Here is a 537,075-nt window from a genome sequence, read left to right as displayed (position 1 = left end):
CTTGACGCGCTAGCCACAATCGCCACGGTTCACCAAACCAAATTACTCCAGTGCCATTTAGAGCTTGAAGTGGTGGTACCGGGTCCTCGCATTCTGGCATTCCCGTTGCAGTCACATTAACGTATTTAACAGGCGTAATGCTGCCTAATAGCTCTAACTCCTGCAATGGCAAATGATATGGTTGATTCAAATTCTCAATAACCGTTTTCTGCCATGCTGCATTATGCATAGAAGGCCAAACAAATTGCCCATTCGGACTCATACATGTACCATTCTGATTGGAAGTCAGATCCACTGTTTTAACATTTCAAAAAAACATCAAAATTTGTTTCATTCTCTTGCAGGGGAATACCAATTAAACAAATTTTAAAAGGGTTGTCTGCTTGCTGCAAACTCAAACAAAAGTCTGTTACCCCCGTGATATTTGCCCATGTCACCCATATGTTTGTTCTAGGCAAGATGTCAAAAATACTTTGGCCAATGGGTAAAAAATTCATCAAGACCATAAACCAAGTCCACCACTTAAACATGTTTAGTCCTACAATTTCCACCTTTTTTTTTTTATTTTATACCACCCCACAAATCTGTGCTTTCACAGATTCTGATGATGTATACTGTCTCCAATCAGCACAGTATTACACTAGTCGTATGCTTTCTCTTGTTTCATGCCCAGTTACTAATCAAACACATACACTCTTTACACCATTTACATTTAAGCTTTGGCTTACAGAACCGTTTTACCCCACATAGCATACATCAGCACAATACCCACGGGTTACATCCCTTACAACATAGAAAGTTTATTTCGTCTGCTTGCTCTGAGTCTTCTCTTCTGTCTTCTGATCTTGACATACAGGTCGCACAAACTTGCTAGGGACCCACATAGGTCCTTTATCTGTGGAGATACAAAAATAACCTCTACCGATAAATAACACTGGATTAGGTCCTTCCCATACACCTGAAGCCATATTTTTATACAGAACATTCAAACCAGGAACTGTAGTTGTTTGGTTCCTTCGTGCTGTTTGGTGATGTATAACAACAGGTGATCCCTCTCTATCCTCCGTAAGGGAGAGAGAGTTTAAAGTAAACGACACCTTAGTCAACCGTTTAGTCACGTCTATGTCCTGCGATACTTTCTGTCTCTGAAGATAATCCTTCAGGGCACGGTTTGCCCTTTCAACAACTGCTTTCAGTTCTAAGGTTTGAAGGTTGTGCCGTGGTTCACCGGTGATCACTTGTTTCTGCCACTGATTATCGGATTGCCAAACACACGCAGTCTTCTTCATCTTTCGTCCTGCATCTGTAAACACCGTTGGCCCTTCAGCTGGTCTTTTTGAGCGTAATGGTCTCGCAATCCACTGATAATGTTCTAACATCTTCCAGAGAGGTCCTTTTGGCCGGTTGTTGTGTACAACACCTGTATAACCCATCAAGGCTTCCTGTATGGCTGTTGAATGTCTCAGAAGCCATTCATAATCATCACCACGGACTGGAATACTGATATCTGCTGGTTCAGTCCCATCAATTTCAACAATCCTGTCTCTTCCTTTTCTCACCAAGGCTGCTACTGCTTCAGGGTGACTTAAAATACGATGTCTGGGTTGCAATAGCAAAAACAAGCACTCTAAAATGATCGCCGTATCATGCATTAACTTTTCTACTGTAAGAAGGAACATGTTAAAATTACTTAAAATATGATGATCACATTTCGTTCCTACATTCACAGAAAATTGTACTTTCTAGTTCTTGACATAGACTTACATATAGAGTTTATAAGCAAAATGCTTGGGTTTTTTACTGTGTCCGTACTTCACGCATCTGATTTTTTTTTAAGTCTTTACATCCATCGTTCAAATGATTGAAATCTTTTTTTCAGAATATGATACATATTTTTAGGGGGAAAAGTTTATATTGATAAGATTTTCCCTTCCCCCTTCCCATAGTATTTTTTCAAGTCCTTGATCTGAGCCGTATTGTTAGGAGAAAAAAAAATTATCTAACATTCAAAATGTTTGTCATGCTGATAAAATGTCACCCATCTTAAACAACAAGTGAATTCCTGGCCTTCTTAGTCAGTGGGAACAGGATTTTATCCTACGTGTTATTACAAATACACAGTAGGAAAACCAAAGCTGAGCTGGATAGAACAAGGTCAAATAGCTGTACTAAGTGTTCTCTTTTTTTTTTTTTTTTTTTTTAAGTAAGGCATTTTAATATTGTTTTCTGCACTACTGGAGTAGTCATTATTTCTTCTGTTTCCAAGGAGCAGTTGGAATCATGCTTTATTCTGATTCGCTTTGGTAATAATCTGTTCCTCCGTCTTTGTGTAGCCAGAGAAAAGGTAGAGAAAATCAGAAAAAGGATTGAGCCAAATGCGGGGGCAGGAATGCAGGCTGTCTTGGGGATGTAAAACAGGATACAACTCCCCTCACCTCTGTGTAGGCTCTGTCACTGCAGCTAAGTAAGCATCCTCGGTGCTGCTGGAAGACTGCTCACATGGCAGTATTCCCTTGGAGGTGGGCGTCTGTATCTTCTGTGAGTGTTCCCCTTATTTAGCTAAATGATCACAACCTCTTGTCTGAATATCCAGCGTAGTTGATTTATATGACCCCAGTTTAATTCAACATTAAACATTCAATTGTACTTTATTTTAATTTGACACAGCTTTTAACTTTAACAGTGCTCTGAATGTGTGTGTACATAAACACAGGCAAATAATGCGGGGCCTAAAATGGTGTGGAGACTTGGCAGGAAAGGTACCAAATCAGATTTTTAATTTATAACAAGGCTCCTGTAGTACATAGAGGGCTTACAAAGTGTAAGCTTAAATAAGAGACTTGTGTAAAGTGTTTTCACTTGTAAAGTGTTACATCTATTTTATAGTCCTTATCTTACATCTGTTCTTGACAAAATGGCTGCCGCTACTAAAACAGTTTTTATTGTTTTAATGTTTAAATCCATGAGTTTATGGCCATGGATATCACACTTATAGAAGCAAACTCTCCTGAACACCAGGGAAGCATCCAGTCTGCACATAATTTTAAGAATTAAAAAGCAGAAATGCCACAGAATTTTGGTTCTAAGGTTTAGGCTTACAAGTAAATATTAGACATTTGTAAAAATACAAACTCCCCGTATAGTAACAAAGAATTATGCACGTCATGATACTTGTCACAATTTGTAAACTGGAGACAGAGAAGACAAGTCCTGCCAGTTTTTAAGTTGAAATACAAGAAACAGTCCTGAGAGAACTCACATTTTTATACTTGGAGTGAATGCTCAGCTACTGAGCAACTTTTCTGGTTGTTTCCTTGTGCACATCTTCCTTTTCAGCGGATTTTCCATTCTAGTTTTCAGGGAACTGCTTAGAATGATAGAGGGGAGGCAGCAGTGCAGAGAGGAGATGCCTGCGGTGAGAAAGCCCTCGCTGTAGGGCGAGCGCGCATGATGCTGCTCTGCAGCGGGAGCCATGGCTGCATGCAGCCTGGGGAGCTGCTCCTCAGCTGGGCCCCCCCTGGGGAGTTCTCCCAGTTTTCCTGCTTCAGAACCCCAGTGCTGGATTACAAAGCAAAGCCCAGTGAACCCCAAACCTCAGCCATTACAGAGCTTGAACAGAAAAGGGAACCCCATCCGGCATAGGTTGGGTCTGTGTTTGTTGTGGCACTTTTCAGGGAGACAGGAGAGATCTGTTTATGCGGCCAACAAGGGAATTAAACTGCTTTCCACTTTCTGACCATGAGGCTAATTGATGAAGCTGGGAAAATTTGAAAATGCAGGTAGAGAAAGCTACGTTTTGCAGAAAGCACGGGCTCCTGATGTTTTGTGGCTTCTGTTAGGAAGAGGAGCTGAAGCCCCTCAGCTCAGGGGCCCGGCTGGAGCAGCGCTCGCTCTTTCCCTATGGTTCAATGGCCACGGGCGGTAAGTGTACAGAAAACTGGAATGAATCCTGCAGCACCACTGATGTGAAGAATGCCAGTTTCAGCACTTGGGGTGGGAAGAGAAAGAGTTTATCTTTGCAGACAGTTAGAAACATCTCTAAATTTTTTCCAGATTTAAAAACAAAACAAAACACCTTCTTTGGTTTTTTTTCTAATGTTTTATAATTAAAAAGGTATTTTCCATCTCCCACTGTTGTATAACTTCTACAGGGGAAGGCTCCCTTTTTCTGTCGCATCAGGTGTGCTTGTAATTTGAAGATAGAAAATCCACTACATCTTCGACAAAAGGCCTATACTGACATTCCTGACCAAAGCCATGAGCAGCCTGGGGGCTGCCCAGCGCCGGAGCTCCCACCACACCAAAACCCACCCCCCAATTCTCAGCTGCACCCCCACGTCCCCCCACTTCTGCTACCGGACTGGGATGGATGGGGGCGCACACGAAGGCAGTTAGGAGGGTGCTTTGCCCCCCCACTGAACAAGCACACAAAACACGAAGCCTCTCCTCATTTTGGGGCCACTCGGGCTTCTCGCTGGGGCACCCCCCCGCCCGCCCCCGCCGGGCTACCGGCAGCACTGCGGGCGGGTGGCACGGCACCCACGCCTTCCCCTCCCCAGCCCCCAGCCCTGCCCGTAGGGCTTGTTTGGTTTGGTTTTGAGTTTGTTTTTCCTTTTTTTCTCCTCCTCCCACCCGGAAGAGGGAAGCTGGGGGCGGGGCTCCCTGCCCCCCCCGTTCCCCGCCCCCCCCGTTCCCCTCCCCCCCCGCCGCAGCGCGCCCGACCGAGCAGCCGCGGAGCAGGTGAGCGCCGCCACCGCGCGTTTTTCCTGAAAAAAAACCCCATCAAATCCGGTTTTATCGCTTGGACTCGGTGTAGGGCTTAAGCTTTAGGCAGGTCCCACTCACGGACCACCCCCACCCCCCGGCAAAATGCCCTGTTTGTTTTTCTCCATCTAAAAAATGAAGCGATACTGATCTTCACCCCAATTTCTCTTCCAGTTTCCAGCATGGCAGTGGACTGGCTCGGCTTCGGCTACGCAGCCCTGGTGGCATCGGGAGGGCTCGTTGGCTATGCAAAAGCAGGTACGGTGCGGGAAGGTGCTTGTGCGGCCCCCCCCCTCCCCCCCGCCCCCCAGTAGCTCTGTATAAGCTGAGCAGCTTTTTCCCGAAGCCGCCTATCTCGAAGTTCACACAGACGTCGAGTTTATCGCTTTGTGCCATATGCTGGGAACCTGCTGCTGTTGGGGTGGGGTGATGTTTGGGTTGAGCTTTTGGCGCTGATAAAGCCCACGATCGGCTTTCTGGGGGATGCTGGTACCCCACCTCTGGGCAAACTGGCAAAAGTTTGCTTTGGAGAGGCTTTCTCCCTGCTGCTTTAAATTTAAGCAGTATTTTTTTAAAATTTAAGCTTTTTTTTTAATTTAAGCATTTTTTTAATTAAGCATTTTTTGAAATTTAAGCATTTTTTGAAATCGAAATTTTAAAATGTCATTAAATTTAAGCATTCTATCAATGTTCTGTATCTTCCAATGACATAAGTGACTTTTTTTGGAGATCTATTCTCATTGTGATGTTCGATGGTAACTGTAAGCTGCAGGGTGTTTTTGGAAGGATCCTTTCTTCCAGTAGAGCTGAACAATGCAAATCTGTCCTTAAACTTGTTCCTTTTCTAGGCTTTGCATCATAAGCGTACCCTCTGACCTACTGCTTTCATTTCCTGAGCTTTTCCTGCGTTTGCCCTCCTCTGGACGGAGCTGTGCACTCATCCTTGCTGCAATACTGTCTCTTTCAGCTTCGAAAATCCATAAACCATCTTAGTGCTTGTGAGCTGAAGGGGCATTGCTGAAGCCAGGAAGAATTTTACCATCGCATTTGACTACGTAGATGCTAATGCCTATTCCAATCTGTTTTCTGTTGGCTTACTGCATCCTTTGGGCTGTGAGTGGAGTTTAGGGCAGGAGGGACAATAATGAGAACTTAAGTAACTAATTGCATCTGCATTTCTCTAAGGCTGCTATGAAATGGTCGGTGTCTGTCTTACCCTGTGGTCCCAGATGGGAGGACGTGGCCCTGCTGAGGCAGGGGAGTCCAGGTCACAGGATTTTTGAAGGGGGAACAGGAACTTGTATGGTGACTTGTAGGGGAAAAAAAAAAAAAAAAAGGCGATCACATCCCTACTAATAACTTGGAGAAACCAAAAGGGAATGGAGCTTTCATCCACAGAGCTAAGATGGTGATCTGGTTGGTTTTTTTTACAGCCAGGTTTATTTACCCCCACAGATAGTGGTCAGTAGTAGGTACCTTGGGAAGAACATGAGAACAGGGAAAGCAAAGAGTGAGTAAGTGATTTTCTCTCTTCATTTAGTAAGTTCTCTGGGTCCCAGTGTTTTGAGACTCGGGAACTTCCTGAGCCAGAAATGGTGTGGTTGTCCTAGTAAGTGTGTGTCGTAGCTGCTTAAACAGTACCTTGAGGCATAAAATTCAAGGATATGATGGCCATTTCTTGGCTGCCAGCCTTATTGTGGAAAGAGTTGTAGCTACCACGTTAGTTCTGTGCAGAGCACCTACTCACTAGAGTGTGAATTTTTTCCTTGCACGTGTACGAGAGAATATGTGGTGCCATCATCTTTTACCTCTTGCTTTCTGTACCAAGAGCAGGATCTGAAGCAGTGTTACAGCTGCCTTGTTGATGACTGAGAAATGATGGCTTTCTGGTAGCAATATGCAATCCTCCTGTAACATTGAGAGGAGATCTGTATCAGCTTAGCTTTACAACCTTGCGGCTTTTAAAGGTGACCTGAAAAATGGCACTTGTACGGAACCACCCTCGGTAGCATCAAGTCCTGATTTCTCCATTAGCCTTATTGAGGGCATTCGCCGCTTGCGGTGGTCGTGCTGCTTCATTACTTGATGTAATCCATAAATCACCACTTTGGATGTGGTATCCTTTATCTTCTGGTAGTTTGGGATTATCACTTATGCTGAGGGCTTTCCGAAGTTTAAGTGAATCCAGGGAACCTTCTTCCAAAGCCTGCAGTTACCTTTGGGTCAGATCTGGGGTGTACTTAAGAGATACAATTTTTCTTATTCAACTCCACTCTCTTCTTTGGCAACTCTTTACTTGTCTGAATGCCCTGCTGCTCACTTCAGTCCATGTGCCCTTTTTCTGATCTTAAACACTTAATATTTAATCTATCTACTTTACTGCCTCTCAAGAAGTTCTGACATTACTGCGTTGAAACAACATGCTTCAGTTTGCACAAAGAAAACACCAATTCTTCTGCTTTTCTCGCAGTTCTTTCATGATAAATATATGAATGCCTTTGCTGTTGAAGATTTCCGTACTAATGCTATTTGTATCTTATGCAAGACTATTTGAACATGTTTCTTGGTGCAGATCAGCATGGTCTTAGTGTCTTAATAGAAAAAAAAATAATCTCTAATCTGCTTTATAACAGTAAATGTCCATCTTTTTTAGTTATTTTTGTTGTTTTACGAAACAGATAAGCTGATGAGCAAGTTTATTTCTGAGCTTCTGATTAATGCATTATCTTTTACTTGTTCAGGTAGTGTCCCATCGCTAGCTGCTGGCCTTTTCTTTGGGAGTTTGGCTGGACTGGGTGCCTATCAGCTCTCACAAAATCCAAATAATGTTTGGATTTCTCTGAGTAAGTAATTTAAAATTTTGATTAGAAGGGATTATATTTACCCTGAAATAACTGGGTACTTAAAGTGAGTACCTAAAAGTCTTGGAGAAGAGTTAAACTGATACTGTTATAAATCTAGTTTCAACACAATCTTTAAACTTGTGTTTTAGTGAAAATTCTCCATTAGTGGCGAGACTCCACTGCTCTCCCTGGAATGTGTTAGCATTCTCCCTGGAACTGTTAGCATTACTTAATTATTTTTTTAAAGAATGTATTGAGAATGCATATCAAAAACTGTTTGTCTTGGTGTGTCTCGCTCAGTGATTTCTCACATTCCTGCATCCCTTTTGCAACAAGTATAGAGTGTTTTGGGTGATAGTTCAAACTTACATTTTTTGTTCCTTTTCTACAACAGGAGAGGAAAATATCTGTCATTTAACATTAGAGTTTGTCTTTTGAACATCAGAAAACTACAGATTGTGAAAGAAAATGTGCCATTGGGTAAAGTGAAACTTAAGATGGCTTAAAAAAAATAAGCAATACCAGTATTTCACATCCTTCAGCAAAATAAAAATCAAAAAAGCATTTTGTGTTTAAAAACATATGTAGCATGTTGGGTGTGAATCTCCAAAATGCTGGTTTTATCTTTCTGCCATTTACCATATAGAGCTCAGGGCTGAGATTGCGTTAGGGTGGTTATTGCCTGCCGCTGTAACCTGTGTGTGCCTAAAGCTCATGCCAGTTGCAAAATAACATGACTTGGAACTTTTCTCATTCACCGCTAAGTTAGGGTACCTTGCAACTGAAGTGGGCTGAGAAAGTATGTGTAGGTAATTCTGGTAGCTTCATTGATGACTGACGCTTGTTGGACTGCTCTATCTCAGATGGTTGTGAGCATGTGTTTTAAGTAACCCTGTCTTTAGGGTTTGCGGTAGTAGTATCCTCTCCTCTCCATTCCTGATCTATAGAAGACATCAGTGCATGGCAGCTCTGGAGCACTGGCTACATTTCAGTCCCCAGGCTTTGCTGAATTGCTGGCTGCCACCATGCACCTGTCTTGTACCGGCGTGTTTGAAGGATCATAGTTCAAGGGAAGTGCTGGTAAACTGATGTCTGACCTTTGTGTGTCCTCTTTATGGCTGGATCCTGCTTTCAGCATCCTGTGGGAGGCTGAAGCATATCAGGAGATGCCATTCCCCTGCAGATTGCCCATACCCCTAGCAGATTATTTTATTGTTGCTGAAAACAGCAGAGATTGTGATCGGCTTATTTTTATATATGAGAAATACGTGGGATTACAAAGGTGTTGCGTGCCTGGGGAGATTTAACAGAGAAGCAAGTTTCAGTAATGCCTTTTCTTCTTTCTTCTTCTCAGAACCAGAGCTTCCCTTCTCCCTGACTTTGAGAAGCTAACTGTAGAGAGTCACTGCTTAATCAGTGCTTAAAGAGCTGCACTGACGGTAGGATTTGTTCACTGAGGCAGTGACATAGCATCTAGCTCTTTAATATGGTAAAGTCAGAAGCAAAAGGGGAAGGCCCAGTGTTTCTCTCTACTTCAGCATTGTCTACAGTGTGCTCCACTTCCATATCTGCTGGACAGGTCAAAAGCTGTGCATGGTCAAGCCTAAATATTTGGAATAAGCTGCAAATACAGCAAGCTTAAGAAGAGTGGGACAAAGTACTTTCCTAAATGTGAGAGACAGATACATTTCTGTAATTCAGTAGTATGTGGAGTCTTTTCCTCCTTTTCATGCTTTAAAGTTTTTGAAGTGTGTTCTGCTGCTGTTTTAGACAAAAACATTTAGTGAGCTGTGCATAGTTTGAAGGCTGGCCACTGATTAGAACTTGAGGCATTTGAATACTGAAATACAGGTCTTTCCTGTGTGTTAGACTGTGGTCCCAGTATCTTACGTGTCTCCTTACGTGAGATTGCTAGATGTCAGTGACGCAGGGTGATGTTAGGGAGGAAGGATGCCATAGCGAAGACTGAAGATGAGCTGGGTCCTGCAGAGCCAGTCATCACATAGAAGTAATGGTAGAACATAAAAGAGTGGTTGGAACAACATGCTGTGTGTAGCTGTTACCACTGGGTAGCAGTTGCGTGCTAAGGATTTAATTAGTCGTTACATTTTCCTTGTGGTTTTCTTAGTATTCAGTCATTCTTTGAGATGCAGTGTTCCAGGGGTTGCCTTTTTCTATTTTACTGGCACAGTGAAACTACCTGGCTCTGTGTCAAGTGGTCAGGGTCGATGACTTTAACTCTTTGATCTTAGTGGAAGGTGGTGCAGGGCTGAAATGCTTACCACTTACATAGCACACTTTCCTTTTGAAGGCTTTTGCGAACATAAACTAGTTAATTCTCAGAATGTCGCTACAAGTTAGACATGAAAATGTTCTCTCCCTTTTATGAGAAGTGGGGGAATTACGTGCACAGTGTGGAGATTCGCCTGTGCACAGGGAAGGAGTGAGTTCCAGAGCAGGGTAGCACAGGTTGTTTCCAGTCTCCAAAGCAGCACATTTTGACAAAGAAATTTAAGGAGTGTGTGCAGAAGCATATGGAGTCCGCTGCCTGCTGGAACTTCATTTAGAGAATTTACTCTTCACGTAGCGAGGCATTCCGAAGTTTAAACAATTTATTGACTCTTCTAGTCTGTCACATGAAGTAACCCATTCCACTTTTTACTTGATGCTACTGGTTCTCTCTGTTCTGTTCATTTGGAGTTGTAGCATCTCTCTCACACACATGCATTTGCTGACTGGGCTGTGTAATCTCTCCGTTCAGTTACATCTGGAACACTGACTGCCGTCATGGGAACAAGATTTTACAACTCTGGAAAATTCATGCCTGCAGGGCTAATTGCTGGTGTCAGGTACAACACAATATACTTTTTTTGTTTGTTTTTAACCTCCAATGTGTGATTTCTTATTTGCATAGCTAAACTGAGATGGAGTGAGTCATCTTTTGTGTATCTCTTTTGTTTCCATGCACTAGTTACCTGGGAAGTATTTGAAAATGAGTTGAAAAATTATTATTATCTTTGTTTAATTCTGTGTTTTCCCCTCTTACACAGTTTGTTAATGGTTGGAAGATTAGCACTGAAGATGTTGGAAAAGCCCCTTGATAAGTAGCGGTTCATTTTACAGTTTAGTATCTGGATAAGGAAACCTGATGATGAAGTTGTAAGAGTGCAGAAGCAAGAAGATGGAACAATTTTCTATATCGAGACAGGATTTTTTCCTTTTTTTTTTTTTTTTTTTTTTTTTTATATAACAGGGGAGTGGAATGAGTTAGTTACATACAAGGTGCCATTTGTTTCAGTGATCTGGTGGAGCTATTATTGTGTCGTGAGAAACTGGTCCTGATTTTTCCAGACACATTTCAGTGTATTTTAACACTTCCAGTTTTTATATTCCAAAATACACTGCTGACAAATATGAAGAGAGGACCTGTAATTAGGAAAGTATCCACTAAGAGGCACCAGGAGTAACTGGCTAAATACGACAGTGTAAGCCTTTCATACCGAGTATTCCAGTGTGCTTTACCCCTTGCGTTCCGAGTTGATACACTATGTCTGTATAACACCCAACAGATCTTACCTTTTTATTATGAAATGATGCTACGATGTTGCTTTTCTATGAATAAAATGTGTTACAAACCTTTACTTGGCATGCTTTTATATACTTTCTGTGTGTATGGAGGTAGGGGGTTGGGGTTTTTTTCCTTCTCAGTGGAAGTCTTTGCAGTGAACTGTTAGTATCCATGTGCTGTCTTATAATGACATTTTAAAATCACTTTTTAAATGGAGGGGCAGAAGATTAAATTCAGGACCTTCATTAACACTGCATTAAGACAGTGGTTGGAAAGGAACTTACTTTGTGGATTAATTAAGCAAAATCTGTGCTAGGCTAAATGAACAGTTGACTCTGATCTGGCCGGACTGTATAATTAGAGTGAAATAGTTTAACACCGTGTAATTCTGATCTTACAGGTTTATTTGACAATAGAATGTATCAGCATTTTATTTTTATCACTTAAGGAAGCGGCTGTGCCTCTTCAAATCTGTCTTTACTAGGAAACCTTGGAGTCAGGAATGTTCCTGGTTTGGCTGTGGTGCCTGAGGAGTGAAGTGTAGAAGAGGCATCGGTGGCAGTGTGTAACTCTTATTTTAAAGTGGTATTTTATGTAGGGACTATTTAGGATTTTATTTTGGGATCTCTGTACCACTGATTGTATCAAAACTTTGTCAACTTCATAATGCATAATTATGGCAAACCAGGTTTATATTAACTTGCACCTTACACACTTCCCATTTTGTAGTGCTTAAAGGAATTTGTAACAATTTTCGCAAACTGCATAAAGTGAATACTGAGCTATATAATTGCTCTATTTCTTTCGTCACTTCAGAGCTTGTATTTCCTGTTAAGAAATGGCATTTAACAGTACTGAGCCAGAGTGACATTTCCATTGTCATGAATCAATGGAAACCCATATGGCAGTAGATCGAAAGCTGTCGTAGTAGAAAGCAGTAATTACACTATAGGTGTTAGGTCAGTTGTGCTGTGTGTTATTAATTCTCTTAGCAAAAGTTATAAAATTAATTCCAGGTTTTTGAACATATTTCATATTGTAAGCTCTCCTGTTTCCAGGCACTTAATCCATAAATAACCTCATCTGTACAGGATGGATCTGCAGGGAGCGACACTAAAAACATGTAAAAGCGTGTCTGAAATCCTAGTCTCAATTAAGTCTTAGTCTCTTTTGACCATGCTGTAAGCAAAATCTAACAGAAGTTTTGCAATTAACTTTCTATATTTTAAACTGTCCTATCTAATTGAATAGAAAATTCCATCCCTGCTGCAGAATTTTCTAGAGCCATTCAAGAATTAAAGACATCAGTATCCTTTTTCCAGACTGCCTGTGCTTTTAGGCTGATTGTTAGATAAACCTACAAGTTTTCTTTCCTATTTTGATTGTGGAGGGTTTGGTGGTTTTTTTTCCGCTGAGGGTGGTCTCTATGTAAATCGAGATTATTACTTCTGCATGGGATTCATTGTGACCATGTGATGGCTTCAGTGAAACTTCATGCTGTGAGTCAGCTTGTGTACGGATGTAATGTTTTGGAAGGGTGATTTAGTTATTTTTAGGAAATGAGCTGTTACAATAAATCTTAAATTAATGCTACTCTGTTCAAAGCACACTGTGAAGATAAAAGTGTTAGTTTAATATTACTTACAGTATCAGCTGTCAGCATAAGCTGAAATTTTTTTAATGAGGCACAGGAGCAGAAAACTAGTTTTACAGTATACAGACTGGGTCACTAGGATCCAACAACTCAGAGTTTAATTATGCCTCTAGAACTCAAATATGTTATAGTAATGACAGAAGGGGAGAGTTTGGGTTATCAGATCCTCGTTTCCCAGAGTGAAGACCCAGGCCCTCTACTGCACATGTTGCTGTCACATCTCCAGTGCCCGGTGGAAGCTGGGTGGCAATGAAAAACATCAAGCATGTCACCTCTCTCTTGAGGGGCTCACTCAAGGCTGGGAATAGGAAATTTCCTCTTCACTTGGGTAGATAAATGATCCCTTGAAAGTAGGAGCTTGCCCTGGACTTTGCAAGGGGGGTGTATAAGCTTACCTGTCTTTGTAATAGCAGTTGCTTGCTGTAGGTCCTGGAAAGCAGGAGATGTTGGGCTCCCTTCAGTTCCCCCACTCCGGATGGGTCCAAGCTTCCTTCCCAGGGCAGGGCTCTGTGCCTCACTCCGTGGGATATCCCACAGCAGGAACATCGCCTGTGGAAGCCATGCTGCAGCAGAGGAGGGAGCGCAAAGCTCCTGGGACCTGTGAGAACAGGAGCAACTATGTTCTTTAGTCGTCTTAGAAAGATAAATAGTAACTGGCACAAACACAGAAACATCTTGAAGCTGGGAAGTGGGACCCAGGTTCCTCTCTGCCCAGGTGGAAAACCCATGGAACAACCTAAATTTCAGCTCTGCTGTATGTCTACTTCTGGCTAACCCTCGGTTCCTTCCCATTCAGCATCTTACCTGTGGTGTCCCAGTTGCTCACACTGGGGCAGCAACAGGCACGTACAGGCTGGGAATGTGACAAACCACCCAGTTAGTGGAGATGTGAGCAAAGATTTTGGGGGTGTGTGTCAAAATCTTGTATGCTTGAGTGCCTCGGTTGTGCCTTAGTCTTTATAGGTGGATCACTGAGACATTTAATACAGCAATAATGTACTGAGGCTCAGCTGCAGCATTGAGTTGAGGGGAGGAAAAGCAGTCTTTTTACTCCCCCATTGATAGCTGTCACACCTTAAGCTGTTCTTTCAATTAATGTGACATTTGCAGGTGGCAAAATCTCTTTAACCTCGTGCAGTTAAGAACAGAACTAACATTACGCTAGCAGTATGGACAACTGTCTTTTACAGACTAGCAAAGGAGAATGAGAGGAGGATGGAAAACGTTTCAAGTGAAATGGTTTAGAAGGGAAGTAGTCATGTGCTGTCCTACTTTATCCCTTGTTCTAAGAATATAGTGCATGGCTGTTTTTAATGCAAAGCGTATCCCCTAGCTCTTGTTCTGCTGCAGGCTTCCAAAGTGCAATTTGCCATGTCCCAGTTCTGTCAGTCATTGAGCTGGGAGCTGTTGGCGCTCTGTCATCCCCGGCTGAGGGTCAGCCCGTGCCGAAACTAATATGGCCTGAAGTATTACACAATTACCCGTCTGTGGTGTTAAAATTGCTGGTTTCTTGGCATTATAGTCATGCTTTCTGCCTGCACAGTTTAATTACCTGGAAAAATGGGAGGGGAAATAAAAAAAAAAAAGGTTAGGGGAAGCTCTGGCTGTTATGACAGGAGGAAAGTCTTTGTTCCTCCAGAATCCCTGCAAGTAAAAATGGCAAAATATTACGTCAATAATGGCACAGAGACATCTGCCCACATCTCCTCGCCTGCTTCCTTGGAATGCCATGCTGGAGCACATCCAAATGCTGATGGTTTTGTGCCATATACCCAGCTCAGCCCAGTGCACGAGTGACTTGGGGTGTTCCTTTTAGTCTTCTTGCGCTTCTCTTCTGAACCTGTGCAATGGAGATGATGTTTGCTGTATCCCTTCCCTGGCTGGCCTAGTACACTGCTGCCTTTTGCAGTGCGTGTGGCATAACACGTTCCCCGCCCCAGGAGCAAGAACTGGTAGGTCTGGTACTGTTTAATTGCTGGTAGTTAATACAGTCTGTCCTGGTTTTAATTGAATACTCTGTTACAAAATACCTAAGGAGAAAAATTACGGTAGGACAAATGTCTACTTCCCTTCTTCCCTTTCATTAAATGTTAGTATTTGCACAGTATTTTGAGATCCTGTCCTGCAAGTACTGTAAGTTGAATTGAGTTTTAGTAGTGGTACTTAGAACCGTAGAATATCCAGAGTTGGAAGGGATCCACGAGGATCACTGAATCCAGCTGCTGACTACACACAGGGCAACCCAGGAGAGAAACGGTGTGTCTGAGAGGGCTGTGCAAATGCTTGTTGGACACGGACGGGCTTGAGGCTGTGGCTGCTTCCCTGGGAGCCTGTGCCCGTGCTTGACCGCCCTCTCGGTGAAGAACACACCGTCTTGCTTTTCCCTTTTTTATCCTTTTTTTTTCCCCTCTTTTTTTTCCTTTTTCTCTTTCTTCTTTTCCTTTTTTCCTTTTCCCTCTTTTTTCCCCTCTTTTTTCCCCTCTCTTTTACAACCTCTTTTCCCCCTTTCCCCCTTCTTTCCCCCCCTTTTCCCCCCTCTTTTTTCCAGCCTCTTTTTCCCCCTCTTTTTTCCATCCTCTTTTCCCCTCTCTTTTTCCCCCTCTTTTTTCTAGCCTCTTTTCCCCTCTCTTTTTCCCCCTCTTTTCCCCCCTCTTTTTTCCAGCCTCTTTTCCCCTCTCTTTTCCCCTCTCTTTTCCCCCCTCTTTTCCCCCCTCTTTTTTCCAGCCTCTTTTCCCCTCTCTTTTTCCCCCCTCCTTTTCCCCCCTCTCCCCCCCCCCTTTTTCCCCCCTCTTTTTCCTCTCTTTTTTTCCCTCACCACTCTCGCTCCTTTCTTCTCCCTTTTTTTTTTTGCCCCTTCCTTCTTTTCTCCGCCTTCTTTTTGTTTCGTTTTTCTGCCCCCCTTTCCCTCCCGGTTCCTTGGCAGCTGCCGGTGCCGGAGGCGGGGGGGGGGCGGGTTGGGCGGCCCCGCGGAGCCCAGAGGGGGCGGTAGCGCCGCTCCGGGTCGGGGGGCTGCCCCGGGGGGTGTCAGCGCCGCTCCGGGTCGGCGGCCTCTCGGCCCGAGGGAGGGAGGCCGGGGTCGATCCCCCCCGACAGCCCTGCCTGCTGCCCCCCCGGGTCCCCCCGCAGCCCCCCGTGGGACGCCAGCCCGCCCCGCTCCGCACCCAGCCGAGTGTGTCCGCCGCTCCCTTCCCTTGGCACGGGCATGAAAGGCGATGGCCGGGGGGGCAGACGGCTTCTCCCACCAAGCATCACACCACACGATCCCAAACCAGCGCGGCGACTGACCGTCATTTCGTGAAGATGAAAACAAAAAACCTCCTGCTGGTCTTCCTACATTCTCCGAAAGACATCGCTTCCCACCCACACTGGAAGATCAGCCCGGCCTTTCCCAGGTGTGTGTCCCCGCAAGAAACACCACCTGCAGGCTGGCAGCATCCTTCTCTCAGCACTTTCAAGAAATGCATAATTAATTAGTTTTGTAGACTGTGTGTAATCCAGGTGAGGATGCTGGATACATTTCTCTGGAGGCAGGGCTCTTCCAGCAGGGGTACAACGATAGCGGGATGGGATCAAATCGCCTGTTGTTACCTGGAGGCATCCCGACAGTGGGAGAACTATTGGATGCGCTGATATTCCTTCTCGCTCCTCTGGTCCCCAATAAAGCTGCGCGCAAGTGGCTCTGGAGATGGGTCAAGTATCACTCCATTAGTGTGCGGCACCACAGCCAGCAGGGCAGGAAAACACCTACCAGTAGAAGAGAAAATAGATGAAAATCAGCAGGAACAGAGTCAACACTTTTAAATTCAGGACTGAAATTTCCCTCCACTGAGATTCCCGCTGGTCTCCGGGGATGTGACAAGACCTAAAATATTCTTAGGTGAGAGTGAGGTTGGTCCACTTACCCACATTCTGTTTTAAAAATAAAAATGAAACCTAAAGTGGGAGGTAGGGGAATTTTTTTGCGATGGGGGTAACAACAAGAATCACAACAACGAGCACAGGTTAACAGCCCTAAAATCCTCTGAAAGCATCTTAATCCATAAAAACTGTTGTGAGAATGATCTTCCTGGTTCTCTGGGTAGTTACATACCCTGGGTGCTTAGCAGTGTGCTAGATGCTCCTCTCTGCCTTGCATTTATCTTATATCCAGCAACATCTTCAGCTCCCAGACACTTCCTCACCTGGCATCCCTGCAGCATTTACACCAGCTGAGGGGCTGCATTTACACCAGCCAGGTTTTCTCCTCTGTGTGCTGCTACTGTCTCATCCCTGCCAAACAGTAAGGACTCTCTGTTCAACTTACTCTTATAGATATCATCTATAGAAGTGTATTTGTATATACATTTTCTTATTTACCTGAAAGACAGAGAGGTAGTTTAGCAGCCGGTTCCTCAGGCAGCGCAGAGCATCCCTGATCAACACAGGCTCAGCTTCAGCTACATCCTTCTCACAGCCAGGTGTGCATTCAGCACACACACGTGCGTGCACGTGCACAGCAGCAGACAGGTTTATTTACACTTCTTTAAAGCATCTTGTTTGCTTTTTTTGTTTGTTTTGGTTTTTTTGTGTGGTTTTGATATTCATCAGTGGATATAACATTTATTTCTGTATATCCCATTCCCACACTGTCAAGCAAGCAAATATTCCTGATAGTCGATGGTAAAAGGCTATAGACCTTCTGAGATAGAGGTGGCAGCAGCCTGCAATTATTCCTGCTGCTCTTAGCTGTCAACCACGGAGTACCAGCTTCTCTAGGGAATGGTGTGTTGCAGAGGCAAAAAATAGCCATAGATTTTGTTAGACCTGTTTGATTTAGAGAATATATTCCCCAGGATGCCCTTCAGGCTCAGGACTTCCCTCAAGAGTATTCCTTGCAGGTGAGCATGAAATGTATGGTGTCACCTCCAGGCACTAGGCTTGCTTTGGACAGCACATCAGTGTAAGGATGGAGCAAAAGACCTTCTAGAAGAGGCTATTAAAAGCATTCAAATCCTTCCCCATCAACCATAAACAGAGTGTGGTGCATATGTTAAAAACAAAGCAGGAAAAAGAAAAATTCACTATTTAAACAATCATATTAAGTAAGACCTAATTAGTGCTAATCGCCTTTTTTTTTTTTTTCCCCCAGGAGCAGTGCACGTACACTGAAAAGGAGGTTTGGGGGGAGCAGGGTGAGAGAGGTCAGCCTGCTGTTAATTGCATCTCGATGAGCTGGGTCACTGCAGTTGACCTCATTCAAAGCTGCGGTGGGTTGACCCTGGCCGGGTGCCGGGTGCCCGCTAAAGCCGCTATGTCCCCTCCTCGGCTGGGCAGGGGACAGGGGACACGGCGACAGGCTCCTGGGTCGAGGCAGGGACAGGGAGAGCACTCAGCAGTTACCGTCATGGGCAACACAGGCTTGGCTGGGGGAAAATTAAATTTATTGTCAATCAAATCAGAGTAGGATAATGAGAAATAAAATCAAACCTTAAAACACCTTCCCCCACCGCTCCCTTCTCCCCAGGCTTAACTTTACCCCCGATTTCTGTCCCCCCTCCCCGCCAGCGGCGCAGGGGACGGGGCATGGGGGCTGCGGTCAGTCCATCACAGCTGTCCCTGCTGCTCCTGCCCCTCGGGGGGCTCCTCACCCCCTGCCCCTGCCCCGGCGTGGGGTCCCCACGGGCTGCGGGGGGGATCTGCTCCCCCGGGGGCTCCCCGGGCTGGGGGCACAGCCTGCCCGGCCGGGGGCTTCACCGCGGGCTGCCGGGGAACCTCTGCTCCAGCGCCTGGAGCCCCCCTGCCTCCTCCTGCCCTGGCCTGGGGGGCTGCAGGGCTGTCGCTCTCACAGTCTCACTCCTCTCTCTGGCTGTTGCTGCTGTTGTGCAGTTTCTGCCCCCCCCCCCCCCCAAATACACTATCCCAGAGGCGCTACCACCATCACTGATGGGCTCAGCCTTGGCCAGCGGTGGGTCCATCTGGGAGCCGGCTGGCACTGGCTCCATTGCACACGGGGGAAGCTTCTGGCAGCTCCTCACAGAAGCCACCCCTGTAGCCCCGCCACGACCAAAACCTTGTCACGCAAACCCAGTACAAAATCTTTAATTGACATCTTGGTTTAAAATCCAAGATGGCAACACCATGCAAGATTTGTGCCCTCTCAGAGTCACACCGTCTTTGCCCGCCTCTCACCCTGTATCAGACCCTGCGGTGCATCGTGCACTGCCGCGCGCTGCCTGCTGCTGGGTGCCGTGCTCCCACTTCATCCAGGAGATGTGAGGATGTGGTATGCCCCTGTTCCCATCAAATCTGAGGGGAAATAGGATTGTGCAGCATCCTTGGGAGCCAGGGAAAAAATTAAAAGATGGGTGATTCACTAAAAAATAGGGAGAGTGAAACTTCCGAAGTGCTGTGGAAATGCTTCTGTGGGTGATGGTTTCTGAGCTTACCCTGAGGCACGGCCAGGCTCAGCGTGCCTGACCTGAGGCATGCTGTACCGGCTGGGTTTCTGTCCCTCTGTCTTTAGTTTTTTACTTTTCAACAGAGAGATCTGACCATGGTTGGCAGTGAATCTATTTGCCAATAAACCTTCCTGAAATCCACTCAGAGGGCAGTGTAAGGAGAAGGTATTTTTGTGTTAATTTCTCCTGAGGTTGCTCTGAAATTTATGGAAGAGGAGAAAACTGAAGCAATAAGCATTCCTGTAGGTGCCCCAGGAGGCAACACTGATTCGATTCAGGCTTAGTTTAATCACCACGCCTGGGTAAATGAATAGTCACTAATCCACTCAAAATTGTTTTTTAAAGGAGATGCACTTAGGGGATCCTCTTCCTGAAGACAAGGGGGTCCAAGGCATCCTCCACCCAAACGCCCTGAGTGAAGGGGTGCAAACTGGATCTGGGATCTCGAGGTCTCGGAGTCAGTGTGCCCTTTTCTCTATGTCAGGAAAGTTTTCTAATCCCTGGGAGTTCCCTCTGGTTGGGAAATGAGGCTCTGCATGGCTTTGGCTTATGAGCAAGACTGGCAGGATAAGCCATGAGTAATTTTAGGCTGAAGCTCCCAACTCATCTGCACCCACGGCAGAGCCAGGAAAGAGGGCAGCGTGGCTGTTCGCCCCCACGTCCTTAAAGATGTTGCAGAGCTGCTTTAAGGCATGTTGGCTCCTGGCGGCTTGTGGGGACTGGGGAGCCAGCTGAGAATGATGCCAGTGCCATCCCACACTGGTTACACCTTCTTCAGCCCCTTATACCTGTTGGGTACCAGCTGTGGTTTTCACTCTGCTGGGGGAACTATCCTTTCCCTTTGAACAGCCTGTCTCCTACAGAGGGATTGAACCAAATTTTTAAAAATGTCTTCATCTTGGAGGAATATTCTTATAGCCTCTTGTGGAAAGTCAGAACGGGTTTATTATCTGGTTTTGCAAAGAACTGAGGTTCATACGGTCATGCCCTGGCCATCCAGCCATTCCCCTTTTTGCCAACAGTTTTTGAGCTTTCTGTCACCTTCAGCTGAATTTCCCAGAGAAGTAAAAATTTCAGCAGCTTCAGTTCTTCAAGATTTTTGGAAGCCATTAGCTGAATAGAGGAGTAGAGGGAAAATTCAGCACTGACATCTGCTAACCACCCAAGCATCAGTCACATGGTCCCTCACCAGTCACACAACGTGTAGTCTGCTGGTGGGAAGGCAGAGACAGAGAAGGGGCAGAACATTTTGAGGGGATCTGGAGAGGGGCATGAAGGCGCAGGAAGGAGTTGTGCAAGGGGGCATGGGAACCACAAAGAACCAGGTTGTGTTAGCCTTGCTGCTGATGGAGAAGTAGAAAAAACACTGTAGATAGTCTTTGAGGATTATCAACACATTTATACCAAGAAAAGTGATTTTGTAGTGCTAGAATATAATCTTCTGTCACTCTAGAGTTAATGTCATCAAACCAGAGCAAGGCTTAGAGCTCACAGCAGAGATGGAAGTGCCAATGTGCTCGATGCTGTATAGACCCTCACCCAGAGGTCTTTCACCCTGCAGAGATCCAGGGGATGGAAACCTCAGCCGAGAGTTCAGATCTTTACTGACTGATTTTGAAATTGTTGTTAATGCATTTATTTCCAGATCCAGAAAGAATGAAGCACAGCTTTGTGCCTGAGTGAGTCCAAGGGGATACCTGAGAAGACCTGAGCTGAAAGAATCAGCCTTTGGAAAGGGAACTGCTATGATCGTGGTGTGTTGGGGAAAGATGCCTTTTTTGTACAAACCTTGCCTTTCCTCTAAGGCAGCCTCAGAGGAGGGAATAGGGCTGTACCCCATTTATTTACAGTGCTCTGATGTAGGGTTCTGCAGGTATTTGTCAGGGATGCTTTTGGGTGAGAAACTGGCAAAATGTTGAGATACTGAACCCTGGAGAGAGGGAACATTTCTGGTCTTCTGAATGGAGAGAGTCCTCTCTGGGGACTGAAGGGAAAATGTTGCAGCACAGTAGCGTACATTTCCTGGCTCACCGTGAATTCTGCAGTCATGATCATTAGACTTTATTATTACAGGCTGCTTTGCCTTTGCTTAGATACTGGAGGAGGCTGTGAGGCTGAAAACTTCATCACTGTGGCCTGGAGGGCTCTTCCTTGCTTAATTGGTGTCTTCTCCAGAATATCTTACCCCTTTCCCTTGCACTTTTGCCCCTTTGGTCCCTCTGCCCTGTTAGGTTAGGTGATGAAAGGCTCATCTCTGTACACTGGAGTGGGGCAATGCAAAAACCATCCTGCCCTGGCTCCTCACGGTGCTGTCCCCCAGGCATCTCACAGACTGAGGGGGTCCCTGCCTGGGGTGGGGGACCCATTGTTGGATGCAGAGGATGAGCATCTTGGGCTTGCACAAGACTTTCTGTGGGAGGTTTTGGGGAGGAACCAAAGGTGGGGACAGCGAGAGATCGAGGTGGTCTGGGGGGGAATGATGGTGGGGAAAATGGAGAGATAAACAGGATAAAAGGGAAAGGCTGTGGGCAAGCAGGCGCTGGCCAGGACGCTTGTCTGCTCCTGACCCGTGCAGTCCATCCTGTCTCCTTTTAAAGCCTTTTTTTCCTGGGTGAGGAACTCCTTGTCAGTGTGTGCCTGTGTGTTCAGGGTGAAAGTCCCAGCTGCTGGAGTGGGACCAGAGGTCACAGGCACCCAGGCATCTGTGGTGTCAGCAACAGGAGCCAGTCTGGGTGTCTATGTCAGTGTGTGATGGGAAGCAAATGGCAGGCTGGACTAGTTGGCTGGAAAGGTAAGGGACCCGGGTATGGAAGTGAACATAAGTCTGGACTGGGCATGCTGGTGTCCTCTGCACTGGGGAGCTGGAGGCACTGGTGACCCAAGAGGTCCCAGCCAGCTGGGGTGGTGGTGGTGGTGTATGTGTATCTGCACATGAGGCAACTGGAGGTGAGAGGATCCAGCACCAGTTGCTGGGCAGGCTGAGTGTCTACGGGCAGCTACCAGAGGGATCCACATTGTATTAATGCATGTTTTTGAGAGATTTATGTGTGTGTATAGATATATGTATGCATATACACACACATATGTAAATTATATAGATACATTTCCCACTAGACCTTCATCCTGATCAGGCTGAAAGGGGACAGGATGAACCTGATCATGCTGCATGTGTTTGCATGAATGCTGAGTGCTTCTGGGTTGTTCTGTGTGGCTGGCTATATATATATATATATATGTACATATGTATGTACATGGTATAGACCTGTGTGTGTGTGCCTACAGGGAATATATTCTCAGCTGTGCTACGGGTGGGACCTGGGGAGGTGGAAGCTGCATCATGGTCACCTCTCTTGGGCTGCTGGATCTGGCAACCCCTAACTAAACCCCCTGACCCTGCTGGAGGGTTCCTGCAGGGTGCTGTGGCTCCTCACTTTTGGATTTGGGCAAAAGTGGCTGTTTCAGTTGTGCAGCAGGCAGCCCCAAAACAAAACCCTTGCCCCTTGCTCAGCCAGAGCAGTGGGCACAGGGAAAATATCCTGCCTGTTGCTCTACGTGCCCAAATACTTCACCTGTTTCCATAACCATTTTCCTAATCCCCGATCCGTGTCCTTGCAATACATTGTGAGCAGAATATATACCTACAATGAATATTTTCCTTTACGCTTCTGAAATACAAGGATTACCAATTGTATCCATAAGTAAAAATAATGGCTTTTTGTCTGGAGTGAATTCTTATAAATGTTCTATAAGGTGTTCTATAAATATGGCTCCAGGTGGAGGTCCTGACCCCTCGTTGTTCCTCATCTCAAAAGCCTTTCTCATCTAAACCTACAACCAAGTGCGGTAGTGCCAGCAGTCTGTCTCTGGCAATAAATGAAATTCAGGTGACAAACTCAAATATTATCTCTTTCTTCAGAATCACAAGATGATATGATGGGTGTAGCATGGTGGAGCCACTGTAAGACGCTATAAATTCAAACAAACGGTGATGTGGGGGAAAAAATGAAAGCGGCTTTGTTCAGGTTATGTACTTAATGAAAAATAAATACCAATAAGGTTGCTTCTGCCAGGTTTGATCACATTTCAGGTTTCCAGCTATTGTATATACATCGCTACCCAGGCTGCGGCTGACCCCAAATATTAACCCAATGTAGCTAAAGCAGAATCTGGCTGTGGGACAGAACGGGCTGTATTTGGAAATAGAGATTGTAACTCACCTCCCCCTATTCCTGTCCCCCCATCTTGGTTAATTAATTGTTGCTCTTGTTTCTGTATAGGCAGGCCTCTTTCCCAAAGAACCAGCAAAGTGATAGCTTGCAGAAAAGTCAGACTTGTGCTCTTCGAACTTTCTTGGTTTTCTCATGTAGTCTCTTCTATCTGTAGTTTGGTGACTTTAACTGCCCCAATGCGTAACTAGAACTACACGCGTGTGTAAGGTTTGAGCCCTTGGAGCCCTGCCAGGTGAACAGCCAAGAAAAGGACCCCCTTTCAACAAAAAGGCTGGGGGGCTGGGTGAGCTTGGGGTCAAACCCCTTGGTGTGGTGCAGGTCACTAAGTGATGGGGAGGAGGAGCTGCAAAGGCAAAGCTCGCTCCTAGAATGCAAGTCTTGCAGGCTATGCATTGGCTTCTGCATGCTGCGGCTCAAAACCCTCAAGTGTGGGCAATTGCTCCCCCCAGACAGTGTCTCAGCCCTAAAACCTTCCCAGGCAGTGATACGTGGGGGATGCGTGGGTGGGTACCCCTGGCTGGCTGCACCTGGGGTGTACCAGCATCCCTGGCGTCACCTCAGCAACCCCTGCTCAGGGCAGTTGGTGTTTTGGTCCCTACTCAGAACAAATACAGTGGATTGAGCCCCTTTCAGGGAGGAGGTACAGCTGACAGCAGGCTGCTCTCACCGGAGCAATTAAATAAAATTAATTAAATTAATACAGTGCAATTAGCGTTTCCACCTTCCTGAAGCCTGCTGTTGCATGGCCTGTCTGTGGCTGGGGTGTCCCCTGCTTCCCTTGGGAAAATAGTGCCTGGGGGCGCAGTGCCCCTGCCAATGTTCACTGATGTGCTCGTTAAGGGGGGGGGGGGGGGAAGCGAGGAAAGGGGAAGGGAAGGGAAAGGTGGTTATTTAGAGGAGGCCAGTGCTTAGGTGAAATCACTCTGGTCAGCTACATAAAGACCCTGAAGCATCCAGCCCTGAAGAGCTGTGAATATCCTGCAGTGCTTCAGCCAGCGAACAAGTTGCTGAATACTCCCAGCCATCGCCCCTCATTATTTTCCCTGTCACTGTGAAATCCTGGTGACTGTGACTCCAGGTTTCCACACGTTGCTCCTCCAAAGCGCTCTGTTACAGGAGATGGGAGGGGGGGCGGAAACCAGACCTGTGCAGGATGCAGCCCTCCAGCAGGCTGCTGAGCCTGGGGAGCGTTGTGCAGAGGTAGGAAGGGGCTGACGGCTTGCTCGAGGCTCGGGCTGGCTGTAGCACACCCCAAGGCTGGTGGCTACAGCTGCCAAGTGAGACCGGCCCCGTGATGGGATGGCAAGTAGACCTCAGTGCCCGCAAGCACGCAGTGCCCATTTGTGGTGCAGCCAGGCTCCCTGCCCTGCTGGTGGGCACAGTCGCCCCCGTCTCCGCTTGTTGGCTTGAAGTGTTTCTCCAGCGTTCACCGTAGGCAGCAAAAATGCAAAAGATTTAATCAAAATGGAAGGGAGAGAGGTATAAAGGTATAAACCCCACCCTGGTGGGCTGGTTCAGCCCTGCAGTGGAGCTGAAAAAGGAGCCAGCCAAACCCAGCCGACTGAAGTCGTGAAATTCTGCGTTCAAGCTGAGCCTTTGCTTTTTAAATGTTCGCTGCGGGGCTTGGGGGGAAGGGGAATCAGGAGAGATGCTGGAGTTGCAGCTGCCTCGCTCTCGGAGGAAGACACTGATCTAAACATTTTCAATGCCGTTTGTTTGTATTTTCCCTAATGTGACCGTATTATACGACAAGGATACACACTATACTTTAAGGAAACATATCTCTGAGGAGAATTAAAAAAGCATTTGCTTAACAAATCATGTCTGTGTCTCAAATAAATCTCTGGTCTAAGGCAAGGAAGCATACATATTTAAACTTGGGAGTTGTTTTTCTGTGTATGACTAACACAGATTTCTAACGTATATGGTGTTGCTCCTCCTGCTAGCTGCAACCTGCTTCATAGCTTACAAGGGAAATTTCAGCATCTGTTGGCACAGACAAAGGAAATTTTAGAGGACAAATGAAGGATGCCCTTGAAAACCAGGGCTGTTAATTGGTACTCTGCTCTGTATTGATCTCACTCTTCTGCTTCTGAATTTGACTGAGATTCTGCAAGCCCAGCCCAGGCAGATTGCCATTAAAGAGTTGTCTGCATTAACCCAGCAGCATTAGACTCCCTGTGATTCTGATACCCATCTTCTGAAATGCCTTCCCTTTCCCTTTTCCCTCCAGAGATGCCCATCCAGCAGACTTTCTGTCGTTCCATACCCTGCCCTAAAAACACAGGAATTTGCCCACCCAATTGATCTATTAAAAACTGTCCAGCACTCCCTGAAAAAAACACCCATATGGCTTGCAAAGCGTCGCTTAGTCTTTTTGCACTTTTATGTTTCACTCTGCAGAATTGCTGATAGTGGTGTAGCTTCAAGTTTCTCCACATTAATTGCAATGATATTTTTCAGTCTTTTCCTGCCAACCAAGCTGCTGGCTTTCGATCAGGAATCACATGTGTGCTAGAAAGAAGTGGATTGCTGTCAGCTGGCTCCCGTCTGTTTTGTGGTGGAGGCAAGGGTGAGGTGCACAACACGGGGCTGCTACAACTGGGGAGAGAAAAGGTATAAGATACACAAGGTATATGAAAGTGAGTGGTAAATAGGGGCTTGAAACCCCAATAACCAAACCCAGGGGTCCCTGTTTATGATGTGTTGGACTTGAATGGAGTGGAAGTTGTTTCTATCCCCGGACTCACTGCTGAGCTGAAACCGATTGTACAGTGCCCACCTTCCTGCGTCGCGGTGTCTCCATACGTGAATCGGAGATAAAGATGCCCGACTCCTTTATAACGTGCTTTGGGACCTGCTGGTGAAAAGCAGTGGGCATTACCTGAGCGCAAAACACCTTATTTGCCATGATGTGGCATCTTATAGTCAGCCCTATGGGCGCATTGCAAGTTGTTTCTGTGGAGTGAAAAGGCACTAATACGTGTTACAAAGAGTCACTCAGGGAGAAGTAAAGATCCACAGAGCTCCCACTAGCTTGGCTGAAAAAAGGTGTCACACACAGCCCGTTGGAGCACAGCCTGCACACCAGATGAGTTATGGACACGGGGACGTGCAGAGGGGCCATTCCACAGGGATGAACAACCCTTCCTGCAGATGAAGGAAGATCCACGCTGAGGGCTGTCACGTTTCTCCCTAGGAGATTTTTGGGTACCAAGATGCCCACACGTGCAACTTGATGCCTCCTTGGTACCCCCCAGGTTTCTGGAAAGCTGTGAGCATTGTGCACGTGTCACACGTGGTGTTCGTGTGCTGGGCACGTGCAGTGCCACCAGCCAGCTCAGGACCTGCAGTGTGGCCACGCGGCGATGCCATGCCCGTGTATGGGAAGGGCTGTGCTTACCCGGCACCCCACACACGCCGGGTTGGCTTCCACGCTCCAGGGAAGCCCCAAAGTTCTGGATACAGCTCCCATGCAGAAACACCAACTGGCCTGCCAGATGACTTGGCAAGACGATCCTGGGTAAAACAAAAAACCTCCCTCAAATGCTGATTTGGCACTATGTCCACGCCAAGGCAACAGGAGACATCCCGGCACCTTATCCATGCCCCGGCCATAGCTCCTCTTCTCCTCCTGCACCGATTTGGTTGCCATCCTCTGGGCTTGCTTCCGAGAGAAGGCTGGTTACGTGTGGGAGCTGCCCACCAGGAAAACACGTCACTTTGGGCTCCATGGCCAAGGGAAGGGCTGAAGGGGTTTAGCCCCTCTGCTGGGGGCTTGGGAGACCTCTGGGCTTCAGAGCTGTTTCCTCAGCCAGGAGAGCTGAAAGGTTGCCGCTGTGGGGCAGAACCATGGCCAGGGGGGCTCCTGGCTTCCCCCAGGGAGGTGCTGAGCCTTCGTGCACTGCTGGCCAGCCTGGCCATGAAGAGGCACAGACCCCCGTTACCCCCTTCTTGTGGCGAAGAGCTGGGGTTTGGTTCCAGCGGGAAGGGAGGACAGCGGCCGTGGGGCGGCAGGTTGTCCCCAGCCCCCTTGCTCTTCCCCATGCGCAGGCACTGGGGGAAGCTCCTCGCACGACAAGGCAAGAGGAACGCTTCAGGGAGGGCAGCTTCCCAAAACGCTCCTCAGTCCAGCTCACCAGCAGCAAACTCACCTCTTTCCCAGGGGAATTGCGGGGAGTCCAGCTTTGTCTGGAACGGAGCTTTGCCAGGACATGCGTGACGGATAGCGTGAAACGCTTACAGCAAGCATCCAAAAACCAGTGGGGGGGAGGGATGGATTCTTTCAGCGTTTTGCCATGACTTATTTGTGTTACTGGAAAAGCTACTTGTGAAACTCTGAAGCAACAGCGAATTCCTGGAGAGAGGCGAGATGCCCCAAACGGTTTGTTTCTGACAAAAGCTGTTCAGTTTTGCTCCCCACCAACAGAAAGGGAGCGAATGCCAGACAAGCTGTACAAATATCCCTGCGGTTCAGTGCTCGTGTTGTGCCCTCTCTGTCGGGGACCTCCTGTAAACAGAGGGTTTTTTCAAGTTCCCTACTTTCCCTGTCTTACTTGTGGTTTGTGTTTTTTTGGGTTTTTTTAACACCTTCATCTTCCTTTTCTAAGGCAGCAAATTCTGCTTCTCTCTTCCCTTTTGTCTCTCTCCTTCCCTTGTGGCTTCTGTGAAGAGTGCAGGAATTTACTCCACTTATTGATCAGATGTTCCTGTGCCAGTAATTTCTGTTCTGGCTCCGGCAACCCAGCAGGTTTGCGTGGTTAAAAGGTGATGCCTGTACGTGCTATGTGTCTTTTCTCCTACTGAGATTTTTCTATACCAGTATCTCGGATAAAGGCAAAGTTCTCCCAACCTTGAATATGAACTGAACATATAAAAATGATCCCTTTGAACCAGGCTGTTCAGCAGTCAGATGAAGGAGCCCTAAACAGTTACAGGCACAGAAACTGGCAAGATCAGAGTTTTGCCACGCAAGCTGCAATTTGATTAATGTGGCAGCTGTTTGACGGGAAATTAGGAGAGAGTTTTGAGAGTCATGAGAGGAAATTAGGCCATCTTATGCTTTTAAAGCTCTTTAAAACTCAGTGGTATTCCTCCTCCCCTGGAGGTTTATGAGCATGCAGGCAACTTCTGTATTTAATCAAGAAAGCGAGCACAGCACAAAGGCTGCAAATGTTTTCCAGGGGCAGTGGGACTCGATCTTCATGTGACAACAGACCAGAAATCTTGGTTTCTGGAAATCTTGACATTAGCATCTCGGTTTGCATAGTCCAAATCCTCAGTCGTGTATCTCACTTTGTCCAGTGCTGAGGTCTAATTTAGAAGCGCTTGGCAGCATCATGGCCCGACTGGCACCTCTGGAAGCCTGCTCGACCTCACCGGGATCTCTTGGTAGGTTGGACTGTCTGTCCAAGATGAATCTTAGTTCCCTCCAGCAGAGGGAAGTAGCCAATGTGCCTGAACTATCTGGAAAAGAAGGTCCCATGGTATGAATCATCAACTTCCCCTGGTGGAAACCGGTGGTTCTAATCAATGTGTTACAAAAAAACCCCAGAGAAACCTCTTTCCCATGAATGATCAGCACAAGCTGGCTGCATGACAAGTATAATTCAAGGGGAGTAAACTTGGAGTCAGTCAGCAGTATTGAGGATGCCTTGGAAGCTTCTTGGTGTTAATGAAAGTTTCACTGGGATTTTAAAACTTTAAAACCCTGCTTTTCTACCAGACGTGGGAATGCAAAATTATTGCAGATGGGATATCCATGGCCCGGTGGAGAAGTTTTGAGCTGGAACTCAGTAGATCTGGTTTCTGTTTTGGGAAATGCTGATTGTGACATGGGAAAATACTCTGTGCTAGATTTAGGAGGGTTTCATATTTTTGGCAGTCACAAAATCCAGTTTTGTCCTTCTGTGCTCCCAACCTTTCTGCGCATTTAGCTTTCCAATGGTTGAGTTCCCGGGGTCAAAGCTTTTTTAATCTCCCATCTGGAAACACTGGCAGTCTGTAAGGTATCAGAAGGTGAGCTGTGGAAGTGCCACAATTTAAAGACAAGATGAAATTTTCACCAATGACAGCATGAACAGAACAGGATGGAAAAAATATAAATACCGAACATCCCTAACTGTATTTGGTTGCAAATAAAAGCTACTGTGGTGACTGCGCAAAATAGCTTTTTGCTTCGTTTCCCGCAAGATGTGAGCTGCTCTGGATTTGAGAAGCATCACTTTCAGCGTATGGCTTTTTGCTGCTGCCCATGCAGCCAAACATCCGCATCTTTGGCGAGGCTGAGCTGCATGTCTGGTGTTGAAATGCCACCACGGTGCCCAGACGGGTGCTTCCCAACCTGTTCTGCATCTGGAGCCAAAGTTCACCTCACCCAACAAATCTGGAGGTGACTGGTATTTTCCATCTTATGCACAAACTGCAGTTAAGGTGTAGAAGAAGCTCAAGATGTAGAAGAATCAAATCCAGCCCCCCGACCTGCCCTGAGTGCATGTGAAACCTCAGCTCCCACCTTTTGCGAGGCTGTTTGTGCATTCAGGCTCCCTGCGGCTCCCAGCCTCTCCCTCCCACTCCCTATGGATATTTCCATCTTTCCCGAGCCAGCTATGACCTTGCAGCTCACACGAGAGGATGCTCACTTGTGGGGAGGAGGGGAGACCTGAGGTCTAGCTCCAGCTCAAATGAAAATCTCAGTGGCTCAGTGGCTCAGTGGTGTAGTGGCACATCTGCTGACGAGGCAGTGAGTACACTCCTGGAACAACTGCCTGTTGAAGTGATGGACGAGCTTTTTGCACTTAATTGCAAGTGAGGAAAGCTTGTTTCCTTTATTTCAGTTTCTCCATTTTAGCTTGGTCAATGGCTGGTTCATTAGAAATGAGAAATTAATTACAGGTTAAAAAAGCTGGAAATTTCTTACTCCTACACACCAGACTATGAATCCACTGAGATGCCAGGGCTGAGACTGACTTGTTCCAGGCTGTTTAAGTAGTGGTTAACAGTTATTTCATGAACATCAGTTTTCTTTGTTTAATAATTCAGTTGGCTTTAAATACAAAATGTGTTTTGACACCTTCTTCATCTTCCACATCACTTAATGTGACTTTATTTGATCATGAAAACCAATGCTGCCTTGTTCTGTGTTACTATAGCCTAATTTCTATCCAAAGGCAATTCAGCTCAACTCCTAAGAAAAAAATTTAATTACCTAGTAAATGCAAAATACAATTTGCCATTTTCTAATATAATAAAAGGTAAACATTAAGTGTTTAAATAAAAATTTCAGTTATTTAAGTATTTGATCACGCTTGCATTGCATTCTAAGTTAGCAAAACAAGGAAGCATGAAATAGAGCAAAAGGCTTCAGGTGCCATGAAAGAAATCTCAGGGGGTTACCAACTACTGGGCATCAACTGTTCTTTGGAAAAATGATTAAATATAAATGCAAAACAGGAATAAAACCTGACAACTTTAATGAAGTCACTTCCTTTCTCCTTGAAGTGACAATTAAAACAGGCGGTTTGAATCCCACTGCATGAATCGCTCCACCCAGCTCATTCTGCACAACAGGAGGCAGCAGGTTTTCGTGCCCCTGTGGTCACAGCAGGCAGGAGGAAGGAGGCACCCTGCTAACCCCATCACTGCTGCCGCTTCGGTCCATCTCCCCTCACCCCCAGCCCTCCCCGCAAAGGCCTTCCAGCAAATGTCCTTTTTGCCTCACATTTCTCCGTACTGGCTTTCTGAGGAGCAAGGTACTTGTGTTTTCTGCCTGGCCTTTCCCCTCTCCAAGCACCCACCTCTCCACCCTTGTCTTGTTCCATTTATGTGCCCCACAGATCTCTCGTGATGGAGAGGTACCGCTGAAACGAGCCGGTAGGTCTGGCCAGAAACGCTTGGAATAGCCCGAGATTTCCGTGGAGCAGCGATTTGCAACCCATGAGGTTTCTAGGACATGCAGGGAACCAGGACCTACTGCACCTGGGGGCAGAAAAGCTGGAGTTTAGCATCCTGGGAAGTCAGGAGATGAAAAGTGAAGCAACCTTGAGGCATTGGTTCAGGCCAGGGAAAAAGATGCTGTTTGCTATGGTGCTTGTTACCTGGGACTTGCCTGCTCCTTCCCTCCTTGCTGTCTGACTCTCAGAGTCGCTGCAGCATTACACCTCCTGCCCCCATTTTGCACTAAACTAGCCCAGTCCAACCACAGCGTAACCCCCTGGGTGACTGTGGGAGAGTTTCCAGTCCCACCACACCACTCACTGCAGCTACACCTTCCTCCAGGGCTGGAGCTGGGCAGCATCCCAAGGGCAGCCCAGTCCTTCTGCTGGGATGCTGCTGTGTGTATTGCAGGTTCCCAAATTCCCTGATTCCAGCTGTTGCCTCTGAATTAGTCCAAGCCTGTTTAGCACTGCTTTTGGGTTTGTTGGGTTTTTTTTTTTTTGTTTGTTTGTTTGTTTGTTTGTTTTCCCAAACCAAGCACTCTGAGTGCAGCACGCTGGCAGTCATCACTATTCAGATCAAACACCACTGCATGTTGTGCTGCCCAGGGGATGAAGAGAAATAGAGGGTGACATTGGGGGCTGCTAAAACCTGTTAGCTGCTGGTTAGCTCCACTGCAAGAATGATGTGGGGGAACTGACTCAAGGCACGTTTGTCTGCCTCGACTGAAAGGCGTAACTACAGGATTGTAAAGCCTTGTGGCTGCGCTTATTTGGAGTGTTTTAACACCGAGAAGAGCAGGATTTGCATCCACATGAGACTGCTTCAAATCAAGGCTTAGGGCACTTGGTGTGAGAAAAGAGTTAATATTTCCTCCTCCTTCACTGTCGTGAAAATGAATCATAACTTAATTCTAGGCCATTCTCTATGCCAGATGAACGGCACAGTGATTCTTTGCTCAGATACCCGAAATTATAAAAACACGCAAAGATGAGAACATCACATTCCAACACTCAAATCACAGAGCTTCTCCTTCCCTTGTCCAGGATCTGAAATGCCTGCATTTTTTCAAGTGTGAAATCAATGAAAGAAAATGCAAGCATCTCTCCTTTCAAGATGCGCATGATTTCATGGCAAGCGCTTCATGCTTATTTTTGACTTGCCTTTGAGCCTGGCCCAGTTGCAACGTTTACTACATTGAAAACTATTGCCCCGTGGAATCAGATCTGGTGAAGTCTAAAGTCTCAGGGTAAACACTCTAGTCTGGATTTCTAAAATGGTTCGGAAATGTGATTAAAGCCAGCCTAGCTTTTCATGGTAAATAATACAAATTATGCATCTGACGGAGGTATTAAACTGCACGCTGCCAGTGATTGTGCTGCTGTATTCAGCATCCTCCTTTGTCCTGTCTCTTGCTAGAACAATAGAAGCACAGGCAGACGCTTTACAGTGTCCCACATAGGGTATATGTGGGACACAGCCTGATGTGTACTGCATTAGATCCATGATTCCATAATGTCCTTAATAAAGCTGCCCTACTTTCTTTGTTGCTATGCTTTTCTAATATTAGAAGTGCTGATTGCTATAGCATAGCCTTATTAATATTTTTTTTTTTTTAAATCTCCTATGACTAAGCGATCTTCATTCATCCACTTTTGGTTATTTGTCCTGCATTGAAAGTTTATGTGTCCTTAAACCTCGGAAAGGCACACGTGTGGCTGGAGCACCGTCCTGCGTGTTACAGGGGAGATGTGTAGCAATGGGAAGCTCCCTGCTGCAGTCCTCACTCCAATGAGAAATCACAAAGTCCTTTCATGAGGGTTTATTTAATAAACCTCAGTTGCTGTACCGGTTCCTAAAATGCTAGGTATCTACGTTATTCCTAATGATTAATGCCTAAAGCCGGATGATGATATATATATAGTTATCTGAGCTGTTAAAATACTTTTGAGGAAACGTTCTCCCTTTAAATACAGTTCCTTTGATAGAGCGTATTTTCATTTCAAGAGGAAGATTGAGCCTTGCTTAAATATTAACAGGAATTTCTGATGTGGAAACTATCTGTTTATCCTGAGTTGGGAGTTGGTCTCTAGCTGTAATGATTTCAAAGAACATCTCAGAGATGTAACTTTATTACAACCGATGCCCGGCTGCCTGCCTCAGTTTGCAGATTCATGAGGGAGCTGCTCTCTCCCATTCATTTCAGCGGCGATGATTTGGGGCTGGATACCAGAAACCGTTGGCTTTTACCGTGTTCCTTTGGGCACACCCGGGGAGGACCTGGTCTGAACGATGGCGGGCATGGGGCAAGGCAGGAGAGGCAGGGGAAGCAATTAAGGAAGTCTCCAGCTTTGGAAAAGCCAAGAAATATCTTTGACTCTCAGGAGGGAGAGAATTAAAAAGCCATCTGATTGTTTCTCTGTTATTAAAGAAACGAGTGCTGTGAGTTTCCAATGCCCTGAAGCACTTGACAGCTGTAGCCTCCTCGCTCTGCACGGATGGGGACTTGAGGGGTCCTGGGGATGTCTTCCCACTCCGACCAGGAGAAGCTACTGCCTTCCTGAAGATGACAGTGCTCACCTTCTTCACTACAGACATGATACAGGTTCAATACTCACCTGGATTGAAGAAAGAACTTCCAGAAAGAGCGAAAAATAATGGCTTTACTATTGCAGATAAAGGAGAATTTGTAAAAAGCCAGTCACCTAGAAACTGGGCTGGACTGAATTTACCCTTTGCGCAATTAAAGAACACATGATTGACCATTATCGATTTAATGAAGCAAGGTCACAGAGCAGGTAGTGCAGGCCAGACTTCAACACGATCACATCAGTACATCTGGCAAATAGAAAGCCTGGGCTTTAAGTGTTACGGTCCTAAAGACCATGATTTTAAGGGAGCAATACTGTGCAGAGGTGCGCCCACATCTGAAAGCCAATTGCACTAACCTGCCTTGGGCTACCATGCTGGTGCAGACCTAACTTATTTTTTCTCTTTGTTTCTTTTTCTCAGTGCATAAAAAAGGAAAATCTTTGTTCAGATTAAAAGTAAACACAGTACCAACCCAGAGCTCCAAATGCATGTGCCATAAATTCAAAATCAAAACGGAAACGAATGAGGAAGGCTGCCTAGGGTCACAGGATCATACTTCAGGCTGGCAGGGACCTCAGCGGGTGATGCAGTAACTACCACTGCCTCAGTACCTTTCCCTTCAGAAGCCTGGCAGGGGAAAGAGGAGGATGGCATTCCGGTGTGTCTGGGAAGCTAACAAATCTGGTTTCAGACAGATCATAGGAAAAGTGCCAGTTTATGTACTGAGTATCATCAAAAAAATGTGTAAAGACCAGCAGCACAACACAAGACTGCATCAGAGGAGAGCACTCTCCAGAGGCGGTGGGCTAGGTTGATCTATTCCCAGGAAACACCCTGCTGGGATTTGGTATCTTCTTAGGACACAGAGGACGCGGGCTTGTTGCAACAGGTAGACAGAAATTCCTGCCTACCCTGCCTGAATCACTGAGCCTTTGTTAAACAGCAGCAGGTTTTCCATTGTGAAATTTAAGTGATGTGCAGTATCCTGCAAGGCTGTCCAAACCTGCAGTTAAATACATCTCTGACGCTGAAAAATTATTCATGCGATAGATCTCTTTTCCTTTCCTGCTCCGTAACTGTCCCCATTAAGGCTTCCTGCAAGTAGCATTGAAGTCCCAGCTGCTTTGGAGAGGGGACACTTGAGGGTGTGTGTGTGACTGACTCCATGGAGCACATAAGCATATAAGCATATAAGCAGTCCCATATAAAAGGGAGGTTTCTACCAAACCGAACCCTTTCAAAACCCACGCTGCATGGGCAGGCTTAGAAGTCTGGAAATCACACGTGCTCACTTTCATGCACTCCTGCATGACTAATGAAGTGATGATCCTCTGCTATTTCCATTCCCAAGTAACATCTCAGCTACCCTGCAAGCAATGTGCAATGTTCTATTGCTAAAATAATAACCGCTTTGGTGGTGTATTACAGCTATTCTCACAGCACTTAACAAGTGTGATATGACACAAACTACTGCTTAGGCTCAAACCCCTGTTTCAGAATTAAGAATTTCTATATGACTCATTCACCCTGTTGCTTTTTTTACCCCCAGCGAAGCAGCAATATGAGAATCCCCCTCTCCACGTGTCTACTTACACATTTCAACAACCATGGATTTGCTCAGGTGGCTTAGCAAGCTTTAGCTACTTCTGCCGTTGCATTTGTCTGGGGTCTCTGGATGCCTGGCAGGAGCCCAGGCAAAGCAGCAAACGGCTGAAGCACAGAAAATTAAATTTATTGTGGGCAGGATTCCTGCCTTCTGGCAGATCCAATACCCTGTGTCGTGCTCTTTGTACATCTCAGGTATGCCCGGTTTGCTGAAGGCATCTCATGGATTTCATCGGCAGGTGCGTAGCACACAACACATCTGGTGATTCAGTGCTTGCCTGTGTGCTGCCTGCATACACCCCCATTTCTGTTGGGAGGGAATGACCGGTGGGAGCTTTAAGCACCTGTTACACCATCACGGGGCATGGGTGCACCCACACAGCTATGCGCCCATTCCCTCCTTCCATTAAGGGATCCCACATCCATCCTTGCCCGCGGGTTCTCAGCCTGCTTTCCCACCTTGTTGAACTGTGATGGATAGGAGCTTAGGAAAGCCAGTGAGGCCAAATCCGCCTCTACCTGCCCTGGTTTGGGTGCCTAGTTGCCCTCGAGCACCCAAAAAGACCCAACGGAGACTAACAGAGAACATTGCACTCATTTTCTCTCAGCCTCGTTGTAAAGGAGGGATCCATGGGCTTCTTTTCACAGCATGTCCATATTGTCAAGGAGTGGAAATTGTACTTATTTAGGTCCTTCTCTGTGCCTTAGTGAACAGAGCACCAATACCTTTGGAGGTATATTCATAGTGATGTAGTTTCTTGAAGCCTCGCTGGGTTCCTCACAGCTCATCCATGCTTGGCGCACACATTTTCCAAAGGCAGGCTCTGGAAACCGGCAAATGTACCGGGAAAAGGTGCTGCACAGGTTCCAAGGCTTCAGGCATGGACACAATTCCCACTGACTGGAGTGAAGGAGGGCTGGATGTCTGAAAACCCCTGTGCTAGCACGTGAGGTCTTCTTCTCTAGCTCTCTCCATTGCACATTGGACCATTTAATCCCACAAGTGTTAAAGCAGTCCCTGCCTTTAGATCCCAGAGCAAGAGCCCCTGTGGCAATGCATTCAGAGAGACACTAAAGCGAAGCATACGGCTCTGTGCGAGAACAAATCCCTGCCTGCCTGAGAAACTGCCAGTTGTGTGGCAGTAGATGTAAAAAAGGACTTGAGCAACTGAGCTCACCCATCCTTTCCCGTGCTGCATACTAAAGCTGTGGATGAGTCAGTGTGACTGACTGGGAGAACCAGACAGGTCTGAATCACTGTTTTTGCCTCATCTCTGAAGCACTCCTCTTTCCGTGCAAATAATTTCAAGCCTCAAAGCTGTAGAAGAAGCCCAGCAGAGGTGATCGCAAACCTCACACCCCAGAAGGAGCCGACTGGTTAATGAAAGTTCAAAGCTGCTTCATGTTTGAAGACACTGATATATGTAAAAGGAAATGAGCTAATTAATCTTAAAATCCTGGAACTTGAGAAGTATTTGGAGAGGCAGTAAGCTCCATTTCAGGATTTCACTGAAGCTATGTATTATTCAGCTCTTTCCGTTGTTGTTCAGGCTGATGTATGAGAGGTTTGAGAAACGCAGCTGTGGACTCTGACAGGATAAATGTTAAAAAAGGCTGAGAAAGGCCAGATTGTCTTTTAAGCACAGAGAAGTAAGAAAGAAACAGTGTGGGATCCTGGTACTCGAGCAGGCGGATCGTCATCTTTCTGTTGAGTTCAGCATCGATAGAAAGCTCTGCAATACGTGGGAAGACACCTTCACACATTCGGAAAGTAAATGGAGGACTTTTATCTGCCAAGTGCTACTTGTACCTGGAAGACCCCCAAATTTCTGCATTTTACTTATGCCAACAGATAACAAGTATTTGCATGTCATGTATGTGGATTGATTCTTTTATACCTTTTATGTACTCTTTTATATATCCTTTTACATCTTGTACTTTCAGCTTACTAGCCACTTTAAAAATAGAAATAAATGCAAAACTAAATAATAACATTTAAATGAAGATAATTAAATAAAAAGTAAAAAGACCAAAGATTTCTGACTTTTATAATCTCAACATTTATTTTAGAAGAAACCAATATACTTCTACTGAAAGGGCTTCATACCATATATGAAATTCAACTGAGAAGACACTTTCAAATCTTCACAAACAACTGCATCAGCATTCTATAGAAGAACAGTTAAGTTGGGATTGTCACATAAAGTCAGTAATGTACCTATATGTACAGTGTAATGACCCAGAGCTGCAAAACTCAAATATGTAAAAGGAGCAGAATCGTGACTGCAACACTTTTATTAGATTCCTGCTGGTTGCTTTCATGTACCGAATTTTGAAACAGCAAAGGGATGTATGAGACTTTAATGTTTTTTTTCTACATGCAACTTATTCTAATAACTTATTTCAGGATATGAAACCCCCCCGAAAAACTGAGAACAAAACTATTGTCTCTGTGAGAGAAATCTACATGTGCGTCTTCCTTGAAGGAAGCTTTAGCAACCTTTAAGAACAAAATGCTGGCTTTCTTGACAAGTCTGGCAGGCTTAGAAGTGGAAAGATCTAATATGTGGAATACCAGAGGCTTCGTACTTTAATACACACAGCCCGGGGAACCTCGGTCCTGGTTAGATATGTCTTCAAAGTGAGATGCTTTGCTGCAACCTTAAACTTTTTCCCTTTGCACAAAAAAAACTTGCCCAGATTTGACAGTACTTCAAGTCAGAAGTGATTGGCAACACTAGTGATGTGGATTTATGCAAGGATTCTGCTTTCGCTCCTGTTGGCAGTCACACGGTGGTGAGGACATGGTCTGCATGACTGAAAGATTGGCTGTCCTTCATCGGCTTCCCTCAGTCCTTCTGGGTGCTCACCAGAACAGGCAAGCGTGGCGTGGTGGCCCAATTTCACACAATGAATTGAGAAAGAATCGCACCCCACTCCGTACAAACAGTGTGGAATACGTCCCCAAAAGTTCCTGCAACAAACTGGGGGGAAGGCAGCGCCGCTGCAGATGTGGTAGTTTGGATTTGGCATTGTGATGTGTTCAGAGGTTGACGTGGCTACTGGAGTGCTGGGAGCCAGGTGCCATTCGCTCAGCTTAACCCTGCAAAGCTATGTTAATCTGACGGGAGAAAGAAAAATATTAAAAAGTAAAACAAGGGGAAATTTTCTCTAGGAAAACAATGGACTTAGCAGAGTGTAATAATTTAATTCCCTAGTCCTTAATTGCCATTTTCTATGCCTTACCGAAAATTTCTCAAAACAGTGACCTTACGTAGATAGTTATGAAGTGGCTTGTGCCTTGAAAATAATAAAAGCTGGGTAATGACTAAATAGGCATGTAGCATCTATTTCTCTTCAACCTTCACGTATTTACCCAGTTCCTGTAACCTGGCTGCTTTCTCAGGGTTTATTATTACTTGCAGACATGCAAATAAGCAAGCTATTCCAAATTGCTCATCCTGGGGACACCCCGTACAACCAGGTTTGAATGTCTGATGGAGAGCCCCGACGCAATCTTTGTGTTTTAAAGAAAGGCAATACCCCTGCGGCTGGGTGACAAACGCATCTGGGTTGTGTTTCAGTGGTCAGAAGCCAAAGCGCATCCATCTCCTTCATGGCAGCGTGTGGAAAGCGCCGCGTGTTTGGTTGCGGTGACCCTTCCAGTGCCTAGTGCTTTTTGTAATAAAGATGTGTTCACTGTGAGATGGTGGCAGGAAAAAGAACTCCACCTCTTTATGGAGTATGGGAGAAGAACGCCAGCTTCCAAGGCTAATTTTCTGGACGCTGGTGGAATACGTTTGCAACATTGCCCCTGGCTCATTTCCAGGACTCTAACAGAGGAAAGGTTTTCAATTCCTTTTGTCTTTTCTTTCCCTTTCCTTTTCCCTTTCCTCTCTTCTCATTCCTTCCTCCCTTTCCTTCCTTACCCTTCTCTTCCTTTCTTCTACGAACTGGTCAAAAAGACAATATGTGGAAAACCAACACCTTTATTCTTATTTTTTAACTGGAAGCAGGAAGTTTTGTAATTTTTTTTTTTTTTAAGAGTGAGATAGACACCAGAGTGGCACTCACCAGAGCTACTCTGCTTTCAGACCAGTTGATCCGTGCGCAGAACCGGGGCAGAGATTTGCCTCCGTGAGAAGGATTTTTCACAGATCTGTGTGGAGCCAAAGGTGGCTGCGGTCCTTGGCCGCTCCTGGCCCCCCCGGCAGCCCCCAGGATGGTGGGACCACGGCCCTGGAGGCCCATCATTCAACCCAGCCAGGGGCAAAGGGGGGATGAGCAGGAGGTGGCACAGGGCACCGCAGTGGTGCGGGAGGGTTTGCTCCTCTCTAGTCCAGGATTTCATCGCTGGGTCCTTCCAGCGTGGAGCGATGACCCAGTAACGCGGTGGTTGTAAGGGGGGCAAATGACCCACAGCCCGGTACGGGATGGATGATGGGGACCCAGCGGGCATCCCAGCCGGGTGGGCACGGTGGGGGAAGGTGGGTGTCAGACCCTGCCCGTCGGGGGTGCCGAGGTGGGGGGCAGCTCCCCTCGGGCTTCAGGACGGAGGAGACTCGGGGGGGGCTTATTGCTCTCTACAGCTGCCTGGCTGTAGGCAGGGGGGGTCGGTCCCTTCTCCCAGGTAAGTGACAGGACAAGAGGAAACGGCCTCAGGTTGTGCCGGGGGGGGTGTTAGATTGGGATTAGGAAAAACGTCTTCACGGAAAGGGTGGTCGAGCCCTGGAGCAGGCAGCCCGGGGAGGCGGTGGGGTCGCTGTCCCCCTGGAGGTGGTTAAAGGCCCCGCAGACGCGGCGCTCCGGGACAGGTTCAGCGCCGGCCCCGGCCGTGCCGGTTAACGGCTGCGCCCGGTGATGCTCGAGGTCTTTCCCAGCCCCGCGGTGCCGCGCCGCCCCGCGCTGGCGCAGGGGGGCACCGAGGGCCGAGGGACACCGCCAGCCCGCGCCGACCCCCGCTCTCCCGTGCCTTCACCGGCCTGACCCCCGCCACGCCCCGTAACCACGGCCCCTCATCGCGCTGCTGGGGGGGAAAGAGCCGGTGGGGGGATCTCCCGCTCCCGGCAGCCGCCCTGGAGCCGGACGGACCCCCCCGCGGGCCCTCGGTCCGCACCGGCGGGGCGAGCGCTGCGGCGGGAAGGGACCCGCCCGCCCGGCCGCCGCTAACCCCGGTGCGCCGGCCGGCCGCGGCAGGGCGGGCGGGGCGGTGGCTCCCGGGGGGCGCCCCCCCGCCGCCCGGCGGTGCCGGTAACTGGGCGGTGCCGGGGCGGGCGGCGGCCAATGGCGCGGCGGGGGCGGGGCGGGCGGTGCAGGAACACCCGGGAGGTGACAGCGAGGCCCCGCCCTCCCCGTGGCGAGCGGGCGCCCGCGGCGAAGATGGCAGAGGAGCGGCGCTGAGCGCCCCGCCGCCGCCGGGGGAGCGCGGTTGTCCCTGCGCGCCCCGCGTCCGCCAGGGGCGGCAGCGCCGGCGCCTGCTCGGAGGCGTGTGTGATGGTGCGGGCATGGCGGGGCAGCCGGCGGCCGCGGCGCTGCTGAGGCGGGGGGCGGCCGGTCCCGGCCCCGGCGGCGGTGGCGGCGGCAGCAGCGGCCAGCGGGCGCTGCCTCCCTCTCCCGCCCGCCCGGCGGCCGCCTCCCTCCGCCCCGGCCGGCGCTGAGGTAAAAGAGGGAGCGCCTCGCCGTGCCGTGCCGCCCGCCTCGCCTCGCCCCTCGCCGCCGCCGCCATGCTGCCCGGGGTGGGGGTGTTCGGCACCGGCCTGACGGCGCGGGTGATCGTGCCGCTGCTGAAGGCGGAGGGCTTCGCCGTGAAGGCGCTGTGGGGCCGGACGCCTGAGGAGGCGGAGGAGCTGGCCAAGGAGATGAGCGTCCCCTTCTACACCAGCCGCATCGACGAGGTGCTGCTGCACCAGGACGTCGACTTGGTCTGCGTCAACTTGCCGCCGCCGCTCACCCGGCAGGTCGCCGTCAAGACCCTGGGTGAGTGGGGGGCGCGGGCTCGGCGCGGCGCGGCGGCCCCCCGGCGCCCGGGGGTGCTGTGTGTTTGTTTTCCTCTGTCCCCCCCGCCGCCTCCCCCGGCTGTCCGGAGCGGGGCCGGCTCTCCCCGCTGCAGCAGGCCGAGCGGCGGCGGGGGGGAGGGGTGGGGGGCGCGGCGGCTGGCGGTGACACCCCCCGGCCCCTCACCCGGGATGCGGCGGTTAAACCTGGGTAGGGCCGGGCCTGGCGCCCAGCCCCACGGGGCGGGGGGGAGCAGGTGGCATCGGTAAGAACGTGAAAATCCCGGTAGGAAGGAGAAAACGCGCATCCTGCCGGCGGTTTCCATAGACGCCTGGCAGGGGAGCCGGGCATCGGTCCGGCCTCGGGGGGGCTGGGGGTGCCGGCTGCGAACCGGGGGGGCGGGCTGGGAGCGGAGGCAGCGGAGGGAACGTTTTTACACCCGCAGCTTCGTTACGATCGCGTACAAAGGGAAGGAGGGACCGGGAAAGTCGGCACGCACCGTGGCCAGCTGCTCCGCTTTCAGGCGTGCGAAAACGGGCCGCGTCTGGCTTTCTCTTCTGGGAGCGTAAGTCGGGGCTTTGCTCCGCCAGCTTCGTGATCCCGGCTCCTGAAATCCTGCTTTCACGTGGATTTTCGTGGGAGTGCCCTCCGGAGTGAGGAAGTCTTAATTTGTCCCTGCAAATAGAGGTGGGCAGGGGTAGCAGCGAGGGGAGGATGCCGTGAGTCATGGCTGGTGCGGCGCGGGCTGAGGTTGCCGAGCCGGGGTGGCTGCTTTGGCTATGTAGGCTGATGGCTATCGCTTTCAGCCTCGGAAACGTGTGTGGCATGCCCTAGTGTTACATTGCTACTAGCGTACTCATTAGAATTAGTTACCATTCAAACGCTGCTAATATCCCAGCCAGCTAGTGTTTTCAGCCTTTAAAATGAAGCAATTAAGGGAATTAAGGCAGTATCTAAAAATCCTCAAGTACAGCGTAGGCATTAGTCTGGAAGCCTTGCTCAGCGTTACTTGCCATACTTGGAAACGCTTGTCTTTGAGTCAGAGCGTTTGCTTGTCTTTAATACACTTCTGAATTTTTCCTCAAGATCCAACGCTTGCACCAGAAGCCTGACGTGCTTGCCAGAATGTTGTGGGAATAGATTTCTAATGTAGAAACACCCCCACCCCCCACCCCAAAAAAAACCCAACATATAAAAGACAGCATCAAGGTAATGAGGATTTCCTGTTTGACATGCATGAGCTTGGCGACAATTGTGGCAGTTTTCCTGTGACACTCTTTCCTGCAGGTGTTGCTTGTGGAAGTGCCCCAAGCTTGCCCATGCTTTCAGAGGTAGAATCCCATGAGGTTTCAGGCAGACACAAGGCATCTGGTACAAGACCAAGATTTCTGAAATAATGAGAAACACAGTTGGTGTGATTTGTCCAGAGGGCTTAAAGTAATGTTATGTTTTGACCCTCTCAGTATTTGCAGCTAAAGAAGCAAAAAATCTGTTCCAGAACATGTGCTGGATTTACGAATGATGCTGACAATTGATGTAGCAGAGAAGCTACTGATAACTTGTTGTTGCAATCTGCTAACAACAGACTGGGGGGGGAGGGAAAAGGTGTTTTCTTCCTATTCATTAGTATTGTACCATTCTCAGTTCCCTTTTACCTCTAGTTAATTTGGTGTCCTTCTGTTCCCCAACGGCTGTTATTTCTGTGTTGCAGGGGTAGTAAAATATGTGTGAAAATGCATGGAATAGTTGAATAATCATGTTACAAGGTGATAATGTGCAACGTGATAATTTACACGGAATAATCATGTTACAAGGTGATAACGTGCAACATGTGATAGTTTTTATTTGTATATTACTTACAAGATTAGTATTGACAGAAATATCTTTTGGACTATAAATAACTCTTCCCCTAGTTATTTCAGAGTTAAATTTTTACTGTTTGGTGTTTTTTGGATTTTTGTGTGTGTGTGGGGGTTTGTTTTGTGTGTATGGTTTTTTTTTTTTTTTTAATTCAAGCATTGAGTCGATACCAGTGAAACTTCTTGCATGTTCATACAGGTGTAAACAGGGAGCTAGGGCAGTGGTTCCTGAACTGCTGAGAGGAATACCTTGTTGCTGGCAGCACCTTCTCCTGGTCCTGCTTATGCTTCATGGCTTGGGATCTGCGGTTCCCTGGAGTGATTATTTTGCTTTAATCGCTGATCTTCTCTGTTTTGAGTGGAGAGCGCAATTGCACTCATCAAGCAGGGGTTTAAAAGCCTGTGGTGAGCAGAGGCAATGTTGTATAGATTGAGGAAAGCAGAAGCTGGAGAAACATTTCTTGGTGTCAGGAAAGGATGTGGGTCTTTTCTTCAACTTTTTTTTTTTTTTATTTTTAACCTCTGGAGATTTCACACAAATATTATGCAGCAGCTAATGATAGGACATAGACAGGGATACTAGAGGTTTTACTCATAGATGAAGGCTTCAGGATGTCTAAACATTATGCCCTGCATTGCAGCAGAAAAGGTTGAGAAAGAGATGAGTTATCCATTAATACACCCAGGTCTGGCTTCCATACGAGAGGAGACATATCTGGCCTGGGAGGAGACAGGGGCCAACTTTTCTTTCATACCTGTATTTTATTTTAAATGGGCTTGTTGCCCAAAGCTGTGTTTCCATTTGAGGAGGATTCATTATTAAAAAGTAAAAGCCTGAGGAAGCAGTTGGCGGTGTTTCTGTCGCCTGTCTAGAGCTGTGTATACACTGTGAATTTGCAGCATGTTCAAATCCACTCTGGCCTGTTTCTGGTGTGGGCTCTGGAGGTGAAGGTGGGGTGAAACAGGTGTCCCTGCAGCTGTGTTTAATTCTGACCATGCAATGGGGAAAAACTGAGTTGCTTTGTTTTCACTGCTGGGTCTGACATGTAGATGTGTTGCTGCTTGAAACACATTTTTGGCACGGTGGCCCATCAACCACTACTAAAACACAAATGTGTGAATACACGCCCCAGCTGAGGAAGTCCCCAAACTGTGGCTTCCTGGAAGCTGTTGTGGGGAGAAAATGGGAGAAATACAGGTTTAAACTTGCCCTGTTAGCTTTTCCTCTAAGCCTCTGCTCCTTGTCCCTTAGGAACAGGATTCTGAGCTGGGTCTGACTCTGTACGGCAGTTTTCTTAGGAGATACACCAATGTTGGGCAAGTGTCTGTAACAGACTCAAGACAGAACTGGCAACCAGGCTGGCTTGTGTGATGACAAAAAGCATGAACGAAACCTGTGGTGTTGTATGTGAAATACGCTGATGGCCTCTTTTACTTGTCTGCGAAAGGATCAAATTCCTTGCTCGCTTCTACAAAATGGGGCTGATCGACCCTTTCTCTTTCCTGCCTCGGGTCTGTCCAGCTCACTTAGGGTGTCTCTTGTTAATTGCTGTTTGTACTCGTTCCCTGTAGCATAATGCAAAAACTAATGTCCCGACTGCCTGGTTGCTTGGTGGTCAAGAGAGATCAGTGGCTGAATGTTTAGGTAAGTGTAGGAAACAGTCCTAGTGTTGAGTAAGGGCGTTTTACCTTCTCATGGAGCTGAAAAGTTTAGCGTGTTTGCAGGAAGTGGTCTGCTTTTCCCCCTGCCCACATGTCTTGGCTGTACAGTTGTGTCCCGAGCCTGATCAGGCATGGGAGATGCGTTTGCACGCAGGGACAAAATATGTCACCAGAGTGCCTATTTGTGCTCAGCATCAAAAGGGTGGCTGGTACAGACAATATGATGTGACCCTCCACCTAGTTCAGAACTGTCAACACATGACATGTCACGGTGTAATCCCTCCCCCTTGTTCAATTAAATATGACATTCTTCAGATCCTGACTGAAATGGTTGCCTTGCGTGACTAAATAGCTGCCACATCAGGTGAAGTGACTTACTGCAGGCAGTGCTGAGAAGTCCTTGATGACATTTCATCTCTGAGTCGAAGGTGCGGATGTTCCTACGTGCCTGGTCCTGTTGGTGCTTGAGTCAAGTCAACTCGGCTAAAATGAACTTATTCCTGAGGATCACGTAAGTGTTTCTGGGGAGCAAATGTTTTGCTTTTGGGAAGAATCAAGTACCAGATGTTTTTAAAGCATGTCTCTGGAGATTCTACACTTTGTTCTATTTACAGTAGTTTTGCTTACTCTTTCATCTTAGCTTAAGGACAGGAACACCGGGCTGTGTGCTGAATATTCACTACATGTGTTTGCAGCCATGTCTACATCGTATTACTTTTTAAAATGTTTACATTGTAGTAGTGCATGATAGGAGTCTCTTCTGCCTGGAGACTGTACAGAGTGACTTTCTCAGCCCTCCAGAAGTTGTTCCTCTTAAGGAGCACTTAAATTTGTTTGCTGGCTGGTACTTCTTCTATACTTGATTATGGTCATGAGGGAGCATCTTTATTTAGAGAGGAACATAAATAATACTGCTCAGATCCTTACCTTCCCACCCGTTCCCAGGAAGCACTGGCATCACACAGGCATGCAGTGCAGGCCTGCTCTCCGGAATATGTTTGTGAGAATTCCTTGTTAAAGCACTGACAATGTTATTGCTGGATCTTCCTCTCTGAAGTGGGAGGAACGTCAGCTGCAGTGAAGTAATTCACAGATCTGATGCAATTGCTAATTAATTTCTGCATTCCTTTGCATCCATGCAAGCCAGGCAGAGGTTACAGGGTTGTAGGGGTGGATAGAGCTTTGTCCAGGGTTTGTAAATTGGTTGGGATCCTTTGGGAAGAGATGTTCTATTAAGGGGGAAACATTATCATGATTATTTATTATTAATAGCAATGTAATATCTGTCCTGCGATATTGAGTTTAAATTCGACCTAACAGCAGTGACTTTCAGCAGAACACGCTGCTGTGCTTGGAAGGCAGATGACTTTGCAGCATATTAAATGTGAATTATGGTCATCGTGTTGCAAAAAAAGTCAGATGAAGTGCTGTCTATCTTTAATCAGCACAGCTAGCAAAGGCTATGGTGCCTTTTTTTGCATGTATTAGAAGGTCAGTCCAAAGAGCCTGCTGGCAGTTGGCTGCAAGTCTTCTTCCTGCTGGAGAGATGATGGTGTTCCACAGAAAATGGCACCTAGCTCTGCCATCAACCTTTTTATCTCACTACTGCAGACCTTTAATTCCAGTGTTATTACTGTAAAACTCCTGCAGTGGGAGTATCCACAGATATTGTGGGATTAGGCCTCCGAGATAGTTAAAGAACACTGTTCAGATACTGTTTAAAAACCCAAACAAATAAAAATAAATTTTAGAAAAACAGACACCCCTCTGCCCATGTTTCCTTTCTGGCCTTCAAAGGTGTGTTTTAATTTTTCCCAATTGCCCTCTTCTGTCTGAAAGTAACCACCAGTTCAGTGTTGGTTGCAGTGGTAAGTTAGCCTGGAAGTCCAGTATGGACCAGACTTGGGGTTACTGGGGCACTGAGCTCATGCCGTGATGACGCACTCAAATTCGCCAGACTGCGGAACAGCCAGTTGCGATTGAAATGGTTGTATTAAACAGTATTGGATGTTAGCATGAAGGCCACCATTGTGATCCTGTATCCAGTTGGGTCAGTTCGCATTGCTGCAGTTTTATCTGTACGGTTGTAAAACAGCATGCCTGGCCTCGGGGGGGTCCCAAAAGGCTGCAGAGATGAGTTGCTGTGTTGCTGTCTCCGGACCAGTGTGGGCAGCTGAAGCAGGATGGGCTGGACCTCTTGAGGACTGCTGCAGGTCTAGCCTTGTGCCCACTCAACCAGAGGCTGTAGGGATGGGTGGAAAGCAGCATCTCTCAGGTTCAGGAAGTTGCACCCCCTGTCAGAGGTTACCGTGCCCTGTAGGTGCACTGGCTGAATCAAATGCGTGCCCAAGCCCTCAGACACTCTACTTCTCCCTGTGATTTAAATGGCAAAATGTGATGCTGGAGCAGGGATGCCCTCCTTCCGTCTGCTCGGCTGTCAGCAGCTTGGACCTTTGGCATAGGATCAGTGAAGGAAGCGAGAGCAGTGCAAGCCTCTGCTGCCGCCGATGTTTGGTCTGTCACGCTTTGGTAGGCAGAGCCTGTGGTCAGGGTGGTGATAAGTTGATTAGAAATCTGACTTTCTTTTAAATATAAAAGTAGGGGTGCACTACATTTTTTTTATTATTATTATTATGTGGGCAAGTCCTTACAGCCTTTTTCTGTTTCACTGCATGTTGAACGCTTTTCTTCTTGCACTATTCTGGTCTTGTCTTTGGTGTTAGCAATGGTGGTAAATACAGCTATTTTTCCTACCATTTGTGGTACTGGAAACTCAGCTGTTCAAAGACTAGTGTGCTCTAGTGCTATTCTAGCACAGGCCCTCCCAGGGCATCCCTGTCAGCGTTAGCAGCGCTACACTAGCGTTAGCAATGCCGTAATGGGTTGATTGGGTGTTGAAAATGACTGAAAGAGGTAAGGAGCTCTCTTAAGCGTGGCTTTGTGCATGCGTGTCTAGCCCTGTGGCTGTGTTAGTGAGGATCATCGTTTGTATTTCTTTTGCCAGCACAGTTGGTAGAGTGGATATCACGCAGACAGTGTCTTGTGCAACCTCTTTTTTTTTTTTTTTGTTAAAAAGGCACAACTGTGCTGTGGATGCTGTTTCACCAACAGAAAATGTGTAGTGTAGCTTTCTGGTATGAGAAGATGAGAGAAGGTCCTGATAAAAGGTGTGTTTATACAGTTAGAGCTCTGCCCAGGCTAAGTATAGTAATTATTTAGCTTCTGGAGTAAATTATTGAATTCCTATAACATGGGAACAGCAGAAACCAGATCTTTTATTCTTCTTCTTACTTTATTGCATAGCCTTGTGCCTTTATTCTGACAGACAGCAGCCACTGTGACACCTGCTGAGGTGGTACAGAGCTGTCTGATGCCTCTTCAACAGACCTTCCCTCTGTGACTTTGTCTTGTTGCTCGTTTCTGGGGACTTGTGCTGCTGAGGGCTCAGTGGTGTAGGTAAAGGAAGGACTTGCATCCTACTTCTGTTGTTCATGGTTTTGGAAGAATACTAAATAATAGGGGAATTAAGAATGTGTGGATAAATGCAGAGAAAGGAAAGTATGCTGGGCAAATAAAATCATTAGATTTTCAAGCTTTCCACTGTTGCCTCTCTTCTTTCTCTCTCTTTTTTTCTTAAAACCCTCTCGTGCCCAAGATTGACACTAGATGATGGAGAGATTTACTGTATGACTCCAGACATAGATAGTAGAGTACAGCCCCTGATGGAGGAGGCAGGGTAAACACTCTGCCAGATGCCAAATACCTTATTCTCTCTGCTTTTGTTTGGGAACAATGTAAACTGTGTCGAAGCATATTTCAACTTACTGTCCTTCTCTTTGTGCAGTAGGTTCTGGCCCTTTAGCATAGTGGTGACAAAGCACCAAGGATGAAAATAGAGTTAAATTTCTGGGATGGCCAAGATTGGTGTTTTTCACAGGCTGCTGCAATGCAACACCACCTTTCCCTATTAATATCTGTTTGCTACAGCGTTGTCCGGAATTGCTATGAATTGTTCTGGTTTCCTCAAACCACCAAAGCAGAATTGTTCACCCTACTGCTTTTTGTTTGTTATTCATATAAAAACCTCTTAGATTGTAAGAGTCAGCTGTCAAAGCCAGGGACTTAATTTACAAGGTTAGCATGCATGCAGGTAACAAAACCACACTCCTTACAAAAAAATGATCCCAGTTCCGAAGTCTTGATTTAAACCAATTGATTTAAATGGCTGTGTAATTAAACAGGAACAATCCCTTGTGTAGGTTCCTTAAATTGATTTAAGGCCTGGTCAGCACATAGATTTTTGTACCAGTATAATTATGACTGCAAGGGGTATGATTTCTTTAATGTAATAATTACTGTGTGGCCATTAGAAGTGCAGCTGGTGTGACTCCTGGTGTGAATGCTGTTCTGCTGGCATAATGGCATCTTTATTTGGTGCAGGCATAAATTCTGTTGCATACATATTTAAAGCATCCAGCTGGTATAAATGTATCTGTTTTACTACCTCTAGGTATATTGGTACTGTACTCTTCATAAAGGTGGTTGATGTATTGAAGTTGTTTATTGTTGTGGGCACTGGGAGGAATCCCGCTTGGCTTTTGGGTCATTGTGAGTTTGGAGGCCTTTGAGCAAAAGTCCCTAAAAGGTCTAAAGAGTTTTCCTGTGCTTGTTCAGGAACTGGCTATGCTAAAAAATGTGATGGTGAAGAGCAGAGGAGGCTAGGCCTTGCTGCATCACACAGGCGGCACTGACCGCCAGTGTCAGGCAAGACTAGTGCACCTGGCAAGCCTGAGTGTAATTACCCTTGAGCACCACGGATGCCTCTTATAGCTGCACTTTCCGGATGGTGGAACAGGCGTCCAGGGTGGCATAAACGCCAGATCTTCTTAATACACAGGTCTGACCCACAGGGTAACAGGAATTGTGGAGAATGAGAGTTTTCTCTCTTTCCAAAGGATAGGAGGAGGTATAGCATCCTTTCAGCCCAGCCAGGGCTAATGACGGAAGTTACTATTTATCAGGTCTAAACTCCTACATATGAGCGTGGTAAAGAGAACAGAAAATGAGAACACTGTGAGGAACTTGGTTGCTAGTAATATAAGAATAAACATAATGATTTAACACAGGGAGTAAAATTGCTTTTGTCATTTGCTGCTGTGCTAGAGTTTAATCTCAGGGTGAAAACCAGTGCCTTCAATTCCATCGCAGCAGCAATCACAGCTTTAGTGAAGCAGATGGAGGTGGAAAAAAAGGTAGCAACTTTGTTTTGCATTCTGACATTACCATGGCTTTTATCAGCAATAAAGACCCTTGTTTTGGCACTTCCTTGCAGCGAATGTTTGGCAGTCTTCAGCTCTCCCATCTGGCCATTTTTTGCCAGGAAATACCCAGAAGGGAGGTCGTGGTTGAATTAAATACTGTCTCTAGGGTATTGGGCTTCACATGGCTAATGAGAAGCCTTAACATAGAGAGCTTTTCAAAATCCAAATAGAGTCAAGCAAGATAAAATAGTAGTTATCCTTGCTGTGCTGGAGTGATGTTGCTTAAAAATGTGAAACTGAAGGCCGGACTGAGCACTTGGAACTCTTTCTCTTTGTGTCTATACATATGCATTAGATACAGTTCCATATATGTATAAAATTTTAAAAAAACAACATTAAGGTGAAAAATACATAATTAAAAATTCCTGGAAGTCCCTCCCCTTCCTTCACTTCCTCAGCCCATAAAAGACAATGCAACTGTGGCTGTTTTGGGGGGGGATAGGAACGGGGAGAGAGAATAACTCTGAGAACATCTGAAACAGTTGCGGTCAAGCTTGTGCACATTAAAATAAATTCCAGAAATGTGCCTGAAAGATGTGTGTAAAAGCTCAGATTCTGATCCTGCTTGCTCTGCTGTAAATGCCAGTGAAGCTCTGCTGGATCAAGGGAAATAGGTGAAATTTGTGATGATGTTACTGAAAACACATTGTGGCCTGAAAGAAAAACTAACCATGCCGCAGGGAGAGGAGCCTGGCCTTGCAGATCTGTGTCCTCTCGGCAAAGGCACTTCTGTCAATTTAAGAAATGATTGGTGGGAGTCCTGGGACATGGTTCTGCAAACCTTTGCTTATTAAGTAGTCTCCTTGAAGACAAAATCCCTGATTCCTTTCAGGGAATATTTGTCAGGTGCAATAATTCACTTGAGTAGGAAATTGCTCGCAAACCGCTTTTGTACCAGTTCATCAAAAAAATCCAAAGACGTAGCTAGATCTGTGCGATTTCACAGCTCGATGTGGTTGTGCTTCTATAAGATGTTACAGCGGCATGTCTGCAGGAATGAAAAATAAAATGGAAAATATTTGGAGCAGAGGTGCTTAGAAATTATAGACTTTCGTAGGCTATGGCTAACACTAGATGAGCGTGACAGAGTTTGAAGAACTCTTTTGTGCCTTGCTGCTTGACTTGAAGGATCTTGACAGTTTAGCATTGTGAAAGATGCTTCGTGGTTAAACAGTATGAGATGCTCTGATAAAGACTTGTTTCTCAGGCAGGGTGCTGAGCAGCACTCCCTGAGACTAGTTTGTGGATGTGGTATTAAACAAATACATCAGGAGGTGTCCCAAATTTTGTATCCTTGGTTAACAGGCAGGACTCATATTCATGTTGCTGAAGAGTTCTGCTTAAAAATCTGTGTCATGAGATGCTCGTTTTGCAGGGGTGATGTCTTTGCTAAACTAGCCAAAGTACATTTGGACATGGTTTATGACTAGTGGCATAGCTAGAGAGAACCATTTACCTGAAGTGTAATGCTGGCTGTAATTTGTACTGGACTCCACCATCTAACCGTTAGGAAAAAGTGCTTTGATGTGTCATATGCCTAAAATAAGCAAAGTCTTAGGTTCACAAACCATCTCACTATCTCATATATGCTGATCCGTTTGCTTGTGAGATTCAGTGCTAGCTAGCAGACTTATGTATGCCTTTGATTGTCTTGCAGCTCTTCATATAAATTTGTGTTGGTAATGTGTTTGTTGTAGTTTGAAATTGCATATTTGTTCATGTAGGCAAAAGTGATCCTTCATCAGGCCTGATGTGCACAGATGTTTCGGCAGCTGCTGAGATCATGCCTGCTGCCATCTGTGGGCAGAGACACCTGACCCCTTACATGTCAGTTGGTGACCAAGTTGTTGCATTATACTCATGGCATGCGTTTGATGAGACTCGTATCTGCTCTAAGCAAGAGTGGCATGATTGAGAATAAGCTGGAGGGTTTCTGTCCTGAGCTTTCATTCTCCGTAACTTAGATTGTGTATTTTAATTGGGTTGTACTTACCTGCCTTCCTCAAGCTGGTTTCATCTTTCAGGATTCCTAAAACTACAGACTGGGGATGTGGGAGCACAGGGGCGGTTAAGAGGCTTCCTGAAGTCTGAAGAGACTTGGGGAACTGGTGGCAGGGACAGAGGCTGGGTCCTCTGATGTCTGCCCATTCCTTTCACTGCAGGACCTGCCACAGCCAAATGCCGGTGAAGGGGATGGTGATGATGCCAAACACATCTGAGCTGCTGGAAGAGGGCCAGTCTCGGTCACGCTTTTCCCTGGATGGTTGTGCAGGTGGTCTAAAAACTAGAGTGGGAGGAGAGGAGTGGGGATGCTGCAGGGAAACGCAGTGCCCAGTTGAAAATAATCTCTGAGCTCCTCTTGTTGGTGTAGCTTTTTAATGTCTGTGGGGCAGCTTGTGAAGGAATTGCAAGGACGGTTGGAGAGACTTCCCTTGGGGAATATGGCTGGCTGGGATTGAGTCATCCATGGCTGTGTCGTTTGAGGATTGTATTGGGCACTGAATACTTTGTGCGTTATTAATGCCAGTAATCATCTTTCTAGTGTTGGAGCTTTATTTAACATATGCTAAAAAAATATCTTTTTAAGCCAGCTTGCTGTGAGCAGTGATGGCTCAGCAGCTGGGAGACTTGTGTATTTTATTTTTAATGAATTATGGAGTTTCTCTTTATGTGTTATGGCCCTCTGCACACTGGGAACCCCCTTTCTTCAGCAAATGAGCAGGGCCTTTCTGGGCTGACTGAAGCAACTGCCTTTTTGGAAGGCAGACAATAGCATACACTTATGTAGCGTTGGTTGCAAATACAACCTTGAGCATCAGCTTAAGCTGATGTGAGCAAGTTCAGATTTGCAGCTGCTATTAGGAGGTGCTCAGATGTAAAAAGATACTTGATTTCAGGTCTGGGTGGTTTTTTTCAGCCTTTTAGAGTGCTTGTCTAGGGCCTCTTGCATCAGGCAGGCAGAATCGTCAGAGAGCACTGGTTGAAAGCAAGTAAGGTGCTGGTAGTTGCTGGAGTTGTCATGTACTGGCTCAGTGTTACCGTATTTGCAGGGAATTTGTGCTAGATAGAATTGCACTGGGGCCGTGTGTGATGTCTTTCCCTTTCTGGCTACATCTGTGTTTTAGTGAGTTTCACCAAGTTGGTAAATGGGCAGGGTATTTGAAAACATTTCCTTTGCTTGGTGCTGAAAAGAAAATTGTAAGGTGATGCTCCAACTGCTGAATCAGATTTTGGGAAATCATTAAATCCCTTGAAGAGTCTTAAGTGTAATGTCACAGGTGGGATATTAACTGGCCTTGTAAGCTCTTCGGTGTAATGAACAAGGAGTGGATTTGAAGGCTTTTGCTTACTTCCATGAGGAATTACTCTCACATCTTCTTTCACTAAAAAGGACACATCAAAGAATTAACTGTACAGGAGATGCCTCTGCTGTAAGGTTAACTTCATAGCATAGAAGCTTAAGAAACTGTTTTTTTTTCTCCTAAAAGCACTGAAGGACATGGCTTTGCCCTCAGTATTTCCGAGGACTGTGTGTTTTCAGAGTCCTCCTGGCAGATAGTATCCGTGCTGGTAAAGTTTTGGGGTCACAAGTGTCAGATGTTTGCACCGCAGCTCTGGACCAGGCAAGGATGATGGATACTTGTGGGTTTTTACAACTGTCTGTCTGGTCTAAGTACACTAGCCTGAATTCCATGTGGATTATGTGGCGCTTACAGCTGGGAACTCTGCGTGTAGGTACCAAGCAGATCATATGGATTATATTCTTGTGATGGTAAATATATGTAGATATTCTTTGCCTGTGTATCAAAACATCTCTAAAACAAACTTTGGATGGGCTTGTGCTGGGGCGATAGGCTTGTGAATTTGCTGCAGCTGTTAATGCAGGAAAAACTGAGAGCCTTATATTCTTCAAGTCCTGCTATTACATAAAAATAGGTGAATTTGCAATTGATACTGTTCATGGAATACGTGACTCTAGTAATAAGATTACCTTTTCAGTCTCTCCTTTCCATCTTTTTCTCTCTATCCTTTTATTCCTGGGCTCACCTGGCACTGTAAAGCCTGTTAGGGCCTGAAACTCAAATTAAGGAAATTAAAAGTGTGGGTAGTTGTGCTATTTCAGTTTGCTTGCAGCAAACAGTGGGTGTAGTTTCTTGGGGAAAATAGATACATAAATATGGCCACAGAGAAAGAGGAGGCAGAAAATTAGCTTCGGGCTAAGATAGACTCTGTAGGTCTGGTTGGAGAATTGTGTACCGCCAGCTTCTCTTCTGATTTAATGCGGCTGTGATGGCGTAGTCTCTAAACCTGTAATTACAAGACTATGAGAGATGGATTGATGTGGACAGTAGTTAGGACATTAATGAAAATACCATGCATGATGTGGGGAACAATATGCCTTAACGTGCTTTATTTAAAGGAACTGGAGAATAATTCATTCAAAATGCCATTCATTGTCTGCCTGGGGTCTTGTTTCTCCTTTTGAATGTGCAAGCAACTCTAAACTGCTTCGTGGGATACATGACAGTGGAAATTTGGGCCCCTAAGATAAAACAAGGTATTTATAGTAAAATGTTCATTTTGGTAGGATTAAACTACTTTCAGCTGGCCTGTTGCTTTTCAGATGTGCCAGCCAGACAAAAGACCTGTGTGGAGTAATCTGAGATTTACCTCTAGATTTCCTAGAAGAATTAAATCTTTTCTGTTCATGCTGGTATCTTCCTGTGTGCTCACGCAACTCAGACTCTTTCCCACAAAAATATGGATGCTGTCAGTCATCTTTATTCCTCTTTGGGATTAAATTACACAGGGGTGGACCAGCTGAAAGACATTGGGCAGCAGGGGACAGGAATCTATGTGTGTCTGGTTCCTGGTTTCACAGATCCTCCAGCCCTTAACACAGCTGTGAAAAATCCTTTTCTCCTGTGCTTTTTCCCATCTCCTGTGAGCAGTTTTACAGTGACAGGAAGACTCCCAATGCCGTTGATAGCTGCAGATATCGGAGCCCATTGATTTGAAGCACATCAACCATGGTGAGTGATGGGAGGCAGTGCTAGGTTGCAGGGATCTTCCAGAAAGTGAGACATCATTTGGATTAGGAGAGGAGGGAGGTGGATGTGTTGTCAAGTCTTGCCACACCTCACCTCTGGCATGTTCTGCGGTTGTCCTTGTGGAGTGCCTCGGTGTGGCAGTGGGTGTTTCAGGCTAAGTGTGGGAAGGAGGATATGTGGACAGGGCAGGACCCCTAGGCAGCTCATGTCTCTCTCTCTGGGTGAAAAGCAGTGGAATAAATGCAGGTGTCCTATGTCCTATAGACAGTGTGTTAGCCATCGAGTTCAGAAATTACTTACTTGATGGGAGGCACCTGGGAACGCTCAAGCAGGTTTGTTTTCAAGGCCAAGTGCTAAAAGATCCACAGCCCTGAAGAACTCCCTGTCTCTGAAATTCTTGGTCATTCAAAATCTTCCAGTTTTGTCTCACGAGGGTTTGATCAGTATTAGGAGTGTGTCAGGGCTCCCAGGCATGACCCTAAATGAACTTCCACATGCCTGAAACCTGAAGGCTTGAAAGTCTTCCCATTTGCTACTGGAAGAAACTCACCTGAAGTTGCTTTCTGTCTAGCAGTTACTGTTTTGTCCAAAAATCCCAGAGAAACTGGTCTTCAACTGAATGCAGCATTACAAGAAATGGTATGCCAAAGACATTTGCTTGCATTGCCTCAGCACTTACGTGAGACCGAAAGAAGCGGGCAGACAGAGTTTCTTTTTAAACAAATACTTTTTTTTTTCTTTAGTATAGCATTAGGTTTATGGTTGATACCTTGTTGCCAGGTTTAATCTCAAAGCAGTTTTATGGTTAGGCTGTAAATACTGGGAGTGGGATAAGGAGTGTGGAATTTGTGATGGAAACGTGCTGGGGCCACGGCTGTGCCATGCTGCTGCCTGCACAGCAGCAAACTTGTCAGATCAGCGAATATCATATTGCTTTCTGTGCAGCCGATTTTCTTCCATTCGGTGGCTTGCATTTGGCTTGTTAGCTTCATTTGGAAGCAGTGCCAAAGGAGGAGACTTGTGGGGGGGAGAGTAGCGTGGGCTGTTGAGTGGTTGAAGTCCTGGATTAGGGGTAGAAAGCCCCTAAGTCTTCCCTGTGCCCCCCCTCTGGCAGAAGCCAGACACTCGCTACAGGGTCCTGGAACGTAACAGCAGTGTGGCAAGCTGTGCCCAGCTTTGTGTGAACCCTCGTCTTGGGAAGGCGTAGCGATCTGTGGCATTTCTTGTCTTTGAAAACGCAGGCTTGAAAATGCCAGATAACGTTTGCCTGAAAGAGGAGGATGTGTTTCAGGGAAATGATAAGAGGGGAGGGGCTGCTCTCAGGGGCCTGAGCATGAGACACCTCCCTCCTTAGAAAAGGGGAAAAATGGATACAGAAAGTGGAAAAGCACCCGTGATGCTGACAAATTTGGCCAGAGGAAACCAGCTGAATAAAGGCTGGCAGGGGAGGGCATGGGAGAGAGCCAGAGGAGGGAGCGAGTGTGTAATGCAGCAGGCTGAACTGCTGTGGTTGGGCTTGCAAACAACGGAAGGGGAAAGAGGGTGTAGCTGGGTGGTTGTGGCTGTGGCTCTCCAGCTCCCTGCCCACTGTCCCTTTTGCCAGCCATGGGCTGCATTCATCATCTCCCCCGCGCTGCCAGGCTGTGGGCTTTTTCCTGTGGAAGGACTGGGCAGCGGCTGCCCCCAGGATGTGCTGTGGTGGTAGTGGGCCCCGGCAGCAGGTGGGAGGGGAGGGCTGAGGCAGGACCTGGGGTAAGGGTTGCATCGCGCTGGGAAAGGGTGAACCAGGAGGGATGTTCAGGGGGAGCAAGATGTCCTTGACTTCGGGGGGGCTGTAACATCTCCAACAGTGAATTAATGAACTCTCCTTGGAAGGGAAAATGCTAGCCATACACTTTGGTGATGGAAAAGGTTAAACAAAGAAGTGTGTTCCCTTTGCTGTCATTTCTTCAAGCTAGCTTGACCTTCCCAGAGAAAGACTCTGTAAAGGCTCTCTCCCTGTGGAGGTGAACTTCATAGATGAAGAGTGAAGATAGGAGGCAACCAGTCTGGCACCGCTGACGCCACGCTGGGTTACCAAGCACTATTCTGGTCAGGCAGAAAATAGTTTGGGCACTTGGAAGATGCATCAGTTTACTGACAGCATCACTGTGGCGGTGAAGGATGGAAAGTTAACCTTCCTTTGGAAGAACAGGAAGGCAAAGAGAAGTTAAGCACAGTTACAGTTTTCTGTTTAATAAACAGAGGTGATGAATAGCTGTTTCAGCATCAACAAGCTATGAGACATTTGATAAGAACCTTGTTGAGTAACTTCAGAAGTTTTTGCCAGACACAGTAAGGTCGGTTTGAAGTGACCTGTGATGTATCTGTGCGTGGCATGGTCTCATGTACTTTCAGGTATGTGCGCTGTCTTCTTTCCAGGTAGGCACTGTGGGCAGCCAGCCAGTATCACTGAGCCCGAATGCAACCTAAATGTAGAAAATGGGTAAAAGTGTTTGTTTTTTTTTTTTTTTTAAATTTGTACTTTGTTTGGGGGTTTTTTTGTTCATTTGTTTTTTGAGAGGAAGTCCTCCAGGGCAAAGCTTTCCTCCCATGTTCTGGGAAGGGAACAGCACTGGCCGGAGCTCCTTCTAGGCTTGCTTTTCATTGCTACACTCAGCTGCGTTGTAACTCTGCTGTTTGTCTGCTTTTGCTGATACCACCCAGCTTCTGTTAGCGAGGGCTTGTAGAGATGCATATGTGTTAGCCTGACCTGCATTGCGATGCTCTCTGGTTTGGCAGGGGTTTGCCTGCAGTGTGTTTTGTTGTGCAGCAAGTATTATGGTTAGGTGGGCTCAAACTTACTTGATGTCATGCTTGAATGGGGTTGACAGCATCTTTTTACCACTGGGGCATTTAACAGCATTCCAGTCGCCTTCCTCATTGTTGAGACAGGCTGAACTTCCCTGGTGTGTGCGGTACCAGAGTATACTCCTGGCAGGCACAGGAGTCTCCGGCCAGTGGCTTGTAGGCAACAAATTGCTTGTGGGAGTCTTCAGAGTGATCTGTGGCTCTGCCAGGCACAGGTGGGGAGGGAGAGCAAACTAAGTGGTGCTTTTATCTCCTCAGTGTTTTTTCTTCTGGGTCAGACAAGGCTTAAGATTATGTCTTGGCTACATGAGCAGGGCTCGTGTCTGGAGGGGGAGGAGAGGGGAGGAAGAAGGATGTTTAGGTACTAATGAATCCTTGTTGAAGTTCTTGTTGATTGTCAGTCTCCAGAGTGGGAGTGCATGACAGAAATCCTCTGCTTTCTCTTTTCCCAGGGCAGTATTTCTGCTTTGTGAATTAAAGGGTATGGCTTCAACCAAAGAATAGCAACAGAAACGCAGCTGTGAGGATGTCAGTGATGCTTCGCCTTAAGAAGGGTTAAATAAATGTACAGTACAGCAGTGTTACTCAACCTGAGGTTTGTGAGATAACAGAGTCTGCAGTTATGTACTTTAAGTGCAGGCAATCAATCTGCAAGGGGGAAAAATACAGTAATTTAGTATTTCAGGCTTAACTTAATGTTTATATGGTTGCAAATGACAAAAGTGCAGGACCATGATATAAGCAAAACATTCTCGACAACTTTTAGTCCAAGGACACCAAGCTTTTCTGGAGCAGGGGGGTGGGGGGAAGAGGGGCTGTCTTCTACATTCTAGCTAATTGTGGCCCATCTCTCACCCATCACACAGCCCACACTGGCACGCTTCTGAACTTGAGTTCAAGCTGGGCTTGAAGCAGAGAGCAAAGGGAGCTGTCACCGTGGCTTGCTTGACTTGGCCCAATGTACAGCTTAGCTTTTTCCTAACATGGCTATTTCTAGAGTTTGCATGACTTTGTATAGTTGAGCTATGTTTTTCTTCTCCTGGCTTCTTTTTACACAAGTTTTTCTCATGTGAAATATTTTGGATTAGACAAGATTTACAAGGAGGAGTTGACATTACATTACAAGGTTTGCAGAAGCTATTGCCTTGGCTTACTGACATCATATCCCCTGGGGTCAAACCTCTGGGCTGAGAGCCAGCATTAAAAAAGATTTCTTTGCAGGGTGGAGGAATATTTTGTAACTTCACCCCCTATGAGTTCATCCTCTCCCTCTTGTGCTGCTTGTTCATTGTTTCAGATCCCACCTCTACAACATGGAAGAAAAGACTCTTTTAGCCCTTATGGTTATATTTCGTGTTTAACCGTCTGCTTAGAAGACATTGATGATGCCGCATGCAGCTTGATCTCCTCCTGACTCATTTCTGAATTGCTGGTACATCCCTGTATGCTGTTAAGCCATCTTTGAACCTCACTGTGTCACAGCAGTATACATGAGGAGTAAATCTACTGAAGTCAGTCAAGCAGTACCAGCGTGAAACTGGAGTGACCAGAAAATCATGTCTCCTTTCTTCTGGATTATGTATAGCAGAGAGGAGTGAAAGCCTCAAGTAAAGCAGAGAGAATTTTAAAAGGAGCTTTTTGATTTGCCTACCAGAGACTGGCCAAGTATACTGAAAATAATTTTGGAGACCGCAAGCGGATTTGAAGTGGGTCCCTGGAGCTGCATAAACATGACGGTGCATTATTCATGAGCTAGCTGAGCGATTGCCCTCCTCCAGTGGACTGGGACATGCAGAAATGTGCTTGCTTGCTTCACCTGGTTGACTGGCCCTCTGGGAAGGGCTCACTCATTGCAGAGTGTAGAGCAGGGAAGGCTGCTGATGCAATTAGGCTGATTTGCACTGTGACTTAGCCGTTATGGGGAAGCCCCTATGAACTGGCTTTTGACTTGTTAAGGCTATGTTTGTCAGACAGTAGTCAACGGGGATCAAAAGTCTGAGGCACACTGAAGCACTGCAAAAGGGAAGGACCGCCTAGGCATAAGAGTACCTGTGTGGTAAACCCGCAGGCTCAAACACAGCTCATCCTTGTACCTCCTGTTATCTCACTTGCAGAAAGCAAAAGTAACAGCAATTTTCATTAGAAGCTGTTGATTGTGGCCTCCTTTGGTGTATTTCTGAATCATAACCTTGTAGAAAGCATACCTCACCCAGCAGGAATTCAGCAAATCCAGTAACAGGCTTATGACGCTGGATCTGGTGTGAGATGTGTCGGCTCAGCTGACCGTAACCTGACCTGAGAGCAGAGGTCTGTCCTTGTTTGTACCCATGGCTGTGACATTCGTGTGGGATGTGTTTGTGGGAGAACTGTGTTGTGTGGTTTCTTCTTGAAGCATCTTGTCACAAGGGAGTTTAGTTGCAGAAATGTGGGCTTGGAGCAGTTGATACTGGTTGCTGACCATTGCCCTTTCCCTCACGCCGCTTTTATCATTCCTGCAAGCTCCACTTCTGCTTCCCTGGTAGCTGCCTTCCTCTGATTTTAATCCAACAACAATGCTAGAATGACATTTGCTTCCTTTCCCATTCTTCACTGCTTGCTTTACCATCGAAGTGCTGAGACCACAACAGTTGTAATATTAGTGTACCATGAACGAACCCTACTAAAAATACCATGATCGGGCAGAACAGATTAATGTTGTCACTATAATGTATTCTATCAAGTTTTATTTAGTGTTATGTGTGTAGCAGTGGATATTTTAGCTGGCACAGATGTGCAGTAATGTTCTTAGTCCCAAGACTGCCCTTTCTTGTAATAGTCACGGTTCATTACGAAGAAATAAGTGTTCAGAGAGAGAGCTGGCATAATCATAGCTTACTGGAAGAACTGGTCATGTTATATCTTTGGTATTAGCTGCTGCGGATTCATCATGAAAGCGACTCTTCAGGTTTGGGTTTGTCTCTGACACAAACTCTCTTATTGTCTTAAACATTCATAGCCATTTGAGATAAACAAAGCTGTTGAGATCACCTTGGCGGTCTCCTGCACAGAGCAGAGGTTTCCTTGCAGCGTATTTTTGTGATTGTATTTAATACTAAATATTTTCCCTGGTGGGGATTCCACCACTTTGCTCAGAAGGCTGTAGTTCACACTGATCTCTCTGCTGGAAGAGGTAGCTTTGTAGGCAGACTATGTTGTCCTTTCTTAATTCAATCACATTATTTCCATGGAACTCCAGCTTTTAATACCTTAAAGAGTTCCTTTAAATCCTTTATGTCCTGTTTTTTGGATCCACATCTATCTCTACTATAGATTTCTGCATTGGTGTGTCATACCTGTTTTTCAGTGTGATTGATGAGATTATCTCAGTTTACTAATGACTCGCGTAACCTTTTGAACAGCATTCAGAAGTCGTTGGAATGGGTTGGAGGGTTAGACCATCAGGACAGAAAAGCTTGGAGTTAGGTAATCCCCCATATTGGTTTCCAATTTAAGTCGTATCCAAATGGTGTAATAAAAAGCAGAAAAGCCGCTTTCATGATGCTGTGGTTGCAGTCCATCTTCTCATGTGTGGTCAGATGACCCATCAAAGGTTTTATGCCATTTAAAGCCTGCAGAGACAACGCTGAATATGTCAGTGATCACTGTTGTAGAGCTGGATGGATCAGAGAGAAGCAGGCACAAGAAAATTGCAATGTGTTTTCTCACACCTATTGAAAGGTCCAAGGTGTTGCGAAGGGTGTTACTATGGGGTTGTGTTTTCCCTTCGTACCGCTACAAGCGGTCTGCAGGATGGGATGTGGTTTCAGACTGTACTATATGAAGGCAGTCTGGATGCTGCTGCTGGATCTGGCATGCCCGTTGATCACAGGTGTATCAGATAGGTAGACAGTAGCTGTGATTTTTTTTTTCTTTTTTTCTTTCAGTTCTTCAGTGAGCAGCTCGGTTTATTCATTGCAAGCCCGCCAGCAGCTCTTGCCATTCAAGTGGGTGATGTTCTAGCAGTATTTGAGAGCTGGCGGGAAAGGGTGATGATCTGATGCAGCCAGTCAAAAACTAGCATGTGCTTTACAGGAATGGTTGTTCTGTATCCTGAGCTGAAGCTGAAATTTCGTAGCATCAAGGCAGAGCAGCCTCATGGGGGGAAGAGTGGCCTTTTGGAAAGCGTACTTAAATATTAGATGCACTGAGAGGGCGTGTAAGTGCTGCATTAAACTCAAGGATTTTGCTAGGTCAGGAAACCCAGGGTGAACACGGCCTTTTGAATAGAGAGGTTTGTTAGTGAACATGTGGAGGCTGTCAAATAATTAGCTAGAATGGATGGGGATGCTAGATCCTGGGGATGCATGGGTGTACTGTCCAGGTTGTATCAACACAAAATTTATGCAAGGTTATAGCTGAGGCACTACCCCATGGTGGGAAAGGTTCTGTTGGAAGAGACCCCCTCAGATGCTCTGCTGAGCTTTGTGGGACAGTCTCTTCTGTCTCTGTAAGGGGCTGTGGAAGACCAATCTCATAATTTAACAAAGTTAGGTTACCCATCCCGTGTCTGTGACCTCAGCTGGCAACTGCCTTCCTCTCAGAAGCGTGGCAGAGGGCTGCACGAGTATGGGCATTGAAACCCCTGTTCTTTGGGTATTTGGCCCCTTCTGGGTCAGACGCACTGGTGTGAATGCTGTGGAAGAAATTGTAGCTGCTGTTCTGTTCAGGAGCAGGATACGAGTCCCTGGGGACGTCGGTCTCGTGCTTTCACTGGCCTGAAATACTCAGAACAGGAAAATGCAGTTGTTGTATTATGAGACCCAAATGTAATACATGAAGAATGTGTGGCACATTAAACCTGTCTTGTTCATACAGAAACTCATGTATAATTCACAGTCTTTGTAAATATGTCAGCTTAATGCATTTGGCACCTATCGGCAAGGCTCTGTCTCCCTTGGGTTAGTCAGACTGACAGCTTCTGAAACCGGACCCTGAATTGTGTGACAAACGGTGCTGAACTGTGAACATTACTGAATAACAACTCATTTTGAATTCAGAAAAAAAATAAATCTTACAAAGCCATTTTTTAAAGTTCTCCTTAGTAGAATTTTACGTCTTCATCCTTGTTATGATGGAGAAACCCTTGACTTTTTTTAGTAGAGCACTGTTACATCTAGGCATGTACACCAGCACCAAGCTGTGGTTATCCTTTCCTGCAACACATGGCGTAGTGTTTCTTGATGTTGGTGGATTGAAATTGTTAGCCATCTGATAGTTCTTTCAGACATTTCTTTGTAGTTGAACTAATATGTATGTTTTCCTTTAGACTGTAGCTTACATGCAGGCTTCTGCGCAGGAGTCACTTGCTAGTAGGTGCCAGAAACATGGCATGCTGTGAGGCTCTTAGTGACTGGTATGACACATGTCTGCTCTTCATTAACTGAATTGCCTGCCTTCTGTGGACAAATTGGGCTGTACTTAATGTAAAGCCCGTGGGAGTGTGTGATCCTTGTGTGTTTGGTGCTTGCAAGCACTCGTTTTCAGTGACAGCACTGGTCTTTTAAGGAGTCTGTATAAAGCAGCAGCTTGGTTCAGTTGCTGCTACTCGGGGAAAAAATAAAGTCCCAAAGGTACCATAGTTATTACAAAATTAATGTTAAATAATAACATGTCTTACTCTGGCTCAGTCAGAGAAGCTGAGAACTTTGAGAGCTGCTGGGCAGTGAATTGCTAAAACACACTGGTCTGCGGGATGCTAATGTGGGCTGGGCTGGAGCCAAAGTCTGTAGCAGTCTAGAGGAGTTGTCCGGTGAATTTAGCCTGCTTTGGACAGGGTCCTTGGATGAGATTTTTCAGAAGCAGTCAGCATTCAACTCCATCGACCCTAACTCCAGCGGGGGCAGAGAACCCAGCGCTGAGCTTTCCTGGCCTGCTGAATTTAACAGTCTTCGAGTGATTTGAAAGACACTGAGGGGAGAAAAAATAATTGCATTTTCAAGGTAGATATAGCACGTATTCTCTCAAGGGCTGCTTTTACAAGTGACTGAAACTCTGTTATTAAGCTCTTTGTACCACGGGGCCCACGTGAATTATTTTCCTGCACGTGGCCGTGCCAAACGAGGGGCAGGGGAAGGTGAGGCTGCTTCGCAAAGCACAGCTTTTAGGCTGGAGCTGGAAGCCCTCTTGGGGAAACTTAAAGGCTGTCTATGAGAAAGGAGTTAAAGCAAGAGATTTTAACATCCAGAAGCCCTCCTAGTGCACATCCCCTTAAACTCTGCTCCTTTTCCTGAGTGCTGGTTTCTTCTGCTGTCTTTGGGCTGCTGTTTATTCATGTTTTAACAGCCAGCAGAAGTTGTGTGGCAGGGTAGCCTTCATCCCCTGTTGTAGGGTTTCAGGGTAGTTCTTTCATTCTGTCTTGAATTCCTCTAATTCCTCTCATTGGGAAACAAAACAAAACCTATCTATAATAAAAACAAGAGCAAGTCTTCCTGCAAATACAAAAGCTGGCTGCTCTTCCCCACTGAGGCTATCTGAATCAAGCAGTCTTTCCCCTATCACCTTCAAAGCCCTTGATTTAAGGAAGGGGAGTGATTACTCAATCATTAAGGATAATGGCTATTTACTTTTGGAAACAATGGACTTGATGAACCACAAAAAATGACCTAATTTTCAGAAGTGCATTTGCCTTGGAGCAAACCGGCTGGCTTTGGGATGGAAGTGGGTACATTATCTTCATGAGGTGATAAAAAGTGACCTTTTGTTCTGAGGTAAATCACAATGATTTTATTTTTTTCTTATCTGGAGAACTGACTTGGCCCAAAGCATGGATGTGTCAGGCTAGAAAACAATACTAGCATTTAAAGTAATGAGCACAGAAGAAAAAAGTATTTAAAACCTTAATTTACAATTTCTCAGGCTTACCTGACATCTTGTTAGGTTTTCCTGTGATCACCTTCCATATGCTAAATGTATAGCTTTGCTCTGTCTGCTGTAGGACTTTGCCATATATTCATCAATATGTGGAAAACTGTAAAATCACAGAATGGTTTGGGTTGGAAGGGACCTTTAAAGGTCCCCTAGTCCAACCTTCTTGCCGTGGGCAGGGATATCTTGTACTGGATCAGATTGCTCAAAGCCCTGTCCAACTTGACCTTGAAGGTTTCCAGTGATGAGGCACCTGTATTTAGATGTTTAGATGTGTCTGCTGAGCTGACACGTAGCTAAAATGTAGGACCTGCATCTGCAAGGATAATGGAGAGGGTATTCCTATGCTAATTAGCCCATTGAAAAACAGGGAATACTGCTGGACTTGCTGTGTGAGCTGGGTTGAATTATATAAACTGGAGGTGGTGGTGGTGGGATAGAGGAGTTATTTCCCTTCCTGTCTCAGTTCTCCTGATAGTCCTTCCAACCCACGTGCCTGTGGAGATGTGTATCATATCTACAGCCTGGGCTGAAACAGTGACTCCTGCTCTGTTGTAAGTGATTTTGGCATTTATGTGGATTTATTTCTTAGGGTGTAGTCTGAGATTCACTCCTGACTTCAAGACTGGGAGTAAATGCCACTGCAAACTTAGATGAAGAAAGCATTTGGATTTTTGGAAGAGGTCCTGACAGGGTGCTTATCAGAGGCACAGATGTGCGTGGCAGAGATTTTGGATGACAGGATCCTGGTGCTGTTCAGGACAGTTGCTCTGAAATAATCACCAACAGCTGCATGTGAACCTAGCGAAGAACTGCTAATAACAAACTATGTAATGGCAAGCAGAAGAATCACACAGGAAGATCAGAACTGGGGCAAAAAAACCCAAACCACAGAGTTTTGAGCCTATGTAGATGATGCGTTGTAGGCAAGTGACTTGCCAAAAGCCTTATGTGGAAGCACTGCAAAAATGGATGTAGAGCAATCCAGGTTTTACGTGCATTTGTTAAAACGTGGTGGCTATACCTCTGGCTTTGGCAATTGATGTTTTAAGGTTTAAGCCTTTTGCATTTTATGAAAGCCAAAGCTTGCATTTTGATGCTCATGTGTCTTCCTCTTGCCCATGGATGCTTTCTCCTGGTGGAGAACTCCAGATGCACTTCTTGTCAGACAAACTGGCTATCATTGCCTTCAGACATCCCTCTCTTCTTGCCTCTAGTGGAGTACACAGACCCTAGCAATGATACAACGTGAAATTTGTGATGACTGTTGGAAGGTGAAGTCTCTGTCAGTGCCAATATTGAGCTCTGTAGGGTGGCTTGTAGTTGGATGTTTTGTTCTTGGGCTCATTAGCAGTTTTTGCATGATATGCCCAATGATTTTACTGGTAGAATATGAGGATCTGAATCTTATTTATGCTATTGCACTACCTCCTACTGTAAAAATACTTTAAAATGCTCCTGTAATAAATATATAAATGCTTTAAGGCTGGTTTAGACTTAAGGGAATGGAGTGATGAGGCCACTGGGCTCTGAAGAATCAGACTCATAATAGTTAATATCTCCAAAGGGCATTGCTCTATTGGCAGCCGATAATATGTTCCAATTTATAGGGGATCTGTTACTCAGTTAGCATTGCAAGCTTAACTGGCAGCTGGGTGGACTTCTGGTACAGGGAGAGGGTCATCATTCGGTGCTTGTAGCGAAGCCTCCCCACTTCTGCTGCTGTCTTTGTCCTCTAGGAGATACATCAAAGCCTTTGGCAGAGCCCAGACTTCTTTTTTTTTTTTTTACTTCAGTTTTAGATCATTTTGGCATTTATTGCCCTTTCTGCTGTTGCTTAGTTTAAGTGGAATTATGTGATCCAGATTGTCTTCTTGCAGTGGATGGACTTCTATCACGTGTGGTGTCTTCCATGTGCTAATGAACTTAAGCATAATTGCTTATTCTTTCCTGGTTAAACACAAGAATTAGATGTTTAAAAATATGTCTATTGGCAGTTCCATTTCACATGTAGGTTCCCAGTGGCCTCATGCTGAATCAAAGGGGTGATTCTAAACTACAATATGGCTAATTTAGTTGACAAAAAAGCATTTGATAAAAGCAATAACTGTGATGTCTCTCTAGAAAGTACAAATATGCTTGTGTATGTGTATACAGAAAGGAAGAGCATTGCCCTTTAACAACTGCATGCACCTTTGGAGTATATTTTAAACTATTTTACTGCAAATACTTTGTTTTATTGGCAGTATGCAATTACAGTGGTCAAAGATGATCTAAGGTCTATAGAAAGACACAGTAATTTCTATTTGATCAACTGATGAAGCTGGGACAAAACCCAAGCTTTCAAGCACACAAACCTTTCTTTGTGTGTGTGTTTTGTTTTGTTGGTTGTTTTTTTTTAATTTATTTTTTGAGTGTTACAGGAGCCTTAATGAGTGAGACAGACAAGCTGAAACTTCAGCAGACTTTCTGTTCTGTAGTTTTATTTTGCATTCTGGGCAGTGAACCGTACTAAAGCTCTTTCCACTTCACTGCTGCACGCCGGAAAGTGTAACTGAGAGCTTAGGTAGTTTTGAGCAGACACTGCAGTAAAATTCCCTTCTGACCCTTTTTGCCATTCAGGCTTTTGCCAATGCTGCTAAGTCACCTAAAAGGCTGGATTTAAAAATACTTTGCGCAGTCAGAGCTGGTTAATCTGTGCTTGGTTTAGATGTCTGGACACGCAAAAAGTTCTCGTCGATGATGGGTTATGCTGTTGGCATGTGTGCCATTGCCTTGTTTTAGGACCTTTTGGTACCGTAGATTTGACCACATTTGAATGCAGCTCCATCCTTTCAGTATGTGCAGAAGACGAAGATTTTCTTTATACTTCAGGCAGGAGAGATGGCTCTCGCATCTCAAGCATTCTGGATCACAGCAGCAGAGGGCTCGGGCTCTCAAGTACAGAAGGTGGGAGCACAAGAACAGGAGCCAAATCAGGCTGAGAGTCACAGGTTTCTGCGGTGGCAGCTCAAAACTGTCCCCAAATGCAAAGGTGTCTAACTGGTGCCCTGCATGCCCTAACCTAGCCAGGCTGGTGATCAGCGACAGTGAGTAGTACAGACATCAGCACACCCTGGACAAAGTCACCAGGCATCCTTTGGTCCGTGACAGCCCATGCTGCCGTGATTTCATTGCCTGCTAGAGTAAAACTCACTCAAGTGGGTCAGCACATGCAACAGTCACATTCTGCTTGCGGTGTAGGCATGACCTCAGAGAACAGTGGTGGGGTGCTGTCTCCACAGGTGTGAGGGACACAGCAACTGTGACCCCAGATGTCCTACAACTGCTCCCCTTCAAAATGGGGATACAACTTAAGGTAGATGAAAGGTGTGAATCCCCATGCAGGCCTTTCTTGATTATTCTAATTCAGGGTGGTGATTCGATATGATGATATTATATATGAGTTTATGACTCAATGGGCTGAACTCGGGCTTGACCTTGACTTGTTAAGCTATTATGAAACCTGAAATAGTTATACTAACAGAAACTACTGGTGCAGCTGTATAGTTAGAAAGATGGTTTACACCACTGTAGTTTCTTTCTGTAAGAAGCATGAAATAAGCTGTGCTAAAATAGAGCATGATACAGATATAACTGTTTTCACAACAGATGGACTGGGGAATCTGAGTGCTTGGGAAAGGTTTTAAGAATGAATCCAGAGTTTAGACTATAACTGTTTCCCATTTCTGTGGGTGGCTACTAATAAACTAAATTAGGATGCTTGTATTCTAAAATACTTCTCTTACTTTAAAATTTCAGATTTACATTCAAGTAGCAAAAATAGCAAAAGTTGTGATGTTTTGTTCACTTGATTCTACCTTTTGGCTCTCTTGCTACGCAGATTACTCGTATCCAGAACAAATGAAGATGTATGTGGCCATATATTAGATCTGCATTGTGTTACCATACATTATGTGGTACATACATACAACACGTGTTATCATGCTACATGTTACCATACCATAGGCCATATCTGGCCCATGACCAGGACTCCACTATGCTAGGCACTGTATCAGCAGAGAGCAGAAAGCTGATTCAGTCTGAGCTTTTTATCTTAACAGAAATCAATATATAACAGATGGATATAGATGGTACATGAGGGAGTGCAGAGAAGACAAGGGCATAATACATTTCACAAGCCAGATGTCAGTTCTGATATAGGTGGTACTGAAAATTTGACACAAAAAAACCAAGAGGAGACGAGCAGTAGCAGTAGGAACGGTGGGATGAAGGAAATGACAAAAACACTTGTTGGAAAATCTGATTGTTGGGTGATAGCAGAGGGCTTCACAGGATGATCAGAAGGAGGAATCAATGTCTCAGCAAGTGAGGAATGGTAGATAGGGTGAGAGTAAGTGATGGAAAGCCTTGAAACCAAAGATAAGCTTATGCTGAAAGCCTTGAAACTCAAGATAAGTTTGATGCAAGAATGTGTAGAGAGAACTGGTGAAGACGGTGGTGAGGTGACAGTGACAGGCTTGGACTGTGATCTTTGCCAAACCCTTCTGGGTGGGAGAAAACAAGCTTCGCTTTATCAGGGCTGGAGGAAACTTGTTGAACTCACTGAGATGTTTGGTGCTGGATGCCTGAGAAAGGAAGAACTGTGCAGACACCCTGTCGCAACTATGTGCAGGACATCCTGTCTACCCCTCTGCCTTAACACAGGCTAAAATAAGTTGTGAACATGAAGTGTATTTTCTGTTACTCAGCACTGAGCTTGCAGGTAGCTCTGTTTGGGAACAACAGACCTATTTTTCTATTTAGTTTCATTCTTCTCAAGTGAAACTGTAAAGAGGCATGTTTCTGGAAGAAAAGTAACCTCCTGCAGAGCTGAGGAAGTCAGGAGAAACTGTTAGGATCAGCTCTGTCTCAGACCTTCGGCATAATCCAGATTTGTAGACCTAAAAGAAGTGCGTATCCAGGATGACAGCAGGTGATATGGGGCCGAGTTTTGTTGTCCTCGGGATGAAAACCAAGAAGAGGTGAAAACTGATGGGAAGTGAAACATTCCTTTTCACTGTGTTGTGCTTGAGCTGAAGCCTAGATGTTGTGGATGTGCCGTCGGACAGACGGGCCAAGAATTCACCGAGTGCTGAAAGTGAGAAACCTGGGAATAAATAGTTGTACATCTGTGTGTCATCAGTTCATATACATTTGGAACTGCTGGTAAAATTAGCCACAGGTAAGATGCAGAGGGGAGAAAATGCTGATCATCTGTGTATAAACAGGACCACACAATATGGGAGAGCGTGTTAAGGAGGGCATGAGTAAAGCAGGAGGAATCACGTTTGGACAGAGTCATAAAAAATTAAAGCTTTTATGTGGCCTGAGAGACAACCTGAAGAATTATATTAATACAGTTGTAGTATTGTAAGGTCACATTAGTGATGCTGGATGTTACACGATTAACACTATTAACAATCTTTGTTTAATAAGGAATATAAGTAATCAATGGTTATATTAGCATTCTAATCTCTGCAAACAATTGAATTAACATCATGTGTGACAGTAAGGAGATGGGAGCCTTGTATGATGAGTAATTGCTCAGTGCCAGCACTGCTACTCAGTTATGGAAGAGTGTAATGTATTTTTTAATTCTGTAAAAGATTTCAGCAGTAACAAAAATGGGTTTGATATTGTAGATGATTCTTTTTTCTTTCTTTTTTTTTTTTTTTTTTTCCTGGCCTCCTAAACTAAGTATCTTGGGGAGAGGATTCAGCAAACAGACTGTGGCTAAAGGGGTTCTTCTGGTTCTGATTATATTGCAGAAGCCTTGCAACTAGCTGAAGGTTTTTGTTGTCAAAACTTGAAAGACAAGAAAGGGGGTGGTGGGGGTGGTGTAGGAGCAAGGAAAGCTATTTGCTGAAGACTGAAACGTACTTTCTTCACAATGTAAAACCTAGAACATTTTTACTGATAGACTTTTGCTGAGGAAAAGCAAATTTCAGTGTAAAAGCCGTATTTCATACTGAAGAAGTAAATAAGCAGATGTTTTGAAAAATGATTTCCAATCAGCCTCTGCCAGGTTAAAGTACAAGCTTGGCTCTGTTTCTCTTTTCAAGCAGAGTACTGCACTGCTGGTGGTGTCTGTGATACTGAATCTTCATGTGGGATGCTGAGCAGGGGGTAGCAGCAAGACTTACCCTGAGTTTTTCACAGAGGCTGGGGTCTGTGAGGGACATACAGGGGCACAGGTGGCCCTGTAAAGAATTGGTGGGCTGGTGTGGGAGCTGTTGTGCGACAGCAGAAATGTAAGACTGTTGTGGGCTGTGATGGGGAACCCTTGATGTTCACAGTTCATGGAGAACCCAGGGCCATGTGGCTCAGTTAGCTGTATGTGATCACTGAGGACTCCTTGCTGGTATGGCAGCGTGAGGATTTCTTCATAGATGGTCTCTATTTCCCATCTGTCCTGAAGTTTAAACAATTTTTGGAGGGGTCTGGTGGTTTTAGTCTAGCTTTTTTTTTTTCCTTATTGGAAGCAATTCTGCTTCCTATTGGAATGACTGAAGGGAAAAAAAGCCACTGTCAAGGAAATATTTGCTATGATTCCCTCCCTTCTGAGCTTCTTTTCCCCTATATTTTCTCCTATCGTGTATTTAGGTATCCTGCCTGTTCCTGCAATCAATGGGAATTTCTGCCCTTAAGACCTGAGCCATGTAGCAATTTTGTTACCCTGTGATTTCATTAAATATTAAACTTTCCAAGAAGTGAATAATCAGTTAGTCAAATATAAACTATAAACATGGCTTGATTCACAATTCTGCTTGTCTCTTTCATTCAAAGCAGGCATAAAGCTGCTGCCATCTTGACGGGGAGAGCAGTTTGTGCTCTGCTCAATCCCTGCGCTGGTACGCGGACCAGCGTGGTATGTGGTGTAATCCAGTTGTTAAAGACTGATGTGGATGAGTTCCAGAAACAAGGCTGGAGCAGAAACAGAGGATCATACTGAGAGATCTGCATAACGTATCAAAGTTATTAGAAGATTTGCACAAGGAACCTCTAGTCTTAAATGGTCCTGTATTTGCTGCTGAATTTTGCCTTGCCTTTGCAGGAGTGATCAAGACCTGTTTAGGTGTATTAATAGCAAAGTAGGAGTGCTAATGCCTGGTTACCTTACTGCTGTTTCTAATGGGCTTGGTGTAATTCAGTGCAATCACTGGCATTCGTAGGTGCGCTATTTTGGTTCTTACTTTCTTTTTCTAATAAACTTTACCATGTTCTTCCTCTGCCTGCTACATCAGACTGGTCATAGTCGTAGGGCTTCTGGCTGTTTTCTCTGAGTGCAGAGAGTTATTCTAGTTTCTTCTTACCTTCAAAAAATAAAAATAAAAGGAAGCAGTTGAATGTTCTTCTCTTTACTGGAGATGTGCCCTTTCCTGAGTGAAAAGGTTTACAGTGCTTTTGGGAAACATTCAGACCGAGTTCACAGGATTTGCTCCTGGGAGCCTGTTCAGCAGCTGGATCTCCTCTGCCTTTGTAAACCTTACAGAAAGTACTTCTAAACAAGTGATTATCACAGAAATTCCTGACTGGTCAACAAGCAGGAGCTTTGGGAAAGCAGTTATTGATCTGTAAAAGCAGAAGAATTGCAACAAGCAGTAATTGGTGAAATCCAATTTCACTCTGCACTAACTGCCCCTGCATATTTGTTATACTGCAGTTGTTGGGTATTTCCCCTACAGTTCTGTCACTGGTCTACCATTAATAATGCAGTTTTAAGTTCATTGGTAGCAAACTGGTGAAGTCATTAAACTTCAGAATCCGTTGCTCAGACTTGCTTCGTGGTGCCACGGTTACTTGCTCTTAGTTAAGCTTTTGCAAAACTTTGGCAGTGATTCCTGTAGGCTATGTGGTGGCACCATGTCACATCCCAAGATTCTCTGAATCACGTTAAGATTCAGGAAGCAACCATATAAATAGAGCTCTCCAAATAGTACCTTTACATCATCATCATGTGTTTCCAGTCGGGGGATAAATACTTCCTCATTCCAGTGATGATATCACTTTTCCAGACCCTCTCTAAAACTATATATAGTCACAGAAAGTGTCCCTGTGCATATAAACTAAAGCTGTTGAGTCATTTAAGACCTTGGAGAACTGGAGAGGATATGCTCTATCATACATCACTGACAGTAATACAGGATGGCTTCACTGTAATTAGTAAAAAGGAAGGTATGGTCTTGAAGTTAGTGTGAGTTTGGAGGTCAATCGTTTTGTTACATATGGACTGGCTTTGCACAGATGATTCTTTCTGTTTATCCTTAGAGTTACAAAATGCTGCCCATCACCAGGACATCTGGGTACCTTCCACCTGGGGGGAGCTGCAGAGTCCCCAGGCAGTGTCATAGCATTTCTGGTAACTTCCACTTTTACAAGCTAAGTTCCGCTGGGAGCAGCGTTATATTGTGAAGGGAATACTAAGGAAGAAGAGGGATCTTTTGGGCCTAATTTTGAGGATTGCTGAACATATGCACTCATTTCATTGCTTAAAATTCCTGAAGCAACTGTGCTGCAGGCTTCCATAGTAGGCTCTCAAAATTCAGAATCGTGCAAAATTAGTGGCTGCAGCTGAAAGTGTTGACTTCTAATGTTACAGCTTCCCATTCATTTAAAAGAAGGCATCGGGTAGGAATAAGTGGTATTACAGACAGAATAAAATAAGGCATGATCAAGCGTTTGGGCCCTGTATAAAAGTCAGTAACATCCATTAAACCAAAAGAACTAATGAAGGGTCATGTCAATGAGCAATTCTGCTACCACCTAACCCTTCCATGGCTAAAACTGCTTGTTCCCCTGTCTTAATTCTTCTATCATTACCGACCGTGGTGGAGTCCTGCTAGCTGTTATAGTGCAGTTTAATCTCAGAAGGCGAGCAATAATCACTGTACGTAGACATCAAACTGAAAGGATGATTCCCTTACAATCTTTGGATGTAGAAATACAGAAAGAAAATCACTGTTTAGGCCTGCAATTTGCCACATGGCCAGGGGAATCATCTAGAGAGATCAGAGCTCTGCAACACTGACGGCACTACTGCCAAAAGCTGGGAAGGAATGCCTTGCTGCACATTGGACTTTTAATTGAGGGAGGCTGTGAAGACAATTTGCTTAATTGTAAAAGGAGGAGAAGATAAAAAAGAACTCCCCGTCCTGGCACAAAATCATCAGACTAAACTAATCGGCGTACTTGTTTGCCTGGAATGCTTTTCTATTCTGCTGCCTTTTCCCAGAAATACCAGCATTTGAGCCCTTGGGTACAAAAGGCATGCTAGGTGAGCAGAGGGCATGCTTCCTTGTCATACGCGTGCCAAGTAGGAATACCAAGACCTCTCTTTATATCTGGTTTCCACAGATTTCTAAATAGTACTTAACTACAAGGTTTTTGGCTGGTATTTTGAGAGGATGAATCTCCCTTTAAAAAAAGCCCTCTAAAAGTCTGAGGCTTCAAGAAGAAAACTTGGACGGCAGTGATCCCAAATGAAGGCAGAGGCCCTAGATGAGTTGTGCCTGGGGGGAGTGGTGCTGGGAGTCAAGCTGATCAGGGTGTTTGGGATAGCTGGCTGGGCAAAGTGGGATGTACCACCAAAAGCAAGTTTTCTAATCGAGAGAACTGGAGAAAACCACTGCCCTAAGGCTTTTCTCAGTGCCAGAAGGTTGTACTCTTCTAACGATGTGGTCAGGTATTCTCGATATACAGAAATGGAAGGCTGCTTCCAAAGTTTTGCACCTTAACTTGCAGATATAAGGACAAATATTTGTGGGAAAACCAACCGGCAGGTGATGCTTAAGTCTTTCCAGCGAGAACTGAATGCATCCTGTGGTTACAACTCACACTTTAGCGAATTGCATTCAGTATAAATCCTTCTCATAATTCACTTGGATCTGGAAAATACATATTTTGTAAAGCATAATTTTGATTTATGAGGGTATTTCTGATTATTTTTTTTCAGGCAGTAGGAGCTCATTGACCAATTTCTGAAATGCTGGCTTTTCGGCGCTGAAAGGTGCGGTTTGTCAAGCAGCACAAAGAAGTGCTGCCTGTGCTAGCAGAGCCAAGGGAGGGAGCTGTACACTTGCTGTCATTATGGGGAAGTTCATGGGTAGGTAAATGGTAATTTTCCAAACCAGAATTTGGCACAGTAAAACTAATTTATTCTTCCCCTGGAACAAAAAGACTGTAGAGCTGTTAGCAGGCATAGTGATTTGTTCTCTCTGAGATCCAGCAGGAAACAAATTGGAAAAAAGCAAACGCAGCACTGTCACTGCCTGCAGTTCCCACTTCTCACAGAAGAAGCCTTACCAGTACTTGTGTGTTATCTAGGTGTTGAAGTGAAAATGTTGTCCTCCTCAGTCTTCAGGTTACCCCCTCTCCAGCAGTAACCGGTCTTTGCGCTGCCTGAAAAGATGTGTTGTGTGTGAGGCATCAGCTTAGCACTTCAGGTGCAGAGGGACTGGAAAAGCTTCTTGTGAATTGCCAAGAAGTACTCTGCTGTAGTAACTAAACAGGGAAAATAACATTAGCATAAATTCAGCACTGATGTGTTCTGCTCTGTCTCGCAGGGAAGAAATTTTTATTGTTTCCTTGCCGGTGCCCTGTCTCCTAATGTAGGTAACGCCATTACGCTGATGTGTGATCTGTGTCCAGAAGGGATTCGGGGAGGTTGGAGTTCACTTCTTTTATCTTATTAAGCAAAATCAAGCTGCACTTACAGCTTTTGCATTTTAGTGTGTGGCATTTCCCCAGAACATACCTTTTCTGTTTCCAAGACATCACTCATAAAAGGAGACAACATCTGGCATGAGCTCAGGGAACATGAATAGTTAGGACTCTCATAGTTAGCTCTGTTTCTTTTGGTGTTTGTTTGTTCTTTGGAAGCTTTTGTAGGATGCAGAAACTGGCAGGATGTAGAAACATATGATGTGGTCAGCCCTGGATTATGGTATCTTTTTTTAAAGTGTTTTAGCCTGGAGTGGCATTCATTCTTTTGCCTCCCCTGGCTGTAAGGAGCAGGGAGATTTGTCACAGACCAGGCCAGATTCAGTTCAGTGATCTAAACAAGTTTGTTGTTTGTTTTCCTGTAGCGTCCATAGGCTCCTACCAAGGCCAAAACAACTGTATTTGAAGTGTGTGAATATATATATTCCTTTCTCTGGGAGCTTATGACCTTATTGGGCACAAAGACAGGCCAGGAGGAAACTGTAAGTTAAAAAAAATCAATTACATTTCAGCACAGGAACACATACCCTGATGCTGGAAGAAAAAAATGGCAGGAAACTTTCCAGCTGTTCTTGTGGCATAGTTTTATCATTAGGGCATAGTTCTATCATTAGAGCATTTTCGGGGCAGCACATTTGAAAGAGTCTGTGAAGCAGAACTAAATTACTTAGCACCTTATATCCGTGCAGACAATATGTACTAAATCATCAGGAGACATCTTCTGCCTGTATTTCCAACTAGAGCAGCCTCAGTGTGAGCTCTGCATGCTTCCAGCAAGAGACTTCTGCGAGCAAACCACAGAACAAAACAGCTAAAGAGCCCCTTTCTCCATGCAGCTTTTGGGGAAAATCTTTTGTTTAAACAAAAGGAACCGAGCCAGTGGTGCCTGGAAGGACGCGGGCTTCCTGCTGAGATGTAAATCACTTTTGATTCTGTCTGGAAGATATATTCTGGGAACAGAAATGAGTGACTTGAGGAGCTGCGAGATGAGAAGAGTGGTTGGTGACAATGTTTACACGGTGTGAGAGGATGGTGGCTCTCTTTACACTCTGGCAGTGCTCAGAAGGGAAGGAGAAGGGTCTCATCCTGTTACTGAAGTGGCACGATCTCCTTGGAATTGAGTCATGTTGGAAAAAACAAGTTAAAAGGCTTACCCTTGACTGGTGGTTTTGGGTTACCGACTATTATACTTGCACAGTGTTAGCACATGGGAGCCCAGTGTGAACTCAATGTAGCCTGTAAACATGGAGCAAGAAAGGCGCTCCTTCCTCAGACGGCTCACAATCTTGTTTGTCACACTTCTGTGTTGTTTTTTAAGATGGCTTTCTTGCCAAGGTTGCTGTGTGAAAACCCTGCACAGGCTTTTGGGAGACAGGCTGGTAATGCATGCAGTGGCCTCAGATGCAGAAACAGTGAATGGGAGGAACAAAGAGGATGGGGGGAAAAAAATGTTTTAAGTATTTTTTTTTTTTTGTGTGTGTGTCCCCTCCCAGTCTAGTACAGAAGGTTTCAGCTATGGATGGCGATGATGGCAGCAGGTCACCACTTCTTCAGGCAGAAGCGGTAACTTTCCATATGATGTAATTTCTAAAAGCCTGGCCATTTCTGTGTAGGCACACCAGGAGGATGGTGCCTGCACGGGAGGGTGCAGGTGTGGTGGTAGCAGAGAGAGGCTACACCAGTAGTAACTGCAGAGGCAGTGGAGAGTCTCTGGTGTTTTGCCTTGCTTACTGGGTAGGATAAAACTAACTTAAGATCTTGTTGGGGCAAAGAGACCTCCCACTGATATATTTGGAACACTGATGTTTCTCTGCCTAGAACAAAGTAAAAAAGCTTTTAAATGTAAATGTACACCCCATCTCCATTTATTCTCTTGTAATAGTTGGTGAATTTTCTTACTGACAGTGCAAAGCCTTGATTCTTCAGTGTAAATCAGAAGTAATCCCAAGGAAGTCACTGATATTTCCCTGGTGTTTGAGGGAGCCTAAAGGGCCAGTTACAAAAGGTGTTACATATTTTAACTTGCTCTTGGAGTGGCCTCATTCTTGCCATCTTTGCCAGTGTGACCCCAGGGAAGGTGCAGTGGTGTGATTGAGGAGACAGTAAATGAAAGGGACTTGACCTTCATTTGGATGCTGAAGTGCCAAACTTCCTGAAATGTAAGTTGCTTTATAAAAACAATCTTTGGATTGGCAAGTGGGTTTGAGCTGGCTGAGGGGTGTTTTAGCTGTGTAGCAAGTTACAAACTTTCCTAACCTCAGAGTAGGACTGTGTCCTGGTTTTGGGAATGTTCCTACACAACAACGCAAGGCTGCTGGCTCTATTTTAAATAACCTTCCATATTCCTCAAAACAATGAGGTCCTGCTTTATTCGTTCTTACTGTAACACATGAAAGGATGTATAAGCTAGTAATACACAGAGGTTTATGATTCCCCAAGCTAGGATGAATCAGTTTTCAAGTTTTGTAGATCATGCTCTTCTCACTTGTGACTCAGAAGCCTGTCTCATTCTTTGCTGAGGCTTCGGATCTTACTGGGTTTGACAGTAAAGTTCACCATCATGAACAATCAGCATCACGTGAACGTTCATGTGACCAGATGCCATATGGAACTGAAGTTTCAAGATCTATTTAGTACATAGAAAACAAGAAGTAAGACTTGGAGGTGATATTTCACACCCCCACCCCCACTCCCACGCCACCCCACCCCCAATATTTAAGCTGAAGTTCACTTAGTTTGGTCTTTTGCAGTCAATTGGACTCCTGCTGACCTATTTCTGTGCCCCTAACAGTGTACCAAAAGATTAGATGCAGGTGAAAGATAGCTAAAATGTATGAGAAGAGCCAAACTAAATTCTCCCTGCCACTGATGTCGGTCATCACTAGATGGCCACTAAATTAAAGTAGCTCCATTATAGGATGGAAAATGTTAGGTAACTGTGTGTGTACAAAAGCTTTGCATGCCAGATAATTACTACAATAGGAAACCAACAGCGATGGAGTTGGCAAGGGAACTACTCCTCCGTGTTCTCTGACATCTGTTGAAGTCCCTTCTCAATGTCTTTGTGTTCTTATTGTCGAGAGCATGTGAGCTCTAGGCCTGGCAGGCATGTTTGTAATTAATGTTTCCAACATCATCCTGACGCCGCTTGCTGCGCCATGGAGAACATGTGTTCCCACGAAGCCAGGCTGTCATGTGCACTGCTCAAGGGTAATGCTGAACTTTCATCAGGCTACTGCATTATAAGCCAGTCTCTGTGCAGAATAATAAAAGCAAGCCTTGGCGGAGAAGCGGGGGAGCTGGGATTTTTGAATAAAAGCAGGTTTGAAGAGGGAAGGGCATCTGCCTGTCAGGAGGATGCATGAAGGGAGTTTAGCAGGATTCTTGATGCTGTGGAAGTGAAATAACTACAAATTTATGGTTGCATAAAAGAGTGCTCATCTGCCGGGGAGTTAATTCCCTTGGGACAGGGCAAAGGGAGAAAATGTTTATAGCCTTCCTTTTCAGTAGGCTTCATAAATATTGGCTGCTGCCTTTTTCCTTGGTTTTTTGGATGCTCATTACTGGAGACTTTTAGAGCACCCACAGCTGCAAGGGAGGTAATAGGCACTGGAAATCAATCCCAAATTAAGTGCACCCAACTGGCAGTCACCTGGCAATCAGGCATCAAAAGATAAATGTCCAACTGGGTCACACCAGCATTTGTGTGTAGCCTTGGATTCTTCTCCACCCAAAGGACTGGATCAGGGAGGGCACGGGAGCCTGGCCCCTGCCTGCAGCCTGCTCCCTTGCACTCTCCTGTGCCCACCTCTCGTATCGGAGGCGTTAGGAGGAGCATCCTCGCCTGTTCCCTGTACTGTTTGTTTATGGACCCTTTGTCCTTGGATTTGTCTAATCCGTTTTTGAACCTGCTGATACTGGCTGCCCGTGGCAGATGTTACAGGTCATCACTGTGGCAACAAGTTCTAGAAACTCCCTACTGTCTGAGTAGAAATATATCTTTTCTTATTTTTTTCCTGCTAGTTTCAGTGAATGCTTCCCATGTCTACTAATACTGAATTTAGTGAAAAACAGTTCTATGAATACCTCAGCCACAGCCTTTGTAATTTTGTTAATCTTGATGATATGCCCAGTCAGACTTCTCTTTTTAAGCTGGAGACCCCTGGACTTTTCAGTTTCTCTTGGTAAAACAGCTGCTCTGTCCCCTTAATCATTGCAGTTACCTGCCTGTGTGCCTTTTCTGTGTCCACACTGTCCTTCTTGAAGTGCAGAAACCAGGAATGCCTGCAGTGCTCCGGAGGCCTGTAGGTGTTGTGCAGGTTGAACTTGAAGATGGAACCAAAGCCCTGCAGAATTCACCACACGTGAGAGCCATCACAGTGGCCAGTTCACATCCTCGTTGGGCACAGAGCTGGAAATCCATTTGTGAAACACTAAAAGAATAACAGCAGTTTGTAATACATTTGATGTTTCAGCTGTAAATATGAATGGCGCCTTACAGAAAAATAGAGATGGGGCGGGCTGAAATAATGTAGCACTGCTTCATGCTTTGTGAACAAAATGGTTTAACCCATTTTGTCCCAACCCTGCAAGCATTTCCAGCTGTAGTGTTGTCAGCACCAGCCACGTGAATTTGCAGGAGCTATTTGTTGTAGTAAGCAGTGCTGTTGCCTCTGAACCTGCAGTGCTTATATGTATATAATGCAATGTACATACGTATGTGCATATATAGGTAAGGGCTTTTTTTAAATCTTTGTTGTATTTTGCCAATGTAAATGTCAGTGCCTTAAAAAGGCAGGGTGAAGGCTGGTTTGATTGCATGGAAGGACTGCAGGAATTTCCCCTTTGGGTACAAAATTGATAGCTAGACTGAGATAACCTTTTATGCAGTTTAAGATTAGGAGTGGATATGAAGGTCTTTAAACTTGACCATATGGGTAAAGGATTTTTAAATCTGGTGATGTATTTTGTAGCAAGAATTATTTTTGCCAAGCTTTGTTGTGCCATTGTTCCCTGCAGACAGAGGATTAATCCTGAACGGGTGATTTCACGTAGTAAGGACTGTCATTTTTTGGTGTTGCCTACTGGAACAGCAAAGCAACATCCCATGTTCTTTCTGTGTGATCAGCTTCATGTGAATTTTAACCCCTATGTCCTCCGACTGTTGTTTGCGTGCTTTGAACCTTGTTAGTTGTGTCCTGGTTTTGGTAGATGGTTTCTCCAAAGCCTCAGAGACTGCTGTCTTGCCAGAGATCAGCTGTGAAGTTTTACCTTATTGATCTGTGCTCCAAGGATATCTGTGAGTATGTCTACTTTGATTTACTAATTGGCAAGGAGAAAACTGAAAGAAGCATTACGTGTGAAAGGCATTGTGTTACTCGTTGGCATTCTCAATCCTTTGTGCACAGGGAGAAGTGACAGTATATTTCCAATTTCAAAATTTTCTGTGAAAGTAACAGGAGAGCTAATTGGCAGTCAACATTTTGTCCAGTAAACTTTGTCTTATGAATCTGATTTCCAGTTTTTTAAAAAAGAGCAGCACATTTTCTAAGGTAAGTAGGGTCTACTTTGGCACCTCTTTCATTGATTTTTTTTTTTTTTTTTTTTTATGCCTTTTACCACTTCATTATGAATGATAATCTATCCAAAAAGCTGCAGCAGCTTTATGGTGCAGCTGCACTCCATGTATAAGCAGTTTGGCTCCCTTCCCAACATGGCACATTTCAACCATGACTGTCATAAAAGCTGCTACCAAGGATTCTAACCATACTGATAGACTTGTGTTTGGACCAGCTTCATTGTATTTTTAAGTCGGGTCATATTCAAGAATATTCCTGGCCCCTGGCTACGCGGTACAGTGACACTCTGAAATTTCATCTCTTGGGATATCAGCTGTCATTTTTGAGTCATTGAGAAATTAGTTTGATGATATCTACCCAGTCCTTGGTGAAACATTTGCTCATAGGACCATCTGCCCCTTTAATAGAGTTGTCATTTCAGCATCGGTTCAATTTCTGCAGCAGCTGCCCGTTGGTAATAAGTCAGATGCGGGGATGTCGCAGAGGAGAACGGCAGAGCCTGACTGCAGTGCCGGCATTGCCTTCAGCTCCTTCTGCCAGTACATCATCTCCTCAATTAATGAAATCCCCGTTGCGCACTCTGCCTGATCCGCCCTTCAGATTTCTTCTTGAACAGTCTCCAGCCAGAGAGGCGAGTCATGTGGCAGCTCACACCAGATGCCTTTTTTGTGTCCTCCACTTACAGTGAGCATCTTTCTGTGCCTGCCGAGATGTGTTTTTTAGCTTGGCTTGGCTAACTCAAATTAAAACATTGGCAAAGATATGGGGATTTACTGTTTCACATGGATTCGCATTTCTGAGCTCTTTTTTAGGATTGAGTTTGAACTGATAATCTCTGTTTATTATTAGACTTGCCAGACATCTGCCTTCCAGCTGTCCAAGTGAGCATCCTACAGAACCACTGCAAATTCGAGCTGTCTGGGGTGTAGCACGCCAGCACTATGGAGCCCCGCAGTGACTACGGTGTGCTTTGGGATGTAGGCATCTTGTAGGCTGTTTAGCCTGAGTGAAAAACCTGTTTTAAAAAACAGCCCCAGTGTGAGTGACTTTCAACAGTGCTTCTCTTACGGTGTCCTCTGTTACCAGGCACAAATGTCCCACATAAGACGTTATGAAATAACGTGGGGTAGGAGGGGTCATTCCAAGAGTTTGCCCATTAGCCTAAGATCTGAGGGGGTGCAAATTAACTTTTCTGTCCTGCTGCTGGTTTTCTGTCTCCTTTGCAGTGGAAGCCTGTCTCAATTAACTATATAGATGATCTCTGTTTAGGCGTCTGGTCTAAAAGCTGTGAACCTCGTCTTGACTGGTTACCAAGGCTTTTTGTAGGTGGTAGGAAAATGGGCACCATCCTAAAATGTGTGCCTAAATTTGATAAGGTAAATAGTATCCTGGCGGTGTGTATTGCAGTCTGTTGAGTCCAGAGAAACCCCAGGTTATTAGTTTAGATGTTTAACTTTGTGATGACAGAAAGGAGCAGAAATGAATGCAGGGCTTGTAGTCACTCTGTGCTGCTTTTCACAGGCTGTGCATATCATTAATGATTATCTGCCGTTTTGCAGGATGTTGTGGTTGGTAATGATGAAGGTGCCCAGAGATTTTATAAGTAACCCAAGTTATGCAGAAAGGAAACCTGCCTCTCTGTAGGCAGAGTTGACCCAAATGAAGCTACAGTGGCTTCTTTTGGGTGGGAAATCAAAAAAAGAGAACTTTTATCTTCTTCCCAAACAGCTAGCTTTATAAAATTTATAAAGCCAAAAGCATAAGCAGCTGTTGCGGCAATCGTGGCTCCATTTTCAGCTCTCCTACAGTTGAAGTCTTTCATAGATGTACACGTTTCTGTGTGCACTGTCTGATCGCAAATCCTCTGCTTCCACCCAAGTTTTGGGAGTGAATGAATTCCCTCTTTTTTTTTTCTTTCATAGTTCTTTCCCTTCCCTGATTTGAGTGCTTCTTTGAGGATTAAGAGGATAAATTACAACAGACATGGTCTCTTGATTCTCTGAGGGGTGACTGAGGTGCGGATGGACTCCAGCTACCACCTCCTTTGATTTCTCATTGCTTTCTGTCTGTTCTTCCCTACGGTCACTTGGAAGGCTCTGAGGAGCTTTATGCACGTTGTTAGGTTGCTTTGCCCAGGACTTCTAGCTGCTTTTTTGGCCTTTGGGTTATCTTCTAGGCAGAAAGAGGGTAGCAATTGCTCTGACGGTTGGAGCAGTCATATATTAATAGAATAGACTGTTAGGCAAAAGTGCTGCATGCTTCCAACCCTTTTGGGATTGCAGTAAGCCTTCCTGTGCGAGGATCTCACACCCTGGTCTTCTGGGGTTTGTGAAAAAGACACAGATATCTGTCTTTGGGAAGTGTGGCCAAATTCATGGTGCCCAGCTCCCTGACATCTTCCTGGCCAGAGCTGACTGTGTCAGCAGAGAGCGAGTCGCCACGTGGGACCCTGAGCACTTGGAGCATCCTGCACAGTGGTGGGAGTAGTGAGGCTCTTGGGCTTGGTGTTTGGTCTCCTCCAGCCCAGCAGGTAGTGATGAAGACATACCACCAGGTGGTTTAGCTCAGTACCTGCTGCTGAAAGGAGTATGAAGGCATTACAGCATTGCCTGGTGGCTTTTGGCTATGTGCTTCACACCACTTGACGACCTGGAAGGGCTTCAAGGAAGTTGCAATGCATGATGCATTGAGTGCTGGGTAAGACCTGCTTAGTGGCAGTTGTTTTTTCCTTCTAGATCAGATTCATGTTGGTTTAGCAGAAGCTGACCCACCAGAGCCAGGCGCTATATTCAGTCGCACCTCTGAGGCACTATTTGAAAACAACTTCACCAGTCTGGAGAAAACCACCGTTTCTTTCAGCGTGAGACTTGGTGTGGAACGATGAATGGTTTTTTGCTTGCCCTGTACTGCTCTGCTTCCATCACAAAAGTTATTTTGTTAAAATTTCCTGGTTGGTTGTAGAAGCCACACGGGGACTCAGGCGTGTGTTATCTGCACAGCTCTAACCCCAGCAGGGCATGACTTTTGGTAATAGGCACTGCTGGAAACATTTTCCCACTTTGTGTCTGCGCTTATTGAGGGAACTGGGCAAGGAAGTTAAGACTTCAAGTGCTTTTTCCATAGAAACCTGCTACGCTGGTTTTCAGTTGTGATAAAAATATGTCACTTCCCACCAGGCAGTGTGCACACTGTGCTGTCCTTGATGGCCTTAGTGGTATTGCCTTCCTCACCATGAATGGGAGATGAGACACTTCTCATTTGCTCCGAAGTAAGTTCTTGGTGGCACATCTTCACCGTGTGCTATGTGATGAGAAGGGAAGAACGTTGTCCCTCGTAGGTACACATTGTGCTTGCGCCGCGAGAGCTGCCTTTGAAGAAGCTGGCAGGTATTATGACACTAGCGCAACTGGGGTTGTTTTGAAGCTGTGTGTAGCACGTGTGAGACCTTCCCCAGGTGTCTTAGCGTTAGATGTTTTGCACTTCATCTTCCTCTAGAGAACTCCCCCTTGCATAACAAACCCCTATGGCACGCAGGGTAGGCTGGCGATCTGGTGTGTGTTGAAGAAAGCTCTGTGTTTATCTCATTCCCCTTTGTATCTCACTCGTAGAGACACATTAATGTGTATTATTAGGGGACAACTTAGACTTCTTTTTTGGTTTAAGCTGTAAATTATGACCTGGTCTGATCTCAGGCAGCATACTCCTACCACGCTGTATTTATCTGTTTCACTGTATTTTGTTGTAACAGTGCTGGGTCTTTATCTGGGGTGGGGAGATGGTGAATGTGAACTCTGAGCCCTGAGATTTCCTCCTGTTTGAATGCTCACAGGATCTCGCATTTTGGCATTTGGCCACAGATTGAAACCCTCTGTGGCCTGCTGTGACCCTGCAACTGCATAAATCGGCCCTAGAGTTTGGCTTCTGACCATCATTTTTTGTTTTATTGTTTATTGTATTCCTAACACAGTGATGTATCAGGAGACAAGAGTTTCTGAAAGAGGTTTTAGGTCAAGCCTGAAGAAATTGCTATTAAATGATACTGATTTTATTTTATATAACTGGGACTTCTTTTTGAAGTCCTCCTTTAAATATTTAGTGACACTTTTTTCCTCTAACTCATGGTTAGTGTCTCATATTGGCCAATTGTGTGGGTTCCCTTGCCAGCTTACAGAGTTTGCCAACTGTTTCTTTTCATCTTACCGGGCTCGGCTTTCCACCATGGCTGTAAGCAGCGCTTGAGTATCATATCCAGAAGATGGTCCGGCTCCCCACAGCTAGACATTGCTCACTGACTTCCTCTAACAAGCTGTCTTTTGCCAGCTGGGATACTCTTAAGCCCTTCTTGTGTTACTCAAGACGGGTTGGGGAAAGGCTATGTGTTAGTATAGTTTATGGTTTCCTGCTTATATAGCTTATCTCTTTTCTGCTTGGCACCTTGTGTATTGACCAGCACCTCTGCAATCTGAACCTAAAGCCCTTCTCCCTCTCCCCCTTTTTCCCCCCTGAGATGTCCACTTTATCATCATGACACATTCTGTTTGCAATACGTTGTACCAGCAAAGGTAAAGGCATGCACTGCTGAACAGTCATAACTTTTCAGTCGTGGGCAGTTTTGATGTATCCTTAAGATGTATTCAGACAGAAATAAGGAAACCTGATTTTTTTCCTATGTAGAATTACTGAATCTGTTCTGATGACTTTTTTACATAGAATCATGGCAGTCAGATGGTCAAATATATTGGCCTACAAACAAATGTACACAAACTGTGATCCCATGAGCTTTGTTTCCTTAGGAAATTAGCCTAAAAATGATTCTGTGGCCAGTTTCTTCTCACTCTAAGGAAAAAAAAACCCAACCCCAAACAACCAAACTGGAGAATTGAACCTCTGAAGCTTTCTCATAGTCAAGCTAGTTTGCAGGTTGTTTGCAAGCTGTTAAGAAATGGGAGCTTTATCTCCTCTCCTGTGCTATTCTGTTAGTTTCTGTAGTCTCTGACACATCCTCACTGGCTAAAGCGTAAGGATTTGAATGAATAAAACTTTACTGTAAAATGTGGCATATAATTCAGTAACAGATACAGAAATATTTTATCCCTATTTATTATTTTATATATTTTATTCTCAATAGGATTGGCAAGTTCAAAAAACATACAAAACAAACAAAAAATGCCCCAACAAAACAAACCCTCAAACCCTGTTTGCTACACCAGATGCTGTAAAGTTGACTTCACGGTAAGTTGAACACGTGTGTAGGATGAAGCAGTGCAGTTGTAGATGCGTGCAGGCAGAGGTTCGGGATGCTATGTTGTGTCTCCAGTTGCAGCCATGTCGGTGGAATACAACTTCTGCAGCGGAGCTGGAAAACACCACTGATCCCAATTCTCCAACATGAAAAATGGCCCAGTGTAATGATTTTTTTTTTATGAGATCTGGGTTTTGTGTAGTTAAAACGTGCCTGGAAGCCCAGCATTATAAGTGATGTTTAATTGTATGCCAGGGAGCTTGTATGCATTGACAGAATCCGGCTTCCAAGACAAACCAGTGTGTGAAGCACCTTCTCATGGTGGGCAAGGCACACCTAGGTGTTCCTCAGGAGTACCTGCCCATGTGTTTCTTCTCTGGGCCTTTCAGAGGCATTCAGGTGGCAGAGAGACCGCTGCAGTCTTTCTGTGCTCTGCTCGCTGATGTGGGGGAACAGCATTGTCCCCTTTCTGCATGAACATGTATGCACCGAAGTGGTGAGTGAAGGCTTTAGCCCATCTCGACTGGCTGCACAGAAGCAGTACACAGCCAAAATTCACGTTTGTATGCATCAGATTTTTCCTTGCTGTCACTAGTTTTGATCCCACTGTGAAGTGACAGTGCAGAGGCGCAAACGGGGACAAGTGGTTCTTGCGGAGGAAAGTGAAAAAAAGAAGCTGTGGATGATTTTTGTGTGGAAAAACAAATTAAGCCCTAGTGAGGCAACTGGAGCAGGGCCTTGCCCAAGGAAGGGGAAGCCAAGCCAGGTGCTCCCCAGGGATGTTTTGAGAGTGTTAGGCAGAGGAGGTCTTCCTTGTGAGCTTCAGTGGGCATGTCAGGTAAGTTGCAGTGGCTGTTTGTGACAAAAGAATAGCTGCAGACATGATAGGGGCTGCCCAGCCTCTCTTTGCTAAAACTGCCTGATCCTATTGAAATGTTTTCTAGGGAGACAAAGCCCAGTGCTGAAGACAGGACTTAACTGCATAATTCCTTCGGGAGAAATAAAAACTGCTTCCAGTGCAGATCCAGTCCCCTAAAGGGACTGCAGATTAATGGCCAAGAAGCCTTAGCTGAACTCAATCAGTAGGAAGTTGTCTCTGGTCATGCAGGGAGACAGCCAAAGTAATTTCAGTTTTAATGGAATATTGAATTTTTTCAATATTTTTCAATTTTTAATTGGCATTTCATAACCAGCACTGGGAGCTCCTGCGCTTGCAGGCTGGCCATGAGGTTGCGTTGGTGTTTTGTGGCTGACACTGGCACTCTGACCCGAGCATCAGCCAGCAAGGAAGCATTCCTGCAACGAAGCTGTGCCAGGCTGCCTGTGCCCGATGCACTAACGTGATCACCCTCCTGTAACACGGGCTTCTCATGCTGCTCTATGCCAAGGTCTTTCCCAGCCAGTTATGGCAACTGGGGGTGAATTTGTGTCCTGCAGAGGCACTTCAGGAAAAGGTGTCAGAGGATGGTCCCATGCCTTTGCTGTGCTGGCTCAGGGAACAGCAGAGCCGAGGCTCTAACCAATGTCACCTGCCCTATGTCCCACCATGTGCTTCCACACCTGAGTGAACAGGTTTTTCTTGATGGAAGGGGAGAGGGCAGAGGTTAAAATTCTTTACAGAACGCAATGGAGCTACCCCTTTGGACAATCAAGAGGATGCTCTGCACTCTGAAGTTTCACCATCCTCCTAGGAGTAGTGCAGGGCAATCAGTTCCCACCGTACTTCTGCGGAGCACAAGTTGCACTGCCTCCTCCTGTGCACAAAAGCATCTCTGTGTAAGGTGGGCCAGGGCAAGCAGGACACAGTCTTTGCAGACATCTCTCCTGTAACCACAGTCAATAAAAAAAAATAAAAATACATTCTTTGTAATTTGGGATGTTTTGAGGCAGGAGCCAGCGACATTGTCTGGTATATTCACTGTAGAGAAAGCAGTACCGTTTTTCTTAATACTGTTTGGGCTGGAGGAAAGAAACCAGTTACATCTAGCAAGCAGAAAAGAAACCTGAAAGATTATGCGTTTTCATACAGTTAGATGGGGAGAGGCGGACAGCAGAGCTCTGTGCTCTTCGTTTCTGCAGCCACCCTCTGTCCTTTAAATGGGATCCCTTCCAAAACCCCAGGGCTTTGCAGAACAGCATAAACAAGTGAATAAAAGTCACGTAACTGTAAAATTTTGCTAAGCTAAGGTAGCAACTATGTGGCTGTTTACATATGTGCATGGGAGTAGTCATTAATCAGACTGTGCATGAGGTTCATTTGTTTCCTCCTAGGAAGGGCTGTTTTCACACTAATAATTGCTTCCATATGAGAGTTGGAGGTGCACTGCTCTGTCCTTGTCACTGGGAAAGGATGTGCTGGAAAGCTAAGCCTGTGTATGTGTATGCTGGGTCTTGTTTGCCTCCTTTTAGTTTTTTTCAGTGATTAGTGAAATTGTTGGAGGCTTTTTGTAAGGAAAAAAAAATCATGTTTAAGGTACAGATTGCATTATACTAAACTTCTCCTTTCTGCCAGTAGATCCTTTCCTAATTTTCTATATTCTGTGTAATAGTGTCACCTTTTCCCTGACTTTGTACGATAATGCCAGAGGTCAAAGAACTGGCTTCTTTCTTGCCTTCTTCCATTTTCTGAAATTGATGTTTTGTTGCTTACCTTCAAATTTTTCTGGGCAGCTGACTCAACTAGGGATCAGATGTGGATGGATGAAGACATGCTGCAGCTCGATATTTTGTCTGGATGTGTTTGTTGCTGTTCTGCTTTAGAGGGGTATTTGCATGGCAATGAAAACTCTTCAGTAATGCAGTGAACACACGCTGGGAATGTTTGCTTTCTGTAAAGGAAGGGATGCATTAAGAGTCTTTTCTGAAATAGAAGCAGAAGAGCAAAAGATGAGCTGGAATGGGCATTGCTTCCCCTCAGCAGAATATTGTGACCAGATGACCCGATTTCTGTGTTTTGTCAGTTCTGACTGTGGAAGGGACAATTTCAGATAAGCCAAACCAATGGTGACAACAGAAGTTCCGAACCATACAGTTGGAGAACAAAATATTCTCTGTAGACTTAGGAGGGCCAGTTTTGATGAGAACAAACACCACGCATTTTTTCCAAAGGATAGCCCAACTGGATGTGACTCAGAAGGGAACCATCCAAATTTCTGTGAAGCCCAGCTTCTTTTTGGTGTTGCAGAGCCAACTGAAACCTGCTGTATTGTAAAAACACTGACATCAGCACAGGCATGTGCTTTGTTCACCCTCAAGTATTGTAGCATTAAAAATAGTTTTATTAAAGGGAAGCCACACCTAGAGCAGAACAGCAAAGTTAAGGCTTGTCTAAGCTAAAGAAATTTGCATTGCTGTGATGGCATCCTATAGAATTGGAAAATTCCTGTTAAATGTGCTGCCGTAGTGCAAAACGGAGCTTGCAGCAGAGAGGCCGTTACCAGCATGTTGCCACATTTTATGTCTTGTCAGGCCTCAAGGACAAATAAGAGCTGTACAGTTTAGAAAAATATCATTTTTGAAACTAAACACATTTGCAGTGAACAAAAACTCACTTAAGGAATCTAAATATCCAGGCAACATACAAAATGCATGCAGTATTTTTGCAGTGTGTGTAAGAAGTCCCTAAAGATCAAGCAGCCTGTTGTCTCCCGGTACTCTGAGCTTCTGGAGGCATGAGCAGCTTGCTACAGCTGCTGTAGCACGCCCAACCCTGGCAGCAGGACAGTCTCTCTGTTCAGATCCACCAAGTCGTGTCTCTCCCAAGCTAGCAGGCAGACGATGCAAGCAGCACTCGACGCACAGGCAGTGCTGTGTGGAGGTACGCTGGCTGTATTTTCCTGTGGCAAAGGATCATCCATGTACTGTATCTGACCTTGTCGATGTGTTCTTGGATCATCTTTAAAAAAATGGGAGACCTATATGCAGGTACTTGCTCAAAGGGAGGGAACATGTACATACTGTTCTGTGTTGATGTGCCCGTGGAAGGGGAGGATGCATCGAGTAAGACAGCTCAGGTATCCCATGTCCTGGAAAGTGAACTTTGATTTGTTTGGGTGCTTCCTTTGACTTCTGCCAGGAGGGCAGAGCCAGCTATTGTAACGTCCCCGACAGAAACATGTAGGTTTTTGGGGCAGTGCAGTATTTGGTAGGACATGCTTACTGCTGGAATAGAAACACCGCTGCAACGCATGCTACTAATAAAAAGTTTGCTTGTAGGCTGATAAACCTGGCGAACCAAAATGCTTGTGGTCAGGACAGCCTGTGTGGTGCAGGGTACGGCAGCATGAGCATCCATGGTGTGCCTTGAGCCTGGGGCTGGCTGCTGGGCTCTGCCTTTGCCCCAGCCATCCTGCTGAGAGGGTCCTGAGGGCAGTCGCTGGTCTTGTCAAGAGTGGTTTCTGCTGATGGTGATGCTTCGTGACTGGCATCTTGAGGCAGAGCGAGCCTCTCATTTCATCCAGGCCGCCACGCTCTTGGCAGGCGTAACAACAGGCAGTTGGCCGTTACTGCGCTGAGTTTGGGCTTGAAGGGGAAAGGCATTGCTGCAGTGGTTTCCCGAGCAGCCGAGCACCCTGCAGCCCTGTGTTCGGACTGGCTTACCTCACAAGGAACTGCAAACCGTGGTTTTGGCATCTCCCTCTTGGGGCACAGTCGTGGTGGTGAGCTGCTGCATGCTGGCAGCATGTTGCCTGCAGAGAAATTGGCCTCTCCCGCTGTTTGGTGCACTGTTTGTTTCTAGTTAGGTGGGGTAAATATTAACCCTTAGCTGGAAACAGAAGAATAAAAGGTACATGGCAAATAATCTCTTGCACCTAGGGCCCAGCCCTTCGGAGGGCTTGCACCGCTGACTCGCATCTCTCCGCAGGCGCCTGTTACTGCTGAAGGGTATAACCACGGCCAGGTGGTGTTTCTGCCATGTTTTTAGGGGATTTTTGTCTCTGCACCCTTCCTACTTCTCTGGGAAAATAGCCAGGGGATGAATCTAGCCTAAAGCTGGTGTTTCCCTCTGCCTGCACGGCACCCACAGCCAAGCGAAGGCAGGAGAACAAGAGCCTGGTAGTTTTGCTGCACACACAGTCTCAGGCAAATCCCTGCCCTTGGGCAGTTAGACCAGCACTCCTACCGCTGAGGTTTGGGCTTTCACTTCCAGCTAAATGGCAGTTGCTTTTAATGCAGAAAGTTGAGATATTCCATCAATCTGCTAAGTGCAAATAGGGCTTTTTATTAAAGAAAAGCATAAATGATGGCAGAGCTGAAAGGATGGTGTAATTCCTGCAGGTGCAGAAAGGTTACTAGAGGATTAAGAGGTTAAATACGATGGCTGCTGTTGCCGCTTTCACGATATCTGTACAGGGAGAAATCATCAAACTTTTCTACTCTGTGCAATGGGAGGGTGGTACCTGCCTGGCTGTGTCAAGTGCTTTGAGATCTGTGAGCGAACTGTGGCCCGCAACTGACCTGTGGCTGCTCCCAGTAATACTGTGGTGACCTGTTGGTTATCCTTGTTCCTGCAAAGGGATAATCCGACTCCCAGTTTCTTCTGTAGCAGGTGCAGGTACAAACTTGCAGTTGAGGTGGAAGTGGGTGATGACACTGAAGGGTCAAAAAGCTCAGCTCAGATGCATTGTAGGGAGCCTTCTGTCTGGTGTATGGGGATTCCCAGTTCAAGTTTTAACAGGCAAAGTCATAAGTGAAAGGATAAATAAGAGGGTGGTTTTAATAAATCTCCCCCATTTTTAAGGAGCAGCAAGCATATGAATTTGGAATCAGTCCCTCGACACACAAGACCCAAATGGCCCTTGACTGGCCAAGAGGGGTTCTCTCTGATGGCCCATGAGCTTGTGATCCTTGGCTGGAGCGCAAAGCAAAGTTCTTGCCTTAATCCACCCACAAGCAGTCATGAAAATTTAGGTTTCTAACAGGAAACTTCATCCAGACTGAAGCACATCGCAAATAATACAGACCTCCCAAGGACCCGTCTGTCTAACCTGCGTGGAAATCAGCCCTTTTACATACAGAGTTGCAGTGGTGTGGCTTCTGATGTGGCTGGTTATACTGGAACAAAGATGGCCTAGAGATGAGCCAAAACCACTATAAAGTACTTTTTATCAGTAAAACCATGTGTGTGTTTGGGGGTGGGGAGGGTATGTTTTTTTAATGCATCATTATGAAATAATAATGAACTGTGTGTAGACATGGCCTAAAAAAACGAAGAATCCCAGGCTAGCTTTCCATCTGTACCGACTGAAGTGTCTTTTGGGTTATTAAGACCCTGGGCTATATTAAATGATTTTAAAGATACAAGCTTGTTATTATGAAGCCACTTGAGATATTGTACAATGTCACTGCAGAGCCACCCAAATCGGAGTAATTTCCATTTGACATATGCACTGTAATTATGGAAAGCTTTTTTCCAAATTTATTTTTTGTCTGCTGTAGTTAATTCACAATCTCCTTTTAACATTGGCAATTATAATTATTTGCCAAGAGCAAATTCTTGTTATCAAAAATCTAGTTTTCTCTAGCCTGCAGCTTTTCTTTTGATTTCATGATGAGGTTCTGTTAATCAGAGGAACCAGTGCTGGCCTCTGAGTATCCAGCAGGGCAGAAAAACACAGCAGTCAGAAAAAGAAATGCAATTAATTAGCCTAAGCTTCTTCCTAGCATCCCAGCCCTGGGCCTCCTGAGTTGCTGTGTTTGAGTGGAGAAGTGCTCTGTGAGATCAATCAGTTAGCATCTCAATAGGACTTACCGTGGAAACTGTGCCCACTGTGAGATTTCTCCTCCTGAATTCTTGCTCATTCTTCTTCTGTAGGGGCTACAGGCAGGAACTAGTATGTATTTGGGGAAAACAGTGTTACTGGCTTGAAAAAAAAAAATCTTTCTAGGGCAGTTTTGCATAGGAATCTGAGCAAAATCTGTGACTGAAAAATGTAGTAGTTGAAGGGCTTCAGGCTTCTGCCTGCATACTGTCATTCAGAAATAAAGCAATTTTTATTCACTTGAAAGTGCCTTGTCCTTTGTGCCCTCCTTTTCCTTGGAGATCAGTGTGTTATGTAGCTTCTGAAAGGAAATGTAAGTGCAAGTGCTTTCTAAGAATTACTGACCTACTTTACAGGTGTTTTATTCTTCATTGAATCAGATATGTACCTGCAAGAGTGGAGGTGGATAAAAAATACATTTCTTTCACCCACTGTGGCACAGGTCAAGTGCAGGAGAGCTCTCCCTTTTAAGTTTCTACACCTGAAATATTACTTCAAGTTTTCCTGGGGCTTCAGAGGGATGAGGTCCAAACATAGCCTCGCAGCAAGCTCAGAGTAGCGTAAGGTACAGCAGCCTGGGCTGCACTTCTCCCATAGCAGAAGGTCTGTCTGAAGGTGGCACAGGGAGAGGAACTACCCACGTTGACCAGTCTTCCCAGTTCAGGTATCCAGCGTGTACATGGTACAACAAAGCCCACTGCAAACAGGGGCTCATTTCCCATGGTGTGCTTGGGGAGCATTTCGCACAAGAGGGTTCTGGAATGACGATACAAATGCATCAAAACCAGGCACTGAGGTCGAAACGTCAAGTTGGGCTATCCCAATGGACTACGTCCAGCCTGCTGAACATAATGGGGAAATATTCTGGTGTTGGTGTGTTTTCCAGCAGATTCTCAGTAGTGGGGAGGAGCTCCTAGTCTCCATTAGGGCAAGCTGCAGAAATGCTTAATGAAATATGGCTTCAGCTGCTACTGTAGCGTGGCTGTGTCTTGTCCAGTGCACGCTTAGCCAGCGTGAGCGTCGGTGGCATTTTCCAAGAAGCCCTTTTGGGAGGATTAGTCTGCAGATTGACTGCAGACAGGGCAATCTGGCAGCCAGGCAGATCGTACCCGATGAGTTATTGCTATCTGAGTCAGCTGGTGGGGCTGCTGCTGAGTCCTTGGCTCTTGTGTAAGCTCTGCAGTCTGGGGAGTAATTAATCAAACGTCCATCTTTCTTATAGACCTGGGGTTGGAGCCAGGGAAGCACGATGTCAGCGTCTCACATAGTTAGAATTGCTGATTCACTGTGATCCACTCTCACTGCTGCTTTTCAGAATGGGTTTATGGCTCCGCTTTAGCAGCACTTAAGCTTTCGCTGACAGGAGTAAAATACTGCCTGAGAAGGTACACCAGTTCTAAAACTACTGCCTTTGCAGGGGTGGAAGGTGAGGTGGAGGTTTATCATTCACGTAGAAGTTTCTCAATTATGAGAATTATGAGGTAGTGTCGGATAAGAAGTTAAGTTGCTTGCCATCTATTCACTGTTGTTCCATTGACCACGTTTCTCGAAGAGCCACACTGATGGCCAGTGTGAATACTTTAATTAATGGAATTACAGCTGATGTAAATTTGACCTGAAGCTTGCTAAGGCCTGATGCCATCTCCCTGGAAAACTCCATTATCAAAATTCTCATCAACTTCAAAATGGGAGCGGGGCTGGACTGAAGGAACCAGACCCAGCAATGGCTGGGGTAGAGCTGTGCTACTCAACAGCGACTCGGAGAGGTGGGGGTCCTCTATTAGAATGTATTTTGGCTTGACAGCATCCCAACAGAGGGATTGCATTACAATCAGTATTTTAACTGCCTTGATGTTTTTACATGGGCCAAGCTAGCTTGTTTTCTTCACCTGTGTTCTGCGGTCCTGGTTCTCGCTGTTCTCAGCAAGATGTAAAACCCAGCACTGATCTGAGCAGAGGACTTAGCCTGTGAGGCAGAAATGAGGACCCATGAAGAATCAAGCTATGCTCTCATCTGCAAAGTCTTAGGCAAACTTTGATGACCTAGGCAGATGGAAAAATACTGTCCTGCAGACTGGCCGTTGTGTATATGCTTTTGTAGTCTCCTAGATCCTGCTGAAATGGCACACCAGAAACGAGCAGATAGAAGAGGCAGCCTGGAGCCCCTTGGGTTAGGAGTTTGGTCCATCTGACCTGTTTCATCTTGACACCTTTTGCTTCCCGACTTTTCTCTTCCTCTCTGCTGTGGCCTTTCTTGAGAGCGGAGCAGTCCTGCCAGCCTCTCCAGTCCTGCCGCTGCTGCCACTCAGGGAGCAGAGGGGACCTGCTGTCACAACGGGTAGGAAACCGCTGAGAGAACATCCTCCTCCCCAAGATGCGCTGTGCAATTTGGTGTTTGTCCATCCCTACATGACTTCACATTACTCTGGAAAATTCAGTTCCACTGCTAGGCACAACCTTTACGGGCTGTGGTAGGGTTTGCCCAATAATTATAAGTTGACATTTCCAAATTCTGCAGCCGTATGTTTGAAAGAGATGTGATTTACGGTGAGAGCCTGTAGGTGCAGGTGCATACACTCACTACCAAATGAAAGGAATGGCACTGCTCACCTCCATGTGCTGTGTTCTTGTATTTATGCATGTGAAAGGGACTTTCTTATATGTTCCTTTCTCTGCATCTGTGTGCATCTGTCTGTATGTGCTTATTAACTAAAGTCAGAATTCTGTGGTGTGTGTGTGTGCAGTTTTCAAATGCGTCCAGTTACGTTCATGCGTCCCAGTTCATAGCTGGGTGGTTTGGTGTCCGTAGTACAGTATTTGGGAAGGTGAGTAATGATTTTAGTCTTTATTTTAATCACTCGTATCAGAAAATTAGGTTAAATGCATGCTCCATTCTTTTAGCACTGCAGAACTGACACACATTTTCTTCAGCACAGAGATCCTTCAAACTTCACTGGGCAGGAAAAAAAATAGAAATACTCCAGCTGAAAATAGTGCAGAGAGATAAGGTTAGGAAAAACGTTTAGAAAAGAGTCTGGGTTAAGTAGGTAGCAAACCATCAGCTTCACATAATCATCACTTAGGAGGGATCGTACTAGAAACTGCAGTGCATCTCACGCAAGTCGATACTATCACTGAATGTTTACTGAAGAAAAACAAACCCTGAAATATAAAGTGCGTGGAGAGTACAGGGTTTGCTGCTCTGCACGGTGATGCCATGTGAGATGCAGATAGGGATCTGACACTGTAACTCGTAGGGTTGGGTTGGGCGGTTTTTTAAGACTTGGATTTCCTCTCACTTTCCCTGTCAGTTGGCTGGTGAGATGTAATTTTTCAGTGTTCATAAAGCTTCATGAATCCTGCACAAATCTGCCAAAATCGTGGCTGCATTAATTACTCGCCAGCATTAGTCTGATGTTTATCTTTTGTCAGTTTTTTATTTAGTACCCGGTTACAACTTGCTAGTTTTAATGGGAGTAAAAAAGGTAGGCAAGAGAAACATAAAGAAGATTAACTCTAACTATCAGCCATAAATTTATCTGACTCAGTAAGTGTAAACAATTCTGTGATGGAAGAGCAAGCTGAAAGAAAATTGAACTCCCCAGTTTCCTAATCCTCCTAAAGCCTTTACAACAGCTGGGCATTTAGTTGTTGTCAGCCAACACCAAAAGAAACATATTTAAATACAGATAATGCCTCAGGAGAATAGAGATCGACCATAGGATGTGATTGCCCTGTGATTTCATTACTGTGGAAAAGAAAGGTATTATAATATACTGGACTGATGGGTGCATTTTGCTCTAGCAGTTGAATAGAGGGAGTGAGAGCAATTGGAACAAAGGACCAAATACAGAGATTTTCACTGAGGTTTTTATGTAGTTCTAAGACAATTAAAATCCCATTGAAATGAATTAGTATTTGTTTGAATAAGGTCTAAATAGAACAGTTTTTCTCAGTTTATCTGAGTACATAATGTGAGTCTTTAGATTCTCTTCTTGCACGTGGAAGTACTCAGCAGGGATGTGACCCTACAGTTTTGGTGGGGAATTGAAGATATAAAAGTTGTACAGAAATTTGTGAGAGCCAGCATGGTTTGTCCCATAAACTTTTTCCCAAGTGCATATGAGAGCATGGAAGGCATCCAAGTAGGGCTCAGGGAATGTAAGTCTGAGCATGTTTCAGATATCTGAACAGATAATCTCAAGCTGGGACCCCTGAAGCATTTCCCTGCGGTGTGCAAGTAGCTGGTTTGTCAGGATGTATTTATACCTTCTCTAGATTTCCCAGCAATTAAAGGTTTTTAAATAGTTTAAAAAATACCACGTGCTTCATTTATTTCAGTCCTCCAGTGTTGTTATTTGCGGAAGTGCCTACAGAGAAGAGATCAGAGTGATGTGCCAGGTGGGCTGTAAACCAAGCATCAAACTCTAGCCCGTGCTAGGAAAGGGCTGGAGAATTCTGCTTTGCCTTGCAAAGTGTGCTGGTGTGCAGAGTAACGTAAGACTTGGTTGCTTTCCTCGTTCTCAAGCACATTGTCAATGGATTCAGTGATGCAGATGCTTTATACTTCCAAATCAAAGGCCCCAACTAGCCAAACTAACAGAATAAGCAATCAACAATTCATATAGACTTATTAGAAGAGTTACCTTCAAGCCAGCACATTGTCAAAATTGTATGGATGCATATGGTCTCTGCAGAAGAGGTCATATGTCACAGAGTCACAGAATATCTCAAGTTGAAAGGGACCCATAGGGATCACCGCGGCCAACTCCTGGCTCCTCACGGGACTACCTAAATAAAGCTTTCTGAAGCAGCCCTGAGACCCACCTCAAGCAGAAAAGGATTGCATCTGTTTCAGAGTGCCTCGAATGCCACTACAGCAGCATTTATACCTACAGCAACAGTAACACACGCACAGACATGGCCCCAGTCCATAGCCCTAATGACTACCTCTGTGCAAATAAAAGTTAGTGGCAATATTACTACATAATGAAAATTGATATCATCATTACAGTCTTCTCTTGTGTTGATGAACTGTCTGGTTTTGCTTAGATGGCACTTATTTACCTGCAGGCATCGTTACAATCACTTGAAGTCAGCAGGGGTATTTTCCCAGCCTAGGCACCCCACGTCAGCAGCTATCTACAAAGAACCCAGCATCTCTATCGCAAGATAAACCAGTTCCCTACGTTTCTGTTTCCTTAAATGGTTTTACAGACCACTAGCCCAGCTGAAATCGCTTCTGTAAGCTCACAGCTCGTATTAACCTTCTTACTCGATGCGCCTCCTTGCACTTCTCGCAGTTTGCATGAGCTGTGCATGTCTTGTTAGCTGGGTGACACCTAAACTGCCGGTGGAGATGCTGCTCATATGTCACTAGCAGCAGGGTGTCTCTGTGGGGTTTCTTTTCATCACGCAGGTAGATACTTGAGTGAACTTTGGTTTAGTGTATGGTTGCAGGGCAGCCAAGATGGAGGCAGTCACAAACAGCTTTTTTTCCGGGTATTTGAATATTTAAGTTTTTGTTTTCAAAGCAGTTGTGTGGAAAAGAGATTAGATCAGTGAGGGTAAACCAGCCTGAAAACTGGAATCGTAGTGCGATGCACCAGGGCCAGAAGTAGGTGTGTGAACCGAGACCCTTGCTTTGTGGCGGTGTGTGCAGTTTGGGCACATGCCAGTTTACTATACAGAATTTTTCACCTAGTAGTTGTGAAGCGCATCTCATCCCGGTTCACTATAAAATGCAGCAATGCGTGTGTTCTTTTACTTCATAATATTTCGATGCAGAGGGAGAGATGCAGGGTCTGTAAAATCTGTATAAACCACCGATTTGCTGGGGCCAAATGAGCTGTGGCGTGTCAGCAGGGTGGTGTATTACTCCCCGTGTGCATTCCCCGTCTGTTTCAGTTGTGAAGGAAAGTATGTTCCTTCAGTCACTGTTATTTGCCTTCACACTTAGGGCAGACTAGGAATACACACATGCCCTGTTAGGAGCTATGACTCATTGTGCTATAGGAACTTGGGTTTTTGCCACAGCTATACGTATCTGCGATTAACAAAGATTGCCTTGGCCAATGTTAAGAGCTGTGACTAATGCCAATCTTGTTAGGCATTCATCACTGAGATTTGTCTCCTTGTCAAAAGTTTTGTTAAATAATGTTTCCTCCAAGAAACATTGTCTTGCCATCAATTTTCCCCTGGCAGATGTATCGATTGAAATAGATGTGTTTTTCATGCCATTCAAGGAACTGAGTGACAGATTGTGCTCTGAATATGATAAATCTAACCATTGTCTTTATTGTTACTATAATTATTACTGTTTTGCAATATTGACAGCAGCAGCATTTAATAATAGCAGAGATACATCTATATACCAATAAAAAATCCTTATCCTGGGTGAAAAGGTTTTCAAATCACCTGAAATGTCCCAGAAATCACTCCTCATTTCCCAGAGCAGAGCTGCCTACCATAAGGTTTTCCACTCCTCCTGCTAGAAATACATGTATCCATATTTATTTAGACTCTTTTCTGAGGGATTCAAAAGCTTTTCATCACTATGCAGTATGTGATTCACACATACCCACACGTAACGCATCAGAAAATAGTATCAGCCCTGCAGAATAGCGTGTCCCAGTATTAAATTTCTCTAGACTGATGCACGTATTGGGCAATAGCTTAACTGACACACATACCACCATTTTAGCATAAATGCTTTTTCTTCATCATCCCTCCCCCGGTCCAGTCTCTGCGTACAAAAGCATGCTGATTTTTTCTGGAATCTCTTTCCTTCTTCTCCATTGTTATTTTTTTCTGCAGAAAAGATGCTAGCAGGGCTCACACGAGGATTGGACTGAAGGATAGCCTTCCAGGAGGGGCCCCTGAGGCCTGGGGATGTTGCTGATACTGTTAGGGCTGGCTGTGCAGCTCCTGGCGTGGCAGGAGCTCCTCTGGGCTCTTCCAGCATCCTCCTTTCTGCCTTGTAGAGTTCCTCCTTCGTGTTCCCTCTCCTCCCCCCTTCTCTGCTTCCTTGGCCACCTTCCTGCTTTCCTCTGCTGCACCCCCTGCTACTGCTCGCTCATCTGGAGAGACTCCAGAACATCCTCATGGAAAAACCTGGGAGCCCCAGGTGGGGAGCAGGACTATGGGCTTCACCTGCGTTCTCCTAATGCCCAGGTGGCCAGCGCTGCAGCGCCCAGGCGAGCTTCGTATTCACAAGCACGATATCCAGGCCTTGCAGCAGTTTGTGGTGAGACGGCCAAACGACAGAAGCGCTTTTTTGCTGCGATGAAGGTTTGGAAACGGTGCCTGGGGGCCAGGCATTGCCTGCTGCTGGAAGCGGGGGGCGGAGGTATCCTTATGGTCATCTTCTGCAGCTGAGCTGGGAAGGAGGTGCTTGCAGAGTTGTAATTAAGAGGGGGTACTGCTCAACAAATAATATTGCAGTGATTGAAGAGCAGATAAGAAAATCATGATTTATGGTGCCGGAGCTTCATGGCTTATCATGCAGGCTAAACTGACTGTACGAATGCTGTGTCTCTGAGCGACTGAAGAGCCACCCCAGCTGTCAAAATAACCGAGGAGCGGCTGCATGAGCTGCCTCTGCCTTCAGATTCTGTATTTGCATTCAATTTCTGAGAGGCATTCTCAGTGTTGCGTGTCTCTGCTTAGTTCATATGTGCTAGAAAGATGGAATAGTACTGAACCGGTTTGTTCCAGCTTGGTAGAAAAGGGCCCGTGACCGTGAGGCTCTCATGAAGACAGTTCTGAAACAGAAAAAATTGTGTCACGTGCTGTGAGACCTGTTGGTCTCCTCTGTAGGCAGTGGGTCAGCGCAGTTACAGCTCAGATCTCTTATATTTTCTTCTGGGTTTCCTAAGGAGTGATTAATATGAAAAGGAAAGAGATCTTCATTACCAACCTCTGGGTTTGTGCAGTGTTTAAGTATTATAAGAGGCAGTAAGATAACTCAGAAGATTTTTTTTGAGGTCCTGGCTACAAAAAATTACAGCCTCCAAACGCTGTATCTTTTGCAAATTCAAAAGAAAGGGATAGAAAGGAATGGTTCAGATAGCTGTGAGGATTTCTGAAGTCATTATTATTGAGGGGGGGGAAAATGATTCTGTGTGGTTTTGCATATGGGTATACACCAGAATTCATTTTCATTTTCATGCAAGATAGAAATGGAAAGATATTTTCTGAAAATCCAACGGGATTGCAGTAGTACCATTAGATAACATGGTTAGTGTCACAAACAGATCTCTTCCTGGTAAGGGAGTGTGCAAAATACATGGTTCTACTGATACTCAGCTTGTATCAACCATCAGTTCAGCTGCAGGGTGCCGTACCGAGCTCCCGATACGGTGTCTGTGCAAACCACAGAGTTGACAGTGTGTGTACAGATGTGCAGAGGAGCAACTTGCTGTATACCAAGTATTTAAATGAGAGGTAGTGACTTTTGATTGAAGCTGCTTGTTTTGACTGTGGTTTTTGATATATTCCTAGAGAAAAGCCTTTTGTCAGTATGGCCAAAATGACTGATTTGCAGCAAGGTATAGCTTTTTAACTAAACTTGCTACTTTTTTGTTTGTTGACTTGGGCACATTTATAGAAGTAGCTGTATTTCTTATTTATAAAAGTAGCTGAATAGCTTATTTTATCAGTGTTATAACACTGGGAAAATGTGAATGAGATACTCCCCATTCATATATTAGATGATACTGTTTTGTATTTTCAAGCCATGTCAAACTGCATTAGGATGGAAACTGTGATCTGATTACAGCTAATAATATGCATACTAATAATACAGCACATATCATTGCAACACATCTTACAAGCCGTGAACAGAACTGAGTGCCAAAGATGATTTCCCCTCTGATTCTGCATAGGATCCAGAGGCAACAACAGCAGCTGCAATGGTCAAAATCTGAGAAGAAAATTTTGCCCATACTTATTTATTGTAACCATATTATGATAATGTGGATTGTCACTATTTGGATGTATTTTGTATTAGCTTCTATTTTTTAGAAAAAAAACAAAAGTGCTTGAAGTAGATAGTATAATCTGATATAAATATTTAAAATAATTTATTTGAAGTAGCCTGGTAAGCATAAGCATGCTCTTCTACCACTCCTGTATTTGCTGAAACTCTCCATCTGTTCCTTGAATGTTGACAGTTCCTCTTTAACTTTAGAAATGTATTTTTCTGCTGACTAATTTAGCTTAGTCCACCAAAACCTGACTTCCCCCTTTCTCTCACCTCCATCATGACCCAAAGCAATAGGTAGCGACTGCTAACTAATGAATCTTTCTGGTGCCAGTGAAGGTTTTGATTATATGCCCAGACTCCAAATAGAGCCCTTTTTGATTTTTATGTGAATAGGAGGAGGAGACAATATTGTACTGGGGTCTCATGTCCTGAGCTCAACAGATAGAGGACTAGTCTTACTTCAGTTCAGTGATGGACACTTTTTTTAATTAGTTGGAGATTTTTATGTGAAAATGTTTCTCTCCTTATTTGAAACAATCAGAGCAGATGAAAAAAAAAAAGCTGACATTGCACATTTCGGAATTGATGAAGCCTGCACTGTTTACAGCTGCTCAGTGCTCCCTGCACTGTGGACCGAGGAGTTCTCATTTTTAGGCTGTGCAGCACAGGGACATTACAGGGACATTGAAACTTGTGCTGCTGGTAGCCAAGGAGCTAGAGCCATCTCTGAAATGAATTGCTGCAAAAGCCAGACATTTCAAAGTCAGGAGGTCAATTCTTGCTCTATTAGAATTTACGTGGAAAAAATTGTAAATACTACTACTCTGGACTGTATCTACTTGCCACGTACTTCTGGGCTGTTTAGCTTTCAAAATAATTTCCATATCACAAGGGCTTCCTTTTTCTAAAATGAAGGCTGAGGTCTGCAAATAAATCACATGACTTCCTGACAAAAATAATTCCTGTGTGGTGGGTGACATGCCGTTAGGTCAATTTGACTTTTCAACGTAAGTGTTAGAGAAATCTTCACTCAATTGAATGGTAGCACCAATGGCAGCATAGACAATTTTTCTTCTCTTTGCTCAGCTTCTTCTAGAGAGTTGGTTAGACATCTACCTCTTCAGAGAAGACTGGTGTTCTTAAGTAACCTTGTTAAATTAAATGCAGATTAGTATCTAAGTTGTTGAGGTTTGGCTTGGCGTATATGCACTGTGGGAGATAAAGAATAGCCAAGATGGACCGTTCAGCCCTTAATCTTCCTTATGAGGCACTGAGAAGTGAGAAGACACTGGTGTTAGTGATGGTTTTGTGATGTGGACCTGCTGCTCTGGAAACTTCGATTCATTTTAAAGAGGAACCAAGCAGCTGTCAGATGTTACCAGCAACAAAACCTAGATGTCAAATTCTCTGGTGTAATTGCTCAGACTCGTGTCCTTTCACATTTTTAAGCACTGCTAGGGCAAGTTGTACCTAAGTCACTGGCCTAGGGATCTGGTCTGTCTCATGGATGAACATCTTCCAGCTCCACCATTACTTGGTTTTTCCTGTTTTCCTGCTGGAGGGAGAAGATGGAGGGGTTCAGGGGAGCAGACCTGTTGGGTCTAAAGTGGTTGCCGCCTCATGGCCCCATGCCTGCGGGCACAGGTGGCTCATCGGCACCACGGTACAGTGCCTGTTCATGTGGGTTCTTTGCGTTTCTGGCCATTATCAGCATATGCGCAGAGCCAGGAAGGCTCTCAAACATGAATGTTTTGGATTTGCTGTAATTAACAGGTTTCCGCCTTTCCAAAAAGGTTGAAATGGTGGAAGGAGTAAGTGTAAGACTCCACCTTTCCCCTGTCTCCGTACAGATTTTAGGGCTCTTCCTTTTCCTGTGCTACAGTGATCCTAATGGCAATTTTTCTTGAATGTCAGGGATGTAAAAGCCCATAGGCTTCTCTTTCATATTTATAATCACTGTTTACTCAGATTGTGACATGTAGTCATGGAGTGGGTCCTGGGCTGAAGTCCTGCATGGCAGCTGTGGGTGGACTTCAGAGAGTCAACTTGCACCCCAGGAGCTTTGCCAGGAGATGCATCGCCCAGCTTCAGCTTTGGACTTGGGCTGACCGGGAGCGAGCCCTCCCCTGTTCTGTGCAGGTCAGAGAAATCCCACGTCATGTCATTGCCACCAGCCTGGCACCGCTTTGTCTCTTTTTGAAGCACAGCCAAGTAGAGAGACTGGGGTGAGGACTGTGTGAAGCCCTCCAAAAGAATGACGTGTACTTAATTATTTTTCTTCTTCATTTTACCTAAGAACTCAAGAAATCAACGCTCAGAAGTTGCCTGATGGAGAACTGTAGCACTGTGGGCCAGATTTCTTGATGCACGTGGAAGGGGGGGGTGTTCTTTCATATGAGGAGATGTTTGTGACTCTGTTACTTACCACCACGGACACAATTGCACTTTCTTGCTGAAACAAGCTGCACTTCCCTGCTTTTATGTAATTAATGAAGTTTTTGCTGTCTGCTGTGGTGTGATTTTCAGAGATGTGTGAAACATCAAGACACACTGACAAGCGGGAGCAATTCATCCGTTCTTCCAGAGTCTTGTCCAAAAGTGGACAGGATTAGACCCTAACCCCAGGAGAAGGGGGTCAGTTCCTGAGAATCTCCCTGCAGCACCTGCAGGCAGAGCATGCCTGTTCGTGAGACTGTTGGTGTTGGGAAGGGTGGTTTTCCTTGCACACTGCCCTACGTGTCGCTGCTTTAGAGAATGGCTCAAAGGGAAGATGCCTTTTTTCCTTCTCCTTTTGAGGAGGGAGCAGGGGGAAGAGAGCAGAAAACTATGGTGTTTTGATCCGCCTGTTTCTTATTCTAGTAGCATAAACACACCAGAGTATTTCTCCAAATCAATTTAAGCAAACCTTTCATGTTCTCTCCCTGCTTCAAGAAAGCAAATGTGGCTGCTTGCAGATTTACAGCTACAGAGAAGACAAAGATCTGTAGTGTGCACAGACTCAAATGCCGAGCAGTGTCATGCTGAAAGGACCTGCACGAGCTTTAATAGAGTATAAAAGCCTTCTGGGCACCAAGCAAAAAATCTGTTTAAAGTCCTGACAGGGATAAGAGCACAGCTTGTATTATCAGCATATGCGCAGAGCCGGGAAGACTCTCAAACATTAATGTTTTGGATTTGCTGTAATTAAAAGGTTTCCACCTTTCCAGAAAGTTTGAAATGGTGGAAGGAGTAAGTATAAGACTCCACCTTTTCCCTGTCTCTGTACAGATATTTAGGGCTCTTCCCTTTTCTGTGCTACAGTGATCCTAATGGCAATTTTTCTTGAATGTCAGGGATGTAGAAGCCCATAGGTTTCTCTTTCGTATTTGGTACTCAGATTGAGACAGTCCCAAGCGTTCCCTGCCCCACACAGTGAAGGACTGCCCCCCACTGTGCATGACACCGAACACACAGCACAAAGATTGTCCCCGGGCTGCAATTTCTCATGAAAGCCAGATCCTTTTCCTCACGAGCACATGTGGAGTGGCATATCGTGAGAGATTAGTGACTGGATAGACCCCAGATAAAATGTGGCTGGCGTCTGTGAGGCAGAACAGTGCAAGCTGAACTGGAGCAGAAAGAGATGTTTGTGGATCACTGGTGAGCAGGTCAGATGTTGACATAGTATGTATGGATTCTTTGAGGGGAAAATGACTGTTTCAGGAAGGTTTGACAGCAGGCAATTTTTGTCTGACTAAGATTTCCCTTATTTTGAGAACTAATTTGTCAGACTAAAATGCCTCTGCAAAGAATCTGTAACTCAAGGACTGTTATATTAGTGATCTGTATCAAGTGGCATAGCAGGAGCTACCAGTTAGAGGATTATGGGGCAGGTGGATGAATGCTTTCTCCAATATCAAACAGATGCAGAAAGAAAATTATTCAGGAGCAGGAAAAGAAGTGCTGTGAGGTTGGAAATGTCAACTCAGTCACCAGTAGCAGTCTGTAAAAATAAGAGAGAAAAGTGAGAAGGGAAGACTGTGGCCACTGAATAGAGGATTCCTGCCCAGTATAAGAGGAAAATGAGTACGTCACTACCTACCTGATTAAGTAGAAGGTAAACAGGAGCAAGTTCAAGGAAGATCTTTCCCTTCTTGGCTGTTTACTAGATGTGACTGCCGCTTCAGTGGTGGCAGCCATCCCTCCAGTAGCTACTCAAAGAGTAGCAAAGACTGGGAATAGGCAGTGTGGATGAGATGGTTATTGAATGTTTGGACTGTGACCCCCTTCTTCTTCCAGTCAGGCTGTTAAATATTCATGTAAGTGGGCTCAGGCAGATCCCCGCCATCTGTCTGTATTTATATGGCTTCATCCAAACAGCTCCAAAACATGTGAAATTTTATCCTCACAACAGCTCTTTAAAGAAAAAGGGATTTCTCACCTACGTGAAGGGAAAAGGAATCAAAGCACAAAGCAATTTAGTGAGTAACCATATTTCTTCTCTGGACTCCAGCAGACAGGATTCAAATTCATCTCTTTTAAGCGCCAGGCCCAGGTCTAGCCTGGGGCTCTCAAGGTAAAGATCATATTTAGTGCTATAAGATGTTGTATAGCTTGCCTAATATTGCTCATTAAGCATTAAAAAATCTTTGTATGCAACTAAAGAGGAAACTGGAGGCTCTGTCACTGTGTGTGTATGCGTACAGAATGAAAGTATTTGACAAGAAGTCAATAATAAAACCATTATTTTGGCATCTCAGCCTGCACACCTTGCTGGCCAGATAAAACAGGACTGTCGTGCAAGCTTCGGTAAACAGTGTGCCCATATGGACAGTTCTGCCAGGGAGCAGATTGTCACAGCTACATTTGACCTGTTTTAGAGCAATCGTAGCTCTCCCTTGGCACCGTGGATGTACTGTTGACATTTCAGCAGAGCTGCTTCAAAAAAAAAAGAGTGCCATTGTCTGAATAGCATGGCATTTTAGGAGCGAGAAGCAATTTCTGCATTGTAAATCAAGCAACAATCCCAGTACTTCTTACTCTCTCCAGTCAGAGCCTCTTAAACAGTCTGAATGGGAAAGATGAAGGGGCAAGACCACTGCAAAGACAAGCCCAGACTCTTCAGCATACCTACGTTTAAGTTGCTGTATACATGCGGTCCTGTTACTCATAAGCTTCAGGGATTTGAATCTGAAGCTGCGATTCAGCTCTCAGAAGCCCCCCCACAGGCAGGGTATCACAGAAGAGATTTCTACAAACTGGCTGTTTGGCGGGGGTTTGGTTTTGTACCTGTTCCCAGAAGGTGGCAAATGTCGAGTAGCAATCCACCTTACCTTAGCTTGGTTTTTTTTATCGGTCCAGGACCTCACCTTCATGCTATTTTTAGGCATAAAAAGGGATCTATTTTTGAAATATAAAATAAAATAGGATAAATTTTCCTACTGAAAATAAAGGGGAATGTAAAAGGAATAGATAAAAAGGGATAAATTTTCACTGTGGTGCTCAAGAAACTCTTTACGTGTGTTTTGGAAACACACCAGAGGGGGTATACTTGTGCCTTTAATGCCATACTGAAACGTTTTCTTCTTTCAAGGATCTTTCCCCTTGGCTTAGTCTTTAAGAACAGCCTCGAGGCTTTCAGTTTATTCAGTCGATATATTTTTGTTAATGACATTTTTTTTAAACTGTGTTTCAGGCATTGGAAAAAATGTCATCTGTGACCGAACGGCGACTCCCCTGGATGCCTTCAGGATGATGACTGCGGCTCATTATTACCCAAAGCTCATGAGCATCATGGGGAACGTTTTGCGCTTCCTGCCCGCTTTCGTGAAGATGAAGCAGCTGATCCAGGAGGGTTACGTGGGGGAGCTGCTGGTGTGCGAGGTGCAGGTCCACAGCGGAAGCCTGTTAGGCAAAAAATACAACTGGAGCTGTGACGACCTGATGGGAGGTGGGGGCTTGCACTCAGTGGGCACCTACATCATCGACCTCCTGACCTTCCTTACCAGCCAGAAGGCTGTGAAAGTGCACGGGTTGCTCAAGACCTTCGTGAAGCAGACGGACCACATCAAGGGGATACGGCAGATCACCAGCGACGACTTCTGTACGTTTCAGATGGTCCTGGAAGGCGGCGTGTGCTGCACGGTGACGCTCAACTTCAACGTGCCGGGGGAGTTCAAACAAGACATTATTGTGGTGGGTTCGTCAGGACGGCTGATTGTAATAGGCACTGATCTCTACGGACAGAGCAACAGCTCTCCTCAGCGGGAGCTCCTGCTAAAGGACTCCACGCCAGTCAGCAACTCCTTACTTCCAGAGAAAGCCTTCAGTGACATCCCGTCCCCCTACCTCCGGGGTACCATTAAGATGGTTCAAGCTGTCCGGCAGGCATTTGAGGACCAGGACGACAGGAGGACCTGGGACGGGAGGCCCCTCACGATGGCTGCCACTTTTGACGACTGTCTGTATGCCCTGTGTGTGGTGGACACCATTAAAAAGTCAAACCAGTTGGGCGAGTGGCAGAACATTTCCATCATGACGGAGGAGCCAGAACTGAGCCCAGCATACTTAATCAGCGAAGCCATGCGGAAGAGCAGGATGTCCCTGTACTGTTAGCTCCTCTCAGCTCCTAGGAGAGAATAGGAACCAGACAGCTCTTGAAGGAAACAGCCATTCAGCCCCCATGAAGGGCTTGGGCATCTTAGAAACAGCTGAGGATACAGGAGAAGGAAATAACGGTGTTTGGATCAACTAAATTTGTCGGTGACTAAATGCCAAAGTGATAAGGTCCTTAGAAATGCCCAAAACAGATAGGAGACTTAAGAGCTGACATAACTGTTTTAATAACAGTATTAGCTGGCTGATTGGAAAGATATATCATAGACTCACCTCCTGCTTGCAGGTGCTTTAGAATATCCAATTGTGTTTACTGTGAAAGGTTGGGAAGATCCTTTTAGATTTTCCTTTCCTACCAGAGGGCTGTGAAGGTACTGTCATGTCGTTAAATTATCTGTAGTGTCTGACATGAATGGTTCCTACCATGACAGCTGACACCACCGCGCTGCCGTACTACACCTCTAACCAACACACAGAATAATAGGACTTGGTGTGAAAGTGTCATGCGATACGGAAAATCTCAGCAGCTCACCTTTCATAGCTGGTTAGGAGCTTCTCTGTGTTGGTTTAGCTAGTTGTCTTTTGGGTTTGTTTCTTCTTGTTTTTTTTTAAAGCACAATTAAATAGGAAAATTTGTGGCTTTTAAAACAAAGCAGTCCTCCACCACAGTTCATATGCCCTGGTATTGGGGGAGGGAGGGTCTTTTGTGAGCTCCCAGTAAGCTCCCGGTAAGCTAACTGCACAGATGTGCTGGTTAAAATGGGTTGTGCAAAACCTTCATGGATGGCAGGTGGCATGAGACAGTGGTGATAGTGGGATTTATTATACAGCTGAACTCAGGCTAGTCTTATGAAGGTTTACACACAATTTCCTGTGTCAGGGGCTGACTTTTGAGTGCATTCATTGTGCATTTTGGTTTTACATGGAAAACTAGAAATCCAACCTGAAACCGTATGATGCTTGGACAGGCAGCGTTCTTTTAAACCTTTGTGAACTCACACTTGAGAGATGCACACCGACAATTAATTCCATATAGTTCAGTCCAGAAGCTTTCACCTCCACCAAGTGGTGAGTGTGAGTGAAAAACAAAAGGGATGAGAAAATTACCTGTCCATTTCCAGGGAAAAAATCTACATAAGACCCCCACCTCTTCACCTCCTTAGAGTGGCCGGCTACTGGTACTGTAGTAATCATTCCCTGTCATCAGTGCAGGTGTGGAAAGACTCTTTTGATACCTTTGTCCCATTCTTTTTATTATATTAGATTGCAGTCTTGAAATAACGTATTCTTTCAAGAACGTATTCTTGAAAGAATATACTGAAAGGCACGTGAATTATCCCAGTAAACAGGGATACTGCTTTTCTGCATAAAGCTGCTCCAGTGCTTATATGTTTACATCCTCAAGATAGGAAAAAAGTAGAACACAAGCATATAGCACTAAGTTATGTTAAACTTGAGAGAAACCTTATCAGGCTTCTTTGTTAATTTTGACTAGGGAAAAGAAGAGAACATTTGGTTGAACAGTAAATTAAAACCAAAAATATGACCCTCTTTCTCAAGGCCATCACATTAGTGTTGCCATTTTAGATTAGAAAGAGAACTGTCAGAATAATTTAGATTTTTTTGAAAGCGCTTACAGGTTTGCTATTTTTAGGAGCACTAAGGGCTTCTCTAGGGTTTCTGCTACAAATGACTCTCTCTGATTGCTATATGCTCCTGCCTGTCCTATGCCCAGTTTTAGAGCTTCATGTTTTTGGACAGGAAGGCATCAATAATGTGGTTCATCTCATCTGACTTTAGCCAGCTGAAAGTCAAGTGTCTTGTCCTGGTCGGCTGTGCAAGGACAAGCAGTCAATACAGAAAGAGCTCTCTGTTCACTCAGTTCATCCTAAGATTAATATCGAAGGAGGTGCCCATCGGAAATTCCTGTCCTCCTTTGCAGAGAATCTCGGCTTCTAAATTTTCAGGTGGCTAAAGTTAGGAAACTTGACTCCCACCCCAAAATTATTAATGTGTGCTTAATTTTTGCAAGAGCATATGTGTGACCTCTCAGGAAATATTCCCCAAAGTGTAATAGCATGATTGATGAAGGAATAATGTAGTACTGCAAAACCACACCCAGATGGAGAATTGTTTTATCCTTGTTGTTCTGCCTGTTCTAGCAACTGTATCTGGGGCTGACCACTTCTGCTAAGACCTCAGGCAAGCTTTCATCATTCCTTCTTTGAAGCAGCCCTTGACAAGTTTGGGTGGTTTTCCTAAAAATGGATTTATCTGAGAATTCCTGAGGTAGTATCTGTGCCATCAGGAATTTCCCATTATAATGGTGGTAGTATACCGTGCTGTACGGTTCCTGCCCTGAAAAATAGGCAGAGAAACACAGAAGAGGGTATTTGAGCAAGAAATCATCTCTTTCTCCTGAAAAATCAAATTAGCCCCAAGGGGGTCAAGAGAGTTTTCCTATAGTAAGGCAAAAGCCATTTATTGAAAATAGTGACTAGTTCAAGTCACAAATGCAAGCCCAGTGGATAATTAATCATGTCTATTTGAACACCATCCAAAACATGGACCAAAATGTTTGAGTCTTGCTTCTTAGTGGTTTGGCCATTGTGCTGGAATTGCAGTTCATGTCTTCGCATGTCGTTTTGGTTCACAAGTGTTGACAGTTTTTCCTGTCTGTATTTTCCTTTTTCTGTGTCGTTCCGGGTTTTGTGATGTCATCTGGAAGAAGATATGCTGGAATCCTGTTCGCCGCCCTTGCAGTGAACAGTCCCCAGGCAAGACATGGTGTATAGGGGTAGTACTAGGGGTAGTACTACGGAGCTCAGCCTTTCTGTACCAGATCCAAAGGTTTAGGTGACAGGCATCATCCGTCCTCTGTGCGGACTTACTGATGCAGACGGTGCTGCTTAGCAGGAAGAAGATCTAATGCTTTGGTTACACAGCCATCTGATGCTAGTGTGAGTACTGGCTTGCAAATGAGTTGAATCCTGTACAGCTTGTTGTGTGACCACAGGGCTGTTCCCAGAGAGGCAGGCAGAACGAGCAGGGGCAGGACGGGACCGCCTTTTGTGATGGCAACAGAGGTCTTACGCTAGGTTTCGGTGAAGTCATTACCTGACTGGGATGGCAGCAGTAACTCCATGTGTTTAGGACTAGATGACAGTTTTTCCATTCTCTAGGAGGTGAAGGTGCTGTAGTGTCAAGTGTAAAGATACTAAGCTTCCACCTGGCTTAGAGGTGGAGGGAATTGGTTTGTTTATGGAATGTGTATTACTATCCTGATAAATTCTTACTTTAGAGTCTGGGATCTTTCTTGGCAGCATCAAGCCCTCTGCTCTTTTGGTACAGTTGAAAGTACGTTGAATTCAATAAAGCCTCTTGGAGTTCACACTGGGTTTAAGAATGTGGGCAGCAGATAGCAGAGATGTACTCGATGGAACTCAAAAGCAGTACCACACTGGGAAACATATATTTGGAATTGCACTTTTAATGCTGTTCTTTGATACTGTGCCACAAGGTTTGAGATGAATGCTGCTAGAATTGGTGCAGGCCTGACAGCCAGACTGCAGCTACTGCTGGAATTTACAGTAGTCCCCAAATGAGCTTGTTCATCCACTAGGTAAGAAATGTTGATTCCTCTTTCCCAGGGCTGCTGTTGGAGAGGCTTTTTCCTTTGCCATCAACCTGTGCACATAGGATACTGAAGATTATGGTCTGTTGCCAAAGACAAAAAGAGCCAAAGGGGCGAGCCCAGGTGAAATGCTCTGCTGCTCTGCAGGGGTCTGTTTCAATGCTGGGACGGTCAGCTGAGAGATGATGTCTTATTTTCCATGGGAGTTGCATTGGGGTCCACACCAGGGGTAGGGCAACTCTACTCTGTGTGACAGTAGGGCACAACTGAAGTCCTCCGGCGTGCCCAAAGGGATCGTGGTGACTGCCGCAGGGAGTGACAGGAAAGTGTGTCTGCAGTCTGGTACCTGTATGTCTGCGCCAACAAGGAGACTGTGGCAGTCGTGCGGAGGGTGAGGGTCGCACCTCCTGAGGGTGACAGCAGCAGCCTTGCTCCACATTTGTGTTTGGGAGCCCAAGAAGGGACCCTGCCCTCGGGGAAGCAGCATCCATCCTGTACTCCTGCTAGATCTGTGCACATCCTCAGTGCTGAACTCGGTGAAGTCCTGCGGGGAGGCGTAAAAACTCTGCGAGAGCTTGAGGTTTCCTATATCTAATATCATGCATGTGTTAAATTAGTAGTACTTTAGCTGTGTAGTTAGAAAATACCATGTAGAGATGATACGTCCTTACCCATGCAGCCAATATGGCAGAGAATCAGGGCATGCATAGACAAGTTTAGGCTCAGGGTGGGCTGCTGTGGCGTTCATCCTTTGCTTTGGCTGAAAGCATGAGAAATTCCTGCCCAGCCAGCATAGGGCAATCAGAGGCACTCTCCACTTTGTACTTAGTGTTTCCTTCTTTTGGATAGCTTTCGAATCGGTGACTGTACAAGTGAACAGCTGTCCTGGAAGTTCAGCCATTCAAAAAAGAAGGCTTTTCTGCTGCATGTGGTCACAGCACAAGTACAATTCAGTCTCTCTGTTACCTTGTTTATTTCTGTGTCCATACAAATGTGGAAAAGACTCAGACAATTTAAAATGACTCATTGATCTACCAACAAAAAGCATAATTTATTTAATGGGTAAAGGTAAACATAGTACCTTGATGTCTTTGCAGAGATTCAGAAATTACTGATGACAGGATTTCTTGTTGCTGGGAATTTTTATATTTGACTTTTATCTATGGCCTTCAGTATAAAGTATCACACATTATGAAGTCTATTCACTGTGAAGTTCTCTTTTTACAGGGGTTTAAAAGTACCCAGAAGACCTTTGGCTTTGTGTAGATACTCAACACTGGTGTGATGTTCCAGTGGCCCAGTGATGTACCCTTCAGTACGTATGAAACTCAACACTGGACTGTTTGACCTCTGCAGTGCTCTCTGGGTATCTAGGACTAGTTGGGAAATGGCAGGATTATTCAGGACAGCAGTTTCTTTTTTTTGTTGTTGAAGTTGTTACTCATGGGGAGCAAAGTTTGTAAAATTTAGAGATGAAGTATGACTGAATAATAATTGGCAGTCTTATCTGCTTTAAAATTCCCTCTCTCTTGAGCTGCTGGATGAAGTCTGTCCGATAAAAATAACTTCCTCTTAACAATAACTGCCCACTTCCATTTGCTCATGAGAAGAAGAAATTTTAAGTAAACGGGACTATACATAATGCTGCATTCATGAACCGATGTCATAACCTCATGACTTACTGAGTGTATGAAGCCAGAGCCCATGCAAGTAATGGCTTTTTTGAAGCTGCCAAATTAAAGCCTTGGGGTTGGGGAATGAAGGGTATCAGCTTAGGTCAAGCTAAAATAGCTTTTATTCAGCATTTTCAGTTAAATGAATAAACAGAATGGCTATACTCAATCCAAAACTGAACACAAAACTTGTTTGTAGAAGGCCATTTACATTTTTCCTTTGGGGAATAAGTTCAATTTCTAAAGAATGCTGTTTTGAAATGAAGTTTTTTAAAAAAACATCTTTTATTATGTTTTGGCATGTGTGAAATGAACTGTTTGGGGTTGGGTGTGGGATTTTTTTGGTTGAGTTTTTTGTGGGTTTTTTTTAGGTTCATACTTTCAAAAATCCCATCCATTAGGTTTAAGGACGTTCAGTGAATTCAGCTGCCCTTGGGCCGGTTCGGCTGTGAACCTGCAGCCTCGCGGTGTCATGCAGTGACCCCATTTTCAGCATTTGAGTTTGGCCATCTGGGTTTCATTGTGTCTCTTTGTGGCAGTGGGAAAACTGGTTCATTACATGGAGTTGGCTACAGATAATAATCAAAATACTTTTTGCAGCAGTGCCAGCCATCGTCTTTAAAAGCACTTAACTCTGTTAACTTGTTTACCATGGTTATTTATGACCTCCCAGCCATGTGCTGTCCATTACTTCCTTTCCTTTGTACAACAGACACCTTTGTACATCAGACTCGCTTCCCTCCCCTTTCTGTTTCTCATTCCATTGCAAGCCACCAGGCGAGTCTCCCTTGTTCCCCACTGAGCTTACGCTCGGTCTGTGTTACACATGGCATACAGGGTGGCTAACCTACAACTTGAAGTAACTTTTAACACAAGATTCATTGAAGAACGTTACCACCACAGCTGCTCAAGTACGTGGCATCCCGAATGCCCGGTCAGGGCAGGCACCGAAGCTCCCTGCTGTGCCATGCTTCACAAGCGACACTCGCTGTTTCTCTCTGTACTGGTTTTCTTTTATTTGATTTTGAAAAATGAGAATATGTTCAGTTTGTTGCTGTGTCAATATTAAGTATATATTTATTGTTTTTCAGACATACATACCTATATATAAATGCTATATATATATAATGTCAACGCATGGACATATGTACAGTAGATATTTTAAAGAGCTATTTATCAAGAAAAGTAAGTGTTACAAGTAAACAGAGTTTATATTTTATATATTATGTAGATAGCAAAAAAAATAAGTGGTTAAATTATAGTAGGACTTTTGGGGGTGGGGTTGGAGAAACGGGCAAGGACTGGTTCTAGCATTTTAAATAGCCAAACTACTTTGTACGGAAGCTGCCTGCTGTGCCTCTCGGCTGCAATATCTGTTTGTTTCTTCTTCTGGAAGATGATGTGCATTGTTACTTTTACATTGCTTGGGGAATGTAGTTAGTTTATTCTCAGCCAACTGGTATGTGCTGCTTAAAACATGGTTTCCTGCTGTTCTGTATATTTGCATTGATGGAATAAAAGGATCTTAACTGGCAAATAAAGACGTAAAGGATGTGATCTCTGCTGTTTGGCATTGCTGCTCACACTTGTACTTTGGAGGGGGTAATAACCATCACCTTTGCCTGGTTTCTGGCCTGCCTGTTAAATTCAGCCATCAGAGTGAAATACATGGGCTTTGCGCTTGGGAGCAGGGATTGTGATGGAGAGAGAGGAAGAAGAAGGTTTAACACTAAGCTATCTGAAGGTTTAAAGTTAAGACAAGGACTGAACTAACACCTGCTGGAGTGATGTGTCCTGAGGAGACAGTTGATTTTCTTGCCAAAAGATGTGAGCATGTCCAGTGGCGCAGCAAAATGGGGGCACTGCATGCCCCTGCTGAGCACAGCCTGGAGATCCTTTCTCCTGGACTCCTTTTCTCCTGGATCCTTCCCTCCTTTCTCCAGCACAGCCTGGAGATTTTTTCTCCTGCCTCCCCACCGGCATCCTGGGATGCCTTTGCCTTCCCTGTTCTCGGATCCTTCCAGTGCCTGCCCGATCCTTGCTCCCATCTGCCAGGAGCTGTCAGGTCTTTCCACTTACACCAGTGCTCCTTTTCTCCCTTGTGTGTGGGTGTATCATCAGCCTAGTAAGGAGCTTGTTACTCTAGCCCCTCTGGTGCTGGGGAAAACCTCACTTGAGTACGAAGCAGAAGATAATACGAAGCAGTGGGAAATTCTAGGCTCTGGGGAAAGATATACTGCCTCTGTGATTGATTTGTAAAAAGGCTAGAGCATTTCCTATGTTGCTTTTTCTATTTTACGGCAGAGCACACAGAAAGATGTTGGATTCCACATGAGTCAGTGCTCACTCATTTCTCAGGCACTACAAAAGTACAGCAAATCTGAGGCGCAAATGGTGACGGGATGGGAAATCATCATCGCTTACAATGCACACTCCCCTCAGATCACGCGATCTTGTGAACTGTGTATTTTGCATATATATAAAATTTTACAGAGTGGATATAGCATTTACTTCATCCCAGAAATGCAGCATGTTAGCAATTTCTACCACTACCATTGCAGATGACATACTTTAAAGATGTACTGATGTTTCTGTGTATATACACATAAAATACATTTTTATCAGGTTTAATACACATTATTTTCTTAGGCTGAAGAGGAGAAAAGCACAAGGCAAGCAAGATCAGTGCCCAGGTCTTCAGGAATTACATTTTAATGTATGCTTGCCCTCATGAGCAAATGTATTATAACCTTGCTCAGGTTTCTAGATCACTCTCTCCAAGTAATAATTAGGCACTGAAATAAATCGAGGCCAAATTTTATGGTATATCCTTTCCCATCAACTTCATAGCAAAGTGAGGCCTACTTCCATTTCAAAGGTTAAAACACAGAAATCTTTGGAAAGTAGCACCTAGGGGAGGAATTACTGTGTCAGAGATACAGTGGGATTATTAGTACACTGTTACAGCATACAACATATATAACTGTATAGGGAAGTGCAAATGCAAAGGTGAGTATAAACATTCCACACTAATGAGGCTACATAAATGCTAAGGTAAACATTTTCAAACGTGGGTCAGCATAATGAGACAACTGTAGATTTATGAACCCAAGTAAGAGTTCTGTTTTTAAAACAAACTGCAAAAAATGTGGCTGAGTGGGAAAAGCTCTTTCTTTTTGCCATTATTTTTGAAGAACTAAGAATTCCACAGCTCCCCTGGCTTATTCTGCTGTTTTCTGGAGCCCCTATTGATTAGCAGCCATGTAGTAAAAACAATGGGTGGCTTGTAGCCATAAATATTAATCAGATGAATGTTAAATGCATTGTTCTCTTCAGGAATGAAGAGTTTGCTGGGGCAGGATTATTAAAAAGCGCTGCTGTGCTGAAGAGGAGATGCACTTAATGCCTTTGCTGCCGCTTCCAGTTGGGCAGTGGAAAGCTGCGGAGCTCTTTGTGTCACTGCAGTGCCAGTGGAAAAACCACATGTCAGAGTAGACATACATGATGTACAGAACAAGAGGGCTTTTTGCCCCTTGTAGTACTCCAGAGCAGCTCAAATGGGGCTGAGACAGCCCGGCTTTTCCTAGAGCAGCCTTTCCTGGGGCTGGAAGCAGGGGAATGGCTGCTGCAGCCCAGCAGCACCCAGCTGCCTCACGCTTGGCCTGCTCGAGCCCATGCGCCTGTGCTTGTCACTGCTGCAGCTATCATAGTCAACGTGGAAGGAGGACATTTCCATCAGGCAGCCCTCGGAGTCACCAGACTTGTCACCTGTCCCACAGCACTAGCCTAGTACTAGCTAACACCCGTCTCCTGTATATGTTGACTTTTGTGATGTATTTTCCACTTGGAAATGCTCCAGCTAGTGAATTCAGCACCACAAACTTTGGTGTGGCACCACATCTTTGCTTTAAAATGAGCAACTGCAGCTCCTAAATAGTTCCTGAGGGATGAGGCAAGGCTGCTGACAAGCGCAGGGCACCAGTTCTTTGTCTGGTCTCCCACTACTCATTCCTGCCTTCCCCAGTACGGGCACTGGGAAGCATGTGTGCAACCACCTAGTTAATGTGATCATGGATTTAGCTGAAAACTAACAACGTGGGCTTTTTACTAGGTTAGTTTGCAGGCAGATCAGTTTCCTCATCTGAGTCATTGTCAACAGCAATTTATGCCAGATCACTTTAATAGCAGAATGTAAATAGAAACCAGGTCTGCTGACTGCCAGAAATGTGCTTTTTTCAACAGATCAAAGAGTTGGTAGAGTAACTGCAGAATAATAAACAGGGCCAAAAGAAAGGGAATGGGTAGAAGAAAACAATTTTAAATTCTTTATTTCCTTATGAAAGGATATATATGTAAGCAAATGTTTCTTACTAAGCTGGAGGCCCCCTCCTCCAGACATGGAAGCAGTGTATATACAGATCCTTAGAGAAGCCTTTCAGCATCTCCTCCAATCTATTTTAATAACTCTGCCTTTCGCAGTTAATCACATCTTGCAGACTAAAGGCTTTTGCAGAAATTATCATATCCCATGCAGGCAATAACAGCCTCTGAATGCAGCCAGCTTTGTCACACGTGTGAGTGAGTTTTACATGGTGTTTCAGCCAAACCTGAAGCTCAGACCTGCATTTCAGACTTTTGAGAATGCAGAGAGAGTTGGAAATGGTGATTGATGTGTAGCATAATGCATTTTCTTTGGTGGCTTTTTTCCCCACTGCTGTCCCTAAATTGCTAGATTCTTTTTTTCAACATTTCTTTCCAGCAGTGCTAGTTGTTATACCTTCTGGAAGTATCTGCGATGAAAAGAAGCCTTACACTGCTAAATGTGACAAGCTCTCCAGCTCAGGAAGAAAGGTGAGCAGAAGGAGAGTGACAGTCAGAGCCAGGATAAAAAGCAGATTCACAAGAAACAAGAACATCCCTGAGCTCTGACAATTGACTCTCTATCCTGTTAAATTGTTAGAAACGTCCCAAGCATGGGTTTTGGCTTAGATCAACTTGCATTCCTCTATACCCTTTCTGTGGCACGCTTAGGAAGTCAGCCTGCAGCAGAGACCGTTCCCACCAAGCAAGCTGCTTGTAACCACCCTCTTTTGGAGATTATGAAATTAATAATAGGGCCATGGCCATTCGGTGCCAGGGTGGCCTTGGTGGTACAGGTTTGTCCTGGGTGCTTCATCTGCTGCTATGGATGTAGCTGAGAGTTGAGGACGGATCAGTAGAATGGAAGGATGCTGGTATTACAAAACTAGTGTGTTAAAAAATTAGTCTATCTCCGTCTCAGTGAGAGGAAATTCAGGCGTAAACTGTGCCAAGCTCTGTCAGCACAATATTTTTGGTTAAAATGGACTGTTTTCCATTTCACTTTTCTATACCATTTGCTTGTAGTTCCGTGACAGCAGAAACAACTTTCTGGGCAGTGCCCTGCGCTTTTGGCTGCAGACCTTGTTTGCTGGGAATCATTCCTGTTGTTCAGGCGTACAGCAGGAGCAGGGCCTCTGTGGAGAAGGGACTGAGTCACTGAATTGACAAAGCTCACCACTATCCACCCACATTTGGCAAACTTGGGCTGTACTGCTTCACACATATGAAGTGCCTCGTAAAAAGTAACGAATCCCCCCAAAATGAACTGCTGTGATTATTCCCATTTTGCAGCTGGCAAGGTGGAAGCAGAGGAGAAACTGGTGAGATCACTCTCTAGTGGATTTCTCTTTTCTCTGAATTTCCTACTTGGATTATTAAGTTTGCTCTCTCCCAGTGGCTGAAGCCATTACTCAAAATGTCAGAGGGCCCTCCAAATGCCAAAGATGATAGAAATATCTCATTCCAGAACAGGTACAAGCTCAGGCTTTTATGGAATTTCAGCTTACTTGGAAATACTTTTACAGATAGTAATATTTTTTTTTGGTAAGTTTTAATTGTAGCTTCTTTTTTTTTTTAAAAGGCAGTTGGTGGTAGGATTTTCCTCCTTTTGTGGACTAAAGTGGTCTGAACTATCAAGCTTTAAAAAACGATTTTAAAATGTTAGTGCTGGAAGATTTGAAATTACATGCTGTTATTTTAATATAGTGGATATAACAGGATATTACTAGCTTTACAAAGCAGGTACATACCATTACCTTCACCTTGTATTTTGGAAAACTAGAGACAGAATGGCAAACGATGCTCCCAAGGACATGCAGAGCAAGTCCATGACAGCCAGATACTAAATCCTGCTGCTTTAATTTCTAGTTCCCTTTAAATAGTTCTTAAACCTAATATAATTCTTATTCATTATAATTAATATAATTAGTCATATATAATTAATGCCTAATATGCTGCTGTGGTTTGTGAATGCCAAATAAGCTAGTGTTGTCTGCACAGTCTAAGTTCAAAATAATCAGTTTAGAAAAGTGCTAGCAACACCAAAATCAATACCGACAGCTTTATCTAAGTGAATACATTTGTGTAATTCTGTCTATGGAGGGGAAGGTGAGAGACGCTGCACTCTCCATGCATTGATTTTAAAACCAAGCTGATAAAATTAGCACCAGATCTATGTGCTGACCAGAAAATCACTAAACCAATCAGCCTGAAAAAGTCCAAGGCAGTTAGCACAAAACTGCACTTCTGTCGTGTGTTTCGAGGGGTGTATTTGCCTGCACCCTATAGTTCACACTGCTCAGTTTGGCAAGGATTTCTGGTCCTAAACCCTTCAGAGAACACTGCTTTCAGTTCCCACCGGCAAGTTCTTGGTGGTAATGACTGTAAATCATGAGAGGCAGATGATAATCATCCTAGTGTAATTTGGAAATGCATGGGGTACATCGTTCTGTGTTTTTTACAGCTTCTCATTATTCTGTACAACAACAATCAGAAAGCAGGACATTGACAATACCTTTAACAACTCTGGGAATGCAGACCTGGAATGCTGACAGAAAATCTGTTGGGAGAGAGGTGGAGACTACTTTGTCCTATCACAAAATAAACATCAGTTCACCATTCCAGCTTAACAGCTTGTCTTCATATATTAAAACAAGCCTCCAAACCATGACTGATACAGAGTCATTAACTAGTTGCTGCTCAATCCTTTACACAAATGTGCTAGCAAAGCCCTCTGAGCTCCACTCAGCAAAAACGCCTGCTTGTGTACAAGGCTCCCCTTCCCCTGGTAGGCAGTCTTTCTGAAAGCAGGTGATTAAGTGACAAATTACTCTTTGGAGGTGCAAGTGCTGCATCTGCTGTGTTGCTGTGGTTGGATCTGATCCTTTCACCCTTACGTTAGTGGTCCCAGGGAAGCCACTGGTGAGGCCCTTGCCTTTCAGCCTAGGGAGCAGGTTGGAGGTACGAACTCTTTTAATGCTTGCTTTGAACAAGTTGATAAAACCTGGTGGAAAGAAGCCAGAGAAGATGAATTGAATGCGGTTTGTTGAAGTTACTGCAGCAAATCACAGTAGTTGAGTGTTGCCCATCAGCCTTGTTATCCTGTTTTACTCAGAAGTAACCCTGCTGCACTGCAGAGAAGTGGAAATACTTTGCGAGTCCTACAATACGTATTTCTCCTTTACCTTCCTGTATGCAGTCTACACCAGTCCTTAACATCCTGTTACACTGAGCTTTTGGCAGCATTCGCTGAAGGCTTCATTTCCATGCCCAAATGTGCGAGCACCTAGCTCGGTGCCGTCCTCGGTGCAGGTCCTGGCCGAGGAGGGTAGCAATGGTGAGCAATGCCTGGTTGGCTTCTGCAATCCTGGCTGTTGAAATGGTGCTTTGAAACTCTGGCTCAGCTAGGCTTGCTTTAGAGAATGTCTGCTTCAAATATGCCCAGGGACTGAAACGAACTGTCACCATCTCCATCCTGGGTCACAGGACTCAAAAGGAGTAAAATCCTTTGCAGCTCCTCCTTCAGTCCACTGTGCTGTGCAGTTTGCCCAGGCCCTAAACTTTTGGGGATATTTGGTTGAGTGAGGAACACAGAATCTACCATATCCACCTTGTGACCTGGAATTAGCTTCTGGGCGCATTTGTGGCTCTGATACAAGGAGAAATATTGCAAAGACTGAAACCTGTTCCTAATTCCTACTTGCTTTCTCATTTTGTGGCAGATATCTGCACACTGCCACAAGTTTTGCTCCATCTATAACCATATATAGTGATCCTGATAACTATACCTCATCCATATACCAAATCTCTTGATTAGGATTCTCAAGGTGTATCATTTAATTTTCCCACTGTCCCTATACTGACCAATCTTTGTCTCATTGTCACCTCATTGTCACTTCTCAATTAAAGAGTAACAAGGCTGAGATGAGGTTAGTTGGGGCTATTTGTTAACTATTGTGTAGTGCCCCAGTGTGCCATGCTCACTGACAGCACAAAGCATGTTTTTAGTGCTATGTAAAAAATCCCCCCCAAACTCCCCTAACTTTTTCAGATAAACCCAACAATCTTAACACAGCTACTAATCAGGTTGGTAGAAAAATCAGGCAGCATTGGCATCTGAGATTAAGCAACAAACTGATGATAACATCGATGATAACATTTAGAATCCAGAAGACATTATTGTAAAAAATCACTAACATAATCTTAAAACAAGTCCTACTTCCTTTATGTTTGGACCAAGCTACTGCAATTTGTTGTTTTCTTTGTAGTTGTCCTGCAGTTTTTGTATATCTCTGCAGACAAAAGCATGTCACCTCAGAGGTGCTCTCATTCTCTATCAGAATGGGAAAACAGAGAAGTAGGACACATCTGAACTCAACTTTCCAAGTTCAGCTGTGCCTTATGCTGTTTTCTGCCCCATGAGCCTTTTCCTTGCTGTCATTTGGGGATGCGTATTCACGATTACAGAGACAGTGTTTGGTGTGCTTGGAGACAGACCTGACTGTTGTGCTGCCATCCTAAAATGAAAGCTTGAATTCCGTTTTGCTGCCAAACAGTTTTAGGATATTTTTATTACCCTAGAGTGCTATATTTTCCCCATCTCACTTCAACAAAGGACTAAGTCGTAAAGATTTATAGCTCCAACATTTGCATTCTTCTTTCAGGTAGAATGTAAACAGCAGAGTGAGACAGTTTTAGCTGGGAAACGGGGCCAAGCTTATCTAGATCTGGTGATGATCATAATGAAGAGGTTATGTGAACGTATAAGTAACTTGTCCTTTCCATTAACACCGCTCTACTCACCACCTGGAACTATTCCTGCTGCTGAAGAAACAGGAGATGGTATCTTACAAAATCTGAAATGACCAAACTTGTAACTCCTTTCCTGAACATCAATCATTTCCCATTGCGATAGGAACAAAGGAGAGGGCATTAGCAGGCACCATGAAGATATCAGACAACTGTCTTTAGAAACAAAAAAACCCCTGTACCTTCAGTCAGTTCAGAGCAAATGAAACCCACAACTGTGCTTGTTTTTTATATGTTACATGTGCTATAATGCCATGCAAATATGACCTGCATGCTGTGCAGAACTGATATTCCATTGCTGTGCATTTTCAGCTTCTTTTGAAAAATACACATAACAAGGTGTGCCTCCGATAATCTGTAATTTCACAGATAGATCAGTCATTCAGGAGAGACTGAAACCCCAAAGACTTTCTAAGACCTGTAATATTCAGCAGCACATGGCTCCCATAAGATTGTTCCAGCTTTAATAGTAAAAGCATTGCTTTTCATGAAGAACCATGGACACAATGCAGTTCATATTTTCCAATAAAAAACATTAGCAGTGCCTGTTTGGCTTCCTTCTCATGTGTCTTTGTATGTCAGTGAGTAATTCACTTGCGCAATATAAACATATCACTACAAAATGTAAACACAGTAATACTCAAAGCCACAGATAAAAATGAGAGATGCAATATGCTAGCAGGGTACTAATTAGTTTGGCTCTGCTATCTCAGATAACCCCAAGTCAATTCCAAACCTGTTTCCCTTTTATCTTTTATATGTGCTACCTTTTCTGATGTAATTGCAGTTTGAAAAATTCAATGTTTAGGTTATCACGGTTTGGACAAATGCCTAGGAAGGTATTATTGATTAATGATGTATTAATCGATCAATTTTATTATAAACACAGTCCTCCACTTGGCTGATTGACACCTGCAGCTATTCATGATTAAATTCTCCTTTCATTTACAGTGGCAACAAAAGAGATTCCGTCAGTAGGAATGAAGACACTTTATGTTCCTAGACAAAGGAAGATAAAGTCATTATTTGGTTTGCGAAAATGTAAAATTTCTAAGATGATATATTTAAGTAATGAGTCACCTGTGTACTTTACAACACCAATTTACGGCATATAGTGTCATTTAGCTATTTTCAGTGCAGGTGGATGCAGAAGGGCAGCTAAAAGAAATAAGGCTGTTAAAATAAGAAAATTCAACTCTGTGCATGGCTGTCTTTCTGAAAAATTAGGTTAGCTGCCTTTGTTTCACTGTGTATGTGTCACCACATAACAATCATTGTAGTCGTTAGCAGTTCATGCTCAACCTATGGTTTTAGTTTCATTTCTGGTTCAAAAAAGTCTCAAATTAAATTCTTTACTTCATTTCCCACTGACCTAAACATAATGCTGGTAGTCATATTTACAACCGGCTTTGGATGGGATCCCACTATAACCTGTTAACTTATATGTTAGAAACCGTCTACAGACACCATTAAGAAAACCTGTGTGTATAAGTAACATGATGAAGAAGGTTTCTGTATGTGGTGTTTAGAAACTTTACTGGGGGAGGGCATTGATTTTATTAGTTTTCACGGTATTGTTTTTAAGCTGTATTTTAATGCAGCTAAATCTTCCAGGCCCTAATTTTGATTAGGAACTTTTAGCTATGTCCTAATGATTAACATTAATATAATGCCAATCGATAGCACAGTGTCTGATGGCCCAGCTGCTTAAAATATTTCTATATCTGCTGCACAATAAATTAGCGCTAAAATAAATTGTACTAGCTCCAGCCTTTTTTAGAGCACCACTATAGCCATGTAATACATATTGGAAAGGGCAAAAATGAATAATTACAAACTATGGAGATTTGATTGCGTTTCACTCGCTGTTCTCCGCACCTTGTGATGCTGCTTAGCTCCCAACAGCACCAAGCAGATCTCATCCAGGGGCAAGTGCCATCTATTGAGAAAAGACCCATTTGAGTTCAAGAAGCCAGAAATGACAAAAAATGGCAGCAGCCTGCCACCTGCTGCTGTTAAGGATTACTTCAAGAAACATATTTGCTTGGCCTTGCACTGACTCAACAGAAACACTCCAGTGCGAGCTGGGCTCAACAAAAGCCCATCGGTTCTGCAACAGCGTGCTTTTCCCTTGGCGTTTCAGAAGCTTTTGGCAAGATTAAAATAATGGGATGTTCTGCGCATTTGAAAATAGGCCACTTAAGCTAAGAAGCTGTCTTAGAGGGCTCTAGCACTTTGAAACCTTGGTGTTGCTAACTCAGGTCTTTGATGATCTCGTTCAAGTTTCTGTTGCTGAAAAGGGGCCACGAGCTGAAAACTCAGCTCCTACTAAAAGCAGCTGCCTCATCTTTGCAGTTGGACAGTTAAAGGCTGGCAAGATCTGAGAGATCTGAATAAAAACATCACCACCAACTACAAAACCCCCCACACCGTTAGCTTGATGTTCCATGGTTTTGGTAGCACGGGTTGATTTTTGAGCGTTGGCTTCCAGCAGTGAACCTAGGTCTGCTATCTGTTTGGAGGGGTGGGAGTTTTAGCATCCAGTACTTTGTTCACGTGTGTCAAGAGTGAATCTTGGGTCTGGAGAATACACTTAGTTTCCTAGAGATTATTCTAAGTAAAATGTCCCTAGATATCACAGTGGATGGGCCAAAATGCTGAGCATACCAATTATAGTAAATAATACGGTGCAGGCATGGCCTCGGGTTGTGCCAGGGGAGGCTTAGATTGGGTATCAGGAAAAATTTCTTCACAGAAAGGGTGGTCGAGCTCTGGAACAGGCTGCCAGGGAGCTGGTGGAATCACCTGCCCTGGAGGTGTTTACAAAGCACCTAATGTGGTGCGTAATGTGGTGCCTAGGGACAGGGTTTATCGGTGGACTTGGCAGCGCTGGGTTAATGGTTGGACTTGATGATCTCAAAGGTCTTTTCCAACCTAAGTGAGCCTGTAATTCCATGCTTTGCTGTTCCTCATGGCCTCAGCGTTAAGGGAGAGTTATTCCCTTACTATCAAGCGTCATCGGCGGGCCTTGCACAGCACCGCGCTTTCTGGATCACTGCTCTGCGTAATTCCATACCGGGCCCGGCCCGTTCTGCCCAAGCGCCCCGAGCTCTGGCGTCAGCTCCAGCCAGCTGTACAGAGACCTGCCGCCTCCCCGCAGCGCCCAGCGCACCCGCCGCTGCCCCACGAAACGCTGCGATGAGCAAGGCGGGGGGGCGGCTTGGCGTGAGGGGTGAGAGGGAGAGCGACCGGGGCGGGCGGGGCACCGGGCGGGTGAAGCACCGGGCCGGGTGGGGCACCGGGTGGGGCACCGGGTGGGGCACCGGGTGGGGCACCGGGTGGGGCACCGGGGCGGATGGGCCACCGGGGCGGGTGAGGCACCGGGGCGGCGGGCCAGCCCCCAGCGCGCGCCCCTGCTGTGAGAGGGACCGCACCGCTCCCTCGCGCCCGCCCCGCCCGTTGCGCGCGCGGCCCGACCGCTCGCCAGAAGCCCCGCCCCCCGGCAGTGCCACAGGGTCGCCCGGCGCCGGGGCGGGGCCTGCGCACGCGCCCGAGCCCGCGCCGTAGGGCCGCGTCTGACGGGCCGCGCCCGCCTGCAGTAGGTGCTGCGGGGGGCGGGGGGGGTCGCGGTGCTGCAGGCGGGGGGGGGGGGGCTGATACCGGCCCCGCTCTCGTCCCCTTTCCCGAGCCCCCGCCCTTCCGCAGGGCCCTAGCTCTCGGGGTGGCGGTGGCACGGCCCCTTGCCCCGCTGGTCCTCTCAGTCCTTCAGGCCGTCCCGCGGGGCTCCGGTGGCGGGGGCGGCGGGGCTGTGTGAGGGGTGCCCTGCCTCTGCCCCGCCTGGCCCACAGGAGGGGGGGGCGAGCAGAGGGGTGGCCGGCTGCTTGCCGCTCGATGTTCGGGGGGGACGGGACACACGGTCCTGTGCCTAATGCAGCCGTGTTTTCCTGTGGAAGTGTGACAGAGACCCGGTGCGGTACCGCCAAGGCCCGGAACGGCGTAGGGGCCCCTGTGCCGGCCGGGGCGGGGAGGCCAGGGCTACCGCGGGGGGCTACCGCCGGGCCTGCCGGGGCTACTGCCGGGCGGGGCGTGGCCTGCAGTTGGGCTGGGCCTGTGCAGGGCAGAAGGGGCTTGCCATCACCTCTGGCTCCCTACTAAATATTTACATTGCCTTGCTGTTGTTAAGCTCACCTGGTGTGAAATGTAATAATATAATGAAAAGTGCTAGTAAGGCTGAAAATGCCTTTTATCTTTGAATCTTTGAAGGCAGGATGATTTAATTGTATTCTTTTTGTACAGAACACTGCCAGTGAGCTGGCCCGGGATCTATTTTCCCCCAAGGGATCTATTTCCCCCCTTCCTTCTTTCAGTTTATTAATGATGCGTGTAAAGATTGGGAACACCGGTTGTTTGCCTAATATGAAAATACGTATCCTGATTTTGGAGAGAAGGAGGAAACAGTATTTCTTATTTTTTTCCACTGACTAAATAAAATGTACTGCTGGTATAGTGATAGTTTAAAATTATTAAAATAGCATTTTTTTTTCATAGAGATCTTGGTGTTATTTTTCAAATTATATTTATTGTTCCTGATCTGTGACTCTGCTGTCAGCTTTCTTCACGTAGTCTGGACTAAATATTTTCTAAGTAGCACATACTAAATTCAGTTTTTAAAAATGTCAGATATTTTAAATGTAGTTGTGCGTCTGTAGCATCGTAAGTTTGCTTCTAGACGTGGCTGCAATGTAAGTAGTAAACACTGATCACTGGACCCTTAAATGCACAGTACGTGAATGTCACAGTCATTTTCATAAAGATAGTGCACAACTGGAATGACTTGCAAGTAATATAAATGTTTTTTCTCTGGTTTTGAGGTAGTATTTGACCTATCTCAGGAAGCATTAATTTGGTCCTTTGCTGCTTTATCATTTTCTGCCTGATCTTGGCCCTGATCCTACAAAGCACTAAAAAGGGACTTAATTTGAAATGCAAATAGGCCTAGTGGATATACAAGTTTAAATATGTGCATTCTTTGCAAAACTGTCTTGTTTATATCTGCAGATGCTTTTATATCTGCCTTTGTTTATATCTGCAAATGCTTTGCTCCTGATGGGTATTTTGGGTCAGCAAGGAAAAGAAGAATTTGACTAGAAAAGCTTTTCAATGCATCAGGCACCCATTGCTCCTCACTTTAAACAAGTTATTTTTCTGCACATTTGGCTGCTCTCACTGGGTGTAAAAGTTAAGATTGTTTTAACAAAACTGAACTTTCTCATATTTGCAAGCCAGGAGAGGAGGGGGAATTGGTATTTAGAAGGTTGAACTGAATTGAAATGTCAGTTACGTTTGTTACAAAACACAAGAGTACTCACTGCAGTTTACCATTATTTGCAGTATAGGGATGAGACAATTATTTCTTTTTAGTACTGGAATAACAAGCTCAAGACCCTGGCTGTTACAGCACCTGATAACAACCTGAATGTTTAAATCAAATCTGCAACTTCAGAACAACCCTACGTACCTAGCCTTATTCTTATACCGTCCCCTCTGTGCTACTGAGGCCAACGTTGGTTTGTTCTTGCTTCTGGTTACCTTGTCTGGTGAGTATGAAACCTGATGATTTTACTTACCTGGGTAACAGTTGTACTTGAATAGGGTTTCTGCAGCCAGAATTTTGTCACTTCTTAACTGTATTTTTTATATTGTTTTTGAAGTACATGATGCCACATAAAAGACTGTATCTCTCCAGCATTTTTTTTTTTTACATTTTGAAAAGTAATATAATTTACTACAGGAATAGAAAATTTTCAAAAATCCCTGTGTTTTGTTTGGAAACCGGATATCTTTAGACCTTACTTAGATTCAGTTATGTTAATGATCGTTGGTGTTAGCATATGACGAAAAAATCTTGGAAGATCTGCATATTCTTTAGGGTTTATTAATACTATAGAGACACAGGCAGTCAGCTTTTATCAGTGTACAAAAATAATTGACCTTAACCCAGTAGGAATGTATTCTTGTAAATCGTAAGTGGAATTACTGTTTCTCCAAAAGGAATCAATCATGGCTGACGACTCTCAGAGAAACTTCCGCTCAGTATATTATGAAAAAGTGGGGTTTCGTGGAGTTGAAGAAAAGAAATCACTGGAAATTCTGTTAAAAGATGACCGTCTGGGCAAGTTGATTTTGCTGTTTCCTCTATTACTTTGGTGATTTGGGGCTGGGGAGGGAATAATAGAAAATATTTATCTGCAGTGCTTAGTACTCATGTAAGCTCTGCATCTTTTACCATTAATCTCTCAGTTATTACTGGCAGTCCTTTGAGTTTTAACGATCTGAAAATCTGATTTTTAAAACTGTTAAAGATTTGTGTCATTGCTTGTTTCTTTTTTTTTTTTATCTCTCATTCTCTGTGCCTAAGCAACTAAAAGATTTTTAATGAAAGCAATTTTAATCTGAAAATACATTGTCTCATGCTGTTAATTCCATCTAACCTCAAAACAATGATGATGATGTTATTGCTGCTGGTCCCTGAGGAGTGCCACATTTCCAACAGAACAGAAAGAGAAATGTTATTTATCCCTTCAACAAAGTTTTGACATAGCAAAATGATTTACAGAATGTCTATAAAAAAGGTACAGTTTCTTCCTGGTGAAACGTAGGGTAGTTTTATTGTAAATCAAGCTAACATACCTGTTTTTCAAAATTGTTGAAGTTCGTAGGGCACGTTCTATTCTCCATTGAAGTGTTGAAAGTGTTTGTTGATAATACGTGATGTAAATGGGGATTGCTGTCTGCAGCTAAGGATTTGTTGTAGTTGGATAGATCAGAGACTCAAAACCTATTTATAATAATATTTAAATTTACCTGTTTTTTCCCCTCTTTATTCTTCTACAGATATTGAGAAGCTCTGCACATTTAGTCAGAGGTTTCCTCTTCCATCTATGTATCGTATACTGGTGTGGAAAGTCCTTTTAGGTATGAATTACATCTGTGATCCTCTAGAAATGAGCATGTAGGAAAGTGAATTTTTTTCTTTGATGTTTCTTTTTTTTTCTTTAGAGAATTAATGGCATGGATTATTCTGTACTACCATGCCTACTGATACATATTTAGCCTATTTTTGTATCCACCTAGGGTGCACAATAGCAATAATAAAATAATATTCCATGCATAGCTTTTGAGAACTTTAGCTGAAGTGTACCTAGAAGAATGTGTTTCTGTACTTCATAAATTTACTTGGATAGTGTTACAAAGTGGATTTGAAAGGTGGCTTATAATGAGCCACTGATATCTGGTAAGATATTCAGTTCTTTTCCTAAAAGAAGAGACAGTTAAGTTGATGTAAAGCTGTGGTTAAACTTAAAAAAAACTGGACAAGGTACGGAATGGTTGTTTTTTCTAAAAAGAAGCTTTGTGTTCTACAAAATTTTAGTTTCTTCTGGTTCTGCTCCTAGCTTTAAATTTTATTTGCCACTGAAGAAGTTACGAGACCAGAGACAAATTACGGTATCCCCAGAATTCATAAAACCCCCATGAATAGATTCTGTTTTCCTTGAGTGCATTAGTCAGATTACTAATTCAAAACTACGGAGGACTTTGCAGTATCTGGTCAAGTGTGTTGGGTTTACTAGGTGCAAGGTCATGTCACTTGGAGACAGGAGGGGTTGTGGAAGGTCCAGGAGTTCTGACCCTTACAAAGTACCTGGAGAATTTCCCTCAGAGTTGCTGCATGTAGAGAAACACTGCCAGACTGAGTGTGAAGGTACATTGACTGAATCTCTGGAACAGAAAGGTGATTTACGTATCATACTGTTGGTTGAAAAGCTTGACTGTGGCTCCTGTGCTCAGTCTTGTATTACCAGGGTTGTGCTGGCAGGAAGGGTGCCGATACCTGAAATGTTTCATCAGGGAGAGACCAGCACCATCAGTCTGCAGATTGGCTTGGAAGCTGCTGTCTCTTGCTGTCTGTGAACTGTCTTACTACTTCTTTGCCCTTTGGCTCTATGGAATATGTGGTATAGATCCCATGTGTATCTCTTATATTAAGATTTTGGCATGTGATTCAGAGTCAGGAAGATTGGTGACTCCTGCCTCAGAATAAGTATTTTACAAACCATTTTTTCTCTAGTTGAAGATGTTTATCTTAGGCTGTGCTGGGATCTTAACAATGTTAATGTCTTCTGTTTCCCTTCTTGGTCTCTTATGTTCCACTGCAGTGCCCGGAGTCTGAAATAATGTTTTAGAAAGCTTTAGCTAATTTTTGAACAACCTTTTAATTTTTTTCTTCTTTTCCCCTCCCCCTCCAGTTTTCTACAGTTTAAAAATTGTGGCTTCACATTCCTGATTATTTGGATTTATAAGCCTTTTTTAGGGAGAGGTAGTAAATAAATAGTGAGCAGAAGTTGCAAGATCTAATTATAAAACTTGGAGTTCTTGGCATTGATCATTGACCTAACAGAGTAATTATACTTGATAAAAGCATCTGCCGTTAGAATACTAATTTTAGGATGAAAAGGATTCTTGTACCCTGGGCCCTAGTGAAGTAGTCAGCATACTTTTAAAATACTAGTAGTAGGAAATATAGTGTAGGAGGTTTGGACAAGTAGTGACTCAGTGTAAAGTCCTTCAGCCACAAGTATAATAGCAAAATACAGTCTCTTGGCAAACTTGTAGCTCACTGCAGAACCAGTGGTCTACCTTTGTTTTAGATAGGATAATTTGTGAATCATATAATAACACAAAATGCCTTCTGAGTTAACTGTATGGAAAATTATATTGATTTCTTAAAAGGATTTTGTATTTTAAACCCAGAGTGATTTATTTCAAGTACGCGTGCTGTCATGTGTGCTCTTTGGGTGAACCGAGGTACAAGGACTTTTCTTTCACTGCATCTCAGTGTTACCGCTCAGAGCTTGTATTCAGAAGGGCAGTGCAAAATCTCTCTCCTTAAATGATTGAAACAACAGCCCAGACTGGTTCTGGTGGGAAGTGCTACATTTCCTTTAAATAATGTTCATAGTTTAACAGAAGGGATTCTATCCTGTCAGCAAAATTATCTCAGACACATAGCAGGGCTCAGTGCTCTCCCAGGTTACGTGGTGTATCAGCGATGTCTCTGTTAACTTGCTGTTCAGGTACGACTAAGGAAGGTTTGTAGACATCCCTGTGGTGTTTAAGCTGCTTTTCTATCTGCCAAAGGTTGTCTTCTGTATTTGAGGAAAGCAGTTGGCAGTATGTATGTCATGATGTTGGCTCTGGTTTTGTACAACGTGAAACATGTCTTGCTCTGTCCCAGCTTTTGCAACACAGACAGGTTTGCAGCTGGAAAATAAAAGATAATTTGCTGTCTGATGTGCTTGTTATTAAAACTCAGCCATTTTGTAGTTTAACCCTTGGCAGGAATATTTTTTTCTTTAAATGGAAGATAAAAGCAGCAGGTAGCTTGTTCCAGAACTGATTTTTGAAGAATACTTTGTTCTTACGGGTTTCTACAATGGGAAAAATCCTGCTCTGCTAGTGATATAGAAGTGGCATTTTTTTTGCCTTGGTGTGTGTAAGATTTATTTCTGTTGAAGCCTATGACAGTTCTGTTATGAATATCAGTGCATGGCAAGATTGAGTCTTGAGTGAGGGGAAGGATTAAGTGAAATGCTGAGCATCTCTTTTGGAGATGGAAAACATTTAATTTCTCTGCCTCTCTACTTAGATACTTTTTTTTTCTCCTTTTTCATTTTTCCTCCTAGTGTTGTGTGAAGAAAATAAAAAACTTTACCTTGCAAAGCATTTGGGTGGTATTCTTAAGTTTTAATCTGTAAGTGGTTCATCCTATGTGATTGATATTACTTCGGAATGTTGTTTTAGAGAGGATTAATCTATGATACAGTGAGTAAAGAATTTTCTGGCAGAGATATAACAGTAAATAATACTGGAATGTAGAGTATCTGCATTAGTTAAGTGCATGTATGTATTCTCTGGTCATCTCAGACAAAGTGTAGAATTTGAGAATGCGAATGGCTAATGTATATAAAAATCATTCTGCATCCATTTTGATTTAAAAAAAATGGAAGCTGGGCACAAATATGCAACTACTACTGTGTTAAAAACTACAGGTATGTATAAACAAGGAATAATAAAGATTCAGAATTTAAAAATAAAGAAGTTGTGTTGGAGATGGAGAATAAACCGATTACATTATTTGTCATCTGTCTCAGCAATGACATTTCTTACCAGCACACTGGTGCGATATACAAGAGTTCGCATACATTTGCTTAAAACCTTGTAGAACAGCTTGAGAAACAATAGTCTAGGGGTAGATTTTGCCTATGCTCAGTTAACGTATACAATTTATTTTTATAAATACAATGCTGAAGTGCTTTGTTGGTCCGTTGATTTCCAGTTTTGTAGAATTTTCTCCCTGTGTTTTTTTACTGTGCTTATAAACAAACTTCCATGCCAGGTCCTACATTTCTGTAGGCTGGAGTTGTAGAAGCTGAATTTAGGCAGGTGTCTTAGGAAGGGAGTTTGAATGCTCTGATGTTTCTCTTTACAGTTGTTTATCTTTTTTTTTTTTTTCTGTTTCGCTTTTTAAATTTTGTTTTAGGAATTATTCCTCCTCACCATGAATCTCACGCTTTGGTGATGAAGTACCGGAAGGAGCAATACTGGGATATACACCATGCTCTTCGTGTAATTCGTTTTATTAATGATTCTACCCCACAGGTAGATGTTTTCCTCCGCATACATCAACTGGAATCAGGAAAATTGCCTCGAAACTTGGCTTTTCCATTGGTCAGTTGTCATTTTAACAGTCTTTTAAATACAGTATCTTATTTAACTTCAAACTATAAACCTGAGAGAAACTGAACTGCAAGTAGCTGCACAAATGCACGCAGATAGGCAAAGTAAGGTGAATGGGAGACAGAGAAGTGCTGGTATAAAATAGGGGATTTTAATCAAAGTGCTTTTCCTTTTTTTCTTACCCTAAGTGCTTATGTAAGATTTTATGCCCTAAAATCTATTCTGTGTATTTTGCCTGCTAGGCTTCAAGCCTTTTGTACTCTAGTCCACTTCACATTCTTCATAGCACTGAAATAAAAATGACATAATCTTATCGGTGCTCACAGATTCCTAAATGTCCTGGAACAAGGATAATTCAGAGCCAGCAGAAGCAGCGATTTATTGCAAATTACATCATGTATTTAAATTCTTTGTTTTTTTAAATCTGGACTTTAATTGTACTGGCCTCTTTTTTTTTCTGTTAGGCTGAACTGATCAAGGCTTCTGTCAGGTAATGCGTGTACTCTGCAGTTCACAGTGTACTCACATACGGGTAAATGAGTCTGTGTTTTGATGATAAAGTCTATAGGGTGATGATAAAAACAATGTGTGGATCTTAGGTATAAGCCTTAGAAAGAGGAGGTGATGAAAGGAGCCATGGGACTTTCTGAAGTGGATTTTATCATGTATTTAATGTTAATTTGCCCATGTTCACTCTAGCCCAGCTTACTTTGTTATTTTTCATCTGTAATAATAAAATTTGTCATAAGAACTTAAAGTTAAAAATCAAAAAAAGGTTAATGTGGAAATGTCAGTAACATTTTGGACAGGAGGATTATATACAGCATTTCCTTGTTGGAGGAGAGAGTGTTTTTGAGCCCTTACTATTGCCTAGAAATGTGGCCACCCAACCCTGCGAGTTTCCCGTAGAGAAATTTCCTTGATCTTGGCATGTCACCCAGTGGGCTGAAAATTCATCCCTTCTAGAGCAGTGTTACTTTCTGAGCAAGTGTTTTGTCAGTGCATCCCAGAGCGCTAGCTGCTCTCAGTGCTGTGGCAGGGTTTCACGGAGAGGGCGTTCAGCAGATCCACAGTTATTAGTCCTGCAACTTAATGTTTCTTCTGCTGCAGAAAGCAGTTGTTCTCATTATGTCAGCCTACTTTCAGTGCAGTAACTGTCCCCTTAAACTTATAGGAGGTTACTGCTTGATAGTAATGCAGATGTTTTATTGTGGAGGCAGATGATGTGGGATTGGTCTAAATATTTTGAAATGTTTGAGTCACAAATCACAGAAGTCTGCTACATCTTTTGTGCATCTGAAAGCAGAGAGTTTAAGTAGAGATATGCGTGTATTGCAGTAGTTGTGTGGCAGAGGCATAGCCCAGTAGTATTTAGGCTGTCCACACATTTTGCATGAGTTGTAATCTGTGATACTATAGCTTTCTGCTACTAATGGTTACAGTAGATCAGACGGGTGGGTATGTGTATCTGGCTTGTTACTCTGCCCTTGGTGTAGTCACTATTGCCTGTGTAAGGCAATACTTAAACAGGGCAAATACAGAACCTTTCCTTGTGCATCTTCCCAGTTTAGACACTTTCTGAGCCAGCTGTGGCGTGAGGTCTAGCTGGTTTATCTACCCCATGTGCATTCATACCACTTACTGTGGTTTAGCCATGCTGACACTTAGGTTAGGAGAGTATATCCTCAGGAGAAAAGATGATGGTGTGCACGTCATATGCTTTTGGTCACGTGTTGTGGGGAATAAGAGACTCACCACCTGGAAAAGATACTTACTTGTCTCTAGGAAGATGTTTATCTCAAACCAAATGATCTTCTGTAATTTGAAGGTAGGCTACAGCTCATGGCTGCATTATTTTTTTCAGTAACTAACATCCACGACAAAGGTGTTTGAGGGGACTGTTTGGACTTTAGCAAGGAACAGGATGTAAAGTTCTGCTGCTGTGCAATGTAAAAACGTGGGGTATAAACTAGGATCGTCACTACCGTGTTAGAATGTAGTATGTCATTCGAGAACTTTGAATCAGAGATATTCCCAACTCCTGTTGTATGTTCTGGTTTTAAAAGCAAGACAAGCCTTACTCGTTCTGCTTTAATAAGTATCTGTCACCATAATGCAGCTACTGCCCGGTGTTTTATTTATGAATGTCAGAACAGCTCTTTGTGTACCTTGATTCCAGTTTGTTCTTTCAAATAGCGGGTAAAAGAAATATAAGAATAATTTAAATCAAGTAGTCCAGTACTTCCGTGTAGGTCACTATTTTTGGCTTTGTTTTCCAGGAACCTGAAGATGAAGTGTTTCTTGCTATAGCTAAAGCAATGGAGGAAATGGTGGAAGATCCTATAGAATGCTATTGGCTTGTCAGTTGCTTTGTGAATCAGCTGAACAGCAAACACAAAGATTCATTACAACAACTGGTAAGGAAAAAACACTACCTTTTTTTTTTTTTTTTTTTTTTTTTTATGGTGAGGAGGGCCAGTCATGGAAAGCATTTAGTATATGGAGACAACTGGAGCGCTGGAGTATGTGGAGACAACACAGGTGACACCCTTGGATTGTGTTCCACCAACAGTTTTGAGAAAACGGGGCGAGTGCTTTTTGTGTTGTAATCGTGCTGTCCTGTAGGACACTTTTTTCTAACATAACATTAGAAATTTTGTTTGCTATGTGGTAGTTTTCAATTAATTGCATCTTATTTTCTTTTTAGGTTATCTTAAGCTCACATTGTGTCTAGTTTAATTATGTTTCTCACTAATCGGTTGCTTAAGAATTTTCTTTATTTTGAACAATTAAATGTCACAAAGTTAAGAACATCTTGATGTATGTGTGCTGCTACTTAAGGCTGCATCTCAGGCATCTATATGCTGCTCATTGGATGACAGACAAAGCACAATTGTTTTCCTTTATAAATGGAGCAGGGTACTACATCTTCAGAAAAACAGTATGTTGCAAATTAAGTTATAATAAAAAGTGGAGTCGAGTTCTTTTGGCACTGATCATTTAAATTCTCTCCTGGAATATTAATTTTGAACTTCTGTCTTACTGGTTTATAAAATTAAAATTTGATTGTAAAGAAAATGCATACTTACAAAAGCTTTTGCAATTTTTATAGTACTTCAAATAGCCTTAACAGATAAGAAACTTTCAGTTAACAATAGCCACTGATAAAAGTATCGGAGTACCTGTGCACAAGCAATCACTGGATGAAAATTCATTGCAGAAAATTATGCATGTCCTTTGTTGTTATTTTGGAGCCCAGAAATACTTTTTAAAACTACCTGCTGTTGCTGGAGGTGATACATTCAGCTACGCCAATTTCTGTAATTCCTTTCAAAGGACAGAGGAGCATTTTTAAAGCAAGTACGTGCTCTCACTGCACAGTGCCAAGTGTCTCCTTCCCAGAGTTTTTGTTGTAATATGAACATTGTACCAAGACTCTTGGATGTTAGAATATGGCCAAAGGAAGCGTTTTCTCCCTTTGACAGCTGAAGCTAAGCTGTTTACCTAATTATGACAAAAAGCATAAAGGTGCACCTGAATTTATGAAAATGCATATTGTGTTAAATTAGAATTTAAACAAAATGAGAATTATCCACATTTTTGTGGATAATTATGCATGTGTTTATACTTTTAAATACCTTGGATTTTTAAACAAGAAATCAATGTCCAACTTTTAATATGTTGCACAGGGATTTACTTTCAGAATTGATTTTCTGGGTTTTGTTGCATTGTGTGTAGATATTTTTTTGTGTGTACTAAGGCGATTAGGTTTGAAGTGAATGAAACTCAATTTTACTTATGAAGGTAGCAGTAATTAGTGCACATTTAATCTCTGCCTTGCCTTAAGCTCTCAAACGCCTCCTTGCATTAGGGAATACTGCATATTTTTGAAGTTCTGCTAGTAGTCAGCAATTTAAGGAACCTGAGGTTGGTTGTTTAGTTAAGTACTTAATTAGCTAATTGCAAAAATCAGCAATACTTGTATTTTGAAACATGATGTTTTTCATTAAAACAATGCAAGTTCATTATTTTAACATGTTATTTTATACCAATTGAATTTTTAAGACATTTCTTGTCTTACAGTGTGTGTTAACTATGAAAGGTACTTTGATGTGAGTTATATAAAGTTTTTTCATTCCTTCCTCAGCCAAAAATTCTGGAGCAGTATTTGAACATAGAAGATAACAGACTTCTGATGCATCTGAAAGCGTGTGCTGCAATGAGCAAACTCCCTTACGATCTCTGGTTTAAAAAGTGCTTTGCAGGCTGTTTACCTGAGTCCAGTTTACAGAGGCAAGTTCTCTTTTTTTGCTTTCTGTTTGTAATTACATGGTAATTTTAGCAGGCAAAGACTTTACTTATCTGTAAGATTATGAGTATATTGTTGACTTGAAAATGATAAAATTTGATTTGATTTCACTTGTTACTGATGCAAGTCTGTGTGACCATGTCTTGCATTGAAATTAAAAAAGAATGGAGTTAAATACAGCGTCTGATGCTGGTAGACACTTAATGCCTCCTAGGATTTAAAACTCAGAATCCCCTCTTAGTGATAGGTAGCTGAATTGTAGTCAGTTTTCAGGCTTTTTAATGAAAATCATTGCTTAGGGAGTGATTATAATACTGTATTATCATTAGACGAAGAAGATTTTTGGGATTGTGTGCTGGTTTTGGCTGGGATAGAGTTAATTTTCTTCATAGTGGCTAGTATGGGGCTATGTTTTGGATTTGTGCTGAAGACAGTGTTGACAACGCCAGGGGTGTTGTAGTTGTAGTTACTGCTGAGCAGTGCTTACAAAGCCAAAGCCTTTTCTGCTCCTCCCACCACCCCACCGTTGAGGAGGTTGCAGAAAAAGTTGGGAGGGGACACGGGTAGGACAGCTGACCCCAACTGACCAAAGGGGTATTCTGGGGTGGGTGGAGGTTGGTGGAGGGGGGCTGCTGCTCAGGGACTCGCTGGGGATCGGTTGGTGGTGAGCAATCGTTATTGTTAGCATCACTTGTCTTTCTTGGGTCTTATTTTCCTCTCTGTTAATTTTTGTTTCCCTCTTTTCCTTAGAATTTAAAAAACCCTATTATTATTTCCTTTTAATTATTAAACTGTTGTTATTTCAACGCATGTTACCCTTCCAATTCTTCTCCCATCCCACTGCAGGGGGGAGCGAGTGTGGCGCTTAGTTGCTGGCTGGGGTTAAATCATGACAGAGTGTTTATTTTAAAAAGCACTAGAGCAGGTTGAGTATTTCAAAGTTAATGAAATAGCACATTATATTAGGATTCTCCAGTTATAAATAGATTGTCTGGCTTACATAAGGAGCAAATTTTGTGCATGACACTTCACTGAAGGGCTTTTGAAATGAAGCTTGTATGATTTTAGTTCTGAGAACTCCTGGAAAGCAGAAAATTCAAGCTAGATGTAGAGAAGCAGATCCTTTCAGCTATTAGCAACTCTTGTTAATGCAGAGCTGGAGGTGGCACAAAGGAAACAATGGTTTCATTTTCAGCTGCCTGGAAGCTTGGAGAAGTAATGAGGTTCAAAGGGAGTTGTACTTCAGCACCTGCAGGACTTCAGTGACTAGTATAGAAATCTAGTGTGGTGTGAAATACTCTGTAGAGAATGCTTTATGGTCGTAAAGTTCATCATAATCTGAACAGTGAATGCAGTCTTGCTTGTTCGTCTGGAACTTAGCATTTCATGAAGGAAAGTGGGAAACAGCTGTTGTAAAAAATATTTTCTCTGCCCTTAGGAAAATAAGGGGGTTTTAGGGACCAAGGTCTAAGATTAGAAATCATGCTTTCTAGTCTTGTTGTACCATGGTCGTTGAGGTTCTGTAAGTTTTACAGCTGGCAAGGAGTATGTCTGAGACAAAGTTTTTTGAAGCAAACCTGAAGGATTTGTTAGTAAACCTTTAGGTGTTATGCCGTGTGCAGCGCGGTAATTGTCAGATGGCAAGTTCTTCTTGTTAAGCACCTCTAAGGCTCCAAAATAGTCACCTCTGTGCGTGATGTGGTGCTTAAAAGCTTTTACTATTTTTATGGCTACCGGCACTATGTAAGCATGTAAAAAATGTTTGTTATAATCCTTAAAAGCAATTGAACGCATATGGTTTGCCTGCATCTGTATTTCACATTGGCTTTTATAGATTTACTTCCAGTAGGTAATGACTGACCTTGTTTCATTGTGCGTTTTCTGTATGAGACTTGATGCTTTACGACTTAAACTACTGTCAGGAAAAGTGACTGCTCTACCTGGGACTTGCCAGTCTCTTCAGGCCTTTTTTTTCCTGTAGGCTTCTGTGATCTGAAATAGCCTTTGCAAATTACTGCATTTGGAACCTCTTTGCATGTCTTCTAGGAGATATTTTTATTTACAGCTTATGTGATTTAATTTTGCTACTAGGTCTTGTGGCTGAGAACTAGACCTGAAAGAGGAATATGCATCAAAGCAGTTTTGCTGCTGGAACGTTCAGGTGTTTTATTTTAATTTCTGTTGAAAATTGAACGTTTTATGGAGCTGTGTCATTTTGATAGTGCAAAAGAAAAAATCTAGATGAAGAATTTTGATTTAATATTTCTTCTTGTCAGGATCTTTAGTTTCAAACTTCTACCATTTTGAATCAGTTCATTTATGTAAAATATTTTATCTAGTGTACTGTTCAGCATTCTCATATAATGTTTTACCTTACTTAAATAGAATATTTCAACGATCTGAATTTTTTTAAATACTTTTCTTTCCTCCGTGGAAAAGGTCAAAACTGGCTTTTTGAATCACTGGAGTAAAACAAAATTTCGGTGTTGGTACTTCTGATGGCATGGCAATCCCTTTTCCCAACAGTTCTTGTGGGAACATGATAAAAGTGCACTTTTTCTTGCCAGTTTAGGTTTCTAAATTATTCAGTTGTAATCAGAATGGCTTCATTTGCTGAGGAAATAACATACTTCATGTGTAGCATGTGACAGATGAACTTAATTAATGCTTGGAGATTCAGTTTGGATTAGAATCTAGAAGCTTGAATGCTTATCTGAAATGTATCCAAATGGCTGTGTTGGAACTGCTGAGAATTGAAAACAAGTCTCCAATTCTTCTGTGAGTTTTACTTACATTTTTGTCAAGTGAGAGATGATCAGAGCTCAGTCTTTTGTGATTTAGTTTAACTTAGGATTTAGCACTGTATTTCTTAGAGAGGTTGTTTGCTTTCTATAAATTGCAGTCTTCTCTGCCAGGCAGCTAAATCTAAATTTCATGGTTTTCTTTTTTTCTCTAAGGTGTAAAAGATTTCTGTATGTTATGCAGGAATTTTATCCAGTAATGATGACATGAAGTTGCATAATACCAGCTTTACTCCTGACGGCGTTGTTATTCAGTATCAATACAGTTTTATAGCACGCTTTTAGTTATACCATACGTAACATTTATGCATCAGTTTAAATGGGCTTGGAAAATGTGTATGGACAGGTTTCATGTAGAAACTTTTCCTTTGAGCTTATGCAGTGCCTTTGCTTGCTCTAATACACTTGACATAGTATGTAACAGGCTTCTTAACTGGCTTCTTAAAGGTGCCAGGTTGGTAAAAGAGGGGAGCAGACCGTCTGCCTCAAAGGCGCTGTGCCCTCAGGGCTTTGTGTGCCACCGGGTGCTGTGCGGCCCAGCTGGCGAGCCCTGCTCTTGAAACTTGGTGTCCCCTTTGTGGATTCAGCTCTACAGGCAAAATGGCACTTTGGCTGCCAGTTTATTCCAGCACTGTCACCCCAGGTGATCCAGGCACAACAGAAGTAGCACAGCTTTGCAAATATAACTGTGAATAAGCCAGGCATTTTTTTATGGCCTAATGTTGCCAGTCATGTATCATGCCCGTGACCAACGTATTGTGCAGTGAAGACTTGCTTTAGCAGGAATGTAATAGCTGATGGGGTGGCGTTAGGTTGTTAGCCTCTGGGAACTTGTTGAGGACAAAGTGTTCGTAGTTCTCCTGAAATCTTATGGCTACCTTTCAAACTGGCACTACCTTGTGTATTAGTGTATGGCTTCTATAATTTTACATCTGTGATCTCAGTGTCCTGCATAAACTACGCTAGTCTTAAAAATACAAGTAATTTGTTAGTAGAAACAACAGAAATATGAAGAAGGCCTTCAATTTACTGTGGAGTGAGAGGGCATAAGAATGTGCATGTGGGTTACTACTATAGAGAAACTTCACTTGGTTTGCCTTTGCCTAAGTAATTTTGCTGCTTCCCAGCTCTGGAAAGAGATGAGCACAAGATCCCGATGTGATGTCAGGATGAGATTTCTGCGAGCCTTGTCACGGCCATCCATGCCCAGTTACCACTGGAAGGACACCCAGAAGTGCAGACAAGAGCAGCAAGCACTGGTTCTCTTGATGTATCTCTGGCCTGGAGGACTGGAAAACCAGAACCAGGGAATAAAGTTGAGCGTGTTTACCCTGCAGCTTGGAGAGATAAGCTGTGAGATTAATGATAACATTTCAGAAGGAGAGAGAACAGCAATGCTGTGATGCTTTTTGTATACTGCAGCACTGTAGTGGCTGAGGAACCTCAGAAACTGCCTTGAGAATGCCATGCCTTCACACATAGGTGCACACAGAGTAAGCTGCATCTTGTCTACTGAAAAAGCTCAGTGAAAAGTAAATGACTTAATTTGCATAATCCTGGCATGCTCTTTACCTTCATAGCTTCCTGTTTCTTTTTATTTTTCCTTGTGGTTGTTGTTACTGCTTCACTGTTCAAGAAACAGCTGTAAGAGTGCTCCTGTGTTTAATTGAATACAGAGGATGGTAATTAGAAAACCCAGAATGGATTTAGTGTATACTTTCTTTTTCAATCTTTTTCAGCATTCCTGAGTAGGGCTGTAGGCAGAGTTGCGTGACATTTCTGTTGTACTTTTCCCATCTCTAGGAGTATCAAAAACCAGGTAAAAAGCTGCGATGTTGCGACAGTATACTTGATCTTCAGTGTTTGCTGTTACTTAAAAAATGAAAGTAGAATACATATGTTATCATCAATAGATACACAGTGTGTAAAGGCTGCTATATTAGAGCAGAATCATCAAGGTACATATTCCCTTGAGACTGCTGTGGGTTTTTTTCTATTCTACGTAAATGCCTTTCTGACACGGTTTCGTGTTGCTGTTCCTGGCTCAACTGGTATAGGCAAGGTGCTGAGTGCTGGTCTGTTTATTGCTGTGTCACACAGTCATTCCCCTGTTGCTGGTGGAGTTGCGTTGAGAGTAACAATAGCTGGAAATGTTAAGGGGAAAAATACTGCAGGAGGCACAGCTGGTTAGTGCTGACATCTCATCCACTTTGCTGGATGCTGGATCCATCCTCTTCCAAAACGTGGTAGACACTGTTGATTTAGATACTGATCTGTTTTGCCATTGTTAAAACATTTGTTCTGGAATCAGTCTAAATAATGCAGGAAAACATTAGAGTGTTTTCTGAGCGTGAAATGGAACCTACTGTACTTTAATTATGGAAACTATAGTCAGGAGACTTGGAAGTATAATGATGAAAGAAGACTGGGTATTTTACGTTTGGATTACTAAATTTGTTTCCAAATTAACATGAGCTTTAATAGGAACTTTAAAAATTCTTTCCTGTTTTTCAGGTCTGATACTTTCGGTATCTTGTCACACATAATTACAGTTCTGATGCCCATGAGACACATGGGGAGCTGTTCTTGCGTTCTAAACAGATAGGTTTGTGAAGGAAAAAAGCATTATAAATGAACAGGGATGACCTGTACAGTGTGGAAGCAGAGTGTGATCTCAGTTTTTGCATAGCCTTGCTTAAAGCTTCTAGACCTGACTTCAACATCAGTGTAGTAATTACAGTGATCACTTGACCTGGGGTGCTTGAACCACAAAGCAAGCAGTAAGATTTTCGTCTTGGATTACTTATTATTCCTGCCCATATGGGAATTCTATTAATTTTTTAATCATAGCAAGGCAGGGAATTAAAACTAAATTACACAGGGGAAAGAATTTGGCAGTGCCTTTTTTCCCATCTGTCCATGCGAGGTTTTTGTTTCCTTCTTTTTTAAGAATAGTCATGGAGATTTTATATATTCTTTTCCTCATTTTTTCATTGTAAGTTGAATTCTAGTCTGTGTTTTTTGATGAATGGAGGGGTTGTGAAAACAGTGTCAAAAGAGTTATGTGAATAGAAGGTTAAGAAACTGACAAAGAATTGACCAGAGTCCCAGTGTGAAAAATAAGCACTGTATGTAATAGTGACAAGCATTTAATATTCATCAGAGTTCTGTTGTTAAAGTACTTGCAGCCTTTGGAGGCCTGGCCTTCAGGTTTTGTTAAAAATGTGAGGCCCAGGTACAGTTTCATGCTTGGGTAATTCTGCGAGGGTCTGTGCACAGTGGGATGGGTTGAAAGACGTTTAATAGTTTTTCCTTGTGCCTAATTTACACATCATGGATTACATCCTGCTGATATATCATATTTGTATCTCATAACAGCAATGACCTGGAATATGTAGCTTCTTGACATGTAGGAGTTTTAATATCCTTTTGAATTTTCAGCTACTTAACCATTTGAAGAGTGTCTTTATTAGACATGCCTAATAAAGTTTGTTTCCTTTTCTGTACTAGGAAAAATTCTCACCTTTATCATACACTGTAGGTTAGTTGTTACAGTTCAGGCTGTTAGAAAAAGATTTGCTTGTTGTGTTTGACCTTGTAAACAGTTCAATTTCTAAAAAAGAATACACCATATCAATGCATTACTGCTTACCATCACCTTGCTCTGTACAGATTTAGGAGTTCATAATGTCTTTTATTTACCTTGACCTGAATAATTCGGTACATTTCTGTTACTCAGGAAAATAATCTGGAAAAAAAAAGGTGATCGTGTGAAGGCTGTTCTAGCAGATAAATGAGCAGATAAGCACTACAGTAATGTTTACAGTTTCCTTTTCTTTTTCTTTTTTTTTTTAGAGTTTGGGACAAAGTGATCAGTGGGTCCTGCAAGATTCTCGTTTTTGTTGCTGTGGAGATATTATTAACCTTTAAAATGAAGATAATAGCACTGAATACTGCAGAAAAGATCACACAGTTTTTGGAAAATGTAAGTATTCTATTGTGCTTCGCATTACCTCTTATGGTTTATAGAAGTGTTTCAGCCTTAGTCATTTGCCTGTTGCAAACATACCGTAAGATACTATTACATTACTTACTGAGAATAGTAGTACCAAGGTGAAGAGAGAATGTGCAGGGACAAGAATAATAGTTTTTTCTATCAGGAGGTGACGTTTTCATAGAATGAAATGATTTTTAGGCTTTGGGGAATGTGTTATCTATGTTTGTACAGATTTGACACTATTCCTTGTGGTACTCAAGGGTTCTTCTGTGAAAGTAACTGCAGATGAGGTTAGCTGAATTTTTCTGGAAGCTCCTTAGAGGGTTGGTTTCTGGCACCTTTTTTGCTCTTTGCCTGAGTGTGAATCTATAGCCTCCAGGTATGTTTTCTGTTGATATAAGGTTGGGGTTATGAACCTGACCCTGAACTTTTCTTGTATGAATAGTGACAAGCATCGCAGCAGGGTTGTAGGATCCCAGTACAACCTAGGTTAGTTAAACTAGGTGCCTTTGTGGTGCTGGATGGCCGGGATGATTTCTGCCTGATGTCGGGTTAGGGATGTGTGAAGTGTTGAGATGCCTGGGCAGTCATCTTAACTGTTCCATAAATAAAAGCCTTTGTCAGCCTGGCAGTAATATGGTCTGTGTCGGACTGAGGGATGGTGGGATTGTAGGGCAGGGAGATGGGATTCTAGTTTTGTTTTCTTTTCTATAAAGAGAGTATCTGAACTGGAAATTTAAAATCTTTATTTTAAACAAAACAAAGTGCTCTGACAAGGCATCTTGCCCTGATCTTTTGTAGATTCCTCAAGATAACACTGATGCTATTGTCAGCAAAGCTGTTGATCTGTGGCGCACACACTGTGGGACTCCAGCACACTCAGTCTGAGAACTTTCTTCGCTTTTGACAGCTTGGGGGAAAAAAAAAAAAAGGACATTTGAAAAGGCATTTTACTACTCTTTCCTCATCCTAGTGTGATGTTCTTAATTATCTCTTCTGTGTAAAGATGCTATTAAAGCAGCTAATAGCATAGTGATGGATATGTAAATATTTTTCAATAAATACAGATGGAATGAAGATACCTAGTGGTGGTGTAATCATGTCCAGAGTGTTTCTTGGCCAGCCAGCAACAGTATTGAGAGTAGAGTGAGCTCGCTGGCTTTTGGGGAAGTGAATCTAACTCTTGCAGCAGGGTAAATAGACTTACTTGTAATTGAAAAATGTTTTTGTATGCCATCTTATTCTTGATATAACTGGTTACTACTTGGAGGTGGTTTTAAGGTGAATTTTCTAAATGTTAGTCTGCTGGAGCTCTTCGGTGAACAAGCAAGCCTTTGCAAGAAATGTAGATGTACTCCTATTAATACTGTAAATTTTCAGGAAGAGGCATCACAGGCTTGAGGTACAGGACATCACAGTGACCAGGGTGACATATGTTTCCCAAGTGTCTTAAAACACATTATTTTTATCTGTCAGACAGCTCTCTATGGCTGTTACCTCCTTCTTTGTTCTTTGTGGAAGATGCTGTAGAAAGGTGGATCTGTCTTACCCAAAAACGTAACTCAGTGGGCCAAGTCAATATAATTCATAATTACAGGCCAGTAATAAACAACGCCTCTGAATGCTTGGCTCAGGGTTGTTGTAATTGGATTCTTGTTTGGTTTAGATTTCAAAATAAATTTAATACAGAAATATAATTCATGATGTAAGTAAAAGTAGAGTGATCAGCCATAGATAGAGGTTTGTTGGAGAACTAATCTTTTTCTTGTAAAAGTGTAAAATTCTATTCCTACACCTTGCATAAACCAGGGAATTGTATATAAACGTGTTGCTTAGCTGTTATTTGACTCGAATTGATGCTTAGTATGCCAAGTGCCAAGTATGCTCATCACGCTTGAAAGAATGTGTTTAGCTTGCACTCAGACTTTAAATGCTTTAGAAACGTTACTTTTGTTTTAAACTAGGTCAGATTTACCTTCCAACACACTACCTTGGGGCTCAGTTCAGGTTACTTCTGAAAACCTGGGTGGATTGTCTGTGCTGGATTCTGAGATGCTGCCGTTAGTGTTCCTGAAATGCCTCGGGTTTGCCCAGTTCAGAAAAACGCCGGGTTGTGTCTCCTTTGGAAGCCATTGCCGCGCCTGCACTGGAGTGTAATCCTTTCAGTTCAGAGAGGAGCTTGTTTTCCTAGCACAGGCGTGAGAGCTGGGCAGCGTGGGTAGGAGAGAGCACAGACATTCTGTGACTCGCAGCACTGCATTCTGTAACATGCTGTGCACAATTTTTTCAAATAACGGCCAGGGGTACAGTCTGAGAGGTGACCCCTTTGAACATTTTCCCCTCAGGCTGCACAGCTTATTCACAAAAACACTGCAGTCACATATGCATTATTCAGGCCTTTACATGACAGATTACTTTGTTGTTAAAAAAAACCCCAACAAACAGTGATAACACTAAAAGTCTTAAGCGCTTTCAGTCCTCAAAGGGAATCGATAACTCATATTCTGTAGAGACAGATGTGCTGAGTCAAGGTTTGAAGTGCCAGTTAGTGTTTTTGCTTCCAGACTTACCATTGAGCGTTCCTCCAATCACTATTTGATTGAAGGCTCCAAATGTTTATTTGGGTTTTGTTCTTTTTTGCTTTTGTTTAGTTTTTAATTTAAAGAAGCCTTTCTCCATCAATAGGTAGGCCCTGGAGTTGTGCAGAAGAGAGACAGAGATCTACTTTCCCAGACTCATGGAAGGGTTGAGGTTGATGGGGACCTCTGGGGGTCACCTGGGCCCACCCCCTGCTCAAGCAGGGCTGCCTGGAGCTGGTTGCACAGGACCGTGTCCATGTGGCTTTGAAATGTCTCCAAAGAGGGAGACTTCACAGCCTCTCTGGGCAACCTGGGCCGGTGCTCAATCACCCTCTTTGTAAAAATCTTCGTGTTTCCACATGAGCAACAGCACTTTTATTTAAACATTTCAGCATCTGTGGGCTGGATCCTCAAATGCTGCTGCACTTCAGTGTTAGCTGAAGTTCATAGGCAGTTTTTTTGGTTTCATGTACAAAGAACCAGAGTGTTTCTTTAATGGAGTGCATTATTTATTCTGGGCTACCCCGAAGGATGGGAGGCCTCTGGGGAATAGACAGTGGTTGAACTCCATGCTTCCTTCACCGATCTTGTAAGAGATCTTTCTGTGTATCTTGATGGATCCATTTCCAAGCTTTCACTGTGGATTTACGAGGGATACAGTTTATGCAGAAAACTTACTGAATTCCCAGAAGACTGAAAGTATGAATCTGCCTAACTTACACTCATTAATTTTTGGTGATGTCTGCTCAGCTGAACATAACACTTTAGCTCACAGACCCACTTCCCAAGAGAGCAGAGCAGCAAAATGCAAGCTTTCGCTGTCGTCAGCGTGTGACAATCAGGGTGAGATGGAGGCAAGATGCCTTTAAATTTCCTACACAGATTGTTTTGAAGTTGCAGGTCATTGAGCCTCCAGCTGAAATCCCTGGCTAAGTAATGCAGGGAAGGGGTGACCTCTGCGATTTGTTACCTCTGTGTCATTCCAGAGGAGTATGGTAGCAAGTCATCTGCTGGTTATTTTTCCTGAGAAGCTTGAAAATGAGATATTAGTCTTTATATTATTCTTGACTGGCTGTGTACCTGCTTGCTGCAGGCTTGCTTGTTCATATAGAGCTAGCTACTAAGAGTGGTTTATGTTTTTTTTGGGTTTTCATAATCTTCCCCCCCCCCCCCCCCCCGAGAGACAATAGAAATAACACTAAAGCATTCACTTGGAGAGTGAAAGCTCCTGCCCCCAAGCCTCCCCCTGCCAAGTATCTTCATGGGCTTTGCAAACAAGAAAAATAAGCTTAATTTGGTCCAGTTCTTCCCTCGAGCAGTACTCTCCAGAGAGGTTTAGAGCAATGCCACATGTCTGTGCTGTCCCGTGTTGCGTGCACCAGTTCTTTTCCAGCTGATGTCCAAATGTGATGGAAACTCCAGATAAGAAGAGTAATGGCAGATGTTGGAGGATGATGCTTGAAAAATGCGTGGTTTGAACTCTAGTATAGTAAGGGGCCTGAGAGTATGGAAAGAAAAGCAGGGGAGTACGGGGACAAAAGTGGCTGAAATACAATAATTCAAAGTAACAGCGATACAGGGGAGGTTTCTGTGAATAGATCAACTTTAATCACCCCATGGGACATGTGGGGCAACTTCAGTTGAAGATGATGTCATTCTGAACACCAGAGCTCCTATCCAAACAGCACAAATTTCCTGAAAAGCCAAGCTTCCATTCATTCTGCCACTGAGGGAAGAATTTTGTAAGCAGTTTGGTACAATTTGTAAGCAGTGTTGCTGGCGTGGGTGTAGGCGGGTGGTGCATCGTCTGTGTCATGCCCTGGCGGCTGCTTTTTAAAGGATGCTGGTTGGGTCCGTACACCAGAAGCTGTCAATTCACTCTGCTTGGGAGTAGGGCGGCTGCTTTGTGCCATCCAGACCAGCTTGATGGTGTGACCAGGGCATGGCCACACTGTTGTTTTAGGGCTCGGTTGCCTGGGAACCTTGATCCGAGAGGTGAAGGGGAGAAATAGAGGTGAGGAAGGTGATGGCAAAGCAATCTGTCCCCATACCTGGCTGCATGTGCACTTGTGAGTGCGTGCGCTGCTGGGCTCGTGTCTGGCAGCGTGGGCCTTCCAGTGCCTTTGCTGGATTTGCTGAGTGGGCTCAGCATGTTTCCCTTTTCCTTCTCCCCAAAATTTAGATGCCTAGCAGCCTTTGTTTTGGACTGAAGATCAACTCCTGGGCACATGTGTGCGTGGAGTGTGGATCTAGCTTTGACATTATAAACCGGTTGCCGAACAGGGAGGCCTGTCTCCTACCTCTCCCTGTAAATGTATCCATGTATGTAAAACTTAGGATACTCATCAAACAGATGTTAAAATGTAGATTGTTCTATTTTATGTCCCATGAACAGGTATAACAGCATTGCAAGAGAGCAACTGCGGGGTACGCCTGGCTGCCAGTTGGTCCTATGCGGCGCCTCTCCTTTTCTGTGAGGCAGTTTGGAGGAGCTGGTACAGGTAGCACAAATGCTGTTGCTGAGCTGGTCACAAGGGGCTGCCTGTTTAATGAAGTGTTGATTTCCACACTCCCCCCACACCCCCCAGCCCTCCTCTATTTCCTGCCTAAAGATGGCATTAGATTGCAATTTGATGGCTAGTAATTACATGGACTTTACTGAAGACACACATGTCTTTTTCCTTAGATCGGTTTTATGAAATGTTTCCGTTAAAACATAAAAACACAGCCTTTGTGTAGAGGTGTTCATGCAAGAGATTGGGCTGTGCTCTCACAATCCCTGTATGATGTATCCTCACCACCATTTTTCCTCCTAAAGCATAAATTACTGCATGTAATTAAACCACTATATGATGCTATTATGGAAGCCATAGCTAGTTGTGGGGGAAGAGGCTCGTTAGTCAAAAACGAGGATTTATTGGGTTTTTAACTTCATTTATCCAAACTTAACTGCTAGCTATAGACTTGGTGGCTGTCAGAATGGAAATATACACACACACAGAGGCACAAACGAGGATTGTAAGTAGGTCAGTGAAAACTTACCTCAATGGAAACAAACAAAAAAGCCCAGTACCAGAGTTTTGATGATGTTGTGTCTCTGTATCAGCAATGGAAAGGAGCAGAATTTTGGTCAGTGAAAGTATATGGACCTTTTATTTGTGTGTAATTGAAGATGCTGTGTGCGTTGGGGGGTGGGGAGCTGCTCCCACCTGCCAGTTACAGTGAGGATGCTGGGTGCCAGTTGTCTCTTTGGGGTCAGAAGTTTTGCAGCGTCACTTAGGAAAACTAAACAGCCGAAGCAGAGCTGTTACCTGAGGTACTTCCTGCAGAAGGCTTGTGAGACTGTTTGAAGGCACGTACTTACTCTTGTGAAGAAGGTTTTTCCTCCCCTTTTCAATACGCAGAGGCTGCAGCTTGTCACAACCTGAAATGCTGTGCAGCCACGGAAGCTGCTCAGGGAAACGAAAGGGGGGAAAAAAGAAAAGATGAAAAGGCGGTATGAAAGTAGCCAGATGTGCAGGTTTGGCTCCTCTGCTGAACAGCGACAGCATGTGCTGGTGCTGCTCAGAGGCGTTTTTCTCTAACCACGGGGTGTTGCACATTGGATAGAGACTTAGGAATGGGGACAGGAGAGCAGAGCTGGCAAATGCTGCACGTTGGCTCTGGCAGCAGGTGCTTGGCAGGGTGTGAGCTCTGTGGCGAGCGGAGGGTTTTGGCTGTTAGTGGATGTCTGTCTAGTGCACACTGTTGTTCTTTAGGAGCCTGGTGTTGGGTACCACTTCAGCAGCTGGGGTACCAGCCATCTTCCCTGGCACACCTTGGCTAAACCAGCTCACAAAGACGGTGCTGGTGGCGCAGCTGGTACAACGTCCCGTTGATCTGCTCGGGTAAGTCTTGCTCTCCTGCTTTGCTCCCTGCTGAGGTGTGGGCATGCACCGTGTCACGGCAGTGCCGGGCTGCAGTGCTGAGCCTGGCTGGCAGCAGGAGGGATGGGATCCTTGGCTGCATCCGTTCATTACGCCGTCAGTCACTGGGACAGAGGGTGATAAAGTACACGGGCACAGGAATGCTTTTTTTTTTTTTTTTAAATGAATTTTTTTAAGAAACTGCATACATCAGAGACAAACAATAATTTAAATACCATGCAGTTTCAGTATGTACAAAACCTAGGACATAGATCCAGTTTAATTTTTTTCTAGTTATTTACATCATTTTCATACAGCCATAATCTGTTAAATTACAATACTGGAAGAGCACATGATTGACAGCCACCACACTCACTCCTATACAAAGACAAACTATATACATACACTTGGATATCAACTGGAAAATGCAACTGGTGTAGGAGTAACTGGGACACATGGGAACGCAGGTAATGTGCCCGTCACCTCCTCTTTGTTTACAGAAGGTGTTCCAAGCTCGAGCAGACTGAACACCTGGGAAAAATAATTTGTCCCCTTTTACTTTCCTGATTTTTTTTTAGCCTAGTCATCTCCCATGGCTGTTTATACAAAATGATTTTATTTGCAGGCACGTTAGGGAGCCCCCGTTCACATCTAACTATGGGTTTACATCTCCGCCGTCTATTTTGAGGAGTGCAAGCTTTCCCTGGGCATGTTGGAAGTGCTCCCTCCCTGTTGGTTTATAGCGTTTCCACTGCACAGACGGCACTGTAGAAATAATGGCGGGTGAGTTTGGTGACTAGCTGCAGTGATGACAAAGTGCTGTGGTTACATTTAAGTATTAGGCTGAAATCTATTTGTGTAATAGGCTCACTAAATTGTTTCAGTTAACATAAATTAGTTAAAAGTCTATTATATTTTCCCCCACCACCCCCTTCCTTCTCTTCTGATACTGTCTAGAGTGCGCACTAGGAATTGTCTAGAGGCAAAAGCTGGCCTGAGCCCCGTCCCAGCAAACCTGCTGCCTGAAACTTCTTTGGCTTGCAAGTCCCTAAGCAGCAGGGTGCAGGGTGGGGGAAAGCCCCAGGGTGACCTTCCCTGCTGGTCATAAACACCTCGCCTGGTCCCTGTACACACTGCTGGTGAGGGCAGGCGGGCGATGTGATGGCACCACCACGTTTCCTCGCCGTCGCTTCTTTCAAAACAATTGAAACTCTTGTCTAGACATTTTGGAATCGCTTTTCTAATCCTCGCCACCTCCCCAGTCTCCCAGTTTCCACTTCATCTTCCCATAGGCTGTAGAATGTGTCACAATACTTGCACGTTTTAAGTATGAATAACCCATCAGGATTCAATCCAAAATGTTTTTCTTCCTTGACTCTAGAATATTATCTCTATTATCAGCCCTGGAGATGGATGATTGGAATAGCGATTTTCGTTCTGCGTTGATTTTTACATTTTTCCATTCTCTAAACCTGAGGTAATTTCTTTGTTACTGCTATTAATCTCCTCCTAATGTGCATGAGGATGACCAGTGTTAACTGCAACGTTAGCAGGAATGCCATCATCCTACACATAATCCAGGCTGAAAGAGGGGAAATCATGACTGTTACTGTCTTTTCTTCTCACCCCCAACAGATTCGCAGCTGCTTTGCTGTGATAGAGATGGCTTTCACAGATGAGATGACAAATGCTCAAGAAGAGAGAATAAAAAAAAAAAAAAAAAAAAAAAAAAAAAAGACTAGCTGTTCCCCAGCCTGCTTGCAACTCCCCATGGATGGCCAGAGGTGGGTGTGCAAACTGAGGATGTGCTGCAGTGTTCAGGCACTGAAAGGCTGCTGGAGAATGCCTTACCAGAGGTTAATTTTGCAAAATACCCAGACCCACCGAAGCTAAAACCAGCTGAAGTGCCAGTTCTGGGAGGCTTACTGCGGTGCCAAACACTTCATATAGCTTCTTTCTCCTCCCCCTTCCCCTTCTCAGTAATAAGCTCTGCTTGCAATGTGGAAGAAATGTGGCAGTTCTTCCACTGTGTCCTGCTGTCTGCTCAGCCAGGAGTTAACATAATGGGAAAAAAAAAATAATAAAGCATTGCTGCGTGTAACTGCCCTGGGGACAGCAGGAATCCTGTGGCAGGCTGAGTGTGACAACTTGTGCAGTGGTCAGCCGGGACCTGCCCTGGGCCCATCCAGATGAAGGCAGGGTGCTGGGGAATGTCTGGCCATCACCCAAGACTTGGCTTTTACATGCCTCAACCAGTGCCCAAGGGTTTGTTTAGGCTGCCAGGCGTGGGCACCGCTGGGGTCCGAGCCCACCAGGGCCAGTGGCAGGACCCGCAGTGACATTGCCCACAGCGTACCCATTCCCCTGGGGACTCCAGCACCGACAAGACACTGACAGCGGTAGTCTGCTACTTCTACCTCTTTCCTCTTCATTTCAATCATAAAATGGAAAAAGAAAAAAAAAAAAAATCTCACTTTTTCCTCCCACCAGCCTACTGAGTCCTCCGACTTCTGTCCCTGCTGCTCCTCCAGTGGCCTCCTTTCCCTTTCACAGTGAACCTCTCAGCTGATGATGCCGGTGTGGGATCCATACTGGGAGCATGAGGGCTCGATGCTCTTGGAAACAGCTGTGTTGCAGAGCCCTTTCCGAATGCCATGTCTGTGTAGTCAAAAGCATAGAGTTCTGTTTTCCCTTTTTAAAGCTGTGGTGTGGTCTTGTTACACATGCATGTGTATGTGGAGGGATTTAAAACCACAAACTCCAGGTTTTCATGAAAATAACCCCAAAAGCACTGTATTCCTGGCTAGTATGTCATGCTCTGTCTTTGCTGCACTGAGCTGATAACATTGCACATTAAAGGCTTCCCTACTGATTAACTTGTGTCTAAAGCAACTGCGAGCTGGTGATACAGGGATCACTGTGTATTTCTTTGGAAATCACTCCCCAATCTGGGAAGTGTATCACATCAGAGGCATGATGCCGAGAAAAGGAGGCACCAGAAACTAGTTGGTCTTTACTTTCCTTTGTAGCGTCTTCCATCCTACAACAGCCAATTCTTATTTAATAGCTAATAATCCATAGCATTGCAAGGATAGCCACAGGTGGGAGTAAAATGCTTTTGTTTGTCTCTGATGGAGAGCAAATCTGTGAGGTATTGAGTACCACCACCAAGTGCAAATGGAGCCCATTAGCCTACCTGCCAGTGTTATTTGGGCAGCCTGGATGCTAGAGCAGCTCCATGGGCTATGTGCAGGTCCTTTTGCTTTACTCCTGTGACCGGAGGAATGAGACAGAGGCCTGAGAAGAGGCAGGAGTGTTGGCACTGTGCAGCATTGGCCATTAAATGCTCACACGAGAGGCTTGTCAGCCCGCCATCGGTGAGGGGCAATGTTAGCGGGGGGGGTGTGTGTGTAGAGGGGGATAAATAAATGGAAGACAACAAGAAAGGAAAAAATAATAAAGTCGTAACAGAAATAACAATACCGTAGTAAAAAACTTTGGCCTCTCTGGTCAAACTGTCAAAGTAAAATAGTTAGTTATTATGGGAAGAATAAAAGGTTCCTGAAGTAATAATCTGGAACTTCTTACAGTAATGTTGCTACAGTGCTCGGGGCTGCTGGCCCAAAACAGGGCGTTACCGTTTCTTGCCAGAGCTGGAAGGGAATCCTAGACGTTTGCCCCAGCTTGCTGGCGTGACACTAGTTAAGGACTTAAGTATGGAAGGTGCTGGCCTAAGTTCAGAAAAGCACTTCAACGTGTTCAGCTGTCACGAAGCCCGTTGGCCATGGTCCTGCCTGCAGTGAGGCTGTGGGCGTGCTTACTCAGCGTTAAGTACGCGCTTACGTTGGCAGGTAAACCAGGCCCAGGGCGACCAGCTCTCCGAGCTCTGCTTGGTCAGTTTGCTTGTTAAATCACCATAATAAAAATAAATCAAAACCAAACCAGAACACCTCTGAATCGCTGTCCTTACGCCTCAGCTGTGGGTACCGGGGACAGTCCCCCCACCCACACCGATGCTGCAGACTCCTTTTGTTAGGCTGGGTATCACAACCTGTCATGCTTTCCTCAGTATGAGTTTAGGATCAGTTCTTGAAACACCCGATACAGAGAGAAGAGATGTCCAGCGAACCCCCAGTTCCTCCTGTCGCGTGTCCCGCTGCAGAGCCAGTCGGAATTCCAGCCTTTCTTCCTGCTGGATGCATGTTGGCTCGCACAGTCACGAGGCTCGGGTGTAAAAACAAACTACAAGCTGAGCAAATGCCATGCAGTGACCATGAAGAGATGGGTTTTGCTTGCTTGCCCTCAGCATTCTGGTTGTTTACTACTGGTGGGTTCACAGCTGGGTTTGGAAAATCATACTGGAAAGAGATGAAACAGAAACAGTTGCTAGAACTGAACCAGCCTTTGGTAGGGAGTCCTGTTCTTCACAGGTGATGCCTTTTTCTGCTTGGGAGCTGAACAGTGCCTATTGACTGGCTAGAAACTTCTCCAGGGAAAGAAATGCCTTCCTCCTCAGATGACAGTCACAGATGGGCTGGCCTGTAGAGTAGTTCTGCTCCTTCACCGTCCTCATAAGGTGCTCGCAGCCTGAAAGGAGTGTTTGGTATAAGTGCTTTAGTGCCACAGGTGCTTGTCTTTTGAAGACTTCACCCAGGCCAGTGGTTCCCTGAACACCATCCCAGGGCTCTCTAGAGTTGATGACAGAGGCTTGTCAGGATGAGGGGTGCCTGAAGACGAAATGGACGCACCACCAGCTGGGCTTGAACATGTATGGCAAATCCACATGCCGGGAAAGTCTTATACATAGATGCCAAGTCTTGGCACGATTCCCACCAGGGGTATTTTCTGTTACTGAAGCTTGAACCAGCAGGTCTGATGATGCTGCAGTATCCATCACATGTAAATACAATTTTATCTTTTTTTTTTAATATTTATTTTTCTACTCTTTTTTTTGTTTGTTTGTTTTTTAAAAAGGCAGTTCAGAAGATTTACATTGTACGTAACAGGGAAGTGAATAATACCAGCACTTATGGTTCCTTTTAGTTATGTTTTGAAGATGGCATAGTAGTCAGGTAGAATTGAACTGCTACGGTCTATGAAACCTAAAACCCAAGAGGAAAAAGAAAAAAAAAAAAAAAAAAAGAAATGGTAAGGTAATATCCTCACATGCGTATTGTACATAAAAAATTTGGAGAACTAATTGCTACAGTGACACAATTAGGCAGAGCTCGATTGCAGTAGCACTGACATCAGCCATGCTGGCACTGCAGACCCAGAGAGATGCTCACAATTCCTTGGTCCGCGCCAGACTCACTGTTCAGAGGCATAACCTGTTTGCACCAAAATCTACCAAAGACAGATTCATCCCATCGGATCCCCGAGCGAGTTATCTCGGATCGGCTAGCCCTCTTTCAGACCACACCATGCCTGGTTCCACAAAAACTGTCTGATTTTGACAGACCTTACGGTCTTCAGCCAGAAAGATTTACAGACACTTCAGGTATGATTATTTCTTAATATGGGAGGCTAAAGAGCTAAGTAGATCCAAAATGGCCATCCTTTCCGCTAGCACACCCTGTGTCAGGAGGCCTGGGTTTGTCAGTTCTGCAAAGGATTTTTTTTTTTTTTTAGCTTTGATTTTTCACTCTATTATGAACAAATTAACGTGTCCCACTAGTAAAGCAACGCTCGCATTCTTCGCTCAGCTCATGCCACTGCTTAATGACATGAATAGCTCATTACCTTGCTAATGATTTTATAATGGTGATTTATCTAGTTTGTTTAAGGGAATGACTTCATTTTGGTTAAGCGTGCTTCCTTCAAGTGCATGTTTTCCCAAAGCCACTTGTCTAACCAGTAAGTCCTCATGAACTTCAGACAAACCCTTATTCCAATTTCTATTATATTAGCTATACCTCTGAGTATGCCTGGCCCGAACTTAGTAAGCCAAAGCACTGGGTGGCTTTCAGATACAAGCCGAGTCACCTCAAAGGGTCACTGCTCACCCCAACACTGGCAGAGAGGCAAAATACTGCCCAGAAACCTGTGAAACCTAAGCAGCTGGAGAGACCTGGAAAACTAAACCAGTGTTTGTGGGATGCTAAAGGCCTCGTGGCAATCAACGGAGCTCAGCTCCCTGTAGCAACATCCTCTTTATAACAGCCTCATCCTTTCTAAATTTGTCCCCGCTCTCCTGGAGGAGTGAGCCAAGTGTCCCTCAAAGGCTTGGTCACTGGGGTCACCAGATCTAGGCCAACTGCACACCCTACAGCTTCCTCCAGCCCTCGTGGCTCAGAAGCAGCCGGCCTGTCTTGAGCAGCACTGCCTTACTACAAACTCCAGTGCAACCATCCTGGCACGGGCTAGGAAGTAGAAGGGAGATTGTTTCTGCAAGGGAATATATACATAATGCATCGGGTGAATTTTCATATAATTATTAATTTATACACATAAAAATCCCCTAATACAAAATTAATTTTGCCTTAAGCTTTTCTGTACTTTTCTTAAAAGTATTGCCTGCATTTTTTATGAGCACCTAGCTGATGAACAGATTAATAGACAGGCAGCTCCAGCTTTGCACCAGAGCTCCCTGTCACTTATCTTCAATACCTAACGCTTGTCTTTAATGTCTAACGATGAGTGGGGGGTTAATGTTGATTTGCAAAGCCCTGACTTCAGCCGAAATGCCAGATCAGCTCATCTGGGCACCAAAGCCAGAGCAGACTCAGCACAGGCTGCGTAAGGGGATGTGCCCTGACCTCCCCGCGTGCCTTGGCCCTTGCCTGGCAGCGAGGAGGGCTGTTGGTTTGGGGTCAGTCTCTAACTTTTTAACTAAAAAGGCCTAAAAGCATTAAATATAGTGCCTCTCTGTGGCAGGATGTGGAGGACAGGATGGAGATGTGCAGCGCCCAACAGCTGTACGTGCAGCAGGGTCTGAGTGTACCCTCCTTCATACCTCGCTACGTGCTGGCTCCACGAGAGCTCCCTGACCTTCAAACACCAACGCTATTCACTTTTGATATCAGAAGAACAGACATGCAGTTAGACCATGATAGTTTAAAAAAACAAAATAAAAAGAGGGCACACTTTATTAAACAGACAGCTATGCCTGCATTCCCACCGCATAATAGGGCGGCATGAGCTCATCTGTGCGAGTTTCTTTTACAGCCTGTAATTCTAAATGTTGTCTAGACTTCATGGTGTGTTCAGTGGCTGTTGAAGAAAGAGCTGCTGGGTTTGTGGTTTGTGTTTGTTTTTTTTTTAAACAACATTATTCATCGATAGTTTTAAAAAAATTATCTCAGCTTACCTTGTTAGATGCCTACTTAATTCATGAACTTCCATTTCAGTGCTTTTAAATTCATTAAGCTCTTTTCGAATGGCTGCCTGCAAAGGACAAATAAACTCATAAATGTATAAATGAGAGAGATCAAAATAAGTTCACTTTGTTCTCAAAACAGTATATTAGAAGTGAAGCAGATAGATAACATCAGAGAAAAAAAAGGAAAACATTAAAAAGACTTTAAAACATGTAAAGGAACAGAGATAAACACGTTCTAAATCACATAAAGGGAAGAGATAAATGCTTTGGTCGAATGGCTCAATTTGAAAATGTATCATAGACAGCACAGATACAGAAACCAATTCCAGCTTGTTATGTAAACACTTGCATGTACAAAACCCAAATTAACATAAGCATGAGAAAAGAAAATGTGCAACAGAGTTTTTCCAACACTGCTATCTGCTTCAGAGCTGGACTGAGCCTGGATCCTGCCGGACTACTATTGGAGATGTCTCCCACCTTTACGTGGTCCTGAATCTCCTCGGGTGCAGTTACCTAAGGTGGGTGAGCTTACCTGGAAGGGAAGAGGGATGCCTGGCTCCTTGCCCTCTGCTCTGCTCTGCTCTGCTCTGCCTCTGCCTCTGCCTCTGCCTCTGCCTCTGCCTCTGCCTCTGCCTCTGCCTCTGCCTCTGCCTCTGCCTCTGCCTCTGCCTCTGCCTCTGCCTCTGCCTCTGCCTCTGCCTCTGCCTCTGCCTCTGCCCCTTCCCCCCGCCCCCGCCCCCCCCCCCCCATCCTCCTCCCCCCTGCCGACCCAGCTGTGCCATTTATTGAAACAATTCAACCCCCTAATCCAGCAGAAAACTACCCACAGGTGGTTGTATTCAGCACCTGCAGGAGACCCAGTTACCTACAGCCTCTGTGGCTTGTCCATGAAGGGAAAGAAAACCAGGGGTGACTGGCAGAAAGAGAAATACTGAAGAAAAAAAAAATAAAAAGGGGGTGACTTGGAGGGACTCAGCTTTGTGGTAGAGATGGTGCTCAACAGAGCTGGCTGGAGTCCCAAGCCCAAAGTGGGGACTTCTGACAGCCCTGTGGTATTTGTAGCTCACCAGTGGGTTTCACTGTGAGTATTTGGAGAGGACGTGCAAGGTGGCTGCTGTGGCCGAACACTCCCCTGGGTCCAAAGTGTGTGTCCCTGCCTTTCCGTGTGATGCTGAAAACATCAGATCAGTGGCTGCAACGGGCTGCACCAGTCGGCAATACTCGTGTCTGTCAGAAATTTTTCTCAGTGGAGGAAATCTAACCTAGTATGAACAGCACCAGCCCAGAACAGGGCTTTTGCAACTGCCACGAACCACCATTGCCTTGACAAGCCCTAAGAATTGATAGATTTTGTGAGTGCGCTCTACAGAAAAGGCCCCCTGTGCTCCTTCTGGACAGCTTTAGTTTTTTATATACCTTAGAAATGTCTGTCAGGCTCTGCCTCCATCCGTCAGGACAGAGCGATGGCTGCGCAGCAGCTCCAAGATCTACCTTCAGCAGACCAATTTGCTACTTAAGTGACGGTGAAGGAGGCCACACAGGCTTCTGACTCGCACAAGGTCTGAAATCTATTCCTCCCTGCATCCCTCATCTGCTGGAGCGATTTTGACGTGCCCTTTTCATTCCTCTAACAGCCAGACCTGGTGAAGATGAAGCCAGAGGGATGGCACTTCCTTACATCCAGCACACAGATCTACCGACAGACAGAAAAGTCCATTACTAAAATCTATTTTTGCAATAAATCTATCCTGTGCTGACCAGTGAAGACAGTTATTGAGTCAAAGCTCTGGAAGAAAATAATGTTTTATAGGACGTTGCAGCTTTGTCAGGCATTTTAGAGTTGATTCCAATTTGTCTGGCTATTTTTTCCAACAGTGGGGAAAAGCAGGTCATCTGAACGGCAGAAATCAGAATACTACCCACAGGAATCAAACCCCCAAAAGAATCTTACGCCATAAGGGGCATTAATATAAGCATGACAAACATTTCTTCTTCTGCTTTGCTGAGAAAATGTTCACTTGAAGAACTTAAGCTCCTTGCTCTATTGACTTCACGCATGCATTATAAAACAGAAGTGACCTCAAAGTACTTTGCCTTAATACTGAATTTTTTACCAGGCCACATTTAATAGTGGTATTTAATACTTGTTCTTTTCACAGATACAGGATGAGGAAGGACCTGCCTGGACTCCAAATCTTCTCCTTTCTCAGCTGAAGTTTCTCCGTGCCTTTCATCCCAGGCAGGGATCTCTCACAGGCTGCAGAACCAGCTGGAGATTTATTACCTCCCTCATCTACCAATTGGGAGAATAAAACTAAGTCAGTTGACTAAGAACTTGTCCCACACGGTGAGAGAAAATGGGAAAAGCTACTTTAACCCAGTATATTATGGTCTGTGGACAATCCAGATGGAGTTTTTCTTTTTTTCAGATCAGTTTATGCTACATTAACTTGTCCAAAGCGAAACTGAAAAAAGCCCTCTGTCAAGGAGAAAACCAGTGGTCACCAAACTATACATGTCCTCTGGTTAAATTATACAAATACACCTGGCTGCCCTTTGCTCTGTGAATAAAATCAAGCACACCATAAAGGAGTGGCATGGCCAGAAATCCTCCTCCTGTCTCTAAACACTGGACATCATGGTCTCCATTGCTGTGTAAGTCCCACAGCAAAGAAATAGTCAAGGCTTGAATTCAGGTACCGAAAATCTTTAACTTTACATGGCCATCATAGAGTCACTGTAAGCATAGGAATCACTGATAAGCCTCATAAATCCTCTTTACTTACAGAGGCCGTAAAATGTTTAAATCTTCCTCCTGAGGCGTCATTAAGACCCTTATTAAGACCCTCAGATTATATCAGGAAGGGACTGATACAATTTGCCTGCAATTTAACCCCTCTGCCACCAATGCCAACTCCAGCGACGCCACTGAGTGAAGATCCCACCGCTGCTCAGAGGACAGCTCTGTCAATACACCAAAAACGTGTGCCTTTTCTTTGTCTTTCTTCTGTGGTTTCAGTTTAGTGCTTAAAATACTCTGTAGTGGAAACCCCGAGTAAAGGCCCCTGTTGTAACACACTAGGGAGAAGTTACCTGGTTTCGGTGGGATGGAGATGCCTTTGCCGATGTGACCTGGTGGCGTTTTTGCACCCAGGGTCAGGAATTCTGGCAAGTGCTGCTGTCACACTGCTCTGCTAGGTCCGGCAGGAGCTGTCAGCGTTACGTGGCAAGATCAAACCCAACAAATAACAGGCCCGCCGTTAAGACCTGGCCTCAAGGGGCTTGATACTCTCCTCCCTGTTTAAATGGTGTAATGCTGCTAAGCTTGCTCCTGGTTTCCACACATGTAGGGAGCCGTCTTGCCAAAGGGTTATGCCTCAAAGAACAAACTTTGTGAATGGGAAGGAAGAAACCGCAGGCGTGTTGGGAAGGGACGTCAGGTGGAGCCGTGACAGCTGTGGGACCCACGGGATGCTGTTTGCCGTGACGCAGCTCTAGCTGTTAAGATCACGGCTCTCCCAAAGTTCCTCCACTTACTTTGTCGGCGGCTGTGAGTCGTGTCCAGGGTTTGTCCGCCCTCCTGTCGTAGTCCTGCGCGTCTGCCACTTCCACGTAGTCACTGAAGCGGATGAGGATCTTCCTCTCACGTAGCTCTTCTACTGTAGGCCTTTGGCTCAGCTGCAGGTTTGAGGAAGGAGTGGAAAAAGACATCAGGACTTCACTTTTTCCCTGCAGAGTGCTGCCTGGGGATTTATTTTACTACAACTATCGTTATGATAATAAGAGGGTTCAGACATCCCCAGTCCTGTTGTTTTTATCAGCCTTTCACAGAATTGCTACGTGGGAGACAACCTCTTGTTACAGCACCTTGAATATCATCCCACTTTGCTGCCGAAGCAGCCCGCTGTTCTTTGGGAAGCTGCTGTGGCTGCAGGCCTCGATCCCTGGCTGAGGTTGACCACCCTGGCAGAAATGAGATGTAACACAAGGAAGTCTCCTTGTGCACCGATGCCTCAGGAAGAGCCGAAGATCACAACCACAACTTTAACACTACCTGCTCAGGCTGTACACTCTGCAGCCTTGAGCTGCTGGGTGTGCTTCTGTGCTGCCTGGGAGGAGTCAAGCAAAGGCACTAGGTGGTTCCTGCCCTGAATTATGTGCAAAAGGTGAGGAACAACTTTCCTTACCATCCTGATATTCTGCAACCTTGTCCTCTACCTCCAGAAATGGCAGGCGGGATGACGGCTAGTGCTCAATGAACTTTTCACTGTATGCTGCAGCTCTCTTTTGTGTCACAGCATATTTGACTTTTAACAGTTTACATTGCATACTACAAGCCAAAAAAAAAAATTAAAAAAAATTGCAAGGGTGGATTGTATCATGTCAAGAAAGCATCTTGATTGCTCCAAAGCATTTCTTTCAAATTCCGCGGTAGAATAGGCAGCCACAGTCAAAACTCTCAAATTGGAAACAGTAGTGTGATGGTGGTCCATGTATCGTACACTGGTTACATGGCTAGGGACAGGAACTGGCTTTCAGGATCAATTCTTCTTGCATGCATGGCACGCTGCTTAACGTCAAAAGCAGTTACACATCTGTTTCTGAAGAAGGTGCTAGATATATATGTGCATGTGGCTGTATATTAACTGCAAAAGTTTCACTATTAAACATTTGTAATCACGATATATCAGGAAAAATAATATCCTGCTAACAATTAGCGACGCATTATATCATGCTAGTCCCACTCACTAGAAACCGGTGTTTTGCAATACTTCACCCTTATGGATAGTGAAAGGTCTACATATTTCATAAAATGCTTGAGACTCTATTCTGCACAGTTATTTAGCCTCCTGAATCCTGACATACAATTCCACCTTCCTCCCAAATTAAGTATCTGTCCCCTGCATTTCATCTTCCAGGGAAAATTAAGATTCAAACCAGCCAGGATGCTAAGTGGAGGGTGATAAATAAATCCCACCTTTCTCCAGCACTTGGGTGCTGCTGCAATATAGCTCCACTGCCCCATCCCATCTCTGGCTTTAAATCCCAGCGTGCTTGTTCTTGGCATGGATGGCTGCCTCTCTCTTCTGGCTTTAGAAAAGGTGGTTGTGACAAGAGGTGACGGCAGGGCTGCTCTCCTTACACCCACGGCCCTGAGCATGCACTCACAAACTGGGTTCAAACACCTCATGTAGTGAGTCTGCAGAGCCGCCCTAAAGCTCTGCCTGTGAGATGCTCAGGAAGACGGGAACTCTCCCCCTCCCTGCTGCAGCCCAGCTGTTCTGCACACACCAAAGGCAGAGAAATTACAGCAAGTGCAACCAGGAGCAGAGCTCTACACTGTGCCACGCAATGCCCTTGCTGGCATCAGTCAAGTCACAGCTCAGCAGTTCATGTCTGGTCCCCAAAGCCATTTTAGGGTAAATTACAACGTTTAATAGAGGGAAAAACTCTTCCTGGGTTTGAAAATGAACAACTTTGAAACTTCTGACTATTGCAAAGATCTTAAAACTGGACAGTTTTCTCACACCCACCTTCTTCTATGGGAGGCATGAAGTTTCCTGGGGCAAGCTGCTCTGCATGTGATTATCACACAACATTCCTCCTGTTTCTTCCAAAAGCTCCCCAAGAAAAGCTCCATTTTATATATCCACATTCAAGCCAGCCGTGCTTAGGTCAGCCAAAGAGCATGTAAGCAGTGAGGTTAGCAAGAAGCATGCCTTTCTGAACTTAAGGCTGCACGTTTTGGAAACCTTTTTTTTTTTTTTTTAAAAAAAAGCAAAATGCATACACAGCAGGCATAATTTTTTGGGCCTTTTTAGACAACAGGATAAATATATCTCTGAGCTAGACTACCATGTCAGAAAATCTAGAGGGCACAGTAGATTGAAGCACGTACAGATTTAAAAATGTTATTTTTCACTCTAACGGAATAGAATTGCCTCTTCAGCCTGCAGCCCTGCTACCTACACCAAAGTCACCTGCAAGCCAAATACACACTGCAATTAATAGACAGGCTTTTAACAAAAGCAAGAAAACCAAAGTGCTCTGCTACGCTTGGAGTATACTCACAGGTATGCTATAAGTGAGGCTTCTCTATGTCCTACAACTCATCTCGAACAGGGTTTCAAATTGGCAGGTTTTCTAGCAGCCCTACTACTAGGAGCTGCAGGTTAGCACTGATACATTATTATTCTGATAGCACAGCTGAGTTTTGCTTCCCATTATTTAAAATCAACCCCCTGACTACGGGAATAGAGACTCTTCATGCTGAAAAAACATTATGATTACGCCCCAAAATTTCAAAGGCAAAGGTGAGACTCCACCTTTACGTGCATCAACTGCTTCTTTTCTCACAACAGCATGATTTAAGGGTGAATCAATATTATCTGTATATTTCTCAGCTTTTATCATTTTAGGACACAGCCTAGATGTGGTTTCAGATTAAAACAGAATTTTAAAAAAACCCTAAAATGTCGCATTGCATGGAGTATGACAACACCAACAAAATATGAAATCCTGTGAATTAAACTCTGTGTTTCTAAATGGCTACAAGGGAAGCAGGACCTCCTACAAGCTTTCCAAGCTGGAAGAAGACTTTCAAAAAATGACTGGCTCTATTTCACAGCTCCTGTCAGCTCCTGACATTAGCCAGCTTTCATGTTTGTGCCAATCGAAGTGATCAGCAAGTTTCTACACAGTAGAAGGCTGTGATACCCTGGAACACGCTGTTCCAGGCTGTTCTCCAGGTGCTGTCAAGAAGGCAAGAGCATCAAGTGCCACAGAGGTGGTGGTGCTTCTGCCAGCAAGGTGATTTCGGTGCTGGTATGCACCTCAGTCCTGGTCTTAAACAGCTAATTTGGCTTCCTTCGTGCGCTGGGTGTGCATTACAATCAAAGAAATGGTGGTAAATGTTAAGGGTCACACGATGAACTGAGGCACATCTGAGGTATGTTCTTATGTTCACAAATATCAAATCAGGTGCATCGCCTGCACATTTTACACCACTGAAACTCACTGCAACACTTCAGCGGGCGTGAAGAACAGTGCACTGAATTATGCGTGGAAAAATGTCAAGGGCACGAACACATTATGAAACTTTGGTATTAATGTGCATTTTTCATTCTTAGGTGACACCTGAATGTAAGACAGACTAAAAGCTGCTGCTTCAATCCCTCTGAAGTCATACAACTATTACTGCATATTATTTTTAGACACCTTGTCTTTGCTTCAGAAACCTATAACCAGCGCAATCTGAGGTACTTATACACCCCAAAAGAGTGGTGGGCAATGTCTTCATCCCCTGAGCAGCTGGAGCAAGAGAAGCATCAAAGAACAAGCAACTAGCTCAAGGTGACCCAGGAGGTCGGGGACAGAGCTATGAACAGAGAAAACGTGCACTGACTCTCGTGCCAGTGCTCTGGCTGTGAAACAAGAGTCCTGAAAGCCACAGCTCATATCACATAGTTCATATGTAGCCATAAATCTACATATATTTACATATATAAATATATACACACACACAAAATATATTCAGTACATTAAATCAAAGTGCCAATCTGGTGATACTAAATGTAAAGAGAGAGACAACCACACTGAGTGGTTTTCTAAAAGCAATTAATTAAAGCTACATTATTGGAACGGTTAACAAACTTCCCTGCCTCTTGCTCATGCCATGGCCGAGGTTTCTTGTGAGCTGCTAAGCATGAGGGTCTCCCGGTATATTTGGGCAACCCAGAGCACCCTTAGCCCTGGAACAGCCGGGGAAACAGCTTTGCAGAACAGCCTCTGAGCAGCTCCACTGTAGGTGCCAGCTCCGTGTCTGTTCGCGGTGAGGGTGCAGCTCACCACAGATCTCACCTTGGAGTTCTTTACAACCTGTGAGCTGCAGTCTCTTGGGTCAGAATTACTTAATGGTACCCAGTCCTTCCTGGGCAATACCTGAGAATGAGCTCTGCTTCTTCGAACAGGCAGAAAGAAGATGACATGCTCAAAACTTACAGTAGGAGGACACGATGCAGTTGATTGCACAAGGCGGTGGTGGTCCAAGTGGGGAGAAAGGCATCTTACTCGCGGAGCTGGACCCTTTTTTACTTCTGTTAATGTCAAAGGCATGTGCGTGTGTGTGTCTAGACTTTTTCTGGGCGTGTACATTTCTATTTCCCTATTTGTGAAGGTGAGCTGGTGGAGCAGGATAACCTTATGGCGAGTGACCTCTTCATTTGAGTGTGAACCAGGGCAAAAATCCCTTCTGAAGCAAATGGATTTGTATTAATGCAAAAGCAGTGTACATGAGGCCAGGACCTCCCACGTCTCGTCACGGGAGGTCAAGTTCTCCTCTGTATGTTCTGGATCAGTGGAGACAAAAAGGGGCACGTTTCAAGCTTTGACACCACGCCAATTTGCAAGGGAGGTTTAACACACATGAGGGAGGTTAATCAGCAATTATTATTATTATTAATCAGCAAAAAATATATAAAATCAGGAAATGAAGCAAAGCCAAGCACCACCACCAGGTACAGCGGAGGGGGACATACTCTTGCCAGTCTGGTGTTGGGATTTAGTCACATGTGAAACGCTGAGTTTGCTCCATTTCAGTCACAACGAAGCTTGTTGTCTTGTCACCTCATCTTTGCCTGCTCTGTTACCTCGTTAAAATGTTATGGTTGTTGTTTAAGGAAGAAACCAAGGTGAGAAATGACAGAACCTAACTAGCAGCCCACACAACTCCCTCTTCTCCTTTGCTCCCCCCCTCCCTTTGGTGGTAAGATGTAGGAGCAGGATGCCAGGAAAACACCCTGAAGACCTTTCCCTCTGACTATAAATGCGGTTTATCCAAATTAGCTGCTGTTTTTCTTCTCTGACCTTTCCCTTCCCCTGTGCCTCCCTCTCACCTCCCCCCCCCTCCGCCCCCCGAGTCCCACCTCTCTCAAGAGTTCATTATTTTGAACAGCCTTTGCTGATGCAAGCCAGCGGAGGTCAATTAAAGAAAAGATTGAACAGCAAGATATTTCCCAGCAAGGCACCAGTGAACAGGGAGTTTCAGTTGTACCAAGGCAGGAATTTAATGGGAGCGAAGATTTCAGATTATTGCGTGGATTTTAAGAAACAGCCACACCTCATCATTTTGGTTGTCAATATTACAGCTATGAGATTTTTAGTTCTAGAGCTAGAGCTCCGGGAAAAATTAACTATTGACAGTGGGGAATAGGAAGCCATAAACAGCTCTGGGGAAGGAGGAGCATGGTGCTGGTTGAGAGAAGGTATAGGAAAAGAAGATTTTTCTTCCTCTTTGCAAACGCTTTGTAATGTGTTCTGTTAATCCAGGCGACGACACTCTCTCTGTAATGGAAGTCCTCGGGGGGAGTTCAGGCTTGTGTTAATTGCCTTGGTGCTCAGCCAAATTCACTGAGGTTTAGAGAGGATAAATTCTTAGTAGTAATTCCTGGGGGCTCAGACCTCCTCGTGGAGGGGACCCACCTGGAACACTTTTCCCAGGGTCCTCTGCAAATTAATATTCCTGGAACGGGCTTGCGGGCCAAGAACCAGTGCTCAGAGAAAAACCCTTCCTGGCTGCCACGTGTCCGCCCCCCCCCCCCCCTCCAAATGACGCAAGCCCACGCACCCAAAGCTGCTCAGTGGTCCTCGAGGGGCAGGGAAAGGGAGCACAGGGGCCACTGGATGTGCAGAACCCATCCCTGAGCATCTCAGGTGACAGGCAAATACGGTTCACCTCTCCTGCCTTGGCTGCGAGGGACACAGCTACAGAGAAACTGTACCACACAGCATTTGCCTCCACTTTGTTCTTTGAGTGGCAGCTATTCCCTATCCCCAGTTAATTTGGAGTTAGAGGAGTCTGAGAGGATGAAAAGTGCTTAAAGGGGCAGCTTGCTATAGGTCACCTGATTTCTTTTTTTTTTTGGATATTTTTTTTTCAGAAATTGCCTGTCCAGATGATGAATTCAGCTGGGTATTTATTGCTAACTTTAATAAGGCATCTAGACCTAGCAAGGTAATCTTACTTATTACAGCATGTCATGTTACAACTTATCATCATAATACTGTAACAAAATGTCAGTGCTGAAGGAATTTTAAGAGCAGCTTTTTAATGGATGGAGAGGGTTGTTCCCTTGGAGTTGGAATGACGCCACCAAAAAAATTGGAGCCAGCAGCAGTTTCTATAGTGCAAGGTCAAAATTCTTGTCAGCAGCTTCTGCAGAGCCCCCTTCCCTTCTTATTACCAACTACACGTGGCTACAAGGAGGCAATGTGGCACACTTGCCTTATGCTGAATGTACCCTGTGGGCATGTGTGTGCATTAAAACTCGGTGCAAACAGAAAGGGCTGCTGGGCAAAACACTTGCCGTGCTCAATTAAACTTCTGCTTGATCTGAGGTTTAAATTCCTTTGGTAATAAGACTTCAGTACAAATCGACAGAAGGAGTCTGCCACTCTGCTGTAGACATGACGACACATCTGGGACATGCTCGTGAAAGACAGAACTGGGGAACAACAACTATTTCTGCAGCATTCCCTAGGTGGTTGGCATTTCTAGTTGTTATCTGCCCACTTGCACGCTTTATTCACTTCTTTCCTCTAGTGATTTCTGAGCTTTTATGACAGTTATGTTTAGTAGGTGAAAACAAAATATGTCATTAAGACCAGGCGCGTGGTTCTTTCATCAAAATTGTTCTTTCATAAAAATGTGTCACTAGAACAGTTTGCAACAGTTTAAAAAGATGAACAAAATGAAACAATGCTAAGCCATAGTGCTACCAACCTCACAAATGTGGGGGAGAAAAATCTTTACTAGGGAAGAAGCCCAAAAAGGCTAAAAGGTATGTGATCAGGAACAAGGGTATGAATATTAAAGATCCGACTGCCAGGGGCTTGGACTGATGCTGCTCCTGCCGCTGTTCCTACTTAAAACGTGCAAACAAGACAAAGGAAGAAACCTCACAGCGAACTGCTGAGGTCTGAGGGAGCAGACCCTGCGGCGGTGCTGTGGCAGCCTGGGCGTTTTAGTCGAGCGCGTGGCTGTGCCCTCTGCCTGCAACAGACAATTCACCTGCTTTGTACCTTTCCCACAAAACAGCGGAGGATGGGGACTGTACGGCAGCAACGCTGGCTGAGTTAGCAAGCCCTCACTTCTTAGGCAGCAGATTGGGCATGGGTAGCTTTGCTTTTGATCTGTTCCAGCTGTTCATCTAATGGCATCAAGCTTTGGGTTGGATTCCTGTACACGTTTACCTTTCACTGTACAGGGAAATAGAAAGCCTGGTAAAACGCTCTTTCTAGCCTTTGCACAGAGTGTGAGTCCCGTGAAACATCTGCAATGCAGCTTCGCATCTTTCAGGCAGTGCTAGGAGGGGATGTGAGACCACCCCTGCCATTGTGGTCAGGAACGTGTTTTAAAAATACTGTTACTGCTTTTTGAGCTCCTGCAGGCCACAGCAGCATCCTCCCCTTGGTGACCAAGCACTCTGCTGAGACTAAGGCATGAGATTTTTAAGCATGAAAGCAAGCAGTCCAGCTCTCTGAGTGTAACCTTCCCATGTCTATTGAGAGCCTTGAAAGCTTGTGATCACATAGGTAAAAAGACTAAGCCATCTACAAATGTAAAGGAAGGGACTGGTGCTGCTTCACAAGCATGTGAGTTTTTAGGGGGCTTTCTCCACCTCTGGAGATAGGAAATACATTGGGTGAAATAAAGTTTATCTGCAATAACAAGGGTGGATTGTTGGCTATGTATGTTGGGGCATCTGTAAACATTTACACCAGCTGCAAAACTGAATGTATCTGAAACGACTGTTTTAAGAGTAAATGACTTTCAAATGGGAGGAAAACCAAAACCAAACTATGCTGCTTTGCTTGTCCTTCCCTGCCAATGCAAGATTGTTTTCTGCACTATACATCATTTTGCAAGTGCTTGTCTCTATTTAGTTTAAATGCCTCAAGTGACAATCTCCCTTTACAGAAAAAGTTTATTTCCCAGTTTTATGCTTTTTTCAGTTGGAATTGTCACATGCAATCAGCAATTGTTTTAACTTTGCTTTCTTTGTAATGGCTGCAGAAGCCATTACATTTACAGGGAGCAGGGTGAGACCGGTGCTAGGCTCTTCATCCTTCACTGTTCAAAAGCTCTGTCAGTGATGAAGACTGAATCTCCTTTTGTCTTGTTTCAAAATGTTACCACCAAAGTGGTTCCCTTCACTCTCTGTGGACATACACCCTGTAACACTGATGATTTCTTTTAAAGATTTCTTTTAAGACTTGTTTCATACTCTACTTTTGAAAATGGTGCCGAGGAAAAGGCAAACAACTGTGCAGCAGGAAGAAAGTTACAGTAGTGTCATAATAGGATCAAAGTTGCTCCTCACCTTACGTGTTAATCTTCTTTTTATCTCTCGTTTTTCCTCCTGCTCCTCTTGCTCATTCCGGGCTGTAAAAGATTTACAAGGATCTCAGACGGTGGACTCATCAGGCATGCACAGTATGCAACAAAATAAGCCTCTCCATCAGTATATGAATGTTTCAGGACCTCTCTGATGCACAGCACGTCCCTCTGGGGCTGGTGAACTTCCTCGCTCCGTCGCTACTGCGCCTTTTCACACACTTCATATAACATCTATGGCCTCCTTCCTTGCCCTGTGTTGGCACCTCTTCATGAGTGTCACATTCTAGAAGGGCCAGGCAGCGAGCCAGCTCCTCAGAAACCATGACCTCCCTGCCCACAGGCCTGGCGACCTCAAGGGGCTCAGTTACAATACGGTCAGATTCTGCCAGGCTGCAAGGTCAACAACGGTTGGAAAAGAAACACATGCATTTTTTTTCCATCTAGACAATAATTTCTCACAGCTACTCTTTGGAGAGAATGGGGGAAAAAAAGAAATCAGAATAGGGATGCCAGGCAAAATCTGCAGCTCGCTATGAGCTGAGCAGAGTAAGGAGAGGGTGTCCTTCCATCATGAGCCTTCACTGCATCCCACTGGAGCATAAAGGCACATCCCAGGGCAATTCACTTTCAACACTAAGCCAAAAGATCATGCTACAAGCTCTTACCAGGGCAAGCCTCAACCATTATCCCTCAAGAGGACAATAACATCTGAGTACGCTAACTCTTCTTTAACTTAGGAGCAGGCTGTCCTGCTGGTCTTGGCACTGAACTTCACTGAACGCCCAGGTTTCCAGGTACTCAGCACCTCGATCAGTTGGGGTCCACTTCCACCGCTTTGTTGGCAGCTGAACTGCCCCTCACTCCAATCACACCCGCACGTAACGGATGAGAGCAAACACAGCTCAGCTCTTCCAGCAAGTCCCCTGTGCCCCTGCTACGATCCGGCTGTCACCCAGGAATAACTCTCTGCAGGGGAGATTATGGACCTCAAAGGCCAGTCTGGGATGGGTGGCTTGATTTAAATTGTCCAACTTTGGACTGAATTAAACCCAAGGGGCAATCCCATGTTCCTCTCTGATCCTATGGGAGAAGCGGACACCTCTGGCAGAGTGGCAGTAACAAACTGGCAGCTGTAACCTCTTCAGCCATGGGAGCACAGGTCAGCAGTCCCACCAGCTGAGTGGGACAAGCCAAAATTAATAGAACCAGGTCCTAATCCAATGGAAGTCTGCCCGTGGTGGAGGAGATGTAACGTTTCAAACCAATGCATTCAAAATTGGGGTTTTCCCCACAGAGAAATAAGACCTAAGCTCCAGAGACCACAGGAGCCCCTGAGCAGGTGAGGAGGGCTAGGCTGGACACCAAGGTTGCTTGCTGCTCTGGACAGCAGAGCCGACAGGTCTGCCACAACTGCTCCCTGACTTCAGTGGGACTGGGAAATCTCAACGAAAGTGAGATAGACTGTGTTTTACAACACGCTTCTGATCTTTAAAATAGCATTTAACCAAAAATACTGCTTACATTTTCAGGAGAAAGGAAAATCATACCAGAGTAAAAAGAACAGAAGACAGCAGGGAGTCACAAATGGCTTTTTAAATGATAACTGGAATACCAACACTGATAAATATATTTTTCCTCTTTCAATGGCTCCTGTCCCTACTGGGCTGGATTCTCTTCTAGTAATTGCTCCTCTAGCAATTTCACTCTTCCCTTTGTGTCTCAAATTTGGAGGAGCTGGTCCTGCAAATGCCTGCTTTCAGAACCAGAGCCACTAATAAATGCTTGCAAGATTAAGCCAGACAGACACAGTGCTAAATAGAGCCCACACAGAGTCACGGTAGAGCTGCGAGCACATAAAATTTAGTTATGGTCATTCAATTTTGTGCTTGGCACACCATTTCTCTGTTTTGTCCTCACTTCTCAGCCCGGCCACCCACCTTCAGGGACACCCTGGCAGGCTGAAGACCTCGGTCAGGTAAAAAATGAGAATTAGGAATGCATTCTTCTCTGAAAACAGAAAGTGACTTTTTTAGCTATTTCTTTAATTAAGTCATGCCAATCTTGTCAAGCTACAAAACTGTTGCTTTATTTTATCTTAACTGTTCAGGAGATGCTCTGTTTCTCTAGACCTGTGTGTGTGAGGGTGGGTGGCTGCGTGCTGGTGCGATTTTCAGACCCGATTTCTGTGCCAGTGTGAAATGTCCCCCAGCACAGACCGAGACCCTCAAGGGCTACCTAAGCATCGTTTCTGTGAGGAATTTATGCAGCCCTGAACGTGCCAGGCTGATAACTGAACGACTAGTATCCACCTGAGAAGTGGCACAGGGGTGGTGCGTGAGGGGGATTGGTAAACTTGGCCAGCAAGTATTAACTGCAACAAGTCTTCACACTAACCTTGCAGGTCTGGACTCTCATTACTCTCATTGACTTAAGTAAGAGCCAGTAAATTGGGTACACTTCAGCGAAGGACCCTTCAAGCACCAGTGTCCCCCTTCTCCATTTCTTTGCTGTGGCTGCTGTAATGCTGCTGTTGGCACCAGCAAGGAGTGGAACTTGTGCAATGGATGCTTTGCCCTTGTAATTCAATAAAGATGACCATCTCATAATTATTGCAGCAGCACAGAGCTAGGCAGCGATCATTTCATGTATAAAGGCTGGCTGTCCAACCACATTCTGCCTCGCTTCTTCCCATCAGGATGAGCAATAATGCGGTTACACATGTAACAGGAACATCATGGTACCAGACATGACATTTGCATCAAGGAAATTTCAGCTTTAATTGCAGAGGAAATCCTATTTAGTTTGCTTGGGAGCTTGCTGGGTTTTCTTGTGTGTGTGCACTATGAACAGGGCTTTTGCAAATTGCTTGACCTGCTTATGCAGAGAATTTACACTCTTCATTATTGCTTCCTATGTTTCTTTTTCTCTAGGCTCCATCATATTTATTATAATTGTCCTTCTCAGAAGTCTAGGGAAAGGACACAAAGTGATGTACAAACCAGACACTATTTATATTTACTTGTTTAAGGGTGGAGCATTTTTATGTTTCCTTTTTTTTCGTAATTATGCAACTATTTTAATTTTTTGTTCCTTTCCCGCTGTGCTTCACCAAAAGTTGGGATGCTTTGGAAATACCACATTACTTTTTCCTGTAATTATGAAGTTGTTTGTCTACCGAGACACACATGTTTTGGAGCAGATCTGTGCTTAGGAACCAAGCTACAAAAATTCCAGTTAGGAAATACAATATAGTTCTGGATTCAGGGTAATATTTTCAAACACATCCATGTCATTTAAGAGCCTTTATTCAATTCCAAAAGAAACTAATGTGACCCAGGGGATAATTCCTCTGAAATGTAAGACATCTTTGGGTCACTACGTGACTGCTGGGCTCAGCAACGTGAACTTTAGGAGTCTCTGCAAGGCACCCGGCACGGGAGATGCTGCCTCCCCGCTGATGCTGGTTCAAACGTTGCTGCCAAAGCAGCTGCCCAAGACCTCCACCTCCTGCAGCCACCCTCACCAGTGCCAGGACGGTGTTTACTGGTCACGCACCCGTGCCAGGTGGTGCGTGACACATGTTTGTTCGTAAATCCTGGGATGACAACACGAGCTGCCCAGAGAATTGGCCTCTGTCCCTCCTTGCCTGAGCCTGGCATCAGTCATGGTGCACGTTCCCTGCCCTCCAGCTGCTCTGCTACCCCCCCGTCAGTCACACCTGGATGGATGTGCCACCTAGTTCCCCATGGTCTGCCCCTGATTTCCCGCAGAACCTGGGAGAACCTCCTGCAGGAGTTGGGAGCAGGCGGTAGGAGCACAGCTATCACAAGGGGCTGGCACCAGACAAACGGCTTTGCTGGCAGCCCCGGGCTGGCCCATGCCACGCTGCTGTGGCTCTGCTGTCCTGTCTTTTCTCCTCTTTGCACTGACAGTGGTGTCTCTCTCTGTCTTTGTCTGCCATGTGTAATAACATGGACAGGTGAAGAAACCCTGCTGAGTGTTAACACTGTCATTAACTTGCAAGGAATCTGATTCTGAAGGATTCGATCAATCAGTTCTGCCAATTTTCAGAGAATTAATCTTCTGTTACTGGTTTTTATGATCATGTACAATGCAGTTATTTGAACAACAAGGAGAAGGCAAATTACAGACCTACCTAAGGAGACATTATCTACAAGGTACCATATAGGAATACTTTTTTCTCTAGTCTTTTTTTTTTTTTTTTTTAATTTCTCTGGAATGATGCATTTACTAACTTAAAAAGGGAAGAACTTGTTTCTTCTGATTTCTGTTTCAAAAGTAACAATTATATAAACAGCTTTTTTTTTTTAAATATTCAAACCACTTCAATGTGAATAAAGAAACTGTCATCTTTTCCCTATTCATTCATTCATGAGATTACGAGATTCGTGCTAGGCTCAGTTGTACTGCTCTTGAAGCTGGTGGCAATGTATCTACTAACTTCACTCAGATCAGGGTGGCTAAATGGCATTTTGTCCCTGTAAAATAATACATTTTGAGGATCTACCAGCAAATTTTTGGCTGATTTAAAGAAAGAATTTCAGGGGAACATTTCAAGGGAATAATCCCCAGTCACATTTTTGTTGTTTTTTTTTTAACTGAATAAAGGCTCCACCTAGTCTAGATTGTTGTGGAGATTTTTAGGAAAACTAACGAAGCCATGCCCTAAAGTCTTTACTAACTTATAATGGGATGCTCATTCGTGTAAGAGCCACATGAAGGCTTTTCAGAATGACCAACCCTCTGTTTGGAACAGGATTTGCAATAGAGATTCAACATCTGTTTTTTTTTTTCCCCATGGATTGTTCAGTCTTGTGAATTTACTGACTCTGATTTTAAAGAATTGTTTCTGCAGCTCTAGATGTTACTACAGACTTGCACGCTTGCTTGCATTTATGATGCACTATATTATTATTAATTATTATTAATGATGCACATACGGAATAGTTGATGTTTTATAAAAAAACACCCAACATCCATCTAACCTAACCCAAACTAGCCAGCTTCAGGTTAAATGTCAGCGGTATCAGGACTTACGTTTCAGTATGTTCCTCTGCTCCAACTCTTCAGCAGTTGGCCTCTGGCTCAGTCGTCTGCGAAAAAAGTCCAAGATCAGTTTTTGGACCATATCACATTCTCCTCAGTTCTCTGTCTTAAAGAGTTATTTTGGGGTGTGAAAGGCAGAGCAGAAAGCACTGACACTGCTCCATTATGTACTTGCTACGCCCGGACCATGCGTGACACAGACCATGCTTCGCTTTCGCAGTTTCCTCTGTTTTCGACTCACGAAAGACAAAATACGTTATGTCATCTTAGGCATGACTCTCCCACCCCTACCCCAGGCAGAGCTGCTGAAAGCTAAGCTACACAGATGTCTCCACTTAATTTCCTTCCTCCCATGCCTGCTTCCTGACTCGCACAAGCATTTCTAGCCGAGACCCAGCTAACCCTCTCACTGCCCTCTCGCCAGCCTCCCGACTGCGCCCCGTTTGTCCAAACAGCGTTTGAACACACAGACAGTCCACAAAAAACAAGGGATGGCTTGGCAGCGCAGAGGGCAGAACAATAGCAGCCCTCCTCCTCCTCCTCCGCACCCTCGCTTCCCTCCTCCTCCTCTCGTGGCTTTTATTAAATCTTACGCTGAAGGATCAGCGTGACTCGCTAGTCAACCTGTACGTAACAGGGTCACAAACCCCACAATCTAATTACAGATGGGGACCCCGAGCACAGAAATGGTTTGAATATTCAGAATACAAAGCAAGGGAGAGAAGCACAAAGGGGTCTTTGCAAAACAAAGTAAACCAGGGAGATGACATCAGAAGTCAGCACTGTTGGGCCTCTTCATGCTCCCCTCCGAGTCAATGGGAGTTTTGTCAATGGTGGCAGCGACAGGACAGAGCCTCCTCTTCCTTCAGATGTGGTCATTCACAGACGTTCCCAACTTGGGGGCCCCAGCCTCTGCCAGTTGGACCACCAGTTCCCCTGCGAGGTACTGGTAGCAAACGTGACGTCAACGCCGGCTGCACGGCTTCGTCTTCTGCAGTGGCTGTTTCCCCTGACCCGGGGCACAGGAGCTCCCTGACACCGGGCTGGCTCTGCGAGGCCGGGTGAGAGCTGTCTGACAATGGCTCCGCACAGCACAGGGGCTGAGCACAGCTGTGCATACATCCCCGGCCTTCTCCAGAGCCAGGAGCTCACGTGTTTGCCCGGTCAGCGCCCCTGCCCCTCGTGTCGCGCACGGTGCACAGCGCTGAAGCACGTGGGGTGGGTAGCATCCTCTACACCAGCTGTACCGGCACCTGATTTTACACAGCCTGAAGATTTCCACCAGCAGAGGTGATACCAGCTGTATGTCCTTTGGGGCCATGTGGGAGAGGAGGATAGAGAACATCTCACCATTACTGATGGGAGATAAAGAGAGAGGAGGACAGAGAATGTCTGACCATCACTGATGGGAGATAAGAGAGAGGAGGACAGAGAATGTCTGAAGAGAGATGTATGAGAGGAGGATGGAGAACGTCTGATCTGACAGGAGATGAGAGAACAGCTGGGTATTGCGAAGGAAAGTAAGAAAGATAAACATGGTTATCTAGTAGTCAAAAGGTGTTTGCATGCTTGGAGTGATATATAGCTATGTAACTGCATGAAAGGTTTCTGCCCTGAGCCTGGTGGTCATGCAGCTGGAATTTGTATCCGGGCTCAGAGATATAAATATGGGCTTCTCTGTACAATAAGGGGTCTCTGGTTGCACCACAGCTGCAGCCCGTGCCTTCATATGTGCCAGAGGGCCACTTTACACCGTGAAAACCAGGCACCAGAACATGGCCCTGTTGCAGTGGAGAATTTGGAGTCATTAGCTTTGTCTCTTTCCCGTGGCAGACTGAACATTTATCTCATTGGAAAAGCATTGAAAGGGACAGAAACTCATCCTTAATTCAGACACAAAGAATGTCTGCAAAGTACCCTGAAGACAGAAAGCGCTCTCCAGGTGCTTGCTATTGCCATCTTTAAGATACAGTAACTGTTGCTAGTGGGACACTTCACCTAAGGACTAGGAAGCAATTAAAATTACTTTATCTCTAGCAGCACATGAGAATGAAAAAGTTGCCACTCTTAGACCCACCATGCGTGTCTGCAGGAACTGAGTTCTACAATGTTTTGAAACCACTGCACCATGATGCTTTTCAAGAGGATGCATCAGAGGGATGGTAAGGATGGACTCCAGCCATCCAGTGTGCAGCTGCTTCTACAGAAGCAAGCATCACACAAGTAAAAGGAGAAATTAGTCTGTAGAGAATGCTCTGGAAAAGGTCCTCCCCTTTCCAAGAAAACAGGGATTGAAGGACTCAGCTAACAGTTCTGTGAAGCACAGTTCACACAGGAGTGTTGCTAGCAAAAGGCAGAAGTTTTATCTATCTACATGGGTGATTTACAAAAAGGACCAAGTCTTCTATGAGTTTACTGGGGTACCTGCCATGAAGCAGGTGCATTTAAACACAGCTTTCACCCCACTGTGTCACTGCTTCCACAAAAGGGGACAGAGATTTATACCAAGTATGCCCTCGGAATTACATGCACCTTCTACTTCTCTGCTGCTCAGAGACCTATAGACTGGGGGACTCTTCCCCATACTGCCTGGTAGGGCCCCCAGTGAAATCCAGCCAAGAATACTTGTGTTTCCTATTAAAAGTCAAACTATTTTATAGGTCCCACTATTCACCCTTCCCAGGCTGCAGAGGGCTCCTGCCTAAATGATGACCACCGTTTTCAAGCGATGCACTTACATGGCAGAAAAAAAATTGACAATTTTGATAGATTCGGCCTGGAGACCTGAAAGCTATCTGCATTTGTGGGTCGTTGATTGCTTCTGGACTCTTCCAAACACAAGTATTTTTGATAGCAAGACTTAGGCAGTAAGAAAAGATAAAGTACCCTTGAGGTAGAACAAAATCATGACCCATCCTTACAGTGAAGCACAGCTGGGGGATGAAGGTGATGCACAGAAGGTGGCTGCCAGTACCCGTGTCTGCTTTCGTCTCCATGAACTGCTGTCACATCCCCCATTTGCATCATCCCTCTGGACTGACCAAGCCTGCCCCTGCTCCCTCATTGCAAGCCCCTCCTTGATGAGCTCCTCAAACCGACCCAGCCCCTTCCCTTCCAAGCTCTCACAATTATCTTTTTTCTTGGTCTCCTGCTCTTTTCATTTCATTTCTTCTCTTGCTGCTAGAGTGACTTCTGCCCCAAACTACCTTTGGGCTTTACAAACAACTCCACCGGCTCCTCTGAACAGAGTCAGTGTAGTTCATTTGTCTTGCCTCTTAAGTTCCAAGTTTGTCAGATATTGAACAGATGTTAATGTTACTATCTTTGAAAATCCTGATACTAGTTACAGATCCTGTAAATCAAGAAATGTAAGCAGCTATTGCTCTGTTACTATGGCTGCAAAGATACAAGTTTTTTCACACCAAATTTCAGTACACCAGCGCCAGTGCACTGCTCTGATCTTGGCAAACACCAGGCATGATACCTCCCCTCTTCTACCTTCCCTCCTGTGCTGCCTAGAATAAAAAAAATATTAATGAAGCCCACCTAGCCTGCAGAGGTTGATTTCAGTGGTTTGATTGCTGGATTGCTGCTGTGCCTTATTTCATTTAACATCACAGGGGCTGCATGAGGCTGTCAAGAGGCCAGAGGTCAGGAAACAAGTGTCTCATTAGCAGCACAGTCAGAATAAACAGGAGAAAACGGAGGTGAGGAAGGAGCCTGGTGCAACAGCAATGAACAGATCTGCTCATGAAAACTGTAAGAATTGAGTGGGATACACGGTTCCGCTGTTGATCAGAAAGGTAAGTCTGGCTGTTCCGTGGAGCTGTACAAGCACAGGTGTCTAATCCAGGAATGGGCAAGTCAGGCTTAAAAAGTAACAGCCTTTAACAAGCATTTTCTGTATCTAAAAGCTCTTGTGTGAACACGCTTGACCTTCACTGTCCCATTCATGAAGTTTTGCAATAAGCTTCAGGCATTCAAGGGGATAGAAAGATCTGTTTTTTGTAATTTGTTCTTTGCAATGTATTGCCTTGTTTATACTTCATGTTTTTGCAGTATTGTTAACAGCAGTTTTGCAAATACACCAACAAAGGTTTTACTACAAAGAAAACCTTCCTAAGATTTATGTTGACAAGAAGAAAGCTTTGCTAGAATTTTACTGAGAAAAATAATATCCAAATGAGATTGTCAGTGAAAAATAAAACAGTTTGCTCACACTTACAAAGATAAACTTGACAGCAAACCAATTTTATAACTTAATTCCCTGCCTGATCAAAATGCAACACACTCTGTGTGCTAGAACTATACAACAAGAGCTGAGCAGCTCTTTGTAAGGATATTGTCTGGTGGCTTTTTTTTGTTTGTTTGTGCTGGGTTTTTTGTTTATTTTGATTTGGGTTTCTGAATTTGCTCTAGGCTGGGCTAGGCAAGTCATGGTGGATGAGTAAGAGTTTGGGGGCAGGAGGGATAATCATGCAAAATCAATTGCTGTAGACCTAAAATATTGGCTGGTGGGGATGTAATCTCTTCAGGGAGCCAGAGGAAAGAAAGGCAGCGTTTTCACTGATGGAAGCTGCTGTTTGGAGCCTGCTGGGCAAACTGAGAACTCCGAATGGGAAGTTTCTGCTCCACGTGGCAGTGTCCTGCAGGAGCAAAGAAAAACTGGCTGTACATCTCCCCAGGCAATACACAACACTTAAATGAAGAGCCCACCCAGTAATGTTTACTGTGCTCTGCAGTGTGGCGGTAGCCGGGGGCTCTCAGGACAGTGGCCAGCTAGCTGTGGGGCTGAAGGTCAGGGCTCTCAGGACAGTGGCCAGCTAGCTGTGGGGCTGAAGGTCAGGGCTCTCAGGACAGTGGCCAGCTAGCTGTGGGGCTGAAGGTCAGGGCTCTCAGGACAGTGGCCAGCTAGCTGTGGGGCTGAAGGTCAGGGCTCTCAGGACAGTGGCCAGCTAGCTGTGGGGCTGAAGGTCAGGGCTCTCAGGACAGTGGCCAGCTAGCTGCGGGGCTGAGGGTCAGGTTCTTGCAGCCCTTTTGTCTGGCACCTTTGAAGCACGGCGCTCTGGTCGTCTGTGCTGTCCCCTTTGAGGAGTCACGTGGTTTCTCTCCTTCATCTCTCATTTTGTTGTGGATGAGCTCTGAGAAAGAGCTGGTTAATGCCATCCAGCTTGTTGCTATGTGAACAGGATGGTGCTGGATATGTGTTTTCTGTGTACCAGGAATTCATCTTTGCCTCTGCCCAGAGGACAAGAAAATTCAAGAGCTTAGTATGGGCTCATCTGTAAGTATAATGGCTGGATATAGTACAGGGCTTGCTGGAAAGTGATGACCTGTGTAGTTGCCAGGCTGATTAATTCTGGGTGTTTGCAGATAAAAGAGGCAGAACCCAGCAGCTCTCCAGCGCTTGAATGGTGCTATCTGGTGTGCGTGACCCAAGGGCAGGACTGATGGGCAAACAGGTCACCAGGTGATAACAACAGGGCACACAGCAGTATGGTGAGGCATCCAGAGCATCACCAAAACATCTCTGAGCCCAGCCATGCTCACACAGCTGTTCCTAATGACTTAAGTCACTCTGATGTAAAACAACTTCTGAGCACAGTGGGGCATAACCTCTAGAGCAACTCCTGAATTTATTCTGTAGATGCAAATCTTTTTACTTGGTTGCAACCGGGCTCATACCACCCTAGAGATTGCTCTGAGAGAGGAATAAATCCGAGCTGGGCACACAAGAAGCCAGCTGCCACAAAGAACTACTTGTCACATTCTTCTTTAGTTGCCATAAATGAGCACGACTGAAGCCAGTAGAACTGCGTTGATTTACATCAGCTATATAGTTCGACACGAGGAAGATTCAATGGGGGCTAAAAAATCTTACTGTTGCTTAATTTAGCTTGCCTTTCCCAATAATAACGCTGATAGCAAAGCAATATTGATGAAGCATAGGCTACCAGGGGCTCTTTGCACTCCATTGCCAAGTACAGAAATCTGGGGAAGAAAATCTGGTGTTTGCTTCTGACGGTTAACTGTTAGCAGAGGGCAGGAATGAAATACCTCCTTTCCTTATGTCCCTGCACAACGAACAAAAAATATTTGTAAGCCTGGAGGTTCACTTTCTCTGAGGTACCAGCCCAGATATTGCCAGCCAGACTTTAGAGTCTACAGAGGACTATCTTCCTCCTAACAGGATTTATAAAATGGGATTAAATACAGTTTTATCAATGAGTGAATAAACTAGAGGGCGTATTAAATAGAAAATACCTACTCAAAGAGCAAATGTAAGAGTTTTGCACCATTAAAATTCCTGTACTAGACTCCACTAAGATGTTGGCTAATTTGTAGGATACATTATCTCTTCCTTTAATCTCTCCTTCCTGTGTGACAAGTCTCTGGGTATCAGTCATGATAATACACCTTATAACTCCTTTTCCTGAGAAATTAAAGGTGATAAAACTGTGAGGAGTGTCTGCCACGATTCAGTTACCATGTAATGACTGCTGTCCACTTCCCTGGAGGTGGTGGTTCTTCTGCAGCTACGAAGGAGCCTGTGGTGATGACTAGAGCAGACCGAAGTGGGCAGAGACCCCTGTCCATCCCTGGGAAAAGGGGTGAAGCATCTCTGAGACAGAGTTTAGATGAGAACTAGCTAGATCATTTTGGTAGGAAGTGCTTGCTATTGCTGAAAATTTTAAAGATGAAAGTACCAGTCGAAAATCTAAGTATTTTTAGATGGTGCTCTACTGGGAAGGTACTTCTGCTGCCTCAGCATCCCAGTTTGTTCCCTGAACTGGACCACCTGGTCCAGGATAGCTACAACAGTCCCATGCCCTGGAGGAGAGAGGCAACGCTTTTGCTCTGCAGTTATTCTTAGTGCACTGCAAGAAATACAGAGCAGTCTGGCACATGAACTAACCAAATAACAGTTCCCGTAACACATCTGCAGTCATGTATCCAGCTGGGCTCTGCAGGAAAAAGCAGATTTTCAACTAAAATTGTTAAGATTTTAATTTAGGCTCTAAGCAGTCTTTTACTACCCCTCAAAATCATGCTTATTCCAGACTTGGGTTTGTGTTGAGAAACAGCTTCAATATAAACTTTAAAGCTCCGCCTAGTCTAGATTGTGGTGAGGGTTTTTAGGAAAACTAATCAGCAAATTTTCTGCTTGCTCAAGCATCTGTGGATAGTGAAAAATATAACCAAGATGGCCCTTTGTTTAAAACTCTAAACCTGACCAATCTGTTTCCTTGTTCTTTAGCCCATGTGAATCCATTCTTGATTCACAGGTCAAATAATGCAGTCTTTTCTGTTTCAGCTGACTGAGGGATTGATTTATTACACTTTTGATTTACTCTTGGGAAAGTTACAAGGTCCCCAAGAAAGAACAGGCTGCCCAGATTAGGTCTCCTGGGGAAAGAGAGCCATATTATAAAAAATGTAGATTTCAACAATTCATTATGTCTGCATAAAGTTAAAACCTTGCCTATCATATACAGAACATACCTCTTTAAAATACCCAAATAAAGTCGAATAATCTTGGGCCACGAACTCTGTATTTTGTTGAAAGAAATAAAGGAACAACTAGGTAGTCTTATGACTCTGAGTACAAACAGGGTGAATCATGACATACCCAAATCATCGATCTTCCGTTAGACCACAGTATCACAATGCAGACACCTGCATTTTCCCAGTTACTTAATTTCTTATTCTTTTCTCAAGGTAAAGCCAAGTAGTGATAGACACACGAATTCAGATTTCGCGCCCCCCCTCTTCACTAATAATAACTGCAAAATGCCTACTGATGTGGAACATTGCAAGGCCATGCAAGCTCATGTCTCATACCTCAAGCTCTAAAATGGAGCCTCCTCTGTTTCTCTACCGTACCGTTTCATTAATATCAAACCTTTTAGCCAAATGCTGGCTGTTCACATAAAATACTACCATGCAAGTTTAAATGATTTGAAAGAAGGGCATGGAGGAATTAAGTTTTGCAGCATTAATTCTCAGATCTCTTATCCCTAATCCCAAGACCAAAATATCCAACAACTGCAGTAGGAAACAAAGAACAATCCTTTTTAGAGAAAGGGAATTTACTGTGAATGTAATTCAAGAATATATTTTCAGAACAATAAAAACGGGATATTTCTGAGTACTAGAAATCTAGAGCAAAAAATGTACTAAATGCTGGTTGAAAAGCTAAAGCATGCCAGAAAAAACAGATGGCTGTTAAGACCCATTGTAATAAAGAAAAAAAATGTTCTAAAATGTTAGCTATTGTCCTTCTGTTGTCTGTACAGCATTGTGAGAAGCCACTTGCTTCTCCAAAGGTAGTAATATTGAACTAAAAGCTGATTTCACAAAGCTAAAGAGATCATAATTCACAGTTCAAGGTCAATCCATGAATGACTTGAATAAAACGGCACCACAACAATCAATCTGAGTTGAACAGGTATGCTTGCTTTCTATATGCATTATTGTGTGCGGTTTGTTTTAAAATGTCTTTTCTCTATAGTAACGTGGTTTTTTGTCTGTGAACAAACACACTTCCAGCAACGAGTCTTTAAAGATGCATTTTTGAAGGAAAGACCTAGATGCCTAACCTTAGAAACAGTATTTGCCCTACTTCTTATAGTAAGTTACTTTTTTCTGGTTAAATACAATATTCTTTTCCTCCAAACACTAGTCTTTGGAGGCTTCTCCTACCATCTTCTGCACTTACTCAGTTTTGAGGTGTGACCTTGCATTTGGAAGATCTGTGGGGGACCAGATCACCATCAATATATTTGCAAAGGTGTCCCCAGCCTTCTGCTGCCGAAGGGCTTCCTGGGCTCTCCTATGGACCATGCTGCCAAACGACAGACCTGAGGCAGGGGCTTGGACCTCCTCAGCGCTCTGTCACCCAACCAAGCCAGCAGTGACTGGTGTTGCGACACCACCCCCGGTGCTTTTAGCAACTTGGATTAAACCAGTCTGCGGTATCCCTCTAGCCTCCAGCACAAGGCTGTTTCTTACCATACATTACACTCTTAAGAGCAGAGTCATCTCCAAGCAAGAGCCAGAAGAGCGGAGCCCCCTTCCCTCTTGGCATGTCCCCCCAACCCTGGCTCCTGGCGTTCAGGGAAGCTCACATGGTTGAGCATGCTTTGATATAGGAATAGAGCAGGAGAAATATTCCTGTGCATGCATGGTGGCCTTGGGGTGGAGAGAAACAGCAACATTTTAGGTGGGAAGAAGGTCTGTGGGGCCAGGGAAGAAACCACGGAAGGAGGTTGAGGGATGGCAAGAGCACAGCCGCACTCCCCAAACATCCTACAACCCTCTAAAACCCCACTGATTTTTCCCAGTGCCCCTTTCCTCTAAGGATCCTCTTCTGAGAAATCTGCTGCCACAAACTTAAATTTTACCCATGCCAAGAAGCAGCTGCCGGTTTGGAGGAAGGATCAAGGGCAGAAGCGTGTAACAGAGGAATCCTCTTCCCTGTATTTAGCTAGCGTGAAGATCTGGCCTCCTGGTTGGCCTCTGTGGACCACAGTGACTATACAGTGATTCTATATGGACCACAGTGCCTGTATGTGCATAGCCTGTGCATTAGCAGGTAGTTTACACTTCCAGCACTGCTAGCATGCAATGTGTCTCTTTCAAAAAGCAACAGCACCCTACCTTCTTATTCACATAGGCACTATGTCATCCTAAAATATCAACCCAGGGACGTTTAAAACACGTACACAAACAAACCAGGTTTGGTTGGCAGTCCAAATAATCTGTGACCGTCGTGGCAAATTTCAATCCAAAATGCAAAAAGCTCTTGGTTTTTAACAGAGACAACTTGTGCAGGAGCTTCACCAGCTTGCTGACTCAAAGAGCAGAGAAAGAGGAATTACATATATCCCCTGACTGTGTTAGTTTGTTATAGACCATTTTACCAGTGCCAGCACGAAGAAAGGCAAACAAACGATTCTGCAGAAATCAAATTCAACTCCAAACAGGCACTTTGCATTGGTAATGTCAAAAAAGGAGCAGCTTACCCACTTTCTGAGAAATGAATCAAAAGCTAAAACACACAGTGACTTGGAACAGCCACAGTATAGGAATTCCAAATAAACGCTTTTATAACATAAGTTGGCAGCGTTAGCAATTCAAAACCATGATAATTCAGTTTCTAGGAGAAAAGATGCATAGGAAATAGCATGGTGCCCACACTGTGTCTTGTTACCGAAGTGGAAAATTCCTGGAAGTGGACAAATTTGAGAGCTTTAAGAGTGATTAACTATTTTGTGCCAGAGGGATTTCAGACCCCCAGACTGCATGAAAGGCAGGTGATAAATAGCAGTGACTTACTGCAAATGGCTGTGGTCTAAAAGGTTCAGTTGGAGATTAAGAATTAAGGTGGGGTGGAACATTTGTGACAGACAGTAAAATTACCAAAAAATTGAGTTCCAACAGGTTAGAACCTATCCATGAGGTGAGGTCAAACTTACTGAGTAGTTTCAGCTGAGAAAACCATTCACTGGACGTACTTTCCTTCAAAATAAAATAATTTTTTTAAGCGTTAAAAAATACATCGGACAGAATACTTGATTCTGACCCGAAATGCTAGTTTTCAGTATGCAATAAATACTAAAAAAAAAACCCCACCAAAAAACCCTCAATTTGCTATTTTTATTCAGTTTTCCCTACTCCACTTGTTAATTATTTTGTTCCATTTGAGTACCAAATGCAAAAAATCCCTCATTCAGCCAACTCCAGCAGACACAACCCTTCTTGCAGGAACTGCGACGGTAATTACAAGCACAAATCTGCCCAAGCAGGTTACAAGGAGAGCTCTCCCCAGTAGCTGCGGTGCCAGCTGCAGTGCAGATGTCTGGGTCATTCCTGGCCATTTAATGGTCACATCTGGATCTGTGATACCTGCTGGTCAGACTGGGTCCTTGCCTACCTTTTACAGCATTGATTCTTTTGTATTTGCATCACTGTTTGCAAATTAATTTCTTATCTTTCTAGATAATTTGTTTCATCACCCTACCTTACCCACCATACCTCCTTCAAGAACACAGCCTTTACCCTTCTAGCTGGTGTGTATTTAACACCTTCACTGCCAGAACTTACTTCTGCCTCTATGCATTAGCAAAGTCCAGAAATATTTTTCTAAAATTGTAGCACCTCATGGAACATCAATGAAAACATGCTGCACCAGAGACAGAAAATACCAAGAATGCCTTGTTTTAAAAAAAAAAAAAAAAAAAAAGAGAGAGGAAACTATTCACCTGGTTAAAATTAAATAAACCTTAGGAAACTGCAGTTATTTTGACAAGATATTAGATGTTATTTGCTCACAGTTATATCATCAACTTTAGGTTTAGAACTAGTGGCCTAAAAGCATGACAAGATCTTTTTTACTCAGAGGAATTCTTGTCCCATCTGCATTTTCTTCTATCAAAGTTATTGAGATGCACATAATTAGCCAGAGGCTAAATTTGGACCATAAAGCCATAATCTTTAGGGTTTTTTTTTGGTTGCTTCGTAAGTATTTCCACAGCAAAACAAATAGAACGTTACAAAGAGGCTTATTACATCAAATAAGGAATTAGCAGCAGGAATCAATAATCTCCAAAGTAAAAAAGATCCTATTTCCAGGCAAATACTCTTCAAAATAAACAAAAAAACCCCAACCCTCTGCAACAAAACACTTCCAGAGGGACACTGAAACCCTGTGTGCTATACTGAACAGGCTGCAGGCTTTCTTTTTGTCCTCTGTACAGTGTGACATCAGCTTTTTGACATTTTATGCCTGAAGTTTCAAGGGCTCAGTTCAACCCCTCCTGAAGTACCTCCACTTTCAGCCTCCTGACTAACATCAGGTAACTGTTCTCTTGCCTGCACATTCCCCAGCTCCCCCTGACACTTTATCAATGTAAAAACCTGCTTCATTATTACAATCTAGCTGCTGGGGGGAGACCAGTATTATTTTCATTACTTTTTTCCTTAATTCGAGCTGATGTTGAACTACAGAGGGGGAGGGAGTGCTCAATGACATCTTCCATCTTCCTTAAATAAAATGGGAGAGAAGCCTGTTCCTGGCCCAGCTGACCTGAAGAGTCATTTCTTCTTGACATTTCAGACACTTCACTTCTTAAACCCCATTGGGACAGGGTTGTAGATGTCTTCCTTGTGATATTTCAAATGACGATGCCATTAAAATGCACATTTTTGCAATTGTTTGTTCTTTAAAGACAGACTGCTTCAAATTGGTGATTGATTTTTGAGCTCCTTACCAGTCTGAATAGTTTTACGCAGCTAGCATTCAGGCAGAGAGGCTGGAGAGAGTTAATATTTAAAATATTTTGTAAGCAAAATGAGGAAAGTAGATTTGTTCATGGCTGCTGACATGCCATAGGAGAAGCCTGGATTTCCCTGCAGGGCACACTCAGATGCCAGGACTGAAATACCTCTGTCCTGGGCTTTCAGTGTCCTGGTTTTGTGGCATCCACTTGTTTTCTGCACATCCAGCTGCAGTGAAGGCGAGGGGAGGGGGCTTGAGAGAGGGAGCCAAGGGAATCAGCACAGTCACCCTGACAAAAATCCCTGCTGAACACGTACCGATGATGCACAAAGCATTCGTAAAACTGAAAACTGCACCTACTGCTAGGAGAGCCTGCAGATGGGTACGTGGAACGTGCTGCCTAGGATGGCCTAGGCAAACAGATACAGTGCCTGCTTCCTAGTTCTGCTCGCCTTCAGTATTGGTTTAAAATCTGCAATTTTTCACGCATCAGCAGCGAGCTGAAGTAAAAGAACACACTCTTTCAGCCCTTCCTTCCAACCCCCACTGGCCACAGCCACGTGGACTTGCCTTTTGCTTTACAAGCATACTGAATTTACATCTGTACCTCATAGTTTATTGGGTGTTAAGCCCACCCTCGTGACTGGAGATTACCTAGCGCTAATAACAATTCTGTTACTGCTTGACTGCAGCGGTGCTCTGCTGAGCCCAGCTAATGAACATCAGCTGCCAAGGAAGAGGAGGGGAAAAAATGTCTCGCAACTATTACACTCTGTCAGCTTTTCAAACTCCGATGAGCAGTGTTTTTGGCAAAACGTGCATCAAATACATACTTCCACCCTGTTTTCTTACTAGAGCCATTAGAACATTGCTGTACTCTGCACTTCTGGAGATCATTGCTGTTGTAGATACCAGGCAGCACCACTGCAGGCTGGCTGGGACATTTTTGAGAGCAGCAAGCTCCCAATTCCCCAAATTGAGAAAGAACAATAAACTGCTGTTTGTTGTCTCTGGATCCACCCAGAGACAGAAAGTTTTGAAGGCAGATCTTAAGGTTCTGCTTCAGATAGCTGGAAAAGGAGAAAAGAGCTATACAAGGATGCAAGGAATTTGAAACACTCTTGGAAGAGAAACTGGGACTCTGGGGGTTATTTTTCGCTATGGCAGAGGTGGATGGAGGGGATAGGGGGGTGCAGCACTGAGAGAAATGCTTGCTGAGGGAAACTGGGTGTCTGGAGTTGATTTCCATGTGAATACAGCGTGCCTGTGAGATGTTCTTGCTTAGAAACTGAACCCTGGTAATTTTTTCCATGGAGCAGAACATGAGGAGTTTGGTCTCAAGGGCTAACCCCATACTCTCTTGGAACTGAAGTGAGCTAGAGACTTCTACAGGCTACATGTCATAGACAGGCATTTGTCAGAGCTTGTGACCTGGCTAAATTGTTTGTGCCGACACAGCCATTGTGCAATAACCCAAAGTAGGAGAGATTTATCGAGCATTGCATCAGAACAGCCTTGTAAGACACACTCACAGTAACCTTAGACTGGGGGGAGCGAAGGGAGTCAGGACTGGGAAAGTCTGAGACAGAACTTGGCCACTCTGCAGGGCCACAGGCACACAAAAGATCAGCCAACGCTGCATTTCCAAAGGTGAAGACCTTGCTAATACACAAAGATGTCACCAGCTCTTCTGATGCCTTGTGCTATCGCAGAAGGGTTGAGGTTGGCAGGGACCTCTGGAGGTCATCTGGTCCACCCCCCCTCTCCTCAAGCAGGGCCACCAAAAGCCAGGACTGTGTCCAAGTGGCTTTTGAACAGTTCCAAGGAGGAAGACTCCACAACCTCCCTGGGCAACCTGTGCCAGTGCTTGGTCACCCACAGTGAAAATAAATATTTCCTGGTGTTCAGACAGCACCTCTTGTGTTTCAGTGTGTGCCCACCACCTCTGGTCCTGTCACCAGGCTCCACGGAGAAGAGCCTGGCTCCGTCCCCTCCCTTCAGGCATGTATACACATTGAGAAGATCCCCCCTGAGCCTTTTCTTCTTCAGGCTGAACAGTCCCAGCTTTGCCAGCCTTTCCTCATAGGAGAGATGCTCCAGTCCCTTAAACATCTTTGTGGCCCTTCATTGGACTCTCTCCCATATGCCCTTACCTCTCCTGTACGGAGGAGCTCAAAACTGGACACAGCACTGCAGGTGTGGCCTTACCAGTGCTGAGCAGAGGGGGAGGATCACCTGCCTTCACCTACTGGCAGTACTTTTTCTAATAACACAGCCCAGGATACCATTAGCCCTCTTTCTCCTGCCAAGGCATGTTGCTGGCTCATGTCCAGCTTGGTGTTCATCAGGACACCCAGATCCTTTCTGCCAATCTGCTCTCCAGCTGGGCAGCTCCCAGCATATACTGGTGCATGGAGTTGTTCTTCCCCAGGTGCAGAACTTGGCACTTGCCTTAGTTGAAATCCACGATTCCCACCCGTCCATTTCTCCAGCTTGTCAAGGTCCCTCTACATGGCAGCACGACCCTCTAGTGCAACAATTCCGGGTCATCAGCAAGTTTGCTGAGGGTACACCTTGTCCATTAATGAATGATGTTAAAGAGGACTGGTCCCAGTATTGGCCCTCAGGGGTATACTGCTAATTAGTGGTCTAGACTTTATGCCATTGATCACCAGCTTCTGGGCCCAGCCATTCAGACAATCTTCAATCCATCTGCCCATCCAGCCCATACTTCAACACCTTCACTGGGAGCATCTTAGGGGAGACAACACTGAAAGCCTTACTGAAGTCTACATACATATCATCTACTGCTCCTCCCTTGTCTACCAGGCCATTGTGCAGGTTCATCATGTTGATCAAGCATGACTTGTGAAACCATGTTGACTACTCCTGACGACTTTCTTGTCCTTTACTTGCCTAGATATGGTTTCCAGGATTAGCTGCCCCATCACCTTCTCAGTGATCAAGGTGAGGCTGCCTGATTCCTGTTATTCCCTGAGTCTTCCTTCTTGAATATTTGTTTGACATTTGCTTTCCTCCAGTCTTTGGGCACTTCTCCCAGTTGCCATTATTGATCAAAGTAACGTTAAAGAAAATAAAGATGGCACAAAATCTTTCATACTGCTGCATCAAATTCATCCTTTCAGCTATACTTTTATGCTCAACAGTGAGGCGGCATTGTTCTCTCTTGAGGTTTTTAACAAGTGCCCTAATTTTTAAAACATGATACGTCTAGTGACAAGTGCACAGAACCGAGAGAAAGGCAGGGTACAGTGATGGGCAGGTGGGAGAATCAAATCTGAGGCAGTCAAGTGCGTAACGATCAGGGAGAATGCTGAGACAAGTGAGCTGTGATGCCAAGTATTCCCCCACTGATGCCCTTCATTTCCCTGTCACTGTCTTTGGATCTGCTCTAAAATCCTTCAGACTGAGGCCAAGGGCTGTACCGTATCCTGAACTGGGGTAGGGTGGAGGGGAGCTACTCGCACCACTGAAATACAAGGAGAATCAGACAGAAGAAAGACTCTGAAGAGAAGAATTAGTCAAGACAAAAGGAAATAAAAGTACCTCCCCAAAATGTGTCACACTTGATGGGTTTCAGAGGCAAAAATCGTATCTTCTCACTGCTGCAACGCCTTTTCTCTTCTGTCATGTTACATTAGAAAACATGATGGAGCCTTAACTTGCTGGAATTAAACAGTGTGGTGCCAAATGTTGGTAGCTCTTATAACTGCAGTAATTAGATTTTCTTTGCTAGTCTGAGAGGGAAGCTGAAATGGCTGGTGAGGTATCACACATCTCAGCATGTATATCTGCCCAAACAAGCGAGGGGCAATGGTTCTGCCCCAACCCAAGGGTGAGGGACACCAGGCATTTACACTCAGTTAATTGGGAAAAGAGAAGGAGTTTCTGGGGACGTTCTGGCCTTGGGACATCAGCCACTCCTCCTCCTGAAAGAAGCAGAGGGAGGGTTTGGGATCAGCTCAAGAATTCCCTGGCAGGGGAGATTTAAGAAGGCACCAAACTCCCCACTTCGAGACTGATGTGCAGCTGCAGTGCATCCATAAGCCCAACTCCAAGCAAATTCCTCTCAGAGACGCTGCTCACCCTCTCTCTTTTACAGCTGAAACCTGGATGTTGGGGCAGGGAAGTCCTTGCACTGGGGCAGAGAGTGTTCCAGGCAAGCCAGGGAGAGTTCAGGTGCTCCAGCTTCCCCGTGCAGCCAAGCAGGCCAAAGGAGCTCATTGGTCACGCTGCTCCCAGGCTTGGCTGGAGGTTGGCCAGCGATGGGGCCACGGAAGGACCTTCATGGCAGATGGCCAGAGGCTTTTCCCTGTAGCTTCTGTGAGTGCCTGCTGAGGACAGCATTTACTTGCGGTTTACATCTCCCTGCGTGCTCCCCCACAGGACCTCTGTGCAACCGAGCTGCTGCCATCCCACCACGTGACCGAAGTCCCCCGAATGCTGCCATCCACCATCCCACCAGGTCACTGAGGTCCCTGTGCGTGTAGAGGAGAAGGGACCCAGGCAGCGTCCCTGTTCCCCACTGAAGGAGCAGGCTGGCGCCTCTGCAGCCCCCGCTGGCTGAGACCAGGGTCTCCTGCCTGAAAGGCTGGATTTTAAATCAAGGCCAGTTGATTGCACGGAGGGAGGAAGACCATTTCTGTCTTGATTACTGCAAGAAAGGAAATCATGAAGACTCTGCCAGCATGCTGAAAAGCTCAGATATTCTGCAGGATAAATAGTCCAGCCTGACATTATAGATCCTTGCTTATTTAGCAAATACAATATACTGAATGCTATTTTTATTAATTACTCATTAACCGTCAGTGTTGCTGCCTCCGGAATTCAGGGATGTCAGCAAAGAACTAGGTTACTGAATTTACCTTGGTGCTAACGTGCTTTCCCTGTAGTTTGCTGGTTTGAAGATTAGTTATCATCAGAAAGGCAAGCACTGAATACAGGCTGCATACTTACAGACAGCTGATGCGGTCTACTGCACATGAGAGAACTTCCTCTTCACTAATGTTATTAACATAAATGGTAATTTTACATGGTCAGGTCTGAGGCTAAGGACTTTGTTTAATCCCCACATATGGTCTGCGCAGTGCTTTTGAATCCCAGTGCACTGAAATATGAGCATAATTCACATCTGCGCTTGCCTTGCAAAGACTGGTTGCAACTTTTCTGCATGTATTCAAAAAAAGTCGCTGTCCATCTCTACGTGATCCTCACGTTAACACTGTATCTTAGGGAAAACAGGCAAAATTCCAACCTTACATAATCGTACCAGTTGTAGTGGTAACTATATTTGATTTCTTGGTACATTTGTCCAAAAGACATTTATAATCCTATATAAAACAAACTCATAAGACATTAAATCCTGTTTACTACAGGACTAACTCTTCAAAGTCACCTCTATTTACTCACATACAATAACCTGCATGTGAAACTCCTGTTTTTCTGGACATAGACAGATGAACCTGCACACAAGTTAAGACTTACTTCTTTAGCATTCCTGCTTGTGCTCACAGTAATAGTCACAGTGCACATATATGAGCACATATATACTTCAAAGCTGATTGGAGCCAGGATAAAAACCTGATTTTATGTGTTTGACTCCTTTACGAGGATAACCTATGTTAATCTCCTGCACGTGTTGCCAAATAGGCCATAATACACCAAAGGGGAAAAAAACTGCAAACTGTAACTTCTGAGAGAGGTTAAATATTTTGCTCAAAAAGCAATTTCTCCATTTTACAATCATCAGGCTATAAAGTGAAATTTATTCCTGCCAGTCTGCTTCTTTTGTCTACTTGTACTGCCATCTGATTTGCTTCCTTTACGGAAATTACAAGGTCATCCAAGCTGAGCAACTGTTGTGCTTGTGATTAACTCCCCACAATCAGCAGACACAAAACATGAAGATTTATGGTTAGTTTTTTTCCAAGGTGGAAATTTATGAGCTAGTTCTTAATGGAGATGCCCTAAATTTGTCAGCATTAACCAGAAAAAAAAAAAAGTCAAACAAACCACCTTTGTTGTCTTGTTATAAAGCCAGAATATAGTATTTTGAATCAGCTGCTTCCTTGGTTGTGTTTGTTTCACCTGGTTTTATTAATACTTGTCATTCTTTTACTCAAAAGTGTACTGTGTGGACTCCACATGGCCTCTTGTTTAACGGAGAAATAAAAGATTATTTCTATTATCGACATATGTTATTTCATTACTGCCACAAGCTTGCATTATATCACCATGAATTATTTTGCCCAGCAGAGAAATGGGGCTTCCTCTGAGGTAAGAGCTGACAGTGGCTGACAACTTAAAGCAACGCTGCAAACAATCCAGGATGGAAAATGAAGGATACCACACCCCACCGAAACGGCAAAGGAAACTAAGGTAGACTAAATATATTCGCCTGGGCTGTGTTGACAGCTCGAGTTAGACCTCAGACACAGACTGTGTCAGGGGGGCTGAAGAGGATGGGAAGCACGAAGAGGAAATTGCAGCCCCGTAGTGTATTCTGCCTCGGCTTCTGCACAGAAAGGATGGGAGAAACAGATGTTGCAACGACAGCGCGGGGTGACTTGCGCTGCTTCCATGAGAGCAGGCACCGGGAGCAGTGACAGACCCCAGGAATAACAAGTACCTTCCTGGGCTGGCAACGTCTCTGATTGAAATGAACTTCTGACACGGAGAAAACACTTTCCATTTCACCAGCGGCCATCCGGGTGCCTCTGGGGAGACCTCGCCCTCAAATGCTGCTGCCTGTTGCCTGTCATTAAGAGCATTCCTCTCCCCAGCACAGCGTTCCTCCTCCTTTATAGGAACGTAAACAAATTGTCTCTGCGCATTTGGAGCCCCACCTTCTAACGTGGAGAGACGCATCTGACCAAGGACAGACTACAACCACTCTGCAAGGCTTTGCTTTCATACACAGCAAACATCTGCTGGCTCTGGTTGAGCAAAACTGGTGGCAGAAGGAGTTTGCTCTGTCCCAAGGTAAAGCTGTGACAGTGGAGCGATCACACTGCCAGGGTCCATCCAGACCACAGGTTAAGGGCACTGTTCACTCCACAAACAAGGGAGCACCTAGAGGTGATGTGTTTTGTGGTGACATTACCCACTGTCACCTCCCCATTCCCTTGACTGCTCCACTGACCTTTTGCCATAGTAAATTACTCAGATGAAGCAACGTCACGCTGTTTGTTGTTGAAACTCATGTCAAAGCCATAGTAATAGCATCATTTGTGATGATGGACTTGTCTTTTGCTGTGATGAATGATGTTGTTAGCTACGAAAATTCCTAATATAAAGAGACAAGTCCAAACCGTGCTCCTTGTCCTACCGAAACACAGAGTTCAATGTCTAAAGAGATCCTGATATCTGGGTGGTTTTTCAAAAGCATGCAAACTTTGCTGTCAATGACAGTTTGTCAACTAATGGAATTTTCCAAAGTTCATAGGCACATACATACATTTGGAGACCCCAACATACCTTGACATCTATGTGTATGTGTGCATGCATTTCTCTCAGTGGCTTGCCTGAGGTCGTAAATGGAAGATGCAGCCTTCCCAGAGTGTTTTACCTACAAAGCCACCATTGCTTTCAGAGCAACAGAGCTTGCCAGGACATCAATCACAGAAAAGACAGCTGACAAGGGTCTTGAGAGCCCATCTCCCATCCGTACCCCACACAAAACCCCGACCAGTTCTGCTCAGAGTATTTATTACTGGCAGTTGAGCCCATGTGTGTAACAATAACTCGGTTTCAGCTTGTTGCCCATAGATAATCACCTGCTTTTGCTGCCTTCCCCCTGATGCTAAGGGCCATTTAGATAGCTCCCTTGGGGTTTCTCACAAATGTACAGCTTCCTCATGAAGGTAAACTAAAAGGGGGGAAAAAAAAGCTGTTTTCCCTAGGTACCACCACAGCTAAAGCCCAGGCTGAGCACTTTGCAGCTTTTTTTTGGTCACCCCCATTCATGCATCTAGCGCTGTCGCATCGTCCCCTCTAATCCAGGATTTAGATGAGCTTGTTTACCACAATCCCATTTTCCGTGTGATTTATCCCCAGCACCCGACATGGGAAGAGGCGAGCCTCACACACACACACGCGTGCGCGCTGCTGCGGGGATGAGCTCTTGCTTTAGGCACTTGCTTTTCTCTCATTAGTGGAAGCTAACAATAAGTGTGAGAGAATTGCAGACGTCAGAGGTAATTAGGAAGAAATTATTTCACGTTACCCAACAAAATGAGGTCTGTGAATAAAGCCTAATCCTGCTGTCTGCCCATTCTCTTTATCCCTAAATGACTCAGAGGTGGGGAGGGCACAAAATGCTCCCCACAGCGCGGGCCGCGGAGCAGCCACGAGGAGATGCAGCCATGCCTGACAGGGGCCACCTTGCTGCCATCCTCTGTCGGAACAAACCCTCCCCTCAACAGGACTGTGACACTGTTTAAACAATTAACCATTTCAAAAAGCCCAATCTCCTCACGGCCTAATTTTTTTGTAAATAAAAATGGTGACTTTGGAGTGTTCAGTCCCCTCAGGCCTCTGAGGGAACTGCTGTGCATTTTAGCGATTGCATAAAACCCTTCCTCAGTAATATCTCTGTTCCTATCATGGTATCCTTTTCCCAAACTGTCCAGTGTTTCTACTCTTCTTTCTGGTTCACGTTTCCTTCTATCTACAAACATACTCCATTGCTCTTTCTCCTGAGTAGTTTCCCTCACTCAGAGGGACACACGGACACCCAGCACCTGATGTGAACCACTCCAAACCCCTCATGGCAGCCTCATGACAGTTTAAAAATCAATTTTATACTTGTGGGAATTCACCAAGTTCATTTCATCACAGGATTTCTGTTTCTAGGCAATATTTTTCAGTAGAGCTGAGGAAGACGTAGTATTGATCAGGGAATGCGTAGAGTAGATTACCTTTCTGATCCAGGTAGTAGGTGACCATCATCTGTCAAACCTGCAGCTCCATAACAAAGATCTATGCTTTTCCATGCTTCATTCCTCAGTCATAGACATCTTGGTAATATTTCCAAAGCATCAATGGGACTATAAACGCATCTATCAGGTGTGCACGTCCGTATCTCAAGCATACATATTTACAGCCCTATGCACACAGACAGTGTCTCTGTGATCTATTTTCATACTTCCCATCCTTTGCCTCGTGATATTTGCAATGTATTATTTATATGGCTTCAGATCAAGGCTTTCTGCTTGCTGGTGAAAGGACAGCACCCTGTGAGGTGTTGTAGCGAGTGAATCTAGGCCTGAACAAAAACCAGTGCAGAGCACGACTGTGTATCTGACAGAGGTGCGTGCCATCGGTTCACTGCTTTAAAGCCAGCAGCACGTATACAGCGGCACACACACAGGATTCAGCCGAGCACAGGGACGTCCATCACTCAAAATCACAAGAGAGACAAAACATAGTGTGTGGACACCACAAGAAGTTACTTTCTTCTTTATTTGTTTCCAGTTTAATTATTTTCTAGTGAATTATTTATTTAACGTGCAGAGGGGTGCTCACCCTCCTCACCTCTCTTTGCTTTCACAACCAGGCACGGTTCTGCATTAAACGCGTCTCCTGCAATCGGCACCTTTTGGCAGCAGCACAGCACAAAATCTTACTGGGCTGTAAAATCTGACTGGGTTGCCTGGGGCACCTGCCAGTGATGGGTAGTAGCCCCCTGACACATACTGCTCGCCTGTGGACAGCCTTCATGTATCTCCCTGCCTTGTGACCTGCAGCCAGCCTGCCCTCTGCCCCCCGGCGGGTAGGAGAGTGCTGACAAGACAGACATGATACTGACCAGTAAGAATACTGTGAATATTAAGAAGTTCCTTTAACATTGATTATTAGCAATGTGATGATAATATTACTGGATTACCAGATTTTTTGTATGATTAGATCATTCTATTCCAGCAGGTGGGAAAAGCCAGGATGAAGGCAATTCAGGGAAAACATATAAGGACACTGCCATGCACTCTTGAAAAGCACTGGAGCAAAATCTCAGCTTTACTACTCCTGTATCTAATTGCTAATGAGCACCTTCACTAGAGCTGGGGGGTTAAGAGACTCAAAAAAGACTTGAGTGCATTGGAAAACCTCTCTTGTGGGATGTGAGGCAGATCAGCCATAGTCCAAAGATACACATTGTCTCAAGGTATGGGGGAGACTTTGTGAAAGACATGCAAAGAAACCAGGTCTTCCCAGTTCAAGGGACTGCAAAGTCCTCAGCAAAGTCTGGTGTAGCATATGGCTGTACAGAAATAGATAGATGTATTTTCTCTAAAGGGCTTTTGTGCTTTCTAAAAAATATGTTGAATGAGGAAGTCTGTGTGGTCTCTTATGACCACTGTTATGATTCTTTGGTGAAACAGAAGTGCAAGGACTGGTACTGAAGCACCCATGTCTGTACCAGGGGACAGTCCTGCAGTCTCTGGGACATATGTGGCTCTGCTGTGCATCATCCATCAGTGCTGGCCCTTCTCCTCACCAGGGGCTCCTGTCAGGCCATGCCTTTATAATTGTCCCTGGGAGAGTCTCCAAGCTCAGATCCACTTGCTTCACCATCTTAGCCCAGATATGCTCAACTCCTGTCACCCTGATAGCCACTGAAAGCTAAATCCAGGTCCTCCTGCTCCCCGCTCTAACCTGAGTAACTGGGGGACCACTCCTTTCCAGCAGGTCCAACATGGCCAGAGAGACAGGCAGAAGGCTGTCTGTCTTTTCTCTCTACCTGTTAACTTTCAGAGTCCTGTTTTTCTACCTGTTTTCTCCTTTCTGTCTTACAGTCACTTATACGCACTTCTAGGAGCGTCTGTGAAGCTGTGCAGGTACCAGAGGGATAAAATGAAGGAGTATGGGAGAAGCTAAGCATGCAGGAAAAAAAAAAAAGAAAAAAAAAAAGAAAACCATACCCACTTAAAGATTTACTTAGTGCAGAAGGTCTGCATTTTAGAGTAGAAGTTAATGGAGTTGTAAGGGTTTTTAGCAGCCAAGAACATGGCCTCCAGCATCCATTTCCTATCCCCAAGTCACATGTGGTTATGAGCTGGAAGCTCTGCATCTTAATTCACTATTTTTGCTCCTTGCTTCATAGTGGGTATCGCATTCTGGAGTAGTTCATTCTGGTTTGGTCAGAGGGAGAGGTCTTCTAATTAGTTGCTGCAATTGCTGTGTAAAGTCTACCCAGAAAAATGGTGCAGCAGCCTATTCTTGTAGCTGGAATTCATGTCACGTGTGATGTCCTGCCTTTGCCAGGGCATATTTTGCCATCTTGGGCAAAAAGTTCCATTTTTGCTTGGATATACATGTGCTGAGCTGTCATAGGGGATGCACATGATAGACACAAAGGTGTTAATTTGTCTCATGGCTAAGCTAATATTCAGGTGTGTAATGGGCCAGATCCTGCTATAGGATGCAGCCTCACCTATACAACTGGTCTCGTGTAAGTCAAGGCACTCTTCTCCCAGCATAGGAAACAGGCAACATGGCAAACTCCACTCTGGAGTCTCTTTACCAGTTGGTGGACGCAATAATAAAGTCAGAACAATTTTCTGGGACTAGCTGGAGATTCAGAGGTTTCAAGCTATGTTTAAAGAGGATCTGAACAAACAGTTCTGAGCCAAATTAATTCTTGGTGCAACTCTAATGAGGCTGGAGGAACTGCACCTGGGATGATTTGCGTCCCACACAATATGTCAGTGGTCAATCTCTCAATATGCCTGGCTACAAGCATCTTTAAAAATTATGTTCTCTTTATAGTACTAAATTCTGATCTGCCAGATGTGGTAGCCAATGAGCCCTTCCTCACTAAATACTGAGAGGATTATGCATAGATACTGAAGTATCCTAATCAGCCTCTTGGTGAACCTTAATTGATCCATTACCGACAATAACTATTTGCTGAAGTTTTTATTCTGGTTTTTCACTTGTGTAAGTAGCATATGTAATTTCATTGGCTGGCTATTTTAAACCATAGGGGACCATTGGTGGAACAGTACAAATCCCTCTGAAATCCAAAATTGCCAGCTGCAATTATAGTCTGCATCTAGCATCTTCTCTAAGGACTATAAATGCTTCACTACTTTAATTTTGCTTGCCATTTGCATCACTGCGTGACAATTCCTGAGCGATGGCAAAGGATGGATTCAGTAATGAAGTCTGGACAGTAAAGAAATACTGTCTAAATTGCAATTTTCTGTTTCAAGCCAACATTTATCAGTCTGTGTGTATGGATACATCACATGTAGATACAAAGCACTGGTAAGACAGGTACCTTCGTTTTGGCTGAAATATTTGTGGGTTTCTGAATATTAGAGATGAAGAAAGTTGTTTTCTCCTCATATTGCTTGATTTTTTTTAACTTCTCAAAAGACTGAAATGCTAGAGTTGTAAATACTGGTAATTAAAAGGCCAGATTGGCAACTATATTATTCCAGATAAGGCTTGTGAAATTTGACCAATTTCAGTGATGTTCCATTGGAATAAACCAGGAATGAAACAGTAGTGGCTCAGCTATTTTTTCAGCTCGTATATACACATTAATGATTTGAACTATTCGTGAATGCCTTAAGTCCCACCTATATTAGAAGACAATGATTAAGAGTTATACCTCAGACTGAATGAGTAGAGATACAATTGGGAAAACAAACAACAACATTGTGAGAATATGTGGCGTACACAGGAAGGGTTCTGGGTATTGCCAAATATTAGTTTCCCTTGTTAAAAAGAGATATGCTGAAGAAACATTCTTTAAAGGGGAAAAAGCAGGTTTTGGAGAGGTGAGATATAAAATATTTATAATAAAAAACACCTGGGGCACAGTGAGCTGTGCAGAGTCAACGTTTGCAAATGACACTATTTACCTTCATCAGACAGAGCTGTAAAATTTCTGAGAGACCCAAGTAATTCAGGCAAATGGGCAAGACAGTGGAACTGCTGTTCAATGTCATTGCAAGGTCAAGCAGTGCACAGCAAGATAGGCTAAAAGACAAAAAACTTCACCTCTTCACATACTTCAAAAGGGTTCAAAATGAATCATATCAGCACTGGGACCCTTGGTATCATGTGGTGTTCCAGAGCTCCCTGTGCAGCTGCAGTCTATTAGGCTGAATAAAGACTAGAAAATCAGTACTACTGAATCTATACTACTGAAAAATCAGTACCAGCAACAGTGCGGTGCCATCTTGCATACTTTGGGCATCACTGCTGAGGCCCTCTAACAAGAACACTGAAGAATTAGAGAAGTCTTGGAGTAGGCTAAGCGTGATTCAGCACAAAGACTTTCAAAGACAGACTGGAAAGATGCGATTAGTTTATGCTAAAGAAGTGATAAACAAGGTCATGAAAAAAAAAAGTAGATAAAATACAGACAGAGGTATTTACCAGAAGCTCCTATTCTTCCTGTCTCCACAACATTGTAGCAGTGTTCCCCTCTTAGCCCTCTCACCGACAGAAAAAAAGAAAACCCACAAGAAAAATCCCAGCAACTGGCTTGTCTTCTGCTTGTGGTTTTCTCAGAGTCACACTGAAGGACAATTAACGGCATTCACCAGCTCTGCATACCACCAAGGTGATAAGAGTATTAAACTGATGCCAGAAATCATGGTTGGAGCATACGAGGTTTTTAGACATTTCTACCTGACCTCAGTTTACTAATTCTTGACTGAAATCTTCCACATTTAATGGCATCCCTCTATACCCCATGCAATACAGCAAACCAGAACAGCTGGTGAATAACACTGTTAGGAAGAAGAAAGAATCTAAACAGGGTAAATCTGTCCAAACTGACCCAACAAAACGAGGTACTGAAGGATGTAAATATTTTGGATCAGGAAAAGATTTACCTACTCATGGGAGATGCAGTCAGAAGAGAAAGTTACACCATTGCCCTTTGGCCAAACCAACTAAGATCTTATCAAATGGCACTGGCAGCTACAGTCCAAAACGTTATCAAAGCTGAACGCTTCCCAACGGTGCACTGAAACAAACCAACCCCACATAGTACATGCTGATACTTAACACAACCAAAGATCCCACAGGATATGCCAGGAAAATAAAATGGGGCGTTTTATGGGAGGTTATATTGGAGCAGAAATAACGTCCAGGTCTTCCCTCCCCATAGCTCTTCTTCTTGAACATTGTGAACAAGCAGATCTCAAATGTCGACAGACTAAGGATAAAAACTGCATCCCATCACATATTTCCAAAAGCTAGAGTTAGAACAATGTGTCCTACCTTGTTAGCTTTGTCCCAATCTGCTGCCTAAGTTCGAGCCTCTCTTCATCAGTCTGCATGGGGAGGATGTTCTTTTCCTCCAGCTCTCGCTTGGAAGGCCTGTTGCTTAGTTTGATTGCTAAAGAGTCCTTCCTGCAGACTTTCATTGCCAGGGAGCCTGTGGGAGAGAGGAGAGGCTCTGCCAAAGGAGGTGTCATCATTTCATTACAGCATGCAGCAGGCAAAGAAATACTAGCCAAGGGAAGATACTAGGCTCTCATTTACATTGGTATGGGCTGTGGGAAAAGGGGCGTCAATTAACTTCATGTGCTCAATTAACCTCAATTCATATCATAATAAGGAAAAGCTGAATTTGGTAGGTATACAGGAAGAACAAATTAAAATATTGCTCCATAAAGGGGAGTGGAGAAGCAGGGCTTGTTTCAGAATTGCCAGTAGCATCTGTATCTTTCTCTAGCACAGTGCTTCTGAACCACGTAAGGGAATGAATAATTCAGCCTCAGAATCTGGGCAGGCAGCAGAGCTACAGCACATGGAAAGAGAGAGGTATCTCTCTCTCTTTTGCAATGTGACATCAAGACGTCCAAGCTAGCACTAGAAGGAATCAAAAGTCAATCAGAAGCACCACACAGCTCTCTGTACATCACCTGGTGCTGCTTCTCAGGCAGTGACAGTGGCAAAGACGCTGTGCAAACCAGTGGCCTTTCCCGGCTCATGCTTGCTTTCCTAGGCTTGTGCCCAAAGCAGTTTGAGCGGGGAAGAAAGACAGACACAGGCCGAGAGAGAGACAAAAACCCATGAGAGGTTTTGGGCTTTGGCAGGAGAGTCCAAGGTAGTGCAGCTCTGCTCTGTTTCTTTAAGAGCAAAGACTGCTTAATTTCACTTGCAGGGTAAGGGAGGATTCTGAGGAGATTAAAGATGCCCATTTTAAAATCTCTTTTGTGTGTGTTTTAAAAAGGGTGTTGTTTGCTTGCATTGCTCCCAGTTTTCAGAAAAGAAGAAATCCAAGGGCCTGACACTTCAGCTCGACCTGCAGGATGACAACCAGTTTTGGTCTTTGTGGGAGAGTCCTGTGATGCCAGCTCAGGCAGGGGATGGGTTTTCTCAGAGGTCGGGAAGGGGCTGCTCCAGACTGTAACTGAGATACAGCTATCAATTAACCTCTTCTCTTCTTATCTGAGCCCAGTTCTCTGATCATGACCCCTTCCAAAGTATGCGCAGACGTACCATTCTGACATGATTTAATACATACTATATGTAAAAGCTCTGATTCTCTATCAGTGGCACTTATTTAACCCTCTTGAAGTAACTCTATTGAGCTGATCTTGACTTTCGCCAAAGGCAGGGCTTCTCTGCACCATGGGCACTTGGGGAAGTGAATTCAGAAGTCAATTTGGAAGTGAAGTAATAAAAGCCAAAACCAGTCATTTGAATTCTCTCTGAAGAGCTACCCAGGCAGGGATTCATATGGACTAGGGAAGTCACTGTAAAGTCACACTGCTTGTTATTTTGGATTAATTTGCCAAGCATGCCCATGTAGTGAAGCCCTGACAGATACAAAAGCCACAGTCAAGAAAGAAAATTCACAGGCCTTGTGTGTCCCTTGTGCATTCAGAGTAAAAATTCAATGAGAAAGGAAAAATGGCATGAGTCTTACTTGTAAATAACGAGTTATCCTCATCTTCATCTTCCTCTTCCTCCTCTTCCTGTCTTGTGTAGAGGCAGGAAGAGTCTTCGTAGTCGGTTTCATGAGGCACATTTTCTTTATTGTCATCGCATTCGATCACAACAGTTGGCACTTGTCTCATGTCTGGAAGGCCCCCAGGTCCTGTTTTTGTAACACTGTCACCTGTGTGTAAACCAGAGCTGTTGGGAAACAAAAACAAATAAATAAACTAAAGAGAACAGCTCAATGGAAGACCTGAGATGCTTCTCTCACTGTATTTAGGAAAGCAGTGGTCTTTCATCCTTTTCCGAGAAGAAACGAGGACGGAAAGATCTTCATGACCAGCAAGACATTTAATGGGTTTAAACTGAGCACACACTACATTTGAGGTGCCAGATTTGTTAGGGAGAGGCAGGACAGCATGCAGGCAGCAGTAGTGGCAGCCAGGACTGAGAATTAAAGATCTCCAGGGTTAGTGAGAACTGCACCAGCTACTCAAGAGCGATAAGCATGTCTTCAGCCTGCGGTGTCTGTGTGACCTCTCCGGTGGTATGCAGGCAGGCAGGAGAAAACAGCTCACCTGGATGCAATAGGTGGAGCGAGGGAGCAGGAGGAAGGAAAGGTATATATTGTAGAAAGGCAGAAGGAAACCATGCCTTCCACTCCCTGGGCAAGAATGTGTTGATTGACTTGAGAGGAAGGCAAGGGCACAACTTGCTGAAGCACATGGGACTGACAATGTGAAACTGGGCTTGGACAACAAGAGACTTTGGGAGCTGGTGAGAAAAACAAGGAAGGGAGCTAAAACCTGGGAGGCTACTTTGCTAACAGCACAGTTACGTGTTGTGGGGGCTGCAGTGACGATGTCCCTTCTCCTGCCCTGGCTTCTCCCTCCGGCCAGCTGCTAGATCAACCTGAATTGGAACTAACAGCCTATTTCTTTTGTCACATAAAGTGTGATCAATGATGTCCTGCAGCTTACTAAGTTAAGACCAGTGGTCAGTACTACCACCTAGTACACCTAGGAACATGTAAATACAAGTAGGGAAACAGGAACACGAGGAGGTGAAGATCAAAGGCAAACTAAAGGTGAAAGGAAAAGTCAGGAACAGAACGATGTTTCCCAATCCATTTTTATCTAATAGCTCATGTTGCTTTTCCAATGTGAAAAGAGAATGACAGACTAGCAGGCAAAAATGATGGCTGCTCAGGTTTGTTCCTGAGTCAGCAGAAACTGCCCTCTCTCTTAAAGTCCCAGCTGAGGCAACAGCTATATGGGGAACATTTGCACGCTGGCCATCCTCTTTATGTCAAATTCCCATTTTACTCTCCAGAAGAACGTAGATGTGAAACCAGATGTGCTGACCAAGTTGCACTTGAGACACACAAATTTTGCTCCGACCTTACTGAGAGCTGAGTAGCTTCAATTCCCTTGAATATTTTAGCCTGCTCAGAATACCAGAGGCATTCTGCATCTTGAAAAAATGTATTCTTCTTTTTAAATGATTTTCTACTGAGTCAACTTGAAACACTTCTCTTTCTTCTAACCCTGAAGTTAACACGGACTTTTAAATGGTTGCCAGATAACATCCCAGAAAGACTTTTAAAAACGTACTTCTGGGTATATAATGCTAGTCCATGATGTGTTTAAGGATTAAGGAGAAGAAAAGGCTTCAGAACCTGTAAGCAAGCCATACCATGCTGTTATTATCATCTTCAGCTTCAAAGAAATAATTTTGTTAATTGTAACATTTACTATAGGTAAACTAACCAACAATGAGATGCATAGCTTTACTGGATGCCTTGAACACAGGAGCTCCATTTTTGTAGTGATAGTCCATGTTTTGTACCATAAAGTAAGAGAGATTCATGAAGAACTGGCTTGTGAATTTTTGTATTAGACTTCAATGAGTCTGACCCCAAAAAATTTATCCCAGAAGTAGCTCTAAAATTACGCTGCTAAATTCTCCTAATGACATATAAATGCACTACAGTCTTTAAAAACTTTCAACTAATTTAAATTTATTTATATGCTTTATGAATTTTAATTTTATGAACATTTTTATATCTGTTTTCTCTGTAACCTGCTTTTTCATAACTCTTTTAAAAAGGAAAGGTAGGAAATTAAAAAGTGTAGAATTCAATTTCCAAGAGAAACTAAATGCTGTGAAATTCTGTTAACACTGCTAAAAAAAAAAAAAAAAAGGAGGAAATAAAAACCTTCCAATAGTGAATACAACCACAGCATCATTCAGTTAATTTTAAAACAGCACATACAAAGAGAGTAAGTACAAATTCACTAATACAAATTCACTAAGTCCCTTCTGTAAGTATAAATGAAAGGATCAAAAAGTAGTTCGGCATCCAGGACCATTTGGCGCTGCCCTGTTCTGCGAAGGATGCATGTAGGTTACAGATGCATCCTTACGGGTGAGCACGTAGGGTAGCAAACATCAAAGCAGTTCATCAATTTAGGTTGCCAAGTAGGTATCGGATGGCAACAAGATTTACAAATTACCACAGAGGATCTTTATTTGAACTAGTGATCTAGAAATAGGCAGCTTCTCATTTCATTGTAATTCTTCTGAATCATCTACTTTCTTGATAATACTACTTTCTATTTAAAGCCCCTCATTTTTCCTGGTGTTTTGTGTTCTTCTTGATTAAAATCAGCCTCTTCCACAGCATTTTGACTAAGTCAGCTGCCTAAGCAAAGCACTTCTGAAATACATGTAGTACTGCAGTATACTTAAGAAAGACAAATCAAGGTCACCGGAGATTCCATTATGTATAAATTCCTCTGGGTCTTTAAGCAAAACCCCACATGGTCAGGTGGTCTACACCACAAAAAAAATGTAGCATTTACCAAAAAGCACACTATTGTTTCAAACAGCCCATTTTAAATCAGCTTTGTGTTTTGCAACAAAATTAGAGAACAAAGCTACAGCTAAGCAAGTACTTGTTTTAAGAAGATAAATGTATCTTAACACATAGATTTGAATAATTCATAGCTACTAGTACAAGTACTTGCAACTACTGTTGCATCATTTTTGTGTGATCAAAACAGCAGGAAAGTTGCACCATGATAGCTTACAACGTTTATAGCGAGAAAACATTTTAAAAAATCAGAATTTAAGTGTATGAGTGACTCATGGTACGGACAAAATCAAAAAAGCAAAAAGTGAAATCCCGCCTGTAAAATCAAGTGGGGAAAAAAATGCATGCTTCTCATCTGTCATCCCAGGCTCTTTGATTTTGGAATAAAGAGTTACATTTTTATCAGCAGGTTTTCAGATCCACAGTACATTCTTCTGTACTTAACAGCTATAACAAAAATCTGAAAAAAACTTCAAACCACTGTACATACACTTCTATAAAACAGGCATATGTGTGAGAGAGAGAAGGCAGAGCTATAAATATTAAGTGCTTCTATCCTTAGGCAATGCTAAAGTTTAGACAAAAAGCAATTCTCTTGACAAGTTTTATGGAAGATAAATGTTTTCTGACTCAAATATGTTTTGTAAGATTTACAAGACACTGGCAGGAATGTCTAATGCATTTTATTTCATAAATCTACAGTCTGAGGCTGAACTGGGTGTACCAGAGGAACTGGTCTCACACACTGTCTTTTTGGACACAGCAATTTTTCACTGCTTCGCCAGGGATGCAATTCTAGCTTGGAGTGAGATATTGCCACTTAACAGCTCTTTAGTACATACGTTGAACAAAGTGAGGCCTTGATCCAGCTGCTAGTGTACAAGACCCCACAGAGTAATTGTAATTAATTGTTGTCTTACCAGACAGAGAACTATACAGGCAAGACAGATGGGAAGGCCATTTCAGATCAAGAAGTTGCCTCCCTAAGTCAAAATTAAAGATACCTTCCAGTGGCACAAGAGGGTTTCTAAAGCCTCGTTTGCTGCTCTTTGTGACACATGGCTTGTGGGCAGCATCTTTCTTCTCAAATTAATTTCAGTCAGGAGGGTGAAACCTGCTGTGGACTTTGGTGGCAGGGCTTGTCAGCTTTTCATCAACTCTGCAAATGCATTCTGAAATGGTAAAAAATGACGCCTGAATCCAGTGTTTTACTTACGCTTGACACATGCTTTGGGCTGAAGGGGAAGTAGGGCACAAATTGGCAACAGAGGTTGCAGAAAAAAGGTTATGTGGAAATTACACTCTTCTCTGTTTCAACTTAATCTATTATAAAGCTGGTAATTCATCAGGGAAAACAGAGGCAAACTGGCAGCACAAATGACATGTCATAACAGTCATACTATGACAAGGGACAGATTGCCCTTCTGAGAATAGGTTATGAATATATGTTATGAGTACCAGAAAATGCTTGCAATCAGAAGTGTTAAGCGTGCAAATGAACTTAATGTTCTATAATGTCTGTAATAAAACTGAATAAAAAAAAAGCCAGGAATTAACTGCCATTTTAAGTCATAAGAACAACTGGGACTTGAATAGCTATTACATGCTCTTAATGTACCTTAAGACATATAACGTATTAACATGCACTAGATCTAGGTGAGGCAGTAACATGCAACCGCTCCTGCAGAGGGAAAAACAGAGGCAGAGAAGCTCAGCAGCTTTCTCAAGGTCAAAGACAGCTAAATGACTTCTGGCTTCCAGGCCAGTACAGAGGGACAGCTCACTTTTCCCTGGCAAGCTTCTGGCTCATTGGCAAAGCACCGATTTCAAGTACCAGCCTTCAGATATTGTTAGACTATCTGAATTCCAGAGACCTCATCTGTGAAAGCTAAAAATCCAGATTGCTAGAGGAGGGGGGGGATGTTTCAGTCTTTCATTCTTTGCTCCTGTCCACACTCATAGTCCTGGTAAGAGAAGAGTTTTGAAGTCTAAGGAAAGTTTACTGAGCAAAATGTGGAATTGATACAAACTGGTTATAGATGCAGTGAATATCCACGGAGTCTGGAGTTTCCACTGCACCAGGACCAAAGAAACTAGAGACAAGGAAGAAAAAAAAAATCGAGCAGAAAACCTGATCTGCACTTGTCTACATGATCCTCCCTTATTAAAAACAAAACACTATTCTAAATAATCCCCCAAATTAGCAGACTTTGCAGAATTATTACTGCAGCACCCTGGCAATTATTCTATAAAGTTGTAGGGTTCTTTCGAGATAAAGACTGGATCAGCAAAAATAAACGCTGCCAATGAACTTAGCATTCCCCAGCAGGTACCTCAGAGACTCGTCAGGCGCTTTCATCTCCTCAAGATTATTGACCCAACAGCAGTGACCCAGTACACTGTTATCTGCAAGGCACAGTAAAGCTTAGGATGTTGCTGCATACGCTATGCATGCAACAGATGGAAGTACACTACCAAAATTTAAATAAAGGAATGAAGATCTAGGATTTTGCAGTTTTAATAGGCCCTTAAGACCTCTGGGCTGAAGTGTCCAACCACAAATACTGCAGTATGATTTCTGTTGCGTTTAATCAAGATTTTATACAATTAAGGGAAAAGAACTGCTGTCAAAAATAATAGAGAACAGCAGAATTTGGTGCAGATAATCCTGTCCCAAGTTAAATAAATATATTTCAAAAGCCTGCACAAATCTTCAAGAAAAGTTAGCAAATTTACCAAGATCACAATGTGGCCTGAAAAGGCAATTAAAAAATTTAACAGCAAGTGTCAGGTCTGCAGACCTGTGAATACTTTGACATATTTTTACCTCTAAATACTAAGAAAATAACAACTGCTGTTGCAGAGGAAACAGCTATCACCTATTTTCTCCCTTGTGAATACAAAAGTTATTGATTTGTTTTGACAAGGAGAATAACTGAAGTACTCAATACTTTATTTCATGATTGAAATAATAGTTAATCAATGCAAAAAGGCTATGAGAAACCAACTGTCTGCAATATCATGAACTAGGATTAATTTTCATTTTAAATGTGAAATGTCAGTGCCACAACCTTTCCTTATTTTCTTCTGCAAAGGGAGGCAATTGCTTCATATTGGGAATTGCTTATCCAGTTTTTAACAAGCAGCAGAGCTACAGCACCAAATTAATAGTTAAAACCAAACAGCATCACCTTCTTTAAATCAGTTAAACTTATTTGTAGACATAAACATGACGGATGCCTAGAAATTGGAGCATTCATTGCTGTAGGGCAACAGATGTCACAATGAAGTCATACTCGGAGATGTCACTGGGCTCAGGATAACAAAGTGCCTTCTGCATGCAGTGTGAGCCAGCCAGTAGGACATCCGACCTGTGCTGGGGATGGCGTGGGCAGTGCAGCCCCAAAGGAGCCTTTGGGAGACACCAGCCACCCTCTGTGCTTGGTGCATCGAACCTTGGGGTGATGCAGATGCGTCCGATCAGCCCTGCCAGCAATGTGATAGTCAAGTGGGTAGTCACTGGGCTCAGGGAGAAATGTGAATGCTCTTTCCAGTCCTACCCCTACAGTCCTTTTACTGGTGGGAACAGGAATCCCCCCCACAGCCCTAGCAGTTTTTCCCCAGCAGAGAATTCCCCTGTGCTGCAGAAAGAATAGCCTTCCTGATGTAACCACAGAGGTCTCTCTATCCTGGTACTAAAATAAGCTGGCAGTGCGGGACAGCCTCTGGTCCCCTGACTGTTTTTTATGCAGTAAGAACTATCTGCCATCTCTAATCAAATTATTTTCAACTATGCAATATAATGAAGATAACATTATCACAAAGAGGTACTGCGGCAAATCATTAGGCATTTTGTCCGTAGACCAAATATTTTACCTTGCTAATAGGATGATCTGCTGCTGCTGGAACAAGCTGGGTACAAAGCTGCCCTTGGTACTAAACAGAACATGTCATTTTTTGGACTACCTTCCCTATTCTGGGACTTGCTCAGTTTTCTTCTACAAGCTGAAATAAGATTTCCAAAGCTCGTTGATCTTGCAGGCTGTGAGGACAGCCTGCATTTGTACAAGATGCTTCACTTAGCCTATTTGGGGCAGCATTCAGAGATACTCACAAGGGACAGTAATAGAAAACAGCCCAAGGTGGGTAAGGCACATCTGACCAAATGTACGGTCTTCCTCCACATGCAAATGGCTAAGAAGGTAGCTGCTGTAGAACGGGTTAAATACTTACTTTAAGATCAAACATATAATTTAATTTAAATTAATTGAAATAATTTCAATACTGCATTAAAACACCTCTTGAGTGACTTGTAAAAGAAGTCCTCAGCGGTTGTGTTCAAGCTAATTGGCAATACTAATCAGATGCCCTGGTTGAGTGGCACATTTGGTTTTTATTGCTCTTTTATGAATCTTTCACTTCCTTACCTTGTTTTTGCTGCTTCTCCACATAACCAGAGCTCTGCAGTTACGCAGTCTGCAGTATATATTGCAAGCCAGGCACGTCCTATTAAAATCTTCTCCACTGGCTGTGTTATCTACTTCCTTGAACAGGATAACGGGGTTCAGAAAATTCAGTCATTTTCTCCTTCCTGCCACAAACCTGTCCAACAAGCCTGGAAAGGCTCTTTCCCTGTCTCTGTTTCTCCAGCAATGACTCTGCCCTGCAGTTGCTAGACCCCAGAGGAGAGGCCTTGTTCAAGTACTATCAGCAAAACTCAAGTGGCGTTACTGATGTTAGCAGGAAAGAGTGCACATCAACATGTAATTTTAAAAGTCGATCCATTACCTTTCTAGCCTTTGCATGGTCATGGCTAGCGTTTTGTTCAGTTCCTCTATCATCCGGCACCCTGAAGGGTGAATGGGCAATGTGCTGGAACCAGAAGGCAGGTGCTGGCTGTGGCTGCCATACTGGAGCTGGTGCTGGTGAGCTGCTAATTGGGAGGGCAGGACAGTATGATGGTGCTGGGTCAAAGGCTGCTGGGAGCTCTTCTGCGTGGAATAGGATGAGAGAGGGAGGTCTGGCCCCCCTAAAGGCATGCAAATCATGACTTTCTTTGGAGGTAGTGGAGGTGACAGTTTAACTGGCATACAAGGCAGTTTCACAGGAGCGCCAGGATCTAAAACAGAAGAAAGAGAGGCCCTAGTGTTAATTTTCATGTCAGTAAGATGGAGATCACAGTATCTGCCTGGGCGAGCAAGTTGCTAGTCACCACGAGAGTGCGTACCCCTTCCCTGCTGCAACAGACAACTGCACAGCCTGTGCCCAGCATGATCTTCAGAAAAAGTGCTGCTGTTTTGCAGCATTTCTGAATGTCACAAAAAACCATCCCAGGGCTGTGTATGTCCCTTAGGAGACACGTTAAGCAATGCTTACCAGGGTTTGTGGCACCCTTTGATGCTTTAAAGCCCTAGCCCTCCAAAACAGCCCTGCGAGGTAAGTGCAACGTCTCCTGCTCAACAGGCGCACAAATAGGGGGAGAGCAATTCGGTGTCTGAAGTGACAGGGTGACTCACCATCATCACTGCTGGAGCAAAAGCTCAGGCATTCCTGGTCCTTCTCAGCCACTGCAGTGCAATTACTACAAGTCATATTTCTTACTGCTTTGTAACATGCAAAACATCTGGTGTCAAAAATCACATTACAGGGCAAGAGAGAAAAGAAATAGGCTTTGAATACTAAACAGGAGTGGTTTGGAAAAACCAAGGGTACAGGAGAAGAAAATTATAAAGGGCAGAAGACTGTTAGGACTAATGTTTTACAGAAAACTTGGCAGCCATTTTTCTCTGGACACGTGAACTGAATTTTAACCTTTTTAACTCTAGGCATGTTCATTGAATCCCATAGTTGAACTACAAAGAGTCCCCTGACTTCCATGAGAAATCAAGAGGTTCACAAGCAAACCTCTCTGCCGAGACTCAACTGCAGGATGGAGATTTTTGTAGTTGCATTGTGAAATGTTTTCAGAAAGGAGAAAAAGCAACGGGAGGGCTTGTAGTTCCCAAGACAGGTGTGGGAAATGGTCACAACACACACTACGAGCTAAACCGAGAGTAAATACACTGTGAGCTGCAGCTGTGAGTTTGTGTGTAGGAGGAAGGCCAGGCCCTTTCCAGCCTGGAATTCCACAGACATTTGGCTCTGCAATGCAGCTCTGCAGGCAAGGCTTGCGTGATCATTGACCTCTTGTTGCTTTACATCACTCTTCTTGTAACATGGTAAGAGAATTGAAGGGCCAGCATCTTCTTTTGACCCAACAAAGCTTGGGATTAAGACATTGCTCTTCATGTTTCAGAGGTCATCACCCTCCTGAGCGATACCAGATTTCTCAAGTCCTTTTCCAGATGGTTCTTTTTAGTACAAACTATGCTTTCCACCCTCCTGGCCTATTTTGGATATTGGCTGTATTAGTACCCATATCAGGGTGCCTGAAGTTGATGCTATAACTTTCAAGCACTAACACTTCTGGAACATTATTAAGGATAGTAATGTGGAAAAAGACCATGCACAGAGCTAAGCTCAGATACGCCATGAGACTTTTTTTAGTGCTAGTCATAGCTTCATTGCATCCACCGTATCCACTTCATACTAGTGCTTTTACCACTTTAGAAACAACACACTGACAGTAAGTCTTCCCTTTCTTCAAAGGACTTATAGGCTAATGACACAGGAGAGGCAAAGGGTGTGCAAAGACGAAGCAGAGGCATGGAGAGAAATGTCCACATTGCAGAGTGGGAGAGTTATAAAGAGTAGAATCCAAGCCTTTTGGCTTTCAATGCAATATCGCATCCACTCAACATGTTGTCTCTCAAAGGCAAAAATTCTTCTGATGGCTCCACCAAGGCTGAAATCTGACTGATGGGATTGCCAAAGCAAAGGGCACTGCCCTCTCCTCTAAAGCGGATTGCCTTCTGTACAGTAGAAAAAAAAGACTTTCAGGATTTTCTATTCAAGCACAGGAAGGTCTCCAAGTTACCGTGTTTTTCTTACGTCCGCATTATCTGTGTACATTTCCTCTTTGTATCCTGCATAAAAGAACACACCTCTTCAAGAAAAGGTAAATAACAGAGAGAGTAAATTGTATAGAGCCCTGAGAATAAGGCTCCTATGGGATTTATAGTAACAAAGTGTTTTCATATATTTGTTCTGCAGGCACTTTCACTTCTAGAGCTGGTCCTGAATTACAAAGCCTCCATTGAGATCTGCAATTCCATTTTGTAAAGCGCAAGTCTGACTGCTGGTTTTAGATCCTTTTCTGCTGTATCTCAATTAAAGTCCTCGTTTGACAGTGCCTGTGCCTGGACGTCCCACCACTCTGTGTATGATGCCTGGGAGCCATCCTTAATGGTGAATTCAAAGAGATCCCAATGGCAGGCATCTCTTGCTTGTGACAAAAGAATAACTGCGAGTATCAGCTGGGCTCTCTGCCTTCTGTGATCCTGAAGATTAGAGGAACATTAGATGTTGGGAGCGAGTATCATGTGCCAAATGGTTCCAGTATAAAGCAAACAGGAATACTTCCATCTTTCTTCTAAAATATAGTGAAAATTTATTTCTTTTCTTCAAGCGTTCATCTAGCAGAGTTGTGACACGGGCACTGCAGCATTGGAGTTGTACAGGAGAACAAGTCTGGCTTAATTATCTTGAGTAACCACATACTCCATCATGAATTAGATGTGCATACTCTGGTTCCCACTCTTCACAACAGAGGTATGGACCTTTAGTTTCCTCTTAAATTTAAAGAAATCCTTCACATCAAGGTGTTTTCAGTGGTATCACAGCTAGGTGACTCTACTTCCACCGGAAACCTGCCAAAAATCTTGTCCATTATTTTTAACATAAGGCTTTATTCAGACCAACTGTGTGTCACACCCAGGTTCTTGAATCTGTCTGAATATGGTCCTAATACCTAAATAGAGCCTTGGGAATGAACCAGAGGCATTAAATCTACTTGTCTGCCCTTCCTTTTCTACTTGGGTGTTAAAAAACGATGGCTAAAAGGAGAACGACTGCAATGGGAGGACAGTTCGATCCATTTGCTCAGAAACATAACAGTATATCCACACCGACATCAGTAACGGAGACCTTGTACTGCGAGTTTTGGTGCATGGTCAGATCAGTGAGTGTGCTGAGCAGCTAGGGCCTTGCTCAAATCCATGGGCTCCAGGCATGCACTTGGAAACCGTGCTACATCATCTGGAGTAAAGGAGGGAACAACTTCTCCCTGCGTGTAAAAGTGAGATGACTACATCTTACAACTTGTTTCTCTGTTTGTTTTAATTTTACAATATATGTGATACATGAATCAGGGATGGAAACAGTTATTGCCTCCAGCATGGAATATCCATCAGACATGGACGTCTGTAGATGAGTAAGAAGCTGGACAGCAGAAATATAAACAAGGAATCTATGATAAGTGTCTTCTCAATGGAACATTACCGGAGTCTTAAATCACTGCACAAAGCACTCGTGACAGAAAAGAAGCAAACTGTGTGAAGCCAGGTGTGCAAGTCTGATTAATCTCTTTTGGCTGAGGTTCTTCATGCTCAAGGGAATAATGAGCAATTTTGCAAGACGTTGGCTCTCAGCGGGGTTGTGACCACTCAGCACTGTGCATGGTTAAGTAATAACTGTGCCAGAACTGATGAAAGCAATGTTAGGCATCAACCTTCCCACTGCTGATGACAATAAATTACTTAAAAGATAGTTGTGGTTGCCACAATATTTGCCGCACATTACACCTTTGACAAGCAGGTCAGCCCTTACCCCTTCCACATCGATCATTTTGCTAATACCTACAGTTGGTAGCGTTTCCTTTTGGGTTTTTAGGAGATAGCTAAATGGACTTCTATTTGCTGCATGGAAGGTTTGTTCATGCATGGCTCTTCTGACGTGCTTGTGGTACACCGGGGCTGCACACAGCGCACCTCGTCCGATGCTTCCTAGACACTGAACGTGGCTGGAGAGTTGGTCGGCCCACGTTGCAGATACAGCTGTTGCAGATAGGGTGCTGGGAAGGTCTAGAAGGATGGCAGCACATGTTGCTGCAGTAGGGCTGGTAGAAAAGCTCATTTAAATCCCCAGATTCTGCCCTGGCACAACTGCTGCATGAAGACACCGGGTGTGCTTGGGAATCCTGGGCTTGTGGCAGAGCTGGCTGTGTTTGTCATCCTGCCAGTGGCAGAAATGCTCTTTCTGGACTTCATGTGACACCAAACAGGAGCCAGCATCATACCCTGACAGCAAGGAAGGCCAACAACCTCCTGAGTTGTATGGATAGAAGCACAGCCAGGAGTTCAAAGGATTATTCACCTTCTATTCAGCACTCAGACTGCGTCTAGATCGCTGTGCCAAGCTAACTTACCAGGAAAGTAACTTTCCAACTCCCAGGAAAGACATCAAAACCCCAGAACGAGCTGAGCAGAGGGCCACCGCAATGGCTGAGGGCACCTGGCCTGTAAGCAGAAGCTGAGAGACTGGGGCTCGTTCAGCTTAGAGAAAAGAGAGCTGCAAGGGGAACAGCTAACAGCAGCCTCCAGTACCTGTGAAGAGGTTCTGAGTAAGGTGAGGCCAGGCTCTTCACAGCGGTCCATGGTGGGAGGAGGAGAGACAGTGGGCAAAGACCGAGACAAAAGAGGTTCAAGACTGGGTTATAAAGAAAATGTTTTCTCCCATGAGAAGAGCCAAACAGTGGAGCAGGTTTTCCCAGGCAGGTTGTGCAGCTGGCATCCTTTGAAGGTTTTCAGGACCCAGCTGGACAAAACCCTGAGTAACCTGGTCTGATCCTGCTTTGAGCAGAGGCTGGACTAGAGACTTGCTGGCGTTCCTTCCCTCCTGAATGACCTTATAGGGTGACCTTTGCTGTACTATCTACAACAAGTAATACAACTCGTCATAGAGTTAACCAGTTACTCTTCAAATTCCATCCTAGTAATTAATTTTGTACATTAATGGGCTTAAAAAAAAAAAAGGGCAGATCCCAGTGTGGCCTGCTGAGGGAGCTCCATGGTGGAAATGAGGTGATGTGCCTGATATTTGCTGGTAGCGTTTGGACAAGTAACTTTCACTTTTTCAGGTCTTCTCTCCGGGAATCACTTGTGCCTGAACAGCGAGAGTCTCTTTTCTTATTTCAACGAGTTTCTGAACTTGTCTTCATAAAGACAAGTTAAAAACTGTTCTCAAAGATTTGCCATGCATCTCCAGGGAAGATTTGAGACAGAAATTCTTTGCTGTTCTTCTGCACCACGTATGCATCCAAGGTTCAAGTTGAATTTGCAGCACACAAGCAAAGCATGCTTAGCCTAAAGGTTGAAATGTACAGCCCTGCATAAATTCACATGCAGAGCCTTGAAGAGGGTTTCAAAGATGAGAAGATGTCCTGATGCCTATACGTGCTAGGCACTCCCCCCTCCAGGTAGCAGCATGCAGAGGAAGGATGGAAAGAGCAACCTGGGGTGCTGCCCCTGGGGGTGCCGGTGAAGAAGAGCTGCTTTTGCTCTGCTGCTTCTCTTTCAAGCACCACAGTGAAAAGAGAATTGTCCATTGCCCCCCGCCCCCCCCCAGGAATGCAACCTATCTTCACGAACACAGCCTGCCAGAGGTACCATCACAGAGGAGGAAGGTTGTGGATAATGTCTTGGGCTCACCTACAGAGAAGCCTTCTGAGACACACGTGACTTGCATCACAAAATACTGCAGAGAGTATTTACTGGATAAATTGTAGTTGTAAATACTTTTATAATGCTGTAACTAATGACCAGCTGTGTTGTGGCAATGCAGCAGGACACCAGGCATGCATGTTCTCAAACTTCATCCTTGGCTTGTCTGCATTACCAGAAGTAAATTTTGGGGACTTGTTAGATTTCCACTCTGTTAAATGTTTGCCTCTAATCATGAATAGCTCTTACTTTACAGAGACATAACTAGAAAGCACAATCTCAGAACAAAAAATGTGCTATGCCTGTCCTCAAAATCTTGAATGAAGCAAGCGAGAAAATGCAAAAGTGTCTTCAAAGCTTAAATACAATAGCTGAGTGGCCAGGTATGACCAAGGCTATGCCTTACTATAGTATTAGGCTAAATCTGGGCTCAAATACACCCAGGTGTTGCTGAGATCCCAGCTTAGCAGCATATATTTTGCTCTCTGATGTTTCAGCAGACTTCATGGGTTACTGGCAATTCAGTTGTTTGAATGCAGAATATCTGAATAATTTCAGAAAACATCTGTGCTGGTGAGAAGTAACAGCTTAATGAATCAAGATCAAAAGGAGCTTTACACCACTGGGGTATGTTGTCTATCAAATCAGATATGACCAGTCTTCTTGTCACTTTTGGCCATTAAAGATTTTATGATAATCTGGGGACTTTACCCCAGTAGTCCAATTAAATTTGGTCCCAGTTGGTTATTTCAGCTTCTCCTACATTTTCAATGGAGTGGGCTGCGAGTGTTGTCCTAAATGCCTGGGTTCTGTAGGTGGATACTTGAGAATTAAAATGATGAAAGAAATGCTGTGCATGAATGTTGTCTAATAATAATCATATCTGAAATCCAGTAGAAGGCTCACCAGGAGGTGACTGGCCAACAGAAAACGCAGAGCAGTGACACAACGGTATCAAAATAGTTAAGGATCCTGTTTTTCTCCCAGGGTTGCCTGTCTTCTAGGGCTGTGTGGGTGCTTCCACACCCAGTGCTGTGATGGGGGTGTTCCCTGAGGAGGCAGCATCATCAAGAGCATGGGCGGTGGCGTGAGGCAAAGCACACAGCATCTTCCGCAGCAACGGTGGCACCATTCCCAGTGGCTGTTCTGCAGTCTGCTCTTGGCTCTGTCCCTGTTTCTGCACTGTCCCGTCCCCCCAGTACCTCAGCCTTGGGAAGAAGCATGCCAAGGCTGTGTGATTTGTATTTGCTAGAGGCAATTCTCTCTTCCTTTCACCTTTAAAATGGATTTTTTCTTTTCATTCTCCCCAAAATTAAATGTGCTCTTACATGTTTATTTTATGCCTGCTCTTTTATGTGCATTTCTTATCAAGGGAAAGGCCAATCTTTGTCTTGGCAAAGGCAGATAGATATTTGAGATGGTTCATAAATGCTTTCAGAGGTGAGGAATGTTTCTTTTTCCATATCTAAAACCTGTTTTATGTCCTTTGCCAAACCCTGAAAGTCAGTGTTTGTGCCTTTATTGAAGAACTTTGGGATAAGTTCAGAGCAAGACAGTGGTCAGACTCAAAGGAAGCTTTTCTTTCCTCAAGTTTTGCATTTAAAATAATTATTTTTTTTCCTTTTTGCTGCTGACCATGCCTGTAGTAATTTTATAATATATGTTTGTATAAAACATATTTCTATTAAGTAAATGTACATAATTACACATACGCATGCATATATATGTATCTGAAGACAGAAGAGGTGCTTCTGCATTTTCAGATGTGTACCTGAACCCTTCACAAGATCACATCTCCCCTCGCAGTCTTCTGAAACAGAGCTACCAGACCATTTAATGACCATCACTCCCCACCAGCCATGCCCAGTCTGTCTTAGTTTGTCCTTCAACCTTCTCACAAAATCTTCACAGAAAAATGTGTATGCAACAAGAATGGGAAAATCTTCACCTCAAATGCCAGAATTCAGATTTTACTTGTTTTCTCACACACAACCTGAGGATGTCTCTGGAGTAATTAGTAAAACAATAGCATTAATTCTGCTTCTCACTGATGAGGGTGCTTCACTAGGATTGATTGCTCATTTCCAAAGATTATACACAGCTAAAATAATTACCAGTGGAGAACACAAGGCACTGACTAATATGTATATCTTTTAGACCACCAAAGTAAATGGACCCTTAAGACTAAGTTTAATACTTTTACTTACAAGGTATGTATAAATGAGGCTTTCAGTTCCACCAGGATTAACTGTCAATTAAACTAGAGCCCTATGACTAGATCTGAATCTCTGCTCCTTTCCCCTCAGGGTTCTGTATATGTGCGTACAAGAGTCTGTCTATATGCACATACAAGAGATTATTTAGGAACTGGATGACAGACCACTAAAGGCCACCACGAAGTCTGAGAAGCCACAGTTCTGCTTCACTTTCATTGGAAAGCTGTTACCATCAAGCAATTGACTGACAGCTTGAGCCTGATTCTACTTCACAGAAAATTTCCAGTTGCAATAAAACCCCACACCAGAAGCCCTGATCCTTTGATCCTCCTGCTATCTCTCACAGAAGAAAGGCTTATGAATGAGGACATTTAGTACCTGAGTTTTTTCCTATGCTATTCTTATTTTTTTATTTCTTCCATGTTGGCCTAATTTCTGAGCAGCTTCTTTTAATTGGGACGAAGTGTTAGGGGAGATCATAGGAAGCTGGTTTTGTCCTCACCTGAAGCCATTAGCACCGCTGCCTGGCTTTGCAGGCTGAAGAACTGCCCATTCAGTTTGTAGGATAAGGCAAAACGTTAACTATTATGTGTAGATTTTGGCAGGCAAGAAAGTAAAGAGGTTTCACATAAAATGAACGAAACTATACAGAACAAAACTGTGTGGTCATCCAAACAGAAACATGAAGACACTACGTAGAGATATGAGAGAAAACCAGAACATGCTCTTTCCTAATAAGCTCTTTCCTGATACATATCTTAACCTGAATAAAATGGGTATTACATGTCAGGGAAAAAAAAAACCCCAAAACAAACTAGAATGTAGTAATGTGGGCTGAGCATCTCTCACATCAGCTTTGAAAATACCAGAGCAGCATTAACACAAAAAAACTGACCCAGTGAGGAGAGCGGTAGCTGCCCCAGTACAGAGATGCGCCTCACCTCGTCTTGAACTCAGGATTTTGAGGTGCTGCCTCCTGGGCAGCAGCTGCAATTACCAGCAGACTGTTCAAAAGGTGCAGCCAAGCATTTAGGAAACCGTTTTTGGTCTGTGTAAACATAGCCATCCTTTGCTGCAGTGTTCTAAATGACAGACTTGAGAGAGGAGAGCCACCAGTCCTCCTTCCACATGTACCTAGAGCTCTGAATCCCAAAGAACCTTGTGGAAACATCTGGAATGCAAAAAAGGAGCCTGTATTGTCTACTGTTGCTAGCTGCTGTGCAGTGAGAGGTGAACTGCAGCATAAACTGCAGCACACCAAACCCCTGGGCACTGGGCCCTGGTGCTGCCCATCATCACCAGGACTCACCAGTGGGAGGGGAGCAGTCAGAGCAGGGGTGGGAAAGGGGAGCAGCTGGGCAGGCAGTGTGAGCAGGGAAGCAAAATGGCAAGAAGCCATGGGACAGAATGGCCTGTGTGAGGATCAAGGGGGCAAGTAAAAGACAAACACATGGGAAGATACAGGGTGTGCGCAGGGAGTGGAGAAGCAACAAAGGGCGAAAGGAGAAAGCAAAACTCTTCCTTTGCCCTCAGCTCCCACCTCTTTTCTCATTAAAGGCATTTAAAGACATCCTAGTATTTTTCTGACACTTCCTTTCCCATCAAAGCACATCCTGCAATTTTGGCGGTGATGGTAGGTCTTGATGAGTAGGAGTGAGGAGGGTTAGGAAACACAGCGGCAGTCTTAGGTGATTACAGCTGAGAGGGGAAGTGCCCTGAAGTAACCTTGATGAAGGTATAGCCTGAAGATGCTTCGTGATCCCTGCCCTCGGTACCAGACAGATACATCACCAGTACACACCACAACTCGTGCAAACAGGGTTACAGAAGGAGGAAGGATGGGAGAACCTTGCTGGAAGGGCATGTCTTTCCTAGAAGGGAAATGGTGGTGCTGAGGGTCCAGGAACACCTACTTACCAGTTAAGTGGCTGGCAATCCTGGCAATAGGTTTAGGAGGCAGGGCAGGGGGCTGTTTGAGGAGGGACAACTGTTTCACTGGGGTGTCCTCATGGTCTCCAGGGAAAGCGGCAGATTTTTTGGGGGGAAGTAGCAGGACTGGCTTAGCTGTAGGATCTTGGGACAGGAGGACGCCGGATTCATTGGATGTGGGGCTCTCTTCAGACACTGGAGGACACAACCACATCATAGACGCAACAACGTTACGAGCAAAGCAGCGGCGGATACAGCCGTAGTAAGACGAGAAAAGCAAAGCAACAATGCAGATTAAGAACGACTAATAGATTTCACTCAAACATCGTATAACATAGAAAGTAGAGGAGGAAGAAAGAGAGAAAAAGAGAAAGAGTAACACACATCTACACAACAGCCAAATTTCCCCTTACCTCTGACAGAAGCCAGCTCCCTTCTGCCAGGCTGGGACAAATTCCCACATCTTGAACACAAGTCAAGAGCCTTAAAATGTCACATCTCAGATGGTCTGTCACCACAGCTTGCCCAGGACCAGATATGTTAGCAGGTGGTATCTAAACTTATCCTACACATGTAAAAGCACCTCACGGGGCTTACTCCATTTCAGAGAGGCCGCACAGCTGTGTGAGATCATGGATGAACACTTCCACAAGTCGCTTCAGTTGAGTTTACTTCACTCGACCTTTGGCCACAGCTCTCAGCATGTGCTGCAGGAAGAGGAGCTAACCTAGATGTACAGCATTGCTGTGCTTCTGCATGGGCTGGGGAAGAAGCGCAGACAGCCTCACCTAGGGCAGGGCAGGGCAGCTGGCTGTGTTAGCTACTGAAAGATGCATGGTGCAAATGCCACCCAACACCACGCGGCAGCTGAAGGGCGTGATGTTGTACCCTAGGGTTTAAAAACGTTGTCAGCTCTCTGTCCTAGAGCTCGTTGGCACAGCTGAGACATAGCTGGAGAGTTAGGAATCTGCTCTAAAATGCTCACAAAGAGGTTACTTGTGTAGAAGTCGAGTTTACTTCTACGCCGAGTCAGTCAAAATTTCTCATGGAGCATCCCGTAACAATCTGTATGCTGTCACCTTCTCCACCAGAAAACTTTCATCTTCGACAAGGATATTTCAGGGCTAGACACCATGTGTTAGAAGTCAAAAACTTGTTTCAAACAGCTTAGAGTACCTACATCATAATGTAAATGAGACGTTACCTGTCCCGTCCATGATCTCTGTGGTTGGGAGCACCTCGTATGAGCAAGGTTCCCCAGGTGCTGGAACAGACTCCAGTTCTGCTAGGGCTGGCAGGGATACCTGGCTGGAGCTCAGCACTTGCCCAGAGCCCAGAGGCTGCCCATTCTCCAAAGCTCCTTCTTCATTTGGTATGGAAAGTTCCCCATCTGTTTATAGTTGGAGGAAAGCAGAATGACAACAGAAGACACATAAATAAGATGCAGAAAGAATTCAAAATGAAATCTGCTATATCCATTGCTTGCAAATGAGGAACTTGAACTGAGATCCTGTATGTATACATGTATTGGGTTTGCGTGGCAAGGTTTTGGTGGCAAGGTGACTACAGGGGTGGCTTCTGTGAGGAGCTGCCAGAAGCTTCCCCTGTGTGCAATGGAGCCAGTGCCAGCCGGCTCCCAGATGGACCCACCGCTGGCCAAGGCTGAGCCCATCAGTGATGGTGGTAGCGCCTCTGGGACAGCATGTTAAGAAGAGAAGAAAAAAAAAATCTGCACCAGTGGGAGAGCGACAGCCCTGCAGCCCCCTGGGCCAGGGCAGGAGGAGGCAGGGGGGCTCCAGGCGCTGGAGCAGAGGTTCCCCGGCAGCCCGCGGTGAAGCCCCCGGCCGGGCAGGCTGTGCCCCCAGCCCGGGGAGCCCCCGGGGGAGCAGATCCCCCCCCGCAGCCCGTGGGGACCCCACGCCGGGGCAGGGGCAGGGGGTGAGGAGCCCCCCGAGGGGCAGGAGCAGCAGGGACAGCTGTGATGGACTGACCGCAGCCCCCATGCCCCGTCCCCTGCGCCGCTGGCGGGGAGGGGGGACAGAAATCGGGGGTAAAGTTAAGCCCGGGGAGAAGGGAGCGGTGGGGGAAGGTGTTTTAAGGTTTGATTTTATTTCTCGTTATCCTACTCTGATTTGATTGACAATAAATTTAATTAATTTTCCCCAAGTCGAGCCTGTTCTGCCCATGACGCTAATGGCTGAGCGATCTCCCTGTCCTTATCTCAACCCACAAACCTTTCGTTATATTTTCTCTTCCCTGCCCAGCTGAGGAGGGGAGCGATAAAGTGGCTTTTCTGAGCACCCGGCCTCCAGCCAGGGTCAACCCACCACAATGCAGAAGACACAGGGATAAGGATCAAACCAATATGGTTTGTATCTCAAAAACACAACTTGTGCAGAGCAATTATTGGAGATGTCCAACTGTGATGCTTTGTCCACAACAGTTTCAGGGAAGTCTGTTGGCATTCCACTTGCCTTCAGGGGTTATTAAGATGTGGGAAAGGTCTGCCACATATCTGTGTTGACCCTTTGCTTACCCTAGGACTGTCATTATGATCCATGGTCTAAGCTGGATGGTTCCTGGCCATCCTCCACCCATGGGGCCAGGTGGCCCCATCCAGGGCCGCAAAATGTCTTTTCCCTCTGTCTCTGTTAAAGCTGGGAAGTCAGGAATGAGAAAGGGCTGGAACTGAAGCTACAGAGCTTTCTTAAGGAATTCTAATACATACAGTACATAATTTATAATATTTTAATAATAATAACAAGAATTACTCTCTTCCCTTACACCAATTTTTATGCAGTAAGGGACACAAACAAAATCACAGAAGTATGTCCCTATTTTACACACAAATAAAAACATTACAGCTCCCAGCATCAAGATTTTAAGTAAGGCACAGAATAATTTTTGTAGTTGCCTGGTATAAGATCTTGACACTGGGATATAGCAGATTCCATTTAGAAAGTCTGTTTTTAAAGTTATTAATATCTCCTCTATCTGAGCAAAATTTCTGTAACAGCAGCTGGTAGGTTCTTTCCTATTAAACGCCACTTCACGTTAGAAATAATAAAGAACAGAAGCAAGGGATCAGATCATTCTCTGTGGTGTCAACCTGCATGATTTTTATCTCAGAACTTGTTACGCACAGCACTCTGGTACCTGGAGGCAATGACTACACGGATATCTCAATTACATTTTTATAAAGCAAAGTGTTCAGCCCCTATGGTTATGAGTGGAAGCCTGAAAATATAACCGGAATGTGACCTGTAAGGCTAAGAACCAACAGGCAAATAATCGGAGCCTAATTTTAGCATGCATTTAAATTATTTTTTAAGTCTAATTCAGGATTTCAGGATCTGGTTCTTGATTTTTGGGCACCTCTGATTAGCCCTATTACTGCTCAATGTACTGAGCAGAGATGTCCATCGTTCAGGTGAGTGCACATTTTCCCCTCACAGGGCTAAGAACTGCAAAACGCTTTGGCAAACAATACTGAAAAAAGAAAAAGTCTCATTTAGGTGTTAGGACACAGCAATTAAAAGTCTGAAAGCATGCCAGCTGATACGTATTCTATGTTGCTGCCTTTTAAAGTTTCTGCACGGTGAGTGAAGATGGTCTCCTACTTATTTTGGAATTATTAGAAGTACCAAGGTCTTGACTTCCTTGTTTTTGTTGGAGATTTTTGAAGACCTAGAGCGCTCTTAAGGTACACGGTCACATCGTACTAAAGTGAAACTCAACTCACGGCTTTCACAGCAATCACCTGAGCTGGCTAAAAGGTGGCAACATTAATCACCACTGAAGGTTTTGGCCATTCGTTCGCAGCACAGCCTCCTTCTGACTGCTGTGGTCATTCAATACAAACCCATTTATTTCCCTAGGCAGCAAAAAATCCAACAACAGTTCAGCCAGTATTTAAACTGAATGTTTTTTGACTTAGCTGTTTCAATGGAAATGCTATGTATTCTGTGCTTGCTCTGTCTCCCTTTTATAAACACACACCTTCACACGTGTTTGGGACAGGGGCTGCTGTTGTCTCAGCTACCTGGATTCATGAAAGAGCCTAATTGTTTCTTATGCAGAGCAACTGTTTATTGAATGAAAGGCAGCTATTGTGTCCAGCAATATTCATTAATTCAGTGCAGGACTAAATTTGCCTGTCATTGTGAGCAGACAAAAAGTACGCATGATAAACCCAGTAACATTTATTTTTTGGAGGGATGCCTACACATTTTTTAATGAAGTGGGATGTCCACCATAACATGCTGAACATCTTGTAATCTTACTGTCTTAAATGCACCTCGTGCTTCCCAGGTTATATTCAGCATGACTGAAGAAGACAGCATTCAAACGACCCATTGAAGATTTACAATTGCAAAAAAGTAACACGTGAGATAAAAGTCCAGCTTTTACTTTTTGTTGTAATAACAAGCAGGCCAGCTCTCTGTACTGCCAGCGTAACCTCTTCTAATCTTACCTCTGAATGTCTCCAGTCTTCGTTTAGACTCTAAAACTTGTCCTTGGATTTGAATGCAATCATCAGACATGACACAGAATGACTGACACATACACCCTAAATCAGAGCTTGCTTAAAGAAAAGCTACATGGGGAGCTGCTCAAGTACAGTGAACAGATTAAAGATGTGGATAAAATAGTTTGGAGAATAAAGAATATCTTAGTGTGAATTAATCCTGGATCAGAGACATGCTTGACAACCAGATATAAAAGGCAAATTACTTAATATTTTCCAAGTACTAAAAGCTATTCTGGTTAGCTGACACACAAATGAAAGGAATCCTGGTAATGCAATTATTACACTTACAGGAACCGGTTATAAATTTAAAGTTAATTTTGCACAGTGATAACATATGTAATCTTTTGCTCTCACATTTGCTAAATCCTTTGCTGTGTTTTCACAGAGCCTGCTGCTACTTAGCGGAGAATGACTTCTCCTGAACGCAGGAGCTTTGGTAGTGTGAGTCTGGAGGGGACCAGGGAGGGTAGCCTGACCCCTGCAGCGATGGGAGCACGCGAAGGCTGCTCTTCTGGTACTCAGGAGGTTTTGCACACCTGAAGTCACTGAAAAAAACGGACCTCAGAGGAAACCCTCTGATGCAGTGGACTCTACCCAGACACTTTGATTCACCTTAGCATGTGAAAATAACAGCACGGGGCAAAGGCCCAGAAATACATAGCTATAAGCTCAAAACATGTGGCCCCTAAGCATGGTGTGTATTCCTGAACTCACCTGCCATTTCCACTTTCAGGTACGTCTTAAAACATCACCTGTCGTGGAGCAGCCTGCAGTGCACCACACCGACCATTCCCTTTGTTGCTCTTTATGGGAGTTCTGCCTACTCTCCCTGTGGCTTTTCACTCCAAATACTTTGGACAGGGAACTCGCGTATCTGCAGAGTGCCATGCTCACGCACTCCTCCCACAGACAACTGGCTACAGAAGTCAAAATGACAAGGAGAGTTCAAAATCCTGGGTCATGTTCCACTTCCGCTCAAGTCTCCTTGAGTACTTGCCTACTCTCAAGTAAGACTGTCCAGGCAAAGCATCCTTGATGGCAAAGGCCAGGAAGGGCAGAGAAAAAATCATGTCCTTCTCTGCTGTGGCCCCTATGGGCTAGGGGACAGAAACCTGGCATGTGGCCAAGGCCTGTCCCTGGGGCTGTTTCCCAGCCTCGGTGGCTACCTTAGCACAGTGGCTGGGATCCTCCTTGCCTTCAGTCTCTAAGCAGACCCCCAGTTTTGTGGGATCCCATGGAGCTGGAGACAGGCTGACGTATGGATGTCCTCCCTGCTTCTGGAGGAGGTCAAAACTTTTCAACATCTGATTTCACAGAAGCACAGCTGGCTCTCTGGTGGCTGCCATGCCTTTCTCCTTGCTGCATTCCCAAAGCAACTTCTTCAAACTTACGCACACATACTGCCACAAAACCTGCTGTAGCACCTAAGTGCAACACGTCCAAATTGTGTCAGCATTTAAGTAACCTGAAATTTAGGCGTAAAACCATCATTTTGATTAGGTAGAGTAGAAAAATACAGAAATCTAAAAGATGAATACTGCCCATGCTTCCTTGAAGAACCATTTTACCACTGCCTCGGGAGCAAGCGATCAGTACACATTCAGAAATTTCTCACTACAGGCAATCTCATCTACGTTCAGATAAAAGAAGAGCTATCAAAAGACTAAAAGTAGATTTAATTCTTTGACCGACACCATGGAATAGTGGGCAATTCTAAAGGCAGATGTTTTTGGGAAGGTTCCAGCTCCATGAGAAAATCAAACCTGTTTATCTACGCATAGGAGCAACGGTATAGCAAAAAGGTGAGTTCATCTAAATGCTGTGGTATCTTCTGTGTTGCAGGTGGAAGCCTTGTTTTTAACTGCTCAGCACCGCCTGCCCACAAACTATTAGAACAACAGATGCCTTATTAGATACTTCAACTTAAGATTTTTCTGAAAGTACACAATATTTGGAAAAATTATCACCTTTGCCTCCATTTTCAGAAGACTCAAGTCACAGAACCTTGGAAATGGAAGATGACAGAAACTGATTTGGTCGTAAGTGGGGCCTTTGCCAAGGAAAGAGCTCCCTGCAGTTCAGTCTGGAGTGGTTTCACTTGACCAGCTGAAGCGTGGCAGTCACTGGAGTGATAAAAGCATGTCTTGTTTCCCAAATATAGCAGCTGGGCTGCAGTGACTCTCCCATGTGTGAACACTGTGACTTACTGCACTTGGCTAACTTTAACCTGCTGGATGACACAAAGTCCTCTGAAAGCCAGCAAATCCTGAAGGAAACAGGTCTGTGTCTCATTTTAAACAGCAGGCAAACCAACCAGCTAATTCTGGTTTTCTTCAACATAGAAGATACGACAAAATCAATACTAAGCACACTGCTTAGAATGCACACGCTCCAGAATTTTTGTGCTTGGGTCAGTCTGTCCATACTAAGTTTCCTTTGATCTGTATGGACTTTTTTAAAGAAAAGGGCAAAATTACTACAGGCTAATTCTGCCTGCTTTGCCCACCTCTTAGGAAAGGGTGACAAAGAGATTTAATGTTATGGCTTCACCTATTGCCTGTGCAAGATGCCTCTGGCATGGAAGGTGAGACCATCATCAAATAAAACCTTCTGCTATGAAGTGCTAAAGTCTGCTGTGTTTTCTTGAAGGATTTAGAGATTACCTAACAGGAATTACAAGAAAAACGTTACTTCCACTTAAGGTTCTTAGTGGGATATAATATCCTTTATTAGAATTACTCTCAGATTATTAGACCACTGAAGGAAATACTGCTTTTGCTGTACACATCTTGCCTTACTCATATCCTTGTATCATCAAAGTTACTCGATTGCTGCTACTTTTCTTGTGTATTACTATTTTCTTCTCTGCCCTACCTCTTTCTTTCAAGGAGGGCTACCAAGTCTTAGCTTCCTGGTTGGCAGCCAGCTGGATATGTAGGATACTGAATAAGGAGTCCAGCTGTTTTGCACTGTAGTTTCCCTTTTAGTGGCACCTGACAGTGAAAAAGTCCAATGTCTGTATTTTGCACTGGAAATAGGAAGATGCAGCATATGTTTTATACCAGCTTTTTCTGATACATAAAAGTGAAAAATGACTATGTAGAGGAATTAATTTCTTTTTTTCAGACAAGGACCTCCAGACAGCTTAGCACGTGCTTCTGAAGATGACATAGAAGATTACAAACTACAGCATTATTTGATGAACGAAGAAAGCTGTAGTGCTTGGGTAGCGAAGCAGGGGGGATTCTCTCTGAGTTTCCATATGGAAGGCAGGGTCAGGCTGCACAGAAAATGAGGATGCCTTTAGGTGTATGTAGGGGTGGGTCAGGAAGCAGCTATGTGTGGGATGCCAGGCAGGGATGAAGGAGGTCGCAGCCCCAACAGAGGTGTGACTGAAGGCTGACTTCTGAGCTGGCCAGGGCACAGAACAGGGACCTATGCCCTGGCCTCTTCCAGGCTGTCACACAAGTGGTGTGACAGCCTGGACCATGCCCCGCTGGCTGCAGGGATGCCTGCTTCGTGGCGGCACATCTCCTCTCAGTCACACTCCAACACGTGGACAACCCAAAGCAGTGAGAAGGACAAACCTTTTGCCAGGAGCTGTTTCTACCCTGAAGCTGCATCTAAGATGACTTTCAAGCCAGCAGGTCATAGTGAGAGCACAGGTGTTAGATCTAAAGAATTAGAAGCTTCTAAAATACATAACAGGTAAAACTTGTAACATTTAATGACAAGCAGCATAATTCTTCGATTTTGCAATGTTTTGGTTTGTTTTGGTTTTATTTTTTATTTTTCATTTAAAGAAACAAACAGTTTGGGTTAGCAAATTTTTAAATTCCCAATAAGCTAAAGAAGTAGGTAGTAAATTTAAATGGTCCATCCTTTATGAAGTACTTCTAATACCTGTGGAAGTTTATAACTTCTATTGACTTCTAACAGGTTTTGTACTGGCATTGTTAAAGACTTTTAGAATTTGAATTAATGAAGCTTTAAAGCAATATGTGTAAGTTCTATTAAAATTAAGAGGTAACTTTGGCATGTCTTTATATAATTTGCTGAATTCATTGCCTTAGTTATTGACAAAGAAAGCAGCAAAACAAATAAAGGCTGCGGTTAAAGATTGACACATACGTAATAGTTGTCAAATATGTGTTGCATTACCAGCGTAAAACAATGGTGTTTGTAAAACAATAGCATTTTGCATAAATAATACATTACCAAGTCAACAAATTAATTATCCTGAACAAGGATTTATTATTATTATGTCTTCTGTGCTGTTTCAAGGGAATGTACACTGTTCTGTGCTTGTCAGGATCCAAAACCTGTAAATGTTTCCCTTTTCCACAACACTTAATCCCAGAATGACTCAACCAGACAACGACAACGCGTGTGTGCACGGACCCACTCCCCCCGCCCCGCAGTCCGGATGCCTTGCTGGTTTACAGTGAGTGACTGCTGCCCATTGCTGTGATTTATATTTCTACTGCTTTGCATTTCTGATTCGTTTTCAGTTTTATTTGCTAGGTAACTATCACACGCATCCAACGGAGAGGGCCAGCCCATGGTGAAATCAAAAGAGATGCTTGGAGACCTTATTCTGCGATTCAGGATTGTGTTACAATAATGTAGTATCTGGCCGTAAAACTATACAGGATGTCAATTTAATGTTGTGAAAAGAAGAACACTTACCTTTATCAAAAATTTCTTTCAGTACTCCTCGTTTTATAAGCTCCTCTCTGCTTTGCCTCATTGATATTTTTCTTTCCAAAGCTGTAAGCAAAAGAGAAGGGTCAATATAAATAGGAAAGAAGGGAAATGATTGTTTTAAAAGGCTGTACGCCTTTTAAAGTATTTTAAAGAAACATTTTTTCTCTTCTTCAAGTCAGTGGCAAATTAGCGTCTCAAAATAAATGCTACTGGCAGCCCAGAGAATCTGCCTGCTGATGGTTACAGAAATGGCTGTAGAGTGACCAATGCGAGGGCATGTCAGCACTCCTGTTGCTTAATTTTGACACGACCCAAACATTTCTGTGGAGAATTAGAGACAGGAAAGGGAGAAAAAGGCAATTACTGCAGAAGCCAGAGAGGGAAAGGTAAGAAAGGAGGCAACATGAAGGATCACACAAATGAAAGAGGTGGCTGTGGACTGTCCCCATGCCATGGAAGAAGGCTAGCACCTCTGCTGTCCTGAAGCCAAGGCTTTTTTGCCACTAATTCCAGGGAAAGCAGACCAAGGCATTCTGGACAGTGAAAAAAAACCAAACCAACAACCCAAAAAAACCCATACAAAAAAAAAAATCCCCAAACCCCACAACAGTTTACTGGAGTTTTCTCTTCCTTGAAGGAGTGTTTCCCCCCCAAAAGGTGTAAATGAGGGAAACTCCGTAAGAGCCACCGCAACGTACACCAGGTCTGAACAGCCCAAGTCCTGTATTGGCTGCTTGGAGACAGCGGTCACTGGGGTGGCAAAATGACAGCTAGAAATTTCATGTTTGTTTAGTTCAGCATTAATTAAACCAACGTCCAATTAACCAAACCACCACAAAGGACACACATTCAGGCAAAGAGCTGAAAGCCAGCAAGCAAGGGGCGCGAGAAGCGATGTGCAGGAGCGGCTGTGACTGTGCACGCTCTGGAGAAACAAGCCTGCGCCTGCCAAAAGAGAGGGACGGCCAAGGTGCATCGCCTCTGCCATATGCTCCTCTCTCAGACCCAGCACAGATGCACGCACACACAAATGAACTGGGACGTAGCATCTCCAGTCTGCCCGAGGCATATTTAAAGCAAAAGAGGCTTCGTACCCCTCTCTCCATCCCTGCAAACAGGAGGGTATAACCTTTCCTGGCACTGCTGGCTGTTCCTGCTGGGGCATATCTACTTGGTGAATTAGCTAGGCTTATACTGACACACCGCACTCATGGCGACTTATTTGCTGTCAGATATTTCCAGCTTAGTATGAACAAGGCCAGCTCTGCTTCACTCTTTTTCACAGAATAAATTTAGGTTCGTCTATTTTTAAAATCGGCTTTGAACGTGTATTCTTCAGGACAAAGGTGGCCAGTGGGTACAGTCAGTGGCTAATAAACCCCCTGGTGTCCCCTGAACACACCCTCTGAACTCCAGCATCGGTCCGAATTAATGGCAGGTCCCCTTGCTGAGGCACAAGACCACATACCCATTAGCCAGCCGCATGGTACAGTTTTATTTTGGAGGCTGTTAACAGCTACAGCATTTTCCAGAGTGCCTTAGCCCTGTTTGAAGAAGTGCTTTAGGCATCTCACTGGCTTTCAATGAAACTTTGATTCCTAAGTCTCTAATATGCTTTTGGAAAGAAATACCCGACGACGAGACCCTGGAGGCACGTTGCAGACTGCTCCCCATGCTGCTTCTCCCTGCGCTGAAGGGCTGCGTTCTGGTATGGCATGTAAAGCTTTTTCCCCTTGCTCCTTAAAAATAGCTGCTCTCAGCCCCTCCAAAAAAAAAGCCAAAACAAGCTACAGCTACCTTCTGAGCTTTTGCTCACCCCAGGAATTGTTAAAACCTTCACTGACTTTAAAGAGCAATTTGGCAGCACCCAACACCTTTTACAACAGGTCTGAGAAAGTGTAATTTCCCATTAGCGCAAGCAGGGAACGGTGCCCAGTCTGTCCGAGCCTGTTTGTCACTGGGAAATCAAGCTGGGTGCAACAGCAGCAAAGCAGCAGTTTCTGCATCAAGACCGCAGTGCTGCTCACAAAGACACGGGCAAATACTGCTATTTCTGTCCTTTACCAGAAACAGCTAGTAACAGATCCACGTACAAATGCACTGGCACCCCCCTGGGTTCACCGTCCCACGCTCCTGCCTAGCCAACAGCTGGCCATGCAAGGCAGCAGCGCTGCTACTGCACGGAGAGGAGTCCCACCATGTTGTTAAAGCAGTGGTAAAGAACACAGTAATTTTGTGGGTTGGGGTAAAGGCTTCTGGGGGATCAAGTACTAAACAGGGTTAGCAGGACATTTTGAAGGAGTGCAGGAGCACCCTGAAGACACTCAAGTATTGACCAAGACTTCTCAGAGTCTATTTTTATATATTTACATATATATAAAAATATTTTTAATATCTCTATATAGTCAGACTATCTTTGCAGTCTTAACAGAATTTCAAAGATAGAATACATGTATATATTTGGAAGGCTGTATACACATAGGCTTTTCAGATACTCCCCTTTAGTTGTAATCTGCTTCCGCTCAATAATCAAAAAAACCCCCACAAGCCTCCAGTTTGAAGCTCAGACGAAACCAATTTTTTCAGTTTCTAAATCCTTTCTAAGTAGGTACAGGACTTAAAGTATTAATTATTTTCCCACTAAGCCAGTTTAATTAATAAGATATTTAGAGGAAAGGCATGCTGGGCTAAGAGCAGCCGTGAATGATAATAACAGATGCTATAATAAAACTATGGAACACGCTGCCTGCCTTTAATACAAATCCTCCTCCCAAACAAGTCTTGCACATTTAAGAGCATAAACTGCTGTGCTACTGCTGGATCAGATGGACAAAAAATCAGAAGCGCTTAGACGCAGAACTCATTAAGATCTAACAGCCTGAACAATGAAATATTTTACTTGGTCTGGATTTCTCTGGCAAAGATTGCCAGTTCTTTTACGAGGGATTTGCTTTTCAAGCGGAGAGCTGATACAGAATAAATTCATTCACTCTTGAGTGAGAAGGGATCCATTCACAGCAGAGGATAAATAAACCCCTCTGAATTAATCCTTGATTCATGAGAATCTTGTAAATTCTGTGATGGGGGAAAAAAGTAAATATAATTAATATTTAACAAAAGATGTATTACTCTATTGGCAATTTTTTTGGTGATTAACCTGTTTTTTTTCTTTTGTACAATCTTCCAGGAGAACAGAAATAAGCATCAGGCCCTCTTTATGGGGTCTGCTTGTGCCAGAAACTGGTTATCTTCACAAATTCATCTACTCTCTAAGAACCTCTCAGTTACTAAGTTTATAGAAATGAGTGTATATGTATTTTATGGTGAAGCATACAGATTTTGCCAGTGTGCTCTGCAGTAGGCGGTTTCTTTTAAGCTCTGATGAAGAAACAGTGGGAAATGCTTTTATTAATGTTTCCGAGCTGGTGTTTTTGAACTCGTCCCTCAGGAGAAGCACCCCTCCGCTGTTCAACCAGAGCTTTTCTCTGTGGTAGACCCATTAAGATCAGTAAAACCTTGACAGGGTCAGGAGGAGTTCCTGCCCCTCCATTCTGGAAATGAAGCACAGTTTTATCTTTATTCCTTTAATAAGCCGTTGCGCTCCGTGATGGCAGCAACTGTGGGCTGCTCCTCCAGCTAAGAAGGTGAAGCCCACCGCTGCCTCTGTGCCAAGCTCTTCTGCTGCTCCATTAACCAGCCAAAGAGGCGTTCATGTAGTCAGGACAAGTAACCTTTCTGTCCCTTCCATCCATCCCTCCAAGACCAACTCTTCCAACCTGCACCCATGAGAGAACAAACCGGCCTCCTTGCCATAACTTGTCACGTTGCGGCTTAAACCAAGGGGTGGACTAAATAAACAAGTCCTGCCCTTTCTTCTCATCTGACGACTGAAACTAAACCCTGGTCCTGTGCCAGCCAGCTGAACCTTTAACCTCGCTTTTTTTCTGAGGGTGCTCTTTGTCTCCACCTTAAAAAGCACTGGGGGTTGATTTGCATGAATTCTTCCTTTCAAAGGCCACTGTAATTTTCATGATGATTTTAGGAAGCAAAAGTCATTACAGGAATGAAGCTTAGAGCAGAAGCTTTCTGGTGCATCTATTATATTTGGATTCAATAGGCAGAAATTTGCTTTGCTAATAATCCAGGATGGAGTAAGTAGAAACAAATAAACCAATTGCTTTGCACAGTGTTAAGATAAACAACCATCAATATTTCCTTTAGACTTGTAAGGAAGGAGAGGTTTTCAGATGTGACGGATTGTGTATCAAAGCACATAATCTTGAAATTCATCCAACTGCGTAGATTTTCTTGATAAGCAAACGGAGCAGGAATGATAGAACTTTTTACAGTGTGGGTTTCTGCCTCTGAGTTGGCCTCCTTATATATTAAGAGCAAGCCCCAGGCATGACTGACCTCAGCCCAATGTAAGCATCTAAACCAGGCTGAACTGCCCCTTGGAAGTGCCTGTTAGTCTTTAATGACTGTAAAGGAGGCTAAGGGGGAGTAGCTGAGATAAAGATGCATAAATTAGGGCTGAATCCACTCCTGAAATGAAAATTGATTGAAGAGGATAGTTTGAAGAAAACAAATGCTGCTGTACATTAAAGTCTGAGATGGAACTGAGGAAAATATAGATGTGCCAGCCCACACAGAGCTCCATTAATTTTGGGATTGTTTCAATAGCTGTGGCGTGACACCCAGCATTGCTGCTGTGAGCTTGGGGTTTGACCAACGCCAAAACCTAGCTTGGTTGAAATAACTGTTTTGCTTTGCTCAGTGCTAAATATGGTTTTGCTTGGCTTCAAACACTCGTAAGTCTCTTGAAGCCTGAGGCAAGAAAAAAATATTCCAACAGGCTTCTGAATCTTTGAGGTTTAAAGTTGCTTACCCAAGTTTTGGCTCTCTCTAACCTCCGCCTGGAGGTTACTCCTGTAACAGTCCCATCTACAGAATCTGACGGGGACAGACTACTGCCCAGGAAGGATGAGGAGCCCCTTTTTCACCTGTGATCTCCCCCATGACATTTCTTCTTCTGACCGCAGCCTGGCATCCCATTCTATGACATTACAAAATAAGTGAACATCAGTGGGGGAAAGATGTGTGTGTATTAAAAGTTAAGCTTGCTTTAAAAAAAATAATATTACAGATACCTTTCTGAATCAGGCACTGCTACAATAGTTGATCAAATAAATCCCTTTCAGTACGTGAATCATTTGGAAAACTTCTGTGGCATGTGCTACAAGACCAACTAACAAAACAGGAATAAAACCTGGCATTGATGCCGCACTGGAGGATTGACTCAGAACACTCTAGAAGCAAACCAGTATAATCATTACGGTTACAGAGGTGGAAAGGTGAGGTACAGACAAGATGAAACAACATGGCTCATCACCTGCTAGATCAGTAGCAAAGCATTAACAGCAACTGTTCTGCAGCCAGTGGCCAACGAGCTAGGCCAGGCAATGATCCTTCAAGACATAAAATTTGTTAATCTATAATTAAGAAAAATAAAAGGAAAAAGAGGCCATAATAATAATAAAAAAAGAATAAAAATTTTATTTCCAGTCTTGCAAGTACAACTGGATTTATTTTAGATTATGACTACTTAAAATACAGAGAAGATGATAGTAGGGCATCTTGCTTCTACTCAACGTCAGATCAACTCAAGGCACCTGTCTATCTCCAGTGAGAAGCACTGGACTAGCAGCACCGTAAATCTTCATTTGCACAGGCAAGCCTTTGAAATTGCACAGTAAAAATCTACACATTTCTCTGAGAACGCAGGATCAAACCTAAAATCTCTAGTTACTAGTCAGAGGTGTTTAGGAAGTATAATGGTTGCCACACCTGGTAACTACAGATAAAAATGGAATTCTCTCTTCTTTACTGATTGTAAAAAGAGAGTAAGACTGTGGAAGAAGCTGAAATTGGCCTTAAGAAAACTCTAGATTGATACTGATCATTACTACATGTAAACAGCCAGAGGACAGACTAGGGAGGAAAACGGATGCAAAGTCAAATCTGTAAACATAGAATTGCAGTAGCTAATCAAAATACTGCAAACCACATTAAGTAAAGGAGATCACAACACAGTACCACAACTCAGAAACACAGCATATAACCAAGAATTCAGCAAACACAAGGAAAGGCAGAGAAATTAAATCTGAACAACTCTACCATAATTAACAGAAGGAACCAAACTAAAAAAATCCAGAATTTAATTCAAGAGCAGATGGACTGTAATTTTTTCTTATTGAAGGGCTGAAAAAAAAATCAAAGAAGTTGCATTCCTAGGGAAAGAACCAAAATTTAAGCTAGATCCAAAGGAACCCAGCATAGTGGATTTCACAGGCCAAGCAGAGCAAGCCTGGCAGAAGATGAATACATGAAAACAGGAGATAAACCAAGAAATCTTGACAAATACAAAAAAAGGCATGTGTCTGAAAAAAAAAAAACCAAACTAAGAAAATGGAAGTGAAAAGAAAACAAGACTGTAGACACCCTTAAAAAAAATGTTACCACTCTCAACTGCCCAGCTAATAAACAGCAAAATGAACCCCACTGTGTCAATGAACTGTGATAGGCTATCAACAGGATTTTGGAAAGACTCACATTTTCATCTCCTTTCTACATAATTGCTTTTCTTGTCAGATTTGAGAAGTATTGCACAGCAGGCTAGGGAGAAATTCAGAAAGCTGACCAGAATATTGAAAAAAATGAAGAAAATACATTCCCCCTGTACTCCCCTCTGAACTGCCGCACAGCAATTTCATGAATTCCAAGGTAATGCCAGGTTAAGAACTGGAAAGCTGAGCCACTGACAGGTATTGCTTTCCACAACTTAATGAAAAATGAGATTCTGTACCTTAATTAAAGAAATTTGCAACAAGGTAACATAACATATCTTAAGAGTACACCTGCTCTGTAATTACAGCATGATTGCAGCAAAGAAAGCCATACCCTGGGCATTCTTGGTCTATATAATTTAGGCATCAAAACCAGGAATGAGGGGGTGGTACTGACTTATTTGAAGGCTTTCATCTAAGTAAGAAACCTGGCAGGCTAGAACAGCCCATGCTGAAGTCCATACTGCTACCAGCACTCTAAAGTAGTTTAAAGATAAATTGAGCATAGCTATTACCACCACAGTTCTTACTGCAAGGAAGCTATGTCCTCAGTGCCAGCAGAAGGCAGCTGACACAATCCTCCTGATAGGGAGATCCATTCATGTTCTTACATTGAACACTAGCAGTTGAAATAATGGTTTCTCCTACATGCTTCTGCGTTACAACATACAGACGTTACAGCGTCAAAGAAACAGCAAGAATACGGGTTCTACAGATCAAGCCTTTGCAACCAGACAAGATGAGCGATGCAATCTGAAAGAAAGGTGTAGGAACAGCAGCAGCAGCTGAACATCCCAAAGAACAGTTGCTTTTTACAAGTGACTCAACTTGCTCCAGGCACCTTGCAGTCTCAGCTTTCTGTACGTACAACAACCGACGACGCTAAAAGCAAATTAGCGAAGACCCGGGTGAGCTATCTGCAGTGTATTTCCCTTACCCTGAGAAGATGCTACCCAGACAGACAATACTGCAGCTGGGATCTGCGGTGTCATCTGTAATGGCAGAAATGTCTATTTGCAATATTCTGCTGCATAATAGCTCAAGGGACCTTCCTCGAAGCAAAACCCAAAGGATCTGCATGGTGGGCATCGCCAGAATAAGATAACGACTCCTGTGACTCTCTAGATAATTCTCTCCAGAACAGAGTTTACACATGGGATATAAATAACGACGCAAGCTGCTGCTTTTGGATTTGCTCCTCATCAGACAACATACCCAGATGGCAAAATACAGAGCACAGTTTACAGAAACAAGACTAGCAGATGTCAGGAAACTGGATTCTCCAGTGTAACTTTTAGAGGGTGAAGGAGTCAGTTTTCCTGGGACAAAAAAAGGGGAAAAAATTTCAGGATAAAACCAAACCAGCGGCAGGCTGATGCTAAGCAGGGAGGAGGAACGCTTGGACAGACCAGCAGGAGATGAGAACCAAACTGCTCACCAGTATTTGGTGCCCTTGTTTGCCAGCTGGAGGACCACCTTGCTGATAGACGAGCGAGCTGTCCACAGCCAGCTGAGCAGCACAGCTCTTTGTAGCGACAGCCAAGGGCTGTATGGTTTGTTTTACAGCCCGAGTGTACCTTACAGCTGTAACTCTACGAACAGGTATTGCCTCCTACCCACAGACAGACAGATGTGTAAAGCCAGTGCTTTACTCCCTAATCAATCTTATTTTGGCTACACTGACGAAAGCTTGATCAGCTGGATGCTTCTGTTTTACCAGATAGGGATTTGGGGTAACTTAAAAAATAGCTGCACATTACCCAAAAGCTGTTGTAGTAAATTACAGTTTAGGAAACAGTTCTTCCACTTGTATTGGAGTAATTAGTACACAGCAGCCTCCCAAACAGACACACAAAGCAGATGGATAATCGTGCATCTGCGTCTGCATGTACACCTATTTAAAATAAATGTTACAAAGCAGAGCTTGCAGCTAAGAAATACCTACTTTAAACCGGAATTTGGCTTAGCACCTATTTGAGAGAGAAGCTATTAAGATTTCAAATGCTTCTCGAAAACCATCGCTACTTTTGTACACTCAGAAAATCTCAGCTAATCACAGACAAATTAAAAATGCATTTGTTATTGGAATGAACTGGCAGCAACCCTTCAACACAGACCTCTATTAGGAGCCAAACAGGAAACCACTCATTTAATATTTGATTATAGAAATGGCTGAATCACAAAGCAACAGCCACTTCCTCCAGAATAAGAAGATTCCTGAATTGCAGCTGTCACATCATCCAGCAATTACCTTTGGATGATATCTCCAGCGTGTGCAATGGTGCTAGCTGGTTGGTAGAAAATAGACTGAATGTTGAAAAAACCCCGAAGTGTCTTTAACACCCTTGTCTCAGCACCCAAAATAGTGCAGTCTACTTTCGGGTGTGGAAGCTGATAATTGTTCGAGCTACAGTCAAGCCACACGTGCAATTTCAGTATGTTTTATACATTTACAGTCTTGGTCTGAATTTTTGCCCCTTTTTTTTTTTTTTTTTTTCCTGACTGAAAAGATAGCTTTCCCAGATGGAGGGAAAATTTCCACTATGCATGGCAGACCTCTGGAATCAACGGGGGGGGGGGTGGGGTGGGAAAAGAAGAGACTGGGATTTCAATTACAGTAACATGAATGTAGTAGAATAGCTTCATGAGAATCTGGCGTGCACCATCCTGCCTCATAGTATGAATTATTCCATTATTTCAATAGGAGATAAATTTTTACAAAATCTACCAATGACAAAATAGTTTTATGCTCCTCTCCAGCAAGTGCTGAAATTATCAGAGAAAATAAGGTGATAGTGCACTTAGTATTTTATGTTACCTTAGTGCATCTTCTGTGTGGAGAAACATGGTTATGATGCTTGCCTGGGATGGGGAGACGGAGTAGAAGATATCAATTAGACAATAACAATTTTGAACTGAAGTACCGATACAAGAAGCAAATTTGGAAAATAATAGGTAGGAAGGACAGTGATATGAAGGAGATATGATAACAGCCTAGACATTTCTTATGGCATAATCATATTATAAATGTAGATAATATTGTGTAAAAATAAAGGTATAATGGAAGTGTGGTATCTCAGTATTCCAGTGTAAGTGTCCTTACTGCCCAGACCTTAATAAAGTTTATCTGTTGAATGTGTAGAAAAGCAAACAGAAAACTGGTAAATTCATAGATGATGTAAGGTTATAGACAATGGTCCAGAAGGACAAAGATCATGGTAAACAAGCCAAATATTTTTCACAGCAGTGCTAATTCTAAAGAGCTTCAGCAGAATCGCAGAGTGAAATCTTCTTTACAAGGAGCTGTGGAAGTCTTTCTAAGTGAAGCACCACTTGGGAGAGCTTTTAAAAGAAATCAATAAAATGAAGAGTAGTAACCTGCCAAGACCAGGCAGCTTTCTTCCCAGAGTTCCTCAGGAAATCAAAACCTAACTAGGAAGCATGGCATGTAACCTAGATAAGATAGGAAAGTGGGAGGTGGCAAATAGAACGTGCTATTTTTGAGTCCAAAAGTCACCTGGGAATTACAGACCAGTAAGCCTGGTTTCCATACCACCAGTCTAGGAACAGCTACAAAGCTGTTGGAGCCAGAAACAGGACACCTAGAGCAGAAGGGAGATGGGAGAAGAATCGTCCTGGGTTTGAGGTGGGAGGTTCATAGAAGCCAATGAATGAAGATGCTCTGTTGCATGTTAGTGCCTTCAGGGTTCCAAAACCCCTATGACATCAAATGACTAAGGGAATGATTAATAACATCAAATGTATTGCTAGAAGCTTGACTTTAAGACAATTGAAACAAATGAGTTGTTATAGTTAATTCAAGATATAAATGTTTTTGCACATCCTGCTAAGCGCTTCGCTGAGCACCGATAGATCCTTTGTCCAAAAGAGTAACTTCAAAAGGAAGCAACCCCACAAGACAGATGAGCTGACTGGAAGTTCACCATGAGGAATGAGCTTGGCAAAAACTAGGGGCAAGGTAATGCTGGCAGGGGGAGATTGCAACCACCGACTGACTCAAGAAATCCCTCAGATCCCAAAAGAAATGGAGCCTGAGCATGCAACTAATTACACTGAGAAGCAGGAGAATTATTTGACAAATAGGAAACCGAATACTAAGTAATGAAGGAATTAGGTAACTCGTAACCCATGAAGGGTAATGTATTTGTATGCTAAACTATGTAAACAGTGTAAAGTTTTGGCAGTCAGGGAGCTAGGTGGTAACCCAGAAATGCCTGGCTCCCTACTTTGCACAAACTAAAGGAATAGAAATACTCAACGCCGTGTGCGAATTGGTGCTGTGCACCAGGCAACGAGCCTGCCTGTGAGATAACCCCTATGTTCAGGTCATTGAAAGCATTAAAATTGCATGACATAAGAGCAAGCATCTTCTAGTGGGTTAATAACATGCAGAAAGCAAGGAAGGATGCCTGGTATATAAAACAAGAGGGATGCGCTATGACCTGCTCTCTTCACCAAGACACATTCCAGGAAGGCTGGCAATCGGGAGGCGACGAGATTTGCTGCTTGCAGTCAAAACTAAGGCAGACTGCAAAAAGCCACAAAAGTTCTTATGATACAAAATGATGAGTGACAAAATTCAACATTGATAAGAGCAAAAAAAGTCATTTGGGAAAAGGCAGTTCTAACTATACACACTTCGTAACAGCTAAATTAGTCATCCCCACTCCGAAGACAGCGCTCAGAAACTCTGCAGAGAATTCTCTGAAAACATCGTCTTAATGCTTGGGGCAGTAAAAAAGGAAACAGAAATTAGGAATTACTAGGAAATAAATACAGCACCTATGCACTAGGGTACTGGTCTACAGCTAAGGCAAGTCTGGTTATCCATTTCCAAAAAGATACAGCAGAACTCAAAAAGGGACAGAAAAAGAGAAGAAAAATTATTAAGGGGATGAGGTATCTTGTACAGGAATAAACAGTGATAGTGAAATTGGATTTTTTTGGTCATCTCTTCTTTTATACCAGGGTCCTGGTCCCCTGATATTCACAAAAATACATGGTAACTGTCACCTAGGCTGTGCTCTGCACGAACCAAATAGTTCCCTTGAAAGAAAACGAAGGCACAAAGCATCAGTAGACATTTTCTACAAACCCTCTGGTGGGAGCTGCACCAGACAGGGCTCCCTTGGCCTGGCATAGCCCTCCAAAGCATCCCCACAGCCCTCGTGCTGTTCCAGACCCAGAGATGAGGGGAAACTGCCTCGGCCACCTTCGGGACCAGGTGCAGCAAGCACCATGACAGCAGGCTGCGAAACAGAAGCCTTCACCCTGCGAAACAGGCAACTGGTGGGGAATACAACAGAGGTCTGTGACACTGTGAATTCACTCATTTATAAAATGCAAGAAATAAAAAGGACCCAAGAAAATGATCAGGATGCATCTGGAAAAAAAAAAAAAAAAGGTGCTTTTGTCTACAATGTCTTTTTTGATGGTGGAATTAACTCAATATCCTTTAGGGCTAAAGGTGTAACTGGGTTCAAATGACCCAAAGCAAAGGAAGATACATCCACATATGGCTCCTTAATTTGGATACAGCTTTTGGTGTATGAATTTCTGAGTACAGCAATCTGATTTGTTATGTGGGGGGACAAAAAATACATACTTACCCTGCTCCTTGCATATGTTGTTAGTAAGTGTAACTGTTGATTGCAAGAAAGATGCCTGGCTGCACGGACTTCAGTTTGATTTACTTTGTCCGACCTTGAGTGTATTTTCCTTTAAAGGATGTGTTTAATGAACCAGGAGAAAACACCCTGGATCCCAACACACAAAACTATACACTGTATTCAATTATCTAATTGCCGGGAAATGTGCAAATGATCTAATTTGCCTTTGAAAGGAACTTGAATTTTATCTCCTTACCATGCATGTCAGGGGATTTTTCTTGTGTGATTAAATCAGAACTGTTAAGTAATACAGAGTTCAACATATTAGCATCTAAAATTACAAAAATGGGTTCAGGTTTCATGGCCTGTGTAGCACTGGTTGCAAAAGCAGCTTACTAGCTGGCATGGCATCCAGGCTTAGAACCCTTTTCCAACATGGGCTTCGTTCATCTCAGAGGAAGCTAAGCATTTATTTTTGCTTTTTTTTTTTTTTTTCTTTCAGATCTAGGAAGTACAAGAGTGTGTGCTGTATTTCACGCTGGACAAATCTTAATTGCTATTGATTGGTTTCTGACAGTGCAGTACATGAAGTGCCAATGGAATGTGAACCTGAAATCTGAATTTCTGCCCCGTGTCAGCTGAGGACCTGACTGTAGATGGTTATTTAGCAAAGAGTATAAAGTTGAGCTGTTCTGTGGATTTTGACTAATGCTTCACAAAAATAACCACAGAGCAGCTGAAAATCACCGCTCCATGGACTATTACAACTTTGATGAAAGTTGTCATTACCTTGAAATATTTTTCTGAAGATTATCAAAACGCCATTATGTTGTTAAAAATACATTAATTAAATTATTCATGAAGTAGCTTCAAAATTCAGATCTAAGTGAAGAAATAATACCATTTAATGATTAACTCTACCTAAATATTCTTCTGTACCAACTTTAACCTGGTCTTTTTTTACATCAGTGAGATTTGAATGATTTATTTTTGTGAAAGTTCACTTACTTCTGTTGCATAATAGCAATAGATGTCAGTCTATTTCTGCCATTATAATTAGTTGCTGTGGAGATGGCTGAAATATCATGGATTATTATAATTGCAAATGAGGAATAAAGAGCAGGAAAAGATGACATTGATAATCTGCAAATATTGCAAGGTTCCTTGAAACTAGTTAACTACAAAAGATTTGAATTTGCCATAATACAGAGCAGGCTTACAGAATATGGGGATGGTGTACATTTCAAATGAATACACTGTGAAGAAACACGACAGTTACATGCAATAGCATCTTAAATTTAGCTTAATGTTAAAGCAAAATTACCATGCAACCCATGCATCTCATGATTTTGTTACATATAATTTTGCTTAAGGCCTATAGAAAAGCCACCTATGGTATTCACCTTTATTACTATGAGGGAAAAAACCCATCGCAGTAGTACATAAAATCAGTAGGTGTTATCCTGAACAAATATTCTTTGGCAGATAAATGAAGGAGAAACAGGTGTTCAAGTATCTGCATGAAAAGTGGCTAGAATTATCCCTTTGACATCGTTCTTTAAAAGGCAGGAATCAAACCGCATCTTGCACTGGAGACTAATGAATCTCTCGCAGGGTGGAAGAGCATAGTAGACAAAAATAAAATTCTTGATGCAGTACTTTACAACAGGACTCTTTGGCATTATGTTGTGTTTTGCTGGAGGGCTGGCTGGCACTCCCATCTGCACCTCAACCGTGCAGTGAGAGCTGCGTCGCGGTTGTATGTTGTGTGTATGTTGTGTGTAACGATGCTGCCTTCACACAGCCACCGTGCGCACCTCCAGACTGACAGCGTTCCCAAATCTGTGCCTTTTCTGCCTCAGCAGCATCAGGCAATTGGCCTGCAAAAACCCACACCACAACAATTCCCCAAATTATGCTTTTATGAAGAAACAAACTTTTTAAAGCTTGACCGAGCTAAATACCGAGCAAAATACTCTCTTATATATTGCTGTTCAGAGCTAAATGGCTGCATTCTGAAACGTGAAGGGAAAGTGAGAAGCATTAAGAGAAAGTGAGAAGCATTAAGGTAAACTGAGAAGCAGCTGTTTGTAAAACAAGAATTTTTCCCCTCTCTGAGCATAGCTGAGTGACTGGTATCAGAATTATATTCCCAAGATTTCCATTCCATTATTTGGGTTTTAAGCACCAAACAAGTATCCTGTCACCTTATTAAGATGATAAAGATAATTTAGGTGGAGTGACCTATGGATGGTAGAGTCTCAGAGTATCGGTGGATTTATGCTGATTGTACAGCCAGATACTGAGTATTTTTAGTATCAACAAGCCTTCTGAGTTCAGATACCGGAATGGAAAGATCTCATTTGTGCGAAGACGGACTAGTGCACCCCCCCTCTGACCCACCCCGACGTTCAGAGCACAGCTCGCATCAGCCGCTGCACAAGGCAAACCCCCCAGTACTCCCACCTGCTCTCTTACCCATCTGTTGCACTTTTCCAAGCCACTGTTGCTGATGCGGCAGCCTGATAATTAAGCTAATCTGATGTGAACCTTCTTGCTTTTAAACTGATCTGTTTGTTCGTATTAAAGGGCTTTGCTTAGCAGGCAATTAAACAAATATATATCAAAATGAAAATATATCTGGTTTGGAAATTGTCTTCTCTGTGGTGGTCAGAGACTGCACATCTCCCACCTGCTCCTAAAAGCTGGGCAGGACGTGCAGTGCTTATCTTTCACTTCTGCATGATGCACAGCTGCATCCTGCAGCATCACACATTGATACAGCCCTGAGGGATGCTCTAATAACATTGAGAAATGATCAAGTTTTACCGAGAATTTCATACCTCCAATTCCATTAAAATTTATAGCCTTCCTACTGTTACATATCAATAGAGAAATACTAGTCCAGTGCTGTGTCCAGTTTGCAGCTCCCTGGCACAGGAAAGGCACTAATGGGAGCAAGTCTGGCAGTGACCCACCACAATGGCTAAACATGATGTGTAAGACGGGCCCGAGGGAGCTGGGTCTACTCAGCCTTGAGAAGCAAAGGCTGAGGAAGAGTATGACAGCTGTCTGTTGCTACAGATATCTATCTCTCTCTATATATATACATATATATATATATATTTATAATGCATGGGTATAGCAGAGGCAGAGCCAGCTTCTTCCTGGAGCTGCGCAGAGGAAGGACAAGAGGCAGCAAACAAGGTGCAGCAAGGGGAAATTCTGATCAGATACAAGCAAAATAAGTCCTCACACTAAGTGTAGTCAAGCACTGGAACTGCTTTCCCACCCACAATCTCCATCTCTAACCCTTGTGATATTTAAAAGTTGGCTGGGAAACCTACAGTACCTCCAGAGATGGCCCTTTGCTTTCAGCAAAGCTGGACCCAGACACCCTTCAGCTACTTTCCAGTCTGTATCAGTCCCTGATTTCTATTTAACAAGAATTAAAAGTAATGGATCGTGCTGATACCACTAATTGCTGTTGTCTACATTACGACACCCGACAGGTTCTGCTGCTTTTGCACTGAAAGGGTAAAAGCCTCAAAAGCCCCACTGCCAGCCTTATGTTTCTTTGTTTACAAACAAAAGCACCCCCCTTCACCCCAACTGAAATCGGCTGAAGTTATGTTTTCTTTTCGTGTTTGAGACTTCCCTGGCACTGCAGTGATGCTGCAGCACGTCATACGCATCCTGAAGGCATCATACCATTCATCACTTGTCCTTTCAGCAGCCCTGTTGAACACAGCAGTGACAATCTGGTGGCACTCCGTTTTATAAAAAGGCCAAGCTGATAATCTTTAGGGCAGAATATGCATAATGTTTAGAAATGAAAATAGATTTAATCTCAGTCTTTGCAAATTTTAATTAAACCAGGTTTAAGCCCAGTTCATGAGTATGAGATTTAAGCTGCTATTTTAACAGTGAATGGAATTAACATCAAATGGAATGAACCATTTGATGAGGGAGTTATGAATCCATCAGGGAAAGCTTTCAGACCAACAAGGTTCTGGAAAACTTGGTTTTGTTGAACAGAATATACCTGCCTATATTGTAAAACATGTGGATTAACGGGAACTTACTGTGAACTTGGGTCTGAGTCCTGGTACATTTCTTCCAGTGCCTCTCCCAGTGACAGCTATGGAAGCTTTGAAAGTCCAGGGATCTGTAAGCACAGCTCCCTCCACTAAGTAAACTATTTTTTCTGTTCCTCAATCCCCTTCAGATATAATTGCAGTCCTTAAGAAATACGTCAAGAAACTAAGAAAAGCTCAAGAGCATCAGATTTTTAAGGAATCTCTCTTGGCTTTGGGATGGGATTTATTTGCTGAACAGCAGCAAGTTGTTGTCATATTTTTTCCTGTTTTGTTTTTATTTAATAGGTACTGGCTGAAAATAAATGAGATGTCAATGCCATAGTGTTGCTAAGCTTCAAAGGTACTAGCTCAGCCAAGCAGTCCAGACATGCCCGTGAATATGGGCAGCATTTCCAGACAGCTTTGTGGTATCTGACATAATAATAACTATGTGTAATACCATGTATAATAATAACTATACAAACTGACACCCGCCACAGAAATATATGATTCTCCGTGAAGCCAAGAAATAAAACAACGCAGAATGAAAAGTTAAAAAAATAAATAAATAGGGAAAAGTAGAAAATCAAAAAAAGTTTTTTTATCCCCTGGCATTCAGGTGACATATTAGTGTTTTGAATGCTGAGAAAAAGCCAAGGGCTAAACAAGGTGGAAGAGATGGAGGTATGAAAACCACTGAGCAGTTACTGGGTGGGTTCTTATTGCAAGCATCTCTTGTGTAATGCTTAAGAAGTAAAACCCTTCAGGACTTAAAATCTGCTTAGCATTATCTTGAAAATTTTGGAGCTCAAATAGCCTTTTATATTGTCTTTCAGACATCAAGTCAGGCAGGTGTGACTGATAAGTATCACTGCAGCAAAATATCCAGGCAGTGTTGTATGTGGAGTGGAATGAGGCTTATTCACAACAGGCTTACTGCCTTGGCATAGAACAGGCAATAATTAAATAATCATGATTTTATATTTGCAGAAATTTATTTAATGACACTGTATTTATTTAGTCAATGGATAGATAGGGACATGCCAGCTGGCTTCCCTCTGTCTCAACATATTATAGTGAGTTGTGACTTTTTTCCGAGAGTAAAAATAAAGGCCCTATTTAGGTAACTAATTACTACAATCACAGAACCAAATCCTGCTCTCATTACCTTTCTAAATCTTGATGAAATTTCACTGGAGTCCATGTGCTTATTGCAGACATAAATTGATGCAGCAGGGTGCACATATTTTTGCATTACTTACATTACTCTAAACAACGGTGTAAGCTGACATTTAAAAAAATAATTATAAAGGGGGAGAACCTCTTTTTCTAAAACAATTTCTGTTGCTTGCCCTATTTGATTTTTTTTTCTTGGTACACAAAAAGGCCTGAAAAGAGATAGAGGTGATCAGTATTTCCATACTGTTGTTTTCATTTTCTCTCAGAAATATCAAGTAAAGAAATGCTGGGTTATCTCTGCTTTTGTTAATGAACTTCTGAGGGATTGAAATGATATTTTTGTGCAAAGCTGTTGGACTTTGTAAAATAGTTCTCCTTCCCCAACAAGTTAATCATATGTGTTTGATGCTATGAAAAACAAACTTTTGAACAGATTTTGTAAACATTTTTTGCCACTCTGTTATTGAGAGGACATAAGTTGAACTACTCAGGAGATGTGTCTTCCAGGGCAGATAAAATTATTTTTAATTAATTCTTTAAAATTTTTAATACATGAGAAAATGCAAATATAAATGCATAATAACCTCCATCTTCCTTGTAAATGTAAGAAAATGGAAACAGAAGCCCCCCTCCCACTGCAGGTAACTTTTACCAAAGATCAGACATCAGAGCTTGAAGGAAAAAAAATCTATGATGCAGTTGATTTCCCACATTCTTTATAAAGAAAAGGTGATTTTTTTTCAAGTGACTTTTTGATTATTTTCTGCTCTATCCCTTTCTTTTGGCCTGGCGTGCTGTAAGAGCAATCACAGTAACATAAGCATTAGGTACAGGTTCTGACAACCAAATCAAGCTTAAAAAAAGAAAAAATAAAATCAATTGTCACATTAAAATTGCTTTTGGTATTACATCTTTCATCAGAAAGACGGTAACACCTCCTGAGCCTACATAAACAGATTACTCAGCCATCCCTGAAGTGCAACCAGTACTGGGGTGCGAAGCAATAATTGCGATGTGCCAGCAACGCAGCACAGCGGCTCTGGAAGGAATGCAAAAAACCCACCAGCAGCTGAAATTGCACAGGCAAACCAGGAAAGGGGAAGGCTGAAATAACTGCCCAGTGTGGAACTGGATCCAAAGGCTAAGGTACTGTCCTTGTTCTGAAAATTTCAAAGTTATCTTCACTGGCGGTAAGTAGTTTTTAATGCCTGCCTTCCCCTGAAACATAATCCTCATCCGTATGACTTTCCTTAGTGATGCAGTAAAGCTATAGTTTAAGTTTACAGAATTACAGTGGATCCTGTAGCCGCTCACTAACACTTTCCACAGCTCTGATGCTTTCCCTAGAAAGGATGCAAACCACAAGGGGCAAACAAAGATGAAGCCCCTGACCTTGACTATGCAATAAGAGCAAACCCCAGGTGTTCCTTCCGAGAAGCACAGAGCATCATCACATTGCTGTGTCAAAGGAGGTGACCACGGTCCTCTTCCCTGCGGCTTGGCCCTGCCCAAAATTGCTCTAGGACTGGGCATGTACATTGATGGCAGCTGCGCAGGGAATTTTCAAGCAACTCTCATGATGTGCAAACGTAAGTGCACAGAACAGGTACCAGAAGTTGGGGAAAAAAAGACCAATTCTGGCTCAGATATTTTTAAGAGTTATCTAAAATAAAAGCTGTATATGAATTTTCATGGAGAAAAGAGATGAGCTGAGCCTGTTTAGTGAAATCTTGATTATTTATGAATTTGCCCTTGATGGAATTCATTAGCTTACCATCTTAGCAAAGCAAATAGCCTGATAGCACAAGAAAGTTTTCCTAGCTTTTCCCAAAGTGTGTGTGTAGGAAAATATGATAGAAATCAGCTTTCTAGAAACCATGAATAAATAAATATATAAATATGGGAATTTTCCTTCTGGCCTAGTCTGCTAATAGCAGTATTTAACTTTTTGCACTGCAATAGTCCCCTAAACATATCCTCATACTCACATGGAACCATGTGCTGCAGCGTTATTTGGTGTAACAAAGGAAGAACACCAGTGGGTGTTCACTGACCGTGGACTACTGGTGACTAAAGTGTTTTTATAAAAGAGAAACAGGAGCCTGCTTAGTTCACAAAAATAATATGAAAAAGTTGTTCACATCACATTAACTTAACCGCAAAGGCATGGTGTAGGGCCAGCCTTCCTTACACCACCAACACTGGCAACCTGTTAACCATGTTTCCCGGAGTAGAGAGGTGATGTTTTCCATAGTATCACAAGAGCTTTGTGGATTTTAAAAAAATCTAATTCCTCCAATGTTTTGCTGAAAAGTACTTCCTCAAGCCAGTTTTTATGAATACAATGAAATACTTCCTTTAAACAGTAAAATCTTGCAGCTTTGGAACCTGACTCAAAGGCTAATTGTATCCAAACTAAATCATCAAATCCCAGGTGAGCTAGCATCTTCCTAACAGGAGAGACAACCATACCCAAGAAGAACCATTGTTTCTTCTCTCTTTGCTGAATTTTTACTTTTTTTCAGGAAGATTTTCCTTTCTCGTTCTTTGAATCTTCTCCTCTCCTTCAGTCCCTAGAAATGTGCAATAACTACACAGAGGGCGACTGGAGAAAAGAGGAGGCGATTGCTTTGCCAGGCTGATAAAGTAGGTGCTTAATTGCTTTACTGAATCTGGGCTCGAGTACTCACTTTCTTCCCAGGCTCCCCAGTTTTCGTAGTTTCATGAGGTTTTTTCTGGGCTCATAAATTACAGCACAACCCAATTCTCTTAGCCCACAAGGTGCTGTGTTGTAACTAATAATTTGCATTTCAACAGCAGCTTCTGTCAAAGAAGATCAAAGACCTCAAATATGAGAGTAATGTCTTAACATCCACTCTCTCTGGTACTATTCCTATTGGAAATCTAAGGCAAACTCCACATCTGTGCTTGGTGCTGGATCCACAGATAAGGCTCCCTCAGAACCTTGGGCAGCTAATGTTGGAAGATGGAGAACCACTGCCCTTCTGCCCCGTAGATCTTGTACCTGGTTAACTTTGCTGGTTGTATCCATAAAGCTGGCCCATAATTAAAAAAAGCAATAGCACCCGCGTCTTCAACAAAAACTAGTTCCATACACAGGCCAGAAACTTCACGATTGCAAGAGTAAACTCTTTTGAAATGAAAGCATCGTTTCCTTTGACATTAATCCAACTTTGGTAAATAAAAATATCAAGATCACCTTGAAAACATTACAAATGGCATCTCTACATGTACAAGTGAAACACAAAGCTTGCTGGAAAAACTGAAACATGATGTTTTTCACATGAATACTCATTTAAGGGAGGAAAATAAGCCTTTAACCTTAATAAACTCTGTTTCAGCTAGCCGAAAACTGCCATCTTTCCTACACACTCTAAAATTTCTGATGCTTCTGCTTTCTTCAGTGGAATTTAAATGAGGAGCAAATGGTTTCAACATAAATAAATAAAAAGTTTAAAATGTCTAGGAAGCCTTTATGATCAAAGACAGTTGATTTAAAAATACCTTTGCAAGCCTCTTTCTAATTAGAAATATTAACCTTTCTGCCTGGAAATAAGCATGAATATCACAGTGATTCCCTCAGATAGGTTTGTAATGAGAGGTTCAGTTAGGAGGAACCCAGTTTAAATGAGATGAAAGATAAGGTATTGTCCTAATATGAATTACTTTCCCTTCAGATCAGATTACCTTCATATAACTCATTTTTTTACTTAACAAGTTACTTATCTCTGTCTGAGTAGGAATACTCAGGGTAAATGCTCCCACAGCGTAATTTACTATTGAATTTAAGGAACTGAATAACAACAGATTTTACTAGTCCAGCAGAACAACCTTTAGACAGGTTTAGTTATCTGAACTCTGTTGGTCAAAGACATTTTGGACAGTGGTAGAAGGTCAAACCCCTCAAAGACAACCTGCTCTCGCTGGGCAGAAGGCGTTGCTGCTCCCGCGCCTGCAGGGGTGTTCCGGGGGTGGTTAACTCAACACTCTGTAGTGTTACAACCAAGGTCAGCTGGACCAGAATCCAAGTATATCAAGACAAAACTAACCAAGCCCAGCTTTCAGCTGACTTCACCTATGATTTTGTTCACTTAGAGACAGCAGAACTTGCTGACGATTAGCTGTGGCCTAGCCTTACTTTAGTACTGTTAGTAAAAATATCTTAAATTTACTATCAACTTAAAACCCGTTCTATCTTGAATTACTTTAATATTATCCTTCCTGATGGAGTCATACAGTTCACATAGATACAACTGTTTCAATCCTTCTATTCTGTTGAAATAAAGGAATTCAGGAAAACAGAATGTTTTGAAATTCCAGAGAGAACAATTCCCACAATCTTACCAAACCATCTCTGGGACAGAGGCGTTTAAGGGCTGAGGAGCTTGGTTTCATGTTTTAATTATAAATGGCATCTTTTAGTTAAACACCATAGCATATATTGTCTGGGCTGAAATGTGTAGGTCAGAACTAAATCTGGGAAAACAGGGAGAGGGCACAGAAGAGAGCAAGAAGAATGTGGAACTTCATCAGCCAGGTTGAGCCTGTCCAAAGCCACAAAGTTTGAAGCCTGCCTTCAGAGAAAGATGCTCCTTTTGCCTGCTAGCTGGTGACTGCTAGAGCACATCTGTCCAGCTGTGTCCTCTTCTCTGGACATTCATGCTTTATGGGTGAGGAGGCAAGAAACAGCGTGTGCACTGCCTGCGGGAGGGGGGGCACAGCCCTGATTTCTCCCCAGGGCTTTGCTGCCGTACAGACTCAGAGAGGAAAGACGTGGCTAAATCCTGCACAGTTGTGTTGGTGAAGCACATACACCCTAATAATCTTCTCCACAAGTCCACGTCAGGGAACTGCTGCTGAGAAAGTGGAGATGAGCTCCATCCCGTACTCTCAGGGTCTCGGAAGGCGAGCAGTGCTGGTTACAGCAAAGCTCAGTAAAACACTCAACTCCGTTACTGGATGATGATGGCTTGGGTACCTGCTGCAGACAGGGGAGCTCCAGCTTTGAGTCCTCAGTGCTTGCAGCTTCAAAAAGGCTAATAAATTTGCTTATTGGCAACCTAACATCATATGCTGAGTAGTAATGCATTTCAACATAAAGCAGACTGCACTGGGGATCCCATCCATTGGGCTGACGGATCATGGATTGGATGAGTTATTAGAAACACTGCTAGACTTACCCTTTTTCAAAAATTTTCCACGGGTCTTGAGGAAAACAGGATTAAATAGGGATGAAAGGGAGGTAGTTGACTGACACAGCTACTTTAGAGGCAATCTGGACTTTTATGAGACTGTGCATACATGTGAGACACGCACACGCACCGCCCGTCTTGGTATGCTTTCCTAAAACAATCTGTCTTTAAAATGTGACAAACAGCTCAGCAAGCATTACATAAAAAGATGCTGGCAGACTGCTTTTTTTTTTTTTTTTTTTTTTACCCTTGTAAACTTTTCCTTCACAATAGTAAACACAATTATAAAGCATTTTCAGATTAAGTGTTAAAGAGGTCTAATGCTCCATCTCTTACTTCTGGCAATGAAGAGCTTAATCTAATTAAAGCCATGAGCTGAATGAGTCTGTTGGTTCTAATCCTCAGCAGTTTTATTGTTAGGTTATGCAATCCTAATTAAAGATAATTTTAGACAACAGGAAAGGTTTCATTTTAATGAGAGAAAAATACATACAATGTCCTTGCGGGTCTATTTAAGAATTATTTTTAAGGTTTACTTTTAGCTAATAGTTTTCCATATATATGCTACAAGCATTCCCTCAGAAAAATCTCTCATTTTAATATTTGCTATTGTAGTAACGTCACTGTGTGCTTGCACTTTGAATGCTACCATTTAAAATCAAGGCTGAATTCAGAGCTGTTCAGCACATTAAAATACAGCGATGTAACGTGTAGCCTGTGCTTCTTCATTCAACTTAAAAGGCCTTAACTTTCAGAAAAGTACTAAATACCTACACAGAGTCTTATAAAGGTCTCTGATTAGCCATGTCACAAAACAGGAGTGCTCAAACCCCACTATTTTAAAAACCCTCAACCATAACACCCCAGAGAAAACACATTTCAGTTTCTATTTTTAGGAAGTGAAGAAAAATGTCATGGAATTACATCCAAAGCCAACTCTCAACACCACAATCTCCCTGTGGGGTGCTGCAGAAACAGTAATTTTGGTAAGAGTGACAGAATTATTATAACTATCAGGGAAACACTTTAGTCCCCTACAGATGCCTTGGGGCACTGGGGAAGACCCAGCTCTTCTGCTGTGATGGTCCAAGACCAAGAACCAGTGAGAATGAAGCAGGGGATGTATCATTTCTCTTCCAGTACACCAGTTTTTAATTATAAACCAAACATGAGTTAAAGAAAGGTATAGAGGAGATTTGAACGAGTTATTATTATTCTCTGAATGATAATCACAGCTGGAGATACAGCTCTACCAAAAGAGGTTCGGGATAGCTGGGATAGTGGGGAGTGATGGGGGGTTATTTGCCCATTTTTGTTTTCCATTGCAGCAAGTGCATTACTGTGTGGAAAACTAGCTGTGGGGGCTGTGTCCAGCCCTCTGAATTTAAAACATAACAGTTACTGGCCTTAAGCAGGGCAAAGTGCTGTAAGAGGACAAAACCGTCCCCCTGAATTCGTTTTGCCCTTCTACAGAGGCAGGGCAAACCCCGTCTTCCAGGAGCACGCCTGAAGTGGTCAAGTTTCCTGCTCACTAAACTCACATGGAGGTTATTATATTCTTATTAACCTACACCTCTGGGCATTCGGGGCTCAGCTGTGAGACTCACCAATTTGGGATGTGCCTCCAAGGCACAGGCACAGAGGGATGACCCAGCTGTGCGCCCTGATCCGGGCTGGCACTCCCCTGCTGCTGCTGCTGCAATGCCTTGTGCCGTGTAGGAGCAGGGAGTGTTGCAGGCATTTTTGGGGATGAAGGAGGAAAGGGAGAAACCACTCGAGGAAGCGTGCACAGGAGTCAAATGGAGAGGAGAAAGCAAGCAAGAGCAAAAGCCGAAGGGAAATTCATGGGCCAGCTGGGAAGGGTGAGGCGATGCGCAGTTAACTCACTCGCTGGCACCAGACCCCTGCCAACACGCCAACAGCTAAGCACTAAGCTTAGACAAAGGCTCCACAGGAAACCTCCAAACTTGCACAGGCTTTTACTGTATTTTTTTAAGTCCAGCTAGATTAAGTATGAAATGAAGAAAAAGCTTTCTCAGGTTAGTTTCAGTTACATGAACAGGGTTTTTTGTTCTGTACAAATTCTTAATCCTAATGCGCCTGCGTTTCACGTTGAGGAAGAGAACGCATTGCTGCCATGCTGTGGATTTCCTGAAGGAGTGATGAATAAAGCAATGGAAATTGGTGAAGTGCCTAAGGAGAATCACTCATGTGTCTTCCTGGTTCTCCAGTCAGGCAGCTAAGGAATCTGAGCCATTACAGTGGAAGAAGGAAGGCATTTCAAAACATTATTTTTTTACCATGTATTTCCACAAGTCACATCCTCGTAGGTGTTCTAGTCCCTGCTGTCAGAACCAATGCCTATAAAATTAATGCTATTTTTAGAGAAAGGAAAGCCTCTAGCTATAGTAAACACAACTTCTCTATTTAAGGTCAATACTTCAAAAAAAGAAAAAAAAGAGTTCAAATTTCTTTTTGTGCTTTTACCCTTCCACCTGGTTATTTTCTTTATGACTATCTCTTGTTGTCAGCCTCAAGATGGGGGAGGAAATTACCTGGCTTGAATGTGAAGTCAAAAGAAAATTGGAGTCTGATTCTTGTCAGACGCTAGACAAGAACAGGGTCTGAAAATCTGAATTTGAAAGTCAAGTTTATGTGATGAACATATTGAACAGTGGGTTTATTTTATCGTGGTTTCTAATTTATCTTTTGTGACTACCTAAGAACATTCTGTCTGTTTATTTTGCTGTTGTGGGATCTCGGTAAATACCAGTCTTCTATCTTTGTAAGACTTAGCAGGCATATGAAAAGACAGAGGTGGGCTGCAGATAACTGTTTGTATTTAATTGCTTTAAAACTATTTCAATGATAGAAAATAGACTCGTTAGAGTAAATAGCGTAACAAGGCTGCTACAGAAATCTGCTTGATCTTTCTTATGCCTTACTAATAAAACTGGGCTGGGGAAAGTGAACTGAGGTTTTTGCTGACAGGGTTCCCAGAGCCTGTGTGCTTCTCCTCTCTTTCTGTCTGGGGCTCCAGCACTGAATAGCATCATGTCAAATATTTCAGTCTTAACTCATTTTGCACTCTTATTTTGACACAGATTTTCAGTTAAAAAAAAATAAAAATCTCCATTTAAATTAGTTACAAATGGGACCAAGTAGAAACAACATTTAATTTAACAGGCGTGTTCTTCACATTTTTTATAGCCAGCTGCCTATAGCTAGTTTCTTTGCTAATAGTAATTCCAGCATGGAAAGGCCCTTGAAGGGGCTTTCAAAGAGTTGTTCAGTGACTGAGCAACTTCACCGGAGCTTAACCAGCTTCCACAGAGCCTGACCAGGTTTTGCAGTTTTAACAGGGGAGGTTACCTGGCCATCCTCAGGTTGAAATCACTGGGTGAAGCCTTACGTTAACATTCAGGGCAGCAAGGCTGAGGAGCAAGGTGCAGTTAGCAAGCCCTGAAAGGTCAGAAAGGATAAGGTGAAGGCTAGGCATGAGTAATATTGCAGAGGGGCACGGCCATCTCCAAGCAGATTTGGCACATGACACTGGAAGCAGTAAGCGTGCAGCCCCAGGATGATGCCCCACTGGTACCCAGTATGGAAAAGCCGGTGCCTACACCAGCAGTGAAGAGGTGCTCTGCATCGCATGGCACACGGGCAGCAAGGCTCACAGCATAACGAGGTGTTCTGCTTCCCAGCCCAGCTGCTTAGTCATCACCCTTTAATCAACTTCAAAGTACAACAGTTGGAAAAAAAAAATAATTCAGAAGTCCCAACCCTTGCTGCAATTTCTGCCAAAACTCAACTTCAGCTGCAAATCTAAGTAGTTGTGTAACTGGGGGAAAAAGTCTTTGGGGTGGACAGTGCAAACGCTGCAGAAAGAGGGAAATGGCAGGTGAGAGCCCCCTCGCTGCTTTGGGTGGGCGTGGGTAGCGCCCGCTGACCAGAGCCCAGCCTGGGAGCCAACACACACTGCAGACCACTGCCTTTTCCTGATGCATGAGAATAACTAAACTCGGCTTAAGAGGAAGGAGAGCTTTCAGACAACACAGGAGGTGGCATGCGGTGGCCTGACCACCCTCTGTTTGCCACTAGCAGGGTCCCAGCTCTGGCTTTGACTGCTCTTCTCATCTACTGCTCTCCTGGGCTCCCTTATGAACTATCAGTATTAATTATTAGGTAGCCACCTGAGGGAGATTTCCTTGCTGAATTTCATCTACATGAAATAAATCTGGTTAAGATGAATAGTTTCTCAAGAGCTATATCCCGTGCTGAGGACTTCTTAAATACAGAAAGCTGTACACTTACCATGTACTGCCTAGCTAAAAAAGATGCAGAAGAAAATGCATCTGAAAAATGGCAGTAAAAATATCTCCAGTGATTTAGAAAGCCTTGCTTGTCACTGTTAAGTCATTTCTACAGCTTACATGTATTTCCTATATATTCAAACACAGCAAACAAAATACACAGGCTCATTTTTTAATAAATTTACAGAAGCAGCCTAACATACTTCAACTGGTGTGACTGGAGCTCAATCAACCATTCCACCACTGGCTTCATCTGTGCTGGTGGAGTCAGCCATGGTTGGTCCCACCAGCCAAACACTCTCGAGTCACTCAATCATTAGCAAAGGGGCCGTTACAAAAATGAGGCAGAGCTATGGATGATGTTGGTCATACACAATTAAGACTTACTTTTGTTTCAAATGGCCTGCATTATATTAGGTGAGGACCAGATCTTTGTTCCACCAGGATTTGGTAAACCATGTCCATTTATGTTACTGCGAACACCTCTTCCCATAGAAAAGTACAGGCATGTCGTCCAGCCAGCTGACTGCTTTTTATGGGTAATCATGTGAGTGAACTTTGACTGTGCAAATATTGCCAAAAGGCATTTCACAGACTGGAATAAATCCAAAATTAAATTCAGAGATGTTTTTCCAGACTAATATTTATGAAAGTTAAGTATGCTGTATTTTAATGCTAAGGCAACGTACCTACGCTTCTGCTTAATATGCTAGTAGGAAAGTACACCAAAGGATGGGCAGTCTATGACACGAGGTGCTCTTTATTTTCTGCTTGTTATAAATTACGCAAAGATACAGGGTAGTTGAACAAGGTAGGCTTAGATGGTACTTGCAACAAGCAGTTCAATGCTCCAGCCTCCTCAGAGGAATCAGAATGGAGGCACCTGAACTTGAGTTTTCCAGAGCTTTTTATAGCAGAATAGAATGGCACAGATGGGCTGAGTCAGGGAGCCCAGCCAGCCGTGCTGAGGGAGCAGAGCAGAGGCAGAAGGTTTGGAAACAACCCTAAACAGCAGAAAGCATTTTTGGAAGTATTTCACTCTCAATTCACCTTACCACTACAGGGTTTGCTGTGTCCAGCAAAATAACTTCAGATACAGAATTTATTCCAAAAATATGTGTGACATATTATGATATGGCCAAACATGTGCTTTCTGACAAATAACAATATGATTGTTAAAGCTAAAATGAAACACTAAAAGTGACTGCCTTTTCATAACATAGACTCTGACATTGTTTGCTCAACTGAGGCACGTACTAAGGCACCTACCGTATAGACAAGATGTGATGAACTTGGCAAAACTTGGGAGGATCTTACATTAGAACCTCTGACGCTTATTCATCCCTGTATTGGTATTAGTACTGCCTACCTTACAGGGTACAACTTACAACATAAACACCAGCTTGGGTTTTTTTCTTCTGGGTTGCAATAACGTTGCACAAATAGTCTGGGAAACAGCAGCCAACCGGTAGCATTTTCTGCACAAAACTCCCAAGTTCACAGTGCTGTCTGTGTCAGTCACGTATAAGCTAGTGTCAAGTACCTATGCCATTCGTAGCACCAAAATAATGTCAAAAGCCATTGATAAGATTGGATTACAAGTTTTTCCTCAGTGTAGAAAAGCTTCTCGCCTCACCCTCCAACTTGGCTCCATTTACATCTCTGAGGTCTCGCAATAGCTTTGCTTGAAATGTCTCGTTTGAGAAATGTCTGACATGATGCAGTATATACTTTGTACCTATGAACATATTATATGGAAAAGATTAACCCATACACAAACAGAGAACATTTTAACACCTGCTTTATGGCTTTGACCGTGGCAGCTGTGCGTGGGACACTGCTACCCAGCATGGCTTGTCCAAGCTCCCACCAGGAGCCTCTGACAGAAACAGTGATTTGAGCCAGGCTGCCCATCCCAAAGCAACAACTTACACAGAGGAAAAGACATCTGAAGCATGAGACTTCATTAACGACAAGTCCCCACACAGGACTTTCACTTCAAAATGAACAGCAAAAGGGAGCAGTGTCCACTGATGGTAACGGTTTTCCCAGTTAATTTATTCTTTGAGAAAGGCAAGTTCTGCAAGGCTGGTGGCTCCTGGCTCTGCATTTGATGGGGGTTTCTCTGCACTGATTCCGAGCAGTTTCAATATGCAAATTTACATCAGCTTCCAAATGCTTAGGTGAAGATATTACAAAGCCTGAGCCTAGTACTGCTGCTAGGATCTCAGTCCCCAGATTATAATGCTTTTATCTGAAAATACACTTAGATGGCTAATGCTCAGTACATTAATTTATGAGTATTTGTTTTTCTGGTTTGTTCAATATCATTTCTGCTCTGTCATGAGGCACACACTTAAAAGAAAATTATAGGACTACAATTTTCTTTGCAATATCAGCATTATCCTGACTATACATCAAAAGAAATTAACAACGGGCATAGCTGTAACACCAGCACCAGAAGTTCCAGTAATATTCAGTCAGGTATGAAAGCTTCTTGGTATGTGAATATCCAGCATTTCTGCACATTCCAAACCTAGCAGAAATATTGTATGTATTTCATTGTTCTGAATTCAGATGTGGACTTCACCAGAGTTCAAGGAATATTTGTACCCAAACATGCGATCTAGGCACATTTGTAGGAAACAGCATTATTAAAAATTAATCTTCATAAATACAGAATCATATTTCCGTGGCAAGGAAACGTAAGTGGTTTGTGATGTCCTGCTGTTCTTCATATAGTGCTGCAATAATATGTTTTGTCCTTTTCTCAAACGACCCTACTGCTGCTGTGCTGTGGAATACTACTGACGACTATTAAAATAACACAGTTAACAGGCAAGAGTTGTGAGATATGGGTATACACAGATGGGCAGAGAGAGAGGTGGGGAGAACAGTGTGTCCCAGGTGAGTGTTGGATCTTTCTCCTTATAAACAACTGTGGCTTTTGTTTTCCTGACGTCAGCCTGTTTTGTTAATAAGTGGTTATTCGCCTGTCCTGATGCAAGCCTGCTGTATATTCCCCAAGCTGAAGAAGAATCACAGATTCTGTTAAGAGTAGTTTTCTAATTGAAGTAGAAAACCACAATTATTTTGGCAAATCCTCTAATTAGCTGGTGGTATTAACAGCCATCGTTGGTCAGGTACTGCTCTCAGTACACCAAAGCAACCCCTTTATTCTCAAGTGGGACACGGAGATGTAAACAAAGACAGTATCTCCACTTTACTGTCCTGTAATTAAGTGGAACAGAGTAGGGAAAGGACATGACCAATGTAAGATCACTTAAAATGTCTGAAAGCCTGAAAACAAAGCTAGCTTTGCAATAAACCCAGCTCAGAAAAATGATGTACTTTTTGCTGGAGCATCAAATTTACCTATTCTTAATACATTTGATGGAGGCTCAGGTACATCTGGTACACACGTAACTTTGATCAGAACTGTCATAGGTGAAGCTCTCCCAGAATTTCAAAAGCACTTCATTAACATCAAATTGAGCCTATTAATTATACCTACATTACACCCCTTGAAAAACTGACACCACAAAACCATACCTAGGGGTGTATTTTTCAAGACCTGCTATTCTCAAACAGCAAGGTAGTCCAAACGCTGAGACCGCCAGCCTGCTGGCAGCTCCTGAAATCCCGTCTAGCTCCGTGCTCACCGAGGCAATAGCAGACCGTCCCCTTAGCCCCCTCCTCGGAGCCATCAGGCTGAGACAGCCACAACTTCACTACAAACAGAACCGCTTCAAACTGGCGCGCTGCTGTCAGCAGCGGGACACGTGGATGCACACACATCGTCAGAACATTCTAATGCTCTGAAATAGGTTAATCAAGGAAGCCACTCTTCAGCAGGAGAGTTTCTTTTCTGTCTCTGTAACAGACTGGTGCTGTCAGCACTGAAAATGGTGCCTGCCTGGTTTTCTATACTGACTCTTTTCCATGGATTTCCTCCATTTCTACCATGCTGCTCCACACTACTCCTTGAGCTTAAAGCAGCGTGCAAGTCTGGCAGGCTATTCTGTCAGATCCACTTTGTGCAGTTTCACCTGCCTGAATGTTCCCATGGAGGTCTGAAGCCATTTGCAACTCAATCCATCCGCACTGCCCGGGCACTTCCCTCAGGAATGCTCAAAAATATCTGGGAGTGTTCCTGGGCACCTCTGAACATCATGGTGTGAAGCAACATCCAGATAGGCAAAATACCGGGAAGTGTGGTGAAAATTTTTACTCTTCCTTAGCTTCACGACCACTAAGCATTTCAGTTGCAACTGATTCCGATAGGAATTGTCCCTCTGAAACTCCTGATAGGCTTTGACAATCCCAGCAAGGCGGGAAGAGCACGTGCCTCTGCACATTAGCACGTGGCTGGAGGAAACATGGCTTCCCTGCTGAATCCCATGCTGCAGCACGAGCAGGCTGGCACAATTAGGCACCTTAAAAGGGCCCCACAATCACTTCACATCTCATTACCGTTATTACCACCAGTATTTCGATTTCACTAGCAACCCCGCAAATCTAGCAAAACATTTAGGGCCTTTTCATTGTCTGTATTTTTGGGGAGCAATAATCAAATAAGCAAAAAAGATCCTAAATTACTGGCGTCTCACTGCAAACCTTGAAGCAGCAGAAACCAGAATTGTACTACTATTATGTGCTCCATTGCCTTTGCTTCTACTCAGAGTCATCCAATTCATAAATTCAATTTAAAAGTAATATAAAATATGCATATGTTTACATAACCCAGGCTAAACATGTTCTACAAATGGCCAAGAATGGGAACGGCCTTTAAATTACATAGCAAAAATAACAAATTAAAATAAAACATGGATAGTACGAACTAGAACATACACCATTTTATGCCTATCTGACTTGTTCCAGCTTACTGAGCTATGCAGTATCTTTTTACATATATATATATATTTATATTTACTTTTTAAATATATATCTATCTATCTCCCTTGAATAAAGTTGCTCTGGATGGTTCACTCCCTTAATTGAGTGATTACATGTTTCTCAATACACTTAACCTCATACAGTAATTGGTCACATCAATCCACACCTAGCATGTGCTGCTAAAATATAGTTTATGTGCTACAAATCTTCAGGATATGGATTTTGGCTAGGTTTTTAAAACTAGAAAGAGGAAAGTATGAATGAGTGCATGTGAACAGTGCTTCTTATCTTCAACCACTGAGCACAGCTTCATTTCAGTTTAGGAGTTAGCTTGACAATTAAAAGACATGTAACTGAACAGACTAAATTGGACTGGAAGAACACTGGTTTGGGGCAACATTTTCACTTTATTTACAATGCCAGCATTACCCAACCTGATGAACTTAACAGGAAATACCTAGACATAACTGCAAGCAAAACTGACTAGAGATATTTGGAGTAAAGGTGTAAATCAAAGTACAAATTGATCTTATGTAAGCAAAAGTTGATCGTTATTTGCTGCTTTGCGTTATCCAGATGGTATTGGTGCTAACTATTAAAAAAACTGGGAAAGATCACACATAGCTCTCATAAAGCTGACTGCAAAATAAAATGAAGTGAAATCTTAGCCTAGCACTGCTCTGTGGCTTGCATGACTTCAAGGCAATCTGTGCTTTGTTTATCCACTCCTAGCCTGCCCACTGGGCTGCAGGACAGGAGACAAGCTGAGAAAATGCTGTGAGCCACGGGCCTGGCCCTAGCTGCCTTCCCGAGACACCCAAGGGCAAGTGCTTGCAAGCACAGCTTGGACGAGGCTGTGCTGGTTGTCTCTTACAGTTTCTTCACTGTGGGAGTTATTCTCTGGGCAAATCCAGGACTTCTGTAGGCATTTTACCTGATGTGAAAGGGCTGAAAGGTAAGCGATGAACCACCCCGTGTCTATTGTGCACGCTGTGTTCCTGCCATGGGTAAAATCATCTTCTGCTGTTGGTTCCTGCAGCGAACACGATACTGTCGAGAGCTGCCTGGGGCATCTCTGGCAGGAAGAAGTGGAGACCCGACCTGCACTGTGTTGAGGAAGCTGCTATCTGACTTAAGGGTTTTCCCATGATATGGAGTATGGAAAAATGAAAGAAAATCCTCCAAGGGTATGCTTTGAGCAATCTCAATGCAGACAGTATTGGAAGAATGGAAAATAGCCCAGGTGTTAGTAAAATACAGCAGACCACTGGCTGAAGAGGATAACTAAAGTATGAAAATGATCTCAGGCAGATGGCAAAACGACACGGGTCAGTGTGCTCACGTCAGCTCAGGACTGGTTCCAATTTTTTAAAATCTTGTCAACTGCTTAATTTATATTTCCTAGCCTAATACTTACTGAAATTTAATTAAAGTGGTGTTTGGATTTAAGCATTCCACCACAATATTAGCTACCCACTCAGTACAGCGCTGCTCTCGTCAGAGACGTACTGATTGTGGTTTACACAGCGCTCGCTGCTTCTCCACAGAGGGCTGATTGGTCCCATGATGCTCATGCTCTTCCTGATTTCCAGCTGTTACATTTCATTAAGAGACAGCTAAAATTGCCTCAGTGGTTTCCTCATATTACTTTTCCACATAAGCAGTTGGTTCGATTACCATGGGGATGCCACAGAGTCAGGAACAGGATGAGAGGTGGCTCTTGAGACTCCCTTCCTACACAGAGGTAGTCCCACTTCAAAAGACTTTGGGAAACACTCACATGAGCAACCAACAAATGAAAATGACTAACGAACTTCTGCAGACTAATGGGACCCATGCATTTTCATTATTCAAGCAAAGTGAAAGAGGAAAAATTAAGCAAATGATGACCCAGAAATCAGCACTTTGTAAACAATTTCCCCTTTGTTATTCAACAACACAATTTTGTCCCACAGTTACCTCCTCTAATAAATGGCATGCATCTTTTGTGTTCTTCCTTCCTTGAGAACATTGCTTAAAATGGTCTTCTCACTAGCTGGAGTGCCCTAGATATGCAGCAGAAAGTCTCCTGCCTCCACCACATTTTTACATAGCGTCAGGCCTGTTGTCACTGAACATAATGAGATTTTACCACCGTGTTTAGCAGCCAAAAAAGTGCCCTACATCGCCTGCTGCAAGGAGCCAACGTAGCAAGGGACAGCACTCAACCACATGTATAGATTTGAGGGAAAAAAGTAGGACATAAACACATATACATAAAGGCTTTACAGAACTAGCAGGTGTTACATGAATAGGAAAACTCTACCCTACTTGCTACAAATCAACTATAATACGGATCTAGGGCTCCTGAACATGAGCCCTCCTTTTATCCAGCTTCTCTGCAGCACAAGAGGCATCATCGGACCAGCAGCAGAAGTACTTCACTTAGCCCATACCTTGCCACATGTGCTTGGAATAGCTATCGCTTTGTTCATCTTAAATCTACAGGGAGTTTCAGACCAAAGCTGCATACTAATTTATTCATAATATGCATACCAGTACCATGTTTGCTCTAACACTGGCTAAGAGAGAGCTCTGCTCTTCTACAGATACTGCTGGGTTTTATTAGATAGTGCAATCCTCAAAGCCCGTCTTCTGTTCCTCCCGTTTATCTGTGCAGTGAACTATGATTTGGCATATTTTCAATTAGCACAGAAGGGGAGCATCTCAGATCTCTTCCCCTGTGGCTTTTCTATCCTGTGTATTCGCAATGTTCACTTTTACGGTCTCCCCTTCTAGGAATGCAAGGAAAGAAAACAGACCAATATAACTCATATCGCAGCGTGGGGTATCAAGGCTGCTCAAAAACACACGGTATTTCCTGGATGAAACCATGTTACCAAGACAACAGATGCCACACACAAAAGCCACTCTCTCCCTCAGGATACGTAATTCCAGGTAAGATCTTGGTCAAACACAACTTCTTTTTCTCTGTGGTCATTTTGATGATCAGGACCCCAGAAGGAAGATGTCTATCCTGAAGAGCTCGGAGCCAGCTCAATGCAGCAAATGAACCAGTGCCAGAAGACAAGGAAGAAATTGTAAAATTGCTACCTCCTCGCTGGCAGCAGGGGCTCCGGTCCTCTGGGAACTCAGGTTCAGATGGGAGAGCCCATGTGATGCTGTCAGTGGTTCCCAGCTGATGGGAGGTAGTGGTGGGGGGGCTGGCTCATGACCTACTGCAAGAGGACCCTCAGCTAACTCCCTCTTGCATCAACAGATGCATCAACAGATGCAAGAATGCTAACTACATGTCCTGACCAATGCGAATTAGCATTAAATTTGTTAATTCAGTGGCACCAATTCAGGCCTCAGCTGCCTGCGTTCATGAGGTGTGGCACTATGAATGACACAGCTGAGCCTTGGCTTGAGCGAAGGGCAGTCACTCAAACGAGGGCAGTCGAGTTAAGCCAGTCTCACAACCCTTGCAGTGAAATCAGAAAATGGACTAATCTGCTAGACTAACAAATGGGGGGATTTTGATTGGTTTTGTCAGCTGCTTGCAGTGCGTTTTAGCCTGCAGGAGCGTTGTCTGCACATTAATGCCAGAAATACCACAGCCTCACTGGTCTCTCATTTCAGCACGATGCTTTTGCAGATTCAGATGCAAAAAGTCAACATCAATATTTAGAGGTAGCCATTCCAAACTACAAGCTTTCTGGGGCGTAAACATCGCGTCTAAATAAAAGGTAGTGTATGGACTTGATTACTACAAAGGATAAGCACGTGTGCTAGAAGAGCTCCTGCATCAGCGCTGCCAACATGGTAAGAGTCCCACGCTATGGAGATCAGCAATGGGTGCCCGACAGACTGTAGGGTCATTTAGATGCATTGCTAATTAAGAAGAGTAGCTGTCGTTGATTTCATTCTTTTAATTCATAAACAAATATACATGAGTTTTCTGTAATAATCTTCACTTTTTCCCTGAACAGGGTCTGTGAATTACCAAGACTGTATACTGGTGCATACGTACACCAAGTAATACTGTAAGCACACATAGCAGGGGCTCCGACCCTACCCTGTCTCAGCAAAGACATAGATGCAATGTGGACCAGATCCTGGCAAAGGCCAGTGCATAGTGCAGTGATTTATCCCATTATAGTGGAAGGAAACCTTCCCCCATAACGCTGAGCTCCCCTTCTAGAATGGACCGAGGCCATCCCTTTACATTCACTCCTGGTGATGGTAGCGGTCTAAAAGCTCTTCATACCTGACTTACTCCCACCCAAAGGAAAAAAGTAGCTGTAGCAAAAGCTGAATGAGACTACAGAGATAAAGCATTATAATTATCCTCTAGTTAGTAAGTAAATAAAAGCCAGAAAGGATTTATACAGTCCTTCAATTATTGGATTGTTATCAGAGAACACAACAGTTCGGCAGCAGTAGAGGATTTAGAGCTGACAGGGGTTATGGTGGGCATTCACCTGCCCCGTGAAAAATAAGTAGACCAGTTATTTATTCTGCAATTAAGATACCACTTGCCTTTGGCGTTGTTCATTCCAAGCTAATTTGGGCACCCATAGTATTTCCAATACTATTAATTCAAGGGCTGAATGAGAAACGATCCAAAGGGTAATTATGGATGTTTGTGACCTACTAGGATGAAATACTGCAAAAAGTCATCTGTTTGCAGAATTCAGAATCTTACATCTTGTCTGCTTTTGTGCTCTAACTAGTAGGACAGGCTGTAATTTCTTGGAAATAAATCACAGAACTATAAAACCAACTATTTTCTAAGATGTTGTTCTAAAGTAACCTGGATGAATATGGCTAAAGCCTGACCCCTCAAGAAAGCTACTGAGAAGACTGAGGAAACACACTTCCGCTTATCAGCAAGCAAGGGGCATCACACAAAGAGCTCCAGATGCTGTTGCGCAGCCTCTGTACAAATCCCAAAATCAACTGAAAAAAATCAGAAAAAATGAATAAGTTGTTCTCTCTCAGGGGTCTGACCCAAATCCCGCAAACGCCTGCAGAGAGCCATTCATGCCCTGGCTAACACCAAGCGCCTCAGGAAACTATGTCCCAACTCATTAACAACCCAAGTGGGGCAAAGGAGTGGAGCAGAGCTCTGTCATGCTGCAAGGAGCACTGGAATGCCAACAGGACCCTGATAATGCACTCGGGTTGGCCACTGCCCCTCCAGAACCTCTGCCTTTTCTTTTCCCTCCTTGTTTTGACTTGCTGCCCTCTGCTACACCCACCGTAGCATGGGGTTCTCTTTGGAGTGCAGCTACGGAAGGTTTTCCATTTTTAAAAAGGGAGGAAAAGCTTTCTGCATTCTCAGCTGTCCTGCAGCTATGATACAATTAGTTACAGGCAAATATAATCTTCGTTAAGTTTTACTTACGTCTAATTCCTGTCCCCCAAATAATGCCATGTCACTAATACCTTCTCCTTTCTACCTTCCTCTTTTCAAAGCAAACAGAAGAGTGAGGACACACAAGGATTCTCCATTGATCATAAAATCCCAGATTATTTCTATAATTTCTCAGAAGTTCCCTGTCCTGATCCTTGCCTTCCTTACAGAATTACATGTGATGAGAGGTGTTCCACACATTTTGGAGTCAAGGCTGAGGTTGTAAAAGGTTGCCAGGTGCATTGCCACTCCTCCCAACTCATCACCCAGCCTAAAAGCAGAACAGCCGAGATGTCCTTTCCTGTACCAGCCAGCCGATGCCTGTTTTCTCCCATCCCTTCCTGCACATTTCTAGCAGCAGCAGCAGCTTTCTTGTCTTTCTCTGCCCTAGTTGACAACTTCACTACCTGTTTCTGACTTCAGCCAACTTTGGTGACAGGACAAAAGACCATAAATTTGTTATGTTTCTAAAGTTCAGAGAAATTGGGAGGATGGTTAGAGAATATTGGTCCAAACTGCCATTCCTAGGCTCAAAAAGATCCAAGAAGGAGCAACCCCTATAAAACTGGGTTTCATAAGTTCTGTCGGTCATGGAATTATTGAGTTATTTGTTTCTCCCCACAACTATAAACTAAAATGGTCCACAGGAGATGATGTACAAGAAGCCACTAGCTGGTAAGAAAAAACACCACCACTCAGGCATATCTGAACTTTAGCCCAAACGCCATCTGAATATTTCACTCCTGGCCAATTACATCTTTTTTTTAACTGACGTTCAATTTACCTATAGCATATTTTCTCATTAGGTACAGAATGGGGAGGAATGCCACTATGACTACTTAACACAGGCTTGATCCTATGCCCGGGAAAACCAGAGAAAATCCAATGATAATTTTTATGGGGCTTTCGATCAGGTCCATAAAGCACATTGGCTATTAGAGGTACATGTACCATTTTGAAAATGTAAGTGCCAGCACAGAAGTGTAAATGCAGTATTGATTCTTGATGATGGTGATAGAAAATTCACGGGCTTCCAAGTGTTCTTGAGGCAAAACTTAAATATAAAAGGCTGCAAAAGTGCGTTTTCAGGACATGTGCAGATCCTGGAAACATTTTAGCCTGCAGACATTGCTTACTACTGCAAAGAGCTGAGCACCCACCGAGTCCCATCATCTTCTGTTGGAACAAAGCACCTCAGAAGGGAGATTGTGTGGCTGGCAAAAGCCTTGGTGGCCTGCACTTATAAGCAAAGGCTTTTTGTATTCAGCAGTCGCCTGCCAGGCGCCCTGTGCCCAGCAAAGGCAGGGGCAGAATTCATCAGCTCCAGCAGGATGAAAATCAAACCCATCGTCAACCATTTTCAGCACAAATGTGTGTCAGCGCCTTCAGGCAGAAGCGTATCTGGGCACTTTTTGGACCTTCCTCAGAGTTCTGCTTATCTATGCGCATTCAGCTGTCAGCCCCATGCTACTTTTAACTAAGGAATTAATGAAGTGCGTGTGGAGACCATGAGCTCCCTGTAAAACAGGGAGGTGAGGGACTGGTGTTTTCAGACTCCAGCAGTAGCTAGTTGCAAACATAACTCACCTAGTAGCTTCTCTTTTAAAATAGGCAAATGATGCTTTGGTTAAGATGAAAAAGTATGATTCACCACAGCAGAAGGAGCCTGTTTTGATAAACAGAATTGTTTGTGATGGGCTGATTAACTTGGAGAGATGCATATAGAGCTCTGAAGATATAAAGGACCAAGAGTGTTAATCATCAAATTAAAACCCTTCAAAGAGGAACTAAGGTCTGTTCCTTCAAAAATCTAGATGCACACATCCAGCTGCAAAGTATGAGACCAAGATACCCCATTTTTCAGCCCAGAAATGTATACCTGGTATGCCACCAAGAACAAAAGGAATAGCGAGTGACGTTCAGCATCACGGATCTATTCTACCACTGCTCTTGTCTAAAAGCGTGGGACATCCTGTAGATAATGAACAACTCAGACATAGTTAACAACAGACAGTATTACATCTTTGGCCTATACAAATAAATGGAAACTAAAATAAGTTTTTTTTTAAAACTACTCCAATATTCTTTACAGAGACATCATGTGATGGAACTGGAACATTCCTCTAAAAATTTAATTGGTATCAATAATGCAAATTATAAATATTCAGAAAATCTGTAAGTTTCTTCAAAAGAGTGAGTTTAATTTGTAACAAGAACTTGAATTCCCCGCCCCCCCCCCCATGCTTTTAGTTTCCGAGACATTTTTCTATGGTCACGTAGGGTTTTTAATCATCCTTTGTGTTACTGGGATCCAAGATTCTCTCTGACTTGACTTAGTGAGCTGCAGTTCTGAAGAAACCCTACACACATGGACAGACTGACCACATAAAAAGGAGGAGACCTGCTGAAACCACCAGTCAACACCGGGAATGTAATAACGTGCAGGCGCTGTTTGCAACAAGACTGGGATGGGTTAGCAGCAAATTTGGAAGAGAGCACAACAGCTTTCTCTCTTCATTAAACGCTCTAATCACCACCTCTGGCTTCTTATGCACAGTCAGTCCCTTGAACCAGTCCGAGTAACCAGGCGTAGCTCCCACTGACCTGAGCCTCTCCATCCCATCTCTTGTGGCAGCTCAGGTAGTTACCTGACCGACCCTTTCCTGCACACCAGCTCCTGTGGCTGCTTACGTGGGCGCTCAGGAAAAGCAATCTGAGTTAAATAATTCAAGAAGGATCACCAATGCCACATTAAACACTTGTGTGGCCATTTTAATTCAGAAATGAATTCGCCTTAATGAATTACAATAAAAAGGATTTTATGAACTGAATAAACATCCACCCAAGGGTTTATGGTGATATAACTAATCTGTTTCATATTTATGGTTTAAATAATTCAAATTACAATGTATAAAAAAGCTGTAGCATAAAGTAGGTTTAGTCCAAGATTTCTAAGAAACTGTTCTTCATCAAGCTAACTTTGATTCCCAATTCGTAATCTGATTTTTCCTATTAAACCTCTGTACACACGGCAATTCAGTTTCTCTTTCTAGCAACTATTTATTATTCCTCAACATATTAGCCCCAGCAGCTGTGGAAAGAGCTCATGAAGCTAATGGTTTTGTCTGGGTGACTGCCATCCCTGTCTCAAGTCCCCGTGGACCTGGGATTCCCATCCCCGCTGCCAATACCCTATACATCTAGCTGTATGTGCCTTTCTAATGCAGCTGACAGGCACAGAGATAAAGGGCAGCTACTACAATTAGAAAATGCCATGTGATTGGAGTCACTGGGCTCAACGTTCACATCACCATCCCAACCCATTTCCCCATCACACCATGGGTCAGGTGTCAACTGGGTCAGTGGATCAGCAGGGCTCACTGGGGGCATCGCCACGCTGGCCTGGGGGATCGCTGCTTCATTTCCCCACCCTGGGAAACACCCAGCAAGAGCAAAGCGGTATTCTAGGAACAAATCTTCCTCAACAGCGCTTCCCAGTGAAAACATCTAACAAATTTCCCTTTCGGAAACTACCCGGCAGTAGCCTTGGAACGACAGGGAAGGTTTTCCTCTGTCGTTCTGGGAGCCAGGGGACCAGGCTCACCTCTGACCAAAGAGTGGGGGAACCGGCGGAGTCTCTGGACAGATGTCCCCAGCCTGGGCACCTCTGCGGTGCCACCAATGGGCTCTGCCGAGTCTCCAGGTATGCCCCGCACAGCACAGATGATGGGTGACAACTTTGCATGGCGACATTCAATGGCTGTTGCTTTTATGGAATAACAAAAATGACCCAGGGCATGAGTTGCTTAAAAGCAGGATCCTGCAACCAGCCAGCATGCTGCCAGAAAGGACCTGCAGCTTTTTTTTGGGTCACTGGGATAACCTGGCACTACAGCTGCCCACTATCACTCAAGTCTTTGTTCTCATCACAGACCTCATGGCTCTGTGTCGCTGTGAAATGTTGCTGTTTCCTCCCCCATCTTTAAAAAGGGCAGTGAAAACCTGAAGAACAAAAGCCAACAGACTGAGAAGTAGTAATTAATTTCCATGCTTCAAATGCAATCTAAAAATAAAACGCAGCTTCAACGCATGCTGTTGGTAAATGAAAGCCTTCTAAAATAATGTCAGGGCCTGATGAAGAGTGTACGCTCATGAGTCATGGCAACACCAGCTGAGGCTATACAACAATTTTTTTACACAAAAATGAGCTTCTTCCAAACACACCCGTTCTCTCTCCCCACAACCAGATACTCCATTATTGCCAATTCATTGGTAAAACACTTCTTAAAACATCTCCAATGTCATTCTCTAATCCATTTACCATACAGAAGCTCCTGCTATTAACAGCATCTATTTTTCAATCTTCAAAATTGGCTGTAAATTCTCTAATGGATTAATTGTATTATTATATTATTTTAACATGAATGCATTGTTGCTGAATTATGTTGCAGCATTACAGTCTGGGCAGCCTCTATAATCTTCACGGCAGCTGGAAATGTCATTAGCATAAAACCCAAACAGGCTCATTAAACATCCCTTTCCAGTTAGAGGGGACACATTTAAGGGCCTCAGCTGACATGTTCCATTAGAGCTGGCATGGGACTAGAACGCTCCCAAAACGCATTTTTCAGTCCAGCTAAGCAAAGTCCACTTCTTAAACCTTAGAAATGTTCTGCAGCAGATCTCAGGAGGAGATACCAATGCTGCTCTACAGTGGAACACACGCTCCTGGGGGAGGGATTAAATCCCCCATCTTTGAACCAGGAGCTTCCATTTGGCAATTCAAGTATGAAAATATACAAACGCTTTAACTGCCTTCAGTGTACAAATCAGATTTGCAACTTCCAAACACATTTGAATTCTTTGAATCTGCTTAAAATGACACATCTAAACCCACTGATAATTTATAATTCCAGCAATAAAGAAGCCAACATCACCCTCTGCTTTCCCTTGCTATGAAGTGCCTTCTCCCACCATAAGCTTGGGGCTGTTTATCTAATTGTGTGGCTGAAAATGACCACTGGCTTTAAAAAAATCTCTCTGGATCTTTGGTTCCACAGCAGTAAGCAGATACACAGGCTAGTTTTGCTCCCTCTGTGGAAAGGCAAAAGGTCAAATTTTCGACAAGTTGCCTAAAGTTTTGCATGAAATCTGGTTCAACTTCTGGCCAGATTCTCAAAAGACACTAAGAAAACGCTAGTGCAAGAGAGAGAAGAGAAGCCATGGGCAATCTGCATTTAGACCTAGAATATATATTTTTTTTACTTTCAAAATTAAGAATACATCAAGTGTGTAATTTTGGATCAATGTGAAAAATAAAACTGAAAATGCGTTTTAATTTTTTATTCAGTCCTTGAGCTCAAGCAGTGTACTATTTCACCTGACCTAAAATACAAAAGTTTTCCTGTCTGCCACATCACTTTATATTTCAAATTCAAATTTTTAGCTATACTTGTTAATATCCAGTTGAAATTTGAAAGAGAAATGTAAATTCAAATAAAAACTGTTCTGACATTCATCTAGAAAATATGCTTATTTTCTGGAATTTCCTTCAGATAAAAATATTTGCTTCAGTCAAAGTGCATTTGTGAAGAGCCCAAGACCCTGCAAAGTGTCACTTCTCTTCAGAGCACGAGAATTTGTACTTTCCTCAAAAAAACCCATGAAACAGTTAATGAAGAAGCACTTATTAACTCTGAAAAGTGGCTTCGGTGTTGGGTTTTAACAAAATGGGAGCTCCTTTTTGGAAGCCCGGACTAAGTTTTACATCAGAGCTGTTTCTTTCTCTTCTCCCCAAATCTTGGAAAAGATCAGCGATTTTTGGCAACGTGTTGGTGCTCTGTGAGCTGCTCCAGCACAGCAAACCTACCTGGTTGGGACCAGCATCCAGATGGCCTGCTCACTCTCCCACTTTGAAAGGGCTGTTGGGGGTTTTCCAGTCTTAGTAACAGGCTTCATCACAGATAGAACAGGATTTTTAGGGTATTTCAGGCTTCAGGGTAACTTCAGACCCAGCTATGCTGAAGGGGAGACCCTGCTCTCGTGCTCAATGCCAACCCAGAATCACATTTCCAAGTTGTCAGAATAACAGCGTGAAGGAAGAAAAACTGTAATTACCTCCGTTCTCCACTCCTAAACCTAGAGATAGTCTGGCCTCAAAGTATAAGAGGAATTCTAACTGAAATACTAATACCTTCAACATGGGATCACAGTAGTTACTAAATAAAAATCTGGAGAACAGAACGGGATCATCAAGTGCTTTGAAACACAGTTGTTATCCTCGTTAGCCAACGACCCAAACAAAACCACTGCTTTCAAAGTACAGGCTAAACCTAGGACCTTTGTGGGCAGATTTCAATAACCTGGTAGGCACTTGGAGAAAACACCCCCAACCTCTCCATCCCAGACCACCTCCCCAGAAGCAGAGGCAGAGGCAAGGGCAGGAACGTTTGCAGGTTGTGCTTCTTTGCCTCCCCAGGCAAAGGTCTTGCCCAAATAATTTTTTTTTTTTTTTTTGGCACAACTGCTTTAACAGCCTGAGAGTTTTACATAAGAAAACACAAGAGGCCATCCCTGGTAAACCAGAAGGGAGTAGGAAGGTTGAAGAGCAGCACTGGCAACATGTTACTGAATTTCTACTGAATGGAATACTCTGGAAAGCAAAGTTCAAAATATTTACCTACTGCAGTTAGAAATAATGGGCAGTAGGAATAAAATGATCTGGACAGGGTTTATGCAGTTCCTCTAATTGCACAGATTTGCCACATTTTGTTTTCTTCTTGTTATTCATCAGAAACATTGAAAGTCCTTGCCTCTAAGTGTTGCCAAATTTAAACAAATCCCTCTGCTGACTGGGAGACTTAACTTATATAAACACATTGACATATGAAGTTTTTATAGAGCACATTTTTAAAAATTCCAGTTAGAAAAAACAAAGCACCAAGGCTTAGCATGGAAAAGAATAGCATCTGAGCATACACTGAGTGGCTGTTTCAACGCAGATTCTGGGAGTGGGGCAGCTAAAGGTTGCACGAGTGGATTTTGGTTTGGTACGCTTGATTTTCTTTAAATGGCCTGGACGAGAGTGAAAGTAAACGCATGTACACCTTCCCTAAAATGCAAACCCAGATGCTCCCTGTCGTGGCACTGTCTACACAACTGGGCTTCCCTACCCAGCGTGCAGACCTCATCTATTCCAGTTTAATAACTGCTAACAAGAGAAGACTGCTGTCATCTGTAGAGACAACTGTTAAGAGTCCTATGTGTCCTAGGCAGCAGGTCAACCCACAAACCTGCTCTGAAAGTCCTGGTCCCTCAGCCCAGCCTTTCCCTACCCAGCTGGTGATGCCCGACTCTGCAATTTATCTCTTGGCTCTTCTGTTATCCCGGTCTGCTTTGTTCAGCCCCAGTCTTCATCCCTGCAGGCTCCCCAGTCCTACACCTTGAGACGGGTTCCTGAACACCAACTTCTACATTTTTACACTAAGCAAACAAAGCTTTAAACGAAGCAGGAGTGAGTCTTCCCTCTTCTCAAGAGGGCACCCCAAGCACAAGGCTAGGGAGTCCCTGTCACAGCTGTCTTTGGCCACAGAAGAGGACACGGCTCGCTGGCTCATCCACAGGTTTTGGGGCCAGGAGCTGTGGCACCCAGAGGGCTGACCCATCCTCACTGCCCAGTGAAGAAGTTGTAAGTATTTCTAGGAGTGGGATCTGGGACGTGAATGAAGGGAGGTTTCAAAGTACCTAGGAGGAAAGGCTGAGTCTGACAGTTTGCCTTTTCTCTCTTTAGTATTACTGTCTCAGAAAACTGCCTGCTTGGCCACAGGCTGCTGTGGAGCTTCCTTCTGACATGGGACCTTCTCTGCTCGCTCTACAGGGTGCCCATGTCCCCCACCCACATGATACTGAATCCCTTGCCTCTCCTCCTTACAGCTGAGCTTTCTCCACACCCCTCAACTTCTCCTCACCATCTCCTGCTTTCCTCTTCTCAACCCAACCAGTTTCCTCTAAGTACAAATTACATGTTTCCCCCTCCCCTCTGCCCGAGCACTGCAACTCATGGAGGCAAGGACGGGGGAAGAGGCACACACCAGTTCTATAAAATGAAGGCCACCAGAAATGTGAAATGGCAAAACAAGACATTTTTCCCTATTCAGACTCCTGCAAGCAGCCAAAATGCTATTTTTTTTTTTCTGAAAGGTAGTGAGCAGTTGGCTCTTGATGAATACAGCGATTGAAAACTTGAATAATATTTCAAGTAAGCCCAGAACCTATCTTCCCTCTGGCTTCTTTATTTCAGAAGCACTTCACTCTTCAAAACATCACCAGGAAAGGACATTTCCCCAGCACGTGTACAGCACTGCAATAAAACAGCAGCACACCCAGGAACTGTTTTCAAACTCCCATCAAGGCGAGCAGAACAAGATCAAGGTATTAAAAACAATAACAAAGGTCTGGCTGAGGAGACGCTCAGCTTTCTCTCCTGCTATCTGCTTTGTTGATTCCCAGAGAGCCTGGGGTGGCTTTGAAAACCTTGTTCAGCCTCCTGGAGGCATCCCAGTTGCATCCAGCCAAGGACATGTGCTTGGGCAAAGAAAATTCACAGTTCCTTCCTGGCTTCTTCTGCCACGAGCGAGACTGCTCCTTATCAGTTATAAGAAACTGTCCCATCAACTGATATAATCTTGCTATTTTGAAGTTTGCCTGTGCTCCCAAAGCTAGAGTTGTCAGTTTTATCATACTGCTCATTGCTGTGAGGAGCTCTCAGCCCTCCACGGTAATAAAGGTTTCCACACTTTTTGTGCAAGATGAAATTTTAGGGGAGTCAAAAAGAACACTTCATACTTCTGACTATAGCATGAGCCTGGCTGAGTTTAATTTCTTTGTCTAATTCCCTGTATATAAAACTTCACTATCAGGAGCATTTGTATTGTACTGTGGGAGTTTTAGCATCCATCAAAGAATTTTCATTAGGACCTTCTGCGGTAAAATGAATTGCAATCCTGACGCTGAAAACCACTCTGTGCTGGGGGGAGCTTCACTTCTGTCCAAGAGGAGGATTAGTGTGAGAATTAACTTGCTTCTGGCCCTGCTGCAGTGCTCTGGCTCCCCTCACACAGTATAATCTCCCTTCCCATTTGCTCTGAGATTGAGTGTGTCCATAGATGGAGCCCATCTGTCACTCATGGTGCACGTCCTCAACAACCTCCTTAATATTCCACCTTCCAGCAGATGAGGTCACTCGAATGAAACCCCAGATGTGGGCTCACCTGGCGCTTACCATCTGCAACAACAGACCACCCCATGGCATGATCTTTTCTACCTGCTCTGGCTGCTCTACAAAATACCTAATGATGATGCTCACAGACAGACCAGCTGCAAGGTAAAGGCGTTAAACACCTGCATCAAAACCCACGACTTTCACCTTCAAGACTAAGTCAGCCCCAAGGCAATGTCAGATTTTGGACCTTTCTGCATAGTCGCTACAGACCCAATGTACCCTATAAACACACAGGGTATATGAAACACGCATCCTCCCAACGTTCTGCTTGCTGGTGACAATGCAATAATGAAGATGGAGGATGGGGGACTTGTTAGGCTCAGACATCACGATGTGAGTATTGATGTGCTGAAAGGAACCCTATATAATAAGCATAACATTAAGGTCCTCCATCAATCAAATTACGGATTCTCTATCTCATCTTATGCAATTATCAGGTGTCAGAAAATAACTTTTCCTAGTATCTAAACTTTGCCCACTGCACTGTATTTTAAAGCATTCATCTCTGAAAAAATAATCAGAGCTTTTAGTCTGATAAAGATATGGATACAAAATGCTAGCCCTTGGCAATCTCAAGAAAAAGGCAACCTTTCGATGTTAAATATCAGCCTGACTGACTCTTTCTTCTAGTCCTCTCCCAGAAAAAACTCCCATTAATTTAAAAGGAAGTTTCAACAGATAAGGTCATGTGTTTCGACCCTTACCACTTTTGACATTCAAAAATAATGGAATCTATTGTTGCAGCAAAAAAGAGCCCAATAAAATACTTGTATTAGTATTTATTTTTTGATAATTACTGATGTTCTATGCAGGTGGGAAACCTTGGGTGCATGCCTGTAGGACACTAATGGGAAAATTTTTTTCCAGGCGTCACATTTATCAGTGCACTAGAAGAAAATAAGCCTGTATTACAAAGTTTCATGCTGGCTCTCATTATGCCATGTCGCAAGCTTGTCCTTTGATTTATTATAAAAATTAAACATATTTTCTCAGTGAGATCAGAAGTATTAGATGAGAGGTCATGGAAATGTTGGCAGAAAAATGCTAGTTTTCTGTGTGTAAAATCTTTTCTATTACACATCCTAGGTTCAACCAATGCTGTTGAATTGCCAAGGGGAGTCTGGTAGGATCCTGGTGGATTCCCAGTTCCCCAGGGTTGAGGATGATGATCGGTTGGGTCCTCAGCTCTCATACAGTCCAGAAGTAAATCCCTCCCCCCCACCTCCTGCAGGGTGCTCAGCAAATATGACATCCTTGTCAATTTTGCTGCAGTTAGTAGCAGGGGAGCTGACAGGAATACCAATTTTGTACAGCAGCTGCAGGATACTGTTAGCTTACTAGAAATGAATTTTTTTTTAAAAAGAAAGGTTTTGGATTCAACTGAGATCAAACCCAGTACTGCAATCGGCAAACATTCCTGCAACCTGGAGACCCAGCTTTTAAATTGGTTTTTCAGACACTGAAGTCCCTCTTACCAGGGGAGGAGATGTGCTGGCATGTCTGGTAAAGCTTCCTATTTCTCTGAGAAGGGGAAATACATGTCTTTACTCTGGTTTCAAACACTGTCTACTTTCCAAATGTTTTGGTAAATGAGGCAAATCAATGTAACGCTTCTTGTAATCCCCTGAGCAGACTATGTAGGTGTATTTAAGCCAGCTTCAAACTCATCAGTCTAACCACAGCCAGTATGCAGCTCAGCCCGACCTGCTAGAGACTGGATAAACCATACAGATACATACTAGGTGGGCTGGCAACTCATAGTACCTCCTAAACTGCCATGGTTATCCTCCTAGTTGTAACCAACTAACCCAGCATGCTGGAATTAGCTTCAAAGTAGTTGTCACCACAGCATCCATGCATCTCTAAGAGCCACACAGTTTTCATAGAAATCCTGCTACACTGCACTATGGTTAGTGCCATAGCCTTTTTTTTTTTTTTTTTTTTTTTTTTCAGAAACGTGCCATTTTTGGTGACAATAGCTTCTCAGCCGCCAAGTCAAAAAATATGATCATCACTCAGAGTAATACAGCCATCTATTCCAATTCATTAGCATTTGCCTGACAAATTAAGAGACCAGCTTAAACAACACGCAGTAAAAAGCACCTTCAGGTATGAACCCTGAAACCCCTTTTTCTGCATTTAACCTCACGCAAGAATTCACACTTAGCTAAATGAGACTTCTTGTGCAATTATGGACCATTTTCAGGAGTACAGGCTTCTAGGTGCCAGAAGGTACAGTCAAGTCCTGCCTGAAAGCTTCCACTGTGCAATAAACAGGTCACAGAGCAACTGGGCTGTTATTCAAGCCTCTTCTGGCACTTTGAGGAGCAAGATCCTCACTGCTTTCTTTCTAGTTCTAGTGAGAACAATAAGAAATCAGAAGACAATTCTTTTCTCACAGACAGTCCAGGCTCAAGACTTGCAAAACCACATGTAGTAATTATTAGTCATCATGGAAGAACAAAGAAAAGAAACCTTCTAAACAGATCACAAAGCCTGAAAACAAACATGCCAGGTACAAACTTGCACCATGTGCATCAGTGCCTGGATCTGGGATCCTTGCTCAGACCACTTTACAATATAAAACTAAGTTTTTGCAGTTTTTACTTATTTTTTAATTAAGAAGAGCCTTAAACCAGAACTGTTAGAAAGCGATGGCAGAAGGAGGGGTGTGGTAGAAGGAGAGATTTGTTTTTCTCAGAAAACGAGTGACACATCTTTCCTGCCCAACGGAACAAATAATTTATGGTTACGCAAGTTACTCAACACAATGTCAACTCCTTTGTCATGTGTTTTTCTCGCTCCTCTGTTAGCACTTACAGGGGTTTGAATGTGGCTAAATCCTCCACGAGTGCTGTCCTTTCATACTGCCGTTTCCTTTAGCCATAATCTGCTAAATCACTGTAATAAGATTTCTTCTGGGTTACCCTCCAGCTCTAGCTGCAGAAGCTGAATATACAGCTTCAGTGAGCTGCTGCTTTAATTGTAGCGCACCCAACATGTTGTTCTGGGGTTTTTTTTAATAAGAAAAAGCTGGTAATAAAGCTAAACATCTCTTTGAATCTCAGCAACCTCTCCAAGCCAAGCTTCAACAACCTTAAAGACATGTATAAATTGGGGCTGCATTACAAGTTTTTAGCCTGCTTGAGCAAACAGTTCCAGATAAACAAACCAATCCAACTGTGACTCTTACCTGCTGAAGTGTGCTTAAATTTTTCACTCTTCTTCTTCCTCCATTTCCATGGCTTAAAAAGCCTTCCAAGAGTGGCAAATTTGCTTCTTCTTCTGATTGGAGGCGTGTGAGTCCCAGGTACTAGAGAATCTGAACGCATTGCAGCCAGTCTTTCCACTTCCTCAGCTGTAGTTCAACAAGGAGAAAAAAAAAAGAAAAAAAGAGGGGGGGGAGAAGTGAAATAAATGCTTTAATAAATTACCAGAGAACCACACAGATGGTCAAAATTTTCCATGGTTACAGCAAAGAGTAAAAAAGGGGGAAAACTGTAGTCCTCATTATTTTGATGCTATTTTCTTTCCTTTCTGTGGAATCCATAATCTACTGTAAAGACCAGTATTAACAATCAGATTCAACAGGAATGTGGACTACTACAATAGCAAAGCTATAATCTTTAACAAATTGTTCTGCATCGCTCTAGACAGGTGGCAGCCCATCCGCCAGCCCTTCCTGGGGAACTGCGATGGAGACTGGAGAACAGAAAGCTCCAAAAAAATGATGCAATACTGCTTAAAAGAAACACTGCAAGTCTTTTTTATTTTTTTTTTCCGCCCAATGGAAAGAGACATTTCCATGAACTAGAATTTATCAAGAGCAAGAACTCTGATAAATAATAACCCTCTGGTATCATTACAGTGTCCATTAAAACTGCCTGGGTTACAAAAGGGGCTGCATTAGGAACTCTCTAGTGACAGGGTGCTAAAAATGCATAGATTCATAGAATCGTTTAGGCTGGAAAAGACCTTTTAGATCATCGACTCCAACCATTAACCCAGCACTGCCAAGTCCACCCACAAACCATGTCCCTAAGTGCCACATGTACACATCTTTTAAATACCTCCCCATCAGCCTGTTCCAGAGCTTGACAGCCCTTTTGGAGAAGGAATTTTTCCTAATATCCAATCTAAACCTCCCCTGGCACAACTTGAGGCCATTTTCTCTTGTCCTGTCGTTTGTTACTTCAGAGAGGAGACGCATCCCCCCCCCCCTCCCCCAGCCTACATCCCCCCATCAGGCAGCTGTAGGGAGCCATCAGGGCCCCCCTTGAGCCCTCTCATCTCCAGGCTCAACATCCTCAGCATCCCCCCACCAGCCTTGTGCCCCAGCCCCCTGCCCGGCTCTGGACATGCTCCAGCACCTCAACATCCCTCTTGCAGTGGGGGGCTCAAGTCTAGTCCTGTTTTTCTGCTGGCTCATTCCCCTCCAATTCTTATACTTGGCTTTTAACACAGGGATTTTGGGAATTTTAACAGAGTCCACACTTAGGGCTGAGTTCCTTGGGGGGGATGGTTATGGGTTTTCACTGAGCTTCTGTTGTGAAAAAAATCAGTTTTCTGCAACTTTTACACTATGATGCATCATGATAGTCTCAATACCTACAAAAAAATCTGAAGAATTTAGACTACCCTTCCTCCCCAATGACGGCAAGAGAATTCTGGGGGCAGCCACTTGGCACAGTTACATTGCAAGGTCCCCCCCTCGCATTTTCTGGGAAAATGTATGCTGATAGTTTTGAGAAATGACATCCCTGTGATTAGAGACAGAGGAAAGCCAGGACCACGAAGGAAAACACCAACAGGGGGAGGGTACCAGTAGCCCAGGACAAAGGGTCTCTCCATGCTACAGCTGCCAGGGCTGCAATAAGCTCTCCCAACCCTGGGCTGAAGCATGCACTCTCTCTCCCTAAAAAAAAGCATCTGCGTAACTCAGTCAGCATACAGGAGCAGGGGTTGTGTCCCCTTTTTTTTTTTTTTTTTAAGGTTGTAGGTGTTTGGTTTTGGTTTGTCTTTTTCTTTTTTTTTAAGGGGTACCGTTTCCCAGACTTGCGTTGTAATGCGACGCTGCCAGTAAAACTGATTTGAGCGGTTTGCACACACACCGTCTGGATTCATAACGACAGGACACAGATCGCCACCTCTCCTGCTCTGGACACAGCAGCCCCATGTTTCTATTTCACCTCTAGTATATTAAGTATTAACCTCAGCCATCAGCATGGGCTCAGGAACCTTAGCAAGAACATTGCTCTGAAGGGATGAGCACATCCACTCCACGCTGACAGAATATCCAGAGATTTTGGCTGGCAAATTCTTACGTGTCTCAATGGAAATTTTTCCAAGGCTGTAAGTGTGCCAAACATAAGTCAGTTTTCATGGGAACAGCCAGAAACGCGCTTCTAACACAAAGGAGGTTTATTATCAGAACTCCAAAATGAAATACTATTTGAGCCCTTCAGGTTTCTTGCAAGAAGGTTGGTTATTTTGTTATTGCGGGGTTTTTTTGTTCATTTTGAACATTGGCAACCCAATCCCAATCCTTTTTCCTGTAAAATATCCCTGCCAGACACAGTTCCCTGTAACTGTCTGGGGGGAAAAAAGGTAGCCAGCAAGATACAGAGCGCCCAACTGTTTCAGTGGAAATGGTTAAAAACACTTATTCTTTGGGGTAACAGAAAGACAGACATTCCTGAGAACATCATCTTTCCATTTAAAGCAAAGGAAAAAAAAGGTAATCCGGCCAAAGCCTTTCATTCTGTTCCAGCTCTTTGTGCCCAAGTGCCTCGAGAAATACTTTCTTACCCAGAGAAGCCATCACAAGGCTCTGCCCTGTACAGGGGCTGGGACATGCTGCATCCAGGCTGGAAACTGCTTGGTTATGCTGAACAAACCAGGAGGGTAAAAAGAAGAGGAAATCAGAAATTTCCGTGTACTTTCTGATTTCACCAGAACCTGCTGGGCTTTGAAGACCAGCACAGGGTACAGACCACCTCCCTCTAGATGCAGATCCAAAAGGATCATGCCTTTTCCCCTTCCTGTATTTTATTTTATTTTTTAAGGATGCTTCTAGTTAAAGCACATAAGATCACACTGTGTTCCACTGCTGTGATTTTTTAGAAATGGTGCTAAAAGTAATGGGCTGGTATTGCCTTTGCTGCCTTACTCGGCGGATACAAGGCGTAGAAGCGGCCCATTGAGCAAACTGGGAATGACACACCACAGCTGCTGGATTAGGCTTCCTGCTGCACAAACCCACAGCTGAAACGTAATGAAATTCCTCTTGCTGCTCACCCTGTCTCCTTTTCCCCATCACTGAGCCACCGTTTCTGCTACCCAGGTGCCTCAGTTACTAAATCTGAGTTGCAACAACTCTCTGAGAGCTGGTACCGCTCTCAGCTGGTACTGCTGAGGCCATTCCCTGGAGAACTGACATCCCTTAAAGATTCTCTCCTTTCATAACATACGTCCCCTCTGTCCCACACCAGCTGTGCTCTCACTGCCCCTGGGAAGCTTTTCCCATTCAGGGTAAACAAGTATGGATTCACAGTCAGGCAAAACCAACACTGGAGTCAAAAGGAATTTACCCAAAGGGCGGGTTCATCATTTAAAGCCAAACACAGTGTCAAAACTGTTTCCATATTTTCACTGCTCTTCCCTGAATTTCAGTATCATCTCTCACTTGCATCTGTGCCCCAGGAGTCCTGCTGTGCTCTCCATCAGCCATGAATGTGGCCCTTCTCCTTCATCCTCTCCAAACACACACAGCTCCGAGCTAATGCAAGTAACAGCTCTTTTTCCCTCTCGCTTCTATTTCTCGGAAGGACCACCTCATTTTTTTTCATGACAAATACTCTCAAGAGCACTGCTAATTCAAAGCATAATAATCACTGGCTAGGAATGAAGCACATTAGCATAAAGCCATGACAGTTTTAATACAACGAGAATAAAAGCAGACCACAATGCGAGAAGTAAACGCCAGATTTCTGCGCTCTTCTTTGCTGCAGCATCTTTTGCTGGAGCTGGCCGTGTTTCTCTGCCTTTTTGACTCCTAATGACTATCGACTGGCTGTGGGCTGTGACACCCACTGCTGACAGCAGGCTCCGTAGGCTGCTTTCGCATGCTTGCTGTTCCCAAAAAAGGTGGTACTTGCACGAATGGAAACCAACCCAGGCCTTGCGCTTTTTTTTTTTTTTAATTATTATTTATTTTTGGCCTTTAAAGAGGCAAGCGATCCCAGCAGTCCCCAGCTTGATCAGTCTGCTGAACTGGGACAGGGAACTGCCACGTGCATTGGTGCCTGTAGTGACATTGCTGAGGTCTCATCCTGAGGACGGTGCTGCAAATGTGATGTTTAAAGGTCGCAGTTGCTGCTGATAGTCGGTGCTTCTCAGAACTTACTCTGACTTTTTTTCCAAGACCTGAGAGATCTTGCCAAGACAGATTGGTGCTGGGACCTGCACTTAGGGCAAGAGGGTGATGCACTCCCCTCCCACTTTCTTCTGTCCGAGCTGTCATCCCAGAATAACAACTGGGAAACTAAACCTGAGAGCTTTTCGTGGGCTGTTTGGCTGTGAGAGAGCTCTCAAGATTTTACTGTAGTCCCTAAGACATCTGAAGTTCATATAAACTGAAGCACTTAAGCCAGACTTGTTGCTTTAATGAGGAAAAAGCACCACAAATACAATTGTTTTGCATCTAAGTAACGTAAAAGAAATTTTACAAACATGATTGAAATATGCTACAAAGACTTCAAACACTAGAAGGTCTAAAAGTTAATTTCTTCTCTCACAACCCACTCCCATTTATGTTTTGTTTTTTGGTTTGGTTTTTTTTTTTTTTTTTTTCATTTTGAAGCTAATCCTGCATTTGAGGGCATTTTTGGTCGAAATCGCTTTGAAGTTTGTGGGCTGTAATGTACTGCATGGACACCAGACCTGAACAAAATTGACAAGCTGAGGAAGCGCAGTTCGAAAAGCAGTTCTTCAAAACAGTTGATGTACCAGTCCAAGAAAAAAGGGGCCAGGCCATCTCGGACCTGCCGTGTTTGTGCTGATCAGCTCCACACATCCTGCCTTAGGTGCTGATTTCCCAAAGGTCCACTAAGAGATGACAATAGGGGTCACCTGCTTTTTGGATTTCAGCAGTGTAGCAGGCAGATCAAAGGCTCTCCCCAAGACCACAAAACTTAGGAAGTTTTCCTGGAGAACGACGACCAGTTTTGTCATTCCCATGCCTGTCTGGGAATCACAGCATCTATTAATGTTGCTGATACATAATACACCCAGCTTCCACTCTAGACAAAACCACCACATCCAGGTACACAGCAATTTCACTGCTGAAGGCTGAATCCCACCCATCCCATCCATGATCTTTACCACGACCTTCCTCACCCGTAACCGCACTGGGTTTTCTCTCAGACCATTTCTTAACACCCCACACTCATAATCAGACACGGGCAGTTTACTTCGCAAAGTTAGATCTAAGCCTTCCTCGGAAACAGCAATGGCTACATCCTGCTTTCTGTGTATTTGCACAAATCTGTACTAACAAGCTGAAAATTACCTTGGCCCTAAGGATGCAATTAACTAAATGTGCTATTTTATTTAATGACAATAATTTTATACAAATTAAAAAAAACCCCAACATAATACTCCTTATTCCCAATCCATGTCTAACCAGTCTTTATTCTGCAGATTGGTTTCCAACAAACTCCTGTTGCAAGGTTTCTTTTGAACTCTGCGCCCCAAATATCCTTCACTTCAGACTGCACAGACCTTATTCTATGAACTTGGTTCAATGCAAGATGTAGATGCATCATGCATCTTTTTGAAATGACAGGAAACCTGACCGACTTACTAGCTGAGCACTCATGTCTTCTCTTTACCTGCATGGGAACACTTTCAATTAAAAAAACACATTGTTTTTCTTTCAGGAAAACGGTTCATTTTCCGCTTTTCTATTATCATCTGTTCAGTTATTTCCCTTTAATTTCCCTTTGCACCTGGAATTAATTTTCATCAGCCCTGCCTTTACTATTTGAATTGCCCATTTAAACTTTTCCCAACTTCTCAAAGGTCTGTTTTCCAATGAAAGACAAGGCATGGCATGCAGCAGTCTAAACGCAGTCTTGCCAAACGAGGATGATTACCTCTTCGGTTGACAACAGCTCCCGCTGGATGTACGCATTTGCAACGGCACTGACTGGGTTGGCGTAGTGGGTTTATGAGCCATGAAGAGGCTGTCAGTAGCCCTGCTTTGCATGCGAAGCAACACTCATATTTTCCAACCCCTGCCAATTATTCCTGCAACCTAGGGGTGCAGCACTTTGCACTGTATCTGTAAACTGAATCTCTCACACTTCACCCTTGCCCGTGTCAGCAGGGTATCAGACTGTGGTACGGCTCTGCTCTCTGCTACGATCCCTCTTTCTCAGTCTACTTATTTCTCTTGTCAGAACAGAAGTGCAAAGAATAGCTTTGGAAGTCCAATCCCTTTAGGACCCTGCTTTCCACTTCCCCACATTTTGACGTAAAACATTAATAATTCATGCTGAATGCAATATGAAAGCCATTTTTTTAACCTCTGCAAACTATGCTGCCCTGCATGCAGCACTCTAAATATGTCTTTATTGATAAGCAATCTCTCCAAACACCAAGTATTTTCTGTATTATAACACAGTACACAAGATCCTTACTTGCAACAAAAGCACTTCATCACGTTATGTCATCAATAGCTACCCTGCAATTATAGAGAATAAGGATTGTTAGATTTCACCGATATCAGCTATTCTGTGTATCCCTTATTCCTTTTATTACTCACTGGGTTTTCCATCTCTTAAGGGTTTATTGCATACAGATTTGAGACTAAATCCAATTAACAGTACTGCAGCTGCCTGGACACTGGAGCAGAAGCCACAGGTCTGTCCTGGACACCACACTCACACTATGTGGAGACTCAGCAGCTCCAAAACAGGACCCAGAGCAGCCACTTAGAGCACCACCAAAAGCCAAGCAAGAGAAAAAGCAGGGCCAGCAGAAGCAAATCAGATATCCTGCTTTTCTTGGCTCTACAGGAAGGCAATTCTTCAAGCACCAGGAATTGCTCTAGTAAGAAACTTTAGCTTGAAAGGAAGGGAAATTTTACTCTTCCTAAACAGCAAGCAGGGAGGAGATGCACAGTTTATGCTTTTAAGAAAGCCGAGGAAGTAGGATGAGATGCAAGGACCTTTTTGTTAGAGCAGGTAGAGCACTCCTCTGGGAGACAGGAGAATCAGAGGGTCACTTTCATCCTCTTGAGAAAGCTCAAGCCTACATCTCACATTTTCCTTGGGAACACTACGGCACTTCATACTATGATGGATGGGAGAGCACTCCCAATCCGTCCCACTAAAAGTGTGTTATTTTAAAGAATTCAAGACCTACTGCATCTGAAAGAAAGCATGAGTGAAGCACAGCTGCGGGCAGTTAGGGCACTCATCTGTCAGCACAAACACCCTTCTCCCAAGATAATTCCTGGGCTTTACTCCGAGTTAAATAACCCACAACCTCTTTCTGCTTCACTCATGGATTGGAAGAAGCTGCTGGTCATAGCTGTGATTTGTTGAGAGCCTGATCCTGTGCAGTTCTGCCAGGGAGTAAAGATACTGCCTCTCCCTGTCCCTGTCTTTCACTTTTGGTAGGGGATATTCTATTTTATCCCAGGCAGGAGCAGGGAGCCGGCAGAGGTGAGGCACTGCCTCCTGGATCCTCGCCTCAGAAAGAGAGAGTAGATGGAGCCCTGTTAGCAGAGCTGGCTGGGCATCCAGAGAGAGGGATCCATGTTTCAGCCTGTGAAGAAATGCCATAAAACCCTCCTGTTCTGGTGTAAATGGCAGCTATAAGCAGAATTTCCCATCTAGGGCGTTGTCTCCAAGGCATCCTCCTCATACTGTCATCACACTGCCAATACTAAAACCTCATTGGAGCAAACCTGAGCCTTTCTAAATTACCATTACAGAAACAGGCTCTTGGAAAGCCCCAGCCCATTGTGCACAAGCTGGAAGGGAGCAGCCTCTAAGCACAAACATGTTGGGAGCCAGAAAAAACCCACGTTCAACACATTCAGTTTCTGAAACTGAAAACAAACCGTTGGTAAGATGGAACTGACCTGCCTACTCGCAACTAGCTGTGTCCCCTAGCACATAGCATTAGAAAAATACAACTCTTTAAACCTCCTTAAAAGTTATTTTGAAAAGCCCACAAGGAGATTAAATCCACAACACCAAACAATTCAGAGGAGAAAGCTGAAGCATGAGTCATACCTACAGGGCTATTGCAATTCAAGGCTCGAAGATTACGTGCGACAAAATGCTACCTGGCAAAACAGTTGCAATGGTGTTTGTGACCATCACCTTGCAAGTGGGCACCAACCCACCAAGTGGCAACACCACTAACTCCTCCACGTTGTGCTGGTTTTGGCTGAGATGGAGTTAATTATCTTCATAGTAGCTAGCTAGTATGGGGCTACATTTTGGATTTGTGCTGAAAACTGTTTCTGTTACTGCTGAGCAGGGCTTACAGAGCCCAGGCCTTTTCTGCTTCTCACCCCACCAGCAGGTGGGCTGGGGGGGCACAAGGTGTTGGGAGGGGACAAGGCCAGAACAGCTGACCCCAGCTGAGCAAAGGGATGTCCCCAGACCATATGTCATCATGGTCATGCTCAGCATATGAAGCTGGGGAAGAAGAAGGAATGGGGAGATGTTCGGAGTGATGGCATTTGCCTTCCCAAATAGCCGTTACGCGTGATGGATCTCTGCTTCCCTGGGGATGGCTGAGCACCTGCCTGCCCGTGGGCAGTGGTGAGTGAATTCCTTGCTTTGCCCTGCACGTGTGCACAGCTTTTGCTTTACCTATTAAATTGTCTTTATCTCAACCCATGAGTTTTTTTCACTTTTACTCTTTTGATTTTCTCCTCCACTCCACTGTGGGGGAGCAAGCAAGTGGCTGCGTGGGGCTGAATTGCTGGCTGGGGTTAAACCCTGACACATGTGGACAGGACCGGGCACCATGGCTCAGGGGTCCTGGATGGATACGTGCAGACACCTGGGTTAAGCAATCTGAACAAACTCATCAAGTCTAGAGTTAAGTTTCATCCAACAAGCTCAAGTTCTTTCTGAAAACCAAAGCTACGGACAACACAGAAGCTGTCTTCCTCCAGGCAAGCCTTCAACACATTCAACAAGATAAAACAGAACTGAAGCCCACGTACCTTCAACTCCTAAATTTATCCCAATGAAAAAAATAGGACATAATATTTTTTCCTATGTTTTGTTTTGACTTGCTCGCAATTAAGTGTCTTCTTGAAGGAGCTAGTAATAATTATATTTCCATGGTTGGATTTATCTTTTATACCAACCTAAACTGCAAATTCTACTCAGCTGCAAAATACAAAAGTAATCCAAGAAAAGTATCCATGGGTTTGTTCCCTCTGCTACTGGGTGATAATGTTCCGAATTGCCATGTGGACAGAGGCAGACACAGCTGCTCACACTGAGAAGCACCTTGTGTACCAGTCCCTCACTGGGAATCGGGGAAGTTCACCAACTTGTCTAAAAACCAACCACGAGTGCTAAAGGCTGGCTGTTTAGTTTGAGAAAGCCCAGAAAAAATATTTTAAAAACTTCTAATTTCTTATGGATTTTTTGGTGGACTGAGCAACTTCTGATATTTATCTTTTGAAGTTCTCATAACTACGAATATCCAATAATTTTATTTCACTAAAAATGTGTGCTTTAGAAGGCATAGCTTTAGACTACTCAGACATCTGAGGGGCACGTCCTCTTATTAAACCAAGCCTATTCAGGAAATGGCATTACAAATATTAAACTTTCTAAACATAATAGTAACCATCTTACCACTATCATCATAAAGATAAAAAATGAAGTTTTTAATTACTTTAATGGCTGGCAGAATAGGAACAAAGTATCTCATTTAAGAGCTAGAAAGTTCAAACCATTCCCTTGTAAACTCTATATTGCTTCTCTTGGGAAAAAGGAACTTCTATTTCTGGTCTTTAAAGAAGTCGATAGGAAGTTGGCCAAGAGGAAAAGAGTAATTGTACCAAATGGCACATTTATAATGAGCATAAATAGGAGTTAAAAAAAAAAAAAAGTCAGTAAAAGCCTAGCAAAAGGCTTCACTGGACTCTGAAATGAGATAGTCTGTACCCGTGTTCAGGAATTTAAAATAAGGACTAAATACTTCTGCTTAGAGTACCTAAGTGCAGCTACATATGGTCTTCGCTGATTGTCACTGAAACGGGAATTCTTCTGTTGATTCAAATGATTGTTAGTTTAGACCCTGGGCTGTTGTGAAATATCTGTTTAGGCCCTTATGGTAGAGGCTTGAGTTTCAGAGATGAATACTCAAAGGGGAGAAAAATACCCATGACTCCTTTAAAGTCATGAATAAAGCTTGGTGGGTGGCTGGCTAAAACACAAGGAGTATTTCGGTGTGGTTTTCTTAGCTATGATTTCACTTTTTTTCACCTGCTTTTTTTAGCATTAAGTTCTAAAGCGTCTTATGGCTGCTGAGCTCTGCAGGCTATTGCTCTTGCTCAGTAGATTTAGAGGAAAGCCTATGATTTTAAAAAAAGCTGCTGCCTTTAAAAAAAGATGGAGCCCATCAGGTAATCAAATTGGTATATCTACCTAAGAAATATTACAGTCAAAGGAAGCATCTGTGCACGTAGCTTCAAGTTCATGAATAATTCCAAGTCCAGCAGCCAGAAATAGCTCAGAAAATGAGAAAGAGTTGAGATCAGAGCTAAGGGAAAAAATACTACGGGCAACTGAGAAAACAGGATCATTGAAAAAGCTACTGAAATAGTTCCAGCAGCTTTATGTATGGAAATAACGTTAGCGGAGAGAAACAAATGAAATCTTGACCATACCAAGGTGAACGGTAAAGGTCACAAGGAGTAGGATTACCTTCCCCAAGCCATCTAGTGACTGGATGACCATCTTGGGAATTAGGGATATATTTTGTCCTCAAGGCTATCAGAACTTTGCAAATGATGGAAAAATATAGCCCTCTGCTCTTTGCTCACGATTCATGAGATGAGCAGGAGGAGCAAGGGAAGATAACTGCATTATGTGTTGTCCTTCTCATGTGGGGTTGAAACATGCTGTTGCATGCTAAAACATGCCTCCTCACTGATGTCAGAGGACTTTATAGGCCAAAGCTGTAAAAGGGACCTTTCCAGCATGTTAACATTGACCTGCAGAAAAAGAAATTGGTGGAGAAGACATAAGAGCATGGTCTTAATGAGTGCTTACCTCTGTATTGATGGGAACGACCCCTTTCTGCGGCATTTGAGAGGAACCAGGGGCATGATGTGAGCTGCAAACGTGAGGGGAACGCCCTGGCAGCACCATGGGGGTTGCCTATGCAGAGCCACTTGATCATGAACTTGTCAGTAAAGTTCATTTTGCAACGGTACAAAGGTAACCCTGACAGGAATCTGCATGAGATTCCGTCTCAGTACAGAAATAGGATAAAACTTAACCAAAACCCGACACTTCTGACAATTAAAACAAAGTAATCTTTTTTTCACCCCTTCACTGATGGCACTGGGAGCAACAAACTGATGAAATGTGACTTCCCCAAATGCTGAAATTTTCCTCTCAAAGTTAGCAAGATTCTGCTACTGAGCAGCTAAAATAAACCCAAAACACTGCAACTACAACATAAGCCTTTCTGAACATTTTTGGTGATATAAATTGCATTTGCCCATATAACTTCTGGGGAACAGTGTTCTCAATTTTAAGTACCCATCTTCTTTGGGCAAAGTATCAGTACAACACCCTGCAAGTCTTACAGATCCTGTTCTGTAAAGTCAAATGTCAAACTTGCACATACATTCCTCCAACTGGAGTCTTTGCCACGCAAACCTGATTTTCAAAAAAAATCTCTTAAACAGCACTTCATTTGAATTGGCAAGTCAGAGACTGGCCTGAACCATGACATCGGGCTGGATACCTCAAGCGTCACAAAGTTTATGATGGTGCTCTGAATGACAAATCTCCTAAGCATTTTGCTACAAAGGGAGGAAACAAGAAACAAAAGAGACACGTTTGCAGCTACTTACACATAAACACATAAAAATGGAGCCTGGTATACAACAAATGCAATAACACAAAAACCTGACATAGATGAATGCAGCAGTTGAATAACATCTTCCTTTGTTTGCTAAACACAGGGAATAGCTATACTAGCTCAGAGCAGCTGAATTCTAAAATTACCACCCATCTTCACGCAGTCTTGCAATTTTATTTATTTTTTCCCTATTATTTATCAAAAAGGCCCTAATGTCAAAGAAGGCTGAGGGAAAGAAAAACAATAAAATCACCACCAAAGAAAAATACCACCAAATAATGTCTTTTTTGAGCCTCTATGCAATGCCAGAAAAGGTACTGGTGAACTGATGCCTGTCTTGCTGCTTAGTGAACTGGCTGTTCTGCCAGCTTGAGATGAATTGGAGAAAGAAGGATCGGTTCACTGGAAATACAGCACCTTCCTGTTTGCTTTTAGGCTCATGGGTTTCCATGTGCAGCACAACCATGTGGAGTTCACAGGGAAAATGGTATTTGGCTCGGATGACAGAGATGCACAGAAAGCCAAACCCACACCAGTAACTTGAGCATTTTCCTAGAGTCAAAGAACACAGGCAAAATGCTGTCCTTATTCTAATGACACACACAAGAAACAGAAAAGAAAATACCTCCTGAATTCTAGCTTGTTTATACATGTGACTGAGAGTGGGACTTTGAAGGAGAGGAAGCTATGTAACTGAGCCTCACAAGTCCCTCCTTACCTTCCCTTTCTGGTATCATCTCTACATCTCTCCAGTGGCTGCTAGAGGAGCCAAAGACTGACAGCTGTAGAGAGCTGACAGTCAGAAATTGCTCTTCACAGTTCAGATGCTGGTGCAGGCAGTAAATTCCATCTTAAGTGCCACAGCAGATGACTAGACAACAAACTCTCACCATTACGGCTATAATCCAGCAGACAACTATTCTGGGGCTGTAAATACTAATGAAAGCTTTAGTCATCTCACTCTTCTATTTCTCAGCAGGGTACAATTCAGATTCAAACAGCCTAAGTTCCATACAGGTCTCTGCACCTGGCTTTTCCTTCAGGCTGAACCCATATTTGAAAGCTATTTATCCAATAAACCCACTGTGCTAGTGTAAGGAAGGCACCCTGTTTTGCTGGTGCATGGGAAGAGGAGAGGAAGAGGTCTTTCAATACCGGTTCACCTTTTCGTTCAAATAGCTTCCACTGTCCGTCCATCCATCCATCCACACGTCTGTGCACTGGCACTGCTGACTGTTCAGCATGTGCATCGGAATTTTCAGCAGTGTTGACATTTTAAGCAGATTGAACAATAAAATGAGAAAGATAAGATGCTATAAAGCTCTACAGCAGCATGACACACATACTTTTTATATCAGTTCAGTATCAGCTGATGTAGAAAAAATAACATTTCTACTGAGTTTATTTATTTATTTATTTACTTCACCACAAGCAGGGTTGACAAAGTCTACACATGAAAAAACCAACAACATTGGAGCTGTGCACATGCTGTGTCAGATAGTATCTGAGTATTGGAAATGTCAAAGCAGCTGCACCCAATGGATGGGTGAAGAGAGATAAAGCCGTGCCATAATCCTTATGACATGGACTGCTGACACGAGGGACCACGGCTATGGTCCATGTGGATGTGATTATATGGATCACCAATACTTCCATAGAATGCTAATACAATGGCTGTGGATGCAGTAGACCACAGTGGTATTTCCAGGCCTGGCTCATTTGTCAGGATGTAGTTAACGAGTATTCTAATTATTTATCTTACGATCGCCAAAGCATTCAAGTCTGCTTACCAACATTTCCATCTGTTGAGTTTGGAAACTGTGTTAAAAGGACAACTAACTTTCAGGACCATGGTATTTGCGTAGCAGCTGTGCATCCCTCAGCTCAGTGCTGAAGGTAAAGAATATTGTTATCAAAACGTCTAACAAAACTCAGACACACCTTTCTCGAAATGACCTGATATTCTCAGTGTTACCATCATTACACTTCCGTGCTCCCAGACCTTTCTTTACCAGGAAAGATTTAAAATACCATTTCTTCAAACAGATAATCAACTTCTCTTAGGAGGCAAGGTGAAATAAAAATCATTCTCTGCTACGAAAATCTCCCAAGAAAAAATAAATAATTGGATCCGGTTTAACTATATTCCCTACACTCCTACTGCACAAAACCATTAGACTAATGGCCTGAAAAATTTCATGCAAAAGATGACAGAGGTCAAGATCTTTCTTTTCAGTAGTGATAGGGGACAGCATCTGCAGCACTAAGCCTGTTGTCCCAGCCCTGGGCTGCACCGCTCGAGGCAGGAGGAGTGTATAAGAAGATTTGGAGTACACCTTACACCCTTTCCAAAAGGTCCCAAGAAACAGATACACCAGGCCCTCCCTGCACAAACAATTGTACATCTTAAATTACAACCCTTGGGCTTCTGAGATTCAGCAGGTAGCTGAGATGGAACACCTCTCCTAGTTCGGGGCAAAGAAATGGGTGCGGGTAATCTCGGTTACACAATCCAGGGTCTCGGAACCTGCGCCTCACCCCGCTCCACGGCCGGACTAGCACACACACTAAAGAGCATACACATGCAGAAACCTGCTCTCCTCTTCTCATTGGACATTTTGGACACAACTTTACTTTTTGCAGGTGGGGCATGGGGGGGTGGGAAGCTGGGGAAATGTTTGGCTTTTATTCCCAAGCATATTTTCAACTCTTCAAAATTTCCACTACCTATGCAGAGAAAATCTGCAGAAGCTGTCAGTCAGGTCTGGTCATCTCTTATTTGTGGTTTTTCTCACTTGGGATGCAGAGCTTCCCTTCAGCGCTTGTCCATAATGTTTCTCTCAACAGCACATCTTCATGATGGCTGACTGGCACCACGATTTTGGGGGTATCTTTCAGGCAGGGCAGTCTGGGCATAACAAGCCAGAATGGTACATCTAGTGGTTCCAAAGAAGCTACACCAGGTGGTTTTATAATGACCGATTTTATCTTTGATTTAAATTATACCGCGTGTTCATTGTTTTTCAGAGCAACAGAAAAATTCATCTTCTTGGGAATCTAAAGAGTCTCATCCAAAGACAGAGGGTCTACTAGATCTGCCTCCTCTTCAGTAAGTTGGACCCCAAACCAGGGAAATCAGGAAGAAATGACAGTGACAAGATCAAACATTACCTTGTTCCTCTCCACCCAATCCTTCCCGAGACAAGACGACTAAAAGCAACTGACCAGTGAAGATTCACATCACTTCACCAGAGCCAAAAACCAGCAAGAGGACAGTTTTCCAGATGACAGCGATGGCAAAAATATCATTATTTTCTGAGAAGCGTGCAAATCGAAGTCACCAAGAAAAAAAACGGTGCCTCCAAGTACATCCCAGCTTCAGCCCTTTGCAGCAAACATCAAGAACATGGCAAACATCACAGTACTCTTTGGTTTTAGGAAAGCGGTTGGAGCATCACACCAGAGCTGGCTTAGCCCCTGCGCGCTCTCCTGCTGCCCTTCCACTGCCCCAGCGCCCCAATGCTGGGCTTTGGCTGATGGGTTTGGGAAGATGTGTGAGACCTGGCACGGTTGATTTAACACAGAACAAATATATCCAATTAACCTTAGACATTCTGGCAGACAGTTAACAAGGTGGTGCTACCTACACTGATTCTGTGCTCCTGAAATTACCTTCTGGCTAATCTGGGCCTGAATACGGTGACAGCAACAGGAAGCCAAATTCGGTATTGTCTGACTACAAACAAGACAATCTGAGGAGATACAAAGAAATAGCTATAGATTTACTAACAGCCACTGAAATAGATCAAGAAATAAAATCTTACAATACAGAAACTGACAGAATGTCTACCTCTTTTGCTGAGTAGCATCAACAAACGATAATGTTTACATACAAGTATACTCAGAGGATAAGTTTTGCTCATCAGTCAAGGAGCCAATAAATGAGCTCAGCTGCTTTTAATGATATGATGTGATATGATATGATCTCTCATTTCTAAACCGAGGCAGAAGGTATTATAATAGCACAAACTGATACAAGTAGTACTGGTTACAATCTAAAAGAAAAGCGAAAGTCAAACAAAAGGAGAAGAAAGAGCTGTGACATGGCAGAATACCAGGTCTTCTGATCCCTTCCCTACATCCCCAGTATTTCTCTGCTGCTTAGCTCTGACAGGCAGGGATAATATTAATGAATAGAATTACAATAATGGTTGTAAAGTGAAGCACTTCTATATATCTCATTTTCTTCTAAAGAATCCCAAGTTTCAAAAAAGAAGGCCAACTGTGCAAACCATCCTCTAAGAGAAACGTCTCTAAGCAAGTAAGGGAAGTACTCAGGAAAGACAAAACCCAGAAATGGAAACAAACTGCCCACCTGAGCAGGGATGAAGGCATAAAATAGGGCACAGGGATGATGCAAACAAATGCACAGAAAGCCAAGCTTCTTCAGCCAGGTCGATATCAGATGGTTTGAAGTGCTCTGGGTATAGCAGAGTGAGACGAGAACCTGCTCCTCCATGGTCTATGCCATCATCCACATCTTGCCCCCTTTTTATGCATTGCCTCCCTGCATTACACATAGAAAACTTCCATCGTTTATCAAATCACTCTGTGTGGTATTTCTGATGGACCTAACGACACAGAAGAATCAAAACTAGACACACTGATAACAAATAATTAGAGCAGAGCATTACCGTTAATACAGGAAAACCACTGTATTGCTTTCACCACACTTGATGGCACTTCACCTGCTTTTTTAAGCTCCCCACAGGGACCTGATTTTTCATCACATGCTCAGTATTGCCCCAGCATTTGCATTGAAGAGGCTTACACATCCCAAAACTTTAAACTTGGTTCTCAGAGCAGGGAGCAGGATGGTAAGATACCATCAAAAGATGACAACTGAGTTACAGCATTGAAAATGTGAGAAATCAACAAGAGGAGACAGGGCTGAAACAGGCCAGCCATCTGCTCTCTGAAGACCCAAAGAACTGAGATATCCTCTTATCAATGCCCTTATATCAACACTGTGTAATAAAAATGAGAAGGTGCTGAGCCATTGTGACCAATTCCATCATTCTTGTTGGTTTTGTTCCTAGAACTGCTCAAATCAACGGTACAGATATACAGACCTCCTGGGAAAGGTGCCTAATATTTCTCTGGTAGGGACACAGGAGTTTCCACTGGAAAACAAGGGACCTGGACATCTGCTTGCATAAGCTTGCTTACATCTTTGTCATGATTTTGGCTGGGACAGACTTAATTTTCTTCTTAGTAGCTGGTACAGTGCTGTGCTTTGGATTTAGTATGAGAATAATGTTGATACAACACTGATGGTTTAGTTTAGTTGTTGCTAAGCTTACCCTAAGTCAAGGACTTTTCAGTTTCCCATGCTCTGCCAGTGAGTAGGTGCACAAGAAGCCAGGAGGAAGCAGAGCACGGACAGCTGACCTGAACCAGGCAAAGGGATATTCCATACCACAGGGCATCACGCTCAGTATATGAACTGTTTGATGTTAGTTAGTTAGTTAGGGAAGTGGGCTGGGAGCTGCCAACTGCTGCTTAGGGACTGGCCACGCATCGGTCAGTGGGTGGTGAGCGATTGTGTTGTGTGTTCCTTGGTTGGGTTTTCGCTTTTTTTTCTTTGTTTGTTTGTTTGGGGTGGTGGTGGTTGTGGTTTTTTTGTTTGATTGGTTTGGTTTGGTTTTGTTTGGTTTTTTCCCCTGGGATTTTATTCCTGTCTCTCCCTCTTCTCTTCATTAAAATTATAGTAGTTGTTGTTATTATTTCCATTATTAAACTGTTCTTTTCTCAACCAACGGGTTACACCTTTATCTGATTCTCCTCCCCATCCCACCAGGATGGGGGTGGGGGTGAGTGAGTGGTTGTGTGGTACTTAGCTGCTGGCCGAGGTTAAACCACGACAACCTATTCCCCCCCCTACTACCTAATTAACTGAAGTGAAGACCTTGCTTACTACCCATATTTTTCGCACAGTTTGGGTCAATAATATAAATTATGTTGCGATTTTGGACAAGGCATCTGCCAGGGCTCTTTGAGGTAAGCCTGGAGCTCTGCTGGATGACAGCCTGTGCAAGCCTGGCTGTGAACCTCACATTGCTACCACGGCCTTGCCTGGACGGTACACAACTGGCGTATTTTGTGGCCAGCAGTATTTGCTACAGGCAGTTTCATAGGATATGATTTAATCACTACAGAGATGCACATGAGCAGTTAATGACTCCCTCCAGGCTTGGTGGTGTTTCTTCATCTTTATTTTGGAACATAAAGGCAGAAGATGCAATCCCTCCTCTCTTTCCCCGTCCGTTTTCTTTCCTTTTACTGCAGACTAGAAGTTACTGCTTGTGTTTAAGGAAAGCCTCACATATGTCCAGCCAGCCATTTGTATTTGCTAGTCTCAGCATGTAAACCAGAGGCAAACCCTCATAGCCCAAACAGCCCTTTTTCTTCCTCTTCTCCTCTTTCTCCCTGCCCGCAGTCCATGCCCAGCCACACCAGTGCAGCGCAGCCCTGTTAAGTCTGATTTCAAGACAAAACCACAGGCAACTGATGACTTTCTGCCATTCCCTAATGTGCAACAAGACACACCACTGGGAGCAGGGTTCCTGGAAAAGGAAAGATAAACGAACTTGCCCTGCCTGCCTCAGGATTTGGCCATCTAGAAGTTACCAGAAGCAGGAATTGCACCTTCTTCCTAGAAGGGCACATTTATTTTCAGCCCACAAGATGCTGAGGGCTTGTATCCTCCTAAGCAGAAAGCGATGCTGGTGGGAGCAGTGTCCCGCCTGGCTCCCCAGCAGCCTGTGGGAATGTGGAATCTCTCTGCTCAACCTCATCAACTTTCTCTGGCATAGCACCGTATGCACCCAAATCAAACACTAGAGTTCCAACCGACAAAAATAAACCAATTTAATTTTATGATCTGTGCTGTCAAGGAGACATATTTCACTCTGCGATGAAAGCCCATACCTTTCCCCCCCACCTCTTTAAGTTAACTATCCCTCAGAGACTAAAGACACACATTGCATAATTATATCAGCTGTTGAGACCTGAAACATTTTTCGTCTTCCCACACTTCACAGCAGGACCAGGTATGCTGGTTTTTTGCCTACTTTTCCACCCTGTGTAATCTAATTTTTTCCTCCAAAATATTTTATTTTAACAGTTTTTTTTAAGAGGATCTTTAATGGTACAATTGCAAATGACTGCAATGCTTCAAAGCCACATAAATGCACTCGCTCCAGAGATGGCAATGGAAGAGCAGTTACTGTTTGAAATAATGTGAGAATTAGTGGAGGAAAACCTGTTTTTGTACACAGCTCTTGCAGGGCTTACAGCTTGTCTAGAAGATAACTGTTTCATTTAATAATTACTTTGGTGGGAAGCAAAATAATCACCTTGGAGACAATATCTTAAGTGATGATAAAGTAAATGTTCTCAAAGTTCCTGGTTGAAAAGAAGTAAGAGTCTTCAATTCCAGGTGGGAATCACAAACACACACACATCACAGACAACCCACCTACCCCCCCGCCCAGATCCCTCTTTTCCTGCTGGAAAAGATATTTATCTGAAAGCTCTAGAAGAAGGACGGCAGCAGAAAAACAAGCGTTGGAATTCCTACAGCAACAGTATCTCGGTTCACACTGATTTTCATGCATATATAAGATAACGAATCATTTTTGCTTAAACAGCAAAACCCTGAAATATAGGAGCACAGAATAACAGACTGGGTTTGAGCTCTGAATGAAACCTTTCAGATATGTTCATTCTTAATATCATTTATATTTCCACTACACTTACACCTCGAGTTGCCCAAAACCTGGACCCCCACAGTCCTTGGCACTAGGAACGCAAACGGCAAGAGGCAGTCCTTTCCTGCCTCTCTATTTACAGACCAGCAGGCACGTGGAATGAAATCCCACTATCTCCACTTTACAGCCAAGGAACATGGATGGACGTGCCCAAAGCTGCCCAGAGATCCTCTGTGGAAGTGGGAAGTGAGCTGAGAACCCTAATCCATCACTGATAAAAACCTGCTACTCTCTGTGCAGTCCCTCTCTTCCAGTGCACTGTTAGGTAACCGCTTTCCAGTTCAGTTTTCTTGTCAGATCTTCTGTAAAAAAATCAAAAGTATCCCACTTCAATTGCTCCACTTGCCCTTTCTGTTAGGTCATTTCCGGGTACCTTTGAAACCTCTACATTTCTTTCTAGCCACACCAAAGTCAAGATGCGACTAAAGTAGAGATGCATCTAAACCATGTCCAGACCCAGGCTGGGACTTTTGCAAGAGACTTGAGATTTGCAGTCAGTTTTCAGTGTGTGAACACCTTAAACCCCAGCCAAATCTCTTCTCCCTGTATTTGTTCCTCCCTCGCTCATCAGTCATGTCATCTGCTATGACCCAGCACTGCCACAACCCTCCCAGAGGCCACCAAAATCAGTACACTGAGAAGTGCTCCGTACATACCAGATGATGTTTATCATTGCACAGTCCCAGTGCACCTCTATCTCTTACAGTTCTAGCTCCTTCCTCTTTGCAAGCTTTTCAGTCCCTTTCCCACATTTATGTTCAGGAAGTTCTTTTGTTCCCCTTCAAGCTTCTGGCGCGTTCAAAATACCTCCAACTTGTGTTGCTTCCTCATTTCTTGTCTTTTCTTAGAACTTCTTCAACTCCTCACCATCCCGCTTCTCTCAGCCTCTCCCTCGCAGCCCTCCCCTGGCAGCATTCAGAGCTCAGCCCTGATGGCTCGTTTATTCCTTGAGGTGACTTCTATCACTCTACACTTGAGCTCTCTCTCTCGGTTCAGTCTGCCATGCCTGATTGCCTCTCTGGCATCCTGTCCTGCATGTCTCGTGGCCACTCAAACTTCACAGGATGAAACCACACATCTCCTTCACCCCTCACATGCAGTTTCTCTACTTCTCCATTTCCAACACCATTTCTGCCATTCTGTCCAAAACTCTCAGTATTGGCGATTTATACACCCCCATCTCCGTTTTCTATTTCCAACTAAATCAGCATTAAATACATCCTTTCCTTTCAGTCCAATGGTTAAAGCATCTCCTACCTCCATCAGCACTGCTGTAACCTCTTGCTTCTCTTTGAGCTTCTCACTTCTCACTTTTTACCCCACCAACTCCCTTTACCCTTACTTCAGTGAGCCCATCTGCACGTCCACGTTCCTTCACTGACTTCTCTCCGAATTACATGACCTCTCTTTCCAAGATGCCATACAGCTCAGCACCTGCCTCCATGTTTTCCTTCAGTTTCATGGCGATCTCTTCTGCTGTTCTCCTAGCCATGACTTTTGCTAGATCAGTCGGTGGTCTTTGAAGGATCTCCCTCTGTTTCAGCATGAATCTTTCTTTCCCAGCTCTGCCAGTGTAGTAGTACACTGAGAATGCAGAGTAGGATAATGAACAGAATCTAGGACTCAAAGCTGAATTTGGAGGGTATTTCAACGTCAAATCAATGTATCCCACTGGCTTGCCTAACTGTAAGGACTGAATCCTGGTCTTTGTACACAGTTCCAACAAAAACAATAGTTGCTGGGGTCATGGGATCCACACAGTACTTTTGGGTCCACTTGTGCAGCTGCAGGCCTATAAGACCATGCATGAACTGTACATAGATATGAATAGGAGGGTGGGGTTGTCCACATTGCAAAACTATGTGCATTTCCCATATAAAAAGTACCAAGCGGTCCCCTTTCTGGATGCTCCTTAGCCTGTGCAACTCTGAGGATGCACGGACATCTCAAGATCCCTACGGGTTTCTCCATAGCTGATCTGTCCTGTTGATATTACATCATAATGTCAGTTCATTATATGATCCTTTCCCTCCAAATCCTCAAAAGGTCTAGAACAGGTATTAACCAGGGAAAAACTGGCCTTTTTCAGCCCTGAAAAATGTGTCAGAGTCAAGCCAGCAAGCATGCTCAGCCAGCATATCTGGGACTATAGTTTCTTTACTTTCTGAAAGAAACTCATAGCTGTGCATGCCGGTGGAAAATTGAGTATTGAGGCTGTACCAGTACTACGAACTTTTAAAATGATAACCACAAAAGTTATTTGCATGAGGTGGAATGAAATCCAATGCCACAGAAGGAGGGGGTGAAAACAGACTGATGAGATGCTCTGCTGGCTGGAAGCCTTTCTGCTCTGTTCTTTGCCTCTGTAGGGTTATTAGATTATCTCCCGTCAAGAGGGATACACTCCCCTCAGAGCATCTAATGGTTTGAAGCTCAATAACCAAACATAAAAAAGGAACGAAAATCTTTAAATACATACCTATTAGTCTGTTAAGAGGTACAAGTAACTGGAGTTACACATTCATAAGCATCCACGCATACACATGTGTGCATTAAAAGGGAGGAAAGCAATGTTCTTTTCTTACTGAGCTAAGATTTCAAATACAAGGTCGCAAAAAACCCCAGCAAAAGATGTTGATGCAATTGAGTTTTAGGTCAATTCAATTAATCTAGGAAAGCATATTTTTAACAAATGGCTTCATTTGCTTTTAAGGATAAATAAGCCACGTTAATAGTGTAAAGTACCTGCTGCTGCACATAGCCCTTCATTTAATATCTGTGGGGCTTGCTGTCACCAGTAGAACATAAGAGGAAAGAAAACACTCAACATTTTGCATAGCATTCATCAGATTCTTCCTTCTGCTGTAGTGCTACAAGCAGTAAGAGTGCTTAACCCACTGTGGGTTTCCAGGCTTCTTGGGCTGTCTTCTCCCTTTCCACTGAAAGCAATTCAGTTCAGCTTTAGCTGCTTTTTAATCAAACGAAACTATAATCACACTAGCATGATGCTAATTCTGAAGAGACATTACCAAAACCACAGTTACTTCATTAAACTGCAGACCTGTGGTTGACAAAGGACCATCACATCCCAAATAATATTTTGTTCATTTGCATGGAGCAAATGAAAGCAGCTTTGGTTAATTAAAATAATTAATGATGATGATGATGATAATGATGATAATAATAATAATAACCAGACTCAGCAACAAAAGCTGAAAAATGAAGTGCCAACAACTATTGAGAACCTCAGCTCAGAAAACGTTAACGTTTTCATATTCACATTTATCACGAAAAAAAGCCTTTCCCTGACCTTCAGAAAACAAGATCTGTCTACTACATCAGTTAACAGGGAGTCCAAAGTCGAGTGCCTTCACTCCTAAGTAACATGTAAAACCACACAGCAAAACAAAGTAATACAAAATTGAACAAGAATGTGGGGTAACATCTGTGAGGCTGTTTTTTGCCTGAATGCTTTTATGCTCCTTTTAGTTCTCAGCTTCTCCTAATTGCTGGCTTTGGCAAAATCTAAATAATTTGTCATTGTTGACCTCAAATATTTGCATGCTCAGAAACATAAAAAACATATACTTACCTGTAGCAACACCTGTGATTGATTACACCGTCACTCTCTGAATACCCTCTGGAGGTTTTGCTCAGTCCCAAAAGGAGAGGGGGAAGGGAAGAGAACAGTTGTCTGATGAAGAGCACTATATTAATTCCAATAAAAATACAGTTTCCCCCACGCATTTGACAGCATGGTGAAAATCACACTAGCTGGATTCCAGGTAAGCCAGTCCTTCCAGATACTGAGTTAAGTCCAGCAAACTCTACTGCAGCACGACAAGGAAAAAGTTGATGTATCAAAGCAGAAAACCCTGATCTAAAATTCATGGGAATGGGAACAAAACACAATCGATACACACAGCAATTTCTATAGCAACTGGGGGGAAGAAAGCAAAGGGAAAAAAAAAAAAAAAGAGTTGGTGCCTAAACTGCTAGCACAAAGCTTCTGTGGCAAATGAGGGGACCTGTCCCTCTTGGCATCTCTCTGATCGACAGGCTGAATCAATGCCCAGCACATTCCTCCCGCGCTCCCTTTCCTCTTTCCCTAGGATCTGTGGAGGGGCAAGCCGAGCATCCCAGCCTCCGATGGGAGCGCACACATGTACACACACCCCCCATGCAAGCAAACGCGCTCCCCTGCCTCTCTCCTACACCCACAGGATCTCGGCACTCACCGTCACGGGCTTCCTCCCCGCGACTGCAGTTGCTGCAAATGTGTTTGATCTCCTTGCCTATGTGACAGTGTATCACAAAAGAGACATTGTTGTTAGTGGTGGTGGGCTCCTTCAGTGGCTTCATCCTCACTAGATAGAAAGCTTTCTTTTTAGGTTTCTCTTCACTCATGTCTGAAACCGAGCCCTGCCTGCAGCCAGAAGAAGAAAAAGCAAGCATCCCAGGCTGCCTGGCGTGCGTGCAATCCGCCATCCGCTCCCTCTCGCCTCGGTGTTTAGCTGCCACACACACAACAGGGATGAAGGGGAGGGCTGGGGGAGAGAGGAGGGGAGGCGGGAGGCAGAGCAGGCAGAAGGCTGCCTGAGCCTTGCTGCCCTCCGCGACCCTGCTCTGTAACGCAGCCACTGGGCTTGGCTGGAGGATGCTCTGCATCCCTGCTCCAGCCTCACCCTCAGCCACCGGGCACCTTCGGTGCCGAAGCGGAGCCTGGTACAGCTTCGGCCGCCCTGCCGCCCACACCCGTCCCAGCAGCACAGAGCCTCCCTTTGCTTTCCCCTCCTGCCCCCTCCTCTTCTTCCATGCCCTCCCCCTGTTCTGGCAAGCCCCCCCGGAGCCCCGTGCCGGGCTGGAGCCCCAGGGATGGCGGGCACAGGTCCCCTTGCAGGGTGTGCAGTGATTCTCCAGCCTGGCAAACACGGCGACCTTGCCTTCGCGCTGGGGCGGCGTGGCAGCCTGTCCCACCGTAATTAGTATTTCACACACAAAGGACAGGCTGCCAGCGGGCGGTCAGCACCCCCCCACCCCAGCACCCCCTTCGGTGGGGGCACAGGGCCACTCCGCTTCAGGTGCCCCAGGAAGCCCCAACTGCCCCCCGGCAAACCCCTCCTGCTTTTCCTTCTTGCTTTTTCTCCCCATTTGCTTCTTCCAAAGGACAGAAGGGGTGCCTGCCCTGGCCCTGTGGGGCTCTGCCCTGGGACTTCAGCCCAAGCCCCCCTGCAGTGGGACGACCCCTCCGAGGCAAAGGCTGACCGGAGGGGCGCAGACAGTCGGAATTAATTTCAACTGCTTATCTGGGGGATGAATACCCCCCTTTTTCATCTCCCTTACCTCCTGCCCAAAACTGCAGCTGCTCCAGAGAGCAGCCCTATGATCCCGGGTGCTTGCAGCCCGGGCAGCACGCTTCCAAAGCTCCCCAGCCTGCAGGGGATTATAATCTCTGGCCAGACGCTCTGTCAATCCCTTGCTGCCCAGCCACCCCCAAAATGTGCTGTCTGTTTTCCCAGCATGGCTGTCCAACCTGCCGAAGCAGCAGCTCAGGACAGCGCTTGTGACACAAAGGGAGGAGCAGGAGCAGGGGTGAGGGTGCCTGCTTCTTGCAGGCTTTGGGAAGGAAAGCCTGAAGGAGAGATGATAACCTCAGCTATTCTGGTAGCTGTTACAGGAATGTGAGTGTTGCTCCTTTAAATCTTCAGCAAGCTATCCGTTTGGCAGGCACTAAGCAGAGAGAGTGCAATTGGGGCAGACGAAACATGGCAAAGAATAATACCATTCTCCTTATTTTTAGCCAAAGCCCTTGCTCGCCTTTAGAAGAAATCCACTCATTCTGCAATTCTTTACCATCTCCACATATTGTTGCCACATGTTTTGCTGCAAGAGGAGGCCAAAACAGCCCTGATTCTCTTCAACTGCACATGAAACAGACAGAGAGACTTTTGCCTAAAGAAAGACCGAGCAGAAACTTAAGGATTCAGTGCCACAGTTTTCCATTTTCTCAAATGCACGCATGCACACACACACACACAGAAGATGCATGCAACGAAACTGCTGACCTACTTGTTCTGCGTCATTCTGATGCAGGTCTGACTTCTCACCTGGCACTCCTGGGAGTTGAAACCTTGAGATGTCACACATGGCAAAAATTGCAAGGCTTCACTTTCCTCGGCAGCGTTCACAAGTCAGACTAGGTGCTAGCAGATCCCATGGAAATATGGGCAGAAGCATGCTCTCAGCAGAAACATGCCTTTCACTAAGCCACGCAAAGCATCCTGCACACGGCGCTACGCACACAGGTTTATGGTGAACAGAGTCGGCCACCTCAGGTTAAGTATCGCCCCAAAGGACTTGATTTTGCATGTGTTGCTCATCTAAAATTATCACCTTTTTCATATAAGTGGTAGGAGAACAGGGAACGCAGAGTTATTCAGGAACAAGGAGGTGAATTCTCCAAACGTGCGTATCGCATAGTTAGGAGTTAATGCATTGAGAAGTCATCCCTTTGAACGCCTGGTGCCGAGACAATGTTGGCTCTGTTACATGTTTGGAAAGGAAAAGCTGAGAAGAGTTTGATCCTCCACCAGTCACACAGCAGTTCAGACACTCGCAGTGGATTTCCTTCTAACTTACTCATTGCCTTTGAGAACACCTTCAGTTCAGCTGTGATTCAGAAAATAATTAGGTAAGCAGAAGACATGACCATAATTCACCTTCTGAACTTGCTGAGAGTTCACGGCTGGCTGTCACTGGTACTCGGCACTGCCGCATTATAGAAATGGGTCGGGAAAGGAAAGCACATTCAAACGTGAACTTCCCCGAATTTGGGAAATATGACTGTTAATTAAATGTGGTGTGAACTCAAAACCGGCACACCATACCTGCTATCTCAGGGCAATCCTGGGGTGTTGTACCTGGCCTGTTTTAGGAAAGGTGACTAGGGTGATATATTCAGCAGAGCTGAAGAGCAGCAGAGCTGGTCTTGTAAGGCAAATGTAGTTCAGGAATCAGGTAGGACTTAGGACATCAAAAACTGGGTCAGGTCATCAGGCTCTTGCAGTCTCCCTCTGTGACCTGGACAAATTGTTTACGATGTCTTGATATCTCAGCTCCTTGGCTAAAGAACAGAGATGTAGATGTTTCTGTTTTTCAGATAAATTTTATGAAACCATATTTCAAGGTGCCCTGAAGGTGTTTGTATATGACAGAGGCAACACTTACACAGTGTTCAAATACAGTGTTCTACTATTTATAGCAAAATGAGAGGGGAAACAGGAAAAACATGGTCCATCAGGCTTAATCTGAATGGTTCACACATTCCAAACTTAAGCTTTTTTGTTTCACTGGATTTTGTTTCAACAGTATTTATCCCTCTTCTTCCAACTCTTTTTATTCTAAAACTGTAAAATTCAACTGAGATCTGAAAATAGACTTGGTATCCAAACCCCTGCATTTTTAGTAACCGTTACTATTTCCCAACCCCAAACAGCTTTTAGAAAGGGCCAGGAGTATCCCCTTTCTCAGGCAGAGACTGGAAGGAGTAACTTTAACAGTAACCTGTTAAACTGTAGTAACTATTCCTACAAGTCAGGTCAAAAGCTCTTTGATGACTCTGTCCAGCTTCACATGTGCTTTGCACTATGAAAGAATCACCAACCATCATGGGAACTGACAGAATTTTTGCAAACAGATCCCAGGAGATCTGTAGAAGCCCAGCTGCTCTGGCACGTTTGGGGCCCTTTGGGAATTGAATAACTGGTCCAGTGAGTAACACTGATTCCATGTGGGTAAGAACCAAATTATCATGGAGAAAGCCCAGTGCATTGTTGCTTGCAGGTGCTATGTATTTTGAATGCAAACAAGCCTTTAAGCCATCTGCTAGTATGTCTCTTCTAACATGTACTTCGCTATAACATGCAAATTGCCTTCATTCCTAAGAGCTGCCTTATAAAGAATCTGAATTTGCCACAGCTCATAAAACAAAAATATGTTTAATTATTATCTGTGTAATTATGGTGAAAACTGCTGCTGCTAATCAGTTCCAGGACAAATAATGTGAAATGAACATACTACAACACTTCTGCAGAAAATTACTTGCTTTGCCTTGTTTATAAAGATAACTAAAAAAAAAAAAAAAAAGGTGTAATAAATAACTCACTGCCTCAATATGCAGCTACAAAACTTGGCATAATTTTATTGCGCACTGGACAACAAAACCAACGAAGAGGATGTCATGCGGTTGGTTATTTGACAGTGACTTCAGGGGTATCCTGAATGGAGCTGGGCATTTGCAGTGCACCACAGATCAGATAAAGAAATAAGAGGAATCCATCTTTTCTGTGGCCAAAAGAGAATGCAGCCAAAAGCTTGCCTGCTTTAAGGAAAGTGCCACTTCCATTGTCCATAAAGAAGAGATGAAAGCAGCATCCCTTTTAAACAGAGGACTACTGAGATATGGATCCATATCTGCATCAAAATCTTTGAGGCTCCAGCCTGTCTTTCAGTTTTTTCCCCTGGACCATGTCTCAGATCACCTGACTGGGAGTCTCTTTTGGGACACTCTGCCCTCAAACAATCTCTGTGAAAAAAAAAAAAAAGTAATGCTGGAATCTTCCACATCCTTCACACCACAGAAAATATTTCCTCCTACTCCTTTCTCCAAGCTGGGGCACTGTAGGAATGCCCACTGCAGTCAGGATACCCCTGAAGTCTACCCTGCAGCCCCCCAGCTGAACAACATGGAGGTTTCTGTGCAGGCAGGACAGGCTCCCTCCTGCTTCCAGCACAAATAGGTGCATATCAGAGATCCTGTGGGAACCTCTCAGCCACCTTCCTTCAATACAAAGGTTGTCTTGGAGAGCTGTAGCATTTCCCTGAAGAAGCTGGCACTGACCAGGTGAAAATGCTAGAGAAATGCAAGTCTAACAAGGCAGCGTCACTTCTCAGCAGTTTAATCTTTCTAACCAAATCATTGTGATTAATTTGTTTTACAGCCTATTTAGGCAGTGATGTTTTTGCAGGGATGCCCCTATACTTGGCAGTTTTTTTGAAATATTTTCCTTTCCTTCCTGTTTCCTCTGCCCACTGTACTATGAATCCCAGTGAGAATGAAAAAAAAGAGATAAAAGATAAATTAACTAATTACCAGCTGCTCTGGTGATTAACGCATACATTGATGTTGTATTACACATACTGAAACAAGCTGATCAACTTGGAGTGAAAAGGAAAATACATACGATTTGATCCACTGACTACAACAACCAGCCACTAACACAGTACCCCCTTTGGCAGCATCTCCTATTCACTGCCACAAAATGCCCCAATAGCCACCTCAGGACAGCTGACATTTGCCAAAAGAGTTTGTGGCCAGGCGGAGAATCCTTCTGCTTGCAAGCCACAACTCAAAGCTGGCTACCCAAGTATTTTCTGTTTGCCAGGCAGTTCGTGTGGCAGGACGCTGGCCCATGGCGGGGGCTCCAGGGTGCTGGATGCTGACAATATTCCTGCATTTTCTGCTTACTGCACGGCACATCAGCAAAACTGGGAGGGCAAGGAGGAGGGGGAATCAGCCTGAGACTCCTGCGGGCCAAAATAGAATATGACCTTTTTAGTTCTGCAGCTATAAACACATTCTTGAGCAACAATCCCTGCTACTCCTCGCAGCCATGAGCCCAAGAGAGCCAGGTGATGAGTACCGCACAAACAAAAGCAAACTGAAGGGAGAAGAAAAGGAAAGAAAATGCCCTTTCCTGGCCTTCATATACTCAGCAAGGCTGCTGAGGCATCGCACGGCTCATTCTTGCTCTACTTGCAGGACTCTCCACATCCTATACACATGCGTTGCCACGATGGAGTTCTTTCCTTATTTAGGAGAAGCCCAGCCTTATTTCAAAGTGATACCATATGGTTGTGATAAAAATGAACAGAAAAGGTTACACGCAAAAACCACATAAGCTTAGAAACACCTGTTAGCTGCAAGTGTGAAGAACTCCTGACTGTAAAGGACTTCTAAGGATAAAAAGGAAGACGTCATCCTACCCAGCAGGACAGCCACAACGTCGCCGAGCTGCCATTTGAATGCCTAAACATATATGTGTAATTAACACACAAAGGCCTGATGAAGCTGAGGGTAAACACCAGCAATGAACCAATGTGGAGTCTGGATTTGTAAAACAGCAGAGCAAGCAACCATTAGCACTAGATGATGCTCAAAAGGAAGAGACAATCTTCATTCTGAAATCATAGGTGAAGTTCTAGCTTTAGCAAAGTCACTGCAAGTCCTAGCACCAGAGCCACCAGTTCACTGCAGCCCTAACGAGGTCATTAGCTCCCATCTTAGAAAATCCACTCTGAGTTTTGGTATCTAGTTGAGATGTGGCATGCCCTGGGGTTTTAGTGATCTGTTTGGAGCACTTTGCAGATCCTGCGTAACTGGCTTGCCAGAGGAATGGAAGCTTACACACCACTTTTACGTTGATAACGGACACAACTTAGAGCAGAGGCATTAACTGGGACTGCACAGCACTCCTGCACCCTCAGTTTAGATATAACTGCAATCTTAAAGTTAACAAAAAGTAGTTCCAAAAGCCTCCATGCAATTATGAGACTGAAAACGAGGAATCTGGATTAAGTTCTGCCTGGCCACTTCAGCAATTCACATATACGAAAACACAATAGCACTGGTAGCTTGAAGACTCACCACATGCAGCTGCTTCCTCACTAGTTACTCCCTCCCTGACACTGACATAATAAAGTCCAATACACATTGGATTTTCACCCCATCCACCCAAAACACCTTTTCCCTTCTGCTTGTAAACACAGAGCCAGCTCTGCACCTTCTGCTTTCCTCCCATCAAAACCAGAGCTGTCTTATGGATCAGTGCAGAAAAAATATTTTTTAAACCCCCACAAAACCAAACCCACAGTCAGGTATCCGGCTGCATCTATAATTCCTCACAAGGTTATGTTCCTCCACAGCACACTAAAAATGCTTGTGTGCATGCCTGTGTGTTTAGCCAGCCCCTGGGGAAAAACTGAATATGACTTATTCTTGTCAGAAATGCTCCTAGCCACGAAAAAGGGAGGGAGATGGTCCAGAGGAGTCCAAGCCTTTAAAGTAAATCAAGTCAAGTACTGGCCACCTCTGGGTGGCAGACAGGCAGAACTGCTCTCCCATGATGGGTTCATTCATACCGCTTCCTACGGACACAGAAACCAGGCACTTGTGGGTTTGATGGCTCCAAGTAAAACCACGTGTTTGAAAAGCAAAGCAAAAAGGGCAACAGGAGGATTCCAGAGAGGTGCATTTTAAGTGTTTCATAACAAGGACATCAGTTTGAACAAAATCAAATGTTCAACTTAACATGGAAAATACATCAGAAGCCCCGAATTTGCAACATGCAACAAAGAAACTTTATAAACTCTGTAAAACTGATCAAGTTTTCTGTGTGTGACAAACCGATGACTTGGAACAGCATTTTTTGTAGATTCTTGCATGCAAAGGAAGCTCAGTAAAGCAGGTCACAGTCATCATCTTTCAGAACACCACTAGGGTTTTCTCGCTCTTTTCTCAAGAATTGCACATGTCTCAAGATGAGGGTAAAAAGAGACACTGCTGAGAAAAAAAAAAAATCTACTTGTAATTGCTACTGCCTGAAAATCTTGGGTGATCAAACTGAGACACCTGAGAAAACCTCGGTCTTTCCAGATCTGCCACTTGGGATATCCTGAAACTCTATCCCTTCTACAGCGTGGGATAGACATGAATATCACGAAATCCCAGAGGTCTAAGACTTTCCATTCCCTGTCACAAGAACTCAGGGACTGAGCCATACAGCAGTGCTCTGTCTGCCCTGGCTCCAGAAAGGTCTGAGTCATCTGGCTTTAAGGAAAATTTAAGAAAATAGGTCACACTAAACTTTCCATCACAGGCAATTGCCATGAAGTCAATCAGCTTGCACAAGCATTGCTCTCAGCACAAATTGCCCTCACACTTCTGTCTACATGACTAATCAAATTAATTCCTGATGATATCAAGTAGCATGGCTTCCCAAAGAATATACACAGACCAACATTCCCTGCTGATAATCCTTACTTTTATTGTTGCTTCTCAGGCCAAACTTACGGAGAAGGATCAGACTGCAGCAATCTTTGGTGAGGCAATACATCCAAATAAGTAAGAAGCATGGCTTGAAATTGCTAGACAGACCAAAAGATTTATTTCAAAGCAATTAAATGGATGGCTATTATCTCAGAGACTCTCTACTGGCTACTGAGATCACCAACCTACAGCGGACAAAGTTATGATCAGCACATAATAGGGATGACTGGATCTTTTGCCTTTATAAATGACTCATATTAAGTCTGTTGCTTGTAGTTCAGAACAGTTTACTTGAAGGTCAGGGATATGACTGTGCACGAAGCACAGTCATTTAGGGAACACTTTCACACACAAAAAAAAGGCAAACGAAGAAGAGTAAGTTTTGCAGACTTAGCCCTAAAAAGCTCATTTGCAGTAACATGGTTTTACACTCTTACCCAAACTTTCCAGGCCAACAGCCTGGGACTTGGCACATCTCTTGTGGGCCTCTGGGTCAGCCACACAAAACTAATGAGTTTTCATTTCAGTTTAACAGCTCACTATGGTTCCTGTGGTTTCCAGCACCACTGCGTCTCAGGCAATCTGAGAAAGTCATAAAATGCAAAAGCTTTGGAAGATGGACATGTGGGGAAAGGCAGATGGCAAGTCCAGTCAAGTCAGACCCTGCCCAAGCTCAGATGGAGGACGAGGGGCTGAGCTGAAGGAGCAAGCTACACGTCCGTGAGGTCTAACAGAGGCACCAGAGATTCAGGAGGGAACAGGAGGCAAAGGGAAATAATGTTCAGTTGGAAGAGAAGCAGATAAAGGGAAGGAGGAGGAACAGAGAGAAGGTTAGGAAAGCTGTGAGCAGATGAACTTTCAGGGTGCCTTTGAACTGACAGACCCTCCCAACCTTCAGAGGCTTCACCACGAAAGGCACATTGTAATTACACACGAACAGCGCAGGAACCCGGAGTACCAGGGCAGCTGCGAAGGACGATGAAGGTACGTAGGCTGGCAGAGCTGTAGGGGGAAGCTTTCATAAGCATCTGCCTCCACTGGGCCCAACAGCAGCCCACACTGTCAATCTCCTCGCTTCAATACGCAGTCACATTTTTCCCAAATTAGAAAAAAAAGACAACACAAATCCCTAGGAATAGCATGCAGTTCCTATACATATCTCCCAGTGAGCTAGCAGCATGCAGTACCGAAATGAAGCAAGAAGCTTCTGACAATATAACGAGCATCTTTTTCAGTCTTTTCCTCCTCCAGTTATAAACAGAGGCTCCTCTGAACAGCAAAGAAACCTGCACGAGGAGCTTTTCACTTTCTCCAAAGAAAAGCAGCAAAAGAGGATTCTTGCTTTCCTCCTTTTAGCCCCTGTTACCCTTACTGCAGTCCAGTCATTTTTCATCATCAGACTCCTATCTCTTAGTCGCTGCTCGTACTTTCACTGGGGACTGGTACGAAGCACAAAGCACAGAGGGAAAAGTTAAGTTTTGCATCAGTTCCACGTCATCGTTCCCCTGCCGTCCCCAGAGCTTAACATGACCAGGCGAGTCTCTATGACACCAGCAATACATGTGCCATCAACACATCTTGCTGACAAAAGGCCACATGAAGCATTGTTTGCCTCTGTAAAACCTTGAAGGGCAGTCACCAAAAGAAGCTGCAGTGTGCTAAAGGATCTGAAGAAATAGCTGTATAATCAGCTTTTGCTGAAATCCTGGAACATATTTTAATGTGAAATTTGCAGAGCTCTTTAACATCTGCCCATTGGATAATTGCAAAGCCTCAAGATCCAGACTAGATTTTAGTAATTTTTCAGGGCTTTTTATAAAAGAAGAAAATATTAACAGCTAAAATCTAATTCAGCTTTCTCAATGATGCATTGCCATAATGTATAACCACATACCTACAGTAGTCTTCGAAATCTTAGCCATCCTGTATGTAAAATATTCATAAGAAATAAGAACTTACTCCTCATATTTGTTATTTTTCGAGGTTTTACGGATCCAGCTGCTCTACCTGCGCGATCCATAATGCCTATCAGCCAAAACCGAAGTCTCCAGGGGACAAAGGTAGCACAAAAAGCAGGATTTTGCTTTTACCAAAGGTTGAAACCAGGGAAGAACACGTGACTGGAGGCTGAAGTAGAAAGCCTGCAGTACAATATGCATTTCATTCACAGTGGAGGAAATGCAGCAAAATAGCGGTAAAACCCACTGCAGATCTTTTTTATTACTTTGTATTACAGAAATTCCAAGGGGCCCCAGCAGAGCTCAAGACTGCAGTATACAATGCACTCTGACATTTTAACAGACTTTTTGTCCTAATGATCTTCTTCAAGTTTTCTCTAGTGCAGTAATCCTCTGAGCTTAAAGCATCCCAGCTTCAAGACTTTGGTGCTTCAAGACTTTGGTAAGGCTCTAAAGTGCATCACAAGACCGATAGCAGATGGAAGCTTTCAATCACTTCATGGGTGATGACTGGAAATCTGTCAACAAAATGTATACCAAGAGGACAAACACATCTATGTTCCTTACATCACCATGAACAACTAAGAACTTACTTTCTTAAGTGTTATTTAAAGACTACACTGAGAGGCAATTCAAGAGAGAACACAGTTTCCATTCTCTTCTGCGTGAAAAGATATTTTCCTCACACCACAACAGGTTTGCTTACGAGCAAGCATAAGACCAAGTTGCCAGGGAGGTTGTAAAATCTCCATCTCTGTTGGTTTTTAAGGCTGGAATGGAAAAGTCCTCAAGCAACCTAGCTAACTAGACCTGTTTTGCGTTCTGAACATCCCATCCAACCTAAATTATTCTACGATTCTAAAACATTCAATCAAGAATATCTTTCTCTGACTTGTACCCTTTGTGCTAACACACGAAGGCAGCCTAGGGCCAAAGATGAGCTCACAGGGATGTGCGAGTGGATCTCTACATTCTGCAACTGCAAAGTGACCGAGCCTGCTCATCAGGGTAACGGCTTTCAGCCACTCCGGTGAGATATTCCGGTGGGATGTGACCATGCCACAGCCCTTCAGTAAGAAGCGGGCGAGTAGCACTCATGGGAATATACACAGCTTTTCAGTTTTCTCCAGGGAAGCCTTCTGGCTTTCTTCCTAATGGCACCTGCAGCTTCTCTTCTTGAGCGATCTCACGTGCTATAAGCTGCAAATAAGCTTTTCATATTAAGGCGCTGCTTTTTTTTTCTGGCCATATTTCACCATTTTTTCTAGCTACTTCATTCAAGAAATCCTGAACTATGCACGTTTTGCAATTACGCCTTGTAACCTTTCCTGATAGAAGTTCCTCCACCACTTCCTAACCACCTCCATCTGAAGGAATGTCACCTCCACACTCTGGTTTCCAGAAGACAAATATCCTGGGAAACACAATGAGTATCACACAAGAAAGGGCTGCTCTGGCTGCCTGAGGCACCACTCTTGATGTCTGAACAGAAACATGCAGAGGGGGAAAGAGCAAGGCTTCCAGCCCCCGACAATACAGGACACTAGCTGCAGCTGCCCAGGGGAAAGGAGCAGGAATTTTGTGAGGCCAATCTGGCCTCCGAGTGGAAGTGCAGGGATCAGTAATGAGGAACGAGTGTTTGCTTTGCTCTTTCTCTTGTTCTTCTGACCAAAGCAGGACTTAAAAGCAAAGAAGGTGAGAAAACAAAACATATAGGTTGTAGAGAATGCAGAGGCTTATTATAAAGCCATTATGAATAGTTTGCTCGCTGCTTAGCTAGGGGATGATGAAGTTAGCGATTAGAGATGATGAATGGTTGAAGGGGTTTTATAATGATATGGAAAGATTTTCATCTTTATATCAGACAGGTTGATTTCAGGTCAAGTCAGTACCAACTGAATGTGAATGCCACCTGATTTATTTCATCAGGCTGCATGGAATAAGCTTGGTCCCTTGTAAGCTGTTTGGGACAAAGGCTTATTCACAAGTAATTATCTGTAATAAGCGCCTCAAAGTGCATGAGGAGGTGCTTTAAACAAGGTACTGTTCATACAGCTCCGCCTTGAAAAGGTTAGGATTCAACTAGATAAAACTGTAAAAGTATAATTTAAATATGACAAAGAGAAAGATGGCATAGCTTGTCCAGTGCCTTATGGAAAGTATAGGCCAGAGCTTTATTTTAATCTACGCTCAATTACAAGCCAGTTCTTCCTTCCTGGGCATTTAGAAATGGCACAGTGCCTGCTGGGCAAAACTGCAGTTATATAAAGAAGCAATGAAAAGAAGGTGCCCTTTACTAGCCACCATGTTCATCGGCATCTTTCAAGAGTCTGCTTCTGCTCTCACAAATCCCCCCAGGGAGAAAAAGAAGGCACGTTGGTACCAGGGAATGGTGTCAGCTTCTGGCTTGCTAGCAAGGGCTGTAAACAACGTTATCTACACGCAATGGACAACTGCCTCTTCCACTGAGTTACTGTCAGAGAAGCACTGGTATTTGCAAGCCACAATGGTAGTTCAGCCCCTTACCAGAAATGTTGAGCAACTCGGAATCACAAATCCGCTGGTTTTTACTTTTTGGGGATAGTAAATGCAGTATATGAGAAAAGGTTAGAGGTAGTGGAGAACGGACACTTAAGGGGACAAGAAGATGTAGGAAAGCTGGAGGAGAGAAGGAATCTAGGTAAGTAAGTGGAGCCTGGGAGAAGAAAAGCAATAAAACAAGGACAAGAGGCAGGGAACTAACACACAGAGACCCCAGAGAAACTGCAGTGACCTGACCCATCAGCTGGGCTATACTGATGCAGTTCATTGCCATTGCCACCAGCCCAGCACAGGTTTTAAACGCGACACACCGCAGTGACTACACAATGCTCTCTGCTGCATGTTCTGCATGTCCTGTGCACTGCAACCAGACCAGGCATTTGCAGCAGAATAATCATGTTGAGTAACTGGACTATGCGAACTTTTAAAACATGGATTTCCTTGGGTCTTTAGAATGACTACAAAACCGATGGTGTAGAGGAGAGCGGATGGGAGGTTAATCAGTCTTTAGTTCGCCTTCTAGGCTGGGAAGTCCATACAATCAGATTTTGCATTTTGACAATGCTCCCATAAAACAGTTACAATTATAAGAACTTTGAAGCGTGGGGTTTAGCAGTAAGTCTTCAGGTCTTGTGAGTGTCTCCAAGGCAGGGACGGGCTAATTCAGGTACAACCAAGTAACACTAATCAAAGCATCTGAAGGAGGAGGTGGAAGGAAAAGCCCCCATGGCTAGAAAGAACGAAACGCAGCTCTGCAAGGAGAGACAAAGGCAGTCTAGCCTTGGATGGCACGGGAGAAGGTGAACTCTTCTCCTTCATTTCTTTCTGCGTCTCCTCCCCACCCTGAGGAGAACAGAGAAAAGCGGGTATTCTGGACCACAAAGGAAGGGGAGGGATTGCAGCTTGACTGAGGAAAAAAAATTAGGAGCCAGCAAAGGTGCCAGAGCAGCCAAAGAACTTCTTTACTCACACGCATACCACTGTGTTCTGTTACTTTGTCTTTCTGATGTTTTCTTCTGTTGTTAAAAGCTCATGGACTGAATAAATATATTATCTTTACGCTTTGCCTCCTGACACATTTGACTCTGAGCATGTAACAAAAGCATTTTTGCCACACAGTGATGGTGACATTGGGACCCTTCTGCAAACACCCAGATTTCTAATGCATAACCCCAGGATCCCAAAAAGCTTACAGCTGTCCAGTTGCAGAGCTGGTGATGCTAGGTTTGACAAGATGACCTATCACCCAGGGACAATCAGTTACCACGAGAACGCTAGCTTTTGGGAATATAGCAAGGAAGACTCATGGCCCTATGGATCCTGAGGCATGAAGGAGAGTGTCCACGACCTTTGTGTTCACGGGTTTTGAAACTGAGTGTGGTCATTCAGACATAGAACACAGAGCTCAACTGCTTCACAGAAGCAACTCTGTTTGGAACAGGAAAATACATTTTGCCTGTGCATGATAGATACTTGTAAAGTTTAGGGTAGTTCTTCCACGCGTCAGTAGACACAGGAGGTGCGGTGAGCCCGACTCCTTTGCCTCTGTTGACAAGCAGCACGGTACTGTTTGAGATGAGAGACACTGTAAAACGGTTTGCCAACATTCTGTAAATTAATAACTTCCCATTGCCTACTGGTTGGGAGGATGGGTAGTAAAATACCCACATAGGCTGAACACAAACCAAATATTGTTTAACTATGGTTTTAATGATGATTACAGAGTTTTTTTGGTAATTATTCAATTGTTTCAGGCATCACCTTCTGATAACTTTGGCTAAAAAAGGTGCCTGTATGACACATCGGATAAGACACAGGCCTTTTAAAAAAGGGAAAACATTTGTCAAATACAGTTGTCCTAATGGAGATTGTTGATAATGCAAGCCTTGCAAAAATAGGTTTTCAGGAAACAATGGATCTACACAGTTGGGATGACTTAGTTAAACCCAAAACAGAATAGGGAAAAGTCACAATGCAAAGCTTTGCATTTGGATGCTTGGTACACCTTTATAATTTTAATCTCCATAGATTAAACATTCTCTGTAGATCACTGTGCTCACAAAATTAATTACATTGAAATTCAAACCAAAGAGCCTAAAACAAACCCAACCAGAGACATTAACAATGCTCCAGTGAGTACACTGGCACACTTTGATATTCCAGGTCAATGAAGCTTATTCTAAGCAAAACATCTGGAGCACTCTAAATCCAGCTTTCTTTAAAAACTAAATCTATGCTGAGCTTCTCTTCATTTCTTTAGGACGTCATTTAATTACAGTCTAGATCAATGCCATTTTGCAAAACCATTTCCTGCACTAGTTCCCCCATTAACAATTAAAATTATTATTTTTTTTCTCTCATCATACTCAAGGTAGTTTCTCAGATCAGAGCATTAAAATCTTAATTTCTGGTCACTAGCACCAATTTTTGATTCAAATATAGAATTTGCATGTTGGTATATGTTCAGAAAGTTTTAGAATTTATTCGTTCCTTCCTCTAATTTTTTCTTCTCAAAACTAGATGGAAACAAACATAGTATTCAAGGCTAGGACATAGTATTCAAGGCTAGGTTCAGATCTAGGCTAATGAAATGAATCTTCATTGCTTTTTAGGCTTTTTTAAAGGGAGTCATTGATACCAGAATTGAAATGGAAATGGGAGGAGTACTTCCAACCCACTAAGCTGGTAAAGAATTATTCAAAGAAGCATTCAACAAATTTTGTCTTTTACATGCATTCAACTAGTCAAACTGGACATCTATGGAGAATACACTTTCTTTGCAAAAACCTAATACTACCAAATTCGGGCCATAAGATACTATACAAGCAAACCCCCTGTCCTTCCTCTCATGAAAAAAGCGCAACCAAGGAACATTTCTCCTGTCCCCAAGTCCCCGTCTGCCACTGCATTCCCAGCCTCAAGTTTGAGAGTGTCAATAGCTCCAAGGCTACACCATCAGTGCATTTGCCGTGAAAAGAAAACCAACCAGCCAGGCGCAATTCATTCCTAAAAAACGTGCTCCTTTACCACAATACTTTGAGGCCTTTCCTCAAACAGATGTCCCAGACTGACTTCTGTTTGGAAACTCCTTCTGTATACACTGAAATTTCACTTTGACCCTTCCCTATGGGAAGAACATCCTACTGAATCTGGGTATACTCTTCAGCAGCTTTGCCTTTCCCCATAAAGCTATGAAATAACTACTATAAAGTTAATGCCCAGACTAATGCATAATTAAACTCACCTGTCATCTTAAGCTGGATACAAATATATGCAAATATTGCTGTATGCCTTTTGCATTGCTCAGTATGAGGCAAGTGAACCCATGACTACAGATGTCATTTTCAAAGAAAAAACACACTCAAGCTCTCCAGCCACACCAGAAGTTCAATTCAAAGAGGATGTTTGATTTTCTTGAAATTTATATCACATAAAGAAGGCCTTCTATATGTCTTGCTTTAGACACTGGTATTACTTTATGGATGCAGAGTGAGGAAAAGGTACTACTCTGTTCTAGCAAGGATAGCTGAATACAGTCCTTAGATAGCATGAGCCCATTACACGGTGATTATTAGGGCATCACTGAAATGGCAAAAATCTCTCAAGGTACACCAATACCTAAAGCGTAGCTAAACTGCATGAAGACCGAGCCCCCGAAGAAAATCTTGCTATTTATAATTGTACCACAATATATCCTGGAAGCCTCAGGAAAGATCGGAGGGTTAGTCGCTACAGTAAAGACTCAGAAAGAGTCCTTGTCCCATTACAGACAAACAGGTACTTGTTTTGTAGATAAATAACTGAGATACAGAAATGGTTTGCATAGATTGATGGGGATGTCTGCTGTCTTGTAGATGCAAGACAGACATCAGAAGAGAGTAGCTTGCTTTTTCTGGTGGCTCCAGTCAATCCTTGTAGACAATTCACTTTGGAAGTCTCCCAACACCTTTGCAAGAAGTGGCTGCGAATTGCTACTACTCCAAGGCCTCAGGACCTGCATTTGCTTTAAGAGACATACTCACAGACAGCAATGCAGTGCTGCACAGGGATGCATGGAGAATAACGTATTATCTGGATGAAGTACTGTGCTACCACATTGTGCCATGCAGACGTACTGTTAAGTGGCTGTGAGAAGCAGAAGATGGAAGAGCTGACGTGTGCCAGCTTCCCCAGGATTTGTGGTAATGGTTAACAACTGTGCTGCCTATTGCAAAGAAATACTGAGCGTGTGTGGGTTGTGGCAGGCTGTGTACAGGCTTTTATGCCAAGACGCAGAAGCAGCATCTCAGAGGTGGCTTTTCAGGATATTTGTTTTCTTTCATTTCTTTCCTTTTCTAAAAAAGAACAAGTGAACCATATTCTGGCACTCAGAAGAAGCCTCCCAAATACGCTGCTTCCAGTGGTATAAGGACCTTTTTGCTAGCCTGCATGTATTACATACAAAAATGAATACATTGTTCGTCTAGAGTGTCCCTAAGGGAGCAGAGTTATTGAGGTCTGAAATATCTTCATCCCATTTACTGCCCCAGGGCTGATTGCCTGCCTGCATCTGCCATTTGTGGGAACTGAAAGTTAGCTGGCCAGAAATAAAAGTTCCTGCAAAGAAAACATGCTTTAAAGAAAAAAAAAAACCCAACAAAAAAAGAAAATTTTATAATTATCCAGTCACATTAGTGACAGTGAGATCCTCCCAGCTTTCCAGCCCTGTACAATTAGCAATTGTTTTAAACAATCAATGAGTTAATTACAGCAGTAACTTTCCATTACATTTCACAGGGAATATATTAAGTGGTGGGGGACATGAGAAACCGTAAAGCAGTGCTTTCATTTTAAAAGCCAAGCAGAAACAATAGCAGGGAAAGCAGTGTATGCCTGAGACCTGCATGACTTGCCAGCAGCGCTGCTCCCTGCAGCGCCAGCGGCTGCCCAGCCCCTCCGGAGCAGGCTTGGCCCTGCAGAGCGCCTCTTTCCCCTGCGCAGGAACACTTTTTCTCACAAAAAGAGACCTGAAGCCCCAATTGGCCTCAGCGTGTATCTTTTCCTGCACAGAGAATCTCACCTGACCAGCCGAAAAGCATGCTCTGGGGTCCAGCAGGTGCAATCTAGCGGTACCATTGCCCATCCACCCCTCTCTTACTCTTGGTAACGTGTTTTGAAGTGGCTTAAATAAGGCAGGGCTCCTGTCAGTAACTGTTTTCAACTCTGAACACTGGATTGTTGATACTTCCCTCAGCTTTTTGTCTCTCTTTTTTTTTAAAGCTTCTTACTAGCAAAGATTAATGACTTTACCGTCCCTGTGAAATGGGGAAAAATGTGGGGGAAGCACTGCTAAGCATAGCTACGATTTATCTATCTATACATAAATCCTATTGTTCAGTTTTGATTTGCTGCAGAAACACAATTTTAGCATGGTGTGAGATACTCATTTGTATCAAGACAATTGAAAAATTGATGCCTACCATAAGAGCTGGCATCATAATCTAGTACCTTGAGCTTCTGTGGTTCATTATCATCTCAAGAGTGCTCAGGCCTGCATTCAATTACATGTTGCCAGAATGCAATTTCAGTTTCAAGTAATGACGGTAGACTTCTAGATCCTGTCCAGTAAAGCCAACGAAAATATTCCTGTTGAATTTCAACTGGTGTCCAGTTCCTCCTTCCTCTGGCAACTGGGCGTTTCACTACAAGTGGCAGAAATTTGCATTGCTGGGACGCATGCAAAGGGTCAGCCTACAGCTGTCAGAAGATCACCGCTGCTTTGAGAAAAACGCAACAGCTTACACGCATTCCCTACTCTCCTTTTCCAGGCTGGTTGGAGTGAGAGCCTTCACTGAGGGAACAGCCACCCCACTCAGATGCAGGGAATGCATCCAATTTTGGCACCCCAAATGGCAAGCATGCAGCTCAGAAAACACATATTCTCCAAGTCTTTCAAAAAAAGACAAGCCAACACATGAAAAAGAACGGGCAGGTATTAGGAAAGCTATAAATACACAATTTCTCTCTCCCTAGCCCTAAATAAGGCTGAGTAATGGCATGTTATCACTCTCCTTTGGAGATGGCTATCAGGTACGCTACTGCCAGCTTGGGGGAATGAGATGAAAGCAAGCCAGCAGCAACCTGTCCCCTCCCTTCAAACACTCAGCGCCAGCCACGCTCACTACGTCCCTGCCTACCTTCAGTGCCGAACTCAATATCCCGCTCCCCTGAGCTGCCGTTTTAGTTTCCCACATGTAACCAGTTACCTCTTCAACTGCTTTGCCAGTTACACCCGACAGACAGATGCTGGGAGCACAGAGAAGGCACCATACCTATGTTCTGCAACCATGGACATTCACATAACACAAAAGTTGTCCTGAGAAACAGAGACGCGCACCTTATGTCTGCTGATGCAATACTCCATTCTATATAATTTGCATCTGTTTTAAGGAGAGTAAGGTATATCTCAAACTAATTCATAGCACAAAGTTAATATTTTGTTGCATTCTTGAAAAGGATAATGTTTTTCACTGTCTTACCACGTTTAATCTCTGAGGTGTTGACAAAATGGAAGTTTCCCTGTAATGATTGCATGGACACTTCAAAAAGAATTTTATTTCCCTAATGGAATGTCACCAGATTATGATTAATTTGCCTCTCCCTTGAGGTCTCAAAGAAAGATCATTTAAAAAAGAAAACTAATAAAAAAGGCCACCCTGAAGGTCCAAGTCTTCAAATACGACTAGCAACATGGGGGCCTAACTTGAAGCACACTACAGATTTTCAAGAGCAAGGGGTGAGAATTTTCTAAAAGGCAGACCCCTTTAAGATGTGTCCCGCTGGCCACATTAGCAAACAAAACAGCAATTGTTTGGTAAAATTAAGCCTAAACCACACCAATTTTAATCCCATTTTTTAAATACAATTGCTGAAACCACGGCCTTTATGACCAGACAGCAGAGAAACAGCTCTATTTCAGCAGAGCGTGACTCCTGGAGACAGAGTCACACAAGCGACAGAAGCGGGGTTGCAAGTGCAGCAATTATAACAGCACCTCTTCTGGGAAAAACAGCTTGTAAGCAAGAAAGCTCAGATACAAAACAGGTCAAAACCACTCCAAAATGACTCAAGAGGTCTCAAAGACTTCAAAATAACAGTTCAATTTTAATGGCTGTAAAAAAAAAAAACCCACACCAAAAACCACTGTTCTCCTGAAAAGTTATGCCTCAGAAATAAAAGGATGAACGCATGCAGGGCTGATTGCCAGTTAAATCACTTCTACAAAACAAGTTCCTGGGCAACCTACCCAATGGATGGACACAATCCTGCTCTAACTAGGAAAGGGTCTGGCATACAGCGTAGTCTGTGCCACAGCTGAGCGTGAATTTGCTGCCCCCCACTCGCACTCCATCCCTTAGGGCAGCCTGTGGACTTGGTAAGAGTTGTAGTGCCTACCGTGAAGGCTAGCAGAGACTCAAAATATGGATCCTTCAAACCGGTTTGGTCCCCACAAGAAATGTCTCTGTTCAGCCCCTCTAACTGCTAGTACTGACAATTTGATTTTAGCAAGATTGTTCCTCCCCACCCTCCTTAGCCTGCCAGTTCTCCAAGGCCAGGTGTCTTACAGCCCACTCTAGACTGGTGGTGGTGGGTTCATTTTCTTTCTTTCTTCTTCTTTTTTTTTTTTTTTTTTTTTTAAGTGAAAACCCCAACAAATCACCATTCAACACCATGGCGTCCAGACTGAACAACTCTCAGTGCTTCTCCTATTTAAGGCATCTGTAAATAACTGATAAGGACATCAGCACTTACTCATCATTGCAGCTGGTTTATTGTTTCGGCAGAAGGGAGAAAACCACCATCTCATGCCTAAAGGACGTTTCTTAAGTGAGGATCAGTCGCTCCTGGAGCTACTGCATCTACTGGGCTTGTGAATGGGACAAAGCTTCCTTCACGCTGAGATAAATATGCAGAACACCATACTAATTAGCTTGATACACTGCTAGTGTAAGACAGTGTAAGTCTATCGAGTTCAACATCGCTAAATCGTTTACTCTTGCTTGAGATCTGTTTTAAAAAAAAAGGAATAACAAATAATAGTCACTAAGCTAAGCCCATCTCTCCCCTCAAAGAACTACGCTCACTTCACATCCTAAGCATCAGGGTGCCTGCACAGACGAAATTGCCCCAGGGTCATTTGCTTGCTGTGGGGTGAGCAGGGTCATTTGCTTGCTGTGGGGTGAGCAGTCATATTATGTCCATGAAAAACTAGAGCAAAACAGGCAAATTTAAAGTATGGGTGGCCATGGCTCGGGCACAGTGGCAGAGTGTGGACTGGCCCCTCTATACTAATGATCCCACCAATCTTCCTTCAATGCTTATTTCAAGACCTGAATTTTTCCCCGGGAGATATAACTCATCTGGGTCAGATCTCCAGTGAGTAGATTAGCTTGGCCTTTGGGAAACAGAAAGTACACTTGGTTAGGTACAGCATTCACTCTACTCTATAGAACTGCTTATGGTAGCAGAAAGGAAAGGAGAAAAGCCATTGCTTCTTTATTTTCTTTCTTCTCTAAAAGTGTAGATCCTTCCCCTCCTCCATTCCCCATCCTTATTCTCAGTCATTTTTTATTTTGGATATATAACAAAGATACAACACTACTTTCAAGTTCTGTTTGTTCTTTGTTAATCAAAACTAAGATATCTCAGAAGCCTCATATGCTTAAACACACACCTTTCCTATTCACCTCTTTCAGATACAGATAAAACATTCAGCAGGGAAGTCATCTACTGTTCCCTATGCCCCCCTCAAAAAAAAAAAAAAAAAAAAAGAAAAAAAGCAAGACAGTAAGGCATAGTTGATCATAAAATAATACCAAGACTCTTGGCTGTCTGGATCAGCAGCATGCAGACAGTAAAAATGAAAGAAATCTCATTAGTGTGACATAACAGTCAATTATAATAAGCAAGATTTAATGTTAAGTACCACAGCCTGATTAATCTGCAGATATTTCTATTAGTGGGAATGGTGCTCTACAAGTTTCAAGTTTGAGTTCACTGCACCGCATTAAGCAAAAGGTGGAAAAGGCACAGGGGGAAACAGTTTCATTCCCCGAGTAATTGCGCCGACTCTAAAAGGAGATCCCTTTCATTCTTGGGAAGGCTCTGACTTAATGTCAAGTCTATGCAGGCTCTGAGGGCTTCTCCTGATCATCATTTTCCAGCAGGATGTTGAAGAGTTTTTGGTTTTTAAGTGTTTTCCCAATATATTTCTAAGTGGACATAAACTATCAAAATGAAAAAGACAAATGCTCCATACTTCAAAACATTTTGAGTTGGTTTCATGCTTAACAGTCAGACTTAAGTGCCCGAGGGCAAGCTTGCAGCCCAGCCTGCCGTTACATCCAGAAAAGGCAAGGTATTTTGAAAAAGACATAATTTCTGTAGGAATGCATGGCCTTGCAGTGCTCAGCAAAACTGATCTTCCCACTGCATAAGTTAAAAATAAAAAAACCAAAACAACCAACCAACCAAAAAAAAAACCCAACCCAAAAGTTTTGCATAAAGTCCCTCTTCACAGGGGATCTCCCAGATCTCTTCCACAGCTTTGAAGACTCAAAATCTATATTTTCCAGAGTTAAGTCTTGCCTACTGTTACATGGAACTGCTACAGAATCAAGGACCGTTTTAACATTAAACTGTTAAACCCAGTGACCTGACATCCTGGAGCCCCTTCTGACCTAAATTACTCTGTGATGGTAAGTAGTGTTGGTTGACTCAAAACTAAATTCTGGTAAGTTGGAAAATAACTTTGGGAGAAGTTGTCTACCTCAAATTGAAGATCCCCAAAAAACTAGATTTAGAAAAACCACATGAAAAATTGAGTAAATGCTTCAATTTATTTTGGTACTGAGCAAAGTCTGGGCAATCACATGGGACTTTTTTCCTATTTCACTGTTCTGAAACAATTCAAAGCATGACAAAAATTATTTTCAAGAAAGAATATTACTTATTCCATAGTGTAGGTTTCTGCTCATCTTTCCTGTTCTTTGCATCTTTCACAAAGGAGGGGAAACAACTATTAAACAACGCTCATCTCTCAAAAAATGTGCTCTCTTCCCGCGAACAGCTTTTTTCACTACAGTGGGGCTCAAAAAAGTTCCTAGCACTCTCTTAAATTGTCAACACTATGAATCTACAGGGGTCTGACGACTGGTTAACAGAACCAGAAAACCAGGTATATTTTGCCATTTCTTACAGACATTTTACGTAGCTTCATGAGACCAAGACTGGGTGAAACAAGAATTTTCTCTGTGTTTGTTGGGGTCTTTTTCTTTTTTTTTGTTTTACCTTCTCAGGTTAATACTAAACCACAGACTTTCCAACAGGTGCATTTGCTCCTTTACCAACTTGATAGGCTGTTAAAAACACTTAAGACAGCTTCTGTTCCACTATCTGATAGTGTTAGGATTATAAAGTTTGAGGAATCTGGACTTTACTCCTTATAGCAGCCTACTGCTTGAAGATGAAGGCAAAAAAAGGAATGAACTCTAGTTCGTTTCGCAATCTGATTTATCAGATCCTAGCTTCACTGTTGAGCCAGAATTTTTCTTCTAATCAATATATGAAAGATTGTGTTGGACCATTTTTGTCCTTTGTCACCTATCACATCCAGTTTCCTTGGAAAAGTTCTCATTTGTAGATCATTTATCCAATAAAACACGCTGACTCCTTCAAAGATTAACAGTCTAATCTTTCAGTTAGACCAGCTACCCCTTAGGAAAATTAACAGGTCTCCGCTTCCCTAGCTATCTACTCCTAGCTCTTGCTGCCCTCAGTGGAGGTAATTAAGCGTGACTATGCTGAAAGAAGCTTCATATCATTCAACTCCTGATCTTCTGGGAGTGGAGAGCACGGAGAAAGATTTTGTAAGATGACAGTAATTTTTTTTTTCCTTCTTCTTCACTGTCTTTGAAAGATACTGTAGTGGTCCGCTGTTAGCTACCTACAGGACTACCTAGTGAGCTTCCCTGATAGCTGTGAACATACTTGACTACAGAGGTGCCCCCTGTAATTTCACTGAGCGATGGCATTACACGAGGGTCTAGGTGCCCTGCAGAGTGATGCAACGCGGTGGTCTAGGTCACAGGAGGAGAGACGTTCTTCAGTAGCTGCGCCTCAAGGAGATGAAGGACAAGACACACTGCTTCTCCGTTTCAGCTGACCACTGTCTGTATTTGGGGTGCAGAACAAACAGGGTTGATGTCTCAGTGAAAGAGATGAATTTACAGAGGTCCAGCTCTGCTTCTTGGGAAGGCCAGCACAGTAAGTGTAGCTCTGCCAACACATCAGCACAGGCAGCGGAGTTAGGTCACACCACTGCATCTGTTACGTTATGCTAGCGACAACTACAGATATGAAAAATGCTTTCTTCTTATCAAAGTTTTACCTGAAGCCTTTTCACTGTGAATATCTCCACTGAGAAATCAATTCAGGGAAAAGATTTGGCAAATACTGTGAACACTGACAAACCTGCGAACATGCAGCAGTTACCAATAGCACTATGAGGGAGGACTAAGAATCATGTACCATGTTTTATTTTGTGTTCCCCCATTTATTTATAAACTAGCTTATATGTAGTTCAGAGATAACATCAACCACCACCAAATCTCCCCTCTCTCATGTAGGTTTAAACACAGCAACTCCATAAAATAGATACTAGAAATACCTCTTAAAACTAGAGACTAGAATAGCACAGGATAGTGCAACTATATAAGCTAACGTAAGGTCAGGTCATGCCATGAGAGGGAAAAAAGAAACAATTAAAAGAGAAAAACCATTATTTTGCTTTACTAGAATGGGTTAGTGGATGAAATACTGGGGGATTCGGTTTGCATTTCCAGTTCTTTTCCAAACTTTCTTCCACATCACCTAAGTTGTTTAGTCTTTGTAGGCTCCAAATGTTATTATTTCCCTGCTTAGATGCCTAGCATGGTGCTGGATGGCTGAGTTTCCACATCTGTTTTTGTCCATGGTGAAAGACAGCAGAGAAGCACACAGAGCAGAATACCCATTTTGCTCCATACCATGAACAGGTACCTGTTTACCTGACCATTACGCAGGTCTATAATCACAGCATCCTGGGCCAGCAATCAGCCTCTCCGTTCCTGGCCATGGTTTAGAACAGCTTGACCAGAAGCCCACCCAACACCTTCCCATATCTCAGTTTCTTCACGTGAAGTAAACCAGGCAAATGTCTGTGCCAATCAATAGAAAACAAGTTCCATACTTAAAACCCACGCTGAAAGGTACAAGAGCGACGGCCAGTCTCTGCTATGAACGCATCACCGCCTTCACCGTGGCAGACTCTTTCTGCACTTCTTCCCAGTCTCAGATCTTGGTTTGTCCCCAGCTCCTCTTTGCAGCCTGGCAGCTGCTGTAGCTCTGCATAATCACAGAGCACGGAATAAGCACCACACTGACTCAAAATCTAAACTCTGTTTTCAAGTGCATCCTCTTCTATCTTTCTGAAGGAGCCTTTTCTCCTCTCTCCGCCTGTGTTCTCCCCCTTGGTTACAGGCTTGCCCAGTTTATAGGCAGATGTAAAGAGACTGGGTTTGGTAGCCACCAGGTACTGCCACAACGCAGCTGCATTTTCTGTCATCTTGCAGTACGTTCAAAATTACATGTCAACAACAGAGTTAAAAAAAGAATAAATCAGCAGCGGAACATTCTTTTCCCCTACCTCAGCATTTTCTCAGCCTTTCCTAAAGCTTCTTGGCAACAGAGGGCTGAGGAAAGTGCCACTAGGCCATTTCAGGTCTTCTAGAGAACTTTCTACACCACCTCCATCGTGTGTGCTGTTATTCAGCAGCTACTGCAGATCTCAGTTTCAGTAGGATTTGCAAGTCAATCCTCTATCTGTAAATCCCAGATGGCTCAGTGATTTTTAGCACAGCTATTGATCTCCTCATTTATACATACCAGCTTCTGGGCAAACACGCCCAGCTGCTATCATCAACCCCGTCTGACTGCCACGAGCAGAAAAGAGGACTCTGTGAACCCAAGCGCTACCCGCTAATAATGCCACCACTTTGAGAAATAAAATTAGTCGGGAATAAGCATATGGTTTGAGCATTTGCCTACCTGATAGAGATTACGAGACTGCTGCCAGGCTCCCTCCCTCGCTCTGCAACAGCTGTGCTTTCGGCAAGTGAGCAACAGCCTTCCCAAGTGTTGTGCTCTGAAAACGCACACGCTACACACACCCATCCAGCCTCGCCGTGCCAGACAGCCCCTTCTCCTCTGCCGTCAGCCAGTCAAAAAACAAGTTGCAATTCAATGACGAGCTCCCATATGAAAGGAAGATACAGAGGTCGGAACAATCAATGCAATTAACCGTCCCGAAAACAGCGTGATGCTTTTTGTAAAATGGGAACAATTGGGTTTTATCTGCCCTTTACCCCCCTCCCATATATTACCTACAAATAAAGAAGGTCTTTAGCAGATCCCTGCATGTTTTATGCCAGCTACTCTCTCCTTTTCATTCTTACACCACTGCAAAACAGCAAGAACAGATTTAGGCTCCCCAGCGGCGGGGAAGGTGACTGCTCCTTACCTCCACAAGGCATGGATTCCTACCTCGTCACTGAGACCTCCAAGGAACCATTCATTCTGACAGATGATAGATGAAACCAGTTTTGGAGACAGAGGGTGGTCAAAGGGGAGACAAAACAAGCCAAGGTCCAGCTAGCCTTCCCTCCCCAGCCATGCTCTTCCCTTCAGATCGCTAGGCTTGCCACCATAAATCAAGCCTCCATGCAGCTGCAGCGGTAGGAGGAGGTTTCAGGCAGTGGCATGGGTATTGTATACTACCGCCACTCGTTCATGTTTTAAACACTGTTTGTTGAGCTTTGTAACATGCAGTTTGACTCCTTCTGCAGGGAATTACTCAGCCAGGCAGTCACATGGCTGCAGCAGCACAATTAGAGGATTCAAACCTGCTAAGCTCTTCAGGGTTTTGATCTGGAAATCATATGGGGTGGGGAGATAAATAAAACCAGAGGATGAGGAGGAACTACTATCTTTGTGCAATTAGCAGTTTACAAGGCTCCCAGTCTGCACTCACGCAGGGCTTGCTGTCACAGACAAAGTGAGTTATGTAGTAGTGTAAACCTCACCTAAGTTAGAAAGGAACACATTAGCATCTGAAGTTTGAAATAAGCAGGCAAACAGGCTGCAACATGACCTTCGTAAACAAATGGCTGCTGAGGAGAAGACGATACGTATAAACGTGAGTTTATCAGATTTGGGGGAACCAGAAGTTTCCATAGTATAAAAAAAGTTGAAACTTTTAAATTCAGATTCGAGTCCCATACGAGTCTTCCCCAAGGTTCAAAGTTGTTAACAACCAGGAGAACATTTGGGGGTTTCATGAAGTTTAAAGTGACCGGATAAAAATATTTGGAGCTGCGATTTTTGGTTAGACCAGCTCCCTCACAATGCTCTGGAATGTCTTTATTGGGCAGATGTCCTGGGTTTGGCTGGGATGGAGTTAATTTTCTTCTTAGTAGCTGGTGCAGTGCTGTGTTTTGGCTTTGGTGTGAGAATAATGTTGATAACACACTGATGTTTTTAGTTGTTACCAGGTAATATTTATACTAAGTCAAGGACTTCTCAGTTTCTTGGGCCCTGCCAGCGAGAGGGCTGGAGGGACACAAGGGTTTGGGAGGGGACACAGCCAGGACAGCTGACCTGAAGCAGCCAAGGAGGTATTCCATACCACGGGACATCATGCTGGGTATATAAACTGGGGGGGCTGGCCAGGCTGTGCCGATCATTGCTCAGGGACCGGCTGGGCACCAGTCAGCAGGTGGTGAGCAGTTGGATTGTGCCTCACTTGTTTTTCTTTCTCCCTTCGCTTCGGATTTTATCCTTTCCCCCACCTTTCTGTTATAACTTGTTGTTGTTGCATTATTATTATTGTCCTTTCATTTTTGTTCCATTTTAAATTATGAAATTGTTCTTATCTCAACCCTCGAGTTTTCCATTCCTTTCCGATTCTCGTCCCCTCCCCAGGTTGGGGGGAGCAAGCGACCAGCTGCGTGCTGCTTGGTTGCTGGCTAGGGTTAAATCACGACAGCAGAACACAATAAAATTAACATGGAGTTGTCTATAAATGCAAGCACAGCACACAAACCTCCGGGCCTTCACCATGGTGGGATCAACCATGGAGTTTGTGCCTGATTTAGAACCGAGCCCAAGCCGGTTCTTCCCCCTGCCCAAACTTAAGGAGCACTTGCATTCATGGCTGGGGTACATCTGACCGTAACTGGATGTCCAGCCCACAGCCGCAGGAGTCCATCAGCACGGCCAGGCGTGGTGCTAGGATGTGAGCCCCAGTGAAAAGACCTCCAGCCCCAGTGAATGCTGTCATGCCCTGCCTGTCCCCATGCAGCTGGGCATACTCTTTAGGTTCCCCTTGCCCCTCAGGACCACGCTTGCTTCAGTTGATAGATAGCTTCTGGCTGACATTCAACTTCTTTCACAAATTGCTTGTACTATTGCTTCCCTGATCACAGTTTTGCTTATTAATTGTATCCTTTCTATTTAAGTTGCGTAATGAGGTAGCCAGTTTCATTTTTACCAATTCACTTATTTTACAGATTAATTTGTGTAATTGTTCCATTTTCTTTTCCCAGAATGTCCCTTCCCCCATTCCCCACACCAAATACATATTGCTACCAGCAGCCTTATCTCTACTCAAGTCCCTGCACAACACTATTTATAATTCTCTTTACAGCCAGGGGTATTACTGGTGCTGCCAGAACGTATCCAAGAGCCAGCCAAAGACCGGAATCTTGCTGGAGGAGGCACTAGCGAAGGTGCAAGCACCCACAGCGGGAAGGGGCAGCTCCTCTGCACTTTGCCCCTCCTCTGGGCTGTGGTACCTGACCCTCTGAAACTTTCCTTCTGATCCAATTCAGCCCGGAGCATTTTCAAATTTAAATCTTTCAGCTTTCCCAAGTGCAGCCGGAGCACTCTGTACGGCCATCCTCTACTGAGGAGGGAGCCGAGGGGCGGCTGATGGCTGTGACCACCAGACATCAGTGCACTGGAAAGCAAGCTCAGGAAAAGGAGGTGCTATGGAAGGGAAAAGTGCATACCTGCCCCTGCCATTTACATGACCTTTTTGCTTATTCTGAGCTGGTCATGTTTGCGGTCAGAGCGATAGAAATGTACGTTGATTTCCCAGCAGACAGCTGTCTCTTGTGGTTTCTGCACCTTTTTCCTCTCCAAAAACCTTTCTGCTTTAGGTACACCACCACCCTGACACTCTCATCTCTCCAGCAATCTGCCTCTTCCTTATCCACTCCACTTACTTTCTGCAAAGCATGCGCAAGGAAACCTACAGGAAATTCACATTTGCAATGAAAATGGAAAAAACAAAATGCTACTGAAGTCTGCTTCCATTGCAGGAGTGATGTGGGAGTTCCCAAATTCAGGGGGGACTCAGCGATGGGATGGATTTGGTGTTGGACTCCAAATGAAAAGTGGCACGTATGAAAAGGCTTAAAGCAGGAAGCTGACAAATACACCGATTTCTGCGATTTTGCTGTCCTAAAACTATTGACCTCTGGGAGGAACACATAGCACTTGTTTAACTTTGTATCTTGCTTTGGCACAGAAACCTTTACAATAAAGAGAAAAGGGGGAGCTTAAAACCAGAGTGAAATCCATATAACGGGGATCTGAATCAAAATCTATTACCTGTCTCATGAAAAAGACAGCAGCATGTACCACAGCTGCCCCCTGTAAATCACTAGCTGAAGAAGAAGCAGCAAGTCAAATGGACTAGCACTACTGAGTATTTTCTGAGCAGTTAGGGAAGCAACATCTTCACTATGTGCAATTGCTTTTTTTGTTTATTGGTGTTCTTTTATTTGTTTGTTTTTGTTGGGTTTTGTTGTTAGTTTTTGTTTGGTTGGAGTTTTTTTTGTTTGTGGGTTTTTTGTCTGGGTTTTTTTTTGTTTGTTTTGTTGTTTTGTTTCTTTTTTTTTTACTTTTTGTGCCTTAAAAATAAACCTCATCAAACAGCTGCGATTCTGGCACCTTCACTTGACTTTGGGAGCTGGGGTTCCATGAGAAACGACAGCGTAGAATGAAGTTTCATGCTGTGCTCCACACAGAAAGGCTGAACATTTTGGGGAGCCATCATCCTTAGTGCGGCTCCACTGGGTTCACTGAACTCAGTACAGTGTGTCCAAACCAACTGTCTTTTGTTTCTGCATGGCAGAGATAAACACAAAAAATAAAACCCATTTAATCAAAATGCTAAAAAACCGTTAGGACATACCTAAGGGGAAAATGGGCAAAACAATCTGGTGTCAAGCAGAACATATATGTGAAATGGAGACAGCAATACTTTACCCCAGTTTTGCTAGACAGACTTATTTTTAATGCTGTATCTCTGTGAAGCAAGTCCATCAAATTACTTTGGCTTTCCTCAGTATAATGTTTAAAAAACCAAAAAAATCTAAAAGCTTGTCTACTTCAAATACCCTAGAAATAATGTGAAAGTAATGCCTAGCAGAATTTTAATGACACAGAGAGATTTACTGCAGATTAAATTTGATTAAGTATCGCTAAGTAATGAGGCATTTCAGGGGACTATAAGATAGCGAGGGAGTTTCTCAATTCAGTCTTTTGCTTGCAATACTTTGAGCAGCTTACTGATACAGTTCATATCATGTAGCGTTCCATGTATCAACTTAAGTGTATGTTAGAAAACAAAAAGGAAAAAGAAGTCCATAATATAAATATTCCCAGCATTAAAATGCTATATTTCAGAGAAAATTCACAAAACAAAAAAGCTTTGGAAACAACTGCAATACTTATACAGCATCTTTTCATTTTCCAAAACATTCAACAGAAGGAGTAACCAATTAATCCTTGCAACGCTCCTCTGAATCCTTACTAACTCTCCTTTTAGAGATAGCCCACTGAGGTAGGATAGTAAAATTATTTGGCTAAAGCCACAGGGAAAGCTAAGGCCCAAAACCAGAGTATTGACAGCTAACATGTTTTCAGACCCACGTCTTAATTATTCATGAATAATCCATCATTTTTAAGAAGTCCACACTGAAGTGCTGTTACAGGGCTGGTGACTGGGACGGGGTTTGGCGGTGCTCCCTGCTCGCTGGCTCTCCGTGCAGCACCTCCCGCACTGCAGCCCCATTCCCACCGCTATTAGGCAGTGCTTGAGTACAACTAATTTAGCAAAGACCTTCCTGCAAAGGGTAGTATAAATGAATAGAAATGAAACTTTCCACAGTCTCGCGCTGTTTCAGCTATCCGTTCAGAGACACGATACTGTGCAGAAGGCATTTGCATGCTGTGCCGTAGCAGACCATGCAAAGTATAAATTCTGTACGGCACACACCATTTGTACAAGCAGTCTCACTTCCAAACTAGTTACTTTCACTATCGCGTATTCTAGTAGTCCTTAAAAATGCAAGCTTGGTCCAAATCCTTCCCAACGAGGAAGGCAGTAGCTCTCTATATTGAAGTGCCACGCGATTCTGGGAGAAGTAACTATGCATCTATGTGAGGATTAAGTACATAGTTCAACCATAAACGTGCATGACATACTTTTTAATACACAGACAGCTATATTAGGGCAGAAGTACAGGTAGAGTTGCTTGGCTTGACGATGTATGAGTCTCCCCCAACCAATCAATCTGGATGCTGTAGCCAGAGCCATAACAAAAGCAGGAGAATGAGAACTGCTGGTCCTCTGTATCCTTTGAGAGAAGGTTGTCAAATGTGATCAATAGCTCTGTGACCACTCTAAAAAGATAGGCTGTAGACACAAGGAGTGAGCAAGTTGGACAGAACAGGAGGAAGAAGCAAACATGATGAGGTTTGGCTTCAAAGTCAAATCTAAAAACAATGGTAGAAAAGGAGCTCAAGCCAGATGGAGAATTCATTATTCTGTGGGTATTCTCCATACCCTGGCTAGGAATTCAGGCCAGCAGCTGGGAGCCAAATTTAACCCTTTGTAGATCTACTGACTTGCATGATGTCTTTACTGAATACATTTATTTAAAAGCTCCCTGTAATGAGAAGGAGTTCAAGAAAATCCACATTACCATAACAGTGAAACTAACCATAGGCCAGACTAATTTGTTCTCATCTCATTTAAAGTCTGGAACTGCCTATGTAAAAACCTGGGTTTGATTATCTCACCTTGGCTTGCAAATAGTTCCACCAAATTTTGGGCTATCAAGGTAGTGAGTGGGCGGGAGAGGGAATGGCAAAGCAGCATTACCACAACAAATATATTGCCTGGCTTTGGTGCGGAGGTGGATGTAGGGGTCATCTGAAGCATCTCAAATACCACCACTGGTAGTTTTCAAATAGCCGTCTCTCTCACATCTTTTCAAGATACACATATTTTTAGAATTTGCTGCAAGTTAAACAAGGGAGGTTTTAAATGGGATCAAGGGTAAAACAAAGCAGCTGAAGAAAGGTGCTCTCAGTTTTAGATAGGGGTAATGCAACCCAGGTGAAAATGGTATACTTCAGAATGCAAACTACTGGGAACAGATGAGAATGGGAAACTAAATGGCCAATACAGAGTAAAGAAAATATCATGCAGGGCCCACATTTTGCCTAGTACAGCTCTCTTGAAGACGAACAGAATAGACTTTCATGCTATTCCTAGTGACAGAATAGAATAGACTATTTCAGTTGGAAGAGACCTACAACAATCACCTAGTCCAACTGTCTGACCAGCTCAGGGCTGACCAAAAGCTAAAGCATGGTAATATGGGCATTGTCCAAATGCCTCTTAATTACTCAGCAGGCTCAGGGCATCAACCACCTCTCCAGAAAGCCTGTTCCAGTGTCTGACCACCCTCTCACTGATGAAATGCTTCTTTATGTCAGGTCTGAACCCTCCTCTGACTGATGCAGCTTTGAGCCACGTGTCCTCTCACTGGGTCCGGGAGAGATCAGCACTTCCCTCTCCGCTTCCCAGGAAGCTGTAGAGAGTAACGAGGTCACCCCTCAACCTCCTCCTCTCCAGACCAGACGAACCCAGTGTCCTCAGCCACTCCTCACAGGACGTGCCTTCCAGCCCCATCACCAGCTTTGTTGCCCTCCTCTGGATGCACTCGAGGACCTTCACATCCTCCTCACGCTGCGGGGCCCAGAGCTGCCCACAGCACCCGAGGCGAGGCCGCACCGACGCTGGGTACAGCAGGAGAACCACCTCTTCGGACCGGCTGGTTACGCTGTGTCGGCTGCACCCCAGGACACGGTTTGCCCCCTGGGCTGCCAGGGCACTGCTGACTCGCACTGAGCCTGCTGCCAGCCAGCACCCCCACCCCCTGCTGCAGGGCTGCTCTCCAGCACTCCTCTCCCAGTTTATACCTGTGCCTGGCATTACCCATCCCAGCTGCAGAATCTAGCACTTGGACTTGTTAAATTCCATCCCATTAATCACAGCTCAATGCTCCAATCCCTCTAGATAAATCTGCAAGTCCTCCTGTTCCTCAGGAGAGCCAACAGCACCTCCCAGTTTGGTATCATCAAACTTGTTAGTGGTGAATTTGGCTCCTGCATCCAGACCATTGAGAAATACATTGACCAGCACTGGCCCTACCACTGAGCCCTGAGGAACACTGCTGGTGACTGGTCGCCAGCCAGACGTAGCCCCCTTGCACCCAGCCGTTCCGTCAGTTCTTCACCCAGCACACCACGTACCTGCTCATCCACAGCTGGACGGCTTGTCCAGAAGGATGCTGTGAGGGACAGTACCAAAAGCCTTACTACAGTCCAGAACACTGTAACCACCACCCCTTCACGCACCAAGCAGGTGACCTTACTGTGGGTCTATCTAATCAAATTAGATAGACAGGTCTTTCCTTTTGTGAGCCCATGACTACTGTGTCCGATGATTGCATTATTCTTAAAATGCCTTGCAATAGTACCCAGCATAATTTTCTCCATAATAATTTTGCCAGGAACTGAAGTTAGACTAACAGGTCTGCAGTTCCCTGGGTCTTCCCTTACACCCTGACTGCACAACAGGGAGGAGAGCTGCACAACACATGCCCGCGAAGCACCCCCCCTTGTGTGTTAGGGCGGGCTGGTTCCTGAGGGTTTAGGAAGTTGCAGAGACAAATAAACCTCAAAATACAGGGTTTTAAGTTCTGTGCTTAGTGTGGCGCTCAGGCAAACCCTTAACATTCAGCACCTGCCTACTTCTCATGCCCCCGGGGAGAAATAAGTGTTTGTGAATCCTGGCCTGAGTGACCTGACAAAGAGCTGTGAGTATTGAGAGGGTCAGTGTTTCACAGAGCTGGAATCAGGTGGGTGCAGCAGCAAAACACCTTAGATGTTATAATTCTTTTGGGTTTTTTAAGGACTGAAAGAAACCAAAGGAATAATCTTTTCTGACCGCCCATTTAAGAAGACTGCCAGGAGACGTGCGCAGCAGGTGCCTCACTCCAACCGCTCTGAACTTCTTAAACAAAAGAAAGTACCCAGGGACAGACAGACTGTCGGCAAGGAGTGTTTATGCAAACAATTGTTTTTTCTTCCTTCTAGCAAATTCATGAACAGAAGCTTCCCCGCCCCCCCCCCCCCCCCAGTACCAAAAGCCGGCAACCATCAACTGGACAAAAACAGGCATCTCAACACTACAAAAGGGAGATTTTGGAAAGCCACTCTGTGGGAGAGTCTTGCCTTTGGAATAGATGTAATGAATGGAAATGCAATTGAGCACTGCACTGCCTGAGTTTGTTACAAACTCAAAGGGCTGGATCCGAACTCTAGTTTCTGGAAGTGTGATTTGACTCATACATAATTCCAGAAGCCGGGTCTGATCCCAGACCTGAATCCATATGCAGAAGGAAAAGGTACGTAAGTGGGGTTTTGAAATATGCCTGCAGGCTCTTCTGTCACCTTACTTAGTTGGCTTCAATTCCTTCAAGCAAAATCTACATCCTAGTACACTTCTTGCTATTTTCAGTTTATGCGCCTCTAGCTGTAGGGATTATGCCTAAGAAAACACAATAAAATGCTTATAAGTAATCTCTGCTACATTCAGTGTAACATTAAGCATGTACTTTTCATCTTAATGCCCACCAAAGGGCCATCTGAAAGGCTCATCTATGAAAGGAATAAGCATACTGCCACTTACTGTAATTTACTATATGAGCAAAGAAGAAAAAGCAGGAAACTATACAAGACTTCCTTAAATTACCATAAGGACATCAAAACTAATAATCATTCAACAAACCCTGTTCAGCCATGTGCCATGGATTGTGAAAGAGATGGAAAAATGTTAAAAAAAAGAAAGAGTAAATCCTGAAGACAACAGGTGAAAGAGGCTGAGCCAGCAATTGCCAATACGAAGAAGAAAATGAAACTTTTGATCTTTCAGAGTTCCTGCAACATCTTTAATACATCTCTGCTTTCTAACTTTTCAGATAAATGCTTTTTTTTTTTATTTAACGTCTGAGAGAGCACAGACTTGCAGTACTTCCACAGAGTTAATGAAAAAACCCATTTGTACGCTTCAGAAGTAATGTTCAAAGAAACACATAAAATTTTTTCCCCAGTAAATACAAAGCCCTGACACAATACCAAAAGCTTGCTTAAGATTAATGCAAGGTAGATGATGTAATCCATGCTGGAGGTATCAACTTTACAAAGAAATGTCATCTCCTCATGCATTTGGGGACCACCTCAAGGACATCGAGTACTGCTTTTGGGAACGCCACTAGAGCTAATGGGAGGTGATGTTCCTCTCTTGTCCGGCTCTAACATGTTTTCCTTTGATCTGTTACCCTTTGAGATTTGCAGCCACACTCTTTAAATTGTATGAACCCCCGGTATCGATACAGGCTGGGGGGTGAAGAGGTGGAGAGCAGCCCTGCAGAGAAGGACTGGAGGGTACTGGTGGATGAAAAGCTGGACATGAGCCGGCAATGCGCGCTTGCAGCCCAGCCAGCCACCCGTGTCCTGGGCTGCAGCAGCAGCAGCGTGGCCAGCAGGGCGAGGGAGGGGATTGTGCCCCTCTACTCCGCTCGGGTGAGACCCCACCTGGAGTGGCTGCGTCCAGCTCTGACGTCCTCAGCACAGGAAACACACGGACCTGTTGGAGCGGGTCCGGAGGAGGGACCACGGAAATGGCCAGAGGGATGGACACCTCTCCTGTGGGGAAAGGCTGAGAGAGCTGGGGCTGTTCAGCCTGGAGAGGAGAAGGCTCCGGGGAGACCGTACTGCAGCCGTTCAGTACTTAATGGGGCTTGTAAGAAGGATGGGGACAGACTTCTTCGTAGGGCCTGCAGCGATAGGACAAGGGGTAATGGCTTTAAACTAAAAGAGGGCAGATTTAGACTAAATGTAAGGAAGAAGCTTTTTATGATGAGGGTGGTGAAACACTGGCACAGGTTGCCCAGAGAGGTGGTAGATGCCCCATCCCTGGAAACATTCAAGGTCAGGTTGGAAAGGGCTGAGCAACCTGATCTAGCTGAAGATGTCCCTGCTCACTGCAGGGGTTGGACTAGATGACCTTGAAGGTCCATTCCAACACAAACCATTCTATGGTTCAATGATTCTACGCCACCCGACATCCCTTACCTGCTATGTAAATCAGACAAAGCACAATCCACAGCCTGCTACCGTGACTCCTTTGAAATACTGTATCAAAAAGCATTTATTGCTCCAGCATCAGTGGGCCCCTGCTCATCACATCAAGGATCACCCTCACGATCAGCACAAGACTTGGGAAAATGTCAAAGCTGACTAATTGGCCAATACTCACACTTGATTGATTTGTCCATAAAGCTAACTTTACAATGCAATGAGACCATCCTGTCTTCTATATCCAGATAATTAGCAGCCTTTTCACTTCTCTAATCTCAAATTTAAAGAAATAATGTTCCCAGTCAAACAAACAAGCAAAAAACCCCCAAGTGTTCTCTTACTGGTAACACTAAGGTTTCTGGTTTCTTACATTTACTCAAAGAAATAAAAAAATATTCCAAACTTAAACTAAACTTGCACAAAAATAGCCACTCAGCTAAATTCAGCTGCAGAGCTTATGTCTAATACACCACAAATCAATGACAACACATATGAACAATTCCCAAAAAGTCAATGAAAAAAGGTCACACCTCTATAGGAGGTGCAAGGAGATGTAGGAACCTCTCTGCAGGGATCTCCACAGCATTTCATTCTACTCTGAAGGGTTTTTTCACACAATGTAGAACTGTGTGAGGCACCAGTAGCTGCTACTGAACAGATCAAAGCTCCTCGTGCACCAGCCCTCCCAGGTTGAATCCCAGCCTATGACCAAAGAAAGAAGCCACAATTATTAAGGCAAGAGTGAAGTCAAATTAAACCAACCAACCAGACAAATCAAACAAAACAAGAATTTGAGATGTACAGGACTCCTGTTTTAAAAATCAGTAACATCTCTAACCATGAAGATAAGGACTTGGCCTTTGAGGTCTTGTCTTAGAGAAGGATCTTGCCTGGCAACCTTGACACACACTCAGCCACAACAGGAAAACAGACTCTCAAATCCTTTAAAGCAGCCCTTCAAGAACACTCAAAAGTCAAAAAAGAGTGGTGAGTTTTTTGTCCTTTTGGCAAAACACAAATTTGTTTATGGCCCCAGCTCCCAACCTCCACCCTCTTCTATACATTTGCTACTGAGAACCTGGAGCTCTGTGCTCGATGAGGTTGCTTCTGCAACCACATCAACCCTAAAAGTCACTTCCCTTCCATCGCAGAAAAACTTCAGCCTTATGAATCCTTGTACTTACCTTATTGCTACAAGATCACTTTGTTACAAATAAAAGAGATTTATTTTTTTCTTAACAGCAGAAATGATACATATTCCAGGGTGGTTGCCAAAACTGTAAAATAGAAAATTATCATACCACAGTACCTGGGAGAGGAAAAATAGATAAAGAAAAAACATGCCTCTACCTTTTCATTCAAAGAGAAATAAAATTAAGGGACTACAAAGAAAACCACATCAAAAAGGTTTCAGGTTCTGTACTGTGCCTCAAAGAGGCATAGGGTAGATTGTCCAGTTAAGAAGGAAGAGAGGTTAATGTAAGTCCATAGCAGGGTATGGAGAGCTCACAGCAGCAGAAACCTGGCTTCTTTTATCTTGAAGTCTCTGCAGCACTGCAAACTTTAGCCTTGGTCTCAGCAAGCCTTTATGACCTTTTGGTCAGGACTTCAGACAGGCTCATTAGGACATAATGCTGTCTAGCTGTGCTCCACAATGCCTGTACTTCAGCTCCTTCCACAGCCAGCATGAAACATCTGGGCCTCACCCTGGAGACTTTGGGTTCTCCAGAAGTCTGCATTGGTCTGTGGTTGGCAGTAAGACCCAGACCTTCCCAATGCTGAGCATCTTTTACACCGAAAGTCTTCCCCCAGCCAACATTTATCAGAATTGCATCTGAGTGAAGCATATTGGAGTGCCATCTCTTCCTCTAGTTCTAACATGGAAGTTCATCACTGAGTAGAGCCCCAGCAGGTACAGGGAGGGAAAAGCTAATTTCAACTTGTGGAGGTTTCTTACATATGTTTTTGTTGTGCCATGGAAGGAAAAAAACCCCAGCATTTCATTCTCCCAACGCACAATCCACACAAAAAAGAAGCATTGAAGGCGTTCTGCATTACTGAACGTAGGTGACTCAGGAAAACCAAAAAAAGGATCTCAGGCCAGAATTTTGCTGTGCCCATCTGTATCCTCTTGTCTACAGACACATTTATAGGCAAGTGACACCCCTCTACCCCCAGCCAGGGTGTCCACCCGTTGCCTGCATGGTACTAACAGAGGTGGTGCCTGCCCGGGAGCAGGGGAAGCAGCACTGCCAGCGCCCTGCACTCTCCCCTCCTTTAAAAGACAGACCACAGGATGCCAAGAAACCATGCAAAGGAAACCAGAGAGATTTGCAGCAGAAGTTTGCTTGCTTTCTTGTCTGTTTTGAATTCTTTCCAAAGAACACTGTAATTCTGATGAATCGGCATTTGCAGGTAGAAAAAAAGAAACCATTTTGCTAGAGAGCTTATCACTAGTCTATCGTGAAGTCATGAGCCTGGGATGCTTTCGCTGTGTATTTCTTTTAACAAAAGTCAGTAAAACATTTAGCCCACAGGCATACCATCATGTACTGGATATTTCACATATACAGAAAGCCCAAAGTGGCTTAAGAGTTTTGGGGGAGGAAATTACTCATCCTGTTTTATGTACTAGGTCAAAAATTGACTGATACAATTTTAGAATCACCTAAAAGTGACCCAGTGCAGCTTTCCCATATATAAATTCCTGCAGTTTTCAGATCCGATACCTTAAGTCCTTCCAGGGGTAAGAAGCAATCACTATAAATTTTACTGCAGTGTTGTGAATCCTGAGATTAAATCAGGACTGTGAAACAGCAAACCTTAAATCTGTCACTGGCTAGAAAACCTTCACCTAGTTCTGAGGGCACCGAGAAGTACATTTTTAGCTCCATTATAAATGGGCTGGGTGATTTTGTGCAAGTTACTTTACCTTCCCCTCAGCAAGCACTTCACCTCCTTGGCCACCTTGTCTATTTAGATTGTAAACTTTTTAAGGCAAGGGCAGTGCTTGCACTAGGGCTACTTCAAAAGGCTCCATTTTGCCAGAACTTCTATATTTTATCATAATATTACCGCTGCAATTAATAAAGACCGAAGGCTGATAACCATATGTTAGTCCAAAGACTTAGGCATGGTGATGCTGTCTACCAGGTAAAGAAAAACAGCTGTATCTTGTTTTCTCTTAAATAGCAAATTAGTTTTAAAGCATCTGCACTTTCTCTTTAAATTTGTTATAAATATGAAGGAAAAAACCAAAACAAAACCAAAACCCCTTTTAAAACCTGTAAGATATCATGCTTCAAGATTCCATGACTGTTCTTGTTTAACAAGGAGAGACTCCCTCGAAAGACTTTTTTCCTGGAATCCACTAGACAAACATTTTGTGAAAAAGGCAGACTAAGTGATTTTTAAGATTAACTTCATGCTTCTTAAAGAAGTAAGCATTTTGCCAATGCAGTTTCAGAGGAGAATATCAAAACTGACCTCAGGTTTCAGAGGAGAATATCAAAACTGACCTCAGGTGTCCAGTGCATTTTTTTGAATCTGTGAACAAGCACAACAGTGGACTAAGAGACGTGATGTGTCTGGATCATTTCAGTGAGAGGTTATTTCCAGGACCCAGAGCTGCCCCAAGGGATGCCACGCAGCAGGGCTGAAGAGCTAACACACTAACGAAGGAAGCCAGCAGGTCTGTGGGGGTGCTGGGCTGCTTGTCCCCACACAGCTACGGTCTAATCTTGCACACAGAACCTGCTCCAGATCCTCTAAGAATCTTGTGGCAAGGAGGGTGGTGGGGAGCCTCTAGTGGAGCCCCTGTATCCAAATAAGAATCAGACTTTGCCCCCACTGGCTTTATAGCCTCAGCAAAATTCAAACCTGCTTAACACAGCAAAAAAATACAGCCCAAACTAGCTTCTTTGCTTGCAAGCGTGCTGCTTCCATACAGAAAGTCAAGAAAGCTGTAATTTATGTATTTTTCTTTGTGGCTAATAAAAAAATCACAACATAGGCATGAGCCTTTATCCTTCTTTTTTCATCCCTTTAAATTGGTCTAAGCTTATTTAGTACAACTGTAAGAGATTAATATGTTGTTATTTTACTTCGACAGTTGCTCAGTAAATGAAGTTATAAAAAAAACCCCAAACATTTTGGTTGTCCCATAGCAGCTCTGATTCAAAAATTTGTTGAGCAAAGTAAAATTAATTGCTATGAGTACATTTCCTTTTTTTTTCCCCCCCCTGTTCTATCATGTATGCCTTTTAGAGCTTCTTATCATAGGGATAAATGGAATGGACTCTGGTTGCTTTGCAGATGAACCATATCCCAATTAAAATTTCTGCTCAGACATATCTAATGGCTCTTCCTTCTTGTAGAATGAGTTTAAGTTTAAGGTTCGACTTTGAGACTAATCATTTAGTTTTAGAGCATGGTCTCGTCAATTAAAGAGATTTGCTTCACACTGAATCCAGAACTCCAAAGTCTCATAAACGACTAATGATAAAAAGATCTGAAACAGCCTTCCTAGAAGTGGAATGAAAGTAGCAGTTTAAAAATGCACAGTGCTTGATTGAATATGATAGTTTAAAACTAATTAAAACACTCATCACACTCCCCAAGGCCTGCATCCTGTAAAGAATTCAATTGGGCTACTCGGGTAAGTAAAAGAACTCACTTGCTTATGTCTGTGCCTGTTTTGCATTTTATAAAATTCATGCTCTGCTAAATACACCCACGCATATACTATTTTTAAAAGGATATGGTGGTGATAAATGTTTTTTAATAAAAGAAACTGAATTATTTCTACCATTTCTCTCTTGAATTATTTCCACAGTGAATTTCTTTCTTGCAAATCCAGTTTAGTGTTCATAAAATGTATGTTCCTGATGGGTATACTAACCACCTGCCAGCACGTGAGCTTGTCCTAGAACAACTATGTGAATCTGTGTTCCCGAATTTCATAAATTATCAAATATTATAAAAGCAATGCTATCTAATGACTGCAAAGAAATTTCTCATCTATGAGTTTCTCCTAAAGTGAAATGCACTGGAGTTCAGCATGAGTAGGAAGGTAATCTGCCATACTGTAACTGCTGAAATCACCTGAACATAAGAACAGGCTTGGCATAAGATAATTTTCTATCTTTATAAGCATCTTTGACCATTAAGTACATTACCTAACATGCATTTATTGTGCCCTACTGTGTGTAAAGTTTATGAACTGTGAAGAGACTTGCAGTCTTTTTTATTTCGATCTTGAACTTGTAATCAGACCTATACTTTTGCTAAACCTGGCTACAAATCCTTTTTCTCTCTACAGGTTGGCCAATAAACACAAAACACCTTTTTACTTGCACAGAACAGGTATTTTCTGGTGTCCTACTTTAACCATTAGAACCATTTACAATCAATTATTTTACTCCTTCAAACTACTACGAGACCCAGTGCAAAGAGACTAAATTTCTGCAAAAGACTTTGCTATTTAGTCACCTGGCTTCACCAAGCAGCAGCAGCACAGCAGTGTAACTGCGACGTCTGTGGCACAGAGAGGGGATTTGGGCAGAATCTGACCCTCACGGTCCGTTTGCACTCTGTCTGATGGAGTTAAACACTTGTCTGTGCATACACCCACCAGGTGAACACTTGCCTATGTGAAGCTATAAGCTAGCATCTTATCTAAATACAATCAGCGTCTCCGACCATTGCTGTTCTTCTGCTTTCTGTGCATCTCAGTGTCACTTATTATTTACCTCCTACAAACACAGAAATTCCGTATGTAATTATTATGTGCTTCCTGACTGTATCTGTTACAGACCTTAGCCTTTGTCACAAGGAAAAGGATATTATTTAACAGATGTTGCCCTCTAGCCGATATCAAGGAATTACAAGCTCTGCCTGCCAAGAAACAGCTTTTCTTTCCCTCATCAAAATCTGTCAAGTTCACAGAGAGGTTAAGCTATTGCTTATCGAGACTAATAAAAAGAAACATCATCCTGTGAATAATTTCTCGAAATATCTTAATGCATACACTCAAGAAAAGTGAGATGCTAATAAGAGTCCCTTTTATATTCGGGCTGTAAGTAATATCCCAGCTCATGAAACCAGGTGAGCACATCAGGACCAGATTTTATCGAAGAAAAAAAAATGAAAGTACAGAAATCAAACCCTTAGTCTTTGGAACTGTACAGCCAGCCTTGAAAATGTGAGCCCTCACATCTCAAACTTTAGAGTGTCAATAGAAAGCACTAGCAAATTTAATTTAAAAACACCTCAGGAAGTTTCAGGGTCTCTTAGGGGATGTCCCACGATTTTAAGCTCTTGGTTTTGGCACTGTGATCGGAACCATCAAAGGGCGCTGACAACAGCCAGCTGCAAACCTGAAACTCCCACTGGAGGCAGAAAAGCGGAGGATAAAACCAGGGGTAAGGAAAGAAAGATGATGAACCTCTTAATTTTGACTCCTAGCTAGAAGAAGGAAAAAGCATAAGAGAATTCTCCCTTACAGCATTTCCAAAAGTTGTGTTGCTGAGTGTTTAACAATTTTATTAGGACATACAAATCATTTTTTTCTTGAAAATTACTTTGCAAAGACGACAGAGCTGAAATTTGCATCTTCATTTAGTTTTTGTTCAGCCCCCAAACTTTAATTACCACATAACCACTGCTACTTGACTTTTATTAACACCAGCTTTTAATTATTACTTAATATTAATGCTGCCACAGGATAAATAAGTCCCAAATCTTCCACGATTTTTCCAACGTGCCGCATTTATCGGAAAATAGATGGAAACGCTACGAACGAGAAGAGCACGAGGATTGTTGCAGCCCTGCTTTCTGGACTGCAGCCTGGCGCTCACATTGCCTCTTGCCACCAGATGTCAGTGCCACATCAACTACCATGCACACCAGCCACTAGTGACACTTCCAAGGCTGGGCAAAAACCTCTCTAGGCTTGAAATGTCACCATCAACGCGAAAAATAGCCACGGATCACACTGCAAGCAAACAGCCTTTCACGTGTTGTGGAGATGCTGCTATGTTTGCCTGTTCTATGGGTTTTGCTGCGTTCGGCTCACTCTGCTCCTTTGAATTTTCAGTTCAGCGTTGGTAGCAAATTATATTAATCCAAAGAAATTTGCTTGTCTTTTGAAGATTTATTGCTTTCATATATTTTAGGTAAGAAACAAAACATAAACAAAATAAAACTGATGAAAGCTTATAGAAGATGGATCCCTTTTTAGGGGTGAAAACAAATTCCTGAAGCGCTTTGTTTCCAGTCACTGCCCCTGGAAGTGGGAATTACAGAAGCCATCCTTTCTTCTAAAACTTTTGTAATCTGGTCCCAAATACCTGTCATCTATGATCAGAGCCATTTATGAGATCCCTAAAACAACCAGCTGACTAGACTGAATACGAGGGGGAAAGATACCGGCATGCTCCAAGCAGTACCCTTTGGTGGGGAAGCGCTCTGAATACCCATCTGCCACAACTGGCAGCCACAGAAATCAATAAGAAGAGGAACAAAACCAACACAACCCCAAACAAAAACAAAACAAACAAACAAAACCCCTCAAAGAAAAAGAAAAAAAATGAGGGGGAAAAAAAAAAAAAGATGATCGGTCCTGGAAGGCTGAGCTCATTTTCCCTTCCGAGCCCAGAGCACCCAGGCAGGTCTCTTCACTCCACATCAGGAGGAACAAGCTGACCATCACTCTGAGGGGTTTGTAACAGCAGCATCCTTGTGAGGAAATGCGTAAAAACATCCGAAGACTCATACAACTTGCCTGGGGTGACACCAGCAGAGCTGCTGCCTGCATTTCATACCTCAGCAGAGGACACCACCTCTTCCCTGGTCCCTGCCTTCAGCACTGGGCAAGGATGAGGGAAAGTCCTTTCTGCAGCCAGGATCAGCACCGGCTGGCTTGCGACAGCAAGACCACAGAAGTTGCAGCGTGGTAGCCCTGGTGGGGAGCAAGACCCGCTGGCACAGCTTTGTGATGCACCCAGCTAAGCCCCCAGCTCTGATCCTGCAGGGCCTGCTCAAATTCAGAGCATGTGCTCTGGCGAGACAGAAAATCTAGCCCAGGGGTCTGATCCGAGACCATTTAAAGTGTATGTAGTTTCACACATTGTTTTTTTCTTCTATACCTTTCTGATGCATGGCAGAATGGCTGTTTTCCTCTGCACCAAGCATCGAGTGAGTTCTTCCAAATAAAGTGTTTGCTTTCACTAAGAAGTTCGTTTCTATGCAAAATGAATAGCAAGAAATTATGCATGTTTATTTTATATTTAATAGGCCTCCACATTTTTAGCAATAAAATGTACTGTTAGTAAGTTTAATAACGCTATTAACAATGCCTGTATTCAGAACAATGAATACAGTCCGTAAAATATACTCATGGGAGAAATTACTGTGCTAATTTATCAACACACTAGACCAACTCAAAATCATTCTGGATATGCACATGTGAATAACTTTGAAAATCTGACTACCCTTGACTGTAAGCAAGGCAAGCTACTATGGAGCTCATGAAGTGGGTTTTTTGTTTATATTTAAATTACTACAAAATTACGAAGCTCTTTCTTAACTCATAATCATCCCTCTAATCTACTAATTATTACAAGTCCACAATAGACAGAGTACTTTATAGTCTGCTATTCCTAAATTGCTTTCATGTTCCATTAGTTATAATTATACAAACAAGTCTAAAATTGATGATCCATGCATATAATTATAGATTCTGCAACTCAGCATAAGCCAATAAAGGAAACTACGCTTATTATGACAACACAGTTCCTAATAGTCAGACGCTGCAAATTTAATTGCAGTAAAGAGTGGATGGTACTATTATGTAATTAGTAACAAAACTGTTATTTCAGGATAATTAAACGACAATGCGGGCACTGGAGCTCACTTGCAGAGCAATCTTTTTGTAAGTTATGGTGAAGGAGCCTTACGAAATTCAGAAGCTGAGCACGTGAAGTTGAACAGTGTTTTAAGTATTGTTAAAAACATCGTGACAAAACAATGTGTGGAGCAGTACTGATAAAGTGATTACTTGTGGCACCTGCACTACACACCATAATTTTCAGAACCCCATTTCAGATTCTTTCCTCTTATTTTGTCCATTTTACCATGCTGACAGAGAAAGGCCAGGTTTGCACTAACAAAAATGCAATTAATGAACCAAATACTTTGTTGCCTTTCTCAGAAATACAGCTGCTTCTTATAAGGGAGACAATTACCTCCAATTTGCAAAAAAATATGACTAAAGGGACTTAAACCCATGACAAGTGAAAGAACAGTAAAAGGTATGGCAGAAGGCACACACAGATGATAGAAGAACGATAAAGTCACACGCCACTATGAGGAGATAAATCCAGGTTCAGCACCAACCCCTCATAAGCATCCTCACACTGACTGTCCAAGTTTATTTCCTAGGATATAAACTGAGTTACAGGGCTATTACTTGCAATCTTCCAGCAAAGAAAACAGCCATAATAGAAAGGTCTAACAGTTGTGACTTGATTAATGAGACTTGGTATGAGTAATTCTGTGAGTTGTCCACAATTCTAATATTCTTTTATAAGGCATCCTTTCACATTTAAGCTTTAACTTGCACATCTTAAAGTCAATAACAAAACTGTCATTGACTTTAATGGTGCAGGATCAGAGCCCATGGACACGATAAATTGACCTGATTAAATCTTATTTTCTGGATCATTAAAGCATCAGGAAATGAATTGATCCTTTCTTTTCCTACATTATCAAGCTTTCTGATGGGAAAAATAATTGCTTTTTAAACTTGAGTTACAAATTACTGACTACGCCATCTTGTTAAGGGAAAGGCACGTTTTTATCTAAGGAGAATGGTCAGAATGGTAGCAGAAATTAGATTCCCATTAGTGCTAACTCATCTGCTAGTGGAATAAAAACAAAAATATACTTTATATGGCTGCCTTGTAAGCAATTCTTTAAAACAAGGCTACCTAGCCACAAGATATATTTAATTTTTAAGGGATTTTTTGCTTGCATTATTTCCTAACCCATAGCTCAGTCATGGAATATTGAAGGACAGGGCTAGATGTTCCCAAGTGAGGGAAAACAAGTTTCCCTCTGCCTTCAGAAACTCTCAGAGGACTCACTGGCTTCTAAGGAAATGGAGAGCTGTGCTGGAGGAAAACAAACACTGGGCAGCGGAGACCCAAGGAGAGATGCTGTGATAACAGAGACCTCATCCAGCAGCTGAACTAATACAATGGCTTTCTGCTGCCAAAAGGCATTTATCTCCCTCCTCCTCCCTGTGGGCAGCTCACTTGGGCCACTTCCCTTCTGTGCCTCATTAATCTGGGGAAAAAAAATAGTACTACAATAACAAAAATGAATAGCACACGAATAGCCAAGGTATGGCAAAGGAAAAGGGCAGGGACCCCGTGCCTGAGAGCCGGCAATAAGGAGGAGTGGGAATGCTGCCTGGGTGGGAAAGAGGCAGTAGGTTAGCTCTGCTGCACCACGAAACCTCCCCTTGCTGTGTGACGGTCTGCCTCGCTTTACCTGCAAAAAACACTTTTTTTTACCCCAAAAAAAAAAAAAAAAAAAAAAAAAAGCTTTGCTGCAGGACACTGTATGACACTGGGACAAGCTTTTGGCTAAAACCCCTGCCCACAGCCACCTCTAAAAAACTAAGGAAAAAAGGCAAACCCAACAATATACATTTACAATAGATGGTTATGCCATGCTACGAGCGGGGTGGTGAGAAGGCCTGAAAAATTGGTGCTTGAGAGCTGCCAAGACAGACAGTGAGCAATCCATCTCCATGCAATATCTAGTCCGACCACAAGACGGAGGTGAAGTTTAAAAATTAAACTAAAACCTGACTCGTTCGAAACTGTTCCAACATGCAATCATTGCTAATGCCTTCTAATTGACAAGCGAGGGTTATTATCAGCATGGGGATTTCTTAGCTCCTCGCTCTCTGCTCAGCAGCCTGAGATGCAATCAGTACAGAGTAAATATTGCACTGACATGTCACAGTGGGATTTCGTTTGGGGTGGAATAAAGGACTACAGCACCACATCAGGAGCAGCCTTTGATTCTTGCCTTGGATTCTGGGCTGATCGAGCACAACACGCTGCGATCAGTTGTGTTTCTCCCCTCCTAGCTCTAGGAAATTATTATTGTTGAAATAATTAATTGGGAGACAAGAAAAGCAGAAATTTCCTTATTCCTGAAGGGTTTAAATCTGTGCACTAGAAATGTCAAACTAGTTCAGGAGCAATTAGTCAACAAGTTGCCCTGCACAGAATTAGCTGAACACAATGAAGATGATTACTGTGCACAACCCCTCAGAGCTGTGGATGCTGATGCACCTTTAACAAACAGAAAGGATCTGCAGGGGGAACAGGTTTCCCCTTTTTTTGTGTCGATTTTGCGTAAGATAAAAGCTTAATGTTCAAGCAGGAACAGCCCACAGTGCTGTGGGTAGTTCTTTGAGAAATGCTGCAACATTTTCTTCTTAGATGAAGATTTAAGGACTTTGCAATTTAAATAGTGAGGTTATCTCACACATAGGAAAGAGGTGTTAGCACGCATGCTAAACAGGCAGGGAAACTGAGGTATAATACTAAAATATAAATAATTAAAAGAAAAGGGGTTAAGACCCAGGTACACTAATACATTGGGTTGATTTCCCCATGGCCCTACAGGCTGTGTCTAAAACCATACAACCTGTGAGCGCTTCCTTGGTGTCAGGTTTGCACCTGCACAGATCCTAATTCCTTGGTGGGATGAGACACCTCTCTCTCCCCTTTATTTCCATAAGAAGGAAATCCAGGCACGCAGGCTGTGGTAATGTTCAGCCATACCCTCCATGGAAGAACCAGGAGTCTGGCACACACTGCGGGTGATGGGGTCCTACCACGTGATTAAGTGCCAACAGCGAAGATAAAGAACTAAGAAGCGATGATTTCAACGCCTTTCCTCAGCACTGACCTACTCTTTCAGCACTAGGCAATTAAAAGAACTAATGTGGTATCCTGAACCTGAAAAAAAATCTCTATTTAAGTATAACACCCCTTTATGTTCAGCCCAGAGGTCAGGCTGAATCATGTGCATTATATACTGTGAAGACTGAAGCCGTGTGGGACACAATCATACTGGATAACATGGGCATAAATGGGGAGAAATATGAGAATTATTAAACTGCCCTAAGCTGTTTATGGAGTGTTCAGACAGAACAACAATCAAGTTGTAAGTTTTTGCAGATGGAGGACCCCATACTAACCCATGATGTGCCTCACAGGTGACCCCAAACTACATTTCAGAGGTACTCTTCTAGGTATACCATTTATATGTTGATGTGCTTACCTTCCTGCATTCAGATCTATAATAAATAGGATGCATGAATAGAAACATGGAATCAGTAATGGAGAATGGTCTGAAACCAAGCGGATGATCTCTGCAGACTAGGGAATTACCTAGGGGAGAAAAAAAAAAAAAAAAAAAAAAAGACAGGGAAAGTCCTTTTCTAGCACAGAGATGCAGGAAACTCCTTGCACAATACAGAAAGGGTGTCTTTCACTGGTACGTGTTTAAGATCACCTGGTAAATCCAAGATTATTCTGGTTCACCATGTGCAAATATACAAGGCTGGACACTAAGCAGAGCAGGGACCCATAAGAGGCCAGCTGCTCACACTTTAAAACCTGTATACACAATAAGCTAGTTATGTTTATCAAAACTCAGACCAAAATTGCAATATGCTTTGGAAACTGGGCAGAGAATTGTTTTCCTCATTGTGAGTGAAACTGAGTGGCACAATGATCAGATAAAGTTCCTTTTGGAAATGCATAGTTTTTCCTCTTGGGACAGCTGAGCTGTAATTCTAAATATTTCCCTAAGTTGGCAGGTGATATAGATGCTAGCAGAAAGTTGGTAAATCATTTCCTCACATAATTTCGTTCTTGCTGTAGCTGGGAAGAAAAATAAAGAGCAAATAGCTGGCAAGTCATGAAGGAGAAAAATTCTTTCTCATGTTAAATACTCACTCTGCACTTTTTCCCCAATAAACAAGGGCCAAAATAGTTACCAGCACAAGAAACAGAGCATATGCAAAATTCTCTGAAATAATTTTAGTTCTGGGGGCAGAGAGGGTAGTGTCGTTTCATGGTGTCACTGATCAAGTATGCAAGTCCTGAGTAGTTCTAAAAAAGAAACAGGGATCTCAGAACTGGAAACCAGATACCAAACCCTCAGGTGGCTTAGACACATACACACTACTATACCTCAGAGTACAAAGGATGCTTTTTTTTTCCTGGTGAGGGATGACAACAGCTCCCTGATTATTTCCATTACTGATGGGTCTTGGCTCAGTTTTGAGGATCAGTTTTTAACTCCTATCAGCTGGCCCTGGTATCCCCCCCAGCACTCTGTGCTGCCTCACCTCCAGCCAGGGATACTAGCTCCTCTGCAAGCCTTTGGCGAGCACTGCCCTGCTGCTGGCCATGGGCAGAGCGACACTCAAATCATCTGCAAGTTCCTTGGTCTTACGGCCTTCCTTCTGAGCAGAGGTTCAGAGCACTGCCACCAGCTGAAGTTCTAGCTGAAAGAGTCTGTTGGCTGCTATATCAAACCACCTAACACACTAACGCATACTCCTTTTTTTTCCAAGGAAAAATTCCTTTAAGAGCTCATTCAGCTGCATCATCCTGTTAAAATCGTGTTTACTGTGACAATGCAGGTTCTCCTTTGCTATTTAAAGCAAATACATATTTTTGCATATAGGTACGGATAATAACACAGACTGAGACACGTCAGTCATACTTCACAATAACCACCTTACTTGCTCAGCCATCAATCACTCTGTGTGTGGGAGGGGGAATGTATGTCTTTCCCTCCGCCCCAGTGTAGTGCCTAATTAATGCATTTCAGTCACTTGAATAACACAACTATGCCTTGACAGAAGGCTTTAAGTTTGAAGGTCTCTTAGGTAAGAAAGTACAAAACTCTGAAATGCTCCACGTTGAGTAAAGCACCTGGAAGTCTGAGCCTACCCTCTGGATTATCTGAACCTTCACTGTGCAAAAAGGTGGACCACAAGCTGTTTCCTCTTTTTTTTTTTTTAAAAAAAAAAAAATATCAAAAGCACAATATAAAAGCCACTGTTAAATGATTCAGTTCAAATCTTGGCTTAAACCTTGAGTTGAGCCTTCTGTAACCCATTTTCCTATTCATTATGCAAGAACTAAGAGCTGATCATCATTACAGCTTTTCTAATTGTAACTTAAAATCTTTAATCTTTGATCTCTTCAGAATATGTTTGATGTACTGTATTTAAGAGCCAGGTGCTCTTAAACAGACAAAAGGCAAAGGGGGAAGATGGAGGCAAAAGAGAGAAGTGAAGCAGAAATTTATCCTTTCTTAAGCAGAAGGATGAGTCTGAAAACCATGACTATGAAAATCATGCTGGATTTGATCGCCAAGTTTTATGGAGAACTGAAGCTATCAGAAACCTGTTTGCATTCAGCTTTTCTCCCTGCCAGGACACAGCTCATGTTCTGCATGGAAGCTGCGTGTCTCAGAGATGAAGCCAGCTCACACTCATGCAACAGGCTTTATTACAGATGCAAGAGATGCAGAACTGAGCCATTACTGAACTGAAAGACTAGGGAAAAAAGGATGTCAGCAACATCATCAGCAACAGCTATACTTCAGGCAAGCCAGATATACATCCAATTTATAAAATTGTGTTAGCATCAAGACTTCTGTTGATTATTTTTTATTTATTTATTTTTACAAGTCATGGCAGGATGTTGGATACTGCAAATGCACTAGCCCAGGTTTTACAATAAAAGTATAGATGTTTCTCAGTACTAAGAAGTATTGTATGTCTGCAAAATTAACATGAAATCTAATTTGGTGGGCAAGGAGCCTGAGCTAGAAAGTTCCCATTTAGCTGTGAACATCTTCATATTTCAAGGATTTTCAAGTCTGGTTTCTCATTTTGATTCTTAGAAATACAGCTTTAATTTCACAGGGCAGATTGTCAAAAAAAAAAAAAGCACTTAATGGAAAAACACTTAAACACAAACTTAGTCTGATCAAGATGTACTGCATACTTTTAAATATGTAAATCAAAGTCCTATGTAGTGTAAGTTAACGCTCCTTTTATTTACTGCAATCCCCTAGAAATATTTATTGTAACTCAGTAACAGGATGAACAGTGTGACTTGATGTGACCACTCAGTGATTGCATATGAGTACTAGTGAAATGCATAAAAGTCTTGATTATTTATACTTACTGTCTCACTTTCCATTTCTTCCAATATAAACCAAATATAGAATGCTTATTAGAGACAGATGTCATAGCTCATGATATTTAAGCTTAGTGCCCTGGGTCTATCTGTTGATAGGTTGCCTGCCCCTGAAGCTGCCATTTCAGTCCTGGTATAAGATTTAGTGTCATGAAGGGCTGATATTTTTCTTTTGTGAGGATATCTGAAGCTAGAGAAAGAATTTGTATAGGGATGATTCAATCCTGAATCTACCCATTTTGACAGACTCTTACCTGTTTTACCTGGTTTTATTTCCTGGTAAAAAACAATGCTTGGAATTGCTGTACACTACATTAAAAAAGTAAAGCTGTCCTCAGAGCCAATATTAACAATATTAACAAGCTAAGGAGGATTTAAACACCAAGAATAGACTCAGTTGATCACCTGAAATTCCTGGTTTGTTTCATTTGTTTAAGAACACAGTCTAATTGATGTAGTTACTCTTTATCCCCTTCTCCCACATAAAATGGGTCACATACTGTGAAAGCACCAGAATTGTGGCAGTATAAAATTGCATGAGGGGGAAAATCTGGCTTTGTGGGGGATTTTAGGGAGAAGCCCATAAGCCCAAGATTTCATCTACTTTAAGAACAGATTGCTTTTATACACAGTAATGATGAATAGAGAACTCAGTCATACCCAAAGGCTTGCAATGCCTACTGTCTACATATTCTGTCAACTTCACTGTGTTATCTGAAGCAAGCATTCCTGGACTGCATGCTTTTTCCTCCAAGTATTTGTGTTTCACCCCTTCTTTATTTGGTCTAGCCACGCTTGCTGGTGGTAATTTCCATGTCAAGATTTAAAATAAAACACTTTTTGTAAATAAGATTGACATCTAGTCCTTCATGCTATTGATGTTTCAAAAAAATAAAAAAGACTTAATGAGAGTATTCTGTGATAACTCTTCTACATTGCATGCTATCATATAGCTATAAAAAAGGGTGCAATTCTTGCACTGCAATTGCAGAAGCAAACTACAGGACCCTATGGACCAGGTGAGACTGAGAAGCACATAAACACTGTGAAGACTGCAGAGCTCTGCAGTCATGGATGATGCCACCATTCAATAGGGATGAAATTAAGGAAGACCCTGAACCAGGGGAATTTCTGAGTAATCACTGATTCTTGCCAGAAGTAGGGAGGAGTCAATTATTTAATCTTTGTAAGATGAGATGTCACACAGAGAAGATTGACTTATAGAATCAAATTTCAAATGCAAACAAAAAATGTGATTTAATAGCAAGCTTTCATATAACACAGATTCTTTCATCACAAAGAGATACATGGACTAAATCCACAAAAGGCATCTAGTTAAAATGAAAACAGCATGGCATGATGGCCTAAGCAGATACGTTCATTAGCTTTTTCATTAGCAATTTCAAATTGAGGGATTTGAAAGAGGTTTTCACAGGTAGGAAAAAACAGGAGTATCCTCATATAAAGCCTTCAAAATCCAACACACACCCACCAGAAAGGCCTTGCTAGTGAAGGATGAACAGATTAATCGGTTATCTTCCTTCTCTGGATGTGAGGGGTGGTGCAGATGAGCACCACTAGAACATACATGAGTGCATGCAAAGAAAAGCTGCATGTAGTCAGTCTCACCAATGCTGTTGCATCAGTGATATGGAGGGCCCACCAAAATGGGCCTTGACATAGTGACAGAGACTTGTGAACCTGCAGGCAGGGGGCTGATGTGGATGGAAGAGTTAAAATGAAGATAAACACAACAGATCTATCTCAGAAGAGCTTCCCAGCTACTCTAAGAAAAACTCTCCCTCAAAGCCAAAAGGCTGCAGTGAGGGAAAAGAAGGTCAAAGCATGAAGTGGGAGAAATAAGAGAGAAAATAAGGAAAAAGAAACAAAGAAAGAGCTGTGTAGTAAACCCAGGGAAATTAGGGGTTATTTGCCTCTGCAGAGAATAAGTAAGAAACCCAACTCATACCAGACAGGGATTAGCTAAGCTGCATAATATGAGTATGAAAGCATTGGAAATCTTTCCTAGTTGTTTTATTGGGGTCAAAAAATGTATTAATTTTTAGCTCTTAGGTGTACAACAGTATGTTGGTGCCTACCGAGAGGCTGTGACGAGCGCTACAGAGGTGCATCGTAACACTGGCCATGCACACAAGTGTTCACAGTACAACTGTAAAGCTGAGATACAACGTGCAGACACAGAAACCAAATGCAGATAATGTGCCCAAAATAAACATTGTAATTTTCATGCCAAGAAGAGACCCTGTTCCCCCAGTGTGCACACATGTACACAAATGCAACCCACAAACACCTGATAATCAGCAAGAATTTTGAAAGTCACAAGTAAAAGGTAAGTTTGAGAGAGAAATCCGAGGGAGGAGAGTGCTAACTGTTTTGCAAAGCTTTGCGGAAAGGACTCCTATGCATAACTGAGAGAGGAGGCGTTTGATAGGAGATGGGACAGATGAGAGAGAAAGTCTGGCTGCAGATTGCAGCTATGGGGAGAGCAGTTGCAAAAGAAGCCAGGCAGGGAGGGTGAAAAATTCAGAGTGCTTCCCCTGGCTCTGCCCACATGTCTCCGGCTGGCGCTGGCTCCTTCCCTCCTGTCTCCTCATCCCTCTTTATTTCACTTCCTCCCATTGCCCACCTTTCCTTACTTCTCCAAAGCAGAGGAGCCAACTGCTAAACCTAACAGAAAATACATCAAAACTGTACCCATTAGTGCCATCACATTGTTCGCTGTGCTTGCCCATCGCTCCTCTCTGTATCTGTCTTCCCATTTACCCCAGATGCTTTTTGGGATATTCTGTTTTGCAAGTGCTGACCATACGTAAGAGCCCTTTTCAATGGCTCTTGGGCACATGCTATAAGCAAGGCTAATAACACATGAAAAAAAATTGTTCTGAGAGAGGTCAATGGCTTTATGGTACATACCAATTAGCTCCTGAATGAGATAAATAACTTGCTTAGCAGAAAGGATCCAAAGAACGCAGTGGCAGCATTGGAAACCCGAGCTAGGAAAGGAGCTTTGTTTCTTGGTTGCAAGAAAGATGGAGCGGATGGTCAGGACAGAGTTTCAAAGGTTGAAGGCACAGTAGCAAAGATAGAAGATGGGACAGATTTTGACTGGTGCAAAAATTAAAAGACCCATAGAAGAAGTACTCCACATATTCATCATGATGTAGACAAAGAATTTTATAATTAAACTTTTCCTGGGCATCTTTATTAAAAAAAAAAAAAAGATTCTCCGTGTTTAATTTCTTTTTAAACGGAGGAATTTTTCTATTTTCTCCTTCAAGAAAACATAATCTCTGTATACCAACTAAATTACACGAAAATTTGCTGGTTTATTCCCCATTTCCAGATTGGGAAGAAAATAATAGAGGAAAAAGAATAAATCAGGGACTTGAGCACAGACAAATTTGAGTCATTTTAAACTTGCAGCATAGAACTGTGGTGACCTGCCAGGGTATTTGTTGCGGTGAGTGCTTGGCAAGCTGTCCAGGCCCACAAGATGCTATTACACCTGGGAGAAGCCAACTTAATCCTTTAAAATACCATTTTAAAAATAGGGTTTTTTTGGTGACATGGCAGAATTTCTGCATGATTCTCTTAATTTAGTCTGAGCTGAATCTACCTCTACTAAACATGTTGGGGGGTGTGTGTGTGTGTGTGTGTGTGTGTCTAATGAGTTAAACACATTTTATAACAACAACAAAACAACAACTGGGGGAAAATACCCGATTCAATTAACTGGAAAGAGCAGTGGTTACTCTGTCTTCTTAGCCATGATTATTGCATTACAGAGGGACAGCAAGGCAAACAAGAGTGGTGTCATTAAAAAAAAAAAAACCCAACAAGTGGTCAGAGTCCTTCAATTGTCCCTGGGTTTAAAGCAGACACTATGCTTCAGCTTCTTCTTCCATAAGCTGGCATTCCTAGAAACCTGTAATACTTCAAGAGGAGGGAGGGAACCCCACAAACCGAACCACTCTGTGCATAAGCCCAAAAAGCTTATGCCCGTACCCAGAACGTCCCAGCCCTCCCCTGAGGCCAGTGACCCTGCTGGCATGGCGGGGGGGGGACCAAACAGGCTTCAAATAGCAGGCGTGGGAGGTAAAGGTGGCAGCCTTTCACACTTGGAAACAGGATTCATTTTTATGCACTTCCAGCACTCATGAACAGCGATTCGAGGCTCCCTCAGAAAGCAAACAAGATCCAATCATTGTATTTTTCAACTTTGTGATCAAGTTGTTCACACACACAAAATCCTTGATAATCTTGTTAGATGTAAACCCAAGAAAGCCCATGGTTGAAAAGAAATTATTTGAACAGGAAAGTTTTTATTACCTTGCAAGGTAATCATGCTCTGAACTGTAGCAGCATGAACAATGTGTAGTTAAAGAGTTTCAACATCAGTTTTAACTATGCCTTTTTATGTCTCTCCTTGCCTGTAATCCTGAACTCCCTATTTACTCGCCACTAGTATTTCAATTCTGGGTTGCAAATCATCTTTGTTTATCAATACAAATATGCACTTATATAAATGACTCGTGTACTTGCTGTAAAAATGCTAGAGAGTCTCTCCTACCCCTCTTTGCTCTTCATAAGGGTCAAAACCCCCAAACCACCATCACAACAGGCATTTTAATCACATTTCTGTAGCAGTTTTCAGACGGGAAGTTGAAACTCAGAAAAAGCAGGAAGAATAAACCTTTAATTTCAGGAAATCCTTCATATGAGCACCTCAGCAATACAGCCAACAAAGTCTGTGTTGCTGTTTCCCAGAGAGGCTTTTGATTTCCAGGGCTGGGATGCCATTAGCTTATCCACATACTATGTTCACTGGAAACCAGTTAACGCTTTCAATAAAAATATTTTCTTTTGTTAACACAGGAGAAAGTTCTGCAGCCTTCAATACATTCTGAAGATGCTGCACAGGCTATATGTATTTTTTTAATAGAAAGAAACATGTCTGTTTTGCTTGTCGAGGCTCAGCGCAAGCCCACTACATTTCCTATTTCTATTTAATCAGGTATCCTTAGATTTGTGCTGTATTTAGCAGTAAGCTACAGAACAGAATGAGTGAAAGCCCCATGAATGGTGAAGAATGGGCGTAATAAGGAAGATTAAGTGAGCCCTCAGATGTTACAGGTTTTGAACAAATTAAGACTTCTGACTGAAAAACAGGATGAGTAGGAGGAAAAACCAGAAACACTGCCAGTGTTTTTTAGAGCTAGGAGGCCACAGAAGTCTCAGAATTATTGAAAATTATGTTTTCTGTGAAAATATTACCTTCAAAGCTGTTCATGTACATGCAGACTGCTCATTCATTTTTTCCTTTGGTCAGGACAAGGCTTGACAGCCCCATACATGCTGAGCTGATTTCATTCCTAGCAATTGGATACTTATATTCATAGAAGTGCCGAGATGGCCGGGCACACCGAGGGTAAGCAGCAAGTTCCTGCTACAGTCAGCATGATGGATACTTGCACACGGCAGAAGGATCCAGCAGTTTCTCTGTTAGGAAGCTACAGCAAGGTGGTGTTTCTTCCTATTGCTCAAAGACTGATCGTGTGAAGAATAAATCTGATTACACACCCCAAAGTGCTCTGTGCACCTCCTTAAAGCCAGTCAATGTTGGCCACAAGCCCAGCACTGGATTAGATGGAGAGTAAGGGACTGTTGGGGACGAAGGAAGGTATTTAGGAAGTGGATCTGGGGATCCATCACTGAGGGAGAAATTCTTAAAGTTCTGCAAAGGCAGCTGTTCTGCAGAATACTAGTTTTGATGTCTCAGTTGTTCTAGTTCCTCATGATGGCACCAAAGAGACAACAGTACTACCAGAATATTAAGCCCTGAGGTCATGCCCTATGCTGATGGTCTTAAATATGCCCTGAAAAGTTCTGATTAACTTTCTAACTCTTACCTTGCTGTATCACCAAACTTTGATATAGCTGCTAAGCCTGCACTGTCTGAGAGCAAACATATTAACCAAAGACAGAATAACTCAGCAGTTTTCAGAGGAATTTGAAAGGCTTCCTAATACAAAGAAAACAGACCAATAGAAAGATTATTGCAATTCTTTATCAGATAAGGCTTGGTTATTTGGTGTAACCGTTCAGAAATGAGCAGTTTGGAAGAGACAGATGCGTACTTGTGATTATCAACTCTGGTACAGACAACGGTGGAATGATTAAGCAGTGGGGATGGGAAACCTTAAAAGATTTAGCTCTTTAGGCAAGATGAGCATCAAGCGGTTTATTTCAGCCCACCCACTCTTAGTGCAAGAGCATTATGCAAGAACGAAGGAGGAGCGTATGCACAGGGACGAGAGGAAAAAGCGTGGATGTGGGTGTGTGCGTGTGAGAGATTTGATAATTCTTCCTGGTTTTACTTGGGTGTGAAGTAACACAGAAGTTTTGGGTTTTTTTTTCCTCTTGACATTATTCACGCATTTGCACTCCAGCTCAGAAACTTGAAAGGGAGGAAATTAAGTACTTTGAGAACTTTGCCAAACAGTGGTTGGTTGAGAGCCTAGACTTCTCTCTTTGTACAGCCAGCAGGAAAGGGACTTTGCATTACCAGCCATAGCACAGAAGCCATGCTGAACAGAGGTGGCAAGTGAAGTGTAGCTAACCCAACATCTGTGCGGCTCACAACAGCCAAAGAGTCGCGGTAAAACACACATCACCTGTGCACATAGCACACAACTTATTTATGCATCATATCCTTCACAAGCAAACATTTGTCCAGCTTGTGCTCACATAACCTGAAATGTAAAGCTTTATGACCAAAACACGAGTAAATGTTCTCAGGAAAAGAGAATCACTCTTCATGTTCACTGAGTTTTTTTGGTTTCCCTGTTACAACTTCCAGCAAGCGTGACAATTAAAAGGCAAAACTGTAAGGAGACAACACAAGTCTCTTGAAAGGGACCATAAATTAACTTTGAGAGCAACCTTCAGACAGATTGTCAAATGGCAACAACTCCTGTCCTCAGGAACCAACACTGGAGTCAGGGGAGGGAGAGCCTTACAGCATCGTCAGTTGCTGGTGACAGGGTTTCTTAGATGAATTCTTTAACTCTATAATTTGCTTGACTTGTCTGGTTCTGCTACATCCATACTTTCTCAAGTTCTACAGCAGCCTAATTTTCCTCCTTGGCTGTATGAGAAATGCATGCCTCGGGGTGTGTGGGGTGTGGGATGGGACGACCCACAAACGTTAAGCTTTGTAGTTTTTCCTCAGGATGTGGGAAGCTGTACATATCTTTTGGCTTTAGTCTGCAAGTTTATTACATCTTTGTGGTATTGCTTTTTCAAGACTACACTAAAGGTTCAGAAAGGCTGCAGTCCAAATTGAAGCTGAAATAAGTAAACGGGTAAACATAACCTCACAATTACTTCATTAATCCTCCCGCTTCCAGCCAACAGGCTGTATCTAACCTGTATCCTTAGGTTCAGGACTGGTGTCTCCCTTTCTTCACATACCCTTGGGAAGGGGATGTGCAAAAATATACTTTGATTGAAGTCCATTTGCAGTGTGCCCCTGCAACCTGGTGTTACTTACTGCCTGTTGTAGACTAATACGGCTCAGCTAGACCAAAAAAAGGGCAAAATTTAGACTTAAGTAGGGTAGCTTGTGCAACAGGAAATACAGGTTTTATATTCTGCATTTAGTATATCTGCACTGAGATGAGCAGACTAACAGTTTTTCTAGCCACTTGACACAATCTGTGTGAGTCACCTCAAGCATGTTATCACTTTCACGATGGTCTGGAAACCAGAGTGAAAGCACCTACCAATTACATAGTGTAGAGCACTAAATTGATTTTTTTCCACAAGTAGCAATGAAGACAAATGAACCTATAGCAGGTAGAAACATGGAGAAGAAATAACAGCATGTGATCTGTCTTTGAGAAAGAGCATGCTACAGAGTATTCTGCAATAGCATTTCTGAACAGCAGTTGAAACTGTTCCACTTCAATGGCTTCATTAGAAACCTGTTGTGGAAATGAAAGAATAAGCGTGTCACCCAGCAGCCACAGTACCCACTTAGGCAGCTAAACTTTAAGCATTTTATGTGAAAGATTTAGTAAGACAAGAACTCTGATGCATCTCATTTTCAGGTGCCAAAAGCTCCTGATGCAGAGCAGATGGAAAAGCGACACCTAACTCAGGACCATGATTTCTGCCTGGCAGCATAGCACACGCAAGCTGCAGTAGCAAGTCCAAACTCCTCTTACAGTTTTTTCCAAAAGAGCTTCACTGAAGAGGGAGCTCCACCTGCAAAGACCCACATCCACACTGAGACCTGTCACAGCATCACAACTCTAATTTATATTCCGCACATACAAACTTAACACAATTCTTCTAAGTCCCTTTGATTGTACCCTGTGACAGTCCCTCTCATTTAGCATCATTATTTGGTTTTGAAAGTCTTGAAGGCGCTAGCCAAAATTATAAATCATTAGTATACAGCTTTTTAACAACAGTGATCATTCAGGTAGCTAATGGTGTTCCTTCCCTCCCATTTCTCTTTTCACTTCCAATGCACAAGCTTGTTAATTAAGGACATCCTTTGTGTGGGCAAGAGGGCTGGGCTGTCTCCTTAGTACTTGCCAATGATTCTTTGGCTGATGAAAGGGGAAGAAAATACCACTGAAACTCTAGGTGTAGAGACATTGGCAGTCCCTGTGCAACAGCTGATGACTTCACATGGAAAGGTCTGAATTCATTCCCTCGGAGCCCAGAGAAACAGCAGGGATAAATCTGGCCCCGAGTAGCCTGGAGCACATCACTGCCCATTTCCCACACTGCATGATGCATGGGTTAAGCTCTTGGGCAAAAGCAACACCTTGACTGTGGGGCAGGATGCCAAGGTAGCCAGGACCGGCCCCTCTACTTGGAAAACAGCGTTCAACAGGTAAGTGGGAAGGGGCAGCATAGGTACTGTGAAGGAAAACAGACTAACTCAGATCTTAAAGACTCGGCCATACTCTCTAGCATCCTGCTGCTTATGCTGCTAAGGCTAGAGCAAAGCAAGAATGGGAAAAAACCCAAGGAGGAAGGACAGATTTAGAGAAGGGAGAGAACTGTGTTTCAGGCAGTTCTGGGCAATATCATAAGCCACATTTATTTAGACCATGAGGAGGCACATTATGCTCCTTATTGATCAGACCCTTATTTCAACAGAGCCTTCCTGAAGTTCGGTTTGTTACTTGGAGAGCAAACCTGACAAGTCTGAGGTGCTCCTGCAATGTACTTCATAGCAGGTGTCTACAGATTTCAGAAGCGAGTGGTTGTGCCTTTCTTCACTTACCTTTGCCTGCCAGTCATTCTCGACAACTGTAAACAGTCGTACTATTCATATATCTAGCTCTGATATTATTATTAGTACCTAGTTCTCATGCTCTACCAAGCTCCTCTAATATGCTTAAAAAGATGCATCAGCTTGTTTTGAAAACGGGCAGCTTCTCTACACAATGCCCAGGGTTGTAATTACAAAGACCAGCAATGGGAAAGGACTGAAACAAAATCACATATTTCATCTGTTTGATTGTTTAGCAGTAGTCTTTGTCCTTAAAACCTTTTCATCAGGATATAAAATGCTGCACCTTCTCATAATCACAATTCTTAAGAAAACAATTGCAAAACATTTGATATTTATTTGCAGTCCGATTCAATAGGTTAGTGAAGTTGCTTTCCATTGTTTCCCTGGTCTACTCACCCTCCAGCTAAATGCCCTCATTAGACAGGGTGACCTAGAGCTGATGAAATGTAGATTCCAGTTCACTCCATGCTCACAATCAAAGCTCGAATCCCCAGCTGAGGCTAACATGTACGACACAGCCTAAATAGGAAGGCAGGCAAGCATTCAAAGAGAAAACATTAAATACAGTATGGTACAGGTTTACCCAGGGATAAAAAAAAAAAAAACAAGCCACGGTCACACGTTACAAAGGTTTTTGCCTTGGAAAGGAAATGCATTGCTAGACTATGCTTTAAGAAACTATAAAATACCTGCTTGATTGTTTGGTTTTAATTTTATACATGCCTATTGGCAACATAGCTTGTAATATGTCTTTCTGGATGAGATTTTTTTGAGCAATGGGTTCTTATATTTATAAAGGAGGACAGAAAACTTGTGGGCCTGAAAGGTTTCCTGTTTCTACTAACTATTTCTGTTTATCCAATAAAAATATTTTCTTCATGAAAATCTTACTTTGCTTATAGCCAAACAAAATTGAGTGATGATTTTATGCTTTCCGCTGTCTGTAACAAATTCGTATTTGCGCTGTTGTGTTTAGAAGAACAAATGTACTGCTAAGAAACCAGGGATCTGAACTGTTTGCTGTGTATGATGGAAAGCTGCACAATGCAAAAAATCCAGAAATATGATGTAAGTTACACAGTTCCACTGAAGTAAAGCATTATACCTAGGACTTAGCTGACACCCATCAATGGCACAAAACCGTCACTGAAACAAGACAGCTGAACTTATCGTGAACCTTTGCAAAATATATTATGGCAATACAAAGAATCTAACTTCACTGCAAAGGGAAACATCAGATAATGCCACTACTTTTTCTTTCTAGTAAGACTGAATATTAAAGCAAGAAATATTTCCTATGTCTGTTATATTTAAACTGTGTCCAGGCAATGATGGCTTTTGTAAGAGTTTAAAATAATGACACGTGATGTTTTATGAATACTGACACATGTATCAAATTTTAACAGTATGAAGAATAAATGAAAAGGAGAAAAATAAAGATAGGTTAACACTGTTCTGTCAAGTAAGACTACAGAGACCCATCAGCGTTGAGCTAGAATAAATTCTCATACTATTAACCTTTATATGAAAAATGTGTGCAAATAGGCCTGTAAGAAAAATGTCAGTTTTATTTTATAGTATGATTCTTATTACTCTGGAATATCTCTCTCCAAGGCTACTTGGTATCATTTGTTTCCCAGAAAGATCAGGTAAAAAAAGTTCATCCTGACACAAATCCCCGTAACAGAGTCATACACATCCATCTTTACTGGTGTCAAGCTAACTCATTCTGCTTTGAACAAAATCAACTAGGATTTGAGGAAATAAAAACCCATCTAAAAACAACACAGCTGAAGTTTATTTTCTAGACCTTTTAGTTCTAAAATTATGCATGACCCAAACTTCTTAGTTCAATTCACTAACAGTAGTCGAGTTCTTGAACAAATCAGTTATTTTAGAACCAAAATATATTTTGGTAAACTTATTTTTCCCCTCTGTCTGTAAAGCACTGTAATAATTCCTAGCACTGTAACATTACATAAAGCTATCTTTAAAGAAGAGAGAAGCAGAGAGAATGCTTTCTGTATGAATGCATCTTGAACAGTGGCCAAACTGGTTCCCTCTACATGACAACAAATGCAGAACAGTCAGAAAAAGTAAAGAAAAAGACAAAAGGACAAAGACACAGAGCAGATTCCACATAGAAAAAAAGCCCCAGTTAAACAGACCAGGACACTTCAGGATCTAGAGAAACGACAGGCATCCATGAAATCCTCACTAGCTTGCAGAAGGTGAATAGGAAATGACTGTTCACTGTTTCTTCTAATATAAATAAAATGAAATCAATAAGGCCAGCATGTGGCAGGATAAAAACAGCAAAAGGAGCCTTTTTTCATGCAACACACAGTTCAGCAGTGGAAATACTTGCTATGGGAAGAGATACTAAAAATCTTACCAAGTTCATAAAGCATTCAGACAAATAAATGGAAGGGGGGGGGGGGGCGGGGAGCGGAATATATACACACACACACACCACCAGGGGCTATTAAACATAGAAAAGCTTATTTGGCTCATATAATCCATAAGCTACAAATCTCCAGAGACCAGTGCAGTACACTGGGGAAGTATTACTATATGCTTACCTCATTATTATATTCTGTCCTAGGCATCAGCTATTAGATAGTATTAAAAAGAATCTAGGCTAAATGGACTTTCTGTCTGCGGCAGGATGCATGTTATTAAGCTTATCGAATAAAAACAATTCAAAATGCTGACATGAATCTCAATTGCACTTTCATTAGTTCCCATTCATAGATTGTCTGACAAGAGACAGAGGTAAAAAAAAACAACATAAAGACACCATCCAGTAAGTCTCACCAATTTAAAAAGTACTAAAAATTAAGAATACTTAGTATGCATTCATTTGGAACAGAAGTATGTAGACAATCACGTGCATTTGCTAGTTTAGCAAAGTTACCCTAGCTTTTTGTTCAAATGCTTTAACTAAATCAACATGTTTTGAATGGTCACATGTGCCCTAAGAATGCACGCTGCTTCTAGAAAATAACTAGCAAGAACAAGTTAAACAGAAAAAAATGAACTATTTATGTAAAAGATTTCTGCTGGGTGATTAAATAATCTATTTTAATCAGGATTTCAAATCCATCAACTGTTGGCTGTAAATACATTCCTTCTGTTTAGAAGCTATTTGCAAGAAATATCAATTCAAGAACTTCAGCAGACTGTCAAAAATAATACAGTGTTCTTAGGCATTAATTAATTATAGACAAACAAACATGAGTTGCCAGCACATTTTCTCCAGCAACTGTTATTGGAGTTTTTAAAAGATAAATTGGCAGTATCGCGTTTACTGGTTTTATCGGTGGCCTAAGGAAATTAAGTTTACTTGACACAGTATGTATATGTTCCCTTCTCCTTGTCCTTCCCAGTAACTTAATCTTGCTATCCAAAGCTGTCACTGGGTAGCAATCTTAGTAGCATTGCTGTTTCTGCAGGAAAAGACAAAATACTTGGATGATTCGTATGGCCTCAGCTTTTGATGGGTCTTGAGGCATCACCATGGGCACCTTATAAAGGGTGCCCACAGGAGAACTGCCCATTGGGAATGATCCCTGTAACACACTGACTCCTGAACAAGGTCCACAGGTTGTCTGGGAGAGCTTTTCTTGTCAGCCATGGTCAAAACCACACAAGGGAATCCCTCCAAGGATCATTTGGGTCAAGTGCTCAGAAACACCTCCTGTTCAACTTACTGGTATAGATACAGCCAGAGAGAGCGCAAGGAGTGGGAGAGCTGTGAGGGAAGTTTCTGCTTCATATTGCGCTCTCCTTCAACAGCAAAGACTGCAGCGACAGGGAGCAAGTCTGCAGAAAATCTGACTTCACCCTGCCTTGGCTGTGGGACCACATGTGATGATTAGCTTTGGATCCACTCTGTCCTTAGCAACTGAGCAGGGGCAGGGGATATCTCCTGCAGCAAAATCCAGTAAAAATGATGATCTACAGAAAAGGATAAAGTGGACATCATCATTTAGGCAAGGGGGAATATTGCAAGGACAAGAGAGGCAGCTGGGTGCTCAGCAAGAGCCGAGAGCCTAAATCTCACTTGAGACCATGACCCAGCCATTAGCCACCAAGCCCCTGCTTCCCCATGCAGAAAGTTGCAAATTCCTCTCTGGAGAATATTTGTTGAAGAAAATTGGCAAACATAGCTGGCAGGCTTGCTAGAGGAAGAGTCAATGACACACCACTGGTGTTTTCTTGTGGTAAAGGGGTATGAGGCTGCCTCCACAGAAATGAGACTGATGCTCCAAGAGTGTTTACAGAGTGTGTTACTCTGGGGAGCACACAATTATTTTTCTCCTAGTCTCATTATCATCATTATTTGGAACAGCATCTGCACATGATCACAAAAACAGAGTCAAGTGTGTTGCCATCTTTTCCCATGTGTGCTGTTAACTCCAATTTTTCAAACTAGCATTCTGTGCACACGCAGCTCCGCCAGCATGAAGAAATCTATTTTGGGACCGCTCTAATCACTGGGCATAAAACTGGGAGGCAGGCAGTGGCCTGTGCACTTGCAGGCAGCAACATTCGCATAAAAAAGAACAGATAAGCAGGTGTAAGTGAAGTCAAACAGATTTCTAACTAAAAAAACCCCCAACATTATTCTTCTTCCACTATGGGAGTTTTTCCAGTCAGAGAGAGTTGGGAAGAAGGTGGTTCAGAGTGGTGTTAGCCAGGTGTTAAGTAATAAGACGTGGAGAGAAGAAAGGGACATGCAAGCATGATGAGCTATTTTCTTGAACACGAAGTTACAAAGTATCCAGCCAAAATTTCAAAATGGAGATGAATGGTTGGGGTTTTTCAGTGCTTTGGAGATGCAAGTCAAACATTTGGTCAAAAGCAGCCCAAGAGGCAAAAGCTTTTCTTCAAGACCCTATCTTATTTTCTCAGCCACTCTACAGAAGACTACAATTTAATCTGGAAGGAGATTCCTCTGAGCTATCAAGGAGATGTGTCAGCGTGTTTTGAACAGACCAGGAAACACATTTTGTAGCAAGCTACAGCTAAAAGCACCTGATGGGTTGTGGTGCACTTGCCCTCTTACGTCGGTGGGATATCAGTACAGCCCTATCTGCTTCAGTGCAAGCACAGCTATTTGCACCAGCATGGAGCTCATTTCCCCAAACTGTTGTCCTTTTCCTCCCACAACTGCCTGCCCAGCACTCCTGTATCACTATGAACAGGGCTGGGCTCTCCTTTGGTGGCTGCTTGAGCAACAGGATTGTTCAGGGACTGGACTGCAAAAGTCTCCTTCAGCTGGCTACATCACAGACTCACATTATTTATGCTGGCTTTTATTCTCAGTAGGGTGCCAATCACCCTTTCAAAACTCAGTCAATACAACGCCCTGAGCAAGTCTATTTGAGCTATTTAAAACCCACTGAAATTAACTGTCTCCCATAACAGCAAAAAGTTGGAAGCTGAGGAACCTGCCTCGCACCAACTTGATAGCAAGTAGCATTAGTGGCAATAGACAGATCGGCACATCCTTCATCCTTAAATTTCCCATTGAAATGCTATCATAAGAATGTCAAAATCCCAAACTAGCATGATGCAAGTTTCCTGATTTTATATCTGTCCCTGACAACTCTCTGCTGTGCCAGCAAATAATGATTTCTGATGCAATCTACAAAGCTTATGGAGGGAGGGTGCTGGGGGCAAGGGGGAGGAAATCAAGCCTTCTTAGTAAAATCAGTAACTGCACATTTAATGAATATATAAAGCGAGTTGTCAGGCTGGCGTAATTGTGCCTGCTACAGTCATGAAGGTTCCTACAGGATAAGCTACTTACCCCTGGCATCAGGAGGACTCCGGGCCAAGGCAACCCATGACCAGAGCTATTCAGGATATTATTAGCCAACAAGTAATGCTTACTCACGTCTGTACCTTGGTCATGATCGTTGTTTGTATTTACAGTTCGGAGCCATTCTAGTCACTCACTTCTATTGTTGGTTAAGATAGAATACAGAAGAACATGTAATGTTGATTTTATACTGCATACTCGATTATTTTTATTCTCATACACATTGTTTGTATGTGTTTCAATAAAGAAGCCTCACTTAGCAAGTAAATGCTTCAGTTGTAACTTCAGCTTGTGCAGATTGGGCTGAATACAGCTGTGCTGATCTAAACTAGTGATGCATCTGACCTTTTCAGCAGATCATAATGCAACCAAGTTCACATTAGACAGCAGCAACACTCTTGTTGGACAAGAAACTTCATCAGATAATATAGATTTAAATAGTAATCTGTCACCAAAAAAATCCCAGTTACCTCCCCTGATTAGTACAGAAGAACTTCTTTTAGAGGGAGTCCAATAAAAGATTTTGCCTTAAACTGGCATGAGATTTCTCACTGAGCTGAAGAATCAAAGGTTACTTTCTAATTAAAGTTTTGTGATTGACCCTTCCTGTTATCCTGGGTTTGGATGGCAGCTGAAGTACACAAAGACAATTGATAACTTTAATACTACTTTAAAATTGCAGCTCAATGTGCCTTTTAGTCAGCTGCATATTCTTTCATATGAATTTCAGAAGAAGTAGTGGAATATTTTGCAGTCATTTAATTTGTTAATGATTTTAAATTAAGAACAGTAATGAGAGGGGAAAAAAAGCCTTTCTATTGTCTGGGGAAAAATGTGAAAGTTGTGGTGCCTTAGAAATACAATACATTATGAAACTGGGGGTTGGGATGATGTTGATGGCCAGTTAATAGAGCCTCTCGTCACTTCTCCATCTACATTTTAGGAGAAGCAAGAAATTTTGCCTGCCATAAATGACACAGCTGAATGCCAGAAGCTCTATACAGTCTTCTGATCAGGCAAGATCACTCACCCACTAGTAGCTTCCAAAGCATAAGCAATAATTTTATCTTCTCCCTTCCTTAAGGAAAGCAGAAAAACAGATAATCAAGTTGCTTTTGAGTTACAGCTGAGCAATGAATACAGCGTAATACTGCACTACTCTTCATCATTCATTCATTCAGACACGTCAGGATTTCTCAGTGCTGCCAAGAACCACAGAAGCTAATTGTCTTCCATTTAAAAATCAGAATTGACAGCAGCATCCCCGATTATGAACTAGGATCCATTATTTCTCTGAAACTTACTTCAGAACAAGTAAGTTGCTCTAGTCATTTATTCTTTAAATATTTTATTAACTACTGTGACAGGCTTTTTTGGCTGGGGAAAGGAGTTTGTTGGGCTAGAGAACTCACAAGGAAATCTTAAGATCGGGTGTTTAAATGTCACTGTTGTCATATACCTAAAAAAAAGTGTTCTGTCAAGAATATCCAAGGATAAAAATCTGGTCCTACAGAAGTTAGTGGGGGAAGCTTAGCCCTTCATTTCAATATGTCTGGAAATTCACCCAAAATCTCTGGGTAGGTCTGGCACATTCAATATCAACTGATTTATTACTGAGAAAAGGGTGTGAATTATTTGATCACCACAGATGCATACTTTGAGGAGTGTGACTTCTCCCAGGACTCCCCCCGCCTGCATCAGGTCATATGGTAAAGGACATCTCCAAGTAAAGGTCAAGCAGATTTTCACAGGAAGAAACAGTTTAAAATAGTTCTCCAAGACAGTAATTTACTTATAAGAAGGGTACTTAACTGAAGTTTCATTACAGTGAATTATGGTTTGCAGGCACATTGTCATTTCATAACGCTGATGAAACACTTTAGATAAAAATGCAATGGAATCTCTCACCAGAGTTTTGTGTGCAGGACATTGAACCTAGACATGCCAAACAGGTGGAGATGCTAAAGAAATAATTACTTGAGATACCGTTACTGGAGTGCATTGATGAAGTGGAAAATAGAACACGTGGAAGAGATGCATGGGAGGCATAATTACCATCTACAGTGTCTCACTTTAATGCTACACTATAGTAATGCAAATAAATCCACATCTTAAGTGCTAAGGTGGCTACACTGAAGAGGCTCTCCTGAAACCATTGTGCACCATCCTAATACATACACCTTGAGGCTGCAAGGATCTACCTACGCATAACTGAATCCAGTCATTACCAGGTGATTGCAGCACCTCTTCTATGCTAACTCACATAGCTTAAAGGTGATTGTACACCGGAACAATATTCATCTACCTACAAGTATCATCATCTTCTCACTTCACTAAGACATTGGGCTAAACATCTGTATGTAACACCCCAAAACAAATTCTTAGCCAGCATAATCTAGAAGCAAGTGAAATAAACCTCTACTGGAAACAACAGGTACAACAATTTCTAACTAATAAAGCTGACCCTTGATATACATCTTTGTCTCTAACATGCACAGCTGGGCATGCAGTTAATTCTCACTGCTTACACCCAGAAAGAAAATCATCTCTTCATATATACACAATATCTACAGGTGTAAGCTTGAGCATCTGCTGCTTCTATGGATTTGCTCAAATTTTAATGAAGTACTCATCAAACGAGAAGAATGCCTTCAGGTACCCAGAGACTAAAAATCACTTTTACCTTCTCAATGCTCCGGGTTGTGAGCTACATCATTCTTCAACTAGCAGAACAAAAAGGTGTTGCCACATACCACATTTAGCCTTGAATTTCCTCCGTCCCTGCAACAACCATTAGAGATCTTAAAACAGCTTGCCTATTTCCTTAGGAAAGCTTTGACTTAGAAGAACTGCAGTGGTGCTTCATAGGCTCCCCTCCTGGAGGATCTCAGATGTGGGTCTTACTGACTGTCAAAGAAAAACACCACTTCTGGGAAGAACACATTTTAAAAAACGCAATGAAACAGCATATTCTTTCTTATCTTGAAACAGTCATTTGTTTTATAGCATGATATCAAACAAACATACACAATTCTTAGTTAAATAAAGCCTGCAACATAGGTGCATTCACTGAAGAACAAGAAAAACAGCGTCCAGTAACTCTTTTGCCACTACAGTCACTGAAGACCCAGTCTGAAGTGCAGAACAAAAACAAAGTCATAAGGAAACCTCTTTTTTGTTCTCCATCTCCTGATTTTGAAGGTTCTGGGGTGGAGAAGCACCTTATACAACCCAGCTGAGGGCTGATAGTCTCTTTTCATCACAGGGACACATGCAGCTGTGTGAGCATCAGACTGAAGACAACTTGGTACATTAATCAAGCTCTGCACTAGTGGCCTGAACTCTGACAGCCACACTTTTTCCTTTCTACTTCATTACTCTTAAAATAAAATGTTATTGTTTGATTCAAATCAAACAGCTAAGGAAATCCAAAGAGAGGATTCCATGGAAGTAGCTAGTTAGAACTTAAGCAGCACAAAACCCACCTAATCCCATAGTCTCCTATTCCGAGTATTATTAAAAAAAAGCCCCGTATGGTTTTGTTTGTTTCAAAAAAGAAAATAAACATTTAAGGTATTTTATATAAAACGAGTTCAGTGTAACCATTCACCACAGTAAGATTTTTGGAAGGTTTTTATTATTACTGTTAGACCACTGAATTAGCAGGGGCTCATGTCACAGGTTAGGACCGGGTTTGGTACATGCATTAAGGACAGTGTTCTTTAAGCATTTTGAAAGTACAATATGGTTTTATATCCAAGTGCTATGAATCCCAAACACCACAGTAGCAGTTGTACGAGTTAACAAGATAAAAAAATATATGTTTTGCATCAATCATGTGTTCATATCACCACATGAACACACCAATATAAACATTTACATTTGAGGTAGTCACTATGTTCCCTTTAAAGTTGGGGGGCTGGGGGGTGTGTGCATGTGCACATGTGTGATGACAGTGGCTCATCTCCTCCTAACCATCACCATATGGAAAATGAATTGCTCTTTTAAAGCCTAAAAGTGTCTCTTAAGTTCTTTTGTCTGTCAATGGGACCTACAAGGATATTAGCTTAGATTTAGATACCTCCCTTGAACATACATAGTCCTTGTTAAGGGGCACCGATCCTACCCAAACTGTCCTTTTGTTATATATCTAGCTCTGCTGGGCCTTCCCATGTTATCCCATGAGCTGCTGCAAAACAATGGTAAATCCTAATAAAAGGAACCAACACCTCTGCATCTCTGCTAGGCTATTTAATGGTAATATTTGATCCTGAGAATTCATCCCATACCATTACAGAAATACTAAATCAGTAGTAAATCCTGGGGTTGCAAACACAATGTGTTCAAGGAAGAAAGGAGGGACAAAAAAAAATTTAGGCTGTAAAGAAAAAATATGAGCTAAACCAATGCTGGTTTATGTCATCTGGACTTGATTTTTTTCTGGCTGTTGGCTTGACGGGAAGAGGAACCTTTTCAAGCTGTTCTCAGCAATGAGAAAGCCACCCTACATTTTTCTCAGGTACTTTGGAAGGCACAAATGCTTGGCCCTTATGGTTAGCTCCCACAAGCTTGTTTCATTTCAGTCATTGCAGCACAGGTTCTCCAACCCCAGTACAAGATGGCCTGAAGGGGAGAACCAGCCCTCTCCTTCCCAGCACACAGAAGACCCTTCATGGGTCAGCAGTGAAGTGGTAATCTACTTGTGGATTTCTAATTGAGGACAAATTATGCAGGGATACAATAACCTAGAGAAACAGGAGTTGGAAAAAGGTTCTTATCACTAAAAAAAAAAAGAAAAAAAGACATTTTTAAGAACTGTGGGGTTTGTGTCAGTGAAATACTGCAGTAACTGCCACATGTTTTCAGAGCTAGAAACAAATATTTCCTATTACTTTTTTTGCCTAATACCTGCAGCAGAAAGACAGTCATGTATCCTGCCAATGGGATGTCTCAAAAATACCCTACCTTATTCATAACAGAAGCAGAAAGGAGAAAGCTGATGAAGCTCCCCTGATCTCTGCCTCACTCTTGCTGCAATCCTCTTCTCTCCTTCCCTAGTTTATGCAGTCAAAATATCCACACTCAGAAAAACACATACAAAAAAACCCCAACCACCCTACCCAAAGATGGTGGTCACGTGCTAGGCGTGTGAAATGCTGCCTTAAAAAAAACATGTGTGCTTTTGGGGAGAAAGAGAAGACTGCGCCTGTTTTCTTTTGCTGTTGTTGGTTGGGGTTTTTTTCTCCATTGGGTTGAGCCTTTAGGATTAACACCATAACACAAGCAGCGGCTTAGGCTGTCATGCTTTCTCTGCAGTATTCTCAATGGACATGAATCTGGAGGATTCACTGCCTGGACTATTTTTCACTGCAATGCCTGGGATCGGAGCACAAGTCACTGAAGGCAAACAGCCACTCTACAGAGACTGAAGTTCAGGGATGTAACCTCTGCTGAGGATGCTCCAGCAGTCTCCACCTAGGAAAGCAAAGTCCACCCACCTCAGGGAAAGAAGTACCCCCAATATTTATTTTAAAAGTTGATGGCATTTTATAAGGAACTCCCAGGAAATCCTCAAGAGTTCATTCCAACCCATTACTGCCCTGGTGAGAATTTGTAAAAACTCAGCAAAGCATTCACCCCAATGCCACTTCCCCATAGGGAAGAATCTTTACAACTTATTTTTTTTTTTTGCTAAGCACAATATTATAGCAGCATTTTTCACGTTTCAAAAAGAAACTACTAGTAACTTTGATTCATAACACATTTAATGTGTATGGCACTAGAGAGGCCAATTTCTTGTGATTGGTTTTTGCTATAAATTTAAGAGACCAATTTCTCCAAAGTGTTTTGGGTTTTCTTTGGCAGGATTTGATGAAAGCAAGGGTTTAATAGCTTTCGCTATTTCACCTGTGCACCACTGAAAAATTAAAGACCTGTTCCCTGTGAGAATGACTGAAATATTAGTAACAGTATAGGATTTATATTTCAGCAATTTTGAAGCTCTGTGATAACTACCGCAGGAGTTTCTCAATAACTCATTAAACTTAAGCCAATCTGTCATGCTGTTTTCTCCTTTTGGTCTGACTGATATGTCCCTGCTTTTTTTACTGCTCTCTATTTTTTTGCCATTTAAGATTAGCTCCTGCAGAAGCACTGAAATGCAGACAGCATGCTTACTACACATGCTTAGAAAACTTTTAGGTGCTTTGTGTCCATCTTATTCCTCCTGTAATGCTCCGTAGCCAGTCGGAATGGACAGTGCTTCTCTAGGGCTCACCTGCCAACTTTATTTCTGTATTAAAGTGGGATTATTTACTTTTCTTCTCCACAATTGCTATTCCCTGCCAGTTTTCCTCATTTATCAATTTCTATTAACTTTTTTTAAAAAAAAACCCACTAAAACCACATGAAAAATTCTTACCTTCTATTACTTGTGACAGTCATTATATGACTCTTTCATAGAGATGGAGGCAGCATGCTGGGCACCTGGGTACTTTAAGAGAGTGGAGGGTATGCTCCGTTTTCCTTCATCACATGCAGTGGATTCACATGACAGTACTAAAAAAAAAAGTGATCTGTTCACCTAGAGACTTTATGGATCTGCTGATAGGAAGAAGGTTCTTACAGTTAATATGCCTTGCGTGTCTGGGCTCTGTTTAGACCAGCCAGATGAGGGGAAATAGCTGTCAGTAAATGCAATGGGGGAGATAGACAAAAAGACTAAAACCAGTTAGCAGAACCGTGAAACAGCAGAAGCCCTGCTTGGGTTATTTACAAAGAGGAGCAGAACGGGAAGATAGCTGGCGATATAGTTTCTTTCTGTCCCTTGCCTTCCCAATTTGAGCTCACATGCGGAAGGAATGATGCCTCACTTCGGACCCGTATCCTATTCACCACTCCAGAGCGCAGGAAGGAGCACCAGGAGCCTGGCCTGCTAGATCAGCATTCCCAGGTGGCAGAGCCCAAGGTCTAAAACTCTACCTACCAGCACGCCAGGGGCTTACATCTTGACACAAAGGCTAAAACACAGTAAAGCACAGCAACAAGGGTGGTTTAAGCCATTTCTCCAGGTATGACAGGACCATGGGGGTTTTATTCACTTTGTTTTGTTTGTGGTTGGGTTTTTTTTGTTGTTGTTGGTGGGTTTTGTGTTTTGGGTTTTTTTTCTTTTTTTTTTTTCCTCTAATCTGACCTGTAATTTATAGCAGCACTAAATGTTATGATCAAAAAACACAGCCCCATCTCCCTTACATTTTTTGCCCAGGCAAATACTTTCTCTTCCCCTTCTTCAAAAGGTAAACTATCACACAGCTTCTTCTCAAACTTTCAAAGACAATCTGTAACTGTGGATGAATGCATAAGAGCCCTTATAGCCTCACCTGAAGTTCTTCTACAAACCAACAGAAACCTCTTGTGTCAAAGGCCGCCTTTCAAGGCTTTGGCAGCTCTAGAATTGACACTGCATGATCAAGTAGAATTAATCTTTATTAGTTTTACTGCATACTCAGCTCCCTTGTGCTCAGACAACCTAAGCTGTACAGCTGGCAAGGCTGAGTAGAAAGCTTGTCTCCATGGGCATATGTTGAAACTAGGTCCTACCTATTCAAGCATTTGTATTGCTTTTCTGCATAATTATTTAAGACTGTGCTACAGCACTACAGTCTTCCCTAAAAGCAGGAAGGGCTGGAATTTAGCTTTGTACTTGTCTTATATAGGGTGAGAAAAATCTCTGCTTTGGGGTCTATGATGCTAAAACTATTTTACCTCCAACTAGTACAGCATGCTGCTTCACATCATATCTACAGCTAAGAACCAACAACAAATGCATCTATTGTCATTACATGGAAAGAACGGCTCACACTTTGTCAAACAAAACTATAAATGAGTAAATAAAAAAAATCCTCTACAAAGAAAATAAAAAAGCTAATTTCACATTCTTCTCATGAATAGGAATATTAAAAAAGTATTTCACATTTAGACTCAGAAATGAGTAACGAACCTAGCAGAGCAGGCTCACATTGCAATACAGACTTGCAAAATTCTTTCATACATATGATTAACTTGTAATTGGTCTAGAGGAAAGGCAGTAAACATGACCTAAACTATAATACAACATGCAGAAAACACCACTAGTATCCAAGGCTTGTTATTGTTGCAATAACGCAGGAAGTGAACTCTGTCCAGTACATTTGATTAATATTAACAGATATAGTCCTTCATAGTCCTATTAACAGATCAGTCCCTTACTAAATGTTACACAGACCAATAGTTTAGTAAGATTATGTTATTTCCTTCAGTCTGAAAAACAAATACATTTTCTCAGTAGAATGCCCAGTTTAGGATAACATATATATACTGATCCCTCTTCAGATGTTTGACCCTCTTCAGGACATGATTTAGCTACATGCTATGGAAGGATAACTCTAGAAAAGCTTCATGAAGCACAGGATACAGCCACGGCCAGGCAGGACACTGGGGGAGGTTGACCTCTGGTCTGAAGCCAGTCCAACAGTTACCCCATTTTAAGTCGGAAGGACACCTAAAGTAGCAAGAGGAAAAATCTAGACTAAATATTTCAGAAGCAGTTGAAATCTCAATCTCTTTTCAGAGGTTGAGACTTCAAGTGCATCTCAGCAAGACAACTGGTTTTAAGAGAGTTCTTTCACTTCTGTAAAAAAGGCAGTAAATGCCAAAACCATCTGAAATGAACTTGAGCTTACTCAACCCATAATGTCAATAGAAGAATACATTTGCTTGAGACAACGATTTCCTACTAACAGAAGAATGGAGAGGTAAGGCAGATCATTTATCAAACAAAACATCAATGCAAACCAGAAATGTTTCTCTTTACATTTAGATACATTCCAGATAAATTTGTTTCCCTCCCACCCTGAGGTAGTATTCAATGACTCTGCTGCCCTGGATATCAAAATCCCCAAAAGATCCCATATGTCAAAGTAGCATTTGCTTTTTTTTTAAATTTTATTTACTTATGTAAAAGGAAATTAGTTGAATCTCTGCATCACCTCTGGGTAATCAGTCCCCTTGCAGTTTTAGAGTTGCCCCCCCATCTGTTCCCATCTGTTGAGCTCAAGTAGTAAGGAACAATCTGGTGCTAAACTTGGCACAAGGGCCGTTTAAATGGAAACAGAGCTTTTGCAAAGACAGCTTTGCTCTGTACCTACACAGCAGCAAGCACAAAAAAGTCCTGGTTTGAGACCATAGAACTCAGCAACACAACTAAGTGTAAGCAATTAACAGATGAGTAGACGTTACATATTCCGAAACAGAAAGCAGAAACCTTTTTTGTAATCACATGCTTTTCTGGGCCAGGTTCTACAAGGCCCATACAAACAAACCCATCCCCCCTGCCTGTCTTCTGTCCATGTGAGAGTGGGCAAGCAATACAGGAGGCATGACCAAGGTTTGGAGACCACACATCACACTCATGAGATTAGGTACATATGAATGTAAAATTTGTACTAATTATACAGTCAAGAGCAGAATCTGAATTCCCTTCAGTTTCTAGAACTTGTCTCTGCATCCACTTGAGGTGGGAGTGTTTTAAATTGATGCAATGCTTTCAGGCTCTGCACTGTACTTGGTGTAAACCCTTTCCCCAAAGAACTGAAATGGAAATAGTTAGTGAATGCAGCATTATCCAGAACTAATTTAAAACATAGACCATGCTCCTGTATTAAATTATTCTCAGAAACTTTATTATCTCTAAGCCTTAACTGAGGTTAGAATTGTTCAAGTAAAACAATATAACTGACTAAAAAACCCAACAAACCCACACTGTATCTTTTTATGATGTTTCTTTTATATACATATATATATATATATATATAAAATGAGCTTGGATTAATACAGGAGGTTTCCCATAAAGCTGTACAGGGGAATGAAAAGGGAAGCCAATTGAAGAAATTTGGTACTTTTCTTTGTAAATCTATGACTAAGCAAAGTCTAGATAGTCATATTCACTTTAATTGGCATCTCATTGTTTATCTGTTTAAAAAGACATTTAAATATTCTTTCATGGGCAACATATATGCATCTGGAGGTCCCTCAATAATTAGAACAGATGTATAAGAAAAAGCTAGGCATTTGTCAATATTGTCTAGCAGATCCTTACACTATTTTCCCTACTCAATAACTGGCATCTGCAAGCTACTGCCTGGTCTTTCTTTAAATCACCTTCTGAGTAAATCAAGTTTTTGACAGCAGCAAATACTAAAATTGTACAATTGGACCAATTTGATGAGAGTTTCACAGCTCAAAACTTCCAGAGAGCAACCCACTAGATAGACCTTGCAAATACCTAACTTCAGGCAATGCAAACAGAAAATTTTGGCAGGATTCCCCACCATCCTGGGTTTTAGAGTTTAGGTTTAAGAAAAATACCACCGATTTATTTATGACAGACTTCATCCTTGGGGCTATTTCTAAGGTATAGAATTGCTTTGTTCTTCTTGAGTTACTTAGTAATTCATATTTTATGATGTTTTCCTGTCACTTGGTATGTTATGTTTCACAGATAAAAAGTAGGCAGAGATAGAAGCCACTGTTTAGTTAGGTTGGGGTTTTTTTGTGTTGGGTGGTTGGTTGTGGTGTTTTGTTTTTTTCTTTTATTGTTGTTGCGATTATATTGTTTATATACTCTCCCCAGTCACAGATGCCAGATTTTTCCTCCCTCTTGTCAAACAAGAGGCTGCAAATACGTGCTCTGACACAGGTCCCATCCAGGGCAGGAGCAACCTGTGGGGAGGCTCCACACAAATCTCCATGTTGGGAACACACTTACACCACATCGCTTCCATGGCTTCCTTTCAGCCTATAGAGGAGGATGCATTAAAAAAGGGAAAGCCAAATCAAGAAGTTTGGTACCTTTCTCGGTAAATCTATGACTAAGCAAAGTCTATATAGTAATATTCACTTTAATTTTCCCAGCTGTCAAGAACTTCAACTCCCAGGGATATGTAATACTGTTTTTAAATACTGGGGTATGCGAGGAAGTTGTAGCATTTCTGAGTTTTCGGAATCAGAGAAATTTTTAATCCTAGTGTTTGTTCTAGTAGTTACTGTTTAGTATTAACAGATTTTTACTTCCCAATCACACATAATATCCAGATGTGAGCATGGATTTATTAGTCTGTTCAGACTCAAAAATGAAACTTAAGATCTCACAGCAGCTTCCTCCAGGAGTAGCATACAAGAATGGCGTGGGTGAAGAAATACATAAAGAATGGAGAGAATGTGTTCTGGTATATAGGACCAGATGAAAAGCAGCAATATATTCCGTTTGAGACAGTCATACTTCACGATTGGCATGACTTTAAACAAAAAGTACCTTAAAACTAGAATGCTATTATTTTTAAATGCCATTATTATGAAAACCTACATGCAGGGGAAACATTGTTTTGCCTTTTAATGTTTAAAAAAATGTACCTGCCTTCACTGTACACAACTCAAGAGGACATCATGGCTGTAATATTTCTTTGCAGTGGCAGTCAAACACGGGAACTAAGCCTGTGTGTTGACTGTCTTGCTTGTAACCCAGCTCACTGCTCGACGGGCACCTTAGCCCAAGGGAAAGCATAAGACTCACTTCTGCCCACGACACGTAAGACTTCTGCTCTGGTTTGAAGCTCAAAAAAAATTAAAAATACTACAGCTACTGTCATTCCTCTTCTGTTTCAGACAAAGCTTTCTTCAGTGATAATAAGCAACCATTAGCCTTATGGGATATTCTTGGGAGCAGACTGTTTTCTCCAGTGTTTATCTGAAACCCCATTACTCTTCAGCTCTATGTAGAATATGCACCTTCTCTCATTCTCATGTCATAATTTAACTCCAAACAAAGTTTTGATCTATAAGAGCAAAGAGAATAATGCAACACATGAACATCTCGTTTGATCCTTTGAATTTTTATGGGCTACCCACTAAATCGGTAAATTGGTGTTTTTATCGCTGATGCGATGTAATCGCGTGATGACTGAAAATTCACTGCAAAGACAATACATTAACTCTGTTCTACTGTATAGCATGTAACAGTTTCCTCCAGTGAAACCTCAACCCCTATTTTATGTTTTAGCTGTTATCATCAATATGAGATAAAGGTGTAGATTAAATATGAAACAGATTGGTATAAACTTTGCCTGTATGTGTCACTATCTACTCTTGTTGTATGGCTATCTGTATTAATACTCCTAGAGAAGTTTCTGACAGAATAATAAAGCACCGGCTGGCTGCATAAGCACGGTGTATGACTGCTATTCTTACCAACACGCTAGCCGATTTTTTTCTGCCACATCTCGGTTTGGTTTTGAACTTGGAACTCAGAAAACAAGTTATGGGCATTTTGCAAACATACAATTTGGAATTAGTTGAACTATAAGGAGACAATGCCTGGGCTTCTAGATTTTCCAGCTGAAGTTATTTGGCTTTGAATATAGAATCTTTCAACTGAGCCACACAGACAATACTAATTTTTATCTTCTTGCTCTTCTAGCTTTTATTTTTAACAACAAAAGGCAGAAAGAAAGGAGGATATCAGGAAGTTTTGTTATAATACAGCAATAGAAAATAGGTCAATTTTCAGAATGATACCTGCAATTAATCTTTCAGAATAAGTAAACCACAATTTGCAGTGGTTGTAATTGTAGTAGAGTGTGGAGTAACCACTCTTAGGTTAGATTCCAGTGATCAAATATATGACTATTTTGGATATTACTGCAGAAATAAAGGAATTCAAAATTCAGTCATAATAGCTCAACTTAACATATATCCATTGAGTAAATAAAAATCTCCTACTTTATGACAAACATTTGTGCTTTCAGCTATAGTATGACCAGAACAGATTTATTGGTAGCAATCCTCAGAAATCATCTAAATTACTACAATTCTCTGCAATAGATGCTGAAGTATTTTTCATCTTAGCATAATTCCACATTTACAAGACTTTAGTGTAGAACTACAGCTGTGTCACCGCATCTTTTCTATAGATGCATACATTTTCCAGAGTAATTATGCACTCATCATAGGAATATTTAAAAATAAAAAAAGCTCACATTCATACCTCCCAGTGCCATCACCAATGGATTACAGCGATTGAAGTCAATGAGTTATTTAATGAAATACACATTGAAAGAAGGAAAATGTGCCCACCTTAGTGTCATACTAAAAATCAGGTAGCAAAACTGCATTTCTTTCCATTGTTTTGGATGTGTAATTATTTCCTTTTCTTCATATGTAAGTATTACAGAATGCTTAATAGACTAAAGACCATCACAAACTTTAGATGAAAGGATTCTGCCATCAGATCATTTAGTGAGGATACAGCAGCGTATAAAACTGGGTAGTTGAAGTTCTCCAACTACGTTTTCTGGAAGAAGGGAAAGTGACTGGCATTTTCAAAACAGGCAGGAATGTTTGAAATGGATTTCTTGTTGCAGAAAAAAGTAAATTCTTAAGTCTTACAATAGCCATAGAACATAGAACAACATAGAATTGCTGTCTTCTGATCAGCTCACATCATCAGATGTGTTTGCAGAAACACCACCCTCCACCTCCATCCCCACCCCCCAAAAATAACCCATCACAAACCATTTTTGGTGAAGGCTGTACTTAAATCAATATAAACTGTGTCATTAGCATTAAAAGCAGCAGTTTTCACCCTTTCAATTGATAAATTCAGGCTATGTATAAAGTCAACAAATTTTCCATCTTAATTAAATGCCCTCTTCATCTGTTTAAAAACCCTATTGATTGCTGTTGGAAAGCAGCTGACTCCAGAAACTGCAGACTAGTCTATAATCCTGTTTAGCAGGCACAAAGGGCAGTATCAGTGCAGCAACAGAGATTCTGCAAAAGCAGGTAACTTCACAGACCTCAGAGAAGAAAGAAGGGAGAAAAAGGGGATTCAAGAAGTCTTGATTTTAATCCTAGCATAGCCAGAAGCTTCTGAAGTTTAGATGATAATAACAGATTGATTTAAAAAAAAAAAAAAAGAGGCAGAGTTCATTTCCTATTATCTAGGCTTAACTGGAAGCAAACACAATCATGCTGCAATTTAGTTTAGCACCCATGACACAGTGGCAGGCTAATGACTCCTTGTAACTGTGCCAGCTGAAATTTGTGGAGGCAGGATTCCAGACCGACACCATGTTGCAAGGTATATTATGACAAGATTATACATAAATGACCTTTGCAATCCCATTCTGTGCCTACACTTTTTAAATGCTAAGGCACAGAAAAGCATATTCATATAAAGTGCATAAATGCATATGCTATATTTTAAGCCTCAGCTCTATTATGGAAGAAGTTACCATTTTTAAAGAGTGCTCTGAATTTGACTGAACAAATTAAATGCCCTAAATGAGAATAATCTCCCGAGATACTCATGAATGGTTTTAACTTCCGTGTATATATGAAAAAAATAATTATCCCACAGTATCATTTGTCAACTGCCACATAGAAAGTCAACTCCTGTAAAAGAATTGCTTCAAATTTCACTCCTTTGACATTTTCTAAAATTAAAGTATTTCTTCATGGCAGGAAGTTCCAGATTATTAATGAACAGTAGAATAGCTAGTAATAAAATAACAATTTGAGACAACCCTAATGGTTTCTCTAACTTGTCATAAGGAACACTGTAAAATGAAATGGATTTTAAGTGGAAACCATCTACACCAGAGTATTTTTGATAGTAAATGGTTCAGATTTATCTTATAGGGCAACTTTTTCTTGGTTTTTTTCCCTTGATATTTAGTTCATATTGATGTCTTTGGCTTGCAGGACAGTGGCTGATGTTTAAAACTAACATAATGTATAGAACTAGCTGAAAAATTATGATCTGAACTTAAAGTAGAAAACTTTAGCATTTCCATCAGATTTCAAAGCATTTCTACAAACACTTCAGAACAGCTGTTATGCTAAAGTGATTGTATGAAATTTGTATAAGAGTACAGGTAAAACAGGGTTAGGAGAAATTAAAAGGAAGATAAAACTAAATGCTGGAAGTATGGATAGGGACTAAGTATGTAAATAGCAAGAATAAAGAAAATAAGTGAGAGTAGATTCAGCTGCCACCTAAACTTACAAGGCCTTATATTTGTTTATGAACCTGAACTTTCTGGTGTATTAGAACTGCACACCCAGGTGTACTGCAATTCTCCACTCTTATTGACCTGACACTTTATTATTATAAACATCTTCCCACCAAAGCCTCCCATCTGGCAGGTTCTTGCTGAACAAGCTAGTAAAATACTGTAATATTTGATCCCTTAAAAAAAAAAAAAAAGAAAAGAGGGGGGTGGGGGTTGGTACCACCCACCTTTCACATAGCACAGAAGTAGGAAGAGTGTTGGGAGATTCAGGCTCACTCCCCTTCTCAGTCTGAAGGATTTCAGTGTCATAGCTCCTGCTTATCAGGACAACACTCAACACGTGGACTTTTATTTGGAATACTGGAACAGCCCCTGGTTTATCATACTACAAACTACACCACCCATGCATTTGCCGTGATCCTATAGAAAGATTCCACACCTATTTTCTTTTGTTTATATTCCTGAGGGACATTCTGAGTTGCTTAAGAACATAAAAGTGACACCAGGTCAGAACAACGAGCAATCTTGCCCAGTACCCTGGCTTGGACAGTAGTTGAAAAATAGAAGCCTAAAGGACAGCTCGATGATTGGGAAAGGATTGTTTCTGGCTTGCTCAGACTATTCCACCAGGCTTCAATACATGGAGGCTCACGACTACCTGACCCCAAAGCAATTATTTTTGTGTTTATAGCCTTTAACAGATTTCTTTTCCACAAAAATCTCCAGTTGTCCCTTGAAAACTCATATGTTTTTAGCATCAACATCCTGTGTTAAGGAATTTCAGAGCTTAACAGCACAACGTGTGAAGCACCATCTCCCTTCGTTTGCTTTAATTCTGCACCACTTGAACTTTGACTCCCTCTAGGCCTTGTATTGGAAAGGGTGCTGGACACCTGATCTACTTCCCCTTTCCACCCAAGTTTTTATATGCCTGTATTGTACAGCTGATAGGAGGTTTCTTTTGCAGGCTGAAGATTCCTAGCCTAAGCAAGTCTTTCTACAGATATTTTTCCCCTACTTCTGATGATCCTCACCACCCCTGCGGTATTGCCACCCAACTATATTTCTTCCCATACAGGCAAACCAGCACCACCGAGAGCATTCACCAGACAGGTGCCAAAATGCATTAGGGGCACACCAATGTTCTCAGCATCTACAAAATGATGGGAGGTCTTGGCTGCAGAAAGGCTCCAGGTCAAGACTCAGGGAGGAGAGGAACAGTGCAGTGTCAGAACCTGGCTTTGGAAACCAGCTGTGCTTGAGCAAAGTCAGTCTCCAGTTTCATGAACAGGCAACATAAAGACAACAAAGTTCAAGCAACTATGCCGCTGTGTTATGAACCACCGTCAATGATGAGGGGTCAAAAAAAACGAGTAAAGGAGAAAAAACAAGGTTCAAACACTGCCAGAGGCAGCCATGCATTATGGTCATGGTCACAATATCAAGACCAGTTAAGCAAAGAGTTCAAAGTAGTAACAACAAGAAACAGAAAAGGCCTCTCTAATAGGCTTTTTCTATCCAACCTAAGCCCAGGCAAATCACAACGTTACTTTTTTTAAGAAAAACTTCTGTCTTAAGAAGTATTAATTGATTAGTGCCACTTCTGGTTTGCGGTTGTAAGCCAAGATTCTCATCTAGCTCACACAGGAACTGCAGCCAGATAGAGTGATAAAGAATAACTGCTGGACATGACAGCACACCTCCCAGAGTCAGAAACCCCACTCCTGCCCAGAGGTACAATTGCTATCTAGTAGGGTGTATTAGGACCTGTAAAGCAAATATTCCTTTCCATAGAAGGGGACTGCACAGTTCCAAGACTACAGTGCTTTTAAAATTCAGCAAGGGCCATTTATTGACAAAAATATATCTTATTTTGCTTTGCCACTCCAGAAATGAAAAGGGGACAGGTGCCAGCCACAGACTGACAGCTCCTAGGAGAAGGAGGGATGCTGAAAGTGATTGGGAACAAGCCAGAGCAAGCGACACTAAGTCAGCAGATGTTCTGATGGCAGGGGGACATCAGCCAGAGCCAGGCAGGACTTGCCTCAGACTTCAGAGGACACGGGGAGGAGAAACCTCAGCCTAGCATAGTTAAATCTTGTTGGAAAACAACACATCTAGCAGAAAGGAGAAAGTTCCTCCCTCCCGCCCTGAATTTGGGATGAATGAAGGTTCCCCTGCCAATAAAAGGTTTGAAACTAATGGGCACCACGGCTGATTTATTGGCACACTATTTACTGGCTTTGTTCCGAGATGCTCTGTGATGAAGAACAAAGATAAACTAAATTAAGTGTACTGCTATTAACAGAGGAAAGTAACACACAATTTTATAAACTAGATTGAAACAGAAAGAGATGGAAGTAGTAGAATGCAGGACACTTTTGATAAAAAGCTGATATGTAGGTTTAAATGCAAAATTTTTAAAAAGCAAATAAAGTCATGGGTTCAGCGCACACTTTCAAGAGTGAACTTCACTCCCATCTGCTTGCTTTTCAGGACACTACCGAGCAGGCCTAAGGAGGCTGAGAAAGGAATGAACTGGGAAAACAACAGTATTGCCATTTGGGTGACCAGAGTCATTAATGTGATTTTGGCTAGCTGTTGACTATTCCCAAGAACCTCAATTTTTCCTCATGGCAAAATGAAGTTAGTAACCCCATTGGGTGAGTTACATGGTTTAGATAAGACATCTACTTTTTAAATGATTAGAACTAAGTGATAAATTAATATTTCACACTTTATTTTCCCTTCACTTAAATTTATTATGACCATACCCGGAAGCATGTTCCATCTGGCTCTGCAGAGTACTTTGATTTTCTTATTGGAATAAACTGATTAGTCTTCTTTGTTTCAGTTTACCCACTTGGGAACCAGAGTCTCCGAGGCACACTCCTTTCTAATTATGTATTAAATATTGAGAGCAAAATCGATTTTGCATGGTTAAATAGCTGATACACATTATCTCTTTATACTGCAATAATTTCCTTCTCTCCTCTCTGGCCCCATAAAAGTCAAAACTCAAGCCCCATCTTTGTGCCAAGCCAAAACTTCAGGCAGGGAAGCTTTTCACAGAGAAGGACTGCATCAAGTCAAATTAACTTCCGTTTCAGTTAGGAGCTTTGAACATGCATAAGTAAATGCTCTGCCATCTTCCTTCCTCATGCTGATCAAGCAGCATTCGAGTTCTTTAAGAGATTTAATTGATCAGGTGACCTGAATTTTCACAATATGGTAGAAAAATAATGCCTTCTGCAAAACTGGGGGGAAGAATGCTGCCAAGAAACATTTTAGCCACACTATTGATTGCTTTTCCAGCAGGTACTTTTATGGATAAGATTCACAGGGCAAAATGAAGAAAAGGGATAAAATGAAACTACTGTATAGGAATTGACAAAAATTACTCTAAAAAAAAAAATCACTGGTTTGAATGTTAAGAGATGGTCCCATAGTATAGCTGAGTATCAATGCAGCTTACACTTTAAAAAAAAGCAACAAAAACCCTCCAAGAAACACCAAACCAAACAACAGATACCTACTTGTGCAATTTAACACAAAAGACTCATTCAGTGCTGAACCTCCCACATTTGTTAGCAGGACTACTATTCTGCACTCTTCTGTATTAGATGGTTTAAACAACAAAAATTAGAACAGCATGACCCTATGGAAGTGTTGTCACTCTCCTGAATTTTCCAAGACTTATACTAACAAAGAACATCTGACATCTCCATTCTCCCCTTTCAGTGCCCATACAGTTTGCCGTGTCCATGCTTGGCCTCCAGACAGCGGTTGAATCCCTTGAAAGCTCACAATATCTTCAGAAGTGCCGTGTCCAAAATAATTCATGCCCAGAGTTGAACTCTGTATGTAAAGACACATGGCTGGCCTGTATTACCTAGTTGAAATACAATTGCATTGGCTAATTATGAAAAATAAAACAAAAAAACAACAACCAGGGGCAATTTCTATTTGAACTTTGCAACTCAGGCAAAGCATTACAGTCTCTTCTGCAACCACCGCCAGATAAACCTTTGCCTGTGCCTTTTGCCGCAGTATCGTCTGTCTGGTTGCAGCTGCCAGAGCACCATGCTGGCACTGCCAGCCCACTGATCCACTGCCATAGCAGAGATTTAGTTAAGTAAACCCAGCCTACAGCTCCCTCTTTTCACAGATAATTCTAGCTCTGAACAAACTGTCAATCGCATCAGGCAATTGTTCCCCTTTAAGGAGAGGAAAATTAATGGTTGCCGAATCAAGGGAGGTAATAACTAACTGATGTGTGTAAAGAACTTGAATGCTGAAAAGCATTGCAAAAGCGCTATTGTTCCTGCTGTTGATGGCTTGTCAGCGCCCTGATGCCACCAAGAAGCAGCCCTTCTTCCCTTCCTAGTCCTGAAGGAGTAAAAAAAAATAAATAAATCCCCCAACCCCACACCATCATACACACTTTGGGCTAAAATTATTTTCACCTGTAAACTGGTATATCTTTACAGAGCTCAGAGGGCCTGGGGTGGAACATAATTCTTGACAAAGCTTGCACTCGGACAAGCAGCTGCTGACAGTTGTCTCCTGGCCTCTAATTCCATGGGCCCAGTGATAAAATTAAATAGCTTTAGAAATGTCTCAGTGGCAAGTGTGCTTGTTCAGCAGCCCTTCTGCTAAGGGTATCAAGCTGGATCAGCCACTGCATGCAGGATTTATTTCACATGAATAAGAAAAATCTCCTTACAGCCTTTCTTCCCCGATAATAATTCTCAATTTAATGTCTTTAAGGCTAGAGCTGGATTTGCATTTTCAGCGCCACATGGGGGATTAGGTGCATTGAAACAGCCCATCCAGGAGGCAGACTTCCACTCCCACTGACACGGGGCCTGACTCAGGCAACCCAGCTTTCCAATACCTCATTTTAGGTCCCCAAGTGTCTATACCACCTGCTAGCTGCACTGGGAAACCCAGCTCCTAAGAAAGCTTAGAAGCCTTGGATAAACAGTAAGAACAATTCACATATTGTATTATTATCCTTAAAGACAAAGCTAGTACTAAAGAGCTCAAAAAAAGAAACTGATATTATTATATCATGAAATATAAAAATATGTTTGTACTAGACATGGTTGTTAATTAAAAAAGGAAAGATATCCTTGCAGTGTTTAGATTCCTGGATTTAGTTCTAAAATATATTGCTTTTATTACACAATGTCAAATTACATAGCACTTAAAGGTATCGGTTTCATTGTGGTTACCTAAAAACATGTTATTAGGAAACATGGCTGTCACCAGAGTTCTATTAATACAAAGTGACATCCGATTTTGAAAAAAATTTAGAAACTTGAATATTCACTCTTCTCAACAGAAATATTCATTTAAGGAAAATCTTCTGCACTGAGAACCCAGTAGACAAGTTACTAGCTATCCACACAGTGATGAGAGCAATTTTCCCCTGCTCTGCCTCTTCAGTTTCCTGCAAAGTAGTTGCTTTCTTTTTTTCAGGTTAGCTCAGCACCATCATTAAATTTATTTAGAGTAATTCCAATTCTGGGGCATTGACACAAGTGTTACATAAGAAAATTATATTTCCATTTGTTCTACTACTTGCTATTTTTTCTAAATGGAAAATTTACATGTATCTTGCTTGAACAAAGCTACCTATAGACCAAACCCAAAAAGCAGTCCTCAGGTTAGTCACAACACAGATAACTGGGGGGTTTTGGTATTGCAAGTCTTGGTGTGGCTTGACTATGAAGAAATCTGAGCTGAGAAGACAGAAGTAGAAAAGGAAAAAAAAAAAGCACCAAGATAAATTAATCTTTAATCACCTAGAGAAGGGAGATTCAATTAAGTGAGTAAGTGGCAATATAGAGTAGGCAGAAGTTACATGCCTTTAAAAAAAGGGAAAGAGTGTTTAATAATAATGTGAAGTGTAGTTAGGTAGGCAATAGTTAGCAATAGGACTGACTAATAAAACCAGGATATAGGCTGGGATCCATCAGGGCAGAGTGCAGGATTTACATTATCGTTGCTGGTTCTATCATATTTTAAGAACTTCAATTGCAAGCGTAGGATGTAAGTTTACAGTCTATAGGGGAAAGAGTCTTGACCTTGAAATTTGGTTTTGTAACCATAGTGAATGTGCAGAAAATAAAAGGTGATGGGGTAGCAGTATTTGTTTTGTTAAAACATTATTTTCTTAATGATAATTAGTGAAATTAGGAAAGGCAGCCTCAAGATCTATTACAGACCCAGGTCAAAGTCTGAGTCTCTGTAATATCACTAGGGAGAGAATTACTACTGCCTCCAGAGTAATAGCAGGCACCTCCACAGGCCTTCAAATTTGCTAGCAGAAGCGTTAAGAGACAAGTGCTCCTGGTTAATGTCACAGTTAATATTTTTCTTCATCATTTACGGTTATTAATATTGCCTTTTAAAAACATGACTAATTTTCAGTTTGGAAAAGAAAGAAGTATACTAAAAATGCAATCATTCAACCTGTTCTTTCCTCTTTAAGCGATTTCCACCCTTCAGAGAGGCCACACAAAGTCAGCTTGACACCACTTGCAAAAGTGAGGAGGGATGAGCAAAAGCTCCCTCCACAGCAGAGAAATCCTCTCAAGCAGCATTTCAGCTGGATTACAGGGTTCCTGCTGCAAGCCATCTCTAATTCTTGGTGCCCCTGCAGGGTTTTTCACAAAACTCGTTGTTTCGGAGCTTGACCTTACTATAGCAACAGAAACATCTCCTGAGGTTGGTTGGTGACAATAAGGTGAGTAAACCTACTAATCCAGAGTAAAACTGTTTAACAAAGCAGAAGTTGTTTGTCACCACCTCTCCAGGGTGTCTGCTGTCTTCGCAGAGTGGACAGAGCTAGGTTTAAACTTAGCTGTCAAGTGCAAAGATACTTCATCTACAATTTTACCACCAATTCATCAGGCTTAATTTTGTCCTAATTATGCTTTCCAAGATCCAGGCTACAAGTCCTAACAAGCCTAAACGCAACTAAAAATCTTTAGTTTTGACTTTAGCGTTTAACGTTTTTTCTGCCAGTTTATTACTACACACATTAACAAAACCAGTCCTTCCAGGGATCTCTGGGGGTGTCCTGTCCTACTCTTTTCCTGTTTCCCCTTGACTGATGCTCAATGTCAGCCTGAGAGTCCTGCAGGAGGCTGTAACAGTTGCCCATGTTGTGCTCATCCAGTCCTGCTGAGTCCAAGAGCTGGAGTTCCATACAGCCACAGAAGCAGAACAGAGTGACATCTGAGAACAGCAAATATCTGAAAAGGGTTCATATAGTAGTTTTAAGCTTATCTAAGTAGACTAATTTTAGCTAAAAGATTTTTATGAATAAGGAGACTTACTTCTGCAGAGTGGAAGGAGAAGGAAGATGCCATTTATATAGTGGAAGGAAGAGGAGACAGAAAAGAGGGCACAGTGTAGCATGCCAAAGCCTTACCTGTTTCTGCTATGCCAGACCAAGAGGAAGACACCGGATCTCTCTGCATTCAAATACATTTCCCCACACCACCACACACACTCCTCCCCAATAACAGATACAGAGTAAGATAAAAGATGTTGAAAAGGAACATATTAGAGTAAGTGACATAAATACAGTGAGGAAATGCAGCCTTACGTTTGAAGCAGAGCTCTAGCAGCACAGATTCTTGGGGTACCTTTACCCCCAGTAGATACAGTGTTGCAACAATACTAGTGTTACCTTAAACAAGCTACAGATACACTAAAAGCCAATGATCTTGGGTAATTAGGCTCAATCCAGGTGGGTGTACCTTGGTTCTCCACAGCGTGATGCTTGCTCAGGTGTCTCTCCTCTATTGTATCATGCTTACAGAGACAGGTTCATTTTCACTGACCTTAGTCACCATGTAATTTATTTCTGTTTTTATTTCAGAAGTCTCATCGATTTAAAGGGATATTTGATTCTTTGCAATAAGGTAGGATGGGAGATGTGAGTAAATTAGTTGCCTGTAAAGTGGTTTTGAAACAGTTAGGTTTTATAACTGCAGGATGTTTTACTACTGTCATCCCTCAACAGGTGTGCAAAAAGACACTGAAACTAGCCTACATGATTAAACTACTAACAAGGAAACCAGATGAACAGGTTAAGTTTAATGAAACTGACAACAAGTTGGCTATATTTCTGTTGTTCTCTGTCATATTTAATGTGGCTCCTATAGAAGGAAGGATCAACACCTGTTTGTGGCATATGACAAAAGCAGCTGGCAAGCACACAAACCAAAGGTGTAGAGTATCTTGTTAAGAAACGACTGAGTTCACCAAGTCAGCAGAAACATTTTCAGGTGATACTTTATAAGCTTCTAAAGACCTCAGTGGTTACTTCTTTGAATCCATGTATGTGCTAGGATTCCTTTGATCCCTAACTGCAGGTTTAGGGAGCCAACGCAATGGGACTACATCCCAATAGCAGCAGCACAGCCCTGCTTTTCCCAGGACTGTAGTATAGTTTGGGGTACAGGGAAAGCATGCCTTGAGTTCACTGGCATTGCAAGTTCACACCACTTTTTCAGAAATCTAGAACACCTCTATGGCTTTTTCCTTATGGATGAGCCCATACACTGCCAGCTAAGACACTCATTGTAGAATCATATTATTCCTTTCCCAAATGGATCTTCAGCGTCTCCCAGAATAGGTTGCAATAAACAGCACGGAAGGACCATCAGAATATGAAAACATGAATAACAAACTTCCACATTAACTGAGACTGTTCGGATATTATTTGCCAGTAACTATTTGGCCAGAATACAAATGCTTTTGTGGGTATATGCACTGTACATCTTCTGCTAGCATCGAACAGCTCTTTGCAATAACAGGCTGAGAAGGCTCCAGGGAGCTTCTCTATCTACTGCTAATCACGAGAACTTTTAAAATCACTTCTGAGCAAACAAAAAAAGTGCAAATGCTTATTTATACATTATACATATGTATGCAGGACTACATGGTAAATCCATGGACACACTTTAAGTTCAAGATAGTTTTTCTACACCCTATGAAATTGTTTGTACTTCCTCCCTCCTCTCCATTTCTGATAAAACAAATCATTTTACTGTTCTGGAAATGGAACTTCAAAACCACAAAGTTTGGCACTTGCATTCTCAGTGTCACAATTTGCACTGCAAAATCATCTCTGGCTCATTACATTATTCAAGAAAGTTTTGGTCTAAATAGCAAACTGAAAGAGTGAAACTCCTCGATTCCTCAGTTCTTCTGTTTGGGAATATACCAGAATATACCTAGTCTCAGTGGTTTATGTCCCTCTCAGATCTCAGAAAGCTGTTTGTACAGAGACCCATAATAAAATATGGAGAGTACAGGACAACTGTAGAAATAAATGAGAACAAGATATTGGCCCATTAAGGAGCTGTTAAAAAGTTCCCACTCACTGCTATATGGGATACTAAAATCTGACAGCCAATAATCATTTGGACTGTACGTGCTCAGTCTAAAAATTTCCTTTTGCTACATTTTAAATGCAGCTATTTTTAAATTAGAAAAAAGGAACAGCTGGCAGATAGTTTTAATTGGGTGCCTTCCCTGCGGCTGTTTTAATTTCCTTCCTTGAAGCTTTGTGAATAGCAAAAGCTTTCTTCTTTTTGTGACTACATTAATCATTTATCAGATTAAATAACTCTCTGCTACTGGACAAATGTCAGAGCTTTGCAAGTTTCCTTCAGTGCCTGAACAAGTAAAAGTCTAGGTTCTGCTCCATACAAGATAAAAGTCACTTGAAAGCATGTTTTTGTATACAAAAGATCCCCTTCTGCCCCACACAACATTTCCTAGAACAAGTTATAGACATGGATAGAGGCACAGATAAAACTCCGAGTGGCCACCTCGAATCCATATTCCAAAACACAAGAGCTAGGTTCACCGTTTGTGCTTAGACCTGAAACTTTCCTGAAGAGGCTTAAACACTTCGCTTAACCTGTAATTCCAATCCAGTTGTTACAAACACAAAATAAAGCAGTGCTTTATCTACTACACTATGCAAACAGCAGTAACTCTTGCACAGCCACAAGTTGCAGGACAACCTTACACAGAAGCAAGTTCTTGAGCCCCTCAGATTCAGTGTTGTAAACTCTGGTTTTTTATGAGGACAGCTTTTCCCGGAGCATTTCAGTTCTTCCACTTTATTAAACAATAATAAAAAAAGTAGAAAGTTAGAGACACTAACGATAAAGCTTTAGGAATACCAAGGACTCAGATGGCAATGAAGCACATTTTTCATAGCTTTCTATGAAGTGCTTATTTGCCAAGAAAACCTTAGTGGCGGTCTTAAACTTGTTTTCATCACAGACTAAATATTAAAAACCTGAGAGGCAGGATAACACTTTCTCTGTTATGGAGCCAAGGAGGGTGTAAATATATGTATTTTACATAGAAGTAACCTTTTGAACATCTACCTACTTGAATCATGTCCATGATCTAATGGTTACACCAGTGAATTTGACATGACAGTGATTTTCACTCATACCATAAACCTGAGGAACCCACAGAACAGAGAGTCAGTTCTGCTCATATTGATGACATCAGAACCTGAACACTGCCAAGGAGTCAAGTAAAATGAAAGCACCGATTTTGCTGTTTCAGAGATATTGAACCAGTGCATTCCTCATCTTGAGGGTAATAAGGCATTTTGTAATTAAGGGCTGCAAACTGGATCTACAATAATTTTCAAAAATGAAATGAAACCACAAGAAATAAGAAAAGAGAGATTCAGAAAACCAGCCTCCACTTGGGGCTGTTTGGTGGGTTTTGGTTTTTTTTTTGGGGTGGGGAGTGGTCCCCCCTCTTTTTTTCTGAAGGCTACAACTCCACCATAGAGGATATATGCATACACATTTCCTCTGGTTGATGAAAAAACACAGTCCGTTTTCTATACCAAACTTAAGCAATCTTTTATTACAAACCTGAAGAAACCCTCTTTTATTCTCCTAGATCTATTAGCAAGTTATAATTTGTATAATAGCTTGCAGTCTCACCCATTTTGCAGTTTTAGTAAGCAAGAAAAATAAGGCAACTTTTACTCCAATTACTTTTTCAGTTAAAAAAGGAGAAAAAGAAAAAAAGTCTTTTGTCAGAAACCTTAGCCGGCCAGGACAGCAGTCAAGCACATGACTTAAGGAAAAGATTAAACTCATCAGAACCAGTGGAAAACAAATGAGACTGTAGAATAAGAGAGGATAAGAAAACACTCCTAAGGAAATGTTCTTAAGAATATGAATAAATGGGAGCTATTTCTTGCTCTGCAAAATACTTCCTCAATGGCCTCCAAGAAGTCACTCGAAACAATAGGGTTCAAAATATCAAATAACCAGGATATGAGTCACAGACACAGGTTTACTACTTGCTCTGCCATTAACCCGCTGTGCCGTGCCTTGGCAGGCCATGTTGCTTCTCTAGACCTTAGCTACCTCACTACCAAAACTAGAAGAGCGTTTTTTTAATCATTAATTATTTAGAATAAAAGTCAACCCTTTTCTTAAAATAGGGATCTCTCCTATCAGCTTCAATAGAGGTTTTACTCATTCAAGAGCAGATGTTGTTCCAGTGTCCCTCTACAGTGGGGACAATATCATTTGGCCACTACAGAAGGTGACAGAATGACAGTCTGTTGCATAGAAATTCCTTAAGCAGAGGAAACGGGAGAGAAAGTGGGATTATAGAGGTCATCAGTTATGATTCAATCAATTGATTCTTGAATCATCAACTGATAAATGTTAAAGCTGTTTCAAGACTGTCTGCTCCAAAATAGACATTTCATGTTTTCAACTGAGAGGTAGAAAGCAATTTTAAAAGTTAGTATCCTATTATTTGCCTGAAAGTTAAGGAGTGGGAGAGTAAACTTTTCAGAATAGATGACCGAGAAATAGGAAGTTTTAGGCTTGCTTACTCTTCAATAAATCCTCAAGTAGCACCATGCAGCTTAGGTGACCATGATGGGCTGTTGGTCCAGAACGCCTACCATCACAAGCATGGATGAACAGCCCACACTGCAACAACAACTAGGAGCAGACCTTGTTAGTTAAGCTTTGAAAGCAAGACGAGTCTTTAAATACAGATTAAAAATTAAAATAAGCCATTTCTGAGCAAGAAGGATGACCTAAAACTTTACTGCAATATAGTGCCTAAAGTCCCTAGCCAGGCTAATATGTTCTACAAACTTGGGACCACCTGCAAAAGGGACTCAACAAATATGCTGTGGTAGAAAAGAAAGCCACTCTCACATGCATACAACACGTGAACTGTGAACATGGAAGTTTGCTTCTAAAATAAGCCCAACAAGTGGTTGTTAGTGCAGTCCAGTGGGCAGCCCTGGGGCTGGATCTGGCAGGCAGCTTGCTTCTGTCCAGTCCATTGCCTTTGCTCCAGAAGCAGGCAGCCATTCCTGAGGAGGCAACACAGCCCAAACAGTTGAACATCTCCTGAGCTGGCTCTGAGCATGCACAGCTGAGCTGAAAATGCTCCTGTCTCTATGCTAGGAAAGGAGTTTATCCCTCATTGCTCTCCTGTGGAAACCTGGGTCTTTGTCCCAAGCTGCAGTAGACAAGACATCAATCCCTTTCCACTGGGCCAGCAGGATTTGCCCAGCTCTCTGTGTCAGACTGCAACAACTCTTTTCTCAGCAGCTAATGCATCGACAGAAAGGAAAAAGAGAAGAAAACCAGATGCTGTTTCAGGGCATAAGTGGAAACTGCCCATCCCAGGAAGGTGGTAAGGTGGGGCCTGTGGTGCGGTCCTCCAACCACAGCTATGACATTTCAACACCTTAGGCAAATAATACAACAGCAGCACATGCATACAGGTAATACTGAGCACAAACACACTTGCACTGTTCAAGCTGTTAATAACTATGCAAGCCCGTGCTTTCTTTCTCTACCCATTTTTAAATCTTTCTGCTACACTACTGTTAGCAAGAGTGTTTCCTCTGTGTTCTCCTCTACAGCAAATATGTCCTCCCAAGCCTATTCTGAGATCATTGAAATGTTTGAGATATGCAGGTTCCCCCTCCCCACAGCAGATGCATTATTTCCTTTATTAAAAAATATCAAATAAAATTTCTCCAAGAGAATAGTGTTAAGCCTACATACACAGAAAAGAAATATTTCAACATCTCTTGCAGTATGGGGAACATTCTACCCTAAGGACTGAATTATTTTACCTACAAAATGACAGAAGTTAAAAGTCCATTAAGTTAACCCCTTTATATCAGAGTAGAAGAACTGGTCATATTTCATGCCCAGTATTGCCAAAACAACTCTACAATGGGAAACATTTCACTTTCCTAAATTGTGTTTTCTGACAGGTTACCTTAACATCACGTGAAGGAGATATTTCTCACCCTCTCCTTACAACTTCTTCACACCTTGAACAACAACAATAACATTAAAATTTAAAGTCTGTATCCAGAAAGACAACAGCTTATGATAGAATAAGTAAGGCAGCAAGCGTGGGCTTTGGTGTTCACACCAAAGAGAATCTTAAAGTTGAAAGACCGTGGAGAAGAATACAGAGTACAGAGGCTGTGACAGCAAAAGCCGCTCACTTGCTGACCCAAGGCACTACAGTACAATCACGAGAAGTTAGATGGCACATGAGCATACGTGTCCTTCAGGACATAGCTGGAGGAGGCCTTGAACAGAGTCAGGGCTTGCTACCTGTCACAGCGCTCTCTAAACTATCAAGCTGCAACAAGGTCTTTACCATCACATACCAACATACTCTTCATGCCAGCCCTCTGCTGCCTTCTCCTAGTCTCTCCTCATTCAGGGCATGCTCTCTCTTCTCTCTGCTTCTTCTTCCTCCTCTCTCTTCCTTGGCTGTACTCTCCTCACTGGCTGTCCAACCTCTTAACAGAACCAGCCGCAGCTGCACCTTATCCACATCAGCCAACCCACCGCCCCTGAAGCCAGCCCACAGCTGTATGTTATCAGTGTTAATTAACCCAGCTTCATTCCTCTACAGCTACCTACAGCAGTAGATGCTTTAAAAGCAGTGCCAGTTCATAGTCAATCTGCCAGGTTATAAGCAGCAGAGGTCTAATGATTAGAGCTGTTCCAGCCAATGAACAGTTGTACAGCTTCATCAAAGCCAAGCTAAAGCTAATGGCAAATACCACTGGCATTCTTGCAGCTCCACGGGGCACAGCTTCTATCATCATGATAGCCTGCATCTTATGTTTTCAAGGACATCACAGACTGTTTAAGAGAGAACATTCATAAAGAAAAAAAAATGTTTCAAGTCTATATGAGCTTCATTTCTGGAAACACATGAACAGAACTATAAAATTCTGTCAGAGTGGTGCTCTGAAATCCACAACAAGTTATCTAAGCTACCTACAAAACCCCCATGCCTAGAGTGTGGATAATCAGTCTTAAAATCAGTTCAACTGAAATCAAGTTACAAAGAAGGAAACTGCTGATCTAATATCAACCTTCCAAGTTAATTTGTTGTCAGGTCATCAGGCACCAGAAAAAAAAAACCAACCCAACCATCAAACTGTTCCCTGAGCAATGTTAGCTTGAAGTTTTGACAAATAAAAGCTTTCTAAGAGTTAGAATAAAGTTGCTTTGATTGGCTGTCAACTGGATGGACCAAAACAGATAAACCAAATGAATTCCAGGATTCCTAAGATAAGAGATAGAAGCTTACTTGACAAATGGTACATTGAGAAGCGATATCAGCAAGAAATATCATTACATATTGGAACGCACACATAGCAAGCAGAAGAGGAGAGAATTGGTCCTGGAACAGTGCTACACAAAACTCACTAATGGCAGTTGCATTTGATGCCACTCCAAATGACTAATTCTGAAATTCTATAAATAACTGAGGTTAGGGTAAGACAGGAACACAGTCTTTGTCACTAACAGTTGTCAGTGTAACAGTTGCCTGCTGCTTCTCTTTCTGACAGAAGAGGTATGGAAGACTTACAAGGAGAAACCTTTGATGGGATGTCTGTGATAGTGGTTAGACTTGATGACCAGAAGTGTTCTTTCAAGCCTGTGTTCCTGAAAGAGGTCTGACCAGGTCCACCGAGCTCACACTCAAACCACGCAGATATTTTTTTGGGAACAAATAAAAAAAAAACAACCAACATACCGAAAACCCAACAAAATTCTCTAAAAAAAATCCCCTCAGACAAAACCACTCAGATGACAGTAGCAGCTCTCCCTGTCACATTATCTCTACAAATACACCTGTTAATCTCCAAACCTGCTGTAGTTTCATCACATATTAGACTCTGAAGTATTACACTAAACCATACTACTTGAGAAGCATTTGCAGTGAGTAACAAATCACAGCCCTAAGAACACAAAAGTATACCACAATCTTGAAGTGTCAAGCTATCCCAGAAGGGTTGAAGTTACAAGGGTCCTCCAGAGGTCATCTGGTCCAACCCCCTCATTCTCAAGCAGAGAGCTTGATTGCCTAGGACCATGTCTGGTTGGGTTTTGAGTATCTCCAAGGATGGAGACTCCACAACCTCTCTGGTCATACTCTCAGTGAAAAAGTGTTTCCAGATGTTCAGAGGGAGCCTCCTGTGTCTCAGTCTGTGCCTATTGCCTCTGGTCCTGTCACTGGGCACCGCTAAAAACAGCCAGATTCCGTCTTTATGCCCACTGTTCAGGTGTTTACACATATTGATGAAATCCACACACACACACCGCCCCCCTTCTCCAGGAAAAGTCCCAACTCCCTCAGCCTTTCCTCACAGGACAGATGCTCTTGTCCCTTAATTTTCAAGGCCCTCTGTTGGACTCTCTCCAGTATGTCCCCATCTTGTAGTCAGATGTCACCATGTCATGTCTTTAATGTGTTGTCCAATATGAAGATGTCTGTAAAGCTAGAGACCAAGTATCCTAAAAGAAAGCCTTAGCAGGCGCTCCAGAATTCATCAATAATAAATACAAAATAAGAACGATGATATTTTGTTTTTAAATAAGCTGTATCAAGCTGTTAGAAAAACATCTTTATCCCTGTCTTTTTAAGAAAAGCAGAACTGCGGTTATGGCAAGGGAGAATAATAAAAGCACAGCAAACAACTAAACTAATAAGGAGCAATGAGACTTTAAAGATTTAAAAATCAGGAGGAGAACACAGAGGCAAACACACATGGCTCAACATTCATATGAAGAGAAAAATCAGGTAAAATGGTAAAGAGGCAAAATAACTTAGAGCTAGTGAGAAATCCAAGTATATCAGGAACAAGAGGAAGACCATTATCTCAGTTAATTACCAGGTTCATTAGTCAAGGGGGAAGGGGAGCCTACAAAGAGACTAAAGAATTCAAAACCTCCTCATCATATAAATAGTTAGTTAAAGCTAATTTAAGTACTTAGTTATAACAATGGAGGAGGAATACAGGTCAAAATACAGAAAGAACAGGTCAAGAAATATTTAGTTAAATTTGTTTTATTCATGTCAACAGGATGATAGTATTTACCCCAGTATTATTTAGGAACTAGCCAGAAACAACCATGGAAAAGCCAACAAGTGTCATTTCTGGGGGAAAAAAAAAAAATAAAATAGTATCCGGTCTTTTAAAAGGGGGAAGAAAAAGGCTTACAGACAAGTTAATTTGATTGCCTGGAATGATGCTAAATTATTAAACAGCTGTATGCCACCTTTGCTCCACCCCAACCCCAAATGTCACAGACTTGTCAAGAACAATGTTAAGTCTAATCAATTCAATTTCCTTCTTAATCTCATGGGTTGGAGGGAAGAGCAGAAAGAAAGGAGAACGGGAGCAGAAGAGGTGGCATCAAGTATTGTGTTTTATTAAGCCTGTCGACATCGTTCCCTTAAATCACCATTGGATTGATCAATTGGTTGAGAACATCTACCTAAAAACGTAGCTATTAATCTTGCAGAACAAACCACTTAATTGTCCCTGTAGGGAAGTCTGTCCTGGGCTTGGGTGCATTCAATATTTTCAGCAGTCAGTGACAGAATTGGAGAAGGCATCCAAAATTTGTGGATGGCTTTGGATTGGAGGAGCAGAAAGCAGTTTAGAGAACAAGATTAGAATTAGAAATCAGCTTGAAAAATTTATGAAATAGCTCTATGTCAATGACACAAAATGAAGTAAAAAGGCACCACACAGCAGAAGGAGAAAACCAGAAGCAGAACATGAACATTGGGGTAACAGCAAAACTGGGATAAAGAAATATCTAATAGACATTTGAAATTATATTTCTATTGGAACAAGTCATCTATGTGTAAGCACGAGCTAGACAGTAGAAAATACTTATTTGACATGTGCTAACAAATACTTTTTACAAAAAGAACATACCACTTGATCAATATTTCTATAAGCTCCCACTGAAGTCTAACAAACATCCACTAATAAACAATACGTAGCTACTGAATATATTAAAAAAGATTTAACAATTAAAAAAATATTAAAACCACATATTCAAGTGATAAACAAGTCCCAGTGACTGTTTTCATCTTCCCTTGTGTTTTCAATGCTCCAGCACCATCAAGACTGTTTTTCATTACGGAAATGACAAAGCTTTACAATATATTAGGGAAATAAATAATTCCCATGCATTAATTATTAAATCTGTCTCTGCTGCAGCTCCTCAGCAATACTCATGCATATTCCAAATACTTTCTCATCAATAGTCTTAACGGGGGAGGGACTTGGGGGGTTAAAAGAGGTTTTTCCCTTACTTACCACAATTCAACATAAATTTTGCTTTTGTTTTTTAAATGGAAATAATTGAAAACAGAACAAATGCAATAGAAGTCCCTTATCTTCATGTTTTACACAAGTAACTGCTGTGCCATCTTGTAGAAGTTGCAGTGCCTGTTAATGTTTGTGAAAGATTCACATTATGATGATATTGAAATAAAATACATAATCTTAAGTCTATTTTAAAGTTATTTGATTCAATGAAAAGCTTGCAAAATCCTGTAGTCTTTCTTCTCTCTTCTGCCTTAAACACCAACACTTGAATCAAAGGGGCTCCCTTTTAAGTGGGTATTGTAGTGTTTTAAATTAAGATAGTCTTTGAACATACATTAATGATGACATTAAAAGACTACAAAATTATCTAGAATGACATTGCTGATTTTGCTTACATCTCATAGAAGTCATCTACGCATAGCTGTAGGATATGTGTTCTGGCTTGTGTCTTTGTCCTTATCGTTGGACAAATACTCCCGTACTATACCAGATCAAAGCAATCTAGTTTGTTAACAAGATACATAACTGACCTAAATCAGTCCATATGACTAAACATTCAAGGGATGAGTTAAATATAAATTCAACAACTACACCAAAACAACAAAATAAAGCATGATAACATTACATTAACTTCTTAGTACGCAGCATTGTGGTCAGGTGCTGACAATGTCATTGAAGGTGTATTACAAGCACTTTTGAACCAAAAAAGCTGACTTTCCTGTCAACCAACCATTCTCACAGTGAACTCAACTTAAAGTATAGTAAAAAAAGCACAAACCCACCCCATCTCTCTTCCCACTTCAACAGAAGTCTTTGAGCCACTTCAGTGGAACCAGGCAGGAAACAAGTGTGTTCTACAAATGCTTGGAGGGAGGCTGGAAGCCCCCTGTGCAATTTCCTCACACCAAATGGAGAAAAATTCAAAACTTTTAAAGGCTTTTTCAGAGCAAAAGAAAAATATATATTTTTCTAAAAAAAACAGACTCTCCTCACCATGCAATGACATTCATTTCCCACCAGAATAGAGACCATGATTCAAGAATTTGTTACTGCTCATTCAGGACCAGCTTGAATGCTCATCTCCATATCTCAGGACTGTTTTCACCACTGGAGTTTCCCCACACAAGTTAATAAATAAATAAATAATTCATGTCTACAGATACTCCCAGTCCTACTCCTCAAATGCTTTTCTTCACATATCCAAACAGTACTCAACTTTTTGATTCCAGCTTTCTCCCTCAATCACCTTTTTAATTTACACTTACAGATCTATGAAAGAAAAACTGTCATTCATGCCTCAGTGCAAATGAAGCACTGCGCCTCAATTTCAGTACAGATGTTTTCTTCCCTTCAGATTTCAGCACTGTGGCTAAACCTGACACAGAAAAATGAATTAAGCATCCTAATAATCGTTACCTAAAGCCACTGCATAAGAGCTTGCTCACAATTTATTTTAAGTATTTGTACAGCAATTACTCACGAGATACTGCACTTAGTTGGGATTTCCTGTTCAGCTTGATCTGATTACAAGAAGTATTTTGTAATCAGGGCAATCTGAAAGCATTTCATAGAAGTACTGATGTGTACATATTAAATCTAATTTGGGAACCTGAAAAGCTACATTTGTTAACTGTCTCTTGGACTAGAAATCTTTTACATAGGACAGCCATTCTGAGAAAATGAGAGCTCCCACCGTGTTCCTCTCAAAATATTTGCAATGTAGTTGCAAAAACTAATTTGGATCCTCCGCCAACAGCAGTGATTATTTTATTTGGCCTTCTACATTCATCTGCTCCAGAGAATGCCGAGGTGTGGATAGACTGTGGGGATAAACCCTGCCAAAGAGCATTACTGGTCAGTGAAATGGAAAAAGGCACTGGAAATCCAGATATGTGTGATTCCAGGAACAAGTCTGACAATACCAGATGAGATAGCAGGGACACTAGAAGTTTTCCTGTGACTTGTGCTAGATGTCACTTGGCTGCAAGTCAGCATGCTTTGTAGAGATTCTCTATGCTTAACACGACTATGAATGACACCAGTGCAGAAACTATAATAAAAAAAAAACAAACCACCACTGCAGAAATATGCATACTAATTCTTTCCATAACCATTCAGACTAAACCCAGGACCGGAACATGACAGATGCAGCATGTACTCCTGAAAGCAAAGAGAAGTTATGTGACTATCGGGGCACAGAAGGGAAAAATCAGCTAAATCGTCAGTAAACATGCTTACATCATGGAGATATGTGCATACCCAAGTGTTTCTCCAAGTAGGATAGATCATATAAGATAATGACTTCTCTAATTTCAGAGACAGGTGCCCAACATAATTAAGTGGGTATGGGAAGTAAGGTGATAAAGGAACAATTTTAAGAGTTCTATTAATCTGTGTTTGAGAACAATTGCTCAGTTTAGCAAAGCTGTGAGCCCTGGGGATCTAGTAGTGTCACAGGCATGAAGTGTACAGTGTCCTTCATGGTGTTATACTTTGGTGATCTCAATGCCTGCCTTCCACAAACAAGTCACCACCCTCTCTTGTTCCACTCTCCCTACCCAGAAATACTTTGTATGCCCCTGGACTTCACCTACGCTCCTCTGGCCTCTTTCAGATCTCCCCTGAAGACCACAGTAAGAACAGCCCCTAGTGGGTGGAGCACATTAGATACCCTAAGAGCATACCTTTTGCTTTAGCTTAAGCCGAGATGAACCCAACACCCAGAATCACAGACCAGGGTGCTCAGAGCTTTGGCCAGTTGGGTCTTGAAAGCCTCCAGCAACTGAGACTGCACAGCTTTTCTGGGCAGCTTAGTCCACACCTTGACTGCAATCATGGTGACTGATTTTAAATTTTATTTTTTTAAAAAAAGAATTTCTTCCCTTTGGCTAATCAGACCCTCTCCCGTTTCAGTTCATGACCATTATCTGTTGGCCTGCCCCTGTGCACCTCCACAGGGAGCCTGGCTCTGCCTTCTCAGTAATGTCCCCACAGGCCTGGGACAGCTGGGCTTCCCAAGGCTGCCACAGGACACCAGCCAGCTCAAGGGAAGTGGGGACCAGGAGCAGATCAGCGTTCAAAACTGCCTTCCTGATCTGCATATCTGCTAACTATGGGTGTGATTTTACGCCCTGATAGACATACACCAGAGGAACAAAACAGTATAATTTTATACCAGTAGAAATAAACTAGTTCAAAGTCCTGCAAGGATACCCAGCCAAGTTCAGGTATGTTCTTCAGACTAGCCTATGCTCATTAGTTTACAGGACACAGTGTTTTAAAAATGAGTTGATATATTCAGGAATGAAAACTTTTAACAGGTTTAAATATTGCCACTTTTGTGGGACCTAAAGAGTAGTGCAGCTGAAAGAGGTTGTGCTTTAAGGAAAAAAAGAAAAACCACAACAAAAAACCCAAACCCTACCACATTTTTGCTTTCATCCAAATATTAAATATTTTTCATGCTATAAGTACCAACTCCTCTGTTCTAGTATGCACCGTTTTTCACACTAGTTTTCCCAGCAAATGAACATACTTTTTACAAAGTATAGCTTGTTCTGAACATTGTGAAAGACACAAACGAGATCACAAGTAAGTTTATGCTGGACACCTCTTCCCCACCATTGCTGCCAGCAGGAAACTCTTGAGGTTTCAGGCACTAGCCAATACTAACTAATGCTTAATTCCTTCTGTAGCCAGCTTAAATGGCATAGTGGTTAAAGTACTGCAGCTTGCCGTGCCATGCCCACGCTTCCAGAACCTTCGTCACTTCCCAGCGCAGCCAGGACTTGCAAACCCATAACTGCCTTGCCAAGGGAGGGGACTGCAAGCACTGCCGCAAACTGCAACCGGACCCAAAGCATTGCCAGCACAGGAGGGTCATGGAAACACCAGCTCTGTACACCTCCCACCCAAGGCTGGCAGAGTGCCGTGAGACCCTCTCCTGTGCTTGCAAGAACACTGTCATTAGTGGAAACTGAGGTGACAGCTTGTTCCAGCGAGTCTCCAAGCAGAAGTCACCGGCTGCACATGGACCACGCTCACGCGTTGCAGAACAGAAAAGGAAATGCAGATTGATTTCTAAAAGGCACAGAATTCGCACCGGACAGGTGGCACCAGTCAGAAGGTGAAATACCACAGTAAGAGCCATATGCTTCAAAGACCACAGACTCAATGCCCTCATATTCACTGAGCTCGTTCCTTTGCTTCACATCGTACCACTTCAGAACAGGCCTTCTACAATTAAAATGGGCAGAATTTGAGCAATACAGTTTCCAGAGACTATTTTTCTTTCCTTTTTGTGGGGGTTTAATGGGAAAAAAAAATAAATCTGTTTTCTTTGTGTTTTGATGAATACTGGAGATTCAACACAGGCCAGGGAAATCCTGTTATTTTCTTATTTCCAAGGGACTACCCTTAAACTGGACAAGAAACAAAAGACTCCTATCTTGCCCATTTGCACCATTTAGCTACTGCTGATTCCTGGAATGTCTCCAGTGCTCAATGTCACCTCTCAGATCTGGAGCATTCAGTGTGATATGACATGACTAATTATGCAGACTGAATGCACAGTGCTGTGATTTCTTGTTTTTCCAGTTTAAAGGAAATTGCTTTTATATCTTATGCTGACTTAAATACTTTTTTTTTTAAAGTCCCCCCATAGTTCCATTTAGAAAACAAACCATAGCAGTGCTTGTATAATTAGATTACAAATGACCGTATTACATGAAATTCAGTATCTGTATCTAATTTCTATGGCATCTTTTACAATGGTATCCAAGAATCAGGCAGCTTTTTCATTCCTTTTTCTTTTTGTGTTTAATTTTGCCATACTTTCTCCTTATCTAATAAAATATATGTGCATGTTTGAATTAGTAACACTCTGGGAAATACTTCCAATACAGTTCCTGATATTACCACAACCACGTAAGGGGCAGAACAGGTGCAGCTTCTCACAAAATCTAAACATGTTCTGCTTGCTTCTGGTCAGAACGTATGGCCATGCAGACTTGGAGGCCACCTTTACTCCACTCAAATTTCGATTGTATCCTCTACTGTATCTCATTTCTGCAGAAGATCAACCAGGCAGAGCATCAACAGCTACCTGAAACTGGCCAACACATTCAGGTTTCAGCACACAGAAACGTGGATACAGTTATCAATGGAAAACTCAGTATATAACTCCTGCACTTCAGTTTCATTTATGAAGTTTATTTGCTCAAAATTATAACTGCTGTTTTACAGCTAATGACAATTTCTTTGAACTACAGAAGTGGTGCTTTGCTCTTGCCTCCCAAGCTCCTGTCCCCAGGCCATGCTCACTACGAGAACACTGCAACAGGTACTTTTGCAGTGGTGGCGTATACATCTAAAAGCATCTGTAAATGAATACTGGAAGACAGGCTTATAAATCTGTATGCTCATATTTTTCACATTTAAAGTTACTCATGAGTTAGAGGGTTGTGCAGAGTAGAATTAAAGCACAGATATGTTAGTTACTCCTCAAAAGCAAACAAAAAAAAAAGCTACCTTCAATGAGCAAAACCTGGCTTTCAGAAGTAAGAGTGCAAAGGAATCAACCTGTGCACATGTGCAACACAGCCCCTGCCCCATTCCAAGCCATGTTCTGCACCTAATCCCTCCAGCCTTCCCTGGTTAGGTGGGCAGCTTACAGAGCAGTTTTCCACCACTGCAAATTACATTTAGCACTTTTTTGATTATCCAAGTTGGCAAAAACAACAAACAAGCAAACCAAAACTGCACATATACTATATGTACCCAAAGAAGGGGCAAGTAGGGAGATCAGCTTTTTTATTTTAAATATAGTGTTCATTACAGCTTACTTGAGCAGGCTGAGAATGAACCCCAAGCAATAACTGCTCACAAAAATGCTGGAAGACCCTAGTCATCAGAAAAACACAAAATCTTCCCTAAACTAGAAGATGTTAATTCCTCTTTTTTTTTTTTTTCCCCTTATAAAGAAAAAAGCCTACATCGTCGAGAAAGAGGAAAAATTAAGAAAAGCAGCTATCTTATACCATATCATACCTTCTGAGCCTGCCTACCTGATTGATGCCCACAGGCAGGTGACATGGCTAGGCTGAGCTAGATTCCTAGAAAAATAATAAAAAATAAACACTCCTAATATACAAATTATTCCTTTCTAGCCAAGTAGCAAATGATTGCTGCAATGTGGAGTTACAGAGCTAAATGATGCCCTGTTTTCTTATTTTGACAGGAAAATGAAGAGGCCAGCACACCTTACTGGCTACCTGGGCAGGAGAATGGGGACAAGCTCAGAAGACTCTTCGCTCTCTCTCTTCTTTAACACATAAAACAGAACAGAGGATACATAATTTTACAAGCATAAAATATAGCCTATGCTCAGAGGGTAGCTCTTCCTCTGCATAGCCTTTTTTTGGCTGTATCCCACACTTAAACACTGCATCCTCACAGTTTTCTCCCACTCTGACTATATGTGGTATAGGGGGTCCTCCAGCAAAAGAAACAAGAGCACCACCACAACAGGTCTTCTTGTAGGAAGGTGCATTTTTAGAGACAGAGAAATTGCATCTCCTCATGCACTGCAGCACACCTAAGGATGCTTCTGACACATGACCTTGAGTGCAAGAAAATTTGTTCCTTGCTATGCATCACCTCAGGCATTAGCACTGAAATAAACTTGTGAAAAAATCACCTCCCATTGCCCTACTCATAGGGATCGTGGTTAAGTTTGCACTACACTCTTTGAAAAGGTATATAGGCATACTAAAACCTTGAAGTATGCACTGTGCTTCAGGAAAACACTTCACATCAGATTCAGAGAATCTGTTATTTCAGCTGAGTCCACTGACCTCAGCTTTAGTTCAATCAGGCCTGTAGACACCAATAACAATGGCACACTGTCCTGGTTTCAGCTGGGATGGAGTTAATTTTCTTCTTAGTAGTTAGTACAGTGCTGTGTTTTGGCTGTGTTGATAGCACACTGATGTTTTTAGTTGTTGCTGGGTGATGTTTACACTAAATCAAGGACTCTTCAGTTCCTTGGGCCCTGCCAGCCAGAGGGCTGGGGGTGACACAGGACATTGGGAGGGGACACGGCCAGGACAGCTGACCCAAGCTAGCCAGAGAGGTATTCCATACCATATGATGTCATGCTGAGTATATAAACTGGGGGAAGAAGGAGGAAGGGGGGGACATCCGGCATTATGGTGTTTGTCTTCCTGAGTAACCATGATACGTGATGGAGCCCGGCTGCCCTGGGGATGGCTGAACACCTGCCTGCCCATGGGAAGCGGTGGATGAATTCCTTGTTCTGCTTTGCTTGTGTGCATGGCTTTTGCTTTACCTACTAAATTGTTCTTATCTCAATCCTTGAGTTTTACATCCCTTTCTGATTCTCCTTCCCATCCCTCTGGGTGAGGGGGAGTAAGCAAGCAGCTGCGTGGTGCTGGGTTGCCGGCCGGGGTTAAAGCACAACACACACAATCACACATCTTGAATAACAGCAAAGATAACATCATTGCTATCAAGAAACTAACAGTTTCTTGAACTGTTCAAGAATGGTCTTTATGAAAAGGATATTTACAGTTTTTCTAATATTAGTGGAAGAACCATGTAACATTTAAACTAGGGTTTAATTATGGTTGCCCATGAGAATTCAGACTTGGATAACCAACCTTATGAAATCTGGAACTAAGAAGATCTACACTGATTTGAGATGCTACCGTAATCAAATTAATGCTCAAAATTATTCAAATTATTATTCTAATTACCATTTCATGCACATTCTTATTATTCCCAGTAGGATTGCTCTTTTTACAGTTGCAGCAGATGGGAAATACTGTAAACTATGGCAGAGAAAACCATTTGATTATGAGGCTTCATCCCTTTCCCCAGCACCTCCTGTAGCCTTGCTTAGGCTGCCTTCGGACCAGTTTGTGGCTCTCTGCCAAACCTGTTCTTGGGCACTCAGCTATACGATCAGTCCATGCATCAGGATTCAAGTATTTAAGACTCCTGTTCAAAGCAAATGACACAAGACATCCCTTTGCAAAGGTATCAGCAAGGCCTCCGACACATATGTAGCACTAAATGGCTTTATTAATACATATTTTTACTCTTTCACTTCCAGGAATTTCCCCCAATACATTGTTGAAACCTCTGAAACTTTTTGCACTAAAGGCCTCAAAGTTCATTTGGGAGCATGTTCTAACTCTCTATAGACCTAAACTAGATGCTCTCCATTTCACTCTCAATTAAATCTCCATAAAAGGTTGTTGTGGGACTCAAAACTTGTGAGCTGCTTTTGCTCCAAGATACTTGGGAAAAGAAAGAAGGTTCAGAGATTAATCTGTTGACTCTTACCAACGCAGGATACACTCAGGTTAACAATACAATTCTTAAAAAAAATTTTAAGTACATTGAAGGACGTTTTGCAAAAAACATTACCAAGTCCTGCCACAGGGCAAGTCACCTAAAAGTTCACTCTAAATACACCTTTAAACCTCTCTCCCAACAGACAAGGATTACTCAAACCAGCTGCTTTCACAGCATTCAGCAGTCCCATGTTGTTTTGCGAGGAGTTAGCACTGATCTCATTTGGTCCCCCTGATCTTGCTAAACGCAGCAGGGTAACATCAGGAGGAATACACGGCCCCTCCTGGGCAGGGCCCCCCAGTATCACACCCTAAAAGCATTGCCTGGTAAACAGCCACCTTACCATCCCTCTCCATAAGTAACGTCAGTTTAGAGGGAAATAAAAATACATAACAAATGAAAATGGTGGGGTGGAAATCACTTCAAGAGAAAAAAAAAAAAACCAAACAAACACACAAACCCAAATAACTGATACAGTAATAGGAATTCATAAAGGCAACCATCAGCAGTAGAAAGAGACTGTCAAAAGACTGCAGTTCTGTTTTACAGTACCTCTGAAGGCTTAGAGTCCCAGTAAGTCTCTGTAGAGGCTGAGAGATGCCAGAGCAGCAACTGTTGTGATTGAAGCTCTCTCTCTTCCCCTCCCTAAATACCACAGGGGGATGACCCCAAACCCACAGCAACAGACAGCTGGTGCACCCTAAAGAGAAATACTACTAGGACAGGAGGCATGTAGAGTCCCCAACTCACTTGATAGCTAGTATAATTAGCTATATACCCTGCACCTGATGATGGTTGCTTCCTGAGCAGATGTAGTTAAGACAAAAAGGCTTGTTTCTGTCCTCCTACACCTGCCTACAAACTTGAGTGACCTGCATCTTTGATCAGTCCAAGCCTCTTTGCTCCCAACAGCTGTACTATCTGCTTGATGTTACACAAAACAAAGCAAATAAGAGATGGTCTCACTGTGCAAAACAAAAACAAAAACAAACCAACAAAAACCCAGGAGAGAGACATTTACTTTTCAAAAGTTATCACATCTTTATGAAAAACTGAAAAGAATGTTAAGGGGAGCGGGGGAGGGGTACTCATGCTAACAGCTTGAGGCTGAGGGTTTTTTTTTACTTTCACTTGAAAGCACTCTTAAAAATCAAATACAAATTCAGAAAAAGAAGAAAAAGTCAGTGAATGGTTCCTCTCTATGAGACCTTACATGAAGTTTTCAATCTGTGTAATTATAAATGGCATAAATTACAAGTTTTTGTAAGTCAAGGTTCATTTTCAAAGATGTACCCTATCAAATGTAGATGTAATTAACCAGCATTTTTTTATATGCCAGAGAGAAATAAATTAAAATTTGGCATGAAATTACAACTCTCTGTGGGAAAAAAAAAATACAGTTCCCAACATTTCCCTAATGAAAACTGTATTATAATCTTTAAACCTAGACAGAGAGAATCATGTATTTCTCTAGCACTTTTAACGTCATTCACATGATGTTTTTACTTCTCCCGTATTATGTAAGACATGCAGAGACTCCTTCAGTCTCTAAGAGCAAGGCTAGTGTTTGTGCCCTAGTATTTTGGCTCAAATAATCACTTACATTTCAATACTTCTCATATTCTAGATGATTCCTTCCACACTCACAGCCTACTTCAAGGTAGTAAAGTGCTGGTCCCAGCAGATATATATTGGTGTCCAAATGTAGTTGTTTGTGTGGGTTTTTTTAAAGAGCTCAACCTTCCGCTACAGGGATAGTCCTTGGGGCGGCTCTTGAGCTCTTCAGAAAAGGCAGCACAAATATTTGTCACGGCATCCAGAGAAAACTGCACAGCTGATGAAGAAGGGGCAACTCAACTACTAATAAAACAAACTGGGTCCAAAGTCTAGACTTTTGCCTTTCAGTTATGTGATTCTTATGTCTGTCATTCAGTTTCTCCATGGAGGTTGTCACTAAAGTCTTCCCACAGAAAAAATGTTGAAAGGTCAGCAGCACAGTTGGCCAAACAGTGCAGTTTAAACAAGAATTGTATCATTTTTCCTTAATGAGTTCATGAAAAAGCCAAATTATGCATTATTTTCTCATAAGCTTTCTGAATATTTCACTGGTAGCTCTTCTGCAGTCCAAAGAACCCAGGTCTTGACCAGTACCTTTTAGAAAACAGTGAAATGATGTTAGGTTCCAGCTGAGCAAAAGGTTAGACCCAGATATGGAAACTGAGTAACGCCTTGAATCAGCAGATTGGGATTTGAGTGAAATTTCAGAGTATCAAAGGCAAGTCCATGCTCTCTAGTTGGTGCCACAGCATCATTTGGCAGGGACTGCTCTTTTCAGGTTTTCCAGAGACCTGCAGGCATTTCATCAATGTGCAATGTATGTAACACCTACCTAAGAACACCACGCCATTGAAGAGGTGGAGACTAGAAGTATTTCTAAAGTGATAGTGGGGACAGGCAGAGAAACTTTGAGTGATACTTCCTTTTTGCAATTGGGCTACAAAGGATAAGCCTATCTTTTGAGGCAATTTCTGTGTATCAAAAAACAGTGTCTCTACGTATCTAAGCAATTAGAAACAATAGCTATGCTATAGGATAGGATTCCTGCTAGAGGGCAGTACATAAGCATACTCTTAAAAGCCAGCAAGAAAATGCCACGGAAAAGGTAAAACTTAGTTATCACAAATCATCTGAGCTTTATTTAGATTTTAATCACCTTTGCCAGAGATTGCACCAGGACTAGAAACAATTTCTTCACGATACACCATATGTTGCTGGACTGTACTAAGACCCTGATATGGTGGATCAGTATGAGAATCCAAGATGAGCAGATGAGCACTGAAATGAAGACAGATTATAGCAGCCAGCTCTCTCAGAACATGGCATTATGAAAAGCAAGCAATTTTTGTCACAGGTAGCAAAAACGTTAACTCTGAGGGCTAGGGGAACAGAAGATGAAAATACTAAGTTCCAAAAATAAACCCAGCATGAAATAAACCAAAGGGATACTGCCAAGAAGTATCTAGCTTCTTTTTAGCTTTACAAAACACTTTGATTTTTCCTAATTTGCTTAAGTTTCTCAAATATCCTGAGCAAACAACTTTCAGCATATAAATCGTCTGAGAGCTGCTTACCTATGTGAATTGGGGTTTTGTACTGCTTCACTGCTCCCTTGCTGAAACCTTTTATAAAATCAGCTGGAAAATCTAAAGGTCTATTTATATTATAAATGATTATTGTATTGGAAAGACTATTGAAGAATTGCCAGTAAGGTGGAGTTCTGCAAACATTCTTGCACACAAAACATCACTTCTGTCACTGCTCATGAAAAATGAATGAAACGGTTCATGAATATTATCAGAGCGTTCTGGCTTCTGTTTTCAAGATGATTTTGTACATGTTCCATTCCAGATTCAACCCTGTTTCCCAAAATCTCTTCTGATTGATATTGGTCTATGCAGTTCTGCATATATATCTTTTTTTCTCAAAAAGAGTGAATATATAGAGACACAACTCTGCTGGGATGCAAATTTTACATTTCCAGAAATTTTGGGTTATTCAAGACAATAATCAGTTCCCCACATTTTATGCAATAATATTGTTCAAGTTATTTACTTGAAATAATGAGAACTATGAGTATAGTCTGTTTGCTCTTTTTAGAAGAGTCATAGAACAGACACTGTGAAGTAGTAAAATGTCAAGGAGATGCAGTCTCCAAAATAATTCTTTATCTTTTTTGGGTGTGTGACTAGCTTGAGTAACTAGAACAAGATGGACAGATACCACTTTAAGAATGGCTACAGAGCTTGGAGAGCAGAGGTGGAGAACCTGAGGGTCCAGGCGATGATGTCCTTGGTCCTGCAGGTAGAGGGGAAGGCCTGGACAGGAGTGGAGGCATGTTGAGAATTAACAAATCTGCAGCCAGTGTTTCAAGCAGTGCTTTGGCTTTCATGGCCAAGGATCCCTCTTTGAGGAAGAAGAGTTGAGAGGTGGGACCCATTTGACAATGTTGGTTAAAAGCACCTTTGCCAAAGGCTTGCCAAACCGGTGCAGAGGATTTTAAGCTAGGTACTTGTGGGGACAGGGAATACAGCTTGCAGTTCAGTGAAAGACTGGAGCTAAAGGCGAGGTAAGTACACCGGGCAGGGTGATGGGAGCAAAAGAGCCCTCAGGGAGGATAAAGCAGGTTGAAAGGGGGCCATCCCACATGCCAGTACACAACTGCACACAGCCTGTGTGCCACAGCTCTGCAAAGGATGGATGCAGGCAAATGAACACAGAAAATTAATCCCAACCTCCCGCAGTCTTACTGCATATTCAAAGAGAAAAACTCAATTTTAAAGTATCAAAATGAGTAAGTTGGAAAGTCCATCTAGTGCTGCACCTTTGCAATATATTCAAGTTTGCATGCAGAGATCATGATACAGGCTCTTTTAATATGCAGATCTTTGCAGCCAAATATTTCTTCTTCAAGTATTTCCCCATATCTAACTCACCTTAGCAGTCATGAAAGCTCATCCCTAAGCTTGACTTCATGCTGAACAGTTATCTTTTCTCCATTACTCACTAGATTTTTGCCTTCAGGAGAGTGGGCTAATACACATGAATTTGCAAAGGCATGCTACCCCCAACTTCTGAATCAGACAGAAGGTGTTACTTCCGTGTTCATTAAACCACTATTTTTTTTTTCATAAATTTTAATTAACGTACACATGGTATTCTGCTTTGGAATCCAAACACCAGAATATAAATTGTATCAAAATTTTGATACAAGTGCTAGTGGTAATGAAACACAAACAAAATCTAATGCCATAAGAAAAAAATGCCTGCCATTTCACTCCGAAGTGATCCAAGCAAAGCAAGACCTGAATGAGAGAACTCTGTATTCTTTCCTTCTGGAGAATACAATTCTTCTCACACTTCAATGAATTAGTGAGAGTTCATGTATGGTGAAGGTATGGAGATGAATTTGGAAACTGGATTAATAAATCCTCTGCAGAGGAAAAGCTCCGACATCCTGAAAGTTTTACCATGCCAGTCAGAGAAGCAGCACAGTATCACAGTGTACATACAATTCGCACTCTTTTTCTCAAACCCATATTGGCAGTTGCAGCATATTTTTTTTCTTTCTAGAATTGGAAATTAGCAACTCAGTAGGCTTTCCTGGCAGGTACTATAGGAGCTCTGAGATGCCTCCTGAGGTTCTCTGGTGTCCTTTGTTCTCTTCTCCTGTACAGAAATGCAAGTACCTTTTTTTTTTTTTTCCCCCCCCAAAGGAATACTGGAAGCATGAGAGAAAGGATCACTCCGAATGACCACAGGAGACAATTCCAGAGCATGAGGAAATACTTCAGTTTTCAAGGTGATCTTTGGGGAGGTGGCGGGTTGACCAGGAGAAGAAAGGGGACAAGGAATATGCTTACGTTTAAAGCTTAAAAGTTAGTGATTCAATCAAATGTCTAAATTTGGGGATTCTGAAGCATACTGTACAGACATATGTGCTGTCAGCTGCAAACTACTCCTACGGCACCAAGAGTTGAATGCGGTGCCATATGTTATGCCAAGATTACTGATTTTCATTAGATATGAAAGAAGATTTCCAATTTTAATCTTCATTTTCAATCATTATTTTATTTGGCAGTCTAAACAGAATGACGACAGACAGTATCTTGATCCCATCTCTCAGCACCTGCTGCAGGTACATTCCCTCTCACTTTCTCCCTCTTCCTTTCAAGTTTGAAGGGGCAGAAAAAGAGAAACCTTGAGACTGAGCAAGCCCTAAGGATTTTGCTAGGCAAGAACACCAAGCTTATCAATCCTTCTGCTTCCCTACAAGAAAGCTGTGATGGATAGTAGGCTGTGACTTGCAGCCTTTAAAGAAAGAGATCAGTTTTTATAGTAAAGTTGGGACTGTGTTAGCACAGATTATTTCCCGTATAAAGCAAGGCAATCCTGCGAAGGAGCTGGCTTCCCCTCCAGCAACAGGATGAGAGAGGAATGGGAAAACTGTGAACATTTTTGCCCTCTTTGTATCTCCCCAGGGATGGGTAAACAGGCAAGAGGGAACATGTAAAAGAAAAGCGAAATGTCCCAACTCCATGTCCACGTTGGCTGACTAAAGTAACATGCTATGTGCTGGCCCCATGAAACGTGACAAAAATCATTTAATCTCATCATTGAGCAAATGGCAGAGGATGTGAAACAATGGTCAGAGTAGTTTACTCTGCTCCTAATGTAGCACAGCGGGAAGCTGTCCTTAGTTGGTGCACTGTGAGAAGCTGCAATCCCACTTAATTTTCAGAGATCAGACTAGTGTCATCAGTCATATTTTTACTTTATTACTTAAAGGAGACTGAGTTCCCTAAACAGTTAAAATAAGGAACAAAAATTACTACAGCAGGTGAAGCCTTCATAACGACTTATTTTGCTTCACCAAGGGGCTTACAGTGAAAAATGTAAACACACAAGAGAGAAATACTTAAGGCCACAACAAAAGGGTTACCTTTCCAGAAAAGTCATTTGTGTGGAGACGAAGCAGCAATAGTATATCAACAGAAGCAGTGCAAACGGGTAATGTTCCATTAGGAAACAAATGTGAAATGCAGCTATAAAAAATGAACAAGAGTTCTTCTGGGAGGAGAAGGGTGATGCTTATGTTTTGGTTGCTTTGATAAGCAATGCCCTGTATAAGCAAAAAGGATATCATTCTCCACGGACAGCTGTACAGCAGCTTCATGAACACTACACTTCCTTCCACAGAAAAATGCCAAGCTATCCATTACTTGTTTGCAAGTACATATACTGTACTTCCATGAATCCTTTTGGATCTACTTCCACATCTTCTGTGAGTGTCTCACCATTCTTGTTCTAAGAGAAAGACCTCAAAAGTTTGCGTTACATATAACAGCTTCTAGGTGCACACAAACAGCTGGGAATGCGCATGTATATAGCAGAGCAGCCAGCAGCACAGGGCACAGACTGCCAACGGTCACATAGGCACTGAGTCTGATAACGCTGTTCCCTACCCCTACCTCAGTAACCACGCTGCCCTCCCTGTTTCCCATCATTTTTGATGTCTAAAGTAACCTCAAGCAACCAACCATACCTGATTACATTTTGGTTTGTAACCAGCACTGATCATTCATGTAGTCTTCTAATGCTACCAGATTAATGGCTTTCATTTTCCCGTCTCTTCACACTTGGAGGTGAACAGTTCTGCAGTTGGATGATCTGTCTCCCTAACTTAATTTTTCCTTCATTTAGCAGAAGATTTAATATATTCTCCATCCACAATTCCTTATTAAATGTTCTTTCAATTTACATAAAATAGCCTGCATTTCAGAATATCAAAAACAGCAGCAAAAGAGTACATTTTCCTCATGGAAATTACTCACATAACATCTGCTAGTAATAGTGGAGACAACAGAACATACATATATATGGACTCCTTATTTCTTGATTTTCTTTCCAGCTCCTCAGAGTGCCTCAGGTAATAATAGCCTGACAGAACAGCACGAGGTTATGAAACATAACTGTGCCTACCTTTCAAATCAAAACTCACTTTGCAATATGGCTAGGGCATAACGCTACCGTAACTTGGGTCACTGTTAGGGTCCTGTTTATAGGACAGCCGGTGCCCTGTTAGCCAACATACAATAGCTGGTGATGCAAGGTCAAATACAGCAAGCACTGGGCTGTGAAGAGGCATTTATTCCATTTGCTTAACATCACGCTGAGCTTCTGGTACCTACTGTAAAGTGGCATCCCCTTTTCAGTACAGCTTGTGCTAGCCCTACCACTGTGCAACTTAATTAGCAAGTAATTTTGTATGAAATAGCTCTTGCAGCTTAGGCAGGGCTGGAGCACAGGTAGGTCAGTAGCTTCTGTGGCACTTGGAAAACCAGCGATGACACAGCTACCGTCAACCAAAAATAACACTGCTGCGGCAGCACCACGCCGTCTGGTGGGAGTGGAATTATTCCACACTCTTATTTTACTTGTCATCCAGCAAAGGGCAAATATTTCTATTCAATGTGTCTCTGACAGATCATTACGGTGCCTGCACGCACCGATGTCTCAGATAGATGTCATTTCTAAGGAAGGAGCCAGTTTACAGACAAATATATGTCTCTCTGTGTGTACATACACAGGGAAAATGCAAGCCAAGAGACATGTGGCCAACATACTAAAGTTCGTCCTGTTTTCTCAGTGCTGTGGGAAAACTCAATGTTTTCTCAAAGTCTGACCAGCCCAGAGCAATGAGCCAGGAGATTGTTCACGGTTTTAAAACAGATCTCTCCGGACTGTTTTGCTGGGTTCTCCATGGCAAGGTGGCATGAAGAGACCAACAGCTTGTTCAGTGGCCTGGAAACACTGTATGAAACCTTCGAGTTCTGGGTGTCTTAAAACAGATACAGGCCACTTTGGTGTGGTGGCTAAAAGATACTACTTTGCAACAGCTCCTCAGAAGCTTGTGTGAAAGGGGTTGGTGGCCAGTCTACCTGCAAGCCTGAGGGATGGCTGCATCACAAAACCCACACTGCTCACAAGGGAGATGCCACAAACTGAACAAGCAAAGGAATGAAACAACCCTACAGGCGATTTCTTCAGGTGAAAACTGAGGCATCCCAGCAAGGAATTACACCACCACTTCCCTGGTCTACTGAGAAAGAATGTCTCCTTTTTCTACGCCTGTGTTTCTGAACAACCACTCTAAGTTGGGGTTGTGGGTTTTTTTTGTTTTAAATAAAGCACATGCTGTACGCTACTTCCTGATTTCTTCCAGGCATAAAAGCAGTCCAGTGGGATCAGATGCAGCAATTTTAAGTATATTAAAATCTTCTGGGAAGAACATGACTAGAATATTCATTTTAAGCAACAATTATATGCACATTTTCTAGCAGAGGTGACTGTAGGAGCAGACAACAAAAGCATTCCTGATTCTCTCAACAGAGTCTGTTTGTTGAGTCACACATGGAGAGGGAAGGCTGTCAGATGCGTTTTTAAGTAAACTACCACTGTCATATCCCCTGTGAGAAGGACTAGAAGTATGATAATAATAATAATAGCAATAACAACAAAAAGAAAATGGGTTGACCCACAGGTTTTTATGCCTGGCTATAGTCATAAAGGCTTGAGCTCTGAAGGGTCTGGTGAGTGATATACTAAATATTTGTGCAGTGCAGATGTGATCATTTGGTTTCTATACTGAAGCACCGAGTGCTTTGATTTTAGCAGCTGGAGACAAATCGCTAAGCACACTAATACCCACTGTATCTTTGTAGTAAGATCTTCAAAGGACTCCAGCAGGTTAAGTCTGGCTTTTCTCTGCTCAGCTTAATTCTAGCATTTTTTAAATCAGTCTATACTTTTCTACATGGCTTCCCAGCACATCAGTTAAAGACAGACACACAGATGCTTTACAAACAGGCTGACCTACATGCAGAATACAGACTATGGCTCTAGATAGTGCTCCTCAGTTAAGCTTTTGACCACTCTAAGAAAAACAGAGACTTATCCCAAACCTACCGTAATCCCTCCAAACTGGAGCAGTATGTTGAATAAATCCAAAGGATGAATCTACTCTCTTCCCACCACTGCATTTCCCTCATTTTCTATTGAGAGTCTCAGATTATGGTTACCCAGTCAAAAGGCCTCTACTCCCTACACAAGTGAAGCTTTTTAACATCAGCCAGGGTACTGTCCTACCAGTTGTCTCATTTTCGCAGGCTGTGTTTACTCCGCAGCATCAGATGGATGACACCCACATTTCCTCATTCCTATTTTTAGTCATATTTACTGCCACTTCAAGGTAAAACAGTAACCCAGGAGGAAACACTTAGACTGTCAGAAGAATAGCAGATGTTACACTTGTACCTGGTGTGTTCTGTGTAACGCTTTGCAAAAAGTCAGATTTGTCTTTGGCAACAATTTGTCCTACGGCTTCTCAATTATCACTGCAATCTGCTGGTGTTCTTGACTCATTACTTTTCAATTAAAGTAGGTAACTCTCACTTCGCGTTCTCTTTCCACTTTGAGTTCCAAGATGATGGTTCCTCCTCACTTGGGTCAAGCAAGAGCAGCCTCAGGACTGCCCTGACTACTTGGTCTGTATGTAGTCAGCTATGACCAGGGATACACCATCTGGAAGTCATTTTAGCAAGCACTGCTTTGCTCCTGCAGGGAGGGAATCAACATTAAATACCTTCAAAACATGCACTAACTGGGACTTGGCACAGCAAAACTGTGTTTTCTGTAGGTGAAAGTTTTAACTGTACAACTGCAGTCAAAGACTGGCTGCTTCTCTGCACTATCCCAGTGACATAGAATCATAGAATAGTTTGGGTTGGAAGGGACCTTTAGAGGTCAAGAAGGAACCTTTAAAGGCAGAGAGGTCAGCATGTGTTTATAAACTGATCTTTTAATACATAATAGTTATACTATTACTTGTAAGTGGGAGGGAGGAAGGAAAAAAAGGGGGGTAGGGGGGTGGAGACTATGTCTTCTGGCAGTAGTCACCTCCTCGCTACACATGATGCATTGAACTACCACCATTTCTATCCCCATAAAAAAATCCTCTCTGATGCATCTTCCTGAGTAACCATTACTTCTCAAGAATTCAAAAACACTCTGCTGCTGCAAAAAACAAAATACAAGCGTATTAAGTGATGCCTTCCTCAGAGTCTGTGGTATTCTGTGGCTACTATTCAAATCACAAGCTCTTTCTATCTTGTTTAGTAACAACCGTACACTAACCATTAATAAATGTCATTGTACCCTCTTCAGACCTGCTCCGGATGCTAAGGAAAGGGAACTTGGCAGCCAGCAGCACTGCTTTCATTCAGACAGGATCAAGTTCCCTGGGGTTCCCTTGTCTGACTCTTTGCTTCTGCTCATATATGCAGCCCTTTTTCTGTCCTACACAGGATCACTCTGTGCTAACATCTTATATGAGAATAATCATGAGTTATAAAAAAACCAAACAGCATTTATTAAATGAGCAAAGTTCATTTCCTTAAGCTGTGTTTCTTATTCTGCAGTCTGCTGTGTTTATTCACTTGTTCATTGATGCATATTTCATTACTTTGGAACAGGCTTCCTAGTCATTGTTTCAGACTAAGCTCCAGGCCAGTAAAACAGTTAAGCAAGTGCAGGACAGAAATTTAGGAGTGTGGATAATCCTACTGAGAGAACTGAAGCAGAATCAGCTGCACTAGAAACATCTGCCCCCGATGCAGAGTTAGAATGAAAGAGGAAAAAGTTCATTCTCTACTCTCAAAATCTGTGAAACATAGTCTGTTTTTACAGTACTTAACAATCACACTTTTCTCCAGGAAAGGAGGTTGTGCATTAATTGCCAGAAACTGTATGCCTAAAAATAAAGACGCAAAAAAAGAGTCTTACGATACTGATGAAGTGAGAAGAATCTCAGAGCTTTGAGCTAGATTCTTGACGGCAATAGAGAGTGCACTAAGAATAGCAAATGAGTAGGAGTAGTCAAGGCTGAAAAGTTTCTGAAGTGCTTTGATTGCCAATTTCTTCATAAAAGCTCTTATTCAGGCTACCTGTTATGTGAGAAGGTTAAATCTTTAATGGAGCTTCAGTGTCTTGAAAGATAGTTGGGAAACATCTATTTTTGGTTTGCACACTGTTCTGGAGTAGCCAAAACATCAGTAAGAACGGCATTTGTCTTAAGATTTGTTGACAGAGAATTTCTCTGGCTGTAGTAACTGAGTGAAAAAAAGGACATAGTGACATGTTAGAGCTGGGGCCATAAGACACCTGGAAGTGCCTCTCTCCCCACACGTAGTAATGCACAGTTAGAGAAATGCATAACATAAGGATTAAAACCCAAACAAATCCCCCCAAAACTCAACCTTCACTAGGCAGGTAAAAAAAGAATGCTTGGTTAGATGAGTCAAAACCTATTCTTGCACAGCTCAACTTGAACCTCTGTTCTCCAGAAGAATATATGTATTAATCGAGAAACCGAATTAGCTAGTCAGTCAAGTCCTTGACATGAGAAAGCCACCGATAAACTTTTTCATGAAACTCTGAAGTGAGCAAATCTCAGAACGGGCCCTGAGAATTTCTGTAGGCCAGAAGGAACTACATCACAGCTTCAAACTCTTAGCCTTTTTAAAGACAAGCCAATGCCAACACTATGGGCACCAGGACTCTTGACACTACCTGAAGTCCCGTGCCCCACCGTCTTTGGGAAGGCACTTTTTTACCTGACCTGTGCATAAGACTTGTTTTTTTACCTATCAAAGGGAGCTGGGATTCCATGGTGACAGGAGGTTTGGGGCGGAAAACAAACAAATGAACACATGGACTTGATGCAAGGACCATGGCATTTGCATAAGTAAGAGTATTAAGGAATCACTGGGTCTTTGTAAGAAACAGGTATTTGTATACGCAAGGGCTGCAAAAATAAACATGCAAGGGCAGTTTACATAGCTGTATTAACACTGTGGTCTTGAATAGCTCTTAGGTCAGTGGGAGTAATCACCTGATAGTCAATAACTTTAGAAAAGCCATAACATTGTTTTATTTTAAGACTAGCACCCTTGCTCTAAAAAGCAGCAATTTTCCATCTGGAATAGATATCCTCCTCTCATGTCCTTTCCTGCGGCTGAAATTCGCACTCAAAGCTAAATATGTTATAACATTATGGCTACTATTTGAAGGCCTATGTGAAGCTTCATCACCTTTTGGACTGTCACACAGAAACACCCGTGCTCCCTGCAAGTGAGCGCATTTTCTACGTTACCCTGGTTCACACAATCCAGGAATGAAGAGTCCCACTGAGGTACTCAGACCCTGTACGCCGTACAGCTGACTGCTGAACAGAGCCTGTTTACCTGATCGGAGATGTCAACAGAACACAAGAAATGTAATTTTGTGGGGATTATTATTTTAGATTGGCAGCATCATCAAAAGCTGGAGTAGGCAGGGATTTTACTTGCTTTTCATTCTGTCTGGGTCACTAGTTCACAGCTTTCTGCAGCCTTGCACTCGTGCACCAACCCAAATTGCCTTCTGCTGCTCTATGGAAAATGCTCAGTCAGAAGGGCTGTTTTCTTTCCCTTTTGTGCCCTCACCTTTCCTTTATTTAAACAACTGATTCCCCTGTCCACAATAAACAAAATATTGCAAGAAGTCTTCTAGGCTTTCCAGCTGTACTTTTGCTCTGAACTCTGATTACTGGGAAGCACGATGGCACCACTGATAATGCTCAGATCTTCTGCTCCCAAAACATAAAGTGATTTCTGGGTGCAGGAACCACGATGATCCACTGAGCAGCTCTCATTCCATGCCCAGCATACCCTGGCTTCCAGGCTAGTTCTCCAGTATATTCATTAAAGTCTTCATCATAGCATTGCTGATACCTGGTCCTATGTTTAAAGTTAAACCATTTATATAAACAACTGAATACTATCAGAAGTAATGTATTAAACATCACTCTCCTTACTCTTATCCTTACTGACAGCATTACCTGAGAAGATTTAGTAACATATTCCTATATGATGCTCCAAGGCTGTGAAACTGGACAACTGGTGAAAGTCTTATTGTTCCCAGTGTACCCTAATGTAATCTTAAATTTCGTCTTAGTGCTAATATTTAAGCTCCTTTCTTGTCACCTAGAGACTTGCAGCGCTGCCACTGTGGGAGCCCGTCATTTAACATTCCTCGCAGAATTCATAGCAACAACTTGAGTCATCCGCATTCTGGTGACTCACTCCTGTCACTTGATACACATCTCTTTAATTTTAAGTCACACAAAATAATCTGAGTGACAGCCAGCAGCAGCCCTATGATTTTGTGTCTTCTGCATCATTACATCTCTCTTCTTAGCACTTCTTAGTGCTCGCACACCTTCACTATGAGAAAAATGTAACTTTAAAAAGTAATTTATATTAACATCACAAAACCACAGATCCTTTACATGTACACAGGGGAGAAAAAAAAATATCTGTCCACCTGATGGAATCAAAGCACTGCATAAGTGCTCACAAAAAGTTCTCATTGTCACCATAAGGGATCTAAAGCTGATGCTTGCAATCAGTTTTCAGAGACCAACAACAACCTAAGCCCTGCATGGGCACTTCAAAATACTGCAGGAGTGTTGTAAGCTCTCCACTTACAACGAGTCCTACTGCCTCCTTGTTTGATATCAGGGTGAAAGAGGCAAAGGAGTAAATACGTGGAACTAATATCTAAACTCCGTTGCTTCCATGAAAGGGAGAGGGGTAGCCCTTTCCCAGCTTCCAGCATGTATCAATGGTCTGTCTTTGGTGATACCACCCATGTCTTTTATCTGAGGCCAAGATAAGAAAATTAAGTACTCCTTCCCCTGGTGGCGGAAAGGTTCTCTACTCAGAGGCTGATAGATGCATCAAAGTAGCTGGGAGGCAGAGCCAGGCATCCTTCTGCTTCCATCCACTTCTGTAAGAGGAAGGCACGCGTGCAAGGCTTTGCGGTTCTTACACATGCCTGGTGTGACAGCAGCAGATGGGCTGGCTGGGGGAGCTGGCTGCCAGGCTCAAGGTGGCCACCCAGAAAGAAGCAGTGAATGAACTGGGCAGCGGGGCAGCAATGTACATCCAGGAGATGCATGTGTATTTGTACCCTGAAACCTACTTCCATGCATCTTTGTGGTCACTGGCCAATATCCATATTGACAACCCCACATACGCTCAATCAGGACTCCATTTTATTCCTTGCTGTATTCCCGCACGGAGATTTATGGCCTTGTGTTAGTTTCCCTCTGAGGATAATTTTGGCTCCTGGTACATGACTCCTGGGAATGGACACCTTGCTCTGCCACCATACCAAAAGGCGATGGGAAACTGGACATGTGTGAATGAGGTTTGTCTGCTTATGGGCTTCTAAAAGATGGGAGGAGTTATATTTAGGGAGAAGGAAAACATGATGGTCTGGGATCCCTCATGCTTGCAGTAGGAAAAGATAGTTATGAAGGAATGTTGCATGCTTGAACCAGCACTGACGTGGCAGCAACCCGCTCCCTATGCACTAACACGGCACTCAAACCAAAGACCTTGAGTTTCAGCACACAGATGGTGAAGGTAAGAGACCTTATGAATTGCTGTGTCCAGTTCTAGGGTCCCCAAGTTCTGCATTCCCAAAGACAGGCATGGACATACTGGAGTGAGACCAGTAAAACAAAGGGCTTTGAGCATCTTTAATTTGAAGACAGGTTGAGATAGCTGGGACCATTCAGCCTGGAGAAGAGAAGGCTCGGGGGAATTTCATCAGTGGATAAAAACATCCAATGGCAGGGCAGAGAAGACAAAGCCACGTTATTCTCAGCAGTATGCAGTGAACAGACAAGAGCGAATGGGAACAAACTAAAATAAATAAATTCCACTTTAACGTAATAAGTGAGAGCAGTCAAACCCTGGAACAAGCTGCCCAGAGAGGTTGTGGAGTCTCCATCCACAGAGACAATAAAAACTCAACTGGACACAGCCCTGAGCAACCTGCAATAAATGACCCTCCTTTGAACAAGGCTAGATTATCTCTAGAGGACCCTTCCCACCCCAACTGTTCTGTGTGAATAACCTATTAAATACATGGAAGTAGATCATTGTCCCCTGGGTACCAGTACCTGGGAATATGTCATACAAGACCATTACAGAGTCTTCAGAAGTGGTACTTATCTGTCAAAGATACCAGTAACCACTGTCAGCTCCTTAGGAGGAGTTTCCTGGCTCCTGACAAATAGCCTGTGTCACTCCCCAGCTGGGCATCCCCCGCTACATCATAATTTTCAGCTTTTACAATGTCACCACCGCTTGACTCAGGATTTCTCAAATTACAAAAACAAACACACAAATACTCAAACAAAACACTGAGGAATCACTTGGTTTTGGTTGCTAGCTGGCATTGCAGACTGTACTTGAATGCTATTGGGCATATTTTGTGATACATTTCAAAACAAGCTGGCAAGATGAGACTTTTAGTACATGCAGGATGTGCCTGCCTTTGGTCTTGCAGTCTTTCTCCTGGACAAAAATGAACAACCACTGATTTCAGCAGACTGTTTATCCTTTCCAGGGATTTTTTCCTTAGGTAAAGATTGTCATAAGAACACAGTAACCCTAAGTCTTTCCTTTCTCTTGCTGCTCAAATCTAAATAATGATGGTGAAGTTTGGGGACTGGGGAGCTAATGGTTCCTATTTTTGAGTTATTAACTTTATCACAGGGAGAACTTCCAAGTTCCCCATAGTTCTTTCATGGCTGTTTTCACTATGGTGTTAAAAGGCAAATTCAACAAAGTGCAACACAGATAATGGTGCAAGGCTGACACTTGCATGTACAAGCAATGAAAAACATGCTATCAGACTTATGCTTGGCTTATGACCTAAAAATGAGCTTGGATGGAGATTATCACTTTCAAATGTTGGCAAAAGTGGGTCAGAACATACCTGTGTTCACATGTAAGAAGGAAGAGATGTACCCAAAGAAAGAAAAAGCAAGAAGTGAGAGATAGTTCATAGCCGCAGTTTTCAAACTGGCAGTTCCCACGCCATTAGCAGAGCACCAGTTACTCCAACAGCTCTAAAACTGCATGCTGCCTCGCCTGTGAGTAGCCAGAGGCCATTACTCCTGTCACTGGCAATATCTGGGCAAACTGAGGTCAGGGACCTCTGCCAATGGCAAAGGGAATGGATGTTTCTTATCCTTTCCTTTCTTGCCCTCAAGAGAGGAGGAAATGATACACGGTGTTGCAGGAGACCCCTCTGCACACAGAAGCACAAGCTTTGGTCTTCTGATCAGTCCCACACCACGACAGCCACAAAAGCCCAACATCTTTTAAGTAGTGAAGCTTCACCACCAGTTCAGTTCTCCGTGCTAAGTCACCTGGGAAGACAGAATAGCAAACACCCTTTTTCTTCAGCTTCCTGAAGCTCAGGGGAGAAAATGCTGAGTAATGTCTAGCTTGCTAATAATCATTAAAAATGTGTTAGAAAAGTTTATACTCTGCTATTTTATACAGGTTTAAACCACTTTGCATGCCAGAGAATGTATACAGAGACCAGAACAATCTTAAGTTCACTCAGGCAAGTGACCTGCCTTCAGGAGGCACCTTGCCTGGCTGGAGCAGAAGAACAGTACTCATGCGCATGTCCCACCTTACTCTGGCACTGAAAAGGAGATGTTTATCAGTTACTCCTATTTTGGACAGCATGTCTGCAGCACATTTTCTAAACAACATCAACTCAGCTTTGCCAATTATATTCATCCAAATGCATATGAATAAAAAGACAACTTGTATAAAACCCCAATTTGATTTTTTTTTTAAGATCCCCTAACCTTACAAGTCTGACATACTGAGGAATAGTTCCTATTACACCTTCTTCTGAGGATTTTCTAAAACACTAATCATTGACCTAGCTGACACTACCAAAGTCAATTGAAGTTTTGTATGGCAGGCTCATGCCTACCATTGAAAACCATGAATCTGAAAAACCATTCCTTAAGTAATATTGAAAAAGTAATGGTATACATTCAACAGTACATTGCTACAATAAAGAATACCCAGAGGCCAAAATTATGGTTATATGGATACTGTAAAACATATAGAAGTGACAGTTTAGTGAGTCAATGAAATAACCAATGCCTTAAGAGCTGATTTTCAGGATTTCCATTGCATGGTGATTATTTGAACTTGTACTTGCACAGGACAAACTGTTATGATGGTTGAAATCCTGCTCTGAAAATCCTTAACCAAGTTGGTTTTACAGGCTAGAACACTCACAATTAACTGAAGTGAGGACTGTTGCAAGAGCACTCCTTGGGTCTCAGTTCACTGAAATACTTAAGTACAGACAAGCTTTTAAGCTCACATTTAAGGCTTTTGTTGCTTTAACTAGAGCAGACAGAGTCAATGGTTAAAAGCAGCAAAATTCTCTTGAGTGAGGATATGGCTCTACTGGTATAAATGCTGCAAGTACAGCTTGTTTTAGTTTTGGGATCCAATGTTTTTACAGCAATAAGTGTCCCACTGTATGATTCATGCTTTTACATATGTTTAGAAAAACAAATGCATACAAACAAAGAAAAGCATACACCTTTAACCAATGTTATGCTGCCAGTAGCACTTCTGAAGTACAAAAGAGCTCAAAGCTCTTCAACGAGGCAGAGAAGGCACAGGTCAACCCTCAGACAAGCTTTGTGAGCAGAGAGTTGGACACAATGATCTCTTCAAAGTTCTTCCTAGTCCTGTTCCATGATTCTTTGCTGATGTACACAAAAGCATAAACTTTGTTGATGTTGACAGCTCTTTGAAATAAGATGTCAGAGCAGCCATCCTCATGTTGTTCATCCTCCTTCCTGAATGGTAGGAAAGGAGAGTGTTCAAGGGCATTTGCCTTCCTCCCTCACCTGTTTAACAATAAGCACATCATCTTAACCAAGAAATCATAGAGAATTAGGGGGAGAAGGCAATAACCTGTTCTGGGAAAGGAAGAGATTCCATTCCTCAAGGGCATTAAGAAAGCAATGAGAGACTTAACAATCCCTCTACCGCTTCCACACTACAGCTGCTTACTGTGTCCCTGACTCAGCTGTGAAGTTTAACCTTAAGCACAGGCTTAACTAAACAGAAGGCCACTGAGTAAGTTTGAGGTCTCATTGAGTAAAACTCATAACATACAGCATTTGAAACCAGTACTATTTCTACTGTTAGACATAAGACATAAACCAGCAATAATTGACAAAGGCTACATTTAGTAGCACAAGTTACACAGCATGGCTTATCACTGTCATCAGAGATTTTTTATTTTCACCTAGTGCATTGTATTCCTACAGACTAGTTAAAAGTATGACTTTTCTTTGTCTGCCTTCTTAAGGCACCAGTTTTACTTTAGACCTGCATGACTCAGTTGAGTGTATTCAAATTGCACCTTTTTGGCTTAATTCTCTTGAAAATAATACTAATGCATACAGGACACATTTGACTACTAGTGCCCAATCCTCATCAGGTAATAAGGTACAACACAGCTAGAAAAAAAATAAATCAGTGATGTTGCAATACATTTATAATTACCACACATGCCAAATACAGCTCCTACATGCAGTTCTGCCAAAGAGAAGAAGCTTCTGTGTATGACCTAGTTAAATCACAGCAGTAAGTATTTCTAAATACTTCTTGTGCCAACAATAGCTTATGGAGGAAGCAGTTAATTTTCTGTCCTTGCTATATTTATGGGCCTGATTCTGCCTTTAGTTGCACCAATGTAAAAGTGTATTATGTTCAACCAATTTAGTTCTAATCACTTTACACCATTACCCTACCTCAAAAGTCAGAATCTTGTCTCTTTCTTCCTATAGGAAGGTACATTAACAACAGGAGACTGATGCTTTGAAGAGACAATAGGGCAGTTCTGCTTCTCCCCGCTGCCCTTACTGTGGCTTTAGGTGTGGTTCCACTGTGAGGCAAACCAATTTAAATCTAAGCTGATATGGGATATTTCCCTTCTAGCTGTAAATGCCTGTGCCCTCCCTTCAGCTGGCTGCTATAGCTGTGTGAAGAGCTGGTCCAGACAGACATTATGACAAAAAACTTTTTTTGCTGGGGCCTTTCTTTTACTAGATGGTTTTCTGGACAAGCGCTAGTTCCAGTTAAAGTGAGGAAATAGGTGGATACGTGACAGGCAATGGCAGTTTGCACACAAATCAGCCTGAACTGCCATGAAACTATTTCCTTATACATAAGAGTAACTCCCAGGTTTTCGTGCATGAAATAATTAAATGGTGTTGGACCGCAGAAGACAATCATGTTTCTGAAACCTTCCTTCCACAATCTGCAAGGCTGTGTTCCACAGCCATCGTTCTCTCAAATAACAGCCTTTATCAGATATGAGCTTTGGGTCAGAACGCATCTTAATCCACAAACAGCTTTCATTTTCAGTTAATCAGCACTCTAAGTCAAAGGCTTTTCATTACAGCCTTATCCTGTTCTGGCTATTCTGCTTTTTCCCCCATGTGAGAATGGAAGGTCTTATGGTTCTAAAATTTTCATAAATTTTAATCAAGCTGTGAAAGAGCAAAGCAGCACTTCCCCAGATTTAGAAGCAGTACAGGGGAACGAACTTCACAGAAGTTAATTTTCTGAAAGTATAGAGAAATCATTTTTAAAGCTAGCCAACTCTGAGCTTTCTGTGTCAGCTAAAAATACAGACGTCTCACACCCAGTGATGGAGTGCAGCGAAGTACTTGTGTAACACCATAATGAAAAAAGACACTGCAAGAGTAGCCACTTCCATCACCAAGAAGCTTTCAAAATATCTGGAAGTCAGACAGTCAGCAGAGGGAGATGAGATCAAGTCCAGCAACTGATAACATTGGACTGCAAAGCATGTTATTTTGATGAATCCAGAGCTGCCCAAGGCCTGCAAAACACAAGTTGACTGAAGAGATTTAACAGCTTTAACTGTCTAAGCAAACTTCTTTGATCGAGTACATTTCCAAAGCATGAAATCCCTGCCACTTCAACAGAAGATTAAGGAGTTTCTCTGCACAAAGGCTGTGATTCTGCAGGAAGAAATCCAATGAACCCTTTGGGAAACAGTGCCCTCTTCGCTGACCATGGAGGCAGCCTCAGTGTTATTTTTCAGCTTCCGTTGCTGCACCTTTTCCTCAGACATCAGGAATGCTACTCACATTTATCCATTTAAAAAATAATTTGTTTAACTTTTGTATCTAGATTTGTGTTTACAGTGCTGGCAGATGTAGGAGAAATACATACACTGAGAAAAGCTTCTTTAAGAAAACATTGGGGTAAATCAATACCTGGGGACATTTCCCCCCTGCCAGAACCTCCTTCCTCACAGATACCACATAAATGCACATGTTGCTAGATCTAAACTTGTGCAAATAAAAAAATGAAAAAAACCAACATGAGCAGTTCATGAATCAGTTCAAATCTTCTGCCAATAGCATATCTGCACTTCCTATTAAATCTTGTTCAAAGGTTGTTTCTCTGGCTTATGCTTGGAAGTGTACTGAAAATACAGCTGCGCGCTGCATTTTGCTGGCAAATGCAAACCAACCTCCTTGGTTTGTTCAGAGAAGAAAATCTTGATTAAAAAAAAAACAACAAAAAAAACCCCAAGAAACAACAGTTAGATTAAAATATTTAGCATAGTATACAAAACACTTTTAATTTTTTTTAGGAAGAAAGGAACTGATTTAAGTGTATTCTCTTAGGTAAGAGGGAACCCATCTGACAGGAAGAGACTCGAGTGTAAAGAAAGCACATCTGATTTGTAGCAATTAACAGGCAAAATGTAAGCTCTAGTCAGCATTTGAGTGCTTGTTGTTTGAGCACTTTTGTTGTTTGAGCTTCCACATGGAAAGAATTTGAATCAAAAGGGTGATGTGTTTTTCTTAGGGATTATTTTGGTGGTGGTGGGCTTTTCTTGTTTTTGGGGTTTGTTTGTTTGTTTGTTTTGAGATTTTCAATAACCAAACAAGGAACCTCTAGAAAATTTGATAAGTTGTTTTATTGAAAAGGTATAAAACACGCAGCTACATTTATCCCTACCCAGCAAGTGGAGAAGTTAAAGGACAACCAGAGAACAGCAAAATTACTCAAAAAAAAAGCACAGGAACTATTCTCAAGCTTCAGTGAGAACTGAGCCAATAAAAGCAAACACGATACAGATAGCCTACGTGAAACAACTCGGAAATATATCTAAAAATAGGACAATAATAAACTCACACTCATCTATGGCCAGGAAACTTCATCACAGCTGACGTTCACCATAGGTGAACTAGTAGAGCTAGATGTAGTGCCACTGGTGACTTAGATGGCATAGTACAGTTTTGGCACTAGGGACACAGGATGCCTAAGAAACATTTACTTTATCATCTCCTTTCCCTTCTATCAACCTGTAATCTACCTCATGATTACCCATAGACTGAATTACCTTGAAAACTGAACTCTTAAGAAAGTAGAAAAGTAAAGCATGCATAGATATCAGCTGTATTCTATATTCTTTTAGATTAAGAAAAAAAATCACAAAGGATTCAAAGATGTCCTTGGAGATCCAACAAGCACTACAAAATAAATACGAAGAAATGTAAGTATATCCAAGGCACTCAACACTCATTTCACAAGAGATGCATCTATTTTTTCTTTAGATGACTGGCTCATAAAACAGCGCTATGCTGCAGAAAGCCACACAAGGACATCACATCAATTTTTAAATGACTACAGGCAAATTTATGTTTTCCTACATTGAAAGTTTTGTCAGAAAATATTCAGGTTGATATTTTCAGAGCTTACTGTCAGTATGAATTACCAGCAACTCACATTAACAAAACTGTTCAGTTACACTAGATATATGACTAATTTCTTATCTGTTTGAATAGCCACACAGGCATTCCTTAACGGTGGATTTGCTACACCTAAAACAGATGATGATACCCAACTTTTTGCATTTGGTAACTTAGGAAAGTATTTTTTTCTAAAAAGAGGTTTTGTAAAGAGGAGTACATTTCCCCTTCTGATCTGTGTAATAGTTCTCAAAAAAATGACACACCCTTCCACTGTAGACATATCCAGGTCTGATTAATTCTACATAAACAAAATGATTAAATAGAGGGTATCTGGCTTTGGTACTGGTTTCCAGAATCTGGCCCTCAGAAAGAAAAATAATTCCTGAAAGTTCATGTCCTTAAGGTACTCTAAGTGAAACCAACCAAACCAAACCCCACAATAACAAAAAGGGAGGAAAACTCTCCACACACACACAGGTAATTCAAGCTCCTGTCATGATGCAAGGCTGAACCATTGTGAGCTGAAGTGAACCCTATCTAGCAAGGGCCATTCAGCAGAAACTCTGAGCTGGAGAAATGTCTCAACGACCCTGCCTCTCTTAAAAACTATAGTTAAGACTAGAGAAGGCATTTAAAGATTAGGGTCATATATTGGAGGGGAGGGGTTGGGGATGTGGGTGAATGTATGAACAAGGGCATGTTTTTTCACCTACTCGGTATACACTTGTACTGCAAAACATCAGATTAAATCCCATTTTTAAAAGATTCTCTCTGTGTTTCTTTTGTCTGGTTGAATATTGCTTTCCCATGGCAATGGAGTAAAATCCAACATTCGATATCTTACAAAGCAGCATCGAAAGAAAAGTGTGAAATTAATGAAGAACAGGGATGGTTAGGTGATACTTGTACCAAGTAGTAAAGACACACAATGTTTCTGTTTTAGCTGAACCACACACCACCAAAACCAAAAGGAACCCCAAGAGCCAATGCCCCCTTACCTACAAATGAATGCAGAATATCCCTAACCTTTCAGGGTTTTTTTAAGCTGCTCCTTAGGATAAATGCTCATATTTCATTCAAAAGGCTGCTAAAATACAGATAAGGGTAGCACTCTCAATTGGCAACCCTACTGGCTGGAGAGATGGTGAACTATGACTGGTTTGAACCTCCAGTTTTTCACTCCTCACTTCAGATTATCCTTGAGTAAATCATCAAAACCTAAATTTATGCTCTCCTAGAAGGTCACCGATTTCTGCGATAAGGAGAATCAACATGTTGTTCTGGCCCTGTTGTTACTCTGACCTCTTCCAGCAGAACAGCACCCGAATGGCTGTGATTGAGGGCTTCAGGCTTCAGCCTTCATGCCTTAGCCTCCAGGCAAAGGACTTGAAAGGTGGATGAGCAACATGAAACTACATATCCACTAGCTGAGAACTAGCAAGCAGAAAGAACAGCACAGGGCTGGCCAGGGATTGGGATTCAAATGCACAATACAGAGAACTGAAATTATGTTCATGAAGATCACTTACCGGATTTTTCAGTCACTCTGCTTGCCATGAGGAAAAACAACTCTCTGGATACTACTGAAGAACTGCACTTAGAAGAAAGCCAGAGCAGGATCCTGCTGATGGCAAAGTCCGTGGGTCTCAGAAGGGTCACTAATATACACTGGGCAATATTTACACCAGGCTGCAAAAGGCATGACCTTCATTCTCTTTCAGCTTCAAATACAACTGATGCTATCCCCCATTCTGGATTACTCAGTAAAAGCCCAACCAGATTCATCAACCATCTCACCTACTAACACATCTTACCTACAAACCAGCAAGGCAGAAGGTGAAAAAAACCAGATAATTTTAACATGAGGGCTTACATTATTTACATCTCCTTCTCACTGGGTTTACAATAGCTTAGCTCACAGGCATTCCTTGTCACTGACACAGATATAAACAAGAAAGGAACTATTAGTGCTTTTCAGACAAATATTAAGGGACAAATATTCTTGTGTCTTCAAGAGATAACTCCACATTGGCAGCAGCACAGAATGGCATCACAGCAGGGAAGCCCTGAAGGGCAGATTTCTTCCCTGACACGAGTAGAGCACGGCTGGCACCGAGACACATGAGTGACCCCAACGCTCCTTGGGCTAGACATCTACCCTGGCTAGACACACATCCCAGCAGGAGGACAACTGCTCAGTGGGGTTCAGACTGACCACATAGGGAAAATAGGACTTCCCATCCTGTGAAGCAGAAAGATGAAACAGTGGCCTTCTGCTCCAGGAGGCTTGTTACTAAATGCCTTGCCCTGCCACCTTCCCAAAGCCTGGACAGCAGTAGATCAGAGTTGGGTTTCAAGGCAGAGTTTTTTTCTGCAGCCCCTTGTCACCTCTGTAGCCCCACAAAATAAACAGGGTTGCTAAAGGAAGTAGCTGCTACTCAGAACCTGTCACCTTTGGATTCGGCATAAAGCTTCAGAATTCAAAGATTATCACTTTTGTGATGATTCATGTAACAAACCAGTCTGTGCGGCAGCGAGACAAAAATTCCTCCTTGATCTTTTTTCTTTTTTAAAAAAAAGAAAACAGCAATAAAGCAAGCAAAAAGCCCTCAGTGTATATTCTGAGCTCTAAGTGAGAGCTTTCTTCCCTCCCTTCCTCCCCACAAGCTTCAAACCAAGATATCTGTAAATTACAAATCTGATTACAACAGAAAAGTTTTTTTTTTCTTCTTTTCATTACTGTACTGGGTCTTTAGATGCCAAGTTGTTCTATGAACACCACAGCAGGAGCACATTAAAAATTTAAAAGGTAGACAAAAAGAAACAAAGAATAAAAACAAGCTTGTATTTTACTGATTACTGATAATTACTTAAGTTCAGAATCTGTCATACTTATTTAGATGGAATATCACCTCACCCTTCACATCCCATCACTAACTCTAGTCTCTCTTTGAAAAAGGAGTTCCCAAGTACGAAGGCAAAGCCTGGACCTCAAGTTTCACCATCTTTTTTCCAGAGTGCAGAGTATTTGTGACAACATTTGGCTTTTTCATTTCTTGGCATTTAAGACTCTAGTACTAGGCCCCCTGCTACTCCTTTAACTGCCAGATAATGCATCATCTGACAATCATTACTATTTTAAAGGAAACCTGCTGGAACTCTGACACCCACTATTTTATATTTTTTTTATAATAAATATAGCTTTGAAAGTGCATTAGTATTTGGAGCTTAAACGCTTTGAAAGTATGGTTTGAACAGTGAAGAGGCTTAAGACAGAAAGTATTCCATATTTCATAGTCCGGGGTTTTCATCAAATCCTTCAGAGACACAACCATTGGGCTAGATTCCTCTCTCATACCTCCAGGTCCCTATACCCACAAAGTCCACGTGCCAGTAGCTATCCCAGTTTAGATCCATGGCAGCAAACAGACAAGAAGTGGATGTGAACAAGCCATGACTGTCAAACTTTCTGCTGATTTTCTTTCAAATTCTGCCAAACGAGCCAACAGTAGCCATGCTGAAAACCCCAAGACATTAGCATGCTTCCATAAAAGCACGCAATCAAAACTACATGCAGGTCATTCAGTGAAGAGCAATGTTGAATTAGGGAGTAAGATGAGCTCTTGTACAGGATTTTCAAAGGCCGTATGCCAAAGTAAGCTCTCTGCCACCCTAGGGCTAGAACAGTTTCTGAGTACTGGGTAGCAAGCCCAAATTGAAGCAACCAACCATCTATCAGGAGAACAATTCCCTAGCTTTGCATGTATTTCGAATAAACTTCTTAGTAGGAGCTTACTGATTTTTTGACATCATATGGGTCACAATTCTAAAAAAAAATCAGCAGCAGTGAAACCTGAATCCATCACTACCACCAGTGCCTGGTAAGCCTGCTCTAGGAGAATCCAAACCCGTTTACAGTGTTTGTATAGATTTAAGCTTCCAGGTTCTTGATTTGCCCAATGAAATGGACCCACCTGCTAGCTGTTAACATCCATTTCTCTTGCTCCCCTTCACAAATGTGTAAGACCTAACATCTTAAGGATGTGAATTGGCAATGAAATAATCACCTTGCCCTCCAAATGACCAAAATGAAACTGTTTCCATGACTTCCATATGAAGAGATTATGTTAATCTATTATTTCTCTGACCTTCTGACAAGCATGACCAATGTTTTCTGCAAGGATTAAAGAACTGCAACAGAAGCAAACCCCTGAATTCTCTGTCCTTTAGACAATACAGAGAACAAGAGCTCGAGGCCTCAGGGATTCAGTGCACCAGTTCCTCTGTATCATTAACACAGGATCCATTTAACTCAGCAGCATCTACTAATATTTCAATATAGTCAATTAATACTTATCTGCTAGCACTTCTAAAATGAGAAAACACTGGAAAGCTGGGCTTTTTTTTCATCTAGCTGGTGCACCAGTGTACTAATACAACGAAGTGTACAGCACATCAGTGTCCTCATCAGGCCAGAAAAGGCTCCTTCTAGTGCAGGCACCATGAGGTCACCTGCAAATTACTTTCCAGAGGGCATCCTGTGGACAGCAGTAAGATTGGGGTGGTTAGCTTTCCCTAGGATATAGTTTTTCCTAGATAGAAATACATAGATTCTAGGATGTGTCAGATTAGCCATGCAAGCTCTGTGGAGATGATCTCTGAACGTAGAGAAAAGTACACTGACTTAGAAATATCCAGAGACAGGTTTATACTACTGCTCTGACTGGGTTGCTTCAGAACTGAAATCCCTGGTAAATGTTTGGCAGGCTTGGATTTCTTCCCCACAGAGAAACTGTGTTTGGGCAGAAACCACAAGCAGCCCAGCACATCTGGCAACCATAAACCTGTCCAACTTCAGAGATGTTATGAGGCTGTGTGGGCCAACAGCTCAAGTGGGATGGAGGAGGCTACACAAAAATTAATGGTATAAGGTGATAAGGTATAAGGTGATATAAGGTGACCTAGGGAATGCTCCTGCATTCCTAAAAATGGGGCTGTGCCTAAGTACCCCTCAGCTTTATGTTAGGGTGCACATCAGACACACATCTGTGGCCCTGATTTCCAAGAAGCTGGTCTAGCAGACCCAATCTGGCCCAGTTGAAACTGAGTGTACAAGCAGGGAAAGCACAAAGCACAAAAAAAGTTATGAGCAAGAGCAGCAGGAACCACTATTTCAGTTGATGTGGTGAAGTATTCCCCTTTCTCTCCTGCACTCTTCTCTGCATGGGCACAGTTTGGTTCTAAACACGATACTTCATAGAACTGCAAACAGTTCTGTAGAGGTGTGCCAGCACCTCTGGGGTCTGTGCTGTGCCTCCTGAGACAATGCAGGAGTCCTAATAGGAATATATGAGAAGAACCTCATCTGCCCTGCCTCCTACAAACACTTTTATTTGGGACTAGTTTACTATCTCTTTTCTGAGACAAACACAAAAAGAAAGGTGTTGAGATGATTAGGGAGCTGGACAAGCTCGAGAAGTATGCCCACATGAACCTCATGAGGCTCAACAAGGCCAAGTGCAAGGTCCTGCAGCTGGGTTGGGGCAACCCCCAGTACCATTACAGGCTTCAGGATGAAGGGATTGAGAGAGAAGGACTGCAGAGAAGGACTGGAGGGTACTGGTGGACGAAAAGCTGGACATGAGCCGGCAATGCGCGCTTGCAGCCCAGCCAGCCACCCGTGTCCTGGGCTGCATCAGCAGCAGCGTGGCCAGCAGGGCGAGGGAGGGGATTGTGCCCCTCTACTCTGCTCGGGTGAGACCCCACCTGGAGTGGCTGCGTCCAGCTCTGGCGTCCTCAGCACAGGAAACACACGGACCTGTTGGAGCGGGTCCGGAGGAGGGACCACGGAAATGGTCAGAGGGATGGACACCTCTCCTGTGGGGAAAGGCTGAGAGAGCTGGGGCTGTTCAGCCTGGAGAGGAGAAGGCTCCGGGGAGACCGTACTGCAGCCGTTCAGTACTTAATGGGGCTTGTAAGAAAGATGGGGACAGACTTCTTCATAGGGCCTGCAGCGATAGGACAAGGGGTAATGGCTTTAAACTAAAAGAGGGCAGATTTAGACTAAATGTAAGGAAGAAGCTTTTTATGATGAGGGTGGTGAAACACTGGCACAGGTTGCCCAGAGAGGTGGTAGATGCCCCATCCCTGGAAACATTCAAGGTCAGGTTGGAAAGGGCTGAGCAACCTGGTCTAGCTGAAGATGTCCCTGCTCACTGCAGGGGTTGGACTAGATGACCTTGAAGCGTTCTGTGATGATCTCCACAGAGCAGATTTTCATTTGCAACTTAAAGACCAATTCAGAAACACACTTCTGATGTTTGCTAATGATGAACCTAGATGCATCAGTGCTTTCCTGAACTGGGCTCTTCTGCAGTCACCATAAGCCAAAGGAGGAGGTGGTGAGGGAAGTCAGTATCATTGTGAGACAGAAGTTCCTTCTTTCTCATGGCTAATTATGGAACTGTAACAGAATATGTATTTGTTTATTTGAGTAAGGATGCTGTAATGGTGATCTATCAGAAGCTGTGTTATCTGTAAATACCAACCATACCAGTCATCCCACTAAAGCTCCTGCAAGACATATTTCATTATCTTCCTCAAAGGACATTTCAGATATGATCCAGCAATTCTACCTTACAGAGTCTAATTAAATATAGCCATCTAGTTACCGTTGTACCAGTGAACCTTAATTACCCTGCAACCCTTTAAAGTTGTTCTGGGACACTTATTCTGATACAGTGTAGAAAGTAAGCAGAGCTTCAGATAATGACTTCCTACCCATTGGGGACTAAAAATCCTATTATATATATGAGGGCCTTTGGATAGACACATAATTTAAAAGAATGGGAAATCAGTCAGACCTATTTTTCTGAACATTTTTCATTTGTTTTCAAGCCACTCTGAGCTACCCCAAACCGGATTAAAAGGAAACTTACTTGCTCATATTTTGTATCGTTTTCCTGAGGGGAGAGGGAGGTGAAAGGAGACTGAAAAAAATTTATAAAGGCATTGCTTTTACTGAATTTTCAAGGTACCATAAAAGGTTTCTAAGGTGAGGTGCATGTTAAGTGAACACATCGCCATAATCCTCGTGGGATAAATCATGCAAATGCAGCAACAAGATATTGCAATGACACAAGAAGCTTCTCTGCACAAAATGTGTGCTTAATTCTTTGCTCTGAGGCCAATGTGGTTTCAGGGTACTGTTCAGTCCATAGATAAAGGGTTGAAAAAAAGAACCTTTATTGGCTTTTATAGTCACTTTAGCCAGTATGAGGAACAATACAGAGAACCTCTGCTACAAATAACCGCTAGTTCTCCAGTCTCAAAAGAAAGATGACTGTGATGCAGACCTCAGAAGGCAGGATGAATCCTTCAGAGAAAGCATCCCCCTTACCACACAGAATGCCACAGAACTAAGGAAGAGGATTCCTAAGCCGAAAGCATCAGAGAACTTTGTCAGAAGAAGGAGGTTAGTACTCAAGGCTTTAGTTTACAGCTGAGAATAAAAACTTTTAAGGATACACATAAACACCTGTGCATTTGTGCCACAAGGTACAAAAGATCTAGCAAGAAAAAAATATCTTTTGCTCACATAGAGATTTATATAAAGTACTTTGGTAATGTTCTATAAGAAGTAATGTGAGACATTAAATTACAAAAAATACAGTCCTCTAAAACTCAATAAGCAGAAAAAAACCCCACCCAACCAGCACATTTAATTCTGGCACAGAGGAACATCTTTCTTCAGTCCAACAGTCTTCTTTTCAGGGAAAGAAATACATCTTAATGATTGAATCCACTTTGGCCATTCTCCCCCTTACTCCACATATACCGGTTCTTCCCAGAAAATGTCTTGCTCCCTCCCAAAATTTGGAGAGGAAAAATTGTTAGCAAATATAATTATTAAGCTCCCTTATTAAGGACACTGTGACTGGAGAAAGACACAATACAGGTCTTCTTTCCACCACACTAATTCTTTCTTTCTGTATGATTTCTAGGTCTTCTGAGCTTCCCCCTCATGGAAAGGACATACAGGGAGGTTGAAGATGACTTATGCTGGAGTCTTCAGGGTATGCTTGAAGACAGGGGAAGGACAACAGATATGTTCTTTTGTTCAGTGAATGACATATTAGTTAATATTATGTCATTATGCTCACATAATATGTATGCTCACATACATATTATGTGAGCAGCAGCAGTAATACCCCTCCCACTCAACGAAATAAATAGGTGAGGGGCATCTTTATATACTACAGTCCTAGATCTTTTTCTAAGATTACAAAAACAGCTAACCCAAAATAAGAAAGTTGATCTAAGCTACAGAGAATACCTTCTTCAACATCCCTACGTTTCCTTACTTAATTCACTGTAAAGCTCTGCCTTATATTCAGCGTAAAATCCTAAAAGGGGTAAACCACTCTGTTCCCAAAGGCAAACCACCCACAACATACCATTAAGAAGGGAAGTTGGACATACACTAGTGGCTATGGTACAATAAAGCTCTACTGCACACATAAACCTAATCCTGTTGTTTCACAGGAGTGAAAAAACAAGACCAAATGTATTCCAATATAGCGACAAAAAGTTATATGGGAGGTCACACGTTTTGCTAAAACAACTCTGGATTTTACTATGTCTAATACTGTCACCATGCCCACTTCCTCCCTATATCCCTCTATCTCTTACTGACAATAATCTTTATCTTTCTGTTCAAGCTTTAATGAAAACTAAATGCCTCCTTATTCACCGCGCTGATACATAGCTGATACAATGTTTTATTTTAGCAGGCAGAGGGAAGAAAGAAGTTTAAAAGCAGGATGTATGTCCAAAAGGATAATAAGCAAGCAGGTCCTACCTTTTGCTCCCTCTCAACTCTAGGTGCTACTTTAAATTGCAGTTGGCTACAAATATCAGTAAGCATTGCCAAAAGCCACAGAGGGAAACAAAACCTGAAACAGCTAAAGGTGAAGGAAGGAACACCTATGACTGCTCCTGAGCCGTCTACCTGCCACTGACTTGGGTAATTGAAAGAACAAGTGCACATCTTCCAGAGCAATCCCTCTGCTGCCCACTTCAAGGCTTTTAAATTCATGCTGGTTAACAGATGGTCCCTGCACGCTCCTAAGGCTGCTGACACATATCTCTAGGTATATATACAGACACTTAGGTGGGGACCTGCTAAGATCACGTTTCAGCTGCCTAGGGCAGCATTAACCGTGAGCAGCTAAGTTTAGCAAGCCCTGCCATGTTTTAACATGACATACCCTATGCTGCTTCGATCTCGGTGACTCTTTCCCCTGGTTTCCTATTATTATGTCATGAAGACTGTTAACAAAAAGCTATATTCCATCTGTGTAATGATACTTCCCAACCAAACAGTTTTGCCACTCTCCCCTTGGGTCTCCTGTAACACTGACAGAGCTGTTACACACACCGCTTGCAGAGGGGAAAGCCGGCAAGGTTAGATCCCAAGGTTACTCAGTGATGCCTATCTTGTTTTCTTTAAAAAATAAACATAATTTATAAATTAATTTGTCCCCAAAATTATTATTTCAAGCAGTCTTATCAGATTTATCTCACAGAATGGTTTGTACTTTCGAGACTTGAGATAAAACTAAATTAAAAACCCAGCCTTATTGATTTCCTTTTGCCTTATAATTATAGGCTATTATTTTACAGGTTATTAGTTAACCCCAGTTAATTTTTCATTATTAGCTTTGAAATACTCCAAGATTTTGCCATGCATTCACACAGCAAAAAATTAAAATTATCAATCACTTTCCATTATTTTTGGCTATTTCAGCCTAGTAATTAATTGTGATAATTTTGAAACAAACTTGATTTTGGAAAAATCACATCAGTGAAATCTACAAAGATTCTTGATGTATAGTGTAAGTCATAAGGACCAATGAAGAAAGAAGGTAGTAAGACAAAACTAAATTGTTGATGAATGGATGAAGAACATGCCAAATTGCTTTAAATATAAACAATGACTACTCATTAGCAGCTTAATGCTGTTTATTCCTAAGTCTCAGTATTTTCAATAAACCACCTTTGCCCACAATGAACTGAAGAGCACTCACTAAGCAGAGAGAAGGAGGCAGGAGTGATCATTGCTCTGGGGAGCGATTGCCTTAACTGAGTTCGTGGAAGCACTGTGTAGATTATGCAGCTCTTTATCAGAGGTCCTAAGGATACAGGGTGATCATTTCAAGCCATAGTTCCCAACTTAAAGCTTTAAGTGCTAGTATGTCAATCCTCCCAACCCAGTAGGGACAGCTTTCAAGAATCTGCAGGCCAACATATTGCTGCTGCCAGCACACATAGCCCTGATAAACACAGGGGAATGGAAAAGGCAGCAGGAAAAGAGAGATGCCAACAACAGCAGCAACAACAAAACCCCACAGAAGGCAGAAGCTGAGAGCATCGCATGAGATACTCAGCTACAGACCTCTCCACCAGCAGTCTGCACAACATGACCTTTACGCTCACATGCCCCCGCAACAGCGGCTGAGCATGGGGAAGAGCCGCTCTCCTCCAAATGTTACAAATGCCTCATGCATCCAGCATAGCCAAATCAAGGTCCCTGCATTTGTTTCTAGCACTTCTCTAGTACAAGAAAACAGAGAATTAAGCAGAAGAAGAAGAAAAAAAAAAGATATCTATGAAAACTGAACTATTGTGATGTCAGCAAGGAAAACAAAGGACCATTAGAGATGTCAGAAATCTCTTTCTCAAGGAATACTGCAATATAACAATTAATTTCTCATTTCATCCTAACTGGGGCATATTTTCTGTTCTGAGAGAGATTCCTAAGGCTTAGTGCAAAGCTGCAGCAAAATGGGACTAGCTTGAGACTCTTTTAACTTAAGGCTGTTTCTGATGGCTTAACACTGTTGTAACACTTGACTGACTTACGTTTTATGACTGGCTGAGGGAACATAGGAGCATATCTCCTAAAGAAAACACACCCCAGTCAGTTCTCAAATTTAACCATCGTAGACTCTTTACACTTTTATCCACAGAACAGGCAGACACAGAGGCAGACAAGTGTCACAGTCAAAACAGGTCCTTCCCAGTCTGAGGCATCTGGCTTTAACTATTTCCAACACTAGCAAAGAATTACATTTAGCCTTGATGAAATTTCTCTTCCATTTTAATAATGCATCAAGTATTTAATTTGCTTATAAACTATTAACCAGATGTCTGTCTGTCCAAGTACTGTAAGCACTAACCGTAAAAATGATATTGCAACATAAATTATGCATAGCAAGGATTTTTCTGATTAACTGAAATATGCGCTGCAGTTGTTATCCATCGTAGTTAAAATGGCATGTGTCCATACAGAACATCAGCATGCAAACACTTGTCACATACTTCCCCTATCTTACATACTCCACAACCAGAATGAAACCACAGTGAGTCTGGCGTGCAGAAGAAATGCAGGCATTTCATTTTTCAACTCTGCCTCCCTATGTTCTTGCTGAATTTGCTACTCATTTAAATTCTTCTTTGGACGTCATCTCCATTTTGTTTCTTACAGATTGAATTGCAATTTCAAGATACAAAAATTATTACAAAGTCTGCAGTAAAGGCAATAATTATCTTCTTTCAAATATTTAGTAACATTGGCTCTGCCACAAAACCTAGGGAAGCAGCCATGTACTGAGGGTCAAGCCGTAGCCTCAGCATATCAATGCAAAAATGTAAAAAAACCCCCTAAAACCCAAAAACCACCACAGCAATGCATTCATAATGAAGGCAACAGAATTGCATGTTTATAAATGGTTATCACATGATTATAAATAGTTTTACCCTAAAAGTATTCTGAATGAAGGAAACATCCTTACTTGACTGTATCAAATTGAACTACCACGTAAAATACATTAAATTAATCCAACTAGCATGTCATAAATGACACATTTTTCACCTTATCCAGAAGAGATACGTTATCATGAACATTTGTCACCAAGAAAGCGTGAGTGCAGCCAAGTTTTATTTTGCTACAGAAGTATAATATTCCACACTGATTCCATGGTCTAAAGTCTAAGCACAAGAAACAGCTGCTAATAACTCAATATTTCATTATCATTGACATTTTATATTATCTGAAAACAGACAGGCCAGGACATTCTTTCTGCACTAATGACTTCTGTCACACTGCAAAAACTTACAAACTTTAAGACTTGATTCTGAAGGCACTTACATGCCTAGCTGTGAATATTACTGAGTAGTCCCAATGAAACCAATTAGTTGACTCAGAGTAATTAAGCATTAAAGCTAATTATACCTGTTACTGAGAATTAGGCCCTTTCTTTTCACTAAATTTTCCAGCTAATAATTCTGAACAGAGTTGCCAGTTCTGACGATTTTATCTTAAGTTTTGGAAAAATGTATTTTCATTAAAGACACATACACCTGAAAAAAAACGTGGTTCCTGATGAAACAAGAAAAATAAAAAGGTTTTGCAGTGTTCCACCTTGCAGGAATAAACTCAGTTGCATTAACCCAACAAGCTCATCAAGCAGAAGACAAGTAATAGAGATAACTTCTTACTCAGGCCAATTCTGCCACATCAATTTTCTTGAAGAACGAGGTTAGCAACAAAGCACTACAGCAGTCTTAAAATTCTATGTACTGCAGACAGCTGTTAAGAGGCATCCGATCCCAAAGCAAACATGTACCTTCCTTCCTTCTATCTCCTGCCACGGTTGTTCCACAGCAATGTCAGTGCCATTGACTGCACGGGTATCAGCTGCACCCTGACACAGAAAGGTGATGCACATGTGCGGTGACACAAGAATGGCTAAAATATCAAAGCTTTTATTTTTAGCCAATTACAGCAATATATTCAGCATTCAGAGAAATGGATCTTGTATCATTTTCCTCTTTCCAGTTCCAGCACTTTGACTGTCTTTCCCTTCAGATTGTCCCCAGTCATATTTGTTAACTAAAGCCTGCATCAACCATTTCTCTTGGATGACAGCTGGTGAAGCAGGGGCATCTCTCCCCTTCACAGGACTGGGGGAACCTGTATGCTTATTCCCATCTGGCGCTCACTGAAGGTCATAGTCTTAAACCAAAGACCTCCGAAGGCAAGCGCAAGAGTTAAAACCTCAGTTGCTGTTAAGTTCCCTCAAAACAGACTGTCTACCTGCTGCATACATGTTGATACAGAGGCACTTCCAGCCACTCAGCTTAGGCCTGGCGAGGGCTGGTTATCTCCGATGGCGTGTGCATCCCACACAGTGGGTGGCGTTCAGTCGGGAGGCTCATTTTTCCTGGTGTGTGAACTCACACTCCCGGGGCTGCAAAAACAGCCATGAAATGAATGATGGGCACACAGTTGATCTCTAGCTATACTCCAAGTTAAGCAGTGTTAAGACTAACAGTCATCACTCAACAAAAGTGCAGGTGCAAGTTTTGGTAACGCAAAGCCTGATGGCAAAGGAGGCCAGTTCTTCAGGCCCCTTTATAAAGGTATTAAGAATTGCTATGCCAAAATCGGTGATTTGGCTGCCTAAGTATGAGAGGATCTCCATGACAATAATCTGAGGGAGTGATTAGAGCAGAGACAGAAAGTGGAACTTTTCCAAGCATGCATTTTTACTAATCCTTTCCAGAAAGAAATAAAACCTAGTACACATATTAGAAAGCCTACTACTGCATATTGCTCTCCCCTGTTCTCCTGAGCCCAATCTTTTCTACCTGAAATCCTAAAGCCACCATAATTTGGAAGTATTTTTAATAATAAAAATATGCTCTTCAGATTACCCCTTCAACATAGTTTCTAATTTGTGAGCTCTGTAATTCCAAAGTAGTTTAGATTCTTATATCATTTTAGGGATTATTTATTCTAATCATGAAGCCATGTAAAATATTTTATGATGGATATACACAAACATACACTGGTTAAACAGGAAAGAAAAAAACACAGCTCCAAATGGGATAACATTTCAAATGACTGCAGAGATGATTAATTGGGTTACTGTACTAAATCATATGTAAGGATGACCAGGGGCAAACTCAGAAACTTCAAAACAGATTTTTAAATCAAATGGTGGGTTTTAGAAAAAATTAAAAATGGATGAGATGAAAATTTCCTGCAGAAAATCCAATCAAGTAATTTCACTTTACTTACACCTGTTTAGAACGTACCCACCTCAGTGAGCTGTATAAATATTTTTTCTTATTTTACACAGTGACAAAAGTTCAGTACTTCCTCCTTCATCACTGCAGGAAAATGTATCATATCCTTCTAGACAAATCGACAGGTATGAGGCTAATACACATGACACTATCTTTCCATTAGAAAGGAAAATCATCTATCATTTTACTCTCCGTAAAGTATTCAGCACAGCTCTAAAGCTATAAAATGGAATGAATACAGCAACACAAATAATAACAGCAAGGCAGCCTATCATGAAGGCTGTAAGAAGCACTTGGGCCCAAAAAGAGTGTGGAAGGTTCCAGGACAGTGAAAATGGAAGAATCTTTTGATTTCAACTTTGTGCCCAGTTCGGACCGGGAAAGTTCCCTCATATAAAACCAACAGTCACCCTTTGTGTCCTGGCTTTCCCCCACCAGCTCTGCATCACAGAAACAGCCGACTATGAACATTTCCCAGCTTGCTAACATTTGTCTCAGCCATTCAGCAGTTTCTGCCAGGATCCTCCTCCCTCTTTACACCCTGTGAATTAATTCTGCTTGCAGCAGCACTAACCCAGGCTGCCGTGGGTTTTTTCCTCTCCCCAATGTGAGTTACTCGTCGCTGCTTAAGAACAGTAAATGGTACTGAATTAACTTGCCTTTCTAGACACAAAGACCTTTCTTCGGCACACATGGCAAAACTGTACAGAGCCACTCAGTCCTTTCCCTCCCAGCTTTGCTCTTTCAGAACATATTCCAGGAAAACATGTGGCTCCATACCACAAAGAGATAAAACAGATCTTTCATCACTGAAGAGAAACAGAGATGTATATTTCTACAGCCTGGCTCAGATCCCTGGCTGAAGTCAACAAATGACTTACATCACTTGAGGATCCAACCACTTCAGTGAGATTACTGAGTAACTTCAGTACACTTAAAATCTGTGCTGCACTTCAGGGCCAAGCAAGCCAGCTGGGCTCCATAGCTAGCACAGACTGCATCATCCCCATCAGGTCCACTTTGTCACTACCTCTCTCTCCACCTTCAGAGCTCAGCTCCTGCACCCCTCTGGCCACAGGCTTCTGTTCAGTTGTACCACTGGCGCATGTTTTAAATCAGGGTGGGTGGGATATATCCACATTCAAAAGCTCCCCTCCCTTCATTTCATAGCATGGAAACTAAATATATTCTTTCTGAAGGAACACCCTCTCTTTGCTGACCCCTTGTACAGCTATTGCAGTCATTCTGGCCTTATACCTTCTCCAAGGCATTGGCTTACTTTCTCCCCAAGTCTCCATCCCCAAGTTAAATTCCAAGTAGACAATCAGCCTTGTTCAAGCAAAGACTGACATTTGGTGACCTCCATGAACGATCCCAGAAAGGTCCCATGGCAGCTGAGATAAAGACAACTTCTTGCACCACTTAACAAGAAGGCAGTCTGCTAGAATCAACTTTGCAAAGAATTGCAGTACAAAGCTTACTCTTCTTTGGCTAGGAAGGAGTGAGAGTATCTGTATACAGAAGTACCTTCAATAGTGACTGACATTTCAAGGGCTGAAAGAGAACTTAATCAGCTCAGCTTAATGTGGTAGTCCCCCCTCCCCTAACGAACATCAATAAAATTCAGACAGGGATTCCGCAAGCAGCTGCATGAAGGGGGAGGCAGAAGAAAAGCTCACACATCTTGGATCATTCAGTGCGAGTTTTAAGTGGTCTATTTCTTTATCAGTCATCACCTCTGCTAATTTATCAAGCCTGAAAGCTACCTACCATGCGCTGTCATTTAAAAAGCATAATATTTTGCAATAGGAAGAATAGAAATCAGTCAAAACCTGTAATAGGTTAAAACCTGTAATAAATCACTTGGACTTGTCAGCTGGCACAGGACCAGGAAAGGTATCATGCTGTTGGACAACTGTCACAGATGGAGGTCCAAGTTTTCAGAAGTAATTTGGGATTAGATTTTAGATACCTGAATCAGAAAGTTAGAAAGACAATTTGAAAACTGCTTTTAGGATGCGTACAAAAAGCCAAAGATGGACATTAAGAGATGGAGCCACTCCAGACTGCTAATCACAATAAAGAAACAAAAGATCACCACCCGACAGTGACAGCACATTCCTCTAGTGTCGCACAGGAGAACGTATTTCAGAAAATTAAAAAAACTAATTTCTGTATGCAGATTGATCCAGTATCAAATATGCAAAAGGAATTCATATCTGTCTATGTTTTTATGAGGTTATATAGCTACAGTAATTTTGGCAGAAGAGGTAATTTAAATCCTTTGGGAAACATTATCCTCCTGATATGAGCATATAACTCAGATTAATAGGATTTGCATATGTATATCAGTAGAGAGAATAACCCTGAGTTTGGAAAACAGCTTTGTATTTTAATCAGTTTGGGAACATCAGCCGAAAAACCATACCAGGGACAACTAATTGAACAGCATTTGTTAACTCATGCTAGGTAATAATTGTGAGTTAATTGATCAATATTTAGAAACAAACATAATAAACATCTATGTTTTGGAAAATCAAACAAAGGAGAACTGTTACTATAGTGAAAAGAGAAGGGCAGGTAGAAGTTGTAGTGTTAATCACTTATAAATTGCGGGGTTTTTTACAATCCAGTCCAAATCTGTGCTATACTCAAATTGTATAATTGACTCTGTGTATGCAATCGCTCAGCTGTTCAACAATACAGATAACAGCAGTAATGGTATAATTATAACTTACAGCTGAAGTAGATAAAAACCGGCTAGTTCTTAACTAGTGGTTGTAATTAAGAATGGAGAAGAGCAGTAGACACTGCATCTGCTTATGTTCATTAATAAAAGTGGATTTTAAGTTCCAATACAGCAAAGCAGCTGCACACTGCATCCAACTCCTGACCATGTCCCAAGAGAAGACAATGACTGGGGAATGCAGCTAGACTTGTAGCAGCTGTAGGAAAAAACAGCTCTGTAAGCAGTGGTTGAGTGGCAGCTGTAGATGTAGAATGCACTACATGGAAAGCAAGCGCTAAGCGCATAAGGAAGAGGTGATTTCCTGCACCCCAAGCATTGCTTTAGTTTCTACTGCATCAATGAGTTGAAGAAACAGCATTACTTCCTTTCCATCACCTCCCCCCCGCCCCCCGCACAAGTAAAGACATACACCCCACTCGTGCATTGCCAACCCACGGACAGCGAGGTGAGAACAAGACAAAGCGGGACATGTAGTTTCCCCGCCCCGGCGGAGCGGCCAGCCCCCGGCCAGCACCGGGCGCTCCGGCCGACGGTTCAGCACCAGGGGCGGCGGACAGCGCCCGAGGGCTCCCGCCCCGCCCCGCCGCAGGGGCACCCCTGGGACCCGGAGTGACCTGGCATCCCCCCGGCCACATGGGTAACACCGCCAGCAGCGAAACCGCACATGAAAAAACCCAACACAGGTTCGTTTAGAAAAATGGGATATCTTTTTTCACACGTGTGTCCCCCCCCCAAAAAAAATAATAAATCAAACAACCATCAAGAACTGCACCTCATAAATAATTAAAGTTTCAAAAGCAAACCCCGCACCATGCAGCATTATTAAGCATGAGCAAAAGTGGCTGAACAAATTTCCTAACAGCTGTTTCCTTGCAATAGAGAGTTCTCAAACCCAGGCTGATTGGTTTGTGCTTTCTGAGCAAACAGAAGAGTAAAATCAACAGCTCAGAAATGAAGTGGGTACCAGTGGCACGTTTCACTTGCTTTTTGGCTCACTCACTCAATACTGGTTGCTAAGCAATTTTAGGGGTTTTTCAAAGCTCAAAACTGCTCACTGCCAGACGGATTAATGAAAACACACACTTGCACTACTTACAACATTTTTCATTTATATTTCTTGATACACCAGTACTGTTGCTTTTAATTATTTCTTTTACAGGAATTCCATTCCCAGGTTTGAAAGTAAAGACGTAATTAAAGAGAGCCAGGGATAGGGGAAGCCAACTGTAATAACCAAATTTTTCGGTGGATTGCAGGAAAGAGGTGCCTAGAGACTTGCACATCCTCTGGGAATTGTGGTAAAGACGACATGTCTAGCTCAGCATAGAGATGTAAGGCACCAGGCGACCTGAAGGTGCCTTGCCCTTAACTGGTTTATCTATTTATAACTACATGACATAACATTACCTGTGACAGAACAAGTCAACACAGGGTTATTTCAGCAGTCACATAACCATATACAGCCTCTTTGTATTTACACTTTACGCACAGTGATGCTCTTTCCATTTTCACACCCAATTCTTTAGAGCTGAAACCTGGTATCTGGCAGTGTCTTCCAGCCTGCACCCTGAAATACCACCCAACTTACCTACAGCTCAGTAATGTTTAAAAAGTCATGATCTGAAAGAAATAATGACCCACCATACCACGCAAGCAACTGTTCCATCAATGGTAATACCAAACTGCGTATTAGCCATTACCAAGGGTGTAATTACAGCAGTGATAATGGGAGGGGGAGGGGAATCCGTTCCCTCCCCAAATGGAAGAGAAAACGCATCTCTGCCATCTCCAACTTTCTGCCAGCTGAAAGCAGGGAGGAGGGATGAGGAGACTGCAACATGGCAAGCAGCAACTCTGAGGCAGCCCTTTTCCCTTTACAACTGGTAGGGAGCTGACAGGCTCAGCATCAAAGACTGTTACACAGTTGGGTCATTCTGTGTGCTGCTGCCGGGACATGAGGCAGACTGCAGCAGAGCTTCCTGGCTACAGATCCTCCCTCATGCCCCCCCCCCAGACAGAGGAAGTCTGGTTTGGTGCAAAGAACTAACAGAAAGAACTTTCTTTTCCTTTGTTTTTGAGAGCAAGTAACTTCTGGTGTAGTTTACTGTTGACAGAGCCCATAAGGAAAGAAAAGGTCAGGGAAGGAGGGAAAATGCCAGGCCTAGTAGGAAGGGAACGAGAGAAGTCACCATGTGCGGGACAAACTGAAGCGGACAGCTGAAATATCGAGGGAGACATGAGGAAGAGGTGGCAGGGAAGAAGGAGCAGCAGTAGTGCAGGGGGGCAGAAAGGTCAGGTGGGGACCTGCGGGAGGCTCGCCCTGACAACGGGCAGGAAGAGGTGAATGTGGGGTGCTGGAGGTGCGCTGGTAGAAACCATCAGGCTGCACACCCATCGGGAGTCGCAAAAAGCAACGCTGAGACAAGCGGGGACTTCCCAAGACTGAGAAAAAGTGGACAAGGCAGGTGCAAGTTTCCTTGCACTTTTGAGGCACAGACCCATCAGGGGAAGGAGGCAAAGAGGGAGAAGGGAAGAGACTTGCCCAATGCCAAGGGCGGTGTTTCCAGGTGGAACGCCAGAAGAGCCTGGCGAGGTGGGACAGAGCAGAAGTGCTGTGGGGCAGAGGCACCAGGCTCTGTGTGGTGAGCGGAGGCTGCGCTGGCAGAGGGGAGGCTGGGACAGGCCGGGCGGAGAAGGGGAGCCGGCCCCCGGCGGGGCAGAGGGGGGCCGCTCGGCGGGCCAGGCCCGCAGGAGGCCGGGGAGGTGCGAAGAAGTGGGCGCCGGGGCAGGGCCGGGCGGCGGTGCCCGGGGAGCCCGCCGAGGCTGGCGGGGGTGGAGGCCGCGGTGCCGGGGGCGGCCCCTTCTCTCCTGCCGCCCCCGCCGCCGTGGCAGCCGCCGCCGGTCGCCGGGGGGCCGTGAGCCGGGCGGGCCGCCCCGCCGTGCCGTGCCGTGCCGTGCCGCCTCTCACCTGTCTCGAGGTTGAAGGAGATGCGGGCCTCAGCGAGGTAGGGGGTGTCGCTCTTGGAGCGGACGCGGCGGATGGGTCTGCGGTCGATGTCCTCCTCGGAAGATGCCGCCATTAATGTGGGCACGGTGAGCAGCGTGGCCCGGCGAGCTGGCGAGGGCGAGCGGCGGCGCGGCGCGGGGCGGCCGGGCGAGGAGGGGGCGGAGGGGGCGGACGGGGAGGGAGGCGCGGGGAGGGGGAGGGGAGGACGGGGAAGGAGAGAGGGAAAGGGAGAAAGGAGCGGAGGGAGGGAGGGAGAGAGACAGGGAAAACCCGTCAAGGATCTGCGGACGGGAGCGGCCACGGCGGCCCTGCCCGCTGCCCGCTGCTTCTGCCCGCCGGCAGCGCCTCCGCCGGCCGCGTCCCGCCCGCCGCTGCTCGCCTCAGGGCGGCGGCCCTGGCTGCGCGGGGCACGGAGCGGCGGCCCGGCCGGCCCGGGGGTCACACCCGAGGGGGCTTCCCGCCCCCGGGGGAGGGTCCCGCTGAGGTGATTCCCGCCCCGCGCCCCGCGCCCCGGCCGAGCTGAGGTGCCAAACGGCGGCGGCCCTGGCACCTCCCGCCCGCCCCCGGCAGCCTGAACCGCCCCGTCCTGGCCCAGCGCTCCCAGAGCTCCCAGCACGGATGGAGCGAGCCTTGGTGGGAAGGCCAAGGGCTCATCCCTTCACCTCCTTCTCCTCTTCCCTTGGGCAAACTCATTAAGGCAACCAGAACGGTGCACCAGGCCAAGCGCCTTAAAATGCATCGAGGAGCCTGCGCTTGACCATCACTTGAAGCTTGGAGCTCATCTTCATAAGTCGCTTTGGCAAGTCTTTGAAAAAAATGTGCCTGTAGGCCAAAATCAGTGACCCCCTTCCCCAGCTGCAAACTGGGGACAACGTTTTGTTGCTTCTCCCCTACTCTGCCTTCTCTGTGTAATCATCAGCCCCGTATGTCAATGTTCCTACCCCTGGTTGTAGGCTGCCTGCCGCATTAAGGCTCCAATTTGCGTTGGGACCTCTAGGTGTTAGTGCAATGCAAATAACTAAAAATGCTATTCAAAAAATAATAAATCTGAGTAGCACAAAAGTACTACATAAAGCGAGAGTTAAACAGTTAAAATATGTGCCAGGGAGTGTACTAGTTCATCTCAGGTGATTCAGATCTTTTAAAGAAAACCCAGTCTGCTTAAACTCCCAAAGTTTTCAGTCCTTCCAATATCTTTTGTTTTGGTCACCTTCTGTAAGAAAAAAGACCAGAAAATGCTGGGGCTCAGTAACTCTGAAGGCAGTAATAGTAATGTTAGCTGGTCTCAGTTTTGGGGGACAGCTCTCATACTCAGTCCTGCAGAATCAAGAGTTTTCTGTTACACTTTTGCCAATTAAACCTGTAGAGGTTTCGGGACATGCTGGGTATTCTTCTGTAGTTGTAATGTGGGGTTTAGCTGAAGCCTGCTGTTAGCAGTAATCCCTTCCTGAATGTTCACAAGAACTTCCATGTTTCTGGGTGCCTGTAGTGGATAAGTTACATTTCTGTCTTGGTTGCAAAGCCATTCTCTTTTGCTCTGCTCTCGCTGGCTCACTATAGCTAAAACGTGGGAAAATCCTTGCAGGAGAATTTTGAAAAGGATCCCTGTTTCTACATATGCAGGTGCTTGTAGTTAGACAGCTGTGACATCCTTGGATGTCTGGTGAACCACCGTACCACTTGTGAATGAGGACATACCATCTGGTCCATCTGCAGCTGAAAAAAAGTCTTTAATTAACACCATATTCTGTTTGGGGAAGGGGTGGTCTTACCATTATCAAGGTTGAAGCAGATCCTAGCTTCTTCCAAGTAAGGGGTGTCACTCTTAGACCGGAGTCTTCTGATGGGTCTCCGGTCTATGTCATCCTCAGAAGATGCTGTCATCAGAGTGGGCACGGTGAGAAGAGTTGCCCGACGAGCTGATAAGAAAGAACAAAGGAAGAGGAGAATAGCAGGAGAAAGGAGAAATGGAAGGAGGGAAGACAAGGGAGAAAAAAAAGAAGAAGAAAAAAAAAAGAAAACCACTCAGTGGAAAGGAGGATCTTTAGCAGGTACTAGAAGAGACTGTTTGCTGTAAGGTCCATGCCTCACATGCTGCAGAATTTAAGGGCTGCACTGAATGACACCAAGAAGCAAAAAGATTGCTGTGCTGCGTGCCCCAAAGACACAGGTTATAGCTCTGTTTCTGCCACAGATTGCTTGTTCAAAGTTCCTAGTTTTGCCACTTAAACCACTCTTTTCAGAAATTCTCAATAGCTGCAGTCTCTTCTTTTTCTGAATACTGTTTTTGAGGCTGTGATGCCTAAGTGTTCACTTAATCTGTAGAGATCAGTGGAAGCTGTGCTTGGGACACGTGATGTAATGCCTACAGCAACTATTCCAAAACTCAGTCTCTTGTTGTCTTGATTTGGGCACTCAAAATTAACAGCTACTTGTTGCTCTTGATTGCTTTATGGTTAAGTTTCTTAACTGTGAAACAGGAAGAATCACTGTTTTCTTTTTTTCTTTCAGTAGGGATTTTGTGAAGGTACAAATTCATTAGTATTTGTAAAGTATTCATGTACTTTAGTGAAGCACTAAAAAAGCATGAAAAGCCCATGAGGAAATTAAGATTTGTACCTTCTGAGCAGTGTTTATATGGCTTGAGGCTATGCCTTCAGGGAGGTGAAAGCAAAATATTTAATACTGGCTCATTAAGTGAGTGCTGCCCACTCCATGCGCTGATGAAGCAAATGGTAGGATAGTAAAAAATTACTGTGTTATCATGCAATTAGAAACTGTACTATAATACATATCTGTAAAGAAACTGAACTAATGTTGCAGAGGCAAGCTTCATTGTGGCATTGTGTAAGTATTTAGCACTTGACCTTACAACCTCGATAATGCCCTTTAATGTAGATATTTTTTATGTGAAATATAATTATGAGTGGCTGTTCCAATGCTTTGGGAGCTGAGCCTATAAATTACAAATCACAAACATAAGAGCTTCTGTAAATATTTCCACCTCGGTTCTCTCTCTCCGAGCAGAGATTATCACAAATGCTAGATGAGATCTGGCTGATCACTGAAAGTGTGAGCACCGTGCACAAGTACCTTCTCAGTGTGTTTCTTTCCCCTCCACCTCATATATAGCTGCAGGGAGAGTTTCAGCTTAAAATCCTGTCCTTACCCTTAACATCTAAGAGCCTAGGTGCCTAAACCCTGAATGTTTCTTGCTGTTTGGGCATTATCTGGCGTAACAGTCTTTATCTTAGGGCTTTTGTAAGTCACCACACTTCATGTAACTAATAACGAACTATATTGTCCTGCTGGGACTGGAGAGCATGACTGATAGTGACTAAGGACATACTCCGCAGCCTGCTAATTGTGATTCTTTCTTTTAGAAGTTTTTTTAGAGTTCCAAATAATACCTGTCAATCAGAAGCCTTCAGATGCCTAAAACCTGACTTAGGTGTTAGGTATGATAGCATATAATTAGTATGAGTTAATAAAAGCTGTCACACAGTATTTTTCAATTTGCAGCATTATGTAGTTTACTAAACAAGCAAATCTGCACTGCTAGAAGTAGTGGTTATTTCTGGTCCAACTTACTTGTTTTCTAGTTTTAAACAGATTTCTTTCAAGTTCTTGCTCATTACTAGCCTAGCATTTGAATCTGAAGTAAAAGCAAAGGGCAAGAGTTGAAATTGGTTAAATGGGGTCAACTCTTTAGCTAAACTATTAAGCTAAAGTAAACAAGGCGACTGGACTGTAAACTATTACTCCCATGTAATGGGGATGTACAGTAATGAAGATAAAAGAGAGTGAAAAATTTCTGCTAGGGAGAGTTTTGTGTACTGCATCACCAAATTTACACTTAAGGAAGATTTATCAGTATATGAAGTCAGCATTGTAACGATCATCTCATAAAACAACCATGTAAAAAGATTTGTCTTTTAAAATTGGCATGATCCAGCTGTAGTTAATGTCAGTGAAAGGGCACCCATGCATTTCAGGGCTTGCTGGATCATGGCACTATTTGAGGAATCCATTTGAGGAAAAACTACCAAATTGCATATACATTTATAATAAACAGAGAATAAGAGTGGGCTTTTCTATACAATTGTTTATAAATCATTTTTACCTTTTGGGTCAAAATATTGGGATCTGGCTTGTATTCATTTTGACTAGAGGTAGGTGGATGCTGGAAAATGTTTCCCGGAGTAATCATTATATATTACTTTGACAACCATGATTATCTCCCCTTTGTGTATATTACCAAAGGGAGTTTTCAGGAATGACTGGAAATTTTAAGTAAGCATTGGAAAAGTTTCAGGGGATGCTAATAAATATTGAAACATTTTGCAATAAAAAACTAAGAACAATTCCTATGCAGCCATGGAACTGGAAAGTATATGTGATCACATTCTGATATCTGTACAGCAACACTGAATATTTATGCGTGCCTTGAATATACCTGTACACACTTTTTTCCCAACCATAAGCCACAGCACTCCTTATTAAAAGATAGAATTACCATACATTTTTTAGAACACTGTCAACATTTGCCCAGTGTGACCATTGGGTCTATCACAGATAACCCACCAGTATCTCTAGCTTCAACTGCTCTCCACAAACCAGCTCAGTCTCTGGGACACATTTTTAGATGTTTTTTCAGGAAAATTAGAAAATGTCCTCTTGAAGGTCTTGGAGTAAAGGAATGACATTACGATACACATTAAGTGGCCCACTTACGCTGCAAATGGATTTGAGACCAGTATCTGAAAACTCATTTTAAGCAACCACTCTAACAGCACACAGAAGGCAAATCGGTCATTTTGATTAAATTCTTTCATTTTGTTTGCATTGTTTCTCATAGATTTAAGCCATGGTTGGCACACTGTAGCAACATCTTGTCTGATATTTCTTAGAAAGGGAAAAGATTGCTTATTAGGGAAAAATACCTTCAAAATAGAAATGCCATAATGTATGTAATGACACCTTAGAACTGATTGTATATAATCTCACATTTCTTTCTCTTAAAATACTGTGTGTTACTGAAGTATGACACAAGTATGAATTTGGGAGAATGGGATGTGAAATGTGTCAATGATTATATTGCATGGTCGAAGCATTTTGAACATGTAATTTCAATGTATTTAGTTACATCGACAGTTGGTCCAATGAATTTTTGGTTTGAATGCTGTTTGAAATTTACTGAAAATATGGGGGATGGTTTGCAAAGAATTTTTGACAGGTTCTGTATTTTCCATTAAAATATATTTCTACATATTTTAATGACAGAATTAGTACTAATGTTTCTTTGCCAAGAACAAATTTTATGTTTTGAAGATTTATAATACTGATTTTTTAAAGAATTGTGGTTTCTAGAGACATTTTGGACATTTTTAATTGGAAAACTTTCAGAAGTGAATAGCCATCCTCCTAAAAATCAATCAGAGAAAACATGAAAAATTAATCCAGATTTTTCCATCCATTTTTATAAATCAACTTTTATTATTTTTTTTTTTTAATATCTCATTGGTAACACAAATACCCTGGTCATTTTTGGCTCAATAGGGTGTTCATCTAGAAACCCTAATTTGCGTAACAGATTCTTATCTCTAAATGGGAAAAGCTTTTGAGAGCTGATGATATTAATCTTAGTACAAGCAAAGTGCTATAATGTTTCTGCTGGAGGCGTCTAGACCTAGATGAATTGGAAAAGGTACATTTCTGACACAATCACAAGCAGTTTCAGATGGCGTGGAAATAGCTGTAAAGGAATACTGGTTTATATCAGAAATCTTTAAGACTTTTTTGAGGAAAACCTCATTTCTCAGGCCAAATTTTGAACAACTTCGTAGAATATCTATGAAAATATTTTAATTGCAGTGCTGCTGTTGCTGGTTGAGTAGGATTCTTTCTTGCTGCTTTTTTTTCTCCATTAGAGAAACATATGAACTTCTTATTAAACTCTCCTCCTTCATGCATCTATAGAAAGGGCTCATGATGGAATAACATGTAGATAATGCACACATAAGTATATTTTTGGCTAAATGGAAGCTTTAAAAATAGTTCAGATACATTTTGATGCATCTAGAACATGATATTCAATCTGTTCTAAAAAAACTTATTAGATTGTGAATATTCTTCTTTAAAGACAGACTAAGCAATGGATCCAAAATGGATGTTTACCAAGAAAAAAATCCTTTGGTCTGATTTAATGCCACTTCACTTTTGTCTGGTTTTAAATGCAACTGATAAAGAACATTTCAAGGGTTGGCGATGAGGTGTGACTGGCAGGAGAGGGTGGAATATGTAGGCAAGCATTGGGGAGGACATAACTTTTCATTCATGAAGAATGATTTATAGGCTTGTGTCTCCCAGATAAACACAGAAGCATATGCAAATGGATTGCTCTGTGTTTCTAAAGCAAAGCTGTTGAGATCTCTGACACTGGTTCAACAGACATCAGTAATCTGAAAGAAAGTCTTTAAATCCATAGTATCACAGGCCTGAGGGTTGCAAACAGTAGCACACATGCAAAAAGGTACCTACTTTTACACACATGATTGTTATGCTTGTTTGTGGTATTTAGGTTTACCTAAATTGTGCACAATATGCCTAACTAGCATTTTTTGCACATTTTAGAGGAAACATACTTGTTCCTCTGGCATTGTGTCAAAAGGCATAGGCTTCAGAAAACAGACTGTCATAAAAAAATAAATAACCTAAAGTATTATGAAATATGGGCAAGTAGAGGCTTGGTTATTTAAAAGTATTTGTTTATAGAAAAAAAAACAGGTTTAGTTTTCAGAATCAAATTTTTTCAAGTGTGATCTTTGCGTAGGTTTTCTAGTTTTCAGTAGTTAGGGGTATAGAGAACTGGATCTCAAGCATCCTGTTTTTATTCAGATATGCTGCTGAGAATTAGAAGATAGTTATTTCTTCTGACTTTAATTTGGCTGACTGGATATTGAAATAAGTGAACAAAAGTAGCTGAAGTACAGTAACTGCAACTCATCATGAGCTATTTTTATACAATTAGTGAAGCTAGGCTACCTGACTCGGCAAGCCAGAGACTCTGATCATGACGCTCAGTTGCCTGTTCCTAAATTCTCAATAATGGAGAACTGAGAATACAAAATAATGGCCTCCTGTGCCAGAACAGGAGGTAGGGAAAAGGGAAAATAAAAAGTCTTAAAAGGGTGAGGAAAAGGTTGATGTTGATCAGTTACTTCCTGGGATTTAAAGGGAGGGAAATTGCATTAGGAATGCACATTTGCTGTTACTAATTCTTCTGGTATTAATATTATTAGTCTGAGAACTAGTGGCATCACATGAATAAAAAAAGACCTGCAAAATAACATAACTTTGAAAAAATTTTAATCTGTAGGATTGATTAATCATAAAATTTTGGTGGATAGAGTATCCTAGTGTTACTTTACACAATGAACGTCTGCAGTGGAATCATTCTGGATTAGGATCTGGAGATACTGCAGCAATAGACTTTTGTAAAATATTGGACATTTAACATGCAAAAGCAGAAGGGAAGTAGCACTGAGTAGTCAGCAGTGATTTAAGTCAAACATCTAGAATGAGTCAGCGCTGTATGAATTAAAATAAATGAGCAAAAGCGAAGCACAGTGAAATAAATCTTTTGGGGAGACAGAGTGCAAGAGAAAAATGTGGAATTAAGACTATACCTGGGAATATTTTATTAAACCTGGAAAACTAATCAAGAAGAATTTTCTGAGATCTTTTGAGAAATCATGCCCTATGTCTCTATACAATCTTGTGCATCTGTTACCTTTGGCCATATGTACCATATTTTTATTTCCATATTTTTTCTACATTACATTTTTATTCATTCCTTACATTGATCAAGTAGATTGCAGGAATGTTGCCATCACAAAAAGCATACCTCATGCAAATGGATCTGTAAATTATATATAGATACAAAAGATAGTTTAAGATAAGCCTTCAAGAGAGTTTTGTTCAGTTATTTAAATATGCACAGTGTATCCTGCCAAATGGACTGGCAAACAACTTCAAGGTATGTAGGAGCATCTTGGAAATACTCAGTTAATGCAGTTAATTTTAAGCTAATTAAACGAGATAAGAACGGAAAAGTGGATGCCCAGGTCTCCACAAATTAGGAACAATTTTTCCCTGGAGTTGGTAGTCACTGAAGAGCAGGACCCGGGCTCCCAGCAGGGACCAGGGGGTCTGACTGTAGCACAGAGGTGGATGCATGCAGACCAGAATGGCATCCTGACTGCATGATGTCCAGCCTGTCCTGTCAGGCTGTGGTGTGGGGTTGCTAGAGGCACCAAGAGAGAGGGTATGTCCCCTTCCATCAGACTCATGGCTGCCAATGAGTGCTATGCACAATCTGTGATGGGCAACTGTCCTTTTATGACGGTAGCTAAAGCCTTCATTTATAATGTACTGGGCAGAAGTCATTCTTCTCATAGAGTTCATCCAAGGAACGAGACACCCCCTTGTATACAATGGAAAGGAGGGGTCTCTCTTCATCCTGAACAAGCCTAGGTGAGAGCTAGGTACCAACAGCCAGGGCCCTGCATGTGCTCCTCGTGCACATTTTAGCTGGCTACGCTCACCAAGCTGTTGGAAAGAGTGACTTGAGAAGCCCTGACCAGCTTTGGAGCTGTTTGAGAAAGCAGCAAGAATACTCAACAACTGCTTTCTTATTTCTTGTGGCAGCTATGTTTGCCTCGAGGCCATTGCCCGCTTGCTGAGCAAGGCTGCGGCTGTGCCTGTTGCTGGCTGCATTCCTCCCTGAGCCACATCCAGACTGTTGATTTGATGTTCTGCTTGGCCTCATACCTGACTCATCACCATGGTCTTTGATGATCTGGACTCTTGGCTGAACCTGGTGACTGTCACCGGACCTGCTCTGCTCATGTACTGCAGTGCTTTACCTCTCAGAGGCCAGGCTGCTGCCTTTGCCCATGTTGCTGACTCTTGGCTCACGTTCCCTTGTGGAGCAGCCTGCTTCTGCTGCTCCTCTGCACCAGCCTGCTCAGCTCTATCAGATATGAGGTCTTTCTTTGCATGCCCCAAAGCGTATCTTTTTTTCAGGTAGAACGTCAAGATCAAAGCTGATGTCTCTCCAAAGTAGGCTACAGCTGAGATGGGATCTTCACATTTACAGCTCTAGATTACAACTTGACCTGTTTTGGGGAAGTTACTCCCTTTCCTAAATTAGGTCCTACCTTGCCTGTCAACATGATTCCTCTGTGCAAACAAATGGCATTAGCACAGGCGTCTTTCCCTCAAGTCTAGGCTTTCATAATCGGTAGAGAGAATAAGGCAAGATTTATATTATCCCTAGGAAGACGTCAAAGATTAGGTGAACAGAGCTCTTAAAGTGACTGTTTCTCTCCACTGATACATACCAGGCTAGCCAAAAGTCTTAGGTGGAAACATCTTCACTGAGGACACCTGAGGAATAAGTGAGCTGAATCCTATTCCAGGCCCTATTTTACACTTTCAGCCCTCATGGTAGATTTATATTTAGAATACGTTACCATGCAAGAGTGAGTAGTTATCTTCCACACACTTCAAAGGGAAAAGAATTTTTGAAAATTTAAGTCCAGCTCCATGCTTAGATTTCAGATTCAAACTTTCCGTGGGCAACGGGCTGGATCCAGGGGATCACAGTCCCTTCTTTCCTGCTTCTGATTTGCAGATGCGTCACCAGGCATTATGCACTTGGCAAGGACACCCCCCCATCTCCTAGATCCCAACATACGGCCACAGAAGAGACAGTTAGGGAGGGCTGCGGGGCTTAGGATATTTCTGGCTTGTATCTGAAGACTACAGCCAGCTGGCTTCATTTACCAAGTTTTCTAAATCTAGATAATCCTACTGCCAGAGTCAGCTTTTGTGACTTTTCCATCCCTCCTGCTTCACTTTCCTTGGAGGAAACGGGGAACAGCTGTTTGAACAGCAGATGAAGCCCAAATGGCCAAACATCCTCTGTTCTGCGCTCAGCCCACGGGAGCGAGGTGATGGCTGCTTCTGCAGAAGGAAAGGATGGGAGAGGAGGCAGCTGGTAAGGTAACACCTCTCTCCTCCTACCCTACAGCAGCAAAGGCAGTTCTGCAGCTTTCTGCAAGAGCAGGGATGAGGCGTGGGCAATAGTGTAGGCAGCAAGGGATCGAGAACCAGTTAGCTGCTGGGGGCCAAAACCCCATTTCAGTCTGTTTGCTGAGGTCAGAGTATCCTGCACTCAAACTACACAAGGCCTGAGGTCAGCTGGGATTTGATACCGTCTGCTAGTAACGCCATGGGAGCTCCTTCCCCACGTATTGTCGTCCTATTCCTTCCCTTCTCTTCCACCTGCAAGGAGTCGGTACAGATGAGAACAAGTGCTTTACAGCTGCCACTTGGAACATTGTCATATCATTAATGTGAAAACATTGGAAAGGAGGTTTTTTTCTTGATCTGGAGGATCAAAGGATTAAAAGGCAGAAATCTTCAAATCTCACAGAAAGAGTAAGTGGGTCATAAACCCCCATTCTGCAGTCCATAAAAGAGCATTTTGTAATGCAATAACTAACAATATAACTAGAGTAATAATAATCCATACAATGTGTTCTGATGTTGTTTCTAATTAAATGGCAGAATACTGTTGTCTTCTTTCACTCAATTCCATCATAATGCAGGTTTAATGCATATATACATGCTGTTTGATAGCATGTTTTGCTAATGACATTACGTTATTATAGTAACATGAAATAGTTACTTGCGATCCCACTAGGTAGATGTGGTGACAATGCTTTCTTGCAGACCTTTTATTCCGTTCCAAACTAGCTACTTGAGCTACACTATTTATGGTGGATGGATGCTTCACAGTGTATTTTTTGGTTGTTTTTTCAGAAAGTTAGAGCTAACACAGCTTGATTCTCAGAAGGCAGAAAAGGAAAGAAAGGTGTTTGCTCACATTTGGAGAAACCATGCTATTATCTTATATATCAATGCCTGTTCTGTGGAAGACAGCCTTAAAATTTGGCACAAGGTACAAGAACGACAGGAGTTAATCAGAGCTTTACAGGCAGCATCAACACACACTCGATAGGTTTGAGTTCCTTCTTGTGTACAGGGGGTGAGATAGCTCGGAGGAAGGGGATGCTACCATCAAGAAATTTGGGGCTAAGGATAGCGATAAAGGCATTTGCTACAGGAAGCCTTGATGATGAAACTTTTCCAGAGGTTTATCATTTGGCCTGCTGAAGCCATCTCTGTCACCTCAGAGATGCTCAGTGCTACCTCAGACAGTGAAAGCCCCCTGAAACTTCTCTCTGCACTGGCCACATTTTGTCTCTTGCAACTATTGGTAGTGGGGTTGTCCATCCATCCTTCCCCTCAAGCACCTCTCCTGTTGCCATGGGGCTGCTGTGTTGCAGCATTTGAGAATGTAGAACAGAAGCATTGTCACTTCTGTGCTTCGAGCGATTTGCCTGCTGGCACCCAGCTTGTTGGAGGGAGCTGACCTCAAACACAGAGTGGTGAAGAGAGGGGAGGGTACTAGAGTATAGGAAAGAGGTCTCACAGGCATGTGAGGTAAGAGATGTGAAGGACAGGAGCTGGGGAAAATGCAGTAAAAGGAGCAAAGAGAAAGCCAAAAAGTTGAAGGGGATGGAGCATAAGTGCAGCATGGCTTTTACATCACTGTACTGTTTCCAGCTGTGGAGGTAATTAGGGTCTGGGATCCTCTGTACTCTGCTGTGGTACACAGTGGAAACATGTCATTGGCATCTTTCATAAAATAGTCACAAGGAGGGGGACAAAAAATGCCCACGTCTTAGTGCTGGCTCCTACTTGTTTTGGCCAAGGGGTAGAAGCCTGCGTGACAGATCTAAAGGTCAATGCCCTGCTGATGACTTTTGTATCACGGAATACAGTTCTGCATGATGGATTTTTTCCCCACATTTTGCATTTTAAAAAAGCAAAATAATTGCATTAAAACAATCAACCAGATGCTAAGGTTAAAATTTCAGTCATGCTTCTAACTGATCGGTACAAGCATTTCTATATGTGCTAACAATATAATTTCTCCAAGTACGAGTAAGATAATGTTTTTTTCCCTTGCTCTCTTGGAAATACTTACAGTAAAGGTTGCCTCTGCAACCCTTATTAGTCACCTTGTGCACATTACTGCCACAGACTTTCATTGCATGAATTTCTTTTTCCTTCTATACATTGCATATATTCCTTCTTCCATAGTCCCCTACGTACCTTGCAGTGTACAGGGATGCTGTTGATAAATTGCTATAGCTTGTAAAGCAGTAAGTTGTAGATTCCTGACGTTTAGTTTCTATGGAATAGAAAGGGGTTTGTTCTGATAGAAGTACCGAAGATGATATTTTAATATTACTTTTGTAGTAATGCCCAGGTGTCCATTGCATTTTAGACATGGAGGAAAAGCCAGGAAAATCAGTCATTGCCCTCAGCCAGTTTTTTCCCTGATTTTGAGGTGCTTAGCATTTGCTTCTGTTGTTCAAGGCAGAAGGCTGTGTTGTGACAAGAAAGGTTTTCTGTGTTACTTTTACAGATGAAAATGTATCACAGCAACTGGGCAAAGCAGCATGTGTCAGGGAGCAGCACCTCAGATGAGCCAAAGTTTAGAGGTGGTACTGACCCCCATGTGTCCTGGGACAGTGGCATCCCTCAGGTGGATTAGGTCTTGCTTTGAGAGAATGGTGAATTCACTCCAGAGTGAAGGCAGAATTCTGTTGGCTGGACTTTGGATTTGATTAGCAACTGATGTAATTAGTGGTGGAAAAAAGCTGGATCGCATTTTGAGAAAACAGGTGGTATATAAAACCAAAAAAAGCTGATAGAGCTACTTGGTTCTTACGGTTTTCTTCTATTTAATATGGTGTTTAAAGTTTAAGGAACAAAAAAACCCCGTTCTCTCTGAAATGGCAAGTTTTCTCCAAAAATAGAGCTGGTGAGAAAATGTGAACTGACTTTACAAAAAATACCATCTATGTCGTGAACAAGTCTCAACTACATTAAGGCAAAGCAGCTTGATTACCCTTTCCCTCTCTCGCACTGCTGCTGCTCGGAGGGGGCCAGCATTTCCCAGGGGAGGATGCAGACTAGGGAGAGCCTGCTGTTTGCATACAGTGTGCTGGACTGCCTCAGGGCTTTCCCAAGCCAGTTATTCCTGCAGCACTGAATAACACCACATTATGATCCTGACAGCATCGATAAGCAAGGAGGAAGGGAAAGGACGCCACAGGCTTACACAGCAAGCAGCAAGCCACTGCTGTCCCCTCTGACTTGTCCACTTGGGTTCTACAACACCCGAATCTGGATCTTGGCAGTTCCTTTTGCTCCTGCGCACCCAACAGTTGTCATAGGTTTTCCTTATCCTCTGAGAGGGCAGATTATTGTAATACCTTTTGCACCCCATGCTTTTTGAAGGCCTTTCGCTACGGCCTCTACACTTCAGTAGGTCAGTCACAAGGGCTGGCCCTTGTCTGGCCCCATACATCTTAAATGTACACTTAAAATAGTCATTTTCTGAGTCAGTACCAGCATTTCTTACCTTGAGCTCCCTGACTGTAAAACAGCCTGTGAGCAGACTCGACATCCAAAAAGTAGTCCATTTTGAAGGAACTTGATGTTTGTGTACAATACTCCGGTACAGATGATCAGTCAGATTCCTGGGAGAGATTATAGAGGTGTCAGGCAGAAAAAAAGCTGGTGAGTTTCTTTGTGGAAAGAATTGTGTAGGCAGTCACTAAAGTACTTCATCTGGCATAATAGGGTCAAAGCATTTTCAAATCATTATTCATAGAACTTCATAAGTATCCTTTTCTATTTTAGGATGTTTGGTTTAAATCCTTGTCTAAAGACATAAAAGTAAAGTCCTACCGCAATATTAGCAAGATTCCTAGTACCTTCCCAGTACGGTCACCTTTATTCTAGCCAGTCTGCATTCCTTTCAATACATAGTTAGATTCACCTGCCTGTTATATTTGCTCTTAAAAAGAAGGTCAGAAAAGCTTGGGGCAGGGACCTCCTTTAGCCAGATCCACAGCCAGCACCCTCTGAGTAGGCACTACTATAACAGAACACAGTAAAGATAGCATTTGTGCTGCTTATGCCAAAACACTGCACTAGAAAGGAAGACACAATATTCTGGATATTTCATTCCACCTAAATGACCAGAAGCCAGCCTTGCCTTCCCTCTCCCCACTTACCGACCAGAAGTAGCAACAGAACATCCCATCATCAGGTTTAAAAGATGTGGTAAGAGCAATCATTAAGAAATGCTAGGCTGCTCCTAGCGCTGCTTTTTCATTAAGGTTTGTATTTTTGGCATTCTTCTGAACCTCAGATCTGGCTAGATCCTAGATTACAACTGTTCAAGATGTACACTGAATCAGGTTTGCCTCTGCTGGGCAGAGTTCCCAGGATTATGCACCTTATCGTGACCCTTCTCCAACCTTCTTGCTACCTTCTGCATTTTCTTCTACTCTGAACAACTCACATAAAAACCCACAGGATTTGCAGAAAGCACACAAACCAGTTCTCTCATCCACACCTCAGTTAGATACAGCATATAATCATAAGCATACAAAGAGCTCTGCACAACATATATTTTAAGACAGACAAAAATACCTCTAGTCCTCTGTGCAAACCTAACAGAAAGGTTTGAGACAGGGAGTCTGACCCTTGCTTCAAGCAATTCCTTTAATTACGTTGGCAAAAATCAGGAAACCAGTGTTCCAAAGCTTTCCCTTTTTCCTTCGATTCGGTTTTCATCGATCAACATGCAGTCCTTTCTAAAATTGAGAAGCCTATCCTGATGAGAAAACTTTTAAAATTCCTCAGCAATTCACTCTACTGTAGCACTCCCAAACCAGAAACGATACTTACTGCAGAGTATCAAGAGCTGCCTGGCACTGGTGTAAGCTCCAGCAGTTTCAAGGAGGGTTTCTTTGATCTTACTAAATGTCCCCAGTGTAAGCAAACAATTTTGATTGTTTGATTGGAACTCTGATGAATAATGCATAACGTCAACTGGACTTCCTTTATCAGATAAAAATGGCCAGGAGATGTTGTTACTTAGCAACAGGAGGTGACACTACCATCATCTCCCCCACTCCTCCTCACCCTTCATACTGAAAAATTAAGCCCCTAGTTTTGATTTGATAAAAACTTTCCCAAGGAAAAAAAAAAATTACAACAAGGTTCCTTAAGAATTTGTTGTTCACTCTGATCTTCCTTGTTGCATCTCATATTCTGAGATATTTTTAAGTATTTCATAACAATTAACCACAGCATTTTGTTTTGTCTAATAATTTGCTTTCAGTAAAATCCCTACGTTTACCATCATTTACCACAAGGGCAATGAGATTGTTAAATGTTTTGCTATGAATATAATGCAAATAACATCTTGAAGAGATTAATTCTTATCTGGTACTGCTTGTTGGGCAAGGCAGACAGAAAAAGCAATACACAAAATGTTCCGGTGATGCTATGAAATATATAGATAATCCAGAAACCTTTTCTATTACAGAATTCCTACTTTAATTCATTCATTCATTCTTGAAGGAGCTCTAACATCCGATACAAGCATTCTCGAGGATTCATTGTGTTTCTGCTTAAGATACAGCCTTTTACAAAACACACGATGTAGCTTTTTTCAGGAAATACACATTGATAAAAAGCTAAAGCACTGTGAAAGAATTTTTAAAATAAATAAATAAAATCAGATGCAAGAGATAAGTACTTACCAGTGTTACTGACCTCTTTCCATCCTACTGTCATGGAATAAGACTAAGCAAATGCAACCCAGTCTGTGAGCCAGAATGAACAGCTTCTAATTTTCACTTCAACCTCGAAATCAAGAGTACTGAATAGAGAAAGGTGACGGGTCTGCTGTTTTATATTATGATGAAATGAAAGCTCTTAGCACAGATCTGAGTAGAACTGCTTTTTTTTTATACTACATTAGCCTGCTAATTTAAGAAAAGTGAAAGGCTTTGTTTTACTGTCTTTTATCTGTTCTCTTTGCTACCCCCACAATTTAATTTGCATTTAAAATTATTCTTATGTCTCCACTGCACTCTAAGGTATGGAGCATTTTCTAATCACGATGAATGTTCAGTGTGTTTTTTTGTGCAATGCCACTTTTATTCTGAGCCAGAAACATGGTGAGTAATTATAATTGCCAGCTATTTTCTAGAATGAAATACAGAGTATTTGTCTGATGCAGTTTCTGATTTTTCCTCCATTTAGCAGTACACTGCAACAAACTACTCAGTCAAAGCATCAGTAAAAACATAAATCAAATAGCACAGTGTCACTGCATGATAGCTTAAACATGCATACCCATAGACCGTGAAAGCAGAATATGTTGCTACTGAGATCTTTCCAATTATAATTTGCCTTTCCTGAGTTCGATAGTGGGCTTGGATGGTTAATAAACTGAAATACAGCTCAGTTATCTCTTGGTGGCTTCCAGTTCATCTAGTTTAGCGTTACTGGAGCTGCACATTGTTTGGAATCCTGATGAAGTCAGGCACTAGGGGCTAACAAGGGCCATGCTATTAAGTTGCATGGACATCTGTCACAAGAGGGCCAGGACCTTGCTTCTTCCAGCAGGTCTTATTGTAGTTCCCTAAAGTCTGATTTTGGTAGTGGATCAGAAATTGAAGAAGGCAGTGATAAAGTGATCCTTTGATAAATTTAGACTCAGAAGTTCTGGCCAAGAGAAGTGTCAGGAAGCAATCAGGCGTAGTCTTCCCATATTTGCAGATATTCTGCTCAAAAGATCGGGTATAAATGCCCTCTGAAATCCATATTCAGCAAACATTACTGGTGCTAAAAACTGTGGGTTCTGAAAGGTTACGTTTTCATTTCAGCATCAGAAAACTCTATGTCAAGTGCATAGGATATATTATTTTGGCTTTTAAGACGAAACCCCAGAAGACAAATAAACCCTCAGAGTTCTTTTTTCTTTTGGTGCAGGTTAGAAAGGAAGAATCCCCGTGAGCAGATTACTCCATGGGTTTCCACTCTTAAGATTTCTTACATGCTTCTTCAAAACACCCAGATAATATCAAAGATAAGGATGAGCTATATGAACTCCAGGTAGAATCTGGTATGGCTGTTCCTACACTGGCAACCCACTAAATATGGTTGGATCGAGTAGGCGTCTCACAGTGCCACCTTAGTAGTAGATCTGGATCATGCAAACTATGTTCCTGTTTTCAGAGGTGTGACAAACATTTTCATTCCTAAACACAAATTAAAACAAAGACAAACAGCAAGAACATTGCAAGCTGCCTTCTTTGCATTTTGGAGAGTTTGTGTTTGCCATGGCTACTGAACAACAGGTCCCTCCAAGCTGCCCTCTGGTAATTATTGGATCTGTTATCTTATGGACCAGGGGCCAGTTGTCTGTTTAGCCCAGCTGACTTTCTTCAACAGAAAATCGGAAAAAAAGAAAAAGGTCTGGCAACACAGAGATGCAGAAGGAAAAATGGAAGACAGAACACTATAGCTCATGCACTCCAAGGATCACGTGTGCTTGTTTGCAAGCAATATGGAACACATTTTTTTCCCTAGGGGCACTAGATCTCCCAGGCAGGAGAAGCTCAGAAAATACAACCTTCCATGCTGCAGAATGCTTTATAACACCTGTCCTCTAGCCACTGGTGTGCCCTTCTGGTCCTCTTCACCATCACTTTTTCAATCCGCATTGTCATCTTCCACCACAACTGACAAGCATAGCCATTGAAATCACCAGCAGCCTCTCTACTGACCATTGCAAGATCATCTGTCTCGATACTCTCATCCATCTCGATACCTTCATCTATCTCAGGGATTTACAGTTCACTTTAAATCATAGTGCAGCAGTTCTGACAGCTGCTAAGAGCTCTCTCTGACTAGGGGGTACTCAGCAACAAGAAAGATAACAGTGCCTTTATATTTATATGCTTCTGTGGCATTCATCACCATGAGGGAAATCCTTGCCTGCCTGGTTACAAAGTCTTTAGGATGGTAGCGTGAGCTCGGATTTGTCCTGCAGTCCAGAAAGAGCTCTACTCTCAGAAAGGGCAATCCATTACCTCCAGTTTAGTTGAAATCCCACATGTCTAGAAGAATGTTCCAGTGAAACAGATCTGTTTTGAGTTAGGTATTAGCCAGATCAGGCTTTACATATCCTTGAGGCTCACTCTGAAAGTTTTGCACAGCACAGTACATTGAGATGTGTACTCTGACTTGGTTTCCAAAGAACAGCAGAGCTCCTCAGGGGGCAGGACAGGGAAGGACAGCAGTAGGTAGAACTAGAAACTCTACTTTCCAGCTCTCAGAACCTTCCCTGTGCTCTGTCAAGCCCTGAAGCCAAACTTGCAAGACCTCTGCTATTGACCGGACTTCTTATCAGCACAGATCCCTGTTCAGGATAAGGAGTGCAATGGTTTTGTAGTATACACAGATACCCACCGAGGACTAGACTGAGACAGAACTCTTTGTGAGCTAGACCATAAAACCAACCAACCAAGCTCTGCTAAAGAAAAAAACCTTGGAAAAAACTTGTCATGCTTTGAAAAAATCTGAAGCCTACATTCCTCATCATGAGCTTAAGTGACCTTCTGCATCACATTTGACTTTTTTCCCAAATTAAAAAAAGAAAATTAAACAAATAAACCAAAAATAAACCTCAAGAGGAAAGTAATTGAACACTTGGCATTTAAAAGGAGTGAGTGGCCTTCTGGTTTTCTATCAGTCAGATACATGTAGGCATAGGGCTGGGGGTTTTTTCCTACCCTGAACTCTCTATTGAGAACATAACTATTACTGTAATGACTCAGAGCTTTGGAAAAAAAAGTCTGCTGCTGACAAACACTAATATTAATCTGAAAGAAAGTGGGTGAAAGAATGTAACGTGTGACTGAAGAAGTGTAGGCAAGGTGATTATTAGAGAGTTGTTTCCTGAGGGATACATTCAGAATAAAGGAAGAATACAAAAGTTTAAGCCACTAAGCTATGAAGAATAGGGGGTTTTGAAATTATAATTATCAGTCTTGTGCTTAAATATATTAAAAAGAGAGGATTGCTAGCAAAATTAGGACACAAATATGTTCTCTATTGCTTATTTGTAATGCAAGACAAATATTATGATGCACACAACATACAATAAACCACAAAAATATTCAAATGAGGGTTACAGACATTTTACAGTGATAGAGACTAACATTGCTTTCAGAAGTTTCTAAAATTTTGTACAACTCCATCATGGGGTCCTCAGGCTGAAACCGCTTAAGAATTTTAGGAGAATTGTCCAGAAGAGACACTCCCAGTGAAGAGGTATTTATTTTCAATGTTTCTGCCATAAAAAAAAAATATCAATATCCAGAAACAATGAAGAAAGCATCAAGGTAGCCCTGGCTCTTGGAATCAGTGGAAGGTTTGGTATTTGCTTTCATAGCATCAGGGTCACGTTGTTATTTAGCTCCACAGCAAGAACTGCATGGATTCCAGTGCAGGAGAGGTGACCTTGAAAAGAGGCAGCTCCAGCATCCTGTGCCATGAACAAGTTCGAGAAGTTGCTAGTTGAGAAAAATCTTAAAAGTGCTGTCGTGGAGAACAAAGGTTATCTGTCCTGCATAGAAGAAGTCTATTCTAAGATGATATATGGCAGTTTGATACACATTCATCTGAGGGAGCAGAGGCTGAAGTCGTAATTATATGATAAATATATTAGAGAAGAGAGATTTTGGAAGAGCACATATCTTAAAACCAACCCTTCAGTCACATTTCTTCTACATTAACAGATGTTCATTATCATCCTCAATTACATGACCAGATTTTGGTTTTTTCCTATTAAAAACTGTGCAGGAATTGAAGAAGAGGAACTTTCCCTAATTCATTCCCACAGGTGACTTAGTGGAAGTAGAGAAATGCAGAGCTATCTGTGGCAGGGGAAGTGGGTGAAACGAGTGAAATAGATGTTTTGGGTAAGCCTTCCTCCACTGCCCCACGAGCACGCAGCAGTTGTGGAGGTGGAGGCATCCCTTTCAGCTTCCTACTCACTTTTCAAGGAGTTCCGGCAAAAGAACTTTAAAAGGATTCAAAGTGGCAGCTGGAAGCAAAGACAGACAACAAAATCATCCTTCCTCTGTGCCTTCCTGGGACTGAGCAGTCACCAGAGCTTGAGCTATGCCCATGCAAGCAACAGTGCAATTGGCCAAAGATGTAATAGGGAATGCCTTTAATTTGCACTAACGCAGGTACCAACGATCTCAGTCTTAACCTTCATTGAAAAAGGGGAATACCAGCACAGGGAAACTGGAAACAAATGTCTGCTTACAGACCCCTGATAGCCTTTGAGAAATTGCACTGGTAGCAGATCATTCCTAGATCTGGTTTCAGTTGGCTGCTCGTTTAAACAGGATAAACAATCTAAAGTAACTAGGCAACTGGACATAAATACAGTAACGTGATTACATTTGATAAAAATCTAGGAATTGCAGTCTGGTTAGAAGAAAATCAAATTACTTCTTGCCAACTGACTTTATATAAGGCAAAGACATAACTATGGAGTATTAATGAAGTTACAAGGTGTAGTCCTTGAATAACATGATGAGATTTAATATTCATAGGGCACTGTGCATACATAGATAAATAATGCATATGAATGCCAGTCTGAATAATTTACATAAAAATCAGTCTCCTTTCCTGTTTCGACACTGTGCTATCCTCCGAAAACTGCATCAACTTTTGATACAGTGTTGAAAAGTATTTGGCCTATGGGTTTTATGATTAACTTCCCTAGGAAGATGGATCAACAATGAGAGCTTCAGGAAAAACATCCATCTGTCTTATGTTTCCTACCCTGTGTTGCTCTGGAGCTACTGAGGAGCCACATCTTTTGCAGTGAGAATATGTATAGGACTTGTAAAGAAAAAGGTGAGCATAGTTGTCAAAATCATCCAGATACCTTGAGTATTCCTGGACAATATGACTGTACCTCCCTACTGGAATTATTATATGGAATATATATTATATGGAAAGGTTTGCATGCACCTTTAATGTAGTTTGGACACAGGTTTTTTTATGTGCACAAGTCGGATTTTTTGTGCATTTCAAATGTGTAAGTATGTACAACTACATACTGCTGTGCTTTCTGTACTTTTTTGAAGAATTTGATCCTGCAGGTCTACGCCATGTCAAAAATGACAAGCAAGATAACAAGCCAGAAGAACCTAATTCTGTCTTAATGATAGTGAGACTGTAGAGCTGTCAAGTTACTTCTGCCTGGTAGCAAAAGTATGGGCTAAAAGAGGAATATGTATTGCAGCTACGTGTTGCATTAGCATGATGGGGGCTACACTAGTTCTCCTGTCTCCTCAGACATGCCTGCTTTCTGCCCACATCCTCCTCCTTTTTCACCATACACTGCAGGCTCAGGAGAGTACTTCAAACTCTTCATGTTGTTCGTGATTTCAAAGAATTTCTGCTTGCCTTTGAGCAAAACCTCTTTGCACCTTCAGTAGGAATTCATAGGATTAACACCAAATTTGCATTCCACCATGGAACAGCTAATGCAGATCCTCACCTCCAGTTTCCTCAGCCTGATGGATGATCAGGTCTTTTAAAAGAACACCAGAGTGGAGACAGTTTCTAAAAATCATCAGCCAAGGACAGGTCCAGTGTTTTATGTGGGTTGCACTTATTTTCAGTCAACCCTGTTGAGAAGAAAAGTTGTTGGTTTTTTGTTTTTGTTTTTTTGTTTGGTTTTCTTTTTGTTGCTCAGGTTTTACTAATTGTTAGAGGCACTACAGTCACATTAGTGAGGTGCATCCCCATGAACTGACAGAACAACGTGTACAGGCAGACTGCAAATAATTGCCCTGACAAATGACATTTCACAGTCTATGGGTGGTCCTCTCAAAATAACATTCAGTGTTTGCTCAGTGCCCCCCAGGCTGATAAGTAATTTTAATAAAACACTGTCTTCCAGAGAGTGAAGAAAAAAGGCATTTGTGGCACAGCCTAGAAGTTAGATTTTTTTTAAAAAAAATTCATTTCACAGGTGCTTGTTTAAAAATTACTGAAAAAAATCAATGTAAAGTCCAGTGGACTCCAATGGAATTTAGACTAGACTCAGTAAATACAGTGCCTGAGTTTTATTCCTGACGGGGCAGAACCTTCTTTTATGGACTGCCTTCAGAAACACAGAAAATTATAAGCTTAAGCCTCTTGATTTGCATATTGTGTAGTAGTCATTTCTGAACCATTTACATTTTTTAGTTAGCACAACCAGCAGTTTTCCCTTGTGTGGTGCACATACCATCCACACAAAATTTCCAGGGACTGAATGCCAGCAGACTACACAGCCAGCATCCTACACTGGTCATGATTGGCATGAATGATGGTTTTGACATTGGACGGCTTCAGGCTTACATCACATACTGAGATACACTACTCGTACATCTTAGTTTATTGATGTGATTGCATGGGAGCTCATAGCAGAACTGTAAATCCAGGGCTCGCTTTCCGTTGTTTTCCAATATTGTAGTGATTTGACCCTGGCTGAATGCCAGGTGCCCTCCGAAACTGTTCTATCACTTCCTTCTTCAACCAGACAGGGGACAGAAAATATAACGAAAGGTTTGTGGGTTGAGATAAGGACAGGGAGATCGCTCAGCAATTACCATCACGGGCAGAACAGACTTCGCTTGGGGAAAGTTAGTTTAATTTATTACCATTCAAATCAGAAACACACTTTCCCCCCACCCCTCCCTTCTTCCTGAGCTTAACTTAATTCACGATTTCTCTACCTCCTCCCCCTGAGTGGTGCAGGGAAATGGAGAATGGTGGTTACGGTCAGTTCATCCCTCGTTTCTGCTGCTGCTTCCTCCTCACCCCTGGCCCTGCCCTGGCGTGGGTCCCCCCCGGGAGACACAGCCCCCCCGCCCTGCTCTGAGGTGAGCCCTTCCCAGGGGCTGCAGCCCTTCCCCCCCTGCCCCGGCGGGGGTCCCGCAGCCCCTCAGGCCCAGCCGGCCCCAGGGGGTCCCCGCGGGGTCCCCAGCCCTGCCAGCAGCCCTGCTCCCGCCTGGGCTCCTCTGCCCACGGGGCCACCAGCCCTGCCAGGAGCTGCCCCAGCGCCGCTGCCCACGGGTCACAGCCCCCTGCGGGCACCCCCTGCTCCGGCGTGGGGTCCCCACGGGCTGCGGGGGGGGATCTGCTCCCCCGGGGGCTCCCCGGGCTGGGGGCACAGCCTGCCCAGCCAGGGGCTTCACCGCGGGCTGCCGGGGAACCTCTGCTCCAGCGCCTGGAGCCCCCCTGCCTCCTCCTGCCCTGGCCTGGGGGGCTGCAGGGCTGTCGCTCTCACAGTCTCACTCCTCTCTCCCACTGGCACAGATTTTTGGATTTTTTTTCCTTCTTAACATGCTGTCCCAGAGGCGCTACCACCATCACTGATGGGCTCAGCCTTGGCCAGCGGTGGGTCCGTCTTGGAGCCGGCTGGCACTGGCTCCATTGCACACGGGGGAAGCTTCTGGCAGCTCCTCACAGAAGCCACCCCTGTAGCCCCCCATGCAACCAAAACCTTGCCACAAAAAGCCACTACAAATATTCAAGCCAAGTGAATGTTAAAGTGAGCAAATAGAAGAGCCCGGCCTGACAACCAGGTCTCACCAGTTCTGTTGTCATTGGGGTGGGCACAGCAATAATTGCAGGACGTGTTTCTTCTTGGGTTACTGCTGCAGCAGATTCACAGATACTGCTCGGGAGGCGGGGTTGTGGTGATAACTCCCATGTTGCACAACAGAAGGAAATGTGAAGCTCAGAGCAGCTGCGGAATTACAGCCCTGGAGCTACAAAGATGTGTATTTAGTAGAGGCCAGTGTCTCCACAGGGAGGTGAAGGTGATGCCTGGCCTGTTAATGTAAGCCCAATGCATTTTTTTGAGAAATATGACTTTAATATTTCCCCCTACCCTATAAAAGTCTCCCAGGGTAATAATAACAATAAAAACCCCTCCCCTCAACGTTTTCTTTTTAAACACATCAAGCATCAGAAAAGCTGTCATTTCAGACCAACTTCTGCCCATCCCTATGGCAACTAATGGAAGCATTTAATACTATATATACAAAATGTAATTTGCTCCCCCGCCATCTCTAGTTATACTCTTCTTTTTATGCTAAAATTGCTTCATGACGCCTACAATGTTTGGAAAATGCTTCTGAAGTGACATGCATCAGAGGTTCAACGTCACTGAAAAAAAGTTCAAGTGACCAATTAAAAAATATTGATTTTGAAAAAGCCGTTGAGGAAATCAGCAAAGGCCCAAAGTATCTTTTCTGAATGGTCATATTTGTAGTCTTGGAATGCCCAGTATTGAAGCTAACAATGTCTTCAGAAAAGAAGGTGGAAGAAAGAAACTGGGCACTGATGATCAAACCAGCAGAAATAGCAGTATTTAATATATTTGCAGGCTTCAGTCAATGGCCTCTGTCGTAAAAAGAACTTCAAAAGCTACGAGACAGTCTCTGGAAATCCCTCCCCTGCCTCACCCCTTATAGCTTGAGAAGTCACTTAAAGTCAGCTTGAACTTGGGGCTTAAACTATTAAAATAAAAATAATGAGAAGATAAAAGTAGTATGGATTTTTTTAATCTCCTTTTCAGAAGGGAGATATGTAGATTATTCATGGCTTACAGCTCTGTGTTACGAAGCTTCTGTAACAGAGAACACACAGTTGTTACTGTTTGGCTGTCCAGATCACCTGCCTTGGTGTTCTCCATTCCTTACACCTTTTATCTATACATGTCTCAAACCAAGCTGAGTACCATGTAGTACAAAGCATTATTAAATACAAGCATACTAGGAAATAAGTTGTTTCACTTACTCCCTTTGTAATGGTCAAACATACACAAAAAGCATCTCAGTTTCAAGTAGGCCAGATTTAAAGAAATATACAAAGATCTTTTGTAGTATGTAAACATATAAATCCACATATATATTTTTACGTCTATATATATATACATACAGAAACTAAACAAGCAAGAGGAGAGCTGTGTGACAATACAACACCTCTGTCATTGTTATAACAGTAGAAGAAGCTCCCAGGTTATCAGAACGTCTCCCAGGGATCTCAAGTAGGGATTTCAAGTGTGAAAGGGATCCACTTCACTAAACTCAAGAGACGAGCAGCTCTGCCATTTATTAGAGTACGGGGCTCTGCAAACAAGAGGTCTTGTAACGATCACCAGTCAGCACGGACAGGTATCACCTACAATCTAGGCCGAGTAGCTTTATAGCAGGCTTAGAGAAAATATGAAAAGTTAATCAGAATTTTGTGCTTCTTAGAGTTTCCTGGCATGGGCAAGAAAGACAGAAGTAGCAACTAACTTAGGGGAGTGTTTTTTACAGTATTTCTTTTGGAGTGTACAAAGGAAACTCAGCTTCTGCAGCGGAGGTAAGTGGGCACAGCACCATTACAATCATGACTGAAGCCAGACAGTGCCAGCTACTTCCTCTAAATCATTTCTCACACCTTCCTTGTGCTAGTCCTCTAGCAGGCGTAAACCATTGGCAAGTACCTATACCCTCCCAACATGGTTCAACGAGGTGGAGGTCTACCCAGGTATATTTCCATCAAAGGAACCACATAGATGATATTTCAGGGATGCAACTTGCAAAGGTGTGGTCAATTCCTCCTAACTTCAGTTTTCTATCTGAATTACAAGTGGTAGATGGAAATAGCAACGTGCCGAAAAGGAGAAAGGAGTAGGGCAGAGTCTGGAGGAAGGAGGAAACAGTTGCTGTATGGGGTGAATATTGCAGCATGCTATAAACCAGCTGTCTGTAACCCTGTGATATGGGGCGTTTCATGTATTTCTTGTTTGTGTAGGTGCAGGAATACAAGCAGCTCAGTCCAAGCTGTGTAATGAATGCAGATAAAACCAGTCTCTGTTTAAATCCGGTCCTAAACTGAAATTCACTGACTGTGGCAAGAATTTGGTATTCAGGATGGTTTAGTGCTGGGATGAAAAGGGCCTCTGCCAGCAAGACATGAAGGAAACATACTTCGTCACAGAGTTCTGTGAACAACTTCCACAAAACCATCCAACAACAAATTTCTCATCAGGGCTGGACCAGGAGAACAACTGGAGCTCAAACTGGGCCACCACCACCCCTCCTGCTCCAGGTTCTGACCCCTGAGGAGGTACTTTGTATGTAGTCAGTAGCCAACCAGAACCAATTACCCCAGAGGTTACTTCAGAGTAAATACTGTCTTGCTTTCCTAGCTGCTTTTATGAAGAGCCTGCAGAAATGAGCTCTAGGGTAAGATTCCTCCTTTTCCCCTCCTTCAAAAGTTTGTCCCTGTGGTGGCTCAACATCCATGGCCCACAGGGAGACTTTGGTGGATCTCATAACAAATGAGGGTGAGTTGTCTGGCTGTAGAAATAAGGGAGAATGTGCTGTACTTGGTTTGGCTTAAAAACAGGATATGGTGTATGACTAAATTAAAGTGTCCCTAACCGAAGGGACTGGTTGGACACTATCTATGGCAGCTCTCTGTTGTGTGACAGGCTCCTTTAGCCAAATGCTGGCGCTGCTGAAATCAATCTGTGTTTTATACCTGTCTTCTGCAAGCCCAATGATTGACCCCATGTGAATAGTGCATATTGGCAGACATTAACATTTTTTAGTTACATGAACTTTCACTCCTAGGCTGTAATTTCCCTTTCAATGCCTAAAGCCTGTGAGAAAATGCAATTTGCTGGAAACAATTGTAAAAGCCTGAGGAGGTGAGGACTGGAAAACACAAATAGTATGTGTTTAATAAGAGAGAGAGGTAGCATGCTCTCCAGGAAAAGGATTACTGGAGAAGGAAAAAGACGTTGAAGGCAGTACTTAATGCAGAGCTGCAGTCTAAATGACAAACAGCATAGTGGGATAGATCAATAAAAGGATAGCAAATGACAATAACAGCACAGATTCACAGAAATACAAGACAGAAGGGGACCTCAAGAAATTATCTAATACCTGCACACTGAGGCAAGTACCTCACCAAGCTCATTCTTCACTGATGTTTCTCTAACCTACACTTTAAAACCTCGCTGGAAAGACAGAGCAACCTCCCTGGTGGGCCTTTCTAGTGTTACAATACCCTTAGGGTTATAATTTCTTTTCTTAAAATCTCCCAATTCCTCTGCTGCAAATTGAACTTCCCCCCCCCGCTTTTCCTCTGGTGCATATCATGAATAATTGAGCAAGGTGGTGTAACTAGAATGTCTCTCATAGAAATAATGTATTCACTTACTTTGCTGAAGGGAGAATTGTAGTCCTCTGTAGGTGACTGGAAAGCCACCGTGATATTCTGAAATGTGAGAACCTTTGAAGAACAGAGTTGATAATTTTCTTCTTAATGAAGAAACACATTTGAGATGCTTGCGATAAATATTTGTCTAGCTTCTCAAGCATTCTGCTCTTCAAGCTCTGTCTTCTGCAAAGGTTTTCTACTGAGTTTTGTCACCTCAGAAAAGGATTCTGTTTAGTTAATTTATTTAATAATCCATTGGACTTCCCAATTATCTGGAGAATTGTGACAAAGCCACATATTGTCATTATTGGTTAAAAAAAGCACCTATTTGTCATTACTATTCCAATAAGATGGCCTTCCATTTTCATATCCATGACTTCTTTAGTCTTAAAACTCATGTGTATTTCTGTAATAAATAATTTCTTGTCATGTAGTTACAGACTTCTCGCCATCTTCTCTCTTGGAGGATGTCTATCAGTATCACTTTGATTTGTTCCTTTAAGTTATACTGACCAACTGAAGCTGGGCTAGGGCACTGGTGAGTCTGAGATTCAGCAGCTGACTCCAAAAGAACAAGATGGCTCAGAGATGACAGGCAATCACAGGGTAAGACCCACTCTTCCCCCCTAGAAAAAAAAGAGTAATTTATTCCAGAGTAGTCACGACCATGGATATTCAGATTGGACTGGCTAATAAATACTCTGAGGAGGATAAAAGCTGAAACTTGGCAAGGGAAGAGCAGAGTGGCTTGAGCTACCCCCTTGCAAGGCACCAGCAAACGCTGCTGCTCCCAAGAGCAGCCACCGCAAGCCCCGCGGGTGCTGGGTCTCTTCTGCTGCAGAACCTGCGCTTGCATCTCCACTGCTGCTGGGGGAACTGGAGGGGCTGGGGCAGCAACTGCTGCTTCTGGGAGGGACTGAAACTCCCTGACAATAGCTGCTTGGCAAAGTAAACAGCCAAACCAGGACTCTGGCAAAGAGCCCTGTAGCCACTGCTGTTGTAATGCTCCCTTCCTCCCCAGCAGCCTGCGTCGCTGTGCAGCTCTGCCTTGCCTAAACCTAGAGCTGCCGTGAGGAGCCCACTCATGACCTGAGGATGAAAAGATCATATATCCGATACGTAATTAGCCAAATGGATTCCTTCTACTGTGATTAGAAGGGACAGCTCCATCCCGCCTGCATTTTGTTCCTCAAATGGTTGCGGATCTGGATTTTGCTGAAGATTTAGCTAAGCCCTATGAATGTCTGCTTTAAACAATCTTCAGGAAATAAATCATTCACAATTTGCATTATGCCACTACTATTCTTCTTCTTCATAATTTGCCTTTCTGAGTCCCTAATGCCTGTAGTCATAGCTCAAAAGTCCCACTGTGGCAGCCAACGAAGAAATAATCCCTGCCTGAAAGGATTTACCATATAAATATTTTCTCACTGAAATAAGCAGCAAAAGCTGCCGGAAAAAGGGCCTCCTTGCTCCTTGAAAGAAAACAGGGGAATAACAAAGCAAGCACAAGGAGGGGACAGACCATTGTTACCATCAGTGGGACACCAGGGCAGGCCTGCTGTGTCTTGCCATTGCTTTAACTCACAGGCACAATACACAAGTCCTTCCTACATTTCACTGAGGAGGTATAACCACACCATTACTTCTTCCTTAGGTGACCATGTGCAATTTCCCCCCCTTCCCAAGACTTCCTTCATTGCTGCTGCTCTTGGGGGATTCTTCTTTTTTTTTTTCTGCCACACATTTTGTCCTTTCTGCAAATTTTCAGTTTCTATTACTCCTCCATGCACAAAGACTCAACCATGTGAGACTGAGGATACTAATTTTTGATGATAAGAAGTGGCAAAAATATACATCAAGCTGAAGGCAAGCAGCATGAACAGCAGAGAAAGCAATTTCCTCCAGGACATAGCTGTTCCAGCTCCAGCACACAGAGCGGCACCCCAGTTGCAGGCAGGACATTGCCTTTCACGTCTTGATCTCTGCCATACATCAGCTCCTGCTTTAGAGCAGGGGTTGGCAGCCATGACGTGGGTGCCAGGCAGGGTGTCTGAAAAGATGCTACAAAGGGAGCAGTGGCACCAAGAGACACATCATTAGGAGGCAGCCATCGTCAGCTTCTGGCTCCCAAACTAGATGCTGTTGATGCGCTACACAGCATTTAAGTGTCTTGCGTTTCCACTAACATGTACACAATCTAACTTGGGAAAGTAAAATAGAAGCTAGACAATTCTGTCTGATTGATGTCTTGGAAGTCACTAAATAAGGCTGTGAAATATCGGAAGAGATCCTGAAATACAGATTCAAGTAACTAATTGGAGAGGTGTGGCCCCTAGGAACTGGGTAGGATGGAGAGACCATTCACAAAATATATAAAGCAGAGCAGCTCCCATGGAGTACATACATACACAGAGATGCACACACATATAGAAAAGTCTGTAAAATAAATTTACATGGTACGTTAAAACTGTTCTCCTTTCTGCAGTTTGTTGCATCTTCAGTGGATGTAGACCCCTGTGAAATGGTGAAATAGCTGCCCTGGCACACATGGACTTGCTAAAGCTGCAGAAGTATGCTTTTTACCCAGCTAGCTTAGGAAAAAAGTACTCTTCTTCTCTAGTCATTCTCTGGCAAAGTGCAGTATATCTAATTTTGTTAGATTCCAAAATGCACTATGCACCAAAGTACTTGTAGGTGTAAAGTAGAATGTCAAGGATGAGTCAAAGATTAATACCTAAATTATAGAGTGTGAAATGGGAATTACAGTCTTAAATATCACGTTAAGAACTAGGAAGTATTTACCTAGCCTAAAGCACTACTTGGATTGTAATAGGCAAAATGCTATTCCCTTTATTTAAAGGGAATTCTTTAATAGTCCTAGGCTTGGGCAGGAGTACTGCATAGGATGGAGTGGCAATTGGATGATAGATTTGCACAAACTTCAGCAGAACTCTTATTCAGTACAGCACTCAAGTATAAGGCTGTGCTTCAGTCCTGTCTACTTCCACTGTTCCGCAGAGCAGGGATGAATTTAAGACTGTACTTAGGTGCTTAGAATAATAGATGCTTGACTAGTTTATTTCCTTCAAATATATTGCTTTTTCCATTATTGCACTGTAAGATTGTCAGGCAAGTTTTCTGCTTTCACCAATCTCCCCCTTCAGTTACCTCATTGTCCTGTTTTTCATCCATCCTTACATCCTTGCTTTCTTAACAAAAAAAGAAAAAGAAAAGAAAAAAAAAAAAGAAAAACAAACTTGGCTACCTTAGCAGTAGTCTTAACAAAACGAAAAAATCTATGTGATACTGTCAGTGCTTCCTGTTTCTTATTGTCACCTTTTGCCTCTTATATTTAATTGTCAACTCTTGTGGCTGGTCCACTTTTTTTCCTGTGTGCGTACAGCCCTATAAACATGGAGCTTTTAAGTGCTCTTTTAAAAAAGGAAAAAAAAAAACCAAACCCAAAAGACCATAAAAGATTAGAGTTTTAATCAGCTTGTTAATTTTTCACTATCATTGATGTAATGATGTAAACGTCTGAGGATTTTTTATCTTTTTTTAAAACAAACCTGAAGAAAGAATAATGATACCTTATTTAATTCATAGGCTAACACATGGAAGTGATTCCAGCAATGCTCCGAAACAAGTTTCAGCTGCTTCCCGGAGCTTTACCAACGAACTTCTGATTTAGTAATCGGTGTGCAGCAAGTCCAGTGCTGCTCAAACCACATGCTCCAGCAACTGATACTTTGCACTGCTCATTAGCTGCTGACGAATAGGGTACAAAAATAAAACTTTGGGAAGCAGACTTAAATAGACTTGTGAATTGGCTAGAGAACCCTGCCAAAAAGTGATTTTATTTTTATTATAAAGGAAGGGAGGTTAATCAGTGAAATAATTCCAGAAACCAGAATTTTGAAAAACTTGCATTTCTATCAGTTAAAAATATTGAATAGCTACACACACATGCTTATTTTTAGTAGAATCAATTAAATATCACTTCAGCTCAGACTCACTGTACTTCAAAGTATCCTTTTCGTATTTTAGCTTCTTCAACAAGTTTTAAGATGACTTTTGCTCTATGCTTTACTGTTCAGTCCTCTACTTAGCAGAGCACAATTGCTAAAGATGATAACCAGAAACAACAGAGATGAAAAATCTACAGGTAAGTTATTGTCCTTGTACTTCTCAGAAATCCCTGATAAAATCCGGACTACGTTTATGGAAGAAGGCCCAAGCTGTCCCTCAAACCAGTTTTCCTCTGTACTCTGTCTTGTTTTCCTTCTAGCTTTTTTTTGTATTTTGGAGACTCAGACACTTATTTTGCCGTCTCTTAAGGAAACTCACTTCATCTACTGTGTGGATGGGTCAGAGAAATAGCCCTCTATCTCTAGATACAGTTATACTGTCCAAATCTCTACTATAAAGACTGGAAAAATGACTTAAACTGAATTGGCACTTGGTACACGTAAATGAAATAGGGAAAGTAAAGCTAGTTACATGCCTGTAAGGATGCAGGCTGCTGCATTTTGAATATACTAAAATACAGAATAATTCTGAGAGACCTGGCAAAACAAGGTATCGCAACTCGAAAAACTTAAAGATATAAAAGTTTTCATCCTCAGTCCAAATATGTTTTGCTGAGCACTGGTCTGTGGTTTTGCTCATCAGCCTAGCGTATCTGTCCATCGCAGCGCTTGGTGCCGCGTACGATAGTCAGCCCTATAAAGCCTGGTAGAACTAACGCGATATTGTGGAACAGGATCACTGTGGTTCAGTAAATGGCAGCAGCAGACATGGCCACTTATTCGGTTTTTGGGATTCTGCTTCAAGCCTATGCCACACTCACCCATGAGCATCTCACAAAAAAGAGAATTCACAGTATAACATTTCTAGGAAATAATGAGGTGCCGCCTATATAATTAAAAAGATTTTTTTTTTTTTGGTGCCTGTGCCGACTGTAAGCACGTAAATGGTATCAAAGCCTGTCAGCATCTTACTGAGGTGGCAACCCACGGAGAGACCTGAAGAAAATCAAGGTACTTAGGGTTTATTCAGGTGTTGCACTAAATGGTGGTAAGGGCCTCACTAATACAAACTATCATGTTGAAAGAGGGATTTTGCAAAATCTCTGGCTAATTTCAATTTTATTATTTTCAGATACAGGAAGGAGATTGAAAACAGCAAGAACATGGGCTTGAATCTAATGTTAGTAGTTCTATTTCAACAGCCACGCCAAGGGAAGTTTGCATTTCTGAAAGAGGTCAAAGTCACTAAAATAAAAATTTCAACCTGTGAGAAATTCTTGCATAAAAATTGACAGAAATTACTCATGCTGAAATTTTTCGAAATGGAGAGGGATGCTGTGAAATAATTAGGCTGATAAACTTTTTGTAAAATGGGACTTCTGGTAAGATTTGGAGCAAACAAAATAGATCGGAATCATAAAAAATGCCCTTAATAAAGGACCAGAGAGGAGACCTTTAGCCCTGTTCTTGTGTCTGTAAGTAGGAAACACAAGAGATCTCCCGAGCTAGTAGAACCGCAAGGGAATTCACATGCCCTTTCAGATACGGTGTCTCGCAGATACACAATGATTTATGTGAACGTAGGCAGCATTTTCCTGCACACGAGCTGATTCCCCTCTTTAGGCAGGCCCCTAGGAGGACTCCAGTGAAGTAGCAATTCACTCTGCTTTTTGGCTTTAGCTATGACATGTAGGGAAATATGTTGTTCATCCACAGCTAGCATATTTGTAAGTGGGCCCTAGCATTTTAGTAATGCGGGGAAAAAACCCCAAACAAACCATAACTGGATTTTCAACATGAGAATTTTGTGTGACTGTGTAAGCCTCCTTCCTTCCTAACTCTAAAATATCAGGGTTGGCAAATTGGAACAAAACTTCAGACAAGTATTCAGAGTCATGTGGAAACCCATTTTGGCATTAAAAAAAAACCAAGAACATATCTAAAAGCCATTAGCAAAAGCTAGTCTCTGCTGGTAACTCTCAGTATATGTTTGGAGTAGTTAAATTAACCTTCAGGACAGGACTTCTGGACCTGACTTTTTAAGTACAAATCTTCAAGAACTGACTATCTTATCCCCCACTCCTTGTCCTGTTGCCCTTCTGCTTCCTTTTTAGCATGCTCTTATCAAGCCACCTGCTTCCAGTCTGCAATAAAAGGAGAGTTCCAGATGGGTAAGGGTCTGCTTCAGATGATTTGCCATGTTAAAAAGAAGAAGAAAGTGTTACTAGACTGTCTCTAGCAATGGAAAATTTTATTTCTTGGGCACAAATCAAAAGCATTATGAAGAGTATTAAAAAGGAAAAAAAAACAATTTCCCAGGATCTCATATTCTGATGAAACAGAAACAAAGTTCAAAGAACGCTAGTTATGTATAACCTGAGAGAAAACAGCAATGAAAGCGTAAGGTAAAAGTGGATAAAGTCCATGTTAATCACAACAGAACCCTGGAAAAAAAGAAGTCTGTGGTTTAAGCACATCTGAGATATTGTATTTAGTTGTAGAAACTGATCTGTTACTGGAAAGCACTGTTGACTTGCTTCAGAATAACAGAGCAGGACCAGAACCAGAGAATTATATGCATTTCACTTCCCTGACTCTGAGTTTGGGCTGCATACTGCTTAATTGCATTTTGGTCTGAAAAATGTATTAGTATCTGCAAACGTATTGCCATTTATAAAAGCCTCCTTTGCTTCTGTCATCAGCAAAATATGTTATCCATACTTTTTTGGTAACAGGTATTTTTGCTGCATAAAGGAAGCTGAGACACTATTCAAAACTTGTTCTTTTTTCCACTATGTCATGCTGGTCTATGACAGCTCTCAGCTTAATGTCCCTGTTTCGTAGGCTTCACCTTGATAACAGCAACGTGTGAGGGAGACTTATATCCAAGTGGTTTCCTTCAGACCTGTTACTGAAATAACTCATACCAAATGTTTGAAGTTTTGGGTAATTTTTTCAATATTTGCTACATTATTGTTATGGTAATGACTAAGAACATATTCAATCACTGCACTGTTTGACAAATACACCATTTTAAATTGAATGTTGCTTTTTTTTTTAATAAGATGTCATAAAGTACGCATACAGTGTCTCTATTACCAATATTACTGCAGAGCAACTCTTCTGGTTCTCCCCTTCTTATTCTAAATTCTTGCTTAATATTACTGAGAAGCATCAACCCTTCTGCAAAGGCTGATTAGCATGCAGTGACTTGATACACGTGTTGGAAGGCAGAGCTAACTGAAATTTCCAGCATACCACTAGATTATGCATTTCTCTGTGCATGCAAAAAGACATACTTGTTCTCGTAACTCTGATACTTCTGTTGATACTTCTGTCAACATCTGTTCACAGAAGTGGCTATTGGCATGCACTCATCTGTGAATCACTATGCAAATATATGCAACTGCAGAGAAAGAAGTCCCTAGAAGATTTGAACAAACCCATTTCGTTTTCGCAGAGCTAAAATTTTGAGGTGACTGACAGGTCCATTGTCACAGCCCCTGTGGAAGCTGGTTGCCTGCTCTTTCCACTAATAAAGCAGGATATTATTTGAGCACAAGAAGCATTACGGTGAACACAGCAATTCTCAATTCTGGTTTGCTTTGTTGCAGAACGGTAAGGTACGTCCTCGAGGGAACCAGGCCTGGACAATGAAGATGATATGAAGTGAAAGTGATATTGCCATTTACCAGAAAGGACAGATCCTCTATTGATAGACACCGTTCAGCACACTAAAGAAGAATCCTGTACAGACACCTTTAAGATCAATTGTCCCTTTATCCTCATGGAGACATGCAAAAGACAAATTGGCGTGGTCAGACTGTTGTTCTCTTGTTGTTAGTGGTGCTGGGCAGATGCTCATGATGAAGGCTCAACCAGAATAGTCCTGACTGAGGCAGATATTCTGCTCCTTACATGAAATACAATACTCTAATGTCTGTCTGATAGGTCTGGGCTAGACTGTTCAGAACAAGAGACATTATCAAAGGCATTTTTCTCAACAGTGACCTTCTCAGTCATTACCCCCTTCCTGCAGCCATTCCAGGAGCCATGCACTGACAGGCAAGTTTGAGGCTTTGTTATTCTATTCCCTCACTTGACATAGGAGGAGAAAGAACTGGTGTACTATATTCTGCAGCTACCTATCTCCAAGGATTTGGTAGCTCATGCAAGTACAGAGGCAAGAGGTCAACAGACACGTGAGTTTTACTATGTCTTCCTCCCCTTCACAGTGCATGCAGCATAAAGCACGGTATCTTTACCGTGACTGCAGCAGCTGAAGTGAAGAGGGACATTCTACAATTTAGTTTGAGATAGAGGGAGATGTGCTGAATCCAGTAATGCTCAGACTTCCATGCCCTAAAATGCTACGTGACAATTGCAGACAAAAGAGTGAGCAATTATCCTTAATCCCCACCTCTGCTAATTCTTCAAAACTTTTTTTTTTTCATTTAACACACTCTGCATACCTCAAAGTAACCTTTTCCCCTATCTCAAAACAAGTAAACAATTCTACTCCCTCTTAACTTTCGGAATAAATATTATTCTATGTGAAGGACCACTAGCACAGCTCCTAGCTTTTCTGCACCAATGTTAAAAGCTGTAAACACCCTGTTTAGAGATGCTGTTTGATAATGAGTCAGCTGCTTCTACACTGAATGTTGCACAATAAGCACAAGTAATCTTGCCCTCCGATCAAGCACTGCCAAACAGGGGGCTAAAGCAGTAGCTTAAGATACAGGCTTAAGCAAAGGCAGCCCCCACTTTCAAAAGCAGATTAAGCGTGTGACAGATGCTTTATGATAATTTATGAGTAGTGTATGGTGACCTGGTTTTTATGATGTATGACCTGATTGTATGACTATGTTGGTTTGATTTAATTAAAAGACACAGGCAAAGCCTGAAATACTTGGTAAATATCAGCTACCCACTGATAAACACCCCCAGGTCAATTTGGGATAAAATCTGAGTTCTCAGATGCGGAAAGCCTATTTCTGGGTTCCCACCAAGCTGCTACAATTTCTTTGGTCGGTTTGGAAACTAAAACAACTCCAGCAGCTATGCAAAGGGTCCACAAACAATATGCTAAAAAGCCAAGTAGATTGTCATAGAGGTTCAACTAGTGAAGGCTGAAGGGAACTTGTATCACCTTGTCCCCATGACATGCTGGGAGAAAAAAAAAAAAAAAAAAAGAAATCTTCTGGTAAGATAAAACACCTAAAGTCAATTTTCCCCAGTTGTTTTCCTCTTTTCCTCTCCATTGCTTATATTCTTTTAAGACCTTTGCATACTCAGGTTAAATTGTAGATGCCCACAATCTGGGCTTGAGGGACTCATGATGTGCCAGAGCCATTGGCTCTGAGGGTATGGATATCACACTGATCTGCAGCAAGTAAAGACACTAACCCTTGCGTGAAGGGGCTGAGCTCAGGGGCACCAGATGTAGCTAGCTCTAGTTGTTATAAATAGCAGCTTAAAGTTTCATGATTAAAATAATCTGTCCCTTATATATGGAAACTTTGAATGCATTCACACAACGTGAAAAAATCAACATGAGTCGATTTCCTTGCTGTTGATCTGTTATTGTAAAAGACTTGCCAATAGACTACCTGGGGGAACCTGCACGAGGGCAGGAAGGAGGGACATGGGGTTCCTCCAGTCTGCATCCACTCCTTCCCACTGGGAAGATGACATTCTGCTAGGGCATATCCTAACATTTGGACCTCCTGGTCACCCAGACAGGGTTTGACATCCCTCATAGCTGGGCTTCTGTGTGAAACAGCCCTATGCATGGGGCAGGCAAAGAAGAAAATTAAACACGTGCCCCGGTGCGTTCCTACTTGGTGTGCAGCTGGGAGGCAGGCTCAGGCTCACAACCCCGGAACTAGCCTGACTCTCATCGCAAGGAAGGCGGCAGTGGAGTACCTCATATTGCAGAGTTCCCAGCTGGTTCAATGGGGTCAGGATTTCCCCTGAGAACTCGGTATTTCTGCTATTGCTTCTTCTAGCTGACCTCATCACAAGGTACTTTTGCCTGCACAGTGATGCTCAGTCTCCCACAGTTAGCGAACATGTACCCTTTGTACATATCAGAAATCCGACCGCCAGCTTTATCCAGACTTCTGTGTTCATCACTGCATTAGTACGTGACAAATAGCTCCATTTAAACCTTTGCTCGCCATGCCATCACGGACTGATATCTTACTGCTGACACCGACACACTGCCTATCTTGCCGCTGCTCACCCGCGAGTTATCCGTTTGTGGGGGATAACCTCGCTGAGCCAGCATATACCCTGACATCTGAAGGATTATGGAGGGCAGTGGGTTATAGAGGTAAAGTGTTATTAATGTGTCCTGCGACATACAGATCATAGCTGGACAAAGTACTTGGCCGAAACATCAAATGAGAAAGATTCTATACAGACTTACAGAAATATGTTTTGGATCTGGGTCAGTTTTACCAGTGTCTGTTCTTTGAAACAGTTGTTGTTGGGCTGGGAGTGCATGACAAGCAAACCTGAAAAAGGAAAAATATTGTACTTTGACAATTTTGGTAGTGATGTATTTCGCTTTTCAAGCACAAAAAAACCTTTCCATTTAAAATTACTTTCAAAATGTATTTTAAAACTCTTCAGAAAGCCCAAATTGATAAAAACCCACATTCTTTCAGACCAATCAAGACAATTATTTACCACAAGTGATCCTTGTTAGTTCTTTATTCTGTGAATTTTTGTTTAAATATTCATTGGCTCAAATCAAAATGACTTCTTTATTTTCCTATGGCTGTCAGCAAATCATGAAACTCTTCTTCACATTCAGCTGTAATCCTGGACCGATTTAAAAGAATATTTAAACATGCCCTTAATTCTGAGACTAAGTTAAGTACCTTTTCAGGTTCTGCACTGAATAACCATGAATGCCAAGTACGCTGAACTGCTAAGCTTAGCAAGACCTCCTCAAGCCTCCTTTCTCCTCTTCAGATTTTCTAAGTAGGATTTTTCTTCATTGCTCAGTGGAAAAATGGAATGACAGTGTTTTAGAAGTGGAGAAGAAATTTCATAAGTTCCAAAGATGCTGATCCTGACCTTTTGATCAGAGAGAAAAAATAAAGCAAGATCTACAAACCTTCCGTGTTTGGAAATAATGTGAGTTCTCTTGAGCACCCAGAGGGTTTTTCCCCTCCTGTCTTCCCAAACAGGTATTACTTGCTGATTTAAAGACACAGAAGCAAGGACTGAGTAAAAAAAACAACAGGAAGAATGTTAAGAGAAGGGATATTATTCTCACAGAAATCACCTGACCAATTAAATTACCATTATTCCCTCTTCCCCCTCCAGTTTTACTCTATACAAATATTGAAGCAATCAAATTCACACTGAAGTCCAGTTCTTCATTTTTCTGTAGTGCAAACACATTTTGCAACAGACTAGACCCCATTTCTACATACATATATTAAAAAACAAAAACCAAACACATTTCAATTAAAAAAATCCCAAACTCACCAACATTTCAAGCTGCTCACATTTTATACATACGCATACATTTCACACATCAGGGGAACAAGCAGGCAGAACCAACCACAAGCAGTTAAGTTAACAAACTCCTAGCACTCTTCCTTTGTTCAGCTCCCACCAATTTCTGCTGCTGGTGGGTGTAAGTCTTTTGAACTTCTTGAAAGCAACAAAGAGAAAACTGTAGATCAGTGCGTTTAACCACGTATTTTCCCGGGCTGCAGGCAAGAACAGCTCTTGACTAGAAAAGGTGCAATATGCATGCATCCAGGGACATGCTGGGGAGCAGCTCACAGCATTCCCTGGGGCTTTTGTCTTTATTCTGTATTTGTGTATCAGTTTCAATAGGACACCTGTATCCAGAGTATCCAAGTGCCTCAGCATCACTCAGTTGACTCTCCTCACCAGCAAGAGGAAAAATACCTTGAGCTTTGCTCACTGGGTTGAAAGCTGCGATGAGCTGGTGTGACCAAAGGGATGCTGGAGAGTGTGCCCACCCCTCCTCACGAGGGGAACTGCTCTCCGTAGCAAGCGTTGGTTGTATTCCTCCTACCCATCCTAGCTGCTAAATACCATCAAATACATCTCTTATTAACTTGTACGAGGCCATAGCTTCTCTAGCTAATGAAAAGCTGTTCTAATGCCTTGTACCAATATTGACAGACAGAGGCATAATGAAATATTTCTAAACTATTGCATGGCCAGAAAAAGAAAGGAAACTACTGTTGCTAAGACTGCAGTACAGAAGTTTTCCAATATTTAGGTAGTTAAAAGGAAAAAAAAAAGGGGGGGGGGGGTGGAAACGTAAGGAAATTTGAGGGAAGGAGTAGTAAACTCTAAGGAGGCCAGAGTCAAGAATCTGGAAATAGGTAAGACTCTTTAAAGGAGAGGACAATACAGAAATCTATTACTACCCGGCAAGATAGAAGAGAGCATTAACTCATATTTGCTGCTATTTGTAGACTCACTCCCATATGCAGCAATAAAATAGATGCTCACCTACCTCATTAAATCAGCTTCATGATGTACCCAAGAAACTCAACTCCTGCTTGCTCAGAAAAGGAGACATGAAATACCTGTCACACCTTTTCCTAACCCAAGATCAAGTTAGCAAACAAGGAAACTCTTCAGAAACCCTACCTGCCCTGCACCTATACCCAACTGGCTAAGGGCAACCCACCCTGACCAGGTGGAGACCATTGCCCCATCCATCCCTGGGGAATCAGCAGGGCTCCAGCTGCAGCTGGGCAGCCCCATTCAGGCTGGGCTCACCATGCCCCATGGCAGGAGAGAGCCTCCGGGAGGTTAGGGGCTGCTTAGAGGTCAACAAAGGAAAAAAAAAAAAACCCTGACACGTGCTGTACCCACAGCACGCGCCTTCCCGCTGCATCCCGAGGCTGCAGATGAGGTTTCCTCCAGCGAGGAAGAGCAGGGAGGTTTGTCCCTGCACCGCTCCCCGGGGACGGGCTGCGCTGCCAGCCTGCCTCTGACTCACTGTTGTGACATTTGCTATTAAAGCTTTGGTAGTTTGAAGATCAGCGGAACAAAGGCGTTTAAAAACCCTGTTATTTCACCTGTACGGTTGATTTTTAAATAACTGTGCTAATTCAAAAAGCCTCGTTGTTATTTACCGCAGCAGCTCCCCTGAATATACTGAACGTTGTTCCAAGTTATTGCAACCCTCCTTCTTAAAGTGGATTTAAGTCGTTATGGTCTATCACATAAATCCTTCTTAGTTTGTGGATTACTGACCTGATAGGCCCAAACAGCTCCATCTGCCCATTTAAATAGGCACAAATGCTGTGAGTGTTTATTTCTTTCAATCCTATTGTTTGCAAAGTGCTTTCTCCCTCTGTTCCTGCATGCGAGTGTTCGGTATTCACGGACAATTTATTGCCAAGTTCTTGTCTAAACTCTTAATTACAGGGCTTTCCAGGGCGATCTGCCCACATACAGCAGCATAGGCAAGCGTACTGCCACTTGACTTGGGAAATGAAGCTGTTGACTTAGAACCAACCCTTAGGAGTGATGTAAGAGTTGATAAACTGGGGGAACATCTGAAAGGGAAAAGAGACTCCGCTTTGAAATGAGGACTTGAATCCAGTCTTAGTTAATGAAGCTTTTAAAGCCATAGAGAAAGTTACTGTCAGGTACCTACTCCAAGTGTTTCTTATGAGTGATGCTAAGACTAAATGAATCTATCTAAATCGATGCTCTAAGGGACATTTTTTGAAATGAAAACAGGAATAAAATAGTTTATTACTTGTTGATAGGTGTCAAGGGTCAGGGTAAGAGTATGCAGAGAAAAACAGGCATTTTCTATGAGTCAGTATTTGTCGGTCAAATCATTTAGAATGACTGACTTAATCATCTTGACGTGTTGAGTCAATTTCTGATGGAAATAGTAAGGTTCCATAAAAAGGTTCTCTGTGCACCTGTTCTCCTGTGCCAGGGGTATTCCACACACATAGTTATTACTGTTAGGCAAGGTACTGAAAAGGCTGGAGAACAAATACTAAGACCGAAGTCTGCAACATTTGGCTGCCACCTCAGCCTGATGGATTTCATTGCTGGAGTTTTGTCCCCTTCCTGTGGGTGACCCTCTCCACTTGCCACTAGCCAGCCAGGCCAGGCAGAACGTGTGGATGGAGCTTCCCAGTATGTAGAAGGCCTTGCCTCTGACATGGCTGGCTTCTGTTTGCAACATGAGTCAGTGGAAAAGTGAAATTTTAGCAAGTCAGTCCTGAATAAAATTTTAAAATCTCAGAAAGTAAAAAAAAAAAAAAAAAAAAAAGTTGCTGTGATAGCTTGTGCCTACATAAATAGAGATGTCTTAGGTCTGAGACTTGGGAGAGAGTGGTTTGTATCCTGCTTATACTTTTTTCAAGGTGCTTCATGTGTTTGATGCAGAACTAAATATAACTTATGTATGTACTGGAGACACGGTTGTTTTTTTCAGGGATGAGGAAACTCAGGGAAGTGGGAGGATATTCTTAGCAAGCTACATTTTTGGAAAAGAAATGTCAGGTGCCAGGACCTTCTCAAATCCAGAGCCAAGGCCGAACTGAGTGAAGCTGTTTAGTACATTTGGTCATACTGTTTCATACATGATGGTGTTAATCTAAGTATACTTGTGTGAATAGAAACACACACAGCCCAGTCCACTTACTGCTTTTTTTTCCCCCTTATGTAAGTGATTTTGTGCATTTCTTTAACTCATCTGCATCTCCTGACCCATTCTTAAGTCTTTGACTCTCTGTAGGATTTACCTACAATACCAGGAACAGACTAAAGCTTGCATGAAATATTTCTTCTTTGAAGTGAAAGTAATTAACGTTTTTCTAAAAATGTCCCACTTACAGCAGTTAAATTTATTGCATCCTAGGCGCTCACACTTCACTTTGGCAGCAAGAAATGTGGTGGCCTCTGAGGACAGTCCACCTAGCAGCTTTTAGGAGGGAGCAGCAGACTCCCTGGCTGAAACAATTTGAAATTTTGGCTTGTTATATAAATCCAACGCAAAAGTTTGAAGTATTTGTGAAACTTTCACTCCCCCTTTGGCACCAAACCGAACAGTTATTTTGGGGGATAAGCACATGTAATCCTGCCATGCTGGATACTCAGCCTAATGGAAAAAGAGAGTGATCCAGACATTCTGCTGCACCTTGGGCAACTGTTTTAGCAACACTTGTGAAATGCTGATATGCCTAAAGATATGGAAGACAGTGATAAAGAGCATCTCTGCAACATTAAAAATTAAAGCTTTGCTCTTTGAGATGTAAGCAGAACACTGCCTTGCATTCTGCAATATAGCATATCCATAAGCTTTAGGATGACGTCTAGAATTTCAAGTGAACATTAGTTTCCTTACTGTATAGTATTAAGTAGCATTTTTATTCTACAGAAATGGCAGCTGAGCATTTGATAGAGGAGCATCTAGGAAATGCGGGTATATAGATTTTATTTTTATATATATATATATATAATATATATGTATGTATATACACACACTAAACTTGCATGTAACCAGTTCTGGCCAGTCACCCTAGCTACCAACAGAACGTATTTAACCCTGAGATATTTCTGTGAAAAGTCAGTAAATTTGGCAGCATTATGTTTGTCCCAACTGCGTTTCATAGAGTTGCTGAGATGAAATTACCCAGAGCACTTTTGCAAGGGCTTTTTTTGCACACAAGCCCACCTCCACCAGGGGAAGGAAGCTGGGCACACTAAAGGGTGCTCAGCTCCATCACCCTGAATGAACGTGGGGCCAGAAGGGAACCTCTCAAATGCTCAGTTACTGCTCTACTGTTTCAGTCACCAGGAGGAGGGAGGAGGTTTTGGTACAGTACTAGAAGCTATTAATTTTATGAACTGTATTGATAACGTGGCTTACATTCCACTTGGCAACTAAATTAGTTTCTGAGTTTATATTCACAGTAATGAGGTTTATCTAGTTAGGCTATAAAATTGAACGTATTAATCAGGCACTAGCAAAGATGGGTTTTGAACAAGTTTTTTAGTTATTTTAATACTGAGGTCACTGTTTGAGTGATGACTTTAATATTGTCTTAAAAATCTGATGCAATGAATTATGGAGGCTGAGGGCACACAATCACTGCTGCAATACTTTAATAAAGCAGTCCACATTACACTGAAGGCATGTAAACTGACATGCTTCTGTAAAAGCCACTCTCCTGCCCCTTGGGTTTATAGGCTAATAAAAAGAACGGACATATTGTAGTTGATTATAAGCTTTTTGACCTTATATTTCAGGAGACTGAAATGTAAGGGATAAGACAGTACACATTTCTTCATAAGAAACTTTGGTTCTTACAGGGATTCACATATTCTTCTTAGAAAAAAGGGTATGAAAATTAATCGCTATATGTCAGTCTTTCATCATGAAACAGCAATGAAAATTCTGAAGGTTATCAAGTTATGAAGTTGATGGTTATAATCTCAAAGCATACCACTAAGTGGGAACATTACATAGTACAAGTCTCATTGCCACCTGGAACTCTTTTAAGCTATGCAGTAGTTATATCATTTAAAAGGGAAAGAATGATGAATGCTCAATTAATTGTAAAATCAAAGCCACTAAAACATCTGACTGTTTTAATATGCTCATATGAATGATCTTCATGGCTGCATTATTCATTTTAACATGGGCCAGTTCTCCTAAGATTTTGTTAAAAATTTCATCCTGAGGCAGGTGGGAAGGCCAAGGCCAGTCAGATGCATTGAAACCTGTGGGATGTTTGAATCTGAAAGCAATCACTTAGGTAAAAGGAATTTATAATCGGATGCAAAGAAAAGCTTGGACACAACCCAAGTGTAATCAAATTACTAAAACCAAAAACCACATGCAAAGATTAATGAGAGAAGTGACTGTGAAGAAGCACGGGGATGTTCAGGGGACTCTAGCCAGACTGGGAGGGGGTTTCATAGACTGGGATGGATCCTGCAGTGCCTGGCTGCAATGAACCTTGGCCGCAGTGGCAGTACACTGATGGGCTGCTGGCTGGGCACGTTTGGAAGCTTGGGATGCACACACTTTCTCAGTTCAGGGATCACTCTCCTCTTTTCTGTTGAATTTGGCTGCCAGCGTGGAGGAAGGCAACTCCTGGGCGGGGGCTGAAGGGTGCCACCCACCTCCTGCTCCTCCGTGCACTGCTGGAAAGGTACAAAAAACTGTGCAGGGTTGCAGCAGGGTTCCAAATCACAGAGCCAAAGGCATGCTCTGGCCTGATCTCTGCTTGTAGCCTGTGAGCAGAACATGATGCAGAACAAATCGTGCAAAGGAGTTTTAGCAGGAGGAGTTCAGCTGGCCTTGTACCTTCTTTCTGCCAGGCAGCTGCTGTGAGTGGTCCTAGGACAAAGCAATGAGTCTATGGAAGCCAAACCAGGCCCTTTTCCTCCAAATGACTCTGTTCTTTCAATTATTTTTTTTAAGCCAGTAAAGATTATACAAGGAAACTCAGCACGACTGAACAAAGCTTGCTTTTTAAGCAGCGAAGGGCAACACACGGTTCTGAAATCACAGTGAATATCAAATACCTGACAAATTGGTGGTGTCTCCAGATGCTGAGAAGAAAAGATGCAGAGGAACATAGCTTGTCTGACAAATAGCTGGAGCGATCCCCAGGGCCCCTGAAGGAGGAACATGATCTAGCTTGTGAGGACTTTGTTGTGTAGCCCTCTACTCCCTCGAGAGATGAGGCTGCCTGTGAACTCTGAGCTCTGTTTACAGGAAGGACCCTTCTCCTTTTACCTCTGCAGCAGCTGTAAATGCTGAGAGCAATCAAGCTCGTTTGCCTCCTAGACACTGGAAAACCTTTGTGGCAGAACTGTCATAAAGCTTTATGTTCATATAGCACCTATAGGACAGATCGTCAGAAGAGGCCCCTGTGGGATTCCCCCTAATAAAAGTAATGAGTGAACAATCATTGGCAATATACATGCAAATTGGCTTTCCAAAGCGTGGAGCCACAAGACAAAGTTTATCAATCAAGGGCACTGAAGCAATTGTGAGCAGTCCCCAGAGCCCGAGTCCTCCAGGAGCGCACGGGATCCATCTGGCAGCCTGGGAAATACACAGTCCAGTTACCTCCATCCACGCAAACATCCACCCTCTCGCCGCAGCGGCACCAAGGGCTGCGGATGGAAAAGGGCTCTTGCAGGACTGAAATCGTCACTTGGTAGTGAGAAGCCAAGTAAAGGCTGATCATTATTTTATCTGTGCTGAACACATGTAAGCAAATTGCACATCATGATGACAAAACACCGGCAGCAGCATGACAGTCTTCTGTCGTGTGCTGGGGCATTTGGCACGCAGCGCTGCCGCGGCGGCTGTTGGTTCCCTTCCTGGAGCTCGGTGTTTGTGTTTTGCCTGTGGCTTTGACTCAGTTTGCTTCATTAAAGACTGGTTACACTGTCGTCGTGTAGAGCCCTCGCTGATGTGTGCCAGAGGACTGAACAGCAGTAGCCACAGTCTCAGCTCCCTTCCTTGCTGCAGGGGCTGCTCCCTGGCCAGAAGCTCTTTCCATTCCCTGGGGAAAGAAACGAACCCAGCCAGCGCCACCCGTGAAGGAGAGGGCTACACATGCTGCTGCCGTGGAGGGCAGGTGGAGACCCCTCCTCAGGGGATGGGAAGGTCGGTTTGCTCTCAGAACTTGCTGGAGCCCTCATGCTATCAGACTTAGCTTTTGACACTCGTGGACGGGGAGTCTTGCCCCACGGTGAAGTCACCTGTGCCTCTTGGGGGACTGGTGGGCTGTCCCCATTTCAGCCATGCCAACAAGAACCTTTCTGCTGGCTTCGGCAGAAGGTGGCAAAAGCTGTAAGAGTGAAGGCTGAACTCTCCCTGTCAGGAGGTGCTGTACAGCAAGTGAGATGATCTCATCCTGTTTGACGAGTCTAAACTACCTGCAGATGGACTCCAGAGGTTTCTGAAGTTTATAAAATCACTAGTCAGAATAAGTGGCTTCAGCTTTCCAGGTGCTTGCTTTGCAAAGTGATCCTGTCCCGTTACCCCGCATTAGGATAAAGCTGAACAAACGGGCAACAGAACTGCGTATGGGATGTAATACTGACAATGGGGTGGTGTTCGCAGGGAAAGTCAGAGGGATGACTAAACAGTGCTAACAGTGTTAAAGCTGCATATTCACAAATTTAGTTGCAGGTGTAACTGTTGCTCACAGAAAAGAGCTTTAAAAGTATGTTGTGCGTACTTAGCAACTGGTCCTGGAGAAGCAAGCCAGTCTTGAATATCTTCCAAGGTTTTGCAAGTGTTTGGAGATACAGGTCCATCTACCTGATGAAGCTATCAGAAAACATGGGATTAATAAGTATGACTTCTGTCTAGGTTTCCCCTTTTCCTGGTCAGAGATTCTCTTTAGATGCAAAACCTGGTTGTGGCACTGGTCTTGGATTTCTACGCTTCTGGCAGCCCATCTTGAAGAGCAGGACAAATAACCACGGCACACACGTGTGTCAGCTCTGTGGCAGAAGTGCTTGCCCCAGCAGGTGTGCGGCAGGGTTTAAGTGCAATGGAGGGCAGCATTTAAGGCCTTCAGCTTTTGGAGGGTTGAAGGATGCAAAGGGGATGTGGCGACACGGGAGGTGGGCAGGCAGCAAATCCCCACCACCACCCTGATGGGGAGCGTGAGTGCGGGCACACAAACCCCTCGCACCCCACATCTTTGGGTTTGAGGTCAAGCCGCTGGAGATTTGAGTGGAAATAAAGGGAAGATTGAAAAGCAAAGCGACACATGAAGCATTTTTCCGGCAGCGGTGCTGTGCAAGGTGAGAACAAAGGCTGCTGCCTCTCCAGCAAGGCTATGAGCCCTCTAGAGGCAGCTGCCACCAAAGCAGTCCTTACCGTGGTGGTGTGGCGTGGAAGGAGAGCCCACGTTGGTATCCCAGGCCTTTCCACGCTCTCCGAGCCCCTGGTTCCTCTCCCACAGCCCTTCCCTGCATCCCAGTGCCCTGGCACCCACCCCGGTCCCTGATAGCTACTCCCACCATAGCCAGTAGGCTGGAGAAGCGCTGGGGCCAAGGAGGCGTAGCCAGCCACGGAGGCAGCAGCGGTTTTTCTTTATCAAATCATTTAAAAAATGTTTGCAAACCATCTGCTAGTACATCACATACAGACCGTTGAGCAGTCCTCAACCTACCTGGTGTTTCTTTACAGTTGTGGCAAGAACTGAGGGAAATGGCTTCTCTGCGCTACCCAAAAATCCTTTCAATCAAACTATGTGTGAGGCGGATCTAATCGCGGTTAATCTCAGCCCCATAAGTTGTTAAGTGCAGCATGCATAACCTCCCCCGCCTGCAGCGGTGACCAGGGCATGCCTCCCCCTCAGCGTTTCCCCCAAGGCAAGGAGGAGGGAGGGAAAAGCGATGGAAAACTACTGGGAAGCAGTGCAGGATGCAGTGCAGGTTCCAACATTAAAGGCGATTCATTTATTACTGTTAATGGGTTAATTAAAAACAGAAAGCAGTGGATACTGTGGGTATGACATGATTTTTACCGGGCCGGTTTTCTAAGGGCTGCCGGAGCGGTGGAGTTGGCTTGTCCCTGGCTCCCCTGTGCCATGGGTGAGCCAAGGCGGGGGGCACGCTGTGGGCCACTGGCTGCATTTCATCCCTCTCGCTCCATTTTCAAGGACCTGGAACTTACCAAAAGCAGCAGTTTACTATATAAGAGAAGTTATTCAGGCTTTGAAAAAAACCCTCCAGGCACTTTTGTACACCTGACTTAACAAGACAGCACAACCCCCTTCTGCAGCCTTCCTCAGGAACGCATTCTGCCCTGGTCCTGTGGGCTCAGCTCGGTCCAGGAAAGTGCCCTGCATCTTTCCTCTGCCTCCTCTGCAAAGCTCTGTGTGATTCCTACCTACCTGCCATCAAAACAGAATTTCTCCACAAGGAAAACCTTTCCTTTTACTCCCTGTTTCCTCAAAGATACCACCCTGTAAGCTCAGCATCAAAGGGCTTAACACCCTAAGCCCCTCATGACGATGTTCGTGCTACTAATTGCTGAGTGATCTTGCTCCAGCAGTCTGCAAAATGCAACAGCAAAATGGTTCCACCTATTCGTCTGTTGAAATACCTAAGCCTAGCACTAGCATCTCCTATGTCCTTACTTTTCTTGACTAGATCTTAATTAAAAACCTATTAAAATTCCATACTTTAAGAGACGGTGATAATTTGAAACATGTAGTTAATTTCTCTGCACCACTGCCAGGTTCACCCACCCATCTCAGACAAAGAAAAAGGAAAAAAGGAGGGGAAAAAAAGCTACAATATTACACAAAATTAACAAAAAACCCACAAACCACCTTATATAAGTCTCTCACAGGATATTTGTGGAATGATACGGAAAATGGCAGGTTTTTTCACTTTATTGTGCACATTATTTTTAAAGGTGTGATGTTTGATTCAATTCAAGTAAGAATATATGTTAGCTAGCCTTCACCTGTTGGCTTTTGGAGACTAATTAGGGGAGGTGGTCTTGATTTATGTTTTTTTTCCCTCTCCAAATGGAGGCAAGTATTAGATGCATATGTTCTGGAAATGAATGCAAACATATCCTTTCATGTAATCTCGTTGTTAATATTTGTTTTGGTAAACTGAGAAGACTTTTGGAATCAGCATCTTTAAGTGAGATAAGACTACAGCTTGATGCTTGGGCTGATATGTTCGCAAGGCAGGGGAGGGACTGTTTATTCTTGGAAGTCTTTGACAGAACTGATGTTAAGCCTAAAAAAAGATTTGTTTCTTTTGTAAAGATGTTGGTGCTGTGTAAGCAACAGTCCACACATTTCATCTGCTTGTTATGTTGTTGGTCTCTTATGAGCTACAAACCCCCACTGCTGCAAGCAGTAGTAACAGCAGTCTCTAGCCCACTAGCATCAGATCCCTAAATACTTGTAATGCAGCCTAGTCCTAAACTGGAAAAACACATAACTAGCTGGTTTTTTTCAGTTTGATTTTAAACTTTCAGCCAACAGAAACCTCGGTTTCCCGCATGCATTTTTTGGGGTAGAAAGTTCCAGTTTAGTTAATGCCATCTTGAAGGAACCAAAAATTTACTTTTTACTCTTGACTTTCTCTTTCAGGCTACAGAACTCTAATGGTCAGGATGTATTTTTGTTAGGGTGAAGAGTAGAAAATAGTATCTTGGGTTTTGTCAAGCTATTCTCTTGCCTCCTTTGAGAGCTCAGCCTTTGGTAGCTGCAGCGGGGTTGGACATCCATCAGCCTTTTGGACCAGCCCATTGGGAGGGAAGGAACATGGCTTAGAAGGGGCCGCTGTCTCCCTCTGAGAGCACCCCAGCCTTTTAACCTGCCTTTGGGTACCATTTTGCAATAGGATGAAGAGCTCTTGCCTTTCCTTTTCGTAATCTGAGAGAGATTCGGTTTGATGCCTTTCTTTTGGCCGATATACTGGTATCTTCTTGGGGCTCAGGGAAGGAATTTTGCCCTTGTGATGACTGCCTACCCAGTGCTGAGGTTTCGTTGTTATTTCTGAATCCAGATATCTGGTAAGATAAATTTATAATTTGTGTTATGACAGGTGGCTGGTGCCTAGCAGAAGGGACTGGTTTCCCAGCAGACTGGCTTTGAAAGGGGAAGAGCTGCATAGCCACAAAATGTTTTCTTGCATTGAATCAACCTCCCCCACATTTCAACTTGGATCTATTGCCTCTTGCCCTTCCAGCAATCCCAAGAAGTGTGGTGTTCAGTATTTGCAGAGAACTGGTCTTCCCGTCACCTTCGTTCCTTTTGGCTGAACATATCCAGCTCTCTCGGCTTCTCTCCGTACATCATGTGCTCCAGCATCCTGGTAGCCCTCCGCTAGACTGGCTCCAGAGTGGCATCATCTTTCTTGTACTGCAGAGGCCAGCAGTGGATATAGCACCCCAGCTGGGTCTCAGGCTGCAGAGCAGAGGGAAACAATCGCTTCTTCATTCCTGATAAGGTGGCATGGGATGCTGCCGGCTTTCCTTGCTGCGAGGGTGCATTGCTGGCTCCTGGTCAACTTGGTGTCCACTGGGACCTGGAGGTCTTATCTGCAAAGCTGCTTTCCAGCCAGTCAGACCCCAGCCTGCCCTGTGCATGGGGTTATTCCTCACCAGGGCAGGGCTTGGTGTTTCACTTTTGAACTTCCTGAGGTTCATCTTGTTCCGTTTCTCCAGCCTGCTCTCCAGCTTTGCCTTCATATGAAAACTTGCAGAGAGCTCACTCATTCCCCTCATCCAGTCCCTTACTAAAGACACTAAACAGCAGTTGGATTTCTGAGGGACCTCAAAGGCAAGTGGGTGCCATTTGGACTTGGTACTCATACCATCCTTGGAGTCTCATGGTTCAGGTGATTTTCTACCCAGCTTCTTGTCCCCTCATTCAGTCCACCTCTCACCAATTCCACTTCCAGAAGAAGGTATGAAATAAGTTAGGATTTAAAATAATCATTTGGGTTCTGAACAAAATGTTTTTATTGGCTTGAGTAACAAGGAAATACATACATTGTGGTGGCAACCTATGCCAAAAACTTGTTTTGTGGCTTGTGAAACTGCTGCGGGTTTGCCCAGAGGTCTGCCAAAAAACCACTGGAGAATCAATAATATCTGGAGATGGAGAGCACCTCGTATAGGCTGGCTCTTTGAAGGAAACTTACATAATGCATATGTCAGACTAAGGCTTGATCTAATGATTTTAAAAACATTAAGCTCATTCAAAAGATAATGAGTCCATGAGCTAATCCCTGGATGTCAAGCTATCACTATTATTTGAGATATACCTGCCAAATACATACAAACAGTATTGTTATTGTCTGTAGTAACTGTTTGTAGATAATTCCCTACAGTGTATGTGCGTTATTTCTTAATTCTTGGAAACATAATTTTTTTCCTTTGATTTGAATTACAGTAATTATTTCAGTTGTTCCTTTTTGAAGAGTAGCTGCTGTAATTATCTCTCCGCGGTAAGCTGGGAGAAAGGAAGACCACAGAAATCAGAAGATACTAAGGAAAGTTATAAAAATTAAAAATTACCAAACCATCAAGAAAAGTTCCTCATAACTCATTTCCTCCAGAATATTTCAGAATTATTTTTAACTCCCTTGGATGCTACCCTTGCTGATGTCTGTATTATATATAGAATCCACACTTTTGGAAAAGTGACTCGTGATTTTAGACATCACTATTTCGGGTGCTTAAACGGAGATATTTGACTGGAGACTGGTCATCAAAAGGTGGTATTTATCACTCTCTAGCAGCTATTTGCACTCCCATCAGATTCCACAGACATTTTGGAACTAGTGGTTACCTACCCCTTTGGAGCTATGGAGTCCCAGGTGGTGAGACCCTAAGTGGGGTACCCTGTCTCTGTGCATTACGCACCTGCGTGGGTGCTGCTGGGGATGGTCATTAAACACACACCTGACTTTCCTCTTTGGCTGAAGTGTTGCTAGACACTGAGGAAGCCAGGCTCTGAACTTCAGAGACATTTAGGATGGTTGAAATGGGAATCAGGACCTTTGGGTGCTTAGGCTCAATGTAATACAAGTAGGATGAACAATTCCAGGTCCTCTGAGGCTTACTGTGCTCTGCAAGGGGACCCATGCTGGAGGTCCCCAAACTGCCCAGCTAGGAAAGAACAGTGTGGCACACTGCATTTTGGCTTGGCCACCTGCGCCTTCCTCCAGCCCAGTGCGGGGTGCATGGGGGAGTGTCATCCAGCCGCCCCTTGACTCAGGATGCAGGTGGGACGTGGCTGGGGGGCTCACCTGGGATGCAGGATTCAAGGCAGCATCGCAGAGGGCATCTGCTGCCCAGCACAGACACAGCTGAACAAAAGTAACTGGGAAGTCTGGAGCAGGCTAAGAAACTTAAGAAGAACTGGAAATGCACTAAACCCCAAAAAATAAAAAAAGAAGGAGAATGAAGTTAGCCAGGCAGACCTTTTCAGATTTCAGAGACACATCCCCACCTCACCGGCAGTGGATGGGTGGATTTCCCTCCCCGCCCCCACCTTAAACTAGATGCACAGATACGTGTTAATTTTCTGCAGCAAAAAAGATAGGGTAATAGCAGACCCAGAATCTAAATATAGCGGCTTCTACACTTAGCTACTATGTAATGCAGCTTGATGGTGGTTGCCAGAGAAACCCATTTATGCTGTTGAATAAGGTTGTGCTGTCCCTGCCTTATCCTCTCCCACATAATGAACTTTTTAAAAAGTGAAGGTTTAGTACAGAATTGAACTATGGGGAATGCACTGCATACGGAGGCAGTAAGTGTTTGGATGTCAGCTGCGTACGTGTACTTTTCCATCGTGGGGCACAGTGAAATAGCTCAAGGTGTCTCTCACCAGTGCTAGAGAAGGGCAGCATCGCTGGCTGAATCTGAGCTCTTCTGTCTCAGATGTGGGGGTGGGCGAGGAGAGGAGAGGCACTTTCACAATACACTCAGCCAAACTTTGCCCTCTTTTCAGTTCAGCAAGGGCTGAACTTTTTTTACAGATATGAGGTGCTGGACTGCTTCATGACTGCCTAGCTGTTCATAGTCATGGGTTCTGCCCTGCCAAGGACAAGAAGCAGAGAAGCCGATGAACCACGTAAACTGAAAGCACCACTGATGGCCATGGACTGCCCGTTGTGGATCTGCGATCTAGATCAGCTAGGCTGATGGTAGATCAAGACAGCAGTGGCTGTATTAAATGGTGGGACCTAAGCATGAAGATTCAATAAGGCTGCCAAGGGCACAAGGGAAATGAGCTAGCTGGCTTTGGTGGGGTAAAAATACAGGGCTACAAAATCCCGAGCCTTGCCGAGCAGACGTACAGGGGTTGAATAGCTGTTCAGCCTCCTCCGGTATGAGCAGTAGGGTCCATGAATAGTTCTGGTTCCCAGGTCTCAGCTAGGTTTCCTCTCTCCCTACCATGCCTTGTCTAAAGGAGCACAGCCCCACTCAGCTGAATCTTCACCTTTTCCTGGGCTTGATTTCGGTGAAGGTGGTGCTTCACCCACGCAGTTCTTTGGTTGCTGGAGCTGACCTCCTCTCCCTCCTGGCCTTGTCTGCAAGGAATGCATCTCATGTTGGGCTGTGAATGGAGAAGTATCTGTTACTCTCGGGCAGGATGAAGAGCAAAAATGCAGTCGTCCGATACTCGCTGTCTGTAAAGCCCTTTCATTAGCCCTGTGAACTTTGATGAGGCTGGGGGCCTTAAAGACTTTTAAAAGGAGGCACGCAGTGTATTTCCCTTGGGATTTCCCCTTTAGCTCTGGAATTAGCTCAGTCTTATTACTTATTGATTAATCAGAGCATTAGTCTTGTGACAAAGGTTTCAGCAAAGCATCGAACAGGGAAGAGACTACACTGAAAAGCAACAAGGCTGAAAATATGGCTACAGAAAATAAAAAGTATTGATCTCCAGAAATACTGGCCCTGGCTGGGGAACAGCAGAGCCGTGGAAAAAAAATGGCATGGCTTCATCTCAGAGCAGAAGCTTCTCTTTGGTAAGGTGGGAAAAATAAGTCAGAGAGGGGAGGGATGGTGAACCAGTGAGAACACTAGGGGGAAAAAAAAAAAAAAAGAAACTAGGAAATATCACAGACACCTGAAGCCAAATCACTAAGCAGAGAGTGCAAAGTCCCCTAGATGGTTTGTATGGTGCACTTAGAAACGACTCACAGCTGGGCAGGAGATCAATAGCACAGTGACAATTAGGTATTAAGTAGAAGGAGAGAGTAGTATATGAATATCACGACCAGATTGCTAGAAATATGTGAACACGAGGAATGGAGGTGGAAATAGTATTTTGAAGGCATGATACTGGAATTTCTGCCCTCCCCCCAGCCCCGTAAAACACCTTATTCTGAAAGGTGTCTTCAAGGCTTTTTAAAATAGCCTCAGACATTTCCCTTGCTGCCGCTCTAATGTTCCTCTCATTTCTTTCCCTTTGCTTAGGATCTCCTCATGACTCCCTTTACTGGTAAATATATGGAAGACAGCCTTTGGTTTTCACATATTTTGTTTCTCACAGGACTCATTTTGTAAAACCCGCTGACATGGTGCCAATCTGGGTGTTTGTTTCATACTCTTTTCTGCCTGAAATGCCTAAGACAGTAAGTTGCCTTTTTTTTTTTTTTTTCATTCCTCCTTCACACAATGACTTCTGCAATAAGACCCTGTTACTTCATTAGAGTTGCTAGGCACTGCTGTAGCACTGGTAATTATAATAAAGAACAACGCACAATCCCAGAACATGTTTCAAAGTCCTTGTCACCCCAGCAAATACATGCAGAAACACATGGGGAAGTTTACCCCTACCCGGTGCAGTTTCCTAGCTTAGAAAAATCCTGCCTTCACCCTCCTTGTGTTATTGTCACCTTGATTACTGCGGCTTTCATTGTCAAACTTCTTTTTTCAAGGTTTCAGAAGTCAGCAGTTAATAGTACTTCTGTCATAACTTTCTGGCTCTCATCTTTGTGAGCAAGCAGGAGTTGTTCTCTTTCAATTTACAAAAGGACAAAAGGTTTCCATAAGCTTGCTGCTCTACCTACACACTGGGGAAACATAGGGAGAGAGATGCTGCTGAAGCACGAGATCCATTAGCAATCATTTCCCTTGCAAGGGCATGAGAAAACGTGATTCTCTGCACGACGTTGATCACAAATAAACTCACAGGTCTCCCTTTAGCAGAGGGGAGAGACACTATGACTCTCAGCTTTGCAGCCACGCTTTCTCTTGCCATCACTGTAACTAGATGTAACCACTGCCAAGTTTTAGACAGATCTTTCAGTGAGTGCCAGCAAAAGGGCTTGGTTGTAATGAGGGCTCTAATTCTGTTTTCACGATGGTGAAATGAAAGAGGAGCATGTCTCAGCTTGGGAAGCCTCTGAGAGCAATACCTGTGCCTTTGCACTAGGCTCAAGGCAAGGACTTCTGAGGTTTTGGGTCAGCCAAGATTTGACTGTGGCATGACAGAGGGGTCACGGCCCCTGGCTCCTCTAGAAAAGGAATGGGAGACCCATCTCGTACAGTAAAGTAACAAGCACGGGCTTGCTTCCCCTCTGTGCCAGCTCAACCCCATCCAATGGCTTTAACGGACAGGGTAGTGTTGGAGTACACCTGCATGATCAGCTGGAAGAGGCACACCTCTGGCCAGGGGGCTGGCAGTGACCCCGCAGGGGACGTTGAGAGGGCTCAGCACCACGCTCCGGTAACCACATGGCACATGTAGTGAGCCCCGCACCCCCCGCGCAGGCAGAGCTCCCCTTCCCCATCCTGTCCCGGGGCACAGCAGATGTGAGACCCTCCCCGCCGTGCTGGGTGCGATGGGCGCAGCTCGGGTTTTATACCCCCAAGATGTGGGTGACGCTTGTGACTGTGTAAAGGGCTGGGCAACACAACCCTTCTGCCTCAGGTGCGATTACTGCAAGTTATTCTTCAAATGCTAATGAGTGGAGTGGGGAAATAAGAGAAAGAGAAGAGGGTAATAGACTTAGCCACAGGAACACCCATGTTCCTGCATTTCTTGGGGTTCAAACAACAAAGGAGACAGAAGAAAGCAAGCGTGATGCCAATCACTGTTTTCAATATCCTCCCACGTAGCAACTGCTTCTATTGAGACTTTCTATTGTGAAAGTCTTCCTCCCGCTGCAAAGAGAGCGGGAGCTCTCGGTGAGCCTTGGCTCCTGGCGGAGGAAAATGCTGTGCTTTGGTCAACAGCAGCAAAACCTTGTTTTTGCCTTTGCTTTGCTGGAGTGCTGCACCAGCTGGGGGCTTGCCTTGGCTTGGCTTAGTGGGACTTGGCCCTGCAGAGAGAGCCAGCTGGGGGTGGCTCCCTAATTCACCAGTTGGCTACTTGCCACAAGAGAGACCCCATCTTTCCTCTGAACTTAACCAGTATGTCTGCAGCAGCCCTTTGGCCCTGTTGCCTGCAGGGCTCCACCTCTCAGGGTGGAGAAGCTGGGTGATGAAATGTGGCCGCAGACCATTAGGACCATATGCTCTTCCCCCAGTACCAGTGAAATCCCAGCTGGCCCCTTGCAGCTGCCTTGTTCCCTTGGAGTTCCCATGTGGCATTTCTGCCATCAAAGCCACTGGAACAAGCCTCCACCACCCCCACCTGGCCCACACCTGGACTTCGACAATGTTTGTACCTGGATCTGAATTTTGCTGCTTGGACCCACTTCTAGTTTTTAAATAATGTTTTGTTGGCTTCCAAGAAGAGCAAAAGGGACCGCACATCTCTAGAAGATGTGATCAGAATGACAGTAGAGAAACGTGAATTTAACCTGGAAAATATAACAGAGTACAAGCAATTAGCAGGGGAATCCCTGTAAAAAAAACCCAGGTTGTTAATACAGGTTTAAGGAAAAACCCTAAAACTTTCTTGCAAAGCAGAGCTAAGCAGGCCCAAAGGATATGTATTGCAGAGCACTAAGGGAATATGCCAATTTTCCGTAACATTTCTGAAATATCTTTAGTGCAGGAGAAAAGAGAGAAGCAAAAGATGTGCTAATGCTCAAGAAAAAATAAGTTTGCTGGCCAACTGCTATATTCTTGCATCTCAGGAATAAAATCCGGGAAGAAATATTAGTAGTAGTAAAGCTACTGGAGTACCAGAGACTAAAGAAATGTTTGAAGCCACCCTTACTTCAACTAAATGCTTTGACAAATTATTTTTAAAGGCTTATATATGTGGCTAGATTAACAGTGATGACAGCTGTGCTGTAGTATCACTGCTCTGTTATTTCTGTGTGAGAATATTGGTTATAAAGCAAAATTACAAAAAAAGTAAAGCCACTGCAATTCTCACTATTGGTCAGGAAACTGTAATTGAAGGATCGTTAGGAAGCGAAGATGTGTCTTAAAATAACTTGTTCAGCAAAGAGCCCCTTTTATTGGATTTCTTTATCTGAAGACCAGCTCCAGTACTCCTCAGAGCCGCAATATGCTGCGTATGCACGAGTCTTTCCTGCTCTCCATTAGAACTTACTGACTGAGCAAAACAACTTCTTGATAGACTGAATTTAATGAACTTACATGGAAAGACCTAATCATAGGAATAAAACAGAGCCCTCTGTGGCCGAACAACATCCGCACACCTGCTGAGAGGATGACAGCTTGGTGGAGACATTGCAGAAAATAGGATTCCCAGGGTTTCAGAGGAATGAAGCGCTGCAAATAGCTGGCTTAGGGATTTAAAGGGAGGGCTTTAAGAGCTGCTTTTCAAACTTAGCAGTAGATCCAAACAAAATCCCCTAAAAGAGAGAAGCTGGAAATTTGCACCTGTCTTTATGTAAAACATTAAAAAAAAAAAAAGGCTTTCCAGCTCTGGTCCCCTGACAAGCAGCGCACCTTGAACATGAAATAAATCCCAGGTGCTGAGGCTTTGCTGTAGCTGTTTTATTTGCACCCTGCCTTTCAGCAGCTTCAGAGCTGGGAGACATCCGTGACCTCCTCACCCCATCTGCCTCTCCATCTGAGGGTCAGCGGGGTACACCCTGGGCCAGCCCAGCGCAGGGTCCCCCAGCTCTGCGGGGAGCACAGCAGGGTGCTCAGCACCCAGCCACCCAGCGACTCGCTGCTGCCATCCTGCACAGACGCTGCAGCCTCCATCCTTCCAGGCTGCCGGGCTCAGAGCCCGTTGTAGGAGCGGTGTAATTACCCTGACTGCTAAAGAGCTTTGGATAAACATCGCGGCGTTGTTTGGCAGTTTCATTACGGCTGCAGTGGGATTTCGGCCTCCCCCCTGCACCGTGCGGTGGATACCTCAGGGTACAGGAGAGCACACCAAGAGGGAAGGGCTCTCTATAGACCTTCACACTGGCAACGTGAGCTCAGATCTGTCCTATTCTCAACGCAGGTAATTATGCCTTCCCACTGCTTTAAACAAAAATACATTCTTCTCTTTCGAACAGTCAGATTTTGATAACTTTTTTCCTGCCCACCTTAGCTCATATCAATCAGGCTTTACATAACGGTGGTATTTTGGGAAGTGACACCTACTCTGCAGAAGAGCTATTAGCAAAGGCCAACTTAAAAGGGAAAAGCGAACACAAAATGTTATGTTCTGGCTAGGGACAGTATTTTCACAAATAACAACCACAAGGAAAAGCTGATCCAGAGGGAGAATTTGACGTGGAGCCATCCTTAGTACTAAGTAGGATTTTGCTTCTCAGAACATCTTCTGGCCTTAATTCTGTTTTCATTTTCAGTGCACTACAGGAGAGGGCAGTATAAACTCAGTCTTTTGCATGTAGCAAAAAGAACGCTTCCATGGTCACATCACCAGCATGGAACCTTAAATTAATGCAAATATGTAAAATGTAAATAATGTGAAATACACTAGGGAATAATTTCTTCAAGAGCAGAGCCAACCTGTTAAGTGTCCAGCAACTCATGTTCTAGAGGATTTTCTATTCTGGGTGTTTTAAAAACACAGAACTGGGAGTTGTGTTTCTCCCTGCCTGTACATACAATCCATAAATCCCATGTGAAGTATAGTCACGATTAGTGCCAAACATGCAAAAGCAGGGTCAGGGTTTAGTAAGGAATAAGGATGGTAGGCAATTCAGCACAGTTCTTTACTTATTTCCATGGAGCTGGGAGGGCTGTGTCACAGGACCAGCCTGGCTCCATGAGAGTTGTTCTGCTGATCTTCACGAAGTGGAATATCCAGCTGCAGGGATGGATGGGGCAGCTGGAGGCCACCTGATGAAAAAGCCTTAGACACTGCTTCCAGGCTGTAAAAGTGTCTCTGGAAGTTACTATGCTCCCATAAGCTTGACAGGATGGTATGGACAGGGACAGCAGAGGGTAGGTATCAGTCCAGCTTGGTGCTTAAAAATATGGGGGTGGATAATCTTGGCTGCTCAGGTCAAGCTCACTGCCACAGAGCCCTCACACCTTCCAGCCATAATCCCTATGATCCAGTGGTATCACATCACTCTGAATGTGGCAGCATCACTGTGTCTCACCACGGTCTGGAGAAACAAGTGCAGGAAGGTTTCCAGGCAGAGATGATACCTTAATCAGCCTAACCACTGCGTTAGAAAACCGGGCAAGACCTCAAGATCAAGATCCATCAGGCCTTCGAGGAGTTAAGCTTGCAGAACGCTTTGCACTCCCTCCTTTCCATAGCACTCTTTCCCTTACATAATTTGCCTTCCCTTACATAATAGTAACTTTCTAAAATCTCCTTTAATTGCTGATTTTTATTTTTTTTTAATGGTTTGCATCTTTCAAAAGACAAATTTCTCTGTGAACTGTGACGGGAAATTTCAGACAGCTTACGGAGGTTGTGTGTGCAAAAGGGAAGAAAAAGTTTCCTCCAAAAGCTGAAAGGAAGGGGATGAATATATACTATCACAGACTTAAAGTTATAATTTGACATTTAAAATGTGCTCAGTGAGAAACTTGCGTAAAATCAACTTTGAAAAATCTAACAGGATACCACAGGGTCTGTAGGTGGTTACAGTCTTAATGGAGAGTTTCATGGAAGTGTTTAGTGGGGATAGTGCTCTAATAAAAAGAGTCTATAAAAAGAGGTTTCTGTGAAAGTGTTTAGGATTTAACAACAGAAGGGGGAAGAAAGAGGGAGAGGTAAGGGAACAGGCAGAGGGAAGATGTGACTTAAGTAACGTCTGCTGAAAACTGCGTGTTTTACAATCCTGTGTAGGTGGACTCTAAACATTTTAATGATGCAAACGTCAGACTCAGATTTCAAGTGCCCCAAAGCATGAAATGTTCAGATGAAGGGCTGGAGTTTCTGCCCCTCTGTAGCAGAATTGTACTGCTATTTATAGACTTGCTTTTCTTAAATACCTAAGACACTTTCTTTGCTTCTCATAAACAGGCATGCCTATAACTGAACGTAACTGAGTCATCTAAATACACTGCAGTTTTCATCAAATTAACAGGAAACCAAATCCTACCTTTACCATATGAAAGAACCTCGGTAAGTAGCTAGCCTCCAAGTGCTGTCTTTTCAAAAATATTGCAACTCCTGTATGAAAGGTGATTTTGTAATTCTTGAACTTGGAGATTTTGCACTGATCCCAGTGTTGGGTTTGGAACTTCCCCAGGCTCTGCCAAATTTCTCCTCCTCCACTCGCAGACTCTGCTTACTTTCTCCTGTGTTTTGACAGGGAGGATCATGACTGGATTTGCTGGGGAGAGCCATATTCAGAGAAGGCAGTTTTTAACCTACCCACACAGTTAACCTGAACACGTCCCAGAAAACACGTTAGTTAAGTGCATTATGTGCATTTACTTTGTCAGCTGTTTTTCATGCATGTCACTTGAGCAGTCGCTGCATAGGCACTCTTTGGTTGGTTTAGGTTTTTGAAATCGTTGTCAAACCTAAACAATTTCTGTGGATAAGGAAATGTGACCATTAGCCAAGCTCAGCATTGAATACTGTAGAAAAAACATCCACCTGACATTGCAGTAATTACAGTACAGAGAGACTATAATTGTCTGGAATGGCTGGAATTGTGTATTAGCCCCATTTTCTTGACAAACAGGTCATGCATTTATTCAAAAGGAAGATTTGCATGACGTTTGTTACTCTTATTCAGTCTTTTCAGGCTGTCTAAGAGTAAGTTATATATTGGCATTAAATGGAGACTGAAGTGCTTAGGCACAAGAAAGGGGTGATTAAAAGTGAACCAGAAACACAGATGCAAATGTCTTCTCTGCCTCTTTATGCCACTTTCTACGTGTGATACAGACTGTTGCTGGGAGGCAGTTGTGCCACAGACTGTGTGGCCCTTCCCGTTTCTGCATCACTTTTTTGCACAACCCACACTTCCTAGGGGCTGGGAGCGGTGCCACTGCCTTCGCCAGTCTCAGAGCGACCTAGAAACACCACTTGTCCAGAAGATACAGAAGATGTTTAATGTTAGCCTTACCCACTAACATTCTCTGCCAATTTGAGGTTACACAGCTTCTGTCCCTGGTGCACACGTCCCATGCACATGGGACCTCTGGGGAACATCACTGTGCCGTGCAGCGTCTCCACAGCACTGCTCTTTAGCCAGGACTGCAGAAAACTGGTTCTCTAACCTATTGCCATCACCATCTCCCTGCTTGCTTTTGGCAGAGCAGTAAATCCCTTGGGCATGTTTTAGGCTTTCCCCTGTGTGATGCAGCATGAGGGCCAAATTTCTCAAGAGTCCTGCCAGACCCTGGCCACAGTAACCTCAACTAAAGAAAAAATCAGTCAACATTTTCCTTGCTAAATGCATGCTGTGCATGCCATGAATTTGAATGAATGTAAATATAAGCACCTTAATTTCTCCAGGAATAACTTGCAGAGATCAGCCCAGCCCTTCAAGGAAATGAAGCAGACGTCCAGTTCTTAGAAACTAGATTTCTCATGGAGGCTTAAAATTGTGGTGTGATCATAAAGGTGACATCCTTCTAACAGGTACATGGAAAAACATTACACCGTGCCTTGGCTGCCCAGTTACCACTAACCAGCAGATCCATTATAAATCCCAGGTATCACAGCGCTCTTTCCTGCTACTCTCCACATCATGGTGGGTAGCATCAAGATTCAAAGCCCTGCTGTACGGTCATATATTTAAAAACATGTCCAGGCTTCAATGCACTTAAAAGTTTTGGGGGACAAGAAGAGAGGACTGGCTAGGAAGGGGCGACACTGCTGGAAGAGGAAGCACGGACACGATGTCTGAGCTTGCATGCACAGTGAGGAGGGGCAGGGAAAGAGCATCTGGGGGGTGACAGGTGAGTGTATGGCACAAGGTGACACTACAAATACAAGTCAACACTACAAATAAATGTAATGCAAGCATGAGAAAAGAACAACTTGCTTACAGATAATGTGAGCTTAGAAAATGCTTGTAACTGTTTCCCAAACCATACAGTGTGAATTGCTTCACTGGCAGTGGTCCTTCGGGTTGCAGAGGTGCAGGTGTCTATTTTTTAATATTTCAAGCTTATATACAAATTTAAAACCAGATTGCAAGCTCGAGAAGATGGAACACCTACCTTCTTTTTGCCATGAGGCGCTGCTCAGTAGAGGGCACCAACACCTCACTTAGTGCCAAACTGCTGCCAGCAGCTGGAATAAAAAAAGGCCCCTGCTCACAGCTAGGATTTAATCTATAAGAAAATAAAAATTGTAAATAATAACAGTAAGCAAAGTTGCTCTGATTAAAAGCAAAAAGCTCAGGTCAAAGATCAGGTTTCCAAGTTTGTGCTCAACAAGAAAACTGAAAACCTTCCTGAAGTTAACTGCAAACGATCACAACTGAAAAAAAAAATTAAGTGTATAAAATAAACTCAAATAAATAAAAAAAAAAAGGTAAAGTTATCTAATTATAATTCAGTATACACAGTTTTCTGCATCGGAAAAAGTGAAATCAGTACTGAGTGATTAGTTAACGAAATACTGCTGTTCTTCAAGGTGCTTTAGAAGTGGATGGAGGCAGCTCAGAACCCCAGCCTGAACCTGGAAGGATGCTGCGGGTGAGTCTTTCTCAACTTTCTGAAATCTGCTTCCCTGAACGTCTAGAAAAAAGCCACTTTCACCCTTTAGAACAGCAGCAGCAGGCACTTCCAGGCCCCACTCCCACCCCCAAGGCCATGGGGTTGCACACCACGTAGGACAGGCAGCTGCTGTTTGGCTCACGTGTGTACCCGGGTACCTGCTGGTTTGATATTGAGCATCGTGGGGTAATGGGCTGTGGCTGCCACGGGATGCCCCCATCCCAGCACACTGCAGCCAGCTCTGCCATGCCCCAGCCTGGCCCAGTCAATTCAGGACAAACTGGTCCAGCCTCCTGGCACTCTTCTTGATTTTGAGCCGTAAAAAGTCAGCTCTAGCCTAAAACACTGCCCAAAACGGAGTGCCTAAGAACAGGCTCTCCTGAAGCCAGCAAGATAACAAGGCCGTTTAATCATCCAGAACTATGTGGCCTCAGCTTTTCTCCCTCAAGGACGTAAACATCTCATTTTAACCAGACTTGGCAGCAGCAGTCTTTCTCCTGGATTTCAGCTTTCTAAAACATTCATAGAAAAGCTGATCCTTGCATGACCTGACCAAAGAGGTGCCTGTGAGGGACCGAATGACCGGGTGGTTAAAGTGCTGGCTGGCGCATGGGGAAACCAACATCATGCAGGGGCAGAACTCGAACCTTTGTCTGGGACAGCATATTTGAGTACCCCCTATACTGCCATGTCCTCTTTTTTGCCTAAAAGATACTTTTGGGAGAGAAGAATGTGTCCATGCCCACATGTCTTGACAGCAAAAGGATTAGAAAATAGGAGAAAAAATATGAAAAGCGTAGAAAAATTACAGCTGAGAGGCCATCTGAAAACAGCCTTCTGAAAAGTAAAACACAACGGGGCAGTGCTCATTCTGCAAGTCTTGGCAGGGCTGAGGTGCACCATCTGCTTGGGGGAGACCTGTGTCATCAGACCCAGGTGGATGTGAGCAAAACCCAAACTTCCCCAATGGAAACCCCAGCACAAAGAGAACCCAACACAACTAGATGCTTAGGAGGTTAGTTAGCATTGTACGAGTACTAGTGTTGGCCATATGCCTCTAGACGAGCATCCTGATGCCTAAGTCTCTGCATGTTTAATAAGCCTGGAGGACTTGTCTCCAAAGCATCAGTACCAAGGGGGAAAGAGGCAGTAACAGTCTCCTGCGGAAGCCCTCGGACCCTGCTTCGCATGACACTGGCATTAGTCTCCCCAAATCTAACCCCTACCAAGCGCTGCTGTGGGCTCAGCTTGGACACTGGGTCTGGTCTTGGGTGCTGTGCTTCAGCGAGGAGATAGGTGAGGTGGGCTGGGCACAGAGATGGGCAAGAAAAATGACAAAAGGTTGGGAAATGTGGCCTGTGAGGAGGAACCCAGATGCCATGTGGTTAGCCTTGAGTAACGCACACTGAGGAGTACCGAGAACAGACCCAGAAACTCCCAGTGAAACATGTGGAAGAACGCCACATTTGAGAGGGATGCTGTAGATTCTCTGAGGCTGCCTTTCTGGGGTAAATTTGTATAATTCTGTGAATTCTCAGATTTAGAAATCTGTCTAGAATAACAGGGGCAGTGAGCAAAAAAAGTCTTATAGTTTTATCTATCTTTTACAGTCAAGAAAATTGGAAGCAAGGACCTAATTCCTTGATTCTGAGGTATTGCAGTTTTCAGATGGAAAAACCAACAAAAAACCCAAACAAAAACCCCAACCAAAACACCAAAAAATCTTAAAATGAAACAAACGTGTTGTGTTTTAGCCTGAGTACTGGTAAATACATTTGAGTTGCCACCCTCAGGATTCTCAATGTACAGGACGCACATTTCTCTTCGCCTCTCCAATGCCATCCCTGTTACATCCAGCTGCAGCCCCTCACTCCTTCCCGCAGTGCAAACCCAGGCTCTAACAGCTTCAACAAGTGACCTGAGCAAATACGCCAAGCAAGACCAAAGGCCCAGGGTAAGAATAATCAGCAGCCTGATTTTTAGCTTGCTTTTTCATCCTTGAAAGCCATTAGCGAACCCAGCCTGAGCATCAACACACACACACACTGGCCCACAGATTATCAGGATCTTCTCTGTTTGGAATAGTCCTACCACAGTGATAGCTGAGTCACGCTGGGATGTTAAAAAGAAGGGATTTATTCAGTAAACTTTAGGAAGGGGAAAACACATCTCACTAAAAGTCAAGAGGAAAAGACTCCACACACCAATGAGAGAGGCAAGCCCAGATCACGAAGGGGACAGCTGCTCCACTGCTGCCACAGTGTCCAGAGAAAACTTGACTAGCAATGCTCCGAGGGACGGCAGACAGCAGCAAAGCCAAGGGAAACGGGCACGCTGTGGGTACACAACGCGTGAGCACCAAGTCTGTCCCTTTCTGTGTATGCCTATTTTCTTGTACAGATAATTCTCCATGCTGGCCTTCTAAGGACAGACACATTGGGGAATTTCAGATGGTGCTGTAATGTCTTGGCCATTGAAAACTCTTCCTTATTTTGTCTGAAATGTTCTGTGGGTGCTTTCTTTAGCAGCTTTATTGGCTCTGTTACAAGTTGCTATTTAATTTATATCCAGCATATGAGCTGGCTGGCAGGAACATCAGGTAATTTTAGGGGGAGAGGATTATTTTTATGTTTTATAGTCAGTAATTTGCTAACAGTAAGTAATTTGTCAGTGAGATGTTACATACCTAGTGATTCCCATTCTCTTATTTTCTTACTCCCCATGTTCATGCAGTTGTGGTCAGCGCTGTGTAACTGGGGAGGGAGAACATGGGCTGAACAAAGAGGTGAGGTGAGACATTTCTCATTCCTGACTCCATCATCAGCTATGAAAAAAAGGAAAAATCCAAGGCCAATAACCTTCCAGAGGGGTTGCAGAGCCCTCCAAAGGGTTCCTGTGAGGAACTTGAGGGGCTGTGTGTGAACCCAGGTCCAAGGGCAAACAGCTACCAGGGTACCAAAAAGCAGAAAGCTCAGATCCTGCCTTCCTGCTTTTCCCTGAAGGTTTTGTAGCATTGCTGTCCTTCCTGTAGCTTCCTTCCCCCTGACTCAAAGTCACCGTGACTGGTCTAGGCACTTGACAGATAAGTCTGTACTTGAGCACGGAGCAACAGCCTCCAATGCTCATCTCTCAGCCTCAGGTGCAAATCAAAATGGCAATTTTGAGTGCAGGCAAAGGAGTCCGAGGAGTATTTTAAGGACACTAATCCAGGGGGAGCAACATCTATTAGCCATCACTTCCACCCCTTCAGATTCTTCCTTTCCAGTTAAATGACCATGCTGCTCCAGCATGGAACTCTGGTTTAGTCACGTACAGAGGAAATTTTGTACTTTGTGTCCAGCAGGAGCCCGTTAGCATTCCCAATGCTTCTCTTGCACTCTGCCATGGTTTGCCAACCATCCGTCCAGGGGGCTTTGCTCTCTAAAGAGCTCTGAGCCCTGCTGTGCTGGAGCTGCTGGCTGCTGCCTGCCCTCTGAGCCTCTGATTTAGATACTTCAGATGTTAGTTAATGCAATGTCATCACCTCCAGTCTTCAGAACCGTTCTGGACTGCTTAACCACATGCACTGCATTTTGGGCTTCCAAGTGGCCATGAAAGACCCGGCCATCCTCCTTGAAAAGCGGCCAGAGTCCATACTGTTCTTGCCCGCCAGCATTTCCAAAATCTGCTGCTTATTCTTTCACCCAGACCTCATTTTTATTTCTCTTCCGTTTTAAAACTTTGTGGAACTTAAAAATAGCTTCCTGCAAGTTCAGAGAAAAACCCCAAAACAAAAAAATAATGCAACAACAAATCAGATAAGATGAAAACAGAAAGGGAAAGGGGGGGGAGGGCATGCCACAAATTATATCACTGTCAACATGGAAATACTTAAAGAATGCATATTGAGAAACAACAGGAATTAAGAGGCCACAGCTGTGTGATGAGAAGTGATAAGAAACCTGCCATCCTTTAATAAGGCATCCTAGGAGTCATGCTTCAAATGCCCCTTTTCCCCAGGCCTCCCTAATCTGCAAACAAACAGTACCTGCAAAAAGAGAGTCATCATCATAAAAGAGAAACCCAGGCCTCATTTACTCTTGTTGTTCTGGATTAAACCAGCGTTGAGCTGAATCAATGAGCAAATAAAATACATATGGGCAAAGCTTCTGAGACCATCAAGGGGAAAGGAGGAAGAAAAGGAAGGGGGGTGGTAAATAACAGTATAAACTCTGCAATTGTTACTAGTCTGTCAACAAACATACTTTAGGGATTTTCTTGTTAAGCCGGGGGGATATATAGTGGTGGTGGAGGATTTCAACCTTTCACCTTTATTTAAGGCTGTCCACACACTTTGACTAAAAATGCATACAAAAAATTCTCCATGGGCTTCTTTCATGTTGCAGGAGTCTTAGGTAAAGGTCTGGTTTAACAGCCATTTGTTTGCTTGATTTTTTTTTTCTTGAGGCTTTTTTTTTTTTTTTTTTTTTACTGCTGTGCAAACTTTTCACATAAAAGACAGAGAAAAGCACTTTCACTCCTGCTGGGTTTTAAACACACCGTTCTTTGGGTTATTTATTTATTTTGAGCATTGTGCTGAGGACCAGAGCACTTTGCAGAGCAGTCTAAATGCAAATGTATCTCAGCTCTGCAGCCTGTTCTTTCAATTATACCTTGGTCTGATTTCTTCTGAATTGTCTGTGATGTTGCCAACTTTAACCATGAGTTGGGAAATAGTTCTTGCCCTAATTAAACCTCCAGCTTCTGGGCTCTTGGACCAGTGTGCTATTTAGTTTCCCTTTAGAGAAAGGGTGCCTGCACAGCTATAGGGAAAAGCTTGGAAGTGCCAGCTGAATGTGTCCAAGAGGCTGGAAAGCCAGAACATAAGTAAAAAGAATCTCAAATTCTTTATAATATTTAAAATAAGGACAACACCACTGAAGATTTGTGAATGCCAGGGTTGGTAAGAATGAGTTTGCATAACGCCCTAGAGGTTGAATGTGTTGATTGAAATCAAACAATTAACAATAAGAAATGATAATAAAAATTAAGAGCAGTAGAAAAGAAACATTTGGCAAGGGGCTGAAACTGTAAGCGTACTAATGCTCTCTGAATTTTGCATTTCAAAATTAAAATTGTGTGAATTACTCTGAATACCAAAAGAAACCCAAAACTTTGGAAATACCATAATCTAGAAAGAAGCTCTTGAATTAGGTGACTCATAAGCACGGGCTGATTTTCAGAAGCAACCAGTTCTGTCCGTGAGAGCAACAAAGTGCATTACGCTGGAAAACGGAGGCATGCAGCTTGGTGTCTCCATACAGACTCTGGTCCCGGTGTTAGCCACTTGTTATAAACAAACAAGCAAACATCTTTTGGTGGAAGTGAGCTTCCTGCCCCAGTCACACAAGCTGTGCTGAGGTTATGAAGACAAATATTTATCATTTGATAAAGGGTTACGATCTGCTGACCTTGGGATTAGTCTTGATGGCCAGTAAAGCAGAGTTCTACAAGCTGTTGTTACAAGCAGGGAGCCAAACTGGTCAAAAGCTTCCTGTGTAATTTATGTCAGCTTGCTTTGGTGGGGTTTTTTTGTTGTTGTTTGGGGTTTTTTTAACTTTATTTTTATGTTCTCCAGAGAGCCATACTCTGGTGGTTAGTAGGAACTACAGATAGTCTTGCAGGTTCTGCTTATCAGCTACAGCTTCAGACATCTCCACGCTGAACGCCTGGGACGGTCGTGGGGAAGGGTGGGGAAAGGGATACCCTGCAATATTCTCACCTTTTGGACGGGACAAGGGAAGACAGCAAGTGAAAGATCAGAGCTGTGTATGAATAGACAGCCAGGTAGGCAATCATGATGCTACTTGCTTGCTCCTAGCCTGCATTTGTTACTGTGCCCCCGAATTTGGAACTTCAGATTTATTATAAAAATACTGGCCACAGTATTTATTATAAAAATACTCGTCACAGAGTTTGCAAACACCTGTACAGGACACAGTCATTTCTTTAAACCCCTGGCTGCAGAACGCTGGGACAGAGTTTTGTCATGCACTTTACAAAATGTTTCTCTTTTTATCTTGAAAATAACATTTAGTGGCTCCGATCCCTTTCTGTCCTTTGCCATGGGTGCTTGAGAAAGGCTTATAGTAGCTCCCCTGACAACCTGCTTTCTACTCCTCTGGGCTCCCTCCTACACCCTGATGCTCCCTTTCTCCCTTCCTTGCCACCTTTACCACCTCTACCTCCTAACGGATGAAAGTATTTCTCCCTACAAAGAGGTTTTAATTCAAGTTAAGAAGTCCTAATTTTTCTAGGTACTCCTCAAACAAGTGTTTTCTACTCCTTCGCTCTTTTTCATTCCTTTCTCATTTACTCATCCCTAATCTTTAAATGTCTTCTGCCATATTTCCCCCTTAAGCAGCAAATTCCTAGTTTATTGGACTGCATATCTGTGCTTTTAAATCAGCTCTCCCAGTCTGACACTGCCGTCTTTTCCCCAATAGGCTCCAGTTTTAAGTCACCCCTGTAGTTTAGTTTATTAGTTAGTTTAGATTATTCCTTTGGCTGACGATGGCTTTGGGTCTTTCTCCTCAGTATTTCACATTTGGAGTCCAAGCCAGACAACCAGCTTCTTATTTGGCAAAAAAAAAAAAAAAAACAAAAAGGGGGAAACCCTGCCTTTAGGGTGGGAGTGTGTTGGTTTTTGATGTGTGTCCTATGTGTCTGTGGGCCCTACAAGACATGCAGAAGTGGTCAAATGAGAAAAAGAGAGAAGGTCCAAGAACGGAGTCTCAAGACAGTTGCTCTGCTGCTTTCTGGAGGTCACCCTCATGACTCACCCGAACAGCATGCACAGAAACATTTCTTCAAGCTCAGAAGTTTCTAGGAATGCGGTCATCGTCTTCCTGGGTACATGTTTTCAGTTTTCCAAGAAGAAAACCAATAGGAAACGGAGTGAGTGATCATATCTGATAAACTGTGAATAACCACCCGAGAGCTGCCGTAACGAACAATGCCGGGGGCGTCCGAACCCTTCAGTGCTGCTGAAAGGTGGCCACTGGGTTAGTAGAAACAGGGCTTCACCAGCAAAGAGCTGAGCAGTCACCCTCCATCTGGCAAAGCTCGCCCGTGACTAATCTTAGACATATGAGGGAACCCAGAGAAGTCAACATTATTTTTAAGATTCGCTTTGTCCACCTCTTCATTTTGCTTCTTTACGTACTCTGGAGGGTTCGGTGCGCTGTGTCTGAACAGCTTCTAATGCTTGAACCCCAGTTAGCTGCTAAAAAATCAAATTAAGCTCAGATCCTTATGCTTGCTCACACTACGTACGTGCGTGCCAAGATTTTTTTCGAAGTGACTAGTACTTGTAAGAACCTCAGGTTTCTAATTTTTGTTAAGCTGAGCCACTTCTCACCTGTTCCCTCCCCAAACATTGTGGTGTCTGTCCCTAGCTCCCTTAGAAGCTCCCACCTCCTGGCACTTGGGAGTTACCATAGTCCACTGATGTCCAGCTCTGTTACCCCTTCTTCTCAATACAGAAGGACTGCTGGTGAGGCTCCTTAAAAATTTCAGTGCCATGAGGTACTAGAATTTGGATAAAGACAGAGGGGAATGAATCAGAACATTTTTTCTGGATGTCAAGACCGATACACAAGGACTTGGAGAGGGTGGATGGGAGGAGATGTGCAAAGGGTACATCAGAGGCCAAGGGCTTTCTCTGCTGAGAAAATACTGCCTGCCCCAAAGGATTTTGCCAAACCGGTCTGTGAGCTGGTGGTGCCTGGGATGGGTGCCTTCCCCTCTGACACCTTCCTCGATGGCAGGAGCTATTAGCGGTGTTGCGATGGCAACAGAGAGGCCCAGCTGCAGCCCAGCAAACAGGCTCCTGTGCAAGTACTCTGCTCAAACCCCCGCTTCTGCTCTGGGCTCCGAGTTTTAATTCATGTCAAGATTCAACAGGTGGATAAAACGAACAAGTGAGAGTGCTCAAAGACGCCATGGGAGGGGATGTGAAAGATGTCTATCAATAGCAAGCTTTTCATCCCTCAGCATCTGCTGCAAAGGTTAATTATGTGTTCCCTTAACTCTTCTTCTTGAGTTTTATTTATTAGAAAACAATGCTGTACTCCAGGCTGCCTGGCTGGCTCTCGACTGTTTAGTCCTGGTCAGGGAGGAGATTTTGCCTACCCAAGCAAAGTATTTCCCTTGTTCTGAGGCCAGGAGATCTTCCCCTGTGATGCAGAAACAGCAAAATGAACAGGACCAAGAGCAGACCGCTTAGTTTAGGACATATTTCAGGCAATTTACCTACTCCAGTGGCCAGATTTATCTCAGGAAGGGGGCAAATTCTTTCCCCTGACCACAATCAGAGGGAAGGAGAAGGTGAACCAGAGCGAGAGCATGTTACGGCTTTTCCTCAGCTGCTGCAGGGGCTGGCTGCATGGCCCCCCACCCAGGGGCTGTTGCTGAATTCTACGTCCACAGCCCAGACTCCTGCCAGCAAAACCGGCACCAAGTGACCCCTCGGAGGTTTCAGCCATGTTCCCCATCTTCCTCTCCCAACACCTGATGGATGCTCCCTTCCTCCTGTGAACATGCTCCATTTTGATTGCAAAGTCCTCCAAGAGGGACCTCTCCATATCGATTAAGTTAAATCTCCATTTAAGGCACAGCATGCCGCCGGTTGTCACAGATCCAGCAAGTCCCCTGGGCTGCTGTCCTGCACACCCACCTGCCGTCTGGTGTGATCGCTAGCTGAACGCTCGTGTCTGAAGGAGGACATTTCTCAGCTTCCAGACTCTGCCGTGGCCTCTGCAAGTCTCTAACCACCCGTGGTGGTTCCGGTACGTCCACATTGTTACTGGTGGCCACCCCAAAATGTCACAAGTCTGTTACGCTCCTTACAGCAGGAGCGCAGCTGATCACACAGGCAGATCCTCCTCACTTCCAAGATGTGAGCAGCACTAACTTATTTTAAACAGAGCTTTTCTGTATGATTAGCAAGTTGTACAAGCAACCTACTTTCATAGAGCAATGTTCTTAGCCCAAAGAGGGCTAGCAGCTAGGTTTTTGGTTTGCAGCCTTCAATGCAATGTAAAGGAAGAGGATCTGCTCCAAAACTCCCCCTCCCTCCTTCTTTGGGCAAGCGTGAGCCATGCAGATTTGACTGCCAGAGCCTTGTGTGCTGATCTTAACCCTGGTATTATTAAACCTGAACCCCGCACTAGAAATAGCACCCGAGCACTTCCAATCCAGTCGTGCTTTGGAGAAAGACATAATTTGCAGCCCTCTTGCATGGACCTGCATCGACACCAGCCAGCTCTTGTGTGATTTAAAGGATCAGGGAATTAGCAGAGAAGGGACCTTGAATTTATGGCTGCTTCCCAGAACTTTCCTGGTTAGCTGGCAGTGGCCATGGTTCCCTTGCACCACTGCCCCATGCCTCTCTCTGGGTTGAGCACACCCGTTGCAGGGCTCGCACCTCTCCCTGCTCCAAGGGGGCAGCTCAGTTGCTGTGGGAAGCACCCGGAGCAACACCCCAGGACCCCGACAGGCCCTCCCCATTTCCCCCCCGGCTCTTTTGTTGGCTTTGCACAGTGACGGGCGGCCGTGCTTGCTGCGTGACTTTCTGCATGCTGCGGGATACTTCAGATGACATGATGGACATTCCCCCTTTGAACCCAGTCCAAGCCCATGCCAGAAAGGCCCATGATAGATTCCCTGTGCCATCCTGCAAAACAGGCTGAAATATAGCACCTTTTAACCAAAGCCCAGGGTAAACAATACAGCCTGTACTGTGGTTCATAAACAGTCCTCATTATTACAAAGGGCATTTCAAACGCGGTGTGCTACAGCTTGACCTTAAAAGCTATAGACAATCTAGCGGAGCACAGACGGTTTCATAAAGTACAATCACTTCCTGCAATTCTTGGGGCAGTGCAGCCGGAGCCGTGCAAATCCTGTTTTCCCTGCATTGTTTCCTGCATGTGAATATCATCAGTCTAGTGGCGCTCGTAACCATGGCACTCGTTAAACAGGAGCGGGGAGACTTCTGATAAAGCCATCCAGGACTCCACGGATTTGCACAGGGCCAGCAACCTTGGCTGGGCAAGGCGGAGGTGCCAGCCATCACTTCAAAAGATCAAACAAGCAACACATGCAAAAAAGAAGTGCTTTAAGAATAGCTGCTGGGTAAAAGCATTGTCAGACCCAAGTTTAGGCAGTAAAGGTGGGAGGAGCAGAGCGAGCCCCCCACCCCTCGGCAGGAGCACTGTTTGCCTTTGAGGAAGCCTTTGCCCCTGCCTGCGTGTCCACACATTTGGGAGAGCCCAGAGGTGCGGGGCTCATTGCAGCATCTGTACAATGTGAGAGCGGATCTGTGGAAGGTGCAGAGGTCAGGGAGGATCGCACCTCTGTCACCACCACTCTGCCTTGGTTGCTTCTCCATTTCCTTGCAGATAGGAAAAGAAGACAGTTGGACAGAGATAACACCACAGACTGACGGTGTAAATGAAGGTAGACCCTTTGCACTATGACCGGTTCATGCTCTAGATGAGATTATTAAGGGCTCTAATTTATTTAATGATGTCTCCTCGGGGAGACCTCAGGGTGCCAGGTTTCTTTATCAGGTACAAAGACAGTACCTGCCTGGCATATTTAGGGCTGCCAAATCTTCTGAGCATTAAATTTTTACAAAGAAGTCCATATAAGTAAGTGCATGTAATTACACATCTAATTAACAAAAAAAACCCAAACATAATGGGCTGACCATCGGGCATCTGACCATCGTCAGGCACCTGAATGCTTTGCAGTCTTCACTGGATTTGGGAACTAAAGCATTCAGGCATACCCCGTTTAATACTGGAAGGTACCTGGGTCAAGACGATGATGGAGGTGTAATTGCTCCATAAAAGGTTTAATCTGCAGACTCCTGCATCCCATAATGAAACCAATAATGGCAAGTCTGACCTCGGAGTACAAGGCAACACCTGCAGAGTGAACCAAGCAGAGGTTACTGCAGATCTCAAGGCATGCAAAGGCTTGATGATGGGGAAATTTTACATGAGTAATTAATTGAATAGGGCAGGACATAGAGTTCATCATGTTCTTAGAATGCTATAGCAAAAAATTGCTTTTTCCAAGAAAGAAGGGTGTTTGTTTGAGGTAGGAGTGCATATTTTAGTCCTGGTGCTGCTGAGTAGGCAGGAATTGAATGCAAGCTTTGAAACGTAAGGCAAGGGGGGTGACGATGGTCACAAGATGGTTGTGTGCGCGAAAAGAGTAAAAACCACAGAACAAACACCAACTTCTGGAAAGCAAATTTCAACAGCACCATAGCAATGGTAAGTAAGGTCTCACAGGAAGGAATTCTGGAGGAAAGAAGTGCAGAAAATTTGCTATGCAAGCCTATATTTGAACAGCCACAAAGCAGTTTGAGTGGCAGAGAAGGAAAGGAAGCGTAGCTGAAGAGCAGTAGGACAGCACCAGCAGCCTGCAGAAGATTGCCGTGCGTCTTTAATGTAGATGCACGGATTTAATGTAGAAGTGGGAGTGCAGACTTGGTGAATGAACACAGAGGAATAGCACAAGCATGTAAATGCAAAATGAATAGTAACTAGCAAGGGGTATGAAAGGCTTCCCATATGTCCTGAAGCAACCGGACAACACAGGAAAGCCTGTTACTTCTTGGATAAAAAGGCTGAAACAGAGAAGGCTGTTCAAGTCTTTGCAAAATGTTAACTGAAATTGATTTAGCAGGTGGGAAATACGAAGGCCAAAGACAGAAAAAGAATTGCCCGAACACCTTTTAGGTAAGACAAATGCTTTCAAGTTTGTGAGGCCTCATGAAACTCAGACTAGTATAATTAAGGAACTAATCAAAGCAGACTGAGCTATTATCTGCAAGAATTCCAGGTTTAAAGAGGATGTCCCAGAAGGCTGGAAAATGGCAGAGAGAGGACCTGTCTTTACAGAGAGGAAAAGGGAGGAGCCAGGGAATTCAACACTAATCTGCTTAACTTTGATAAATGGAAAGATAGTAGAATGAATAATTAGGTAACCAAGTTATAATCCCAAGAGAACAATATGTTGACAAATATCAGCCAGTGCAGATTTTTATATTATTTTTAAGAACAAGGCATGCCAGACCAATATACTGGGTAAGTAGCCCAGTAACTGAGAAAGGGACAGGATGCTATTTTCCTACATGATATTCTGAGAAATAAAGCAGGAAAAGATGATCTTGGTGTAGCCACATTCACTTGAACATGCCTCTGAGTAAAAAACTGCACTTGGAGATCAGTTATCAGTCATTCACTGTCAGGTTGGATGACATTTAAGGAAAGTCCTTTGTGCATTTATCCTATTCTCTGCTCTATTTACCTTATTCATTAGAGGCAGGGACTGACAGTGAGCTCAGCACTTACAGCAGTAACTATAAAACCAGTGGATGATTCAAAGTGGGAAAGGGTTTCAAATCTGCAGCATGAAATCCAGCAAAGATGAGGCATTTTCCACAAATAAAATAGATTGAATAAGAAGAGAAATGACAGCACACCAAGAAGTGATCTTGGGGTTACCGAGGACGAGAAACTCAATGTGCATATAGAAAAGAGGACAAATCTTTTCTTTCAAGTGGTATCAATAAGAGGGCTGGACATGAAACACGAGGCAATCAGTTTGCTCTGTGTGACACTGGTGGGGCATCAGCTTGGCTCCGCACTTGAGAAAAACGCACTAACAAATTCAGGAGAGCGCAATGGGATGATAAGTGATGTGAAACACAGGTTATTCAAGCAAAGGCTGGAGAAGCTGTCTTTTTTCAGTACAGAAAAAGGAGCAGGGTAAGAACAAGAGAGGAGAGATGCTATCAGTCTTGCAGTGTGCAAGGAGGGTGTTACACAAAGAACAGAGCTTAGTTGTTCTCTGCGTTAGGGAGAATTTTGTTTATTCTGCACAAAGAAGATTTAAGCTAGCTGCCTGGAAAGAAAAAATAAAAAAAACCCAAAAAACAAAAAACCCAAACCCTAAACCACACCAAACCAAAACCTAAAACTTTCTCATTCGAAGGATAGTTGGAACAAGCTACCAGAGGAGGTTGTACAAGCCCTGTCTTTGGAGGACTGTTAGAGAAACAGCTGTCAGGGTTGCTCTAGGTCACAGCTTGAGGTCCTTTCCAACTCCGCTTTTGTATGATCTTGCAGAGTTATTAAGCCTCTGTTTAACATTATGAACATAAGTGACTTGCAAAATAGGCAGTGTTCCGAGTTGAGCACATGCATAATTGCTTTGCTGGTCTAAGGCCCAAGGTATTTCTGGTAGGTGTCAATTTATTCCAAAAATTCCTGCTAGCAATTATTCCCCTATGCACATTGACACCTGGAAAAAAAAAAAAAAAAAAAAAAAAAAAAAAAAAAAAAAAGCAGTATTCTTCTGTTTCCAAGCTGCTGCATTCCTTTCAAACCATCCTGCCTTCCTCTGATAATACTAAGGAAATAAAAGATTCTCTGTTTGAAACCTTCTTTATTGAATCAAATTGTTTCCTCATGCGCTGTAAATAGAAGAGAAACATGAGGACACTGAAAAAATGAGGTGAATCCTATCAATACAGTATTAGGGATGCAAAGTATGAACGTATTTATAATTCACTGAAAACCGGATATAATACATACAGACATCACACGCACACACTAATATATTCCCCTAAGCCTTGCACGGCTGGAAAACCTCTTGTCTTACAGCAGGAGGACCATTACATTTGGTTCCTAGTATTTCTCTGGGTTTAACCTCACTGTGCCTTGTCTCCACCACCACGAACAGCAGAACAGTTCATAAAGGAGGACTAAAACATCTTTGAGGAGCTGAGACATACTGAGATTTAATTGACTTTCCCAAAGCTAGATAACCTCTTCCCCCACACGTGGGGCTGAACCCCACCAGCATGCAGCTGGTGGCTGCATGGGGAGGTTGGGGATGCTGAGTACAGCTCAAGTGCCAACAAATCCTCATCTTTCTGTTGCTGGGGTTTTCTGTGTGTGCGCGTAATGCAGTGTTGTCCAGGAGCATTGGTCATGAGTCAGGTCTTTCCACTCTCTACTAGGTGTGCAAACATACAACAAAGAAAGGAGCTCTGCCTAAAGCTTTCCAAACTGACTGCAAGATGAAATACCACAGGTGGATGAAAGGAAGGCAGGGAAGAACAAAAGGAAACCGTGAGTCACATTGCGCTATTATGTGAGAAATGCTGCTGCTCACAGAGGTGAATTCTAGCCCTTGAGAGGCTGCTTGTGGAACGGACTGAGGAATTGTCATCTTGGAGGTGAGTGTGGAATTGCTGAGAGAAGCTCCTGTATTCAGAAAGTCAAGCAAAGGGGTGTTTATGTTGTCAGCAAGAAGCCTTGTTTCAACCTCTCAAAGCTGGCAGCAAAAGGACTTGAACCTGGAGCTACAACAGAAGCTGAGATTAAGCTGGGTCTGCCTGGGCTTGGACATCCCAACAAATAGAGTGGAGATGGTGGACTGGGACCAAGGAGGTGTTCAGCTCAGCCACACTTACTGTTGCTAAGCTTCTTCCAGACCCAGATCTATCAGAGGCTTCTGCCCTTCGTTGTTTTGGTGGGAGATGACAGAGTTTGCCACCAGCCCCTTTGCTGGGCTAAGCCCTCTCCTGGGTTCTCCTCCTTTCACTGGGAGGTTGGTGAAAGGGGAGGGAGAGATTCATGGTAAAGAGAGTTCCTCTTCCATCAGCAGGCTGGCTCCTGTGAAAGATTTGATGGCCACAACTGGGGGACTCTTCACTTTCCTTCCCTGATACAACCAAAATTTACCAGTTTTCTTGAGAACATTTTAACAACAACGCTAAAATATTTGGTTTGAGTTCACTTTCTATAAAACTTCAAACTGAATTGAAAAGATACTTGGGTTTTCCTGGCTTCCTGCATATGTGCTGAAATGCAGGATTTTTTTTAGCAGCTAGCCTTTCACTATGAACTTTCAGATATGCCACTTCACTAATGGGATTTTCTCTTTGTGAAGCTGCAGTGCTTTAATTCTGATAAAGTGAAAGTTCCATCATTAATCTTTAAAACTGCAGAGCATATGAGTTACTAGTTTCTTAAAATACACATTTCTGTCAAGCCATTCATTTTTTATTTCAAAGATACTCATGTTTTCCAGTTTTCCTGCTGATGCATAAATTGGTATTTTCCAAGCAGTTCCCCTCTGAACAATTTCTCATGCATTCTTCGGTCAGGCAGTTTCAGTTTGTAAGGTCTAATCCTTTAATTGTTTCACTGATGAAAATTCCAATAACACGCGATTAAATCTCTGGCACATATTAGTTATTATTTCCTTATCAGTAATATTTACTATTTATTCTAGAGTAAATACACTGCCGGAGCACCCAGACACTAATACACAGGCTCACTGGAGGTTGTCTTGTAGACCACTTGCTAACAACTTCTCCCAGAAATCCCTGCCAGAACCCTGGGAAAAACCTTAAAATTATCACCCTGATAAACCCTCCTTGCCCATACTACAGGGGAGCAGAAAATCTCTAAGATGCCAAGTCTCTTGGCCAATTTAAGTTATGACAGTGACCGGCGTTTGCTGGTCCCAGCAGCAGAGAGGCACTGGTTGCGTGCCATGGCTCTGCAGATGGGTCTCCGCTTGCCCTGATGGATCCAGCCTGGAGCACAGACACCAGCAGACCACAGCTGGACATGGATATGGGGCAACACTGGGAGTCCACTTCTTTATACCTAAAGATGGAGAGGGCAGGAGGTGGTGCGGTTGAGATAGCTGGTCTGGTGCCATAAACCAACAGGCTTGGGCAGGGCGTTGAAGAGAGCTGATGACAGCACTGGGGGCTTTCTCCTAAAGGGACAGCCTTTCTGCGCTCGCCTGTGGAGCCAGGGCAGGAGCAGAAGGAGCCTGCTCCTGCTTCCAGCCATCACTTCCCTCCTAGCTGGCCAGCCCAGCTGAGCACGATGCCATTTCTCTCACACACACTCCCCTTCTCAGTAAATCATCTTCCTGCACCTTCTTTTTCCCCGACGACATCAGTTTTCCAGAAAGGTAAGGACATTTGCTTGGAGCTCATCACTAATCCTCTGCAGGATTAGCAGAGGTTTAGCATTCAAAGGCACAACACTGCTCACAGTGAAGCTGAACACCAAAATATTCTTAGTATACTTTTGAAATTCTATTTTTTTCCCTCTATTGGAAAAATAGAAGCGCTTTGAAGAGCACCAGATCTACTGTGATCCTTTCCACAGTGGAAAACACGTGAAAAGAATGCTATACTTGGAGATGGCAAGGAAGATTAAAAAAAAAAAAAAAAAAAAAAAAAAAAAAGGAGGGGTGTTTTCTTGGAAAAGGCAGCAGATTAAAACTGAAGCTTTCCTTAGAGACCTATTGTTTTTTGCTCGCTTTTTGATGAGGAGTACAGAAAACATTTTTTTTTTTCTTGGGTGCAGAAAAGGACCTCTAGCTAGGGCGGCACACCCGGGGCTGGTGAGTGGGTTGGTGGAGTGCTCTTCCTCTTCCAGATTATAGACCACTTCTCAAATGAATAGATGCAAGTCTGAGCTGTTGGCTATTGTGCAGTGTGGGTTGGTTGGTTTTTTTTTCCTTTCTTCCCCTATATTATTGTTTTCTTTTTATTTTTGGCAAAAACAATTGGGAGAGTCTGGCTTCCATTGCACTTTGACACAAGTATCAACACCTTGAAATGTTTTGCAAAATGGAATTCTTGCTGCCCACCCAGCCCTACAATCAACACCCCAAGGTTTTCTTGGACACCTATCTTACCAGCAAGTCTGGAAGTCCTTAGGCTAAATAATAAGCTAAAACGCACGTGCCTGCAAAAGAAAGTTGGCACATACTGCCTTAAAAGCCAGTTTTATGGGGAAGCAACACTAGAAATGGGGAAGCTGTGAATCCCCAGTGAATTCCTGGTTGTAGATGCCTCATCCTGGTGGGCTCTCCATGGTTTCGTTCCAGTAAATAGAACCCTGCACCACGGAGTGTATGGGAGAGGTAGCTGGTGAGTGTGACAGGTGAGCGCCAGCAAGGACAGGGAAATCCCATGTGCAGGGTTAAAGAATCATAGAATTGTTCAGGTTGGAAAAGACCTTTAAAGTCATCGAGTCCAATTGATGACCTAACACTGCCAACCCACCACTAAACCATGGCCCTGAGCACCACATCTACACATCTTTTAAACACCTCCAGGGACAGTGACTCGATCACTTCCCTGGGCTGCCTGTACCAGAGCTTGACAGCCCTTTCGGTGAAGGAATTTTCCCTAATATTGGATCTAAACCTCCCCTGGCACAACTTGAGGCCGTTTCCTTTTGTCCTGTCATGTGTCACTTGGGAGAAGAGACCCACTCCCACCTCGCTACAGCCTCCTTTCAGGCAGCTGTAGAGAGCCATAAGGTCCCCCCCGAGCCCCCTCCTCTCCAGGCTGAACACACCCGGTTCCCCCAGCCCCTGCCCCGCTCTGGTCACGCTCCAGCCCCTCAGTGCCCCCCTGCAGTGAGGGGCCAGAGCTGAGCCCAGGGGTCAAGGTGCGGCCTCACCAGTGCCCAGCACAGGGGACGGTCACTGCCCGGGTCCTGCTGGCCACACTATTGCTGACACCAGCCAGGGTGCTGCTGGCCCCCTTGGCCACCTGGGCACGCTGGGGGCTCATGCCCAGCCGCCTGCTGACCGGCCCCCCCCGGCCCTTCCCCGCCGGGCAGTTCCCAGCCCCCTGCCCCCAGCCCGCAGCGCTGCGGGGGGTGGGTGTCACCCGGGTGTGGGACCCGGCACGGAGCCGTGTTGAACCTCCTACAAGTGGCCTCGGCCCATCGGCCCAGCCTGCCCAGACCCCCCTGCAGAGCCTCCTGCCCCCCAGCCCATCAACACTCCCCCCAGCCTGGTGTCGCCTCCAGCTTACTGAGGGAGCGCTCGATCCCCTCGTCCAGGTCATTGATGGAGACATTAACCAGGCCTGGCCCCAGCGCTGAGCCTGGGGAACGCCACTTGTGACCGGCCACCACCTGGATGTCACTGCATTCACCCAGCCAGTTTTCACCCAGTGCAGAGTACGCCTGTCCAAGCCATGAGCAGCCAGTTTCTCCAGGACAACGCAGTGGGAAATGGTGTCAAAGGCTTTACTAAAGTCTAGGCAGACAACATCCACGGCCTTTCCCTCACCCACTAAGGCTAACAGTTGCCCTCCAGCAAGAGCCACAAGGAGCTGCAACCCGCCTGTCTCCAGACACCAGCTTCCTGCTTTGCCTTCAGAAAACTTTCAGGGGAGGGGCGCAGCTGGCTATATCCACAGCTCTTCATCAAAAACTGCATCTATTCAACTTTTTGGGCTCTGGAAGCCTGAATGGGAGCCTTCTCCCCTACCCCTTGCTGTGATGACAGGCTTTCAATCCTGGTATTGGGATGCAGCCCCCATCCAGTGAAGCTGATGGATACTCAGAGACACATGTGCTCTC

General features: G+C 43.2%; 4 protein-coding genes and 1 long non-coding RNA gene across 9 annotated transcripts; 4 read left to right on the top strand and 1 right to left on the bottom strand.

Moving 5' to 3' along the window:
* Positions 1–4,671: 4,671 nt before the first annotated feature.
* On the top strand, positions 4,672–11,248 carry LOC119144992 (transmembrane protein 14C-like). Its single transcript, XM_037380988.1, has 5 exons — positions 4,672–4,740; positions 4,939–5,022; positions 7,506–7,607; positions 10,369–10,456; positions 10,658–11,248. The coding sequence occupies exons 2-5, from the start codon at positions 4,947–4,949 to the stop codon at positions 10,713–10,715; spliced, it is 324 nt and encodes a 107-aa protein (XP_037236885.1). The 5' UTR covers positions 4,672–4,740; positions 4,939–4,946; the 3' UTR covers positions 10,716–11,248.
* A 29,728-nt stretch (positions 11,249–40,976) lies between these two features.
* On the top strand, positions 40,977–116,054 carry GFOD1 (glucose-fructose oxidoreductase domain containing 1). Its single transcript, XM_037379868.1, has 2 exons — positions 40,977–41,603; positions 108,271–116,054. The coding sequence occupies exons 1-2, from the start codon at positions 41,351–41,353 to the stop codon at positions 109,188–109,190; spliced, it is 1,173 nt and encodes a 390-aa protein (XP_037235765.1). The 5' UTR covers positions 40,977–41,350; the 3' UTR covers positions 109,191–116,054.
* An 11,126-nt stretch (positions 116,055–127,180) lies between these two features.
* On the top strand, positions 127,181–146,650 carry TBC1D7 (TBC1 domain family member 7). Of its 5 annotated transcripts, none has more exons than XM_037380126.1 (9): positions 127,181–127,263; positions 129,087–129,262; positions 129,717–129,837; positions 130,560–130,640; positions 134,266–134,453; positions 136,742–136,879; positions 138,610–138,755; positions 145,428–145,557; positions 146,371–146,650. In XM_037380126.1, the coding sequence occupies exons 3-9, from the start codon at positions 129,726–129,728 to the stop codon at positions 146,455–146,457; spliced, it is 882 nt and encodes a 293-aa protein (XP_037236023.1). In that variant the 5' UTR covers positions 127,181–127,263; positions 129,087–129,262; positions 129,717–129,725; the 3' UTR covers positions 146,458–146,650. The 5 variants fall into 5 exon arrangements, with proteins under 5 accessions (XP_037236023.1, XP_037236024.1, XP_037236025.1 ...); XM_037380127.1 differs by having other exon boundaries at positions 127,202–127,263; positions 129,057–129,262; XM_037380128.1 differs by having other exon boundaries at positions 127,206–127,267.
* A 5,580-nt stretch (positions 146,651–152,230) lies between these two features.
* Positions 152,231–455,854, bottom strand: PHACTR1 (phosphatase and actin regulator 1). Its single transcript, XM_037380131.1, has 13 exons — positions 455,663–455,854; positions 281,775–281,939; positions 231,950–232,030; positions 223,934–224,119; positions 222,718–222,924; positions 212,715–213,045; positions 205,041–205,249; positions 203,384–203,540; positions 176,833–176,888; positions 171,758–171,819; positions 162,915–163,055; positions 159,363–159,439; positions 152,231–157,155 (listed from the first exon to the last, which is right to left on the bottom strand). Exons 1-13 carry the CDS (start codon positions 455,772–455,774, stop codon positions 157,140–157,142), a joined length of 1,800 nt encoding a protein of 599 aa, XP_037236028.1. The 5' UTR covers positions 455,775–455,854; the 3' UTR covers positions 152,231–157,139.
* LOC119144604 lies at positions 455,685–492,253 on the top strand. The gene is made up of 3 exons (XR_005103171.1): positions 455,685–455,787; positions 489,892–489,993; positions 490,662–492,253. It is a non-coding gene; the product is annotated as an uncharacterized LOC119144604 (long non-coding RNA).
* Positions 492,254–537,075: the final 44,822 nt, after the last annotated feature.

Source organism: Falco rusticolus, chromosome 3, assembly GCF_015220075.1.
Source record: "Falco rusticolus isolate bFalRus1 chromosome 3, bFalRus1.pri, whole genome shotgun sequence".
Lineage (NCBI taxonomy): Eukaryota > Metazoa > Chordata > Aves > Falconiformes > Falconidae > Falco > Falco rusticolus.
Note: the sequence above shows the minus strand (reverse complement) of the source record. Positions and strands in the feature narration are given on the sequence as shown.

Bases quoted from the DNA above. Each gene is read 5' to 3' on its own strand.
- LOC119144992 (XM_037380988.1), top strand. From the start codon at position 4,947: ATGGCAGTGGACTGGCTCGGCTTCGGCTACGCAGCCCTGGTGGCATCG. The intron at 5,023-7,505 runs GTACGGTGCGGG...TTACTTGTTCAG, and splicing joins CGTTGGCTATGCAAAAGCAG to GTAGTGTCCCATCGCTAGCT. The intron at 10,457-10,657 runs GTACAACACAAT...CCTCTTACACAG, and splicing joins GGGCTAATTGCTGGTGTCAG to TTTGTTAATGGTTGGAAGAT.
- GFOD1 (XM_037379868.1), top strand. From the start codon at position 41,351: ATGCTGCCCGGGGTGGGGGTGTTCGGCACCGGCCTGACGGCGCGGGTG. The intron at 41,604-108,270 runs GTGAGTGGGGGG...ACTGTGTTTCAG, and splicing joins GGTCGCCGTCAAGACCCTGG to GCATTGGAAAAAATGTCATC.
- TBC1D7 (XM_037380126.1), top strand. From the start codon at position 129,726: ATGGCTGACGACTCTCAGAGAAACTTCCGCTCAGTATATTATGAAAAA. The intron at 130,641-134,265 runs GTATGAATTACA...ATTTTGTTTTAG, and splicing joins GGTGTGGAAAGTCCTTTTAG to GAATTATTCCTCCTCACCAT. The intron at 145,558-146,370 runs GTAAGTATTCTA...GATCTTTTGTAG, and splicing joins TCACACAGTTTTTGGAAAAT to ATTCCTCAAGATAACACTGA.
- PHACTR1 (XM_037380131.1), bottom strand. From the start codon at position 455,774: ATGGCGGCATCTTCCGAGGAGGACATCGACCGCAGACCCATCCGCCGC. The intron at 213,046-222,717 runs GTAAGTAGGTGT...CTTCTGTTTTAG, and splicing joins GATTGCCAGCCACTTAACTG to ATCCTGGCGCTCCTGTGAAA. The intron at 176,889-203,383 runs GTAGGACACATT...CTTTTTTCGCAG, and splicing joins ATTGGGACAAAGCTAACAAG to ACGACTGAGCCAGAGGCCAA.